General features: G+C 41.9%; 4 protein-coding genes across 6 annotated transcripts in view; 2 read left to right on the forward strand and 2 right to left on the reverse strand.

Moving 5' to 3' along the window:
- Positions 1–6,048: 6,048 nt before the first annotated feature.
- Positions 6,049–43,365, reverse strand: HSPBAP1 (HSPB1 associated protein 1). The gene is made up of 8 exons (XM_027677905.1): positions 43,173–43,365; positions 31,186–31,371; positions 25,427–25,611; positions 21,212–21,348; positions 17,871–18,042; positions 10,650–10,733; positions 7,625–7,735; positions 6,049–7,416 (listed from the first exon to the last, which is right to left on the reverse strand). The coding sequence occupies exons 1-8, from the start codon at positions 43,363–43,365 to the stop codon at positions 6,853–6,855; spliced, it is 1,632 nt and encodes a 543-aa protein (XP_027533706.1). The 3' UTR covers positions 6,049–6,852.
- A 399-nt stretch (positions 43,366–43,764) lies between these two features.
- On the forward strand, positions 43,765–114,081 carry SLC49A4 (solute carrier family 49 member 4). Its single transcript, XM_027678989.1, has 9 exons — positions 43,765–44,165; positions 63,497–63,590; positions 76,121–76,389; positions 81,871–82,000; positions 87,074–87,182; positions 87,807–87,874; positions 92,770–92,897; positions 103,288–103,470; positions 106,690–114,081. Exons 1-9 carry the CDS (start codon positions 43,832–43,834, stop codon positions 106,803–106,805), a joined length of 1,431 nt encoding a protein of 476 aa, XP_027534790.1. The 5' UTR covers positions 43,765–43,831; the 3' UTR covers positions 106,806–114,081.
- Positions 114,082–120,492: 6,411 nt separating this feature from the next.
- SEMA5B (semaphorin 5B) lies at positions 120,493–392,892 on the reverse strand. Of its 3 annotated transcripts, XM_027678992.1 has the most exons (25): positions 392,541–392,892; positions 318,912–319,135; positions 309,100–309,160; positions 256,874–257,070; positions 241,539–241,638; positions 225,923–225,968; positions 202,147–202,209; positions 192,989–193,087; positions 192,054–192,267; positions 189,205–189,490; positions 184,837–184,972; positions 181,091–181,298; positions 178,733–178,940; positions 163,720–163,837; positions 158,169–158,350; positions 154,976–155,119; positions 153,344–153,491; positions 151,869–152,094; positions 151,021–151,239; positions 149,011–149,181; positions 147,987–148,136; positions 147,039–147,083; positions 143,640–143,845; positions 127,253–127,322; positions 126,697–126,785 (listed from the first exon to the last, which is right to left on the reverse strand). In XM_027678992.1, exons 4-25 carry the CDS (start codon positions 257,016–257,018, stop codon positions 126,778–126,780), a joined length of 3,192 nt encoding a protein of 1,063 aa, XP_027534793.1. In that variant the 5' UTR covers positions 257,019–257,070; positions 309,100–309,160; positions 318,912–319,135; positions 392,541–392,892; the 3' UTR covers positions 126,697–126,777. The 3 variants fall into 3 exon arrangements, with proteins under 3 accessions (XP_027534791.1, XP_027534792.1, XP_027534793.1); XM_027678990.1 differs by lacking the exons at positions 127,253–127,322; positions 392,541–392,892 and adding an exon at positions 329,187–329,238 and having other exon boundaries at positions 120,493–126,785; XM_027678991.1 differs by lacking the exons at positions 127,253–127,322; positions 309,100–309,160; positions 318,912–319,135; positions 392,541–392,892 and adding an exon at positions 301,915–302,012 and having other exon boundaries at positions 120,493–126,785.
- Positions 392,893–418,790: 25,898 nt separating this feature from the next.
- The window catches only part of PDIA5 (protein disulfide isomerase family A member 5), a 101,301-nt gene continuing 40,843 nt past the window's right edge, over positions 418,791–479,248 (forward strand). The window contains exons 1-11 of the mRNA XM_027678993.1: positions 418,791–418,835; positions 430,926–431,052; positions 434,035–434,122; positions 447,735–447,818; positions 448,591–448,636; positions 454,685–454,777; positions 456,038–456,098; positions 459,715–459,782; positions 464,146–464,237; positions 464,342–464,413; positions 468,832–468,968. Of these exons, the coding sequence (XP_027534794.1) occupies positions 418,800–418,835; positions 430,926–431,052; positions 434,035–434,122; positions 447,735–447,818; positions 448,591–448,636; positions 454,685–454,777; positions 456,038–456,098; positions 459,715–459,782; positions 464,146–464,237; positions 464,342–464,413; positions 468,832–468,968 (904 nt within the window). The 5' untranslated portion in view covers positions 418,791–418,799. The remainder of the gene's footprint in view (positions 418,836–430,925; positions 431,053–434,034; positions 434,123–447,734; positions 447,819–448,590; positions 448,637–454,684; positions 454,778–456,037; positions 456,099–459,714; positions 459,783–464,145; positions 464,238–464,341; positions 464,414–468,831; positions 468,969–479,248) is intronic.

Below are 479,248 nucleotides of genomic sequence, written 5' to 3' on the forward strand. Positions count from 1 at the left end.
AAAGAGCACCTGGGGGCCCTTATGGCCTTGACCAGACTCACCTGGGGCACACACCTACCCCCGGGTGTGGAGTCCACTGCAGCTCAGCCCTGCCCAGCAGTCCTGGCTGCAGCCTTGTCTTCAGAAGGGGCTTTGTATCATGTTGTCCCACCTCTCCAGCCCGGTCTCCTTTTGCTCCCAGCTACTGGACTGTGGTGGGACCCTGGATCTTGTTCATGGCTCGCTGTGTGTGGAGGTGTCAATGGACCCTGGTACCAGTCCCTGCAGGACTGCACCCCATGGATGAGGATCACCCTGGACTCCCAGATGGTCCTGCTGCTCTGCAACAGTGAGTTGTTGTGTGTTGGATGGTGGTGAAAACAAAGCTCTGTGTGTCACACACTCTTACACAGGGTGTGAATCTGGAAAAAGGGGCTAGAGGGCACCCTGCATTAAGGGACTGTCTTAATTTTTGCCATGTGTTTGACCAAACGTGGGTGTGCGTCTTCCCCAGGGCTGGGGTGGGTCTGCTGTTGTGTCACCAGTCATGTTGGAGAGATGCATCTGAGTCGTGTAAACCATGTGGGGTCAGAGCTGTTGTGCTGTCCTACCCCTGAGAAGAGCCTCTGCCAACACTGAGCCCCCAGTGCTGGGCTGGAGGCCATATCTGTGACTCCCAAACCCACCTCCAGAGGTGAAGGAATGGGGACCAGCTCTGACCCGCAGCCCTGCGGATGTGCCACCTGGGCACAGGAGGCTCCTCTGCCCGCGTGGGCAGCTTGGTGTGGTGGTGATGAGAGTTGTGGTTAACTGGGTTAATTATATTCATGTTGCTAAGAACACGGTGAATTATGTTAATAGCAGCATCTGGGGAAATTACATCTTCATTAATTGGTCTTGATTGCTTTTTGGCAGATGCGAGATGTTTCTGACTTTAACATGCAGGACAAAATTTATTGTGATCAGTGCATGCAGTAAACGCACAAATACCATTACCTTGCCTCACTAATTAACTCTCTGAAGAGGAAGGGATGGCAAAGACCTGCACGGTCATCTCAGCCTTGCTCTCCTGCTCCAGCCAGGACAGGCTTGTTTTCTATTGGTCTGTGCTCTAGTGCTTCTTCTAATAGAGCTTTGAATGTTATTTTCAGTTAATAATGGTAATAATGTGGTTGGCAGATATAGGAAAGCAGTCATGGGGCTGAGGATGCTTCTGATGATGTGTTGTACCCTGCGGTTGGCCTTGCTGCTCTCTGGCTCTGATCTGCCCGTAAGGCTCCTCCTCATGGACATAACTTGGGGTCAGTCAGGTCTATTCACATGCTTGGTGTCAAATACATTGATGATTTGGAGACCTTTGATTCCATCGTGAGAAGAGGAGGCTCACCCAGGCAAGACTGTCCTCAGGGAACCACAGCTGGGTGGCAGGTGGCGAAAGCAGCAATGATCCATGCGCAGCCTGTGGCATCAATCTTTGCAGTTCTTTAGCTTTCAGTCAAGGTAGCAGCAGCAAACAAAGAATAAACCCCATTTCAATGAACTATTGCTATGTAGCAGAAAGCTCTGTTTTTAACCATGGCAGAGATCCTAATCTCTTTGGATAAAGCCCCAAAGCTCCAAGCAAATGCGGAGTGTGGGGAGGAGGTAATGCATTACCTCCCTGGGGAAGAACAGGCTGAAACTCAGGCGAGGCATCGAGTTCCTCATAAGTTATGAGGCTGTTCGTCTGGGGATGGCAGTAAGTTGTATTATGGCCTTGCTTGCTCTGCCTTTTTTTTTTTCACAACACCATCTTTCATTTTAATAGTGGTTTTTCAGCCAGCTTTGTTAGGGCTGCTGCTAATTGGGCTGGATTCATGTGTCCCACCAGGGCACAGGACAAGCCTGGCACTGCTTAAAAGGGAAGGGCGAATTTTACTGCCTGGTGCTTTGAGTAGGCAGAGCCCAGGCTTTGGGGAGCAGGAGGAAGGGGCATGGCAGTGGTGAGACAGGAATTTAGGAACAATTTTAACCCTCTGGCTGCCATGGAAGCTGAGGGATACTCCCCTTGTGACAGTGATGGGACTGAGAGTGGCTCCACATAAGTCAAACAGCCCCTGGGGGGATGAAAGCCCCTTTTGTGATTGATCTTTCTGACCTGGAAAGATGTGGGGCCACCTCTTTTGCTGAGAAATTAGGTTTAAAAGTTCTTCAGTAGTGGAAATGTCAGATTCAGACCTTCATGAAGTGGTTTTCATGGGAATCAGAACTCGTGGCTGGGACAATTTCACCAGAGCTTTGGAAGCAGCAAGGTTTGCACCCTCAAAACCTAGAGTTAGATTTTACTGAGAATCTGTAATGTGCTGAGTGGGGAGCTGGCCATATCCTTTCCATTACACTGCCTCTGTAAATAAGTGCAAGGACCAGGACAGCTGTGATGCATGTGAGATTTGGCTGCAAAGCAACACTCCTGGCTTGCGGAACAGACTTCTACCTGCTGCAGGGCTCACCAGGTCTCTCAGCACAGGGGCCCTGGTAAGTTAGAGAGCTCCAGGGTTTCTGTTTGCGTTCGCAGAGCCCCTGGGAGACTTTCACAAAAAACCTCTCCCAACTCATCCTACAGCACTTTTCACCTCTGTCCTCACTGCCCTACAGCCCTCGCTGGAGCCCCTGGTGCCACAGTCCTGCCAAGCTGGCTGTTCCAAGGTGACCAGAGTTTCTAGCTCTCAGTCACACCACTAAGATGGACAAACCACACTAATGAGATGGAGCATCCACTTGGGATGTCTCAAAAAATACAGCTCTGAAAAGTGGGGCTGTTTAGTCAGAAGTGCCTTCATCTCACTGTCGCTTCAGTCAGTGTGGCAATATGTGCCCCCCTCTCACTGTGGGTCACCTCTTCGCCCAGAGGACAGAAGAGCACGGTGCAGGAGATCTAGGATCCTTCTCCACACCCACACAGATGAACCAGGTGGTAAAACCAGGCCACTTCTTTGCAAAGGTCTTTCCCCATCAGCCACTGTTGTAGTAAGACCAGAAATGTCGGGAAACTGCCCAGAAATGAAGCCTGCCCATACCAAACCGTTCACATTTGCAGCTGAGAAACACAGCAAGGCACTTAGTAGTTGGTAAATGGACTGAATTGTAGCACTGCCTTTATTTTAAAGGGCAATTAGCACTGTGGAAGGATTTTCTCTGCCTCTTCGATATGCCATGTTTGTTAGTTAAAAGCTCAATTTATGGTTAACATTACATAATAACATATGTCACAGCTCTGCAGTTGAGCTGCTCTGTGGCATCGAGAAAACTGTGCCAGAGCAGAAGTCCTGAGAGATGCAAATGGGGGGGAAATAGTGCTGTGAAATTAAATGGTACCCACCAAAATGTAGTGGGGATGTTTTCAGTGAAAGACTGAAATCCTGGATGATGTAGTTATTTGAGGTTTTCCCTTCTTGCACACTTGAGAGGTGGGACTGTTTGATTTGGGTATGGATTTTGCAGATTCTTTTCAGTGAGGGCTGTGCCCAGGGCCAGTGAGGAGCAATGTCAGACAGTTCAGGACAGATAAACCAGGCTGGCCTATGAACCACTCTGTAAACCTGGTGTTAGGGCAGGGAACACTCAGAGTTTCCATCAGGCAAGTGGAACAGCCTGGATGTGTGTGGGGAATGTGCTGGCGTAGCCTGTTGCTTGGACTGGCCCTGGGCTGGAGCATGGCTTTAACTTAAACACCAAGCACTGCAGTGGCAATCTCTTACTGTCACTTAGCTAAAGCAGAGATGATGAAAATGTCACCACTGTGACCACCCTAGTGATGGCTCCAGGCCATGATCTCAACTGTTGCCATGTCCACTGCTGACAGTGAGTGGGAAATACTCTTTCTTGGGGAAGAAAGTTTTCTATCAGTAGTTGCAGAGTGCTGGGTCCCTGCTCTTTGTTGAGCCAGGCTGTCACAAGAGAGATCAGAAATCATTTATTTTTAACGCTATGAATATGTAGAAACTTGTCTGAGCTTCTGCACGCAGTGGCCATGAATTTAGAAACGGCATCAGGAATCATGGCATTCGGCATCCTGTGAATCGGGTCAGAGCTATAAATTTCTCTTATTGGTGCACAAGCCATTTGCCATACGTGACTTTCTGAATTTGTGGTCATTTCTCTCCCTACCCCTGTGTGCCGAGTGTATGACTGAGATTTTATATTGCACCTCTGAGACACAAAGTCCTTCTGGTGCTTTTGCCTCGCATCCTAAACAGGCTCACTTGCTCTCTGGCCTGTCCCCTTGGCTAATGGCTTCTGGCCACAGCCTGGCCCTTAAATCACAGGCTGCACCCAGACAGGCATAAACTGTGACTCTCCCCAGACAGGGAGGATTTGATTAGAGTGGTGAGGGATGTGACTCTGAACACAGGTGCTCAGCCTTGCGAGAACAGCTGCTCCTACACTGGGCCCAAGATGGGTCCTCTGGCACAGGCACTGAAGGCAAGTCCTACAGAGACCTCAGACATGCTCACTGAGCCTCTCCAAGGACAGTCATTTGGAATACAAAGGGAGGAATGTTCAGCGTGGATATCGTGGGGGTATGTTAAGATGATCTGTGTGTTGGGAGGAAAGCTTAAGCTAAGGAAGTTCACACTGTGGAGACTGGAAGATGGTGCTGCCATCCACCTCCTCCACTTTACTGCCTGTGCTTTTCCTCCCCCACCTCTATCTGTTCTAGACATAAAAGCTTTTTTTATCGCAAGATTATTTTTGCTCAGTGAACTAAAATGAAGCATTTGCAACCTCTCCTCCCCAGTGCAAGTGCTCCCAGCAGCAGTGCTCTCCACCTGCTCCTGGCCCCTCTGGGCACCCTAGGAAAGACAAGCCCAGCAGCAGGACAAGATCAGGCTATTGCCAAACCCAGCTCCACTGAGGAATGGGTTCCCCTATTCCACAGATCTGCCCCCTATGAGCCTGGTGAATCACCAAAGGCAGCAGATGCAACTAAGATGTTTCCTAACTAATTTTTAATCCTTTTGGCACAGCAGTGCCAACACAAAAACATGAACTGCATCAAAGCTGTTTATTAAATTCTGGTCTGGCTGCAGTTGTGCAACCCCACTGAAACACTTCGGTGCAGTAACATGAAATAAGAACAGTGGATTTCCTCATGTGTCACTGAGAACTGTATCTTGCCAGCAGGTTGTTCTTGAGGCTGATACACAGGTGTTATCAGGGTCTGAACCCAATTATGAGGGTGGAGCAGGACATGGGAAATTGCACATTTCTGGGTCAAAGAGCCGATATGGCCCCTTCTACTAACTCAGAGCCACTTTTCAAAGCCAAGGTCTCCAGCAAACTACATGTACAACTCTGTTTCCATCAGGATAAGGTTTCTGTGCTTGTTAAAGGCTGAACCTTTGAGCCTTTTCAACTTAATCCTCTTCCAAGTGTATTAGGTTTTTGGGGAGATTTTTGAAATGGCAAGGCTTCCCGAATTTCTGATCTATTGGTGCATATCTAGAGCACTTACCATCATCCATCAGGGCCCTGCCAACATGCAATCTGAATAAAAGCAGAGAGAAAGCACCTTTGCCATCACGATTTTTCAACTATAAATTGCTGGAAGTTGATCTTTGTGAAAAGAGCACTAGCTTCATGTATTTAGTAGGGAACAGGCATTGGACAAAGGAAATACCAGCTACAGGGCTGGTGCTGCAGGGCTATAAATGTGGGAACAGGTTGATAATAGAAACTGGTTTGTGGGTGCTAGCAGACATGAGCAAAGAGAAGTTTTGAAAGCAAAGGTTTCACAGGAACTGTCCCTGAAGAAACACTCTGAAACTGAGACTAAAGCAAATGCCACTCTCTGTTGCCACCTCAAATAGAAACTAGAGGAGGTGAGAGCATCCCTGAAGATGCCACCAGCTCTCTTCCCCATTTTTTGACAAGTGTCCATGCACAGCTTCAGGGTTAACCCACCTTCTTGTCTATATTTCAAGTTCCAAACTTTTTAATCAAAGAGTGGCCCAGCCTTCAAAAACAAATCCAAGTACTATTATACTTTGAAGAAAGGATGGTCTTGCCCAGCAACCACTTAAAATGAAAAAAAAAAATTACTACATTTTTATTGTTATGGTAAAAAGTAGGACAGAGACAGAAAGTCATAGCTGCTTTACTTTGTTCCTTAGAGACGGGGAACAGTGCACATCTGGCTTTAAATAAATAACAACAGTAACTTCCCAATGGCCTTTTGTCTCCCAGCCTCAAGAGTTTCTGAACTAGCTGAAGGCCTCTTTCTTGTTAAGAGCTTCTGTCTCACTCCAACCTAGAGGTTTGTGACAAAACTGACGTTATTTTGTGGAAGGGAGGAAGTAGATGCGTTAGTGAGTGCATTGCCTCTTGGCTGAGGTTTAGGTTTATTTGAATTTATTATTTCTGATGTGATCAATTAATCACTTACTGAACATTTTACTTTAAATGTGGTCAAGGACTGCAGTCTACAGTCAGTCAGTCTATCTGCTCCCACTCTTGGTCCCCCTCTGCTATGTAGCAATGTCCCAGCACTCCCTCCTACTGTCTGTCTTCAAACCACATGTTTTTCACAGCTCAGAGCTGCAGAAGGCTGTAAAGATCCCCTCAGCACAGCATGGTGGGAGTGTAACTGTGTACACTCTGTTTTGCTCATAATACTGAGCAGTTCTCTGACTAAACACACCTTTCTCTTCCCAGCCATCACTAACCAGTTATTCTTCTTTCAGCATAACTTCAACCTGCCACTTAGCCATTAACTGCATCTCTCTGTACCTAAAAATTATTTGAAATGAAACATTCAATTATTACAGAGCTTAAACACCAGAACAAGGCTGCTGTTTGACTTCTTTGTTTCAGAAATGATAAAACACTCCAGCGTTAAACCCCTGTTCTCTCCAACAGCAGCCGAGCCACTAAATTGATGACATGCGGATTAACCAAACAGTCCAGCAAATCATTGGTAGAAAGGGCTGTTTGTGAGGTGCAAGGACTGCTGTCTGAATCCATTTGATGTGCAGGCATCTCACAGTCATTACTCATTACCAACTCCTTCCTCCTGCGGTGTAATTTTCCAATATGTTCTCCCTCATTTTCACAGGGAAGATCTCTACCGTCGCTTGCAACTGCAACTGCACCTGCACCCATCGAGCCCGTTTCTTGAGACTGGGGTAAAACTTGAATCAGATGAGGCCCAAAAGGTATTTTCTGCAGCTCTTCTGCTTTAGATGTTGAAAAGTCAAATCCATGGGTTAGTAATCTGCAGCCATCTGGCTCACAGCCAACTTCCCTCCTCTTCCTCTTGCATGAGGCACCTGTCCTTTGCTCTGCACCAGTGCTGCTGGAATGTGCCTCCTCTGACACACTTGTTTTCTGACACTTGAAATACGCAGACACTGCTTGATTCAGGTACTGAAGATTCATTTCATGGGATGTTGCCTCAACCTAAGAAAACACCCAGGATACACTCAGTTAAAAGGAGCCATGTTTCAATTCAGCACTGCGTGATTATTTTCCATGAATTACTTTTGCTACATGAAGGGATGGAATTTAAAATTCTTTTTCTCAGGCAGCAGAAAGACTCGGGGGAGCTAAGCAAAATGTCAGTAGTTCTTTGTTATTGCTCCTATAATGGGAGCAATAGAGGGCTTACCTCCGTGGGATTTAGCCAGAGATCTCCATCACTGGGATTTTCTGCTGATTTTATGGCACATACCAGCATTCGAGTTATTGCCTCTTCTACACGGGCTTCATGATCTGCATCCTGCCTCAAGAAAACAGAAAGTTTTAGGAGATAGATTAGCTCTTGGGTCTGTGCAGAAAGCTGAAAGGACTTGGGAAGAACATGAATGGCCTTAGTTTGAAAGCCATACTCATGTATGCAAAGTCAATGAAAGGTTTCAGACTTTTGATGCTCCTACTCCTGTGTACAGCCCCGACACAGGTGACAGCACAGGCTCATCTGAACCACGATTTGCAAAAACCAGATTCTAGTATGTGTATATAATCTTTTCCCTCATTAGCATTCTGTTAATTGAATCTGGTGTTTAAAATTACAATACAATGTTAGCATTTAATTAATGCATGCATTTATAGAGCTCTTTAGGACTAGAATGGCCATGGAAGTACATAGCACATTTTTTATATCTACATATTATGTCTAATTTAAGTACTTAAAACACACAGGATGTTCTAGGAAGGCAGCAGCTATCTATGGGCTATAGAGGCAAAAAAGTGAGCCTTAAGAAAATGTAGGAAATATTTTATCATGTAACAGCAGCTGACATACTTCTGTACTTCTGAACATCAGCAAAAGGAAAAACATGTTTCCTCTGAAAGCCCTCCTGCAAATCTAAAAAGTTAATAGCAGGCTGTTTCTTTCAGGCCTTCACTTCCTCTATCATCCCCCTTAAGGCAGCTGGACACTAGCTGATTTAGGATAGCAGAACAAAACTTTATAAGATCTTTTTAAGTTTTCTTTCCCATTCGAGTTTCTTGTATGTAGAAGGGTAGGGTGTGTGGAAGGAAATGGAAGACTCCCCAAACAAGATGGGTGGTTTGGTTAATTCAATGACAAGTGCCTAGACATTGATACATAAATTTGCTTTAATCGAGATGCTTTAGACATAGGAGTTTTGGACCTCGTCAATCCACAGCCCTGATCAGTCTGTGGTTTCAGGGAACACATCAAGCACATGCATCTTGCCAGTATGAATGCTGAAGGCAGTAATTCAGCCTGGAACCCTGAGCTGATTTTGGGGTAGAAGCAGGAGAAAGTGTTGTTGGCATTTTGTGGCTTTGGATGCTTGGCTTATTAATGACCTTATATAACAAGCCCCCAAAACACAGACTTTGGAATCTAAATGTGGAAATTATTTAAGGTGTTGCATTCTTGGTATTCCTCCTGGCCTGCTGAATAACAGGGCTGTACTGATTGCATGACAGTATGTTAGGAAGCAAGGAATACTTTGAGTAGCTCACATCCAGCTGAAAACAAATTAAATTTCTACTCTAAACTCTTGCCAATATAATTAATGGTTTCACTGGGACTATAATTGTTGGTGTGATTCACATCTGTCAATATGAAAGCAGCTGGTAACAGCTGCGAGCAAGAACTGCTTACTTTGGTAATGGAAATGTTCTCAGTATTGTCTTTTAGCATCCATGTCACACTTTATTTTTACAGAGGGACTGCCCAGCACCTAACAAACAGTGCTGCCATCATCAGCTGTACAGATAATTTCTGTAAGAAACTTTCACCTGGGCTGCAATAGCTACATTTGCTTATGGCAGCTTCTGATATTTGGGGAGGGGGAGGGTGTGTGTCATTCATTAGTAAGATCCAGCAAACACTCCTTTGTTTCTGATGGCACCCACACAACTACCCACTCTTGCTGTCACCAAACAGGATCTTGGTGACTTCTGCAAGACCTTTATGACCAGAAAGGAGTTTAGCTCCACTGATTTTTTTTTTTCCTTGCAACACATAAGAACAGCTAGAAATGCTACAGCTAAGGCACCACCCCAGCACCTGGGAGCTCCCAGCTGAGCACAGCTGATCCATCCTGACCTGCTTCTCCAGCAGGGACAATTTGTGAGGCACAGCTCAGGGTACGAGAGTGTGTATTGACATCAGGGCCTTTCCACACCCAGGGCACACAGCCAGTTCCTCTGAATTACCTCAAGGGCTGCTCAAATTTAAGGCAGGCTTAAATGGCTGCTCTACAATATATAGTTGGTGCTTTCTCTGGCACTGGACACAACCTGACTGTACTTAGGGCTACGGAAGACCTCATAAGAAAGTATGGGCTGTGGGCTTGCTGTCCTTGCTAAATATGTAGTTTCATATGGAAAATTTCTCCATGAGGGAAACCCCCAAGTGAGTTCCCCTGCTCTGCCAATGCTTGGTTTGATGCTGGTATGAGAAATGTATCGTGTGGTCTTTGAACAGCAGCTGAATGTATGTGTTCCTCTTCCCTGCAGATTCCCAGTCTAATATCATTTTTTAAAGTAGAAAAAAAAGGCAATGAGTACTTTAGTGAGGCAGCTTTCCCAGGCCATTTCAAAAGATTTTGGGTTTTTCTGGTAATATTAAGCCAGGATTAATAATAAAGTAATTTGAATCAGAAAACCTTCTGGAGCATTGAGATGATCTAGTGGAAGATGTCCCTGCTCATTGCAGGGGGGGCTGGACTAGATGACCTTTAAAGGTCCCTTCCAACCCAAACAATTCTGCAATTCTATGATATCCCTGGAACCATCACATACATACTGGTTAAGATAAGCAAGAAAAATCAGAGCCTGGGGAAAAGAAAATTAATTAAATACTTGAGGAAATCCAACTTCAGGCAATTCAAAACTATCACAGAGAAACGAAAATTCCAAAATCCTCTTCCACCTCCTTCCTATCACATTAATCTGATTTAAATTCTAATTTAGCTTTGCATGTAAGCATGTGCTTGAGGTGAAGTTGCTGTTGAAACGTGATTTCTGCTGAACTGTGTCTTCAGATCTGGAACCCTGAAAGGTTCTTCAGGAAAAAAACATATCCATAAGGGTTCTTCCCTCCACAGCCTCTGAACACAACACACCCAATAGGGCTGAACTTGGCAGGCAAGGGACAGAAGGCCATGTGCACATGGAAGTGCTACATCACCATGACATAAAAAGGAAAATACCAGTTCAATCCAAGAGTTTATGCTGACAGTGATAGGATCAATGGATTCCACATAGTGCCACCAGTGTCTTGGAACGAGCAGGACCTGGAATTGGAGACAATCACATTAGGGTACCAAGGGAAGGATGAAGAAAGATAAGGTGTTTTAATTATAGGTCATGTGGGATGCAGACACAGAATGAGGCAAAGAAATAGGGGTGGGAAGTCATTTATTTCTTCTAAAGCACCTTTTCACAGGACTTAAATGCCCACTCTCTCCTCCCACTGTATCAATACTATGGTGTAAGAAATGGACATGATCCAGAGCTGCCTTTCATCCAAACTCCTTCCCACGTGAGCAGGACTGTAACCTCGTAATTGCTGTAGGTAAGCAAAGTCCAGCCCTACAAAGGGGGTGCAGCTGGAGTAGCAGTAGATCGGGGCTTTAGAGAAAGTCTCAGCCAAGCAGGAATTCTTTTGTAGACTCTCCAACTGAGCAGACTTTCCAGTTCCTTTAGAAGAACTGCCAGCTGGTTTCCCCAAAAAGCAGGTATCCTAATGCTCCTCTGGGTGACTAACAATATGTAGCTTTAATTCTGGTCAATAATCGCCAGTATTACATTTGTCACTTTTAGTAGATAGGCTTTTAAAAGAAAGTGCCGTGATTTCTGGGACAATCTAGTTTAGATCAGAGCTTTATAACTACATCAGGATGATAGCTTGACATAAAATTGATTCTAACCCATGGTTTCTAAGGTACGAGCCATTGATGTTGTTTTGATGATAGAGGACAAGCTTTACAGATTACTGAACATGAGATTAACATGGCACTATCAGGAAAAGCATAAAAGATATTTTTTGACAAGGAATAAAAATGGTCAGAGACAGACAAAAATATACACTTCAGAATGGGGAAAGTGAAGCAATGATCTGTATCTGAATTGCAGACAATTTTTTTTCTTGGTAGACACAAATTACTTAGAAGCATGTTCTGCTACCCAGATAGCCCTGTGCTTCATTATATCAAAACACGGCTAATGAGAAAATGTCTGTATAGGAAACAATGATTGTGACTCTAGTCCTGCACTTACAGGACACTCAGAACAGAGTCATTTTTGGGCCAGATGACAAAATGTTCTCCACAGGCTTCAATTTAAGTCAAACAGAAAAGCAGTGGCTCTCTAAAGGTCAAAAACATTTGAAAATTGTACTTTAATCCAGTACAGCATACAAAACAGAGAAGGAAGTCGGTCAGTGGAGGGTCATTATTTTAAAAATATTACTAATTTGTTATTCCTGCCATCTGTATGAAACCTTGACTGCAGTCAACATGTTTCCTACATTGAACAGGTTTCAGAGTTGTGCTTTTATCACAGAAACATCCACTCTAAATGAAAAGTGCAGCTGCATTAGCAGCAACGGGTTTATCTGTTAGGAAGTGTTGCCCTACGTTTCACTGACTGCAAAATCACATGAAACCTCCCCCAAACACTCATCTGCTCTATAAGGGATCTTACGCTGAACTCTGCTAAAGAATCTAGGTGCCCTCCAAATGACTGGGTGTAATGATGAGGCCTGGAAAACTTTGTTTTACAGCAGAAGAAAGCACAGCTCCTGCAAGTGGCTGTTTGCAACAACAGGATTCGTCCTATGAGATCTGTGTAGGAAAAGCGAGTTTTGCAACATGCTGGAGAAGTGGATGAAGACACCAGGGAACTGGGGTATGGCACAGAGGGACTATATAGCAAGGGAAAACAAGCGAGAGACAAATTAAGGGAACTGTAAGAGTGTTTCAGTCAGAAAAACAAGATGGAAATTAGGTGCTGGCTCAACACGACTGGCATGCGAATCAGGAACAGAATTGCTTTGGAAAGAGAAGGTACAGCCAGGAGGAAAATACAACTCCCCCAATGTGTCCTGTGTTTTCAAACCTAAGAAGAGGAACTTGGTCTTTTAGAGACTGATCAGATTCTACTTGCCAGCAGGTTGAGGGTAATAACTGCGAAGTTGTGCCTTTCTGCAGCTGGCACTGTTTGCTGATGCAATTTATAGAAGAGCTACAGAGCTGTGACTCAAACAGGCAAAAGAGGTTCCATAAAGACACTTGCTCTCCCTCTTATTTTTGGGCAAGCTTATGCATGTTAAAATAAGGATTTATAGCAGGAAGAAAATTGAAATTATCAAAAAGCAAAAGGACTAAAACTTTAAGGAAGATGAAGAAATGGAAAAAAGTGATTAAAACCAAAAAATACATCTGGCAAGCAAGCAGAACTAACAAAAGACCAAAAACTCCCGACAAAACAAACAAAAAACAGCAAAGAGAGAAGTACAGTAGGATTCTTCTACCTTTACAAACTAGTATTCTTCTCGGTTTGCAAATTAGAAGCAAAAAAACCCCACAACAGAATGAAAACAAAAACCCACCACCACCACCTCTATCAATCCTACAATAAAATAAAGCAGACTTCCATATGTTTATGGATGTGGGACACAGATTTAGCTACATTCCAATAGGAAATGTGAAAGTAAACCACAGTGAAATAACACACACACAAATGCAGCAAACATTTTACAGGGAAAATGTGAAGTGCAATAGCAAGACAGAACTATTCCAAGCTAAGAGATAATCCTGTGCTAGCCTGCTTTCTGCAGAACATATCTAACTTTGCAGGCTGGGAAGATACTGATCTAAACAGCAACCAATCAGATAATTTTAATATTTAGGCTAGTGATAGGCAAATATAGAAAATGAAGTCAAAGTAGGACAGAAATCCCAGAAAAGATAAAATGAAATTCTGTAATGGGAGGAGAGAAACCAAGGGAATACTTGGGAGAGCAAGGGGAGCAATGCTGAAGACTTGTACAGCACAGAGAACAGACCAGGTTTAAATTCTCAGTGGACATGATTAACTCAAAACAGTGCAAAGGTAGGGCAAAGGTGGAATTGCTTCAAAAAGAGAGCATATCCTGAAGTGAAATATTATACCAAGAAATTTCTGCTCATTAGGAAAAGGTATTTAGGTAAATGCACATGAAAAGGAAGCCAGTGTGATGGGAAGATAAAGATGTAGGGTCGTGGGGGGACCCCAAGGAAATCCCAAAGCTGCCTGTAACCATGGCAATGAAAAATGAAATAGATACAAGCAGAGTCAATTCTCTGGAAGCACCACCCGGGGACTCTGTGGGAGTGCTGCTACCCCAGCCTATGCCCTGTCCCTGCTGGTGCCTGGCTGTCCTAGTCCTAGTAAGGTGCTCCTTACCCTGCCTCCCTCCTCCCTCCTGAGCTGGTGTCTTCCCACGCGCTGAAACTAAGCTCCAAGGGCCACTGATGTCAGAAACACGAGGACAGCCCTTGGGAAAAGGACAGTGAAGAGGGAGGGAGTGGGGCTGTTACATTCCTTGTCCATGGCAACCCTGGCAGGAGACTGAAGCTCAGGGGAGGTGGTGAGGAGTTAGGAACTTGCAGCTTTCACCTTTGGATTGCCTGGCTTTTGGGGTGCTCAAGGGGTTCTCCCTATGTGTTACAGGCTGAGTGCTGTTTTTATCACCAATTCCAGTGTAAATTCAGCTCCTGGACTCTTCTGCTTCTTCTGTGATGGAGATGATACTTCTTGTGTCTCAGGGTTGGGTTTGGCTGACTGCTTGCTCTATGGGGTGACTTGGGGCCAAATGAAAGTTTGGGAGACTTTCATTTGTAGTCTTCCAAATGAAAGTTCTTTATTCCTTCCCAAAGAATTATCAACCATCTACTATGCATAATGCTGTGGACAACTCTGAATCCTCCTTCACTAAAATAACCTTTTAAAAGTATTTTGTATACTTGGAGCTGGAATGTTTCACTGCCTTTTAAAAAGTTTGAGTTATCGTATTTCTTGACTTGCTACAACACTTTTTTCTTTGGTATCAATTATATTTTTCTTGGCTATTCAGACTGTATGCTGTTCCCCACTTTAAGCCCAATCTGAAGTTCTCACTTCTTTTCTTTAAAGGTGGCACACAGGGAAATCCCTTCCTGACTTCATGAATATTTCTGCTTGCTCAGCGTTGGGTTAGAAGTCAGAGGTTTATTTGTGCTGTTGGGAGCTCTGGTTGCCAAGCAGGATCCTGTGGTGTGTTAGATGCCACAGCAGGAGCGCAGAAAGAGAAAACCTTGCAGCTATATGCAGGAACTGAGTGACAACTGTATTTATGGACAAAGACTGAGTTCAAGATGTGTTTCTTTAGACTTTCAAGAAAGCAGATAAGCAAAAGCAGAGGAGGGGAGCTTCTGAGCAGCAGACCACGGTGAGAGACAGCAAGCAGTAATGTTGATCTTTTTCTAAAATCAGTACTTCCCATATTGTGACAAAATTTTTCAAGACTGGAAGGGAGCATCCTTCTCAGACTCAATGAGACTCTAAGACTAGTTCAGTCAGGCCTTTCCTTGCACTTCTGCACTGCAGCTCTTCCAGCTTCAGGCTGCACCTGGGGCACAGGGCCAGGGCACAGGAGAGCTGAGTGCTGCCTTTAAACAGCAAACAGTTTAGGGGGTCCTGTCTGGGGCAGTGTGAGAGGGAATGGTGTTGCTCATGGGAGCCCAGTGTCCAAGCTGCTTGCTCTCCATCTGGAGGGCTCCTTTTATAGCCTGTGCTGAAGGACAAGATGAGATGAATGTTCCTGCAGGAGTGTAATTGTATAAGATCACCTTGTAGAGGTGCCAGGTTCTTCCCAGTGATGGCACATAGGGCACCTGTCCTGAATCAGGTTTAAGCTGAGGATGGCGGATCCCACCCTAACTCTCTTAACACTTGTCCCAGAGCATGGGGTGGAATGTTCTAGAACAGACATGTTTTGCCACATTTGTGGTCTTTTAGGCAGCATTTGTATATTTGTGAAAAGAATCAAGGTGTCACCAGAAATGTTGCAGAATTTACTCAATTCCCTACTTAGCACTGAGCCTTGCAACCACCACACAGGTGACCAGGTTCAAATATTTCTAAGGAGCCTCATCTGTGTGACACACCTTGAGCTTGTAACTTTGTGGATATAGTCAGGTACTGCTGCAAGCCCTTCACCTACTCAGCTGCCTATTTGAATAAGCTTGATATCTAAATGTTTTCCTAATTTGTCTGAGAACAGATCACTAATGTAAAACTACAAGTTGTGGTAAGACCTCTGTGGACAGCCATAGGTCAAGTACAGGATGAAACCTTATAAAACCTAAAGTCTCAGACAACTACCAAAATTCATAACAGAGGTTCACCTCTGAACAACACAGTGGAAGGGCACAAAGGATGCAACTGAAGTATGCATTGTGCATTGGTACAATGTTATATGAAGGAATTCTGCTTTTAGGCAGAATGGGTGTAGAAAAATGGCTTGTAGCAAACACCGACCAGAAGGTGGCATTAGACACATTAAGTTTTTGATATTCAAAGCTGCACTCACCCTACATGCAGCTGCTCTCCTGAATACCTAAGAACACCTTTGTCTTTATTTTTTCAACCCTTTATTGTTACAATAATCCAAAATGTTCCGTGTTACCCTCCGAGAATGAGTGGAGATTCTACATATTAGCACAAAATAAGGCAGCCCACAAATTCTGCAGTAATTGTATTGCTTCTATGTGAAAACCACTGTTAAGCACGTATCAAGACTGTTATTATTTAGGGATTCTCTCTCTTGTTAACAAAGGAGTTCTTCTAGGTCATTCCTTTCCTCTCCATCAAATAGCAGCAGTCCCCAGCCACCTGCCCCATAAGCTTCTGGATAAGATGCTGGATGAAGGCAATACCTCACTGCTCCATCATTGCTTCCACATTACTCCCCCCTCCACCCTGAAATCCAAAAAGTATTCCCTTCATGGAAATGCAGACAAATTGTATTACTGAGCTGGCTCAAGAACTTTATTCCTAGCAAGATTAATTTGTAATTGCTTTAAGCCTAATTAAAATTAAGATCATATTAAAGGTTCACTAACACACTTGATCATTGCAAAGGAGATTATAAATTGAAATAGTGTTGGGGACCAGGGATAATGCACTGCTGAATGGATGTGACATTTTTATCAATAGCAAAAATTTGTTCTTTGTGCTTTAAATTATTGAATGATGCAACCTTATGAAGTGCTGAATCCAAAACTAGCAGTATGAGTAGGAGCTAATGTAGTGCAAACAATGAAGGTTGATCACAGATTCCTCATTTGCATCTGTACCAATTGCAGAGCATACACTTCCCAGTTGATAGGTATCATCCTCTTGTTGGAAACTACTATCCTGCTTCAGCCTGCCATCTCACCAGTTTATGGGAGCACTCCTTAGTCTGCCTCCTCAAAATCAACTGGATTAGCAAAAATCCATTCCTTAAATCGTTGAAGGCAGCTGGGTTTGCCAGCTAGGGACAGGGGAACACTCACACAAGTTGCTGAGCTGGCAGGTCAGAAGAGGTGACAACATCTGGTAGGAGAATGGTGAGAGGGCTCTGGAAGAGGCAGCTCCACCTTGTGAAGCGGTTGGAGCAATGAACATTGCAGAATTCCTTTGGAAAGGCCTGACAGCTTGAGATGTGCAGCACTGCGTTACAAGGACATGCATGGCTGAACAAATGAAAAAGGGTAATTCAGACTTCAAATACAGACCACGTTGATTAAATAAAGAAGGACACAACTTACGGCAAGAGACTAGGAATTAAGAGCCCCGAGCCCTACTCTCACACTGCTGCTGACTGCCTGCGTGACTGTAAACCAGGCACTTATAGCTGAACTTTCTCAATAAAACAGGATTAATAATATCCTCACATCCCTGTAAAGCATCATGAAACCTCTGGGTGCTGTGTGCTCTAAATGCAAGTATCACTGAAGTATTTATTAAAGGAACATGTGAAAGCTATTCACTACCAAAGTATGAGCTCCTTTGCTAGCTCTACATACTCATTAATCAAATACATTTTATGCAAAATACTGGTATCAGAGTTCAAGAAAGTTCTAAAGCAGATAGATTGGAGGTGGTTGCAAGAACTGTGATGGAATTAGGCAGCTGATTCAACTACTTCTCCAAATGTTTGCAGTTTTTGTACAAAAAAGTCTAGTAAAACAACTGTCAGCAAAGAAAACTCCTGTGCTGAGAGAAATGTGTCAAGTCTGAGTGCAGAGTAAAGAAAGAGAGAAATTCCACAGTCAATTTGATAAGATTTTCTAACCTTTAATTAGCCAGTTAAATGACTTACAGGAATATAAAGTAATGTAAAGCTTGTATGTAAATGGTACCTGTCCTGGACTGAGTGTAACGACATGAGCTGTTGAGTTCCTAAACTTGGGAAAGCGTTTCAGATCAGGGTTGGCAACGTTGACTTTGCTGAATACGCTGGATTCCTCATAAGGGATCCTGGTCGGATAAAGGAAACTGGTGTCACCAGGTGGGAAGAGGTGCCATCTCTTCCTGAAAATAGAGAGAAGACAAAAATGTATTCAGTGCATGTCACTTACAGCAAAGAACTAAAGGCAGTAGCAAGGTTTTCAATAAAACATAAATCTGTCTTCGCTGTGTGAATCTCCTACGCAGTGAGAACACAGGCAGTGCTTACAGGCTGTCTCCTGAAAGTGTTTTTAAAATATTTCACTTTTTAATTTTTTAACTGAAAAGATTTACAGCTTCTCACCAATTATTTCTAAAAGGCAGATAACATAAAATTTAAAAAAAAGCTCTCCCATCTGGTTTCTCTGTCCTCCCTTTTACATGCAGCATTTACAGATGCTCAGAGAATTAAAAACTGCTCCATAAACTAGAGGGAATAGTTTTGTTAGAGACAATGTATTTTTGTTCAGTGAATGAATGGCTTTCAAAATCCACGTTTGTTTTGAAAGGAGGGCATCGTGTGTTTAGGATGGCAATAGTAAAAGGGTATAGACATGATCTTCTGTTTCCTATCATCACCTGGAGTACTTACGAGGCTGTTAGTCACAAACCCTTCATTCTCAGTAAAAATCACCTTAATGCTCCCATGCCAAAGATGGCATAAACGAAACCCAGACACACTCATAGACATAAGCATCCTGAAACATCTGTATTTTTTGTGTAATTAGTACCATATGATGAAAATGTGGCTTGTGTGGGCCATTGGGTTTAAGAACTTACTGGTGTGACTAAATGCCCAGATGGAGCACAACAGGGTTGTTCTGTTCCTTGTCTGGGGACACTCATGTGCCAGGTTGCTCTCTATGTGCCCAAAGAAGCACGTGAATGCACCACAGTGCAGGACCAAGCAGAGCTGAGGCACAAACCTTGTTCTCAAGGGTTAATGTCTCTATTTCACTTACACAGACCAGATCAAAGGGAAAAAAAAAGAATATGCCAGAACGGGTGGTGCCAGTTTTATGGGTACTATAAATGAAATATCTTAGTGGGTACATATGTTATTTAGAAACAGAAGTTTTATATGGCGGTACTTTGGGTGATAGAAAAAACCAGAAGGAATACACAAAGAGAGAATTTATTACATTTAAGAGGTGCCAGACAAACATGACCCATACACCAAGCAATGGAAAGGTAAAGGCAGCACTTTACAGCCCAGCTGGACAACTTGTGCAGCTCTCCTCTTTGTTTTGGACTCTACCAAGAGCTTTTCTTTTTGTTCCTTTTACTTGGTATTCACTTCTTACTTTTTGTCTACTGCTTCTGGTTGTCAGTTCTAAGTCACAGATCTGAAAATAGGAGAAAAGCAACTAAATGGCACAAAACCAGAAGAAACAGGAACAGAAGAGATAGGAATAGCAGGATAGCCAGAACTGGAGAGACCAGCACGGATGGAAGTGCCATGGGCCGCTGACATTTCTTGGTAATTACCAAAGCTACTGCTGGGCACAAGCACAAAACCAGTTCTTCTGAAACTCAAGCCTTGCTGCAACTTTATTTTGCCCTCCAAGCTAAATCCTCTGAAGGGGCGGAGAATGACTAGGTTAGGAGGCTCAGGGTTAATCCTGCAGGCTCATGACAAAGCAATATCATGAAGCAAAATATTAAGAAGCCCGAGGGATGCAAGGAGGAAATTCAAGATAGCAACAAAGGGCTAAGGAGTCGTCCCTGGCTTTCCTGCAAAGGCAAATCTATTTAAGTTTAGCATAAGCTTATATTCTTTTACAAAGCTTGTCTTGTTTGCGAGTCTCAAAAGGGAATCTTTCTGCTCTGAAGAAGAGCACACGATTCACAAGCTTGTGGAAGTTTGCAATCTATTTAAAGGCTTTGCTCTTGAAGAAGAAAACAACTTTGTCTTTTCAGGCTGTGCAAAGGCTTTAGACTTCTTTCCCTGAGAGGAACAAGGATTTTGTTCTACTAGAGGGGGAGGAAGTGTCTTGGGAAGGCAGGCAAAACTGCTACGTGATGCTGGAATGCTGGCTGCAGTTCAGCACCTGAAGGTAGAGATCAAAGAAGCTTGGCAGGTATCACGTCTGCTAGATCACTGTACTTATTTAATACACCCAGTATTTAGGTGGATCCTTAGAAGATATTTAGGCATTTAAATCTCATGGTTTTCAATGAGACTTCTGGCTCCTGAATACACTTTAGTGTCTGGACTTCAATGCACAATGCTTACTGATGTGATCTGAAGTGTACACGACTGGCTGCAGCACTGTGCAAGGCTGAGGGAGGCTTCTGGAGTGTCTCTGCTGCACATCCACCCAAGGATCTCAAGGCCACATAAAAATGTGAAGGAAAACCCAGCTGGAAGCTAAACAGAGTTACCCTTCTTAGAGATAAGATGATGATGAATTCATTTCCCTGAAGCCTTAAAGCCAGTCAACCTGTGGCACTGCCCAGCTAGAAGCCAGCACACTGGAATTCCAATCCTGCACTTTCATCACACCACCACCACCGTGATTCTACTGTTCTATAAAATGTCAGAATAATTAATCTCATTGAAATCCCACTAGCAATTTACTCCTTCCACTCCATAGTATCAAACCTAAAAAATGTGTACAAAGTTTTCGTTACCCTAGCACTACTCTAGCAATAATAGATAACAATAAAAAAAAACAAACCTGAGGCCAATATGAAAGGAAAGGAATGAAAAAAAAAAAAGAATGGGAAAAAAAAAGACAGCAGGCAAACAAGCAGAAAGATACAGGAACAAAGTCACATGCTCCCACATGAGTTTGGAGCCTCAAATGTCCCTTTTAACTTTGCTCACAGCTGGCTGCTTCCATCCTGATGTTCCCTTTTTAAATTAATTCTAGCAGGCTATTAGAGGCTCTTGCACAGAGAATATTGTAAAAGTCTAAAGGAGTTTATTTCTATTTTGTTTCGGGGCTTTTTATTTTTACCTCTTTATCTCCTAATTCCAAATTCCTGAATTCATAACTACTAGGAATGTTTATTATTGAATTACATAACACATAGATCAGAAAATAAAACTGTGATAGCTCTATGACCAAGCCAAACTCCAACCCCCTGAAGTTCTGCCATTTCCTGTAGTTATGATGCTCTTCAATCATTGAGAGCTCAGAAAACCAAAATAATCAGGACCTAGAATTAATACTCAAAGAGTCCAAAACTAGCTTTAAGCACAGTATAACTCTTCCCTATATTTGCTGTACGTATATGCACTTGTTACCTTCCTTCTACTTGCAACACTAAGTTGCAGCCATAGGAGTCCAAATGGCAGGGGGTGTTTGCTCCTTCAGAACCAATCCAAAGCGTGCTCTCTTTTCCACTTCTTCCAGGAAAACCAAAGTCAGACCACCTTATATCCTACAGCAACAAAAAGGTCATATATGTAAGCTGTTGAACTGATTCACGTCCTTCCCTCAGTTCTCAGTCTCTCATCTCCTTCCACTGCTCAGTCACTCCTTATCCACTGCAGCTGTTGGTCCTTGGTGGGGTTCTGGAGCATGCGTGGCCTGTGCCCCTTCCTCCAAAATTATCCTCTCTAACAGCATTTCTTCTGCTGACTTTCTTCTCCTGACTACATAACCTCCCAGATCTCTGTCTCCAGTTCCCATCCCTCCCTTTCACATCACTCAAGTTACCCCTTTGCTCTACAGAAGGACTGTCCAAATGCTCATGGCCACATCGGGCTTGTTGTCCTTTTCAAACGCTCCTTTTTAACTTTCTCCACTCTTAACCATCCACTCAAGCTCAGGATTCCTTTTGGAAAAATTCTGATACATGGCATTTTAAAAAAGAATGAAAGGAAGAAAGTAAAGAAAAATCCCAACTCCCTTTTCAAACCAATTTGACAATGCATGTGGCACATTTGCTCTCTCTTTGCTTCTATCAGCTTTCTCCACGTAGTCTGGAAAGACAGACTTTACCCTATCTCTGACCAGTGTTATGCTCCTTTTTTAAAGTTTTTTAATTATTTAATGGACACATTTGCAACTGCAGAGACAGTGAACTTGAAACAACTTGACTACGTGATGAGAAACGGCAGAACAGGCATGCATGTGTTATGAACACAGTCCTGGAGTGTTCCCGTCTGTTGATCCTCCCACAACCAATCCCTTGGGGACGACAAGGCACAGCGAGGTATTTTTCAGACAGTCCAAGAGTTTTGCAGAATGGTTCTGGACAGCTTGGATAAAGCTTTCCCATGTTTCTAGAGCTCACCCTGCCACCTGCAGGGCCTGATCATTTGTTTATTGGAAAGCACTTGAAGTATACTGGCCAGAGATACTGGTGCCTTTCGGCTGGAGCCCCAGACTGAGCCACAGGAAACAGAAATTAAACTCCTGGCTTCCTGATGGTCTTAGGCAAATTGCTTCACCTCTGAGCTTTATTTTTCCTTTTCAAGAAAGGAAGATGATGGTATTTGTTCCGTTTCAGCAGAGCATTTTGGGGTCATTCACATCACCTGACTTTAGTAACCTAACTTAAGCTTGGCTTATGCTGTAGTCAAAGCACTCTCAATCACACCTTGGAAAAGCCTCTCCCTTTTTGTCATCTATAAAGAGAAAATAGGAGTCTGGCCTCCTAATTTAAGCATGTAAGCTAGCTGCTCGCAGACAGGTGGATGACTATCCTTTCTCAAGATCTATGGATGAGGCAAATTAAAGCTAGACGTTATGAGGATAACTTCACCATGACTCTGTATCAGGAAACCCTCAAAATGAGCAATAGCCTTCCCAAAAATTAGGTGTTGCTAAAGATTTCGAATTTCAGAGTTATTGATTTTAAAGATATCATTTTTAAAAAAATGCAGAAGCGTAATATAAACATTTGTCAAAGACAGTAAAAGATCAAAAAGAAAAAGTTGATCCTATAGATTTCAGCAGCCATAAAATTTAAAATCCAATACAACTATTCCAGTGAAAAAGTTAAGTGTTACACCATCTCTACACTTTAATCTCACACCTAAATAGTTTTTGTATTTTGTTACAATTTAAGTGGGAAGAAAGCACACATAATCAATATTAGATTTAAAAGAACTTTTTCAAAATGTTGCTGCTGTAGTAAATAGTTGAAGCGATTATGGGTAAAATAGTTTTTAACCAATGAACTGAAAAGGAACTGGTAGTATTACTGAAATCTTGTCACAGTGGGTTCCTTTTCTACAATAAAAAACCACAGTAAGAAGAAATGTACTAAAAGGTGTTCCAACCATAACAGATGGCACATTACTTGTGAATTATATTTATTTCATTTGCTGCTTATAATGAAGTTAATCTGTACCCGTATGTCACTTTAAAAGGTCTCATTTCTATTTAAACTTCATGCATGTATCTTGCTTCTGATTTATATCTCAAATTCTGTAATGAAATATCAACTGAACAAAAAACGTAAGATGCTAGATATTGCTCATAGATTAGAATAATGGAATCATTACCTTAGCCCACACAACTGTAAATGATAAACAGTGCAATCTAAATTTCAAACAACTTCTAAATGGCCCTATTAATCACTATAAATAACAGTGCAGTTGGCCTTCTTTTCCCCTTCAAATCACCTTACGTAAATCTAAATAAAATCTAGAAAGAAAAAAAGCAGTTATCATCAAATTCACACAAGAATGGAAGAGAATTTCCGCAAAGAACTCTTTTGGCTGGTATAAATTGTGTAGCAGTGTTTCAAAAGCCATATGAGTCTGGAACTGATGGATGCATTTCACTCCCATGCCTGTGAAAATGGCAGATGACACACACCATATTTGCTTGCATAACACCGTTGATTTTTTCCTTCCCAGATTCTGCTTTTAAAAAAATCCACGGCATAACCATTACATGTATCTATTCTAAAACTGCAGTACAATCTGTTGCTTGTTATAGGTCAGGGGATCAGGTAGTGGCATGACACCTGCACAGAAATGCAGTTCCTGGAGCCTTAACTTTATTCTTGAACGGGGGCAAGGGGAAGAAGGAGGTAGGAAAATTATTATTTTCTTCAAGTGTGTTTTTAATGACCGAATGAAGCAGTAGGCTGTTGAGGCCTTCTGAGCTGCTATTATCTTGTGCCCTAAAACACAGGAAAATGCTGTCTGTCGAGGCAGTTTAAAAAGACAGGACCACAGAAAAGAGGAAGTCATGCAAAGATCTGGGGAAGCCTGAAACATCCCTGGAGCTCTCGACTTAGTTCAAGAAACATGAACCAGTATCAGTGTCATGCAGCCCAAGTTTATGTGATCCTGATTGTGTTTCAGTGTGCTTAGGAAGGGCAGGAAGAAAGAAAGGTAAGATGATCTCTGTGTTCAAACCACAGAACAATGGGAGACAGTTTGAAAAAAGGCTGATCACTGATAAATACCAATTTTACTGGTATAAAAGAATAAAATACATATAAGGAGTATGGGAAATGCTTTCTGAGAAAATAATTAATTTGAGGGGGCTTATCAGTTTGTACTCTCTGACATCCAAGTGATACAGTTTTTGCAGGGAATTACTGATTCCATTTCCATCTTTCAAAGTATAGAAATGAATAAGGCTTCATTTACTACTCTTTTCTTATATCTTTTGAAAATGTACACCTTTTGTATAGCTATCCTTAATTTTGCCTGCTTACAATTTGCAAGGAGAAGTAGCAGGAATGTCGATGAACCAATACATTGAAATAGCAGATAGACACAGAGAAAATAAAAGAAAATACCCCAGGTAGGTGTCCTAATACCTGCATTCAGTAATTACCATAGATTACGTACCTCCATGGACAGGTTACTTCATGTATTTTACTGCCTTCACAGAAAACCGAGGTATAATAATGCCTCAGACTCAGACTCCTCCTCACAAACAGGTAATCTAAATACATTAAGGAAAGGAACTGTGCTACTTGAGAAAATGAGCCACAAGCCAAAACATGGAGCAAACCCATGTTACAGCCCTATTGCTACAAGCAAACACATGCCATCGAATCCTCTCTCCTGAGTGAAGCTGTTACCATTCAGGTACCAGGTGGATCTGGGGAAGCAGCAGGGTCTCAAGTTTGCAATATGCCAGGCCTGCCAGCTGCCTTTCCTCTTTACTCCCCATTACTACTTCATGTTCATACCTTCAGCAGAGGTACAGAGGTGGTGTTCATTTGCAGAGATCACACACACGACTGGGTGCTCCCCAAGCCCGCTCAGTCACAAAATGATGCTGGGCTAAACGGGAAGTAGAGTACTGCCAACTTGGTAGCTGTTTTTGTCACTTGGGGTGTTGTTTTTAAACTTATAAGGAGACACAGCATTGTAGATGGCTGCCACTTGGTACTCCACTAGCCTGACAGCCAAAAGCTTTTATTTCAAAATTTTAAAATAAATGGCCAAAGGAACAGAGAGGGGATAGCAGTAGAGGTTTCAGAAACTACACTAGACAATTTGCAATGGTTAAACTCAGAAGAGATAACATTAATGGTTTACCTGGAAGATTTCTGGCTTGTCTTCAAATATCCTGGCAATGTATTTGTAGTCAGCGTAAGCCCAGTATTTGGAGGAATCGTAACAACTGAATGGTCCAGAGAGACAAGAAGGCTGCCCACAACTCCAAGCCAAAAACTCTTCAAGTGTAGCCTCCACGTAGCTACACCTGGTTTCAAACTGGGGAACTAGAGCAACAAAAGGAAAGCCCAATATTACATGAGCATTGAGCACAGAAGCAGTAAAAATAATACACAGTTTGTCTCTCAGCTCTGGTTAAATGCAACATGAGAGATGAAGAGGGACTAGGTGGTTTGACTATGGTCAATAAAATGGTTCTCATCACCTAACTCAAAATTAAAGTCTGAGACTATTGCTTTTTCATTAAGGTTTAAGTGAATGACTGTTACCTTGAACTTGCTGCGAGACAAAAGCACACCAATAGTTACTGTTGTTCTTCAGCACAGTAACTCAATAATACGCCCAAGTTCCCTAAACAACTTCACTTCATCTCCCTTCCTAAGTGGGAGCTGCAAATGTACGTGTAACTATTTGTGTACTCTTTATTTTGTCTCCATGGATTTATGCAGATGGACATGTTCATCTCACCCTTTCCCTAAAGCAATAACCAAACCAGCATGGTAATGCATAGAAAGTAAATTATGGAACCACACACGTGCTGCCAATGATCCATCTAAAATGCTGTGTGCCCTTATTTTTCATTTGGGACTGACAAAAGCATATTGCAGTGTTCTTGGCAGACACAAAAAGTATTTACCAGCAGTGTTTTGCTCCCATCATGCTTTGGTCAGGCTGACTGATACAGCCTTTCAGCTCAAGGTCAGGTTACTTGGAAGTTCTACAAGATAACCCACATCACAGTATACTTTAATTGCACTTAATCAGAGATCCTCATTTCCCACAGCCACTAATCGTGCCAGCTTCAAAGAGACATCAATGTTAAAAAAAATATTACTTTACTATAACTACTACTGGGGAAAAAGTACTGCAGCCTGCATGAATGACAATGACAGAGCTGCAATTTAACCTTGCGTAACTTGCACAGAGCTGCACAGAAATGGGATCCTTTCACTACTGTGCAGCAGCAGCTCTTCGTTCTTTACCAGTTTCATTTTGTTACCACAGCAATTCCCATAGAGTATCATACATTTTTCTTATTCCCTTTGGGCAGGAAAACAGCTTTTATAAACCTTTATCACTATTATTTTGCTATTTTCCATTGTAGTAGCCTAGGTAGTGGTTTCCTTCCCCACACTATCAAATCATTAACTAAAAGTGTCAGATAAGCCTTGCTATTCACCAACCCATAACCTGGGTCTGTGCAGTAGAAGGGCTCCCTACCTAAGGGCTGCACGTAAGTCATATAAATTACCTGCAATAACCAAAAACCTCTATATCTGATCCCATGTCTGTGTTGCACTCCCTCTCCTGATACCCAGTTATTAATGCAATGCACATCATTTTACTAAGAGATGGTCTGAGGGAAAAATTAGATAAAAGACACAAGCACTACTTGAAGGTGGCTCTATAGCTGTATTACTTTTATGAGAACAAAGAGTGCTTAGGACACTGCCTATTTTCCAAGATAACTCAGGAGCAAATGTTTTAAAGGCAAGAAACATGCTCTTTCTACCTCACAGTCTATTTCACTCTGAGGTTCATTAAAAAAAAATCCAACTATGAAATGCAAGACTGTCTTGTAGGATACAATCTCCTTGGGACATGGTTCTTGCTTTGATTTATAACTTGTTCAGTATCAAGGTGTGTGTGCTCCTGGAAAAATAAATAATAATAAAAAACATATTCGGGCAATCTAAACAGATTGCTTAGATGAGCTTGTAGGCTGCAACAAGGGTGAAAATGTTAGCAATGAGCAACTAAAAGCAAGAACATTATTAACCAGTTTGCTAATACTTAATGACTAAAAGCTGAAGGTGTTTTGTAATTGACAAATTGTAGATGTAGCCATGCAAGTCTAAAGTAGGCTGCCAGTTCTGCCTCATCATGAAATCTGAAGGCATAACAGTCCTCCTGTCTCCCACTTAATGCCACAGATTGAAACACAGGGAGAAAGAGAGGGAAAAAATGGTTTCTCAAGAAGCAGTTCCCCTCCTTAGTTAAGGTCTGGACCTGACAGACACGAACTTCTGTTCTTTTCAGAACTTCTGTTCTTTTTGCAATGTATACTAAGGCAAATGTAGGGGTGGAAAAGCATAATAGCCTTAGAAAATACCTAAAACTCCAGTAAGAATGCAAGTGAAATATCTCCTCCATTTCTTTAAAGAAAACCAAACATCTATTCACAGCTGCTGGAGAATTACAATTATTTAAACAAATAATCCAAGCAAGAAATAGCCATTTCATACTATAACAAAGCACAGGCATACTCACAAACAAAAAAACTGGCCATCCACATCCAACCCCAATAACCACCTCAAATCTCAGCTTTATGCAACATTTAATCAGTGTACAGCATTTGTACTGTATTTTTAGCCTCCTATTCAGCTACTGAGTCTATAGCCACCTTTGCATCCCCCCTATATCAAACCTCAGGGGCCTGAATTCTTCTGCCATCCTTAGTGGTGAAACCTCCTGGGCAGATGATCAAGTTGCAGCCCTTTTCTAACCAGCTGCATATCTGACAGCATCAGCTCTATCCAGCATCAATAAGAGAAATTTCCTCCAGAGATCTTGTGACTCATAAACTGATCAGCATGACAACTTCTTGTTCTCTCCAGCTTCTCCACAGTAAACTCATTGTTTATTCATTTTACTCTACAACCATAGAAAATGGTCAAAATAAGAAATGGCTACGCACAGAAATCAGTTTTGTGTAAGCTTTCTTCTTACTTTGTACTTGCTGGTGTGCTCCAGGTAGCCATCAGATAGATGGGCTATAATGCTGCATTTCCTCTGTCAGAAACTAAACTTCCGCAGATTTTGCCCACCCTTTATCCCACACGAGAAAAATAAATCTTTTAGCGTGGCTGGAACTAGATGGGTAGGGATTTCCTGATTAATAGCGCCTTCATTGTTGTTGTAATGAATGCTGGTACTCTCTCTGGAGGTATCTTATCTCTGTCAATGCTTAACGCTCTGATTGTATTTTTTCCCCCTCTTACAGACACATACTGTTTAACCTGTGTAATCAGACAGAATACTATCAAACACACAAACTTAGGTTGGTACAAATAATTCACACAAATAATACTGCTAGCTCCCATACCTTCCATGTTTCAAATGTGCCTTCCACATCCACATGCCTTAAGAAATTAAAAACCTGCAAAAAAAGCAAATACAAAATCCACACAACTCTCACCCAGTTGCCTCATTTGCAATTCTCACTTTTTTATATTAAGGAATCTTCAGTTTGGGAATCCTATCCAGGCTACAGATGTGGAACTAAGGAAAGATGAGAAGTTGCTATAGTAAGAGGTCTCAAGTCATTTGGTTCTTCCAGATGAACCTCATAGCTTAAATAACCTCAGAAACTCTGAAGGAACCATTCCAGAGTGACACCAAAATGTACCTACATGTAGGAGAATGGCTTTTCTTTTACATGTTTCCAACACAGTGGCAGGAGTGGTCCCATCTAGTCTTAAGGCAATAAATCTATTGTAAACATGGAAGGAATATTCAGAAAGAGATCAATACGATTTTATTTGTATTTTTCTGTTGCTCTCCCTAACCACATGACTGTTACTGTTTCATCTAGGAAAGTTTGCAGGAAGAATGATAAGAAAGAGAGGCCCTCACTAAAAAATAGTGTTAAGCATTCAAGAGTGAGATCAACCACCTTCCAAATGACAGTGGCACATGAAATGTATTACATTATTTCAGACTTTGAGATGGCTTGGATAATGGCTTCACTAATATATCCTTACAATGCAAATTTTTTATAGCATCACAGGTCTCATTCAGCTACAATATAACCCCTGAAGGCTGTACCCATCTTCTTGAAGACAATTCTAGCTCACATTAACATATAATGGAGGTTCCTGGAGACAAATTCATTGCTGCATAGGGATTGATGCCTTTAGGAAAAAGATAAATGCAGATAGATGCTTCAAGATATAAATACCAATTTCAATCCACACTATATCCCTAGTGACTACAAGTTATTGTTAAGTGATGCCTCTTATCTATTTAGCATCAATCCGTGACTTAGCCACACAACACTCTATCAATCCCATCAGAAACTTTCCCAGCTGGCATACCCATTTGGCTCTCAAAAAGTGCCTACTAACTGATGGAGAGTAGGACCAAAATTATTCTTTTACCTGGTAGGCCTTGTGTGTTACAACTGAGATATTAACAAGGTATCAAAGAAAATGTCATATATGTATGTACGTGACACCTTCCCTATCAGCAATGGGATGCCTTTCACATGTAGTGCAAGAACTGGTTGGTACCTCACTGAACCACAGAGATATTGCTATGAAGATGTGTACCAACATATTAATTCTACACCTCAGTTATCCCAACTGTAGAAAGCAAATAAATAACATCTGTTTTCCCAGGAATGGCACAGGAATCATCAACCCATGCCCATAAAATGATTTGAAATCCTAACATGCCAGGCATTTTCCGTCTAACACTTCTGTTTCATCACCCACTTCTCTTGCAAAAATTGAACATGTAATAACATGGTCATGATTCTGTGAAGAAAGCAAATTTCACACAGTGTTGTTAAGCAAGATAATGTGATGTAATCCTATCACTTTCACTGGAACTGCCAGACCCTCATCTGGACTCTTTGTGCAGACTCTACATTCCAAGAAAGAGGTAGTCCAACTGAAGGAGCTTAGAAGACTATATAAAGAATAGCTAGGTGGGGTCTAAAACACCATGACTTACATAGAACATTTTTTAAAAACTGGATTTTTCTGGCCTAAGGAGAAAAAAAATCCTAAAGGGAGCCAGTATGCTTTATAGGCCAAAGGGAGAAAGTGCATAGCAAAATGTATTTTGGCATGCAGGTGGCAGGGCAAAGAATGTACAGGACACAAATAAAGCAATGCAAAACCTTTCAAGTGGCTAGCAGATTGTCACCTTGGAACACATTTCTAGTATCTTCCCTCCCTGGTATGAAACTCTGTCTGTCCATGGACACATTATGACACACTATTGTAGGGCTACAGACAGAAAAAGTTGTAGTATTTAAAATCGAGTGCTAAGATTGTCTTTCTCCCATGGCATGTTCCTAGATGTCTGAGTGAATCTGGAGGGTTAGAGGTGAAGTTACTGTACTGGAGTCAAATGATTTTCTTAACACCTTCTACAGCATCTTTCATCACAGGATACTGAAGTACTGAAAATCACCAGAGTCTTATAAAGCCTCAGGAGGAAGGTGTGAATTATCATCATTTTAGAGATAAAAATCCCAAGGCAGACTAGTTATTTGGCTAATTCTTTAACACAGTCATGTTTGTGGATATGAAAGCTCAGCTCATGTGAACAATCTAATCATGTGTAAGACTGGACCAAAAATACCACACTACAAAGGAAAACTGAGATGCTTGATTCTTATGTGTTAGTGTTACCCACCGGGCTTCCTACTAAGAATAAACACATGAGAAAGGGAAAGGAGAGTTTCACTGCTGGCCAAATCCCACGTCCTAAAAACAGCCTGCAGTGAAAAGCAACATACTAGAGAGTGAACAGTGGTAATGGAAAGGCAAACAATTGCAGAACCTAAAAAAGAGAGTTGTGACATTAACGCCTGTCCACCTCATTCTCACCTAAATCCACCGTCTTCAGTCCTAGCCTAAACTGGATTGTCTTTCCATCCAACACCGCAGAAAGGTATTTCACATTCCAGTGCAGGGCTGGCCAGTCACCAACCATGTTACAGAAGACTGCAGGTTGCTGTAGAGACATCACAATTTCCTGGGCTTTCTCAGGAGTAAATGGTTTGACACCTTCACCTATGGAAAGAAAAAAAACAGTGGCAGAGATGTATGATTTATGACACAGGAAGTGTTACCTACCGTCTCCCACAGTGCAGGAAACGTTAAGAACTAACATCTCCTTTGTTTATGATTGATTTATTACATTCGTAGATGTTTTTAAAGTCAACTTTGTACTGCAAACACTGAAAGAACATTCTTACACTAAAGCTTAAAGCAGTGTATTAGCACACGGAATGTGAAGCAAAAAATAAAAATAGGCACACGCTTAAAATTTTCACTTGTACCTTAGGCAATAAAGCACCACTGTAGCCAAACTGTTTAGAATTAGGCTAACAATAAAATAAACTTGCAAATAACATCCAGAGTTTAGAGAACATAAATTTTATGAGTTATTCTTTCTGCATGGGATTCTTTCCTAAGTGTAGTGCATTTTCAAAGATAGCAAACCAGCTTCCTGTGCCTTTGATTTAAACCGAGGAAGAGTAGCATAACCGAACCAGCAGGTATTTTTAAAGTGTTTTAAAATTTCATTAACAGAAAACTTACGAAAAGGAAATTGTGCCGATCCAAGAACTAAACTAACCCAAGATTTCCATTTACTCCTTTGCTTTTAGAGATTTATATGCCCCACTGAAACTGTCAAGCTGAAATGCTGGCAACCTTGAATAAACTCAGCACTTTCAGAACAACTTTTCTTTAGGGACATATTGAGAAGGAAAATCTGTTTATTTTAAATGGAATAACATAACAGTTCCATAGAGATGAGGAGGTGGACTACAGCTTCAGATCATAAAAAAATCCATTCATTATTTTAACCTCTATTGAAGTTAACTCATCCAGAATATATCTGTAAAATGCCTAAGATTTAACACACCGAGTTGATACGTATGGCTCCTTATGACTTCTAGCAGCTTACTTCAAATAAACAAACCAATTCAATCCAATCACTCCATTTAGGGGTCAAATTACAGTCTGGCATGCACAATTAGTTAAATACATACAGAACAAGAAAATTTCCTTTACTGCTGGGTGCTAATTTTGCCTGTTGCTCCTCCCCATGTGTGGGACAGGTAATGGAGAACCAGCCAGTTCCACACAGGGCAGCCCCGTGCTGCCAGCTGGGGGAAACACAAAAGAAAACCCACTGAGAACGAGGTCACTGAGGATGGTTCTTCAGGATTAATTCAAATATAAGTTTAAAATAAATCTATGAATGCTGAAGTGTGAATGGCAGGAATAAGAGGAGCCCTGTGCATGCTGTGTGCTGTATCTCTGGTAACTTTTGCAAGTCCCACTTCTTTCGATAGGGTTTATACTCTTGCATAGCTGTGCTTTTTAGTTTTCTAAATTAAGCTGCTATCTTCACTCAAATTCAGTGGGAGGTATCAGGGCTGGGGTTTCCTACAGTCAAGGGGTCTCTTCTCCCACAGACTTTCAGGGAAACTGAATCCCCCTCTTTTCACTCATGAAAGCTCCTTCGTGAAGCTTTAAAACAGAAAACCTCTGATATTTTATGTTCATGGAACATGAAATTTTTTAATGGTTTCTCTTTCTTAAGGGTGATGACAGAAGGTAGTTTGGATTTTGGTTTGTTTTCCACAGTTCCTCTCATACGCAGAGCAACACTTGACAGGATGGTGTTGCTGTGACACAGAGATGTCTCTGACACTTGGCCTTCAGTCTCGCGCTCCAGCAACTCGCACAACCAGGACATAAGGAGGCCTCACAGGGACCGTATGTCTCACCATATGGTCTTCCCTGCCCCCGGAAAGGGGGCTCTGGGACTTTCCAAGGAATAGGTTAGTATACCTGAGGCAGCAAGTCCAGAGAAGGCAGAGAGACCATCTGCAGACACAAGGGCACGTGCTGGTGCAGCTACCAGGAGCTGGCAGGAGGCATGGTAAGAGGTTAAAGCTCAGCATGTTTCTTTACAGTGATTCTGCTCAAGAACTAAGGCAAGACTCAGTCCAGATCTGAACACTCCCAGAGGATTTATAGAACTTCTTCTGTCTTTCACCAGTGCAATAACAATATTGTATAGAGGTGGCTTTCAACATGTGGGAGCTGGCTGGCCTTACCTACCTTTCAGATTTTCCAACTCATAAAAATGAAATTATTCCTGCTTAGGTCATGTTTATCACTGCACAGCTGTCTTTTTGACGACTCAATTTTTTTTTGCTTTAAGGGCAGTACATTTAATTATTTTAGAGAATGTAAATCCAAATAAATGCAAGAAACTGGTGACACTTTTTTGGAGGATACTGTAAAGCTGACTTATTATAAAAGCTTCAGGTTTATCCTGTAATTTCAGTCAACGGTTGGGTTGTGCCACAAAAGCTGAAATTTTACTGGAATAGACAGAAAGGCTCTTTGAAGCCAACTGTTGATTCCATGTGGCTTTCTAATTGGATTTCCACATGGGTATTGTGCTTTTGCAAGGTGTGGTTTTAACCACAGTGCATACACAGAGCTCCAGCTACTGGGAGTTCAATGCCAAACAAGAAAAAAAATTAGGCTAAATAGCCGCTCCTCTACTGAATGTTTGTCATGTCACCATCCTTTCTTCAGTTGTAAACCTATTTCCCTATAAAATTTAGAAATAATGAAAGAGGACAGTCTGTCTTAGTAAGATGCTAATCATTCCTATCTTCAAATTGTACTAAAATCGTTGCTAAATAAGTAAGTATCTTCTCCTGATACAGATAATCACATACAAAACATATCATGTAACCCACTGTGAAGTTTGAAATGTTTTACAAAATTTAAAGACTTAAATAAATGTACATTACGGGTTTTTGCAAAGACAAATGGGGATTCTTGCTAAATCTGTGTGAAGAATCTGTAAGTGTCTTGATTCAGTTTTATGTATTCCTTGGTGAGAACATTGTTAGTTAAACATAATTCTTTCCCTATAATATTTGTCATGCATATCTAAGTGCCTGCTAGAGAAAAGAGACATGATAAAAAGTAAATATCATACACTACATCAAATAGGCATTACGATAATTTGAAGAACTCTGCTTACAACCAACAGAGATTTCTGATGGAACTATATGCTGTAGGAGTGTTAAGAAGTAATTAAAAGATGTATCTGAATACAGAAGACCTTGAAGAGATATTATCAGAATTATAACTTAAAATGATCTTTTCCTTAGTTATTGTTATCATAGCTTCACAAAGACCTTAAAAGCTGGGCTCTTGCTTCTCAGTATTTCCTAGCCTGAGATGGATGGTAACTGCTTCCTAAGCAAAACCTGAGGTTGTATAGCTTATATATAAGCGCATACAGTTTAGACACAGATGTGTACAAGTAAAAATGTGTATAAATAAAATGTGTTGCAAAGAAGCAAAATATCCATTGCACATCTTGGGCTTTAAATATCAAATTCCTAGGGGAGATTGGGTAGCTGGAAAGAATTGAAATGCATATTCCCTTTCAAAAGAAAAACTCTGTGGGAGTCTTTATTTTCTCAGTTGTACTCTGATCCACAAGAGAAGAGGAATACTTTAAATTAGTTCTTTCTATCAGGCTCCACAAATGGTGTGGCTTCACAGCACAAAAGGAAGAAGGAATAATTTGTCTCATGTTTTGACTTTATACAAGGCATGTACAGAATCCAACCAGGAACTGAAAAAATGAACCAAGTTTTAGCTCAGGTTTTGTAACTGTGACAGCTTATATAATTGGCCAAAAACATAGGTGTTCTTTAGAAAGGGAACACATTGCAAAATAGGGATCTACCAATTAAAAAAACAAAGCTCTCCAGTCGTCTTTACATGAAGTACTGTCAAACATGAAGACTCATCGAGACTTAGCATTGAGGGCAGGTAACAGAACAGCGATGAATTGGCCAAGTACTCTCCAGTAGACTTTGTGCTCCTAAGAGAAAAAATAATTTAATGTTTCTGATTAACAGTTTTTCTGAATAACTGAGCGGGGTTTGGGAATAAAGAATTTAGCACAGCAGGCAGTCTGTCTAAAAGTGGACTCGATCAAAGTTGTTCAGAAGTTAAATGTACTGTCATTAAAAAGCTAAATGTACTGTCATTCAGTTAAAATAATTTAGCAAATTAGAAGAGTTCATTAGTGCATGGCAGTTGGCTTCTGCCAAAACACCCTGCTGCTTAAATACGAAATTTAATTGAGAGGTATTAAAATTATTTTCTAAAAGAGGGAGTACAAGGAAATCCTGGTAAATGTATTTGGTACAAGCATCATTAAATTGGTTTTTTTTGCAAATCTGTAATGCTTCCTTATCCTTACTTCTTAAAAAAAAATTTAAAAAATTTAAAAATTGGCATTTTGAATACATTAATACAAAGTAGCCAGGTCACTCAAAAAATCACCTAATCTCCAAAATCTTAACTAATCGTAACAACCAGGAGTGAGAAAAGAGAAGATATGGGGGAGGATAGGCAAACTCCCCAAACCAAACAGAAGTGACTTGGTTTGGAGGTCAGACTTAATGGTTTCACACTACATTGCCTCTGTACATTAAAAAACAACTTTAAATAATCTGCATGTGATTACAACACTATGCACTATAATCAGCCTACTCTGGGCAAACAGAAATGTCTCTAAATATACACGTAGTTTTCAGGATAGGCTGCACAAACATCTAGGTATTACTTCCTGACCAGTTACTGCTGTTACTATTAGTTTTGACTCTGGGAATATTAATACTGCAAACACACACAACCAGCAGGCAGCTAACCTAGATTTGCATAAATATGTTGGTTACTGAAGGAGAGGCAGAAGTTCATGGAGACTCTCAGGACAGACCGGTCTGCACTTGTAAAACTGGCACCTGAAGCTTAGTCTGGTAGCCTGCAGTCAACACACCCTTCCTTCCTCTCCTCACTGTGGAAGGAGGGCATCAAAAGAAAAGAAAGAGGCCAAAACGGGAATTCGGACTCACTTTCCAGTCCTCCTGTGGCATCTTATAGTTTTTCTTACAGTAAGTCTAAGTGACTCAAGACATGAAGTAAGATAAGAGTGTGGGCTATGCCCTCAAACCTCAAACTGTCCTTCCGATAAAGCAAAGGAAATTGCTGCCAGACTCCTTAGGGCAGAGTAAGGGGTTGAGTCCAGAATACACCACTGGGAGGGACTTCCCACCCCCATTCAAAATGACAGTGTGTCATCTCAAGCATACCTTTACGAAATTTCCCCCTAAATCCTCATAGGCTCTTCCTAGAAAGCTCTTCCTGAACCCCTGGCCAGCTTCTTCCTGTTGTCTGTACTCCCATCCTGTAGCGCATGTTTAGAAATCAGTCATGAACTGAATATTGAATGACCTCAGCTCCACTGGTCTCCTCTAGCAGAAGAAATGCTTGGAGGAAAAGACTATGGTCTTTGACCAAAACCTTCCACCAGGAAATAAAAGGGCAGACTTCCCTATATTTCCTTATGCTAGGCTACCACAATTCCACCTTTCTGTCTGTCTACAGGGTGTAAATTACACCCACCTGCTGCTGAGGAAATTTAGTGGCAAAACCATTCCTTCCCAATACCCCACTGGCACTGATTTCTGACACTTTCTGACAACATTTCTGAATAAATGGAAAACCTAATACAAAAATTAATACTAATATAACATTATGATTGAAGTTAAGGGAACTGGCATGTCAGGGAGTTAATGTGTGCATTTCTAAGAAAAAAAAAGTATTTGTTCACACTGTAAGGTTTAGTTCTATTTATTTTTCTATTCTTTGTCAGTAACAAACACAAAAGTCCTACTCTTAAGTAGGTTTCTGACACTGTACAAAATTCACTGTCAGAAACTGTAACCATTTGTGACTTTATTGTTGTTCTGTCCTTCAAACTTGACTGACAAAAACTTCAAAATGGCAACAACAAAAGAATCTAAATCTTCTAAAATACACTGTTTCCCCATAAGTCACTGTAGTAAATAGTCAATAGTATTCTAAAAATATAGGGCTTTTTTTCTACAAAACATTGTAATAGTCATTAATACAACTGAACCTTTTGAATTTGATCCACAAAGGGGTTATGATGGTAGCATATGTGACTTTGTTAGCTATTGTACCACACAGAATACAAATTATGATTAATGACTGAGTCAATTAGAGGTGTAATTAATTGTCAGAATGAAATTATACTAGCTATTTTTGAATTACATAAATTATTGAATTGAAAGAGACCCACCACATGAACCTCAAGAACAGTTTCTGAAATGTACAGTAACCAACATGCACAATAAGGGTATTACGTTCAGCAACTGCCATTACTATAGGAATATTAAACAAAAAGCATGGCTGTTATTCCATTGTTTACATAATTCCATTTATTTCATCATGGGTAAAATAAGCAGAAGTGAGTTTAACCTTTGTTCCAAGTTGCTATTTCTTTTTATAAAGGTTCTCATGCAGCAATATGAATTTTGCCTGTAAAAAACTGTTAACAGTGTACGTTTTGAACCCTGGGGTTCACATAAAGACTAAAATCTTGTTTTGACATAACGTCAAGGATACACTTGACCTAAAACAGTGCACAAAAATGTAAACTACCAAGCTTTTTTAATTTTCAACCTTAACATTCATTAATGTTAGGGTTTTTTAACATAAATATTACACATAAAAGAAATTGCATTTACTGAAATAGCACAGCCTTGTTACACAGCTTATCTTTCACAACTTCTTAATACAACAAACTGCTGCTAGTGATGTCAACATATCTTTACCATCTTCCCTTCAGAGATTTTCTTTCTTTTCTTTTTCAAATAACAACTGCCTGCAAAATTTCTTTATCTATAAACATCAAGAGCTAAATATCAGAAAAGATCAAGCACTACAGGCCCAAGTCCCCACTCAGACCTCTATGAACTCCTGTTCTAATCAGCTGCACCTGCACTTCTGGAGAATGGAGGTGACCTTTAATTTTACAAGAACCTATGACAGTGGTGCTGCTTTGAATCTCGGAAGCTTCTTGAAATATGCAAAATTTACCAAAACTCAGTATTTGTCAACCTAGTAGTATATCTGGAAAACTCCTTTCAGTAGAGGACTTTCAATATTTTCTTTTCTTTTTAAACATTAACATCACTGCCAACCAATGTCTGATTTAATACTAGTATTAGAAGTAATAACGTCTTCTATGTCCAGTCAGCAAAAGCATATGGTACATGGAAATTTAGGAGAACTCCCTGAACATTAGCAAAATAATAAAACTACAAAAGGTTAATGCTGTACTTTTATACCAAACATCTAAACTACCTCACCGTTGCTCTTTTATAAAATACTTATACCCAAAATCTCATGCTACTGTACCTACTCCCAAGAATCTCATTGTGTCTGTTATCACAAAGCCTAGAATAATTTAAACTTAAATCATGTCCCTCTTCAGAAAAGCACAGATACAGAAATAATACATTTAGCCTCTTCTTTCTATACACAATTATATGACAGAGTAATATTTTCAAAAAGGCAAACAACATTTTGTGAGCTTTATGTCCTCAATCCCAAACACCCACCCAGACAATCAGGTCTTCAGAAGACTCATTTGCAGAGCTTATAGCATAGCTATTGTATGACAGCTAAGTGTGACTGGCCAGACCAACAGAAACAAACTCCCTAATGCCTACATCGTTAATTACAGCAGAGCAGTAATTAAGTTACCCCTTGCTGCTTCGATGAATGACAACAGGAGAACAATGGCGCAGCCTGATCAGAAATGAGAAACACACTCATCAGAGACACCATAGACAGACCAGTACCAGAGCACTATGACTATCTGTTCTTGCTGGCATCACAGACAGTGAGAGCTGCACTAAGGCAGTCCTAGCCCAAGGAGACAGGTGGAGATTTTCACCCTGTATTTCCAATTCAAGCCTAACATCCTCACGTGACTCAGTTCATTTCCATAATTCTCAGGTTTTCAGGAAGAGAGGAAACCATTAGTCTTTGAAACTGAATTTCCCTAACACAGTCTTGGGAGGTAAAATACTCCATTGATGCTGTCTGCAGTCACTTGCACATGTTGGCTCTGAACAAAATGAAAGAACATGGGGGCGGTGGTCTGATGAGGTTGAAGTTCCAATATAACCTCCCTAAAACACCTCCCTAAAATACCTCAGAAATGGAGCCTCAAGGCTGTCTAAGTGAGGGAGGGAAGCAGTCATCAAAATGAGCTTGGATGAAAGACATCATGCAGGTTCCACCGCCCCCTCAAAGAAGGTACAATCATCGCCTACATGTTCATTGTTAAGCAGGTGATGAATGGCAGAACAATCATAAACGGAGTACAAAACGCTTTAAATATGCTCAAAGCTCAAGTCAGGTGTGACTTTTACATATTCCTTTTGAGAACCACAGTAAAGAGCCTGCAGTGTGGTCTACAGGAAATCTGGTGACATGTCTTTCATTGGCCAACCACAAAGGTAGATTCCACAAGAAAAAGGAGCGCACCTCCCTAAATCACCCTGGAATGGGCTCTGTCTCACTGCAAACCTAGAATCATCTCCACTACAATGGGGACTTTGCAATGGGGATACACACAGCCTGCAGTCAAAAGGTATAAATGAATTCCTCACTGGAAAACATTGCTGTTTGAATTTAATAATAAAACTGTTCAGCTTTCATAAGCTGACGTTGTGTCCATATTTTCTTTTCCTGTTGATGCTACAAAAAAGGAAAAGAAAGCACTATAAAACCATTTTTCTCCTGAAGTACAAGGAAATTGTTGTATGACATTAGAGCCAAAGTCTACCTACTTCTCAATAAAAAAGAATGGCAAGAAAAGATGCTAAAAGTTACTGAACACACAGACTGGAAGGTGCCCAAACCAAGCCCAAGACAGAGCAGATTTTAAACAACCTGTTCCTGAGTAACTAGAAGGGATATCAAAACTGGAGGGAAGAATGGGATTTACTCACACCTCACAGGCTCACCTTCAGAGGTGTTGTTCAAGACAGGGTGTAAAGAACACACTCATTACAGCTCCCTGCTACACTAGTGCTGTTTATGGCAGCTCTGAAACTGCATTGTCACAACTCCAGCAGAAATCTAGAAATTGGGGGAAATCTCTGGAAAATGGGCCTTTTTTTAGATGTTGGAAGGAATATTCAGAACTGGCTAGATGCCACTTTTGAATCTTTGAATTAATTTCAGGTTCTGCCCATTTTGTGCCAAAATGCTTCTAGACTTCATAGGATATACAATCACTTGTTGCTTGTCACAGTGCAAGGTATGAGTTGACACAAAAACGACGAGATTGTACACGCGATATTAGTTTTTGGGAGAGAGGCATGAGAACCCAGGGGATGCTGAAGTTCATCAGGTATCACTAAAAAGTCACATAGAGAACAAATCTACCAAAAGGATGGTACCTGGAAAGAGCAAACGTGACTTCCTAAGGCATTAGGAACTGGAGGTTGGTTGCTCCATAGGGAGGATACTCTCCTGGACTGCCCAGCTCAACCATGACATGATAGATATGTTTTAGCTGAACTGGACTCTCCAAATGCCTCAAGTTTATAACAAACCTGTCAAAGTCTCAGTTTATATTCTTAAGGCTTAAAGCTTAAATCGACACACTATAGGTGCCAACTGTGAAGTGGATCAGCCACGTCTGCCTCAGGGATGGGATGAGTATTTGGCAGCAATAGCAGCTTCAGCCACATAATTTTTGTCTGTCACCACTAGTCTATCAGAGCTCCAGGCCACCAATTCCTCCTAAGATGAATTCCATAATGTTTTAGGCCAGACACAGGCAGACAGGCATGAATATGGACACGCAGCCACCTTGAGAGGTTTTAGATTAGAAATGGAGGCACCTACCAATGGGTACGCTATTGTGGTTGGGCAGTCGGTACCTGGATGGGCATCTGCTTCGCAGTTTTGGATCTAGGTGCCATTAAGTCCATGCGAGTCCTACTACAGACATGAAAGTTATGGGCCAGGACACAAAATAACCTTTCCGCTAGCCTGACTATATGTGCATTTCATCTGATAATATTCAAATTTCTTTAGCTACATTATAATGAGGTTAAAGCAAGAAAAATTTCCCCACCCCAAATATTACAAATGTCAGTAACGAGAACAGTAAAAATGTCACCACACGGAGAAAAGAGTGAAATTAGCATATTTTGAGAATTATTATACCCATGAGTGAAATAATGCAATCAGCTAGCTGCAAGATAAAGCTAATTTGGTTTCCAACAGTTTATCAACAATGCACTGCTCCTTTGCATTAACAAATTTAAATGGTACCATATCCTGCAAACAAGAATAATTCACACAGAATATTACGCTGTGTTAATTAAATAGCTGGAATGGAAAAGGTCAGGCCATGACTGAAAGATGCGCATATGGGTTGTGAAGCTAGGAAAAGATGGAGCGATTTCAAATCAAGCAATCAAAATAAATTATTTTAACCATGATTAAGTCAATAATAAATACACCTAGATTTTTTGAGCCTATTTTGACAGCCCCTTTAGTTTGCTGCTGTTTTTCAGAATTTTTTCTTTCTTGTTGACCCATGCAAGAGTCGAAATATCTATAAACCCATCGTAAGATAAGTTATCAAAGAATTATCCTGCTTATATTCAAGTTTTCCTTTGACTGTGCAGATAGTGAGAGGCATGAGCAATTTTTGCAGTTAAAAGGACACTGCAAAGCCCCATTTGCTTTATTTTTGGATAGGTTTCCTGCCACTAGAACCATGAAACCTCCACGACTACTACAGTTAATTGAAAAATGTTCAAAGAGAGAAATATTTTTTCACTTTAGTTTACTTCTGCAAATAACAGCACTTTGGCTGAATGCCACCAAATCACTTAAATTATAGTAGTAACATAGCCCTTCTTAATTGAGAGAACACTTTGGCATAGGCTAAACTATGCTGAGGTGGTAATGTATGAAAAAGACTTAGTAAAACAGGGAATTAATCTTAGTTGGACCCCCAAAGCACTACCAGAATATCCATCAGTCATGATGAAATCTGAATCTCATCCTGTATTTTTACTGTACTTTCGTCACTACAGCTGAACACAGCAAGCTAAAATTTTAGTTTATTTTCTGCATGTCCCCCCATTATTTAAATGTGCACGAATCTTATTTTTCCTGGGGAATTTCCTGAACTTTTCTAAACAAAATATAATTTGCTTTCTCATCATAGTTCTGCTGATTTCAGTCAGCATATACTTCCTTTTTGCACCTTCAGTCTAGCAAACAGAGCTGTGTGAACTAAACAAAATGCAATGTCGTATGTTTCATGAAGATTTTCACGTGAGTCTGTGGGTTTGGCTGCAAAACTGAGGGATGAGCACCACGTGAAATTCAGCTTTGTGCTGCCCAGCACATCAAGAGTACTGACACTGGATCTAAAACCAGCCCGTGGGGACCCCACTGTTCAGCTCTCCCCAGTTACACACACAGGCATTTATCAAGCCAACTTCCAGACTTTGTGACAGAATGCCTAAGCAAGCCACACTGAAATACCCGTTTTTTTTAAGGGAAGATGAAGCACTGTGCAGCATACGAGCCATTAATTTTACGACAAGTGCAGATGGTTGACATACAGATAAATTCTCACACAATCTAACTGAAATAATATATACTTCACTCTATTTAAATGATAATAGTTTCTAATAAGCACAGTGTCCCCCACATGATGGTATATTCACCCGAATTATTTCACAATGGATTTCAGGGCAAGTTTTACCTGAACCCTACTGTTTATTCCCCCCAGTTCGGCCCATGGCTGATTTGTAACCACTTCAACTCAACGCGTTTTCCTTCTCCCTTTAAAAGCACAGACTCCCCGCTGCGGTATTTCCCTGCACGCAGGTACCCACGCAGGTTCGGCTGAGCGGGACGTGCGGGAGGAGGAGCGGCAAGGGAGGCACAGCGGGCCCCGCTACAGCCGCCGCCGCCTCCTGCTCCCCGTGCCCGCTGGGCCGGACCCGGAGCCTCCCCGCGCTGGGGCCCGGGCCGGGCCGGGGGGCACCTACCCGGCGCGGGGGGACGGCTGCTCTCCGCCCCGGCCATGCTCCTGCGGATCTGACTGCGGGGGCTCCGCTCGGCACCGCCTTGGGCGGCGGAAGGGACAGCGCGGCCCGACAGCGGCGGCGGGGCGGAGCCGGGCGGTGGCGTGACGGCCGGAGCTCCGCGGCCCCGCCGGTGACACCCGAGAGCGGCTCTCGGGAGTCGCCCCCTCCTGCCCCGGACCCCTCTCCCCGCGGGGTGACGGCCCGGTGGCCTCCCCGCCCCGCACGCCCCCGCTGCCCGCCGGCGCGGCTCTCTCCCCGGTGGCGGCAGGCCCGGCTCCCGCCGCCGCCGCTTCCCTCCTCCCCTCGCCGGCGGAGGAAGGAGGCGGCCGCCGGCCCTCCCCGACCGCGCATGCGGCTGTGCCGGGCCGGGGCAGCGCTGCCGCGCTCGGGGGCTGAGGTGTGGGTGTCCCTGTGCCCGGCCCCGTCCCCTGCTCCCCCGCGGGCCCCCGGCAGCGCCCCCGCAGATGGGCTTGGGCTGGAGCACCGCGGAGGAGCGGCGGCCCCTCCTGCCGCCGCCGCCGCAGCAGGCGCGGCCGCAGGCGCGGGGGCCGGCGGGGGGCCCGGCGGGGCGGCTGCCGCCGCTGTCGGGCCGCGTGTACGGGCGGCGGTGGCTGGTGCTGCTGCTGTTCTCGCTGCTGGGCTTCGCGCAGGGCCTAGTGTGGAACACCTGGGGCCCCATCCAGAACTCGGCCCGCTTGGCCTTCGGCTTCAGCGGCTGGGACATCGCCCTGCTCGTCTTCTGGGGGCCCATCGGCTTCGCGCCCTGCTTCTTCTTCATGTGGCTCATGGACAAGAAGGGTGAGCGGGGCCGGGGGCGGCGGGGCCGGGGGGTCGGGACTCCCCGCCCCGCTCCTGCGGCTTCCCCGGGGCCAGGCGGGGCCGCCGTGTCCGTGTCCCCCCGACACCGCGGTCCTGGGGCCGGGGAAGGGGGCGCCGCCACACCGGGGACACTCGGGGCCGGTGGCCTCGGCCTTAAAAAGGGAAGATTAATACTCAAAAGGCATCGTGAGTGCTGTTTCCAGCACGCTGTCCAAACGAAGGCACATCAAAGTCCATTCACAAGGAAGATACTTAAGCTGTTCCTACAGCTAAGCGGAATTAGGGCATCTGTCGTCGCAGCTGAGGTGTGGGTCTGGAGGTGTGTGCCAGCCTGGCATTGCCGTGCGTGCGGCTGCTTGACCTGGAGATGGTCGTGATTTCTGGTGACCAGCTGTGAAACAAACACACGTAGATGTTCGGGTCAAGTAATGTCACTGCTCAGGGCGTCCATTGCATCTTAAAGAAGTACTTCGTTTTTAAAAGCAGGCTGAACACGAAGTCTGTGGTTTGCTTTTCACTGCGCTAGGAAGATGCAAAGACAGGGAATACAAAACAGAAGTTGCACTTCGGGGTTTCGGAAGGCAAGCACAGGGGACAGTTCCCTAATTTGTGTTCAGGTAGCAAACTTCTGAAAATGGTGTTTATCTCTGGAGAACTTCTCCAGGGCCTGCGTGGTTTGTCTGCGGTTGCTCCTGGGACTGCTCCAGAGAGGTCAAGTACCCCTGTTTGCTGATTTGAGCTTTTGGGCCTAAATCCACAGAAGCGATTTATTTTAATTCCCGTTTAAACAGACCTTTAAACAAGAGATAGGAGCCAACAGACCCTTGTGCCTCCTGATGTTAAGTGCTTATTCCATTTATTTAGGAGTTAATAGCTTGATTGTGAGCAGGGAAGGGAAGAGGGGAAGTGAAAGCTGGGGAGGAAAGTTGTGTTTGAGAAGGACTGTGTCTCGAAATTGTAATTGCAGTTCCTAAATCTGAAGAGGCATTGTGGGAATAAAATTTACTGAGCTGAAAATACATTTTCCAAATGAGTCCATGGTGGCTGTACAGCCAGTCTTCTTTTAAGCCATTTAGACTTAAGTCAGCAATATCTGTCTAGATTGATGTATAATAGTGTTGTTAATTATCTTTGGTTTGTACAGTGAAGACTGACTCTGCTCATGGTATGAAGGAAATAAAGCTAAATGTGAACCTATGCTTATAGAATTGAGTCTGTATTTTCATTTCTACATTTTCTATGAAGTTGGTCCTGAGCAATGCAAAATAATACTGAAAGAATTTTGAAGTAACTCACTGAAGAAGGAACATTAGTGTTTTGTTGTTTTGTAATGTGATTACGTATGTAGGTGCTGAATTTCTTGGTTTCACATGTAGCTTCTTTTAATGAGAATATGTATACAGGTGTTTTTCTCATTTCCTTACCTGATTGTTTGGGTGTTTTTCCTGCCTTTTTTTTAATCTCCATGTTCGTTGAAGGTACAGATATGACCTACCCCTTTGGTCTTGCTTTATTGCTTTCCTTGTCAAGAGAATTTCGCTTGGTAACCTGAATAAAGCGTCTCAACTCATTGGCTGTGTGCATAAAGAGTACATATGGGCTCTAGAGCAAGTTCTTTGCACAGCAGCAGATTTTGCGAGGGCCCTGATTGTTTTCTACTGTTTCTTTTCTGCTGTTTTCTGTGTGCGGATGATTCCCACAGAGAATGTGGTGCTGTTCACTTTGGGAGTGATGGTGGAGTCCTGCCACTTTGTTTCTCAGGAGCAAAGAGGAGAGCTACTGAGCCCAGCTCTCCCGCGGGGCACACCGTCTACTGGAGGCACATTGTATTGAGTTACCTGCTCTTTGGAGTACCGTGTACCAGAAAGAGCTTGACTCTGCTACTTTGAAGCTGTAAAGCTGGTTGAATCAGACCTCGCAAGGGCAGTATTTCACATGTTGTTACACCAGATTTACTCTCTGTACCATGAATATAGGGAAGCTACACCATTTACTCTGTGGCTTCAGTCATCTGTCATTGGAGTTGGCTAGTAAGGGAGCTGTCAGGAAAAAATGTATTTGTGAAGTGTCAACATGTAAAACCTGGCATGTATCAGAAATATGACACTGTAGATGAGGCATGTCAGAATCTGAGAGGAGATTTAGCTGTTAGATAGTCCTATACTTCACAGTCAGAGGTAAATCTAACTGGTAAGTAGCTGCCTGCTGTCACTTAAGTCTGATTTTGTGTTATGATGCTTTACAACAAGTCCAAAAGTATTTGTCTTTTTGGGTTTTAGTAGTTCATTGCAGCACATGGTTCAAAGCATAAATCTGTATCCATTTTTGTGCAGGTGCACAAAAAAAAATTGTGCACCTGCTTCCTATTTCAGTACTGCTTGTAAGGGTTTGGTCACTTTTTTTTTAACCTTTTAACTAATTAGAAATTGCAAGATTAAATATTCATGAATAGGCATGTTAATAGTTCTACTTACAAGAAGCATTTCTTGGGCTCTGTGATTCAGTTCCATCACAGCTTCTCAGAGAAGTGTGGGGTCCTCTGAGAAGAGAGGACAGCAGTGTTTAGTTTTCTAACCTCAAAAAGTTTCTTGGCCTTTTTGACCTTTTCCCTCGTGGCCTTCTGAGAGTATCTCCTGGATTCTTTGTGGAGGTCTGTTTGCAGCTGACACAGGCAATGCAGTTGGAGAATAGGAGAAATACATGGGCTGGGACAGGTGTATAGATGGTGTCACTTCTGGCTCCCAGTGGAATTTCTACAGAAGATACTACTGGCAACTGTACACATCTCCCAAGGGCTCTGATGACCCAGAGTAGGTCTTGGTGCCAGAAGTAGCATGACAAACTGTCTTGGTTGACTTAAGCCCATGTTCCTGTGGATCTATAGAGATATTGTGTTTTTTATGAAATTTAGGGTAAATTTTCATCAGGAAGGTAGTGATGGTCTTCAGATGGCTGTAATTGCAAAAAAAATAATCTTACTTGAAGGTCTGAACAGACTCAGAAGGAATAGACATTTTTTGATGGGTGTTAACAGTATTTTAAAGGGTCTTTGAGACACTGGAGGAAGCCTGGATTTAGCTCGTGTCTCTGTAAGGTGTGTAAATTGAAGCTACTTTATATTTTTGCAGAGCTCTTGTCATTCCTAAAAATACACTCGTTTTCAGATGCATAGTGAGGCTCACATATCACAGCTGGAAGTTCTTTGGGGAGTGAGTTCTGTCCCTGCCTCCCAGCTTCCTCAGACATCCTCAGGGAGCTTTCCATGCTCCTTGGCTGGGTGCAGTATTAGGGACAGCAGTGGCATCTGTCGCGTTTCTTAGTCCTGTTCTGGGATGGGTGCATGTTGAAACTCAGGAATTGTGTTTGCATGTGCCATTTTTGAGTATGTGCCATTTTGGGTGGGTTTGAAAACCCTTTTCCATAGGTAGAATTACAGATGTTGTCTTGGTTGTTTTTTTCTTAGTGAAGAAAGGTTAAAAGATAGAGTGTGCCATGGAGCTACACGTCTTATTATTTGGTACATTTTCTTCATCAATAGGATTAGAGAGTGCTGGTTTAAATTCTAATTACCTTTAGAGTTTCAATAAGACTGAAATTAAGTGGGAAATTACTTCAGTGTGATATTGGATGGACCCTTGTTGTTTACATGATTAAAATTAGTTACAATTTGTCACGTGATGCTTGAGTGTTTATGTACATTTTGTGCCTCAAGTGTTTCATTTCCTGAGAACTGTAAATACAAGCACACAGAACTGTTAGGATGTTTATATATCTAACTCGAACCTTACATCCTTCCCTGGATCTGGTTCACCAAGGGGGTTTTATTAAGTTCCTAGTTACAAGGTGAGACCTAGAAGCAGTACATGTCAGTCTTTGCTATGTTCCCATATAAGCAAGAAGAGGCGATGAAGAATGAAACACTTTATAGTAATTCCCATTAAACAAATTGAATAGAATGGTGATATTTTTCAGTAATTGTTGGAATACAGTGAACATAGTTTTTTAGTCCTTTTTTATAAAATTATATATGCTTACATGGGTTGCATAGACAATCTTAGTAATTTTATTTTGCTGAAATTAAATTTATATAACATTGTTATTCTAGTGATTACATTATAAAGTAGAGAGAAAACTTAAATAATCAAATTCTGTTTTTTAATCAAGATTGTCTTGTCTGTTTAAACCATGGAAGTTTTTACTTGTATGAAGTTATTCCTTTCCTGAATATCAAACTCTTGATTTCTTTGCTGTCTGTTAGATCATGCTTCTCAGTTTCCTTCTCTGAGACATTTGACAGTTCTTATCTCTTTAACCTGGGAATTTTAATGCAGTCTGACCAAATAGTCATGAATATTGAATACAGGTACTTAATTGGACCGTACTAGGATAAAAATGTCTTAATAACTGTTCTCTTTAAAATAAACTACACATGATGGATAAAGAGAATTCTGCATGGCAGCTTTCACGTTTGGAGTTCCCAGATTGTCACTTGGTGCTGCATGCATGAAAACACTGATTTTACTTTTAGGGGACCTTTGGATTCCTCTACCTCACATGTAGGGTTACTTGGATAGAAGGCAGGTGACTCCAAATGAACTTGTTCTCCCCCTAGATTTTAACCTAGGAAGTGTTTCTGAAATGCCTTTGGATTTATTTTGAGAGATGTGAAAGTGGGTATAGAGGGGAAGCAGGTTGTTGTTCCAGAAGTTGGTGGAAACATCAATGGCCAAGTGAATCCAACAGATGGGGAAGATTTTCTGAAGTGTTTCCGTTGCTCTTGGCATCTCAGAGTCCTTCTCTGTCATTCAGACTTTTGGACAATGTTATAGTAAATATAAATTGGAGCATGTTAGTAGTAACTTAGAAAAATGACTGATAGGTTGCACTTGTGAAAGAGATGGACAGTGTGAAGTACTTTCCATGGTGGCTTTCACAAGAAAATGCAGAGTTTTTGATGGAAGTATCCATAGTTCTGTCATGTCACAAGTGACCATAAGCACATGGGGTTTTGCTTAACAGGGGAAGGACAAGAACCTTTAAAGTCTGAGAATTTACACCTGTGGTGAAGAAATACATTTTCAGCTCTTATTCATTGTGATCTCAGAAATAGATTTTCCTTATCTCAGATGCATGGCTGTAAGATGTGTGCCCAATATTTCAAAATTGCCAATTTGATAATTCATGTGTCAAGTTCAGCTGTGAGCCTCAGCTAAAAATGTCTGGGATAAGACTCAGTATAAGACTGTAAAACTTTAGTATAATTGGGTGACTTCAAGTCAAAAGGATTTGCACAGTTCAACAATAGAAAAGGTTTATACAGGCATTATGGCTTTGGGAGGTTAGTACAACCTACAGGAAAGAAATACCCATGGGAAAACTTAGATATGAAAATGTGGGTAGAATAGCAAGGAGCCAGTGAGAAAAGAAAGTGTACAGAGGGTAATCTTATAAACAACTGATTCTACTGAGTAACATTTATGTTAATGGCAAAGGTCTTAACTCCAACAAGAGCAGGAGAAGGCCCTCTTGGATTGAATGAAAGCTAAATGTGAACTTAGTGCATCACTTAAAAAGAAGAGTAGGGGGAGAATGCCTTGACTCATAAGAAGTGAAAGGTATGTGTATTTGGTGAAAATGCAAGTGGTTGATGCACTTAAACTAAACACAAAAGAAGTTTGAAGGAAAATACCTGTTTTACCCCAGTCTTTTCTCTCACATCCTGTAGACATCTTCTGCTGCATGCTATAAATTATGCGGATTTCATTATCTTGTAAATGATACTGATCCACACCTATCAAATCCCATGAAAGGGATTAATGTTCCTAAATAACAAATCTTGGAAGAAATGAGATGAAGTGTTGCTTTTCATGTGGAGAGATGAAAGGAGCAATTAGAGAGCTGAATATAGGTAAATCCCACTAGAGCATGTATTTGATCAGCTTGATTTTACAAAACTTATTTTGATGAGTTGCTGGTGCGCATGTGTGTAAAGACATATTTTTCCTCTATACCATCAGAAGAAAAGAAAAAGGAAGACTGAACCAAACTTAGCTTTTGTTGCATAATTTTATATACTGTGGCTACATGAAGGGCCACAGAGCATTTGTGCAAGTTCTTGCAGGAGTGAAGACTCATTAGAGAATTGACTGGCTCACCCTCGCTGGAGTCAGACATGCTGCAGAAGAGCCTAGCAACATAGAGTGGTTTAATTAGATCTGATGAGTTGTATTAACTTGGTGCCACTATGATTCATCATAGCAATGCTAGCTTGATTCTTAGCAGCACTTCTCATACCTCCTGCTGGGCCAGGTTGAGTTGAAAGCATTAGTCATGGCTGTGGACAGATGTCCTCTTCTGGAGCTAGTTCTTTCTGTTTGGTGGGATCACCCCCCATCTCTGCTTTGTACCGCGTTCCCACATACATTCTCTTTGTTCTGCCCCCCTTTAGGCAACTGCTGTGCTCTTTGTACTCCTCACACACGTCTTTGCAGTGGTGCTGGGACAGCTGTTTGAAACACCACATGCTGAAGCACATCAGGAAGCTGCATGTTGGATTTAAAAGAACTTTCCATGATGGGAAGTAAAATCCTAACATGTTTGCATAGCCTATACGAGAATAATAATGGCCATGCTATCTGAGGGTAACACTCTCTTGAGGCTCTGCACAAACAGGCACAGTGAGTGGGGAGGTAATGGCCATAAACCAAAACACAAGAAGTTCCACCTCAACATGAGGAAGAACCTCTTTACATTATGGGTGGCAGAGCATTGAAACATGCTGCCCAGGGAAGTTGTGGAATCATGTCTTCTCCCTGGAGACATTCAAAACCCACCTGGATACATTTCTGTGTAACTTGCTCTAGGTGACCCAACCTTGGCAGGAGTGTTGGACAAGGTGATCCCCAGAGATCCTTTCCAACCCTAATAATTCTGTGATTCTGTGCGTAACTTGATATACCTTGATGTTGACAAATGGATGAATAGTGAAATCATTTACCAGTGTGAAACACAATCCCTTACTTTTCTTATGCAGCTGCTGACACAAGCAGAGGTAAAGCACTTAAGCGTCCCAGAACTGGGTCAGGACACAGCCCCATCTAAGAAGCTATTTTGTCAACAGTAGCTTTTAGAAGTTGATTACAGGGAGTTTAATACTAGTGCAGCTGTGCACTGATATCTCCCCTATTGTATGTTCATGTGTTTTTACTACCCCTCATAATCTTCTCTTGACCCAAGTTGGTTCTAATCTGAACTCTTTCACCTTCTCTACTTTCTGCCTCACCTATGTTGTGGCATGTCCATCTTGTCCTCCCATTTCCCACTGCTCTCCACTCCTTGGTTGTTGAGGAGTAGGAGAGGTTGGATGTGAGAAGCTCAGGGCCCAAAGGAGTGAGAAAAGCCCTTGGATAGATGGAAAAAGAGACAGAAGAGGAAGAGTATGAGACAAGGTAGTTGGTAAAGCATGGGAGGTGTGGATGCAGAAGCAAGATCAGGAGCCAGAGGGCAGGGAGTGCTGGGGATGGGAAAGGTGAAAGAACAAGTTGAGTAAGAGGCACAGGGAAAAGGACACTGAGTGAGCAAGAGACGGAAGGAAATGTGACTTAAGTAGCCGGCAGCAAATAGTGGGGTGGCAGGTGCCTGCACAGCACCACAGGTCAGCAGCATGGTTTTTGTGAACTGCCTTGAGGGGCACTTTTAAATCCAGGAGAAGGGAATCTCTTGGAGCACAATTGACCTTTTTGCCTTTACTTATCTCCAACAAAGGCCCCTGTGTTTTGCCTCTTCACAACCCAGCCTCTGAACTCTGCCTGACACTGTCTCTTGTCAACCAGAAGGTGAATCGGCCCTTCCTTCACCCTCCCCTTCCCCGTGGTGTCCCGGCCACAGCCGCCTGCTCCCTGTGGGGCTCTGTGGGTGCTGCTGACGCAGAGGAGCGCGGCTGTTCCTGCTCTTCCTTCTTGTGTGGGTTAGGTGGTGACGGATGTCTGGCCTCGTGATGGAGGCACAAGTGGGATGCTGGGGTGGATGTGGCCCTTCTGGCTGGTATCTCTCCCCTTCTGGAAAGCCTTGTAGAATGGGACAGTAAACACTAAAATACCATTTTGTTGTCCACTGCCTTGCTGCATTTTGAAAGCATTTAAATTTTGCCAGTCTCCTTTCTTTTGGAAGTTTTTAACAGTGTGACAACTGTGCTACATAAAGGTAGTTGATATAACATAAATGACAACAATAATTTCACTTTTATCAAAATCCCTCAGGCTTTCTTGTAGACTTTTATGATGACAGTAGTAAAGTACTTAGGAAAGTTGTATTGGATTTGTTTTGCTAGCTGTATGTTTATACTGTATTTATAATTCCCAGCTATTAGTTTAGAATTCCATTAAAGAGAAGGAAGAGTAGATCAGTTGTTAGGTTGCAAAAGCTGAATCTGTTTCCTTTAAAGAAAACAGAGTCTTTTCTTCAAAGAATTAACATGGTATTTATTTTTCCTATCAGAAGAAACTAAGTATGAACAAAGACCATTTTCACTTGGTAATGCTGAACTAACACAGCTTTTCTGATTTCTGAATTCCAGTAACAGCCTTACAGAACTTCAGAAACATAATAGTTTTTATTCATTATTTTTGGCCAATATTTTGGGCGTTAATTTCATATTATGTTTCAGGAGTGAAAAAAAAGCTGAAGAAAATGCAAAAATGAGCTTCATTAGTTCTCAGCAGAGTTTGGATATTTTCTGCATTGCTGATTTCTACCTGTATATTTTTATTTTTCTGATAAGAAGTGCCTTGCTTGGGGGAAAAGAGCTGTGTAAAACAGGGGTATTTGTATTTGCTTCCCTTTTCAGAGCTGAAGAAGTAGAGAGTGCATAACACAGGCCCTACAATAATCTTCCCTTTTGGGAAAATCTGTCGTCTGACATTGCCAAATAAAAATATTTGGTTTATATAAAATAACTTGTTTAAAAACACCCAAACCCATGGTCAGTGCTGAGGAGAGCAGAACTACATTTAAGAAACATGATGTTTTGGTAATTGTTACCTTATTTTGCTAATTTCCTTGGAGAATGTTTGGATTCTCCCAATGGCAGCCTGGTACAGCCTCAGCTGAGCAGGCTGAAGCCCTGGTACAATTTTCTTTAAGAATTTTTTTAGTTATAATCCCAGGGCAAGGGAAATTGTGGCTTGCCCTGCCTTTCTCTCAGTGGTGATATTCAGAGCTATTCCATCACTTCCTGCTGTAATTTGGTTTTTTTAATGCTTCTCTTGTTCCTGTGCTATTGTGACACTGTAGCTATAATTGTGCTGCAGGAGCTTGTGATTAATGCTCCAACTTCCTCAAAAGCTACAAATTTAAGCTTTCTTATGCAGATTTTTAGAAGAGAGGATTTTTAGATTTTTCCTCTTTTTAGAGCTGGAGATCTGTATGACTCAGCTGGGAGTGATGTGTTTTGAAAGTGAGAGGTCTTCTGCTTTTTCCAAAGTCTGTCAGTGTTTTTCTTGAATACAGGACACCAAGTCTAACTGCACCTAGGAACTCTTTCTGTTTTATATGGTTATTTTTGATGGGTGCCACCCCTTTTGAATACTTGAGAGAGGTGGAATTGTTACATTTTTTAATTAATCACGTGAACCTAAAGAATTGATCAGGAATCTTAAAAAATACAATGGGTTTAGGATCCATTGCAGCATTATAGTGCTGCAAATGGTGTCTTTTAGAATGAACTATGTACCCTAAATAGTGCCTGATGTATTTTAATGTTAAAATAACATTGAAACTGTTCACACAGAGGAAAATTGAAAGCTCACTCCAGTGACCTTTCTGACAAGTCACAAGACCTGCATGGATATGACATCAGTGAGGCTCTTACAGCTCTTTTTCCTCAACTCTCAGCAGGGATAATAAAAAGGAGAAACTTTGTGCTTAGTGTCCTGCTTAGTGGATGTGCTAGGCAGTATTTAGTGTAGCTGCCAATCCTTGCTGCACGGTTGCTTCTTGATACTCTGTTGTGGCAAATCAAACTGCCTCTGTATTTCTTAAAACGAAGAATTTCATGCACCATTGGGTGGTGTGGGCAAGTATCAGCAAGATAATGACAGAACATCTTCCCTCTTAAATGTATACAAGAGAGATTGTTTTTCCTCCCTGTCACCACAGGTAAGACTCTGTAGTTAGTTGTGTGGTAATTGAGCCTACTGTGCAATTGGAGTCCTTGAAAGGAGTGGGAAGAGAAAAGAAAGAGCTTCCCTTCCTTGTTCCGTGCTGTAAGGGCTCTTGTTCATCCTCAAATACAATAATAAGAGCTTGAGTGAAGCTTCTTGTCTTGTACTTTCTGTTGACTTGTTAGTGAGCATCCATAGTTTAGCTTCAAAGTTAATGAGGAGATTTAGCCCCCAGCTGCATTATTGGCTATTTTTGTCACTTGCTCTGCATCTCTCAGTATTTATACCCTGGCACATGTATGCACACACAGACCCCATTATGTAGATTTCATTTTGTCAACTGGAAAAGGTGGATTCAATGATTCACCTGAATCTTCATGTTTTATTAGATCCTGGAGTTGAGAGTAGAAAGCAGGTAACTGAGGTGAGGGAAGAAAGACTAACTCTTACAAGTGTTTGTTGATTTCACAGATTTAGTAAGCACTCAAATAGCTCTTTTCTCTTGTAGCCAGACACTGCACTGATCTCAAGTGAAGAGAAGCTGTTTTATTAGACTTTCTAATTCTAATGGTCAGACTGGTTCCTGTTTCCACGTGTTTATAGCCTGAATAAACAAGGCAGAGAGGGGAAAAAGAGGTGAAGCAGAGGAGAAGTGACCTGCCCAATTCCATAAGGCATGTCAAGAGATGCAAGTCCCGCTGCCCCAGGCCAATGCTCTTCTCCAAGATGTGCTGAAAGCATTAAGAGAGGTTCATTGCACTTGGATTAGTTGCAGATGAAATGGATGCTTTCTGCAGTAAAATATATAATAACAATAATTGGCTAAAATAATTGTCTCCTTTGAAGCCAAGAAACATAGTATTAAAGAATAGCAGATATTCTAATAAAGGGGTCTAAAACTGATTCTAAAATAATCATTTTAATCTTCAGGCAAATACCATTCAACTCAGCACTTTGTTTATCTGTTCAGGCAAAATGTCAGTCTCTGGATTGCTAAATAGAATTTACATCACTTGCAATGCAGATTTTTTAATCTACATCTTCTGCCATTTGTTTTTCCATTGTTGATGTTAAACTGTAAGCATGCTTCAAAATCCTTCGCTGACATATGGAAGGAAGCTTCAGTACTCGTAAACTACCTTTTGAAATATCCAAAAGCTCAGATTAGGCCTGTGCAGTTCTTAAAAGTAGGACTACTTTATTTACAGTAGCAGACTTCTAAATTACTGTACAAACTCTGAAATACTTGCTTTGTATTTACAGGTGTAGTCTGTCAGCAGCTGTGGTTAAATCCATGGTAGTGGAGCTAACTGTGTAAGACACCATAGAAGAACTTTGGTCATTAACTTTGTAATCACTAAGTGTGGAGGAGTTGAGAGCAGCAGAATTGTGATACTTTTCTTGACATATTTTTAGAGATTGACTATGTGCTTGCCTATTATGCTGGGGTAATGTTAAAACAGGATAGATCAACTATTCCCATTGGCTTGGCCTCATTGATGCAGATGAGATGAAAGCACCCTGCAGCCTCTTAGCATGGTTGTGATTGCTTGTGATTCTTTCTAACAGGTGCAGACAAATTCTTATATTTAGAGTACAGAAAAATAAGGACTTTAATATGCTTTCATGAATGTTGAAGGGAGTTGAAGAAGAAAAATACCATAAAGCAGGTATTTACGATACAATCCAGAAGTGCAATTAGAGTATGAAATGCTTAAGTGTCTTGGTTTCCTTACAGTCAGGGTGCACAGAAAGAAAGATGCTCAGGATTTGTGGAGTGGTTGTGTGATTGTCATAATTCTCAATTACGTTAGATTTAGCTTTGCTTCCCACAGTTATGTTCTATCAGCCACTATATCTGCTTTAGTGGTTACATGTGTTCAGTCACTTTCCTCAAGATGAGTGTCCTCTCTGAAACCCTTGACTGGCTAAATCTTGTGCTTTAAGTCTCTTAATTGTATTGTGATTTTTTACAAGATTCTTAACTAACCTCAAAATTTGTGAGGGACGCTCTTCTTACAAGGACCCACATGATGACTTTTATGCAGGGAATGCATAAAAGCATCTTCTTCATCTGAGAGGTACACTGAAAAAAGGTGGGGATGAGTGTTTGCCCTCATACTTACGGGTTTGCATGCAGCCTTGCTGTGTCTGTCCAACAAGTGCTAGCAGCAGAAATAACTATTTGGGTCAGATCTGGTCCCTGGCACCAGTCTGTCTTCCTGATTTGGCAGGGACCTTCCTGTGGGTTCCCCTGCATCAGTGGTGACAACCCTTCTGAAATACTGGCTCTACTGAATTTCTGACCCTGATAAGAAAGTCTGTATCAAACCGCAGGAACTATTTTACTTGAAGTTCCTGTGTTTACACATACAGAGTTTGTTTCCTCAAATTTAAACTTTGCAAATTATTTATATAGGAATTTCAAAGTCCTCCTGATAACCTGGGTGTTAACTGGGCAGCTATTGCTGACAGATTCTGTTGCAACAGCTGTAAGATATTATAAAGAGAAATTACCCTTCTGAAGATCATTACCTCTGACATCTACATTTCAAGAAGTTTCTGGTACATATTTTATCTGGGCATCTCAATCTGCCAGTTCTTCATGTTAGAAATTGGAGCACAGTGTCTAGTGGAATCTGCCCTTGCCCTGCAATCCTCCACTGAAGGGTAGAACTGGGCTGTGTTATGGATTTGTACAGGAAAAGATCTTTTTGTATCCTAAACAAGACTGGGGGTTGAAAGGAAGCTCTGGGTCTAATTTATTTCGGACAGGTTCTGTATGACAGAGCTCAGTTCTTACTTTTTGATACCAGGGGGATGCTTTCACCTGTCTTGTTTAAATTGAGCTGGTGTCAATTGGTCAGAAAAAAAGGACTCAAGTCCTAAATCTTTCTAGTTGAAATTTGGCTGCTATCTTGGCAGTGCCACATAAAGCCAGGGGAATGGAGGGAAGCACTTGGCTTCAGTTTGTTTTGAAAACACAGCTTAATAAGAGAGGTCTGTAACAGGAGCATCAACATCATGTAGCCAAAGAGAAAGGGAGGTCCAGGTTGTGCTTAATAGCACACTATGATATCTTAGCCCTCAAACTAGGAATAATTTTGGATTAACTATATACGACCTGGTAGTTGTTCTCTCCTGCATGCAGTCTTGTATTTGGTTCCCAGTTTCTCTTTCTTCCGAGTGTAGTTGATGCTATTTTTGAGAATGTATTTATCTTCCATTGAGTTTCCAAACATTTATGCTCCTCTGCAATCAAGTGCCTTTGTAGATTCCAAGGCAGGCACAATATACTGACTTTTCAAGTTTGTTCCTTGTGTTAGCAGAAAGACTGGGACCACATCTTGGCTATGAGGGTTTTTTGCATCAGTGAAAAAGTTCTTTTCTTGTGAGAGTTGTATTGCTTGATGCAAGGATGCCTCTTCTGAAAGAGGATTGATGCTTATCCTCCTTAATGATGGTAGTCAATTTGGCAAAGAGCAGGCACAATGGAAGTTTTATTCTCTGAGTTTAGTAGAAAGCTAGAAAATTTTTATTTTAATCACGACAAAGAAAACTGATCTTATGAGAATGTGATGGCTATTAGTACAATTTTGCTAGAATTACATTTAAAATCCAAAGATTTCTGGAGGATAGTCAGGGATGAACAAGGAAGTTCTGTGCAGGGATTTCAGGATTCCATGATAAAGGGAGCTGTTTAATTAAGCCTTTTTTTTAAATTATAGCTAAACGTAAAGGCATGTGTCAAGAAGGGAGAGAAACAGACCCATCGTATGAAATGGAGAATTGTTATCCAGCAAAGAAATCCATTTAAAAAGGATGCTTGAAAACTAAGGAGGCCATTTAGACAAGACAATCCCAGGACCAAAAAAAAATTGTGGAAGACTTGGAGTTCAATGCTTTGCTTACTGAACCCAAATGTAAGAGTTCTTTTTTATCGGTTTATTTCATAGATGGAAACTTGCAGGAACTGTGCTTTGTTTTATCGAGAAAGGCAAACCAAGAATTTGTTTGAAAGCTGAATTTGCTTTAAATTGGAAGGAAAAGCACAATTTAACAGTGAGTTGTTGAAACAGCTGTTGACATTAGTGAGCTTTTAGTTTCCTGGTGTGTGTGGATCAAGACAAAATTTTATGTTTATTTTCTCTTAGCTAGATATGTTTTAGTCAAAATAATAGAGTAGTTAAGAAAATACTCTCAGTTCAGTGTCAGAAGGGACCATTCACGCTTCCAGCCTGGTCTTTAAAAACTATGAAAATGTGCAGCAGGCTGATGTCACTCGCTCCTAATTAGAGCCTTGTTGTGCTCTATATTTGTGAGAACTGATTTTAGTATCTGCAGCTGAAGGAAGGAAACCCCTCAAATGTTAATGCATCCAAGAGTAGGGGATGTGAGCTGTAGGAGGGAAATCCACTGCTGCCATGCTAGGTGGAGGGCTGTCAGCCTTTCCCCTGACCAAACTTCCATTAAAAAAAGGAGAAAGATGAAAACTTTTCTATTTTGCACATCCAATTAGAATTTCCCCCTCAGATGAATGCTTCTTTAGGAGGGGGAGGGAAAAACCAAACCTAAACAATACTTGTCGTGTGTGTGTGATACTCTGAGCTAGAAGGTGCTGCTTGCAGTGGTCTGTAGCTGGGGAACAGAGTGGGCTGCAGAACACCAGCCTCAGCTGAGGGATGCACAGGGACATATTAACCATGTTCTCTTTCTGAATGACAAACTGCAATGTATAAATAGTTGGAATGAGGACTTCATTATAGCCATACAACATCTTTTATGAAGTGTCTTAAACTGGGCATGATAAATCACTTACTGGCTTACGAGTCAGTAATGAGGGAGATAGGGGAATGCATTTTCTTTTCATGTGCTTTAAAAAGCATCCTGAAAGTAAGGCATGCTGGAAGAGTTGAGGGGGATGCAGCACCCACATGTTGGATGCTCTTGCTTGATGTTGCTGTGAGGGAGCTGGAGAGCAGCTGGGTGCCACTGGCAGCCACTGCCTCCCACTCCTGTGTGAGACCACATTCCAGCATGGTGGGGTTTTCTTGTTTTCTGTGTTGGGCTGTGGGTGCTGGAGGGCATTACGAGGAGAGTTCAGAGGACTGTGGGTGGGGAGTTTGTGCTAAATCTGTAATAGTGGCAGGAGTTTGGGGGCAGTTGTTTTAAAAAGAAATAGAAACCAGCTAAAACAGCATGGACTGCTGAAGTCATAAAGCAGACAGTGTTATGAGCCACAGGAGGGCTAAACAGTTGAACAGTATCAGCTGTTTCACTCATAAATGATAATTAATATGCCTTTTTTATTACCAACTCAATTTCTGCTGCTAGCTTGGATTTTTTGTTACTGTCAGTGATGGTTGGGTTTTTTGAACATGGCCACAGTTTGCTCAGGAGCCGGTGACACCTGTGGGGCCCAGAAACCTTCTGCAACAGGGTGGGAATGAGCAGCTACAGAGACAGGCTCCAAAGAACAGAAAACTTACTACACTGGGATAAAGTCTCCTTTAAAGGAGTTTCTTCCCTTTCCAGCCATGTGTCAGAAACCTGTGATAGAAGGGAACTAGAAACTGAATGATGGATTTAAAAAAGCTGTAACCTCCCCCCTCCCTCCAATTGCTGCTTGCATTTACAGGGTAAAATTAATGAAGTTAATTACATCTACTCAAAATCTCTTGGTTGAGTGAATTACTTAGCTCTTTTAAAGTAGAGACATAATTTTCTGCAGGATCCACAGGCTTTTTTTCAGTCTTGGTTGGTTACTCTGGTTTATAGTCCCCATGATGCATGGTTGCTATCCGAAGCACTCTGGGTTATACCTTTTAGAGTAATACAAGATGTCAAATTAAGGACATCTGCAATGTTCAAAGCAAAAATACTGAAATAATTATAGAAATACTAATAAAGTCCAGTTTCTAACAAAGATGAAAAAGAGGATGGATCCAGAGAGTTAAAACGTAAAGCAAAATAACAGGGCAAGATGCTTAGAAGGTAGAAGTATGTCATGTAATTAGCAAAGAAAATATCTAATATACTGCTTGTCTGACAGTCTTTTATTCCCTTTGACATCATAATTTCCAACATGCAGCATTAACCAAAGGAATTTTCAGGGGGGTGTTTACATGTTAAGGTGGACAGAAAAGAAAGAAGGCCAAAGAATATTCTATGCAATCCAAACATTTACAAATGATACCTTGCAGTGTATAGTATTCAAGATTATAATAATGGCCCATCTTCGCGAACGAAGATTTGGGGAAAGGTCTTTTTACCTTTCCAGCCTGCGCAATGGATTTTTTAGGTGAGACACAGCCTGCGCTGAACTGAGCCCACCCTTTAATCCTAAGGTTCATCTGCCGGGGCCAAGCAAGCTTGGACAATGGCAGTGAGGTCCTCAGGACGTAGGTTTGTTTAGAGTGTCCTTCTCATAGATGGATGGCCACACAGGGCTAACGACCTCCATCAGGCCAGGAGATCGGGGACTTGAACCCGTGGTCGCAGCAGTGAAAGTCCTGCACGCTAACCACTAGGCCACCAGGGGTCTCGATTAGGACTTCAAAGAATGTTTGGGGAGATCAAGAACACGATTGCGGGGCTTTAACTGATAATTTTACTTTAAGATTACCCAGCGTGTAAGGTTGACATTAAAGATAAGCCTAAACTTAGGGCTGGAGGCAAACTTGCCATCCAATTCAGTTTTCACTGAATTGTAAGTTGGGAGGTTTTTTTGTTTTGTTTTGGCTGTTTGGGTTTTTTTTGGAAACTTTTGTGCAGATTTAATTTTAAGCTTTCTTGGTTTATATATTTTTTGCTTTGGGGATATTTTTAAAATTAAAAATCAAATAGAAGTTTTTTGTATGTAAACACTCATCTTGTGTCTTTAAACTTTAATTTTTGTGTAATACTCCTTTACTGCTGTGCCCTGGGCTTGCCCCAGGGAAGTACCTCCTGTGGCACCCCATGAGCAGCACCTTCCAGGCTGTCTCTGTCCTTGTGTCTCGTGAAAGGCAGAACACATCATGTTTTGCGAAATGTAATTCAAAAAGACCCTGGTTTATGTGGAAAATAAGGTGATATGTACATTACTAGAGCTTTCCTGAAATATTTTGGCAGTGTTTCCTAATGGCAAACTTCAGATTTTTCAGTTAAGTCTTGTGTTTCAATTTCCCATCAATAAAATTCTAAAATTCTTCTCTAAGTTCTCATTATACACAAAAGCAGTGCTAACATTCATTTCCCAGGAGCAAAGGCCAAAGCATCACGTGAGATCCTGATACAAACAGTTGCCCCCACAACATAGGCAGTGTGGTAATATGGACTTAAGCATGATACGAAGTCTCATATGGTGGCCCACCAAACATGAAGACCATGAAGGTTTTGAACAGACATATTATCTGGGCATTTGGTTAGGGCTCTCTGAACACACACACTTGAAAAACCAGTTTAACAGCAACTGAGCATAAAGTCAAGTAAGTCTGGGCAAGCATTGGGAAATCCTCCAAGGGAACAAATATTCTTGGCTGATGATACTTCTCCAGGGCATTAGGGATGTGAGGTGTTCTTTGGAGTCACGTCACTGTAGGTGACATTCCTTGTGTTAATGACTGAGCCATACCGAAGGAAGTTGTATGTCCATTTCAGAAAACCTGTAACATTAACTTGGTTTTGTTTGGGTTTTCCTGGGCTAAGACTGACTGAGAGAGAAACTTGTCTTTGGTTTGGTTTGTGCAGTGTCCAGCACAAGGATTTGCATACCTGTGAATGAGGTTCATTAAGAGCTATCGCAGTAAGAGCAAAATGTCTTGACCACTTAAATTACATTTTAGTAGAATATGTGCTCTAAAACTACCATAAAATTCACAAATTGGAGACAAAATATTTCATATAACTATTGGTTGACCCTGAGATTAGCTCAGTTGGTTAGAACACAGTGCAAATAACACCAAGGTTGTGGGTTTGATCCCTGTATGGACCATTCACTTAAGAGTTGGACTCGAGGATCCTTGTGGGTTCCTTCCAACTCAGAATATTGTGATTCTGTAATTGTACTGAATACAGGAGTGACTAACATAGAGGGAGCACTCTTCTGAAAATGGGTAGTTTTAGAAAGAATCAAAGGATAGATGAGTTATCATAGAGACTTGTTCTTTTTCCATCTGTGTTTTGAGTAGCAATTAGTTTTACCTAAATGTTAGAGATATTGCATGTTTGTCATCATTAATAATTTTTATTATGTTCTACTAAGAACATGGAAACCCTTTATTTTCTATTTGTTGCTGTGAAATTGTTTCAAAATTTACAACTTCACAAATGTAGACTCTATCTATGGTTTTTAATTGTGCATATTTATGATACTGATGTTTTACAAGATTCGGGAGCCCCTCAGGTGTCACTGTTCTCAGCTGCTGAAGGAAACACCTTAGCAGCAGCAAATACACTGCTGGCAAAAGGAATTGCAATGCTAAGATAAGGTTGTTTCTAATCTAAGTGCTTCTCGTTCGAGAATCACAGTATGAGGAAAAAACATACTCAAGGTATCAGTCAATTGTGGCTTTTTTCTAATGTACTATATTTACAACCTCTGACAATTCGAGCTGAGAGCAGCAAAAACCTGACCTAATTGCAAGGACTGCAAAAAAATACTCGCACTTTTTCCCCTGAATAAATGGTTATTTCTCCGGAATGAAATGCATATCTGCATTACAAAAGAAAGCAATAACAGTGCTGTGCCTTTCCTCATTAAGTGCTTGGAGAAGAATGAACAAGTCCAGATTTTTCTTCATGTGTACCTAGATTTCAGATCACACACTAGAGCATGTTCCCCAATGCCTCTAAAGGATATACTGTACATTTTGATGATACTTTTATTACCACTTTTCACTTTCAAGAATGCCTGTAAAGATTTTGGATATGCTCCTGTGCGTTAGTATACTAAGAGGAAGCCTTTGTAATTCTGCAGTATAAATGTAGAAAGTTACTCAGGATTTCATGATATGTCAGGAATTCATATCAGCACCAAATTGCTTATGATTTGAATGAGATATGTGTTACTTCTGTGAGTCTGTATGTAAATAGATATGTATTTAAGCAATATTTTTTTTGCAATGTTACTGACTTAACTTATAAAATATTGTTGTTTTTTCATCTTAGGTCTGAGGGTAACTGTGTTACTAACTTCATCCCTCATGGTATTGGGAGCTGGCCTCAGATGTGTTCCAGTCTCAGACCTAGAAATTAGAAAAAAGTAAGTGAATTAAGTTATTTTTAATATACATATTTTATTCTTTCTGCTAATATAATTTTTGCTGCTACTGCAAAGAAATGTTAGTAAAAATTTTCTGTATGAAGTTGATATGCCAAATGTTTGTTGTGTGGCCATGGGCTTACATGCTTCTTTGCTTCTTAAATGGATTTTTCTAGTCCTTCTTTTACATTGTATCTGAAGATCAGAAAGCCTTTTACAAACTTGAGTTAATTACACCTCACCCCATCCTGCATAGCTAATATTAATCTGCTTTGCAAATAAGGAAGCAGAGATTTAGAGAGGTTCAGAAATTGGCCCAAGATCACAGAGGGAACCATGCCTCAAACCCCAAAAATATGTAATTTGTATGCAAATGTTAAATAGTTAGTTCATTTTCTCATATTGGATGTGTGGGATCGTGCCGTGAGACAGATGAAATTGCGCAAAATGGCCTTTTTCATGTAGTCTCTCCCAGTGTGGATTCCAAAGTAGGCTTGTACTTTATCTGCAGTGAAATGATTGCCTTCTGTACACATGCAGTTAAAGAGTTTGTGATAGAAACAGATTCCTTCCTAAAAATCACACAAACCAAACCATTCAATTGTCCTGTCAACGTATCCTGAACCTGGGCATCCTCAGTAAGTACAGAGTACATTTTGTATGGGCAGGGAATATGGATCACTTGTTATTCACTTAACTTTCTTTTTCCTCTTATGCTGAAGGAGGTAGGAGTACACAGGCATTACTACACCTTCCTTCTTCTTCAAAAGCAGCAGTAGCACTAGGTCTTTACTAGTTATGCTTGCATAATATGTAAACATGAAGAACTTATAAATAAAAGATTTCTATGTGGATTGGGTTTTTTCCCCCCTTGAACTCTAGTCAGCTTCCAGGCAGTCCTTTTATTATTTCAGCAAGTTATTTGACTTTGGGGATTTTTTGTTTTATTTTTTTTTATTACTCTTAGTATTGCTTACTCTGAAAATCAACTTGGAATCTTTTTAAGTTGGGAAAGAAAGTGTTTGGTGTGAAGTTGAAAGCCGATGACTGAGTGCCATGGATAAAGCAAAAGAAGAGGTTCAGAGAGAGAACTGAGAATGTAAAAAACATTGACTGTAAAACCAGCCCTGATAAGTAAACTAAGAGCAGTGTGTCAAGTAGGGGAGGTGCAATTTCAGTTCTTAGGTGCTTAGTGAGCATATAAGGAAGCACCCAAGGTGCTGCTGATGTTGGTTGCCCAGTGTTGCCTATTTCAACGTGGTGTTCAAGGACTCTGTGAGCAGGGGAGGCTGAACTAACCATATTGTGCTACCATTCAGAGTGACCCTTTTAAGGAAAATGTACTGTTAAGATGGCCAGGAAGAGCTGTTCTCATTGTGCCCTTTTCCTTAAAATGTTAAGGGGTACTCGACATTCAGTTCGTTCATTCTCATCAATATTGGATTAAATATCGATAGCTTTTAAATGGGCCAGATGGCTTAAATGCAATGAAATATGGTGCCTTATGTAGCTTTTCATTTATGATTGATGCCAAAAGACGTGCTGCCCTAGGCTTTACCAAAACAAGGATGAAGGCTATAAGTAGCTGAGAAGATGAAAATTCCCAAATGAGATTTAGATGTGAGGTATCATTTGGGGAGTGGGAAGAAGAACGTCCACAAAATCTTGATCACCTTTAAACAAAGTTTTCCAGTGTAGCTGCAGCAAGGACACCTAGGAGAACAATTAAATACATGCCTAAGGAGAAACGTTCACAGAACAACTTCTTTAACTAGGAAAGGAAAGGCTATGGATTGCATAGAGTCTGATGAGTGAGATGTATAAAACATGGTGTTAAAATTTATTGAAAACTATATAGGGGAAAAAAAGAGCATGAGCAGAATCCTGATGGAAAAGATTAATAATTTCATATATTCCTGCTGTGAAAATATGCATCATCTCCAGGTGAAATTGATAAATTTGCCTACTTAGCCTACTCCAAAAAAAGAGACATTTTCAAGAATTTCAGCTCTATCTGAGGAAGTAGTTTGATCTTTTACACAGTTTGATTAAAAATCTACAGAGAATTAATTAAAGCTAACTGTGTGAAGCAAAAGGATGGTTTTCAGTGAAGTTTCTTGAAACATTGTAAATAATTGTACAGACTGTGTGATGTTTTGTCAAGTAACCTGCATTGTTTTGAGGGCTAAGGCTGAAGGCCAGTTTTCATCCGTTACTTGAAGCGTGATACCAAGTAAAATAATATTTTTGAGATGAGCATTACTGCTTAATGCATTAGCCACAGCTTACTGAGCACTAAATTATGCACTTATTCTGAATATGTGTATGCATTAATACAGCAACCTGAATGTTACAGAGCCTGTCAGGTGGACAAGATTACACACAGGCTAATATCAAAGCATTTCAGAAGACAGTGTAAATGGAATTTCTTTAAATGCTTTTGCATGTTTTGTAGTATGTTCCTTCAGACCTTGAGTAATTTGCAGTAATATGCTGAAGGATTTCCATGGGACAATTATGTCAGAGTTAACATGCATAAAATTATAAGAACGTTCATGAGGTTTGTAAGGTTTAGGTTGGGTTTTTTCTACTTTGTAGCTGTCTCTGCTCCCTAAAGTCATGTGATTCAATCTTAGGGAGAGCTACTAAAGCCCGTCACTATCAGAGCAATCACACACATAAGGAAATCACTGTTAAGACTGACATTTAATCCTGACTGCTTTATGCTCCTTATCTTACGCAGAACTGTAATATCCAAGTGTGTTCTTAAGCTCCTTTCTAGTCTAATTATTCTTTTAGCTATAGTGTGTAACATCAGACTATCTTCAGTTCTCCAAGTCATATTTTAAAAACAAACCTTAACCTCTTTTTTCAGTTCATTTAATGCCCATATATGTAAAGGAAAATTCAGGTTGCACATTGGAGTGTGTCGCTTGCAGCAGCTGTGAATTTCCTATGGTTAATTTTCATTCTCTGCCAGTGTGTGACATAAAACTGTACAGGGAATCCATGCCAAAACTGCACAAGGCAAAAATGTTGAAGCGTGAACTTGCATGTGGGATGGAGGAACCATCCTTTACATGAACCAGTGAAGTCCCTCTTGTGTGCACCTGTGCCCTTTCCCTGCTTTCCTCCCCAACCCACTACCCTGTGAGGTTAATGTGTCTATCATACAGCCAAGGACATTAAAAAGGATTGTTCTTACGTACCCTGCACTTCTGAGTTTGTCAGATGTGCCTGATATGTGACAGTGAATTTGACTTTTAAAAATAAAACCCCAAATCATTATTCTTTTCTAAATATTATGAAAACCTCATTTGCCACACCTATTTTTTTAGTTCACAGTTAATGTAAATTATATAGAACACTAAAAAAAAAAAAAGTTGTCAAATTGTACCTTTTCCTGAACCTTCTTCCCTTCCCTGAAGGTTACAAGAACATCACTAGTGCTTTTTGCCTGCATTTTGCTCAGTTCTTTTTGACTCCTGCTTGTCACCAAGTGAATATTTTCATTTGACTCTTTTAGAATGTGATTATTTTGTCCTGAATGTTAACGTTACTAGAAGTCCATTTTTTTATAGACTAAATCAGGGTTATTGTTTTCCCTTCACATAACACTTCATATTTACCTCATATTCTGTGTTTAGAAATAGATTTACATACATCTTAGGTCTTAAATCTAGGCAAAAAGCTCTTTGAGCTGAAATGTGTAAGAAAGAAGGAAATAAAATGATGCAATCAGCCCATAGCCGTAAATCTTTGGCTTTTAAGACTGACCATGTGATGTAAGACTTTTTAAATGTTTTGAAAGACAGGATAATTAAAGACATGGAAGTAAAGGATGTAACATAATTTGTCACTTGTATTGAATATATTAATTAAGCAATTTAGTAGAACTGAGTGTGCTATGGACTGGTAGTGTTTGTCCTTCACATTAGATTTCACAACAGACAAGTAGTTATTGAGGATCTTGAGTCACAGCAGTGAGAGGGCTCTCCTTGGCAGTAAATACCATTAAAATGTTTGCTGGGAATCCAGCAAAATGACACAGAGAATGACAGTCGTTTATGAGAGTAGTTGGTAGATCCTGTAAAGGGGTCTTCTTGTTAATCCTACTAGTTCTTAGGATTTTAAATCTTTTTGCCTACTCTTGGATATAATGTTAGCTCTTTCTGTTACTATATTTGAAGAATTGCTCTTACCACATCTTTGGTACACTTTGTTTCTATTAGCTAGTTGCAGCCTAGTTTGTATTTTATTCTTGTTAGACTTAGTCTTTAGTAGTTCCACGTTTTCCCTTTTTCATCCCTTCAAGCCTAAAGAATGACATGGGATCATCTCATTATTTGCCTTTTCAGATCCTAAGACTGTCATAAGCAACTATTCTTATGCATGAAAAATGCAAAGGGGCACCTCAGAAGAGGTAATTTCAGTAAAGACATACTAGGATTCTCATATTCCCTGTCAATACTGAACACACATCTATGGTGAAAAAAAAAATCCAAATTGGAGCATCTGTGGAGAAGAGGGATTAAAATGTTCCAGGGAATGAGAAGAGCCTTTTAAGAGAGGATGGTACGAAAATCTGCCTGTAAGAAATAAAGACAGAGTGTGATGCGTGTTTTGTGCTCCCTAATTTGCTGAGGAAGAGGAATGAAAGAGAATCTAATCTAAAGTGAAGTTCTGGGAGTAAAAAGATGAATAAACATACCTGTTTGTATATGCTGCAGCTCAGCAAGTGTAGGAGGAAAATGTTAAGATAGAGCACTTGCCTGGCGCTGATGGTGCTGGTTTGCGCTTCAGCTGCAGTACTGGGGGAAGACTGAACTGAGTTAATCCATGGTATCAGAAAAAGAGGTCAGTGGGGAAAAAAGGAAATAGGTCATTCACGGGTAGGTTCTCATGGGGAATACGTAATTGTATTAAGTAACTGTAACTCAACAGTTTAGCTTGTTTTTATTACTTCCACTGGCTTCATCTTGTACACAGGGTTTATTTTTTGACCTGTGCTCCAAAGCATTTGTTGTAGATGAGAAGTTCTGTGAGTTGTTCATAAGCAGCAGTGATTTTTTTCCAGCTTTGCTTGTTTTTTGATGGTAGTGGGAGGTGATTTATTGTCCCTCTATCTGCCCAGTGGTTCTGGCTGCATGTTCTGTGGCACACCAGCAGCCACTCAGGTGGCAGCCAAATGGGCTTCTCCTTCGGCTTAAACAGCCTGGGTGAAAAAAAAGACAAATGGTCAGTTTGAGTTATAAATGCTCTTTCCTTTTTCACCTGTGCTGGATTTTGGCTGTGGCACTGTGGTTGTCATCCACCTCCCCCAGCAACCAGGGTGGCTGCTGAATTAGCAGTTTACAGACCCTGTGTAAATTCTTGGAGTGATGAATCCAGGACATTAAAGGAAACTCTTGAAATCTCAGAAAGACCTTGATATTGCAGCACTATTTAGTGGGCAGCTTCTACAAGGCCTCAGCTAGTGTAAGCCTTCGCTGGGAAGGAAGAGAATTTATATTCTCTGTGGGATATTTAGTTTCATCTCATATAATGGTAGGTGGTATCCTCAAATGTAAAACACTTTTAATTTTTTTTAATCCTATTTAAAATCTTTGCCTCAGTTTGTGACTCATGTCGGCTAATTTCTGTCCTTAAAGAAGAATTCATATTAATTGAATTTATACTAAAGTTGCTGCATTATAAACAAAACACCCTCTTGCTCTTTCACTCACTTAAGAAAAATTATTCAAGAATGTTTAAATAGCTCTTGTTTATTCCATTTCTTAATTTGATGCATCTCCTGTACACTCCTACTCTTTTACTAAAAAATCCTACTTAGGATCTCTTTTGTGCTAAGTAATCTTAATCAGCTTTCTCCCACAGCAGCCCCAATAGCTGATCCTGGTGCACTTCCCTGATAATTTGTTTCAGTATATTTTGCCTCATTAGCCCATAATGTAATTGCCTACTCTGTGTTTACAACAATGTTGTTTACTTTGGGTCTGTTCATATTTGATGAATATGTCTTCTGTTAGTGTTGCTTTAAAGATGTCTTCTTTTAGTAATGGGTTAGTGGAGAGGGCTAGCTTTAAAAGAAAAACAAAAACCCACAACCTTTTAATAAAAAAATTTTTAAAAAAGGAAGTTTTGATTTTTGTGTGCCCTCATCCTTGAAACCTGGATAAAGTGAAGAAACCCTCTTCTCAGCTCTGTGATGGCCGTGATGGCTGCACAATAACATAGTCTGAGGATGTGAGTGAATTTGTCACCATACTGCCAGGGGTCTCACTGTACCCCCCCCCTCATCCCTTTCCTCTGTCAGAATGTCTGATGGAGATGTCAGGGACTTGGCCTGAGATTGCTGCTTCCTCTCCTTGCAAATCCTTGTCTCTCTCAGCAGGCTCTCAGTAATAAGTTTTGGAGTAACTCCGGCTTTCCAAACCTTTAAATTTGAAACCAAACCACACTACTTTTCATAGCATTTGTAAATGGGTTTGCTGTTTTCTTTAAGCGTGGGAGAAGAGGCATGAGTCTGGGATGCCTGATAGATCCTATGGTCCTTTCAAGTCTGCTCTCATAATGGTGTGACTGACAGTGCAGAGACCATGGTTTGTATAAGGGGTAAAACATCTGCCCAATTCCTAATGAAGATGGCTAAATGTACATTTTTAAGTTTTTCTCTTTTCTTTTTCACTCTATTGTTGGAGATAATGTACCACACAGTGACTCAGGCTTTCTTCTTGTAATAATATTTCTTACTGATGGGGGGAAAAACAGCTTTAAATTATTCCACATATCAATGGTTGCATGCATCAAAAACAAGCTGAAAATGCTAATGGCCTCAATCCATGAATATCCAGAAGGCATAAAGCTTTTGTAGTATAAATATATCATTTAATGAAAATATTGAAAGGAAGTGCATTTCCATGAAATTCATCTATCAGAATGTTATTTTTAATAGATGAATTCATTGCTTTACCCAAAGGTGTTTTTCTTTCCAGTCTTTTTCCAGACATAGAGCCTTCTTAAATTCTCTTTGGGTTATGAACAAAACAGCATCTGCGTCAGTTCTCCCCATACTGGTAGCAGTGAATTGCTGTAAAGCATGAATTTGACCTCCCTAATTCTGTCTTTGCCTTAAAAGTACCTAAAAAGGTTCCACTTTAAAGAAGGTTCTTTTATTGTATTTATTTTTGTGAGTCTAAAAGAAAAGCTCCATCCACTTCTAGTAACTTGATTGTGAAAAATCAGAAGTGGTTCTTGTCAAATCTGGCATCAGTTCCCTCTGAAGGATAATAAATCTCCTGATGTATAATGTGGGTACGTCCATGTCTTTTCCTATGCCTTTTTCTGGGCAAGCAACTTGCATCATACATCAGTGTAGATGCTCTAGAATAGGAGGTATTTGCTTGCTTTGGTGCCATGTAGTGACACTAAATTCAATAGCACTTGAAAAGTGCTCTGAAGTCCTCCAGTGGAAGGGTCTCTTTCATTTGCTTCCAGTAGTTCCCACAGTGAGCTAATCGCTACATAAACCTATTTGTCTTCCAAATTAGGAGTTGAACGATCCACTTCTTTCAATGAGTGAAGTTGTCAGGCATGTGAAAGAAATATTAGCCGTCCATTTCTGTAAAACATTAACTTCTTTATCCAGAATTGCTTTTTGCATTAATTGTTAGGATCAGCAGTTCATCTACTCAACTTTTCCATGCTAAAAGCATGCTACAGTGCTGTCTTCATGCAGCAGCAGACTGGCACTCTCAGTGACTTGGTCACTCCTCACACTTTGCCCAACAGTGGCAAAACTGAATTATAATTTATTTTCATTCCTTTTGTATAGAAGTTTGAATAGTGACTAAGTGGTCAGTTCTACAGGCAGCTAATGGGAGAAGCATGGTAAAAGTTTCAGGGAAAAAATCTGCACCAAAATCACATTTTTGCAAGACTCTTGAGCTCTGCTCCCTCCTAGGACCGAAAGGAACTGGGTTTCCCAGCTGACCAGTGGTCATCATGTTTAGAGAGTCAGAGCAGCACCCTGGGGCTGACAGCCCTGCTCTTCCCATGTTGTCTGCCAAAGAAAAGGTGAAAATATTTTTCCACGCTGTTGATCAGTGTTGAAATACCAGCTTCTCCAGTCTTAGCCTTCCCAGAACAAACTCAAATTAACATGTCTTGGAGCTGAGCTTTGGGAGCTTATTTTGGTGTTGTGGTTTAAATCCATTGTGTTAAAAGTAATTTTTTGAGTAAGTATTTTTCCTCTACTGTTGCCTTTGTTTCCCCATCTGACTACAGAAACTAATGAGATTTTCTTTCATTTAAAATTCTCTTAAGTCCAGGCATGAGACATACAGTGATAGAAACACTAAATGTCTGGGTTTTTTACCTAGAAAAAGTGTTTATGTAACACACAGCTTTTAAATAGCTTAACAAATCTGGTACCTGATGTGACTGTGGCCATGCGTGCAAAGTTTCAACTCATACAGGGAGAAAAAGATAAATAAAGCTGACTGTAAATGGAAGTGCTTTCCCATCTTAGCTGGATGGTATTATCATCAGTCACTAAAACCCTTTTCCTCTACTATCTCACTTTTTTTTCCATACCCAGTTTGCTTAGTGATATTGTAATTTCAGCATTTATAGCCTTCCATGGTTTTCTTTGTTGCTGCCTGTTAGGATATTGCAGGAGTGACAGCACGGAGTGAATAAAACAGGTATAACCAGGTTAGTTCTTAATACTAATGTAAAGTCTTCTGTCAGGGAAGTGATGAAAACCATATAATTAAAGTTATTTATAATGTGACTTGACAAAAAAATTGGAAAAGAGGTGACAATACAGTACAGTAAGTGTTTTTCTTCTCCAGTTTCTTTTGCTTTATTTGAACTGTCCCTTGTACTAGTGTTTTTGCAGTTCAGTTTAGGAACAAAAGTGATCTTTATTTCATGTAAAAGGGGTATGTGTGAATATGTCTGTGTGTTTTGTTTATATATAGATAAATACATAATATAAATGTATAAGTTATCCATTACTGTGATGCTCTGGCAATGATATTTCACACTAGCATTTCCTACCAGTCCTCAAATAATTTTTCTTCTTTTTTTGTTTTTAAAGGGCTTATGCTCAATTACAAGTTCAAAGTTTGGTAGAGCACACAGATTCCTTAGCAAAGAGATCAGGTGTGCAAAAACCTTGACATTTCAAAATGAGTCCTGATCTGGCTTCTGAAATGGTTAAAACAAGATATTTTGGGCAGATATTTACTTCCCCACTTTTGCTTTAAACCAGTCACTCATCAATTATTGTGTTAGTTGAGGATGAATTTCTAGTGTATTTTTTTTCCAATATTCTCTTCCATGATTGTGATTAAGAAGCCTTCTACTCTTGTATTATTTTCTGTCATTTGAACTCAATTGCTTTCTACTTTTTGATACATGGAAATAATTAAATGGTGATTGGATAAATAACGCATCTGAAAACAGCAGACCTGGATAAATAACAGATGAACATTACCGTGCTACCGTAATGAGATTGAAAAATATTTTTCCATCTGGGTAAGGCTGTGAGCTAAAGTTATCTTTTTAGCCCTTTTCTCAGGAAAGAGAATCTTGTTATGCAGAATGAAACTGGAATAGTGACAGGAAAAAAAATGCAGTGCTCTTTGCACCTTTTTGGTTACAGAAACAAGAAGAAAATTAGGGAATAACAGAAACAAACCTGTCTTGGTCTTGGAGCAATTTTTAGCACTGATGGTGTACGAGAGGAGACTCATGGGCTGTGAGACCAAAATCTAGCACAGTGCTGATAATATGTTGTAACAAACAGCAAAAAGCCACCAGTACTGTTGTGTTCATATTTCTCTGTCAAATGGAGAGGCTGCTACATGCATCTCCCAGAGCAGCAGCTTAGTAAACGCTCTGAATTGTGTTTTGAATCTCTCATCCCTGCCTCTCTAGGGAAATGAGTTAAGGTTGTGCAGAGGAACCATGCAAATAATCTTTTTCTCAGGAAAAAGTAGCTTAATTCAAGCCAGTATTGAAGAAGAGATAAAATAGGGCTTAGGCTGTTATCATATGCAGAGTTATTGGAGGTAGTAGTCTGTATATTGATGGCAATTTAGTCTGAAAATAGTGTTTATTAACTCAAATATGTTAGACTTGAAAAATTAGGCAATATGAAGATACGAGATGTTTTATCTTGGATGATAATGTCAAGCTTGGTAAACGTCAGAAATGCAGATGGAAAGACCATGGGAAAATCTATGGGAACAGACAGCACACCAGGCAGGGCAAGGCTGGAGGGACAGCAGCCAGGAGAACACCAACAGAAGAGACCTATAGAGAGACAAAATTGGCTTGCTCTTTCTAAAAAACCCCCAAAACCCCAACAAAACAAAGGCAGAAAGATAATACAGAATTAAAATTCTGAATTAAGGTACTACTTTCTCCCTTGGGATCTACAAAGTAAAATTAACGTCTGTTTCTCCCTCAAGTATGAAGGTTGATTATAGATCTTTATTGAGATGGTAGAGTTTGATAGACAGAATCTTAATCTGAAGTACATGATAACAGTATGTATAATTCTCACAGTCGATAAATTGTGGGTTTTTGTTTGGTAGTTTGGGGGTTTTTTTGCAAAACTTTTCTACAAGATGAAGTGCCTACATGTTATTTTCTGATGATACAGTTTCCCAAATGTACAATAACTAAACCACGATTTAAACATTAAATTTACTTTGGAGCAATATTTACTAAAATAAAATCTGTATATTTTGCAGTAGTTACCTCACTTGCTACTGAAATACAGCTGTTCCTGGGGATGTGCCATAGCTCTGCAAATACCCTGGAACAGTTCAGAAGAAGTTTGAGAATAACTTCCTGTAGTGACATAAGTAGAATGAAAATACCAAAGTGCACAAGGATACCTTGGTTTGTCCAAAGTACACTGAAGAGTAATCTCGGGGGATTGATGTACTGTGTCCTCCAGAAAACTATATCAGAGTGTTGTTTAGATAGTGCTTTTTATTTATTTAAAACTATTTCATTTTGGTGTAGAGATTGTATGTGGGGGGGGGTGTGTGTGTGTGTGTGTGTGTCACAGTTTAACAAGCATTCAGAAGGCCTGACCATGCCTTGGTGATGTCCATCTGAAGCACATCATGAACAGTAGTAATGAAATCTGTCCTCGCTCAAAAAAATATGTAGGAGAGGATATTATACTACTTCTGTCCCAGCTCAGAAGAGGTTTCCTTCAGATGATATATAATAGCTTTTTTTTTCCTGTATACTTTTTATAAATTTTGTTTAAAAATTTAATTTCTAATTCTCTGAGAATTGGTAGTATACATTCCTTTTTATTGCAATCTCTCTTGTTAATTTGATAAAGACTTTGTTGGCATTTCTTTTGCATATTTTGTTCCTTTGTGTGCCTGCTACACTGTATGTTGTTCAGCCATTTGTGGCTTGAAACACTGCCTAAATGGTGGCTTATGTTTCCCCATTTTCAGGCCATAGCTTTTTATGTCTGACAACTCAAGTCTTGCAGCAATAACACTGAGTTCCTGCTATGGTTAGAAAAACACCACCCATTTGAAAATATCATCTGCCACCATTTCATTGCATATTGAATAGATCTACTTTGGAGGGTTGCAATGCCTCGTTTGACTCTAGCTATTTTTTAGACATGAAATTTTTATATAAATTCAAAAATACTGTTGCCTTTCACGGCTAATCACCTTTTGGAAAAGTCAAAGTGGAAGATTTCTGGCTGACTTTAATGTGTGGGAGAGCCTTCAGAAAGTCCTTTCTGTATGTGCTCATTGATATTAAGCCAAACTTTGCAGAGACTTCACTGCTTGGAAGTACTATCTCTGTTCTGTCACCAGCCTTATCTGTTAAATCCCAGTGAGTGTGAAAAATGAGAAAAATCTGGGTTTGCTTGGCTGTTTCAACAGTATGTTGAGAATGGCCAGATTGCTGGAGAAGATGATTCTCTTGGAAACCCTAACAGCCCGGCCTCCTCATCTGTAGGCACATAGAGCTCATCTGAGTGTGTAAATAAAAATAAATAATGCAGTGAAAAAATATGCAGATTATTTTGCTGAACTGTCTCAATTTTGGATCTGCCATAACTAATTTAAATCTTCTATTGGGATTTATGCATGCAAGAGGTCAGATTTAAGATGTTTGTAATTTAAAGCTTTTCTGCTACTACACCTTTTCTGCTTTTATATCCTATCATGGTGCCTTTTTGATGCAAAGAAAGTCCTTTTTGTTCCCTTTTCCTTTCCTGCTTTGAAGAGAACATTTGCTTTTCCATTTATATGAGGTAATGAGACCAGAGTAGCTCGGGATTCTTTAAATCAATCTAATTGGGCTTCTTTTAGTGTATAGAATATCCTTTTTTTGCACAGGACTTTCATTCCTTTGTGCAGTTGCTCCATCTCCAGCACTCAATATCTCACATGCCTTTTTAATTAAAAACCCCTCAAAAAGGGCAAGCGATTGTCATCCAAATGGCTGTGATCTGTTCTCTATTCCAGGCTGATTCACGGAGGGCAGCTGTTAAATGGCTTGGCGGGGCCAACCGTGATGAATGCGGCACCATTTCTTTCCACAACGTGGTTTTCTCCGGACGAACGTGCCACAGCGACAGCCATCGCCTCGCTGCTCAATTACCTGGGCTCTGCTGGCGCCTTCCTGGTGGGGCCTCTGGTGGTGCCATCTCCTAATGGGACAGCTCACCTCCTGCTGGCATCGCAGAGCAACACCGAGCACATCAAGGACCGCATCGAGGCTGTGCTGTATGCAGGTGTGGCTTAAAAATAAGTATTAAAAAAAATAAGAAAATATAAAAAATGTGCATGCGTTCATGTGTGTTTGGTACTTGTGAACCAGTACCCTCTAGTGGCTGGTTTGCACAGGAACCGGTTTCTGACTGAGGGAAAATAATCAAGTAGTAACATATTGTACCATCAGAAGGGCTAATTTTTTCCCCTTCTTTTTCCCCCTACAAAAGTAGCCTATTGTACAGGCTGACTCCAAAGGAAGTAATTCAGTTGTTTATATCGGCTGATCTTGGGAGAAATGTCTCCTAGGAGAGCTTACACTTTCCCTGAGCTTCCAAACTGGTTTTTGCTTATTGAATTTTCATTAAAAATATGTGTCCATGACATGTTGGGTTTTTTTCTATTGTGTCTGTAAGGAGGAAAATCCAATAGTCTTTTAGCATTAAATTTCTTCCCTGCATTAAATCAGCCTTAATTTATGATTTGCATGTGCCTTTCAAATGTGATTAGATTATTAGTATTTAAGAATCTAACACTGAAATTAAAATGAAATAGATTTTATTTTTAACTAAAACCACATAATTCATATTGGTGAGCAATTTCAATGAAGTGGCAACAGTTTAGTGGAAAAAACCATTGATATAAAATTCGCCTGATATAACTTGCATTTTATGTCCTTACTCTTTTTCTTGCAATGGCTTCTACAGCTCTTTACATCACTTACAAAACTCAGCAGCAAACTTTAAGGAAAATGAGTTGGTTAAGTGGCTTAGGAGCCTATGTTCTGATTTTTAAAGGATATAAATTGGTATAGCATTCAGAGCAGATCAACTCTTTACCATGTCATGATAGTTGCACATTTGATTGGGGTTTTCCCCCCCTTATGATTGCAGCCTCTGAAATTCAGCCAGGAGCTAGCCCTAAGTGTTCCAGAAGTCTTAAAGTACATATACTGTGTAGTTTATATGGAGGTTTATGGGACTGAATTAGCTGTTTGTGATCATTTATTCCTGGACGTTATTCTTGCGGAAATTTTGTCAAGTTAATATTCCTGTTGGGAGAGGGTCACTTTACTGTTCGTTTTAAAGAAGGTGTAATAGAAGTTGAGTCACCATTTCACCAAGTATTTTTGAGTAACCTATTTTTTACTGGACTCAGATGGAACAACAGTTAAATTTGGGTTTGGTTAAGCCTTTTTCACAAGTAAATATGGTGTTAGACTCTGGAAATCTCATGGCAGATGAGAATGACTACTGTGAAAGAAGCAAGAATGAAAGCAAGTCAGGTTTTGTCCTGAAGAGTAGTAGATAAGGGGAGGAAAACTCTAGCAGTTAAAGAAGTGCTTTAGCTCTCCCTCTTCAGATTTTCTATGGAGCGAGAAGAATTCATCTGCCTGAAGAAGGTACTGCTTTGTGCTTGAAACCACTGGTTTGGGTCTTGTAGCACTAGAAGTATTGCTTTCAGCAGCCCATTAGATTCACATTCTCTTCTGTTCTCTTTAGGGAGGTTTTCCTAAGCATTTTCTTCAGAAACAGGGATGGATCTTGCCACCAAGGTTAGGTGTGTCTTGCCTGCTCCATGTCTTAGCATGGCTCTTTATGCCTGTCTGAGCTGACAAGGGCTTGGGAACACCCCATAGACTTGTTTGGAATCACTGGTCCCAGCATGAGATGATCCTACAGTAGCTCTTCATCTTCCTAGGAAATGTGTTTTGAGGGGCATCTGCACTTCTCAGTATTTGAAAGTCCTGTGAACAGAGGTGGATTCTGTGTGCTTGTGTTTGTGTCCTACAGGGTGCATCTTTTCAGGAGCTGCAACCTCTTTAACTGTTCGGGCAATGACAAAGAGCTGGTTTGTGAATGTTACTGGCCTGCAGTGAGTCACAGTGATGATGGCAAAACCTCCAACTGGCTTAAAATTGGCAAGAGCTGTCAAACAGGAGGTTGCGTGGAATCCCTCATGGGATTTCTCCTGTCTCACTTCAGCCCTGTTTCCCTGGAAAGCCGAAGGCACAAGGTCCCTGCTGACTGCCTCCCCTGTGCTCTCTTATGCCAGGTGGGCTCCAGAGGTAGAAGGAAGGCTGCCTTACAGAGGGCAACTGCCTCATGTAATGTATAGACAGTTCTGTTCACCCATGGGCCAAAAAATACCTGGTAGCTGTGGTAGGATACTGTTTGTCCCTTAAATTGGCTAGGCAGAAAACTTGCTTCAAATTGACTTCCAAGATTACTAGCAAAGGTTCTGGAGAATGCAGCACAACAAGGAGCTGACCCAAATATCCCACTTCCCCACTTCTTTAGCAAGTGTGGCCAGGCTTAGTATGACTTCTCATTTTGGATACTATGGGAAAGCCAGTTTCACAGGATAAGCACGCTGCATATCTAATGGAGTTGTGTTTATGATGGAGCTTGTTGCTTTTGTGTGAGGTAGTATTAGATAAGCAGCCTTCAAAAGTTAAATGATGTCTTTTAAAAAGCAGTAATGATGTGAATTGTTAAGTTGGGATCAGTAGTGTGCCAAGAGTTTGCAAATTTTCCAAGGACTTAACCTCAAATATGATTACGAAGCAATTGCTTATAAACCCATTCTGAAACTGCTCTGTTAACTCCAGTGTCTTCTGTGTTTTAATAAATTGCTCTTCCTTTATCTCAAATGCGGACTAAGAGCTCAGTTGAATTACCGCAGCCTCTTTCTGTGTCATCTGTGTCGCTGCACATTCTGGTTCACAGCTCAAATAGTACAGATGTAGCAAATCAGGATTGAATTGTATTACCTGAATCGCACAAGGAAGCTTGAATTATTCTGGACTGCAGCCAGAGCTCTCAACCTTGTGCTTTCCTAAATAACAATGTAAAATCATTATTTGTTTAAAAAAAATAAAATGTGTGCGTGTGTGTAAAGGCCCCTCATTCCCCCTTTACATTACAGGACAAGGTGGGGAGAAAGGCTTCTGGGTTTGAGTAGGTTTTTGTGCTATAAGTAGCCTATCTGAAGGAAAAAGATGTTGTATCAAGGAGGCTTTTGTCTCTGTTAAACCACTTTTTTTCTTTTTTCTCTTTGGGGTTTACACAAGCAAGCAGCAGGATGTCTACTTCCTAGGCTAAGGTGGAGGCATCTGTCCACTTTGGCAGCCTCAAGTCACTGTGGTGTGGTACCCAGCTTTTGTAAAGCATTCCAGGTTCACTCCTCAACAAGAGATATACAGCTGTGTTTCTGCACACTGATTTATGTCTTGCCCAATTCTGAGTACGTTGCTGCATCCATTGTCCTCTTCAGAAGCCAGCTACCCCTGTGGAAGAGCTTTAAGACAAGTTTTAGATTGTATTTTTCTTTATCTAGTCTGGAAGAGTAAATGATGAGGGAGATAAAGGTGCAGATTTCCTAATGAGGAAGCAATTCATCAGGTAAGAAATTGGATGTGTTTGGCAGTACCTGGACTTCTGATGTAGGTGTGATACACAAAGCTAAGATGGTACTAAAGACTTCTATTCTTCAATAGAGAGAGGTACTTTAGTTTCCAAAGGGCATTCTGCACTTTCCTTTTGTGCATGAGGGCAGAGCTAGCTAGGCAAATTTGTTAGCCTGGAAAGTGTAACACTGGGAAACATTGCAGAGGTACTACAAGGACAGCATGCTGAATTTAATAATAAAAAAAAAATAGAAGATGTTACTATACTGCTTCTGCTGCAGCAATTTGACTGGCAGAAATCTTGAGGCAGCACATAGATGAGGCCTCAGATGGGCACCTGTTATAAAATATTGCTGTGACTTAAAAAAATTATCATCATTTTCATTCTTCAGAAAAAGATCTAGCCTTTTCCCTTATAGCACTGCAGGATAACTAAGTTAAATAATTAGTACCTTGGACAAAAATTACAAGTTTGTGTGATCACATTCTTGTTGGCTATACCTGTCTGCAGTCTGAAATCTTCCTTTAATATGTGATTAAAATGTGTGTATGCATGTATATATGTATAGCTATAAACCTGTATGTAGACCTAGAATCAGGATAGGCAGATAACCAGCTTTTACTAAACAGCTTTGTAGTGACAAAGCATCTCATCCCTTTCTTAGTTCGAGGATGATCAGTTATGGACAGTTCTTTATTCACTGCTCACGGTTTCAGAAACAATGTACACGAAGATAGAAATTAATCTGTTTTCCAGAGAGCAGAGGAGATAGAGTGAGGTCTAGTTAAAGTGCCCTTGGCCCTCAAAACATGCAGTTAGACTACAGAAGGAAAAGACACCACATGATTTAAAATGAATCTTTTAGTATTTGATCGTGAAGAATGGCATTGTCACATTCCCAGTATGCCTTCAAAGGAAATTTAGTGTAGACTTTTTTCCCATATACTGAATAGAAGCATTCGTTTCCTTTCCCCATCTCCAGCTGATCCATTTAGACTCTGTTATTTGTTTCTTGAATTTATTTTCTTCTGGTTTAGCAGAAGACCTGGCAAAGTGCCATGTTCATATTGATTTATTAAAAAAGAGAGGAAAAAGAAAATGAATGCAATTGAGTATCCAGCTCTGCTGGAATTTATTTGTGGTGTCAGTGAACACTTCTTTGTTATAACATCACAGGTTCTTTTAAGATAACAGACTTCAGCCATACATTTTTCTCTCCAGCAGCAAAGAATATTGTTTTCAAAGGGGATGGGAGAAATATTGGGATTGAGGACTGTGGAGAACATGCTATACATTGCAAAATGCCTGTAAAACTAATTAGACTGACTGTGGGTAGAGTTGTTTTTCCTCAGAATGCCTGCTCATGGGACTTACTGAGTATTTTCTGTGAAGTGCTCGTCACTTTTCAAGCTCAGTTCCAGACTTCTGCTATGAAATTTTTCAAAGATTTAGAATACCTGCTGCTGAACAAGAGGAGCATCTGCAAACAGCTGTATTCTTTCTTTTTTTTTCCCCTCTTACCTGTACTTTTTTCTGTTCTTGAGCCATGGCTGCTCCTGCACTTTTCTCTTTATTTTCTGTTGCCATGTAAAACTGTTTGTGTCCGAACTGCTGCCTTGCTTGACCTTTCATTTGCCTTCATCATCTTGTGCAATGACTAATTGTCATTCCATGCCCTGGGGCTTCCCCAGTCCCATCTGTTTAAAGTCTCTGGCCTGCTGGTACCTGCACTGCATTACTTCCATCGTGAGGAAATGTGCCCAAATCTTCATATTGCAGTTCTCTCTAAGGAGAAAAAGCAACAGTTTCCTTTTGCTTCACTGAGTTCCCCATGTGTGAGCCTGGTTCTCTGCAGCTCCTAACACTGGCATGCACTGCCAGTCTCATTGATTCTCCATCTCAATTTGAAATCTTGTTTGGAGAGGGAAAAAAGAAATTCTCCTTCAAGTTACCGAGTTCTGTTGTCAGGGGCATTAAGGCACTTTTGGTGGGATTTATGTCTCGAAGGCCGGCCGATAACAGCAGTGTACCAAAATAAGTCTGTCGATGCTAACATCTGTTCTTGGTTTTGTTTTTCTTTGCCCTCTTGCTTAGAATTTGGAATGGTTTCCCTGATATTTTCCGCAGCGTTGGCCTACTTCCCCTCGCGCCCTCCATTCCCTCCCAGCGTCGCTGCAGCGAGTCAGCGGCTCAGCTACAGGAGAAGTTTTTGCAGACTGTTAAGGTAGGACCTCACTGGGTTTCCACTTCAAAGCAGATCAGCACCTAAATAAATAAAAACAAGTGTGCTTTAATCTTCTCATGGAGCAAACAAGTTGGTTTGTAGTGCTTTTAAACAAAATAAAATTAAATATTCATGTTGAGGCATAAAAGGATGCTAACTGCTGAAAAGCAGACATTAAATTTTAAATCACTGGGTATATCTCAAGCCTTCATGCCAGAGTCCTTTAGCACCAACAGTGCTTTACTCATCCTGTTATCACAGGTTTTTTTATACAATGCTTCTGTTACAGCAGGTTATACAAGATTGTTAACAGTGTGCTGTGAGATAACAATTAGCAACACTGGGCAAAACTAACTAATAAGTTACGTTCTTCTGTGCTTATATCGGAATGAATTTGGAGTTTACTTGTCATTCATAGGATTATTCAGCCATGGGAGCAATGAACGAACTATCTGAAACTGTGATATCATCAATTAAATCTCATTAAGTATGTTAAAATATGAAGTAGGAATAGGAAAAATGTCTCCAGATGTGTTCCTGGACAGGTTCAAAGACTAGTTAGCTTCCTTTAAGTTCTTAGGTTTAAAAAAAGAAAGAAGTTACAAAGAAAATGACAGCTTTGCAGCTTTTTGCACTTGGGCTCTTTTGGTAAGACACAGACTTACTTCCCCCCAGTGTTTGTAAATGTCTTGTGTAATGGAACTATCATATCAAAGGAACAGCTAAAACAACTGTAATATTAATGGTAGATAATTGTGAATGCCCGTGCCCTGTACATGATATTGCAAAGATGAACTTCCTGGGGCAAAGAACTGCTCCCATGATACCGAGTGTGACTGACTTCACAGGGAGGCTTCAGACTCTTCTTGTAATTGTTTGTTGACTGATGCAGTGATAGAAGCTGAATCTGCATATAAAGGGCTGCTTGAAACTTGATAGTAATGGAGCATTAGCCATTCAGTTATTACAGATCTATTGTGGGGCGTACTTTCAATAAGTGTATTCAGAGGCAGCGAAAACAACTCATCCCCTGTTGTAGTTGGCTTTGGGTTTTTTTTCCTTTTGTTTTTGGAGGCTTTTTATTTTGTTTGGGGGAGTAAATAGTTGGCAAGACGCTTAATCCTGAGTGTTCATCCCGGAGCACGGTGGCAGTCGGGAGAAAGTGTGAGTACAGCTGACTGGTTAAGTCTGCAAAGTGACCTACTCAGGATATTAAAAAATAGCAGTTCCCCTAAGGACACTTAGCACATATAGTAATGCTCTTACTCACCCAAGCTGATGTGCAGTTGGACCCTGCCTGAGGCTGTGTAGTAAAAATGTTGCCATTGAACAGAAATCCAAACAGCAACTGACTCTGCAGGTGAAATATAAAATTCCCGTTGACAGTGCTCCATTTGGGAGCTTTTTAACCAGTAGATTCCATGTTAAACGGGTTGTAAACAGTGGACCTGAGATACTGTAAGGTCAGGATATAAACAGCAAAGGTGGCTTACTATTCTCAACCAGTGAAACTGAAGAAAACAAACTCTATTCTTAAATAATGAGCATACTTTATAGTGTCTCCAAGAACCAAGAGGGTTTTTTTTTAAACATGGACAGGTAGATAACTATATCTCCCGTCCCTCTGGTCTTTTTGCATTCTTCCATGCTACCCTTTATCAAAGGCACTTCTTCATTCCTCTGTACATGAAATAATCAACAATTCATCATTAAACCTGCTTATCTTGAGGAGCCTTTCAGCAACAATCCATCAAAGCAACTGGGTTTTATAGAAGAAAATGGTGTCTGCCATGCTTCAGGAGAAGTCCATCATCTGGCTCATTAGGCTTCTAAGCTCTGTTGCCTGCCTAATCTAGGCTTCATAATTCTTGGCTCAGAAAACCTTTCTTTTGACTTAGTGTAGACTGAAGGTAACCAGCAGATGAGTACTAAGAAATCATGATTTCCCCTTACTGTAGGCTTACCCTCTGGTATAAGAACTGTGTGTAAGGCATTTGGGATGCGTGTGAGCTGGTGGGCTGACTCAACTATGCGCCAAAAACACTCATGAGAATTGAGATGTTCATCATTTCCCTCTTCTTTCCCTCAGGCTGCAGTTTTATTACTTCAAAATAAAGCAGCATAGCATAATGTTACCATTGAAGTCATTGACCTTTTTACCTTGGACACCAAAAGGATCTGTCACATCCTTTCAGATCCCACACTCCTTCATGCCTTCAGGTCCTTGGGCAGTCATCTACACAAGCTGCTTCTTGCAGAGTTTTATTATACCATCAACAGAGGTCAACCATCCCCTGTAGGCCATTTTTTGGGACTTTCTTAGGAAACTTGATTCTTCCTTCTGATTTGGAGGATTCCTGTTTCTGACAGATTATAACAATTAGCTGATCTCTGGTTATCTCCTGATACCAACTCTCTCAGCCTGCAGTGGGAGATGACAGATTACTCATGGTTTGGGTGCTAAGCCCAAATCTTTCAAGTCTGTCACATGCTGTGACAAGTGTAGTTTGAATTTCTGTTAGAAAAAGTGCAGTGCCCTTTATCAGTTTCTTGGGTGAAGCAAATACAACTTTTTTTTTTTCCCAGTTCAGAATATGCCGCAAACTTCAATGGAAAAAATCCTAATAGAAGTAAATAGTTGATAAATATTAAAATTTGTAGTAAGAAAACTTGTTGTGTTTTTTGCTTTGAGGTAATTAGATACTTTTAACCAGTTATGTGCCTTTTATATTTTCAAGGGACTATGTAAGCAATTTTGAAATTTTGTAATAGGGTTTTTATGCATCATTGTTGCTTTAATGAAACTTTCATCAACATCACAATCCAGTAATGGAAGCTGCTCAGAGCGTGCCTGATGTTAATAGGCACTGTCAAAGTTATTCTGAAAATGATGACTGACTTTGATGGGGCTCCCCTCTGAACCAGTCTGTCTTACAGATTCTGATAGCATTAGATAGGTTTCTGAAAAAAAAAAAAACAGGAGAAAAAATCAATTTGTATTCAAGCAGAGTGGTTTAAGAGAGGCTAATGCTGATGTCCTGTCATCACTGATACGATGGAAAACAGTGTGGGTTCACCAGCTGATGGTGTGACAGACAGCACATTTTTCTATTTTCTGTGGAGTAATTGCAAAATTGCAAAAACAAATACAAGTGACTGGAGCCACGAAAAGCAAAGCTGCTGCTGAAAGATGTATGTTTCAAACAGCTTTAGCACTTAATGTAGACAGCACTAGCTGTTGCTGGACAAGGGGGCAGAATGACATCTGGGGATCTTTGTCACTGTCATGCACCCTTTCTCCAGGTCACCTCCCTTCTGCTGGAGACTAGGCAGGGTGGCAGTCTCTGTCATTGGAGGATGTCATGATGCAGAGCTGGTTCTCTAGGATTGGTACTAGGAGTTGGATGTGGCACAGAGCAGCTATCCCACATGACAGTCTGTCTTGTTGCTTGAGTTACAGAAAAAAAATACACCACAGGAAATTTTGGTCAAGTACATTACAAAGTTCTCAGTTCCTCAAAAGTAGCTCTTTAATGAAGCTGAGGTTCAGGTAGCCGAATATTTTGAATATTCAGCAAGTGTTATATTGGAAGACTGCATTCAGACTTGTTCCCCCTTTGCAATCTACAACATGGCTATTTAATGTCCATGCAAAATTCCTTTTTATTTTATTTTACAGATGTTGAATTGGCTCTCACATGGATAGCATCAGATGCCAAGATGATACAAGATAGACTAGGATAAGAATATGGCATTCTTAAGAGAGAAAAAAAGTTGTCAGGAAGACGATAGCATACAGAGAAAAATAACCAATGTGTAGAAGAGATGAAAGTTTGGGAGTTGTTTTTCTTTGCATTAAAAAATAAATCTGACACAAATGATATTGAAAGCAGAGGATATGTTCATGTGATGAAAATGTGTTATTCAAGAAGAAGATGTGTGAAAAAGAAGAGTGCAAAAAAATACTGGCTGGTGTGCTGTGCGTGGATCATCTAGGGGAGTAAAACAGTGTAAGCTGCAAACCTCTGAATGTTTTGGAGAGTAATCGAATTTCTTTCTCTCCCTCTTGGCTTTCGTAACTGCTATCAAATTGCCACTGCATGCCAAGGAACTGGTACTGATCAGGATCAATTTTACGTAAATTGTTTGGGATTGGAGGGAGCCACATTTTGTGGTTACACAGATACCCCATGGGATAACTGACCTTGGAATCACCATAAAATCTCTTCACTTTAAAATATCACTGTTGCAGAGTCCAAAGTATATTTTCTGGTTTTCATCCAAAATTGAAATATTTTTGAGGAAAATTTGGATGTCTCTTAGCAAAGATTTCACATTTGCTTTCAGTGTCGGTGAGTGGGGAAAGTTGTTGGCTAAACCCCTGTTTAGCTGTATATGTTGAAGATGGTGACACAGTTTTGACTGTTTCACCTTCTCTGAATACTAAAGGTTAAATAACTTTAATTGAGAGGAAAAGCAAACATGTTGACTATTTAGAGCAGAATATTATATTATATTGTCTCTGGTTTTTGCCTGTTCAACTTGTCAAAATTTTCCACTCTTGCAACTGTACCCATCTAATTTCCAGAGCTCTCCCTGCTTTCACCAAAACAAAGAGAAATAAAACAGGGTTTCTTTTTATTTTTTTTTAAAGTTCAGTTCAAGAGGCATGAAGCTCTGATTTTATTCTTGAAATATGCTTTTCATCATTTGAATTAGTGCTTATTATTCCTAACCTACACTGTGGCTAAGGAGGTTGCCCATGCCAGTGCACGGAAGAATTCCTTGTGGAAATGAGAAACACATGAGCCCAGCATGTTACAGAAATCTTTGAACCATGTGGAGAGACTGGCTTTTTCTATCATCACAGTGCTAAGGCAGTAACATATCAGCCACTGGAAATTCAGTGGCAGGGCTGGATACCTTTCTTGATTTTCGTGGCTCACTCCTCTGTCAGACCTTTGCTATTTTTCTTGATGGGCAGAATATAGAAGGTGTCATTTACTGTACTGGCTAATCTTGGTGTGATTTCTAATATAACCTGCAGCTAATTGCAATGTTTTATCTTCACAGCAATTTCCGATTCTTGATGATTGCTTTAGCCTATGCTATACCACTGGGTGTTTTCTCTGGCTGGTCTGGTGTTCTGGATTTGATATTAACGCCTGTTCACGTAAGCCAAGTAAGTATCTCCTGACTGATAATCAGCAGCCATTTTGTAAATGGCACGTTTTTATTTTGCAATAGCATACAGTTTTATCAGGTTTTTATGTTTAAGCAGCTATTAATACATATGGACCACTTTTCTCCTTGAAATTTTAAACAAAATAAACCATAGCTTTGGCATCCCAAACTGTCACAATTCTCCCTTCTGACTCTCCATCAGTGGTGAGTGTTTTCAGAACTGTGCACACCTCTTGACAAGAAGGAAGAGGCAGGTAAACAAACTGTAGTGTTGTTGGCTGCTGCACCTTTAGGGAAAGAAAATAATGTGTGCCTGGTGGAAAAGATGAAGTGGGGAGAAGATGATTTCTAAGCTTTTGATAGAGTATTATAAAAAAACAGAGGACATTACTCAGATTCTATAAAGAGAGGTCACATTTAGGGCATAGACTACTTAGTCATACTTCCTTGTAGTGAATTTATTTCCTTTCCTAGAAAAAGCATTGCACTTCAGATTGTTGTCAAGGGCTGTTGTTAGCAGTTTGCAGCTCCTGCACACCATTTGTTTTGAAAGTAACATCGTCTTATTTTCTCAGCTTTAATGCATTTCTCTCTTTTGTTTTGTTTTGTTTTTTCCTGTCAGGTAGATGCAGGCTGGATTGGATTTTGGTCTATAGTTGGAGGTTGCGTTGTTGGCATAGCAATGGCAAGGTAGGAATAATTACAGGTCCTTCTTCATTTCTTCAACTGTGATTGTCATTTAGCTTATCTTCTTAGTAACATAACTTGTTTTCTCTCTTCTTCTGGAAACTTGAAATGGAAAATGCTTCTGGGGTTATGATGTGTTTCTTGTAGAGGAATAATTTGTACCGGGTTAGTGGTTGTTGGGGATTGAGAATTCCACATGCATATACCTGAATTTGGCAAGTCAGACTGTTACTCCTGGCAGGGGCTTCCTGTATGCTGCTTTTAAACACAGCTCTTGTGAATTCAGCTGCCTGGTATAAAGGAGAACCTGTTGTAGCACATTTGGAAGGCACTGAAGAAATTAATGTCTGTCTCCTTCCATCAACACTTTTGGGCATACTGATTCCCAAAGGGATATAGGGAATGTAGTACAGGCAGCATACCCACCATAATGTTATGCTCCTCCACAGAGAAATTAGTCTGGGCCCATTTTGGCCAAGTTGCTGGGTTCCTGTATAGCCTATTTTCTGCTGTACTCCTATGGACTACAGTATAGGTGAATCTATGCATTTTTATAAATCCAGACACAGCTTGCTCTGGCCATCATGAATGATGATGACATGGGGAGAGGAACAGCAAAGCATGGATTGCCCTTCCGAAAGGTTGCTGCTTTTTCTGCATTGAGGTTCTCTTCAGAAGAAGAGATGGGGGGAGGAAGAAAAAATCTTTCAGGAGATACTTGAGCAATGAGTTTATAAAACTGTCTAAAACCAATCACACATTCCCCTTGCATTGTGATACCTGAGCATTGTCCTGGCTTCTCTGTGTCCACTCTTTAGACTCCAGTTCTGCAATGAATTTAGCACAAGTGCAGAGATCTTTAATGGTTGCTGTCATTGCAGGATTATGGACACAGGGAGGGATCTTTTTAGGACAGAAATTGAAACTCTCTTTTTTTCACTTGCTATTTCATGTGCTTCATCAGAGTACACAATGCATAAAGAAATGTGAGGTTTCTCATCCTGGCGTTTTGCAGGCTGCCTAGCAACTGTGACGAGGAGAGGAAAAAACTCCTGACCTAGGGAAAAGAAACAAGCGCTTCTCTCCCATCCACTCCAGATGCAGGCCAAAGGACTCTAGCCAAACAAAGTTCATGCCCTGACTTCCTCTAAAAAGAGTTGCTTTTGATTAGCTAAACTCAGATAACAAGGTTTTCTCCGTAAGAGATGCTGAAAACCAACTGTTGCAAATGACACAAATGCATTAGGTTGCATGCTGAAGCACAAGTAGTGTGCTAGTTTAATCTTTTCCATCATGAATTAATCTCTAGTATATTTGCAACATTTCAGTAGTAGAGGGGCACCCTTAGCAGCTCACTTAACTTTTTTAGGAGAGAGTCTGCTGACTCAATGCCAACATGCAAATCTCAGTCTTTATGGTAGATTAATTTATTTAATATATTGCCTGGGTTAAGTTTCAGGAAACGCTGACAGTCACTTTAACTGCTTCAAACCTTTGATTTCAAACCTGGTTGAACACCCATATTTTGTAGCATTCAGTAAATTTAGGAAATACCAGCAGTCTGTCTCCAAATATGTCTTTCTAACTTGGGCATTGCACAGTTCAAATGGGAGGGTTCGTATACAGAAAGGGAGGGAGGAGGTGATTTGTCACTCCTGATGGATGACTCTCCCTCCTAGGCCTATTCAGCATTTATCTGTGTAGGGTTGAATCAATGACGAGTCTGACTGTAATCTGCTAAAAGTTGTAATTAGGAAAATTAAGTAATGATTCTTGTCAAAGCTGACAAGTTGATGTATTTCAGTGTCAGAACTGTGATTTGCCAAGCAAGCAGCTCTCTCCCTTAACCACCTCTTAAGAAGCTGTTAGTTTTGGGGTGGGGGTTTTTTCATTGGTTTTATTTTCCTGCTAATTTATCAAAGCAAAATTGGTGCAGTTTAGGCATTTGCTCTTTCCATTTTTGTCAATGCAGATTCTATCATTTAGAACTCTTAGCAACCTGAGAGCAATGCCCTGGAACATTAGGTCCTGCACATCACAGTAGGTGTTAAATCATCTATATATAAAGTAATGCCCAGTTTGGAAATTTGTTTCTCTATCTCATTTTCAAAGTGGTGCAAGTTTTCCTCAGCATTATACATAAATCCTCCTGATCTCCACCCACTGCTGTCCTGATAGCTGTGAAGTTACATGTTTAGCTAATTTGTGTGATGAATTTTTATAATTGAAAAGCCTGGCCTTTTGGGCAGCTGACAGGTGCTGTACCCTTTGCTGGCAGCTTTCAAATGCTACTGGTTTGAAGAAAAGCAGTGTCAAAGAGCAACATTTGTGTCATTGCGTGGAAGTATAAATCTATTCCCTTTCCTCGGATTTTTAAGATATTTTCCCCCCCATTAGCCAATGATCGCAGATATTTTTGAGATTTTGTCCTCTGTGGCTCAGTTTTTCTTCCCACTTCTAACCTGCAGTGTAGTCAAAGTGCTGAAACTTTATGGCATGGTGATAATTTCCTTAGCAACAGACAGTGTTGTCAGCAACGCAGGTTTGTGATTTTAACTGTAGGATACAGCCTTGGGCTGGATCTCCTGGGATGCTGGAGACTAGTACCAGCAGTAGGCTCAGAGGTCTGTGTCTGGGTAAGTATACACCTTATGTCCTCTTGTGCCTACTGTTTTAGCAGCTGCAGACATCCCCTTACATGCTAGATGATGAAGAAGGATCAAAACAGAACAGAGGGGTTTGAAAGCAGATACCCAGGTCAGAGGATAAAAATAATTTTTTAATTGAAACAAGTATTCTGAAGAGTTGACTAGATTGACAGTCTTTATTCTCCTGTAACGAGACAAGAAGCAGAAGTCCCTCAATTAGCAAGTTCAGGCTAGGTTCTTATGTTATTTTTTTCCCATTATTTCTATTGCTGGCTGAATTCAGTAGCTGCATAAACCTTTACCTTTTGGGGGACATTTGACCCTTTCGGAGTCCTATGATGTCTGAGAGCTCCTTGGAGCACACTGCTACCCAAACCAGGATCTTTGTGTCAAAAAGAGTTGCAGCTGCTCAGTAAAGGTAGATATTTTCTCCACTGAACTGTTGTGAATGGTTTAAATGCGTATCATCCTCCCATCTCCACATATCCCTGGTGGTAGGATAGAGATAGAGGATCCCTTAGAGATTACCTGCAGGCCTGTTTTCTGTGAATGTCCCTCCCAGAAGGCTGATAGTTCTCACACTATGTTTCATTAGATAGGATCTACATCACTGCACTTGCCTGTAAGGCAAGAGAATAATGATGTTGTCTGCCAGCAGGCAAGACAGGGAGTCTCTGTGGAAGAAGCTGAAAGCTTACACTTCGAGGTGCTTCTGCAAAGCTTTTAAAATTGCTGATTTTGACCTTAGTGATCCCAAAGAATAATTAAAGAAACTGCCAAACCAGTGAGATGATCCTGATTGCTGGATTGGATTGTCAGAAGAAAAGCAACAGTAGCAGCTGACCTCTGCTATTGGAGTTGAATGCATAAGCCACTTCAACACTGCAGTCATAAACTTTTAAGATGATATGCAGCATTGATCTCCCTCTACTGCTTATTGAATTACTGACTGCTAAATTCAATGTGGAATTAAGCACAGGGAGAATCAAAACAAGAGGAAAGAAGTTGGTTTGGGAGGGTGAGCAGTGTTTGATTGCATTACTCCTACATCTCTTATGGTATATGTGGAGCTGAGGTTCCTAGTTTTCAAAATGTTGGTAGCATTGTCTCTTTTATCAATTAAGCTATAGGGCATCTGCTTGTAAAGTGATCTTTGTCAGGGCAGAGAAGGCAGTTAGCTGATGGATGGACAAATTTCATCACGGATCGACCTAGGTGGATTATGCTGCCATTAGCCTAATCTAGGTAGGAGGCTGTGAGGGTAGAAGATATGCTTGAGACATACATACCTAAACTATCCATCCCAAAGTCACATCTCCTAAGCAGGAGATTATGGAAAATTACTTGTGAATAAATGACATGGGCTTTTCTAATATATCTTTTTTAGTAGCTAGGTTGAAATCCCTTTTGAAAAGAGCAATTGCACTGATAATTATGCTATGCAAGCACTGGTCAAATGCATCCCCATCTCCTTGAAAGAAAAAGAAAAAAAATGAAAAAAGCAATTGTACCATCAGGTGGTATAACAGCCAGAATACCCAAGGGCTTGTGGGACTGTGCTCCCCAGACTGTCAACGGGGTATGTGTAGGAGAGGAGTGACACCAAGCTCTTGGTTTCTGGAACATTTCAACTCAAAACAGCCACTGGCAGAGTGACCCCCTGTATAAAGAGTTCCTCCTTTGCCTAAGCCACCAAGAGCTTCATCACCAGCACATCCAAGGGCTCAGAAGCTGTTCCTTGTCATCTTCAACTTGGGATTCTGGTATTTGGAGTTTTGTCATTTCCCACAGAAATGAATCTGGACACTTAACTATGTCTTGAATGAAACACAGCAGCCTCCTCATATGCTAATGGAGTTCTGTGTCTGCCAAGGGAGACTGGCAAACCCTGACAAAGCAGCGATGGAAGTAGTGGTGTGATATTGTGTCCAACAAATGCAGAAGGAAAAAAAAAACAAACCATTCCTCTATACCAAGTGTTTTCATTTGATGCCTTGAGAATTGTTCTGGTTTGGTTGTTATTTCCTGACAGCTAAAAAATCTGTGGCTCTTCAGCTTGACAGCTAGAAATATCACCATTCTATAAAAACGCCTTTTTTTTCTATTCCTGAAAATGAGAAACAACTTTCAGATTCTTTTTATAGTCTCCAAAATGTTTAAGGGGAATATACTGAATTAATTGTCAGGCATTGCATTTAAATAATATGAAAATCAGCATTTGTACTGCTCTGATCTGTGCTTTTATTTCAGGTTTGCAGATTTTATCAGGGGCATGCTGAAGTTTATACTGCTGCTGCTTTTATCTGGAGCAACATTAGCATCAACCTGGTTTACTCTCACCTGTCTAACTAGTGTCACTCATCTGCCTTTAACCACAGGTATCGACAATGATTTTAATTCCTATTATTTATAATTGATATTGCAGACAAGTATTTGCAGTCTTACTGTCTTATAACCTGGTTTGTTATCTTTAGTAATACAGTAGTTCTATTAAGACAAAAAAAAAATGTTTAGAAAACCTATTGAATCAGAAATATTTTTACCAGCTTTGAATGACTTCATAACAAAGTTAAAAACTTAAAAAGCCCAATAATAAGAACCCAGAATACACATTTGAATTTGATTTGGGGATAAAGTGTTTTTCTTCTTTGAGTCTTTTGAAATAACTGAGGTGAGAAATAAATCAAGAAAAATCAGATGAATGGGTGTAGTGTTGCATATAAGAAACAGTGTTATGTCTGGGAGTTTAGGGGATTGAAACCTATATTAGTTATTGGAAACATGTGGTACATTTCAAACCAAGGTGACCCATAGTATTTTCAGCCATCTAAATCTGTCCCTGCGCAGTGCTGTCCTCTTTTTTTTGCACCTGCATGCAGGTTCAGGGAACTCTTCCAGCCCAAAATTAACTCAGCCTGTGCCTCAAAAAGACGGGAAAAAAAGCTGTTGGCAGGAGTGGGGAAAAAGCTCAGAGGTCTACTTAGGCTGCCAGCGAGCTGTACCCTTAGTTGAAAATTAGTGCTGCTTAGTTCTTAAAAATCTGTCCTTCACCTTATCTGCACCAAAGGACTGATCCACCTGTAATTCCAAGACCTTCAACAGAGTAATGAGTTACAGTAAAACCTAAGCCATTGAGATTTAAAAATATATTTATTTAATAAAGAATTCTGTAAATCCATTTTAAATAAAGTACGGTCTTTGTTATAGGCAACTTATGCATTATAGGAGAAATGAAAACTTTTTTTCCCCATTTTTAATTAAAGAGTTTGGTGTGGAGAGTATATAGAATGCTGTTTTACTCAAATTAACTTTGATTTTCAGTGAGTGTCCTTGGTGCATTGCAAATGTCACAACTATAAACTAAAGTGGGTACAGCAAATTGAAATACATGATCAATTCAGGAGCAACACCATCTGGATGGATAGGTCCAATTTGTGCTTTATCTTGAAATTTCAATGTTTTCAAAAAAATTCTGCTTAAATAAAACATAATTTAATCAATAAACAAATGAAATTTCATGATGGCTGTTGTCATACCAAATGACTACACTTTTCCATCAAATCTAAAATAAATGCAATAAAAGCTTTATTCTTGTGCTTGCCTGCTTCGTCACTACAAGCCTGCAGTAATGTAAATTTTTACAGTAACTCTATCCTCTGAATTGATGCAACAAGCCAAATACATAAATGTCTCTTCAAGTCTATGCATAAGAATGAAGTGGAAAGGTTTCAAGAGGTGAAAGTCATTACGTATGTGCTCACCAGTACTCCAAAATAAAACTGATGGAGCTCTCTCTGATTTTGCTTTATTTTTTTTGTAAAGAATTCAGCATGCGACATGGGTTCTATAAGAATTTTTACTTGTTTATAGCATGTACGTGCATTGCAGTGTTTTTTTTGGAAAGGTGATCCACTGTTAGGACATGAAAGTATGTAAGGTATTTGAGGTTTGATATACAGTATCCTAAACTAGCATCCCTTGATAAAAATCTGGGGATTGGGTTGTTCTTTTCATGCAGCTATTATTTCTCTTAAAATGGATGATTCCTTAGATTAAGTTGTAATTATATTTTAGAGTTTTATGTCAGTAGTGTTCTTATATATGTCTCTGTAAATATTGAACCCTTTCCTTTAAAACAAAAGCTTGTTTTGAATAGAAGTGCCAGCAATGTGGTGCATTCCTCAAAAAAAAAAGTCAATCAAAAGCATCAGTCTAATGTGCAAGCACCAAATAAGATCTCTTTTTTCTTATATTTAAATTTCATAGATAGGTGCTGGGGGAAGGTTCATATCAGGCTCTTCTCATTAAAGTTCATATAAAAGAGATGTAATGTGCCTGTTCAATTTAGCTTCTTGTACACAGAAAAGCAGTGGTATATCTTTATGAAATATGCTGTTATGGATGAAAACACACAAGCTATTTAAGCTAATTTATAGGCCTTCATGCTAGATTATTCCTCAATGTAATGATGCAATATGATGATGACCTCTGCATTCACAGTAATTGGGAGAAACGGTACATTTGAATTGATTTGGATGAACTTCTTTTTTTCTTCTCCTTTTAATTAAAAGTTTGAGATGTAGAGTATATCAGAGTACAAACACAGGAGGTCAAATGCAGGCCGTGGGCTGGCAGCTTTGGGAAGTGATTTGTGGTAGCTGGTAAAGGTGGAAGTCACTCTGCATCCTCAGTGGACTAATGTTGACAGTGGGCTGCCGGGTAGTTATCCTCTGTGTGTTTTTGTAGAGGTGGAAGATGTGCAAAACAAAAGCAGCAGTCATTGTGGAGTTTTTTCCTCATTAATTTTTTTCATTTTTTCCCTCATTTTTTCTTCTTTTTTCTTCCCTTCTTTTTTCTTTTCCTCATAGTTTTCTTTTTATCTCTAGTTTCTTTTTTGTTTTGTTTTTTTTTGTTTGTTTGTTTGTTTTTGGTTTTGTTTTTGTTTTTTGGGTTTTTTTTGGTGTTTTTTTTTTTCAGAAGAGGTCCATGTAATGCTTTGTGTCCCAGAGACACTTTTCAGGCAGCACTGAACACCTGCTGCAAAGCAGGGATTGTTGTGTTACTGAGGGCAGCAGGGTTTGATGTTGATAGAAGGTTAAAAGGCTCCTCCACTTCTTCCTGCCCTGTGGCAAAGAGCACAAGTGTTGGGCTTGGCAGTGCTGAGCCAGTGATGGATCTCAGTCCACACTTTCAGCCTCATTCAAATGCTGAGGCAGACCAAGCAGGGTTCAAAACTGATATGGAAACTTGTGGGGGTGTATATTTGATCTTTTCCAAGTATCTAGCTCCCATTTTGGGAGGGACTTCCCCCTCCTCTCGAGGCCTGCCTCCAGCATTGTTCTCTTGAACAAGTCAGACTTTGCCCTACAAAACCATATGCATTGCCATCTTCAGCAGTACCTGGAAACTGCTAAAATATCCACATGATCTGACAGACTGCTGGTACCATTAAAAGGGAGCTCTTCCATGGGTCAGGAAAGGCATTTTGATGAGGAGGCAAGACACTTCATGGGAGCCCTTGTATTGGCCCAGGTGTTATGGCAGGAAGCTTCACCACAGAGGTGAACAATCATCTGCCACATCTCACCTGACAGCTGCTTGATCCATGAATAAAGTTTGCATAGGCAGACCTTGATAGGGGTTTCCCCAAATCCAGAACCAGTCTTTCCTTTACCATGTGGATATTGGGTGAGTCCCCAATACCCAGCTCATTTCCCTCTTTTGAAAACCCTCTGCCCGTCTCCCACCTGGTCTCCAGAGCAAGCACTTAGGTGGGTACATTTACATGGAAGCAGACTTTTTAAATGCTAAAAAGATGAGAGTTTGGCCAATTATACATCCTAAAGGGAAGGGAAGAAAATCTCTAAAGATTTGTTTTTAAAACACAAACAAACTAACCCTTCTCTTTTAATCGGTATTCTTTGTAGCAGTTGTAGTAGTGTCTGGTTTAAATATTGGGGGAGGAAATGTATTTGAAAAAACGGTCACAGCAAAATGTATTTTCCTGACCTTGCTCGTATAATATTTGCCTAATTCCTTGTAAATAGGCACGACATCATTTAAAGATATTTCCTACAAAATGTAATTACACAGAATGGAGACCTTTAATGCAGACATGAAAAATCAATGACTGCATTTGAGAGTTTTTTTTAAACTATACTGTTTAGCATTGTTTGTATTGAGTAATGCCTACATTGTTTTGCATTTGCATAGTATGCTCCATTTTTCCTCCAGCCATGGAGGAAGACAAGTTTTCTGTCAGTTGTTGACTTCTTAATGTATCTCCAAAAGATTTTATAAAAAGTATATTCAGAGTCATATACATGAACTGTAATTACTAGTGTGGGGAAAAAAGAAAGCAAGGCAATAATGATACAGTGCCATCATAGCTACTGTATCATCTGTCTAAAACACCTCTCATCAGCTAATCACAGCTCTCCAAAAACCTTGATTCTGGAATTGGTTTATATTTTAAGCAAGCCTGAATTTTATTTTAAGAAATTTTAATTTTAATGTATATTATTTGCATTTCAGTTTCAAAGACAATTTTGTGTACACATCGAGCATTGAAATAGTTTTCTCCATTGAAGTCCCAGCACAGCTGCTGATCTGTTTTTCTGTGCCAAGTTCATTGTTAGTTTGCTTTGTACTGAACTTCATTATGTGAATTTATGTACAATGGGATACTTTGACCCAAAATAATTGTGTAAGGCATTGTAATGCCAGTTTCGGTATCTTGCCACTTTGTATTGCTGGTAGTATCTCTGGTTACAAATACTAGCATTTTCCAAAAATTGATATGCAATGCCAGTTGCTCGCAGCTCAGATTGAATGTTTTCAGCATAGCATGTCAAGAATATTCTAATATTTATGAGCACATTCAGCAGAATTTTGCTTTACAAAATCTTTTCTAGTGCTGCATGGCAGACACTGAATATGGTGGCAACTCCATGAGTTGATGACTATATTTAGGTTAGGCAGCCTACACTTTTATTTTCAGGTTCAACAGATTGAACATTATAAACACATCTGTCTCTCTGTCCTCATCTACAAAGCACAGTATTGAAAAAGAGAGATGTTAATAATTTAATACTGATTGGTTTATTATTTCAATTTAATTTCTTTACTATAAACAAGATGTGCTTCGTAAGTATAAGGCAGGGGGACCCAGAGGATAAAACAGTGGCCTGAAAACACTGACCTGCTTATGGCTGCGGGCAAATCATTACCCCCACTCCTGTTGTGCTTTTCCCGCTCATAGGATGGGAGTAATGACCTTTGTTCTGCAGTCAGGTTCTATAACTCCACAGGTAGTGCCTAAAGAAGAACTGATTTAGGGGGCTTATTTGAACACAGTTTTAAAAACAGTGTTAAACAGTATACAATGCTTGAAATTTAGGAGGAGCATTTCAGGGATGAATATCTATGAATCTGGCCACCTTAAATATCCATTGATAGCAAACCTCAAATATTGTGTAATTTCCAGCCCCCTCCTTTATATCTTGAGGCTTACTCAGTATTTTCTTTACTTCTTAGTTCTCCAAACTGAATGCTCTGCTTTCGAAGAGAATTCCACTTGCTTTTCTCATGAGAAGTATATAGAACAAATCAAATTTGATCAGATTTTTGGTTACTTTCAAAACTATATCATGACATAACAATTCGATCAGTGTGTGCTGGAATGGAAATCCAGACAATGAGACATATTGATGTTATAAATGTGCACTACAGAGACATCTTTCTTCTATTGTGTTTTTTTGTTCCTATAAATGAATTACAGTGAAATTTACTGTCTTACCTTGAGGGAGTCCCATTTCTCATGGAAAAATTAAGGGGGACTTCTTTCATGACTTTTCTTACCATGGCCAGTGGCAAGAATTAGATTGTAGGGAGGTTTTATTCTACTTTAACAGACTTTAGATTTTGGTAGGAACTAACTTTGAATTGTTCAGATCATTCATGGGGATACTGAAGCACTAAAGTCAACACAGACTGCATCCACATGAGGGATTATCCTTTCACTTTGATATTTGGAATATAGTTATAATGGGCATTAACAGTGCCCTAAACCTCCATAGGTTTTGCTTTGAATTGCATGCTGCACCCAAGAGAACATATTCTGTTTTATTTACTTTTCTGTTTATCCACATAAAATTTGTGTGAGTCTTGGCTCAGTGTGTCTCAGAAGAGAACTGTTACAAAATGTACAGAGTTCAAGAGATTCTGGCAGAGGACTTTGGAAGAAAATACTGCACCACCTGCTTGCAGTTGATACAGCATTGCCTGTGTAAATTTATCTGAAAACTTTTTTTTTAAATGGTAATATTTCATATTCTTTGTTAAAAATCAGCCAAGATACATGTGCCAGTGGTTGATAAGAAGTAGTCACATCACTGGAGGTCCTTCCATCAATTTTGTTTGGATTTGGATCAGGCTCTGTAGTTATACATTTAGTGATGGTATACTTTGAGAGTAAATTGCTAAACCTGTTGCAGAACATCCTGGAATATTCTGGGAAATTGTTTGAATGTCAGAGATACTTGAGTCTCCTGCTGTGTTGCAAGCTCCTCTGGGGACACCAAGTGAATTCTGTCATTTAAATTACTTCCCTATTTGAATTCCTAATTTTTTCCCTGATTATTTTTTTATTGTTATAAAGCTTTTGTCACAGCTTGTGGTTGGGAGAAAAGAAAGTCTTTTTCTGGGGTACAGGCATGTATTCACCATCCAGTAGCTGAAGGCCTGTAGGAGATAAGAAGCCAGGAAGGAATCTTCCTTCTTACCACTTTTTCTTCTCTTTATGCTAAGCCACTGTATCACCATCAGTCCCAAGTCAGTACATGGATTCATCTAATTGGTAACATCTCTAATTGTATTATCAAGGCACATTTTATTCCTTGCTTCCTTCCTAGCCAGGAGAATGAGTGCTGAGGGAATAGCATGGATTGCCTCATACCTCAGGCATGAACATGACAAGATGAGCATGGCTTGAGCCTCGTGCTGCAGCAGCTCCTGGCCAGTTCTCTGAAGCAGCTGTGCTTGGAATGGGTGTTTTCCTGATCTTTTTGCAGTGACCAGCTTGAGAAATAGCTGCTTAATGCACACAAATATGTTCTAAATTATTTCAATTAATGTCATGTTTTAGGAAACCTAGCCCAGTTCCATTGTTCATGTCCATAGCTGCCACTGTCTTGGATATACGACTTTGCACATAGCTTCATAGGCAGTTAATTCCTTTTCCTAAGAAAAAGTGATCCTTTTTTATACTAATAGCATGACATGCTTCCCCACTGTATGCCTATCCAGGCTAGTTGGTAGTTCTGAGGACATAATGTTAGTTTCTTGGTAAATCATCTCTTTTTTTTTTTTTTCTTTTATTTTTGTCAGTGTTTTCATATTCATTTTTGATGACTGTCATTAAGATTGTCTTAATTGAAAGAACATTTGCTGTAACTTTAGCAGCTGTTCTTCTGCAGTATAAAATCATGGTAATTGTTTGTGTTCATTCAATGCAAGGTCACTGTAATGGAAAGCAAATGGTCTCTGTTAACAGGTAGTGTTCTCCCTGCTATCTTGTTGCCTGTGAGCTGGAATGTGAGATATGCTATTTAGCGTGTGAAATAAAAAGCAAAAAACACTTTTGAACTCTTACTTTACTTCTTTCTATTACTTATTTTTCTGAAACTGCATATCTTCTCTTCAAGTTTTTGTCTAGTTGACCGGTTGGATTTATGACTTAGTTGCCAAATTAATGAAATAAGCTTATTTGTATATCACTGAGGACGACCCTGGGTGATTTACAGATACATGAAATAAAAAACAGTTTCCCATCACTACAATATGTACCCATTAAGGAAGGTTTTCAGATGTGCACATCTCCTTCACTTTCAGAGCTTCTTTTTGTGGCTTACTAGTTAAAAGCTTTCATTTACATTAGATGTTAGAACTTAAATTGGCATCTTCTGGATGCTGTATTCTGTCTGTCCTGTTGCCGTGACATTTCTGCTGATTAATTCCAAACACGAGTGTACCTATGAGTAGCCCTTGTTTCATCAGTATTACCTGTGATTGCAGCTGAGGTGTTGTCACTGGTATTCAGCTGGCAGTTTTTGGTGTGCACACACAAGGCAGGGGCAACCAAAGGATGATGCTAAAGCTGCTTTGCTGTATGGAAGTGTGAGGTGTTTACTGGTGGGTGTATTTGCGTGAGTGTCATGACAAGGAAATGTGAGGGTGTAGTTTCTAAAGTACAGAGTTATTGCACTTGTTCACTTGTGGTCTGGTTCTCTTAATACATTTTAGTAAGTTATGAGTAATGATGTAGTTCAACTAGCATATTTTAAACGTACAGATCTACTTAAGTCTCCTGTTTGTTTTATGGAAACTTTGGCACCTACTAGATTAACTCAAATTTGAAGTTGTAATCTTTTAAATGGCTGCTAATCTTTGATGGATATTTTTTACTTGATCTTGGTGACTCTTGAGTTTCTAGAAATTATACATCTATGGACTGCCTTTATTCAGAGGCATGCGATTCCCCTTTCCTGGCTGTTGGCTCTTTATGGCAAATAATTCAGCCCTCCTGGAGAGGTGTTGCCTCTGACACTCTGTACACAGCTCCACTTTTCATGGTGCTGCTGTGGCTTTCAGCAGCTTTATTTCTGTTGTTTGAGTTTCTGATACAGAATTACAGCTGGCTGACACCTTCTCTTCTTTGGGGAAAGTTCTGAAATGTTCTCTAGAAGTAGCAAGTAGTTACCTATAGATATCTTCAACTGAGTGTAATAAGAGACAGATGTTCATTTGTCTTAAGAGATTCTTCTATTTCGTTTATGTGTTGGTTTCTTAAACAAGTACAAAAATTTCAAATAGCCGAGTATGTTTGGATTTTCTGGCTACCCCTGATAGCAGTTAGAGGCAGTTAGAGCAATATGCAGTGGTGTTTGAGGTAAGCGGGAGTTCAAAGAGTGGCTCATGAAATTTTAAATACTGGCGAGGACTTGCAGTAAAAATCTATGGATCTTTTAACTAGGAAATCAGTTCTTAGTGTGTTAGCTGGAAGAGCCCATTAGGAAGAACATCCTAATACTGGTTTCGGTTTTTTTCTTCCTTTCTGACAATGCCTGGACATACCTTGCATTGATTTCTTTGGTTTATTCTGCAGTTTATGATAAAAGAATTTAAGAGTTGGGAAAGTTACCATGGTTTTTTTGGGAGGAGGTGGTTGGGTTTTTTTTTGGGGGGGATGGTTTTTTGTTTGTTTTTTCTTAAAAGCTCAGAGTATTGTGGTACATTTTAAAAAGCAGGGACCAGCTCTCCCTCCCTTTTCTTGTCTAGAGAAATCCTTTGTAGAGAAAGAAATATGTCTTTGTGCCTTGGAAACAAACCATATCAAATAGAGAATCTGATAGACAGCACTTTCTGCTTTTTAATGCCTTTATCTCTTTCCCATGATTCTTCACATTTTAAGAAACAGTGATTTTTATTTTTTTTTTAATTTTTTGAAGGTGGAAGTTTCTTGCTTCCTAACAGTTTCTCAATTGAAAGCTTGAGCAATGCTGAACAGAAGATGAAACAAAACTGTTTCAGTTCTCCCCTTTCCAAGACAGAAGAGTGTAAATTAAACTGAAATATAACTATATATTATATACCTATATGAAAAAAATTGTCTAAGGATTTTGTACCATACTGCAGTGAAAATATACTATAAATAATTTCTCTGTGACTTCATAATACTTTTGTATCTGAAAATTTTTTCTTTATGTTTTCTTATAATTTTGGTGGAAACTTCAGAAATTATTCCAGAGTTTTCTGGGATTTTTTCAAACCTAATAATTTCTTTATTCTTTTTGCTTAATCAGTAACCTCGAGTTGTTGAGTTTGCAGGTCAGGAAATCTTTCCCATCCCAAAACAGCACTAAGGAAAGACTTATTTAAATTTCTAAATTGGTACTAAATTTTCCTGAAGTTTTCAGTTTTCCTCTTCCCCCCCCAAATAGTTATAATAGATTTATTAAATGATAATATAGGCTTCTCTATTAAGCACTGTAAAGTATTTGGCAGTGTTAGAAATTGTAGAAAAAAACAGTTGAGGCTACTGAGGAAATGTCTATATTCTTCTGTTTATTTGTCCAAGAAAAACAATTTGTTGTACAGCAGTGAATAATCTGTGTTATCAAATCTATCCCGTTCCTGTCAGGCACTGGGTGCCCTTCATTTCCTTTTGCAGCCAGAAGGGATTCAACATGTTGCAGCTCAGGCCGTGCTGAATACTAATGTCTTGATATCTGGTAGATCATTAGTATTTATTTGTAAAATGGAAGCAGAATTAGTTTTGACCTTTAGAGCTAAGTCAAAAGGTTAATCCATGTCCATTTCCAATTTGGTGCATTAATTGCTCCCTGTCCTAATTGTTTGGAGGACAATATTTTCTGTTTGTTTCAGAGGTAAATCAAACTGTAGGTGATGCTCTGCATTCATAATTTTGTTGTTTGTTATACTTACAAGTGAATTCCAAATCACTGAGTGTATCTTCCTGGGTTCTGTTTAAATAAATAAATAAATAAATCAGTATTTCTGATATTTTTTCCAAATCAATGCATGCATTCTGCCTAAAGCTAGTGGGATGTGATATGCTTTATGATACACAGAGGATAAAAATAAGTTTATGCTTTTTTTGGTTATTCACATATTAGTATTCTTGGCAGCTCTGAATAGGGGAGAAAAATACCAGCATGAAATTAATAACTGTTTTTGTTTGTGTTATAGCTACGCTGTACACATCCTGCATTTTGTTGGGCATATTCCTCAACAGCAGCGTACCAATATTCTTTGAGCTCTTTGTGGAGACAGTCTACCCTGTTCCAGAAGGAATTAGCTGTGGAGTTGTCACCTTTTTGAGTAACGTGTTTATGGGAGTGCTTTTGTTTTTCCTCACATTTTACCATACAGGTAAGAAATATAAGCCACTTTGAAAATGTAATTCTCCAGTAAGACATACCTTTGTCAGTAAAACGGAGGATTTGCACATACGATTTCTCTAGTAACCAAATGTTTAAATCCCCCAATGGGGCAGCAAGGGAGGAGAATTTTAATTGTTCTTTCCTATGTGCACGCTAATAAAAATGGAATTACTTAGATGCAAGATACATTCTACTTAAATTTGCTGTAGCCAGGTGCATCAAGGTACACATTGTTATCATATTTTTTTAAAGGCCTGGTAATGTGACCATTAATAATGGTTATATCTGTGGGTGTTCAAAACCACAGTAAACCTAATCCAATCTCGTACTTTTGGGTAGAATTGTATTGCCCAGGAGGGGCAGAGCAGAAATGCCCCGTTTACGGTCAGCTCTGTTCAGTGGGTCGGATGTACCATTGCAGGGGAGAGAGCAGCTCTTTCAACACTGCTAAAAGTTGAAATAGCCATTCCTTTAGACAGTCCTGAGCCTAATCCAGCACATCAGTGTTTTGCTTGATGTTGTCATCAACTTCTTCACATCTCTCAAATATTGGCTTCCTTGTAACTCGTAATTATAACTTACAACTTGCTATTTAGTAGGCTATAATACATATTATTACTCTAAGCTGTAAAATAAGAACCCAACTTGCTTTCAAAGGGAAGTGGTCTTTATTAATGTCTTTCAAAGATGCAAATGTATTGGTTTGTCTTTTGTCGTTGTGGTAAACGTTTGCATCATGATGCAAGACTTGTAAAGCATTAGAAAATATGAGCTTTTATGTATTATCATGAGTGCATTTACTTCTTAAAATGTTGTGTTTTATCATCAAGAGGAGACTGACAAATTTCAGAATGAATTCTGCTAGAAGTTATCAAGGTTACAACCTGGGGCCATTTTTCAGCATAGTTTGTATCTTTCTGCCATGGAATTACGAAGTAGGATGACAACCCTGTTCCAAATTGTGGTCTGTGAACACAGAGAGAATTTTTTTTTTTTGTAATACTGTTGTTACACTGCATCATTGTAAAATCTGAATGCCAACCAGGTTAGCCTTGGGTGATATGAGAGTTAGTCTTTACCTTTTAAAGTATGCTTTTAATATTAATTTTTTTTAAATATTAATTGGTGTGAGTTATAGTTTCTGACATCCATACCTGAGCTGGAAAGATGACATAGAATATTCTGATAATTTTTTCAGCATTTTTCAGAGTAGCAATCCAGCGTTTGGCATTACTTAATAACTGAGGATGGGAATACAGTGTCTCATTTCTCATGGAAGAATTATGATTAGGTGAACTCGTTCCCTCATAAATAGGGTATTTGGGGCCATTTTTGGTCTCTAGTATTTCTTTCCCTAGCAGGTATCAGTAAATGCAGGTAAGGATAAACCTGAAATTGGTATATCCGTATACTTGGAATATTTTCCCTATTTCTTCAAAGGAGAAAACAAAAAAAGTAAAAAAAAAACTGATTTGTGCTTAGGACATTCCATTCTTTGATTGAAAGTACAAGAGAGCATGTGGTCACTGGGGGGGGTCAGTGCCAGTGGGTGCTGTTGGCTCCTCTGATTAAAAAAAATCCTTTAAGAGGTTGATAATGATCTTAATCATTTGCTTTCATTTGATTCAAATACATCCTCTAATGGCATTTAAGGTGCTTACAGATAAATCAGAACTCAGTCAAATTCATCTTGTTCCTTTGCTCTTTCCTTTTAAGCCAAATAATCTTTTCAGTAGTTTTAATTCTGATTTCTCTTCTCCTCTGATATTGCAAATGCTGTAAAGGACCCAAAGCCTGGAAGCTTTCCAGCACCCTCAAGATTTTGGTTCATCTACCACAGTGGAGATGTAAACCTTCCTAAAGCTCAGCCTCCCTGCTAGTGCTGTGTCCTGCACCCCAAAGCTGCAGCCTCTGGATGTGTTTTCCTTTGCCTTTTCTGCAGGGACTTCTGAGGGAAAAACAAAAGCAAACTGACCTTTGGCTTCATGCGATCGATGCGTTCGCTGCATTGCCAGAGCTGTCACAAATTCTGGATTAAAAAAGATAGGAAGGATTCAGAAGTTAAATTTGGTGTGTCAGGAATTTTGAGTTAAAGTCTGTTTAATCCAATTAAACAAGAATATTATACAGAAAATAATAGCAAAGCATCTAACTGTTGACTTCTGGCAACACATAACACAGTCTTCTCCAAGCCTAGGAAGATTTTACTTTGGTTTTAATAACATTGCTACCTAAACAAATCCCTCTGGGTTTATGGTGGATCAGGGAGGGAGTTGTTGAAGGTTATTTGGTTATTTGAAGGTTGATTTTTTAGGCTTTCTGACTTTTGTTGTTTACATTGTGTAATATAAATCGTGATTTTTCTTTTAGCAATATAAATTACAGATTTAAGAACGTAGCAGTGCTGAAGCCTTGATATTGATTAAGAGACCTTGAGGGAGAGTTTAGGTTCTGTAAAATTAAATTAATAATAATAATAAAGGAAAATTTTAAAAAATAAATAGAACAATATCTCCAGTGAAATTAATATTTCTTCAGTAAATTGACAGATTCTTTTTAAAAAAGGAAGTTGTGGTGCACTTAGTTTGAAAATAAAAATTAATAAAACTGTTAATTAGTAGGCAAATATCAGATGATAGGATTTCTTGAATATGGAACACAGCCTTTTAAGAGCAGTACATTACGTCTAACAGCTAAAAAGAGGCTTCTGAGGAGTTGTTTTTGCAACTAGTTTTAAATTGAATTGATTGTACTAAGCACAAGTTTCTTCTGAGGAATTGGTTTTTTCCTCCTTATAGGATGTAGCAGGTTTGATTCAAAATCAAATCCAGCTTTTTCCTACACTTTTAATTTGTTTTAGTTCTCAATCCATAGAAATCAAAGAACTAATGAGTAGAATCTTTGGAAGTGGTTTATTCTCCATTAGCAATGATAGATTTTATTTTTTTTCCCCCGTTCTCTTCATTGGCAGGTTGCATAAGGAGGATTAACATTAGCTGGAGGCATTGGCTATAAATATATATATATAACTTGAGGCATCCATGGAGAAGTCTCGTAGACCTTGTTAACCGTTGATCAATCAAGGGCTGTCAGGATTTTGTTCAGAACACAGCAATTTCCTTCAAAACAGCCATCAATCCAAGTTTTGGTCACTTTAAACACAGAACATGTTTGATAATTGAGGTTGGGTCTCTGTTCTGCTTTACAGAGTTTTCCTGGTTCAACTGGTGCCTGCCAGGATCGTGTCTGCTCAGCCTGCTCCTCATCCTGTGCTTCCGCGAATCCTACGACAGACTCTATCTCGACGTTGTCGTCTCTGTGTGATAACGCCAGACTGGTGAGGGGTTGGAAGAGACTGGAAGTCAGCTTTGCAGTCTGCACATCTGCCTGGATTTGCACAGCTGGACAGCAGAAACACAAAGAAATTACGAGACTTAATCGTGGCTTTATTTAGAGAGGGTGAGGGACGGGTTGTTCTTATGTTCCAGACCACCTTGATTTGCTGTAAATGTGGAACTTGAGTGGTGATAATGATGCCAAAATGCACAAAGAGAATATATCTGCTGTACAGGTCCCAGTGCCAGAGCTGGGGCTCTCTATTTAAGGGGCTGTCGATGTGTTGCAGTGAGGTGTACGTTGTGTGTGTGTGTGTGCCTGTGTGCTGACTTACAGTTATATGCACCAGGGTACCAGTAATCTTTGGAGTCTTCTATCAGAACAGAAATAGGGAATAATCTTAACAAAAGGAAAAAGAGAAAAGAAATCTTTCTTTAAGATCTCTTCTAAATCACTAGTCATTTATATATTGAATGTCCATTGAACAGTACACTACATTTACATTCTAATAAAGTGATTTCTGATATAAGACACTGGTACCACGGTTTTTAGCCATACTAAATATCCCAAATAATCCTTGCAGTGTTGTTAGAGGTGTTTGTAATCACCCTGGAGCACAAGTAAACAATAGCTTTAGCTGCCACTGAATCCCAACTTGCACCCACAGTCATCTCTGAAATACCACCGTGGTTCCGTATCTCCTGAATATGGAACATTTGTGGTGTACTGGAGAGTCACTCTTGCTAAATGTTGCCGTTCTAAAAGCCACCACTGTGTCACCTTTCCATCCCCTGTCTCCAGTACTGCCTTTTTTACTGTGAAGACCTGTTTGTGACACTGAATACTGTGGATGTGGATGTCTGAGTCCCGCTAGTTCTCTTCTGATTCTCTAAGGTGTGTGTGGATTTTAGAAATAGTTAATGATTGAGGGTGCCTAAACTATATTGCTTGTAACCCAAGTCTTGAGAAATCACTGTTTCCTAAAAAAAAATCTTTCTAGTTGATGAGGTGTGCTGATAGCGAAATGACAATGAGAAATAACTCATGAGTTCTGGCATAATATGGGAAATTAATGCCAGCTCTTTTTATCAATACTAATCTGTGGTCATTCTGGCCCTTACTTGAACATAAATATTAAAGACACTTTGAATAGTTTTTTAAATCAATTTTTAAACCTGCTAATAATTTCTTAATTATATTCTTAGATTTCAGTTCAGCATCATTTACAATATTTCCGTGTGTGTGTGTGTTCCGTGCTTTATTGTTACGGGGGTGTGTTCGCGTGTGTGTGTGCGTGCATATTTATATCTATGTATACACAAATAAAACTTATATATATAACATATATATATAAGTTATATAAGGGTATGTGTTTACATAGGTTTATTTTAAGTGATCCTGTCTGGGGATGGTGGTTTGCCTCTTTGTAAGCAGTCACTGCTGTGAATGGAAACACGAGCATACGCTGTCTGCGACATGAATGTTTTTCGGGGGGTGAATGATTTCCTGTCGTGGCAGCTTTATCGCAGGGGGTGGGTGCACGTGTTGGAGGAGCCTGGTGTGCAGGATTCTGTGTCTGTAGAAGTCTGAATCAAGCACCCTCTGCTCCAGTGTGGGGCTCTTTTCTGTGGCCCTGGGGTGACACCAACGCTGTAAGCTCACTCAAATAAACCCTGAACTGAGCGCTACTTTTCAGACACGGATCTGTTCGTTCTGCCTGCTCTCCTTTTGAAGAGAGAATACACCACTAAGACCTTTAACTCAGGAGTGTGTCTGTGCAGTAAAATAAAACGAGCTGTTCCCTGCTTTTATGTTTTCAGAGCAATGGATGTATTTACTGAGTTACTGAAAACGGATTTAGCTCATTACCTGTATCAGCCACTAAATGATCTTTTCTGTCTTGAAGCAGACTCTTTGTGGAAATGGAGCTAACCTACATGGGGATTACTAAATCAGTCTAAACAGCATGTTCAGATCCGCTGGCATCATCCTCTTACTGTTTTTTGGATGAATGGTATTAACTATCCAACTTCTTTTTACTATGTTTTAGTGCCTGGAATAGTTTCAGTATCCAGTAGCTGCTGCTACCTATTGTCTTCTGAAACCAAGGATTGCTTGCCAAGAGTCTGATTGGAGTTGCATTGTCATGGCAGAACTGCAAGCTCGGATGGCTCTTCAGAGCTCTGTTTCTGCAATTTACTGTAGCTATATTAAGATTAAAATTGCACAGCTCAGGCACTGTCCCGAGTGACAGAGATTTCTAATCCTTTCACTGTCCTGACTATTTTAAGATGGAGAAGCACTTCAGGCAGTGTTCAGACTATAACCTATTCTGCCTCTGTTCCAGAAAGCATCAAACAGTTCAAAATAATTGTCAGTGCTGCCAGATGCAGGCTCTCCTTAGTCGGGGGAGAAGAGTGAACCTCTTGTTTTAAACCTCGTTGATTGTTTTTCTGAGTCAGTGTGAATTGCTCACTGCAATCCCAATGCTTTGGTAGATGTTTCTCTGTGTGAGGGGTTGACCGTGGCTGGATGCCATGTGCCCAACAAAGCCACTTTGTCATTGCCCTCCTCATCTGGGCAGGGGAGAGAAAATATAACAAAGAGCTCGAGTTGAGATAAGGACAGGAGAGATCACTCACCATTTACCATCACAGGCAAAACAGACTTTTGGGGAAATTAGTTTATTTATTAGCAATCAGATCACAGTAGAATAATGAGAAATAAACCAAATCTTAAAAACACCTTCCCCCCACCCCTCCCTTCTCTCTGGGCTTAACTTCACTTGTGGTTTTCTCTCCCTCCTCCCCCCAGAGGGGCAGGGAGACAGGGAATGGGGAATGTGTTTAGATCATCACACAGTCTCATCCCTTGAGGAGGACTCCTCACACTCTTCCGAAGCTCCAGCACGGTATCCCTCCCAGAGGAGACAGTCCTCCATGAATTTCACCAATGCGGATCCCTCCCACAGGGTGCAGACCTTCGGGAACAGTCCTGCTGACAAAGCTGCTCCAGCATGGGCTCCTCTCTCTGTGGTGCCACAAGTCCTGCCAGGAGTCTGCTCCAGCACAGGCTTCCTGCAGGGTCACTGCCTCCTTCAAGCATCCACCTACTCTGGCATGGGGTTCTTCACAGGCTGCAGGTGGATCTCTGATCCCCTGTGGACATCCATGGGCTCCAGGGGCACAGCTGCCTCCCAGTGGTCTTCACCATGGGCTGCAGGGGAATCTCTGCTCTGGTGCCTGGAGCACCTCCTGCCCCTCCTTCTGCACTGACTTGGGTACCTGGAAAGCTCTTCCTCTCACACACACAGTCCTCTCTCCGGCTGCAATTGAAGTTGTGCAGTAACTACTTTCCCTTTCTTATATCTGTTATCCCAGAGGCTCTGCCACTGTAAGGATTTTATTAGATTAGCAAGTCTGGCTCAGGACAGGTGAGGACTGTAGATGTGCTTGCTGACATCTCAGTAAAATATTTTTTCCCCATCCGTGCCCCACAGCAGCATCCTTCAGTGGAGGAGCAGTCCATTTCATGTCAGTAACCCAGCTCAACCCATAGGAATATTTTTGGATAAGTGTTATCACTTGGTCCACCCTTGTCTGGATTTACAAAGGGTGCAAGCTGCCAGGATAACTGCATTTTGATAGAAGTTTGAGTTTGAGAGCTCAGGGAGAGCCCTAAACAGTGCTTATACAATTAGCAATAGTGCAGAATAGGCTCAAAACAGTTTATGTTTTTCTTAATAATGAGTGAAAGTTCGAAGTCTCTCTAACTTTTGAACCAGTAATGACATTGGCTGCTGCATGGCCTGTGACTTGCCAGCAGAGGAAGGCGCCCTGGGGAGCCAAAGAATTTGCCTCTCTTCGTGGCCCATAAGTTCACAGCCCTGAAGAACATTTTCCCCAGCAGTGCTGGGCCCCTTAACCACAGGTAAATGTGTTATGGTTTGTGTTGGAAATGCTGGGAAGGATGCTCCATAGTGACCACTCTCTCTTAGTAGTTCATTTTAAATATGGGCTGCTCCTCTAGTTTCTGTTTGGATTGGTAACACTCTAGGTTCAGCTTCCAGTGCTGCTGGTTTTTCTTCTCCTGAGCTGCAGAGCTGTGCCGGTTTCCATGCTGCTCATGAGGAGGCTCAGGATTAGAATATGTAGGCTCCACTTGCAGCACTGGTTACTATCTCTGGTTGCTGCTGTTACCCATTAATTCCTCTTGATTCCTTCACCTTCCCCTGTGGCCGCCTGCTCCCCTGAGCTGGAGGTGTGGAGAAGAGCTTCCGTGCTCCCAGGCCAATTCTAGGGGGATGGGTTGGCTGGCCATGTGCTTAATATACGTAAAAGTAGGGGTTTTTTAGAAAATCATGCCAGCAGGAAGAAAGTGCAGACCCAAAGGATTCTGCAAATATTGTGAACTAATAATCTGTTACAAAAAGACTGTAATTTGCCTGAAACTTGTAATTTTAGCTCCCACACCTAGAGAGGCCAAGGTGCTAGACACTGTGTGTGTTAGGTATTCAAGCTCACAGCATCCTGCAGTTACTCTCAACTGTCTGACAGAGCTGAAATGAGTGGGAGTGGGATGTCTTCAATCTTGGAGTGGGTTGGAAAACCCCAGGCTGTGTCAGTGTTTGCAGTGGTAACCTGGGGAGAACAACAGGCTGGTGGATTGAGTAAGGGGAGGGGGCCAGTTCCAGGAGGCATCTCAACTGTGAAATATTACGTTGAGTTGATCATATAAAATTCAAAGGTTTGAGGTGATGAGGATGTTAATGCCTGGCTTGTTCTCCAGTAAACTGAGCAAGTGACTGTGTAGCCTTGCGCTGCAACATAAACAAGCAGAATTGATTGATGTGCATATATTGGCTGGTACAAGAAAGGAAAATGCAATTTAATTGTGAGCAGTGACTGAAATATGAATGGGAATTACAGAGTTTGCACAGTGGATGTAACTGCTCTGTAATGCTGTGACAGCAGGGCTTTAATTGTTCATTTCTTCTGTTGGGTCACCTGCAAATATTAGTAAGTATCTATGACAAAGGCATTTTTATGCTTGGGGAGTTTTCTTTTATACTAAGTATGGGCCATTGTAATAGCTTAGCAGGACAACTACTACACTGATATGGAACCCTACACGAATATTTGATATTGATTTAGTATTTGATGTTGGTGCCACCAATTCTCAGTGTTCTTGAAGCACCACATGGGAGAGCAGGGATGTGGGGTATGCAAGGAGGCCACCACATGCATGGATGCACAGTCGTGCAAGGGTAGATGCTGACCCTGCCAAAACACACAAGAACTTCATCATCTGTGGGTCCCAACATCTAGGCTGGGAGGAGGAGTAGGGGAACATGCGCAGGCAGAAATGCTGCCTCATGGCTGCTGCCTCCTGACTGACAGACAGACAGACAGACAGACAGCCTCCAGGCTCACTGCTTCAGGTGTGAGGGATCATAGCTATCAACAGAGGCCCCAGTCATTTCCCTGCAACCATTACTGCTGTGAGGTGGGTTGTGGGTGGCACAGGAATACCTGCCTTGCTCCCTCCAGGAGTGTCAGTTCAGCCAGCAGAGGAGAACTGCCACAGAGCAGGCAGAGCCCCAGTGGAGTCAGAAGAAGATGTCAATCTGCTCACAATTTTTGCAGTTTGTGTTTCAAGACAGATGAAACTAATAAATAGAGGAAGAAATGTAACTCTGTCCAAAGTTTTGACAAGCAAAAGCAAATATTTGCACAGATGTGCTGGCTCCTGCCTATTACTTGGGATCACAACGTGTTTGGAGCAATTTGCGCCCCCCCCAGTTCTGGAGTGTGGACCTGCTCCTGCAGCCCCAACCCCACTTCTTCACTGCTCAGTCCCAGCAGCACTGCAGGAAACTGTGCTCGGGGGGAGGGGGCAGCAACCAGGGCAGAGCAGGAGAAGGGAAGTGCTGAGCCAGGATGCCCAGGAGCTGCGATGTTGGTGGGCGCCTGGATTATTTGCACAGGAGGGGTGTCTTCTGAAGCCCAATTAAGAGTCTCATTTTTTATTTCCTCAAGGATGAGTTTCTGATGTTTGTTTTCTATTTGTGATGTGATGTGTGCAGGGACAGCTATAGTGATGGCACATGGCATGGAGTTGCTGGTTTTCCAAGGTGTGCAGATTTGCTCTCTGCAATAACTGCTCCCTACACAGTCTCTCTTCCCACTGGCTTCCTCCATGTGATTTATCCACTTGTTAACATCTGGACAGACTCACTGCACTCACTTTGTATTGCTACATGAAGAAAATACCATCAGCAAAACCTTTTTGCTTTATGGGGAGCTTTTCCCTTCAGGCTGATGCCCTTCTCCAACCTTAGTCCACCTGTTTGTAAAAGCCAAAACAACCCCAAGCCCACGTTTTCCTTTGCAGAGGGGGATGTGCAGGTTTGTGTGACACTTGGATGGATAGTGAGAGCCTGGGCACTGCACTAGCTCTGTCACAGAGCTGCTCAGGGCCTTGGGGAAGGGCTGTTTGTGCATGGAGTGCTTCGTTCTCCCCACCTGTAATGGGATGGGGATGCCACATGTCCCTCCCTGGGCAGGGATACTCTGGATGTGCAATCTAAGCCATGATGCAAAAACAGAGTTGGCTTCCTTGCTTCAACCCCTGCCTGTACTTCTGTGTGCCCCGACCTTTCTGCTGCCACCCTGTCACCTGAGCAAGCCCAGCAGAGCTGCAGGGTGTCCCCACGGGCAGCCAGCCATCAGCTCCTGCTCCCCCCAGGATAACCATGTACTTTCCAAATATATTGATTTTTTCTGCCTATGATATTTGCTAGATTAAAATCTCTGTTCCCCTACCAAGTTTAATGTCTTCTGCTGTGCATTTTAGAAAAGTACTTGATAAGGTGGAAAAACCCGAGCTTTTAATTATGGGACGCACCAGGTGGGGCTTTTTGAACTGCATGAACATATGGAGAAGTAAGAGGGTTTTGCATGTTGGAGAGCATCTTTGTAAACTATCCTTGACTTGTAAGACTGTTCAGTTTTACTGGACTTTGTATGCATTTTACTTTTGTAATTTTTTAAATGATTTGATAGAATTTTAGGGCAAATTCTACATTTTGTATGCAATATTCCAATGTGGTCTATTTTTATTTTTGAGAAAATAATGTTGAAAGCACTATATACTTGTCAATGTAACGTATCCACCATGTCATTTCTATTTAAAACTGGACTCTGACCATGAAGTGCGTGTTATTTTACGTACTGGTTGTTGCACATTAAAGAGGTTACTCAGATTTGCCACCATCACTGTTCATGAGTTCCAAGAAAACACAAGGGAATAGTTTATTTCTGCTATAATTCTGCCAAAACCCACTGCAGATACTGCTACGAAATGGAGGTTGTTTAGTCTAAATTAATGTAGCCTCATCCAACCCCCCAACCCAGCCAACAGAAAGATTTCCATCGCTTTTAGTGATGTTTTAGGGTGGGGGTCTGACACTGCTGTTGGACCAAGGGACCCACAGACCAAGGGGTGCAGGAGGTGAGCTGGGGCAGAGGGTCCCCAGCCAGTAGGGGACTGAGGGAGGGGAAGGGGCTGGTGGCAGTGGCAGCCCCTGCTGTACCACCGCACCATCACAACTCTGATTTCACACTCTGCTTCATCCAGGCTCATGGCTCAGGATGCTGCAAGCCAGTTGATTTTGCTGGTTCCCACCATCAGTGTCTCTGTTCGGGGTTAGAAAGGAGACCCTTCATAATAACCTTCCTTGTGTTTATCCTGCATTTAATTGAAATGGCCCCAACCTGAGATCTCTTGATCCATGTTTATTTTCTAGGACCAACGCTTCAATAATGCCCTGACTATTTACCAGGGCAAGTTTAAAATAGCCTCACATCCTATTAGTTCTGGGAAGAAATCTGTCAACTCTCATGTCGTGAAATATCTGGGCCCCACTATTCTTAGCAACAGTCTCTTTCCAGGCTATATATGGGAGCTTAAAGCGCCTCTAATGATACAGTTCCCAGTTGTATTTATCTTTGCTGTGTTACAGAAATCTCCGTTCTCAGGGGGATGAGAACTGAGGGTCCATCTCAGATCCCTGATACAGTTTTGTGTGTTGGTGAAACCCTTGTGCTTGTTCCTTCTCTGAGGTTTTTTTCCCCCCAGTTTCTATTTTATCTTTATTGTTGTTGAACTCTGCTGTTACCCTGGCACATAAATGACATTTATTCTCTCTTTCCTGATTGGCACGTCCCTGCTGGGAGCTCACTAGTGGCTCCCTCTCCGACCACACTGCAGTTACACATGGGGGAGCAGCTGGGCTGGGACCAGGCTGGTGCTGTGCCCAGATGTGAGCAGATGTGGGTGAGCTGCTCACAGATGTCTAATAGCCGTGGGACCAGCAGAGCCTGGGTAAGAAATCGGGGCCACTTGTAAATGCTGGGTATGTGTGTTTTGGCATCTCTGAGCTGCAGCCCAGCACCAAGGGATGCTGATGCTGGGAAAGATGAGCAGCAGCACCCAAATGTAGGTGGGCCTGTCTTTACGCTCCTGCCATGGGTCATGACAGCCAAGCAGCAGTGGTGCTTTACCTGCTCCAGGAGCATGGATTGGGCTGCCATCAGGGAGTTTCGATGGGATCCAAGGCATTCTCCTTTACCTGACATGCCGCTGATGTTACTCGGCACCCACCACCATATGAACACAAATTTCCAACCAGGGATTTTTCTTTTTTTTTGCTGCAAGTTGAGCTTGAGCAGACAGAGGGGAAGCCCCAGAGCGTGCACCATGCCAGGACTCCTCATGCAAGCTGCCAGGAGCAGCATGCTCTCCTCTCCTGGTGTGGGCCAGTCACCCACTGAAGTCATCCTTGGCTAAGGGCTGCAAAAAACACCTTAACTCCTCAGGAGTCAAACGAATATGGGGAGCAGGGCCCCACAGCCCCGGGAGGCTTTGTAGGTCCCATTGCCACAGTGAGGTTTCTCTTTGGGAGATTTCTTGCTTTGCTCCATTTCTTTTCTCCATATCTGCAGGCAGGTCCTAGGGCTGTGGGAGCTCTGCCAGTGGCACCAGGATGGGCTGGACCCCTTCCCTGGGGGCTGCAAGGGCTGTGCTGTGAGTAAGCCTGTCCATCCAACTGCTTGGTCACAGACCTACAGCCACTATAAGTGGTTCAGGCACTAAAAGGCAGTGGGCAGGGGATGCAAACCTCCCCATGGGCAACACACAGGGGAACGTTGCCTCAGTAGGACCCTGGTGAGTGGGGCTCAGGCAAGTGCAGGCAGAGGACATCTGGCAGCCAACAAAGTGACCCCACTGTGTTCTGAACCTGAAACTGTTCCCGGGGCTCTCCTAAACCTGCCTTTGATTGCAGAGCTGAGGGTTGGCACTATGAATGTAGCTTTGCAGCTGAATTTTGCTGCAGGAAGGGGAAAGGGTGATAGTGGCAAAGGAAAAGGCAGCTCTGAAGGGTTTGCAGTGAGTGGATGAGCAGCAGAAATGTGAACTAGATCAGCACAACCTCATACAGAAATGCCTTCACTGACACTGAAGTGCACAAAAAAACATTTTGAGATAGATTTTCAGCATAGGTCTGGCCCTATGATAAAGCCTTGCAGCTCGTCCCAACTTGTACACTTGTGGTAATTAGAGGTGATTTTATCTTGGCTGGGCCACGACTGTGGGTCTGTGGGCTGGTGTGCAGAAACGATGCTCAGAGAATGAGTCCATACCTATCAGCTCCAGACCCTCCTTGGCTGCAGCAGCACCTGGCATGGCAGGGACTGCCAGGGACTGAGCTGCTCCCCAGGACGGGTGGCCTCTGCCAGGCATAGAGGTTCCCTCCAGTGCCAGAGAAGTGATGGATCAGCAGAAGACAGTAGTAATTGCCAGGAGGCTTTCAGGCAGAAAGCAAGGCTCTCACTTGAGGACAGGCTGATGTAAGTCAGCATGTAAATTGGGGACAACATAAAAATAATTCCAGCCGAGCTCCTAGGAAGAAACCTATGAACAAAAAAATGTTGTTGCTAAGAAATGTGAAAATAGAAAACAATAATGTGGTTCCTGCCAGGGTAATAAAAGTGTATCAGCGTTGTGCCTGCTCTCTCGTACAGATCGCTTGCTCGTGACAGTAAATTCAGTACTGCCAAAATGGGTACATCTGTGGCCATTGATGCTTCACATCATGGAAATATCAAATGTTTCTGATGGCTGTTCATTACCCTGTGCTTGAGAGGGGAGCAATCCTTTGCTGGCTCCATTATTTCCATGACAGCAAGGAAATGACTATGGGAGTTTTAAAAATGAAAGAATACAGCAAGGTTAGATGGATCGAACCTCAACAGCCTGTTGCTGTTCACTGTGGTTGATGCTAACCCCGGGTCTGGGAGGCACCTCACTGTCTCCAGAGTGATGGAAAACCAGGACTACTTTTTGCTTCCAGCTAATTGGCGATTCATAAACTGTGAAGTTTGACCTTGAAAATCTGCAGAGAAGTTATTTTGAAGGTGACAATGTTGCAGCGCAGCTGCTCAGCCAGGAGGAGCTTTAAGCGTTTGCTGGATTCCAGATCTGCCTCAGCTGATGCAAGGATCCAAAGAGTTGCATCTTCCATATTCTGCGGAGATCCACACCAAGGAGCTGAGGGATAGATGTGGCTGGTGTACAGCACACCAATGCTCCCTTGTCATCTTAGTAGTTTTAAAATGAAAGCCAGCTGATCTTACACATGTTTTTGCTGCTGTGAGGTGACTGACATAGGGTCAATTGCAACAAAAAAAGGGTGATAAAATTCTGGGTCACAAAATAAACCTGTCCTGTAAGCACACCAGGACAAGCAGGAAAAGGCAAGAGTCTGCCCAGCTGACAAGGGCCAGCTTTATATTTTTATCTCAACACACAAAATCTTAGCCTGGTTCAGTCCTTTCTCCCGAGGAGAATCATTTTTCCTCTGGGCACAGCTGAACTCTGTCATCTTCTTGATTAATTTGAATCTCAGGTATTTTAAACAGAAAGCGGAGTGACAACTCCGTCAGTGGCTTCTTACGAATGAATAAAATAAAACCATGTCAAAATGCATTTCAACAGTTAGCAAAACAGCATTTTCAATGAATCTCCAAAGCTTTTGGTAATTGAGCTGTGTGTTTGGGAGTGTGCAGTCTCCCAGCTGTACACTCGAGGGGGAAACACAGACAAGACACCATGGAAAGTGGAGCTTTTGCAGTTGAGCGTTGACTCTGGCACACTGAGGAGGTGCTTGCTCTGCACTGCTCTCTGTGGGGTGGCTGCACTGAGCTGATTTGAGCTGACTCAGGGACTGTTGTTGAGCCTGGGGACTGTCCCCCTGACTGGTCACAGCAGCATAACCACATGGACTCTCACAGCCGAGTGAAATGCTTGCATGGGCAGAAGAAAATTCAGGAGTCAGAGCCAGGGCTTGTGATCACATTGTGATGGGGGGACTGGGGGCACTGGTGGGAATGGGGGTACTGGCTGGGGTGCTGAGCATTAGTAGGGGTGCTGGGCATGGCATTAGGGGACTCACTTGAGGCTTTTTTACTGCCACAACCTGACTGCTTTCTGAGGAGTGTGTCTGCATGATGCTCTGCCTGGACACTGGTCCTGGCAGCATAGGAGGGTCATTTATGAGAAAGTCAAAAACCTTACTAAAATCAGGCTGCGTGATACTTCTTATTTCCATGCTATGTGCAGGACACGTCTGTTCAGAGGAGGAAATAAACGTGGTCTGACACAACTTGCTCTGGATAATGCCCTGGTGCTCATATGCATCTGCTCGGCTGCTCTGTGATGGATACAGCTCCTTCATTCAAGTCCTTGCTCCTGCATTTTCACTTAGCACAGGTGTTAACTGGGCTGGGCAGCAATTCCCTGCCCCTCCTTGCCTCCATAACTTGCCCAAGCAAGTGCCCCACTAGCCATGGATGTTTCCATCCCTTGATAGAGAAGAAAAACCCAGCAAATGGGCTTCATATGGAGGGACAGGACTAGGACAGGTTTGTCACTGCACCATCTGGCACAGCATGTCCCTAAAGCACCCATTGCAGGGAGATGGGAGGAACAGGTAGACTAGACATGACTCATGAGGAAACTTCCGCTTTTTCCTTTTCCCACATTTCTTAACCTCTGAGTGCTGCCAAGGGCAGGCTGGAGGGGGGCCGTGGGACTGTGGCTGTTAGTGCTGTTCCCACAGAAAGCTCCACACCCTGGCCTGTCCCCCCCTCGTTTACCAACATTGCTGCAGGTGCTCCCCAGCAAACCCATGGGCAGTGGGTGCTGCTCACAGCCCAGCAGCACAGCCCTCAAGCTCTGGCTTCATAAAAAGCTGCCAGGGAACCTGCGAGATAATGAAACTTTTGCTGTTTGACACACAGTTAAGAATTAAAGAGGGAAAAGTGTACAGTTGGGATGCATAGTGAGAGAACAAAATTTACTGAGGCTAAAAGTCAAACTATTATGTTAATGAATCAAATTAGCAACTAGAAAAAAAAATGTGGTGGCAGACAGATTTAAAGGAAATTGGAAATTGGTTCCAACATGATACTTTGCTCTAATTGTGTGCAGAGGTGTCTTGATGCAAAACAAAACCGTTCAGAAATGACCTCCCTGAGTTATTGTGCAACCTAACTGGGAAAAAAAAATCTATCTTACTCACAGCAAGTTTGTTTTTACGGATCTTGTGCCTCTCAATTACTTTTTAATGGTCTGCATTGAAAAGAAATTCCTGTATGCACACTTGAGAATATGAAAACACCCAAATGATAGCTTATGATTTAGTAGGATTAAAGTATTATGTATGCAGGTGTAGCACGTTTCAGGTTATTAGCAATCCAATCTATTTTTTATGACATCATGGTGTAATTTTCTGTATGGAACTTCAATATAAGTCTTGAGCTGTATCGGAACATAAACTAAAATGTTCCCGACTCTGTCACTTTTCATGGTCTTTACTTTGATTAATAAATCCAACAAGAGCTATAACGTTCTTCAATACGAGGCTACGATCATCCTTCAATCAAAACGTGTCCCTCAGCTTTTTATAACTTTTCACATCAATATGTAGGGCATGAGCAGGAGCAGTGACAGGATTTCATTGCAGCTGAGCATGTACAGCTCAGAGGCTCTGCAGAGGATGAGCCTCTTTTTGCTGGCTGCAGCCAGCTGATCTCCTTGGCATGGAGAGTAGTTGTGCCCTTGGAGACTCGGTGTCACCTGTGGAGAGCTGGGGACCAGAGGGGAGACACGTATGGCAGAACTGGACAAGGACTTGGCACCCCAAATTTAGATCTTACCTCACTGGGCACTTTATTAAGAAACAGAATTTTTGAAATGCACCCCAGGTTTGGTGTGGAGCTCATGAGGGAGGGGAGGTGAATCACAGGGACAACCTTTGGTGTAACATTCAGTAACACAATTTTGTGTCCGCACAGCCTACAAGTCAGACAAATGTAATCCAAACCTGGGCCTCAGGATGTAGGCAGAGTGCAGACAGGGAGGAAGGATGTATGCTTCAACTCCCCATCTGTGCTCAAGCAGCTGAGTGGATTTTGCATTGCCATTAGCCACCAAGGTCAGGAGGAAGCTCCTCCATGTTCCTGATGACCCATCGTGCCAGTGCTCTCAGGAGCCCCAGACACGCCACGCACTGGCCACGAAGGGGAAATAACTCACAGGCTTGTCAGGTTGGTCTGTTTTATTTCTGAATTATTCTTTACATTGTACAATATATAAAAATACAGAGTACCCAAAAAAAATTCACAGTGTCTAAAGGCAGTGATTACAGTCTAGGTCACCTTTATGCTAAAGTACCATCAAGTTCAATTGCATAGGAAGGGTGATGTGCCTTCACAACAGAGTCCAATAATACTCTTCAGGTTTTGTTGTTTTGGGGCAAGCATTCTGTGTTGGCATAATCGTTTCCCATGTATCCAAGATCCAGTATTGCATCTGTCACTCTCCCACCTCAACTACAAGCTAAATCCTATCATTTCCACCTCACATACCATTCATCCTCCCTAAAACTTCCTCTGTAGGAATGCTCCTATTTAAGTACATCACTTTTAGATATGGGCAGGTTTGGATTCTGTCTAAGGAGGGGTGTGGATGGAAAGCACCCTGCCGAGCAGCTGGCTGGCTTTTACATTGTTTGACATTTTGGTACTAATAACATTTTTGCTTCAGTTATTAATGGCCCGTCCACACCATCCTCTGCTTGACTCTGCAGCCTGCGAATCAGCAGCATCCTGCTGGATTACAGAGCTGTTAGAACCAAGATGCAGTATTTATACTTTTCACAATCAGATTTGTTTAAAATCAAATCGTGGCTGGGACCTGCAGAAAGCCAAATGCTGCTTTTACAGCACTGAACTCTCTCAAACAGCAGGGGTGAGTTTGCAGCTGAGGTTGGAGGCAGAATGTTAAAAATAACAGGTTCAAGACCCAAACTTATGTTGAATGCAATTGAGCACTTATATTCATGGCTATGTAAATAGTGAGTTGCTGGTTTTGCTCCTCCAAGCAGGACTAATGCAGACATTAATATTTCCCAAAGGGTCCAAAGGAGGAATTTCCAGACAGAACAGCTGAGACTGGGTAAGTCCCACAAGGACCCAGCTCCAGAGGGGTTTCTGCCGAGTTTCGAAGGCTCTGGCAATCAGACAACACACAATTGAACAGAAACCTCTCTCACCTACCCCAAAACTGCTCTTGAAGCCACCTGATGTTTCCTCTTAACAAGCTTAAGGGGAAGATTCACCTGTTGGAGTTTGGGCTTGGTCATGAGGGCATTACAAAGTGATTTGTCGAAAAAAAATTCTTCAAACCCCATTTATTGGGTATTTCTCTCATATACCAGACAGCTCCAAGGGTTGCTGTGCCCTGCCGTGCATATGGGCTGCATATGGGCTGGCTCATGGGATCAACAGGGCAAGAAATGGATGCAGAGCCTTGGCCACTAATGCAGAAAGCTCCAGAGACACACAGGGCACCAGGTGCCTGACTCCCATGGGCCCGTGGCTTCTTTTGGAGCCTTCTCTGAAAACCAAAAGCCATGGGTTTGCAGGCTTTCTGTTTTCCCAAATTTTGTACTAAAACCTCCTAGTGTGACCATAAGGCAAGGCTTGTAATGCAGATCATTAACTCAGAAGGCAGTTACTGACTTCTTAAACATGGAAGATGACAGTTTTCCTGTTCTAACAGATGATGTCTTTTGCTCTAATGGTACAAGATTTGTTACTCCTACTTGCTATTTTAATTTTCTTTGCACGATTACTCCCTACTTATAACTAGGAAAACAATAGAGGGATACACATGAGAAATTTGGGAGGCTTATTCTGAAAATATAAGCAGTAACAAGTATCTTTTTCTTAATCACTCTTAACCAGAATGATTCAGGGGAGAATCAGCATTTCTAACTATAAAAATCAATTTACTTTTCAATTAAAAAATTATATTTCATTTACCTCAAAAGTGGGTTTTTAAACCTAATAGAAAGGACACTAGATTTTCACAGGGTTTTTTCTTCGCTTTGTCCCTGTAGTATTTGAATACCAGCACTGCCTTTCTTATTCTAAGTTTCCTCTGCAGGCATTTTGCTAAATATATATATTGCGTGTATATATTATAAATATATACTGTATCTATCCACTGATAGATGTATACACTGTTACAAAAAAAGAGTAAGTTGTTACACAAACTTTACATTTACATTTTTATATATATATTTTTATATATATATATAACTCTCCCCCACTACATTTGGTACAAAGAATAAATCAATCTCAATGGACAGCAGTTTTCTCTCCAGGTGGGCTGAACATCAGATTATCACTGGAGCCATCAAATTGTCTGTGTCAGACACGGGCTCCATTCCTGCTCTCTGTTGATTTCAAACCAAATACTTCGTTTTCTGAACGTAAGGCATTAGGAACAGTAGTGGAGAGACAATACATGTTCTTCTCCTATAGTATCTGTACAGTTCATATATTTAAGAGCAGCCCTGGCTCACATGCTGAACATTCAAGTGCACCCTTAGAGCAACAGCACCTCTTACGCAATGGTTTGATCATCAAGTGGTTTGTATGTTAGCGAGCAGCACAAGGTATTCCTGGTGGGTGACAGCTGCTCAAGGAAAGCCTGACAGCAACAGCACAACACAGCCTGGATAGCACCATCATGCACACTCCTTTGGCTTTTTTCACTTCCATGGAAAAAGAAAGAATGGCCTAATTAAAGATATTTCCACTACATACTTGGCTGTAAGATTTCCACCATATTTCACACATTGTATACCTGAATACTACCCAAAGGGTTTGCAGAGACACGGTGTCTCCAGACTGCTCAGGGTTCCCCTTCTGTCTTAGAAGTTAAAAAAAAAAAATATTATATGAGTCTTTTGGAAAGCAATATTCCCAAAGGAAATGCATTTCCAGTGTACTTTGAGATGGCCTTAGGAATAGGAAATTTTAGCAAGTTCAACATCCAGCTGCAGAAGCAATTCAAACTGATACAGATATTACAGACCTGATGCTCAATGTGCTGAATTACCTGGATTGCAAGATATCACTGTACATGGTGTCATTAACCTGCCACGCATTAGAGAGCTCATAAAAAATGCAACTCTCACACCGCATTAACATCCTCCTTAAAGAACTGCACTCTCCTGCAAACATTAATTGAGTAATAAGTGTTCTGATTTCTTTTTTTTCACTCTCTCCTGGATTCTGCTTTCTGCTCGAATGGAGACTACAGCCCCTTGCTGTGATTGCCAATTATATGAAAAAGGGCTGAATCATTTGGATGGGTGGTAAGAAGGAATGTCTTGATGAAACTATAACCACATGCACCACCCTCAAAGCATTTGCCTCCAATAGCCTCCAATATCCACCTCCTGAGCACAATGGCAGTAATCACCTGTCTTGGTGAGTTGAACATTTAAATAATTTCATCTGCTATACAGTACTTTGGGAAAAAAATCAGTTTACATCATGTTATTCTGTGAAGCCAAAAATGGAAAAAATACTGGGGGGGGAGGGGGAAAGGGAAAGGAAAAATAAAAAATTGAGATAATTGCAAGGTTTGACTTGCTCACATCCCCCCCCAACTCCAGCTGCAATCTTGCCATGTGCATGGTAATTGCAGAGTGTGTCAATACAGGGAATCTTCTGAAGGGGAAGCTCAGAGATGGCTTTGATTTTACCATGGCTAGAAGGATCTTGGGAGCCAGTGTTTTTTCCAGAATCACATAAACTAAATCTGGGCAATCCCATCCTGATAGCCTAATATAATAATTTTCAACCCCATGGCTACATACTTGTTAAAATTACTTTAAATTGGGATCTTCAGTGTTGCTGAGAGGGATGTGGAAATTCAGTAAGACAGAGTGAACTTGTCATGGCATGAAGGCACAAAGTCACTGCTCCTCAAATGAAATTCAGGGGCCTGGGAAGAGCCTCTCCGCAGGTGCTGGTACCTGCTACCAGTGCTATCCTGCTTCCCTGGTGTTCCTGCTTCACTCCTGCTGCTCTTGCCTGGCTGTGCTGCTGGGAGGGGTCAGAAGTGCCAAACCCCTGTGCCTACTTGGAGGGTTGCAGCAGGTTGCTTCAGACAGATCTTCTACGTCTGCATGAGCTTAAAATCTATTTAAGAACACTTCTCTATCTCGCTCTGCCCCCTCTATTTTATCTGGTGGGACCAGAGCAGAAGCAGGATCAGCTGCTAAATCAGAAAAGCAGCTGCTGAAGATGGGCACTGCTGAGCCAAAGGTGTCCTTGTGGCAGTGCTAATGACCCCACTCTATTACAAATATCCCTACAGCCTTCAATCACTGCAAACTGAAGTCAAACAAAGTAATTTAAAAATGGGAGGCTATTTCATACTTGCCCTCTGGTCAAACCGCCATAACACAGGCTTACAGAGCCATGCTGACTCTTCCTCACAGGAAAAGCAATATACTTGTCACAAGCAACACAGTCTTCCTTCATTTCCTACCAGCTGCCTACGTGAAAGGGCTGAGTACACAGCCCAAGTTGGACTTCCAAACAAGCAACTGCAAAGGAACAGCACTGAGCAACAATCAATGTCGGCTTACAGCGAAATCTGGATTTAAGCACAGACAGACAGGACTGCTGGGAACATGGCCGGGTCAGTGGCCAGGCACGGGCATGGCAACTGCTCGAGTAAGATGCAGACGACAAAGCCAAGCTCAGGACCACATGGAGCTCATGCGTATTTCAGGGTGTACTTTTATCTCATGCTCTGTATTGCGACATTCTAAAATCCTTAGCATCAGGAGTTCATTATAAATATTTAGAAACACTGAATGATAACAGCGGTGAACTTGTTCACGTTGCTAACACACTGGATGTAATTGTACATTAAGCACCAGCAATAAGTTTCCTTTTTGCCAAACAATTATGTCAGACAAACATCTGGTTGTAGACAACATGGCTTCTGCATCAGACTAATACAGTTCTTATAGACACAGTCACACACATACACAAAATTACATTTCAAGGCTGGATATACTCTTTAATAATGCTACCACCCCAATTTACTTCAATAGCTGCAGCAGCATTTGTTTGTTGGGTTGTTTTTTCTCAGAAAAATTAAAGAAATATTGGCAAACAATGCACATTACTCAGCTGTGTTACAATTTCACTGGAAGACACTATAAGAATGTGCAGCAGACTTTCTGGGTCATGTCAGACTATGGAAACATTCCTTACAGAAATACCTTACCCCTGCAAAGTCAGAATTATTCACTCTTTGAGAGTAAAGGAACTAAAACCCAATAATAAAACAAGAGGAAGTATTAGCCCAAAGCATGATGATTTCCCACAAGAAGAGCATGGCCTCTAAAGTTGCCTTTCCTGGCAGACGCAATCAGGATCAGAGCTAGAACAAAAGAGTTAACACTGTCTCAGAAAAAAAGAAAAAGGAAGAAAGAAAATAAGCCCATGGCTCTTGTGCGGCAATCATCACATCTCTTTTTCCAGTGATATAAACATCTTTGTTTGTTAGGCACTCCAAGTTCATGTCTCCGATGTTATTCCAACATTTACTTTTCTCAGTGTCTCACTGCCTGTATAATTTTAATTAAGACTGGAAACATTCTGGAAAGCTTCTTTGGATAATACACTTTGTTTGTGTGTTGTTTCTCATCAGCTGAACTGCATATTACCAAAGAAGGCTGCAGAGAGTATTTCCTGTAATATGAAAAGATTCTGTTGAAGATAAAGGGAACACTGCCCTAGAAAGTTACTACTTTTTTCCAGAAACATTAAAAAAAATAAAAAATAAAAAAATGAAAAGAAAATGTTCTTCAAGTTGTTGGCACAATGGAGTCCTGTTTGGCCTGTCTCACAAACTGTGTGTCATCCAGCACACCATTGCTATCCTGGCTCAGGAAGGATGCTCTTCACCAGACAGACACCTCTGCCCCAGGAAGGCCACCTCTGGCCTTGCTTGGAGTGCTCCTGTGTATTGTGTGCTGCTGCACAGCGGCCACCAAGCCCAGCACACATCTCCCTTCTTGACAACGTCGGCCTTGGACAGCAACACTGATCTTCCTGCCATAAACAGTTGCAGTAGTAAGAGCCATCTCCAGCCAAATGTCCACAAAAGCTCTGCAGAATGGTCCATGTGCATTTTTGTCCTTGTAAGGAGATGTGCTGTTTACAAGAAATACAATTAACCAAAGGAAAAAAAAAAAGACCCTACTGTACAATATTTACATCTAGAGGCTGGGCCGGTATTTGGTCCATAAAATCAATTAAAAAAAAAATCATATAGGAAGTTATCCAGTCCTGTAGGATCAGTCCATCATCAGCTGTTGGTAAAGGTCCTTCCAGGGGAGGCCTCAGGCCTGTAGTCATATTTATTCAGTGTACTGGGATAATAGGTTGTTGTGTACACGTTGGTTTGCTGCAATGGGTAGAAGTTGGTCCTGTCATCTGGTATCAAATTGTTCTTGTTAAGTGTCTGCAAAAGAGAAGAGGAGATGACAGGCATGGCAACAGTGCTACATAATTACTCTTTTCTACCTGCAGACAGCTCCCTCTCACCTGCCTTCTCTATCACGGTCTCTGCTGTGGCCACCACCACCTTCCCTCCAGCTGGGAGAGTAAGAGGGTACCTCGCACTCGCTATGGGGCTGGTCTGTGTGGGACCACAGCTCCTGCCAGGTCTCCTGCAGCGGACCTGTGCTCAGCTACTGCTAGGGATGGAACCCAGAGCCTTCTCTAGAGTCCCGGAGTCTCCTGGTAGATGGTGTGTTGTCTGAACATCATTGTCACACAAAACCATGCTGGGCCTACACAAAGGTTGGTGATTAGTGGCAGCACTGAGTCTAACCTCTTCCAAAATGCTCATGGTACAGCCTGCAGCTCCTTCTCATACCAGTTGCCAAAAGGCAGCTTTTCTCTTTGGAAGAGCAGGTGTGCATTTACCTGATCTCCATCTCCATTGGTAGATATCCAGGTTTGGACCCCCCGATATTAAGTGTGTCACTTCTGTAAGCTACAGTATAAGTAACAAATCATGGTCACTTTTGGAAAATCTAAAATTACTCAAAAAATTTAACAACCACGTAACAATTGTTGGAAACAACAACATAAAAAATGAGAATGACAAATGCCCCTTTTACCACAAAAATTTAGAAATGTTGCTCTTCTCCCTCCCCTCTTCCCACCAGCAAACAGATGTCCCCCTGTCCCCAGATTAAAGCCCATTGCTATGCCAGCTGTTACCCCTATGTACAAGGATAAAATCACATTTTATGTGTGTGTGTGCAGTAATTCTAGGGAACTTTCTCCCACGTCACTGTCATTTGTGAATTTGTTGGAGGAACTTTTATAACACTTTTTTCAAATAACCCCTGGATTAAATTTCTTATCCCTCTCTCTGGTCTCTGTCACTCAGCAGTGCACCTTTAATGGCTGTTGTGCAGGGAACCCACTCCTTTGATCTGGGAGTCAACACTAGGCGTGCTGCTACAGCATCCTTATGTTCAGGGCACATTTAATTAACAGCACATTTAAACTGAGTAGGAGCATCTTTCCTGTCAGGGGCAGAGGTGGAGAGGTCTAATGAGGCAACATTAGCCTCAATGTTCCTGGGGGAACCACTTTACCTCAGTTCCCCCTTGACACAAACACCTCATACCTGACCCAGCTCAGGGCAAGATAAAAACTAATTAATAATGCTCAAGTCTATGAACAACCCAGCTCTGTTAGCTTTAATTGACCCATCTAACTTTGGTCAACTCAATTTCAGGCATTGTGGTTTTGTCAAAGGCAAGAAGAAGACTCCTTTCTATGTGAGGGCAGGTGCAGATGAAAATTTCAGGGGGAGCCCCTGACCCCTCCCAGCCCCAGCACCAGTGGAGGCCCAACTTTTAGGAGGCTACAGTTGGCAAGTGGGGTCTCACCCTGTGCATTTGCCTGTTGCACAGTCAGGGCTTAGCCACATCCCAGCTGTGATCTCTGAAATGATCAGCTACCTCAGGCTCAAAGACAAGACCACAGGTAGCACATTTATCTCCCAATTTCTTTGTAATCGAATAGTTTTACTGCATGAGGAGGGGGAGAGGAGGAGGAAGAAAAGAAAATGCTTTCTTCTAATCAGATAGCAGATTGACAGCTACAGCTACCCTGGGAGCTAACAACTCCCAGTTTCATACAAGACATTAGGAGGAAAAGCTTTCCTATGACCAAAGTACCCTGCAAAGAAATTTCCCAATTGCTGAACAACCCAGAGTTGTTCTGAGTTTTTCAGAAATGAGCACTACCTGAAACATCTCATCCGTGAAAACTGGAAGAGACCCAGCCCCTTCCTGGTCTGACTGCAATGTCTCCCTGCTTGGAGTCTCTAAAATGAGCCCACAGCACAACAGTTGTAGGAAACAAGGAGAGAATTTGTATAGGCATGCTGTGACAAATATTTTCAAAGAATGAGAATTTGTGCCCTTCAATATGAAAGAAAAGAAATGTCATGCTTTGCTCCCAGTCACCTAAAAAAATATTAAGGTAGTGGGGGCAAACAAGGAAGTCCTCAGTCCTCCACTACTTGCTATGCTTCCTTGGGAAATCCAATTAACTGCTCTGTGCTTCCGTATCTTCTGACTCAGCTTGAGAAAAACTTTTGAGATCCCTGGAAAAATGCACTTTACTAAGTACTACCACTGAGTATTTGGAGGAATTGCTCTCTGGTGAACCCCACAGGTGTTCATACCAGCTGTACACAATGAATGCTGTTTCCTATTGGTGCTTCTAGCCCAGGACACCCACTGCAGGCACCATAACTCCATGGCCACAGTCCACCACAGCAGGAGGAGGCGGCTGAATCCCACTGCCACAGTTTCTCCGGGCTCTCTTGAAGGTGGTCCAGTATCCAAGCCTTGTCTGGGTCACTTTTTGGGATAGTTAAGATTCATGACATGCCAGGACTGCCATGTCTGAAACTTAGTGACATCAAAATCCTGACCTGGAATAGCTCAGGACTGTCTTGATCTGAGGACAAAGACCTCAGGACTCAACTGTTTTGGCTTTCAGATGGAAAATCTCTATGAGTTTCAACATGTCCCACAGCATTCCAAACTAGCCCGCTACAACAGATTTAGGATTTAATTAACATGATTTGCATTTTCCCCCTCTCTCTCTTCTTATTTTCATATAATATTTAATTAGGAAAAACCCCACAACTGGTCCTTTGCTCTTTTTGGTTTTATTTTTGATAGAGGGCTTGTATGTTAGGGAAATACCTTATGACAATGGTTTAGTGGAATTTATAATGCAATTAGCTGCAAAGAATTTATCTCCGGAAATGCTGCGATGGCAGTACTGTCCTAAATCAGTATGATCAATGTGCACTGCCTTCACATTTCCCCACACAAACTTACTGTCTGTCTCATTTTAATAAATAGATGATTAGGTTCCTTGTCACTAGAAATTGGTTGATATTTTGAAGAAGGAAAATTAGGCAGCAGTGAATTTAGAGATATACACAGACACACTCACACACTCACTGCAGGAGAAGGGGTGTGTGCAGTCAAATCTCTCTGGGTGGACTCACGTGCTGCTTTACTCAAGTATTAATCCTTGCTCTCATCCTGCAATGCTGTGACAGTACAGAGATGGCCAACAACTTTCCTTTGGAAGATATTTCCCCAATGTTACGTGTGTTATGCCATCAAGGTCAGAGCCTCCTGATAGCCCAAACTCACTGGAGTTACTGTGGGGATGAGAACAGCCTGCTGCACCCACAGGTGTCCCCACCAATACTGATCAGTCCCAAAAGAAAAGGCAAGAGTCATCACCACTGCACAACTACACTTGTGCAAACAAAAACAAACACATAAACAAACACAGACCACACCCTGGCTCCCAGCCCAACTCCTCCCTCTCCACCTCAGCCACCTCTGAGCCAAGTCCCCAGTATTACAGGGGCCAAGAAGTGGTTGCCGAAGACGATACCCAACAAGTCCTCCTAGAAGGGACAATCCTTTGGTGCTTTTGCAGGGACTGATCAGTGGCTGCAGTAACTAGGGTGACTGAAGCAGCACAGCAAGCACTGGAGCTCAGGCTGTCCTCACTAGAGCTTTCAGAGAAGGAAAAGAGACTTGGCTTTTCAACCTGAGCCCTTCTGCATCCTCCAAGGAGACATGTCACTCATCTGAGCACCCTCCAGACCTTACTGATGACATTTTTCCTGACACTCAACCTGCATTTTCCCCTTGCTGTCTGCTCCCTCCCATATGAAACACTGACTCCCCTTGACAGGAGCTACAACCTTTTAGGACTGTCTGCTCAGTAAGCAGAAAGAACCAAAAGTCTGACCAACACTTACTGCTGCAACAGTACTTGCTGCAAAACCTCTGTGCCATACACACAATGTATTTCAAACACTGAGGAAAATGTATCTCAGGCCCTCATTGTGGTCCTATCCTGCCTTGAGAAAAAAGAAGTTTCTAGTATTTGCGCAAGTATAATATTCTCTATAAAAAGTGAGTCCAGATTCTAAGCTAATATGAAAACCTGTGGGATGTGCTTAGAAAAAGTGCTCCATTCAACTAATAACTACTTCTTTTTACCTGCTTCCTCCCTTCCAGTATGAACCATGCCATCCTGGCATATTTAATAAAAGCTTTTTCCTCTGGTCTGTTCACCACTAACCTCAATTCAAGGACCTGTTAGCAGAAGGTAAGCCACCAGCATGCACTAACCCAACCAAGTAGATCACTCAAAAGCAGGCACAACTTAACTGCTTTCTTTAAATGACTCGACTATGATACATTGCCATATGACTAATATAATTTTAAAAAATATATGACCCAGGAATTCTGCTTTGTCGAGCAGGGATGTTTTCAGATGGACTAAGATGGTTATGGCTTTAAGAGAATGTAAAAGAGCAGCAGCTTGCTCCATTATACATGATCTGTCAACTAACCAAAAGGTCCAGTCTTGTTGTCAGTGAATTTCATGTCTATGCCAAGCACAACAGAATCCTGAGTATTTCAATATTTACAGAACTATATGAACAATTTGTGATCACTCATGCTTGTGTATTAGCAATTAGAACTGGAAGAGTCTGAAGGGAAGGGTTACAGATATCCCCCTTGTGTTGGGCTCTGCCCCCCAGGATTCACACTGGAGGCAGAACATTTACATGAAATCGCAGGCTGTTTCTCCCAAGGTACAGCCAAATGTGTTAAACATGACTGTATTGTACCATATGCATACATTTAACTTTGTTCAGCTTTCTCCATTGATATTTTTAGCCTCAGTCATCATTCAGATTTTCCATTTGTTCCTTTTTCTCCAGCAAGGCCTTGCCACTACTCCACAAAGTTCTGCCTCTGCTCCAAATCATTAAGTCATTATCCACTGACCTTCTTGCTTACATTCTCCCAGATGTATCAAAACATCTTTGCACGTAACAGTTTGGGACTTGCAGTACTACTCCCATCCTACAGCTGCAAGTATAAGCTCCATAAACATTTCTTACACACATAAAGAGATCAAATGCTCCAATTTTCAATATACAGTCATGAAAATTTCAAAACTTGATTTAAAAAGATGAACATTTCCCCACTCCCAATTAAAAGGAATTCCATATATTTTTTGAAAAGCTGAAGTGAAAAGGATACTTCTAAAAGCATCTGATACACACACAATTAATACCAAAATAAGGGCCATAATGTAGTTCCCACAGGGTAACATATGATGGCAAGATTTCCTTAATCTGCTCATGTAGAAAGCACTCAGCTTTCTGGAGCTCAGCATTCTCTCTGAGCTCCAGATCTTCTTTTCTATTTTGGGGGTGGTGCGGAGGAAAAGTCAGCAAGTTTCCCAGGAGTTTCATAGTTTAATCTCCACCAGCTATGCAGCACCATAGTCTCAGTGAAGTCAGTGAGCAAGGAAAATTCCCCTCATCTCACGGTTTCTCCGCTATTTCCCTGTCGATGGGTGTAATTTCAGTTCTTCCATCTCCCACCTGTGACACTTTCCTCTTTAAAAACATAAAAAAGACAGAAAAAGTCGGGAGACCTTCAAGGACAGCTTCAAACCACTCTGTCCAGATTTATGGTTGCCACCACTTTAACCTCTGAAGAGGCTGAACAATGCAGAGTGCACCTTTCCAATGGCCATGACTCATCAGAGATGTGCCACCTGTGCCAGGGCTGCATAGTTACAAGTTTCCATCTTGAAAGTTTGTTTGTAATGTAGAACATCCCACGTTCTACAAAGAAAAGCTTCCCCTTTCCTTTATCACAGAGAGAGTGCAGGCACTAAGGAACCAGAAGTAACAATTCCCATCACTGGTCATCCACTGTGGACACATGCGAAGATCTAAAATCAGGCTCGAGGTAGGAGACAGCAACTTTGCAGGCAACCCATTCCTCTTAGTAAATCCAAATGAAGCCCACATGCATCCTGCCTCTGCAGGAATCAAGGACAACCTTCCTGCTGAACTCAGTCACACAATTATCCCTAAAAGAATTGAGAGAGGCTTTCCAATTTTCCTTGGAACAGCATCCAACAGACCTCCTGTAGCAACAGTAGGATAGCCATTACACCCCCTCATTCTCCAGGAAAATGGGGGGATAAGGGAATTGTGCAATGGTGTAATGAAGCCAAGATCCAACGTTTAGGTTCTTTTGTGCTTCTTTTAAGTCGTTTGCTTCTTGCAGTGAAATCTGATTAAGTAAAATGCCTTTCTGATGCAGATTAGCTGTTTTATGGAGCTAGCCATGCCTCCTTGTTAAAGGATGTTACATTTTGCATTGTAGGAACATTAGCCAAATTACTTAGGGTTGTGGAAATATATTAATATTATGAAACATTTCCCACAGCTTATACATCTCTGGAAGTACCAAGGCAGAGATCTCAGAATTATAATTAACCAGTAAATTTGGAAATAATTAGCATAATAATTACATTTCAACAAAATAAACCGTACAACTAAAATAACCTCTTTTGGCAATAATTGACACCAAGAAAATACATGACGTCTGGCCCACCCACATGTTCCCTTTCTTCTGATCAACTGGATGCCACAACACTGCTGTGCCTCTCAAGCTATGCATTACAAATAACCCTGGAAAGATGGAAAGTTGCCAGAAAGACCTTATGAGACCCATGTATTTACTCCAAGCTAGGAGTGATTTTTAAGACTCAAATGATTCTTCTTTCTGATCTTTCTTAAAAAACTTGCTTAGTGTCTTACACTCAGCAAACTATCTCATCTGATGCTTTTATAAAATCTCTAAAGCTCTGCCTACGTGAAGCCAAAAGTAGCAGTGGCCAGGGTTTATGCATTGAGTTTTTTTCTGATTAATTCAATAAGGCTGTTTGCAGGATTTACAGTGAAGTGTACATGTACAGATGAAGAACCTATTTTCTATATAAGAAGGTTATTCCTCTTGAAATGAGATACAAAAAAATCCCACCGGGACACTAAACTTATGATTGCATGTTCTTTTTGGATGGGAGCTTACCATATTTTCAGACTGGAAATTCTTTGTTCTCTGTTATTGGTAAATAAATTAAGCAACCCCCAAATGATGGCAGCATCTGTAGATGTGCTCAGGTTGACAATGGAACTAACATTCAATTATGAGAAAATGAATAGCTACAGTTATCTATAGCTGTTTGAAAATAGCTATTTTATCCTTGTACTTAGGAGGGAGTGAAGTTATATTACTGCCATTTTAAACTTATAAAAACCTTCAGAGTTGGCAACATAAAGGACCATTGTCAGAAAGATGTTTTGGCACATCTCTGACTTTAAGCACATGAGTAAGATGGCAAAACAAACTGCATGTAATAGTAAGGCAAATAAGTATTTTTCTGAACTGAAAACTGAAATCTGAGGAGTTGATGGAAACCATCCCACTGGCAAGTGCAGGTGTCTAGCCTAAAGCTTGCTATTTATCCCTGGCTTGCCTATGATTCGGTGGTGGCAACAGCCATGACGTGGTGTCCAGACACAAAAGAGGAATTCAGGGCTGCCCCGACTGCTTCCCAGTATAGCTGGTGCACGTGGTCTCAGCTGCGTGGGAAGGTATAAACTGTCTCCTTGCTGCACTCCTGTGCCTTGGTGTTTGCCCATCCTGGGTCTCCCAAGTATACAAAAGTGTTACTACAGAGGGTCATCAGCTGAATACACCATGTGCTCCTGCACATGCTTTAGTACTCAGACAAATTCACCAGAGCCATAACTGTGGCCCTCTAAAACTAAGACAAATAGATCACATTGGATGCAGATGATAGTTTGGAGCACTGGGCTACACTGGGCTTCAGCTGATGGTACCTGGTAAGGGCTGTCTGGGGGAGGCAGCTCTCACTGCTTCGTGCAGTTATACTGGAGCAAGCAGCCTTGAGTTTTCAGATGGCCTCAGAGCTGCTTGTTCTGGTGAATTACCAACACAAGTCATGCAGCCTGGTGCCAGCCCACAGCACTGCATTGGCACTGAGAATTGCAAAGGTGTAACTGCAGTGGTGAAAAAAAAAAGTAGTAAAAAAGTAAAAACTGGGCCTAATTTGCCATCTGCTAACTCCATTCAGTCTCTCCTAGTCTTACTGCTTTCCAAATTCTCCCACCCTCTAAATAGCTGCTTTTTGATTATTTTCCTCAAGATTGCTTTGTTTTCTCCCCATGTTACATCTCACCTTGCTATTTCCTTTCTACATTTGTAACCTACTCAGGTCATTTTCCATTATTTCTAAACCAGTGGCTGTTTTTTTGACACACCTCCCAGTTTAATATCTTCTGCTAGTTTAATTAACGCATTGACTGCACTCTCTCCAAGCTCGTTAATGAAGATATTAAATAAAGCTAAACCTTGCATTACTGCTTGCAGTGCCCCAGACAACTCCTCCCCATAGCCCTGTTTGTTCCCAATAACAACTGCCCGATGTTCACAGTCCATTAGCCAAGTTTCAATCTCTACAGCAGCATTCCTGTCCAAGCCAATTTCTATTTACACATCACAAGATTATTTAAGACACCAATACCACCCTCTTTTCTTTAGATATATGGACCAGTGAAGCTACATCTTTAAGCAGCTGAGAATCTGCTCTTATGCAGTTTCATGCTTTCCCTTCATTCCCTAATGCTGAAACTCTGCAAAAAGAGGTTATGTTTGATTTCTTCTTGCTCAGCATTAGGTCCTGGCTCAGCCTGTCAGTTCAGCCCAACCACCTTTAATTTCATCAGGGTATGTGATATGATGCCTCTCAAATATTAATTCCGATCTCCCTGCATATTAATACTGACAGAGGTTTGTTTCAATGAGTTTCCATTGCTGTAACTGAAACTACAGTCAAGTCAGTCCCATTTGTTTCTCCTGGTTTCACTCTCTAGTATGGCCCTGACTGCCAAATTTTACAGATGAAGAAGGATTTAACACCCCATTGATATGTTTTGTTGAATGGGGAAGGTCCAGGCATACTCTAGTGATTGTGGGCCTGTATGCTTACAGATGTTTTGTCTTATCTCCAGATCCAACTGGCATTTCCCACACAGACTTACTGGAGCTACTTGTGTGACTTTAGTGCATTAGACTTCTGTAGCTTAACAGTGACTCAATTAGCAGGGAGGAAATTGGCCTGCTTTCTCACAAACACTTTTGTATTACCTTTGCATTTCACGGCACTGGGGTTTTGCCCAAGATCCATGATATTTATAAAGGTAATTGGAGTTGTTCATTAGCCGGTTCTCACAGACTCTGGGATCCGGTCCATCTAGATTCCTTCATCCGCAGATTTTCAGTTCTTTTCTTTATTCACATGCTTTGTGCCAAATCTCAGGACGATATTAGAGCTGACTTAATGAGGATTCCCCCAGCTATATGGGAATGCAGGCAGAGTTACTCCTGCTTTCCCTATGCCAAATCTATCATGCATATCAAAATGATGCACCAGGGAAAAGTGGCAATGGCTGTAGTGTTGCCACAGCCTGTGCAGCCTGTGCAGCCTGTGCGGTGGCATTAGCCAGTGCATCCTGAGCAGCCCTGAGCTCTCAATTACTCTTTAGGACAGGGTGGTCATGGTTCAGAAAAAAAAAGCTCAGGCGTTTCACATATCCTCGCTCAGAGGTGCCAAACACACTATGGATGTTGAGCTCTAGTCCTGAATACTGACATAGCTCTCTTTATTTTCTAGGCATGTAGCTCCATTTCTTTATAATTCTATTTAAAAATCCATTATTTGCAAGTGGAACTGTTCCAGAAGAATCATGAGGCTGCTCCCCTCCAAGTGTAGCACAAAGGTTATATGTTTTCTGGTATTTATTGTTTGTCTAATATTACCCCCTCCCTTCACTTAGCTCCCTGCCTCTTTCATGGCTGCCTTTAAACTCTTCTGCAAACACATAATTAACTCCTCCTGCACATCTTGGCAGCACTGAGGATTTCCCAGCTCAGCTAATGCACATAACACTGCTAGCCAGACCTTTGAGGAGACAAGGAGTGGAGAATCAGTTCAAGCACCTGGACCAAGGAAGAACCATTAACTTCTAGCAAATGAGGCAAGGGTATATTTGAAATATTCCTCTGCTGACCAGTAGAGGGAAGTCATGTACGTACACAGCAGCCAGTCTAGTGCAATTTTGTTATTCCCATTCCAGCAGTTCTTCATTTAATTCTCCTTCTTCCAGCACAGCTGGATGGGTGCAGGCATGTACATGTCAACCTCAGAGAAATTAGGAAGGGCAAAAATTGCCAGAAAAAGCTAATATCAGTCATTAGAGCAATTAATGTAGCTGGAAAAATCAGATAAACTTTTGAACACATCTGTCTGTCTTCAGTTCTGAAACAGCAGTTCACATGTTCAAAAACCTGCCAGCTTTTCAAGCTATGCTTATTGATCTAATTAAAAACAACCCAAAACTTATCTGCCTACAGATTATCACAGCTGCAGTACCACTACTCCAAAGAAAGGCTTGTGTGAGCATCTATGATGACTAGCCCAGTCTGTGAGAAGGCAGAGAAAGGACCATATCCCTAACCTAGGTGTAGAGGAGATATGCCTGGTTGTAAAGGAGGAGCAGAGAAGACTGAGTCAATAAAAAGAACATGACAGGATTAATATGAAGCATCTACCCCCAGTGTCAAAACTTCTCAATATGACTTAAAGAGGAAAACAAAAAGTCATCCCAAAAGCCAGACTCTCTCAAAATGGTGAGGAAGAGGGAACAAGGAGGATTCCCACCCTACAGAGAGCAGCAACAGCCCTGTGAAGAAACAAGGGTTTGCATGAAAAACAGATGGAGCGGGGACCCAATTCCCATTGTGGGCCTTTGTGAGCAGCTGCTTAGTATCCCAGAGGGAGCAGGAGCAAGGTAATGTTCAGATCTGAACTGGCAGTCTCCCCTACTCTTAAATACTTTATCTATGAGAGTGCCATATCTGTGACTCACACACAGCAACCCACTGAGCCCCTGCTGCCATGGGGTGGGGACAGTGCCAGGAGATGCACATCCCTCTTTGGGCACAATCATCCCAGGACAGCCACACCTCCAGGCATGCTTGACTGCTCAATTTGACTTGAGCCAATGATATAAAGGGAAGAAAAGACACTAATAGATTTTGACTGAGACGCACCACTTAATCCTTTTTTCCCCATCAGTAAGCTCTCTTGCTTTCCCTTCATAGCAGGCATTATGCAAATCAAGAGTCCCCTGAAGTGATATTTGCAACTGCAGGATCATACAAGAAAGGGCACAATGCTCCTTTGCCAATACAACCCCCTGCCCCTACCATTCTTTTTCAAATAATACTATACTCATGGTAAGTACTAAAAATACGTACTCTACCATTCAAGCACTTAATGTTCTTAAATGCCACTTTGTTCAAGGGAAATAGCCTTTGTTAAACATGAAATTCACTGGGAACAATTTATATTTCAATCTGATTTACTCTATTTATTTATATATTTATATATATAGATGTATTTATTTTCTTGAGCTGATTAAATCAGCTAAATCTCTCTCTCAAATGCCATGCAGCTAAAAGAAATACTTCAGGGAGACTGTTGATAACTTATTCATAATGTTGGGTATCATCAACTACTGCCTTATGTGTGAACTTTACAGCCACTTCCTGGTGCTTGAATGATGCACAGTGAAAGGGTCACTGGGAAAAGAAAAAAGCTTATAACATAGTGCTATCAGTGTATGTGCTGTGATCACCAAAATTAAATGCGTTAGCCAACTTCAGCTGAAGTAGCAACATATCAAATTCAACGACAGGACACTGAAACACAAAGTTTTCCATGGAGAAGCAAACATCCTCAGAGACCAAGGCTGACTTTGACAAACATTCCTCTAGGGCACTTGACAGCAGTTAAAGCTATTTAAACTTAAACCACTGGCGGTCTCCTCGCTATAAAAAGAGGTGTGATTTTCAGCAGCAATGAAAATGACCATCACCAAGAGAGAGACATTTAAAATCCATACAGAGATTCACTTTCCTACACCCTGAGCTTTACTGCTTTTTGCAGTGTTAAAAGCCACACCAAACACCCAGCTTGTTGTTTTATTCAGAAGGATTCTTTTTCCAAAGACAGAATTGGTTTCTGTTTCTTATCTCTCTCTGTTGGTATTTTATTGACATGAATTATTTGGGATTAGCAATGAAGTGTGGAACACAGGGTCCAGCAACCTTCGCAGAGGGTGTCTGCTGTGCACTGTCATTTGATTCCCAACAGCACTGTTCTCACTTTATTAGAAAATATCCATTGTAACTTCTAATTTATACAGTTCCAAGTGATCTACTGAATATTCCCCCCATTTTCTGGTAGCTTCATCTATATTTGCTGTATAATTTTAGGCAAGTGCAGGACTATTGAAGTTAATGTGTATTATTCTATTGTCCTAGAAAATTCAGGTATCAAGTAATACATCAAATACTTCGTTTCCCTTTTTTATTGTCATATTCTGCAATCTCACTCAATTCTCACCTCATCTTTTCCCACAATAAATTTAATCCTTGACACAAATGACTGCATTGCTTCAGTGTTTGGCCCTCGGCTTCTACGAGAGCAGCGTTGATGCCAGAGCAGATGTAATGCTCAGGTGCTTCCTCAGTTTATTTCAGGCATCAGCACAGGGAGTTTGACTGTGAGACTTATGACTAAAGCTGTGTTTAAGGAAGGAAAGACAGAGGGAAGTCTGTCTAGCACAATTGCAAAGAAAATCTGCAGAATCATCATCATAACCATCCTACAGACTTAAATTTCTCACTGATCCCATCTGGCCTGATCCAAAGGCCATTGGATTTTGGATTTGGACCAATATGCAGACGCCTTTGTCCAAATCCCATGTAGAATAAAATGTTGGCTCTCTTTACTGGCAGAGGATTTAGCAATAGGAAGAAGTTCAGTCCAAACCCTTTCTCCATGTGTGGCTGTTCCAAGAGCTCCTCTAATTCACAAGGGCTCAATCTTGACCCTACATCCTCCTGCTTCTACTTCAGGATCATCTGGCTTTCCATCAGCATGAGTCTAATAAGTAACTCACATAAGGCATTGAGTAGCTAAAGCAAGATGTTAAAAAAGGGGATCTCCTCACTGCTTTGATAGTCAGTTATTAACTAATCGGCATGGCAGTACCGGCAAGGTTGTAGGTGGTTCTGTAACCCATCATACCAAAATGTGAAGAGCAGATAATTTTTATTTCATTATGCTTTTGTTCTGCACAGTCTTCAATATTGTCAGAGTGCTGTTTGAACTTCAACCAATTAATGAAACATGAACTGCTTATTAGGTGACCCAAAAGGTCTCTCCCCTACGATCTATGAATACCAAATCAAAATCAGCGTGTTACTGGTAAATGCATACGCATGAAATCTTTTAAGACATCATGGCTAAAACAGCTAATAATAAACCTCACAGTATTTTTGAGAAAGCAAAACAGGAAGGGAAAAGAAGCCAAAAAAAATAAAACATGCTTCTGCAAAACACTGGCTATGCAAGTTAGCATCAGCTAAATGATCAGTAGGTCACCGTTATGTATGATATTTACATCTGATCTGCATTACTGCATTGCTGTGCTGAAACGTCCAACAAGGCTCATATCAGCCAGCACTTCCTTCATTAAAATCTGCCTTCATATAAAATTCACCTTGATTTATAAGTTTGCATTCAGTGCTGTACATTTGAATGTAACACTGCCAAACTTTCTACAGTCTTCACCTGCTGGTTGGAGAGCAGAGATATTTCAAGATGAAAACAAACTAAAGATGGTTGCAGAAGGCTTGTTTCCATTATCAAAGAATGGAAAATAATAGACTTGTGCATATGGCCAGCCTTCTGCTACCATCATGTCACTATGTATTATCATTTTCTGTTACTGAAAAGTAGTCTACATATCATGTCTTTCCTTAATCATGGACTTATTAACTCTTTCACACAGATACACACATAAACCTACAATTATTCTTTCGCTTGCATTACCTAAAAAATGTTGAGGGCAGTTTTCTTGGTATTTGCTGAATAGAAACTTACTTGGGTTTAGAATCTGGAATTTCATGTGTTTCCACTTTCTTTCATACATACACATTTTAAATTCAGATGGGCCCATATCCAAATTCAGTCCAATCCTCATTTTCAGGAAGGGGAATTTTAGCTTCTTCATCATTTGAATGTTAATTTTGTGGCATCTCAATAAAACTGCACATGCTCCTTGAAGGCACGAAAAACTCCCTTCTGACCCTTAGAAAATTCTGCCAGTTATTCCTAAATATAAAGCTGGTTAATAACAAGTTCTCTAAGTAATTACACAGCACAGAGCACACAGAGCCTTCCTCTTACTTCACTAATGCTATATGTTTCAAGGGAACACTGAGGAGTGGCAAATTTGTAGTATGAAATGAGAAATTTTCAGTCAAGAGCTTAGGAAAGGAGGGGTAATAGAGAAGGTGAGCAGAAGGAAATACTCAACAGGAATGGGGAAAAGGGGTCTTCACTTGATAAATAGATTTTACCCCTTCTGTAAATCTCATTCACCACTCTGAAAGTGTATGACTTCGAGTCCTTCTCAGCAAGTAGCCCCTTGCTCCTAAACATTTAGTTTTGGTCTGTCCAATGACTGCAGATTTATGCACTTGAACTCTTTCACTTCCTAACATTCTATAAATAAGCCCCATCTGGTCTATCTCTCCTTGTGTCCAAGTCCCTTCTCCCCCCAGCCTAACTCATACAGTGTCAGTTAGCTAATGCCTTCCTTTAAATAAACCAGACTTTTCAAAACTTGATCTAATGCCTAAGCTCTTTATGTCCCTTGAAAGAAGACTCTAGCAGCTGCTCACTGTTACTATACACTAGATCAAGTATTCAGAGATGGATCTATCAAAGAGGTCAACTCCCTCCTGACACTACATTAACTAATCGGCTGCTATTTTAAACTTTGCTTAGCTTTGTTATTACTTCTACTTCACTGCACCACTTGACATAGACATAGTGCATTTCATAACCCATTTACCCAACTGATCAAGATCATTCTGTCAACCTCATCCTTCTAAATTGTAACCATTCTGCCTATTTTAGTATCATCTGATAATTAACGTATGATTTTCTTCATGACACAAATCATGAAGAAAATGTAACACAAATCCAACTTGTAACTACCTGCTTTTGGCCACAAAAATAATTTTGTGCCTTTTCTTCATTGTTTGCTATATAAGAAACAAGAGAATACTCTTGCTTATCTCTATTCCTTCAAGCCTTTCTAATCTGGGTCTTCCTATTGACCTTGCTACTCACATAACTGAAAGGATTGCTCTCATAGTTTGATGCTTCCAGGATCAGATCCCTGTTCTTTAGCTGTCTTAATAATTTATTGCCGAACCTGTATATGCAGAGTGTATAGAATAATACATTCTGTGAAACTTTGTTAAAAGTCTCTGAAAATCCCAATACGTCTGCTCCTTTCCTCCTATCTAGATCAATATTTATTTAATTTAAAAAAGGAATCCAATTTGCTTGACATGATTTACTTCCCACAAATCCATGCTGACTTGCATTATGATGCTGCACTCTTATTAAACTGTATGCAACTGTAGCCTTATGCTGCTAGCAAATGTGTTTTTGAGACTCCATTTGTAGGCAGCGGGATTCTGAGAGGCTGCAGTGCCTGACACAAGGAATTCACGACATTCTTATTGCCAAACTGGTCAGTTTTTCTCCAGCTCAAACTGTTTTCCTTCAAAACAGCGAAACAACTTTGACACTTTTCAAATTATTTGATGCAAGCTCTTATTTCTGATGCGCACTCACACTGCAAATCGTGGCCATGTATCAAGAGTCATCCTGTGCCCAGCATTATACAGCTCCTACACAGAAACAGTCCTCCACACCCAGGGAGTTTATGGCAATGGTCCCACCACTGATCTTATTGTTGGGTCTCAGTTAGAAGCCAGGCCAGATCAGCAGAAACAGACAATCAAAATGTCAACAGCACATAGTTGTTTGAAGGAATAAGCAGCTGCAGGGCTTCTTTCTGCTTTGTGTTCATGTCCCAAATAATGCTCCACACTGTTCAAGTGACCCTAGGCAGGCTGTTCCTCCTGTGGTGACATGAAGCCCCTCCACCCATCCCACTGCTCACTCCTCTGATCCCACGCTTCACCAGGAGGCTGATGCTCAAACACGACGACGTGCCTCTGTCTCAGCGTATTGTCTCCAGCACCATGTCCTATCTGCTCAGATAATGGGTGGTGTTCTCTTTAGCAAGCAGACACAGTAACAGCATATGTCACTTCAGCACTCACCTCCTAAGGCTTCAGCTCCCTACTCTGCTACTGTCATTAAATTCTGCACGGCTGCCTGGGGTAAGTTCTGTCCAGTACTGATAGAGGGAGCAGAACCCTCTCTGCTTTCTCATTCACTCCAATTTGGCAGTTCCCAAAGAATTTCCAAAATCTCATCCTACCAATGCACAGTTTCCCAGCTATTTGTCTAATGAAGTTTCCAATTTTATTCTTCCTCCCCTCCGTTTCCTCTTACCACGCACTAACAATGCACTGAACTGAGCTCTTACTGATTTTTTAGAGGACAATTTGTATACATTCAATAGTCAGAATGGGCTGGAGTATCTTGGTATGTACTTGCCAGACTGGCATTCATCAGGACTGTGAAACAGAACAAAATCCCACTGCAGTAATGAGGCTTTTTAACCCCTTTGTGACAGTACAACTAAATGCCCTTTCAACCCCCTGTACAATGCCATCAGCTGGGCACAGAAACACAAACCTACCCAGTTCCAAACATGACATAAATACAGAATTTATTTAGGTAGTATCAAGCTGTTTGTGGTATTTCTCATCAAGTACCCTACCTTGAACTCCATAGGGGTGTACTTCTCGTTCTTGGGGGTTGTGTTGCCTTTGTAATGGAGATGGTTGGGAGTGGTTGGGTGGATAACGGTGGACTCTTGGGACTGCCTCTGACAGCGCTGGCAGTACACGTAAATCACAAACGTTAAGAGGCTAGAGCCAAAGAAACAGGAGACCCCAGTGGCAATCAGATGGATGAGACTAAAACCTGAAAGGGAAATGACAAGAGATGCTATTTTTAAAGAACAGCCCTTTTCCTCCCCCAACAAGACCACAGGTGCAAATCAGAGCGGTGACATCTTGGGATCAACATTAATAAGCTGTTGAAGCCGGAGTCTTATGTTATAACACAAACTGACATAATCTTACTGCAAATCAGTCCCCCCACTGCAGCCCTGCCTTGAGCAGTTTAACAGGTTCATGCATTGTTTTCTCAAAGCTCCCTCCCTGTCTCTCCTCTCTCCCCTCTATTGATATTGAAACTAAACATTATGTTAAGCTGACAGCTAAAGAAATGAGCCATACAAACAATGCACATTAATGGATTCCAAAGCATGTGCATGTCATGGAAATAAGGGGATAAAAATGCTCAGTGTTTCTCTGAAGGGGAAGGAAGGGAGGGGAAAGCCCTTTTAGCTGGCTGCCCAAAATGCCTATGAGACTGTGTGTGGGGTGGGGGAGATACACATTCCTCCCCCTTGTAATCCAAGTGTGCTCAGCATTTTTGCTTATTCATGGGGCAGCATTGCCTTGACCATGTCTGCACTACCTCTGAGCTGTATTTGTACTGCTAACAGTGAAATAGGGGTCCTCAGGAGAATGAGAATGATAAGGTGGCCAAAGGAAAGGGGGGAACTGCTTGAAAAACACTTCTTTTTTGGCTTTCTCCACAAATTGCAGAGATAGGAAGCCAGTTGCAGGCAGGTGCCAGCAGGGTAGCTACAGTGCAAATATTTCAAACAGAAAAGCTCTTGGACTGTAAAAGCCTCCTCCAGAGATCTCTCCACGTGGGATTGCAGCAGCACCCTCCAAGCCCAGCACTGAGCTCTGGAAGGTGCTGTAGTTGTGCATCCCACGTGCTGAGAAGTACCTAACACACTCACAGCTCTGACTGGTGGGGGGAAGACAAAGTCAAACAGCACTCCTCATTCTTCCCTCACCTCACAGAGTCTCACACCCCACAGTAAAACCAACCACCAACAGATCTCCATTGACAACAGAACAAACAGTAGCACCTTTTACAGCCACCAAGTTAATGAAGCAATCAGAGGCAATCTTGGGTGGCAAAACTTTATGACCCTGCTGTATTTAGCTATGTGCAAGGGACACTCTACAGAAAAAGAATCAGTTATTTGACTCCAAATACTACTGCCTTTCCTCTGCCTTTGCTCTGTCATCTTTCAAACAGACCTGACAAGGGCCCTAGTGCCTGAGGGGCACTCCCTGACTGCTGGCCCCCCGGGGCAGCTGTCCCAGGGGTCAGCCACACCGGCTCAGTGGCGACTGAGGCGGTAAATTTCCCGTAATACTTAAAAAGCCAATTCATCTGGACAGACTGCTGTGTTGACTTGACTGTGTGCAGAGAAATGGGCCCAGTCAGACAGTGACTTTAAATGAGGCTCATTCTTAGTCTGATCACGGCATGCATTTTTTTGGTGCCATCTTACATTTTAACTGATATGCTTTTCAAATAGCAGATTCTGCCCATCAGTCAATGGCTCTCGTCTAATCTTTAGTTAAAAAATATCCTCCTGAGTTTAAAAAGAACAAAACCAACAGAATTCTACAGCGAAGTAATGCACTTCAATCATAATTACAGTAAGGAACATACAGAATTTATTAGACTGATGAGCTACACTTATTTTTCAAACCACACTATAAAACTCTATTGCAAGATTACCACTTTCTATTGTGTTTTGGATGATGGTCCAAAAAAAACTAGCAGAAAGATTATAATTTCTTACTAAATGTTACAAGACTTCTTCAAAAAGACATTTCCTTTCTAAAAACCTCTGCCTGCTTTACATCACTTTCGACAGCTAAAACACCGAATACACAACTGTGCTCAGTAAAGGCACGTGACACACTGCCACATTCTCCTCTGGCCCAGGTTTGCTTATATTGCACTGAATGTTTCATTTCACTGCCACATTTGCAAGTCACTACATAAAGCTCTTTTACATTTCACTCTCACCTTTGAAACACCCATCTGATTTTTCAGATGAGTTTTAGCTGTATCTTAAGGGGGAGGGGTGGGAAACACCAAACAAATTATTTTGTTTTCAGCTTGTGAATCCCCAGGGGGGAAGCTTTCTGGTTCATCACTTTGAAAATATAGATTTTATGAGATGCATCAACAGAATTTCTATTGATTGGCTTCTTTGCCAAATATTGTAGAACACTAAGTAATAAATAATATTAGCTATGGTAAAATGTAGATTGCAACAGCAAATACAATGGTGGTGGTAAAAGGAGGAAATGGGGGTGCAGTGCACAACAGAGGAGTGCAAGCTGTTGCAAGGGGTCGTGGAACTGAAGTAGAACCACTGCACCCTCTGAGGGAGAAGGAGTGGTGCAAGAAGCCAAATGTTACATTGCAGGGGATGAAATATTAATCCCATTGATTTCCCCCCAGTCGCAAACCGAGAGGCCACATTTCCATGCCACAGGTGGCATGCCTGTTTCTGCCATGATCTCTACAGGAGAAGAGATTTTGGCAGTCTGCAGATCATCTCGATTTCAGGAAAGCAGGGATGTGATGCTAGCAGGAATTGGCATGGCCATTAGTGTGAAACTAGCATTTCAAAACGTTAAAGGAACCTGCCATTTTCTTCAGTCTGCATTTTTATCTCGGGGCTGCTAGGGCAGCGGAAAAGTGACACTAATGACTGGATCCTTCCAAGTTACATGCAGAAAGGAGACGGTTCCTGTGAGAGGTGAAAACTTGAATGAAAGGAAATGCTTGGAGGACAAGCATAAACCTCTAATCTCAACCTATATCAGCAAAGGATCTGTCTGAGACCCTGTTCACTGAAATCTTCATAGGCTATTTAAAAACACCTGCCTTCAAACAGCTGAAGTCTTACAGTGGTGGAATGGGGAATATCCCTTCCTTTCCCCTGAACCATTTACCCTATGGGTAGAGAGAGACAAGCAATTGCTCTCTGGTAATTAATGACTCTCAGTGGCCAACCCAAACTCTCAAATAAATGAAAATCTTGGAACTGACAAGTGGACATGCGATACATTCCTCCAGTCTGACTCAGACAGCAAGACTCCAGTGGAATTAAGGCTATCAGTGGGATATGAGCTGTATAGATTAATGGTTTGGTTGATACTGCACAGGGAGAAAAGAAGCTGCATTAAGATAAAAATAAGATACATAGGTAATGGTACCCTACCTCCACAGTTCGTGCTCTCATCAATGCTGGAGGCTGGCAGGATCACTAAACAAAGAAAAGAAGATTGGAGGAAGTTGTCATTTTGCCATCACTTTACTTCTTCAAGTAATTAAACCCCCTGTGCTCCAGACACGAGAAGGTGCTCACATGTTCTGCGGCAAGCTGAGAGCCTCTCTAAATTGAATTATAAGCTCATAGTTTGAAACACATGCAACAAAACCTCTCCAAAGACCTGACAATTCCAGTATTGTTACCTGATCACTCTTTAGCTTCTTCAATTAAGGGGAAAGATGAAAGCTGAGAAAACCATGAAAAAGACTACCATTGCCTAGAGATCTCAGATTTTTAAGTCAGGGCACTGTAATCCAAAAAATAACATGTGGAAAGGCATTATTCAGTCTAGACCCATACCAAGTATTTGCCTGAGAGATTCAATTTCCAGAAAACACAGGGTGGAATATGCTGATGACCATCTGTCCATCAACAGTGTCTCTCTGTTAGACCCTGGATTAATCTCCCTACTTCACACCCAGATTTTCTCCATCTGCCTCACCTTAATTCTTCACTCTTTTGGGATGCTTCTTTTGATACCTGAAATCAAGGACCTTCTGTTGCCCATACCCATACTGAAACAGAGATAATTTTTATATCCCAGCCTGAGATGAACTATGCAAGGTTAAAAGCTTCAATTCAGGTGAAGCCATACTAGTTATTTGTTACAGATCTAGGTAATTCTGTTTAAAAGAAGTATTAAGCTGCCTAAGGGAATGCCAGTTACCCTGTGTCTGCCACAAGGAAATGTATAACGTTTGGTTTTTTGCTTGTTTTTCTAGAAGTATCCAAGCATAATTTATAATAAAGAAAATCTCAGCCTAGTTTGACAGTTTGGGCACAAACTGCTCTCCTGAACTGGCCCACCCTCTCCCTCCTGGGTGACACTGTACATACCAGGGATTTCATTATACAGGCAATCTTGGTACTGGGTGCTGTTCCCCACGCACTGAGAAGAGTCTGGGCTTTGCACCTCGCAGTAGCGGCTGCGGTACTGGATGCCCTCTTCGTTACACAGGCTCCACTCCGACCACTCTGACCAGCCACCTGAAATCCAGACCAGAAAAACACACAGACGATGTCACCAAGAAGGAAAAAGATGTTCTGTAGATATCAAACTTTTCCGATGCTGAAGGATGTCTAGATCCTGGCCTGGGCCTCTCTCACACACCTAATCCAGGGGTCTTTAATGGATTTAATTTTCTCAATACAAATACCGGTGCAAGCATCATACCCTACTTGTCAGGCTGTAGTTTTCTTAATATGGACTAAACTAACCTTTGGTGGAGGACTGCACAGGAGTTGTCTTAAAAGCTCCTATATCAGCTCTCTGGTTAAAGTCATACAAGGAGCTGGATGGGGCAACGTTGCACCAGGACCTCCAAGTTTTGATATGGCTTCCCAGGGACCCCTAAAGCAGCCAGCACAAGTTAGAACAATTAGAGAGTTCTGCTGAGGTTCCCAAGGGCAGGAGTCAGAAAGACACAAAGGTAATGCAAAGCCAGCACAGAACTAAACCCCGTCCTCTGAGTTGTAGCACATGCTCATCTGCTGTCTGCGAAAGAAAAAGGAAGGACTGTCCCTGCAGCAACTTTACAGATTGCTGCTTCATGACCCCTTTTGTTTGTCTTGTAAGCTTCCACGTTGAAGAACCAAGCTCCAATTACTTTAAATGGATCAACCATTGGCAAGATTTTGCCTGACTGGCACCAGAATAGCCAGAGCATGGGCTAGGAGTGAGAAGGCACAGAGAAAGGTGATGCATTGCAGTTGAACACTGGGATGTCTCCTTTTTCCCTGGCTCAGCAGACACCTACAGAAAAACTGGTGGGGTTTCTGATATACTTTTTAAACATTTTGCAGATGTGCCTTGCTCCCACCATCCTCCAAGCCAACTGGAGCAGGGATGAGGAGTGGCTACCTTCGCAGGGGTGCGTGTTGCAGAGGGCCTCCTCGGTGTGCAGGCCAATGCAGATATCCTCCCCACTGGATGGGGCTGGGTTGGTGCACGTCCGTGTGCGCTGGTAGTGCCCACCTCCACAGGTTGCTGAGCAGTGAGACCACGGAGTCCAGCAAGACCAGGAGCCTTTCACTGGAGGACATCAGAAAGCAAGGAGAGAGAGGTAGATGGCATTGGTTACTCCTCTCACTGTGACAAAGCTGGAGAACCCTGGCATCTCACCTTCCAGATCCACCCTGCCCAGACTAGCTAGCAGTTTCCTGCTACCCAGGACATTAGGGCCTGACAAGAGAAACTTTACATCAAGAGAGAGTACAAACGTACTGCACTCTGTGGATGCAGAATGAAATCTAAGCAGAAAAAGGCTCTGCATAATAAAGTGCCAACACAGTTCTTTATGGTAGTCACTAATATTCACTGAAATAGTCTACTCCATTCTATTCCTTTCCTTTTAATAGAACAGCATTGCTATTACTATTATTATTATTATTATTATTATTATTATTATTATTATTATTACTACTGTCTCCTCACACTTCACTTACAGCAACAGCAGATTTACCTGGGAAAAAAGTGCTGTAGAACCTAAGTGGAGCTGATATGGCACCTTTCTGTGGGGCCCCCAAGTCCTCTAGTTTCAGCCTTCAGGAAACAGAAACTCAGAGGCTTTATTTATTGTCCCTGCTCATTGCAGGGGAATTGGACTAGAAGACCTCTAAAGGTCCCTTCCAACCCAAACCATTTTATGATCTGAGCATAACTCCATAGGAGGTTAATAATAAAACTAGGGAGGGACTTAAGAACCCTGATTCCCCCACCCCCCACCCATTATACTGCCTGGTTTACAGGTCGACATGCCATTAATTTAGAAGATAATAACCTGATGACTTAGTGCAAGATAAACCCAGGATTTTTGTATACACATTGAGTAAGGCAGGGAAAGAGGGAGACACAGAGAAATAGTAATCATGCACTCAGAACAGACTGTAAAACATCATACTGTCCAAGGAGAGAAAACAGCACAGAAGAAGGGCACAGACATTAGTGAAAAGCCACTGAGAGCTTCCAAAATAGTACTAATAGCTGTCTTTATAGTACTAGAGTTATTTCCTTTTTATAGGCCATAGAGTGCAATATTTGACACTCCTGCTACGCTCTTGCTGCACATTCTGATCATATCTGCATTGGAATTTTATCTTTGTATTGAATTTTAGAATCATAATAGTACTACTATAATAGAGCATTTTCAAGTGTAGGCCACAAACTATATTGCCAGAGGTAGATAATTGCTAGAACTGCAAAGAGGCAAGGTAATTTGTGTAAGATCACTTAAATTTAGTATAGAAAGTTATTACAGTGCAAGGAGAAGGATAAGTGAGAGAGAATACAGTAGTCAATGGTCTATTACTACTATTCTGGACAAGGAGTGCAACATAAACATGAGGACAAACTTGAAAACCAGGAAACCAGGCAAGAATACTCCCTGCTGGCTGTGCAGGAAATGGTAACTGATGTCAAGAGGAGATGCCCATCGCAAGAACAATACGTAAGCAGGAGAGGGGGAAGAAACAAGTGTTCACAAGAAGAGCCGCCACATCAAGCATCTCTATACAGTATTAAGCCACATTTATTTAGCCTGTCTCCTCATCAAGGAGCAGATACACCATGATGCCCTCCACAGGATGGAGCATCAAACCTTCCTGAAGCAAAAAATTGCTACAAGCCACCCTGCTACTTCCTCTAGAGGATGTGGCTGTGTTACCCTCTGACCCGAGGTGAAACCTAAGTCAGTGCTAAAGATCACATATCTGGGTCGTTACAAAAGTTTTTAAAAATACTAAGGAAAATCCCCCAAATTTAAAAAAAAAAAAAAGCAGCTTAGAAATACTGATTTTGTTGTTGTTGTTGCTCTACCATTAAGATTTGGGAAAAACTCCTCTGAATTTCACGCAGGAAGATGTTCATGGTTACCTGGGCAGGGATGCGGATTGCAGTCTTGGTACTCCATCGCTGACCCCACACAGGGTAAGCCACCATTTTTAGGTTCAGGGTTTGTGCATGTTCTCTTCCTGATCCTAAAGCCCAGCTCACAGTCCCTGGAACAGGAAGACCAGGCCCCCCAAAAGGACCAGCCCCCATTGATAATCCGTGCAGAGGTCTTACCAGTCTTGAGGAGGTCATCAACAAGAGCTTCAAGGAAAACAAACAAGACACTGTGAGATCACAAATTAATCAAAAGCTGGGCTTTTGAAAAGCAGTTCAGCTCATGAATAAAATCAGGATTTATGTGCCCTGTGAAATAGTTTCTGTTGAAAGCCCTTAGCAAGAGTTTTGTTCCACAGAGAACACAAAAAGAAATTTGCACACACACAAACTGAGTCTACTGATCACCTTGATAAATGACCTTTCTGGGCAGAAAACTGGGAGTCCAGGCTGTGCCCTCAAGACACTGCCTTGCATCACAGCAGTACTGCAGGGACCAACCTGAGAGGCTGTGCACAAGGGAAGCCCAAGAGAGAAAGAAAAGGCACACTGTCCTGTAGAACAGCTTCTCTTCTTTACAACTGCATTACTTGCCTGTTCTCTTTGGGGCAGCAAGAACAAATCTATACACTGCCATAAGCACAGAGCTCATGACTGTGTATCTCTATGTCACAGGGCTCTCTCCATCTCTGCCATTCTGCAGTGACACTGGTCGTACAGGTGACACTAGCTGTACTACTGCAGACACAGTCAGGTTTGTGTTGTCCTGAGAGGACCCCCCCTCCCACCACCAAATCTAGGCTTGCCCTGTGGTCCCTAGAGCTGGCAGGACGTACAGTCAGTATCACACACTGCTGAGCCATCATTGGGGCAGAAGCGACTCTCGGTTTTCTTCCTCCCAAACTGCAGCTCGTGGGGGTCCGACAGCTGGGCACGACACGTGTAGCGGAAGCGCTGCTCCTGGCGGGCACCGTTCTGGGTGATGTTCACAGGCATCCAGGGGGTCCAGGGTGTGTTCCTGCGCACCTCCGGGCAGCTCTCCGGGTTGCAGGTCTTATATTCCTGTCAAGGAGAACCACTCTCTCCTTACTTATTAAACAGCATCAGCCTAACTGGCAGAGATTTGTTTACACTTCAGAAAATAAGGGGGTACCTTCTGGATCTAAAACAATCCCCATCCACCTTATCTGACCTCACAGGCACAAGCCAGTGCTGGGCACACCACAAAATGTGGTGACTATGGAAGTAGTGGTGGTGCATAGCTTCAGGTGGACCTCAAGGGTAAACTATGCTTGCTATTTTTACGTCTCCCTCAGATTTGTGTTTATTTGCTGACTCTAAGTCCTGTGGGGCTTTGACAGCTTGGTACATTATGGGCAGGAGAATAATTCAGGCAGTAGATAACAGTAACAGCCAACAAGTTTTCTGCTGTGACCCTGAGATGCTGCTCTCAGGTCAGCCTAGAGGAGCCCCATGAGGACAAAATGTCAGTAAGGTTTATCCCTTGAAAAGTTTATTTTTGATTTTTAATATGGGTTTAGATTATCTCTTTCTACAGCTATTTTTGTTTGATTGGCTTTTTGAACTCTCTAGTGAGGGTTACGAACCATTTACCATCCTTGGTGTATAGGGATGGGGTGATTTGGGGGTTTTACAATTCTCACCACTAGTGGGAGGAATTCCAGTGACGAACATTGTGTTCTTGATTTAAAATAAATGAATAAACGTCTCTTTTCTGGCAGAGGGGAAGAAATAATGCTTCCGGACCTCGTGATTCTAGAGTAAATGTCAAACAGCTTGTGAAGAGATGGGAAGTGTCAGATCAAGTCTGCTTGCTCTGAAAGGAAACTCCACAAAACTAATTAAAAGAGCTGCATGAAACTGCTGCCAGAATAGGAAAGGGAAAGTAAAGAGAGCAAATGGGTAGCCATTGTGTCACTGACGGGTGAACTAGGTGTTGGACCTGTTTATTCAAGTATGACAGTGCGACTCAATTTGGATGTGTGTGTGGCCTCCTTGACTCAACACATCATTCTTGAGAGCGGGACAGAAGAAAAATAACATGTAGAGTGCTTTCAGGCAAAGACCATAAAATCTAAGCCCACAGAGGCCTAAGGAAATCCTCTGTACTCCAGTCTGTCCCTAAATCTGCCACCTCTCTGCTTCCAAGTTCATTTCAGCAAAAGCTGAGGACAACATTTTCTTCTAGCTCAAGAAATAAAACCAAGATGGAGAGAGGAGCTAATACCAAGTTCCTAGATGCTGGCTGTCAATAGGTACCCCTTATGCAACGTCAATAAACAATACATACCACAGCACAGCCTGGACATGTATTTCCATTTTCACAGGACCTCTGCCTTGAATGAATCCCTCCACCACAGTTCACGCTACATTTATTCCAAGGTCCCCATGAAGACCAAAAAATCGGTAATGGACATGGACTGTTCTCATTACAGAATCTGAAAGAAAAAAGTGCATTTCTCAAAAAACATCCACATCAGCACATCCAAGGGACAAAATGGTGCAGGACACAAGACTGCACACTGCATCTGGCACAACTGATGTATGCACAGAGAGCCAGCAGAGGCTGACACACTGCCAGATTAGCAATATTCCTCCTCGTGGAGAGAACCGTAGCCTTTGCACGGAATGAGAGTGGATAACCAGGCTGAGCTCAGGGAGATAGTTGGAGTAAATGGTCGAGATCAGGTGTTTTAAAGTACTCTAGTCTCAAAACTTTTCCACAAACACTGAATCCACAATAGAGCTCATAAACTGAAGCCCAAGTGTCACAGAGAGAATGGATGGTAAATGGAATGACTAGTGGGAGAACAACTCAACAGTGATCTGTCACTAATGGCAAGTGCTAAACAGCTGACAATCTTCTCTTCACACAGTCTAGCTTTTACTGCTCCTTGGACCGTAGGAAACTAGAGTTTGCAAATAGAGCTGAACTAGATGCTATATGCATCTAAAAGCAGGTTCTAAATGAATGCTATTTCATGTTCCCGTGTCAAAAGTAACTTTAATTTTGTTCACAGTTTTAATCAATATTGTTCTCAAATTGAATCACACAGGACTGCAATTGACTCTGATGTAATCTTTAAACCCAAAAAGGACCATTGTGAATGGACACAAATCAAATCGAACATTAAAATGTCTCGAAACAAGAAAGTTAAATGAATTGCTCTTTGTATTCTGAGAAATGCAGAGACATGTGTCTCAGTGACCACTCAAGGGACAAGCAACAGCCTATTGCCAAGCAGAGGTGGCCTTTAATGAAATGTCAAACCTGGAAACAAGTTGGGGTGCCTTGAAGCATGTGTTTCATGAGGGGTCAAGCTTGAAGAAGTGTTATAGTGCAGATGGCTCTGTAGGTTCAAAAAGTATTGGTTTTTTGTAATTTTGCATGACATTTTCTTAGTTTAGAGGGGAAAAAAGGTTTTTCTGATGCTATGCCCTGCAAAACCCAAGACTGAATCTGTGAGTTAAGCTATATTTTGCCTTGAACTTCTTTTGGTGCACCAGCATCATCAAGTAATAGAGACTTGGGAGTGGTGCAACTGGCAATTAAAAGCTGCACATACTCAGCTGCCACTTCCAGGACAGATCAGAAGAGTGCAACTGGATCTGTAAACTCTGCCAACAGCAGGCACAGCTTCTCCTTCAGGTGAGGAGGGCAGGCCCCTGTTGGGGGCACAGGAATACTTATGGAGGTCCTGCTTGATAGTGAAGCCAGTTCTGAAGTCTTTGATGTTCACAGGCTTGTTGAAAAAGAGTGGCCATGCATGTAAGCAACCTTATCCCTCCCAGGCTCTGGAACTCCTTCCGCTCGGCGCATTCAGCCAAGCACCTTAATCTGCAGTCATGTAAGAGCCACCGCTCCCAGCTGCCACCATTACAACCACAGAAATGAACACACAGTGTTGTGGACAACTCTTACCTTTCTTCCCTGCTCTGTCCAACGCAGACCCTGCCCCCATACCGTGGAGCAGGATTGCTGCAGGATCGCTGGCGGACCTGGAAGCCAATCCCACAAGAGGTGCTGCATGGGGCCCAGGAAGACCAGGGTGTCCAAGCGCCATTTCTAACAAAAAAGGGTGAGAGAAAACAGAGTATGGGGATCATCCGACGGTCTCCCTTATCATGCAGCAAAACACATAAGACTATTCATTTCAACCAGACTTTATATCAGAGAAGATTTAGAAAAGGGAGTTTCAAAAGTGCTTAGCACTGGCCTAACTTTCCTCCCCTTTGAAGTCTCTAAGAACTAGAAAGAAAGAGAATGAAGACAATGCTGAATGATTCTGCAAATGTCTCCTACGATTTGTCAGGCAACAGTGTGGTTAGTATAACTTCCACTGACTATTACCTCATCACCTCCCCCATGTCTCATAATCCAGCTCTTCTGAGCCAATGGTTGATCCCAAAGTTGTGTCTCCTGAACTCTTCTGCACAAAGAGTGCAGGTTTTGAGAATCATGAATGCCAGTTGTGCCAAAGGATGTAAAAAACCTAGCCTCTGCTAATTCAGTAAGTACTGATGCTTTAAATCTCTTCCAGCAATACCACTGCCAGCTTCCATGGTTTTATCACAAACCTCATAATATTTTGTGTTTTCCTAAAGCCTTCAGCATTGAATCCTATTAAGTGGAAATCTCAAATTTCATTAAAAATAACAGTAATTGCTTCTAGCTTTCATGGCCGCCTGCAGACGTTACTGTAGTGTGACCTTAAATCTGTAGAAACCAGAGGCAATTAAGAGCTCAGAGGCAGGATCGAGTTTCATGGTTTAATGAGTGATCACATCTCTGCTGAAGAGTGGTAACACAGCCTGAAGCAAATGTGATGTAAAACCCCTTAGTTCACACCTCAGCAACAGAGATGTTGGCAAACACTCCGTGCCTCGTGCCTGCAAAGAGCTGAGCACGTGCCGGCGACACTGCTGCCGTGTGGTGACTCAAACGTGCTGACACAGAAGCCAACATTTTCATCTTTTAAATCTTGCATCTATTAAAGCTCACCTTCCTCTGATTTGGCAGCACTGAACCTTGAAGCAGGAGAGGAGGAACTGTATCTCATCTCTTCTGTGCTGCAGGTTTCATTTCATATGGAGCCAGTGGTAATGCTCTGTCTTATAAAACTGCCTAATCTTGACACTTCACTGCCTTAAGCCAAAAAACATCTTTTTTAGGGTGTGTTTTTTCATTAAAAAAACCCTTTCTAAAAAGTCTAGTCAGAAAACAACTCAGGTGCTCTCTGAATCTTGAAAGCTAAGCTTGAAAACAGATGTTAATTTTCAAAGCATTTACTGAACTAATAACACTGCTGGCAAGAAATATTTTCTGGCATAGCACCAATCAGGGCAGAGGATGAAAGTTAAAACCGACATTGCCCTTCACACTTTTTGTATTTGTTATCAACTCTTGCCTGTTCTTGGCAGCTTTATTTCAGAACCCTGATAGATCTTTCTCCCCTCCTCTAGTTCTCCTATCCCTCTCCTTCCCCAAACAAGGTCAAAGAACAAGAAACTCACTTACATAAAAATCCTACTATTCCATATTATTCTGCCAAGTTTTAACCCACCTACTACCTCCCCACTTCTTAACCCAAAAGAAAGATTATGTGTAAAATTATGAAAAGAAAAACATGAAATGGAAAGTTGCTGTTATTGCTGCAAAAAGGGCAAGTAATTTCTACTAAAAAATCCTCAAAAACCCAACAGTTCTCAGCATATTTGTGTTTCAGGATTTTTAACAGAAATAAGACACCTTCCACTTTGAGATCTCCAGCTTTCTAATAGAACTCATCTTTAAAACATCCTGCTCCCTCTTTGCAGAAAGAAATCTCAATGCCATATGAAGTCAATTAAAGGAAATTTGAGGGCTGAGGCGGATGTAGGATGACCAGATGTCCCTATTTTTCAAACCATGCTGTTTTCCTATGTCTTAAGATTGAATAATCTGTTTTTCATCCCCTTCTTAGAAGCTGTTCCTGCCTTTTTTGCCACCAGAGCAGTGCTGAGAAACCCATCCCACTGGCATGTTTTCCATTTGCCACTGACATAAAAAGCCTTCCTGGGGAAAGCTTCACTCAGCCCACATTGGCAGCACAGGGACAGGAATGACTGCACACCTTTTGGGCAGCACAGCCCACAACTGGAAGGAGATATGCCAATTAAAACACGAGTATTGCTGAATTATTGGTGCCAAGACCAGCACTGATCTCCAGGGATGAGTCAAGAGACAGCTGTCCTTAATGGAATTAATGTTTATGGAGAAGATAAAGTAGATAAAAACTGTATTGACCCAATATTTACCAAAATACTGGCTGTCCCCACCCTGGTTAAATAGCGCTTACACTATTGCATCGTCTTTTCTTGAGTCATGACATGATGTAGTCTGAGGGTGGTGAAGTAACACAGACACAAACACCATGGCTATGTTTGGGCACCCAAGAGGAGGACATTTAGCTTCCATACTGCTCAAACATTTGCTTCAGACTTCTGTGGACAGGCAGCAGTTCAACACAAGCTGAGTTGCACGTGCTGGTGCAATGGTGTCCCTGGCAGACACGCCTCCTGAGCGCTGCTCGCTACCAGGCGATGATGTGTTGCTTTCACCTGGCCAATGTGATGCAGACAGTTCACAGACTCGTAGAACAGGGCAAACAAGCCTTGCTCAGAGCTAAGCTAGGCCCTGTATTTACAAGCGTTACTCTGAAGGAGCTCTGCTTGCTTTTGGAAATGCAGCCGTGAAACCCAAACTCTGAAAAATTATGAGCTTATTGATGTTTTTAGCCTATTGCTGTTCAGTTGGCTAACAACTACCTCTGCCTTATTCACCTCCTCCTGAGGGGTCACTACTCACTGCACAGGGAGGGAAACCAAGGTACAGTGTAAGGAAGGTTAATGTGTACAGTAATTTTGGGTGCTCATCTTCCAAGAGCCTTGGCTGAGGGCCCTTCTCCCAGAGCCCTCGGGCTCCTTCATTTTACGCTGACTTCAAGCTGGATCTCACATACCTCACTTTGGCTGGGATACAGCAACATGGTCACAAAAACACATGGAAGGAGCTAAGCTGCGGACAGGCACAACTCTTGTTCCCTTCCTATAAAGCACAAAGAACGCTGAGGTACCTTGAACAATTTGCGACCTCAATCCTGGCCCCTTCACAAGCACGACCTCCACAGCGAGGACGAGGGCTGTCACATGAACGTGACCTACACATACAGGAGCCTGTGCTGTCCCCATCCGAATGCTCACACAGTTGCCATGGGGACCAAGGCCCCAGTCTTCCATTTGTTGTCAGGTTTTTCACCTAATTTTAAGAGAAAAAAAGTCATTAATAGCAAGTTTACATTTCTGGAGACAGGCCCACAATAGAAATGCCAAACAAAGCTGCCGGGGGGGGGATTAGGATGCAGCTTAGATGGGAGCTGTCTGTGCTTGCGAGCAGGATTGAAAACAGAGGGTTGTTTTCAGACAATGCCACATCAACATTTACCCTCCAAATTCCACGCCACATACCTAACATGTGCACACAGGCACCGAGCCGACCCAGCCAGCACCATACCAGGAGCAAGCATCCATCTGCCACACCATAAAACCACTGTGCTCCCCGTCCCACACTGCACGGCTTCAGCCTTTCAAACACACAGCCAGTGCTGATCATCCCCACTCATTATGCTCCAGCCTCTGCAGTGCTTCCTGCAGAGTGTTTTCTGAGTTAGCATTCATATAACCATAGTGACCAGCTGAGACCAGGCCTTGCTGAGTTTGGCCCTGTCCAAACACACAGTAAGAACTGGATCCCTTTCTAAACAGAGCTGTGGCCTAAATGGCCAAATGGATGAAGGACAGAAAGCGAAGGAGATGGTGGTGACTAGCATTAATGCTGAGGATCACAATGATCTAAAGAGCAAGAATTCATCTCAAGACCAGACCACACTGCTATCTGTTTCCTCTGCCCTTTGCTTCATACCTGTATAGCCCTGAACAGGTTGGGACTTGAGCTTCCTGCATTCTGTGCAGTCCTGGCAGACAAAAAGCATGAGAAACAGAACTATTTCAGCCCAGGACTAGTGAAGACCTTCCAGGAGACAGAGTGTCAGAGCTTGCTCCCCTGTGCCTTGTTCTAACCAGTGCTGCTAGGTGAGCCCTAAGCTGAGGGCTGGGGGAGTTAGCTGCTGAGACCCTCACCCCCAAGGTTGGCTGGAGAGGATGCATGCTGTCCTCCTGGGATCACTCCTGGCCACCACTGCCTTCTTGTGCCCAATCCACCACTACTGCAAAATCCAGCAGCCCAGGACCATGTCTTGAAAGCTGCCCTAAACACCCCTGACCTGGCATCATCTCTGCTCCTGACTTGAGAAACACGAGGCAGAAAGAGATCGGTGCTGGCCCTGCCTAGACCCTGCCTATTCACTTGCGACAGTACAGCACCGTGATGGACTCCGCCCTGGTGGCTCCCTACATCCTCCCCACCCCATGTCCCAAATTGCTGGGCCTTGCAGACGGATGGCACAGAAGGTGGCTGTCTGCAAGTGGCCCATCCCTGTGGTGGTGGGATGCTCAGCAGCTTTGGTAAAACTACTGGCAAAGGCAACACTGGATTTGGCCTTGGTGTCTCACACAATGAAGGGTGAAGGAAGGAAGAGGCTGGAGCCCTGGTCAACAGCCCTGGCCCCAAATCTGAGGCAGCTGCCTCTGACAAACCCCAGTGTGCATGCTTCACTCAGCTCTGTTGCCAGCAGGATCAGCCCCTTGGGCTGCCCCAGAGGGGAAATCATTCCTCCTGCTTTACAGACAAGTAAACCAAGCCATGGAGAGGCTGTGAGGCTGCTCAGGAGCCACACAGGGAGACAACTGCAACCACGGGAGTAGTACTTTCCAACACTCATCCTCTGAAACATGCTGCTCTGTGCTTATTCTCCGAGTTTGGCACTATGTTAAACACTCAGAATGTACCTCTGTGGGCTGTCATCTTCCCCTCTCACCCATCTACAGCAGCATCAAAAACATGGAGCAGTGGCATGGAAGTAATTTAGATTTGGTACTGCGCTCCTCAGGCTGCAGTTGGGGGGTTTCAGGCATCTGCTGTAAGCCTTTGTTTGCAATAGATTATCATGTTGTTGTAGAAATTTGCCCTGGGCTGCCGGTTACAAGGCAAGATGCCCAGGGAGGAGAACACTGAGTTTTGTTGTTGTTGAATTTGCTGTTTTAAACATTATTTAAAAATCAATACAGTTGGGTTGCTATAAGCTGGGGATGGGAGGTTGGTGGAGGGGGCCGGGAAACCAAAAGAATTACTTTGAGATACTTAATACTAGATTTTTATCTCCTTTTTCCTCCTGCCTTACAAAAGTCATAATCCAAGTATTGGATCATTTCTATTCATTTTTGAGCTGGAAAGCCTTGCTGATTCCAGCAGGGAGTTCTGTTCAGAAATCAATGGTATGATATGGCCCGTGGCTTCAATTAAAAAAAAAAAGTAGCTGACAAATAGTTATTGGCTCATAAGTGATACTGGGAAACAACCCAAAAATTAAACAAATAAGCAGCCATAACCAAAATGCTGAGATTTATAGACATGTCACATTCTGAGTACAGGAAGTTTTTATACTTAAGAAATTACATATGGATTATTATTCCATCTTTAAACCCACAAAAATATCTTCAAAAGAGCAAACTTGGGAAGTGGGATGAAAACCCATAGGCATTGATCTTTTTCAGGAATAGCTCTACAAGGCAAGTCCTTTGTAGCCAACAGAGTGCCCATCAGACAGAGCGGACATCTTTAAAAACACATCTGATCAAATGCCCTTCTCTCACCTGACAATATTGCCAATTCTGGAATTCTTGTCTTTTATAAGCTGTCATACTCACACCAAAGGCCTCACCTTTTCCTTTCTTCCTTGTACAGTCTAAAGGCTCAAATGCATGATCTGAAAATTCAGACTGGCCATTCCTAATCCCTGCTACCAGGATATTTTCCATGTTTATTCTGATATTACAGGTAAGACTAGAAGCATTCCTTATTCTTTCATCTGTTCTTTATCTTAGCATTCAGATATCAACCACTTATAATTTTGCCAAGCTGTAATGACTTCGTCTGGAAGTTTCCATGTTGGCTGTTTAATGAAAGCTGAAAATTTTTGCAAAGTTTCAGTCAAACTACTTCAACCATTTATAAATCAAATCTAGGAGAAAAGAATATCCACATTTTCCTTGACGCAAACTAGTGTCCAGAGCAAGGAACTGAATTTTATGACTTTGTGCTACCTCTTTGCAATTCTCACGAAAAGCCATTCACAACTGCCTGATATAACACATGCACATAAATGGAAGAGCCATGCAATTTGTGGAATTTGTGTGCTATCATTTTTTAATGTTAAAATGGCTGACATTGCAACCTTAGTAATGACTTTGACTAGATTCTGGGTTTTACTTGGTAATAACATATATTACCTATTGCCCAAGGTATTATATTAACACTACATGATTAATCCTCTATTTAAAGTCCCTTAATATTAAAGCTGGAGACAAGAAATCTGTGGCACAATGTAGTGCTGTAAAAAGATGTTCAGACTAGCTCTGAACAAGTCTGTTTGCACAAGAGCAGCAGTCAAGTTGTGTTAGTGTTGTGATTGACTCACACAAATGCCTGGCCCATGTAGGATATAATTCAATAATATGCCAGTTCTGGCTTTAAAAGTTGCTGCATGCCAGTCTCTTAGCTGTGCCAGGACATCTGTTTGTGGGTTAGGCTGCAGAAGAACTCACTGACATTATCTGGGTTAGGAAAAGTTTATTTGGGAGGGGTGCTTTTTATCTACAGCATTTCACAAGACTGTGATCTCACATACAGCTGTACCAGCACAGCTGAGCGCCTGGTGCTCAGCCCAGAAAAGTGGGGTGAGAAAAGCCAGGACTTCTTATGACAGTAACTCTTCCAACTAAATTCCCAGACAGGTCTTTTCCAGGAGTGAAATTCAGCACTGTATTCCCCTCCCTTTCCAGTGGTCACCTGCATATGCTGTCCTAGACCTTTGCCTCTGTTGAGCATGACCTTTATCCTGCACTGCATACAAGGAAATACTTGGATATTGCTGATGTAGGTGCTTAAATGAGCCATCCCACTCCACACCACTGGTGAATTCATTCCAGTGAGAGGAAGAGGTGAATAAAAAAGAAAGCACTTGCGTGTGGATTTTAAACAGCTTGGCAGCCTGTCAGTCAAAAAGCACAGTAACAGAATGAGAGCACCTACAAGGAAAATAATCTACAATGGAAATGTTAAAACAAACATAAAACTAGCACCCCAGGAACAGCCAAAGCTCCTGAATATTCTGTGCTGGAATTTTTTGACCTTGAAACAATGATCTGGAGTAGCATGTTCCCTAGTGTGCACCACAGCAGACATGTTCAAACTAGAGGATTAACACCTCACACACCTATCAACAGACACAGGCGTTAAGCAGGACGAGATAACAGCATGGGCAATCAAGAAGCACTGCATCCCGGTTCAACACAGGAGGGTTATAAACACACAAGCCTCTGAATCCAGCAGTGAAAAACTTAAGCCTGCCAAGCTGAGGATGGATTGAAGTAATGACTAATATTTCCTGGGAAAATATCTGAGAAGTAAGGAAGATAAGGGGAATAAACATCCCAGCACCTCCAGATAGAAATAGCATACCGAAGATATAACCCACCCAGTCCCCTCTCTCTATCTACCAGACTTAGCAGTATTAACATGCTAATTGACATTAGATAATAATGATGAGCATTAATGAGAATTTCTCCCCCACCCTCAATTTATTTAACAAGACTGGTTTTCCTCCCCAGCCACCTTGCAGGTACAGTTTAAGCAGCAGGAATTATATTTGGCTAGACAGCTTCTGGGGATCACAGCCAGGAACTGGATATTGTCATCAGAGGAGGGTGGGTGGCTGGGAAGTGAGCTGGAGAGCCAACTCAAACTGGCTTAAGCAGAGACACTTTTTTTCCCTCCATGCATCTCATGAAGACCAGGGCAAGGAAATCTCTTTGCAATATCATGTAGATTTGGTCTTTGGTCTGCTGAAGTGAATCCAACACTGTCTTTCTCATACCCCCCCTCCTCGATACACTTCTCTCTTCCCTTAATTTCTCTAGCACTCTGTATCGTTTTGTTCCCTCTTCAAATCATCCATGCAATAATTTCTCTGCTGCTGCCTAGATGGCTCTTCCTCCAAGTACAACACTTTTTCACCAGTGTTGTCTACTGGGCCCAGCTCAGGGATCCAAGAGGAAAGTTAACCAAATTCTTGTTTTCTCAACCTGCAGGGAAGCCAAGGAGATTGCGCAGATAGTGGAGCAGCCCTGAGAAGGCTCAAGTTTCAGCTGGGGCTTTACGTGGTTCTCAGCAGTAACCCAACAGCATGATCCATTCTTTTTCACTCAAGGTATGGGGGGACATGAGGAGGACTGGATGCTTGCTTTGGGATCCCTCTTTTGGAGCAAACAAATACATTTGGGGTCTCTGTTCCAAACAGGAGGCTGTGCACAAGTGTTAAGTGTGTGCCACTGCCTTCACGACAGCCAGTCCTCTTCAGGCTGCCACACACTCGCTTTCCCTCTCCCTTCTACACATACACACAGACACATACACATATCAGTATATATATTTCCACTCCTTCCACTTACTGGGCATTCAGTAATATTTTGAGTCCACAGGCTCATGTTGGAGCTGTCCTCAATGGTGGTGCATCGCTTCTGCTTGCTGTCCCAGCCGCAGTAAGGGTCTCTGGCTCCTAGGCATTCCCTGCATGTGCAAAGACAAAAGATTAAAGCCCTTTAAGACTGTCTAGCTCTAAAGACATGTATTCAAGTATAGTGCTTGTATATGACAGCTGTCAACCGCACCGAGGCTCTGCAGAAGAAACAATTTCTTCTAAGCAGAGGTTTACCTGCTTGGAACGGGAGGACAGCTGAATAGAAAGGTGATAGGACACAAAGCAAATATCACTCATAGAAGCTGTAGATTAAAAATCAGTTCACTCCTCTCCAAGGCCTAGGGAAAGAAAATGACTTTACAAATTTTAGTCAAAGAACACTTGTCATTGAGATATCTTTGTGCCCCCATGTAATCATGCAGCAGGCCAAATCTCACACAAAGCAACCTCTGTGACTGTGTTTTCTGACACTGTGTCCATCCAAAGGGGTTAGACAAGCAGAATTAGCCAATGGACCGGTAATAAAGGCTTTCTATTAGTCTTGGCCTTTGCCGGAACAATGGTTTCATTTATAATCCCAGCATCAAGATGTCAGTTTGGAAAAGTCACAGCAGAACATTATTTCTAAGCTTTTGGCTGCTTTGAACACTGCTGTATTCATTTTCCTCCTGAATCCATATTTACAGGCTAAGTGTGTGTTCCCAACATGTGAGCTGCTAAAGAAAAATAACTGGGGCTACTGCTGGCACTAAACAGAGAAGGTCAGTCACAGAAGTAGTCTGTACTGACAAAATTCAGCTGTAATGGTTGTTCCCATGAGTTGCTTTCAAATTGTTAATTTTCATTGAGAAAACATAAAGGTACAAGCCACATCACGCATGTATTAGTAAAAGCCAAAGAAGAGAGGACTAAACCTAAAAAGATTCACAACATTATTTTTAATTCAAATGATCCATTCTCTTCTATCACACAAAAGGCTGATTAGGATCTTTCAGAAAGTCCCAAATGACTTGAAAACTGCCAATTAGACAGCAGCAAGGGACCAAAGGGGAAAATTCAGTTCAAGAAGCTAAACAGGAGAGTAATAAAATGTATTCTAAGGGTAGGTATCATCATGATAAATGAAACATCAAAAAAAACCCCCTCGAATGCAATGAGATGTGAACTGTTCCCTCCCAGAAATCTTTGAAATCCTATTAGCCTGTAATCAGCCGCAAATGAAAAAGCAAGTCCCTCACCACAGCTGAGAACACCCTATTAGTCTGTACTGACTCCACAGTGCTTTGCCCCAAAGCAAACCCCAGATTGTTTTGATGTCTGGTACCCATTGCTTTTATATATATTTTATATATATATATATACACACACATATATATACACATAGACACACATGTAGATATTTATATTTTAATTATGAGTTTCCAGTTTGCTCTGCTCCCACATTTCCTCTGCTAAAGATTTCACACACAGAGTTGTAAGGAACATAACATATTTTTTGTGCTTTAGGAAGGTAGTTATAATGACTGTCTCTACCATATTTTTCCTTCAACTGCTTCAGCATGCCCAGGGAAAAGGAAAAGATGATTTTACCCCAGCCTCAGGCAACAAAATATCAAATATTTGCCTAGAAAATGACTTGGGCTCCTCAGTCCAGGGACACAGAAGGGACATGCACTGCTTTGTTCATTATTCTGGTTAAAGAGCCCTGTCCTGCTGTTTTGGCACCACCCTCACCCATGAAGTGGGGCTGCTGCCACATCCAGAGCTGCCCTTGCTGTCCAGCAGCACCTCAGCAAGGGCAGCACCCAGTTCATTACGGAGCAGACACCCGGGCATCTGCTCACCTTCCTGACAGCTCAGCACTTCAGGAGGAAACTGGGCAGTTTCTGGTGAGAAGAATAAGAGAAGTAGTGAATGGGATAAAAAACAAACACAAAAAGGAGGCCCTGCTTTTAGTTAGAGAGCCTTTTGGTCAGGCTTTCAGACTCTGACACCACATACACTATTGTTTCCAACTCCATGAAGCCATTTCGCTCGGCACCCAGCGAGAGAGAGGTCATTGTAATTCATAACAGGGAAGGCTGTTGTGAGCATCACCCTATTATGATACACATTTTCTCTGAATTTAATTTATAGGAAAACATGTGCTGCATAAATTCAGGAAATAATCTCCATATGTTCTGTGCTGCAGCCCTCAGCCACTCCGCAGGCTGCAGCATATCCCAGTTAGGCACTGACCACTTTGCTGGCACTATCATAATGTGTGTGGTGGAGCTAATGCACTGCTCTTGGCTGGGAGCAGCCAGCTACGGATGCCTAACAGTGCGCTCGCCGAATCACAGCTTGTGGTCCCCTGCCGCTGCCATGACCCCCAGCTGATGGGCCATCAGTAACCAAGCTGCAGAGCAGCCAGAAGGCTGGGATGATGGGCTCTGGGAAATGCCCGGCACAGCGTTTGTTGGCTGGGAGCTGCGGCCATCCCGCGCTGCGCCGGCCCTGTGCTCTCTGCATCCTGGGTGTAATGAATTCCTGCCCAGCCCAGGCTCTGCTGGGCTGTCAAAAAACGCACTCTGTAATTTAACAACCATCACAGCCCAGGACTTCTCCTCATCTCATGGCAGGCCCTCAAAACCATTTGAAATCTAAAAACAAAATAGCTATGCTGTCTGCCTCCCTTCAGGATTTGGAGCCCGCTCATCTGCCTCAACTCTGGTAAGAAACCCATTATATCAGCTGACAGCGATACACTTAGAGGTGAAAAGGAATGTATTTACTTACACAAAATTTGCTCCATTTTTCCTTTTTTTTTTAAGCAGGAAAAGCATTACAATGTACAAAACAACATTTCCCTGTTCTTAGACACAAAATAAATTGAAATGTTTACATGTAAATACATTTTGTATTATGATACTGCTGAAAAGTCTCACACAGGCCACGAGACCTGCAGTCTCCCAGGGCAGTATGTAAATACTGTGAAATGAGATATAAAGGAGTTTACATGCATGAGTGAAATTCTGATGTTTCAAGACTTCTTCCACTGGCTCAGTGGGGCCAAATTTCATACCATACATACAGGGAACACCTCACTTAGGTCTCCTCAGTGGCAGGCTGGGAATGCCCCAAGGAACTAACAACACACTCCCATCACAATTCACACAGGTAGAGGGAACCCATTATCCAAGATTACCTGAGCATAGCAGGTTAACACTGACTCTATTAATGCTAAGGCTAGTTAATGAAATCCCACAGAGTGGGATGCTTGTAGAAGTAAGATGATGATGATGATAACACACGGTCCATGCCCTCAGTTTCCCTCTGGCCATCTACTAACCTTGGCACACTCAGTGCGGACTCGGAAGAATACCTCATGACACATATCTAAGAGGTTGGATTTATTATGACAGGCATTACTATCAATAGTGATTCACTTTAATTCATTGCCTCGCAATAAATGTCTTATCTGAAGCATAAAGGCCTACACTGAAAATGCTCAGATGAAAAACAATTCCATTGGTGTCTTCTATTCAAGGTGTTTTTTTCTCCAGTTCCTTATTCTCACTTACCAAGGTCATTTGCATGAAAATAAGATCTTGCTCATAAGAGCTCACCTGCTGCCTGCTGTTTGGGAGCTGTAAGCCTCCCTGTTGTTGGCTGTTGCAATCATTTCTACAGCAGTCAGCTGGGATAACACAAAGGATTAAGATTATGCAAGAGGGGCCCTACCCACAGACCACTGAAGTCAATGGAAACTCTTACCTATGACTCAAAAGAGGTTTTATGTGGTCTTTGACGCCTGGTGTGCTGAGCCTTCACTAACAGCATGTGCTGTAAAAAACCTTCTGTTTCCAAGATGCTGGTGCTGCCCAAGATCCCTTTTTTATAGTGGCCTGAATGACATCTTCTTTCAGAATCTTCATTAAAGCTTAAACATCTGTAGTTTAAAAGTTTTCATTCTGACTTTAATTTGCTCTAGGTCTAGGTAACTTCATCTTTTGGTCATTTTTCCTGGAGAGTTAAAACTTTAGACTATATAATAAATGGATCATCAAGTCAATGGAACCAGACCCAAGATATTAGGCTTCAACAGACCAAAGGAAAGAAAGAATTACTATAAGAATTACTATAGCCTATTCCCATTCCTACTACCAGACAGAAGGCACATAAAAATGCCATTTTGTACCCAAAGCCACAAAACTCATTTGAAATATTCACAATGAAGGACTCTGCTCTTTTCATCTGCCAGGGTGTGCTTGCTCTCCCAATTTTCAGTTCCTCTCTTTTAATTTACTTCTTTCTCCCTCCTTTTTGATGATTAAAAGCAAATAGGAATGGAATGACAGAACATGACGATGTGCAGAGGTAGGGCTCTAGACCCCAAGAAGAGAAGCACCTTCCCAAACTGTTCGCTCACAAAACCCTGCCACTAATCCAGGAGAGAGTTCTGTATTTTCACTGATGAGTTTGAAACCTGCAGCGAAGATTCTGTTTGTCAGGGAGGTACAATAACTGCCACTGTACCTAGTCCTTTAAATCCCCATGGACATCTGTCCTGGTTAGAACGGCTGGGACCAATTCATCCCTGGATGGGTGTAACCCAAAACTGTGTATTCTATAGCCTCCATGCCATTTCCCAAAAACTGCTGTCAGTAGAGGCCTGCAAGGTGGGAAGATGTTCCTGTACCATTTTATGGAATTCCCCGCTCTGATATCCTTATATGGAATTCCCTGCTCTGATAAGAGGGACTGAGCATCCACATGCCCTTTTATGGAATTCCCTACTCTGAGGGAGGGACTGAGCACTCCCGCCTGAACTGGAGAGTATATAACTGGGAGTTTCAGAGCCTTGGGGCTCTCTCTCGTGGGACCCAGAGGAAGACAGCAGACCACCGCTGCTCCCAACCAGGCTGAGACCACCACCCTCAACTGGACTGCAATCACCACTTCTGACCAGACTGCAGCAGCTCTCCCACCAGCAGGTTTATTCCCTCTCCCTTTGCTTTGGACTCGGGGGGTGGGCCAAGGTACACCACTTTTGTTCATACCCCAGGGTGCTGGGTTTGTACATTTGGGTTTTGTGGATTAAAACCAATTGTCTGTCTGTATAATTGTACTTATTGCATTATTTTAATAAATTGTTATTCTGACTTATAAATCTCTCTTTTGAATTGAGTTCATTTTGCCTTGCTGGTTAACTTTTAAACCAGCACAACATCACCAGTCAGGCCATCAGAGGCACATCAGCTGATGCAGTACAAACATTTATAAGCCTGATCCTAGAAGGTACTGAGCAACACTCAGCACATCGGAAGCATGGGCAGCACAGGAGTACACTTTGCTCTTTTGGGGAATAAGACCTCAGAATTCCACAATGGTTTGTTGCATTCTTGGACCAGTTACCTGTGAGGGAACAGCCCTTTGCAAGCAATAAGGGGGTTTTAGCTGTATCTGTTAGTTGTAAGCATGAGGCAGTGTTTGGCAGACAGGCATTTCCTGACAAGGTTAGCTTACTGTCCCACTGCTAGCAACCTGTGGAGGGGATGAACTAAACAAATAATCATATTAGCTTCCAGCCAACCGAATCATAATTACTGACAACCTCAATAGCCTGTGGAAGGAAGAGAGGACCTCTGTCTTCCCTAAAGCCAGATGGCATGAAAAGAGAACAAGAAGAATCAAAAGGATGTTTGTGTCTTAAGAAAATAAGATTAGAAAGGGGAAAAAAAAGCACCAGACCTTCAAACAATCCCCCTAATTTTTATACCTTTAAAAATTCAAACTGCAGAAATGAGTTTGTGACCTGTACAAATCCATTATCTTTCCCCCTAAGAAGAGAAGCCAAGTGGAACTGAGCTGCTTTAGTCAGACACTGGTCAAGTAGCAGCTTCATTTCTCAGTTGGTGAATACAACATACTCCATGCCAGATGTCACTGCCCTTTCCTCAAGACGAGTAGCCACATACTACTTAAGGAATTCACATGGCTATTTGTGGAGCAGGGCACTGCTCAGGATGAGCATTCTACAGCTCACAGGTACCACCACTGGGAGGAGTACAGTTGATGTTAATCTGGACAGACAAGGTTTGGTATTTTGGCATTTGATGTTGGATGCAGAGGCAGAGAAGCTGGAGTGTGTATGTGTAATTTATCACCCACACATGCTTAGCATCAGTGATTGCTGCTCTGCACATCATTTGTTTTGAATGCATAAATTAAAGCTACGGTGTAAAACAACCTCTAACACTGAAGTCCATTTATGAGTCAAACACATGTTACTTATTTGAAAGAAGCAGTGCACAGACAGAGGATTTTCACAGGCAGTTTCACCTAATTTTCTTTTCCACATCAGGGAGTTTGGCTTGCTAGTGTTCACCTTCTGGCCTACCATTTTCAATCGATTGAGGTTTATAGATTATGGCCTTGCACAATCTACACAACAAACTATTCCATTTCTTACTTTCTGACATCCTATTCCATCATTTTCTAGCAACAGTGACCTCTTTATTGGATAGGTATTTATTTTTATTTTTAAAGCAGTGAAATAGAACAACACTGCATTTATTCAAATATGAAGATTAATGCCATCTCTGATTAAATCTGGATTTATGTTTACATCAGTAGAGCAGATTAGTTAAAAAAAAAAAAAAGAGAGTAAGTGTTCCTTCATGAACACTATTAGAAACTCTTGTCGCTGTGCCAAACAAAACTGACCTCTAATAAAAACAAAAGTACAGAGGGTCTCTGACTACCAGTGACAGGATCAGTCATCCACGAGAAAACTCAGATACTATTAAAGTCCTAATGAAAGGAATAGCCAGAAGGAATTCCTGAATGTGGGGCATGTTTGTCTGGGTTGTGAAGCACCACCATTTTAATAGCCTCAGCAGGCTTTTGAGCCTTAAGAAAACATGCTCCTCAGGGCTGCCATATGGGAAGAGGCAGAGGGGACCAGACACCCTTTTGGAAAGGCAGCTTGGGCAAATCAGTGCACTCAAGTGTTACTCCCTGTCTCTGCCCTGCGTCAGTCAGTGTCTGAAGGCGGCTGTCAGATTAAAATGTGCTCTGCTCCTGTGTTCCTGTTCTGTGGTTGCAGATCTGAGACTTCTGTGTGAACATGGCAAACTCCTGTAATCTGGTGGTGTAGGTGGAGACGGGAAAAAGGGTGGTTTAGACAAGAGCAAATCCACTGCAAGGGGCACAGACAGGTACTTTATGTAGTCTCTGCAAGATGCTGATGATTTAAGAACACAAATTATGCTAAAACAGGAACTTAGGAAGGGAAAGAAAACCGCAAAGGCAGAAAGCTCAGAAAGAAGTGTGAATGATGATAAAGAAACCTGAAAACAGCCTACAGTTGACACCAGGCTGCACAAAGTAATCCATATTCAAGGAGCTCCTTTGTGAAAGTTGGATTTGTTAAATTCCAGGTAATTATTTTCTGCTCAACAAGATGCAGATTCAACTAGACAGAGCCTTTGTAGATTAACGTATGTTGGAAAAGGCAAATAAATATTAGACCACCTACTACACGGTGAAGATCTAACACATCTCCGTCTAATACAGGGCTATTTTAACATTCTGTAAGGGGCAAAATGGTCCGTCAATGTATTCTCCACTGTTTTTTCACATGCAGTTATAAAAACACCATCAGACAAAGTCCATTGCCTTTTTAGAATGAGACAACATCACTTAAGTAAATAGTTATTCTTGAAATCCAGCCCTACCCCTTTGCAAACTCAAGTGTTCCCACAGATCTATAATACTTGGGTATTTTGACACATAGAAGACACCAGACTGTTCAATATTATGTTTTTCTATAACCCATACATATTTTATGCAATTTTATGTACTTAAATTTTAAACTTAAACCAACAATAACAAATTTGCTCTGGCTCGATATTCCCTCCTCCCCAAACAGGTAAAACAGCACATCTCCTGATAAAAAGTTAATGATGCATCTGCAGCAATACGTTCATTGGACACATTTGTGTTTTACACTGCAAATGCTGTCTGGAAGCTTGAGACATGAAGCAAACCAGCCACAGCAGCAGTAAGACTGTAGACCCTTTCATCAGGAGCCATGTTACTGAATGTGACCATTGCCCAGAATACAAATTTTATGACATAATAGTAGCAAATGGCAAGAATTGACAGATGCAATGGATATCTGCCCTGGGGCTTGCTGGAAGCTTTAGTTATTAATCTTGTTTGTATAACAATAGCATCAATGTCATCTTAACATAGCATATTCCAAGAAAACTACCTGCTTTCCTGTCAGTCGCCACTGTGTTGAAACTAATTCCACACAGCCCACCTAGCAGGCACTTAGACAGCACTGATCTGAGTTGGCCTAAAGCTAGACTGCTAGAGGTAAAAGGATCCATACACTGAACTGTTTCTAAGTCATGTTGGCAGGACGCTTAAAAAATAGGGAGCAAACAAAAGCCCTCGGTGTGTTCAACGTACATCCTCCCACCTAGGAAATCCAAAACCCCTCCAAACAAATTGGCAACCTAGTCATGATAGTAAGGAGACAAAAGGCAGTGAGCCCTGAAATTAGCTGATTTTGTTTGGCTTTTTCTGGAGTGACCTTCATCTGTTTCAGCAATTGTGTAACTCTGGACTCTGGCTACTGCTAAATTCCCCTTCTATCACTGTACTGTTGCACCGTACCATTCACTCAGGGCCATTTACATAGAGCTAAAAGTGGGAGCCTATAAGTGTACAGGCTGCTCAAAATGAATGTAAAGCATGCCTTTGGTTTGAGCATTTAGAAATAAGAAAAACCGTAATAATTCATCTGGCTAGGAACAGAGCCCCTTCTCATTCTTTCATCCTGCGTCCTCTCTTTTTCAGTGATGCATACACCAGAAATCTCAGCAGAGGTTTATTCCTCAAACTCAGCCTCTTGCTGGTTTCCCTGCTGGCCCTGTGCTGCATTTCTCTCCTCACTGTTATTTGTGATTCCTTCATACTTAAATGCCATCTACAAAGTATGCTATTTTCTTTCTTCCATGCCATTAAAGATAATGTCAAATAAGATGAAACTAAAAACCAATCTCTCTGGCATCTCACTGGAAACATGCCCCAGTTCACTACCTTACCGCTTACCCTTGTTTGCTTTTTTATTTTCCCCAATTTCAGACACACATGGCCCCGTCCCTTTCCAAGACCATTCAAGTGAAGCACTTCAACTGTTTTTCTGAAAGGCATTTTTCTTAGACCTGTAACATTCCTTCAAATCTTAAAGGTCCATATCCTGCAAATAGTGTGGATGCACTTAACTTTACATATATAAACAGCCACATTAAAGACAATTGGAGTAACTGCCTGCTACAGCAGATGCAAATGTGTTTTCAGGCTAGAGAAAATGGTATCATTTTGTACTTCTATTTAAAGAACACAGATCCATTTCATCTACCAAACTTCATTCTTTCCAAGAGCTTTAGTGATCATGGTTCTGTTTGATGTCTTCATTCTCTGTCAGTGGGAGTCTCGCTATTTTCTTAAATGCAACCAGAATGTCAAACCAGATGTTTAGTGATTTATTCTGATGTATTATTGGATACTGTGGATAACAAAACATTGGGCTGAGCACTCTCCTTTCTGCCTATATGAAGTCTTCCAAAGCTTTTCAGCATTATTGGTGATACAATAATTAGCTAATTCCCTTAATTGTGGAGAGGCCATATCAGCCAGAGCAGATGGAAATTGATGATTAAGCTTTATCACAACATTTTTGTAGTCTGTTACCTTCCCTTTTGCCTCTGTTTTTAAAAGGATATTCAATGTGCTGAATATTTTTTAAAACTCTGAGGGAGAAGGTCTTAAAAAAAAAATCTTGGCCAGATTTTCAACAGCCTCCGTTCAGTAAAAGGTGTTGGATTTTCAAGGTCTTTGATGAACAATCTGGCCATCAATGTCGCCTCAGCGATCTGCTGGATGCTGGGCTCCGCAGAACAACAGTGTCTCTGTTGTTCACTCCCCTACCTCTTTTAACATTTTTATCTCTCATGCTTTTCACCCAACAATAGTTCCTTTTTTGTCCTTCAAGGAATTACCATCATTCTGATGAAGAAGTCAGGGGATTTCCAGCCCACATTCAATTCAATCCTTCTCCAAAACTGGGAAATTTTTAGATCTCTTCCCAGACTGTATTATTTCTCCAAATAAATTCCCCAGTAGTTTCACTTCTTAAATCTGGTAATCCTGTAATTCAGGTTTTACAATCCTAAATTCAAGTGCTTCATTCCTTTGTCACAGAGGATTTTGCACCATATAAGGACCAAAAAACAAAACAAACAAACAAACCCAAAAACATACCACAAACCGAAAAACAAAAAAACCCCCAACCAAATCACATTAACCTCCAAAGCAATCCTCCATGTGATATCTGATATCTTAACCCCCCTAAAGCATAGTGTGGGCTTGAGACTTGATACAAGGATCGTGCTTGAAGCTACAGTTGCACCTTGGAGAGACAAAGAGGGCAGAAAACTGTCTGCTTCTTTACTGCGGCTGCTGACTCTTTTCTTCCAAAAACTCCCCAGAGCCATTTCAGGAGTTGCTCACCTATATGTACTTAGTTGTCTGATCACTGGCCCAGAGCTATTTAGAGGTGAGCTGTGTTTCTCACACAGATCTCAAGTCAGCAGATAGGAGTAATTGTCAGCTGAGTCATTTCTGCCAGCTTTGCATTAAGTACCATGGCTGGAGGGGATCTGTGGCAGAATTTAGGCCAAGTAGGAGGGCAATAACTCAGCATCACTCAACAGCAAACTCCCTGCCATCACGCCAAAAAAGCAGGCAGGAGTTCAAATAAGAGCATGTCATAGCTGCATGCAAGAGGTCCTGGCTCTCCCCACAGCCTCAGAGACAGGAGGATCTACACTGGCATGAGGGTAACCTGAGGTAGCACTCACACAACCTGATGAGATGCCCGACAGAGAGAAGACAAGAAAGCCAAACTACTCACAGAACCACATTGTACATCCAAAATTGCAGCTTGCATCATGTTAACTGCAAATTTTATGCAGAAAAAACTATGAAGGGAGGAAGAAGAAAGAATAAATATCAAGATAATGTGAGTTAAAATAAACTGCCCAGGACAGGAGAGCAGAAAAAGTGGATATTCAAGATACTGTCCGGTCTCATTACCAAACGCATTTTCTTTTCCTCATTTGAATGTGTAACCAAACAATGGCTACAAAATCACTCCAGGGCAGCCCCACGGTTTCTGTCTGCTCAGAGGCCCATGGTCCTGATGCTGCAAAGGGGCAACACAAAGAAATCATGAAGTGTTCCCTGCAACAACCAGCTTCATTTTCCTATCTGTCTGATTGCAATTGATAAAAAATGAATAATTGCACCCCAGCCTTTGAAAAAATTACTAAACTACCCCTAAAGATACACCCCACCTGAAAATAATGCAACAGATCTGAGGATCCTCACTTCTCTGAAATTCAGATTCAGGATTTTGTTCAGGCACATTCCAGAGATATGGTGGAGTCCGTGATAAAGCAGCAATACCGGTTCTTCAAACATGCCTCCTCAAAGCTTGGGGGCAACTTGAGGTAAAATATCCAAACTCATTTGAAAACTGCTGGGAGGTTACAAAGATTTCAAAGCCATGCAAAATTCAGCATCAAGCACAGCCAAGCTACCACCCAGCAAAGCAACCTTCAAAACATGCTGCAATTTCGAAGGGCTTGTAGGTTGTGTTTGCATTGGACATCTTTCTAAGAGTCTCCAGCAAGAGAGGGGAACATCAGCACTGAAGACAGCAGGAAAGACAGACAGCAGAAAAACATATGTACAAGGCAAGGTCCCTGCAGCCAAGTCCTGCCTGTAAATCTGGGCAGCTGACATTACAGATGTCTAGTTGACATTACAGATGTCTTCCCCGTTGCCCTGTTGCTAAGAATGGCTGTTCTGAGAAGACAGATTGAGACAGGTCAGTGACTACACACAAAATACTGCTCAGACACCTAGAAATATACCGGGTCAACGAACTACATCAAGACATGGGGCTGAGTTACTGGTCACCATTTAAGAGATCAAATTGGTGCCGTGTCAATAAACAAATACTAAAGGAGATGGCAGAAATCCTTAGCCCTTTCCATCTCTTCCCTTTGCTGCTTTTTCTCCTCTGCCCCAATTCTGAGCCTTGATACCAAGCCCTGAAGGTTTCCAAGCAGCACAGCAGCAAGGATCGCTGGAGGGAATCAGTGGTGGGGTCAAATTTCTCTGGATACATGATTGCCTTTTCCAGGGAGGAGGGAGAAGGCAGGGTGAAGGCAAGAGCTCTGCAGCAGCAATCAAAAACCCACAGCAGCCCCCAGGGCGTAAAAGGCTAAAAAGTTTCCTGATAACATAAGGCAGAGCCTAAAACAATGTTGTGGTATTCCTGCCTGGCAGGCACAAATTCTCTCCGTCACCTCCAAGCTTCCAGAGCTCCCATCAAAACAATTACATTATAAAAACTGCTGAAACCAGAGCTTTTCAAGGAGGCCAGTCACGAAGTAACTGCACAAGGAAAAAGTAAGCAGGGAGTGTCGCAGAGGTGGGAACTCTTCTTCCTGTGGTGGCTGCATATTGGCGTGTATTAAACACAGACACAACAATAAGCAATAAATCACAGCCCAGGAGAAGTGCCAGGTGGAATGCACTGGAGGAAATTAAAATATCCTTCTTGATACTGTTCAGTATTGAAAGAAATACAAAGGAGGTCAAGTTGACTTATCACCTACATAGCCAGGATGCTAAGGGGAGAAAGGGTTTCAACATTTGCAGAGAAAAATTTGCAGTTGAATAATTTCCTACCAAAAAAAAAAAAAAAACCAAAAAAATCCCACAAACAAAACCAAACCTTAGCTTTAAATATAATAATAATAATATCACAAACATCCTTTCAAACAAATAAATAAATAATGATCTTCCTTGGCTTTCCTATGTTTTCTTCTTTTTTCCTTCCTTTTTTCAAATGCACAGTCCCTCTACAAGACTCACCCATAGGGTGAAGGATCCTCTGCAATGCACACTAATACACCAACTGGCCAGCACCCAAATTCTGCAAATTCTACCTCCCACATCTCATCCCACCATACTGTTAGGAGACCCTATCTCGGGTAACTTGGTATTGCCCAGTGACTGGCTTATATTGCCTAAAAGTATCATGAAACTAGTCAGCGGAGGCAAAATTTGAGTCCCCGTGCCCTAAGGAACTGGGCTACTTTCTTATTTCACTGAAAAGTGCCTCCAGAAAGTTTGTTTTGGAAAAAACCAGCATTGGTACACAAGCTTCCCAGTAATTTCAGCCAGGACTTAGTGCTATGCAATGCAAAAAACTGAGGCTGCTTTTGGTCACCAGCAGGCAAGAGAAGGTTTTTATTTTGCTGAGATAAGCTTCTACAAGCAGGGGGCTGCTCTGCAGCCTCCAGGTTCTAAATATATTGCTCCTGCGAGGCACCCCCACCCGTCTGCTCTCCAAGCACTGCTTTTTCCCTGCTTGCTCCTTTTTAAGGCAATTCAGCAAACCTCCACCATTTGAGCTTTAACGGAAGTGTCATGCAAAGTATTCAGGCAGGCTGAAAATGGGACACCATCTATAAATTACCAGAAACCTGAACTCAAGATTAGCGAAAGAAAAGGAAGAACTCGTTTGTCTTGAAACTGAATCACATAAATGTATACACACATAAATATTCTCAAACTGAAACTCTCCAGAACAGCCCAAAGAAGACAGCTGTTATGTTCTACCTTTTAAAATCTCTGCTTTTAAGGGTTGAGGACAGGATGGCATTTTCCAGCTGTGGTTCTCTTTCTCTTACTAAACACTTTTGTGTCCATCTCTTTGTATCAGCAACTAAACCTTTACACATTAAACACTTCTGTGTCAATCTTCAATAATGACCAAGTTATATTTTCTGAAAGGGATAATTAAGAGGTTCAGTGAAAATAGAAAGTGCTATAATTTTTATATTTAGACATGCATGAATTTAGTACAAGCTGATAAACTCTACTTGTTGAAAATAAAATTATGGTGACATTTTTTATATCAGTTTTTTTGGCAAGAGAACAGGGACATCTTGCAGTAGGCCATGGAAGAGGGAATCCGTTTAGAGGTTGCTAACAAAATCCTTCCTCTAGTCTAGCACGGAGGACATCAGTTTCACACAAAACTCTCATCAAGGAAAGCAAGGCAAAAGCATGAGAGGAGAAGGAGAACTATTTTCAAGAGACGTAAACAAGCAGTTGCCTGCTGCAGACCACACTACACACTCACTGAGGTTATTTGAGCATCTGTCTCAATCAATTGGTATCAGACTCTTTCACCTGCTTAAATGGAGGGGTGCCATTTGGATGCAAAAACCTTCTCCTCACACTTCTGGGTGGAAAACTGCTCTGCAGCCAGGGCTGACAATTAAAAAAAGGTATTTTTCCTACTCCCTTTAAAAGGTACAATCAAGGCACAGAATCTCTCCAGGTGTAAGAGGTGTCACACATAGTTGAGATGAGCTATTGATTTCCAAAAGCAATAACAAGCTGCCACACAGCCCAGCCCTAGCCTCATCATATGTTTGAGAGGTGATCACTCAGATAAGCAAGAAAAGGCTGGCTGCAACCCAAATTCAGAAACCTTCAACCCTACTGCCAACAAGAACCACCAGCAAAACACATGAACTTAATAAAAGTAACACTGAAATATCAAGTTTTTTTTAAAAAAAGAAATAAATATTGCAAGCGCTTCCTTGGTAAACATACAATTAATTTCTGATGAGGACTAATTAATATTTACCAAAAAAACACTGCTTATCCTCATTGCTCCTGTCATGAATGTATCTGTCAGGAGATACACTTCAGCAGTGTCTTTTGTCACTTAGAGATGAAAAAAAAGCCTTCTGAACCGAATCAGCCTGGAATATGTTTCCCTGGTGCTTTCCTTTTTAACCTGAAGTGGGATATATCAGAACTGTAAATTTACTTACCCTTCTGTTCTGTACATGGAGCATCTCTCCAGAGGAATTTTTAGCACTCCATTATTTAAGCCCACAAAGAGCGACCTGTCGCTGTGCAGGATTTGGAGACTCTTGATTGCTTCCCGTTGTCCATCAGGGAGGATCTGCATTTCCTCTAAATAACAACTCCTTAGGCTCCTGTTAGTGGTAGAAAGGGCCTTCAAGATGGTGCCATACTCTAATAGAACAAGAAACAATGCACAAGTAAATCTTAGAGGCACTGACTTCATTTCATACCTGCCCAAAGAGTGAAATATTGATGTCATCTTTACAGAGCTGCTTTAAACCTAGTTCTGGGTCACCTGCTGCCCATGGTAGAGAGTGGGAGCTACATCATTACAATACTGAGCAGAAACCACCTGAGAATGCATTTTAATGGGAACTCAGAAGGATGTGAACCATCTGGAGAGTGAGCACCTGGCAATAATTTCCCAGTTGGAGCACTGAAGCAGAGGAGTCTGGTCCCATTACCTGTGAGTTACATAGCAAGGTGACCTAAGATTGCCGGGATCATTTCTGGTGCCTTGAGTCTGTATTTCTATTGGTTTATGGAGCAGATCGGTGTGGTTTGATGCCATGACAAATGACAACAGATGCAGCAGCCCTGCTGGAAATCCCTGAGGCCTCTGTAATGACTGCATGGGTCACGGACCTAATTGATCCCCTTCCTGGCAGAAGCAATCCTGCCAGCTTGACAAGGGGATGAGCACTGCATACACAGAAACATACATGTTTGTGTTCACAGTGCTCTTAACTAAGCAATTTAAAGATCTGCTAAACTGTGGGAGGTTAATGCTGGGGAAAGGGGGACAACCACATCATTTTTCATTAAAACCCCCAAGAGGTCTGTCAACCCTGATTGTTCCTGAAGCTTAATCTTTCTGTCCTGATAACTTCTGCATTGGTGCCAAACCTTAGCAATTTTCAGTGGTGGGATTGGCTGCCATGTGAAGTTTCTCTTTCACTTAGGAGGGCCTTATGTGTGGAACAAGACAAACCCAAGTCTAGGCTTGGTTTGTCTCCGGACTAGCTTTGTGTTCAGGGCTGCCTCTGGGCAGGGCTGTCTCTACTGAAGCATTTCACTGGTTTAAATGTTTCCAGCAGACCTTCCTCGTCAGTCACCACTAGCTAGGGCCAGAAAGCAAACGCAAATCAGGAGGTAAGGTTATGGCAGTGGACCTTTCTACACTAATGATATGAAGCAAAAACTGTTTCATCTTTCTCTCGGGCTTTGTAGCTTGGACTCCTCACTTTATATATCAAGATATCAAAATGGCAGAACCATGTTGTATTTCCATTTAAGTACAGTCTTTTCATCATAATCAATGTCTATGGAGGCTTCCACGGTGAGAGTGTTGCTAGAACACATCCAAGATGATCACTTTGAAATAAGTGGTGGTAAAAGTTAGATAAATTATGACACAGTCCTGAAGGTCCATTCTCCTGAACATGAGAATGAGGCAATGACTCTGCATTCAGATGTGAGATTAAACTAACACTTATGGAGGCAATCCATCTTATTCTAAAGTCAAAGCTTCTGCAATAGAGGATAACAACATTATACCCATGAGGCTGGCCATATGCTCTGATTAATCAAACTATTTAATTTAACCTCTATCATTAGTATGAATATGGGCTAAGACAACCATTTATAACACTTTGTCCTTCTTCAGCATCTTTCATTTATCCAAGATATCTGTGCTTTTCAGAAGAGGAAATGTGTCCTGCTAATTAGAGGACAGCAGTTGAAATCAAGAGACTAAATCATATACTTAATCCTACCACTGGCTTGCTATGCTACCACAAAAAAAGCACTTGCCTCAGCTTCCCTATCTGCATTACACTTCAGTGCATGCCCATTCCCAAAAACACTGGGAGTCATACACCAGTAGGTACGTGGAAGTGCAGAGAAAGACATAATTAAAACCCTGGGCAAGCCTGGAGGCTAAGCATTATTATTGCTTACTCAAGAGATGAGTATGTCATAGCACAGAGAAGCAACTTACAGGTGTGAAACCACAGAGCATTCCAGCGACCTCTGCTCTTTCCCCACTGCTATGTATTAGCCTGAGTAGTTGAAACATGTTTTTATAAGACGGAGAGAAATGTTGTTTTTAAACACAATGTAGATTTATGGTCTGATCACTTGGGACTGTGCCTCAAGTACTCCATCCTGCTTTTAATTTACTCAGGCAAACTAACTTCCATGCAGTTTTGTGCCAAAATCATACTGAATGACAAGTCTGTAAGGACATCACGACTGGGCTCCCAGGGCTGCTAGGTCTACAGGCAAGTGGAGGGAACTGTCTCAAGCCCTGATACCCTTACCTGTTCCAATATACATCACGTGGTAGAGAGTATCCTTCCCCTGAACAATATCAACCACCAGTTTGGAAAATCGAATGCTGTCCTGAGTCACGTACGGATCTACAGTCACCGGCTGCACGACATCATTCATCAGGAACAGGCGCTGTGCATCCTGCAGGACTCTCTCCGTCAGGTTCTCATTAGGGCTGTCATCATTCAGCGTCCCACACTAAATATGGAAGATTGAACTTCAGCAAATGCATTTTCTCCCCACTCCAATATGGAAACTCATGTCCTGTAGATTTCCTGGGGAGATGTGTCTGTGTAAGGGTCACAGGATCAGGCCCATAGCCTGATCATAGGTCCTTAGCCTAGATTTGGCCTTTAACCCACTCTTTAAAAATGTTTCTCCCAGCTTGTTGACTGACCAGCAGTGTGGAGTTTCATTTCCTTGTGATACCCTCAGGCAGCACACCAGAAGGGCAAAAGGTATTAGCAAACCAGGGAGAAAAAGAAAGAATTAAAACTAGCTGTAGAAAGATTTAAAGCTAGCAGTGGGGAGAAAGTTTTTGTGGTAATAAATCCTTGAAGCATTTCAAATAATCTTCAGACTCTACCTGGCATCTCAGTCTGTACAACGAATAAAAAATGGAGTTTAAAAAACCTGAAAATGTATATGTTTTGCATCAAAGAACCAAACTTGCCACACTGCTTTTCTTTGATCCCTTTTGAACAGACCCCCCCCACTTCCATCTGATTCAAGGCAAGTTATCCACTATCGTCCTCCCTCCCCGCATACAGCTCTTCTATCCTCACAGAAAGCCATGTCCACCCATCCTCCAGCACCAAGGGCTGCACTGAAATAGGACTCAATTCCTCGTCCAACCAGAATAGAGGGGAAGAAGAGAGCTCATCTTGTGTCTTTCAAACACTAGCGTAAGTCCTGCATGGTGGATCATGCATTTTAAGGCCTGAGTTTCTATCTTAAAATCACTAGAATTCAGCATTTTCAAAAGCCAGTGCAAGTGTCATGTCAGTAGCTAGGGCTGAATCTCACTCTTCCCCACAATGTCATGCATGGTGGGCAGAAAATTTATTACTCCAAAAGGCAGCTGGGTGACTGGTTATTTGTCTTGCCCAAGACTATGGGAGTCAGTGGTACAACCAGAAATCCTGCCAACTCCCATACTCAGTACATGAACAACTTTGTTTCTCACTGAGTAACTAACACCTGAGTAATTTCACTAGAAAAAAATCCCACAAATTTATTTTTCTTCATTTTGGGTCCAGATGTTTGGGCTTTCCTTGGAAGTCGAATACTGAGAATTAGGATGTTGATTTACAGCACTCCAGCTACAGTGTAAAAATTTCCCATGTGCATACTCTTGATGTGCATCAAAGCAACTCTTTGCAGTACGGCTGCCTTTCCAAGTGCACCACACAGACCTTCTCTTACTATGTGCTAAAATGAGTTGTCAGGAATTTAGCACACATTTACACAATAAATACGGATCTCAATGTCTGGCGTACTAAGCCCTACAATATTTTGGAGGTTGTGTGAACTAGGAGAACAGAGTTATACTAATTCTCACCACCTATGAACGTGGTCACTTTTTAATCAACTTGAGCATCTTCCTGAGTAGCCAGACTAAAGAAACATCAGTACGTTTTTGATGTGTCCTCAGGTGGGTTTTAATGCTTTTTTCTACTGTAAGAGTCTTTTTTTAGTTCATGACTCATCCCACATTCTCAAGAGTTTTTAGATCTCTTTCTTCTGCTGTATCCTATACTCCTTCTGGTTCTCACTACTGTCTTGCTTTGGATGCTTTTCTCCCCACTCACTTTCCTTTCTAGAGTACCACCTAAAAGGAGTCCTAGTGGCAGGAATGTCATTGTTGGTTTTGTTTTCTGTTCTCAACAAGTCACAGATAATCCTTTTGGTCTACTGGCAGATCATGTGCTGACACAGCATCCCTCTGGTTTGGTTTTATTTTGTTTTGTTCTAATTTCCTGATTATCTGCACTGTCCTGATCCTCTGTATCCTTCAGTATTTCTCCTTCCTCTCCACAAGAAAAAAAATTCTGGCATGCTTCCTTCATCTTCCTTTGTGAACACTGAGGCAAAAAACTAATTTAATTTTTTTGCAATATCTACCTCTTCTGTCACTAAATTACCCTTGTCATCTCCTAAAGGCCCCTCAATGACCTCTTGTTCCTTCTGTACTTGAAAAACATCTTAATCTCTTCTTGCAATCTTCCTTTTGTCTGCCACATACCTCCTTTTCCTTTCCTTATTTTCCTCTGACCCTTTTCTTTCATCTTGCTGCTGCAATCTTTACACTCCACATTTTATCTGATACTTCTCACTACATGGAAATGCTTTCCAAAGTCCTTTTCTATTCCTTCTGGGTTATGTGAGGGACAGAAAGTCCTTGATTTTCAGCTAGCCTTAATATTCCCTTTAAACTAAAAAACAAAACAACAACAACAACAACAACAAAAAAAACCACACAAGACCAAACAAACATACCACACAAACAACAAAAAAGCCTTGCCATGTTTGGCATGGCTCGGCCTTCAGAGAAGTTTTGTTTCTTGGTTTTTGAGTGCACCAAGATGAGAGGGTGATCAAGAGTCCAAACCTGTCCCACCTTGTAAGTGCAGAAGCCCTCAGTCAGGTGCCATGAGGGAATTCAGGGGCAGAAATTAGGTTCCTCAGCAGGAAGAAAAGCCTGTCCCTGCCTGCAGCAGAGACATGCCTCCCATCTGCTCTTACTGTGATTTCAGGTGACTGCAGACTTCCTTTTGGAAGGTCCCTGACATCACCAGCTTGAAGGCAGATGGCACTTGCAGGCAGCCACAGCACCTTTGCCATAGTAAAGGAGAGCCAGATTCTTACAATTGGGATGAAAGGATTTACCATGGGGAAGCAAGGACAGGAATACAAGTTCATCCTCCCTAGGATTCCTCAGGTGTATAGGTACTGAGCTGTAAAATGGGCTCATGCGTCAGAAGACTGAAGTTTGCTGGGGCTGTCACACACATACTGTGCACCGCACTGACTGGATCTGGACATAAAGCAACTGAAGCTGTTTTATAATTTTCAAATTTGCTTTAACTGATAATCCTGAAAAGTTGCTAATTCCTAAAACCAAGTGTTTTTAAGCTGAGAAGAAACCCCTGTAACAATCCTCATGTGTCCTTCTCCACCAGTTACTGTGGCAACAAGTCCATGACTTCTCGCTGAGCTACCATGTCTTAGAAAGTCATCCATCTTCCACTGAAGCACTGGTAGCCTTAGGGGCCCTGTCAAGTGATGGAAAATTCATCACATCCTTCCAGAGTCACAGTGGTTAATTACATTTCTTGTTTAAAAAATATAGGTTGTCTCCATTCTAGTTTGACTTTGTCCAGCTTCAGCTTTCAATCCTTCCCAGCTCTGGTGGAGACATGTCTCTGTGTCCCCTTGTGAGAATCACGTTCTCAGAGTACACGTGTCAGTGACAAGTGTAACAGTGATTTAAATTATTCATTACTGTAAAAAATCAGAACATTCTTATCGGTTAAACCATTAAATTTTTGCCACGAATCCTGGGGTCTCAATAACGTGGCAAGGAGTTCCACAGACTAAACCACTCCTAAATATGGAGAAATACAATTTATCTGCACTGTGGGTCCACCTGGAAAAATGAACCCTACACAAATCAACCCAACGGAGTGACAGAACGTAAAAGGGACTGCAGTAAATTGAAGGGCAACAGCAGTACCTGGAAATTAGGGATGGGGTTTAACGTTGGCAGCCAGGCTGATCTTGGGTTTTCTTGGTAACGGAAAGGGCCATTAAATGCCTGAGTAATGGCACTCAGATTGAAGGCACACACTGCTGAGGCAGCTATGCTGTTTCTGGAAAAGGGGAGAAAAAAAATCAATTTAATCATTAGAACATTGACATTTTCATCATAACAGACATCAAACTCCACTCAAATAAAATACATGTAAATTGCTAGATAGATGTACAGTGATGCCAATCTCTCAGGGAGTAAAAATAAATAAATAAACTGTAAAATGCAGATGACTTGCGTGACAATTTTGAGAATGAATTTTAAGTTCGGTTTTAAAATGTCAGTGATTTAAGGGCCATGGGAGCAGTTTTGACAAGAAAGGTGAATACAGTTTAATTTGCATGAATTATTTGTGTTTGGTTTTATTTTTATTTTTTTAACAACCCATCTATCTTTATTGATTACAAACAACCTGATTTTTAATCTCTTGGTGTTTCTCAAGGTGAAGTGCTGTTTCTACAGGTTCCTGAAATCTTCAGCTATAAAATATATCACGTAATATTATAAATATATATATGCAGGGGAAGGGAAAGGGTGACAGTGAAAACCAGGCTGGTTGTGACAGCAGCTCAGCACACATAAAGGTCTTTCTAACTCATGAAAGCCTCTGTTTCCAATGACCACAGTTCACTTCTTTGTGTTCCCAGCTGGGAACAGCATCTGTCTCAGGCAGACTGTTCACCACGCACACACCAGCCAGGGGAGGCACAGCTAGGGAAATGCTGATGTAGGAAGGACTCTTTGGAAGGGACTTTGTTTTAGGGATGCTCTGCTGCCCAGTCAGATTGACACACAGATCAGTTGGCCTTTGCTGTTCCATTTCAGTCCTGGAGGACCAATTTGTGCAAGGTCCCCAGCCAGCTCAGTGCCTTTGCCTCAAGAGGGTTGGAGGGCACTTCCTAGATGGCGATGGCACCTCAGTGAAATCAATCCAAAGAAGGATATTTGATAAATGGTAACCTGAAATTCAAACCTGCTCCCACTTCATCCCTTCCCCCCACCTTTTTTTTTTTAAGGAAAACTACAAGGTTAAGAGAAAAGATATCAGAATAAAACTAAAAATAGGGCTAGCATAAGAGACTGACTCGTCACGGTGCCTCTTAAATAACCCAAGTCCTGCTGTATGTATCTTTCTGCTAATTAAAGCAATTTGAATTCTCTGAAAAGAACACATTTATTTTTACTAAGCCAATAATTACACTCTCTTGCACACAAAAAAGCCTTTCTCCTCAATCCCAGCCTGGAAAGCCAAGAAACAGATTCTTTTACAGCATATTTCTTCCAAGCAGTACAACATCAGGAAGAACTTCCTGCTTTGCCTTCCCATTCTCTGCTCTGCCCCTGCCCCTTCCATCCCCAGAGTGATGGAGCAGCTCACTTTGGACATGTCAAAGCAACGCCAGGCAAACCTTTCTCCACTTTTGTCTGAACACTGCTGACGCAGAGCTCGCAGATGGCAGCTCTTAAGACAAAGCTAATGATGGATGGCAAGTAAATGCCTTGAGGCGAACACAGAAAAAAAAATGAGAAAGAAAGTAAAAAAGGAAAAGAAAGAATAAAATTCCACTAATCTAACAAAAATACATAGAAAAAAACCCAGATATTTTTAGGGCCTTCCTAAGGACTCCATAGTTTAGCCCTTTCCTTTTGCTGGAAAGGACAAAGGAAAGAGGTTTTCCATTAAATCTGTGGCCCATTTTCCTTTTCATCTGTGGCCTGGCGTATTTCCCATCCCTCCTTATGAAAAGTTTGATCCCAGTCTCAAGCCAGTGACACCAACTGGTGCAGCTAGCCCCTGTGTTTTCCTGGTGTGAAGTGCAACCTCCTTTATTCCCATATCCTACCTCCTATGATTAACTAGCTGGTTTAGAGAATGGGTTAAGTTCAAGCAGGTTTTAATGTTGTCTCTATTACCTCCCAGAAAAATTTTAATAAAAACATCTTAAATATTTCATCAGCAGCTTCCCCCAAAAGCTCTCTTTCCCACTGATTCAGCTGGGTATAACATAACATGAAGCAATAAATCTATGTGTGGGTGTCACCAAAACCACTAATTCCCCTTTGTTAGAAGATGACCTTAAATTCATTAAACATGAACCTTCCAAAATAAAAAATACCTGTAAACAAAAAATGACATAGTTTTGTGATGCATTGGTATTTATTGTAAAGAAACTCAAACTGGTGCATACATTAACCCTCTTTGGTATGCAGAGCTCATGCAGCACGATCTAAGTCCCAGTGGAAGTTAAAAGAATAATTACCATTATTTCTCTAGTTGGATGACAAATTGGAATATTTTCTGTTTGAACTCTCAAAAGAACACCATGTTGTAGACCCGAAATGCTATTTGATATAAGTTTAGCTATTATCAATAACTAATTTCTTCAATTACAGAAATGTTACATCTTATATTGTGTCCAGAAGATACAAGATACAGGAGAGGATGTACATCCCTCATGTATGAAGAGTGACTTAAGTGTACTCACAGGAGACAGATAACACTCATCACATCTCATGTTAAACCTGGGTGACAGACACAGCAGAAGTGAACTGTTTCAACCAGAGCTAGTCTATGTCTCCCCCCTTATAGTCCAAAAACATCACCATTTTGATAAATAAAATACAGTTATTAGTAATTTTCTCATTTCCAACTTTTGTTCTTGGCTGGATGAACAAATGGATAGATAAAACATTATCACTATGGGCACAGAAGTCCTCTCAAATTGCAAAAAAAAAAAAAAAGAAAGGTCCGCTCAAGTGCCCAAAGCAGTAGGCAGGCTTCCTTTTAATGTTCAGGATGTTTGGCTAACGTCCTCTAAATGTTTTTAGAGAATGACTCGTGCCTTTCAGTTGGAGAACAGACCTTCCCCAGTGTCCACGGTGAAGGTGCAGTGCTCAATCATGTTCATTTTTTCCAGTTGCTTCTTCACTGGCTCACTTTTGACTGACGTTGGCAAGGTTGGTTTTTTTTTGTTGGAGCAGAAACAAAACATGAAGATGGATAAGGGTGGCCAAACACCTCCCTATTTCTTGGAATTTACAGAGTGGGAATAACATTTGGGCTCTGTTGACTCACAGTGAAACTCCCAACAGTGTTTCAGCTCAAGAAGTTAGGGCTGATGCTTTGTGACTTCAAGGGCTGAAGTTCAAACCCAGTCACCCCAGCAGGTGACACATTAAAACAGGAAGGCTTGTGCTTTAGCAGGGTTTCACTTCTTTGGTTTACAGTGGGCTTCTTGGGAACAGGCCCTTATTCACGTTGCACAGTACACCATTGCACACAAAACCCCCAAAGAAGTTGGCTACCCACCATGAGGAAGGTACTTGGAGCATTTGCTGCGAGGAGTAACCACTCAGATTTTCATTCTCTAGTTTACACATCAGGCTAACACCCCCCTAGAGAACATGTATTATTGAAACTCAATACCAGGCGGAGTGGTTATAGCTTGAAACTTATCATCCTAGCCTTGGGCGTCAGAGAAAAAGTTATTTGAGTTTTCCTGACTTAAAAATATACATTATGAGTTTTTTAATATATTTTTTAATTAACTCCTCTCCTCCTTTCTGCTTTCACACCTACACTAAATCATTCCAATTACAAGTTTTTTCAATATCAAGCCAAGAAGAGGTGATTATGAAGTATCAGAAATCATGCCTTCCTCTCAGAGTTCCAACGCTGCTTTTGATTTGTAGACCTGAAATAGTCTGTAGCAGAGGTTAAGCACCCCTTGGAAATGTCAAATGCCTTGTGGCCTGCGTGACCTTGTTATTACAGTGTTGTTCAACAGCAATATATGTTGATTTCAGTCTAGGCTGTTGTGATCCCATCTGCCTCATTCTTCTCCTCTCAGTCCTTCACTCCCAAGCGTATGTACCAGTCCCTCTCACGGGCCAACTTCAATATTTGCACAGTTGTGTCAGATTGTCCAGGCAGTTAGCCTGGATGGAAATCACTTATACTTTTCTGTTTATTTTCAGATCATCCCCCTGAACTACACAAGTTGCATTGTCACTACAAAAAGTCAGTAGTCTGTTCACTGCCCAGGTTTATATCAAATTAAGTTACGCTAGAACTGCACAGTCACCTTTTATGGACTCCAGGAATCTATAAACCATGGATTAAAAACATAGTCCTGAAGGCTATGTTGCTGTGATGGATATCACAGACCTATCCCTTCGTGTTAACCAAAGGATCTTTCAAAAATGATTGCTCAGACTGTCTAAGAAATCAATATATTGTCAGCCTCAGACTGCTGGGTATAGAAGAAGGGCAGTAAAACCAGTACAACTTACACATTAGTAGTGAAGACACCATAGATCAGATCTTGCTCAGGAAGGTAGAAGGTGCTTTGCAATTCATTGTAATAGAAAGGGATTTCTCCAGCACGGGAGCAGTTCAGTCTGGCCTTCATGAAGGTTGTCCATGTGTCCTCCAGCAAAAATCTCCCTCCAATATCATTTTTGCAAACCCTTGCCACACGAGAATACACTGTTTTCCCACAGTCATGTTCCACTGCATTCTCACGGAAGAAGAAATAGGTGAACAAACCAATGTCATAGGCAGCAATAAAGTTAGGCTCTGAAAAACAAACATTTGAAGAGATTTATACAGGTTAGAAATCAATCAATGCTCACTGACTTGCTCACTGCATTGCGCTGCCAGCTCCCTTTATGCAGGCTGTCAAGGCTGGGACCACAAGGAGTTAGCAGAGGACATAAAAAAAGTAGATAGGAATAATGATATATGGGGATATAACTCTAGTACCTTTTTTCAGATCTTGGAAAGATCCCATAGTTTCCCCACTTTATTGGCAAAGCTACTACTGATTTCAGAGAAAGTAGAGTTCAACACTTTGCATATGCACGACTACTCTCTGTACCTATACTCATTTTACAACATAAAGTCTTCCCATTGGGCTCCTTCACCTATTCACTTCTGAAGTGCACCTTATGATGTGTTAAATATGCTGCATGCATCTGCCCGATTCCCCAGGCTGCTGCACTGAAACATTCAACCTACTCTCCCAGTACAGTCACATCTGGCTTTTATCATGAAACCTTTCCAGTTTCTAGGCACAAAAGATTATCTTATGTCCATAAAACAAACCCATGCCACAGACTGGCAGCAGTGAAACAAGCTCTCCTTAATGCATTTTTTCCTAGAATTATTGTTATTATTTTCACAAGAATTGAAAATAACCTGGAACTGGTCTAGTAGGGAATATTTTAATTGGGTATTTAACAAGGCTTTAAAGTGTATAGTCTTTTATCCTAACAGTTTCTTTGGCAAAGGGAAAAGGTTGGCCAATGAATAATATTTGACCAAACAGAAAAAAAACCATGTTTGTTTTATAGAGCGCTTTTACAGTGTTCATTTCTGAGTAATGCTCAAAGGAAGAAGAAAAAAGGGAAGTACAGAATTCCTTTAATGCTGCAGACCAGGAGTGAAAGAACAGAGTTGTGGCTGAGGGAGAGGCAGGCGGCTGCTGCTGCACAGCAGGTTTGGGAGGCAGATGATGGTACAGAAGGAAAGGCACTGCAAAACATCTCTCATCAAACTTTCTCCTTCAAATAAATCATGAACCTTAAAGGGACTGTTGTGATCACCAATCTGACCTTCTGTCTAACATGAACGAGAGAATTTCACCCTGTAATTCCACCATCGGATCCTGTAACTAACAGGTGAATTAGACCACATCTTTTGAAGGAGATCTGATCTTACTGGACAATGTCACATGGCTTTACATCCACCACTTTCCTCAGTGACTTGTTCAAATGACTAAAGACTGACCCAGCTGCAACCTGTACTTCTTTTCCCATTTGACATTATCTGGTTTCAGCTTCCAATCACAGGTGCTTGTCATGACTTGTCTGCTAGATTAAAGAACTTTATCCTGTCCGAAATCTTCTCTTGATGTAAGTACTTCCATATCAAGAACAAAACACCTTTTATCTCCTTTTCAGAAAGATAAATAAATTGAGCTCCTTAAGTCTCTCACTGTGAGGCAGCCTTTCCAAGCATCAAATCACTGCAAGGCTCTTCTCTGAATCACCTTCAAGTTTTCTGTTTCTTGTTGAAAAGTGGCCAGAACAGGATGAAATTACTCCAATGTCACCAATGCTGCACCAGGTTATAAATCCAAGAGTCACATTAGCTTTTCCAGTCACATTCTAGAACCTCAGTTACTGTTTGTCTTTCTTAAACTTCCCTCTTACCATGTGGATTCCTTCTGAATCTTGCATTCATGTGCAGGCAAGAGGAACCTATTTCTATTGAGTGTATATGAGCTATGATGCTTCTTGGTCCTAATTCACAGTCTTGCCTGATGACATCCTTTTCCTAAATTTCCGGATCTCCATACTGGCTTCAGTATGCCTGCAGAAGTCTTAGTTCAGCCTCTTTAAGCTCCAGACAGTGCACAATCCCACTGCTCTTATCTTTAATTGAAAGGTCCTGAAATCTAATAGAAAGATTCTGACTATCTTGTCAAATTTACCTGGGTAAAAGGAGAGAGGGAGAATACTGGGATCTCCATCACTACGCTCTGCTTAGACAAGAAGTGCTTTGCCCCAGTCAGAACTGTGTGGACTCAGTGCAGGGATTACTGGTTGAAATTCTATAGCTTGCTTGATGCAGGGTATCACACTGGGGTAAGAGCTGCTTTTAATAACTATAAATCCACATCAGCATGAATTCACATGGAACATAATGTGCTGTGAAATTTCTCATTTTTGGACTGATCTTGCACTGAAACCAACCATGTTCAGCTGAGTCAGTGGAAGTAGAGAGTGCTTATCATTCTGCAGAACTGGGTCAACAATACGATGCTTTAAGTTGGTTTTGATCTTCAGATCTTCGAGTGGTTTTCTTGTTAAAATGATATATTTGGTCATCTCACAAGACAGAGACCCATATATATGTTAAGTAACCTGTAAGACCCACTTTCTGTATTCTAAATCAACTTCTCCGGAATACTTTCAGGCTCTTTTTAAATGTCTTCCAAGCTGCATTGATTATTGCACCGGAAGCCCTTTCCCATCATACCTCTGGATCTCAATATGAAAAGAGAGGGAAAGATTTACAAGCCTGTCAAGCTGACTTTAATACATCTTTTGCTCAGATGTGACCCACATGACTTTACCATTGAGCCATTTCGAGTTGTATTGTGCTGTCCTAAGTGGGGGAACATTTCCAAGGCTGCGGTAAATAGCAGGATCCCGTCCAGAAAAATCAATCACAGTTGCAGCATACAGTTCTCCTCGTGATGTAATCACAGCTGTCGAGTTATGCCGAGGGTCATATGGGCACCGAGCCACTCCATTAATTCTGTCAATGATTTTGCTGAGATTTCCTACCTGTATTTAAAAGAAAAGAGAACTTAAAGAGCATCTGGCTTTCTTACTGACATAGAGAATTCAGTTTGCCCATGAGTGCCTACAAGCAGAAACCTGATTTTAAAAAAACAGGTAGCTATGAGAATGTAATGTGAGTGATGACTATAAATTGATCTTTACATCCATCATTTGCCAATATAAGAAGTTGTGTCTGAGCCTCACTGATTCTGTTGCTTTGTATGAAGGGTAAATCCACTGCCAATAAAGCCCCAACGTGCTCGGTGTAATCAGGTGCTCCTGGTGCTAGCACAGGTTTCTAATCTTCCACAGACACCCCCTGAATACATACTGCCATTAAAAACCATAAAAATAAACATTGCCCTGGGCCTGCTCCCGCCTCTGTTGCAGCCAAAGGGAGTTTTGTCATTTATTTTAAAGAAACTTTTAAGTATTCAGCTCAGACAGGTAAGCTTGTCTATATTCCCCATTTTCAGCACCATACTCAAGGTTTACATGAGCAACACTTTGTCCAGATCCAACTTACCCATAAAACAAGCTTTTAGTTCCCCAACTGCAGATATACTCATTGCCCCAAAGCAACCCAAAGAAGAAAACCAAAATAATTTCAGGTCAGCTACATTTAGAACATATTCTCTGTAGCCATGATGCCCTGCCAAATGACTGGACTTCCCCAGCGCATGCATCCAGCCCTCTCCATCACTGTAAAAGAGGCAAAACAGACCTGTCGACTGGAACACACTGGTGAAAAGGCATTGGTACCACAGGTAAAAACCTTCTTGCCATAAACAATCAGCACTCGGACATAGTTCTGGCACTCTTCCTATAGGGACACAAGACAGAGACAAAGGATTTTTGAAAATTTTATTACATTATAAAAATACCTGTGCTGCAGCTAGAATACACCTTCCTCAGCTCTAACTTGGGCTGAGGTTTGTTGCATCAAGCAGTGCACAGCTGTAGGGAGCTAGTGGTCTAAGTGAGCAAGCCCGATTTGCTGGTTATTTCTCTAACCATAGCTCTGCATAGTCCCCGGATAGGATGTTATCCATCAGGTTGACTCTGAGTCTCATAACTACACAAATGACTCTTTCTGTGCTCTGCTTAGATTGGAAGAGAAATTCTCCCTCTTTCCATGATACTTCTGACCTATTTTCCCAGTAATGCTGCAGCTTTGAAAACATTACCCAGACACAGACTCCAGTGAAGGACAGCGGGTCTGTCTGCACTATAATTCAAACCAATGCCAGCAGGAAAACAGCAGGAACTTCTCTTTAATTGACCAGGCTGGTCAGAAGAATCTCATGCTTGAACAGGCTGTGATTTCCTGCCTCCCAGAGGATTGTGTGCTCAGGATTTTCCATGGCGGGAGTCTCTTTGTAAGGCCGGGCCAGTGAGAAATAACAAATTCTCTCTTCTCAGTTGCATGACCACTTGCTGGTACAAATAGGCAGCTCCCTCCACATGCCAGTCCCCAAAGGTGCAGGGTTCCTGCTGTCCCATGCTGGAGTAGGGGTGGCAGCACAAGGCTGCAGTTGGCATTTTTTCAGAAAATCACCTTCATGTTGTTAGAAAGAGCCATGGTCTCTTTTCCTCCTCACAGTCTCACATCCAGAGACCTGTGGAGTGCAGATCAGGCTAACTGAGCATCTCCTGGAGTTAAGCAGCAGGGGAGAAAGAGGCCACATAAGGCGGGAACTTTCTAACAGTACACACAGGGAAAGGGAGGTGTGAGACCAGCGTGCAACTCCCACAGGCAGAGCAAGAGGGTCGAGAGCCACCTGCCCCAAGGTTCATCCAAACAGCCTTGACAACAGATGAGCAGTGGGCCTGGCACAGCCTGCCTGCCCTGGCCTCTGGGGCCACCTCAGAGGAAAGGATATGAGGCTAATGATGGCACCCACTGGGCTCCAAGTGAAGAAAGTCTATTATGTTGTAGCATAAACAGAAAAGGAAACTTGTTAAAAAATAACAAACTCAGCTGGGTTATCCTGGCTGCTTTGCTTTCCTCTGTCCAATAGATCATCATTTGCTACTAAGCTGAGCCTACAGCTGCAGACACCACTTCTCCTTCTGTAAGGAGCATTCACTCTGCAAGCTTCCCTATCTCACAACGCTCCACACTGTTGATCATTTCCCTGAAGACTTCATTTGCAAGTTTCAGCAGTGTAAAAACATCCCCTGGAAAGGAAGGGCCTTGCTTAGCTGTATTACATTCTATCTTCTTTCATTTACTCTATGGAAATCAACTTGTTGAAGGATTCAGTGCAGACATCCACCAGCATTAGCCACAGACAAGCAACTGCATGAGCATGACACATGGTGCTTGCTTTCGAATGGAGAAGATCACAGGGACTGCACTCCAGAGCCAGCCCAGGAGCTCTCACCCAGCCCAGGCAGAAGCTACAGGGTGCCACAGGCTTGAGGCTCAGCAGGGGCATCGGGGGATCAGATACCAAAGGCTTGTCACCCAAAAACGAGAGCTTAGATTCATAATAGCTTGGTCGACTCGACACTTCCTATTTCAGAAGCAGATCAGTCATGGTGACTGTGCATCAGTCCATCAAATAGGACCTTGAGAAGCACCATCCCACCTGCTGTGTGTTGAGAATAGAGGTCTCATTGCTCCCTTTAATAAGACAAAGGGCTTGCCAGACTCTCTGCCCTCTGCTGTCATTGCTTCACGGTGCTGGGAGCCCTGCCATTTACTCCCTGCCCTAGAGATGTCTGTATCTCATGACTGCTTTAAGTAATTCCTCTTTCTGTAGACCACAGTTATTCAATCCCACATAATGTTAGGACCACTATATATTTAAATGCAAAGTAATAGAAATTCTTGAGTGAATGCTATTACAGAAAGCATTACGTCCTCTCCCAACAGAGTTTTGTTTTCAGAATATGACTGATTTGGCATCTAACCCAGAATTCAGCTCTGTACTCAAATCTCACACAAATAAGAGAGTACCCATATGCTCCCCCTCCACCTGCACCCTTCCCTTCTTTGTGCAGGGTCTAAACACAGCTTCTGACCTAAACCAGCTAAAACCATTTATGTTGCTGGACACCCTCCTGCCTAGCTACTACAATGTATTCCTAATTAAAGCCCTGTCTGTGGAAATCTAAAATCCTAATTTGGAGAATTCTCTTATTTGCACAGAACTGTATTACAGATTAACAAACTTCAATTTCTATAAAAATCTTCCCAGCTGAGAAGATAGCACACAAGAAGAATGTCTCTGGAAGATCATGTGCTGCAGTCTACTGGCAGTGATGTATCTATTGCACGCTTTTACTCTAGGCACGGTAGCCTGGCTTGGTGAGGATGCTGGATGCTGGTATAATCTTGTGTTATTTTAGCCTAATTATGCACGGCTTTATTTGCACCCATTCTGTCCAAAGCAGAAGTCATTTACTGAAATAGAGGAAGAAACCATACTGAGCAAATATATCTGCTGCTGTCTGAACCTGCTCCAGGATACTTCATCTGTGACTTCCAGCCCATTCCCAACTGCGGTTGCAAAGAGCAAAAGAGCACAGTCAGTATGGGTGAGGTGTCAGACTGGAAACATTGGACAGCTGATACTTTTCAGGGTACTGGATGCAACAAACCCACTAGCTGGTTTTCATTAGCTGTAAAAGGCAGAAAGGGGGGTGACTACTGGATGTTCTCTACTCTGCTTAAAAACGATGCTTCTAGGTGTGGGCCATGCCCAACTGTAGTTGTTCCTGGGAATTAACTGAACAGGCATTTTTCTCTGGACCTGTCTTACTGATGATCATAGCAGCACTCCATTCTTCTGGAGGAAGAGCAATGATAATATGCACATTTCATACACTGTTCTCAAAGCTATTTCTACACTTAAAGTAAAGTAAACAGATGTACATTATGTGCCCTGATCTCTCAACCAAAACAATGCAGGTGCTAAACTTGCTGTGGTGACATGCTGAGTTAGAGGAGCTCCTGAAGGGCAGCCACAGAGGTCTAACTACCAGACCACATCTCTCTAACCCGCCTGGCCCGAAGAGGAATATGGTGCTCATTTCGTGTTTCTTGTTGCTGTACCCATTGACAGTCATGTCAGTCTATGAAAGCCTCCAACAAAAGCAAAGAAGAAACCAAACCACTTAAAAGGTCCAATTTGCAGGATTTTTCTCAAGACACTGTCTGGGAGATTTACATTAGATCCTCTTTCTACCCCATTCTCCAAATAAATACCAAGGAACAGCCTTCTCTCTGTGTTCTTTAAACCAGCCTGGATTTGCTTTGAAAAGTCATTCAATACGCTTCTCTCTGCAACAATTCATAGCTGAGGCAACTAGTTAGTAAAATGATCTCACAAACCCCTATAGAAAATAGGAGCTATTTAATGCAGTTTCTTCCATATGGCTGGAAAACTCCAGGCATCCAGGAGGCAAAATTCAGACAGGCTTTAATATAACCAGAAATTTGGCAAGTTTGAACCCACCTCTGTCCAGACAAGATGATATTTGGATCCTGCTCTCACATTATGGAGTAGACAGTTAAAGCTGTGTATGATCAGTCTGCAAATCTCATCACCAGAAGATATTACTGGGATCAAGAGATTAAAGATTTAAATAAAGGGGAAGACTGCATATTTATATAGTTAATAAGAATAACTCAGTTATATTAGTTGGGATTATTATTAAATATATGGCAGAGTTGATAAAAACCTGTGGCTCACTGCCAGAGAATTAAGCGTATCTCTGATTTTCCTATGAATTGCATGTTACCCACTTTGAGGTTCTTGCTCCTTCCTCAAAATAACCTTCTTTGAGATAAGGCCTTAAATTTAGAAAGTATCACTTTTTTCCAGTCTAATGACCCTTGTTTTCCTAGAAAGGAAGAGTACATGACTTCTAATGCTCAACACTACAAGGCACAGGACCTCAGTCAGAACAAATATCCCTGAAGCCACTCCCTCCCACCCCCTCAGTTTAAGCCTATCCTCATTTATTTTATTTTTTGTAACATTTAGAGTAACTGTTCATTCACTGTTTGTGAATGCTCTATGTCCATGACTGTGGACAGGACCAGGTCTCTTTCTAGCTTACAGAGATGTCAGGTTGCTCTGAGAGCACATTTCAAACTCGAGAAGCAGGAGTGGTGCCCTGTTACTGCCTTCATTCATGTGGACAGATCAGCAAATGGAAGGGCTGACCTAGTGCAGCTTCTGTTTGAGGTAAAATTCAAAAAGATAATTTCAGAATTATGTGAATAATCCAGCTGTAGATGCTTCTTAGTTGTTTCTTATGTCGTCTCTTAACACCAGCATTCTAAAAGGTTATAAGCCCTTAATCTCATTGTACAGATGCAGTTTTCTTTGAAAGCATAGCCATATGTAGGTACTACTTAAAATTTTAGTTTGAATAAACCACTGTTGTCAGATATTTCCTTTATAATTATTTTTTTAGGCTAACCCTATTTCATCACATACTGATATATTTTAATCATAGATTAAAACCACAGTTATACACTGTATGAGACAAATAGCTGTTGAAGATGGTCTGCCATCCTCAGAGAAACACAAACTCCTAGAGTAAAACCTGGAGTTCAGAGAATCACCCAACAGAACTCCAAGTTACCCCTTCAATGACACTTCAGAGTGCAGTAAACATTTAATTTATCTATTGCAGTTTATCCCAATTTGTTAAAAAATAATCAAGACCTAACTTGCTCTCGAGCGCTGCTGTTAACACACTTTCAGATATCTACATTTATTTCCTCGGACAAGCAATTCTGCTACTCAGTTTAAGCCAAGGCCCCAACCAAACTGTCTTTCTCCTCTGAGTGCAATAGATAGTAAAGAGAATTGCTAATGATTTTTCCAGCCAAGTTTTCTTTAATGGACTTTAATCAAACTTAGGGGCTGATTCTATATTGATAGCTTAGCAGAAGTAATCGGAATGTTGGTTCAGGTCTCTAGGAGCAGTTACAAAGGGGGGAAAAATAGCTGATAGCCTCTCAGTTATTTCTATTTGCCTGGGGATTTATATGGTGCCTGTCCTACTTGGATACCTATTATTTTTAAGTGGTGCAGAGTTTCCCAGTTTCACCAGATAAGCAGAGAGCACATCCTCTGTGTGACACAGAGCCACCTGAAGGCCTGAAACAGCTGATTCCTCCATTAGCTCAGCAATTTCTGCACCAATCCCACTTAGCTAGACTGAAGCCTTGGGCTAGGATTTTCCTGTAACCTTGTATGAATCATAGGACCCCAGAGCATCAGGGCATCATACAAAAAAATAAGGAAGCTATATTGGCAATACAGTGGGACAAGTGCTAGCTGGATGCCTATCAGACATTTCTCTCATTTCTTTCTTGCTCCAGAAGTGTTATTAGTGCATCATCTTCCTCCCGGCTACACAAAGCTCTTCAGGGAGCACTTAAGAGATGCCATTTTTCACTGTCATTTTCACAAATGGTTTCTTTTCACATTTTAAAATGATGTTGTGCTGCTTTTGGAAAGTTTTCAAATAATTCGGTGCTTAGACAAAAGAAATACCAAAGTTCTCATGTTTAAAAAGCCACAACTTTCCAATGTCAGGCAAAATTCCTTAGATGTGGTGGATGTGGACTGTTATGCAGAGACAAACCAATTACAAGCTAGGAGCTGAGCGATTCCTAATGCAATTAAATATACCTCTTCCCCTTCTGCTCTATCCATCACTAATTTTAACTACAACCTCTGGATGAGTTCATTTGGAAGACACAAAATAAAGGCAGCATAACACTGACTTTGTTCTCTGCACTGTCTCTCAGTAATGTGAATGTTTTCCAGGGGATAATTTGAAGGTGCTGATCATGATACATTTTATTAATGCTGCAAAAATAAGAATGATTACTTGTGGAAGCCAGCATGGATCTCCAGGGACATGGTAAGTAAAGCATGTACACTTCTTTGAGGAAACCACAAGTTTTAGTTGATAAAAATAACATAAACGAAAGAGCCCTTTCCAAGGTGTTTGTTTTAATAATGCACAATATACTGCAGAGAGTTAATTTTAAAATCAGTCTCAAGAACTTATACATTATGGGATTAAAATCTGATAAATTACTGGGATGAAAACAGTCCTCAAAGTGAAATCACTCATAAACTTGCTGTTCTAGTAGAGCCCCAGCTGGGGTGGTACCAGCCCAGAATCAACATTTTTCTTAAATAACATTTGTGGATAACCCAAAAATTACAAACATAGTAATTACCAGTGAAGCCAATGCCTCTCTCTATATTTAGCGATATATGCCAGGATGGTTGGTGAGCTGGATCCAACAAACAAAATACATTTTTGTAAGATATTATGCATTAAAGAAAAAGGAAAAGGGCTTTATGTATAAGCATGGAGATTACATCCTAGGAGTAGTAACTGTGAAAAGGATTTAGTGGTCACAGTGGCCAGGCACTCTGCATGGTCTCCTATGGCAGAAGAGCTAACAAAACTGCCATGTATATGAACAAAGGAAGGTGGGAGGCTGTTTTAATCACACTCAGGCATTAGAGAGATTGACAAGAGAATACAGGTGAAAAAATGGAGAAAAAAAACCAGACCAAAAATATTCAAGGGCAGTAGAAAAATGACTTAGAGAAAGAGGCTTGTAGAACTCATATTTTTATTTTTTAAAGGGCCTAAGTACTGAATTGACAAGAGAGTATAAGTGCCTCTGTCAAAAATAAATATTGGTAACTAAAGGGTTCTTTAATCTAGCAGAGAAGGGCAAAATGAGACCCAGCCACTCAAAACTGAAGCCAGATACAAAGAGAAAATGAAGTACATATTGTTTAACGGGGAAGGTGATCTGTCATTAGAACAAGCCAGCAAAGCACAGTCAGCCCATTTGCTTCACATCTCCAGTGCAAAACTTTCTGCTTTCTTCAAAAAGCTGCAGCAGCCAAAGACAAGTTACTGAGCTCAGTTTAGGAATAAGCAGTTGAAGTTTGTGGCCAGAGCTATACAAGGTGCCAGAAGAAATGGTACCTTCCAACCTTAAATCTGGGACCCAGATTTTAAATCTGCCTTTTCTCTGGACAACAGGTACTCAAATGTGGAGTATCCATCATGTCATAATAATTACACTTTTGTGATATGAATGTTGTGGGCTTTATTTTTGCACTTCTTATTTTTCTTATGGTACAGCTCTAAGCATTTTAGGAAGAGATCTTCTAAGCAGCAGGAAGAATCTGATTTAGATACTCAACAGGCACAAGAATGAAGGGGGAAAAAAGGCATTTTAATACACTTGGTGGTTTTGAAAGCCTCACCCTAAAATACATACATTATTAAATGGGCAAGGAAAATGGACCAGTGATATAACTTCTGCAAACTACACTGTGAATTAATGTAAGAGCCAAAGGCCCTCCTTATTTCTACCTTCTATCACCACATATGTAAGTGCCTGACAGTCCATAACGTATTTATCATCAAATCAATCTGTGCTAGGCAGAAAGCTGCCATCAGTCAAGTTTTGACAAAGCAGTGCTGAGGCAGAGCTCTGCATCTTGTACCACCACTGCACAGCAGAATCAGAAATGTTCACATTTCTGCTGCATTTACCCAGACAAGGGCAGAGATGCTGGGTCAGAGCTGGACTTCTTAGCTGGAGTAGAGCACTTCACCAGCTGCCTAGACTAAACTCAGTATTTTTGAGCTACTGCTGAGTCATTTCTCTGCAGTGAAACAAACAATGGAAGTGTAGAGTTGCCCCAAGAGAGACTCAGCTGTGGACACACAGGTTAGAGTAGATACAGACCTGAGAGATCTGTGTTTGCTTAGCTGCTGCAGAATCCTTCCACCTTTGTAGCTTCCTGCCTTCTTGTCAGACTCTTAGTCAACAACTCTGTTTGCCATTAATTGTATACCAAGAAGTGTCTAACAGTCTGCTTAATTATTGTTCCTCAGAACTTCACTCATAGTCACTGCACCCCGCAAACAATTTCAAGCTCTGTATCAAAATCAGCATAAACTCAGCTGTTCAGAGCATCATCCTTCTGACATTTTTTGTAAACCCTTTGCAGTGTAAGGAGGCAGCAGTGAAGATACTCAGACCATTGCTTTCTTTTGGCAAGACAGTAACAAAGACAAAGGTTGTGCTTATCCTGCCTTATGCTTTGTCCAGCTCCTTTGGTTTGGACTGAGAGCTCTTTGCAGTGCATTAAGGACAATAGGACACCCTCGCAGGTTGTCACCCTTGAGACTTGAAGATTTTTGAAGAGAACGAACATCACATTTGAAAAATCAAAATATTTCCTGCTTTTAGATAGATGCCTTTGTTTTAGCTTCTCAGAAGAGGGGCAGAAAGGCCCTGTGGTTGAATCAGAAATGCCTGCAAACTCCAAACTTCTGGGACAGAATGTGTTTTTTCAAGCAATTCTTACTTCAAATTGCAGTTCAGCAGACTGCACCTGCCTCCAAAGCAGCTCTGTGATATTCCACCTGAACAGACTGCAGTGTGTAAGCAGATTCAGTTCTCAGGTGAACTGTATAATGATAAACTCTTAACTGCAAACATGCATTGAATCCCACGCGGCCGAATGCCAGCGGCTCACCACTAGGCACCCAGACTAAGCCTGGCCTCAGACCCCACTGCAAGATGCTACCCCTAGCTAGCCACCACTCTGCTGCTTGATGTATCACAAATTGTGTCCTCTCCAGCAGTGAAATCACCTTTACATTTCCTGCAGAGCAAGTGTAATAACTTGGACAGGGGGCCTTTGAAATGGCTCGCTCGGTGGTGCTTATACACATGCGGTGGTAGAGCTAACTGCTGCAAATTTACAGGTTCAAGCTGGTGTCAGATGCTCCCTGTGTGGATTTCACATGTTGCAAATATATTTACCCATAACATCATTATACCATTGAAAAATTTACCTCTGTTTTCCCTTTACTTTGACAGGACCTCCTGGTGTCTTCATCTGAACCCCACGCTGTTGCCTGAAAAACCAAAATGCGCAAGTCACGTAAGAATGCCACCAGCCACCGTGTCTGGAGACTCCCCAAACAAGAGCAAGCATCTCCAGCCAATTTACACAGCCCAATTTAAAAGCAGCATTGTGACAGTAAACATGTATCTCGCTCCCACTGTGCTCACAGTGCACACAAATGATAAATAGATGAGAAGTCCAGAGGCAGAAGAAACTGGAATGTTCACAGAGGACAGACTTTAATTTACATGTAAATACAACTTCTGATCACCATTCAGCTGGAAGGTCCAAGACATAAACCCCACACACCAAGTCATCACCTTCTTTTCAAGGAAGACAGTGCTGTATAAAACTCACCAGCTTTCATCGCCAAAACGAAAACATTCCCTACAGCAAAGTCCAGCAGTTCTGCACAAATCTGTTGGTCTTCTTAAATTTACCCCCAAGATTATCGCCTTTTAAGTAACCCTGCAGTGAAGCAATCTGGATAAAACCACTGGGAGCTGGGGAAGCGGGGAGAAAGGTTGATGGTGATTTGTGGTGCCAGAAAAGTGGGGTCAGGTCCTGAGATGGAGTAAAACACATCAGTGCTGAGGGCACTGTTGACTGGGGTCTGAGAACGTGTGGGGTCCCCAGTTGGCTCTGATTGACTGCTTCAGAACAAGAAAAGTCAAGACCAGAAAAGCTGCATTAGAGAGAACTTTTAGATTTAAAATATTCAGCAACATACCCAACCATTCAGTACCCTCCCCAATTTTCCTCCCTTCAGCATTTTTTAAAAATAGTCCTAACAAATTCAAGCAGGTATAGTTAGCTGGAGGTGAAAATACAAATAAACATCCACACTATACATAATACATCATTCTGAGTACAAGAAAAATAGCTCCGTTACATAAGGAAAGGCCAGGCTCACAAAGTTCAGATACAGCTCCAAAGCTCCCCTAACAGAGCCAGGTTTTCTTTATTTTCCTCAGTCCATTACCAACAAAGGAAATGGCTTCAAAGTTTGGCCTGGATCTGAACTCTTCTTGAACCTTCTCACTGCAGCCAATATATTTTTTTAAAACCTAGGCTTTCATAGAAATTGTCCCCTCGACACATGATAAATCCAGCTTTTTTTCTGGAGAGAGTTGGGAAACCACTGAGAAGAGAGGATGAATTTTCCTACTCCCAGCTCAGGTCCATTCAGAACTACAAGAAATGCCATCACCCAGGAAATGCATTCATATACAACATTTGGGGAAGGGATATTTCTACCTCTTTAAAAAAAAAGAAAAAAGGCATCTCTCCATTAGCTGAGCATTCTGTTCAATTTGGCTTGAAGTAAGACTTTATGAGCACAGTCAAAGATCTGGTCGGAGAAAGGAAGAGCACAGATCTTTCCCTGGGAGTCACTAGGGAAATACCTTCCATGTACTGCAACCCAATCCAGGCTGAAGGCCAAAAGCTTGTGCTTCAGATGTGTTTTTGTGAGACCTGGGATAAGTCCTTGCTGGAAAGGATCATTAAGCTGTATCCTGAGAGGGTATATGTCACTGGATGAGAGAGCTCACATAGTAAGCCATCACAGGAGAGCAAGGAATTTTGAATAGTGACTCCTAGGAGCCCTTGACATCTGCAACACAACTGCACAGCAGCATTTTGATCCCCAGTCCCAGCTCCAGCCCACATTCACCTAACCACAATATCTTTGCACCTTGGATCATATTTCTGACAATCTTAATATAAAAAAAATTAAAAGAAAAAAAGAAAAAAAATTCAGAAAAGAGGTCACATATTAGGTAGCCCTTCTTCCCATTTAAAAAAACAGAGACAGAGCTCCATTATAGAGCCCAGTTTACCCTAACAGTGCTTGACAGGACAAAATGGAAACAAAAATTGTTGGTTACTTCAGCAATCGATTCTTCTCCGCAAATACTCTGGGTCTTCTGGGGTTACAGCAATGCAACAGAGAAGAATTTGGCCTCCCAGAGGACACCCAGCTCTTCCTGCCAGACACCTGCACCACAGAACTTCAAGGCATGTTGAAAACACAGCCCACGTCAGAGCACTGCTCTCCTCCAGCTACTTTCTGATGTGCCTAAATGTTTTCTTTTATTAGGCACATTGCCCTTCAGCTTTCTGAAGCACTACCTTGATGAGTCTAGTGATAACAGAAGATCTTGGTGATGGCCCAAATTATAGGAACATGTTGTTTGTGACTGCATCATTAGTCAGGGTGCACTTCATTAGAGCTAAGAGGATAATTAAGCAATATGGCAATCTAGAGCATGTTTTACAAGTCCCACACATGTCTTTGGCAGGACAGGGAGGAGTTAGTTTGTGGGCTAAGTAACTCCAATGACCTCTAGTGACTCAAAGAAAATATTCATGACCCTGCAAAGCAGAACATCTTAACAATAATAAAAGTATAACTGCAAAGTGAAGCAGCTAATGTGCATTTAAATATTTGTACTGCAAGGTCCACTGACCTACAGCCTAGACAAGTCCTTGTGCTGGGATCCCAGAGGCCTGCACACATCTGTGGTCAGGGCCTTTGGGTTGGACCTGGGCAGGCTCAGACCTCTGATCTTGAGGCTCTCACATGAGCTTTCCAGCATTGTTTGGTTTCTTTGCTTGACTGATCAGCTGTCTTTTCGGATCAAAATGTCCCACCCTCATCATCCCTGTTGCTTTGGGCTCCTCTGTGCAAACTCCCTGTGTATGCTGGTGCTCCATGTGCTCTCACTGGCATGTCCAACCCAAGCCCCTCCTCCACAGATGAACATATGTTCTTCCTCTACCTTAGATTCATTCTGCCCCAGTATCAAACTACATCCTGGCCATTTGACAGAGAAACTTTCAGAAAGATCTCTCTTCTGGAGTGCATCTGTATGTACCCATATAGTTCTCTGTGAGGCAGAGACCTACTTAACACTTGCATAACACCACAGCACTGTAGGAGATGCTTTGTACTTTCACCTCCTTACCTGATCATAATGCTTCTCAAATGACAGTTTCTTGAACAATGACTTAGGTGCCTCCCCTCCCTTTCCTCATCTCCCTCAATAAACCAGATTAATATTTTTTTTCCCCCCCCACTACTGAAACTGCCTCTGCACACTTGGATGAGATACAAATTGTATCCACCAGATGTTTTTGGTCACTCTGTTGGGTCATCATCCTGAATTTATGATTAATTTTCTCAGTTGTCTAAGGCACTTAAGTTTCCCAGCCCCAGAAAACACATCTGGGATTATTTTTATTCCTCCTGCGACACCAGTCAGTCAAAAGCAGTAGACATCTCTGGACCCACATGCAATAAGACAACTTCAATGGCACAGGTCATGGAAACAGAGCCTGGATGATGTGACAAACCTGGAGCAAGGCTACCTACACATACAGGACAATATGTGCTTTCTCCAAGCCCTGCTTGCCATGTGCTTAAGCAACCAAGCTGAGACATTTTTAGGTCAGGGTGTCAGCAATTCCTCCCCTTATGTCCTTAACAAGAGGTAAAAAAAAATGGAGGTGGGCTGGTGTTTGTGTATTATTTCTGCATTTTTAGGAAGTCGCATGGAGGAGACAATCACAGAGAAGCAGTCATGTCTACAACTACATGTACCTGCTGCAATATTGCTCAACTAGAAATTAACAGAAATGGGCCACAACAGCTAAGCTCAGTACATATCCAAATATTCAAATCTCGCACCCAGACACAGAAAGAATGAGTTAATGTCTCTCCCAATAAATTATGAGCATCATGGTTTCCTCCCAGTTCAGACTGCAGATCAACAGTGCTCTAGAAATTCAATCTCATCATGTGCTGTCAAATCAGTTATACAGCACACACTGCTGAGAGAAGCTTTCTGGATACATTTATTTAATTACCAGCACATCCCAGTGTTTTTATCCAAAGTACCTGCCTGTCACTATCGAGTCCTGTTATCAATAGTTATATGCATTCTCAACTGCTGATGTGGAGATCTCTTTAGACTTCTATAGACCAGCTTTTACATTCAGGCCAGGAATTTATAATTACTTCAAACACCACATAGGAATTTAATAGATTAAGCATACACTAATCCCTTCACTGTACTTGCACAACAGAGGTTGCAAGTTTTTGTGCAAAACCAGAACACTGCTTTAAAACTGGAAAGTTAAGACTGGAAGAGAATATGTTACATGCATATTTATCAGGTAAATTAAACCTGTTGTTAATTTCTAAGGTCTTTTATTACAAACCTATCCATCTGTTACCAATCTCACTTCCATTAAATAAGTGCTCCATGAAAACCACTGGAAGCCTTGTGTACCTGCAGACAGACCCATAATCATGTTGTCTCCTATTAGGAGAAAAAAGTGTAATACCAGAATGTACAACATGTATGTTTAAAAGGAGACAAAAACCCCCTGAAATACAAGCTTGTACTTGAGTACTGAAAAAAAACCAAAACCCTAACCCACCAAAAATCGGACTGATTCTGTGAGATGCCAGCATTTTCTAGAAGGTACTGTGTTCCTCAGGCTTCTGCTGTTGTCAGCAGAAGCAGAAGCAAAAGCAGCACCTTGTGTCCCAGGCCCAGGTCTGCAGCAATTGCTGACAGCAGGAGCTTCCATTTCCATCAACCCTCCCCAGTGCCCATAGGAGGCTTCTCAATCTGCCCACAGAATATGATTTTGGTTCTCCACTTGTGCTGTGCTGGGCACCCTGATCAGAGTCTGCCAGTCACATCACCCTTTGCTGAGTTATGCATGAGGAAGGAGGGCAGGAGGTGCTGTGATATGACAGCTATTGTGCACTAGAGACCTGAACCGGCAGAGTCATTTCCTTCCCTGTGTATTTATTTACATCTTCTTTTACAGTAACTGTACAAGGCACTAGTATGTTGAGAGAAATATAGCTCTGGAAAAAAAAAAACACTTGCTTTGAAGGCTTCCTCATACGGGCCAAAATCTCAGCATTTCTTGTTTACATTTACAAAATTTTTTTAGATCAGCTCGTTTGTAAGGAAACTTTTCTCCAAGTTTAGGGAGAGAGAAACATGGAGGGACTATGTTTCTGCACTGCTTTTAAAATCTGTTGACTTTAATGGAAATAAAGTACATATGTACATACCCTACTGGACCAGTTTAGCTTAACCACATGCTTAAGGAGGCATTGGGGTGCAGACCAAGTCCTTCACACAATGGATGCTCAGAGGCTGCTTCATTCCCCTACAAAATGTCAGCCTCAATCTTTTCATCCTTACTGATGAACAGATTTCAGACCTCTAAAATACCACCCATAGATTCTTGCTGATAATGACAATCAATTTCACAAGACTGTATACTCTGCAGTGTCTACATAATACAGCACCAATGTAGACCTACTCTTCTCTGGACAAACTCTACAGCATTAAAAGAAATTGATAAGTTCCAGGTCTTACAGCACTTGGAAGAAAAGATCTTTCAAAGAAGTTCTACAGGCTGGATCCAGAAAACCCATGAAAAGGTTCTTCATTTTCTATGATGTTTACTGTGAAAACATTTCTACAACACTTTACCCTCTTTACTTTACTTTCTCCCCTATTTAGTCCTCCAGGACTTCTCCATAAAGACTTGTTGCTTTATTCTAAGAGTGGAAAGTTAAATTCCCTTTTTGAAGCATTGACTTTTGTCTCTCGAGGACAAGGCATATTTACAGTGCTCCATAAATAACTTATTGAAAATCTAACTTCTTAATAATAAAGCACAGTAGCTTAATACACCAGAGGCCATTTCTGAAGTTCCAACACTGGTAATTTATTAAAACTGTGATAAGCATGTCTGATAAAAAGATAACTACTACCAAAAGAACAAAATGCGAAGCTTCAGTAATTAGTTCTGCTTCATACTGCAGTATACAAATTGCAAATCACTGCTGCATGCAGTGACAGGTATGAGGAATGATCACAGAATTCAGTCAATTCGTTGTGGGGAGAGGAGGGGGCTTGGATGAAGGGAATTGCATTGTGTGTTACCAAATTATTAATTGATTTCCCTTAAGTGATTTCAGATCCTTCAAAATGTGGTAAAACTCAAGCTGTTCGCTCCATTTAAACTAAGCACCCCCAGTGCCTATCAACAGACTGCCCCAGTCACATGGCTCTTCTGGAGTTGCTGGACAGTAACTCAGATGGGGAAGACCTCAAATTAACACTTAGAAGATGGAGGTTGGCAAACAAACAAACAAACAAACAAACAAATCCACCAGTGAGTTTCAGGTCCCATAACCCTAATCTCTGAACCAGACCTTCTCTCTATAACCAAAAGTCAACAGTTTACTCTACAGGGACTGCTTTTGGCCTGGCATTTATTGGCTGCTGAACACAACTGTTCACTCTGTTCAAGTCAGAGCAGAAGTGGATGCTACGTACTGGTATATTAAGGATGGAATAATTCATCAGAAAGAAGGACTTTCTCATTTTAAGAATGGGTATTTAACTCAGTTCCAAATAATATTATATTTGAATATTCATGTTTCTCTATCTCATGGACTGCTATCACATCCTTACAAAGAGAAATGTAAGAGTCTGAGGCACCTTCCTCTGCCCTGGATCACCTATTGCACCAAAAAATACAGAATGGTGCACATAGCACACAATAGACAGTGAGAAGAGTTTCCAGGAGGACTGACCATGTTATCTTCATTGGTTTCATTCTGAAGACTCACTGACGTAGACTTGAGTCTGTCCTCCCACCTTATGTTTTCAGACTGTAGGGACACCCAAACAGAGCATCAATTTAACACCCAGCAGAATAGGGCCTCAGCTTCCAGGTATGAGAGCTCTACCTTTTTGATCAAGTTATCCCAGTCCAAATGAGGTACTGTACATCAGCTGAGTCATGGTAACCCACCCTGTTCATGGTCCTCCCTTATCTCAGATGCGAGGTAAAATGTTTCAGTTTTCCTCCTGTGCAGAGAGCACATCCCAGTACCCAGCACTGCAGCAAGCGCATAAGCTTCTCAACCATGGTTGGCTGTCTGCGCCTACAAACACAATCTGTTCTCCACTGCAAATGTTAGTTTTTCAGGAAGAGTTTTTAGCTGCTGTGAGCTCTTCTTTGATGGTCATTGCTGCTGATTTTCTCTCTTTCACAGCTTCAAAATCCCTTGTTATTTACTTGTATTATAGAAGCACGTAGAGGAGTGAACTGCGATTGTGACCCCATATTTCTAGGCAATATACAAACATGCTGTGGGAGACAATTTCTGTCTGAGAGCACTTACAAGCTAAACAGAAAGCACAGGCACATGGGAGGAATGGAAAACCAGAAGCACAGAGGGGTCAACCGACTAGGAAAAGCCACCGAGCATGTCAGAGGCAGAGATGAGCACTGACCTTTGCTCTCATGAGGACTAAAAACTTTCCTGTCTAGCACAAATGAGTTCTTAGACAGCATTTTTTCGTTAGTGTCACAAAATACATCCACTGAGTTGGTGGTGCGTGAGGGAGAGGGTTTGGAGATTAGAACAATGGGCAAGACACTGTACATCCTGTCCTCTCTTTTCTGACATCTTGGGGCACGGCCACAGACTTGTGTACAAAAAGAAATTTGAATTTGGGTGCCTTCAACTTCCATTCGTCCTGCAGGAGATTTATTAAACAACATAAGGTCTGTGAATCTGACACTCCCCTCTCTCTGCAGTGTCAGGTAGGAATTTCCAACTCCAGACATGCATTCCCATATCTGAAAGGAGCATTGTATGAGGCTTAACAGATCACAGTTTCTACAGTGTACCCAAATGGAACCACTGTACAAGGTTTTATTATTAAAGACGATTGTCTAAAGCTTTAGTCAAGAACATTTGATACCAAGTAGTAAAACCAAAATGGTGCTTTTTAAGACAAACAACAGCCACATCCGGGTTACAGCTTTTTCCAGCTCTTTGGGAATTTCAGTGTACAAAGAACATATTAAAATGGAGCAGCCAGCTCAGCCTTGAGGAGGTGCTGTCAAGATTCCTATTTGAAGCAGATTGACTTGCCATTCCTTTAAGTACACATCCAGTAACCCTGGCGTAAAACATTTGTAACTTGATGCTGAATTCCATACAGAGAAGAATTTGAGCTTTTTTACATAATGGAACTTTTTCATCCAGATTTTCAGTTTTCATAGCACCTATGAACCTCCAGCATAGCCCAGGACTCCCTGTGCAAGCCTGTGTACGTACAGCCTTGCCAAAATGCATTATAAGTAAAGTGCAATAATATATGATGCATGAGGCAGCAGTGGACAGCAGAGCATAGAGACACAATGGAGCACAACCACATAGAAAGGAAAGGACATGGCACAGCAGCCACATAACTCATTGTGAGGTTTGCATAACCAGAAGAGTTTTAGTATACCAGGGACAGGATTCTGCTGAGACACAAAGAGGACACATGGGAGAAGACAAGAGGATAAGGCGCATTAACCTCAGGAAAGAGAGATGCTGGGCTGATTCAAAGTGGGGTAAACCTCTTACTGAAAGTGACAAGCAGGTTTGTGAAAGACCCTTAAAATTAATACAAGTAATGCCACAAGGATATATCCAAAGAAAGGGGAATCAGTGTAAGGGTACAAAGATACTGGAAAGATGCAAACATGCAGTGCTGTCCATAATGATAAAGCAAGGAGGAGTACACATTCTGCTGTGACTCTATGCCAAGCTTTGACAGTTACATATTTACACAGCAATGTTACTGAACATGCCAACATGATACTTCGGAAGAAAGACACAGCTCTGAAGAAGAGAGATAAAGATGGCACTGTATTTCTGTTTCTACTATCTAGTGTTTGTATTTTTGTCATACTATGAAAAGAAAAAAGTCTGTGATGATTTCATTTTGCTAATGATCTACTTCATTTTGCTTGAAAGTTCTTAGGACTGCAATGATTTATTTGCATGTTCTATATGGGAATGCTAATCTTTTTTTTTTGAAAACAACTTAATTAATTGGATATTTCTATTGCTTTTAAAGCATGGATGGGGCCAAATATAAATTGATAATCTTAGTAAACTGGGATATTTGGCACGCTAGTGAAAAAAGACCTTAAAACTCTCACCTATGGCCAATTTAGAATTAATGACAACATCCAGAACTGGAGAACAACACAGGAGATGTTGGGGAAGGATGACTTATATGTTTCCTATTACTGAAGAACAAAAGCATACAAAAACTGAGATGAGACTTTTAGCACACTGGGTAATTAACAGCCACAGCAGAATTTGGTTTCTTGCCATGTCACATTCAGTTTATAGCTTATGACAACAAATATTTACAAAATGCACTGGAGATTACAGAGACATAAGATTATATGTTAAATCAATAAAATAACTAAATAAAGAGGTTAAAAATACACTGAGGGGGAAATGATGACAGAAAAATTTCACTGCGGTCAAAAACAGGTCAGGAATGTAAGTACCACTGATGCGCACGCAGGTGCAGTTGTCACTGGCCAGGTGGGCACCACATAGCACTATTTCTCACACCACCAGCACTGTTTATTCTGTAAAGAATAGGTTTTGTTGTGGGGTTCCTTTTCTTCAGTTGCTACAAACAAGGTACAACAAGCTATTTCTAAAAAGTGAGCCAACGAATGGAGTCACAGCAATGGTTTCCCTTGATATAGTGGAGGCAATTCTTCCTTCAAGGCTCCTTTACCACCAAAAGATGTCCATCTCTATGCCTTTATGTTCTTTGGCAGAGTCGCCATTCAGAACTAAATCCCTCCTTCCTCTTTGTGGCCTCCACTGATGGATGTGACAAGACTTCTAAGCAGCCTCCTCTTACTGTTTTGCACAATGATTTCTGGAGTAGGAGGTTCAAAACCCCTTCCAATGGACCAGCCCATATTCAGTACAAAATCAATTTACCATGGCTATAGTCTCCTTTGTATTTCTGCATCAAGCAAGGCAATTTTGTTCTCCTCCATTTTTCTGCTCTGGGTTTCCTCGCCATTGTGCCTCTTTGAAGCTCACTGCTATGGAGAGATGTTAAGGGATCTCCACCACACATTTTTGCATTCCCTCCCCCTCTGCTTCTGGAGAAATCCTACAGTCAACTCAGTGCATTTCTGTGCACCCACATTAAGGGTTCAGCTATGAAAAGCAATCTTTCCATATATGCTTCAAACTGAAAACGTAATCAGTGAAGCACACATGAAACCTCTGTGTATTATCAGCTTTCTAAAGTGGGGAAGTCTTGCATTCTTTATTCCTCTCCAGGTTACATCATTGAATATACATGTTCAGCGTTTATTTGTTTGCTTTGAGAAGGATCTAAAATAAGTTTGAGGAACTGTCCAATTTGGATCTGATTCTCCCAACAATTAGGCTGAGATTCAGGAATCAAAATCAGCACATCCTGCAGTATTAGAGAGACTAATAGAGAACTAAGATGACATTTTCACTGTTCTGCGCCTTCTGTTTTTCTTTAGGGAAATCACATCTATTGCATTGGGGGTGCTAATGCTCTTTCAGATGACAAACACTGCAATATATTCTCATTAAAATTGTGTAAGAGGTTGAACATGGTTTGAATCCTGTTTTGGCTTGAAAAAAAAAGGGGGAAGTGTACAATTAAACAAATAAATGTACATGTGATTTAATTTATCCTATCAACATTCTTTTCTGGTTGTGCACTTAAGCTTGGTGTAGTACAACCAAAAGGAAAAAAAAAGGCACTGGAAATCTTTAATTAAGTGAAAGCTGCATTATTGAGACCAAACGAAAGCTTTGAGATTACTTTAATGAGCCAAGGCCAGTTTTGTGCAAGCCAGAGAGATTGGGAAAGTTTTGCAAGACAGGCTGAAAACAGAGATCCTGCCTGAGCCTGCTTGTACCATGGGAACTTAAGTGAAACCAGACTCTCCCTCTTGCTCTTCCCCAATATAAAATAATAGCTTTTGAGCTTCAATAATATGAGCAAAAAATTCTAAACCCTCAGCTAAAAAGGAGTCTTTGTACTTTCCCTATTCAGTTCAGTAGATTTATGTCTGAATTTCCATTTGTTTAGCACACCTAGGAAAAAAGATCCAGATCCTGTTCCTACTATGATTTTGACATGTACTGCAGAAGCACATGAGGCACATGGACTAGTGAGCTGCATTCTGATAGGCACTTCTGCTTAAAATTAAATGGCAATTCTGCCCCAGTGAGCCCAAATCCTCAGGTTGAGGTGAAACACAACGTGTGGCTGTAAAAAACAGGCAGAAGAACAGGAGGGAGCAATGAGATGACTGATACTTGCAGTCAGGGAGTACACATGGTGCACAGGCAAGCATGGTGTAAGCTTCCCAGGAAGGTTTTTGGCAATACACACAGATTTTGACCTTTAGACTCTCTGGTTTCTATGGGGTTTGGTGTTCAGCAGCATAAAGTATCAGAAAATGCCATTTTTGATAAATCACTAATAACCAAGAATGGGTAGGACCATTCAGAAGTTACCAGGCTGGGCTGGAAGAGAAATCCAGAAATGAAAGGTCCTCCATGTTTCATAAAAGAGATTTCAGTATTTTTTATTGTTCTACAGCTACATTGTGCATTACATCTCTGCTTTCCTCCGCCAGGTGCCTAACGCTCTTGATAAGCTAATTACAGCCTTCTGCTTATTTCATGTCAAGCTTAACTCCCCAGTCTGAGCCTAGCCTGCAATTCTGGCATGTATTTTCCTTAATCTGAGGCCATCTGTGCTCCATCAGCAAGGAACACTTAAATACAGAGAAAGCGAAGAACCAACAGTGTTGAATTCCCTGTATGCTGCCTCCAACTCCTCTCCCCAGCATTTCCAATTAAGTGTGAAGCCAACATCCATCCAGTCCTAAATACACTAGATGGCTCTGAGCAGGCCAGAGTCAGCTACAGATGCAGCAATACTTTTCAATGGTCAGTGGGGAAATGACAAGCCAAAAGGGACCTGAATCTCTCAATTTTTTTTTTACATCAAAAGCTTCATAATTCAAGTACTATCACATCTTCAGCAATACATGCAGTGGTTGAGTTCAGCACTTGATCGATGTAAATCAAATACTTGTCTCAGAGAAGAATACGGAGTCAGTTTGGGGAGAAAAAGCAATGGGGTTGATTTATCAAGAATCCAAAAGATATTTCTCAAGTCTCATGTTTATTGCTGCACAATGGAAGGGCACAATTTAAATCAATTGAAAGCAAAACTGGACTGAAATGTTAGGGAAGATGGCTCTCTGCCACTCCAGTCCCACCACCAAAGGTTCAAGTGTTTCTGAGCCCTACTGTCCCCTTGCTGCCCAGCCCAGCTCGACAAGTCCCCGCCTGCTGCCACTGTCAGTGGCCAGAACCTGACCACTGTGAGCCCCGTCAATCCACTCATCTTTCTCCTAAGGCTGGGAAACAGATGCCTTCAGGCTCCCTGCTTGGTCTGTCACAGTTTGCCTTGCTTCTGCCTCCTCTCTTCCAACACCAGACGTCAGCACCTGATGCTGTAGTAAGCTCTGCCAAGCTTCATCTCAACAAGAAATTTATTTGCTCCTTCTCCTGCAAAGATGGCTCTGATGCAGTGTCTTTTATTCCTTCCTCCCAGCTCCTTTGTTCTGTTCTCCAGTCTGCACTCTCCTGCCAACTCAGGATTTATTTTCCAATTTCCCTCAGTTTGAGTCCTGCCCTTACATTCCCCCTTCCACCTGGCTCTTCTCTCACCTCCCCTCCAGCACGTTTGCATTTGACCTCTATCAAGGTCAAAGATTCCATAAATGAGTTTTGAGAATATGCCTTATAATTAAGATGAGGGAATACAAAATGATTGTACAACAGGATTAATGCAGCATACTTCTTTGTGCTTCTTCTGTCTAACTCCTTTTTGGTGGTTTTCAAAGCTTTCACATTTATCTTCCATTGAAAAAAATACCTTTTTCCTTTTTTTGCCTTGTTCTTAAATCCTCAATAACTGATCTCACAGCAAAAGCTACTAAATTTGTAACAATTATATTAGCTACATACATTTTTTCTCCTGTCACTGTGTTTACCACTATTATATTTATGAACCATTGATCATTCCTTTCTGCCCCATGCATCAAAATCCCCTCGTCTTATGCAATTGCAGTATGTCTCTTAATACTTCTAGGCTAACTGAAGAACTTTTTTCCTCATTCTTAATAAAGCTTAAATCATTTCTGTCTGAAACACCTTGCAGCCTATTCAAATAGCTGCAGCCCTGTTATTCCTTTTTCCTTACTTCTAAGGAATTGAAACACTCTATTTCTAAAATCTCAAAACCATGCTATGTCTCCTGTTTGAAGTGAATAATTAATAATTAAAATAATCTATGGAATTTGGTCCACGTTCCTGACACAAAAGTGTTTCTGACGAAAACATATTTATTAACTCTCCCCCAAATTCCTTCCAAGCTGTTCTCTTTTTAAAATAAATTCATAGATTTAGTCACATTCTAAGTATTTTTATCTGAAGGGATACATTCATGTTTCATTTTTCCCCTAGAGGATCCCAACTATTCTATTTTTACATTCAAAGGTTTTAATTCAAAATGTTTAGTAAACAAGTAGTGAAAAATGGGTCCATTTTAAACACATGGACATGCTGAAATTGCCTAATTGCTTACCTAGAAAGCAGAGGTGAAGGTAACAACTGCTTAACTTTATAACTACTATGGATCAGAATATAACAATTTTGTGGGCTCACAATTAAGACAAATTTCCTATACTTACAAGTGCATATCATCATGTACAACACTTGGGTCTTAAATAGAAAGCCACATGTTTCAAAGCATTTCAAAAGGACAAAATGTCATCATTATCCCAGCTTCACATGTGGAAAAGGAAAGCTCAGACTGGAGATGGCTGGAAAAACCTTACCTCCTCACAGCTGTCTACAAGCGATGCAGCCAGTCCATGCTCTCCAAATTCTCTTTATAGCGAATGGAGAAAAATATGTGCTTTTTCTGCATATCTCCTTCCCCTGACTCCTCACACTTGGTCTCCACAGTATCAGAATACCTTAGTCTCTACTTGATCATGTTACTGGTAGTATTGGATAGCTATAACCATGGTGTAATTTCTAGATGAAAGAAGCATTTCAGTGACATTAGAATTAACTTCAGATCATTGTTCCTTTAACTGCTCACGCTGCAGTGGCACCCAGTGACTCAGTTATGCCTCACAGCCATATTCTGTCATGCTCCTCCAATGGTACAACCCAACCTTCCTATTCCACTATCCACCCATTAGCAGGCAATCCACAGCAGCTACTGCCTGATCTTGTTTAGCTGGAGGTTTGCTGCTCCTCCTCCTCCAGCCCTGAAGAAAGGTTTTTGAGCCTGGAAACTTCCCATCCTTCTCCAGTCACAGTGGCTGGGGTGCCATAGGCATAGTCAAGGTTGTGCCTGTTTACTCACCTATCCTCTTAGCATGTGGGTTGTGCTTTCCTTGAGCTCAGCCTGGAGAAGGCAGGTGAAACCTTGGAGGCCAAAGCTCTTTGAGGCTTTCAAAGGATTCAGCTGCACCTGCCATGCTGAGACAGGATCAGTGTCCTGTGGGAGTGATGAGCAAACTGTTCCCATCTCAGCTCCCCAGCTCTGGGTCTCTGGTAACAGCTGTGCAGGCCATGTCTGTGACTCTGCTCTGCAGATCCAATAATCCCCTTGTATTAGTCGTTCAGAACTGCTGCATTTAAAAGAAGCTGTAAAACACACATCAGCTGAACTGTTACTAACAGAAAAAAGTAGAATTATTTATCTAGGGGAAAAATGCACACAGAGACATGAAATGTGTTTACTATTAAATATTGTTTTTCTTTTTTTCTAAGAGCTAAACAGTTTGTTCTAGAGGAAACATGAGGTCATTTTTGGGCCCTTTTAGAGAGATGCAAATCAATAAATGGTGATTTTTTTAATGCTCTCATTATAAATGACTGGATGCTATCAGGGTCAAACTTAATCCTGTGCAGAGAGCCAGTACAAGGGATGTGTATCATTTGGATCTCTCTTAAGCTCTGCTTAGAGAATAAAATGTAGATATTTCTCTGTAATCTCAGTCTTAAAAAAAGCACCAACGTGCTGCTTTTTTGCAGTAATTGGCCCATGTACTCCACTGTTCATCTTGTAAGAGGCCCAGTGTGCTCCTTTGTGTTTTCAAAGACTCCTCTTACTTCTGACTTCCAACATGTGCAGCTCAGCTCCCACACCAGGGATGGGTCAAGGCACAGTGTCCCAGGCAGGAAAAGCGCTTCCCTGAGCGCACAGCCCTGGGCAGTGGCAAACCTTAGTGCCAGCTCAGCAGGATGCCAGGACCTCTGCCCAGGATCCAACAGCAGCTCACCACCAGCACAAACCTGGGCTTGCTGAACAGGGAAGACTGTGGGAGGTATCACCTCCTCCCCAGGAGAGCATGAAGCAGGAGCTGGCTGCGTGAACCCTGTGCTCAGTGTGTGAAACTCAGTAAGTCGCTGCTCCCACATCAACTGCTCTTAGTGAAGGTGCTGCATTAAACCTGTGCTGTGTTGGAGCCTTCAGTAATGATCATATCAGAGAGCCCTAATTGGGACAGGAGCAATTAGGAAATGCTTTCTGTGCCATGCGATAAGCCAGCACTTAAAGCTAGAGAATAAACCACGCCGATGTCTAAAAATATTCCACATCCCTAAAGTAATAATAATAAAAAAGCAGCATATTTTTATATAAATCTCAGTTTATATAAATGTCAGTTTAGGTAAGGTGTTGTCTACAACAAGAGGCTGATTTGCCTCTCAGGAACATCTGCAGGGCTGGATTTGTTGACAGCAGCCATGGATGAATGTGTGTGTCAGGGCAGGGGACAGCCAGGGCATAAGCACACACAGATCCCCCAGAGCCTCCTGGAGCTGGTGGAGTGGGAAGCAGCCCACAGAGAAAAAGGGCTAAACAGGCAAACAAAAATACATTTTGCAAAGATACTGAAGCAACACTGGTGACAGAAAATGAGAAGTCCAAGGAATTTATTTTTTTTTAATTTTCATTTTCCCCCCTCCTCTTTCTAAAGGACATCTAATGGTCCTGACTGTAAGTTGCAAGACATAAGAGCATTAGTCTTCATTCCCTACACATAAAATACCTGACAGGATTTTATCAAATAAGGAGTCCAATATGCTACTGTTATCAGTAAGTGACTTCAGCAGCTAATTAAATTCTCAGTTTCTAAATCCTGCTCATAATGTTTGCTGACAAAGACCAAAACCCCTGTAGTAATTTTGGCTTGTAGGTGAGGTGAGGCAGGGAAGGAGGGAATGACAACTAACAAATTACCCAGAAAGGCAGGCTGGCAATCCACAGCTGACATTCATCATGCAAACCTCACTTTACTGTGTGAGTATAACAGGGCAGTTCTCCTCTGGATGCAAATCAGATCTATGGGCTTCACTGACTCCAAGAAGGCTGCCTTGCTAAGGTATAGCTCCTGAACCTTCTCTACATGCTATACCCTATGTATATGATCCTCCTGTGTGTGGGTACATATATAAAAAATAATATGTAAATATATATATATACATATATAAGAACTTCCTATACCATGCCTGAATATTCACTTTAGAGGGCAATTACATCGGTCATAACTAGGCAGTGGACTCTGACCCAGTTTAGCAGACCTATGAATGCACATATTGAAACATATTCTCACTCACTAGAGCATGCAGCATGTTCTTAACTTCGAGAATTCTCAAAGGAAAACTGGCATTTATTTAAAGCTAAACCTGGGCTTAAAAGCTTTGCTGGCTATAAACGGACTCCTCACAGTTTGGTTCTTCCAAACAGGGGGAATGTTGTGTTCAGAAATCACTCAACGCTATGGAGTATGAGGAGAGATTTGCTTTCTTGGCTCTCTGAATTTCAGCTGATGACTAACATCAGCACAAGGCTGGTTCCCAACAGCAGACACTGGAGCCTGTTAAAGAGTACAGTTCACAGCAGTGAGGAGCTGGAGAAGTGTGTCCTTGAAGGACGAAGACGTGGTCACCTCCAGTCTGACAGGCCTTGTTTTCATCCCTCATCTCCTACTCCAGGTAGAAATTTCTGTCTTAGATAAATCTTTGGAAAGGAGACCTATACCTGAAAGCCTCAATCTAGCTCCTGACCAGTCATTTTTAAGAAAGGGTGTATTCAGGGAGTAGATTTCATTTGGGAACCTGAAACCATAGGAATAAAAAGCTGAATTTACCAGAAAGTTTGTTCAGCCAATATAACCTTTATTATGGAATAGCTTTAAACTTCTAGCCTGAGAGTGAGAGGTTTTAGATGCAGCTTTGGAAGGTGATTTATGAATAGATTTATATGTTAATCTGTTAATAAAAAATGTTTCATACTGATAAAATATGTGACAATCTGAACTCAGCTATGAGCCACATATTAAAGACTGCATCTGCTCTAGTAGAGGTTTTGATTATGTTTTTAAATGAGGGAACTGCATTGGCCTAAAAATAAAGAAATAAACATTGTATCTAGAAATATGTGCCATATAATTCAAATATGTATCTGGGAATCTGCAAAAAACAAATAATAAACTGCTTTGAAGAAAACGGCTTCTGGAAAGTCAAGCTTATTCCTGAACGTTTCAAAATAGAGTTCCTGTCAGGCAGCTCAGTGGAACATAAAGACAGGCAAAATATTCTCACTCTTTCCCAAAATTACTTCCCAAACTGGATTTTAAATTGGATGATAATCTTGACACTCCAACTAGATTGAAGAAATAAATATCTTCAGCAAAGCTGGGCCAGCTTCTGAGCACCCTTGGGCTCATGCTGCATATCAATGCCTAATTTCCTCATGATTTCTGAAAGGATATTTTGAAAAATAGAAACGGTTCTGGCTCAAGGAGGTTTCTGCAAGTAAATCTGAAATACAATACTTTTACCTCTTTTTTACTGGCAAAACCCACAGCACTTCACAAAGGAGTGCTATATCCCTAATTCACATGCAGACAAACCGGGCAGATTAACTTTACCTCAGGCATCTGTGGGCAGAGCCAGCACTACGAATTTGGCCCTCCAAGCCCCATCTGGTGCCTATCCAGCAACTCTTGAGGATGTAAGATTTATCTAATATTTGCAAGTTTTCTGATGAGTGCCAGGGCTTCATATTGAGAATCTTTAACATTTCTCAGTAAAATATTTTCACCAGGAGAGATTACTTGAGTGACAATTTGTGATGTAATCTATATTACTCACTGCTCCCCATTGGGTTTGTTTATCATATTTTATTCAAATATACAGAGAAAAACTAAGTTAAACTCTGCCACCTCTCCTCACACTTCCATACACTTGCAGAGCATGTTTCTCAGCACGTATAAGTGTGGCACTACTGAGCCCTAAATAAGTAGAAAATAATGCATTTAATGCTCGGTTTGATTCAAAGTGCAAAAGACAAAACCTATTCCATTTGTTGCTATGTGACATATTCAGGACTGATACACAAGTTTTATTAACCACACTTTGTTGATACATACTGTTGATTTACTACTGATTAGGCCACAGAGTTAAAAATCCCTTCAGGGAGTAGCAGGGAGGGAAGTGTGTCTTCAGGAGCAGCTGTGCAGTCTAAGAGCTTCATCTCTGTAGCAAGAATGTTGCTGTTTCTTACACTGAGGGAAGAAAACCTGGAGTAAAACCGTCCTTACCAGAAATGCACTGGATAGGAGGCTGCAGTTCATCTGCTACGGGACCCTATTGAAATGTTTTGTCTCTATTTCAAAATGCTCATTCCAAAGCCCCACGATATCAGCAGAAAGAAATTGATTTCAGTAAACTTCAGATCAAGCCTTAAGAGAGGATACTGCCTCAGCATGTGGATAACTTAAGTTTGGGTTTAATTGTTATGCCTCAGTGGTACTGAGAAGTTCATCAAGTTTTGCCCTAGTGACTGGGTAACACTCTCCAAAGTGCCCATGTGAATGTAGGGGATCTTATTTAGAAATGTGGAGCAAAATTTCAGAAGGAAATAAAGTTGCATTTTTTTGTACCATTTTCATGCTTTGCAAATGGGGTAACTGTAGACCCAAGTGGTACTGGACAGTGTGTAACTCCAAAGGGAATCCTTCCAAATTCATGTTTATGACTACTGGGGAACTAACACACTCTCTCTCTGAACTTAATCCTCTCTTCAATTTTTGTCCTCAGGAAAAAAAATATTAAATTGTCAATTAAAACATAGTTTAATCTCAATTTTTTTTGTCTTTCTTAGCAGAAGAAATAACTTGTGTCTTCCAATTAGCTTTGCAATAGATGTAGTCATTTATTCTTTCAAAGTCTGTTAAAATACAGTACAGATTTTTGAAGTATTTTAAATGCTTATATACTACTAACCTGATATAACATATCAGCACATAAACTTCACAGGGCTGGTTAGAAAGTTTTTAATATGAGATCTTCCAGTAAAAAATTAATTGAAACTAAAACATCTTTAGAAATTTTAATAGTTTCTATTAAACTCATCAGATAAGAGTCCAGAAGGACTTCTTAGATCCATAGAGAAGGGAAATGGAAAGGGAAAGGGAAGGAGAAGGGGAAGGGGAAGGGATGCCCCAAACTAACCAGGTCAATTGTTTGAGATGAGAGAAATGCACATTCAAATGCTCTCATTTGATGCTTCAGAAAATAACTTGACCCAGAGTATCTGTGTTCAAAGTAACCACATGTCTATCTCCTTCTCTCTCAGATTTTACAAAAAGTCTTGTTTTCATCTCAGTGCAAAAAAGGTTGGAAATCTTGGCATCTCAAAAAGGTTGAAAAAGTAATTTTTTACTCAGTTCAACTGAGAACTCTAAGATCCAGGTAAAATCAGGGTAAACAGGGGGTAGGCACTGCACTGGGATTTATGAAATGCCAGCAAGTAGCCTGCTTTTAACACACACCAGAGAACAGCATTCCTTGATAAGAGGTCCTAATCAGCCTTGTGCATTTTTAAAAATTTGCTCAAAGCCTTCTGTTTTTAAAATGACCCTTCCACCTACTCTATTAATTATCAACTCCAGTATAAAACAGACTTTTCTATGGCCTCACCATGAAAGCTGCAGATTAGGAGCTAACCTTGTCTCAGACCGATGCATAAATTAAACAGCATGTGCTCCAAGTGCACATAATTTAAAAAATGCATTCTATAAAATGTCTCATACTGAGAGTTTACAATGCATGTAAGAGGACAACTTAAAGATGGGCATGAAACATGTTGCAGAGATTTAGTTTAAAAGAGATACTAAAGATTTAGGGAACAGTATCCATTTTAAAACTATGCTTCTTGACTGCTGCAAGAATTTGAATACTACATGTCAAAGTTTCCAATATTAACAGGTGCTTTTGGATACCTCACCTGGGGCACCTCAAGATGCTGATTTTTAGTAATTCTTTACCCAGGTGCCTCAATTTTGGCAAGAAAAAGAGGTAGACAAAATCACAAGTGATCCCAAAAATACCTTGGCCTCAATTTCCTTATGGATACTGAAATTCAGCCAAAAATGTTTTTCACAAAAAAATTAACCACCACCCAAGTTTCTCATCCAACTAAAACTCATTTGGTGAAAAGTTTCTCAGGTTCCAAATGGAATTTCTAAAACACATTTCAGAAAGAAAGAGAGGAAGGGGAAAAATCTCTGAGAAGTTGGGACATTTGGTTCTGTGGAGCAGGAAATGAGCTTGTTCTGCTTCAGTTTCTGCTGTGCTCCACTCAGTAGTTCTCATGTACTACTCAGCACTACAGTCTTGGAGAAACAACTTCAGCAGAACCAACAGAACATTCTAACTGAGGAGGAAACATCAGCATATGGTAGAGCAGATGAGAGCTAAGAAAGGAAAAAAAATGACCCCTTTATAATATGGCCCAAGAGCTGACACATCCTAAAATCGACCTCTCTTCCTTCACTCCCCTGAAATCAAAATTCTTCTATAAGGTAATGATATCTTTTTTACACAACTCTTAATCAGTAACTTGCCCATATAATACTACATTTTGTAGTATTGTCTTGCAGTTCCAAGACAATAACTTCCTATCGAAACTATGTGGCTTGGCTACATGATGCTCCAGTCTTCTTATGCTGTGGAGATTACAAAATTTAGTTTATATTAATGGCAGTCCAACACAGACTCAGGATTAATACAATAATTTTAGCTTCTGAAACTGAAGATATCAAAAATGTGTTTTCAAGAGTGACTGTTTCATAAAATGATCCTTGAAGTTGACGGAAAACTTCTGCTCATTTTAATTGATTCTGTATCGGGCTTAAATGAAAGGTCACCACTGTCATTCAACAGGTATAAGGAAAGAGCACAGTCTTTAAAAGTGTTGGAGCTGAAAACCTTTCTAAAATCAGGGAGTAATGACATGGTTAGCACTGGGTTTGTGATATGCAATATTCATAAAGGGGATTATAATCCAAAAAATAATAATATATTCCCACTGGAAAGCAATGAATAGAGTCATGCTGTGATGAAAAACATTATGGTCTGCTCAATGGCAGAAAATATTCATTTTCTGGTTAAAGAACAGATAACTGTCAAGGAAAACACGCATTAGGCAGAGTGAGCTAGTAAATCTACCCATTAGGGAATGAGAGACTGAAGCATTGAATTCGTTGTGCTAACGAGCAGTGGCACAGGGATATTGCTCCTCTGAGATGCTGCTGCCACCCGCACTGAAAAGACAGTTCAGAGTAATCTCCTTTCTCAGGAACACCCTGGCCCCTCCTCCTTTCTGTGACAACTGGGGGGCTGAAATGTGCCCTTCCCATTTCCCCACAGGTACAGTGCAGCTTAGGGATACAACTGATTGCACAGGAAAAAACAGCTTTAAAGTTCACCGAACTAGAGAGGTACATTCCACGCGCTGCCAGGCTTTGTCCCACAACCAGCGTATCCTGCTGTCTCGTAGGCTGTGCTCCTCATGTTTCTGCCCCCACCTCATGGAAGTACAAATGCAAGGGAGCAGATATCTGTCAGCACAAACCTGCACCGTGAAGCAGATTTAGCACCACTGGCAGCATAAAATCCCATGAGCAGAAATAAATCAGAACACAATCTCAAGATGAAAAACTCGCCCAAATTAGGCCTGACAAGATCCACACTGTATTTTACTTAAAAGCAAAGAGGAGATATAAAATAATGCAAATTAACATTGTGATTATTTCTTAAACTGCGCCTCTGTAGAACTAAATGCAAGTTTTTTGGGTTTCTTGTCTTCCTTTCTGATCTGATCTTTAAAATGATGCACGGCGAAGGGAAGGTGGGAGCGGGTGCCTCTAAGCTGCATCATGTGCTTTATGGAGACAAGCCAAGCAGCTACTTAGGCAACCATTAGGTCGGGAAACAATTGCTTCCATCATTCCCAACACGTGTGTCAACATAATTCCATGCTTTCTTTGTCATGCAAAAAGTCTTGGCAAAGTGACCGGATACACCCAGAAAGCAGGAGCAAACTAAGCTCATTATGTTAACCGGAGATCTCACAGCAACCTCCAGTGCCATAGAAGGAGACTTCCCATGTTTTGCAGTGTAGAAAAAGAAAATCACTGCACTGAAAAGGGCCCGAGCCAAGCCTGACTTCAGAAGTGTATTAGGGAGATTCACAATCGGGTTTCATAGAAGGGGATCCCTCATCTGACAAGCACAAGAGGCTGTGTCAGGTAGTGTGATAACAGGCACTGCAGAAGGTATTACACCTCTCATAACTACAGAAACTTCCCTCTCCTATGTGCTTGCTGGAAACCTTCCAGCCATGCTAATATGGCTCTGCAAAGGGAAACTACTGCCAAATGGGAGTATCAGCTTCCCTAATTCTTTATTGTTGTCATTGGTAACTCTGGACTTTGTTTTCCTTTTAAAGGAAGATTCAATGCACTTTACAACCATTAAACATCTTTTCTTCTCTCCATCTATCCTTGTAACTCTTACTAACAGCAAAAGGCTTGTGCACATCAGAATGGCTGGCAGTACTATTCTAATGGCTTCTTTGCGTGGTCAGGTACAGGAGTAAGGCCTCAGACTCTCTGAGAAATGCTGAATACATCTTTGGTGCTCTAGCAATCATAGAAGATGGTAAATATCCCAAAGCATAAGTATCTATTTATTTAAAGATAAGCAGCAGGGTTTCCACTAACAATTTTTGCCACATCTTTCAATTCCAGATTCAGTGCAGTGAGAGCAAAGTCCTAATACTGCTGGATATTTGCAAGCCCTTTCAAACTTCGGCTGCTTTGCCTTGGTAAAGGCGTGGGTAACATACATTTTTCAACCCATTTTCCCTCTTGAATGCTTGCAAGTCCAATCGTGGGTTTAGTATTGTGTTCAGCAAAGCACAGGTCCTCAGCAATTCATGTTCACAAAGGCTAACAGGGGCTAAAAATGAGGATGGATGAGAACAGTTAAAGCTTCTCCAACATGTTGCTGACATCTCTAAAGAAAGCCAAGGATTTCTATTGATTGTTGTGTTTAAGCATGTATCAGTCACACTACTTGTTTTGTTCCTTAAGATGCCATATTTTTGGCAGATCCCATTACCACCCAAACACTCAAGAATCAAAGCCAGAGAGCACCATCCAAGTGGGCAAGTGTAGGAGAGCCCTTCCCCCAGTATCATCGCTGGAGTGGGAATAAGCATCTGGCTCTCTGTCTTCTTGCTGCTCCACCACTTTGGGCAAATTTACACTATACAGACTTCTGAAAATGTACATCAAATATTACAGAACTTTCATTAACAAGTCAAATAAAACAAGAGAGTAAAAAGTGAACATACCTGAATAAGAGAAACGTTGTGTAGACTAAGTCTGAAGAGGTAGTTCCTGCATGAACAAGCAGAAAAATTACAAACTATTAGGCTACCAAAGAAGGAAGGGAAAGTTATTAAAGCAAGTAATAGTTTTTGGTCATTCATATCCACAAACAAAAGTTTTTCCTGGACTACTCTCCATAGAATAATGGCCAGTCTTCGCGAACGAAGATTTTTGGGAAAGGTCTTTTACCTTTCCAGCCTGCGCGATGGATTTTTTAGGTGAGACACAGCTTGCGCTGAACTGAGCCCACCCTTTAATCCTAAGGTTCATCTGCCGGGGCCAAGCGAGCTTGGACAATGGCAGTGAGGTCCTCAGGACGTAGGTTTGTTTAGAGTGACCTTCTCATAGATGGATGGCCTCACAGGGCTAACGGGCTCCATCTGCCTGGGGGACCGAGGAATCGAACCGGGGTCACAACGGTGAGAGTCCTGCATGCTAACCACTAGGCCACCAGGGGTCCCTCTCCATAGAATACAAAACCAGTTATATGCCTGTTCACTGAGTTGTACATCAGTATCTTAGTGAACCTGGTAACAAAGTTCTGAGCAGGTCCTGGTGTTAAATATTCCAGAATCCATAATGAAGATCCACAATGAAATCCCAACCACTAAGGGCTGTTTGCAAAGCCTCAACAGGGTTTAGTTGCAGTCTGCGTGGGCTGCAGTCATGTTTTTCACTGCATTCAGAGAAAACTAGGATTGGACAGAAGCCAGCTGGAGCAAAGCTGACTCCTGTAGCATGCTCCCTCAAGCCTGTCCTTGTGGGCATTCCCATTGAGGACTTCATGGAAGGGAAGAGGGCAAATACTTCTCAGCAGAATCTCTCTGCACAGAAAATCAGCAGGGAAATCAAGGCATTGACTGCAGATATTCCCAATCCTCCTGTCATTGTCTCTTCACAGGTAAAGCAAGGGAATTCCTGACAGAAGTCACTGTAGCTTGAGATACCACACATCAGCTGAGCTCCTGTCACCTTTTTCTGAATGTTCATATTCCACCACAAATAGGAGGGAACAACATTTGCATAAATGACTATGGATGAGGCTTAATTAATAGGATTTATCTCACTTTTTTGCTTGCTAAGACAATGCAGTTACCAGGAATCAGCTGACATATCAAGCCATACAGACTGGATTCTGTGCTTGAGGCTTTTGGCCACATCTAACTTCATATTTTTGCATCCCACCTGTCAGGAGGTCTAAAGAGCAGTGATCCTTTTCCAACATCCCTGTCACCACAATCTCCCAGAGAAGAAACATTTATATCATACAAGATGAACTGAACCATGTTTCTTCGAGAGGCTCTATTTAAATGGTAGAAAGTGCACCTTTAATGATCCACTTTCATCCCTTCTAGAGGTGCCAGTATACAGACACTCCCCTACCTAGTGAAAATGCAAGTTCCAGTCTTAGGTCAGTAAAGTCAGAGAAACCAATGGAAAGCTCCTATAGTGATGAAAAGGTCCTAAGGACTCTTCTGAAGAGCCTTGTTTAGGGTCTGTATTCAGCAGCACACTCTGCCCAAGCAAAGAAAGTAATTAAAAATTCAACATATGAGAGATTCTACTGGGTCACAATGACCACTACAAGGCTTGAGCAATTTTTCCTCCTTCTGTTATCTATCACTTGTATATCACCTAAGTCATAATGATAGAGTTGCCTATGTACTTTGTTCCAATTCTATAAATAAATCAAAAGGTCTCAAATGCTGCTGACTGCCAATAAAGAACGACAGGAACAAGGATGATGGGGAGCTTGGGAAGCCAAACTCCTGGTACCAAATCTTCAGCTGATGTAGCTCTGACTTGCTCTGATTTGCACATCCTATTCTATGCTGGGATTGGTTACCCACAGAAGAATGACACCCATTAGCAATATCTGAAGAAAATATATCAGTGACTATTATACCTCCTGTAAGTACGCAGAGAAGTACACACACACAAAATCTCCATCCTCTCTCCTTGTTCTATCAGTGAAGATCCAGCAGTTCTTTTGTACATTCTGAAGACCTATTCTAGCTCAAAGGGCTACATACTCTCCCAAATAATTTGTTATTAACTCTTTAGCATCAGCATCAGACCTAAGTATTAGATCTTGCAGGTGCATTCAGCAGACCAGAGGCACTAAGCATACATACAGCTAAAATTTCAAAATGGAAAATTCTCATCCAGTGATAGATCTGACAACTCCCTTAGAACACCACTTACCTACTCTCACCAAAATATTAATGCAATGCCAGGACATGAGATATCATGGAAGAAGCCTGCTCCTGGAGAAGGCCTCCAATCTTACAACACCCTCAGGAGTAAGTTCTCATAACTAGGGACTTGAAGTTTCTATCCTGTTGTTAAGCATGCTATTTAAATGCATTGATTTTGGAAGTCTTATAATGCAGATTTCAGCTCCTTGTTCTAGTCTTGCAAAAACTGGACAGTTTGACTAAGTAATAGATTTTAATATTCAGGGTTTTTTTCCTTGATAGCACTGCAGAGAAATTCAACCAAAATATCTTTAATGAAACAGACGTATCTAAGGGACACAATTTTCATTGCACTCAGCCAAAACAGATGCAGACAGGAATAGTGTCCATTTCAATAAAGCCAGTCTGTCCTCTCAGTGATTGCTGGATGGCACCTGGACAAACCCACTCAGGTGGCTGAGATCTAAACCAGGCAGGAACATCATACTAATGTGAACAGCACAACGATCTTCCAAAAGCTTTATTCTAACCTTAGCTCTCCAAGTCTGACCTTGGGGTTTTCTTACAGAAAGGAGGGTTTCCCTACATTTTTCATCAGCTTGCCTCACCTGGTGTCTGAACAGCTACTGGCAGTTTCTTTTTGTTTGTTTGATCCTTCTCACATCTTAGCAGCAGCAATGCAAACACCTGTAGGCAGACCAGGCTATCAGGGAAACCTCTCGACTCCAGTTGACCTGCCCAGCTAGAACTGACTAATCCTTAATTAATAACATGCTCTCTTAACAACACTTGTTCTGTAAAGCTATACCAGGAGTAAAAAGCCAAAGGGAAAGAGCTGCTGAATCAGACAGTGCCATTTTTATGAACTGCATTTTAACAGCAATTTCAGTTCAAGAATGAGCAAGGTCTCTGAATGACAGGCATGGTTTATTGTACCTAGAATTGCCCCATTTGTGTCCTTTTCTTCTGCTTGTGTTTGAAGTTATGTCTGTTTAATGCCTTGCTGAACTATAATTTAGAGCAACTGAAAGAGTATGATTAAGAAATATATGAGAACACTGAGATCTCTGCATGAATGGATGAGGTGCCTTCTTGATCTTTTTTTCTGTCTTTTTTTTTCCTATCGTTTTGTCTTGTAAGTGAATGTTGGCTGATTCCTTTCTCTCCTAAATTAAACCCATCTGGACTAGGCCAGAACAGCAATTGCCTGGTGCAAACAGCTATTCTAATATCCTCCTTCTTCTGCATAAAAAGCTGGCGCACAAACTTGGAGGGATAGGACAACGTTCTTAATTTCTGTCCTAAAAGGTCACACAGCTTCACTCCACAGTATTAAACACAAGCTTTGTTTCATCCCAGTTGGTTGCATTTCAGCCATCTCCAGAGCAAGTGACTACACTCCTCAGTGCTCTGGGACAAACGGCATTATGCCTCAAGCTGCTAATTATTATTGCTACTAACCTTATTATTCACGAACATCAGTGCACTCCTGAATACACCCATGTTAAACAGTAATGAACTCTCAGCCAAGACAGTGGTTTTGTTGCATTAAGACACAGAGAGAGTTGATGGTGGTTCCTCTGGAGACTGATTCACAGCCGATGCCTGTTTAAACAACCTGAGGGCAGATCCTTTCTCTGCCACCTCTGATTGCAGAAGAATATTATTCCCCAGCTCAGATACATGAATGTAGCTGTTGTAAAGACCTTCAACCTAGTCTTGAAGAATTTGCCATCTAAATATATACGAAAGAGTGAAAAAGATACATAATTCTCATTTAAATTTAAAGCACAGATTGAGTAATTCAGCCAACATCACAGAGTATATCTGCAGCACAACCAGGAGCTGATCTCCCAGTCCAGTAGTCTATGTCCTGGTTAGGAGAATAACTCACCCCCAAAGCTGGGGCACAGCGTGTAAACCTCTGCTGAAGTGTCATTTACACTCATGAGTAGATGTTGAATTACTTTCTCGAACTGGGCCCAGTATGCTTATGTACATATGAACAGAGCCAAGCTGCAGTGTAAATCCTATAAACGAAAGTATTTGCTAATTGGCTTCGTAATTTGTATCTGGCTGCTTGTAAAATGATTAAGTGCTCACAGTGCCTGGTACCACACAGCATACGTACCAGAACAGCAGGAGAGCAGCTGTGTTTCAAGAAAGGGTGTGGAAGAATATATCCACTTAAATCTGCTTGCCATGACATTCCCAAGTCAAAGCTGCTTATTAAGTGTTTATTTCATATAGCCAAGAGCACATTGGGTGAACTTTGTAACATGGTGCCTGCGCACTTCTTCACACGTTGCCTGGCCTTGAATCAATTTACATTGAAGGCAAAGCACTTCGGCGACGATGCCACTGAGCAACAGAGATAAAAGACAAATTAAGCCTTTCCTTTGGGAAGCCACATAACAAGAGTGCTTGAATAATAGCAGAGACCCTTCCTCTTAAAAGTTCTGAAATTATAAGGGTTGCAACATGCTTCAGTAACTCATTCAGGCCTCTTTTTCAGTGCCTCTTTTCAGGTACTGCATCTGTCAGCACTGTGCTGGCTGATTAAAAGGTGCTTTCTTCTAATTAAGAGAGAGCAATCTTTTCAGATCTGCTGTGGTAGATCAGGAGGAACACGCCTGCAGCCGATGGACTGATCACGTACCAATGAAAGGCCACCCTACCTTCGGATTATTTTTTCTATTTAAATGAGTGAGGTTTGTTCACATTTCCTAACTACTCACACACCAAGCAGGTAAGATAACCTCTCTATGCTTCAGAACAACCCCTGCTAGCAAATTGGGAGCCACAAGAGCCCTCATGCTGACCACCACCAGAACCTCTCAGGGCTTGGACACACACACACAGACCAACAATATGCTGCCTTGACTCAGCTAGTCTGTATCACTACAAGACATGTTACACCTGCTCATTTGTTGCTACTTCCCTGCACCTCACAGTCGATGTGAGAAGCTCAACCTTCCCTCTTTACAGGGCAGACTTTCTCAAGCCCCCTCTCTTTGTAGGCGGACAATTACTCTGCAAGTAGAAACGAAGCCAACAGAAGCTGTCAATAATGTTTGATCATGAAAAAAATACATTTAAGGAATATTGTGGTTTAACCCCAGCCAGCAACTAAGTACTTATGCAGCCACTTGCTCACTCTCTACCCTCTCTGGTGGGATGGGGAGGAGAACCGGAAAAAGGTAAAACCCATGGGCTGAGATAAGAATGATTTAATAACTGAAATAAAGTTAATTATTATTGTTGCTGTTGTTATTGTCATAATAATAACAAAAATAATAACAGGACAAAGAGAAAGAGGAATAAAGCCCAAGAAACACAAGTGTTGCACAATATAATTGCTCATTCCCCCATCCCCAAGCCCATCCCCAAGCAGTCATCAGCTGCTCCCGCCCAACTGCTCCCAGTTGATATACTCAAGCACGATGTTCTATGGTATGGAATATCCCTCTGGCCAGTTTTGGTCAGCTGTCCTGACCACCCTCCCTCCTGGCTTCTTGTGCATCTGACCGCTGGCAGAGAATGGGAATTTGAAAAGTCCTTGACGTAGTGTAAGCACTACTTAGCAACAACTAAAACATCAGTGTGTTATCCACATTATTCTCATACTGAATCCAAAACACAGTCCTGTACCAGCTACTAAGAAGAAAATTAACTCTATTCCAGCCAAAACCAGGACAGGGAAAGTTGAAGAGAACTGAATAAAGAGTTGCTCTCTCTGTTAGGGACTATTATCGCACTGAAACAGGCATCCAACACAGCCTGGGTGCGGTACTGGAGCCTCAAGTAGGCTCATGGTGCTCTGGAAAGAGGTTCCCTGTGTTCACAGAATAATATAAAATAGATTATTTTAGTTGTGTGGGACCTACAAGGATCATCTGGTTCAACTACCTGACTATTCAGGGCTGACCAAAGTTAAAGCTTGTTGTTAAGGGCATCATCTAAATGCCCCTTGAAACACTGAAAGGCTCCAGGCATTGACAACCCCTCTAGGAAGCCTGTTGCAGTGTTTGACCACTCTCTCGGTAAAGAAAGGCTTCCTAATGTCCAGTCTGGCACAGCTTCAAACCTTTCCCATGCGTCCTGTCACTAAATCCTAGGAAGAAGAGATCTGCACCTCCCTCTCCACTTCCCCTCCTCAGGGTAGGATTGTGCTGCAATCAGGGGCCAGGTCTGCAAGAGGGACTCACAGCTGTCACAGAGCAGATAATAAGAAAAATAATTAACAGAACAAGGTCCTTTGGGTGATATGAAACAAGACACAGAATTACGCATAAGACAAACCTAATGCTCCCTTCTGGCACTCCTGGAAGCCACGTGCTGGGGCTGAGCCTCAGGCTAGGAGCCAGCAACTCCTGTCAGCTCTTCCTATCTTTGCTTCTGGAGGCCTTAGATATACTTTGTACTTCCACACTACATGACAAACACAGCTTAGTCATGCTTCACAACTTCCTAGGAGCTGGTTAGTATCATTCCCCCCTTATACTAATGGAGAAAATGAGCCAGAAAAAGGTTAAATGACCTTCTCCAAAGCACACAGCAAGTCAGTGATGGAATCGAGATCAGACCCCAGGGCTCTTGGCTACTGAATCTCATGCTAGATTAACGCACAGTGCCTCTACGCAGGTCCAGCTGTGGCTGAACTTTGCAGATGGTTATCCACATTTCTGAACTAGCCAACCATACCAAGAAACCCAGCTCCTGAAGGATGATTCTGGCCTTTGCTCTCAGAAGGAGTTAATTGCATCCCTGGTCCAGGGTGCGATGTGATGATCCGTTTGCAAATGTTACTTCAATGACTCATTTGAAGCGCCTGGCACACAGGCTGGAGAAAAGGTGGAGAACCAGCACCTCCCCTAGAAACTGGATTCTTATTCACCAGTAATTTTGTTTCTATTGAAGAAAAACTTGTCCAATGCATCATTCTTCCTCAAAAATCAATAGATGTACAGCAGAGAACCATACTAAATGGCAGACAGTAATATGATGCCGTTGCTGTATGAGCAATTGCTTTTCCCAATGCAACATTTCTCAGTGATAAATTCAGCCAGAGCTAGAGAAACATCATCTTAGAAGAGGTTCCTTATGCAGGCAGCATATCATTCCGATTAAACGGCTTCCAAATTAAGCCAAAGGCTCAGCTACTGTTTCTAGGTTGCCACTGAAGCCCATTTAGTACTTCTCAGTGGAAACAAGGATGAAAATCAAATCCTCTAATATTCCAGTCTCCAGAGGAGAACTGCCATCAGCTTTAATGGCACGGAGTGCATGGCACAGATCTGCTCAGGCTCGATGCTGTATATACAGGGCCAACTCTAGAAAGAGTCAAAAGAGGCAGACACTTAAAGCTGCAGAACAGGCAGGACAACAGCAAAGCTGAGGAACACTTGGGCTACACCAATATGCAGAAATCTATGCAAAATGACGCTGCCATGGAAGGAAGAAAGAGGAAGGGGATCTCCCCTTGGATTGACAGCCTTGTCCCCTCTTCCCTCAGCTTGCAAAGGAAACAGCAAGCTGGCTTTGCTGTCTCTGGCCCTTCTCCTTCCCCAGAGTAGGAGAGGCAAAGCCTCACTCCAGTATGATTCCACATCCTTGGGGGTTGACAGTATTTGCTATGCTCCTGAGACACCTTGACCCAGCTGTTTTCTGGAGCATAGCCATATGTACACACTTCAGAGAATGTGGACTTCAGAGGATTGGGACTTCTTTAGTAATATTGTTTGAATATATTTATAAAATGAGGGTAAGTTTCCTTTTTTTTTTTTTGGTTACATTTCCTTCCTCTGATTCACTAGATGAGTTTGTTTGAAACCTCAGAGATGAAAACTGAGCCAAATTTTCAAAACTCATGTGTGGGTTTGTTCTTATTTTCCTGGAAGAGTGATTCCATCTCTCAGACCATCACATATTACCCCACATGCCACCTCAAGTCTCTTGTGACATGTGGCTGACAGCTCCTCTCTTCCTCTCTCATCCAGTTGGCAGAGTCACAGAGCACTTAGAGCACCTTGATAGGGCCCCAAGCCACACAGGGGTCTTTGATCTCCTATTTACCCATCACTTTCAGTTGTGCTTTCAGTAAGTCACAGGGTAAAATTCCTCTTCTTCTGATGCACTGATTATTGTTCAGGTCTTCTCTGGCAGCCTCCCCACCTGCCTACTTAGGCTGATAAACATGCTCAGTTCTGTCAGGCTTTCCTCAAACTCTGGATGAGTCCAACATGACTTGTATGTAAATACTGATAGAGTTGGCTGGTGAGATTAAGTTATTGCCAAACAACCCCTTCTCTTTGCTGGGTTTTTATACCTTTGCAGTGGCACAGAACAGTAGGCTTAGCACCTAAACATCTGGATATAAAGTGATATGCAAGTCACTGTGGTGAGCCCTGCCATATAAAACTGACATATCACCACCTTAACTAGAGCAAGAGAAAGTATTTTCAGTAATGCAGAGGAAAACTGCTCTGCAGACCCATTCTGTGATGCTGTAAAACACATTAGGTCCAAGTCTCCAAGGCTTTCACCAAAGTATCCTGACCTTGTGTTTGCACCCACCCTGCTCTCAGAAATACCATCTTCAAACTTAATTATTCTCAGTGTGTTACTAAAGCAAGTGAGCCTCTCATGGGTGGCTGCTTTCATGATAGGGTATCACTGATTTTCATTTTATGTGGAATATGAGATATTTTTCTACTCAGGCCTGCAATTCGCTGTGTAAGGATGCTTCCTATCAGCCTGTGCTGCACCAAGATTGCCTTTCACACAGCACTGGCTGTGCGGGCACTGGCTGTGAGTCAGCCAAAAGCCTGCTTCCGCTGAGGAGGGGCACAAGCGCTCAGACTCCCACACCACTGAAGTCATTTGCAGGGAGGTGGATGGTATTGCCTTGCAGGCGATTTGAAGGACCAACTGTTTTCTCTACCAACAAAGATGACAGACCAGAGACTGCCACTGCCTCACCCTCTTCTCTGTGTACAACACCTAGTGCAAAACTGCCCCTTTGCCTTCCTACAGCTGTAACTTCTTCTGCACATTGGTCCATCCCAACAACCAGAGAGTGATGCAGCATAGCATTTTATTTGATTTATTTATTCTGAATTACCTAAAATCCATGTTATTTGCTTGAGAAAATGCACAAATTTTAACTGAGAAAAAAAATTACATTTTGAACAAAATTTGGGTCAGGCTTCGAACTTTTCAGAATCCCATAATTACAAAAATTGTCCTTCATCCTTTCCTGTACCTTTCCTGTCCCTTTCCCCTCCTTCCCAAAGAGTATAAGTCAGAGACAGCACAGATTTGAGGTATGACAAATTCAGACTGCTGGCAGACCAGCAGAGGAAAGCAAACCCTATAGGTGAAAAATAGATACCCCAGTGGGGCTTCGCTGCTCCACACTTATACAAGGGCTGAGCTCACCTCACCTGGCACAGTATCAGAGAAGAAAATCTCCCTCTGAACTATCTCAGACCCAACCAGAGAGGTTAAAACCTGCACTTTAAATCACACTTTTTTTCCCTGTGTAAAAAAATTGTGCATTCCCAATTATGGATTTAACTAGCTGCAGTGTCTAATCACAGCTTTCTCACCTTTATATTCTTTGCCATGCAGGTCAGGCAATTTCTTTAAAAAACCATTAATAGCCCTTTGAAAGTTTCTATTAATTTCAGAGACTGATTTTGCTCCCCCCCCCCTCACATCACCATGTTATTTACCCCTCTCCAGTCCACAATACAAGGATGCAACTGTAATTAGAGCATTCTTTTGTCTGACAGGAAAAAATTAGAGTGAGAAAGGAAGATATTTGTTTTTCTACATTTCTCTGCAGCAGCGCTTTCAGCTGCCCACCTATGATCTGGATATAATCAAAAACATTATCATGCTCTTTGCTTGCTCACGTTCTCATTAATACCTCAACTGGCAAGGTAATTTCTCAGCCAAATGTGACCTAGTAGGGGGTAAAGCTGGCGTAAGACGGCACGATAGTAACGCAAGCCATTGGAAATGGTTCAGTCAATCTGTGTCAGGAAGTATTCAGACAAATCCTGGAGTCAGACATTAGCAGGGACAAATGGACGTCACTCCTGGCTGTTAACAGGACTAGCCTGCAGACTGTGTAATTGTTGGCTATGCCCACGTGGTTGTGCCCAATGTTAAGCTGTTTGCATTTTAATCTCTCCATGCTATACAAGACTTGCCTTCTTCAGCTGTGCTGAAGCCCCACTGTCCCAGTGTAAGTGCATGGGACTCACAGACTTTCATGAGCATTTGGAAAACTTGCATCCTCTTTGGAGAGAAAAGGCTGACAGCAAGTGATTAAACTACCAGGTGGAAATACAACAGTAGAGGGTCCAAATCATACCTCTGCCATGGGTTTTCTGAGTCCATAGAAGAACTTTGGCTATGTCCGCAATAGTCAAGTGCAGAGATCTCTGAGGTTGTGCAGACCTTGACTGGCATCTTCAGAAAGTGCAGTCTCACTGCAGGAGGAGCTGTGTTAGGCACAGTACTGTACTACCTTTCAGATCTACGATAAACTCACGTGATTCAACATCACAGCCTTTTCACAGGGCAGGCTGGTTCTTAATCCCTTTGGGCCTTGGGTTCCCATTTGTAGCACGAAATTGTTAGTCCTTTCTGGCCTCACCAAAGCCCTGTGAGGACAAATGCTGTTGAGGGGTCCTGATCATTTGGCAACACAAAGTATTGCTCACAGACTTCATAGTCTGTGGATCTGTGGATCAACTCTGACCCGACCACTACCACTAAATTTCCTGTTTTGCAGAATGCTTTTTGCCTAGCCAACATAATCTGTGGAGATTTATTCTCTTCAGGTTTTATTGGCAGTCCAGATCTGGACAGGATTGAAGGTGCCCAAGGGTAAGGGTGATATTTTCCAACCAGCACAGGTTCTGACGTTTTACTGCAGTGCTCTGGAGCTTTCCGCCAAGCAGGCAGGAATCAGCCTATGTTCAGCCAGAAATCTGCATGTAACCTGGTGTCTGACAGATTAATCTATCATACACTGGAGACTTTAAATAAACTCAGAGTGCCAAACCTGCTGGTTGAGGGTCCTAGAGTATATTTACAATCTGCCATATTTCTGCAAGCTGCAACTTGAAGGAACTCTTCTGGGACATCAGTCATTCCATTCAGCCTTCAGCTCCTAATCCTGCATGATTCAGAACTTTTTTTAGTGCTTATACAGCTAGGAGCATAATAGTCAGGAAGGGGTGTGCCCAGGCTGTGCTCCCCCTAAAACAACCCTTGAAAGTTCATATAGCACCTTCCCTGCTCACCAAACCAATCATAATGATGCCCCATTTCTGGAAGTGTTCTAGACCAGGTTGAATGGGGCCCTGAGCAACCCAATCTAGTAGGTGGCATCCCTGCCTAAGGTTGGAGAGTTGGGACTAGATGATCTTTAAGATCCCTTCCAACCCAAGTCTTTCTGTGATTCTATGATATCTCCTTTCTTGCACCTACTTGGCAGTAACAAGCACATTCAGATCAGCTCTAAACCAAGCACGAAAATCACCCCTGTCAGAGCATCAAGACTTGCATCACCAGCAGCTTAGTAGTTTTACATTTATTGCAGAGAAGTCTGGCAGTCCAGGATGACATGCACTTTACTTGCCAGTTCTGAGTCCCTTGATGCAGCCTCTGCTCTCCACCCTCTACCTCTGGGCTCTTCTTGGTAACAGCCAGTTGTGACAAGGGCTCCTCAGCCGCAGCTCCCCGTGCAACAGCCACGAGGGACAGTCCTTTCCCATCTCCTGATGGAGCTGACAGCCCTCTTGGCAGGCAGAACTGTGAGGACTTCTGGTCATAATGCTTTCTGGCTGGTTTTCTACAGTAACACCTTCACTCGCTGTGAATGGTCAACCCTCGTAGCCATGCCTCTCACATCCGCAGCCCCAGCAGGCTGCTGCCCGGAGCTGACACCCCCGTGGTTTCCTTCTGGGAAAAGTCAAATGTTTCCCTTACGGCTTCCCAGCCACTCTCTGTGCAGTCATTTGTTTGGGTACCATCCTCCTGTTGTCCAAGCTGTTTCCCTTCAGCTTGCTGTTGTGCCAGATTGTCACACGGTGTCTCAACCATCCTCCGTTAAACCTTTTATGTTGTCCTCGACAGGGAGCTCTTGTGAAGCATGATTTTTGGCCTGACTCCAAGCAGGGTCTTTCATATCATCACTTCTTTACTGGCTCCTGTCTCTGCCCAGCCAGCAATGAGATAGTCTCAAGGAGTAAGGCTTCTCAAAGAGGTGGGATGTCACAGCTACACTATGTCCCTTTTTTACAAAGCCCACCCTTCCTGGGGCCTGGGCACCCTGCCTACAGCACAGGTGAGAGAGCAGAGAACTTCTTCTCCAACACATATGTGAAACCACTGTGATCATATTTTCAATTTTTTTCTCAGTAATAATGGGGTCTAGAAAATTGTTTTTCTTCCAATTAAAATAAGCTCAAATAGTGATCACTTATGCTCAAGAGCTGAAAAAAGCAGCAAGTATTTCAAAACAAGCACTCATTCACAGAAGAAAAATAGTACATTAAAATACTAACTCTATATCCAAAACAAAAACAAAACATGCAAACTGTGAGTCAAAATGAAGGTTATGAAATTTGAAATGTGTGTTTTTATACTTAATGAAATGTGACTCATAGTATGGGTAGTGTAGATTTACAATGTTCTAAACTATTCATATCCTTACTTGCAAGCATTTGGATTTTACAAATGATGTGACAAGTAAATACGTTGCTTAGAAACCATGGTGGGCTTTTGAAACTAATTCTTTTGTTTCTGGGATTTTGACTTGGCAGGTGTTTGGTGCAGTGGAGTTATCAAACTCCTCTGGTTTACTCTCAGACAGCACCAGTCATTCAGGGAGGGCTCTCAGATAAGGATAAAGCTTAAAAATCTGAGGCTCGTGTTATTCCAGCTCCCTGCCTGCATAGCATGCCCTCAATACCTCTTACAGTTTCAGTCACGCTGTGTCCAATTCCTGAAACCAAAAACCCTTGTGAGCTTCAGGATCTTCTTTTCTTCTAGGAAGTATTTTCTATGAAGCTTTGAAACACAGGACGAACTAAGCCAAAGAGATGCTGTGGTGAGGTCATACTGCTTTTAAATAGAGACAGAAAGAAGTAGTCTGAAATAATTTATAACGCTATCATCTAAGACAATGATGTTAACCAGGAAATTGAGAAGTGGGAGTACTTATAAACGCCACCCTGATCCCAAACTCCTTCCATAACCTCAGAATAGCTGGCGTTACTACTAATATGATCTACAGCAGCACATTTAAACGTGGTTAACATTTAAATTTAGGTTTCATAAATTACACCCTGCAGAGATGGATAGAGACAGCTCCTATCTCTTTGAGGTATTGTTTCATTTGCAAATTCAAGCAGATGGTGCACGAGCAACTAATGACTCAAAAAATCACCCCTAAAAATAGTCCAGAACAAGGTGTGGATTTATCAGGGAAGGAGGGAACAGAAAAGGCTTTACTTCCCCTTCCCGTTCCTCAGGCACAGCTCCAGGAGCCCAGCTCACCCAGAGCTGTGCAGCACCCCATTTTCAAGTATCTCTCCCTGTCACCTCACACAGGGAAGAAATGAGGTGGTGAAGAGGAAAAGGATTAGCACTCCCCCCTTTCCTCACACCAAGCCTGTATACAATCCAAAAAAACCCTCCACCCTGGGAAATTACAACTTCCTTAACTGTATCCAGAACTGCTCAGCACAGCAGTGTGGCACCACTGAAACTTTCAGTCTCCCAGCCAGGTGGGTAGTGCTTCATGAAAACTGACTTTTCCAAGCAAATTCTATAAATACTTGTCACTGCTTCCTCATGAGGCAATACACTGCAATATATTGTACTTCCAGTGGGAAGCCAAACTTGCTGTCATTTCGCTGTTTATAATGATATCGTAGCCTCCTGCCTAACCACACTTGTACAAACTCTTGGGGAGGTAAGAGAGTCCCTCCAGGACATGTTGCTGGGGTTTGAGCAGGGGTGAAGCGTGTCAACGTTAGCAGCATCTGCGTGGGGAGAAACCTGCCGTGCAGACGAATTATGTAAAGCATAAATTCCTCAGAGCACCGGGCCTGTGTTTGTGCAATGCCTGGTAGAAGGCACTGTTCACAGCCATCCCCAAAGCAATGACTTTCTGAAGTAATAAATATTAATACTTTCTGGTTAAAGATCCCAGCACAAGTAAAGCCGCAGCCTGAAAAGTAAAATGTTTCTGTATGAAAAGTAAGAGGGCCTCTGGCAATTTTAACAGCTACAGGAAGGTAAGTGTTATTATTTACTGCACAAATACACACAGAATATGTATATTAAATCACACTTCAGTTGTTTCTGTGAAGCAAAAGACTCTCCTTCTGCTACAAGTCTTGCTCTTTTCTCTTGTTTGTACCATGAATTCTTCCGCCCCTGCTTCTTGCATCCCTGTCCTCTACTGCTGAATATCCTTGGAAGAAAGCAGTCTCTTCCTCCATTTTCATTAATAGTAGAGACTGCTACAGTGTTATCTGATTCTAAATGTTATACTTAAACTGATTTGTTAGACCATGCTTAGTCTTTTTTTTTTTTTGGCTTGTCTTATCTGTTTATTATGCAATAAAAAATCGTTGCTGTTGGGGCTCATGATTCAACAACTCCTGACGTATATTATTTCACTGAAGCACAGCTCTTTTTCCCATTACAAATGCAGCTCTAAATTTGTAAGAGCTTGCCTGTGCTCATCTTCTGTGTTTCCACCCCCCCTCATATGGCATCCTAAATAAAAACAATGTTTAAAAATAAAGGAAAATATATGCTAATTATATACAATGGGCCAGAAGAACAGAGTTGCACAAAAATGCATTGGGTGAGGATCTGACTGTATCAGCCACATGAAGCAAACAGGCTCTGAAGTGAATTCTAAGAGAGAAGAAAGCAACTATTCACATTGCCACTATTACTTATAAAAAGGTGAACAGATGAACCTAGTTCTGAGGGAAAATCTGGCCACAGCAAATAAACCCTGATGTCAAATTCTGTGCTGGCAGAGGGATGGTGCAGAATGATTTACTGTAGCTCTTCTAACATTCACAATACTGAGTGAGATGCCAGCATTCTGCTTCATTAACCAGTCATTTTGATTGCATCTTTTTTTTTTTTTTAATTCTAGTAATTTTCTCTTCTTTGCAATTATACTAGACATCTCAATCTCTCTACATAAATTATAGCTTTCTTTTTGAGGAGGGAACTGGCCACATAAGCTGGAAACACACTCTCCTCTGAAGCCAGAACCTGAAGGGAAAGAGCTTGAGCAGCCACCCTAGACTAATTAAAAGATTATCTTTACCTTGCTCCCACAATGAGTTGGTTCCTGTTGGCATCCAGTGCAAGCTGAGAAAAGTCATGCACACCTGGATAGGTGAAATTCGACACCCAGGGCTTCAGATCTGCAATGAAAATGAGAAAACAGAAAATAATAAAGCTGCTCCAAAAGCAGTGAGTTCACCCGGACATCCGCTAATGGATTTCCTACCGAGTCATCTGTCAGGGAAGGCTAATTAATAACCTCTTTAAAGGGCTTCTATTCATTATGATTCTCAGCAGAATGTGCAAAAAACCCTCACATAAACACAAGGCCGTCTCAGCACTTATTTTCACATCCAAAATGGAGTGTCAGCATTGGTTTCAGAGACAACAGCAGCTCGTTTTTACTTCTGTTAAAACCGAGGAAACGTCTTCAGTGCAAGGATTAAGTGGTGTAAAGGGACAAGGCTGCCTGCTATAACACCTCCATAGCCTTTTCTTCTGTGCTTATCAAAGGGAAACTGCTGCCCAGAAACAGAAGGTAAGGCCAACTGATGGAGAACCAACTTAGAGTACAAGTGATCTGCACTCAGGACCCAGCTGTTCCAATGACAGGTTTTACCTTCTCTTTCAGGTCTTAGCTTCTCTTCTAGGTTACACTTTACCTAACATCTCAGATCCCTATCAGTTAAATCATTCCTTCATTTTTAGATGGTGGAGTGTGGGGTGTCATCACACCATCTTTGTGGCTGAGTGATTGCACAAGCTTGAGACTGGCTCTATCAACTAGCTTGGATTTGCCAGTCTAGGCAATTGTCCAAACTGCAATCACACAGGTTAAATGGAAAGCAAAAGACTTGCCTATACTTTGCTCACAGAAGCAAAACTCTTCTAGAAGCTAATATATTAACACAGCATCAACTGAGAGATCTAGGACAAGTAGTCCTGTTGTAATTAAAAAAAAAACCCCTGTTTAAAGAAAAAGGTAAATTACTATTTTTAGGGTGCTCAGACATGATGCTAGGGCATTCACAGGATCCCAGCTTTCAATACCACTACCAACTTTGACCTTGTGTGTATTACAGATCACAGAATTTCAACCTCTCACCTTACAGCTTTACAGCACAAAATAACTGGGAATAGATTTAAATGTGCCTTTCGGAAAGCTCTACTGTGCAGTCTTCTCTTGAGAACTGTTAACTACTATGGCTGTAAAATACATGGAGAATACCAAATATATCGGGGAGTCAGGCACAAATGAGACCAAAGCAGTATATCCCTCTGTGACCTGTTGACAAGTAACTCCGCCTCATTCAAGGACTGGATCCAGGAGGCTCAACATGAAAGGTAATATCTTCTGGTCTCATGCCAACAAGATACCAATACACAGGCCAATGACCTGATGACTCATAGCAATAATGATATAGTTTAGACCAGTTCAAAAGAGCTCTGAAAAAACATGCTCCACTGTCATTTTATATCCCCAATGATAAATTGAGTAGTCTCACTGAAGGCAGTCGGGTTTGAATGCTTTGTTGTAGGCATTAGTTCCCATTTCCATAGGGGTGAGAGGACAGTGCTGATGAGGAATCTCATTAAGGCCTTTGTTGTCTTGGCATGTTTCGTGGGATTACAGATGTGCAACAGTATAAAACCTTTGACGCAGGGATATTTGTTGAGCCATTTCAAGTCCTTTCTCCCTCCAGGGATGGATGAAATTTAATCAAGCCCTTAAGTTATCAAAACCTTAAGAAAACATATAAATAAAGGCCCTACACTCTACATGATCTGCCTCTCTTTCCAAAGCAGGATCTTGTTCTGCCTCTGTTCTGAACACCACTATGTTTCATAGCAGCTCCTGAGGTCCCTCACCACAGAGCTGGACACCATCAGCCCTGGTTCCATGCCCTGCCTGACTGGATGCTGCCAGGAGCTCTCCAACAGCGAGACCTCCATCCTCACAATCTAAAAACTCCGTTGCTGGGAGCTGGAGGCTTCCAACCCTTCTCAGCATTCCTGTCACACTGCATAACCACACACAACGCGTGTACCTCCTCTGCTCTTCAATGAAAAGGCATGAGTTAAGGAATAACTCAGCCCGTCTAACCTTCAAGCATCTCCACCTCCTACACTCCTCTGGGACCCTTAATGATGTACTAGCACCAGGGAGGCACCGCAGTTTCACCTCTGGCATTCTCCTAACTAATGGGGCTCTGACTTCTTTTCCTGTAGCTCTTTAGCTGCAGAGACATTTCTGAGCCAAGCAGCAGAACCAGCAACAATAACACCTTTCAGGCAGGTTAGCTGGCTGACATGTGCTGCAGATCTTCTGGCATTTCTGCTGGCTGATGGGGGTGGGATTAGGGGATTGCTATATAATGATGATACCTTTTAAGGATCCTGCTTTTAGGCCATAATTTCTCTTGTCATTTTACCTCCTCTTCTACCAACTCTTTCCTACTAACTAGCCCACTATTACAGTGCAGTGGCAGGAAGAATATGTCTTCATCTGCTGCTCTAAGCAAAAGCTCCTCACTTCAGAGAGGTACACTCATCAGTTCTTCCTTTTAATGGCAAGCTCTGACAAACTACAGGTAAAAATAATTTTAAAAAAATTAAAGGCAGTAGTTTGCTTGAATCTTTCCAAGTTGGTTCAAATGTCAATCAAGCCCAAGAAATAACAGGCAGTGTCTTCATTTCTATTACTACTGCAGGTGGTACAACTTATAAAGAAACCCTTCCCAGTTATTAAATTAAAGGCTGAAAGGCATGCATCCTCACAGCAAAATTAAGCTTTTATAGGCATGTAGTTGGAGATTATTAAACCCAGCATGGTCCCAGATAAGAATGTATAAATGCAAGTTGTCAGAATTAATGCCAAACGGCACATTTTCCTTCCCAACTTTCTTTCCTCCTGTTAAGAGGGAATGGAACTGCAACCAAGAGTCAGAACATGGATCTTTTTTCATTCAACACATTCAAATCTACTGCTCAGACCACAGGCATCCCTAAGGACAGTTTCAGCCTTTCACTCTGAAACTAGCTGAGTACTGCAAGGTAAGTGCTGCCCTGGGTCTATCCCATATTAGCTGAAGTTTACACATATGGACCCAATGAACTCCAGAGATTGCTTGTATTTGACCTTCCTCTGAAGGCTGATTTTTCCAGTGTTGACTCTTTAATTTGGCTGGAAACCTTCAGTGCTGGGGCATGTTTACATTTGCAAAAGTATCTGTTTAAAAACAGTATGAAAAATTAAAAACCAAGGCTCTGGCTTTGCATGTCGGCAGCAGGAGCCGGAAAGCTAGGAACCACATGGCTTAGGGGCAAAATGTTCATCAAGGCCTCCTTTGTGCTTCTCATCTCTAATCACTTCCAGGGGGTTAAAGAACCACACTCTCACTTCCTCCACACAAGAAGCAACGAACAAAAGTTTAACAGTTTCCAAAACCGTCCATCTCCAGATATTGATTCAGAACCTCTAAAGCTCTGCAAGTCCCTCCACAGCTCAAGGTGGTTCAGGTATCCAGCTGCAAAGAAGACAAAGCTTCACAGGAAATGTAAGTCTGGAGACACAGCTGTGTTCAGGCTATTCTGCATGCCTAAGACAAGGTGAAAGGAGGCCCTCTGCCATTTCAGAGGGTGGTCCCTGCAGCCTGCTAGCACATTGCTGTGGTCTGACTTCCTGAGAGTACAGGACTGGGATGAGGATTACTCAGCTGCACAAAGACCAGCGTGTCAAACTGCAGGAGCTGGGCTTAAGGGCCTGATCCAGACACTCTTCAAATCATTGCTGGTTTTCCACTGAGCTTGATGGGGTTTGGATCAGCTTCTAAAGATGCGGTAAACCTGGTAATACTTGAGTCTTCATCTCCTCAAAATCAGCTGCTCCCCACCTCATCCTTACTCTGTGTGTTTTGGAGGAAAGAAATATGTAAACACTGAGTTGAGACTTCCCTATCTGAAGGACAGCATTTACTGCTTCATCTCACTTAAGCCCACTTGTTGCTCCCATCCCGAGCAGGCTGCAACAGCTTTGTGCATCCAGCACACATCACACAAGAGCTGAGAGGCTAAATGCCCATGCCTTGGAATTGCCAACCCATTGCAAGGTGCACGGAGTACGGCTAACCACTGTGCTGTTCATGTTGCTATATCTTGAAAAATAATTCTCAGCAGGGATTTCCTAGTCTGAAGCAAAAGAAACTAAACTGAACAGGACCAAGGATTTTTGTGTAAAATGTTCCTACTTAACCATGCTCCTATCCTAGGATTGCAGAGAAAAGCTTCAAAGAGATCATAAAAAGACCTTAAGGGAAGAAGATAGGGAAGTTAAATAAGAAGGAAGAATTCAGAGGGTCCCCATTCCAGAAAAGACAACCTGAACCCCATACCTTACATAAAGCTCCTGTAAAATAGGCTGATTCAACAGTAAAAGTTTGGGCAATGAAGTAGAGCCTACATGTAGCACTTTGGTCCTGTAAGACTCAAGGGCAATAAATAAATAAATAAATACCTATTGTGCAGATATTCAGACCTACTTTTGTGCAGTGTTAACTTGACCACTCATTAAGTGCTTCCTTACTACCTCAGCATGGTCTCTTCTAAGTTCTTTTAACTCAGTTTACTAGTTCATGGCATGCTTAATTACTCATATGTATGTGAGTGTTTCAGCACTCCTGGTGAGGCCCAGATGACAGCCATGACTTCTATAACTTGTACAATCTCCTCCCTTTTTGGTTTGCTTCAGCCCTGGTCCAGGGAAAATTATGTATAGTTGTTGTCAGATACTCCAGTTTGCAAGTACTCAGGCACTTAGCTTTTTTTCAGACCATCCACCAACCTGAAGGACTCTCAGTGCTGGATCCTGACCATGACCAACAGATGCAAATCAGTTTGTAACATAAGGTAAGGCCTGAGGATGTCTCCTTGGTATAGACAGAAGAAATGTCCCCTTTTCAGAATCAGACCTACCATCTCAGACCATCCTCTGCTTCAATTATCCTCAGTATTCAGAGCATTTTTCATGAAGCAGACAGTTGCTTGCTAAGAGTGAGGTCACAGTTTCCATTCTGTGTGGGCCGCTGACCAGAATCCATCAGAGACAATGCAAACAAGGCTGTAACCAAAGCTCAGAAGGCTAATGACTACCCACCCGTGCATGCTACCACCTGTCTTCTCAAATGCTTCAAGTGTGGACCCTTCCAAGAATTCATAGAAGTTAAAGTGAAATTACAGCATTATCTTTATTTGACTGACAATGAATCATATTTTAATATCAGCTTCATTTTAAATTTTATCTCTCCGTTGTAGGTCACACCATAGGTTAGTGCAATAGACTTTGGACATTAACTTTCATTCCCACCCCATGCTGAGCTGTAAAAGTAGCCTCCACAATGCAAAGCCACTCCGCAATTTAGCAAATTTATCAGGGGAGGGAGAAATCTTTTGCTGTGCGGGCAGAGCTGAGCAAACAAATGTGTCAGCACTCAGAACTCAACTTTACTTATGAGGCCAAAAAGCTCAATCTGGCTTTACCCCAGAAGTCCTCCTACACATACGTATCACCCTGCTGTCTTGTCTTCTCATCACCACCTCCACCTCATTACTGGTATTCTCTCTTTCTTTTAACCTGATCTGTTGAAATCTTTAATTGTACATTAAATATGTCCTCATCCCAAATGCTGCAATTTCTAACTTCATTGTCTTCCTAAATCTCTGATCTCCACTCATAGCTATGAGGACTCGGAAGACTGTTGACAGAGTACATCCCCTTCTACAAAATGGGCCAAACCAGCAGGTTCCTTCTCTCTCTCCTCAACATCCAAACCCAACTCAGATGTTCTTCCAGATGTATTATTTTTATGGTGTCATTCAGTTTACCCTTCTGACCTTACATTCACCTCTCCTCCCACTCCTGCTTTCTTTTCTCAAGCAGTCTTCACCTTCTACCCAAATTTCTACCTCATTTCCTGCCCACTCAAACCCACGTTTCTACCTCACTTTCCACCCACTCAAACAATTTTTCCTGTCTTGACCAACTACAAAACTCCTTCTCTGATGAGAGAACAATGAGCTAAACCACGAGTGGCCTGCGGGTCACTGTGATAGCAGTTTACAGTGAGCCATTCCCTTTCCATGAGATCCAAGAAGCAAGAGAGTTGCTAATATCCCTCTCCAAACTGTCCAAGGATATGTGGGTAGGAAATGACTGGATAAAGAAAGAGTAAGACTTTCTCCCTTAGTATCATAAAAGAAGGAATAGTCCTATCCCTCAGGATAGAACAAGACAGAAGAAAAGATTCTGTTTTTTACCATCCTGAAGTGGAAAAAAAACCCCAAAACAAAGATTCAGGTCGTACCTCCACAGAGACATAGGAATCACAATAAGTATAGTAAGCATTTAAAGATATGTCAAACATGGACGATTTTGTGCCTCTCCCCTTACTGTTTACAGCTCCTCCTTGAACTGACCTTGCTGAGCTGCTTCTATCTCAAAAGAGAAACGACATCTGGAGATGTAGGCAAGGTCCCAAGAGCCCAATAGTCCTCTGTCTTGGGCAAATCATGAAACTATTTAGTGTCTCAGTACTTCCGATTATTAAATGGGTTTAGGGATACTGGCTGGTGCATCAAGGTCTAATTATCTGAAATGAGGCACTAAGTATGGCTATTGCATACCAAGCATTTTGACTTTGTTTCCTAAATTTTAATCATTTCTTCAAAACAAGTGCTCCTAAATTGTTTCAATATGGAGAAAAAAGAACTTAGTCCAAATCCAATTTTTACAAAAGTACAATTATGACTGCTTGTTTATTTACTTTTTTATTATTAATATGGACCCGCTGTCAAAACACACCAATATAGGAGGAAGAACCCAGGGATTCAATCCCAGATAAAGAAAACATCAGATAATAAGCACAAACTAGTGCTTACTTCCAGTATGGGACAATGTGCTGGTAAATTGTCCTGGGGCCACCGCAAGGAAGGATATTGAAGGACTGCAATTCACATCCCCAATTTGCACATTTCCACAGTATTCAGCAGTTCTGCTCCATCAGAGAGGTCAGTCTCAGCCCATTCTCAGTTTCTTTTGGGTTCCTATTTGCACATGGTGAAGGGCAGGCAGAAGCTCAGTTGAGACCTGCCCCAGGTAGAGAGCCAGATGACTTCCAGGAGCCAGAAGGCTCTCTACTTGGTGAATCCCCAGGCCTCAGGCTGGGGATTGGAAAAGAAGTCCTGTAACATGAGAGAAGTTCTTCCCTCTTCAGCGTGGCTCCTATTGCCCAGACTCCCACAAGACCTCAAACCCCAGATAACATAGAACCATTTAGCTTGGAAAAGACTTCTAAGATCGAGTCCAACTGTTAAGCCAGCACTGCCAAGTCCACCACTAAGCCATGTCTGTAAGGGCCGCATCTACTCTTCTTTTAAATACCTCCAGGGATGGTAAGTCCACATACATTGCATGTCCTCACTGGCAATGGCCAATGAAGAGCAAGAGGGGATGGCACATTGCTGGGGGTAATGGATGCACGTCCATGAGAAATAAGTGTGTCCATTTGCCCTGCCTGAGATTTACAGTACCAAAGGTGTGTGTCTACATAGCACAGGACTTTATGGAAAGAATGGATTTGGCTTTCCTCAGCAGTCTGTCAGCTGGGGCAAACACTACCCTTACACTGCCTCCCCTCCTCAACAACCTTGCCTGCTGCCCCACACAGCACTGCATGGTCCCATCACCACCTTGTGAGACTCGGCTAACTGGTGCCACACACAGCCTCAGTGCTAGCAAACCCAGAGATTTCTTGTTCTCTTAAGGACATTGCAATGTTTAAGTATTGTGATCCATTGTTTACTGAGACAAGCCCTGCAGCTGTCACGCAATCTCCCTCCCTGAGAAAGATAAAGTGAGTGCTCATGCATCACTTGCAGTTTCCTATGACATTCTGATCAGTATAATCCCTCTTTTCAGACAGGAAAGCAAGCTGCATCTTGGCTCCTACCACCACTGCAGTCTGATGGGAAAAAAAAAACCAACGCCCCTTTGTCATCATTCAAGGATCCTTCAGTCTGATTCCTCCACACCTGGAGGCAAATTTTTTTCACTTCCTTACAGTTACATGTTCACATCAGCCACTTGTGCCAGTAAAGGTGGTACAAGATTAAGGACAATCATTTTCACTAGTAAGAAGGTAGGAGAGGGCAGAGAAAGCAGGGCTAAGCTCTCCTGGAATTTCACCTGCAGGTAGCCAGATCTGCCACGGAAGCAGATGTGTCTGATTGTGACGAACATCTGAAGCAGAAGGTGATCCTCTTTGCTGGCTTACCAAAGACTGAACTGGAGATGCCCAGTCAAACACACGGTTTGTGCTGTTTAACTGCCAGGCTTACTTCTGAGGACAAAGGTCCCACCATGAGTCAGTTACAGCAATGAATGAATCAGAGCAGAGGCTGTAAATTCCTGAAAGTGTTTTGAAATGAAGCTGTTCTCATTAGGATCAGTATTTTTAAACTGGACACTGGCTAATGGTAGTAAAGAATTATCAGAAACTACATTTTGTCAATGGCCTCCACCTCTTTTACTGACATGCTGTAAAACTGTGCAATCTCCATGTATAAAATGCAAATCTGAATTTTGCAACTCAAGCACTTCCACTGAAATACATTGTATGGATCACCCAATATTATAAAAAGGAAAGAATGGATGATCTATGAAGTCAGAGCTCTTTAAGCCAAAGGAAGAGTTTCTTGAGGATTTTATCTGCACCTTCCAAAGCTAGAAATTATCATAAAAACCTCTAACCCAGTCTACTGTGTATTGCAGATCACAGACTTTCATCCAGCTAATCCTATACTAAGCCAAAGAACATGTTGGATTACTTAACCACTTGAGTCAGCCATGTTAGAAGAAACAATTTGTCCAGCTGGACCTATCAGTGTTCTGATAATATAACACTTTAGAAACAAAATTATATGGTAGGGTTTCCATTTACAGAATTGATGTTCCAGTGCTGTGCACTTTGACTGTGGCCTAGCCCAGCACATTAGCATACTCTTGGTTTCAAGTACACAATCTCCCTTTAACGTAAGTACTTGACTTCAGTGCTTGACTGAGCTCAGACTGTTTGTAGCCTTCCAGGGTGAACCCCGCATGATTAAACAAGAATATGTCTTATGAGATTGCCGGTACTAAAGTGAACTTTATCAAAGCATAATGACACCCTTGAATGGAAGGTTTCAGGAGCGTGTGATATATTAACACTCATCAGAAGCAGATGTGCTAAATAAATGAGGCCTGCTGTACCACTGGCACACAAACTCGTTCACTTAGGGAACTGCACTAAGTAAACTTGAGAATAAGGCCTCTGTAAGGCACGTCTTTGTTTGCAACCAAACCACAGAAAAAGAAGATGAACACTTTGCTTTACTTTCCACCCTGTTTCCTTTCTCTGGTGTGTGCCTGGGATCTGAAAAAAGGCTGCCCATTTCTGTGTCCCAGATCCAACCCCCCTGCCAAAGACAGGAGCACGCACATGCTGGTGATAACTGCTGCTGTTAGCCCCAGTTACATCAGCGGTACCTCTGGGAAATATTAATAAGCTGCTCTGCTGGTGACATGAGTTTTTCATGGCCTTGGTCCACACATAATACACTGGAGCACCTGTTCTTCCACACTGTGAGCACTGTGAGTCTACCTCACTTGGTCATGCTGCTGAGGATGCCCCCCTATCATCACCACCACCACTCATGGTCAGAGGCTGCTCTTTCTCTTGAGCTATTGTACCTCTTCAAACTTTTATCTTCCCTCACTCCAATATATGAGTTAATTGATCACTTTGCTTCCTGAAGCTTCACTGTAAAGTCTTCCTTTCTCCCCTGCTTGTCATGATTTATTCCATCTAAAGCATTTCATGAATGAAGGGCACTCTTCCAAACCCCCTTTTCTTCTTGAGGCCCCAAGAAACAGCATACTGAATAATTTTTTCAATCAAATCTCATTGCAATTATTTGTGAAGTGCCTTGGACACCATTAATGAGAAAGTGTCAAAGAACTAGCATCATTACTGTTATAATTATTATTATGGAATGAAAAATATATTGAGAGCTGTAGGGTGTAATTTTCAGAAGTTTTGCCTGAAAGCAAATTACTTCCCTAACCACTGTATATTTATGGCTTTATCAGTCATAATTTAAAAAAAAAAATCTAAATCAAATCTAAAGAAGAACATACCAGCTTCATTTGCCACAGTTCTATTTTTCAAGATTAAAAAGAAAATTGCCACAAGGCATGCTTAATGGATATAAAATCCATACTGAAATGCATTGAAGGTTAAGTATTCTGAAGCACCCAGAGGATTCCACCAGTTTCCAGTCAACACTCCACTAGTTAACATTTGGACTCCCTGCATGGACATTCAAGGGCATCAAGGCTGTGAGCTAGAAGACAGCTCTCCTATAGTGTATTTTGCCTTCCCTTTGATGCTTAGTCAGATACACTTCTAATATTTCACCCCACAATCTTCATCCTTTGTTAACTAAAATTTTGGTTTGGGTTGTCAAGATCTAACTTGCTCAAGGAAAGTGTAAATCTTTACCAGAATTTCCTAAGAGGCTTTCCTAGCTGGCCTTTGGAGTTCATGAATACTAATGTGCTTTTTTCCCTCATCAATATACAGTAAAGGGAATAATGTATTAGTGACCAATTCAACGTTAGTGGTGGTGTTGGGTGAAATGTAAAGAACCTTCTAAAGAAATAAATCATACCTTATTATCCTTCAGCCCACAAAGTTAAAACAGCTTTTGCTTTCAACACAACAAGCGAACACTTAGCTGCTCCCCACAGGTTTCAGTGTTTGAAGCTGGCCATGTTTCAATGAAATATTCTTAAAAGAAATAAAATATTGAGAAAATACATAGCAACCTACATTCTAGTCACCTGAATCATATTTATCTGGTAGGGAGTAATAATTACAGACAGCCTGAAATAAAACCCCAAATATAAACACTCCCAAACTAATTCATTTTGAAAACCTGAGGCAACAGGCAGAGAAACTTGTCTGCATCTAGGAGAGATTGAGGATTAGACAATGGATCAAATGCCACACATTGAGAACTCACACCAGCCATGATGATACAGTCTGCAAAGCTGAGATTTGCAGTCCTGAGAAGATCTGAGATATAAGCTATTTAACCAAGTCCACCTCTCTCCTCTGCCTCAGCATGGGATCAGTTGAAGTGTTTTTATGGATGAAGACAGGCTGCCATTATTAAAGCAGAGACAAATGATGTTCTTCCAGCTTACCCTAACTGCCATGACCCAAGGGAGAAAGCCCTGGGAGACAGAACAGAGAAAAACCTGGGAAGTCTATCATACTTTTTCCTGAGCATAGTGATTTAATGGATAAAACTAATGAGAAATAAATAATAGTAGAAACTGCAAGTGGAAACCTGTCTACAACTCATTTGCAGTGAAGTTGTGAATGTCCAAATGATTCATGAAACACAGATGAGTTTGCAAACTCTTAAGCATTTCCTTGGTAAACAAGCTGAAACCAAGCACTCTGCAGGCATTACAAACATCTATACATGTCACTCATGGCTCTGGCTCTCGAAATAACAAACCTTACATAGTATTGGTGTGGAAGATGTTTCTGGCTTTCCCAAGAGGCATGTTACAAAGGAACTCCAAATGTCTTTAATGAATAGCAAAGGTGCTTTATGTCCAAGAGAGAGCGGTACAACAAGTAACCAGGCCAAGTATGACACAGGCATCACCCAGTTGCAAATGGAGGGATTGATCTATTGTTTATAAGATGCATATGGAAAATATGAGAAAGATGAACATGATTGACAAGACCTAGAAACAATTTCTCTGGTGTTCAGATTACCAGAGTGGTCCACAGGGGAGCTGTGCCAGGATGACAAACTGTTTTGTGAAATGGGACTTGGATGCATGTGTTCATGCATGTATAAATAAAAAAGGACGCGCTGAAGATATACTTGACTTGTTTCACTAATTTCTCAACTCACTGAAAAACAAACAAGCATGCAAGACCCTTAATGTAGCTACCCACTCACAGCCAAACAGGTAATAAAACACCAGAAACAGCCTCCTGGGAAGTAGAAGATCATTTTCTTATTGATCTAACAAGGGAAATCAAACTTTAACTGGATTTTCTATAAGCACAGAGTAGAACAATCTAGTTATGAAAAGCCCAAACTGGGTACGTTATTATTGTTGGTGAATTGTACAATGAGCATCATTTATAAGCCCCAGGGAAATTGGGGCACCATTGTGTTAGTTTGGTACTGTGCAAACACACAGGACAGTGCTTGCAGCATGAAATTCCTAACCTGTCCCTCACAATCTCTATGCAGGCTGCTAGGATAAACTATTCAGCTTATGGCCCCTTCCCAGTCTGCATCTCTCCTGGCAGTGCAAACTTTATCTTTAGAATGTAAAGTATATTTAGAGCCAGAATTTATGTCCCACGACTTGTCTAGACCATTTTCTCTAGGTCGCAAGTAACAGCAGGTGTTTTGGAGAATGAACTCTGTAAAGAAACAGGCATTTTGTCTGAACACAGCTAAAGTAAAAGCATTTTGCATATGTAGACTCCTTTCTCCTTAAATGAGTAGGGCCTGTATTATCCTCTGTCTTTCTTACCACTCTCATAGCAATAGAAAGAGATAACAAATCAAACAGATGGTTGACTAGTGTGGATGAGATACAATAAGCACAACATAGAAAATACATAACTTCTCAGGAAATAAGGGCAAAGATAGACAGAAAGAAGTTTTACTTGGGATTCTTCCATGACAGGGATATTATCCAGCCAACTGGACGTTAAGAATATCATCATCTAGGGGTAAAGTACAACAAAAAAAGACTGAGCACAAGCAAGGTGGGAACTGAAGACTAGAGAACACAAAACATGTTATGGCATCCCATTTGTCTGGTGATGGGAAACCTGGCTAGCAAGGCTGTGAAAAAGAAGCTATTCAACCCCTTTGTAACATAAACTGTTTTGTTAACCTTTTCATTCTGGCAGTAAATTAATGCATCCTGTATGACTGAATGGTCAGAGGCCTTATTATTATTATGGTCCATCCACTGAAAATTGCTGATGTAACATAATCCTTTCCCCTGGCGCAGGAGCATCAGCAGGGCTGCTGCTGGGGTCATTCTTTCAATCTTTACACATTCCCATTGCGTACCAGGTTGTGATCCATGAGACAATGCATTTGGAGACGCACGGAAAGCCCACAAGCCACACTGTTAAGCAGAGACATCCTCAGAGCAATCTGGAACAGCACATAAAATCTACATAAAATGTAGATTCCCCTATTTCTCCCCCTTGCAGCCTAAACCTGCATGTGCTGGCATCAGAACAGGGTATAGCTTTAAGGTAAATTAGATTATGAACTGAGATATGGTTTTGGATGTGTGAGCCCTCTTCCACAGATTTTAAAAGATATGTGCAGTGGAAAAAAGGTGCCTTTAATTTTATTCCTGTGTGTTTTCCAGCTGAGCCTTGCAGCAGAAAATATAAGATTAAACTATCACGAACAATCACAAGGAAACAGCTGCTGAGAAAAAACAATAACGCTGAATCTAACTTGGGTTTAAGAGACTCAAATGATAATCTGGGTCATTTTCTTGATGTGTCTGCAATTTCAATCTTTCTTTTGCACAGTTGTCAAATTCTAATTAACTCAACAGTTTTTGCCTTGTATCACTGAAGAGAGAAAGGGAACAAGAACAGTGAAGGGGAAGACAGATTATTTTTTTCTGTGAAATATTCACGCCTGATTAAAACAAAGCAAACTGGCAGATTATGAGCGTGTTTACATAGCCAGTGATTCTGTGGAGAAGCACTCATATTGAGAGCCAAAAAATGCCCACCAATTCCTCAACATCAGGAATTGGGGTTCCTAATGCAATGAAAGAATTAATTAATGCAGAATGATTTACCTCATTGCTGGATCACACAGACACAGCCTCTATAAACTCAAAGTTTGGTGGTCCTGGTTAATAGAGAGAGCAACACTTTTTCTCTTTTCTGTATCTATAACATCTTCATTATTGTATTATCTATTTAAATATCCAACTGAGGTTCACCGTGTTTTAACAGCAAGGGTTTCTGATTTTGGCCCTACCCAGTTAAAACAGATGGTTAGACTTACTTAGCAATTAAAATCAAGGTTTACTTACCAGAGCAAGGTTAGAGCCAGTGCTGTATCCTATAGGCTTAAAGATTTTGCTAATTTATTTTAATCCACTTAAACCTCTAAGGCGTGGATAATGGAAAACAGACAAGAAATCTCTTAAACTTTCCAGTTTAAGAGACAAGAGTTTCTTCTCTGTGAAGAATAGTAAAGCTCTCTAGAAGAATCCTGAAAGGTCAGCAAGGATGCCTTTGACTACTTTCTTCCTGGAAACTCTATCTCAAAGGTCACAAAACCACAACTAAATTGCCTTTAGCAAAGAACCTAACTAGAGACACATTGCAAGGTACTTAATTGCCTTTAGCAAAGAATGTAACTGGAGATGCATTGCAAAGCCTTAAATGGAAACCGAAATCAATATTTCAACATTTAGGAGGAAACCATTTTTAGCAAGGAGACTCAGCAGCTGCTCATGCTGGCACACGGAGCTTAACACACTGGTCTGAAGTGTATTTTGAAATAATGGTGATACCAATATAATGATCTACCTGTTGTGTGGATAAGTGGACAGATTATCCAGATAACAATTTAGGAGTACATGTATGCTCATGGAAAATCTGACTGGGATAAAGACGAATTCTATGCTTCAAAAGAACAGTAAAAAGATTGCTCACTGCCACACAAAGGACCCCTCTCACATTCAAGTTAATTGCCCAGAGGAATGACAGAAACACTACTGGCACAGGTGACAAATATGTAACCAAACCAAACCAAAAAAGCTCCAAACAAAAGGGCCACCACACCCTGCAATTTTAAATCAACTTCCTTCTCTTGCATTCAAGTGTGTCCACATTCTCTATCACATTTCACTTATTAAGTGTCTGGCTCCAGTAAGCCAGGTGAGGTATGTAACCATTACTGAATCCAGTTAGAGAAAAGGAAACTTTAAAATGGTTTCAGCATGGCACAGGATTACAGGGAGCCTGTAGCAGAATAGAAAATGGAGATTCTTAGACCAGTAGTTCCAAATCTGCCTGTATTAAGTGACTGCTGTGAAACTTCGAATTAACACACTGTAAAGCATCAATGGGAAAATGATTGTCAGGCCACCTTCACTGGCCTGTGGATTACAGGTGTAAGGAAAACAGCACAGACTAAACCTAAATGGATCACCCTACTGGAATCTGAAACAGAAATAGCTCTTACCTTCAAAAGCAATTGTGGGGTGTTCTTTCCTGACACACTGCTGATGTTCAGCTTCAGGTGCATTCTGTGATGCTGAGAGATGAAAAGCAAGAAGAAAAAGGCTTGGCAATGACAGGGAAATGGCCTTTAATCTTGAAACAATCATGACTGAAGGGCGGCTGCAGAACTAGCTTCCAAGATAGGCCCAGGGAGGATACCTGAAATACAAATAATTCCACTTTCAGAAAGATGAATGCTTATCCAGAGTGTGTAGCACAGGTAGGGAAGGGTGGAGGTTCCCCTTTCATCCCAACCCCACTTGTGCTAGGTACACAAGGTAATATTCCACAAACAGCATCTAAAAAAAAAAACAAAACCAATTTACAACTGTATTTTGACTTCTAACTTCAAATACAAGGGAAGTGCACAGCTCCCTAAATATCTATCTCAGTGTGCCTTTGGGGGATATGTCCTTAAACAGCAGCTGGTGTGCAATGGCTGACACTGACAATATGAAATCTCAAATACTCCAGGTGTAAATGTGTGCCCCGGTGTGGACACCTCCCTCCTCAGTTTCATGATGTGCCATGGTAAATGTCATGCTACATTCAAGAGATTGCTAAGGAAAGGCCAACATCAGTCATCAGGAAAACACATGTGTAATTAATACTGTTCTAATAGGTGATTTATACATTTTACCACTGGGGTTTTAAATGTCTTGAAACAAAAAAAGCCAATTCAAAGGTGTTGCCAGGAAAGTGCTAATTAAGGTACAATAAAAATTAAAAGAGTTTATTGGGGAAAATGGTGAGAACTGAGTCAATTGCTTGCATTATTATGGGATGCTATAGCTCCCAGTCACAAGAGCTGAGGCACAGCTAAAGAGGAGGAGCACTCACTCTCGGGAGAGGAGAGCAGAAAGTCATGCCTTTTCTGCGTGAGCTTTTTTAACAACAACAACAGCAGCAGTAAAGGCACAGCTCTAAAAACTCCCTTGGGCCAATCAGGCCTGAGGCAGGGGATGGAGGATTAATTAGCCCATGCCACAAGCTCCCCAAGATGACACTGCAGCTTGGGAAAATCTGCATAGAATTTAATCTTACTGCTGTGCATATTATATTTTCCTATGTAACTTTGTTCAATTATTGCAAACACGTGTTTTCAAACAAATGGAGTCTTCTACCCTTAAATCCTACCTAGTGATAAAGCTGATTCTCATTAAATTCACAAGTAACAAGATTTTCAATTCCTGCAGGTGTAGTGATTCACAAAGGCAGTGTAACAGTCAACACCTGCAGGGCCTGATACCTCCACATTTTCATTTGGAGTCTCTAAAACACTTTCAGTGACCTGAAATGGTCAAGCTGATGGCAGGTAACATGAGACACTGATGCACAATGGCAGGCTTGTGGCGTGGAGCAAACTCCAATATTGTTACATCAAGGAGCTGGAAGAAGCTTGTAAAGGTCTTTGGGCATCACAGGAGCAATAAGGGACGGCTTACAGCAGCAGTGGGAGATAGTTTGAAAGATGTTTTGTTCTTAACTGCATTTCTCTGTGACTTTAAATACTGGCATAAAGATGAGCTGCCAGCACATCCATTATGTGCGTGCTCAGCAGCAGCTACATACCTCTGACTGAAAATAGCACTGGCATTCAGGACTTGGGTTAGTTCTAGGGACATGGTTTCCCAGCTAGTGTGAGTGAGACATTACAGCATTTCACTTTTTTTCCAGCCCCATACGCATGCAGATTTTATGCAGTGATGTATAAAAACGCCTTCCAGTTCTCCAAAAGAGGTTCTACAGCCCTTTACTACAGAGGGTGGCTTTTTTAAATACATAGCAAATATAATGTTAAATTAAAAAATGGGACTGGCAGAAGGGAGAGATGTGAAATCATTTAAAGCTCAGGCCAGCACAGCATTTAGTCATTAAACACAGGCATACTGAAGGGCCAACATCACTGAGCACCGTGGCACCTCACGTGATGGACATGTTGTGCAAGTCACACTGTAATAAAAATTATTGATGATGAGGCATCAAATTGTATTTTCAGCCACTGGTTTAAATGATCGGTTTTTTCCAGTACAGATCCAGAAGTGAAGCACAGCTCAGAGATGTGAAGGCCAGGGAGATGCATTTTGTACAGCTTTCAGATACACTTAAAGTCAAAGCCAAACTTTCCTTAGGTGGGAGATGGTTGTTGTGGGAAATGCACAAAAGGCAAAAGGACTTTTTCACTGTCAGATGTCCTTGCTGGAAACTGGAAGAGACAGTCATGGAAATCTCACTTTATGCCTGCTCTACTACTCCCAGTGCAGCCATTACTGGCTAATCCTGAAAATAAGGTACTAAACTAAATAGATTTTAGTCTGAGCCAATATGGCCATTTTCATGTACTAATCATCCAAACAATGATCTCAAGCTAGGCGAAAAAAAATCTTAAAACAAAGACACACGGTAGGGTCTCATGCTCCTCTACAGCCTAATGTGTTGTACAATCAGCAGATGAGTAAACTCCAGTTTCAAACTTACCAGGGTCATGAAATGATAAAAAGTTGCATACAAGAAAGCTTCATAACATCCAACTGCCTATTCTGTGCCAAAGCAGAGTACATTTACTAGTGTTTTGTCTGGACTAGTTGTAAAATGTGCCAAGTAGCTGGATTTCTGCCACTTTCCCTGAGAGATTTTGCCACAGTCCAAGAGACTTCAGTGTTCCTTAGAAAGCTCTAACCAGTATCTGGGGTAAAGTTCCGTCTTCTTTTTCCTTATTGTCACGGGGAAATCCAAAGTGTGCATGAACACAATGATTTCAAACTTGATTTTAAGTGAGAATTAATACATGACCAAACAAAGATGAAAAAGAAACATTATAAAAAACTTGTACCCTTCACGATGTTCCCTGTCTCCTACATCCAACTGTGTTGATCGGATGTGTGAAGCTTTCACGTGCTGGAAAGTTGAACAAAATCAGCGTCACATGCAGCCCTGAGCTGGTGTCTACTGGAGTCAGAGTCAATGGGTAAATGCCAGCTTGATCAAGGGTGACGAAGCCAGAGCCCTGGAGCACCAGCTGAACAACAGTGAGACAGTGGATAGGACTGCAAAAGCTTACTCCTTCAACCTGCCCCTTCCCAGGCTGCCTTGCTCACTTTTTCTCAATATTTTAAGAAAGACCCTAACTTAGTAATTATTATTTCCAGCCGCTGCAAATTTGTTTCCAAGAAAAAAACCCATACTCCAAATATGAAGCAGTGCCATGTGCAAGCACAGGTCAATTGAGTGCCAAGAGCAAGCTCATAACTGCCTGGGAGAGTCCAGCAGTTATGAAGTGGTTTAATGACATGAGATGTTTTAATTTTACTGGAGATGGCCAAGCCCACCCTCCAATTTTGTCCAAGCTGCAGATTTTCACTGTGAGGGCTGGAGTATGACCAGTGCTTAGGACCAGCCCCCATCCAGACTGCTAGAACACTGAACGCCCCAAGCACACCCCAGGCCAGCGCTGCTTTGCACTGCTGGAACTTGCCCTGGCCTCAAGCTGTTTAGATGCAGTTAAATGCTATAAAAAGAGCTGTTCTTATTAGACTCTCTGCTCAGAATGGCTTAGGCCTCAAGAAATCAGCTGTCAAGTTTTCAGTGCAGATGAGAGGAGAGAGCTCAAATCCCTGGTTAAACTCAAATCTCAGACAGGACATATAATTTCAATTCTTTATTTGCTCGTTTTGATGCGTCTTTACCACTGTAGCTATTCCCCTCCCCAGCCCAATGCAGACATGTTTAAAAAAGATAAAAATGTCAAAAAATATTATCTCTCCAAGTTTATCTGTCCTCTCCCTCACGAAAGCCTGTCCTCTGCACCACTGCACAGCCCCAAGGGACAGTGATGGGGAATCTTTCTCCCCTCAGAGGGATCTCCCCTCAGAGGGATTCACTGCAGAGTGAATCCCTCCGGCCCTCTGACAAAAAAAGGTCAACAAATTCAGGCTACACTGGAACTGGTGAAATATGCTCCAGAGACAGGCATTTTATAGAGTACCACTTTTGCCACCATCCTCTTGTCTCTTAAATCAGGCTTTCTTAGCTCATGAGCCTCCCTGACTGCAGCGGCGGTGGCAGGGGACGGGCAAAGAGCGGCTCTGTCTGGGAAACACAGGAGGTCTGCACGCTCAGAGCGTCCCCAAAGCTGGGCTTTGCAACCACAGCACCCGTGTCAGCACAAACCCATTGCCACCTGCCCACCTCACTCAGGACATTCCATGGCAGCCCAATGGGGACAGTGTATAATTCTGCTTTGCCTCGTGGCTTCACTCTTGTGCAAGGGCAGCATTCAGGGGATCGCCTGCAATTCCTCCCTTATTCATTCTCAGGGCATGAGTCTTTTCCAACTTGCCCTGTATTGTATCATTGTAACTCCATTGATTTCACAGGAGCTAATCCTGATTTACAGAGGGTAACTCAGATCATGCCCCTTTTGACTAAAGCTCCACATCTAAAAGAAAAATACCTTCAATCAATCTTCAGGGCTTTAAAACAAAGCACACTTTAAAAATGGCTGTACCAGGAATTCATATCCCGCTTTCCTCTAACTGTAACTATCATTTTAACTTAATAAAATGTGACAGTAAAGTTAAAGGATAAAAGAAAATGCTTCATCTTTCATTTTAAAGAAAAGCGATGCCTTTAAAAAAGACTAAAAAAGGAACCTCCTGTAGAAGCTTTAATTCTTCTTTTGGGGATCTTTTGTGATTGGCACAGTTATGGTTTTATTAGACTGGAATACCAGAGGGAAGAAGAGCAATGGAAAGAGGTGGACATTAAAGTATTCAAAAAAGTACTGGAAGAATAAGGGAAAGAAATATAAACATTATAAAGCAAGACAGCTCAGCAATGTTGCTATAACAGGCTGGCACAGGCAGCTCTGCCCTAGAAAACAGAGAGCTCCAAGGCCAACAAAACTATGGTCCTTTATTCATCTGATGCTCCTTGCCCTTCTCTCCTACCCTCTCCAGCTGGAATCCATCCCAGTCGACTGGCTCCAAGGGCCATTCCACACTATCGAAGAAAAAGCGCAGCTTTTCCCTCTGCCCCTGGCCACATCCACACCCTCAGCCCTCAGCTGTACCCACGCTGGGGAGCTGGATTTGTCTCACAGACGAAATGTGGCACACTGCACTTGCTATTCCAGAGATCAGATCTGATACGCACTCTTAGACTGGGCTCATGGGTACTGAGCTTTTCTCATTTATTTACTTGTGAGGCAAATCTACAGGAATGGTCTAGAGTTCAGAAAAGAATCTGTGAAGAGATCTTGTTTTGCTCTAATTAAATCACCCTACGGTCTTCTGAAGAATAGGCAAGCTCACTTTGAATTTCACGACAGCTTAGATGCCGCAGCTCTTGTTCTGGCTGGGTTTCACCATGCTGCTGTGTGCCCACCTTGTTCAGGGCTTCCCGAGGCCTCAACTACAATATCATCTATGAGCCTCACACTGAACTTGCTCTCACAACACCCCAGGGAATACAAACCCACATTTTCATACAAATAATCCAAGGGTTATCTTCTAAAACCCCACACAATTCAGCAGCAATTCAACATCACAAGTGTATGCACATAATATGCTCTCCTGTGGCAGAACAGAAACTTGAGCTCCATCCTGACCCCTCTCATAGCTCCTGCCTCACACAATATGCAGGGCACCAGTTGCAGTATCACACTAGGCTTTATATCAGGAATAAAACAATCACGATTTTGCAACACAGGTCAATTTACTGAAACCCTTCTGTTATCTAGATCCGTATAAATAATTCAGGTAACTCTTTGCAAAGTTTAACCTATTATACTGTTCAGTTCAAGGCTCATGAAGTCTGTAGTGGAGCTGAATAGTAATAGTCTATACTTTGATCTTCTTAGGACTACATCCCATGAAAGATTGACAGTGCACTTGGGGCACTTTATTTCTAGAGCACTTTCTGATTGCTGTTCAAAGCCACCCAGGACTGGCCAAGGTTCCAAACCAATCCCACAAAATGCAATGGGATGTTTACATTCAGATCAGGTAACAAAGACAAAACTCTTAATAATGGCTCAGAACAAAATGAATTGGTTGGTGTCAGGCCCCTTTTTTATGGACTGGTGTAGGCCCTCAATGAGCCATCAGCCACCACTTGCTTACTTGGCCTCAGTAGCACAGTCAGTGGCTTCATCGTCCTGGAAATTGAACTGTTCCCTCACCTTTAGAGGAGGCCCTCCAGAACAGGAACCTTTTATAGAAAGCTTCCATTAAATAAAGCTGATTCAACAATAAAAGCCTGTGTAACACAGCAAAATATACTATACCTCTGGGTTCCTGCCAAACCCAGTGGGCATAAATAAATACCTGCTCTGCTGACACTCAGACCCGCTTTTGAATAGTGCTAACCTGACCACACATTGAGTGCATCCCCAAGTGCTTCGAGAGGCTCCCCAGAGAGCTCTAGATCTTTTTTTACTGTCTACGCATAATATAAAGACATGAGAGATTTTGCTAGCATTTGTTTGGGGTATGAATTTAGCACTTGTGAAAAGGTGCCTTGGAGTCTGAAGTCCTCTGTTTATTCAAAGATTGTATTTGGCAATGAAGGCTTACACTCATTTATCTCCCTGGCAGTACACTGCCACTGTTTTCTAGAAGACTGCCTCTACAGGGGGATAGAAATACCTTCTATTTGCTCTTCACAGGATGGCCTCTCTGAGAGATGTCAAAGTGGAGGTATTTATTTTTGGTAACTCTGGGATCTGGACTGTCTATGGAATTATTTTCTGTGTTCCATCTGTGAAACACAGAGATGAAGGCAGATTCCAATACAGCAGCAGAACGCAATGGATGCTGTTATGGTAGTTAGCACAACTGCAATTCAGATACGAAGTTTACTGGAGCCTAGATTAGGAATCAGGAGCTCCTGACTCCCAGTCAAAGACTCTGGATGCTCCATCAAAAGGAGAGGATGAGTGAGTGTAATGCAGCCCAAGAAAGGAGCCATCCCAGAGCTCATGGGACAGCGGCAACACAGCAGGAGTAAGTATTCCAGAGGTGCTGCCTGCAGCAGGTCTCAGGCTCAGGGCTCAGCGTCCCTTGCAGTGCAGTCACCTTTCTCACTGTACATATGATTTAGAGTCCTCTCCACAAGTGCTGTAAATCCAAGGTGCCAGATGTGCTGTTTACATGCAGATCAGCTGTATAATGCAAGTACAGCAGATTCAGCATCAGACACTGCAAACAGTCACCTGGCTGCAAGAGCTCCTTCTGCCTTGATATTTGGTATTCAACCCATAGACTGATGCCTTAAGCCTACAGCTGTTACAGAAATACCAACATGACAGCTTTTCTTCAAGCTGCTCCCCTGCACAATGTGGCTGGTCTGTAAATGCGCAAATTAGCAGAGCCACAGTCCCTAACACCACACTGTGCAGCCAATGTCATTCCAACACATTATTGTGCCTGACAGTCTGAAGATGCTCCTCTATTAGCAGTGATTTCCAGATATGTGATGTTCCTGCTCACACACCTCCCCACTGCAGCTCTGACATTACAAGTGGGGAAACTGAGGCATGATCACAAATTTGTGACTCAGACACTAGTACCTGCAGCCTGTTTTTGGTAAAGACAGAAAGAGAAATGAACTTCTGACTCTTCCCAATGCTTTTGGTATGGGGTTGTCTTCTGTCTCATAGTTTAATATGAAAACCGTAAGTGTTCTTGAATTTTTATTAGAGTATTAACCATTGTTTTATTAACACTAGTTTGTTATTCAACTCTATTTAGAGGGTCCACTGCAGACATCCCATGGGATTTTTAGTAAGAAAGTTAGTGACAATAGTTCCAAATTATATTAGGTGTAACATAGGCTGCTAACTTGCAAAGTTTCTCTCTTCAACACTGTGACAGCAATCAGGGGACAAGTGCAGTCCTCAGATTGTGCCAAGCAGATAAGCAATCCTGACAAACTGTGTAGCAGTCACTGTGGTGCCCATGTGTCCACAGAGCTGGGAATACAGTAGAAAGAAGAAATAAATAAAAAACCCCACACTTAATGCTCCTTTGACCTGAAGCAATCCCAGAATTCAAGTCTCCAGAAGACAAAAGCCAAGCCATGAAATCATCACACCATCTCCTGCCTGAGAATCAGCCATAACATATAGGCTGGACTTTCCCTAGAGCCTTGTTTTTTCAGTTTAAGGACTCTAACACTAGCTCCAGGGCTACAGCTTCTGCCACCTGCTCCCTTCTACTCCATCCCATGGATCCCATCCCATCACTCACATAGCCCCAAACGCCAGGACCAAAGGCAGTCGTTGCATGTTTCAAACCCAACTCATCCCTCCCAGCAGCTCCTTCCTCCACTGCTATATTGCAAAAACAAGAAGAGAAGAGCTTTTTCTTTTAATGCTTGCCCGTGCAGAAGACAGAAACCACAGCTTGTTTGCTTTGTCAAAGATTTGTGATTAGCTGGTGCCACATAACACATACTCATGGTTTAATTGTAACTCTACGAGAAGAAGCATAAAGCACCCCTGTAGCGCAACTCCAAGTTTCAGCCTGCTTGGAAACAAGAATATGTTTTGCTGCAGTGTCTCCTTGGCACAACACAGCATCATTTATCATAAGGAAACCTTTGGCTAGAAGGCATTCAAACAGCTTTTATATGCCCAAAATATGAACAGACAAAATAATAATTGTCAGCCAGACTCTTTTTTTGTCCTGCCGTGCCCAGCTTTTCTCATATTTCTTGCAACAGCAGTTACCTGTTGAGCTTTGTTAACTCTTCCCCTCGGAGCAGCAGGGCTGCTTTGGTCTGCCCTGACTTTCACACTGTACTTGAAATAATGTGAAGTAGGAAAGCTCTTCCCAGAGCCTCCTGGCTGCAGGGCAGCACTGAAGGGAAGCAGTGCAAAACATATACAGCTCACAAATGACAGGTTATTACCGACTGCTGTGTATAAACAAAATGGGACTGATTCCTCATCTGCTGAAAAGAATAGTGACATCAATTTTCCCCATGAAAAATATCTGTTGATCAACAGTTTCTGAAAAGACAGAGCTGAATTTTTCTCTCCCTCCAAACATGCTACACAACTTTTATGGTACCAGGAGCATGGTACTGCTCGCCAGCCTCAGAACACAAGTATTACTATGCTGGGTGATAGCAACATCTTTTTAGAGCTTTTCTCAAAAAATTTAGGCAAAGGGAAAGTGAAGCAGGACAGCTGACCTTCAAAAAAGCCCTTGGCTTGCATGCTTTTAATGAACTGTTGTAATTTTCACTGTTCACTCCTCTACTTTAACTAAACAGTACATAGTACTGTCCCCATCCTGTAAAGTGTCCCTCTCCCTAAATTCCCAAAGACATCAAGGTGAGCCAGTATTTAATGCAAACCCGATGATCTACAACTTAGCTAAGAAATTCCATGCTGGAATGGAAGGGAGGAATATCTGAGACTGAAAGCTGGGACCCTCCTCTGCACTTACGTTTTTGACAGTCAGATGTCCAGCCAAAACTGGACATCTGAATCTTTTCCCACCAGGCAGGAGAAGCAGCCTGCCAGTGGACACCTCAGCCCTGGAGTGTCAGCTCTTTGCCTCAGAAATGCTTTAAAATACCCAAACAATCCCTCAGACAGAAACCTTGTCGTCATCTTCCAGGAGGCAGGGTCTGAGCAAGCATCTGGGAGCTGATATAATTTTAATACACTCTGAGACCAGCCTTTCTAGAGAAGATGAATTATTTGTAATGAATTCCAATCACATGGCGCTCCAGCCCCCACACCTTCATCCTGCATATATAACCAAATTAGTTTAGGAGATGTAAGTTATTCAGGGACTTAGCTGTTCAGTCTGGCCTTGGAGGATTTGCTCTCATTATGGCTTTTATGCAAATTCTGTCCTCCAAATCTCTTCTGAATCAATTATTACTAGATTAATTTAAACATGTCCACCTGGGGTGCCTGTATATCATGTGCCTCATGTTAAAAAGTAAAAAGGAGGATAATGAATTCAGGAGGTGACTGAAACAGATTCCTGCTTTGTGGAAATGTGACCTTTTTGCATAATGTCATAAAAGAAAGAAGTCCCTTCAAGAAACATGGCAGACAGGGTCGTTCGTTGGATCAGCTGGGCTTTCAATCACTCCTTGGAAATTAGCATGATACAATAAAAAATTAATAAGAAATTAAAAAAAATATCACTTTAATGCTCCAGACTATTAAAGTCTTTGATGGACTACTAATTGAAATGTAATGCTTAATTTTAAGCAATGCCATTTTATTAATGGTAAAAACTTGAATTAATGTCATTAACCAATGTTAATATTACAAATTCCCTGAGGGATAACAAAGCAATTATGTTATTCACAGAACTGAAAGGGGGAAAAAGATGTAATCTGTACATGGCTGCACTAAGGCAGAAGAGACTGCTTCCATCTGCATTTCCTCTGCTGAGAAAGGGGGTTTGTTTGTTTTTTTGAGCAAAGAGGAGGTAGAGGAAGAGAAGAATTTGCACTAAGTTAATTACTGCTGATTTTCAGGCACTTAATAGCTAGGAAATTATTCTGTTACTTAAACAGCATACTGTGGGGATCCTGGAAAAATAATTTGGGAATGAGAAATTGATTACAAACCCCCCTTCTTGGAGGTCTCCCCTGTGTGTGCTTGGATCCTAACACACACACACCAACAGCCTTCACCTGATGGAAAAGCCTGATGCAAATACACCAGCACCACAACTGGCAGCAAATGGCTTTATGGAGCTGTGCTGGTTTGTATCCGCTGGGGATCACCAAGGAGAACACATCCCGTGGTACTGAGTGCCCTCAAGTTCATGTGAGGGCAGGTGCTTTTATTTTATATAGTTTAGCAAGTTCAGCATCTTGTCAGATCCACTACTCATACAGCAGGATAGATGGGGTTAGTCTTAATTAAAGAACCAAAAGCAATACCCTTGCTAATTGGCAGAAGTCACATTGCCCAAAGGGAGTAAGAACCTTGTATGGCAGTGGTATAATACTGCATTTACTCCAGAACAACCATGTTTGAGATAAACCCTTGATTAACTGTTTTTTTTATTGTCTTGCTGATAATTCAGAGACAATGGGGAGATTCAGCAAGCCAGAGCATGAAGATTTCCCCAAGGAGCTACAAACTACTACATTATTGCTCAGAATCCCAAAGACTTTTGCTTTTTATTTACAAAAAATGAAAGTATTCCAACACACCCAACACACCATTGTCAAAATCCATGACTAATGCAAATGCCTCTTCCAGTGTGCACTTTTCAAGGCAATCAGTCAAATGTGTCACAAATTTGCAAAGAGTATTAACCCACGGGAAGAGATACAAAAATTAGTTTCCTCTGTTGCATGTAACATGCCAGTGCTCTGGTGTAAAGTAGCTCTCAGGATGCTCAGGAGATTCTTCTGAGATTGTCCAGCCAAGCACTTTCAAAAATAAGGTTAATCTCCTTCTTAGAGGAAAAAGAAAAGCACTGACACTAATTACTACTAGGCTTCCTGTTTATGTTGCATGGGGTGTAAAACCTCAATAGTAACCCAAAATAAATCAACCGAAAAAAGACCAAGGCTTTCAGTGGAGTGAGAATCTACTCCTGAATTGGCTGTATATAGTAACAGGGATGTATATTTGGTGGCTGGGATCAGGGTGTCTTTCTCTCTTTGTAGCCCAAGCACAGAACACCCAAGTGTCTCTTTATGTTTCTGTTCAGAATACAGATCCAGCTGTAAAACACAATGAGATTTGGGGGTTTTACTTAAATTGATATATTACTTAGCAATCTTATTATAAATGGCAGAATGAGCAAGAGGAAGAATTACTGCAAGGTTTCCAGTCTGCTTACCAATGAGCTCCTGCACGTGGCAGGTTTCAGTCTATGGAGCCAGTTATGCTCAACAGCATGATGTCTTTTCTCCTGCAAATTTGCAAATCATTGCATTTTGTTTTCCAGTAATTATTTCTCTCTTACCTCTTTTCTCCCCCATTTCCTCAAAGAACAACATCAAACCTCCTGTGAAATATCTCCATTCTGTCACTCTTCCATTTTCTCTTCCAACTCCCCACTCCCAACTTGCAAACGAGGGAAGGGAAGCCACTGAAGACACCAAGGTCAAGGCAGAGAGAGACAAAGTCAAATTCATGCAATCAGTTAACACCATGCGCCATCAGACCATTACAGAGACATGAGACATTATGGATTGCAGCTTAATAGATCGCAATAGAGGATGATGGGGGAGAGGAGAAGAGAGAAATGTTCCTTCTGGGTTGAGACATGCTGATTAAAGTGCACGAGTGGGCAGGGGACAGCAGCAGTGTTTGCGTTCCTAAAGCTGAGACTTACCTCTCGATATTAATGGACACACCACTGTCGCCAGACACAATGTTTTGTTATTGCGTGATTAATTGAAAGTCACATACAATGACATATTACAGGCAGGATAAAGCTGTCACTGGAAAGCAATTCTTCACAGTAATTCCTGCCAGTCTCTACAATCTGAAATTGCATACCTCGTTACAGACGACCCCTCAAGCACAAACGCATTACATATCTTTATATAAATAACAGTGACTAACAACTGAGGTAATCTCTGTGGGATATGAAATCGAGAAAAAGGTAAGGCAGAGAAATTGCCTTCAAATATTAGTAAGCTTGTCCGTGCTAATCTCCATCAAATGAACCATTTCTCTTTTCCTTTAAAATAAAAACTCTTCCTGCTGGAGACACAGAAAATATGATAGAAGGACATGTTGTTGCACAAATGACAACTAGAAGCCTTAATTCTTCAAAAGGCCACTAGTTCTAAGTCTTAAAAACTTATCTTGATCAAGACTAATTAAACTTTGACACAGTCGCTTTATCGCTCACTTAGGTCAGTAAGTATAAGTAACCGGTCCAGCTCACTTTTTTAAAGCTCCTAGATCAAAGACTCTTTCATATTTCTTTTGGCAGCAGCAAGAAGATATCAAATCATTAATTTTCTCCATGCATTTTATTTCAGTCAGAATCACTGCATTCAAAATACAATGTAGAAAAAAAATCTACATTGCTCAAGGGAAAGGACACAGCCCAGGGGAATACAGGTGCCCAGGAAATAGCTCGCGTCACTTATACTTTGTGTATGACAAATTCACAGCTGACCTGTCAGTAATGGTACACAGTTGCCCGATCTCCAGTTGGCATTTAGCGCTCCATTTCCCACACCATTGGCTAATGGTCAGATCTGATGCAGTGTTCAGTTTATTTTCTTGCTATCTGAACATAAATTGGAGGCAATACCCACTACTCAAGTGAGCAATATTTGAAAGACTTACCATCAGATAGGGTGGCATCATTTAAAACCAACAATACCCTCTCTTTTGCAACCTCTCCATTAAAGAGCTCCATTTCACACCACCATGGAGATGGTCAGAAGTTTTAAGCCCTTTCAAGCTCACCCACTTGTACTTTCCGTTATCAACCACTTGCAAAATAAGGAAAAGTGATGCAAAGGTCTTTACCTGCTTGGAAGACGTTCTCTACCTCCGCAGAAAACCTCTTGCAGGCACTTGTAAATCTGCCACTGACAGGAGCCAAGAGAAATGGGGACAGGAAAGCACAAAGCCTGGGCTGTCCTATGGCCTGGAGGCAAATAGCGATCTCTGTCTTCACCTAACCCAACCAGAGCCCTGCAAGAGAGTAAATCTGTGTCCATTGGCCTTTTTAACAGTCCCTTAATGACCGTTAACTTTTTTCAGCCAGCCATTGATTCTAATGGCATGTGCATTCACACACAATAATACCTCAGACGGCCTTCATTAATTTACCATGCATAATTTCTCTGAAAGCTTTTGCCAATAGAATACCCCTAAACTGACTCACTAACTCATGAAGATAAAGCACTTTCTGTGTGAAACCCTTATGCAGATGCACAGTATTCTCCTCAAATAAGTTAAAAAGTAGCTATTGTTCGGTGTCTACCCATTTTTCGGACACTGCAAAGTACCAGGGCTTGAAAATGTAAAGCTGCTGCTGGAGTATCCGGTGTGACAATGAATATGTAAGATACTCCAGGCTGGGGAAGGAACAACAAGAAAAAAGGCAAATTATATGAAAAAACCTTTCTGCCGAGAAGCTCCTGAAATCTCTTACAAATCTCAACAATAGGAAGTCCTAAAAGTGAAAGGCTGTTAAAATACCAAAGGAAAATGCAGTAATATAGATATTCACCAGTCCATTCATCCAGAGAGAGAGTGGGGGAAGATCCAGCAAAGGGAGTGTATTAGAAACAAACTATCCCAGAGAACAAGGGTTTAGAGCTGTCAGGAACTACAGTGCTGTCATTAGCCTTGCCATAAATTATGGAGCTGTCAGCATTTCCCATTATAAATCTCTCGAGCCTCCTCTTATATACACTGATGTAAGATTCAGATCCCAGTCCCATGGTGGCAATGATACTGCAGACAAAAGTACCACAGACCCCCTTTGGAGGTATAAGACCCATAAATATAACCTGTGGTCTTATAAATGTCACAATGGCTATAGGGAATAAAAAAGGGTTGTTGGTTTTTTTTAAATTTTAGTATTATTACAATTAGTTTGTCTTTAACCAAAGTCACAGGATGACAGGTGAAGAGCTGATTGAAAAGATGATCAGGAATAGGCTCCTCTTTTGCACTACACTCAAGTCTTTCATCAACTTGCAAGTCTCTCATCCCTTTCTGGAGGATTGATCACAGAGCCCACGAATGCTGTGACTCCACTTCCAAGGTTATAGGTGCTATTCTGACTTATGTAAAAAACCACCTTCCACAGACATGTGCTTGTGATGCCCTCTAATATTAAATGTGGAGGTATAATGAAGATTAAAATAAAATTAGATCTGAAATTTTAATCTGTCTTAAATTCATGAGTTGTGGGACTCAGGGTTTTGGGGTCTCATCAGTGAGCAGTGAACCACTTGCAGGGAGCACAGGAGCCACACAGCAAGTGGATTAAGAGCAGAGCTCTTCAAAAAAATCTCCATTAAAAGAAAGCTTAATATAGTTAAGGAACGAATTTTTTGCTGTTATTTCAACATATAGACTGTAAAAGAGGCCCCATGTACTTCAGTGCAAAAAAAAAATAATGAAGACTGACAGCATATGTAGGGAAAATATGCTCACATGGAGATACTTTTCTAAGTGAAAATCACCAGAAGGATTTTGGCAATATGGATTTAGTAAAAAGGATGTAAGCCATTATCAGCATAAAGGTAATGAAAACTCAGGGAAAACATCAGTGCCTGGAGTCAGTATTGTTAAAGACCATTAATACTGTCACTAATTACACATGCTTAACTACAGCTTTGCCTGCAACAGTAACATCACAAAATGCCAATAAACTGGTCTGTCTAGGGAGTAACAGACTGCTTCAAAAGCCCCTAAATACATGTTCACAGACGATATGGGGAAAAGCCATCTAACACACCCAAAGAGGACTATCTTCCCTCACCCCTCTTTTTTTCATACATTTACCTTGCTCCAAACACCAAACTCTTCCCCCATGCTCAGACACCAAAAGCCAACCCATGATGCACCCTGAGCCCAGCCAGTCAAACCAGGCCAACATGAGCATGGACTACAGTTCACCAGTTACTCAAGTGACAGTAGTAAATCTCATCACCACATACAGGCCTCCACTAGGAATCAAGCAGTGCATATGCTGGAGGATTTGGGACTGGAAGCAGTCTGCTCCAGATAAAGTAATGACTCAAACACAAGGCAGGAGACACTCGAGGATCCCAGTGTGTGCAACAGCCCAGCAGAGTTACAGCCACCCCCAGCCCTCCATTCAGCAGGAACAGCAAATCACTCTGTACATTTTCCTAACCCTTTAACAGTCTTTCCATACAGCACCATCCTTTGCTCTTGGCTTGTGCATTACAGGGGAAAACTAGGACAATGTTTCCCCTTTTAATCCTCGATTTTTACATTAATTTTTTTATTATATGGGGTTTTTTACTGAAATCTTGCAGCGTATCTCTTCATAAAGTAAACAGCACTCTGCTTCAGAGAGAATATATAACAGCAGAATAAAATTCCATCCATATGTCCGAAGTACAAGAGGTTCACAGTCAGAGCTGGCAAACGGTGTAATTAATCCTGACTGCATTTCAGCAAAGACAAATGTAGAAATAATGTACAATTTCTTTCTTTGTGAACTACCACTTGAAAAAACTCCCTGTCTGTATCATATACACCCAAAGCAATTTTTGCAGATTGTTTACAACAAATCAAATTTGGGACAGTGCTTGACTGATGAAATTTCAAACACCATCTCTTTATTCTTTGGGTGCTCCTTTTATAATGTCAAGTTAACAGAAAAAACATAGCGGATACACAGACGCCAGACACGTTCAAAGGTTTCCATCTGGGCTTTAATTACTATCACAGTTGCCTCACTAAATTGAATACATTCCTCCTCCTCCTAAGGGCTTTGCCTTGTATCTGATTTAGCTTACTTTGCCTTGATGAACAAAATCTGGTATAATCATTTTCTATGATGCCCCAGAGGAGCATCATCCTGTGTATAAACTTGCTGCCCCTTAAGTCATTTTTTTACATTTCTCTAAACATTACCCTGAACTGTACTCAGAAATATTGGTTTTTTCCTGCAGGAAATTATTTTGGAAGCATCCTAGAGCAGATTTTCTCCAAAAGTCACATTTAGATTAGATTAAGTCACTGCCATTATTGTAAAATCAAAAAAGAAGAAAGAATGTTTAAACTACTTCTTCCAAATGCAGAAGACAAACAAATCCCTCTTTCTCCCCCTCCACGCAGCATCACCTGTTCCTGACCCCACTGACCAGTTCATTATTGCTTTCAGATGGTAATTAGTGAGGCCAGACAGCCTGATCTTTGCCATTTCCCCTGACCTGTTAGGCTTGGCCTCTGTTATTATCAGTGTCTTTTCTATAGGTGTTCTAAGAGAGCAGTAACAATTATGCCATCTGTTTTAGCTCTCCTGATTTGAACTGTTAAATAAAAACACGTAACATCATCCACAAAAATACCATTGTTAGGGTTCTGCAGCAAGCTCTGAACCTTTTATAATTAACTGCAGACCTACTTGTTGGTTTCCAATAAGGTCACTCTTTCAGTAATCAGAGGTGGTCCCAGGAGGTAGTACATAAATAGCCTATATTGAAGCCTAAATTAGGCTAACTCAGAACTTCCTGTATTCTTCACTGCAAATAATGCAAATATTTATAGGCTCTTGCAATCTTTGAGGTTCCTATCTAAGAATTAGGATCAGAGCAGCTTTTCTTGCTCATGGTAAATCAGAACCCTAGCAAATGTCCCAAAGCTTGGATTCCTCAGTGTATCATTTTTATTTGAAACTCCTCACGTCATTCTTTAGACATCCTTAATAAAAAAATTATTTTTAAAAATTTTTAAAAAAAAGTAATGCAAAAGGGAGATGAAAACAGACTTTGAAGGAAAAGTCTGCTGAATTCTTGTTAAGGCATACATTCACAAACTTAGAACATCTGGCTTCTATTCTGGGCTCTGCCACTGACTCTTTAGGTGGCCTCGGGCAAGTCCTTTCAGGTTTAAGTCACCATCTTTTCTTTCTTTGCTAGCAAGTAAGATTTTTCCTTTCTTCTCCCTTTGCTTTCTGTCTTCACCATCCGGAACCATGCATAATTTTAAAGAAGACAAGTAACAGCATCTTCTTACTGGATGCATCATTTAAGTAGACACTTCTCTGAAGGATGTAGGCTTTGGACTGTAAACATCTCAGGGTAAAGACCACCTCCTAACATTTGTCAAGTTTTCTGTTTCACAGACTATTTAGAGAAGGCTAATGGTATTCTGTAGGAGTTTCTGGAAGCAGCTGGCTGAGCTTCTGCTGGAATCATCACTTTAAACACTGTTGGGATGTCATTGTTTTATTCAGAGGTGTCAGAATGCCTAGAGCTTTGGCCAGCCATCTTCTCTCATTAGTAATTTTCACACAAGTCTAAGTAAATGTGTTTGTACTGTGCCCAACGTAGTGCAGCTCCTATGTGCCACATTAACACAGCTAATAAATTTAAAAAATCCTATTCATGATATTCTTACACCAAGCCAGCAGTAGAAAATGGCCACTCATCAGGGAAGCGGGAAGCATTAGTGGCTGGGGTGGATGGTGTTAGCAAACAGGCTCCAGCTGGAAGAGTAAGCATTATAAGTAACTTTATCATTTATTTTCAATGTCAAACTGCATTTCCTTGCCCCTCTACCATCCCATAGAGAAGGTCTGGTGAAAAGCATGGTACCCATTTATCCTTAGCTAGCTATGGAGCCAACAAGCCTCTTTGTTACATTTTGGCCTGGAAAACTGAGACCTGAATGATCAATGCTGTTCGGCTGCTGCCTCTACACAGTGCAGGAAGAATGATACCAATGGGCAGTGAAGAATACTGCTTCCTCAATAGCTGCCACCAACACTCTAGATGCTTTTCAAATACACAATATCCAGCCTAAAAGTGTTGTCAAAGATCTCTCAGACACCACCAGAACACAAAATTAATACACAGGGTAATGTTTCTGCGAATACATTGGTGGAACTCCATTCCTCTTGTCTTGACCTGCACCCAGCTGTGGTGCAGCGTCCTTACATCTCTTTATCACTATCCATCCATCTTACATGGAATGATAAAATTATTGTATTTCACAAGTGTTCTAAGAACAGAGACTTTACTTTGGAGTCAGACATACTTAATTATCACAACATGTATACACATTTTCCCTCAGAATCTGGAATGTCAGACTAATCAGATTGTTTATTTCTTTCAGGTAGCATGGTTAATTGTTTTCCTGTGCCCTAGAATAAACATATTTGAACAAGCATTCTGGAACCACAGCATCCTATTGAACTCCCTCCAGGCTGTGGACTTAGAGAGCAAAGGTTCCATCTCCTTTAGCCAGGAAACTAGCTCCTGTCCTATTAGGACCAGGTTCTACCAATACAAATAATCCCATATCATCTTCCTCAGATGGACTGAGCCTTTCACAGATGTGATTTCATGGATAGTCTGCAGAAGCTGCCCCTCTCAGCACTACTAGTTCAGAGTTCTTTGTTTACACTGCCTTTCTCTTCACCTCTCTTGTTCCTCTTATGAGAAGCCCAGCTGACAGGTTGAGACAACTACATTTTTCCAGAGCAACGATGCTAATGTTACTTCCAACAAAGCTCAAGAGAGTTACAACAATCTTCTTGGGCAAGATCCCTTGCCTATGAAGACACTTGACACAGGAGAAAGCTGAAGCCCTCCCCACCATCAGGTTTGCAAAAATCCAAAACAAGAAATCATTCACCTGTTCTCATAAATAATAATATTTTGCTGTTGTGGTTTTAGAAACTGAGCTCTGAAATCTAGGAGTGCTAAACGAAAAGCATCCTTCTATGAATCCTGGGAGTATGCTGGGTGGTTCACTATAAAGACGACAGTTGCCCTAGAAACCTCATAAACTGGAGTGGCAGATAACTGAAGTAGACGAGATCTGTCAGAAAAAGTTTGGCACCATCAAACCAATGCTTTGAAAGCATAAAAATGACTAATTGTCTGTGTTTTCTTCAGCACATCAGAGAAAAGTTTCTCCTAGAAGTGAGGGACAGCTCTTTGAGCTGTGTTTTGCTATTCGCTCATCTGTTTAAATGTAGAGTGTAGGATTTAAAGCTTACTTAAAAAAGAAAATTAAAAGCTTATTTCATTCAAATGAAAGCTGATTAAGTAATGGGCTTGTGTTTGTTCCCCTTCTCTTCCAAAAACATGAGTTCAGATAACCTTCTAAAAGAGACTGGTGTCCTGCTGGCTCTAAACCTTATTTAACACCACCACAAAGGTAACTCATGTTACTTATACCTTGTAACTCATGTAACTCACCACAGGTCTCATTTTCTGACCAGAGGACTATCAAGACAAAAAAAATTTGAAGGTCTGACCTGAGATGCATTGACACACCAACCTTATTTTGAACAGATTCTAACTTATATCAAATTACAGAATCATAGAATCATTTACAGAATTACAGAATATGCTGAATTGGAAGGGACCCACAAGGATCATCGAGTCCAACCCTTAGCCCTTCATAGGACCCTCCCCAAGAACGACACTATGTGCCTGAGAGTATCATCCAAACGCCTCTTGAACTCTGTCAGGCTTGGTGCTGTGACCACTTTTCTGGGGACCCTGTTCCAGTGCCCAACCACCTTCTGGGTGAAGAACCTTTTTCTAATATCCAACCCAAACCTTCTCTGACACAACTTCAGGCCATTCCCTTGAGTCCTGTCACTGGTCACCACAGAGAAGAGATCAGTGCCTGCCTCTCCTCTTCCCCTCACAAGGAAGTTGTAACTGCAATGAGATCTCTCCTCAGCCTCCTCTTCTCCAGGCTGAACAGACCAAGTGCCCTCAAGCTGCTCCTCATACGGCTTCCCCTCAAGGCCCTTCACAATCTTTGTTGCCCTCCTTTAGACACTCTCTAATGGCTTAATATCTTTCCTATATTGTGGTGCCCAAAACTGCCACAATATTCAGAGTAAGGCCGCCCCAGTGCGGAGCAGAGCGGGACAATCCCCTCCCTCGACCGGCTCGCGATGCTTTGCCTGATGTCCCCGAAGACACAGTTGACCCTCCTGGCTACCAGGGCACTGCTGACTCAGATTCAACTTGCCATTGACCAGGACCCCCAGGTCCCTTTCCACGGCACTGCTTTCCAGCATCTGATTCCCCAGTCTGTCGGTACATCCAGAGTTGTCTCACCCCAGGTGCAGAATCCAGCACTGTCCTTGTTGAACTTCATATGGTTAGGTTTTTAGGCTTTTTTGGGTTAGAAAAGACCTCCAAGATCATTGTGTCCAACTGTTATCCCAGCACTGCCAAGTCCACCACTAAACATGTCCCTAAGTGCCACAGCTACAGGTCATTTAAACACCTCTAGGGATGGTGACTCAATCACTTTCCAGGGCAGCCTGTTCCAGTGCTTTACAACCCTTCCAGTGAAGAAATTTTTCCTAATATCCAATCTAAACCTCCCATGGCACAACTTAAGGCTGTTTTCTCCAGTCCTATCACTTGTCAGTTGGAATAAGAGACCTACCCTCACCTCACTACAACCTCCTTTCAGGTAGGTTTTAAGCTCCTTTCAGGAGCCTTCTTTAATCCAGGCTAAAGAACCCGAGTTCTCTCAGCCACTTGATCTCTAGATTGACTACTCAAGGTAGTGAGTGAACATAGAGGAGATAAAAATCGAGGTTTGGTTTGTAGTACTAGAAGACACTGACTTTTGCCAAGCCCACTAATCCCGATTTCTCATCTACAGTAAATAAACAACAACATTGAAAAAGAGAAGGCTGAGCTTCAAAAAGAAAAAAAATCTTTGCTGTAACATATTTAAACTTGTGTTTCCTTATCTGGCCTCTTTGTGTATGTTTTTCATTCCTTTTCCCTCCTCTAACTGGCCAGTTGCCAACAGAGGAGAAAAGAAGAGACAAGGGACAAAAATTGATTATAAGCAATAAAAGTAATTTTAAACTTTTTAAGGACTGAGCCAGAGCAGGAGGGAAAACTTGGGAACTCTGGATTTGCTACATTCTTCTTCATGGGTCCCCAGCGATGCCAGTGTATATGTGCAACCAGCACACAGCAAACAGCACAGCTGTTTGCATTCTCTCTGTGCACAGGGAAGCAATTTTTCCCTTTCATACATTATTCACAACTTGCTGCAGCCATTCTGCAAATTCAGAACATCTCCTTTAATGCAACGATGAGGTTGAGATGCAGATTCTTTCCCTTGTGTTGTTTTTGGTTTTTTTATTGAATACTGAAAACACTGGATATGGGTTTTCTTTCTATTTAAATTTCTCTTTTCAATTTGGAGCTGATTTAAAGTAAGCGGAATAGTAACAGGCAACAAGTAAGAATTTCCTGCTCTGATCCATGCCTTCTCCTCCAGTCGAACCTGCAGAAATAACCCTCTAAGCTGCAACACAGACACACTCCTTAGAGAAGCAACAGTCCCAACTCTCCCAAACTTTCAAAATAGTTTGGGAATTGAATGTCTTCAAAGAAAATACTGTCTCCTTTTCCTCTGTACAGTGACTAGTACAAACTATAGTCAACTCCTTTACAAAAATGCAAACATTTAACACTAATAGCCATTACCGTCAGTAACTCCTTGCTTTGAAAAAAACTCTTGACTGCAGCACCCAATATTTATTCTCACTTTCTGTTAACATGACAGATTTGCCAATCAGCTTGGGAGGTGAAATAACATCACTGGGCCACCTGCTCCCTTGGAATTTAGCTTTAATAATGCAATGCAGTATCATAAGCTGAAGTCTGTATGATGCAATTGATGCAGGAGGAAAATGCAGATTTTCTTATTTTCTCTGAAAGTTTTGATTTAGGTGCCAAAATAAGCTGTATTGTTGTGCTCCTACATCTCCAGATCGAACAGAGCAAAGTCAAATCCACTCCTGGTGTCAGCCTTGACTTGGCATGAGGCCAAAGAGAAAAAGAGCATAGATTTCTTTCCCCAGTTCAGGGTTGGCAGCCACCTTGCATTTCTTCTCAAGATAAAGTCGAGTATCTTTGTTTTGCTTTGAGAATTTAATCATTTTATCATCAAGGCTTTGTAACATACAGCATAGGACTGTCTCTGGGCAACATCCATCCTGTGGCTCAGCGTGGTTGGTTACCTGTTCACTCACAGCATCATTGCAGTTTCTACTGCAGGCTGTGTGACACAAATCAGATTTCATTTCAATATTGCATTGATGCCGTACCCTGAACACGAAACATCAATTTGCACACAACATTGTAGGGGACAGATCGCACAGCTGTAACTCAGTCCGAGACCACTGACAAGAGTAGAAGTGCATCAATCACATCGTCAGATCATCTGGTGCAGCTCTGATGTTTAGGGGCAGGACTGGCCAGCAAGAACTCTGGATTTGAATCTCAGCAAAGTCTGGGCAGTTCTTTTAACCCTTCTGAACACTAACTTGCTTTTTGGAGATGTGGTGCTTAGATTGCCTGTTCACCTTACTAAAATACCATAGTTACTAAGGTTTGTGAAATGCATTGAGATTTTAGGGTGAAACAGGTTGTGGGGATTCTGAGCATTGCTGCTGACACGATCAAATATGGAGAATGTTACAGTTCTGCTGATGTAGGAATGACAGAGGACTTCTGCCCTTTGTAGCTTGATATGACTGGCTACACGTGATACGAAGGATTAAGTTTCAGAGGAAAATTTAGTAGTATGAGCCCTATCATTCCAACCTTGCTATCCACATGACTTATGTGGGTTATTGCAGTAACCCACCTGCAATATTCACACTTCCAGTAGAGATATTCCCTCCTGTATAAGAGATACCAGATAAGTCCCTTGTTCCCACTGATGTGAAATTCTTCTAGGAAAAACTGAGAAGCTTTTGACTATCTGCATGCTAACCCGGAAAGCAAGAGACCCTGCCAAAGAAATGTGGAAGCCTGGGTTCTTTACCATCAGTGAGGCTAAGATGAAAGACCCTCTTTTTGTACACAGGCTGACATGTTAAATGTGAGGGTCTTAACAGTGAGATCAGCTCCAGGTTTAAATCACAAGGCAGAAAATCCCTGTGTAATTTCAGTAGCACTACATTCCCTGAGTAAATGCTTACACCGAGTTCAGGTCAAATGCCACCTGTACTGGCTGGTATGACACGCAATGAGTACGGGTTTCTCCACCAGGAGTAGGTACATGTAGAGTCATTTCCTACACTTGCAGGGGAACAGGAATTGATTGTTTACAGAGCTGTAAATACACCCAAGTGTCACCTAAGGTAGAGCCTCTATCAGAATAGAACGTTACCAGTTACAGGGGCTCATGTTGTTCTTCCTCCTCCACTGAACAGGCTGTTAAATGAGCAAAACCAATTTGATCTCATACATCCAACTAGCATATAAAAAAATCTCAAGAGCAGCTGCTGCCTACCTACAACTCTCTAATTCCAGCCCAAACAATCTGTTTCCCAGTTGTGGGAGAGCAATCCACAAAAGGACCCAACAATCAGACGGAGTCAGCAGAGACATGACGTTGTGCCTCCATCTCTGGCACACAGCTAATTACAAAGGACAATTATTATAATTAATGCTAGTGGATATGGCCAAGTCTCCCTGCAACTGCTGTGGAGAATTTCTACCCTTGCTTCTACCAAAAACCATCTGTCAGACAGGAAAAACACATAATAAAAGCCATCCTTGCCAAAGATTCTCAGTAAAATGTTTTATTGCCACTAACCTGTCAGTACCAGGGAGGTCATACAAGTTTCAAACAGGAACTACACTGAGCAGTGAAAATCCCCAGTTTCATATTCTGAGCCTCATCGGGTAAACAGTATATTGATTTATGCAGCAAGAGGCTATTGCTGGTTGAGGTGCAGGGATGGATAAGTTACACACTCCTGTTTGTCCCAAGCTGGTTTGTTTTAGATAGTAGGGTTGGCAACAGGGATCAGCAAGAGAGAATGGACTGGAAATGCTGCTGCTGCTGCAGAGCTCTGTCAGAGTAGTGAGTTATGCAAAAGCTACTTGTTATTGGCCATTTACACATTTAAATTTTCTCATTCTTGTACCTCAGTGACCACTTGAAAAGCAATAGGAATAAGGAAAAATTATGAAAGTAGACATCATGTTCCTGACTGATCCGTGCACAGACTGCTAAGAGGAAAATTTTGCTATGCAGGAAAGTTGTTGGCTATGCCAAACTACTTTCTGTGCAACTCAGAAACAAAGTCCACATAATTGCCTGTCATGGTGATCTGATTTCTTCAGATCAGATCTCTTGCTGCAGCACTGTGGGTGAGTTCTCATCAAAAAATACCCACCTATGGACCTCTTTAGTCACTTGCTTCAGGCTAAGTATTAGCACCCAGGCCATTCTAAGACATTTGGTGATGGTACTCAGGCACACCTGAACCAGCTGAGACTGTCACAGATTCAAGCACTTATTCTCCACTAGAGGGAAAAGCAAATGGTCAAGACAAAAGTATAGCAAAGCAGAAGTGTTTTCAAAAATGTTACATAGTGAATAGTATTATGGGCCTTTTTCTTGCCAAAGGGTAGTTCTTACTGGAATACAAAAATAATAGCTTAGAAAGTTTCAACAGTCCTTTGGACAGTCCAATCATGTTTTGCAGTCTCACCAGCTCAAGTGAGGAGCATCTCACGTTTTAGGGCTGACCTACCCTGGAATCCCTAAGCCAGATGCAGATACACTCACACCATCTTTAAAACGTGTACTACAGGTATCATCAGCAATTTAGTCGCAGCAGACTGGAGCACAGCTACACAACTTGCCTGAGAATATCTGGGTCATAATGTTGCTGGAAAGATCCAAACTCACAGTACATAGCTACACACTGACACTGCCTGGTAGACTAGCTCTGAGGAGTTGAAAAGGCAAAACTAGAGTCTGCTGAAGAAAGAGGTACCAGCAGATGAATCCACAGCACAGGTCCATGCCATTCACGTTCATCGAGCTATTACAAGATCAAAGAGGATGTGAACTGGGGCTAACATGTCTGGAACACCTGGTTCAGCTCCTAGGTCTGCAAAAGGTAACTTACACTGTTTAATGCAGGCAGACAGATACAGGCATCATTAAGTGCTACTACGTGCAAAAGCATCTGAGGATATATTCCTATTCATCCCTGTTACTGCAATAATTATTGAAATAGACTTCTGCTGTCTGCAAAGCCTCATGGGTCAGAGTTAAGGTGTCTTTGCGGGGTATTTCTGTACAGGTGCAATGAATTATGTACATGTATTGATCTGAGCTGAATGAGGATTTGTTCTTCTTGTAAGTTCTTGTTGATGCACCGCTATGCAACATTTGACATAAGTTAATTAAAAACTGCTTAGTAGTCTTCACACATAGGCTAATGGTGAATACATCTGTAAGACTGAAACCATTACATGGGACAGTTGTTTTGAGCTGGAATGTACTCTTGTAGGTTTGTGACATCCTAGAGAAAGATGAAATATTACTATTTAATTTGAACACTTACACAGTCATGACAATTGTGTATTTTTCATCCCATTTAAAATGTTTTAATTATTTTCCATCAATATTTAATTCTTCTCTTGTTAATGATTAGTCCCAAAAGAGAACAAAAGGCTCCAGAGGAATAAGGATAGCAATTCATAACCTTCAAGAAAAATCATCTATGGCTTCCAGCTAAGTAAACCAAGCTCTCCTATGACATAATGTGGGCAAGACAATATATCAATGAAGCATGTTTATTCCAAGGATTTAAATGTAAAAGTGTTACCAAAAATCTAACTTGTCCTTTTATATTTGAAATAACTTCTGCTCAGCTTTCAAAAAAACTACCTGAAGCAAAAGGTTTCTCTCCCTGCTAGTGATTCAAATGTTGGTGCATGTTTTTTTATCTAAAATTACTTTTGTTTTGATACTGTTAGATTGATTTCTGGGACATCAATGAGGAAACAATCTTTGTTTCAATGGTGGGAATCCCCTGAACTACCTCAGCCTGACGAGAGGAGAAAAATAGAGATGTCCAAGTCAAGAAAAGTAGTTCAGTGTAATAGCTAAGCACATGTTGCAAGCTTTGTTTTTAAACCCACCTTCCTGTCAGATAACATACTCATAAATCCATCAGCACCAGGTCACTGCTGTGTCCCCTCTGGGGTGCAAATGTAATTGCAACCTCCCAACAGCCACTCAGAGCTGTTGTTTTTCCATGTTTAAAAGGCCAGAGAGGTTAGACTCAACTGCACTAATAGATCAGATCAGGCTGGCATTTACACCACCACTGTCTAACTGAAAAGCTCCTTATAAGTCTTATGGGCAAATGTTTCGCTTCTGATTTGCATGGACTTGCCACATGAACATCCCGATGGCTCTTCCTGTGAGGGTCACAGGAGATGACCCTTTGGAAGAATATGTCAAGAATCAGTTAAAGGTACTTAACATCTGTGGCTTAACATTATATTTCATCAGTCAGATTTGATTCTACTTCCCACTGGTGTTTTTCTTTATCCCTCTATCTTCTTGTCATTATTTCTATTCAAAGGAGTAAAGACAATAGATGAAATGCTAAACTGATTTAGGATTTGCAGCTCTAAGAAGAGTTATAGGCAACATCAAGAGTCTAATTTCAGTGTAAGAGAGGATATTTGGATAAATCAGAGATTCCAGAGCAATTCAGCAGCTTGGAATTGCAGATTAAAGAAAGATTTGCCATTATCTCCCTAGAATGGTGAAACACTGTGCATGCAGCTGACCTGGGTATGTTCTTTTTACTTCCCTTCTCTGTTCTTTCCTTTTAAACTTTTTTTAAAGTCGTCTTTTTAATTTTTTTAAGCACCATTCTGCACCAAAAATAGGTGATATCATCATCACAGACTCTAATGCAACTGTAGGAGTATTTGCAGCACAGTGTAGACAAAAGTGGGCCAGCTCTGAATGAGCTACATCAGGAAAGGAAAGCAGCTGAGCTGGGACAGCACGGACATCAGCACAGGTCAGCCACCAAATTCAGGAAATTCAGCACAGGTTATCGCTGCCTTTCTGATGTGGACACTCCGAACGGCAAAGTTCTCAGAAAACCAGAATATAAGAGCTCAAAGTAGAGGGCAACAAGCACTGTCTGTGCTAACAGAGTTTTCTGCAGGGGACTATTTTGTATACAAAAACTAGAGATGTGCTGAAGCTTTAAAACAGAAGAGAAAAATCCAAACCCACAAAGTCAAGTTGATTTCTTCCTGAGGAGAGCAGGAGGTGGAATGGCGGTGCCTGCAAACCTGCCTGGGCAGCAATGTCTGCTGTGTCCCTGAGGGCAGCAGTGTGAAATTGGCCGCTACGCCACAGGCCAATGTACTCGACAATTTGCAGTCCTACTCAGTTGCACTCTGCTGATAGTGCTGGATGAAAATATATTTGTCCACAAAACCACAGCTAAAGCTGCTGCCATTCTGCAGCTTGTGTGGACCTTTCTCCAACAAATGCCCTCTTAAAATTGCAGGAGTGGAGTCTTGCCACCACACCATGCCAGTGTCTATGCCTCCCACACCTCCAAACGAGCCAGCAGTGCGCAGCCAGAGAGCAAGAAACACACAAACTTTATTTGAAAGTTCTTTTTAATAATGTTTTACACAGCTGAGTAAAATTCTTTGGGATATTTAATCTCTCTTTGTCACTGGGAAGCACCTGCCAGAACGATACGGCGCAGCCTCCCAAGGCAGGTGATGTCAGGGCTGGCAATGCTCATGTCTGACATTCTCCAGGCAGGATATTTCAGGCTGATGCTGATACACTGCTGATACATTGAGATGTTATAGCCAAATCATCTGTATCAATTCTGTGTTAATTCTCTCTTCAACAGGTGGTGGGCCAGGAAATTACAGGAAGTCAAGTGACCCCATCTCCTACACGGTTATTAGGTCAAAACTGAGTGATTACTCTGCTGACTCAAGTACATGAGGAAAGAGCAAAATCCCAGTCACTCAAACATATAACAACAGTTAAAAGTGAAAGCATAGTTTGGCTAATTAAGTAATGAGGAAAAAAAGCACACCTATTTTTCATTCAAGTTCTACAAGTCTTTGCTGCTGGATGATAGACCATAAAAACTCATTAGAAAAGCTTATTTTAATTCTGAGAAAATTATTGTAATATTTGCCTATGGACTTGAGTAAGTGATTTTCTTAATTTATCCAGTTGAAAGAAAGGACTAAATTGTATGGATTGTAAGTGATAAAAGTAATGAAAATCAAGAATTTCCACTGCACTATGTCCATTTATCCTGACCATCCTTGGCTCCACACTTGCCCCAAGCCATACTGCTCCAGCTACCTTTGCTTCCATCACTGCTCTGCCCTGTAAAATCAACAACTCACTCCTAAGATCACTCACAAGCTAAAAATCCCTATATGAACAACATCAGCACACTTCAGGGCACCAGCCAGGTCTGATGGCTGTGAGTCAGAGGAAACTCCTTTATAGCACAATGTAGTTTCTTGCATCTTCCCTATAGCATCTGATATTGGATACTGCCACTGGCAGTGCACTGGAGAGAATGATGGAGAGAATGACTGCCAGTTTTATCTGCATCTGTCGAAAAGCACTGCTTAAAAAATGCACCCTTAATTGTTGTACCAGTAGCCTTCTGGAATCCTTTAGGGATGTACTACCCAGAAGAACGATACAGTGTGTCAAATAACCAACTTCCTGCTGAATAAAAGCTATCTTCAGAAAGGTATTAAAAAGTAATGCTGGATACCAGACACAGCTATGCTTACTTTTTCATCTGCACAGTACTTGCGTCATTCACAAACAAATGCCTAGTGCTGCACAACCAAAGCAACTCTTGAGAACAGACTTTGTCCTATTCAACCCAGTGTATAATGCACAAAGTTAGCAGCCAGCTTCCTAACCCAGCCTCCTCATCCCTACTGCATCCCTTTAAAAAGCAGGAGGAAAAGATCTTTTCTCCTCTACATAAAAGGAAAAGTTTGCAGTGGTCGGAAACAGATTAAAAAAAGGTTTTAACTTTGAAACTGACTGGCTTGAGTGTGTGAACATTAATCAGAAGAAATATCAAGGTATGTATTGCACTGTTGGCCCGGCTTGGACCATGCTCCAATGTTAATTACTGCCAAACATACTCACTAAAATAGGAAATGCCTCAAAGATGAGGATCTCAGAGCCAGAAGAAGGAGTCAAGGCAACAAGGGTAAAAAACAAGCATAAAGAAAATTCAAGGGTATGAAAAAAGTGGTAATTTACTCCTGGGAATAAGGGAAGAGTGAAGCAGAGCGTGCTCAGGGTCTGTGATGAAAGAGCTTCAGTGACTCCCCCTTCCTTTCCACTCATCCAGTCCTGACAGGCAGGGACAAAATGAATAAAAATCAAAACCACTGAAGGAAAAGGAGAAATAGCACTTTTCATTAGCTTTCATAACCAACAACATGGTGGGAGTCCCTGGAGAAGTGGTGTAGTGTGCGATATCCTGGACACAGAGCTGCAGTCCGTGCTCATGGACTGGATGAAAGTCATTCAGAGGCAGGACAGAGCGGGCAACCAGTTAAATGTAAAACCAAAAGATCAAACAAATAGGCAGGTCTAGAATCTTAAAAATCAACCAGCTGCTTTATTGGGAATCAATTTTGCTCCCTTAGGAAAGAAATAAGATAATGGAAAGACTTAGATCCGGTAAGGAGCCCTTCTCCTGAATTCAGTACAGGAGGGCAGCATTAAAGGACACCTTCTGGTAGTGACTTGGAATAAAAATGGCCAAATCCAGGTTGAGATGGAACAAAAGCAGACAGCACATTTCTGTGCTACCACTGAAATGAACAGTCTTAATTTATGTGATCAATTTGTCTGCCTCTCAGACACAGTATTTCTCTTTAACACCACCCTCTGTTTCAAATAAGATCATTTTCCTTCTTTCTTTACAAAAATCCAGGTTCTGCCTTTCTACTGCTTCAATCAAGCCTTGTCCTATCACTTTTCTAGGTCAATTCCTCCACTATCACCACTTGTCCTGATCTTCTCATAGCTTTCCATCCAACACCACTATCGAACCAATGCTACTTTAGAATTAGCCATAAAACAGCACAGCAAGCAAAATAGTGACTTCAGGATGTCTGAAGCTACACTCTACCTCTTTTCCCCCTTCCTTACCTGCTTCCACACCCTCTTGCATCTGCCGGATCACCATCACATGCCCACTTGGTCCATCTCCTTTCCAGGCTGGAGAGTCCTGGTCTGTTTTACTCAATCACCAAAAGTTACATACACACCTGGTGCTATACTTGTTTTCTTACAACTGAGGTCAGTACTTTCCCTCCTCAAGATCAAGTCTGAAATGTGACTGAAACTGAAACAACATTCCCCAGCCTCCCTGATTAGGGTTCGTCCATGAGAAGCCAAGACCTCACTGCATGTGATGCCCTACAAACACCCCCCAGCCCAGCTCAGCTTTAGGGGCAACAGCATCCATCAGAAATGTGTCAAAAGTACTGGTATGTCCTGAAAGGGTCAAAACAAAGATGATAAAGGTTTTATGTTCAAGACTTTCACTTATTATTTTGAGTCTCCTTGCAGCAGGCATGAGTCAGGAGAGATCTCCTTCCAAGGCCCGACCTCGTTAAACTGCAACAGAATTTCACTGAACATTCATTCGGTTCTCTGTGCTTTTTGCCCTTTTTGGCAGGAAGAGGTGCTTTTGATAGCTCGTCTGTTTAATAAGGAAATTCCTCAGAGGGTCTTTGCTGAGAACATACGAAAATCCACTGACAGCTGCTGTGATGGTTGCTCATTTTTGGGTTAACACACTGTATTTAGACGGGAAGCAGTTGAGGAAAAGGTACAATTTATTAAAAACAGGCTCAGTTCCAAAACTCACGTTACAGTACAACACATGGCACAGAGACAACACACTTCCACTGCAGCTACCTGCATGGACAGGCAACCCCGAATCCCCACTATTAGGAGAGCCTGGCACAGGAGCTGCAATTACACCCAGGGAGAATAGGACCCAGAACACTTGCAGTCTTTCAGAACTACAATGCTGTGATAAATTCCTTTTTTGAAAGACACATCCTGCTTTTCCACATGGCGCAAAGTGAAGCCAAACCTTTGCATTCCTTTTTACATCTTTAAAGCAGCTGTCAGACAGCAAGCTGTCTCTCTGAAGGACTTACACGATCCCTCACACCACAGCATCTAAGTAACATAACTATTTTTACAGCATCTTTAGGAAAGATCTCTTCCAGCTTACAGGAGGGGAAACTGAGTCAGAAACTCCGTGATTTTGCTTAGTTCTCCCCATTGTAGAGGAGGATGATGATCACTCTGGCTCTTACAGAGCCCCCAGAACTCATCTCACTGAAAAACATGTTTGCACATTGTCCCATCCGCTCCAGCAGTGAGGTGGAGGTGGGATTTTGGCCCACTCCCCACCCTGGTGGCTACAGCTGTGACCACAGGCAGTCTCTCCTCTACTGCTCTTCTTCTACCCCCATGGAGGTTGCATGGCTTTGATGGGACTATTTGTGTACATTACAGCCTATTAACCCCTATGGGGACTTAATACTGACAGCGCTATAAAATGCACAGCTCCCTTCAAGCAGAGAAATGACCTGGTGTACCCTGCTGGGCACCACTGCTGCCTGGAGCTGCAGCTCACCCCACACAAGGTTAGTGCTCCAGACACACAGCCCCACTCTCTTCAAGAAGCCAGTAAAGAAAGCCTCTGAAGTGGGTTCATAAAGCACCTGATGTCAGCCTACACAAAACAGCAACAAAATGGTCGCTTCCAAAAAATGGTTGCTATAAAAAAAATGATGAGATTTTTGCCATCCACTTCAGAAATTCCCACTACCAGGTGGTGACTATTTTGCTCACTTTACAAAAGCACAGGAACTCCCACCTCCCCCCTTCCCTGCCCGTGTCAGCAGGCTCTCTGGGATGTTTTCATGTACACCCACATTTGTCTTTTCCTGATATTACAGAAACATTTCGTTTTGCTCTTTTCATACGCTGCATTCCAAAGTGTTTCTGTCAACAGTGAGCTGCATCCCCGGCACAAGCTCATGTGTGTAGTCAACTGGTAGGCAGCCATCAAATCCCACATACAGCCAGAGCCTGGTGGTAGAGTATCAGCGCAAAGCAATGACACACCACAAGGACACAGACACACATGTGCCTCTGCAGCCCTCACTGGGAAGCCTTTTTTGCCCACTTGAAGCCCCACATAAACCCCTAATGTGTAAAATAAAATTGCAATGAAATTTCATGTGGGTTCACCTACAGATGTGCGCCTCAACTGCTTGGTGACGCAGATCTTGGAGCGGCTGGCTGCTGTACCACCAGCACCATGAACACTGATAGTTAATGTTAACATACAGATGGAGGAACTGGTCACTGGTCACAGCTGATAAGAAAGTCAAGAGTTTTTGAGCACTTAGAAACTAAGCCCTGGCTGCTGCACTGAACACAAGATCTTCAGAAGGGACACTAAACCATGGAGTGGGCAGGGAAGCAGTGCTTGCCTGGAAGAGGTAGTACTTTGCATTTTTTTCACAATTAGAAAACTCATCAGTGGCTGAGTGGATTTATATCTACAGTATCAAAAAGAATATTTTTTTCTGCCTCTAGAGAAAATAGCATCCCAAACTTTAATTTTTATTAAAGCAAGTGTAGAGAGCAGTCTAGAATGAAATTGCCATCTGAATCTTAATTATACCTTCACATTGAAACACTGTAGTGAATTATATGTAAGATTAAATAAAGGAGTGATATTAACATATAATGAGCCTCATCAATTACTATGGATCAGGAAAAGTAGCCCTCATATTATTGAAATAGTTTAATTTGCATGACTGGGTGATTCAGATTCTTCTTGGTCATTCATTCAAATCTCCCAAGAAGTCATAGCCACAGAGAAATGTCCCGTAGCAGGCTCGGCCTTAAATAACTAAATTAAATATACTGTTAGTTACTCTCTCATTATGCAGCAGGGAAACTGAAGAGATTTCCTACAGTAAGTCTAGGGAGGAACACAGATCTTTAGCCATTACTGAGCTAACTATATATGTATATAAAATTAGTATGATTTTTATAGTGCAGCAGTATGTAAAATGACTTGCATATGAGCTTAGCTTCTCACGGACTGAGGCTCAGTCCCATGCTGGAAACAGGAAATATATTTTAGCAGTATAGCAAGGGATGGACTTAAGGATAGAAATCAGTGTTCCCATCATTTGTACAGGAGCCCAATAACTAATAAACCACCCAGACAACAACTAAACTATACTCAGAACTACGGTTGTGTGTGCACTCAGGTTTAGTCCCAACTTAGCCACTGACATATCTGGGAATACAAAAGCACATACAAGGGAAGTCACATTGAGATGTTTCCTCCATTTCTGTCAATTTTTGGCTTTTCTTGGCCATCCTTGGGAGTTTTCTCCAGCTTTAACTGCATTGGTTGATGGTGACAAACAGCAGGATGACAGGTACAAAGATACAAGTCAGGAGCTGCTCAGCATTGCTTTGGACATAGCATTTATCCTCTCTACTTTAATACTCTTGCTCAAGAGTTACATTATTTCCCCGCTTTGCAGGGACATTGGAAAAATCCATTTAATATTGTTGAGCAGATTAAGATGTTGAATGAATATCGATCACTGAGCTCATTCTGACTTTAGTACCATATACATACGTAGGACAATCTTCAAGACACTTTTGATGATCAGCACTGACCAATTATATTTAATGAAAATTAGCTTAGAAACACATTGGAGTCAGGTATCATTCATTCATTTCCAGATTCAATCAGTAAAGGAATGGGGGAAAGTTTGTTTCCTTTTCTGCAGATTAAAGGTTGAATCTGCTTTGAAAATTAATCACCTGCTGTCATGAAAGTCCTCCAAGAGGCAAACTGATGGATTGGCATCAGGCTGACTCACAATAAACAGATACCTACATGCCTGCAAGGACTTGTAAAGATTAAGGATGGAAAGCGATTTTCAGAAGTACACGGAGCACCTGTCATGAGTAATGACTTGAGGAAAACAAAGGCAAAATCTTAATTTTAAAGTGCACTGTGGAGTGTTTATTAAAGAATGGGGCAGGGACAAACTTCCAAAGGAAGTTCTGAAAATTTCATCACTTGCAACTGGATATAAATGAACCAGACAAAGCACCTGAGAACATATTATCAGGTGCACTCATATTTTGGCAGACAGATCATTTAGATAACTTAAAAAGCTCCTTTCCCACCTAATAGTCCATGAAGGCCCATAGCTGGAATTATTACAAGCCTCTGGTCCAGCAAGGCCCTCACTGAGCCTGGGTATTAGCAGGGAAGAGAAGTGGGGAGGAAGGAATGACATGTCCTTGGGACACCAACATTTCTCACAAACACAACTCAACCATGCACTATGACCCCCTTCTCCCCCATGCTCCTACCTCAGTCACCCTTCACAGAAAAGAGCCTGCAGTCCTTTACTGACTTTAAAAACTATATATCTGACAAAGTGACTGCCTGGCCATGTCCTGGATTTAAATCAGAGAGATAGCAGGACATTCAAAACATCCCTATGTATCCCTTGTGGTCCACAGGCATCCTTCTGCCCTCCTTGTCACTGGTGTCCCAGCGATGCCCTTGTTGTGGGCAGCATGATAACAAAGATCGGATAATGACTCCAATTAGGAGGTGTGAATGTCATTCCACTCCCCCAGCTCTCTTCCAGGTCACTATGAATGTGTTTGAAAACTACTGGCACAGCAATTTAACCATAATTCAGATTTAATTTGCACTCTGTCATCTCTGTTTTTTCTATAGGCTTTAATAGTTTAATTTAACAGTCTTAAGCACTGTCTATATTACCGAGACATAATGTGTATTTCAGATTTGAGCAGCTGCATGGCACAAAATAATATTTCACGTTTATATTGTGCCTTTCATGCCGAAGATGCTGAAAAATGCCTTGATTACTATATCCACACAAGAATCAACTCATCCATCACTGAAATGCAGCCACTTCTAGGTTGGAAACCTCATCAGTCTTTAATAATTTAGGCAAAATAGAGCAGAATATTCCACTGAAATGAGGAGGGAAGTTGAGCAGGTAAAATTCAGTTATCCAAAACTGCAGTTGGGCAGGGCTGTCTGATATGCTCACCCTCATGACAGGAAGCTTTTTACGACTCTCAGATATCTAATCAAAAGGCAGTACCTACAGGATCAGTTTCCCTTACACCAGTATCAGTTTATTATGGGTCAAGAGAAGGAAAGCTCTACCATCTGCTGCACGGCTCAGCAGCATGGCTCTGCCCCTCCCTATGCCACCTCCCCTCCAGGTCAGTAAGTCCCAGTCTGATGCCAATCAGAATTAACCCTTGCAAAGACAAAGAAGCAGTGAAATGATTCTCAAAGTTTGTCACTCCAGCACTGCCCAGGTGAGATCCTTCAAGCCGGCAGGAAGACACCCATTGATGTTGCTGTGCTCTGAATCAGGCCCTAATGAAGCCCAGACCTGCTCTGCCTCAGCCCCACGCCTGTAGCATCACCAGCTGCCAGTTTTCTAACTGAAAGTCTGTCCAGGGAGAGCAGTGTCTCAGTGAGCACGCCGCTCAATCTCTCAACGATTGGTGTAGGAGAGATCTCTTACACACATAGATGGAAACAATCTGGTGATGAATCTGGCTCTGAAACAGGAGTCCCACTTGCTTTAGCTGCCCCACAACCCCTGCTCCGACCAGCGGAAAGCCATGGTGTTACAACCTCTTCCCAAGAAGTCATGGCAGCCACGAAAGGTGATGCTTTCCCATGTAGTATTCCAGCTAAAGCTTTGTCACACTGGTGCATTTTTCGTGACAATGATCCAGGGACCAAGAAAAGCAACAAGGAAGTGGGTGGGTGGAGAACAAATATGTCAAGCTTAATAAAGATTCTCCCTATTTTCAAGTGCATTATCATCCATGTTCATCACTTATTAAAAGGCTTTCATTTATAAAGCCTTTAAAGCCCAGTTTAATAACCTGCAATCATTACTTGAATCACAAAATTTGCTTTTTATTATATTGTGTAAATGAAGCACTGTAGCATTTAATGTAAATTATTTTTTTCCTCTTCCTCTTTTATCAATGTTTTTAAAGCATTATGATCAAGTGTTTTTCTCAACCTCCCCTAAAAATGCACTGCACAATACCTATGGCCCAAAGTAATGCTATTCCTGGGATTTGAAGACAGCAATGAAAGAACAAAGATAACAAACCAGCCTTTCCTGTGTGCTTGCTGCCTCTGAGGTTTCTAACTGTGCTGTTCAGACCATTCTCCCTCCCCAGGGAAAAGCCTGAGGTCCCCTTATATCCGGGAGATATAAAAAGGAATTTGTTCATTATTAATACACTGTCTCCAAGAGGCTTTTTTTTTCCATCAAAGTATAAAATTCTGCAATGGAATTTACATACGTGCAAACTGAGAACACTGCACTGTCCATGGGGTCATCTGGCATGATGGGTAAAGGCATGGTAACAAGCCATCAATAAGATTTGCAGCTGGGGACTTGTCAAGAGTTGTGGGCATTTCAGGCCACTGAGAAATACATCTGCCATTTAACGGAAGGAGGACTTCCCAGGGACTGTGCCTTACTGAGCTGCCAGAATGCCAGTAGGGGCAGCCCCCTGCCTGCCGTACATGGCACAGAAGTGTTTATCAGCCCAAAGTCTAGTACGTGCTCTCCCAGTGTGTATCAGCACATTCTGAAACCAAATTATGCCTTTGCAGACCCAACGGGACGCAGGTCTCATGTCCATCACCAACGCGTCTTTCACAGAGAAAAAATGAAAACATTAAAACACCTGGAGTAAAACTAGAAGCAAAAATAAAACAGGAAGAAAATTAAACACTGGAAACTGATCAAAACTGCAAAGCTGAGAGATGTGGATCCAAAATTTGGAGCAATTCTAATCAGGGTTTTGGTTCTGGCTCATCTGTAATTGAAATGAAGCACAAATCTGCCTGAGACAGGCAACAATCTCAGCTGTTTCCGAGATCTGGCTTTCATTAATTTCATTAACATCTTAAATGCATTCTTATTGCTTGTTCTTATGCTGAAGAGCAAGCGAAATGACAACACACCATGAGCCAGTTTATCTTTGTCTTCACAGAGCAGCAGATGCTCTATCGGTCTCAGGGGCACGCAGACCCCTTGCATAGAAAATGGCAGCGGAGAGAGTTGTGCAAGTGTGGAAATCTTTGGCCTGAAAAATAAATTGGAACTAGCACTTTGATCAGTCCTTCATGCCCTTTGGGGAGCTGCACCAGCATTATTAGTATTAATCAGTGTGACAATCTCAAGTTACACTTTGCCAGTCTTGTTCCAGAGAAACAGTCAAAAAGACAGAACTTGTATGGAGCCCTCTCAAGTACCTGTGCTCTGGCAGGCCAGATCTGGGAATCCTGCAGAAGGTTCACAGCCCTTCCTGAAGCTCACGGAGGGAGAAATATCACAGACCAAGTTCCTGTTCAGTGGTATGCTTTAAGCATGTTCTAGTTGGATGTGCAACCCAGGGCATAATGCCATTTCTGCCCTTCCCCTCAATTCAAGTATTTAAGAACAAGGTGAAAATGGGCATTGGGAGGCGGGTTCCTCATGCCTTTGAAACAAAGCTGCAGCAGCCAATGGGATGAATTTCCCATGTGTTCCCCTCTGCTGTGCAGGTGTTACAACCCCAACGCGTGTGGCAGAACAGGCAGTGTGTGTCCACAGCCCCACCAATCACACTGTGGACTGTGCCCCACTTGACAAGCAGGACTGGCAGAGGCAAGAGAAACCTTGTGCTCATGAAAGCCAAATCCAGCAGGGCTCCAGGGCACACCCCACTGTGTGGGAGGGGGGAGGAAGCCACTTTCAACCTATGTAGTGTATCAGGGCACAGAAACTATTGAAAAACTTTTAATCAACTTTCCCTTGATCTAAACAACTTTGCCAGACTTATCTCTCCTCTAAAGCGACGCAAGTCACCAACAGAGCGACTAGAGGGTGCTACAACATATATGGGCCTCGGACTCCGTCCTCCTGGCATTCAGAAATTGCTGGCATAAATTAACTGTTCAGTTCTTTGATGATGCTGATTTGCTTCACTTGGCATAAGCAGATATTTTGCTACAAGAGAGACGATACTTTCTGAGACCTGTCATCCTCGGGTTTTCAAATCCACTGGCATGTTTAATAGCAAAAAAGATGAAAGACAAAAATAGCTTTGTACAGATAAAGACCTCTGTGTCACAAATGAAAATTCAGTTTAATTAGGCCAACTCACATACATTATATTCCGCCCATAAAACTTAATATCACCTAAAAATTCCCATCAAATGCAAATTTTCCTCAGTGATTTATTTGTGCAATTGTGAGATGGAGAGAAAGCACACAAAGCAGTGGGAGCTGCAGGCTGAAGTAAACAGTGTTGTCAGAATATGCAAAACAAGGGAAGAACACAAAAAAAGAGAGAGAGAAGGAAGGGACAAACATTCTCTGGCTGGAAAGTTATTGAGTGTTTAGAGCCAAAGGGGAGTGGAAAGCTTGGAGAGGAATTTCTACACGTAACCTACAGACTCTACCCTATTTCCACTTCCAGCATCTCTCCCATTTAGCTAACAGATGAAAAATCTTTTTGGGGGTAGATGTAGGGTTAGATTTGTGGTTTTAAAGGTCATTGCCTAAAATCAGCACCACAGTGATGAGAAAGGAGCTTTGCAGTTGGTCGGCTTCGGCATATCCCACACATATCCCACACTTTGAGGAGCGCTGGCAGTGAGGTAATCCCCTAGGAATGTGTGTGCGGTTGGATGGCTGTGAAAAGAGAGCGGTCAGCTACCAAAGCTCTGTGCTGAATATTCACGTCACACACACACAATCATTTTTCTTGTTAAGTATTGAGAAGAATGGGAACATTATAAATGCAGTATCTTTTTTGGCTACAAGTTTAGCTGCTTTAAAAAGATCTCCCTCCCTGCTCCTCCACTCCACCAGCTGTGCTCCACCTCCATTCCCAAACCAAATCTGCACACACTTAATTTTTTAAGACATAAAATACCAGGGGGAAAGTTAAACACAACTGAAATAAAGCTAAAGAGTAAGAAGTTTAAAAGATGACGATGCAACAAACTGTTATAAGCATTTCAAGGTCACTTGTCTATCTAAAAATGATACCTTATTGCACACATAACCCCATGTCACGTGATTGGGTTATATCCATATCCATATCCAAAGCGTTTTCCTCTCTGCATGTTGAAGAGTCATTACAGCCACAACATATGAGTTTGCCTTGCCACTGCCAGGTAGTGTTGATAGTACTGGTTGTTGAAAATATCTTTAGTTGCTCAAAGCCCTTAGCAATTTGTTTCAGGGAGACAGAGTAAGTGAGGACTGGGCATCCCAGCCTGAAATCAAGCACACCATGGAAAGTTTCCCACTCATTTTGGTGAATTTTGAATCAAGATCTAAGCAAGAAAAAATGAAATATTTCTGATTATTTGCCAATAAGGCTAGACAGATAACCTTCCCTTTTTTTTTCCTTCCTGTTTCAAATGGCCCTCCATTGGCATTTATCTGTCCACTTCCATAAGTACTTGCTCACCTTCAGCTTAGCTCAGTGGGCTAGTGCTCACATAGTTTGCCTGCACAGAAGCAAGACAATGGCACCTCACATTAATTTTCAAATTAATGGTATCTACAAAAAAAAGAGAGAATTAGACCAATTGCATCTCATTTGAAAATAATATTTTTGTATTTTCTCAAAAAAGTTGCAGATACTTGCACTCACAAGACTAGATTAAGTTTCTAGGTCACCAGACTCCTGATTATGAGATGATTAGCTTGAATGACACATTTAAATGCCAATCTCTTTTCTTGCAGGAAACAAACAGTTCAAACATGCAATTCTTGACCCACTCTAGTACCTTTAAACTTAATATTTAACAAAACAAGAGAAAGAAGGGTGGTGAAAAGTTGCCAATCCACTTCAAAGTTTCTGCTATATTTGTGGGTAAGCAAAGTCCAAAAAGCATTAATGCATCTGCTCAGAGAGATGAAAACTCACTGGGAACAAACTTTCTGGAACTAAGCAGCAAAAGACTCAAACAGATGCTCTGACTAGGGGCCAGAATGCAAATTTACTTCAAATGTTTTACAAGTTTTAGCCTTCAACTTCTAAACATGCATATAGAAATGTCTTTGCAGCTGTAACTAATTTCAGCACAGAGGTCTTCAACAACGTGGCGTTGGGGAAGGTCCTGGATGGTGTCTGGCACCATTTGCTTCCAGCTGAGGATTGCCCCAAAGTGTAACTCCTCTCCCTCAGGAGATACTAACTCTCCACAGATACTAAATGACCAAGCCTTAAAATCCTACTGTGTTCCATTAACTCAAAGCCCTCCGCTTTACCGGTGGGAAAAGTGAGGTACAGTGCCACCAAGGGACTCCGAGGTACAATTCCCTTGTCTGTTGGGGAATTTAAGTCCCATATGAGACCACACCTTAACACTATCTCCAAGTATTTCACAACAGGATGTGAACTGCCCACTTTATACAAGAAAGACCACTTTTTCACACTCTATTAATGAAGGGCATTAACTCACATAGACAAAAGGTGCTTTCTGGGTTTCTATCTCTACCACCATGACTACAGCAAAGTCTGCTCATGCTTCAACTTCCAGAACGGCTGTCCCCACTGGAATTTCTACAAATGGTCCATCTCCCATGCAAGGTATCCTGGAAGCTGATTTAAAAATTGTCCATCTGAAATGATATTCTCAATTTCAAGACTTCCCTAATTACACATGTTTAGAAAGAGACAATCAGGGGCAGTGGTTAAAAAATTACACTACTAAAAAGTTATTTTCCTTTCAACTATCTTATCAAGTTCGTTAATACCTTCTGCTGCTGGTGAAATGATCCTACATTAACATTTCAATTTATTATTGCTGCTCCATTAATGAGACCACAAAAAATGGAAATGAGGCCTATAAATATGCTAAGAGTTAAAGTCACGAATCGTAACAGTGTGTGCACTTTATGAGTAATGTTTCAGTACTGCTGGCATTGAAAACAGCATGGAAGGATGGCTCTGCAGCATAAGCATCTGGCTTAACAAACAACACCTCAAAAAGCCCAAACAAAAAAACCCCAAAATTCCTGAAGCTATAGGTTAAAATACCAGTGGAGTCAACCCAGTCTTAAACCTAGCTGCTGAATTCCATGCGGTTCATCATTAACATGTCTTTGGAGGACTTTCTCAGTGAAGGTCACTGTTAAACTTCACAAAGCAAATTCTGCAGGAGGAAGGATCTGTTTCCATGTCCTTCTTTAACAAACCCTCTCTCCGTGTTAATATCTGCTTACTGCCACCACATCCCTGGCGCTGGGGGATATTGATTCTGTTGACAGTGCCTCAGGTCCTCCAGAAAAAAAGAGCAGGCTACAAATAGAGAATCCCAGTCTTGGGAACCGCATTAAGATTCACTTGAGAAATAAGTTTATTGCCAGGTAGCCTTTTAGATCCATCAGGTTCCCATAGTTCCTCTGCTAATCTTTTCTCCAACAAACAGTGAGTATCCTCCATGGGTCAAGAAACAACCTTATGCAAATGGCATTATTGCAACTTGCATTTTCAATTATTAATATTCCACTTCTCATCTTACAAATGTTTTCAGAAAAGGAGGAAAGCAGTGGCTTGTTCCCCCGGGAAAAAAAACCCACAAAATGCAATACCTTGCTAAGCCAGGAAAGGAATGGTCCTTTCAGCACAGAGATGCCATATCATGCAAGCAACATTTTTGTTTCTGCATTTCATTTCTCTCTAGTGATTAAAAATGATCAGTTCTACCTCCTTCTCTGAGCATAGCTGACAGCACTACGCTTACACCAAATGAAATGTGTAGCCACACTTTCACTAGCACTATCATCTTGCAAGGAACAAACTTATAATATAATTATAACATTAATTTTATGATTTGTTTTCCAGGAAGCTCAGATTTCATGACAGAGACTATCTCTGTTCTAAGGCCCTGCTATGTCAGTTAAAAGAGAACACTGCAGTCCACTCTTTTTTTAAGCATTAACAAAAGAAATGGTCTAAATTAGCCAGTTTGCCACAGCAGCAATAGTAGGTTTGAAAAAAAACCCAGACACCTTCAGTAAGATGAAATAAAACAAAAACATAAAAAGCAAACCATTTAATGAGAGCACAGGCTATTTCAATAAATCTAGTTATTTGATAAGCAGACTGCCACTGTCAGCCTTTTATCATCTATGAAAACGCATGATGGATCTTCTCTATTTGCTTACAATTTCAGACCTTCCCTTTCTGATCAACATTAGCATTTTGCTCCGGTGCCTCTAAGGACATGGATTGCTAGCAACCAGCCAGATTCCACCTTTCAGGAAGAGTCTAAACATTGACAACACAGGCATGGCTCAGTGGCATACACATATGGCACACAGACTGGGTAGTTCGAGGCTGTTAAATAGTCTTCCTCTTCTGAGTTTGCCTAAAGGGAAGGAAAACGGCTCCTGCTGAGAGGGTATGTACATAAAACTGTAACAAACATTTAATTTTAGCTGCTCCGAAACAGAATTAGCCTGTGCATTCTGCACTGCCAGTTCCTACTGCAGCTGCTCAAAAGAGGTGGCTTTGGAGGGTTATTAATTCCCATATTAATGGTCAGCCTCCCCCACATTGCTGAAATATAGGCTCCCAAGTGTGTTTCAGTCTTCCTTTCCCACATCTTTTTCAATTCTTCCATTATAAGCAGATAAAGTCATTATTTGGCTGAAAAGGACCTCAGTCCAACACAGGCTCACAATTCTTTATCTAGCTTTATGATTCAACCACACATTTTTCCTTCTATGTAAAAAAAACTTTTTAAAAAAAACCCTATAAAATAAATTAAAATGTAGAGCAAGTTCCAAGGAAACTGCTGAAATGGCTACATCCTGTGTGCTCTGTTTGTTTGTGCTGAACCAGTTAGCAGTGAAAGGCTCAGATATGATTCTTAAACTAGGCTGGTGAAAAACGTTTCACTCTCCAGCAGAGTTGATTTGAAAGGATTATTCCTTTGCTACACTTTGAGAGGGCAGTGCTGCCAGATGTCAGGAATTTAAAAGCACTTTATCCGAATCATAAGGTATCATATGAAATCAGGTTTACCTTATATACCATGCAGCCTCTTTCTATCCTTTTGCTAAAGTTTAGGTACTAAACTTAGAGGTACTACTAGAACAGCCCCAAAAAACTCCATGGAGATTTGAAACCGCTTGAACTGGAGCAAAGCAGAAGTTACTCCAGCAAATTCAGCTCTTCAGCACTGAAGTTTATCTCATTTATGCTGGCTAAGGATCTAACTCTACTATCTACAGATTGAAAGATGCTAAAAAAAGGCTATTTTTATATGCTTTACCAAATATAAAACATGTGATTGAAACGTAGGCAGAGATTCATCTCATCCTACTTTATTCACCTGAAAGCTGGGCTAGCCTAGGCAGCAAGGCACTTGGTACATCAGCGGGAGGAGACCAGCAGTCCCAAAGGTCAGCTCTTGCCACGTGTGGGAAGGCCCTTCTGGTGAGTCACCCTCCGGAGATGCTCATCTTCTTCCCCCATTACACATCAAAACTGGATTATGACAGATTGTCCCAACCAGTTGTAACACAATAATATGATAGTTATGCAAAATCCTGATCCTCCTCTTTTTCTCCCCCACTACTTTGTGTCAGCATGAATCCACTGACTTCTGCAAGGTTACTCAGACTCAAATCCATCGAGTAATAATACTCTCCATAAAGCCATGTTCACCTGGACTGAAAGCTGCTGAGGACACTGATTTCAGTTGTCCTAACTTCTTCAGAAAAGGTGCCCAAAAAGCAAGAGACTCACAGATCGTCCTTTACAAAAGGTCTTTCATTCTTTTCATCCAGGTTTTACTTCAACAAGAAGTTTGGTTTGACACAAAACAACTCTACCACCAAACAACTGAGAAATACAAATTGCTGTAGCAGCCCCTCACCACAGGATGAACTGCCCTGGATGTGGGGCAAAAGTAGATATTGTTCACACTTCACTGCAACACTTACAGTGAATTTTGCTGAAGTTTTTGAGAGTTAATAAGCTGCCTGCTTCTCTTTCAGTCTTCAACAGTGCCAAGGCTGTATAGAGAGATGTACAGAAACAGTATCTGATCTAAAGCTAGAAACTAAAGCGCTTACTTCTCCTCATCTGGTGAAGAATTCAGTAAGCCTCTTAAGCACGTAGTTGAAACCACAGTAAGGACAGTATAGCCCTTACTAGAATTGAAGGATCAGGAAGAAAGCAAGAAACAAGAGGAAAACAAGTTGTTAAACAGAGTATGCCTGGAGAGAGCTCTAACCAAAGGTGATGCATGGTGTAGGTCCCTTAGCAGACACTGCAGCACTCACCAGCAGGAAATACTTCATACAGGGAACAGCCTGGGACTGTGCCTATTCTTGACTCAGTTAGGGCTGTGATCCCACCTTTGAGCACCTCTCTCTTCCCCATCTGCAAAATGGTGATAACTCCTTATGAATAAAAATCAGTAGATGGAAGTTAAGCCTTATCCTCCATGTCTTCAGGCAGGCAATACCTCAGGGAAATCAGTATGGGATTTCCCAGCCAAAAGGTTAGAGGACAGAACCCAAAGCTGTGGGACAAAGCTTGCATAAGAAGAATGACGTGACCCAAGTGCAGTTGCCCTTCATGTATCTCCAGAGCAGTGCAAAGTAATTCCCAAGTTTATTGTTGCAAAGCAAAGCTGAGATATATTGCTCCTCTACAAACACAGACATTTCATCAGAGGACATCAAGACAAGTTTTGCCTTTGTTTTGCCTTTCATAACTTAAAAAGGCATCCCCCAAATAAACAAATTCCCTTCAAACACGCTGCTTCCACCTGGAGCCAGCCTCTGCAGCAGCTATCATTTTGCTCCAATATGGTAAGCATCTTCCCTTCCCCCTCCTCTCCCCTTTCCTACCTGGGGAATTCAGCTGCTTGCAGAAAAACTTGAAAAGAGAAAAAAGGAATAAAAAAGTTGGCTTGCACAGCCTAGAAATAAGAACTAAAAAAAAGTGAAACCGTATGCCTTGTCCCTGGTGGCTCTGGGACTTGGAGCCAAACCAAGGCCATGAAAACAGAATATTGCTCTTTGTTAACAATAAATAAATAAATAAAGGACTACTAGCTCCTGCCCTTTGGGAAATGATTTCTAAGGAGGAAGAAATTCCCTGCGGAGTTTATTATGTGTAGAAGGGATGTGTGCCTCCTAGGGAAAAGCAATGGGGGTAGTTTTTCTCTTGGTGATTTCTTTCCTGCCTTTCTACTACTTTTTTGTTCATTTTGCAAGTCTCACTCCCCTCCTTTCTGCAATAAGTGAAGCCACACAAAGGAACATGCAGGTAATTCAGCCACTCAAAACTACACAGCATCTCGTTTCCTATATAAACGATCAGTGTGTGGCCTGGGTTTCATTTGCAACTGTAAATGAAACAGGCCTACAACTGTGTTCATAATCCTCCTTAATTGAATTTCTGTGACAAAACCCAGACAAAATTATTACCCTCAAGTTAACAGTTTGTACGAAGTAGCCAAGGGTTCCTGGGAAGCTTTAAAACAAATGCAGGACAAAACTGGATACCACAAAGTAGTTGTTTGGTTCTGGTACCATTTGTTTGAAATAGAGGTTTCCCTAGAGGAACAAGGTCATTTTAATATGAAGGACAGGCTAGGAATTCAACACGTGCTAAAAAACAGGTGAGAATTAAATAAACAGCAGAAGAGCTTGGATGTAAACCAGCACGTGCTACTCACACCACAGCTACTGGAAGGAGGTGTTGGGCTGTCCTGGCTTTTTGAAGGGCAGCATCATTCACAACTTGGTGTGGCTAATGGGAGAGTTTCACAAACCCAGGAGGACTCGAAGCAGCTGTTTGGTTTGTGCTGAAGTTCACACCCCATTGAAAGGGGTATCTACTTTAAAGTCCTCATGTAATAATTTCCTTCAACTAGATCACCAGTTATATAGTAAATATGCAGAGCCTTAGTGATGATGTCAGGCTGCTGGTAAAATATCTAGACCTACTTTTAAAATGTGAGAACCACTGCTAAATGGAAGCAAGGATACAAAAAGAGCACTGTCCTGCAGGGCACTCCCATTGCTTGCAGGAGAAGAGAATTAAAGCCTTCCCTATTGCCCAAATTTAGTGTTTGTTTTTCTTTCAGATGATACAGATGTTTTCTTGAAGGATTGGGCAAAGCTGATGTGAACAGAGATGTCTGTTTGCAACAGCTAATTTTGTGTGTCATATGCCATGTACTTGGGCTGACACCCTATTTTACCCCAAAGTACCATGTTTTAGTCATCTCTGTATCAGCTGGTAACTAAAGCAAACCAGCAAAGCTATCAGAGATCAAAGCAGATTCTTTATGCTTCAGTTTACAGAGTTGATCAGAGCAGAGAAAACCGCGTCATCTCAAGGCAATCCCTGCCTGGGTTACCGCCCCACATGCTCACAGAAGTTAATAAATATCCTTTGCATTTTAACCAGAAGGCAAGGCTACATGGGAATGGGGAAGGCTGAGGTAATGGAGATAGAAATCCTATAGTTTCTCATCATGCGCCCATGCCTTCTGTGTTCCCCAGCCCTCTTGCAGGCAGGGAGTTGATGGAAATTTAGGGGTAGAGGAGGCTGGCAGGGCCCCATGTTAGAATTCCCTCCAAGTAAAATATTGCTGTTGGTGATTAAGTGAGCAATACTATTCAGAGACAGGCAGGCAGAGGCCAGAACTCATTTCCACAGAGCTCCATGCCACTGCAGGACCGTGGGTCTCTGTCCCCACCCTCAGCTGCAAGGCAAAGCTGGAATAATGAGGGACCGCAGAAGAATTTCCAGGAGACATGTCCTCTCCCAGGGATGCAGTGGGGTAACAACCAGGTGCTACTGCCTTCTTCAGTGTCTCTGCTGCGCCAAATGTTTCAGCATTAACATCTGGCTTTGAGAGATTGCTCATTAGCCCTTGGGTCCTGTGCCACTTCAAGTAACCTTATAAGAACAACTTTTTATAGCTTGTGTGCTCTGTTTTACCTCAGGCCACAAGTTAAACACACTGAACACTGGGGCAAGAAATAAACAACAGAAATAAATAGATGCATATGCACATGTCTACAATATCCCCCCTACACACACATACACAATCAGGGCCAAAGATCAACGTTTTCAGGAAAAGGTATGAGGGCACAAATTCATCACAGTTCCTTGTCGCTGGTGGCAAAGAAAAGAAAAAAGAACACTTAAAAGGGTGATGAAATGTTTCAAGAAAAAGCAATATATTTTTATGTACTTGTAAAATCCATTGGCAATGACTTTTTTGGTTAATTGGTTTCATCTTATTAAACTAAAAAGCTATTTGTAAAATACAGACATATTCAAGCGAAAGTCCAATTTCTCCACCAAAAGCCAATATGCCATTTCAAAGAAGAAAATTAAGCAATGCAAACCAGTTTCCACTAGCCTGAAAGCACAGCACTTGGTGTAGGGAAGAGAAATGGATTTAGCGCTTGACTTTTCTAAAATGCACTTTGGAAAAACAGTGTTGTTCATTTACCCCAAAACTGCAGTCCTCTTTCTCCCTGGCCTTCTGAAAATGGATGAATATTTTGGCCTAACTATGGAATGATTTATAAACAACATTCTGCTGTCTTCCCTTGCACTTGTCACGTTCAACTTTTTCCCCTTTATTAGACCACTCTTCTCCTCAATAAATAGTCCCTCTGTCTCACTAGCCAAAGAACTGCCAATGGGACCCTGATTTTACAGAAGAATAGACTCAGCTTTACCAATGGAAAAGGGCCTCTAATGTACCATGGACACAGCACAGTGAAGCATGGTAATTTCCCCGTGTTAATGATGCTACTTCACAATAAGCAGGAAAACAAAAATCTTTAATAGCTAAATGACACCCAGTCCTTCTGTAGCCTGTTGAATTCAGAATCAGTGAAAGCAAAACCCAACAACCTTTAAGAGATGAGCTAAAACTGGCTGCAATGTTCTTTCCCCCCCCCAAATTCCTGATCTGCATTGAATCACTAGAATGAGTGATTTGGTGCAGGGAGCAGGACAGAAAAAACAAACCAAGTGCTTCAAAATGTTTTAGCAACTTAAAAGCAAGGGATATTAGTGGAGAAATATTAATGAACATATATGTAAATATTTTTGGATGTACTATACACCTGCAGAATTTTGTGCAAAATACCACTGTAAAGAAGGACTAAACTACATCTACATATTTTCTCTTTTTTAGGTGAAAAAAAGGAAGTCATTAATGTGGGAAGGACAGAGGGGCAGTCTGCGTGTGCCATTGCTTACTTCTGAAGATGCTCCAGTTCCACAAAGCATTGAGCTCTTGAGTGCTAAATCAACCCCAAGAAATGTCTTCAAGCACAGTCCTCATAAGAAAGCTTTTCACTTCTTACAGCTGGGTTCCCTAGGCTGCCTGGCCAGGCAAAACACTGATTGCTTTGGCCAGTCAAAATGTCATTGCTTTGAAAGTCAATCTTCAAATATAGCACATTAAGTTACTCAGTGGGAGAAATTCTGCTCTCATATTTGGCCAAATGCAACAGGCAGAACGGCACTGGCTTTAATGACATTATTTGGAGTGCACCAGAAGGAATCAGAGATCATAAGCAATCATATGGTGCATGTTTGGTAATCCTTTGGCACTGTTGAAAGGTTGGAAATAGACTTAAACATAGCTTTACGAAAAAAAGATGAACAATATTTACAACATTGTTCATATAAAAAAAAGCTTCTATGGTATTATCCAAGGGCAGAGGGAGAGATTTGTCAGCCAGTTGCAGTTCTGTAGATTTTGTAGCTGTCTGATTGGCACACTTTACATGTTCCTTGTCCAAAAATTTCTGGTATGGCTGTGCAAAGCAGGAACAGGACTTGAATTCAAGAGGGCTGTAGGAAGGCAGACTTGCTGAGAATTTAGGACCAAGACATTCCAATCACAGAATCACACAGAATCACAGAATCATTTAGGTTGGAAAAGACCTCTAAGGTCATCAAGTCCAACCTCTGACTGATCTCCAACTTGTCAACTAGAACATGGCACTGAGTACCATGTCCAGTAGTTTCTTGAACAACTCCAAGGATGGTGACTCTACCACCTCCCTGGCAGTCAATTCCAATGCAATGCTTGTCCAGGCATTCTTCAATTCATAAGGTTCAACACTTAACAAACCCTGAGGTAAGTCTCTATTGCAATTATGTGACAGCTTTTCTACAGAGTCCTTAGGGTGTTGTTTTGGGGATTTTTTAAGATTATTTGCTGTAGAGTTTATCAGCTGATTATTTTATTGTCTTATGAAATTACGTGCTTACCACACAAAAAGTCAGTCAACCCAGGTAGAAAATAAGTACCTGAAGACTCTCTAAATACCTGTTTATTCAATCTGGAGTAGCACTCAAGGGGAGTACTAAAATCTTCAAGACAAATGCCACACCTCACATTTTAAAAATTCTCCAAAATGTTGTATTATTAAGCTTTTCTTTACTAATGTGCCTGTTTCAACTAAAAAACATGTTCTTAAAATCCCACCAGATGTGTGTACCAATGGCTGGCTCAACATTTTATTTGCAGAAAATGTGGCTATGGCACTAGCAACCAAGCTTTGGGAGAGACATAAGCAAAGCAGCATTTTGATATCCCTTATACACCAAACAATTTACTGTAATTTTAAATATTACCATTTTCTGAATGAATAGTTTTGATACCTTTCATCTTGAGTGTTGCAGACCTTGCCAAGTTGAGACCATGATACTTACAAGCAATTTATCAGCAAAACCATGGCTGACTCTTCAGAGACCTGATATTTGAAACCTATCCAGGCAATTTCACTGAGAAGCCAAGGAGCCAAGGAAAGACTCCCAGCTATGACCCAGCACAAGTGTTTCTCCAGTGGGGCATTTAATCTCCCCCTCAGGCCTTGCCCAAAGCTACTTGGCAGCATGAAAAAGGCATGCTGCCTTCCAGAGGCTGAATGCAAAACAAACCTCATCCCTGGGGCAAAATTCACACCTCCAGCAGAATTAGCAGAGATGCTCTTCCAGACACCACAGTCTCAGATGGGCCAGGGCAGGAAACCAGGAGAGCTCTCAGTGCCAGCAATGAATAGCCATCCCCTCATCCTGCCCAGCGAGCACAGTACCATCCCCTCTTTTGGGGCAGCAGAAGCAGTGGAAACAAACACAGAGGCAGGAACAGAGCAGGTTCACAGGCCACAGACACCTTTTACTGAGGCCAGGAAGATCCCTGTGCTCAAAGCCTTGAGCCCCTCAGTGATCACATCAAGGCAGGCCTGACACTGCCCTTGCGCTTGTCTAAAGCAATAGCAATTCAATAAAAGTCATGTGAACAGAAAGGATGGAGAGGACTTCACACAGCACAGTTTCTTCTGTTGATGTCTCTCTTGATATCAAACTGCTTTTGTGAACAGTACTGCTCATGTACAGCGTTGTCAACACCCGTACAAGGTGCTTGTCACAGCAACTTGAGTAACATCCATGATTCTCCCTCTAGATTTTGCAAGATGAGTGCACAGATGAAATAATTAGATCTATTAATTTTAAAATAGTGGCATCTCTTTTCCTTGCTACTTTCCAGGCAGATATAGCCACCAGGGTGTGCAGCTATTAAGTGCAAACTACAGTTCCTTGAGAAAAATGGCCTTCTTTTATTGATTAAATTACAAATTCCAATGCTGAATGATTGAGTTATATGATAACACCTGACGAAAGGCCATTGAAATAAACGGAAAAATTAGCACTCTCTATTACAAAAAGTTTGGATGTTGAGTAGCTGACTGAATTAAATGGAGATTGAGCAGATCTGAGAGAATTCATTAGCAAAAACAATGCAGAATTCAGAAAAGAGATACCAAAATTAGCAGCTTACTAATTCACTTTAGAAAAAGATGGAAAAAAAGTTGAGGAAGAGAAGGAAGCTATATCTTTTTCAAGCATTCACAAGCAGGAATTGCACAAAGGCTTACCTCTGTGATAAGATTCCTCAGACACTGAACTCTGACATCAAGCTACCAAAGGCCATCAAACACATGATCAGGTCAGCAGCCCCTTGGGTTCATTTGTTCAGCTTCTAGTAAGCCTTTTTAATTAGTGATATAACAAGCAAAGTAAGGTTCTTGGCCTTTGTTCTGTGCCAATTTGCATGCCAGCTTTTGGTAATGTATCCTTGCATTTTATTCACTGATAATCTACGCTAATGAGGCATTTTTATTTTTGTCTGCTTGTGGCATTGCCTGCAATACTGACAGATGTCTTGAGCTTTCTTCCTGCAGATTAAGCAACCATTATTGGAATTCTTAAATTAAACAAGAAGCTAATAAAGCAAAGCACCTAAAATGGCATGATTCACTTTAAAACCATGTCATCTTCCAGTCACTTCCTTGTAAGCTTGTTGCATGGTAGATAAAGTCTAGCAAAAATGAGTTCCAGCAAAGCTCTGGAAAGAGTGTAAACACGGCTCTTAAAAAAGGGTTGCAAACATGATATTATTTACTTACAGCTTCTGCATTACTGAAGTGTCATATTCAAAGTCATGCTCCAGGGAAAATCCTTAGTGACCTGTGGAAACATCAGAAAACAAGTCTTCAGTGGATATTTCTAACTACACCTTCTATCTGATGGGAAAGAATTTTGACAGTATTTGGAAACAAAATGTAATGAAAATATTATTCAAGTTTAACCACAAAGCAGTGTAAAAATTTTCCTTAATGCTCATCTGAAGGTTGCTTCCAAACTTGCTTCACCTGCAATCATTTGCTCTCTGAAAAACTCCTAGTCTATATATATGCTAGCAGTAAATGTTTGTAGAAACAATAAATATTTTAACACAATCAATCTAACTCGGAAATTGTGCAGCCCTGTGTGAACTTTTCATAATCCTGAATTCTCATGGAAGGAACCACTCTTGTGCCAGTTTCCAAGTGGGAGATTTGCACCAGTGAGAAATGTGGGCTGTGACCACACATCTTATTGCTCACTGCAGTGCTCTATTTGGGAACATTCCCGTCCCCACCACCCATCACCCTGCCTCATCATTCATCCCTGCCTGAGTTCATTGCACTTTCCATTCTGAAAGCAGAACTACTGATTGATGCACTCAGGTTAGTGAAGACCTATTGAAACTGTTCAAGTCAATCCAGGAGCTGCAGCGGGATGAAGACATGTAAATGCATCCTACACGATTTGCCCCTGTCTCATAGCAAACCTGGCAGGGCAGAGAGCTGGCACACCAGCTATGAGCCCATATCCCCCCTCTTTGAAACACGAAAAGCAAAGCTCAGTATGAATAAATTTGCTCAAGCAACCCACACCTGAAAGGTTATTTTCATTATTTTCACCCTTACGTCTTATCCCACAATTAAAACCCACAATTCTACCGCAACCTCATGAAAGAGGCAAAAATTATGACAAATTATAACAAATTCTAGATTATTTTCTAATAATTTATCCTTCAGTTTGTGTTATGGCGGCATCACAGAGCCCACCCTGGGCCTGAACTCTGCACTAAGCACGGTGCAGACACTGACCATGATAGTCTCTGCTCCCTGGAGCCAACCAGCGAGAGATCAAGGAGCTCAAAGTGTAGGCAGGGAAAAGACAGAGACAGCAAAAAGCAGAGGCTGCTTCTGTACAATGGCTTGTGAGCACAAATCCCACTCAGCCAGAGAGAAATGAATCATTGCTAAGAGATTCTGACCCTGCTACCTATTATGCTCGACAGACAATCCCACTGAAATAATTTATCAAGTTATTTACATGGCTTCCATTAGAGGAATGTCTGAGCATTCACAAACCAGATGGGTTTTTCCTCACTGTGCTCCTGAGAAGGAGCACATGCTGTTAACTCTACATCATAGAAAAAGAATAGAGATACTAAAAAGACAAAACTTTTTTTTTCCAGGGAAACTGGTAGTTGGTCTGTCAAAACTCTATATAATGCTAGAGGACCTCTGTATGTTAAGGTGCTGCACTCAGGGACAGGCCATCAGACTTCAGCCATAGGCAGACCTCTTACCACTCTGGTAATTCTTCTTTGAACAATGGCTTTTATATAGTATGAATAAGGAAAAAGAAAAGGGGAAAAGGGAAAAGGAGAGAAAAGGGAAAATTGAAAAAAAAAAAAGTAATAATAAATATAGCACCATTTGAAAAAACCCAAACTGCAGAAACAGAGGAACCAGTCACACAGTTCACTGAGAGGACTGAAGCAATTGTTTTCTTCAAGAAGCATCATTCATCACGTTTCCATAACCCTGAAAATGCTCTCACAGTCCCCTCTTTTAACATATTAAGACTAATACGCATATGGACTCTCACATTTCCTTCCTTCCTTCTCCTATCAGTCCTTCCTCATGGAAGAAATCAGAGGAAACGGATGAAGATGTGAAAATTTCTGCAGCTGTTCTGACAGGGCTGAATCTTTGGGACAACCAAAGAGCACCCACCAGAAGGAGTCAGCCTTCACTACCAGCTGACTTTTTCTCTTTAAAATGGTAACAGTGGAAATGCTTCTTTGGTGATATCCCAGGAGGCAGCTCAGAGACCAGCATACCAGCTTGTAAGAAAATAAGATGCATCTGTTAGCTCAAACCTCCAGGACTGAAAGGTAGTCTTTTATAAAACGTAAGCCACTGGTCAGCACAAACTCTAGGTTTCATCACCAGAAGTATTTTGGTCTACACCCTGCCTCTCTAAACATAATAGCTCCCTTTTGGCCAGAAAATAGAGGATTCCCTAAACTCAACCTTTGATCTGCAAGAAACTGAGTCTTCTCCTGAAATTTCTTCTCAGATGTTTAAATTCCCTCTCGGGTTACACATGAAACCTTTCCTACCTCTCCATTAAAGCAACAGATGGACAGATAGGGTAGTCTTCACCTTTAAGGACTCTGGAAGTTCGTTTCACATTAATTTTAACAGGAATGCTCAGAGCTCCTGTTGAGGTTAAGAGAACCAAACCTACAGACTGCTAAGTCAAAGCCAGGAGAATCTCAAGCCTGGTAGTCCCTCCGCAGTGCTGTCATCCATTAAAAAGAAGCAGGATAATATAAGTAACATAGTATAATGGCCAAACTTGCTCTCCACACACACCTCCAATGCCAGCTGTCTCAGCCAAAAGCAGAGAATTACAAAATGAAAAGTAAAAACTGCCCATCCTGAGGCAAGGAGTCCAGGGGACTAGTGCAATGGTTGGCTCACATCCTCTGCAGAGCAGGAGAAAGTGGCATCTCCGCTCTCCCCAAGCTATGCTTCCATCTCCAGAGCTGCCAGCTGAGCTCTGCTAAGTGGGACCTGCTGGCAGGGGCATGATTGCCACCTTGTCACTGACTGCTGCCCAGCCCTGGCAAGCCACACTGCCTTTCTCTGATCATGCACAAGAGGAGTATAAAAATGGTCACAGTCGTTTTCAAAGAATCTTCCAAGGACTGCCCATAAAACGCCCAGTGAGTGCTGTAGCTGAGGTGGAGCTGTACCAGAACCACCACAGGGTCTAAATGTCTTCTCTTCATTAAAGGGTTTTATCCTCTCTTCGTTGCCAGTCTAAGACAGGGAGGTGTTATTGCCCTTTTGCAAGCTATAAAAAACTCAACATGGCAGACGGATTAAACACCTCGCCCAGAGTCTCTTGGGACACCCACATCTGCACTGTGAACTGATCCCAAAATGCCACAAACCCAATACACTGCCCTTCCCTCCAGCCCAGCCTAATTCTCTGAATTTCATGATGATTCAGACATCTAATTAAAGCCCCTACAGCTATGGGTGTGTGCAAGGAATTAAGGCTGAGCCAAAAAGTTTGAATTTAGCAGCTCTGGTTAAGATTCTTGGTTAGAGTAAAACACAGAGCTGGGAGGGTTTAACCTGACATGGAAAACAGGTAGCATGTGTCATCTGGGTTATGATGTAAGCCCCTAAGAAGATACAGTAGAAATGCCACTGTCTTCTTCCCAATTAACCTACCTCCTAAACAGTCCAGGGGTGGCCACCGAGCCTATCGCAGCTTTCCCAAGCCTGCTGTCTGCCTGCACAGCAAGGCTGCTATGAAACAAGAATAAACAGATACATAAGAACAGCTACTAATACCTCTTGCAGTTTCCCAGCAAAAAGAAAGTGGCCAGGCACAGTTACATGCTAAAATTAAGGGCAGCCAGGATTTCTGACAAGGTTCAGAGACACACAGCCATGGTTTACTACTCAAACCACACTAAGCTCTTTAGGTAAGCTTTGTTATTACAGATGGTATTGCTTGCCCTAGATCTGATGGCCAAAATGGGGTTGCTCTCTGTAATCCTTCAGAGGCTGCTATAAATCAGAGAACACTTCACCTCTGGACACATGGCACTAATAGATGATACTGTAAAAGGTCCAATGTTTTAACCTTAACAGGAAGGTTGGGTTATTGTAGACAAAAATGAGGTCAGGAGCTGTGGTCATGAGCCTTAAGCTAGAAGAGCCTCAGTGTGGAGTCATCTGGATGCCCCTGGCTTTTACAGTACTGAGTACAGAGCTGACAGGCTGAAGGTGCAAAGGTGAGAATGGGCTGCACTGTCCTACCCCTGCACAGCTGCACCCCACAGGCACCGGTCACCTCCACCTCCCAGACCCCTTCAAAGTCATTCTGCCTATTAATAAACAGCAACAGCAGTAACATGAAAGCTGTGGAAATAATTTTGAAGGCATCAACCTCTGAACACACACAGTAAACAAAATCTGCTTCTGTATGAGCCCTTCCACTTTTCTCAGGCATCTGAGGGATGTCCTTTGTAAACTATGAGATAAGAGCAGGCTTGCTGTTCAGACTACATATCTGCCTGGTTCCTTAGATACCAACGAAAGCCCAAAGGCAGGGCTTGGCATCTCATCCCCTTCTTATAAACTCTCTCAGAAAGTCAGGGCTGACTTTGACATGAAGATGATGCAAAATGGGGAGCTATCTGTGCCATTCCGGGGAATATGCCAAACCCTGTATTAGCACTCCCACACACACCCTGTTAAAAGCAAAACAAAGCAAAAAAAAATAACAAAAAACAACCCTCCTGTTTGCTACTGATTAGGCAGCCGAATTAAAACTGATGAAGTGATTGGACAGGATCCAAAGCTGTTTATCTGCACATAAATCACAGACATGCTTTACTCAGCCGGTATGGATTTACTGAGCTAGGGGAAAGACCTCATATTCAGAATGCTGATTATTACAGCAATTAAAATATCAGTGGAGCAAACATTTGGGGTAGAAAGCTGTGAGGGGCTCCTGGAGAAATCATACCATTAAATATGAATTCAATCAAATTTCAATTTTTTTTTTAAGAAGTTTTAATAGCCAGTTGGCTTGTTTTTTCTGATTAAGTATATGTTGTTAGAAAAATAAAATTCAAAAGAAGGAAAGACACAAATTAACTAGCTGGACATGCCAAAGGAGATTAAAAAGGAAGGCTGATACATATTTTATGATAGCAAGGGAATAAAAAAAATAAATTGAGAGATGTACTGTCAAACCAGACACAGTGCTAATAGCTAAAGTACATGGCAGTAAGAACTGCTGTTCCCACAGCTATTAATGTAAAACTGAAAATTTGGAGCAGGCTGCAGCAAAAGAAAATAAATCACACTTTTTTTTTTCAATTTGAAAATATATATAAAATAAATCCCTAACCCCATCATTCAATCTCTGCATCCCAACCCCCCAACAGCAAGACTGTCATTTCAGCAAGCTACAACTTCCAGGCAAGTGAAACAAGTGACATTTTCTTACTATTAATCATTGCTAATTTATTTATGCAATCTTTCTATTTATCAGAATCATTGGCCTGGAGATTATTTCCCCCTTCCCCTTTGAGTCCTGAGAAACTATTTAACATGGGAAGTAGTTAAGGGGGGCAAAGAGGGGAGAGTGTCATGTAGCCAAGTTACGCATCCCAGCTGGAATTTGGGATGATGTCTTGCAGTTCTGACTCCTTCAGCCAAGTTTCATACAGGAAGCACGAACACGCCAAGGGTGCAGTGAAACACATTGGAGTCAATAAATAGCACTTGACTCCATTAACACACTCACGCTGTGGATCCCATCACGAAACCCTCAGTCACCTTGCAACGGGTTTTGCTCACGACTTGCACAAGGGAAAGGTTCAGGAGCCAAGAGGATCCTCTGATGAAGCCTAACAGATGCAGAGTGAGTATGGATGTGGGATGTGTATCCAGAGCCCTTCCAGAAGAGGCAAACGCTGCTCATATATAAGGCTGATATGGAAAAAGTGGCCATGGAAGGTCATGGTGTCACCAGTAAGGTAAAGGGCAAATTGCTGTGAGGAACTTTACCAGCCCCTGGAAGACAACTCACTCTTGGCACAGAGGCTCCTCTCCAAGCCCAGGATGGGTACAAAGGCATCAGAGAGGACCAGGCATCCCCATCATGCATTTTTCCCCATACACAACAGTCTGTGTCCATACACAACAATACAACACCAGCTGTGCTGCAGAACAGGAATTTTTCACCAAGTGACTGTCAGAACATTGTATGATTATTTATATATTTCTTCCCCCAGTTACCCACAGCAGTGTTGTTTCTCTCCTGCCCAGTACATCTTGTGCATCAGTTCCCCCTGACCTTAGCAGTACATGTTTAATTAAATCCCCTAAGAGAATTAGGGGAAAGTTTCTAAAATTCTTAGATTAAAATTTTGTCATTTGTGCATTACAAGTCTGATTGTTACTTTAAAAGCTATTAGTAGGAAGAATAATTTCATGTAGCATAGAAATACCTCCATGATATCTTTCTGGAGTAAGAGATATTTTTGAGGAAAGCAGTTGACAAATTATTTGACAAATTTGTCAACTACTTTAGAGCCATTGGGATAAAAGGCTTTATATGTTGTATGATTTTTTTATGTATAAATATAAAACACTTTTACTGGACTGTTGATAAAAGCCTGAGCTACAAAGGAACTCTTTCCCCCAGCTGAGACAAGGCAAGCTGCTAGACAAATCAGTTCAATCTCTGCCTTTCAAACAATATAAAGCAGTATAACTTTCAAGAGTAACACCTCATCTGTTTTTTTTTCCAGATTGCCTATCAGGAATCAAGCAGTGAGTAAACATTTGAAAAGTGTTCCTCTGAGAGCAAAGGTTTAGATTTGAGTCACAGGATTCATTGAAAAGAAAAATTGCTTCTGTGCATTGGGACAGTGCCTTCCCTCCTGAAAACTTTCTAAAAAGAGCAAATGGAGATAATCTTTTTACAAGGTATAGCTCATATGGAAATTCATTATTGGTTCCCTTTAAAAAAAGTCAAGATGGTTCAGACAGTGACAATGGGGTCACTATTTAAAAAAAAAAAAAGTACGTTTAAGATTTCCTAACAATCATAGTCAGTAAAAGCACGGTTGAAGTGCTTTATCATGGTCTAAAGTGAAGCTCCTGTTGATGAGAATATGAGACAAACAAAAGAGAGAAGAACATAATAAAGCCCTAAATCACTAAGAGCATTTAATCCAGAAGTGGAAGGGTATATACCCAGAAACTGTTGATTAAATATTTTAAGGATCCATTCTTCTCCCAGTACAAAACACTTGCTAGAGCAGCTCCAGCGCTGGCGCTCCCTGAAGGCTGCATTACTGCTTGTTAGCCCCGTGCAATCACCACTGTGGAGGCAGAGCTGAAAGGAACCATTGTTCCTGCTGTACAAAAGCAAAACTGAACTTCCACAGGTGAGTGATTTGCGAAGGATTTTATGGCAAGCCAGTGGTGCAGCTGGGAAAGGGGGGGAACCCCTACTTATGGGCTGGTGCCTCCCAAACACTAGTTCTCATTGCTTGCAAGAACATCCTGGAGTTAGGAACACTTTTCATTCCTGCCTATTCCACATACAGCCATGACCATTAATTTAAGGTTGTCATCAAAAGCATGGAAGGTCATGAAAGGAGGGCCAGGGACAGCCCTGCTTGAAGACAGCTGCTTGAAGACAACACTAAGCTCTAGATTCTACTTTCAAGAGCTGTAAAAGATAAACTCTTCCCTTCAGTGGATTTATATTGAAGATGAAAATTTGATCCTAAAAGGCTTAAACTAGACTTACAGCTGCTTGGAAATAATTTTCTGTTGTAGTCAACATTCATCCTGAATTCAGTCTGATTACACAGTGTAAGTGTGGTAGGCACCTGAGGACAGAGCATAATCCCACACCACAGCACATCTGGATACCTAGACAAGGCAACATAAGTCATGGAGCCGGCCAGAGTGCCCTGGAGGGCTGCACCACGCTGCACACTTTTCTTAAACACTGATTAATTTAGGTGATTGGATGAGACAAAAATTCAGGGGGAGCTTTAGTTCATTAGGGTGTTTTTTTTTGTCTTTGGCTATTCCAAGAGATGTTTCAAGGGACAAAGGATCTTTTAAACATCTAGTTATGGTTCTCATTAGCATTAAAAATATGACTATGAAAAGAATTTAAGGGGAAACAGGAAATTACTGCAAACATCTTTAGTCAAAGAAAATGCCTATTCTTCCTCCAAAGAGTACAGCTGCTGTGTGCTATTCCGGACAGTGAAGATCAAAGAAGTAAAACCCACTGAGCCAAGATCACCTTTTGCACGGTTTCTAAGCCAGACCCAGGGCGCAACCAGCAGGTCTGCCCAGGAAATTTCTAAGACAACTCTCTTCTGACATGAAAGCTTGATTTGTTGCCATTGACACATCCAGTCTTCTGGATTTGCCAGGTCTATCAAAGAAGAGATGTGAGGGGACCAAGTTTGTCTTGCTGGTCTCTGTCAGCACCCTGCACTGCTCCGTGCCAGCTCACGCTGCAGGACACCAGAGAAACAGCGCCGGTGCTTTTACAGCACTCAGGGCTCCAGGCCGGCAACCCCACGCTTGCAGCAGCCATGCCACAAACAAAGTACTGCAAGTCCAAGCACATTTTAAGATCAAACTCACAGGGCTTCTAGTACCCCTGACAAGCACTTGAACAGTTCTCAGTAAGATAAGATTCCTCTGCCTCTACACTGCCCAGGGCACAGGAGGGACTTGACCAAGCAAGCCTCCAGAGCATAAGGAGCACATGACTATTCCTTCTTTCTCTAGGGACTATGGCACTTGGACCCTCTGGATGTGTATTTCTGTCCAGCAGCAAGATCCCATTCTCCCTTGTCAGATGACCAAATCTATGCTCAGTGTACCAATCTCCAAAGGAACAGTGTTTCTGAGATTTTTGGGGCTTACTGAACACCTCTCTGCAGATTGTTCTCTGTTAATGGCACCACTTGATTGTTTCCTGCAGATTCCTTCACGTCTTCTGTCTTCCAGAGGACTCCCAGCCTGGGAGCTGCCTGAAGGAACAATACTGCCATTTCCCCTGGAAATCATCTTCTGGACCCATATCTCTTTGCTAGACAGTCCAAAGGGAAATGAATCAACAGTATGGGACCAGATTGGTTATTCTGTAAAACTCTGTGTTGGGTCCATCATTCTACAAAATCAGAGAGAAACATTTTATATTTCTGTCAAAATAAAAGATTATTTTTCAATAAGGAGCTTAAAAATGCCTATTTTCCAAACAGAAACTACAATCTTTCCAAAGTGGAAACTTTTTCTAGTTTCAGACAGCACAAAATGAGCACAAACTATAAATAGCATCTTCTTGTAATGCTGCAGCAGAAAATGCTGTTTACTTAGTCTGAGATATATTCTGTGACCACACTAATCAATTTCCACTCACCATTGCCCTGCCTACACATCACATCTACCTGTCCTGAGTGATTGAGGAGTAGCAGGTATTTGTGTAACAATGAACTCTGGTGAAACACACCAAGGCTATTTTGGATTTGAACTGGTATAACCAGGGCCAGCAGCAGTGACCTACCTTTTCAGTTAACTGTGCTTTCAGCATCTGAAAAGTTGCAGCAATTCCCTGCACTGCAGCAGGCACACACTTTTTATATCCGAATGATTAGAGGAACTTACCTACTTCACATACAGTCTGAAATATAAGGTCCTTGTTCCCAACAAATTTAAGGGAGAATGTCCCATTGAGTCCAATGACAAAAGAATTAAGAGAGCCCTGAGACACTGGAAAATGCTACATCTAATGTCTGTCATTCTTTGCCTTGTACAAAATCACAAATAGGCTGTGGCAGCCTCAGAAACAGTGGCCAAGTCTTCCAGCTCTCCGATTTGTGCTTTAACTACTTGACATATCCTCTCATCACTGGAGCGAGAGACAGAATGATCAGAGACCAAAACCTCTCACACTGAGCAATCTGAAAATATCATGTTCCAGCACAACAGAGATGTGTGTCATTCCATCACTAACTCACCAGCCCAGAGGACAAGTCCAAGACAAATGTCCCAGCAGCAGTCCAAGGTCGGAGTCCCAGAAGGTAAACCCGTCAGGAATTGGTGATGTAAACACTCCCTCTCAGAGGCAGTCCCACTGCAATCTTCTCTGAACCCCTTGGACTCTGCAAACTTCCTTCTCTGGCATGCCTCTTTGGCCTTCTTTCTTCTAATTTTCTCATAAGCTTGTTCGTGGGTGATTTATCTATTAAAAAAAAGGCATTTTTTCCATTTGGCTGATACAAAAATGATGTTATAAAGACCTCTTTGAGGAAGGCTCTCTCTTACTTCTGCCAGGTCCTTCCTCTTTCCTGAGTTATGTGACAAAGATCTTGGGAAAACAGCTCATATCCTTCATGGTAAGCATCACCTTCCCTTCACCCTTCTCCTTCCTCACAGTATTTTTTGAAAAAATTTAAATGGTCCCATGCTTGGTCTGAGGATTGAGTCTGATATAGTCATCATTTCTGAAGGCCTTACTTTTCATCCATCGCTGACCAGGACATAGAATCCTTATTCAGTGTAAACATGACCCAGTTTAATTTTTCCAAAGACCATTTGTTTTTACTTTCTGGTATACACAAGTGAGTAAATATTACTTGGTAGGTTAGAATTTCACGAAGCCCAACTAAAATGAGGGCTCCAGATCACTACATGCAACATAAACATATGGTCAAAACTTTGTAATCGTCCCCAAGACTACAGAGGCATCCTGTGAGGCAGCCAGGAAAGGAACTGAAGTCAATTTTCTGAGTCTCGTGTAGTATCTTAAACATAAGCCATCTTTCCTCCATATCTCTGTTCTCAGAAAACACTTATTATCCAAGTTTCTGCCTAGCTAGCAAATATCAAAAGCTAGCAGTTTTCCGTCTCCAGTATCAAGTCAGTCACAATTTTAATTGCAATGCTTTCCAAAGTCACTGTCTCTCCTCATAGTAATTTCTGCTGAAAATGTACCTCTCACCATTGCATGGGCTCCATTCTAATCAAACTACACAGTTCTCTCCACGTTTGGCACTGCATTTAAAAATCAAAGTGCTAAATCCCTCTGTGAACTACTCAGATGCAGCACTTATATATACACCTATCAAATGCACAGAGAAGTCAAACTCTGACCCTAAATAAGTTGATATATGAAAACACGGCAGTGCCTCTTTGGCTAGAGGAAAAGAGATTACTTATACAGCCCTTACTTAATTCTTTGTGGCTGTATTACAAAACAAGCAATTATAAATCTCCTCAGATAGTTCTAAACAGTACAAGTAAACTTATAAAAATGAGATACACATGCCAGCACTGTTAGAGCACCGCTTTAGGTCAGTGCAGTCCCACAGTAATTACAAGTGCTAAGAACAAAGTGAAGACCAGGCTCAGAGCAGAACTCATCCTTTTTCACGGTGTCAAACCCCCACTACACATGGATAAACAAAATAAATTTCAAAGAAAACCTAAGAAAGAGTGAATGAAACTGCAGAGAAGTAATGAAATCCCTGAGCCTGCCCTTATATGCAAAGCTAATGACGACTCTGTTAGGGAGCTGAAGAGGAATGGCATAAAGGATGGAGAATCTGCCAGACACTGAGAAGCTGAGATAAAATGAAGAGAAACAGTTATAAAGAAAGACTTGTTTTGCCTTGGTGATGAACTACTTTGTTCACCTTCAGACCCAGAGCAGAGACAGGATTTAGTCTATGGTATCTAACCAAAAAAATGTGACTGACACCTACTTAAAAGAGGGAAGATATTGGAAATATGTCCTTAGTTTAACGACACAGGAGCGTTTTCTCATCCCACAAAGCATCTGCCATTTTACACAGGGATAAAGATGAGACCTTCTAGGGGAAGACCACCTGGTATCTGCACCCTAAGGAACAACCCGATGCCCCAGTATAAAAGACTAAAGCTTAAATCAGTTACACAGCTGAGCACAGTATGTGCTACACATTAGTTAGTGAACACTGGTCCACACCAGTAAAGATGGGTTCCTGCAAGTGTTTATGTGTTTCCACTGGGGAAAGAAACTTGACCAGACACCAGGTTTCCATCTGAAACCTTCTGGTAAATGGAAACTGCTAATTTTCCATTCTCCAGTGAAAATCTCAAAGCTCAAAGAAAGATTTCTATAAAGTAATGTTTTTACAGGAATAAATTAATTTTCCAATGAGCTCTCCAACATACACATCCATAGTAGCATGTAACAACCAATGCTAGTATTTAGGCTGACCTATTTTCCTCACTAAAAGCAACACTTCCCTGCTTCTCTTTGGTACGCCACCCATTTTCATGTCAGATAATTATGGAATAAAATCTACTGTCTTCTCCACTTCCATTGCTGCTGACACAGACCAATGCCTACGAACTTTTCTTTTCCAGTGTACAGTTAGCAACCTCTGCCCATCAGATTATTCCATTAACTTTCCAAATGACATGAGATCACAGTTTTACATTCATTTCCTGATGATTATCAGGGCCCTGGAAAAATTGCATTAAATTTTGAGCAGCTCAAATGCTTATGAGAATTCTTTTACTTAAACACGGTAATCATCAGCTGTTTTGGACAATATGAGCCATTTCCACGCACCCAGTGCTACGATTTAATTTTCAGACATAGCAAAACCCATCAGTTGGCAATCATTAACTGGGATCCCTATGAGACCTCATTAATTAGGTACTTTATTCCTGTCCATATATTTAAAACAAAGCAACAACTATCAACTGTCTATCTGTGCCATAAATAGATAAATAGTTTTGTTAATAATTTGTCTTCATCATACTAGAATCACTGACTTAAATATCAGTATCAGTTCTTGCACTGTTCACTAATGCCAGTAAATTTGCACTAGAAATACATTTGACCCATTTTCACTCAAATGGAAGGTTCAGGCAGTATGCATTTGTTGTTTTTTCATAAAGCCTTCCTGGCAACACAGATACAAGGCTGTTTTCATACATGCTCCTAAATAGTGCTGTAAGCAAGCAGGAGACTAAGAGCCTACTTGGAGCAGCAAGCCCTGTAGGTGGTGAATTAAGATGAACCGTGGCATTACTAACAGCCATTGGGTCAGCTCTGCTTCAAGGAAACAGTAAGAACAACATACAAGAGTAAGATTTTCAACAGGAACCTCTGGGATGCCCAGTTGCCTCCGCAACACAGTGAATAGTAAAGCACCCAGGTGTCCCTCAACCCCTGGAAAACTCCCCCCCAGCCTTCCCATAACACGGTTCTGACCAGACACAGAAGCTGTGAGGCTGTAAATCTCCATGTGGCCTCACACAAATCTCACCTCAGACAACCACAGCACACTTAACTTTTTGTTTCGTATTGTGAAGCCACAAAAAATCCAATTTCTTTCTTCACATTAGAGAAGCAAGGATTCTCAACATGTACCATTGCTACCGTAGTGCCTTTATTAAAATACGGATTATTAATGCAACTAATGGTCATGATGGACAAGGCTGACAAAACACCACTGGACTCCCCAGCTGAACCCAGTGTATAAGGCAGGGAAAATTGCACTCCACACTCGCTGATTTCAGAAAACAGAATATTTCTACCTAGTTTGTCATAACTACCTCATTAAGCAAACGATTTCCCTTTCTGCCTGCCCTCAACCATCTAAAAGTTTAGCCTCATTTCCAATTTGAATTTGCCCTTTATTAAATTGAATTCATTGTTCTTTGTGTTACTACTTGTGTTATGTGTCATTTCCTTTTCCTGATATTAAATGACCCTTAAGATGATCATCCTGCCATTAAGCATTTCTCTAGATGAAACTGGCTAAATTCATTCCCACTCCCGTATCTTCTTTAATGTTTCAGTCTTCCTTTGGAGTCTGATTTCTGAAGCTAGGAGCATGATCTTGGTGCATGATGCTACAGGTGTGATCTTAGCAACAGCACAGTAAGGCATTTGTAAATTCTCTTATCCCAAGAAGGTTGTTTTCCAACCTTCACTAAAATGAGAGGTGTTTTGTTAACTTCCATCAACAAATCCTTCTTTCCCTGACTGCTTTCATTTTGCATCACTCATACTCAGGATACATTTGCTGGCTCAGACCAGACTCTTCCCTTGTGGCACCGCAAACATCTACACATGGAATTAAAAACCCAAGAGGTCTCAGTGCTGCCCTGAGCCCTGTCAGAGTTGGCAATCAGGTTCACAGAGATGTGAGAGGCATTGGATCATGCTGCCAAACAGGAATGAAGTTAAGAACTCCTATGTTTTCCTAAATCTTGAGCTTTGGTGTACAGGATTTATTGCGGAGTCAGGCTCCATCCAACACCAGAAAGGTAATGCAGTTGCCAGTTTCAATCGAATTGCCTCTCCATTTATACATTTTTTTAACTCAGCTGCCTTTCATATGCGTTCTACCTTCTCACTGTTCGCGCGCAATTTGATACAGTCATTTCCTCAGTTGTGATCCTTTACTGTATGTCTTTCTCTGGATCTGGACCAAACCCCTTCTTTTGTTACAGAAAACTGCTGGGTAACGATCCATTTTTCAATGCATATGTGTGCACAAGAGCAGCAGATGCTGAGGGAGCAGATTTTGAAGTGAATCAAGGAAGTAAATGAGTGTGGGAACCAGAGCCCAAAAGCCATTTTGGAAAGACATTTTTGAGCTACCTTAATAGGCTCAGCCTGCCGTATTTCAAAACAGCATCGATGGACAGAACTAATAAAACTTGTCTGATCAGTTTAAGCACAGGCATCCCTCACAGTTGCTTTCTGCATGCGTGCACATGCACTCACACAATCACACATGCTTCTTCACCCGTAGGATCAAATCTCTTCAATTTCTTCCATGATTAACGTACAAATAACTTATAACCCAACCAGAGACCCACCTAGAAGACTTTGTTACAGTACCTACATTCTTGCCTCCAAAGGTGTTCGCCTCTAAGGCTTTTGTTTTTAACAAATATGGATATGGACATAGATATAATCTGAGTGTGTATTTATATATTTAGGTAGATATATGTACGTACACGGGCACTTATGTGTTTGTAATTTTGGCCTCATATGCCCCCAATGAGCAAAACACTTGGAAATTATTCTTCCAGTGGGGCTGTGGCAGCATGGTGAAAATCTCTCTGCTCTTAATTAGTCAAAGGCTCTTAAACTCATGGAGTTATAAACTGCCAGAAGTAGAAATTTACTGAATGTAAGAAATGTGCTTTAGATAAACAGCAGGGAATAAAGTACAAGATGGCCCAGTGTTACTTGGCTTGACGAAGTTTTACTTTCCCCAGATCAGCAGCAGAGCTTTTAGTGTTCCTCCTTTACTTTTAATGAAACTTTACCACAGAATCTCCCCTGTACCATGACCTGGGATTCATAAAAACAATGCAACAGCCTATATATTTTTCTGATTATATTTTCCAGAGCCAATTTCACACAGGCTGTTTATAAGTCACTCACCAGAAAGCAGAAAAGAAGAAAAGAATGTTTTCCATCTCTTTACTAAAAAGCAAAAACCCTCAAACCAAACAAAATTGTACACAGCTGTGTGACACCAGCAGTGACTTTTATGATACCATATGCCCTGCTGAACGGTGTTTCACTCAGCTGATGCAGCCTTACTGCAAGGTTAATAAAGAGGCATGATCTTTGGCTAATAAAGGCCAAGTCCGTTATAAAGAAGATAGATTTCATTTTGCAGGGAGAAAGAGTGGAGGAAAAAAAGACAGGAAGGAGAAACCTCTGCTGAGGGCACTGTTGGCATGCCATGATTTGCAGTGCAGGGACAAGGGGCCTTTCATGGGGTTTCACTATGACAGTACTTGGGGCAAGCAGAGCCAGGACTTGCTCCAAAGTCCCCCCAGAAGGGGCCTTCCCCAGAGCCACATGGCAAACCCAGAGTTTCTTTCTCAGCTTGAGGATCAAAGAACCCAATGTTCCAGCTCTCATCTGCTTCTATATTTGATGCTACTTATCACTTTGATGGACTGTTTTACATATAAAACATCAGGAAGGGGTTACCAGCCTGGGGGGCTTTTTTCCTCTAGGATGCAAAAGAAGGAAGGTCTCAGATGCAAAATACTTTTGAAGCACATACATGGAAGTGTGAGCTGCATCATCCCTGAGAGACAGGGCTGGGCCACCCCCAGGCACCAAAGAGCCTTCAGAGAAAAGAGGAATCCCCACCTGCTCTTTCTACCACTGCTGAGAAAGTGAGAAACAGAGGTGATTTTTACTGAAGCAAGCCTTCCTTTCACATGTGCACCCACTTCTGAAGAGCCTGGCAGTCTTCTTCCAGCCTCCTAAGAAAGCATTTCCAGTACACCCTGTCCCAAGACCCTCTGTTTCCCCCACACACACTCAAATCCCATCAAGGTAAACAAGTGATAAGACTTCAGGATTAGGTCTACTGACCTCAGAAGGAATTTTGCTCAAACAAGAATTAAGCCTGGAAGGATTTTGTCCTTACTGAGAGGCTTCTAAAGGTTTCCCACATAAGAGTTTCAGGAAAATGACTTGTGGAATTTACATCCCGCTTTGCTCCCTCAGACACTTTGGCAGCTTATCCTGGAGGGCACTGGAGTTGGCACCCAGACAAGCCGTCAGCTCACAGCCTAACAAATTATTGATTCTCTCCTCACTTTGAAACAAGGCAACAACAAACTCCTAAATGCACTGCATCCTTCAATATCTCCCTTTGGAGAAATACTCATCTGTAACACGGGCAGTAAGGGGGCATTTTCATCTCTTGGGCCATCTCAGGGGGATGAAGCACTGTGCTTATGTATTTTGTTCTCTGTGACGAGATGAGATTTTTGCACAGAGCGACTTTCAAATCCACACTCAGACACAGTGAGATGTATGAACAAGTGTTTGAGTGCACATATAAAAAATTAATGGAATTTGGAATGCAAAAGATGTCCAACAGAAAACGGGGTTAAGGGCTTGTTTTCCCCAGTATTACATTATTCAGAGGTGAACGGTTTTCCATGCATCATGCACTTAATGAGCTCCAGATTGAGGATACAGAAAGATCTTGAGATTGGCTTGAAGAAACAAAATGTTCAAAATGATCTCAACAAATTAAGGCGCTTCATCATAAATGGCACATCACCACGAGTATCAGTTTTGTGAAATTCCTGTTATTCTTCTGCAACTCACAGCAACGTGCCCCATGCTTTCTTGTTTTCCTCCTGCCCTCTTCACTGCCACTCACTAGGGATGTAGCTTCTCCCTTGCTGTGCAAGAGCTAAGTCTTCTTGCTGCTTCTGGTATCCCAACTCTGCAGCCCCCAAATGCCGAAATCAACATGCAGCTGCCAAAAAATGCTGGTAACTCATCATTAGACCCATGTCAAGAATGGCCTGAAGAGTAACATCTGCTTCTACCTCTCTGAATGTAGTCAGGGGAGCAGCTTTCCCTCGTGCCAAGGGCTAGAAATGAGGCAATTTGAGAGAGTCATCACAGAATGCCTCACTGGGGTACACAGAACGGACCGGGAACTGGACCCAATAGCTGCAGCTCACAGTTGTTGGATACATCTCGTATGCAATGCCTCCCATTGCCTTGCATCAGCTCACATTAGGACTAGAAGGGGTCCCTTGGGAAAATCCTGCCTGCTCCCAACTTAGAATACAGATAAATCCAGCAGCTCTTCTATTCTGCATCAAAATGCTTCCCCTGCACCTGAAATCAATACCGTCTTCATGCAAATTTTTACTACATGTGCTGCACAGATTCTAAACATTCATTCAGTCAACACGCCTAAATAGCTCAGAAAATGATAGTATGGCTTTATCAGGTCAATCATCTACAATTTTATATCTCCCTAAACACATATTTATAAACAGCACTACAAACATTGTTAAGGCTATTGTGTGAAACTCTTATACCATTTCTAAGTGTATTTTTTTGCAAATGCTAATTTTATCAGAAACATTAAACAGCAAAAAATTAGTTTTTGCTCCAGCCACTTCTTTTCTGAGTAAGATTGATGTAACTGAGGTTTCAAATGTGCAAAATATTCTGTACCACAAATACTTTTCATTGTCCCTGTGAATTGCAGTATGTCCCAATTTCAAGAGTCTGCTTTGCTTTAGATAACGTTGCCAAGTTACTAAAAAAAAACCCTCAGCAATGGACTGTTTGCATCCCAGGGTCATAATAAGGTATCCTGGTGACACTGAAACATCAAGATGTAAACAATAAAGAGACAGAAGAATGTTGACCCAAGAGGCCAAGTCTAAAAAACTGCAATTCCAAAGCAAAGTGGTATTTAGACCATCGGATACATTACTGGTACAGGTGCCTGCAGAACCAGGTGCCAATTTTAGCATTTCTCAGATGAATTTGCAAACTGAGTTCATATGTTGGGCTCACAGCAGAACAGAGACCTCAACAGATGCAGATTTCTATACTCTGAAGAGGCAGGAATAATCACTCCTTGCCCCAAGGCAGAGAAACGAGAGAACATTTGTTTTCAATATTTAAATTGACTAATGCTGCAGGATATCTCATCATTAATACAAACATACCTAATAACAGGCAGAGGACAGCACTGAAACAGACACCTATCTTGCTGGATGGGTTTTCAGCCTTAAAATACACTGGATAGAAATCAAATATGAGCCACCATTAGCTGAAGCAACACTTTTTTGGTGATGGACTAATAGCAAGACAAGGCAGATCACGTGTATCTTTTATTGGACTAATATATATACTGTAACACACGAACCTTCACGCCAAAGAAGTCTTCAGGGGAATGGTAGCAGAAAGAACATTTCTGGCCCAAAAGCATCTCACTGTGTCGAGCCAACACAAAGCTTCCACCTCTGTCCATTTTATCTCAAGCAGCTGAAAACATTTTTTGCAGCCAGTTTGTGACAGTCACAATGACAACCTGCACAAACACAGCAGGCTCAACAGAAAAGTCCTCACTGCTTAAGTGCTCTGTTTGCTTTTTGCACTGTCTCTGTCCATCCAGATTATTTATAGAGCAGTCACCAGGACACTCACAGCCCAATCGTGGTGACTTGGCAAGTTTTACAAGAAGTACAGTCCCGAAGTGAGCAATTCTCTGTGAAAATACACAAACACTTCCACCTGTCACTAGTACTTGGGTGTCCCTGTAACTGATCACTGCAAATCTCTTGAGATTACAGTGCAACGTAGGGAAGGAAAAATACTGCTGTCAATGTGTTTCTCAGAGATGGAGGGATTTGGGCAGGAGTGAGTTCCACGAATCTTTTGATAATGTTTCCATACAAACATAAGGGTCATTTAGCAGTGATTTGAACAAGGTGTTTCCAAACTACAAGCCTGAAGGGGTGTTGGCTGAGTTAAAAAGCTGAACTCTTGAAATTAGGGATTGCAATAACTCAGACCCTGCACAGATAATCACAGAACCCAAAAAGAAAAACAACTTTATTGTTCACATAATATCATGAAACAGTGAAGAACTGAGAGTTTAAGCAATCTGGCCATCAGGATCAGAAATTTAACTGTGATCTCTTGCATTTGCAAAGCACCTTCTGCAGCAGACCATGGGCTGGATTTTTTCAGTCTCTAGGAAGCACATGAGTAACAAAAAAGGGTTTTCAGCAGCAGTAAGGCTGAAGAGGTCTGAAAATCTTTGGAAGCTTTTTTTCTTGAGCCAAAACAATTTGGGAAATCATATCAGTTCTGCTAAAATTGTGTCTAAAGGAAAAAAAGGAAGAAAACTGGAAAAGTTCTGAAAGGGAGAAACTCAGACATGGGAAAACCTTGAGAAGCATTAAATATTCTGAAATAAGGTTTTGTTTCAGCGTGTTCTGTATTATGCATCTGAAGATAAGTATTTCTTAAAACAAAGCACTTCTGTGAACCCCATAAAAAGCTCCCCTCGTGCCCCCCTCAGAATTTCTTTTCCAGTTTTGAAGTTTTCTGGGTTTGATCCTATTCAAAATAAGTGCAAATATTAAAATCCTGCATAAAACACAGCTTTTGTCCATACCACAGTTTACACCTAGAACTTTATTCTTCTTTATAGGGACAATGTACCTGAGCAGTTCACAAAAACTGTGAACCATTCTGTGCCTCTTGGCATTGTTAGGCATCTAAATCTTTTTTAAAATGTAAACTCAGCTGGTTAGGAAGAAATGAAGCCAGGTAGCCCTAAAGCATACACCAAACTACATTTCCAGAGAGGTCAGTTAGAAGCATAAGGCTATGAATAATCTGATCCCAACTCTTGCAACAAACAGGAAAAATAATGAAGGCAAAAGGGAGAGGGGAGGAATTCAAACAAGCAGAGTACCTATGATAACGACAGTGCCGGAGCACCACTGTAGTGGAGCCAGGCTGTGGCATTCTTTCCCCAGAGGAACCTTTAGGTTTATGACAAATCAGGGATGATGCTCAACAGCTATTTGATGAGCTCCACAACAGCTGGTGAGGTCTGCGTGCCACTGCAACACAGCTGGAAATGCACAGTGCCGCAGCATTAACTGGATAATAACTCAGGGCTTGCCAAGCACTGAGTATCACTAACTTTTCTGATGAGTTATTTGTGTCCATAATCAGCTGTGAAACTGTTTAGGGAAGATGTTCTCTGAAAAGGAGAATTTATCTGCAAAGGAAGTCACTGTTGCTAATAAAGTTGTCTGGCCTCAAAGCCTCAACGAACCAGACGCAAAACCATGTTGCAGGTTTTAAGGCAATTAAATGTTTTCCCAGTGGTGGAAATTTAAGGAGTTTTTCAAAGAGAGGAAAAAGTGGCAAATAAATGAGTTAGTGGACCTTTGTCTATGGAAAGGAAGATGTATTGGAGAAGCAGAAGAACTACCATGTGCCCATCAGAGTATGATCAGAGATGAAAAATTTTACATTACTGGAGAGCCATTTTTGACTTGGAAAAAAATCCTAATAGTGCAATCACTTACAACTTGATTGTAAGACATCATCTGCTCTGATAAAGGCTGGCACCAGCTTTCCCAGTGAGCAGAACCCAGGGAACAAATTGCGGCACAGGCAGTTCCAGTTCTCTCAGTTCTGCCAGAGAAAAGCTGTATCCACTTCACTGAGAAAGAAGTACTAAACATCAGGCTGTGTGCAGCCACCCTACAGGGAAAACAAGGGACAGAACCAAGCTTGTTGCTTCCCCTTGCTCTGTCCTGGTGAAATGAGTCAGCGTAGGAGGCGATATTGCAGACGGCGCAGTGGGGGACTAGACTCTACTCCCCCTTTCACAGGGACAGGTCAGGCCAACCTAGCTCCTCTAGTTTGGCTTCTTTGTACATCGTACAAGAAAATCCCTGGCACAGCTCTCAGCCAAACGATCTCTTTCAGTGAGTGATTGCTCTGGCCAGTTACGGGAGCGTCTCTCAGCTGGTGGTGGAACAGCACTGCAGTTGTCGTCACCATTTCTGGACCGGGATGATCTGCAGCAGCTGTGTTCTTGGTGAGCCCATGAATCACTGCTCACAAACAGGCGACAAGGGTGGGTATGGCAGGTGAGGATGATCTGCAGAAGGAAGGCAGGGGGCACATTCCTTTCTTTACCTAAATACATGAAAGATCAGCCCTCAGTCCAGACTTAGACATTCACATGTTGCCACATTGACCAGTCTTTTCCTATCCCACACAGGCCAAAGGAATCTTCCTTGAAGAATGTAAATTAAACAACAATCATTGCCTTCTCCTTCATTATACTAATGCCTAGAGCATGAAAAGGGTGGTGGTGGGGGGGAACCCAACTGGAATCTTCCTCTGATTATATCGAATGCCATCTGTATTTTTCACTGGCTGCCTTAGGGGGAGGAAATCCACAGAATGAATATGGGGGGTCTTTATCATCACCAAAGGAACAGAAGTGCAAAAAAAGAGCAGATGGGAAAGGATGGAAAGAGGAAAAGAAAGTATTTCAGGTAAGTGAGTTTGTAGTTGTTTCTTCACCACTTCACACTTTCACACTGAGCACGTATGTTGAGGAAGGAGAGGAGGCTTCTACAGACAACAGCAAAGGCTGTGGTACTCTTCCAGAGGTTTCTACTACTCCAAAGCTGAGTCCTAGGCACTGCACTGTACCAGCCTTTTAGGCATGACAAGGTGAGGCTCTCCTTGTAGCAGCACTGGTTTTGCTAACATTAGAGGAAAAGGAGTAATTTTAAAGGACCTGAGCATGTTTGACATGCCTAGTCTTTTACTGAGAGTAAGGACAGAGCCTACACAGAATACAAAGGCAAAGCATCTGCTCCAGACTCCTGCTCATGTAGCTGTGCCAGTGAACAACTGCAAGGAGCTTGTTGGTGCAGGAGCCCCCCAGCAGGACCTACAATGCTGAGAAGAGCTGTATTCCCCATATTTCATGGACAACCTGACAATGACTGCACAGAGAACAAGCTCCTCTTACTCTCCTCACATGACAACCCAATGTGCCACACAGAGAAGGTGGCAAACAAGAACAAAACAACATCCAGCCTGGTGGGACTGTCTCCCCGAGCAGTGTCAGTGGTAATCAGGCCTTTTATCCCTTGCACATGATGACCGATCAGGAGAAACCACAATTTTCAATGCTCAATTTTATCTCAAATCTTGCCCCAGCCAGTCATTCCTTTAAAGCACTAGAAACTAGTTACACAAAAAACTGTTTCTGGTTCCTAAGGAAGGAGACCCAACATGCAGTTGGGAACTCATGGACCAGCTTTAAACCAGACCAGAGTAGAGGTTTCCAGGATAAGTAAGTTCTTACAAACTTCGTGAACACAAGCTCTGGAGAGGACATAGATACAACAGCTCCAGGAAAGGCTGAAATGTGAACTGAGGCCGCAGGTAGACACAACTCTGTCTAGGCTACAAAAAGCAAAATTAAAAAAAAAAAAAGGCAAATCAGCCAAAATAATTACAGAGAAATTCCCTTTCCCTAACATAAGGTTTAAAAGCCATTTGTTTCTAAGGATCATTAAATTAATAATCATGAAAAACAATGATTTTCCTAAAAGTTATTTTACTTCCCATCATTAATTCAGCTTTTTTGAACTGCAGAAAAGATGTGGATAGGAATGGCAAACTGCACATGTCCTACATGTGCCACATCAAGATGATGCTATTGTAAGGCACTATAGCACCCTCTGTCCCCTCACTAAATCTGCCCTGGGGACAAATCCATCCCATACCGTTGGGATGTAGCCAGAACAACACTGCAGACCACGGGAGTGATAAAGATGGCATTTCTGGTACTGCATTAACTATCGTGGTTTAAGATGCAGGTACTTCAGGCTTCCTGAGCAGATCTACCATTCAGCTCCCATTTATGCAGTCACTGATGGAGGGGCACCCACAGGGAAATAGAGCTCTGAAAACATCTCCATGCAGACAGGACCAGTGAGGCCTCCTCCTCATGGTGATTTACTTCACTGCAGCAATGAAAATTCCTGTCTGGAACCAAGTGCCTGACTGCAAACTTACCACAGCTCCAGGGCTAGCAGAGTCAAAAGGTCACAGCATTTATTTGTTGCTCTTCCAAGATCATTTTCCCATGAACTTGATGGATTCTCAAATGCCCCCTATTGCACAGAAGACTGTGATTAATCTAAGTCTTGGTTCAGTTTGGGACTAGCAGGGTTTTCTTTGAAAAACTCTGTCTTAAATTCACTCCTTGGGTTCTAAGCAGTTTTAAAACTGAACAATTAAACTAAAATATATAACGGTCTTCATTTTTCTAATGACTGCAGAAAATAAATTCTCCAATTCTTAATGTAATTCTTTGCCCAGCAGAGGAAGAATTCAACAGTCAGGATCTTCAGCTGCTCTCTTTTTCCTCTCTCTGTGTTGAGAGGTCTGTTCTGCTCCCACCTTGTGTGCTGTTGCATGTAAAACTCAAATTTCATGTGTGTTTTCTCAGCTAATAAAAGTGCTTTTCTCTGTCTCTGAAGTATGGTATTATTTAATTTTTATGTAATATAATAGAACATGATTTTATACGATCTCTCATAACCTCCTCTTCTTTATAAAGCTGCAGTTCCTAGAGCCATGGTGTTACACGAAATTCTCATTACACCACAAAAAAAAAAAAAACCTTTTAGCACTCAGGGTAAGAAAGAGGAGATTGCAAAGGTGAATACCATAGGTTCAAAAACCAGACGAGCCCTAGCAAATCATGTTACAGAGTTTAAGACATCAGCATCCCCAGATGTCTGCCTCAACCGTTTGCCAGAGGTTTCTACTGCTTGAAGCAACGGGCAGAGTAGAACATGTGTGTGCACTTACACACAACAGCTTAGAGCCAGAGAGCTCAGTGCATGGCCATCAGCCTCACTGGTTTGAGCTAAAGGGTGAGTTTTGCACGGGAGCTGGAGGCAACAAAGGCTTATCTGCCCCTCTGCCTATTCTGCTGTGAAACAGGGGCCCTGACAGACCGGGCAGGGCAGACAGTGGGGCCACGTCTCTGGTCCCAGGTTCAGCCCTCATTTTGTACCCCAGCATTTCAAGCGAGCTGTTTTGGAAGCAGTTACGGTAATGCTGCTGTAGGATCCAGGTCAGGTGTGCTTCCTTGCCTAGTCACCCCTGTAACCCCCGCTCTCTAATGACGCCTGTAATCCCACCCTGGCCTTGCAACATCCCTCTTCCGAGCCTCCTGACATCCCCTCATCTCAAACTCTCTCCCACACCCCCAGCCAGGACTGTGGCCTTCCCCCCATGTGCTCTCGCACGCTGAGCTGAATGATGTCCAGCCAGCAGTCACCCACTGTGGCACTGAGGCCACTGCTTCCCCATAGAGGCATTGATTTGGGTTCTGTCCTCCACGCATCTATAGTCTTTTCATTTGCCAGTTGCAGTAATGCTTTTTGTCCCTTTTCATGGGAATATCTGTGGATCAGGAACCCTCACCAGCAGTGATCCAGTTGCTCTGCAAAAGGAGCACAGGGATACAGATGTTAGCTACACACAACCTAGCCACAGTTTAAAGTCATGACCTTTGGGGTTTACTCCCCCCAAATACAACCCTTAATCCTGAGATTGCCTTTCCACCCCAAACACTCATCAAAATTAATAAGGCATGAGGTCGTATATGCTAAAATGGGCACGTTCCTGATGGGAAAACAGCCATCCCAGAAGTCTCATGCCTGGCAGGAAACTCTGGCTTTTCCAAGAGCCTGGAGTTATGTGAGACAAGCTAAATGATGCTACTCAGCAACAGTTTCCCAGAGAAATATAGCAAGGGCCATGACAAGGCCAAAAAAGACTAAAAATATCCCAGAGTTTAGCCCACGCTCTACATACTGTTTCATTTAACGTGCCATAATTAAGGTTTTTTGTACACACAGAGCGATATATGAAGTGCAACACCATCACACAGCAATGCCTAAGAGACTCAAAGACAAGGAGACAGCACAAAAGACAGACAGAGTCTCAGGGATAAGAGCAAATCAAGGGGAATGCCCCAGAAGAAAGAGGTCTGCTCACAGGGTGATGGGAAGCTGGAATAAAAATTCATCTGGATTTAGTTGGATCCCACCAATTTGGTGAGTGTAGCTGCCTTCAACATTTAAATTTCTCTCTGAGTTATGCCTACAAATTGTACTTATTTGAGACTGCAAAGCATCTGTTTAAAGCAGGCTCTAATTTGAGACATTTTTCCCTTTGATAATATGACGGCATCAAATTACAAAGTGCTAAAAACCAGACAAAAATCAAGAGCTGAGATGCTGCAAGATGTGACATTTTTCATGTAACAGCAAGCCAGTCTGACACTCTCTCATGGATCCCCGCGTGCTGCTAGTACGTGAAGATCTAATGCCATTGATAATAGTTAAAGGATGGCAGTTATGTTTCAGGAGCCAAAAATAATAAAAAAACCTTCAAGTGCTTTTAAACAAACATTACTGAAACCTCTCATTGTGGTCCCTGAATTCCCATGGGGTAGACACCATACCCTTCATGTAACCCCTGGCTGCTGATTAATGAAACTTGGCAAAGGGCAGCAAAGCCATGCCAAAGGCAGCACAAAATCCCAAGTTTCTGCAAATCCCTGAGGTGAAAATGCACAGACAACAACAGCACCCCCCAATCATTTCCTGACTTCACTTAGCCAGGAGTTTGAGATAAGAGTGCTCAAATAGGCTGTGCTTTTCCCTCTGTGTTCCTGACAATGGCTCCACATTCAAAGCAATCACAGCCATCTCCTGTGTACAATTACCGGCCTTTTACAGTCTCACCTTGTCTAACTCCCCACCACGGACCACAGGTCTAGTCAGACACTACGTGCATTTGCAGAAAGTTTTCATGAAGATGCCTGGATCTCTGGCTCCTGCAGGAAATCTGCTGTCTGCAAAGTTAACAGGCATGAAAATGTTGGATACAATTCTCACTGTAAACTAAAACTGAGCTTTTTGGATCATTAGTGTTCGTAACACCTAATCGTGCTACTGCTGGAATAACTAACCCTTTGTGTTCTGCAGGCATTGGCCTGAGCTGCAAAGGCTGAACATCCAAACTTGTTCATGTTCTACATCACATCTCAGTTTTTGTGCTTTGTTTCATTTATGATTAAAAAGTAATAATCCATGTGATCAGATAATCTATGCTTTTGGTTGCTCCCAAACCAAAGCAGCATTCCTCCCAGACACCCCTCTGCAACAAGATTCAAAAGACAATATAGGGCAAGCAGCAGCATCCAGCCTTCTTGTGTACAAACCAGCAGCTTGGGACCACTGGTGCACAGAACGGGTCAGAGCAACACACTGCAGCAATGATCAGAAATATCCAAGGTGACCTTAAGCAGGCTAGCCCGAGTCCCAGGTCTTGTCTGGAACAAGAAGGAAGGCTTGTTCAGCCACAGCACTGCAGCGCTCGAGGTACCCCCAACATACCCTGTGCAGCAGAGAAGAGAGGCAAGCCGGGCCAGAGAGGGAGCCAAAGGCAAGAGTTGCTCCTGTTTTGCCGCTGCACTGTGGCAGTGTTTCCAGAAATGCAAAGCCCAGGAAAACCTATTTAGACCTAAAAATGACCCATACAGAGATTTCCCACCCTGTGCAAAGCCACTATGCTTCAGATCGACACTGGGGTGTGAGGGCAAATGGTTTGCTGGCTACATTAGAGCAATTAACTTTTATCTCTTTGGCTGTTTGCAGACAGAAATTTTTTCAAACAGGAATCTTGGATGCAAGTAATTGATTTTCTTTTTGTCAACTAAGAGACATTTCACAAAATGTATCCTATGTGTCATATATCATAATATGTACCACGTATCATCATAAATCCATGCTTCTCCCAAAGCTATACCTCAGTCCTACTGCTCAAAGTTTGTCAGCTGTTCATGCCTGGTGGCAATTTCCATTACATGTGGTAGAGGGTAGGTGGTGTGCAAGCACTGAGGCAGCAGAAAACCTGTCAAAGACATTCCAAGAACCTGCCTGGAGATAGTAATACAAAAATCTACCAATTCCCGTTCTGCTTTTGATTTCCTGAGACCCTGATTGAGCATCTGTGTGCCACCTTTCCTATCTGTGCAAGACCCCAGTCCCCAGGGCTCTTGTGAAGATTAGCTTCCATAAGGCTCTTAGGAGAATTAAAATTTAAGTATTTCCTTGTGGTTGCACAGCTGTCCATGTGCAAGAGTCCTGGATTTCTCAACAGAAGTACAACCAACAGCTTCTGCAGCATTGCAACCATGTTCTACAGAAAGGAACCCAAAACTGTATTTAAAAAGAAGAATGGAAGGTTTCTGGGAATAATTTTTAACCAGCACCTAGAATGCTGCTGCTGGGAGCTTGTGCTCTGCACAATGTTACAGGATGATTTAAACATACTCAAACCTCCATTTTCCTGTATAAAAGAGTGAGATTGGGAAAGCAAAAAAACACAATTGAGATGAGAAAATGCAGAGAGAAAATATCAGACAGGGACTATGAAATGCAAAACATTAAATATCTAGGGAAAACAGGGCAAGATGGGAAATAATGCCCCCAATATGAAAACCATAAAAAGCCAGGGTATAGGAAATCCTTAGATATCAGTAAGCGAGCAGTAGCTCCTCTGGGAAGAGGTCTGAAAGAATTAATTCAACAGTGAAGTGAGAAAAGGTAACAAAGAAAGGGCTGGTGTGGCATTTACAGACTACTCAGAAAAGTAATGGTGGAAGTGCTAATGAAGTGCACATCATTAATCACTGCTGGGTAAGTCCCCCACCATGCCAAGGTGCAGGATTGAGGAGCCTGAGCAGATGGGCTTGTTGACCATTCCATCACAAGCCATGGGTGAAAAACAGAAAATTCAGGGGGACTCAGGAGGTGAAAATCCAGCAAATGGTGAAAAAGGGGGTTTGGCTGGGTAATGGGGAGAGAAAGAGGGATGTGTACGCTGCTTGGAGAAGGTGATGAGATGCCAACCGTCTTCTCCCCATGGAGCTACATACCATCCTTGCCACAACAGCTCCATGGACCACCAATGCACCAGGCTAAAAAGTAACAGCACAGATCCAGGTGTCACATCCAGCACCAGTGACCCACCTTTCTTGGTTGTCTCCTGCTCAGCACATGAGCACAGCAGGAAGCTGACCATGTAGTACCCCACAGACCAAGCTCCAAGCAGCCAGACTTTGGGAAACACTGATCATTCAGACAGCTGGATAACAATATATGGAACTGACGGAATACCTATGATTACGAAAGCACTTTGTAAGTATGAACGCAACCTCTCTCTGTCACTAGGAGACAAATTAATATTTGTCCTCATTATACGGGAAGGAACTGAGACACAGAAAGGTTACGTGATTTGTTCTACACAGCAAAAGTGAACAGCAGAGCAAGGGAGATGATGACTGACAGACAGTTGCCCAGTTTCCTCCACACTCCCTGTTTTTTCTCCGCTCTCGGCTTTGACAGACTGCAATGCATTTTTACTGGCAGCTATGGGGAGAAAGTACAACACACAGAGCTGGGACTGGGCATTCATAATGGTAACAAGTCTATCCAGCTTTGTGATAGTAAACTGTAGGTGGTGAGAGGCAAAAGCTTTTGACAAAATCCTACCCATTTCAGAGCCAATCCCTGCATACTAGGAGCTAGGAGAAGACATTCACAAAGGACAGCTTATTGCATGCACACACCCCACAAAGCAGCTGATTTTGACCAGTGTCAGACCTAGCACGTGCACAGGTAGGAATCCCAATTCAGGCTGATTTTCCTAAAATTCCTACCAAAATCAGAAAAGAGACAAAAGTGCAGAGTGGACTTGTTACTAGATGGTATATATGAAGAAGGAACTTGAGACAATTCAGTTCTTGGCTGACATATCCTTCTTAAGGGCTATTTTCAAACCAGCGAGAAAAAGAGAATAAAAATATTTCCTCCCTGGATCTGGACTTCTCTCCCTTCTTGTAATACTTTCGTTGTGCTTGCCAGGTTGGAAACTGCTTCTGGCCAAAATGTCTGCGCCAGGAACAAAACAGAAAATGAGCCGTCTGCTAACAGATATCACCTAATAACGGGGAAAGGAGCTATTTCACTTGCAGTCCATTCTGGTATCTCTGAAGGACCTAGAGAGCCACGCATCCAGAAGGAGAATTCATAAACTCTAAGTACTGGTTTGAACTTCTGGCATCTCCTTCACAGCTGAGCATCAGGCCCATTGTGGGCTAACACTGGGTGGCTTATTCACCTTGGCCTTGCACCCTGTGAATTCACAAAGCCTGTGGTGCCCACCAGCAGCTTGTCATCTGCACACTCATAACTATTTCAAACACAGCCCCCATGCTGAGCCGATTACACTACCAGGAGCGCAGAAGGTATAAGCATAAGTCACTGCTGTAGGGGAAGCGAGCTGATGAAGGTCATTAATTTCTCACCCTGAAACCCCATTGCATGCCCAGTCCAGCCTCATCCCATAGCAGAAAAACCACTCCTTTGCAGAGCTTGTCTCTTCTCCCATCTTTGAATCAGGCTTGGTTCCCCCTCCAGCTCCCCAAGGCATGCTGTATGTATTTCATGGCCTTCAGCCACATGGAGAATTTCGACTGCCCAGAACTTGTAGGGTCAGGAATCTTGGCCATCTCTACATTCAGCTAATGAAAAAAAAAGGAGCAACACTAGATCTGGAGACAGCTGCACTGCTCTGGAAGGTAACTCCTCAGGAGCACAGCTGCTCCTTTCCCACATGACAGTGGCTGCAGGCAGGGACCTGCAGCCCCCTCAGGCTGACCATTTTGATCTGCTCACACCTCATACCTTTTTTGCATTAGCGTAACTAACTGCAGAAAGCAAACAGCAAAAGACCCCACCCCAAGAGCTAATAAAGATTTCAATGAAAGAAGGCTGCAAAAATGTCAGGGTGCGTAGTGAGGGACAGAGAATCACACACGGGTTGGATACTATTTTAACAGTCGGCATTTGCAAACTCAGTGCTGTTGAGTTTACTTTGTTGCTGTCTCCCCTCTTCCCCTCCCACACTTGCCGGGAGAGCCTGACAACCTATAAAATCAGTTCAATTCCCAAGAAACTGCAGTTTTGTAATCATTTGTGCAAGTCAGGTAGAGGCTTATAGTGCTGGACAGAAGGAACTCCCAGAGCACCTGAGAAGCAAAAATGACTCAACCCTCACGTCTAGACTGAGCTCCAGAAAATTCACACAAATTTCCCCTGCTGAAAACCAGCCTGTATCACCACATGGGCTCCCACAAGGCAGCTGCTCCAGCCTCCAGCCCTCCTTGAGGTCCCCCACAAAAGGGATGGAAACCTCAGGGGAATACCAGTGCGCCAGCTCAGAGCGCAGAGGCAGCCCCGTGAAAATCAGCAGGGAAGGAGCTCTGCAGCTGCTGGTAGGGTTTTGCTCACCATGGTCCCCAGGGCACGGTGAGAGGCTGTGGGAAGCACAACCCCAAGGGCTGCCTGGGGAGAAAAGGAAAGTTCCCTTATGCTTAATGTGTCTCTAAGCAAGGCAAGATCCATCTCCCTCCGTGGGGTAAAGGTGAAATATGGCTCGACGCAGCCCCACACGGCAGTGAGAATGCTGCCTCAGCACGGACACTTTGACCTCCCTTCTGAGCATATGAAAACTATTGTGCCTTATCGGCTCTCCTCCACTGGAAACCTCCCGCAATCTCATGCTGGGGACTTAGGAAGAGGTCAGGGAGGGAGAGTTTTGCATGCTGAATCATTCCCAGACAAATCGTTTCCTTATTATACATGGCAGCCTCCCACGGACAGACTGCCAGAGGGCTCTCTGAAATCGTATTAGGTGCCTTTCCCTCGCTTCTCTTTATCCCCCCTGTCATCCTTCTCTCACTCTAAACATTATAGCTTACAGTCCCATCGGAGAGGGGCTGGGGGTCATGAGCACTGAAACAGTCCAAGGGGCCCAAGGAAGGGAACAGCACGAGGGCCTGGTGTAAACTGCTCCAGGCTCAGCAGCTCCCGCACAGGGTGGGCGCGCTCCCAGCCCTTTGCGGGACTTGCAGCCAGATGTCAGGATCCAGCAAGCCCAGCGGCAGAGCTGCTCTCCAGGCTGTGAGGCCATTGCTCTGGCACACTGCCCACCGTGCCTGCAGGGCAGGTGCGCGCGCTCCTACCGCATCTACCCGCGCCCTGGGCTTGCTGGATGCAAACCAGGAGCCACAGAACTGTATTTCAGAGAGCATCAAAGAGGAGTTTGTTAGTAAAACTAGAGGAGGCACTTAGCTGTGTGCAATGCTACGGCTCAGGTTGCAGCCTCCAGGCTGAAGCTGACTTGCACCCAGCCAGCCAGAGGCCTGGAGGGATGGGGGTAATTCCCCCTACCAAACCGCACCACCTTGCGTGCAGGATGCCTTGGGCTCCAGGATGACTTGGGCTTCGTGCTGGAAGGGCTGCGCGTGCCTGTGCCTCCTACACTGCGGCTGCTGCCTGCCTGGAGGGGAGGGTGGGCAATGAAGGAGCATGAGCTGCGGCTGCAAGCCCCTCTGTGAGTCCTGGGGAGAATAACAAGACACTGAAACTTCACAGAGAGAGTTTCTGATGTCGGCATAGCGTCTTGATGGCATTACAGCAGCATTATTGTGCACAGCTGGTGGTAAATTATTCCTTATGTAACTTTTATTTAACATAGTAACTTCCTTTATAAATCACGCTTCTCAGGTCATTGCCAATCGAGGCTATGACAGAGGTAATGTCAGATCTGAATCAAACACACAAACCCTTCTGAGGTTACTCAAAATGGCTCAAGGGCTTTTCATCAGGGCTGGGTCTGCCGATCACAGCACAGTGCTTGGGCCATTTCTGGTTTGTTACTCAGATGCAGCAATTCCCCTGCAAAGGAGGGCTGGGGCTGTCACAAAGCAGTACAAGGTTTCCATTTATTCCTGCAGAACTGAATAGTAGTTCTCATGCTGCCTCTCCACTCAAATGCCTTGGAGCCACAAGAATCATTAGCACGATAGGGAAAACAGAAATCTTCTCTACACACTCACAATTTCCTAAAAACTGTATCATCAAACCTGGCCACTGGCCATCTCTCTCTGTTGTCATTTGTTTTCTCCTAACCTCTGTGCTCTGATTTATCTTGCAGAGCAGCCACTCTGTAGAGCTTTCTTCTGTTTCAGAAGTGTTCAGCAGGAAATTACTGACAGCCCCACAATGTCACAACAGGTCCAACACATTATGGTGACCTACCACCACTGGGCCATTTAAAATTCAGCCACATGTATTTGTGACAAACTATTTCAGGTTTCAGCTTGGGAGTGACTTGTCACCTTAAGAACTCACAGTCTCTTAGTGTGGTATCCAGCACAAGGCTGAACTCAAGTGGTGTCTGTCCTACAAAGTTACAAATCCCATTTTAGCCTCTAGGTTCCTCCAAACCTTAAAAGAGCTGCCGTGAACTTCAGGTAAATAAAGCAAGTCCCAGGTCTGGGAAATGAAACTAAAACTGCAAGTGGAATTTTATTGCTTAGAAACAGTTCTGGAATCTGGACCCAAGGAATTTACCCAGCACACAGGTAGTTTCTCTTATCAGCAGAGCACCTCATTATCCCTTATGGCTGAGGTGACACCACAGTGTCATTGTACAAAGTCCCTGTCTCCAGCAAACATCAGCACAGACGCTGAGCACAGCTATGAGAGCTCTCCCCAGAGATGCAAGTGCCCCACTCCTGCAGACGCCCATGAGGCACAGCTCTGCTCCCAAATCTGGCAAACACCAGCTCTCATCCTCTGATTCCATCTGTCCCAGGCCTGAATCAGCTCAGGGTGGTCTGGGTTATTGTTCTATTTTTCCTGCAGCCCATGGAGCCCCACTGTCCTGTTACTGCATTACACAAAAGAAATGGAGACTATAATTGCCCTGAGCAGCACATACACTAGACAAAAAAGAATAAGACTGGGAAGGATTATCCCTACAACTGCAGTACTGAAAGGACATGGAGATTAACCATCTTGCTCGGGGATACACAAGCAGTCTGTAGCAAAGGCAAGAATTAAACCAGAATCCACCAAGTCCCATGCCTTTGACACAGGCCTTTACTCTCTGCCTCTGAAGGAGTGTCTTCGCCTTTCAAGGGCAAAGCAGGGAAAGTGGCAATGCTGCTTAGTTTCCTTCCTGCAGCACAAGCAGAAAATGAGAGTTACAGCACAGCCAGGTGAGACTGAAAACAGAGCACTTGGAGCAGCAGTGTCAAGTGGGTAAACTTTTTTGACAATTAATGAAGATGTGCTACAGCCAGAAACCTCCTTTCCCCCAGCTGCAAGCTGCTTCCAGCTCCTGAAGTGTTTGGACCACTTCCCCGCTCTTTCCCTGTAGCATATCTGGCAGAGTTACAGAGATGTGGACATTTGAGCTAGTAGAGCTGATTTACCTTCACTTGCTTTGCTTCTCACCGATGCCTGCATTCCCACAGAACATCTGCTTCATATTTTACAGCAGTATTAACTGGGAGCAATGCTGAATGCTTAGTAACTAGCTCTTTCTTTGGGTTCCATAGTCAGGCTCTATCACTATTTTTTATTTCTAACTGGACAACTCTGTCAGGGCAAATCTGAAAGCACAACTAAAGAAAGTAACTGCAGAGACCCTCCCAAGTGTTTGAGAGAGAGTGCCCATGCAATACTTTACCTCTCGTCTTCCTCCTTAAGCAGTGGGACAGAAAGAAGATGCATTTGACCTTCCTAAATTGTGAGGCCATGATGATTTGTGACTACATCTCTCCTTCAGCAGATTTTTAAAATCAGTCTTGAACGTCAAATTAGGAAAATCAAGTCAAAAAATATAGACTTGCATCAAGTAAAAAAATACAGACTGACCTATGCATCCTTGAGTAATTTTTGTCAGGGCCAGATATTTCAGATGACCACTATTCACACTCTCTGCTGACAGAATTAAGCCACCATGTCTGGATGTTTCTCAAATGTAAACCTCACATCAGAAGCATACAAAGAAGGTAACTCTATTAGTCTGGAAATGAAACAAAGTTTCTCTGATTTGTTTTGATCTCTATCCTCAAACACAGATAAAGGTGACTGATAGACCAGTGCAGGCTTGGCATAAGGCGATCATAATGTCCATTTTCAGAATCCTGAAAGTTCTGGTAATAAAAATAAATAAGCCAATTTCTCTGTGAAGTGATAAAGAAACAAAGCAATTGGCATCCTGCACTCTCTGCCCAGCCTCAGACTGCCTTTCTACAGCAAACAGACTGTTTCCAAACAAAATCACTTTCCAAGCCTGCCACAACAGCCCTGCTTCATGCTTTAAAAAATTTCCGCGTGAGTTCAAACCTCCCTATGCACTTTGGTGGAAATCCTATACTCTCCATCATGTAGACTGAACTTGAAACCAATCCAGTTTTCAAACTTGGTTTTGAGATACCACATTCACACAACACCAGGGCTCCAGGCAACAACCCCTCCAAGTGTAAGCCAGCCAGATCTAAGGCTGGTTATCACCCTTTATACAAGCCCAAGCACAGCAGAAACAATGAGCTTTGATTTAAAATCAGGGAAACAATCACGACAGTCAACATCTGAAATGCCATCAGAGCCATCGATACAGTTTTTCATATATCACTATGTCATTACATCACATTTTGGTGGACAGGAGATGGGTTGAGAACCAAGTCTAACATTCTCTGAACTGAATTAATTCTTTGTTTTATGAGCTGTAGTTTTAATGATTTACATCCAAGTATGCCAAGTCACTATTTGGCTTTTTATGTGGCTTGAGGCATATGTTAAATAGGATCATAATATTTACTTACCTCACCAAAGTGGTAAGAGACTTAATGCACCAACTTGCATTTTAACGCGATACAAAAAAGATAGTCTGAACTAGTTTCAGGCACTATCTTGAACCCCTCTGTTCAGTTTTTAAGGCTCTAAAAATCACATATTTTTGTTATGTTCTTTCTATTTTGTTCTACACAAAAAGGTAATAAACTAAAGGTAAAAGCATTAGAATCCAAACAGCCCCAATTTCCGACACTGCAAATTCACAGCAACAGAAGGCTGGAGGGAATGTAGCTAATTTCTTTTTCTCGTTCTTTTGTGATATGAACCAGTTAATAAAGAAAGAAAGAAATTAAAACTTCATCAATCACAACTTTGACCAGAAAAAGAAGGGAAAAAGAAATCCATGAAATATTCCTTTCCTTGTTCTATGAGCAGCATTTATTACAACACTCAGGTGGGGCTTTTAACACAGTAAGTTAAAAATCAAGACGGCAAAACTGATTTCTTGGTTGACAACAATCCTTCAATTAGTTTGTGTTTACAAAGAGTTTTGAAGATGCAAATGATTATTGTAAGTGTTAAAACATTATTTACTGACTTTTCTGGGAGAGAACTTTAGCACAGGTGAACAACTGGAGAGGAACCAAAACAAACTGTCTGGCAGTTCTGAAAAGCCATAACCCAAGAAGTGCCCAGATGGGCTCTGATCCTGCACACAGGTAATCTTCTGTGGAGGCTGTTTTACTTCAAGCAGTAAACTTAACACACAGCTATGGTAAGCAGGCTCATTTCATTTTCATCCTCATACTTACAAGAAGTGTTTACTCAAAGCTCTGCATTACTAGATCTGTTTTCCATGATGGGAGATGGATAGCAAACACACAGAAAGCACAGAGTCTTCCACGCAAAAGAGCTAAGGCTCCAAGTCCCCAGGTCCCACCTCAGCACTGTGAGTACATTACTATGCTGCCTGCCCTGGTCTCACCAGGGACTGCAAACAAGCAGGAAGACCAGTCCAAATCACTGAGCATTTGAGCTCTACCACCCAATGAGACAGGAAAAACAAAGGAACTCTCATCTGCTCAACGAGGAGACAAGACTAGGAGGGCCATGCCCCATCAGCCACTTTGACTTGGATGGGAAAAATAGTGTCTTATGTTGCTTGAACCAATCCCTCTCTGAGTGCTCATTAATCCTTTCACACACCTCCACTCACCACCTGCACCACAGCTCTTTGCCTGTTCTTTAAGATTTCCAGTAAAACTTTAACATACAAGTACTCAGAACATAAGTCAATCAAACAGGAACCATTCACTCCTCTCCATACCCTCCCAGCTACAAACAGCTTTTCTCCACTGCTCAATCAACACCCAAATACTCCTCCCGTTCTTCAGAAAACACCTGAGCAAACAGGTGTGTCTTACAGACTGTTCTCAAGTTCAGCAAATCCCCTGGGAAGCAGCTCAATGGCTAAGCTGTCCTGTCTAATAGTTGGTCTCTTTTCCATCCTGGATGAAGACAGGATTCATGGGAGACCCGCAGGCAGTGTTGCGTAGACCAGAAGCAGTGGTTTCATTTTCAGATCTGGGTGGTTGACCTGCGGTGCATTAACACAGGTCTGTCAGCCTCTGCCTCCCAAAGTGCATTCACCATTTAAACAGGAAACCCTTGGGAGAGATATAGCTACTGTCTAAGTGAGGGAGGACAGGCTGTGACTACATCAGGCAATTTAGGAGTACAGTGCTAAACTGCAGGAAGAGAGAGCTGCTGGGAGAGCTGCTAATGCCTTTCTAGCTTTTTCCCATCCTGGAAAAATCTGCAACCATGTGAAGCTGTCTCCCAGCACATGTTTATAATCCGCCTATCGTAACAGGTCCCTGGACTCTGCCGGACCCTCTCGGGTGTTGACCAAAACAGCATAAATGCTAAAAAGCTGAGAGCTGTCTCCTAAGACTAAATAATTTCCATCTGTGAATATTCAAATATTCAACAGAATACTTGAACCCAAGGCTATTGAAATGAAAGACTGATATCAGACATCCGCTGCACGACCTGCATCACTCTCCCACACTGCTTTGACCTCAGCTGAAACCATTTGCAATTTTACTTCTTTCACAGAGGCATGAATTAATGATTGATCATGGACCTTCACCATGAATCTCCAGGCTTCTGTCAGCCAGTGTCACAAACTTAACATTATCTAATTGTAAGTTTTCCCATTTAATTGCAATATACACCTGCTCAATGTCCCTCTGTGTGTGAAAAAGCATCATACTTCATTTAAAAAGCCCTCATTTAAATTCAACAGCTAGCTGCACAGATTTAACCATTAAACTGATTTATGTTGCATAAAAGATCAAACCAGATCGCACCTTGTGGCCAAATAACCATAAAAGGTTTCTGTAAAGATCATTAATTCACCTCCCTGGGCAGTTAGTTTAGCAGTAAATATGACTTAGATGACTTTATCCAGTTAACCTTAATCAATTTGTTATTATGATTAGTCACCCTAATAACAGAAATGTGAGAGGGGAAGGTGCTACAGTTCAGACCCTTGTAATGAACAGGCTGGTGGTGTGCTGACCCTGGATTCCCACACTCTTGGGAAATGGGCATTCATCCTCTGCCTGCACCCCAGGGGACCTCAGCTGACCTTTGCTGGGGAGAGCATTCCAGAGGTTGGGCTTTTCCTGATCCTTTTCAGTGGCCTGCAGTTAAGCAGCTCCCACCATCACAACGCAAGAAAAGAAGGGGCAGAGGGGGACAGAAGGCAAGGACAGCCCATTCACCCCATGCTAGGAGGAAAGCTGGCCCAGTTGTCCACATACCAGCTTGAAACCTGGCAAGCTTTAATTTGGCAGACCCTGCTCTGTCACAGATTTCCACAGTGACCTTGGCCAAGGTATTTCATCTTACTGTATCTCAGCTCCCCAGCTGTTAGGCAGAGATGACAGTGCTTCCATCTCTCACAGGAGTGGTCTTTAAGTTTGTGAGGCATTCAAACATCACAGCCCTGGGAGCCATAAAAACTCCTTAAGTAGGCAGATCCATCAGTCTCAATGCACCATCCTCTTCTCACTCTGCATGGCTCTGTTGACTTCAACCCATTTACCCTGTCACAGAGGATGTGAAATCAGAGTTAGGCCCTTGGTCTGGCAAAGGGATTGCCTCTTCCTCAGAGACATTGCAATAACCAGCAGAATGGGACCTGGTGGGGCTTTAGCGCCATAAGTGATCATCAGTACTAAAGGAAATAGGCCCATATCTCGGCCACCAAAGTCATTCACACCTGAGCAAAGCACATCACACTGACAGCCCAGCACTCCCTATGCAAACTACTGGTATCAACTTACTGCTTTTTACACCTGTTTGGGAATAGAGGGAAGAGAAGAAGAGAAGGGGCTTACATCTTGACACACATACTGGCATGGGTCAGCAGTAAATTCATGCAGTCAGTGGAACAATACTGGTGGTAAGGAAGAAAACAGGACTCAGGGTGTTTGGGTGTCAGCCCCCGGCCTCCCAAGGGGCAGAGCCTTGCTCCTATCACATGGCCGCCCTTGGTATGCAGGCAGCACATCAGTAAATCATGACTCCCCGCATGAAAGGGCTCATTCTGTCTGTGTGCATTTCTCTCTGTGTGTTCACTCTCCTCAGCACAAGGAAAGCACTTTATCCTTCATCTTTATGCTCAGCCATGTGCTTCTCCAGCCTTCCCACATTGTGTACACAAGTAAGAATGTGGAATACTTCCCTTTGCGATATGCATACATCTCCACCTCACAGGAAAAGGACTCCAGGCTCACACCTATGTTCAGCATGAAGTGCTGGACAGTTTCTCATAAACCCAACTCCAACTTCAGGAGGCATTTGGTCTGAACAGAAAACAAGAGTATGATCAAAACAATCAGTAAGGACATTTTCACTGACCTCAGCGGGCTTTAGTTGAGATTGTCTGTGTTCAATTACTTACAGTCATTATTACTAAAGAAGAGGTTTGAACATACCTTGCAACCTTCAAAGCCGCTAATATGGAACACAGCACATGAGAAGAGACAATGTAATTCATTTAGGAAATGTAACATGGTAATAGAGATCCCTTCCTTCAATGTGAGTTATTTTTTCCATGAACTTGGTTGCATGATCGTTTGTTCTTGGATGTAAGTTTAGTTTGCTACAAGTGAAGAAAGGGGATTATAGATCTGCACAGCATACAGGAAATCTCTGTTCCTATGATAATAGTTTGAACTCTTCTGGATCTGGCTGCAGGATTGTGGCCAAAGCAGTATGATGGAAACTGTATAGTCTATCCTCATTCTTAGTGACAATCCCAAATCCACAGAAATAAGAGTACCAATAAAGTCTGAAAAGAAAATGTGATGGATTTTAAGAAAAGTGGGGCCTCACTTCTAAGCACTTAAGAAGCATGTACTTTAAGAACATACCTAGGGGTCGTTGACTTCAGTGGCACTTACTCATGGGCCTAAGTTCTGTCTTGATCTGGGATCTGAAAGCTTCAATATTAGAAAAAAAATGCACAGAAGACTTTTCATTTTTATGATTAAAGGCATATCACATCAATCTCATATCAACAAGGAGACTTTATTTATAGAATATGATATTAAATTTGAATTCCTTTCAAATACTGGGAGTATTTTGTTACATTACGCATCCAGGTGCTACACGTGATTTTGACAGACAGGCTCATCTGAGAGGTGCCAATTAACAAACACACTCAGAAGCAGAGCGTGACAAAAGTCACAATATCAGCAGGGAAGGAATATGTTTTCTCACAGGAGGAAATACCAATGAGGAAAAAAGTTTGTTCATCTCCTTCAACAATATGTGAATAGTTCTCCTCAATTACCCCATTACTCTTTTAGTAACTATAAAGAGGCATCTTGAAGAAATTAATATATGTTACATTTCTATTTTATGTAATACATCTCCATTGTTACTAACAAGTCAGAGAGAGTTAAAACTTGATGAAAAGGCTGTTGATTTTTTATCATCATGTTTGCTTTTAAACTCTTTGGAGTGCTTAAGCAAGCTGGTGAGTTCCACATTTGTTCCTAATTTGCTCTGAAGGCAGGGGGCCAGCAGGAGGGCAAAACAGGCAGTGTCTGGCACTTCTGCTTATTTTCAGATAGAGTTTAAGGCAGGAGTCCAGACCTGAAGGGTTTTTTAAAATACTGATCTTGAATTTCTACAGTACTTTGGAGGATATAATGGTGTCTTATACTCTGTGCTCACAATTCTACACTGAATTTTTTCCAGCTTCATGTATGAAAAATAGGATGAATTTTAGGAGGATTGGAGCTAGAGATCACTGTGGCCACTGCTTAATGCACACAGCTGCTGTTTAATGGTACAGAGAAGAAAATCCTACGTAACTTCCTCATTCTATTGAATCTTCCAAGAAATAGCCCTGAAAAGTGCTAAGTGATAATTAATGATTTCAAATGCCAGAAATTTCATTTAATATCTTTTCTGGAGGACTAGTGACACCATGCTTGACCAATTCATCAGGAATAACTCTCTTGTCCAAGCCATCATCTGCCAACATGAAGAGTCTTTCTTTAGGACCAGGCTTTCTCAAACACCATTTCCTATACAAGATCTGGCACGGACCAAACATGCCCGAGGCTGTGACTGCATTCTGCTGACAGGTGGGGTTTTCTGTCCTACTGCTAACCAAAATGGCCCAACTCAGCCCCTCCAGTCATGTCTTTGTAGACATTACCTGTTTCTGACTCACATCCTGCCAAAGAAGTAGCAATCTCACACAAGAACCAGCTCTGATCCTCAAGTTGCTTCCTACTGAGTGCACAGAACCCAAACCTCAGCTGCAGCATGAAGTACAGAGGTGCTTGTTTATGCTACTGAACTCAATGAACAAGAAGCTTGGCAACGCAAGCCTGTTTTTACATATTTAGTCTACATCCTAATGTAATAGAAAGACAAGATTTTTAGCAATAAAACAATCAATGTGTTTCCAAGTTACTGGGTGCAGGTCCCCTCAATGGTTTGTTTTTCTTGTGATCCCAAGTGAATTGCCTTTGAAACTTCCCTATTTCTGAGAGAAAGTAAAAGATCCCATTTTGCTGGGCAACAACTTTAATTTGTATGCAACTTTCCTCCTTGTTTTGTCAACCTCAGACATGGGTAACAGGTTAATTGCTGTTTTTATTGGTATAACGAATAGCAATTATAAGGTGTGTGTTAAATTCCTCTGTTCCAGTTAAGTGAAAAAAACAGATCACATATACCTTCTACATGCTGCTATCCAAAATAATGAGAACTTGGAATATCCCAGGTAACAGAAAACAAGCAAAAAAAAAAAAAGATAATAAAAACTGTAAAGACACCTCACTACTGTGAATCAGCATAGATCCAGCACAGCCAGCTCACAGACAAAGCTGAAAAGCCCAATCTGAGTCAGCTCCCCAGCTCTCATTAGGCTGAGCTTACCATGCTCAGTCTCCCCAGGGGTCTTGTACATTCACTACATGTGAGCAAAACCTTCTGGACCCTGGGGCCATGGGGGCTGCAACCACAGAGCTCCCTGAGTATTCTGCTAGTTTGGACCCAGCTCCTGTCACCCTCACCAGTTCCAGCTGTGCCAGAACCATTGCTGACCCCATGCTCAATGTGGTGGTCACAGCACAGGTTCTCCCCTCTCCCATGGGAAACACAAATTGTCCTGTGGGCCACACTGCTCACACCTGTAACATGCTTGTGGCCTGAAAGAGTCCACAGAGCTACATGGTGGTTTAAGAAGCTTACAAATGGACTTGGCAGACAAGAAAAAGTGTCAGATATGACATTTTTGTTCTTTGTTTAAATCTGGAAACACCTGGCAGATGCAATTAACCTTGTGTGCTCATCTCTTCCCACGGCTTCACGCAGCTACGTAACATTCTCATCCAAATTGCTCCTTCGGTGCAAAGTTCCTCTTCAGAGAGTTTTCTTCCAATTTTCTTCCCCTCTTCAAGTGGTCTTAAAGAAAGGACTTGGGCAGCTGGACTTCAAATGACCCTTGAGTGCTGTGCTTACTTTCACAGCAGGATGCATCAACTGCTTCATCAAATAAGTCTCAAGCTGACAGGTTTGTTGATTGGGAAAGCAAAGTCTCAAGCTGAGGGTAAAGGGTATGTCACAAATATTAGTCTAAGTACAGTGAAGGCCCTATATCCTTGCAGAGAACACTGTTCGCCCTAGGCTAAAGTCTGTGCTAATATTTTGAATTTATATCACATCTTCTCAGCTGATCTTAAGGGAAAAAGGCCAATTGGATTTTATAGCTCAACAGCTAATAGGATTCTACAGGATTTGATAAAGAAAGAAACTGCCGTTTGAGGTTTAACTGTCCTGTAACAAGGAATGTAGAGCTGTGTTAAATTTCAATATTTTATAAAATATTTGCACTGAAAATAGAGTTGCAAATCCATGTTATGTGCTAATAGTTGAAAATGAAATACCTGGATGCCTAGCTGCTGCTGAATCCCATAATGAGAAAAGTAAGTTGTCCTGTAATTTTATAGCCTGAATCTCTGACATCTGCAGTATCTTCTGCTCCAGGTGTTTCCTTTGCTTTGGAAATTTGGATTCAGAGAAAGAAGGGACTCTGCAAAAGCTTAATCCAGAACCAAGATAGATCAAAATGAATTTAGGTACTGCTGGTTACAGAAACATCCGCTGTGGCGTATGGCACACTAATAGACCCTGGACTGATATTGCCAGTTATCTCCTCTGTGACATCCTGCCTCTTCCCAGGCATGTGTGAGCCATTTTTTAGTACCACTGGTGCTTGCACACAGGCATATGGAAGCCTGAGCTTCTCCTCCAACACTGGGAGCTCCCGTGGGCAGTCAGCTCTGCAGCTGCCCAGAGGCAAGTGCTAACACCACAAGATACCAAGAGCTTGTTGTTTTTTCCAAACTGGTTTTGAGGAGAACTGAACTGAACTACCAGACAAGGAAAGAATCAGTAAAAATTTGTATGCAGGCCCAAGGGAGAGATTGAGCAGGAAGGAAATAAAACCTTGAAGGAAACATGTGAGGGATCACAAAGTCCCAGGCAGACCAGATACTGAAGCAGGGATTGAGCCCCACTGATTTTGACAGCTCTCTACAAACATGACCCATAGAAAGCTAGGTCTCCTTCTGACGAACTGATTTGGACAAAAAGAGCTGCCCTGCAAATTGGACATAGCCAGAGAAGATAAGTGTATGACAAAAACCATACCTGATCCTATGGAGAAGATCTAACAAGTCAGACTCAGGACCCAGAAGCTATTTACAAGAGCAGCAAAAAAATAAACTCTCAACTATAACCTTGGAAGCAACAGGCTTGCTGAGCCAAGCATCCTCTCCTAGATAACAATCTAATGAGAAATCTCTCCCCAGCTCAGTCTCTCCCTCCCCTCCTCTGTGTGTGCATCCCTTTGATGTACAGCTCCAAGGGCTGGCCAGGTGCAATCTGTTTTATTGAGTAATATGCATATAGCTTTGTAAAATATTTTTAAGACTTCAGATGAACCTGGGTTCAAAGTTTTGTGTCTAGGAGCGTCAGCTCCTGTTAGAGAAGTTCAGCAGCTGCTAAGTACATCTCCTCTCTTGGAGGGCATTGTACCACCCCTCTTGCAGGCACCTGAGTGAAGAAGCTGAAGTGCAGGACAACCCTGCATTTTTCTACAGGAAAAGGCTGGGCAGGGAGCTGGCTCTGGGCAGGGAATAGTAATTGCATGTGAGTTTTCAAGGGATTCACTCATTTGAAGTCTCTCTGAACCAAACCTGCAAGGTTCTTCCTGTGAACTGAGGACTGCAGAGAGGGAAGGGACTGGGGATTTTTTTATGTGTTGGCTGCTATGTCCTGGGCCACCACACACACACATGTACTTCATTACTCAGCTTCCAAGTGAGGCCAAATTGTTCTTTCTGGCTGTGAGTCCTTTGCACAAGTCCAGCCACATGCTGTGAAGCTGGTTTGGATGATTCCCATCTCTTCAGCATGCAAGGACAAGTCTGCTTAAACCTGCCTCCATCCCCAAGAGTAGGTGTCTGGAGTGCACTGCTGGGCAGACACCCAAGACAGCTCTTGATAAGGAAGGCTGAGCTTTGAGAGCAACACAACCACTTTCCATTTGGCACTTGGGAGCAACGTAACCACTCTGCCAAGCTCATGCAACCTGCTTCCAAGAAGCCTAATTAACCCAAAAAGGCATCACACCAGTGTCATCACCTGGCCCTGGATTGCTAAACAAGCACCTCCGGGGCTCACCTGGGCATTTCCGAGAAATGCTGCTTTTCACCACGTAAGCTGCACACCGTGGCACACAACCTGCTGCTGCCCACAGCTGAAACTCCTCCCTGAGGTGGGGGGCAGAGATGAATGTGCTATTCCACCCACCCCAATACACACCCACAGCCAGAAGATAGGCAGCATCCAGAGACATCAAATGAGTACAACTCAGAAATGGCAAAAAGGTAACACTGAGACAGATGTCACAGGAGGTCATTGTAACACACCCAGTTGCTCAGTGCTCACGACTATCTTGCTCACTGGAGCTACTCTCCTCTGCCCACACATGCCTCTCCCCCTGGACCTTGATCCTCAATCAGTGCAAGCAGTAGAGAAGTGTCTGAACCAGAAGCCAAGTGCTAGTACCACACAGCATCTACAAAGGTTCAAGAAACATCCATTCCCTTCTTCCTCTGCCAGGGAATCAGCAGATGTTGGATTCCATCTCAGGTTTTTCCCTCTCACCACACACACAACGAGCAATTTCCAATATACATGCTCATTACGCTCCAGTGGAGCAGACAATAAAGGAAAGGTAAGCGGCAGCCAGAGGACTGTCTGCACACAGAAGCCAATGATGGGGAAGCTGTTCTCAGCTTACAGAATCGACTCAGACACTTCCAGAAATTCACATCAGATATCCACCCTCTCTGAATGGATAATAAATATGTCTGACCCAATAATCCAAGTGTTATCTGCGTTTCAACTACCAAATCATACAATACAGCTCCACACCTGATGTAATTTTAATAACATAAGACCACAAAGAGCAATGGAGCACAATGGCGAAAGCAGACAAGGGAACATTGATTTTCAGATTGCATTCCACTATAAACATCAAACTGCTGGTGGTTTATCTGAAATATAAGCAGACCTAAGCAGAGCAAAAGAGGCTGAAGTTCATGTGTTTAGGTTGAACAGTGCTTAATGTGCCAACACCAGTGAATCCTGCAGGCAAGCTGTCTCTGCCAGCCATTAACAGGTATTATTTATTCAGGATCAATGCAACTTCAAGTACAGTTGTACTAATTGTAATAGCTGGATTTTGACAATGTTCGTGCACACGTTATCCATCGCAGCTTCCTGCCTACAGGGGGAGAATTTAAACTTCTTTTAGCACAGATAATTATACCCTATCTTAAAACCTTGACCAAACTCCTTATGCTCATGTAATATACGTTTTAACATCCTGAATGCCTTCAGCTCTCACCAACTTCTTGTAGTCCCAGGAAGTTCTTCAAGTCCAGCCTCTGGGGAACATGTCCATAGGCATGAGGCTCACTGCCAGCTTTTGCTCTCATTAATTTGGCTATCAACTAGGTATAACTTCCCTGACATCAGATGAATTATTCCTTTTTACAACCAAGAAATCACAAGCACAATTTTGTACACTGTATTTTGCCTTTCATTTGACTCAGATAAGGGATCTGAGTTTCCTTTCAGAAGCTACTTTCCACCTTTATATATTTGTGAGCACACGTATTATGTTTCTTTGGCTAAACCTTAAGCCCTTAATCCCTCTCCCCATTCAGAAGGTATAAGCTTCCAAACCATACACTAAATAGCACAGAGTTTTTACAAAAAGGACTTAAAACTTTAACCATCTTCTCTACAGGTAGTTGGACAGACCTGTATTCCTAAATATAACACTGGCATGAGCTAGGAAATCTGGATGTATCTTCCAGTGAAGAGGAGCTCAAATGATATAATCTAAAATGGGCTAAGTTAGGAACATTAAAGAAGATAGCACCCCTGGATGCAGGGAGAGCTTTCTGGGATGAATTCTCTGTATACTGATGCAGTGCATACTATATAGGTTCTGCCCTGAGAATCTGCAGCTGCCTTCTGTCAAGGGCAGACACCAGGAAAAAAGGGGCTTTAGTGTGATATGTCACATGTGAATGACACAGAAGAGAACTTCTCCTAAACTCTGATGGCTTTGATGGCTGTCAGTTTTGATCCTATGTCACTGCAGCCAACAGGCAACTTCCCTTATTTACTGGCACACTGAACAAACATCAAGGGTCTTCCTTCTGTCTGGGTCAGCAAAATCTGCAGCCAGATCTCAGCTGAAAGTCAATACTTACTTATAGTACAGTACTACTGTAATGCTCGGATTTCCAAGAAATGCAGCAGCCTCAGAATGGAGATGACTGGATCAAGCAGGTACAGCTACCACGGAGATAAGAGTGTTTAGGTACTCCCTTCCTTCCACAGGAGTCTGAGGAGGACTCCCTACTGATTTCATCAGCAATACATCATCAAGACAGATGATTCAGTTACCTAGCTGATAAAAGCATGATATTGGCATTCCTACCACACTCGTCCAACCATAACATTTCCTGGTTCTTTCAGAGATTTTCAAGCACCATTGAGGCCCAGTGAGCATTACTTCACCATAACTGCCTCTCTGAAGTGCTAAAGAAACATTAACCAGTATGCAAATACTTACAGTCGTGAGTTTACACAAGAAGGGGAGATGCTTCTAGACTACTGTCTGTTTTTCTTTGGCAGAAATACAGAGCTGGTCACATTTTGAAAGGTATTTAAAGCCTAATATTTTTCAAAGAACAAGAGCCTCTACAAAATAAATAAAGCAACAGAGCTTGATTCTCCCCTGGATACCTCCAATTTCACACCGGTGCAACAGTATCAAACAAATGGCCAAGAATGACTCATGGTCTGGAAAACATGCTTTACTGTGGGAGATTTAAGAGAATTCAATAGTGTTAGCTTATCAAAGAGCAGGTTAAGAGAAGATTTGATCACAGTCTGTAGGTACCTGCACAGTATCTGGTCCTAGCCAGTTCTTTAATCTGGCAGATCAAAGCACTAGAAGGTGAAATTAGACCAAAAAACTGGAAAAAGCAGACATTTTACTCTTTACCTATTCCTTCAACCTGAGATGTCATAGGTTGTCCATTTCTTGCATGCTCTAAGTTTGAATTTCTCCCTATCATAGGTCTGTTCTAGCCCAGTCCTATATTATTGGGTTAAATGCTGGAATTAGCAGGTGAAATTCCATGTTCTGCAGTTTTACAGAAAATCAGCCTAGACACTCATTCTGGCTTTAAAAATATAAATATGAAATAGAGTTACACAAACATGCAATGTAAGAATGCCACTATCAAATCACTTTTTGACATTTAGAATACATTTTTGCAACAAAATCTGTGTTGACTATGAAACAGTAGGTAAAACATTTTTCCTTTTATTTGTAATGAAGTTGGCTCCTTGCTCCTTACACTCATGCAATTTATTTTCAGGCGAAGCAAGGAGGTTTGGTCTTTGTTTGAGTAGGTTTCTTATTCATTTCTCCCCTACAGAATTAATATTGAGGCATCTTCAAAACTCTCACACGGGGAAAAAGCGCAATCATAACCATCTTCAGTCTTCAGCCTGGAATGCAGCTGACCTTTCCTTTTCCAGCCATTACAGTTTCTTAGCTTCCACAAATGGATATTTACTCTTTTTTCCTTTTTTATTTTGGAAACGTTCCATTCACAGTGTGCTTGGGGATTTCACTCAAAGTAACACATGCTCCACAGATTAGCAGGCTTTTAAAAATATGCTTGTCTTCTCTTTATGGGCCTGGTCTATTAAAAAGAAGTTAACAGAAAGACACCCATTAGCTTCTGTGGGTATTGGATTGGGGCCTAAATTATTGCTGGTGCTGAACACGCAGAGTCAGAAAGCATTTCAGAAAACATGTGCTGTACATTGCTCTCTGAGTATAAAGTGGATTTCCCTGAGATCCTTTCCAAACTCCAGTGACTAGCTCTGAAGAAGACATCTGCTCTCCCACGGAGCTTCTCCCTCTGACGAGGGGAAGGAATCAGGCATTCCCTGTGTACTCACAGTGGGGTTCTATATCACTTATCTCAGGCTTTATGCCCTCAACACACACACATGCAGCTTTTCTATACAATAGGTTCTCTCCTCCCATCCTACACTGGCAGCTTCTCCTCTCTAGGCCATCCATGGAAATGCTGGCAGCTCATAAAAAACTGAGTTGTTAGAGAAGCACCAAATTTGATGTTGTCACATTCTCCTAAGCAACCCCACCATGCCCCAAATACACATCACATGTATATATGCATCAAATGCATCTTGAAAGCTGAGGAGAAACCTCTCAATGGATCAAACTATTGCATGTGATGTACAAAGTACATTTTGCAGAGTCCTAAACATTTCCCTGGCAAGACCATCAGTGGGCTGGCCAGCTCATTACAGAATGCTAATTACATCCCACCAAGTGACCTGAAACTGCTCAGCAGCACTGAGTTATGTATGCTTCCATGGGAAACACCAGAAAGCTAAACCTCTCCACAGTTGGCTTAGAAAAGATTAGTTTACAGAGACGTCTGTTCCTTGTCAAAAAATTCCTTCCATTTCTTTCTTTCATGTTGTACACAGACAGATCATTATTGGCTTGAAATTGCAGAATCCATTTCTTCCCCTTAAGAAAATCCATGGTAAGTCTTACTGGCTTAAACTAGTAATTTAAAAAAAATTAATGAAAACAGGCAGAAACAGGTTTCTGAAGATAAACACAGGTTTAGAAAATAGTTTTAGTTTCAAGTGGAAGCAGAAGCGCATGCAATAGAGAACTGATTTTTTTCTAACTAAGTGAAACCAGAATATGAAATCCAGTTGTGTGCAATCTGGAGTGCTCAACTACTCCCACCTATTCCAGTTGCCTCTCCATTTCCCCACTACTGCTTCTCCTTAATTAGGCATCCATCCCACAAACTGTTTATGGCAGCAGTGTCCCATTCACTGCAACAGGGCATGGGGTCCAGCTATATGGAGCACTTACCCATCTGTTCAGGCCTGGGTCTTACTTACATTCCCTCTTTGAAAAGCATCCCATACACTGAAGACTCACTCCTAACAGAAGCCTCTCAGGCAAGAAAGAATGTGTCCCTGCTTAGATATTACTACACTATCTAGTAGGGAGGGGGTGGGGGCAGAGTGGGGCAGCACAGGAGCGGGGAGAGGGGGAGATATTGCGGGAAAGCACAGTGGCCGCAGGGACAGCTGGGGAGTCCTCTGTTCAGGGGCTTTTGGGGTTTGGTCCAGGACCAGACACAGCAGGAGCCCGGTTTTTGGCCGCCTCGTTCTCTTTTCCTGAGAGGAAGTTTTTTTTCCCCCACAGGACACCTCGCGGAGAACGACCCATCTCAGAACGAGGTACCCTGCTTTCAAGACTGCCTGTGGGAAAAAAGACTCCTTCATTTCTGACTGCCAGTACACACGACTGCGAGCAGCTACAGTCCTGCATTTTCCCCCCGCCCCCGCCTCAGGTTGCCGTGGGTTTCTCCCCCCCACCTGGGAAACTGGGACTTTTTTTTTCCGCTGAAGGTTTTTTGATTGCACCATTTGTCGTTTATTCAGATTTTGTTAATAAAAACCTGTTTCTTTTCCTTTGCCACACTTCCATCTGAAGTCTTTTAATTTTTAAGTTGTAATCTTGTTAAACTTAGACAATGCTTACATGTATTTTGATTTGATGTCCACAACATCCTGCATGCTTTATGCTAAAGAAGAAAGAAAAGCTTCAGGATGCTATCTGCTTCCACCACACTGCTGAAATGGCAAAGGATAAAGACATGCGTGGGGAAGTCAGGAATCCTTTCACACGTCCTATCTGTTCCAGTTCTGGTCACATTAACAGTGAGGCTCCTGTGAGTTATCTCTGCTGCGTATGCTCAATGTCAGTTTAGGGAAAGTAAAACTATTCATCTTCAGCTCCTAAAGCAGCTCCTGCCTTGCCAACAGTGTTGTGACACTGCTGAAAATGCCAGAGACACAGCGGAGCTACAGAGTTTAAAGCTAAACTTGTCAATATGGAAAGGGGAGGCAGACACCTCTAAATCTGCACATTCACCAGGTCTCTTTTTTCCTGACGGTTTTGACTCAGCCCATCTCAAATATGCACTCTTGACCACGGCAGCATTTGAGCTCTGCTCTCCTCACAGCGTGTGAGCTGTCTGACCCCAGTGGCCCTGAGGTGATCTTGGTGACAAGTGACATCTGACAAAGAGTGACAAGAGAGAATATCTGCAGAGCTAAGATATGCCAAAGAGGACCCTGGAACATGGAGAGCTGAACTCTTACCTGGAATAGTAACACTTGGGTCCAGTGATATTAACTGTCTGAATTTGATCATAATCTCAGTTCTTGAGGAACAAGCCAAAAAAGTAACCCAGCTAAGGAATGCTGGTTCCACTCAAAAAAACTACAGTTAAGTTAGTCAAATGGGAGGGGGATCATTCACCTAGAGATGAGAATGCAGGCCATCCCGGAAAGCTAAAGAACTGCTTGCAGAGCTACTGCTTTCCAGGAAAGGAATTAGGGAGTCAGAACAAACAAGGAACTCAACATGAGCTCCCAGTGCCATGGGACCAGCAAAGCCATACATCAACAACAACTGGAGAGATGAAGCGGAAAGGTCATTTAACTTGACTTGAAACAGTGTATAGCCCGACAGACTTCACCTGCACTAAAACAGCGGGGTGCATTCGCACCACCTAATGAGCAGCTGACCTAAGAGCGCAGTAACCCCAACACAGCTGGAGCCTGAAGAAAACATGGGAACACAGATTTGACATTTAAAAGCTGGAGAGAACAAAGTGAAAATGGTGAAGACAGCTTTCTATTTTCTGAACTGTTTCATGAGGGTGGAAGATGGGAAGCACAAGTACTGCGGGAACATCCTCTACATTCCAAGCAATAGGAGAGAACGTGCTTCTAACTAGCGCTTGCAGATGTTTTGTTTCCTCTGCTCCAGCAATTAACACACAGGATATGACTGACACACAGGATGACACCACACGAAAAAGCTCTGGTGCCCTTTGGGACACACCCATGCTGGGGTGCAACACTGTGCTGGCCTCATTCTCCAAGCACAGCTCCTTGGTGAGATGAAGGACACACTGACAAGCTACACCTTCAATATGGACTTACCGAATGGTACAGAGGTCCCAGCACTCCACAGCAAATGGATGGTGGATGGCTCTCAGGAATTAAGAGAGCTCTCTGTAGATGCCCAGCCAGTACAGTATGACCAGTACAGTCCCATGCTCCTCGCTGGTCTAAATATTTTCTCACACAGCACCAAAAACTTTTAGGTCTCCGACTTAGCAATGGTTAAACCCTCACATCTAAGAACCTGCTATAAAGCAGAAAGACTATCAGCTTTCCCTCATCCACAGAGCCACCCCTTCATGGCCTGGAAAATCCACAGTGATGGTGCAAAACAAAAACTGCCAGAACAGCCTGATGTAAGCGCATGCTAATGCATCCAGGATACACACATATTCCATGGAGGGGAGGGCTGGCTAAGCCACCATTGCAGCATGTGCATACCAAGTGGAGGCTTTGCAGTGCTACCAAAGAGAATGCACGAGGTGTCTATTTGCCCAGACAAACACAACAGTCAGATTCAATTATTCTCTGTGGACAGCTCCGAAACAAAACGCTAACACACTAAACAGCGTTTTAATGAGAGGGTCCCATCCCTGCAGGCCTGATCGTTCAATTTATATAGCATAAGAAACAGGGACAGTCTTGTCTGAATAACTAGAAAATAAGCTGGCATACCTAAAATGTTCAGAATTGCCATATGATTTCATTTGCCATGTGGTTTTACATGTCCTTTTCCTTTACTTGGCCTTGGTCTGTTGTCTGACAATAAACAGGTGAAAAAAGAATTTCTATTGGCATCCTCTAACACAGACCATATTCTAAAAACATGCAGGGTTAACGATGGGAAAGAAGTCTTTTCTTAAAAATGCTGTTTTCTCCACACATGTCTCTCAAAAGACATGGGAGCCCTCTGAGGTTAGAGGAAGCTGAGAATTTAAAATGCAGCTCAGTGACCTAAGTGATGGTATCTAGAATTAAATACTGCAACACAGACAACACAGGTTCAATACTTGCTCTGCCACTGACACCTGCTCAGTCCCTCAGCCTCTGCTGTGCCCTTGGTCATCATCTTGGAGTTCAAAACTGGAGTTCATAGTAGGCCTTCAGCAACACGATCCATGCGTGTGCTACAGCTAGCTGGAGAAGGTACTGATAATTTTAGGCAACTATAACAACATCACTCTGTGGATCTCACTCTGGATTCAACATTTTTTGTAGACTAATATGAATAACACACTAGCTAAGACTTCCCTGGTAGAAACACCCAGCTAAGAACCTGTCCCAGGGTCTTGGATTTAGGATCCAACATTTCAACTTGGACTCGTCTGTAGTTTAAATCCCCAAGGAAGAAAATTCATTATTTGATTGAAACCACTGATGTACAGAACTCTCCTCACTGATCGAAGAAAAGTGATTGTCTCCTTTTTATTGAGAAGGTAAACGACTGTTCCTAAAGAAGAGATCACAAATGCCAGTGTCCATTTTCTATAGAGTTCTGAATTATATTTCACAGCTCCAGATAAAAATTAATGACCTTTGCAGACTGGTGAATGCTCCAACTGGGATCACTTTTTCTTTTATTTCTTATGCCTTACAGCACAGACACAGAATAAAATGTCCTCACAGACATAATTGTGTTGTATCACGATACTAGACAGACACAGTGCTGAGACCAGACAGTAATTTACTCACTAGGGCTCTGATCCAGTTTCCATTGAAATCAATGTAAAGGTTTCCTCTGACTTGAATGGCTATTGACTGGATCAATCTTTTTGTCTTCATAGCTGAACACGGCAATTTCCCATTATTGTTCTGTGACCTTGCTTTCTCATTAAACTACACTCAAGAGATTCATAAGATACAGAGTACTGCAATGGAAGATAACTTGAGAGATTTATTCTACCCAGTCATGTCTAAATAGAGTAGTGACAAGCAGGTGAACATACTTCTTTTCCTACCGTGCAGTCTGCTGGCCATCATGAGAATGCCAAGTTTTACTTTACACAAGGTAAGATCTTGCACATAATATCGAGACCTTACCGTCTGCAAAGTCATGGAAATATATGGAAATAAAATGGTGTAAATTAAGGACAAGTTGAACTGCAATGTTGCTGGGGTTTGCTGATGCCAATTTGAATCAGACACTTAAATGCATATAACAATAGTCTGGCTGTTTGTGCCTTTTATTGAACTCTGCTGGGTCATCCAGTCTCTTGCTCTCACACACAACCACACCATTGATCCCTTTCATAACAACCATGATCCCCACTAAACACCCTCTCCCTTTCAAAAGCTTAGATAGAAGACTGCCCCTCATTTCTCTAGTGGCCACAACATCACAGTTCTCAGTCTGAACTTACAACCAATGGATACATACCTTACATACCTAATTCTGTGCCAGCCTAGTACTTTAGCTTAAATAGTTCTTTCATTCTCTAGTATTAACACTTGTGATATATTTACGAACACTTACATCCCCTTTCCACCTCAGCTTTGCTGGGCTAAGCAAGCCAGGCTATTTTCGTTTCCTCTCCAATGATGGCTCTTCACTCTGTTTAGAGTATTTTGTACCTTGCAGTACTTTAAAATACTTGCAAAGGTTTAGACAAATTATTGTATTTTACAGCCAGATTAGGCCAAGATGACCTCCTGAATTGCTCAGGGTACAGAATACTACCTGTTATCCCTGCATTTTGGACATAATTTCAGGTTGAACTAGAGCATATACGTAATAGGCAACAGAGACACAAATACTCTAATGCATCAAGGCCTGATTGTGCTCAGGTACCAAAATGGTCAGAAACTCAGTAAAGGATGTTCAGAAGGTAGAGCAGTAAAACCAGAGGCCATGAAAAATGGTGCACTGTTTTAACAAATACATGTTCTATGACATGGTGAGCATCACAAAGTGTTTTCAAAGTTAAACTGGTTATTCATCCTACATTTATAACAACATCAAGCTTTTCTTTACAAGGGAGAGTCCTAGAAACACTTCCACTTGTTTTTATTTCTGTGCAAATATTTAAAAATCATTCCATGAGTACAGAGGGAAGATAAAGAAGAAAACACAGAGCTGGAAAGGGAAACTAATTAAAGATAAAAGCCAAACTAGCTTTGAGGTTTGGGTCCAAACAAAAAAATATATGGAAAACATAATGGCAACACAGGGTCTTACATTCTATTTTGAAAACAGTAATGTAACTAAACAATAGGTCTTCACGCAGCAGAGTATGTTCATCCACTTGGCCAGCAGATCTTCAGCTGGTGCAGGTCAGCAACATGCAGAAATATCACCCTTGGACTGACCCTTTCCAAAAGAGCTGAGGCATCCCTGGGCAGCTCATGCTTCTTTATTCCAGTGACTCCAGCCATCTGGCCCTGAGGCTCACTCCTACAGCAAAGCACCTCCTTCAATTCATGATTGCTTTGAAGCAAGTGGAAGTATTTGCAGATGAGGTACTAATTTTATAAGAGCACATGCAGCACAACCTGTGGCTTAGATTTAAGAGGTCCTGAGCCCCCACAGCTTCAACTGGCTGTCTCTGAAGCACAGTCTTCAAAAGCAGAGCTGGCATGCCCTCAAGGCCTGATTTTTCCCCAACCCCAGAAGCACTGAAAACTAAAGCACAAGGGTTATCAAAGGAGTGTGTGAAAATATACTAGATTGTATACTCTACATTAATACTAAATGTGTATCCACTAGTGTTCCCTGCAGCTGGTCTGCCAGTGAGGCACCAACCAGGACAGTTCCACAATTAGAAAAGCAGATGGGATATGATATTTCCATTACAAAGAACCAAACAAGGTCTTGCTGCCCACAGGCCCATGAACATATGCCTCTCCAGGACTCATGCTTTATGAGCTAAAAAAAGGCAAGGCACTGGATAAACTTGTGAAGGTTTTCTAGACTAAAAAAGATCTGTGAACACTGGGATTTTTCCATCACTAGCCATGTAAACACTGCTGCAATAAGGAATATGAGTATTGTTAAGTCTGAATCTACAGCTTTCTGTAATGCCTGGATTTAATTTCCAGTAAGTCTGCACTTTACAAGAACATAATTTTTTCCCAGTTTTCTTTGGCTCTATTTTCCAGGACTTTGTATTTTGATATGGGAGAGAGAAAGTAATCCATAAAATATTTTAAAAACAGTATATCCTATGGATTTAGGACAAGATATGTCTTACAGATATAAACCAAAACATCACTTCTTCTTCTGCACCTCCACAGGCTTTTGTAAACATTGCAGCCATTGCCCTATCTTTATTTCTGAAAACAATGGTGCTTCAAGATCTGGCCATTCCTTCTTGCTATCAGCTTCATTAAAAGCTTCATTAAATGAACTGTTTCACTTTGTAATGAAACAAATTAGGAATACTTACATGATCAGTCAGCTGAGCAGCAGATAATGAACAGCTGAGAGACAGTAACAACCTAAATCAGTACAGCTGTTTAAAATGCATGGACCTGACTATCTTTCAAAATTTGCAGTATCCTTGTGAAACAGATAAATACTCTAATAGATACTCCCCTCCCACACCTAGATTTCCTAATTACCCTTGTGTGGTCTTCTGTAACCTGATGGGATCCAGGACAGAACTGAGGGTAGAAATCAGTTTCCCTTTACTATACCCACTTCTCAGCTGATCTCACCCCTGGGTGTTGGCAGTAGCACCAGGCAGATTCCCTTTTTATCTGAACTCCCTCCAGGAAATTCCTTTTAACAAACACTGCAAATGCATTTTTGTCTACAAACAGCTCTAAGGCTGATTTTATTTGCAAAATTTGCAAAAAAATTTGCTGCATTTGCAAAGAAAACCCCAACAAAATTTAGGCAAAGAAACATCACAGAGAAGTCCTAGCAGTTTCATGAATGCTCCTGTAAATATGATCTGGCATGAATGCAAAACTGACCCATTCAAGCCCCTGCATTTAGTGAACACTTCTCCCATTCACTCAGACCGATGACAGACTCGTGTGGCTTGTCTACATTAGACCACTGGCCACCAACAGATGACAGCCATGCAAAACCACAATGGATAACTCTCAAGCAACTCTAAAACTGAGATTTGTCTCCATGAAAGCCTATATGAACACTTACTTTAAGTAACAAACAAATTTATCAGGACATTAATCCCTGTGTGAAGACAAAAACAGATCTATGTTTGCTGAAAGTAGCTGCTGTGATTTAGATAAGTGATACAGAACCACAAAGCAGCTCCCTGTTCAGCACAAGCCACCGATTTATGGATACAGTGGCCTAAGCAACACACTACATTTCCTAAAATGGGTCATGTCGCCCCAAGTGCCAAAGCAGGCAATATAAGCTCACATCACACATAAACCAGATTCTCTGTATGTACGTACAGATTTATATTATAATCTTTAATACAAATCCTCCCCAGAGACACAGGTGAATAGGAAAAAATCTGAAACAAACTCCTACTTACTTCTAATCCAGGAAATCAGACTAAAATTCCTCAATGGGGTTTGGGTGTTCTATTTGTTTTGTTTTGTTTTACAGAAGAAGAAAATCCGTACTCCCAGGATGAGGAGATGCTGTATGCCAAATGTCAGCATGGAGCACATTTTTACAGCCAGCTTCTAAACCCATGAATAAAGAAAAGGGCTTAGCGGAAATACTGACAGAAGTTTAACCACAGTGGGCCAAAATTAGCCTTGTGTAGGTGCAGGCAACTCCACTGATGTTAATGGACTTACACCAAGGCTAGAGTTGGCCCAATGCCTCTAGCTGGCACAGCTAAAATCTGCAGGCACGATACAAAAAGACTGCAGCCTTGAGGGACTGGATGCTTCCCCCTGAACCTGGTGGGATTCATGTTTATCAGAATGGATTGCATCGGTTCCTTCATGAATGAGCACCTGCAGATTCACCCATGATCAGCTCTAAAGAAACTTCATGATGCCAGTTTTTCATGGGGCAGTGATTATGGATTACAGTGCTCATGGTAAACTGTAAAGCCTGGGGGATGATAATGTGCCCCTCACTGGCAGAAACCTCAGTCAGGCCTCCTTTTGCACACAGTGCTGCGCTTTGTTTTCTCTCTAAGAGAAAGACCACACAGGGATTTTGACATCCTCTAAATGGAAAGCTGTAGTTGGTTTCTAAACGTGATGAATCCGATCCTGAGGGCCTTAGCTTCAGCAGGGAATGAATGATCAAGCTTGGGAAAAACAATGGTGTATTATCAAATTAATTTCACAGCACAAATCACGTGAGATTCCCCAGAGTCCCTCCAATGCCAAAACACAATCCAATTGTGTAGATCAGCGGCACAACTGCTGTCATCAAGGGTAAATTAATGGGCCAGACTCATCCCCTGGTGTAACCTCAGTTGAATCACTGAATAGGGCAGTGGGATCCTGCAACAGATAATTTTAATATGGAATTTGACCAGCTTCGGGTTTTGCAAGTAAGTGGAATTTCCAACCTGTGTCTAGATTAGTAGATTTAGTAATGCTGCATAAAATCCTGCTTTGCTGAGGAGCCCCACATAGGCATAAATTTTGTCCATATGGAGTTCCACTGCTTTGAAGTAAATCATGCTTGCTCCAGTTTCATTAATGGAATGACAGTGGGTCGCAGCAGGCAACCTCCAAATCCCACACACTTGGGGAAGTGTAAATACCCATACAAAGCCTGACATAGACTGCGTCTGTATCACCATTACACTGAAAATGATTTAGGCTACAGTCCTGCAAAGAATTCTACATGGGCACATCTAGAAATGTATCTTGCTGAAAAGGTGCCCTGAGCAAAGTAGCTTTATCTTCAGTGTATGCTGACTACCTTGAAGTGTGCACACACTGAAATAGTTCAGCACAGCACAAGATCTTGCAACTCTGTGGAAACCAACATGACAGGTATGTTGGGGATTCAATTGAAGACATTTAGAATTAAGTTATCTACTACCATGAGCTGAAAGATAAAAACTTTCCAACTGCAACTTCTGTAGCTTCATTACAGACTGAGCCCCTGCAGATGTGGCAGACACTCAGCAAGTGCTACACAGCCCAAATTCTACATCTCACACGATCTTAATTCAGAGGCATGAATTCTAATGAAAGGTGATGCTGATTCACAGTTCATAACATTTGGTGATACAGAAGAGAACAGTGATATCATACATGACATAAGAGATGAGAAGCAAGAAGTTTAATAATGCAAAGGGCAAGATCAGGTACTTAAAAAACAGCAAGAATATTGTGGATAGCACTGGTGGGAAAGAGAAAGATAAAGACCTGGGTTTATAACTGCATTCACAAGCACCTGAGCCATTATCAGGGCATAGTTGTTAAAAAGACAAATTAAGCCAAATCATTGTATTAAAACACATTTTCTAGCAGAGGTGGGAAAGCATTAATGGAGCTGTAGAGTGCAGTTCTATCCTATACCCAAAGCAGAGGAATTCAGGCTTGAATTGGTCCAGAGAAAAGCTACTCATGCTATCAGACTTTATGAATCTCATGGGCTTAGACTGTTTGGCTTAGGAAAACAAAAGCTGAGAGGGGAGATGATTAGTAACTATAAATATATCAGTATAAAAGAGCTATTTAGGTTAAAAGAAAGTGTTCAAGCAAGAAAAGAAATTATACAAGCTACGTCTGAATAGTATTAGCTTATACCTTTGAAAGTATTTCTATCAAATGACTGAGTTTCTTTAACACTGTTCCAGTGAGAACAGTGGGAACAACACACCTATTAAAAATGGGTCTTGCTAGGGCTGTACAACATACCATCTATCAAGAGCAGGGAGCAGAGTCAATAGCCTGGAGATGTCATCCCAATCTTGCTTCTCTGTGGGGTACCTGAGACTCCCCAGCCCTGGTGGGAAACCAGAGTTCCACTGTGCCTGGCACTATTAATGAGGTCATCACAAAATTGTGAACTCTTACTATACAGTAGCTTTCCTATGTCTTGTCTTACCTGATAGATTCAAAAGGCATCCTACTTAAAAATTAATAAAAAAATCTGGCCAAAATTTAAGTGAAGACTACAAGATCTGAGGAGAGAATGACTGGAGGGGAGTAACAGCTGAGGAAGAAATTACTTCAACAACAAGAGTATTAATAAAAGGGCAAATAAAACCATGCAGCAACTACCATCTAAGCAGTATCTATGCCTAGACAATAAAAAACAACAATAAATCTTGTGGTAGCACGTTACCACTTGCCAGATGAACATAAAAATTGACTCTATGAGTGCTCCTAGCCCACTGAAAATGAGTGAAGCATGTTAACCAAAATAAATAACCTCCAGCAAGATTTTGGAGATGAGCAGCTGGAGTGATAACATCTTACTCCAGCTCAACTCCAACTACAACACGTTTGGTGGCAGCCTCCACTGCACAGAGAATCAGCCACCAAAGAGCAGCTCATTACACTGTGGTCCTATGATGTAAGTAATCACATCAGTGTACTGCAGGCAGCTGCAGCAATAAACCTCCCCCAACACTTATAAATTCTATATGATATATGTATTTGGGGGTGTAAAGCATCATTTGCATGACGTATTTAGAAAGCTTTAATTAATTTTGTGATTGATGCTCTAAAACTACTGAGTGAAGTTAAGACTTTTTAAAATTCTTAAATTATATTTGGGAATTAACACAAGCAGGGCTGAGTAATCACCACTTCATGTTCATGTATAGTTCATTCAGTTCAATTAAGTTCTGCTATATAATGAAGAGGAAAAAACAGCCAGACCAAATGCTATTGCAAGAATCTGGGTGGCAACTAATACATTTTGCAAAAGAGTAAGAAAAATGGTAGATTTTCTTTAATCCTTTCAAAGAAAACAAGTCTAAGATTTATTAAGGAGGTAAGATATGTACTGTTAATGGTAGAATTATCTCACCCTCGGAGTGATTAAGCATTTTGTGAACTATCCTTAGGAGACATTCCATCCTGCCCAGCAACACAGTTTCATCTGGAGTGGAAAATGGTACCTGTTTAACAGCATATCATACAGATGCACAAATATTTTAGGAGAGAAGAGAAAGAATACTATAACCAATTGAAATGCTATGGAGAATTACAAACAGACACAAATAGAGGGGATCTTGAACATTCCTTGTTATAGGGAACATCTGGAACTCTTCCTCCTGGAGAAGAGGCTAAAAGTATTCCTTGTATTTTTTGGTTTTACCTTACTACCTACCACTATGGTAGGAGAGAATCAGTGAAAAAATAATAACAATACCACTGGCAACAAGGGTTAAAAGACATCAAATGCATTTTTAGGGAAAAAATACATATTATTTTTTGCTGTGCCTCACAAGCTGGTTGGTGAGCTTACTTGTAACAACTCTAAGAATGGTAATTTAGAAGAGAGGAGCTGGATGATAGACCAAAAGTGAATATGGATCCATATTCTCCAAACTCATCAATCCTAATTCTTTGTATGGAGAAGTGTTGCCACAGACCCTCTCTCTTAGTGTAAAAGCTTAGGAAAATCAATCAACATATTACTTTTGTTATTTGCCACACACACTCCCCCCAGCTGTGGCTGTCTTGATCCCCTTGATGACGTTGCTTAGTGCCTTCTTATACCCAAGCCCAACACACTTTTCTCTGGAGATTTATTCTCTGAAACTCGCCATGACACCAAAAATATAAATTTCTTAATTCTGTCACCTGTACAAGACTCAGGCTCAAAAGCAAAGAGCGCTGAGGTATGAAATGGATAGATACCGACCACGATAAGACAGTTTGGATATCAGAATTCCTTCTTACCCTAAAGGTAATGACTCCAGCAACATCCTGCCTTTTGGCAGAGGAAATCAGTGCATGAATAATTATTCTCACCCTCAATTCTGCACTGAAGATCTGGTTGTATCTAACTTTTCTCAACTTGTGAGAACCCAGACAATCACACCCCAGGCTGAGATCTGTAGAATGCCAGTCACGTCCTCTTTAAGCCATGACAGAACTCTAAGCCATTGCTCCTTTTCCACACCATCAGCAGAGGTGCTGATACCACGAATCCCTAGCACCAGTGGTTCCTCTGTACACATGCTGACAGATGCAACTACTGTTGATCTATCAGTGAGCTCTTCACTTTGAAGAAGTCCATATGAGAAAGACAAAACCTTTTACACATCCATCTTTCTCAATTTGCCAGGCACACCAAGAGGAAGGGCATGAAGCAGTGCTAACTGACTGGAGAGCAGATGAACACTGTAACGTTGTGCTGCACAGGCAGCACAGTCAATTCCTGCAGCAGACACTCATTTGATCAAAAGTGATTCTGCTGGCAATTTACTTTTCTTGATCCCACTGAAAAAGACTTTTAATCTCTGTTTTAAACTTGACTTCTACTTGCTGCCCTGAGGAAAATCAAGGCCAGATAAATGATTTTTAAAGACAAGACAGTTTCTTTTTTTTCCAGATTCAGAAAATGATTTTGTCTTGATGAATAATACAGGCTTTAGTCGTTTAACTCAACTCAGAGCTACAAAGCACCTCTGCTCTCTCCAGGTAACCAAGGACACATGCATTTTTAACACACCTGTCTCAAAATGAGTTTGCAGGGCAGGCAGTCAAAAATCCATTCTATAACTTGGATAATGAGATATAGGGCCATTGGAAACCACTCAACATGCAGCTCCATGCTGCCACTTTTCAGATTCATTTTATTAAATGATGGCTACATTGTAAAGCATTTCTTGGTTGGGGGGTAAGAAGAAAAAAAGTTCAGCAAAACCAGTATTTTTAGATGCCAGGTGTACTTCTAGACCTTAACAGAGACCTGACACTTCTCCAGAAAGTACAGAGAAACTCACTGGCTATTCCACAACATCAAAAACCAGATAATTTAACCAGATAAGTTAATTTGCTCTGAGTTTGCTGGATCTAATACCAATATTGTCATGACATGTCCCTTTCTCTCTCATTTCTAATTCCCTCCTTGCATCCACACACCAAACTTCTCCTGTCCACACTCTTAACCATTTGTGCTTTTGACATCACATCCCAGCATGTTTCTACATCACTCAACATCTCCACCATTTGGTTCCTGAGCAAGGCAAATAATCCAGCCCCCCCATCAAAGCAACAAGTAGGAGCAATCTGAAAACTGCACAGGTTTCAGTAATGGAAGACAGCAAGGAACAAGCAAGGTCTTATTGCCAAACAGCAAGGAAAATTAATGAGGCTTTCAAATGCCCAACTGGCAGCGATAGTGCGTTAAAAGAATGTAAAAGAGAGAAAAGGACCATCTGCCTGCCAACTAAGAGTACTCTCTGGCTGGTGCTAAAAACTCCACTGACTGCTGGGCTTGAAATTCAGGTATTAAAGTTTAAGAGATGTGTTCAAGACTATTATGAAATGAATGTGATTTGCACCAAAAGACACAGCCAGTGATGTTTTTTTATCCTCTCTCACTTTTACCAGTCTTTTTCCTTTAAATGGATTCTCTGGATCTTCAGCCACCAGTAAAATTTCAGGCTTCCAAGAAAGAATTCTTTTTAAATTACAATGAATCATAAAATACATGAAACAGGGGTTGATGTGTAATTCCAGATGCTTGGTCATTGATCTGAAATAAAAGAAAATGGTAGCCTAATCACCAAGCTGAATGATGGCAAGGATAGCCTAAAAAGAAGTATTTTCCTCTGAAACCCTTCAGATTCAGATCTGATATAGATAAAAGGAATGGCTCCTTTAGGATTTGTTGGTAGATGAGCCCGTTTTGAAGATAAGGCACTATTTGACACAGTAGTGTCAAATCACAGTAGTGATTAGTATTTGGTTTGTGAAGGTTTTACAACAGTACCTACAATTGACGTTACCTGTAACTCAAAGCTGGGAAGTCTGAAGTATCTTGGCTACATTTGCACCCATATATCACACACATGCACACACCCACATGTGGTTTGGGGACAGCAATCTGTACCTCTCATGCACAAGCCTCCATTCAGAGGCTGACATGACTTATCAAGCACTTCCCTAGGGTGATGACATGACCAGGTGTTCACATAAACATTAAATAAGGGCGTTAGTGGCTTCCCACTGCATGGACTCACCTTGCTCCAAGACTGTGGTGCCACATTGTCAAAGGTATCCGCAACTACAGTTTTATGCAGAACACATAAGATGCACAAGTGGGTTTATCAAAGGACATGCTGGAGTTTGAGCCGAGCATTAATTAGTGGCACCGGAAGATGTACATCCCCAGAGTGAAACTTGTAGCAGCATTAAACTGCAATTTATAAGAATGAAGCTTACACTGATCACTGACATAACATATGGTAGCAACAGAGCTATCTACAAATACAGGAGAAGGGTAAAAATCTAAACAGTTAATTGGGAGAAGGGGCAAGAAATTAAGGAAAGTTTAGTCTGGTTGTTAGACAGAGTTCACTACTGGTCAATGATAACGTTTTCCCAAGGGAAGCAATGGGTGCTTAGTTACTTAAAGCCAAAAGGAGAAAACACATTGTAAGGAACAATCCCGCATTAGCAAGAGATGAAATGAATAGGCTGTCAGCCCTTTTCCAATTCTAATCAGCTTATGATTTACTAATAATTCTTCTTTGGGTCAAAAGGTTAAAAGACCACCATCATTTACAGAATCACAGAATATTCTGAGTTGGAAGGGACCCACATTACCCAGCAGAGAGCATAAGTTCTCCCTGTACAGTATGCTATACTGTCACCTTGCAGTTACTGAAATACAATGCAGTGAAGCCGTTTCACCACTGAGATTCTACTTGCTAAATGGTGGTGAGGATCACTTCTTGCACGTTGCAAATCAACAGAACAGTTGCACCTTATTTCTCTGAGATTGAGTGTGCCTGGAAGCTATGCCTGGATGAAGAAAACAGATTGTGATTAAGATCTACTGAGATACCTGGAGCAATTCCGGGCTCTGACTACAAACACTGTTTGCATTCCCAGCAGCTGTAATGCCCTTTCAGCTGAGGCTCCAAACTTCAAGACACCTTGCATCAGCCATAGACTAGGTGGCCTAGGAGCGCATCACACATCTCATACTGCCTCTGGAAGAAGACATGAGACAAACAAAAGGCGGTTTTATGTTCAGACAGGACAAAAGATGTGCTAAGAGTTGGAAGAGTTGGAGAAGCCAGTTATTGCAGGTGAGCAACAAGGAGAGGCATTTGGAAAAGGACATTTCCCCATCTGTGGAAAACAAAGAAACTTGCTGTCACTCTAGAATAGAAGCCTGTGTGGGTTGCCAGAAATGAAGGAAACAATGGTAGGGAAAAGGAACAAAAGGAAGAAGTTTTGCAATGATTCAACTATCAGCCATGAATTGCCCATGTTTATAGGGAGACTCTGGGATTCAGAAGAGAAGCCAAGCATGGAAAGGAAAGGAGCAGAGATTGTATAAGGGCATTTTTTATTCTCCCTGGTTTTCTGATGCCTATTCTGCCTGAAAGGATGGAGTTAGTGGGTTAGAAATTCTCCGAAAATCCTATTTCTTTTATCGATCACACATACTGAGAGAGCTAGGATCTAGAAATACAAGGATACAGAACTGGAAAAGACCACATGAGCAACCAAGTTTTACCCCCTGATCATTTATGATGGTGGTTAAAAGCATAAAATTAAAATGCCTGCAGTAACACATTCCTGGCTTAGCCAGACCGAGGTGAGGCCTCCTAACAAGGAGGAGCTGCGGGGCACACAAAAGCACCAGATGTTTGTCTGCTGAATGACTAATCGTGCCCTCACCCTCAGTAAAGTGTTCGAGTGGCACGAAGAGACACATTCTTGGCTTCACAAACAGCTAACGCTAGCATTCAGTCGAAAATGTCATTAGAAGTCTGTGTGTTTCAGCCCAAGGTTGGAGTGGCTGAAAACTCCTCATTCCCTTACCACCCTGAACTAGCCTGTCAGACAGATGGGGAGGTTTCCTGGTGAAACACAAACAGCTGTAATCACTGGATTAGGTACGGTTGTGAGGATGAAAGCAAAGGACAGCATCCAAGTGCTACAGCCTGCAGGGACTGGGCAGAGGGAGGGAAGGGCCTTGCCCTGCCGGGAGGGCAGCAGTGCTGTCAGCAGCAGACGGGAGCTTGCCCATTTCTGACAATGCAGATGGGAATCAGTAAAAGGAACACAGGTTACAGGGCAAACAGCATGAGAAAGGCTGGAGCTCAGCCTGTTTCCATAGAGCCACATAATTTACCAGTCTGTAAGGGATGCAATTCAGCTGAAGTTTGCTCTTGCTTTTGGGGGGATTTCTAACAGAAAAACAGCAGAGGCCTGCCCTCCCGCATTCAGCAGAACAGATCCACAACCTCCAAGGAGAAGCTAACACAGCAGCACTTCCATGCATCAGGAACCTGTGCACTCTAGGCTACAAAACACTATGCTCAAACCCCTCACCAAAGAGGGCAGCCAAAGGCAAAAGGCTGTTTTTGAGAAGCAGTGGTACCGTGATTATCCTTCTCAGACTGGTGTCAACAAACAGCAACATCCTAGAAGTCCTTCTTTCTCCAGAACATATAACACCCTTACCAGGAAGAGGACAGGCACAGGGATCTGTTGTTACATGAGTCCTTCCTGATGGAAACAGGATGCCAACCAAGTGTGCTCTAGATTTTTTACTAAAACTCCCTGTCAGACTGCCAAAGGCATTAAATAACAAATCTGCTTATTTTCAACCATGACCACAGTTCAGTGCAGCCAAGTGAAAACAGTCCCTTGCAGGTGGACAGCATATAAAGTGCTACACCCAGCCCCTGGAGAGGACACCCTGCCCTTAACGATGTGTACTCCAGCTGTACTGCAACAGATGTACAGTCCCCATTCAGCTTAAAAAAATACTGGCTTTGGTAGACTCACTAGTTTAAAGGTAAAATATGCTATTGGCTCTAACTTCAGTTGTACAACATTGATTTGTTCTACCTTCTATTAAAATACAATCTTGGTAGCTATCCATGTCAGATGCAGTAATGAAAACCAACCTGCTTCTACAAACCATGAACTGTTCTAAATTAGAGGAACTGTGAACTGAGCGTGCCAGTAGGAGTGAAATGCAAAGACTTCTGAAACAACAGTAAAGATATACACAGTCCTCAAGAATACTTGGTTCAGATTAGAATAGAAGACAAGTATCTTCAAAAAGCAGCCTGATCCAAAGCCAATGTAAGGAATTTTAAGGCACCCTCTCCCTTTTATATCAGTGGTCTTTGGATCAGGTCTCTAGCAGGAGGCTCATAGCCAATGTACAGGCTTTAAATTCAGGACGAACAAATACAGTAACTTCTTGAGTATCTTTTAGAGGGGTAGGTAGTCTAAAAAGACAATTTCCTATCAGCATTTCAGTCCACATCAAAGCTGGTGCCAACTAAATCAAGTTACCAGAAACTTCAGTGGCTGTTGGACCCTTGCAATGTGCACTTGTAGAGGAGAGAATGAAGAGCATCTTCATTTGCAGCCCACTTCAAACTCGAGTTAGCTAGGGAATCGCTGCAACATGGACCACTGACAAGAGAGCCTTGACAACTCTTTTGTAATCTCTTAGTCCTGAAAGGAAGCTCAACAATTCAAGCTAGTGTGCGAGCCTTAATGCACTGGAGAGGTCTGGCTTTCAGTGTGAATGCTGAGGTTTGGAGGATCACTGCCAACAGCAGCCACAGAGTCAGCGGCTTGTTTCCAGTTCATGAACTCCATATACAAACTGGATTTCTACTCCGGGAAGGGGTGAAGGGAAATTATTCAAGTTATCATGCCTTTAGGGTCTATGTTTTTTTAATTTTTTTTCCTCCACCCAGGCTGGCACATCACTAGGAGCAAAGCCAACATTAGACACTCAGTGTGTCAAGTGACTCACCGCTGATCACTGCTTGTTACTGGCAGCACAGGTGTGGAGGAATCTGAGAATGGGAAAGGCAAACTTCTTGCATCAAAGGAAGTAAGGGTGGCTAATGCCAGCTGTTCTGCAAGTAATTTGGGGAACGAAGTGAAAGAGTTAGCAGCAGCTAACTAGTGGGAATCTATTTTTTCTGCAAGCACTGCTCCAGCAGGGCGGGTTTCAGAGATAATGCTGCCAGTTTGAACTAGAACATCTTGTTTTTAATAGCACACATCTGTCCTTTCTGTTGTTTTGATGAAAGAAAGGGTCATTTCAAACGGAAATCACCAAATGGGAGCTGCGCTTCAAACTGACTTTTTCTTATGCATAAAACTAATCTACAGAGATGAGAAACCATTTAAAATATATGGCATTTTCCAGGCAATCCTCTAAAACAATATTTGATTAATTCTTACAACTCTAGAAAATGCTGTCTTCTATTTTTTTTTTAGGCATTATTACTTCAACAGAGAAACTTGATACTGACTTCCCAGTCTTTGCCCAAGGCATTGAGTGAGCTGCTGCTAGCGATGAGTTTAGAAGTTAAAACTTACCAATTCCCAGGTTTGTATTTAAGCAATCACAGCACATGTCTCTCTTTCTCAGTCAATTCATGTCCCTTTCTAACTGTTAACACAGACCAAAGCAGGTGACAGTAATAAAAAATTACTTGACTGCAAGCAATATTAATATTTGTGATTCCGCAGCTGGCCCAGAGTAAGTGTTCCCAGAGCTTTACAAATCCCAGTGAGCAAAGCCTCATAACATCTCTGTGAAGTACCATTTGCTTTGTAGGGGGGTGACTAGTGAATCATGGAGTGTTCATGGGACATGCTCATATTCACAGAATAAGCCTGTAACAGGACTTGATGCTAGGTCATTCCCAAGTGTTTCAGGTATGCTCCAAGTCTTCAAACTATGTTCAGCTCAACAGCCCATTTTGCCCTTCCTTCAAGTCAGTTTTCAGCCAGAAATGTTCTCCACAAGAGGCACAGAAAAGATGTACGAAGACCCTGTCCAGTGATCTTGAACAACCTCATTAAGGCTAGATATCCATACACAGAAATTTTGAAGGGTGAAAAGACCAGTCACAAGAGACTATTGTTCTGGTACTCTAAACAAATTTTTTTGTACCTTTTAACATTGTTAGTTGTAGGTGTCAATAAACTCATAAGGAAACATTTGGAATCAGTCTCACCTAACTGTAAAATCGATGCCACCTGTCACAGCACAGCAAAATGCTACAGCTCCAGCTGTACTGTATGGTTTCACCCCCTAACTACACGAAAGCACACACAATGCTCTCTAGACACTGCAGTCCTGTTTAAACAATTTTCATTAAATGCCTCAAAGAGCTAAGAAGATTGTTATCTAAAAATACAAAGAAAGCATTTAAACCAGAAGGCGCTTGGATTTCAGATGGGTTCCCACTGCTATTTGAGTTACAGAGACAGGGAGAGGTTCCACGTGAGTGGCACGGCACAAGTTGATATCCACGAAGTAACTTCTCATCCATAAAGAACTTCTGATCTCAATGAACAAAACAGGTTACATGTACTCTTGTAGTCATTCATGATGAAAAGTTGAGGCAGAGAGCAATCATCAGACATCCTCTTGGAGTTGGTTTAAACTTCCTGTCCCTGCACCATCTGATCTCTGCATGAATTAGAACTTCCTGCAAAAAGGAAATTATTGCCCAGTAATCCAGGATGTAAATCTAAATTGCAGTAGGTAATTCCTGCTAACTCCCTGAACAGATACTGCCTTACACTGTCAGAGCATCTTCTCGTGGTTAAGAGGATTACACTGAACCCCATAAAGGCACTCTTTAGTTATTATTCCACCAGGAGATGCAACCACACCTGCACCAGTTGACAAGGCACAGGCTGTATTAGCACTACCAACATCCAAGGTACTTATTTGGGCAGTTGACACCCTTGCTGTTAAAACAGAACCCTCAGAGCCATGAAGAAACAGCCTGTGAGCTTTCAGAGCTACAGTGCATAGAGAAATAAAACTCTAAACCTATTAGCTGCTAAAGATTTTTGTTTAACCGATATATTTGTTCCTTCACAATCCGTTATCTGATCAGATTCAGCTACATCTAAAAGCTACAGTGAGGAAAAAAAACCAGCAACAGTCAGAAGAGAGGACTTTGTAAATAAGTATGTGTGAATGGGGATGGTTTTGTGAATTTAACTCATCCAAAGACAAGCAGGTACAAAGTGCTGTTCCCACTAATGTGGTATCACGCAGCACCCAGTTGCCCTTCTCAGCTCTGATATTCCCAACTCTCCTCCAAATGCCTACTTCATTGCCTGCAATCCTGAAGACGACCCAGGAGGAAGCACAGCCCATGTGGCATACTACACTTGAACAGCAGAAAGGATGTTTTGGCTGCTGACTCCACAGTAAAGCCTTTCTTTTCATTAAGGATATATTCAAACAGTATTTCACTGGCAGACACGGTCTTCTGCTCAGATTCAAGACAGTCATTTACAAGCCTTGTTCATCTGTGTCCTTACTTGGGGATCTCATTTGGCTATGGCCTTTTACCTCTCTTTCCCACACAAGAAATTCCAGCTCAGGAGAGGAAGTGCTTTAAACTCTGGTTAATTAACTCATCAGGAGAAAGTCAGAGCTCAAAATCTACCCTCTCCTATCAGAAACTTCTTACCCTGCACTTAAGAAACATGAAGCTGCTGACAACTCTTAAACACTCCTCCCACAGGAAATATATTTCTCCCATAACTTCTGGGAAGTTACTCCTATACAGTCTCATAAAAAATCCCAGGAAACAGTTACACCCACATACACACACACCTTTCCAGAGGCAAGTACAGAAACACTGAGGATGGGCACATGGCTTTGCTGTTGTACTAGTCACATAGAGCTTCCAAACTCCTAGATGAGTTGTGCAATGAAGACAAAGATATGCATTTGGAACTAAATTGTTCTGTTCTGGTACAGCAAAACTAGGAAGCTGGACACCCGCACTTCTCTCTCAGCTCTGCCACTGACTGCACACCACAGTCATAAGCCACTGAACACCAGCGGCCAAATCTGAAAATGAGGTGCCTTGCTGGAGAGGCATGGCTCTGAGATCCCTAGTGTCACTAACTCTCCTTGACTTCCATCAGCTTTGAGCTTTCAGGATCCCTGAGACCAGCAATGCACAACCAGACATTCAAAAGTGGAGGCTGAATCTCATTAGCCTGCATGAAAATCCTCTGCTGTTCTACACAAGTAGTGTACAACCATATATATTTTTGTACAGCTACGTCTATTAATACAACATGGGGGTGTTGTGTATAGGCCCTAATGTCTCTCTCTGTTTCACTTTATCCTTCCCTAAAATGGAAATAAATAATACCCACACAGCATGGCAAAGCACTTTGTAATCCTCAAATGAAGGGTTCCGTAGGTGTGAAGTATTCCTAAGATGTATTTATTTTCAAACTGCAAAAAAGCTTGTTGCTGTGTTTCCTGCCTGTATTTAGCAAAACCTCTCTGCTGTGTAGATCTGAAGCAGACATCAGGGAAAGAAATGCTGTGATAATCGACTCCAAATCCCACAATCTATTTGTTCTAGTAATTAAAGGAATATTTACTAAGGAAGCAGGTTTACACTAGATGAATAGTTTCTAAGAACAAATATGATTTAATTATGTGTAAGTGCAAGAAGCATACTACATATTAAGTAGATTAATTTATACTCACTAAAAATACAGACAAAATTGGTGCTTGGCTATTAATTTTCTATGTTGGAGAAAAGAAAGGGTAAAGAAAGTGTTCACAGAGTTGTCTGCTTTAGAAGCTTATTAGAAGTGTCATCTGCGCTTTTTTGGAAAGAACCAGAATAAGTCCTTGGCCCAAGATAACTTCAGTTACTTACCACATTTTGTAAATAAATTGTATTCTGGACTAAAAGAAAAAATTCTATGGAATTAAGTAACAGAGCAAGGAAGAAGTGAAGCACCTTGAGCAAGAAATAAAGCAGGTTTTTAAGTGATGACATAGTGCATGAGTGAGGATGAACAGGTTAAAGAAGAGCCACATAGCATAGTTACAAAAAGAGTCCCTACAAGGGTCAAAGCAGAGCAGCCCAGTGCTGAAGAGTGTTTGATAATAGAGGAACTTGCAGTGTATTTGGCCCCTCCATTTCCTCGTTCTGTAGTGAACACCAGACATGCTGTGGCTATAGGAAAGAATAGGCAACCTACAGTATGAGTTGTGGGGAACAGTCTCTGACAACAGCTATTTTCTTTATAAACAGGACAGGCTCCCAGCCTCCAAAAGGTAATGAATACTTAAGCAGAAGAGCAAAGATGTGATCCTGGAGGAGCTTTAAACAGCAAAATGACAACTTTGAATTGAATCCATGGATTAGAGCAGACTGTATTACTTTAGCTGTTGTAAGAACTGATAGACAAAGGCAACACAATATTTGTCAGAATTGTTCATTTAAGACACTATGGATAATGAAAATGTATTTTTTTAACAGTTACCATAAGTATTCAGAAGGTATCCTTCAACAGCACTTGCCCTTGCTTTATATAGGAAAAAATAATTTCCCAGAATGGGCAGGGACTATTTCAAGGCCCTTCTGCTTTAATATAAAGAATCCATCATTATTTCTGCTGTCAAACAAGAGAAAGTGACTGTGGCCGCAGGACTGTCATTCACTGCCTCCCTCTATGAGCTTAGAGAAGTGACTCCACTTCTCTTTGCCTCAGCTTCTTTCATAGTAAAAAAGAAACTTGTTCACTTAAGAATCATGAAGGACAATGCAATGGGTCTGTTATATTACAGCTGGATAAGGCACAAAATAACACAACTTTTTTTGTAAAGTCTTCTTCCTGTCCTCTTCATGTGCTACAAAATATAGAAGGGCAAGACAGTTCTAGCTGATTCTTGTCATTCTTTTTACTGCTGTCTTTCATTTTCTGCACAAGCTTCCTCCCTTTTCAAGATCTTTGGAAAACAAGAAGAATTTACAAGCTCCATGTGCTGTTACCGCCTGCTTTTATCCCAACCAGGAAGATGGTTTTTCCCATTTGCTCCTGTGTTCGCTAGTGAGTAGAAGACTTCAATTCTCAAAGATACAGACTTTAGCCTACAAGTAAAGTTTTTAGGAGTCTTGTTGAAATGAAATATCACTAGTCTTGTGGGTGGAAATTCAAAAATGAATATATTTCAAGGGCATTTCCAGTTCCTAACCAGGGTTTAGCAGCTGCTGAGTTCAGCTGAGCCTGTGTTCAACTGACTGGTGGAGGTCTGCTTGATGCAGTTTGAGCCGGGGGAATGGACTAGATGATGCGTTAAGGTCTGTTCTATGAAAGTCTGGCCACTAATATATTAAATTAGTGTGTGTGACTGTTTATCAGATGTAGCTCAATATTTCATTATAATCTTTAAATCTCAGCCTTTAAAAAATACCAACCAGAAATACAGAAGGATATAGGAGAAAGGAAACACAACCTTTGAACCCCTCTGTGAAACAGAGGGGCCAGCAAAATAAAAAGAGCTCTGTAGCATTTTGCAAATTAAGAGCAGCCCATTTTTATCAAATAAATGCTGTTGCAGATGAAACAACATAGATTGCAGACACATTTGTAGCTTTCTGTCTTACAGAGAAGCCAAAGTTTTCGGTGAAAGATCTTCCTACATCGATCTGCTTTGAAGTGCTTCCTACAATCATGATAATCTGTTCCAGAAACTGGTCATAATAGAAAACACCATTTCAAAGCAGTCTACAAAGGACATTTCTAAAAACCTTTCAGTTACACCTCAATTGCAAATATGCCACCGACTCACTTACTTTTTCATCGGGGAGAGTTGGCTGTGATAAGCACACATTTTTCCTGATCTCCTGCCTTCTAATCATGTCTATCAAGTCATTGTACCTGACAGACACTTTAGCTCTGCTATTCAAAACAAATAAGAGATGCCTAAATTATAGTGCTGCATTTTAACGAGGTACTGTCAGGTTGAAAACCTGGGGCCAAGTCCTGCATCCGACTCGGGTATTATGCCAATTTAAAAAGCAAATACTCCCTGGATAAGAACTGCAAGATGTGAAATTTTGGGGTTTTTTTAAATGAAAAATCCAATTTTAACTTACATAAATTAACTTTTCCTACTGATGTCCCTTGGTGCAGGATTAGGCCCTTGTCTCTTCTACAAATATCTTCCATCATTAGAACTACAGACATCAGATTATTTCTAATTCTTTATACTATTAATTTAAGCCCCTTATTCTATCAGGTAAATGTCTGCCATGTAAACGATCCCACTGCTCAAGCCATTGTGATAATTTCACTGAAGAACTTCAGCAGTTCATTTGGTCTATTTGTAGAGAAAAGTCTTACTCAACCCAAGTAAAATCTTCAAAGGTTTTTTTCCCTTCCTCGGTTGAATCAGCTTGGGAAAGGAAAAAAAAGCAAGCCTCATTATTTTACTTCTGTTTCTAATCAATTACTTCTGCATCTCATGCACAAACATGTGGGAAGCTTAACATTCAGCAAAAAATAGAGATCTTGTTGTTTTAGGTTTTGTTTTAATTAAAACTGGAAATGCTTCTCTTGGTGCTGGGTTTTGCAACAGCACAATCTTGCTGACCTACTTTTGGAGAGCATCTCTGGACCAATATTATCTCCATGCAATCTGGTTCCATAGGTACAAACTTGTCTTTGATTTTTTGGGCTCATATTACTAGTCCTGAGTTAAGCACAACCACAGCTCTTCACTGAGGTTGCACTAGTTGATCTGTGAGTAGAAATGGGCTCTTGAACTTTTCACGGACATCCAAGCCCTTTGAGAGCTTTGTAAATGGATAGCAGAGTAGACTGCCAAAAAACAAAGAGTTTTCATTAAATGATAACACCTTTCCAAACTAAAACAGAAATTGCACTACTTATGGGAAGATTATTGTCCTCTCAAACCATGAGTATCACAGTTAAAGTTAGTGCAGCTCAACCACACACTAGTATAACTTTTGGAAATAGTTTAAGCATGTTTGCCTTGTGTTAGCAATCAAGAACTCAGGCCGGTAAAATCTTATTTCACTGAAATTAGTAACACCTTCACGGACTTGTACAGATTACAAAAGTGAGTTTGATTCTGCACGCTCAGATCTTGCACTAGTGTCTTTCTTACTAGAAATTCTACCTGAACTCTGCCCTCAGTTAGTTTAAAGTGTCTCTTTTCTCTCTGCCTGCATGACAGTGCTCCTGAGTGAAAGAGAGAGTCTGGTTATGCCCAGGCAAAGTGCAGACAGATGTTCTGACATCTCCCTGCAGAGAGCTCCCCTGATACAACACTGCTCTGATTTACAAGCAGTGCTGCTGCTGCAGTCCCTACCCAGTTCCCAGCCATCGTCCTCCGTCAGTAAAAACCTGCTGTTGCCTTTTACCATTACAGCTACTCCAATTCTTCACCAGGAATGTAACACACTAGGCTCCTCATGCCAAAAGCTTCCTAAACCACTACCCCTATTTTCTGCCTTCCAACTTCATAGTCCTTATCTCCTGCTGTGTATCTGCTCAGTTTTGCTCTGCAATCTCTGCTGTTCCAATTCTCCCAAACCTTTGCAGCTGTTAGTATTACTGTCTTCTTTGGCCAGTAGCGTCCTTAGACAGTGTTCAGAGAAGAGCCATCAGGCAATAAGGATTGAAAAAACAATGAAAAATCCAGTATCATACTGAAATATCATAGAGAAATTAAGAGATGACTTGATTGTAATCCACAAGTACTTCCACTGCAAGAAAATATGATGCTCTCCTCTCCGGATTAAGAACATAACAGGACCAAGAACCTTGCAACCAAGCAACTAAGAGGCAACATCACTGCAAAGGCTGCTGAATTTTAAACACTTTGCCAAGAATTGTAGGATGTTCTCTTAGTTCATAAATATTTATATGAAAATTGTATGTTTGTTTAGAATAGCTGACCAGCTTGAACATGAATCAGCTCAGGGAAGCTCTGTGCCTTCGGGTAAGGCAGACAAAATTACTGGAAGTATCTTTCTGCAGTTATTTTCTGTCACCGTGGGAAGAGGGACCAGATGGGGAAGAATCCCAGGAATCAAAAGTAAAATGTAAACTAAGGGATAAAATGCTAATAAACCCAGTTCACATGTGCTCTCTTACAAGTCAATGATCTTCATTTGAGTAAAGACCAAGTGACCAGAAAAAAGGCTGCTTCCCCAAAGTACCTCATCCACAAATCTGCCAATGAGTTTTCAATGAAAAATTATATTTAAGTTTGTCAGCCTTGACGCACTTTGTCTTTATGAAACCAGGAATGAAATATAGCACTGGGAGTATTCTTATCCAATTGTCTTAACTAATTTAGCATTTTGGATGCCTTAGCTTATGAACTTTGCAGATAAATTCTTGGCAAAAAAGGATGGCATTGTAACTTCAGACTTCTTAAAATTAACTCACACCAGCTATTCTCAGTAGTAACATCATTATCTGCAAAACTGTGCTCAAATGAAGAATCGATAAATAAATATGAAGAAGAAATTTAGGGGAAAAACAAAGTGCTATTAGCATTCCAGAAGTATAATAAACTCATAATTCTCTGAGGCAAAACAGTGAAGCCTGGATTTGCAAAGCAACCACAGACAAGGAGGTGTGCAAAGCTCATTCCAAATATAAGTTGGTTTAATATTTCAAAGACTCATTAGAGGGAACACATAGCATTAGCAAAATCATGTTTTGTATTCCTGACATACAGTCCTAGACAAATACAGAAAGTATCAAGTAAATTACTGTCTCGGGAACAATTTCTGTTGGTTAAGGGGGGGAAATGTTAAATTTTAAAGATGTTAATAACTTACTTTTGTTTTATTTCAATCTATATAGATGCATGTCTGGTGTGCATATAAAAATACAAAATATAGGAATGATCCCTAGTTCATCTTAAAAATGTTGGGAACAATTGCATACACGTGCAATCAGGGTACTTTTTTCCTCAAACTGTAGTCACACTAACTTGGACTGAACTGCTTAGATGAGTAAAGGATTTGCACGATCATTGCACCTACTGGCAATGTCTAGCATGGAGATAAATGCATAGCCTTGTAAGGGCTCTGATGCGAGAAAGCAATGAGATGAAACATTTCATTCAGAGGATTTAACTATACATATAGAATTAAGTATGTGAGTTAAGTGTTTCTAGGGGTTGTAACCTTTCCTCTGCTACTAACGCACTCTACGACCTTGAGCAAGTCACATAAGACCAGACTTTTCACAGACCTCAAAGTTTAATTTGTACTGATTTCAGTCACTGGAAACCTTACTCAGCACCCTCTTCATCAGTATGTTTTATGATATCTTTAACAGACGAGCACAAAATTCTCCAGGCCATAGTCCTTTTATGCCTCAGTTTCTCTCCCTGAGAGCTCTGGCTGCTGAGCATGGATGTTAAAATAGAAATAAGGGTAAGTTGTACTACTATGTCACTTGATTATCCTCACAAAGCAGGAACTGTGGAATCTTTCGTAATTTATAATATTCATTCTTCATCAGTATTGGAACACCGCCTAGTTACAGTGCATAGTCCTATTTTGCTCATGCTGAGTAAGTATGTATCTTTATCCTACCACAAGCCACTAATGATATTTGTCCCCCTGTTTTCTTTTAAGTAGGTGTTTACAAGCTGCAATTACAACTAACAACTAAGCTCTCTTAGACTGGAGGAGCACATTGGACACAGGGAGCCACTGAGTCTCAGCTTTGTGTTTCTAATGAAAATGCCCTTCATATGTGGAGCGGACCCCAAAAAGGTCAGAGAGTGAATTATTAAGTGTTTTATAAATATAGACTGATTGCCCTGTCCAAACCATGTGTTTGAAAATCTCCTTCTGGCAAACAATCATCTTCAATCAGAAAGGGAGAGCAGAGAAAGGAACGTGAGGCAGGGCAGGGGGTTCTGTAATCACTCTAACAAACTTTTGAGACCTGGCCAATTTTTCCTTCCATGTGTTATATATACAGACTCCAAAAAGTATTTCTTTCTAGTTCTTGAATTTACTATATTATCCTGTCAGACTGAGTTATCCAGAGGGAAGTTCCTACCCTTCCCTTTCTTGCCTTATTCTTTCCCCTAATCTTTGATGTGTTGTAAATCAGCATCATAGGAGATAAACAAGCAACCTTTTGCTGAAACAGCAAGCTAAACAACTTCCACGTGGCCAAGCAACACAGCAAAGCAATTAAACCTGCCCAACAGACCATTCACAGCCAGCCTTCTCTTCACTTAAGAGGCTGGCCCCAAAGTGTTCCCAGATTTAGTTCCTAATCCTCCCTCTGAGTTGTGCAGATGGTTCCACAGCACCCACTCAAAATCTCTTTGAAGTTGCTATGAATCCACACAGCTGGGTAAGCTTGTTGGCCCCGATTCTGCTGCAAGAATGAGGATGTGGCCAAGGTCTTGAAGTTTGTTTCCTTTCCCTCAAGAAGACAGGCAGGCTCTGCTCCTTTCCCTTGGAACTAATCGTAACTGTCACAGCCGTATTTTGGAACCACCAGTTTGATTGCTGATTCAGGACACTTCCATACCACATAAGAAATTTTCATTCTGTTATCCTTTCAAATAAAGTTGAAGCTATTTTTACATTTTCACTCTACATCAGTAACCTGCACAAGGTTTGCACAAGGTTTGCACTTGAAATGAAAAATACTGCTTTTAAAATGACAAACACTGAACACAGGACATTTGTTACCACTAAAAAAAGCTCTCTCTGTCTATGGAGAAGCATAATTCATTCACTGATACACGCACCCACATTTTCTCCAGGGAGTTTCACAAATTCACATGCACTCCCAGCACTAAATTTTGCATTTCAATGTAGGCATTAGCTATAAAAGATGTGTAAAATCTTATGTAGTCAGACAGAAGCTGTTCCCTATTGGCTACATAATAAGCACCTTAGGTGGCTCCAGGGTATAAAATTATTCCAAAAGGGGTGTGGAAAAAATTACTCTGCATAAATTGATTCCAGATCCACCTGTTCCAGGTGCCGGGAAATATATTTTGTTAAAGCCATCTGCTTGTCTTAAAAGCTAACAGTTTTTGAAGACTATGGCACAAGCAATCTGCAAAATATACAAACTTCAGAAGCCACAAACCCTTAAACTGCAAATGGCTTATAGATCATCTATGTAGGGCTTAGCTGGGCTGTTCTGCAGGACTGCAGACGGCATCTCTGCTTAACATCTGAGCATATCCAGCATCAGGGTACGTCCTCCATAGCCCAGACGGTACTGGGCTATGGAGGATCCATTTGGCATCACCAGATCCTCACGGGATATTCCCAATTGCGGAATGGGTTTGCCTCATGGGTTTGAAGTTATGATGAAGCTTTTGAGTGCAGCACAATATTTGGCAGAAGTAAAACTGATGACTATGGTTCTTCTCTGCCGGTTGCTACGTCCTGTCTGGTCACATGTTGCTGCACCATAGATAAAGGCAAACCTTTGGAACTGGCACTCTGCAATTTATTTGGCTTCCAGCAACAGCCTGATAGGGAGCATGTTATATATACTAACAAGCTCATAAGCATTTCGCCTGCTCAACAAAGCAGGTGACCACAGAGGTCAGACGCTGCTACAGTTTGTGTTTATCAGGGTCTGGTCATGCAGGGTGCTGTTTCCCGGAGACGCATTAACAAGAACGAAGAACACGCAGCACCTTGTAAGATCAAGCTCCTTCACGGCAGCTCCTGGGAAGAAAATATTCTGTGCTCTCTCCACAAATGACCCCTTACTGAAAACCAATGAAATTACACATGGAATTTATAAACTCCCAAGGTGTTCACAATTGATTTCAGGATTAAAACTAGTAATCATCATGTTTACTTATGGTCTCATTTAAAGCTTACTAAAAAGTAAATAAACTCACACCAGTTCTTAACCAGGACAGTGCTTTGGTATATGTTTAATTATAAACACATGAATAGCCCTGTCACCAATTCAGAGTCATACTTTGTAACTTGGTAACATCCTTCACATGCAAATTACCTCCCAGACTTAGTACATGCTGAAACAAAACAAACCCGCTTGGTTTGTAGATGCATATTTCATAACATTAATACTTCTGGAGTGCTGCTATTGATACACTCATCTTTCGAAAATCACTTTGAGTGATTTTTTGTGGACCTTAAAAGTTTGTGCTTGATATAAACGCTGAAGCAGAGGCAACTTTGGGAGTTGCAGTGCTGTAGTCAAGGAGACCCTGAGTGCTGAAAGTCACCGTTGTGCTGTTGGAGTTCTGCTGCACTTTGCTCACATGGTTTGAGCCTGGGGTAAGGAATAACTGCTGTTATGCAGTATTTTCTTTTTTTGGACAACAATGAGAACAGGAGTGAAATAAATACTGAGGTTAACAGTGCTTGAAGAATAATCTCCAGTAAACAAGGCACTGTCCACACAAGCTGCACACTCAAACAGCTGTTCAAGTCTTGTGTCTCATACTCAGCTCCCACTGAAACTGATGAAAATTGCCACCATGGACAGAGATGGGATGAATCCTGGCATTGGACACACTGGACAAGTCAGCAGCCCACGGTGTAAAAAAACAGAGAAACAATCTCTACAATAACACTATCTGACATACTGCTTTGGATGAGTCGATTTTTGTATCCTTAAAAAGAAAAAAGGTAACAGAACAATAACAAAGAACCTCAGAATCAACAACACACATACTTGGACACTGCTCATTTCAAGGCACAGCAGGGATAGTGCAATACTCTACATTCTGTCTCCTGGACTAAATCACAAGAATCCAAACCAAAATAGTAGCAGTTCACCTTCACAGTATTCAGTCTGTAAAAAGGTAAGTCCATCACTTGAAACTGACTTTGCAATCTTAGCGTGACTTGGTACTTACACACCTGCTGCACCACGAACACCAATGAATTTCACTCCTAAAGAACCATTCTGAATTGCCTCCACCACGATCCGCAGATAATTAAATTTCCATTTTCCAGTTTTATGCCAGAAATGATCTGGTGAGTATGATCTGCAGCAAGGCAAATTCACTTGCAGACTTCACACGGGACTGCACCTAAACTCTGGATCTCAGAACTACCCCAGCAGTGGAACATCACATCGTGATGACTGACTCTTTATTCCTCACTACTCCTTATTCCCCTCTCTCTTGTGGCCAGTCTGCACTTACTGCTGCAGCTCTTGCCATGAAGGCAGTGAGCAACACTTTGGAGACCTGACAAATCTGGACTCCAGTGCCTGGCTTTCTGATGACAGACCCTTTGTAAAATTATCTATGTTGCTCAGTAAAAAATGAACTAAGAAATGCTAATCTAATAATTCCAGGCATATAGATAAATGAAAGGTGAAAAGGCTTTTAAATGCATTCTAAACCCATTTTTTTGTAAGATGGATCAATATATTTCTCTAGGCTGGAAACAAATGAGTTCTCAAAGAAAGTTAAATTTGGAGAAGAAAATGTTTTGTTTTCCTGCTATGGAAAACAGTGATGACAATTCCTTGGAAGACATTTATACCAACAGCAATCCAAAGCTAGGGCTTCATCACGCTTTCCCTAGAATCAGTACAGTAAGAACAGGGTAAGGTTACTGCTGTCAGCCTTCTAAATGTGAACAAAAGTGGTTTTGCAATCATACAGCATTGTCCTTAATTTCCAAGTGTTCACCAGCATATGGAAGTGATGCAACCACAAAGTAAAACAATTACAGCTTTGATCCAGCATCTTTTAGACAGTCAATTAACCTCTCTGATGTCTTTACAAGGAATCACCTGAATAAGGGCTACCGGATAACACTCTAAATTCCCAGATCCCAGTCGGCAGAGCACACACCAGTGCTCGAGGCAGGGAGGCAGCAGCGGCGGATCGCTCCGTGGCACTGTTTGATGCTGCCCCCTTTTGCCGAACAGCAAGGCAACAGCCCCGGCTGCACACTGAAACTTATCCTGGCATCTATTCGTTTCCAGGAAGATACATTGATGCAGATGGGCTTATTTAACCCTAGTATGTCTGCTCACATGATTGATTATTCATCCTGACTAAAATAGAAATCTATTGGTCAAGCCACGTCTCCAGGAAATTCTCTCTAATTGGGAGGGAACGTCTATCGTGTCTCAGCCCAAGTCAAACAGGACTTTTACAACTGACTATAAGGTAAAAAGCAAAGAGTTTATTGTTGGGGTGTACGTTCCCCCACGTCAGCTGTCTGCTTGGAGAATAAAGGGCAAGCACACTGGACGACCAAAGTCATTTTTTCTGAACACTTATTTCATCTTACTGCAAAGCAACTAAAATCCCATAGCACCACTTGTATCAAGTTTCTGTTGGGCTACACACATTTCTACTGAACCTGTGCCATCTTTTACAGTTGATGTGACCTGATTGAGGCCACCTTGTTAAAAGTCATTTCCTACACAGACCCTCATCCCCTACATCTCTCTGTTCAAGCCTTTTGTCCCCTGGGGTTGTGCTTTTTCACTTGCTGGAGTTTGCACATTTTCTTCTCCCTGGTTGCCCCAGCTCTTTGCAGGAAGAGAGGGAGGTCACCGAGGGCAACCACTGCCAATTCCATCAGCCTAACAGGCTAGGGGGATGGACAAAGCAAATATCTCTATTCTGAATGGCGGGATCTCTCTCCCCCCATGACTTCAGGATTAACATGTCCCTGGCAGGCGAGGACAAAAACTTAGCCTCTCTGAGGAAAGAAAGATAGAGAGAAAAACAGGAGAACCTGTCTTCACTTCACTGAAAACGCAAGAGGCATAACATAAAATGCAGAGATCCTCCACTATAGCCTGCCTAGTGCAGAGCCTACTTATCATCCAATCCAATCTGAGCAGAAAAGTTTTAGTCAGAAGGGAATTTAAGATATGAATTGTTCAAGTAGCTGTTTAAAAATGAAATATCTGTTAAAAATCTGGTTAAATATCATCAGGATTTTTCTTTTCCATTGTCACCTTCTCTGCAGTTATGATCAGTTTTCTCCCTTGGGTGCTTACAAACCACACACATAACCAAGAGAGCGCTTTTTTGTATGAGTAGCTTGTTCCAGCTACTCTCACTCCTCCTCCTTGCCTTCACTCACCCAGGATCTCTACTGATCTCAACAAGCAGAAAGAATCAAAGCCCATTATAACTTTTAGCTTAGTTGGTTTCTATTTTGTGCACAGTGCAGTCGGCTTGGGGTCTCAGCCTACCACTGAACCCACCCAGAGGCAAAGAGAGCTAACCTCTTGCAGCTCAGACTATAATTTAGGAAAAGAAGTATTTTCTGTAATGAGAGGGAACATTTGCACAACAAAAAAATAAAACTTTACTATGATCTCAAGCCGATATATCCATACATAAATAGTTCAAGGGGAAAAAAACCACACAAATGTAAAACCCCACCAAAATTAAATAAATAAATGAGGAAAAACCCCAAAACAGGACCTGGCATCTAAAATGTTTGGAGACCTTTTTTAAGGACAGGAAATTATCTAAGAGTCTAAACTGAGCCAACAGAGGACAGTGGACGTTTAGGACAGAGATACTCCTCTATACTTACACTCCACCTAAAAGCCCATGAACAGACAGGTTCAGGAACGACTTGGCAAGCACACCTTTTGTTTGTTTCCTCTGAGGCGTAACAGTAAGCGTGCTCCTGGGCAGCACGGGGGAGCAGATGGTAGTGCTGGAAAATACAGGTCTCCAACTTCTGGTGTGGGTGTTGGAGTCGGATCGACAAAGGTTGTTTCTGGAAATCCTACCCCCCACACACTCCCCATAAGTTTCTAACAATGCACGGAGCTAAGGAGCCGCACAAGGCTCTCTGCTTCCCTCTCCCTCTCCCCTTCGCTTTTGATCTCCATCAGGACGTGAGCTGAAATTTAATGGGCCACCCCAACCACAAAGAGAAATTACCATGTGAAAAAAAAAAATAATCATTGATATCCCTCCGTCTAGGCTACCCGGCTTCCCACCACTGCACCCCTTCGCTCTCGCCACAGCCCCCATCAGCGGGTTTAGAAAGAGCTGGGGAGGTGGCGGGGAGAGAAAGAGGAAAGAAGAACAAACACCTCCACTGCCACCTCCGAGCTAGCGTGCTCTCCAGCGCTGCCGGACTGCGAACACAGCGACCAAAAAAAGAGAAGCCCCCTTGCCTCCTCAGCCCGCAGCGGGCAGGGGGACGGCGCACCGAGCGCCGGGCACAAACACAGCCCCCGGCCCCCCATCTCCGGGCGCTGCGCCGGGGGCGGCGGAGACGCGCAGCAGCCCGGGGGTTCCCACCTCCCCGATCCCCTTCCCAGCGCCGCCCGCTCGCCCCGACCCCACCAAGTTGGGAAGTTTGCGCGCCCTCCGGCCCGGCCCGCCGCCCGCCCCCCGGCCCGCCGGCTGCGCTTACGGGGTGGCCGCGGGGCTCCCGGTGCGGGGCTCACCGGCACATCGCGCTCCGGCTGCCGCAGCAGCGGGGGCAGCCGCGGCGCGGCTGGGCTCGGCTCAGCAGGGCTGGGCTGGGCTGGGCTCGGCGCGGCTGGGCTCGGCTCGGGGCGAGCAGGGGAGCGGAGCGTCGGCTCTCCCCAGCCCGGCGCTCAGGGAGTGCCGCCCCGGGCCATGCGAGCGGCGGCGGGCAGCGTCCCAGCGGCGCGGCCGGAGTTGGGACCGAAGTCCTCCCGGGCACTCCGCTGTCTCTTCCAGGCGGCTCCTATCAGCACGGCTTCAACTCTTTCCATCGGAGACCGAGGGGAGGAGGAGGAGGAGGCGGAGGAGGAGGAGGTAGGGAAGGAGGAGGGAGCTAGGGGCTGGCAGCCCCAACTCGCACTGATGTCAACTAATATATTCAAAGTTCAGCAGGGCATTTCTTAGCAGGCGAATCGCCCTCGCCGCCCTCCCCGCTGCTCGCAGCCGGCCTCCCAGTGCCGGCGGGGGGTCTCGGCAGCACGGTGGCTCCGCGGCCGGACCCCTGCGGAGGGGGGGCGGCGGGGCTGGCCCGGAGGCGAGGAGGTCGAGGATGGGGGATGGCGCACTTTTCAGGCGGGCAGGTTCAAGTGCCGCCGGCGTAGGGAGGGCTGAGGATGGAGGAGAGGCGCTAGCCGAGAGCGAGAATAAGAACCAGCGCCGGAGCGATGTTTGTGTTTAAATCCAGCCTCTTCCCTCCCTGCTGGAAGGGGCAGGGCCGGCTGCGTTGCTGTGGCTCTGATGGGAGTGGGGCGCAGGGAAGACGCCGCGCTGGGGCTCGGAGTGGCGCAGCGGACACTCCGGCCGGGCTCCGGGCTCCTGAGCTCCGGACTGCCGTGCTCGGACACACCGCCCAGCCGGGGCTTGCAATGAGCCCGGAGCGGAGCGCGGTCCCTGCCCGTGACTGCGCCCCTCACTCGGGCCCGGGGCTGTGGCCGCGTCTCCCCGTCGCGATGTCCCCTTGCTCGCCGGGGGCGAATGGGGTCGAGACGAACCCGGGCAGGGAAGCGGAGGTTTTCTCACGCCGAAGCGCAGATAGCGGCGGAAAACCCGCGTACGCGGCGCGGAGCGCTCGGGAGAAGCAGCACCGCCCCTCCGCGGCCCCGCCGCTGCCCGGGGACCGCCGGCGGGGATCACGGCGAGGCCGGGAGGGCTGCATCGAACGTGTTTTTGCGAGTGGCTGATGTGCCGCGCTGTCCCCGCGGTGATGCACAGCGCCTGTACGCCGTCAGCGGCAACCGCATTAAACCATAGGATAGTATCTGCTGATGGACAGGCAGCCCGGCAGTCAAGGGATAAAAACACATCTGGGCTGGTCTGGTGACATTTAAAAATCGCCAGATAAGAGCCTCGGTTATTTATCAGCTGAATCCCCAGACAGAATGGCCTGCACTGCTGCCGTTGCATATGTATGTATGCGTATATAATGAGACTGGGATTTTTTCCTTCTATAAACTGATCCTGTCATTCATGTTGACAGTATGTTATAGCTATATAAAAACAGTGTAATTGTATGATGGCTCATCAATGCTATGACAGCCAATTGTGGTGGCTGTGGGTGTGCTCCCAGTTCACGCCTCAGAGAAGTAACAGTATAGATCCACTGAGATGATCATTATACAATATGTAATTATTTGCCTGTTCTTAATTTCTCAGTTCTTCCTTAATCAAGGAACGATATCACTACATCCGCTCATGCAGTAATGCATTTTTGGATACGCCTTGTATAAAACACTCAATACGTTATTTATATGCATAACATTTGTTATCTGTTTTCCATTTTAAAACACACTGGAAAGTGTATGACAGGTAATGGATATAAAATAATTGCAGTGTGGCTAAGTATTCTGCTCAAAACTCAAGCTCTGGGATAAGGCTCAAATCAGGCATAGTCTGGAAGGTGCTGAGCAAACTGCTCCATGGACAGTGACATCACATCTGTGCTTTTTTCATTGTCATCTTTCCTAAAACTGAATAAACGCCTACCCTCTAGCTGAGTTTTTAGTGATAGCATCTTCTGAGAGTATTATCTTAATTTACACGTGAATAATAAATAACTGCTCCTTCATTTCCTTAATATACAGGATGATATTTTTCAATTTAGTGAATTGAATTTTAAATAATGATGTACAACAGCCTAGTGGTCAGAGCAGAACACAGTGGAGGGCTGTACCCTGTGCTGGGACGCTATTTGCCTTCTTTTTCTGTTTTACTGTAGAGCGGGTCATTTTGTTATGTAAGCCTGAGGGATAAAACACCTCACCAAATGCCATAACTGCACACATAATTTCCAGAAGACAGCTCAACCTTTCTTCCTCCTAAGACTTCCAGATGAGGCCCTGAAAAATAAGTAGCATAAGACCACATAAGCTAATTTTTTTCCTCCAGTGTCTGTCAACATTTGAAGACATAATGGATAGCACTTTTCTATTAAAAAAAGCATGTTTGTCCTAAAATGTTCTAGCGTTTTCCTGCTACTGAACTGCTGTTTCCCTCCAAAACTGGGTCTGTTGGTCATGTGTGTGTATGCATTGTTCAAAGACTCGCAAATAAAATGTGCACATTAATAAAAGTTTTGTAATATTTCCAGGACAGTCAGATCTTGACACTTCAATGCAATTACATAGCATGATGTTTGCAAAATCAGTGGCCAGACAGGGAAATTACTCAAATCCTTTTAGTAAAAGGCTTGTGATGTGAAGTGGCACAGTTCCGATTCTTTGAAAAAAGAGACAAATGTCATGGGAAAAGTCAGGGTATTGCATGTGAAGTGATCTATATCAAACAATTTGTTCCCATTCTCCAAATCCTAAGCCTCGGTAGGGAAGAGGATGTACCGGGTTCCTGTTCTGGGTTTGGCACAGAGTCCGAGCTCTTGGCAAGACTCATCACAGTTGCCCGCGGAGGTGTTGAACTGCACCTCTTGTCCAGAGCCATCGCTGCTGGAGAAACGCCCTTTCCGCGGGACGGAGAGACGCGGAGATGCCTGCGGGCAGATTCTGGCCAGCGCAAAGCGCAATTTGAGACGTCTTCCCTTTCCCCGCTCCGCCCGGCTCTCACCGCTAGGTGCTGCTGGTGCCTCCCGGAGCGCCGGCCCCGCACACGCCGCTCACCCGGTGCGGAGCCGCCCGGCTCGCAGGGCACCCGGTGAGCCGGGGGGACCGCTGGAGCACGGCCTGCACACCGTGTGGGCTCGTGTGACACTCCTGTGAGCAGCCTGCCTGGCGGCTCGAGCAGCGGCGTGTCTGGCACAGGCTTTCCCGGGAGGTGAAGACCGCAGGGAGAAGGGGCAAGCCCACTGCACCCACTGCCTGCAGGGAAGAGAAGCCGCCTTTGCTGCCTTCAAACACAGCGGTGCAGAGCACGGAGAGGGACGGGTGTGGGGGGAGTTAAACAGAGCGGAGACAAGCTGCAGGGAGGGCGAACAGGACTCAGAGGGATGGGAGCACTTTGGACTATAGGGCAGAAGGTGGAAGGATAGCGGGTATTGCTGGGCACTGCTGGGGACCAGGACCTACAAGTGTAGAACAGAGCTCTGGGGGGTAAAAACAGACTAAACCTAGGCTTTCTGTGAGCCAGGTCATCCAAAGACAGTCCCCCAAATCGCAGTTAGCATCGCATTTTGCAGCCTACCCGGAGCAGGCCGTGTTAGCCCGTGCTTGCACACAGCAGGTCAGTGTGTTTATGCCTGAACTGGCTGTGCAGACCTGCTTGAGCTCGAGCTGTTCTGGGCATTCAGATAAACTTCCCTGGTAGATGTTTTAGGGGGTGATCTGGAGCAAAATCAACCCTAGCTTCATTGTCTGGAAGCTAAGCAAGAACATTGACCCACACTTGATCTCTGGACCATGAATCCACAATAGTAACAATCTCATTAGAAAAGTAATTTTGCTGTAGATGTCCAGACCGTTTCACGTGAAATGAGAGAAGGGGAAAGTGCATATGTCAGTGGCAAAAAGTTTAAAATTATGCTGAAATTTAGAGCTGGGCATATATGTTCAGCCAATCACTACACTAGCCTACTACAAGTTTTTATTTCCCCATAGCACTGCAAGAGAAAAAGTAGAGTTGACATGAAAAAATAGTCAAAATATATGCAGTAGAATATCTTTATGCTGGTGCAAGTGACTGACCCAAGTGGAGCCCAAAATGCCCTTCTAGATGGTGCAGTTTTCTCAGAAGGGAGAAAAAAAATGCATTTCTAAATACAGCAAATATTCAGAAGCAATGGCATGCAGCAATAGTGATAGTAGGCATTATCCTGAGTACTAAGATCTAGATCTGAAGCCAAATGGCAATTAGCCATAAAATATTTAGGTATATGGCTTTTTTCTTGATTTTAAAATAGGTTGCTAAATAGTCACAGTTGTGGTTTCCGGGCTCAGTCTGGTGGCAACAGTAACAATTTATACTAAAGAGAAGTCAAATTTAAATCCATGACACAAACTAAGAGTCATATGACCTGAAAGCAAGAGAATACAAATGAGCTCCCTGGAGAAAAGAGGCTGTGATGAAACAAATAGAATAATATAGAGGGATGACTTGACACTGTCACCGGAGCGACTGTATTTAACTTCTTTGGAAGGAAATTAAATGAGCTTAAATTGGGACAACTGCTTTATTTTCAGAGAATTATATCTGAAGCACAGACAAGTGCTATACAGTTTTTTCTCCCCCTGAAGCCGGGTACTATAAATTGCCAATTTTCATATGTCACTTGACATGACAAAGTCAGCAAATGTCACCATGCTTCACAGAGGCAGGTTTGAGTATTCCCACTGAGTCTCACAGAAGTAGAAAGTTCCCTCTTTGCAGACAAAGACTCATGAAACTTAAAAGTTGTGTTAGCTACATGATATACGAGGAGGGAAGGAATGTTAAACTGAGACACTTCTTGTTGCCCAGTAAGCATCCACACTGAGGTAAGATATACAGCACCTAGCAGTCACCTATTTGTTGGCAAATAAAAAGAACAGTGAAAAATTAGTTTTTAACAACACCGTTAGGAGGTTTAATACTACATCAGAAATTGCTTTCCCCTTCCTGTAACTCAGGCCCTGAGCTTAGTGACTGTGTTTATTGGATATTGCTTCTGCCTTGAGACTGGAAGTATAAAACCTAGCACTGAACACCTTTATGGTGCTCCTAGACACATACCACCTGAGGGACTGAAAATTTCCTTGCTAAACACAAGTGGGATTTTTTTTCCCTGGGAAGTATAAGTACCTTTACAATTAGCCTTAAGCTTTAGTTTAAAGACATGTTGTTTGGCACATCTCACTAAACACTCTCTGCAAGAACCACACTTGAATGGTAAGGGAATTCAGGACTGTTGACAGCTTATCTGCTGACTTCATACTCCACCTTAGGCAATTCAGCTGAAAGAGGAGCTAAACACTGCAAGTTCCCATTACAACCTTTGCTGTATCTTGCCCTGTTCTAATTTTCCTTTAAACAGCTACATTGAAAAGCTCTACAGGGTAGATCTTGTCTACACTTCTACAACAACCAGTTATGTTCAGTGAGCTGTGGTCTACTGAAAAGTCTGGGTCTAAATGTAAGTAGGTTTTAAAAGTATTCACTTTCCTTCCTCTGTTCGCTTATGTGATGACCAGTGCCTTGATAATGCAACTTGCGATGTCTGGTTTGGAAAATGCAATTCTCAATGTGGTGGGAATGTGAACATGATGGTAAAACTGAATATCTGTTCTGCAGATTGTAATTCTCTTGTAGTATTTGAAGCTCATGACCTGGAAAGCTATTTTGAGGACTTAAGAAGTTTGTAGCACTCAGTTAATACTGTGTCCTTCTACACTTGCATGTTTTTGATGCACTTAATTAAAAAACATACTATACCTACTCAGTCTGTGATATCGAGATGCTTTTAATTCAAATCAAAACCTGTCAGCTTTCAAATCTCACCTACTTTGGCTGCAGGGCTGTTCAAACTAAAAGGTCAGGAGAAAAAAAACATTTTTAAAATGAAACTTTTTTAGTCTTCTCAATCAAAATATGAAGTACTTTCCAACTAATATTTTCATCTTTAGGCAGAGGCCAATTAGTTTAAATTTCAGCCCTCCATTTTGCAGATTTTCAGACAAATATTGAAAATAAGGGCTTAGAAAAGAAACTGTATTGTAGCTTCACCTATGATGCTTGTGACTGAGTCACGAAGTCTTTTATCTCTTAAGAAATAGGCCCATTGGAACTGATACAGACAGATCCATGATTTTTGGGAAAACGTGGTTTCAAATTCCTAGCAGGGTAACTATGATTTCGCAAGTTGAGACATTTCCCAACAACAAACCTGAAATGTAACCCTAAACCCAAAAGCTCTGCCTGCAACATTAGGGGAATGTAGCTTAGATCTGCACATTGTAGCCACGTTCCCTCTTGAACTGCAGTGTCCAGCTTTGTGATTTGGCAATGCAATGGAAGGCCCTGCCTTAGGGAAGAGCTGGAGGTCCCCATAGAGAGCCCTCTCTGCCCTCTTCACTGTCTGATTCATTGAGGCAAGGTGGCTTCCCTCCCACACAAAGAGAAAGGTAGTGGAAGTAGTTGTGATGAAAGAGAATCTTGGGGCCTAGGTTGAGCTAGTAATATGTGAAATATGAATATTCCTTGTTATCATTGCTAAACCTGATCACAAGGAAGAGGTTGGGCTGGATGCTTCTACAGCATGTGGCCTGTTTTTGTTAAAGAAAAAAGTTGGAAGAGACAGCCACCTTTTTTTTCTTGCAGTACCTCAGAAAAGAGATTGTGGGATACTGCAAACATTGCATTTACAGAAAGCTAAGCCCACTGTCCTGTTAAACTGTACATGGCACTGCTCCCTAACAGAGAGTGCCTGCTTCCCTTCACTGGCACACCCAGGGATATCAAAAAAGAAAAATTATTGCAGCAGAGTGGGTTAGTGCACTGAGAGAAGCCTTCTGCTTTGCATTTTCCACAATTAAAACCACTATAACTTCACCTTCCTTCAGCTTGGCCATCACAATATATAGTGGCGGCATCTCAAACATAAGGCACAACGCAAAAGCAAGCAAGAACTTCATCGTGCCTTCTGTGCCTTCTGTGCAGCCACACAGATCAGGGTGGCTGGAGCAGGCAGGGTCAGGTATTGAGTCAGGTGTTGGGTCACAGGTATCGAGCAGTCTGCTGTTGTAATTATTCAACTCAGATAATTCCAACCACTTCCTATATGTGCATATAACTGCATATTACTGATTATCTATTTTCCATGTCTTTTACATGCAGAGTTGTTAGTCAGAAATAGCTTTACTAGTTAAAAATATATTTGGATATGTATAATCAAAATACAATATCTCTCTATATATTTTAATTAGCACAACATGTACTGCAAAGTATATTGTATATTCATTCTAGTCTAGTGGCCAAAAATATTCCATGAATTCTGGTCAACAATTATCAAGAATTCTATTCCTGCCAGATAAGCTGAAAATTATCACTTGCTGACTAAGTCAATATGTTATCCTGCTGCTATGCCATATGGCCCTGGATGCTGAGACACAACACAACCTCATCAAGTGACACCCAAACTGGAGGAGTGGTTGATGCACTGGAAAGCAGGGTTTCCATTCAGAAGGACCTTAACAAACCAGAGGAGCAAGCTATCAGGAACCTCATGAGGTTCAACAGAGGCAAATGCAAAGTTGTGCATTGGGGTCAGAAGTGCCCCACATGCCAGGTCAGGTTGAGGGCTGAGAGAATGGCCCTACAGCTGGAGTTTGGGGCTCTCAGAACAGCTACTGACGACCTGGAGAGACTCCAGAGGAGAGCTGCTAAGGCAATAAGGGAAGCAGAGCACCTATGTACCAGGAGAGGCAGGAGCAACTGGCTTGCTTAGCCTGGAGACAAGAAGGCCGAGAGGGGATGTACAGTCTTCCAGTGCCTTAATCCATTGGAGAACACAGACACAGACTTTTCTCAGAGGGGCACAGCAAAAGAACAAAAGGCAACAGTCACAAGCTGCAAGAAGGGAAATACTGATTGGAAAGATGGAAATAGATCATCTCAGCGGGACTAGGGCATCGCTCAGACAGGGGCCCAAAGAGGCTGTTCGGTCTCTACCCTTGGAGATTTCAAAACTTGACAAGACTTGGAGCGACCTGATCTGACTTTGAAGCCAGACCTGCCTTGGGCAGAAGCTTGGAATAAGACCTCCAGGCATTCCTTCCAACCTAAATTTTTCTATGAATGTATCTCACAAAATACAGTTCCATAAAATACTAAGTGTCCCTTCCACCAGCCATAAAGGTGCCTAAGGTTTTGTCAGGGGTCGAACTGAAATGGCAGAAATGAGCAGTGACCTATCTAAATCTCAGCTATGATTTTATTTGGTATATAATCAGGTTTAAGTGCGATCAATTATTTGATCAATTATTTGTCATAACACAGTGAGATATACTAAGCTTGATTCTGCTCTCCCTTTCTTCAAAAATGTGGGATTCAACAGTCATAATGAAGGAAAAAAAGACAGAAAAAAATGAGAATTGTTTTCCCCTGAACAATTAATCCAACTTCTACCTTTCATATAAATATTATCACTGATCTATGATACAATCATTTCTACAGTCAGCAGGCCAGACCTCATAATATTCCTTCCTCATCAAAACACATAACGTTACTCATACAAGTAAAGGTTTGTAGGCGTGTAAATTAATTTGTAGTAAGATGGTTAAAATTCTAAATCATGTATTAAATTACTTCTATTGTACAAGTTTAACTTCATTTTCCAAGCTAGTCGCATGCAACAGAGATGCAGTAATGTAGGTATTCCAGCTGCAGGAGTGATTAGCCGCCAGTGCCTTCTAAAACTAGATTTGTAAGTCAGATCATTGGAAAGATCAGTGGTTTGTTTCCTGAATGTCATGAGACCAGCGAGGTGGAATATTGGCGGAAGATTAGGTTTATTTTTGTATATGTGTTTGAAATATTTAAACAGACTAGATAGAAATTAACTTTTAGGGCTATAAACCCTGATCCAGCAAAGCAAAAAAAGTCATGAGCAAGCCCATCTCAGGTGTACAAGGAACATAAATATAGATTTATCCTTGAACAGTGGCCCAAAGTCCCATTAAAGTTCAGGGGAGGACAGTGATACTCAAGCACTTGCTTAAAGACAGGCATATGTTCTTAAATGCATAATGATCTGGGGTGTTTTTACTTGTATACTCTGTGTTAAAAATGGGGAGTTTCCACCAGTTTTGTTAACATTGGAAGCATTTCTGCATCTCCTTGTTTCTACACAGAAGCAATACTGTTGGCACTTTTGATTTTGCCACAGAAGAAAACGGGTGTTCTAATATGGGTTGTCAGCCTGAGCCTGATTAAATCAGACAAGTTAGCCACCAGTTCCTGTAGGGTCAGACTGGGCCATAAATTTGGACCTTTGAGATGCTTGAGTTGAAATGTGATGACCTCTGAACAATCTGATTGGGACCGATATAAGCAGTCAGACTGAGATGCCAGTCAGTACCTTTCCCTCGCTCAGGAGCTGTTTGTAGGTTTACCTCTTAATGCTCATCACAGTTACAGGCTCTGACTCAAGGGTTGTCATTAATCACTGCCTAAGAACACTGCATCAGGTAAGCAGATGTATCAGTTGCTGAGCTGAAGCAGCAGCACTCACTTCAAACTGTCATTTGCTCCTGACATAACAAGGGAAAAGATTATGCAGCCTAAGTACCAATGATTTTTCACTGCACAATTGAAAGAAGCTTTGGGTGCCACATTGCTACAAATGATGGTGCTGAGGGTTCATGAAGTTCAGTGATCGGCACCGAAACACACATCGTGGTACCTCACTGCATGTCCCAGTTACACCCACTTGTAGTTATTCAAAGATGTTCAATTGATGAGCCTGAATAACAGTGTTAGAATGTGGGTTCAGCTCCTAAGTTTAATAGCTAGGTCTGGATAATCACATCTTTCAACAGAGCCAGCCACATTTCATGGAAGTTCAGATTCACTTTATCTGTAATCCATCCCTGTAATCCATCCCTAATTCTTCCGAACAGCAGGAGATAGCAAGGCAAGATCTTTGCATAGGTGTTTCAAGTATTTAGCAGTTCAGTTTCCAGGCAATCGGTTTTACTGATTCAGCAAATGCAGCAGTTCTCAAACTCCAATCTACTAAGACCACTGCTGTCAGAATAGTAAAGCATCTGTCAGCTGTGATGTTTTTCTGCTGCTTGGAGCTCAAGTCAATATTAATTTAAGATTTACAAAACATTTTTTTTTCCTTGGGGTTTGGTGGGGTTTTTTGTTTTGTTTTGGGGTTTTTTGTTTGTTTGGGGGTTTTTTTGACCATCTAGACTCCAAAATAAGCATATTTCTTTGAACTCTTTCTGTGTCAGGTATCTCTGACAAAAATCCAGCTATGAGCAAACTTTCAGCCAATGCTGAAAACAAGAGGGCAACAAACAAGTAAGAGGGGAGAACAAACATGCTGAGTGACCTGGAGAGAAAATTACATGTCTGCATGCAACGGAAAAAAACCCCACAATAAGAAGTGTCAATTCCCAGTACTTCTCTCAAGAGAATGCTGAATGACAGGGTGCAGCAAAGCAGATGCACACCTCCTGTTGAAGGAAGCTTAGATTCACATTGTTGCCAATAGTCACTCTAATTTTTCTTAACTATTTTTATGGTAACTCCAGTGTATGTTAGAAAATATTGAGAAAAAGACTGTGACACTGGAAGGAAAAACAGAATCCATGAGAGATCTGAGGCACAGATTGTGACAATACAGTATTTGAAAATCACTCAATTCTTGCATTACTGTTCATATTTGCCATGTGGTTTCAGTGAGAAATAGTATTCTTCACACACAATGTTCAAACTGTTCAATAATGGATCTTGCAGCAGCTGCTGTTTTGCAGCCAAGGAATGACTGCACTTCAGTGGCAGGCAAAGGATCCCAGTAGCTCCCCAAGTGCTTGGGCATTTTGCTAGTGGAGTTAAAAGTATATAAAGAAACATATTTCTAATTTATTACTTTTTACACAGACGTGTGCTTTATGGGGAAGGCTTGATACAGCTAATGCTACTTTCTCTTTAAGGCTCACCCAGGAAATCTTTAAGGTCAAATTGTAGTCTGTATACTTTGAAGAACCACATTTTGCTGCCCAAACTGGGAATAGCAGCAGGACAGCTGGTACAAATGGCGGCTTTCCTCCCATCTTCACATACTCTAACTTTTATAAACTTGTATGTGAGTTGCCACAGGATTCCATGTCCTGCTTATTATTTGCTGTGCTGATACACTGGCACATCCAGAGGTAATTTTTCACGTGTCATCAGAAATGTTGTAACACCAGATTGGTTTTGTAAATACAAGTGATTACCTAAGTGATGGAGGATTCCTGTCTCCTATGCATCCAAGAATAAAAAGGGAGGGCAGGGGAGAGAGAGAGAACAAAACACTATGTACCAGATAAAAGAGCAGGAAACCTGAATTAATTTGTAGAAGCAATAACATTTTTGTCAGTTATTGCTGTTTCCTGAAGGATGGAACCTCACTGATGGAAAGATGCTCAGGTCAGATATACTTTCATTTGTCAGCAGGTAGCCTTTGCAAAATCCAAAATCACGCACCCTTCACACATGCTTTTGTTTTTCAGGGCTGCACTCAGAGTATAGGAATTGTCATGTGTTATCAACTTGGCAATCTGTTCAGATCAGTATCCTCTCTAATTGTAGTTTAAGAGGGCAGTGACATAATCTGATGCTTTTTTTTCTGCTTTAAACCTCAATCTCTTGAGAGACTCAGTACTTCTCTGGAGCACATGCTTTAAAATCTCTCAGAAGTCTGACATAAATAATGCCAAATCTGGGCAATCTTGCTGTAACATAACTGACAAAACCCTCTTCAATCTTTTTAAGGTCTTGGACTCTGTGGCTTCCTGTCACAATGCGTTCCATGCTCAGCAAAAATGCTTATTTTTATCAGATGCTTCCTTTTGCAGAATTCTCTGCTATTTAATTTCATTTCTCACCCAGTAACTGCAGTAGCACAGAGCCCACTGCCAGGGCCCTGAGTGCGCTTTTACACCTGAATACCCGGATCAACTCCAGGGCCTTCCCAGGCCTGTCCATGTCCCCAGGCCCCCCTGCCTGCTGCCCTAGAGCCCAGGGAGCCTCCAATTCTTATGGCTCCCTGGCACACGTCCCCTGTGAATCAGCACAACAAAGTTTGCTTTTTTCTTCCCCTCCCAAATATTTGTTATGAATCCACAGAGAAACCTGCTGCGAATAATGCCCTCCGCCAGCTGGCAGCCCCCTCAGCGCTGAGTGCTGCCCTCCCTGCGTGGAACATTCCCAATAGCTGCTCTGTCAAGCAGGGACAGTCCCCTCAGGACCTTCAGACTCCAGGGGCTGGGCACTTTGGACCTTCCAGCAGAGCCCTAACATCATTCTGTCCCTTCACAACGATGGAATCACCTCTGGGTCAGGCGAGCAGTGACAGGGACCCAGAACCCACCCAGAGAGCTCCTGTCATGCTAAGGAGGGACAGTCTCAAGTTTCCCCCCAAAACCCCAGGAAACCCTTTCATAGGTTCTCTAAATCAGTTATAGCTGTGAATGTGGAGCTCTGAACACCATGATCTGTTGTCACCCCAGAGATGACTGAACCCATGCCTCCGGCCTTACCTCCTCCTGGGTGGCAGCCACCAAAGAGCTCCTGACACGGCAGCAGGACCCAGTTCTGCTGGCCCCACTGACGGTCACCTCCCTTCACACCCAGCATCATCGGGGCACCACACCAAATCCTGAGGGAAGGGGGATGCCAGGCACAGGTGTAGTGGAACAGCCATTATCCAGGGCAACCGCCAGGATGGGTCTCTCCTCAGGGCCGGGCAGTGCTGCCCCTCCTGTGGGGCAGCTCCTGCCAGGTCTGCTCATCCTCTCTGTTGGTCAGCACAGACAACAGCACCACTACATTCTTCCCTTCAAAATTTAGCCACATTTTGGCTGAAATGGCTGGAGCATTTCAGGACAACCCCCAGGAAAATGCAGGGGTTGTCCTTCACACAGAACAGGTGCACGGCTTTTGGTCTCCAAGGGGCAGATTGGTCTCAAATGACAGCACAGCATGTCTTCACTGAAGGTGTTCATGATGCAGAAAGGTAAAATAGGTTTATTTTACTCAGGGAACAGACCCACAGAGAGAGGATGATTTTTACAAGAAGTGATCCCAGCCCCATCAGTCATGCACTAAAGCCATAGCTACCAGCTCATCCTTTCTTTTTGGTGGCAGCTCTCTAACTAAATGTGTTTTCTCTGGTCTAATTCACTGCACTGTGCTGTGTGCTGAGTTTGTGAGCTCATGGTAACTGCTCAGGTTTTGTTCTGTTTTTAAATAACAGTGAAGTAAATTCATCTGTGAGCTATGGATTAAGAGCTGGCATGGATTTAGGCCAATGTACTTGAATACATTAATGAAATTTCACTTTATCCCTGGTGTCTTTTCCTCAAGAATAATTTAAATTTTCAATTCTTTCTTTTATCTTTGTTATGTTTCACTTGCTTGTAAATACACATAATACATCCTGATTTTGTTTGCATGTCGATTGTCTTTCTCAGGAAAATAGATAAATAATTTATTGGTGAATAAGATATGAACTGGTGTTGGACTCATGCCAGATCTAACCTTGTGTCTTCTCTATTTTTTTATCGTCTTTGAGAAAAAGAGAAATGAAACAAAGAAACAAGAATGCTTAAAGCATGTGATAAATTATTATCTGTAAAGAAGAGCATTTTGGAAAACTTCTTTTCTAAGAGCATCTTTGGCTTGTTTGATACAGTGTTGTTTTCAGGTGTATTGGGGTTGTTTTGAAAGGAGAATGGTAAACCAGTGTTGTTTGTATGATAATTAAATGTAGCTGTCTACAACTGCCAGTCAGAATCGAGTTCAAAAATTTCAGCAGCAGAAGCACGAATTCATAAACTGAAGGAGGAACTCCTTCACCTAGAAATGAGTAACAGGCTATTACAGTCTCTGCAGCCAGCTATAAAAGGGAAACATTCAGTACACTGCAATTATGCCATGCATCATAACCTCTACGGTTATGTGCAAAGTAAATGTAGATTGATCATTATTATCTTCCAATTTTTCAGAAGAATCAGCCTAAGTACCTCACATAAAAGAAAATAAACTCATTAGAAGATGATGAAATCTGAAGAAAAGTCTAGGTTTCTTTTTTTTCCTTAACTAGGTCTCTCATCTGTTATTTCCTCTATTATCTCATTTTGGATACTTGGTTGGAGCTGCTTGGAAAATGGGCAGTTAAGGAGACTTTTTTTAGATAGAATAGTCTGAAATGGCAGGGAGAAAGAAAAATATTTTGGTTTCTAAACACAGCTGCTCCTCCTTATGGGAACTGTAGTCCAGGTGTTGCAAAATTACATTCTTCATTGAAGGTTGGGTTCCTTGTCATGAATAAGTAGATCAACATGCCCTCGTCTTTCACTTTATTTGTACAGGGAAATGGTGCATCACAGCAGTCACATGGCCACAACACACCAACGAGATAACACAGCCTAAAAAGAAGAAGAGTATAAGACAGTCAAAGTAAATATATGAAAGACTCAATAATAATATGAAATGGTAATAGCTAGGATTATTATCACTGCTTCAGCTGCAATTTTCTGCAGAGAACAAGCACCATTGACCAGAAATATTTTTAATTAAAGTAGTTCTATCAAAAGCTCAGCTCTTCACCAAAACCAGACTAGAACTGTACTTTTTTTGTCAGATTTCCTGTTGACAAATCGAGCAGACACTGCTTTTGCCTGCTTCTTTCTCAGCTCCCTGGGAATCAGATTAAATGACAGGGGCCGCTCCCTCTAGTTCTCATACATGAATTGCGGTGCTGAGATGCCTTTATGATCATGATCATGCCTTCTAGCAGAGATCGCTTCTCCAAAAGCCTAATGGAAACAACCCTCCTAGAGTGAAAGGGAACAATTTTTTTCTCAGAAGAAGTCTACAGGAGAAAACAGCCTTCTCTAGATTCTGGCACAGTAGGTTAAGTATCGTTTAGCAAGCATACAGAAAAAGACATGCCTGACTGCTTCCTGACATACTAATCCCAGCTTAAATAGGCACTCTGAAGAGAGTGGGGGTTTGTGGGAGGCTGTTGCTTCTGGAGAATTCAGTGGAACCCAGTGTATTGTGTTGGCTGCCCCGGAAACTGGCATAATACTGAAAATGAAGCAACAATAATGAATCAAATCTGCTGGAAACAGCAATGTGATAGGAGAAGGAAATGTAATCCAGTAATTAGAATGCTTGCCTGTAGTTTTACAGACTTCAGCATCCTGTTATGCCACACACTTCCTGCATCAATCTCTTAAACTTCTAACTTCTAATGGATCTAACATCTACTGATGCTGCTTTCATTAATAACAGAAACACTTTCAAGTAGTTCTGGGTCCAAAATTAGTAGTATTTTTATAAGTTTAGACTGATGTAATGCTTCTAGATTGTAAACTCTCTGCATCACTGTTATTTTAAATTTGATGAGTGAATCGAATGTGTTCATGTCTAGTTCTAAAAAGTTAAATAGGACTCAGGATTTTGAATGCAGTGATCTCAACCTATTTAATGTCACAGCAACAAGGCCTGTGATCCCAGACAACTAATAAAAACCCTTACTTAAACAAAAGCTAAAAAGAGAAAGATATAGAAGAAATAGACTGGAAAGAAAAAAGATCCAGAAGAAAGAGCAACAACAGGGCAGGCACTGATCTCTCTGGTGCTCAGTGACAGGACCCAAGGGAATGGCCTGAAGTTCTGTCAGGGGAGGTTTAGATTAGATATTAGGAAAAGGTTCCTCACCCAGAGGGTGGTTGGGCACTGGAACAGGCTCCCCAGGGAAATGGTCACAGGACCAAGCCTGACAGAGTTCAAGAAGTGTTTGGACAATGCTCTCAGGCATATGGTGGGATTCCTGGGGTGTCCTGTGCAGGGCCAGAATTTGGATTTTGACAATCCTTGTGGGTCCCTTCCAACGCAGGATATTCTATGATTCTAGGAAGAGGAACTCAGTGCTCATTTGGGTTTTAACTAAAGCTAGCAAAAGTAATGAGTCATCTAGTCTTCCTCTAGAGCCTGATCTGCTCTGACTTTGATGTTCCCCCAGTGCTCTGGTGTATTTCAGCACGCAGAAGGTAATGTAGGAAGCAGCCATTAAAAAATGTCTCACTTTCCTTTCACCATCATCTTGATTCCTCTTCAGTCTTGTTTTTTTAATGGTCCTTCTGAAGAGTTGAATAGCTGATCCCTCTATTAACAGTAGTCAGATGTGAGGTTAATGCAGCACATTCTTTTCTAGTTTTGTTTCCTTTTTCCTTACCACAAATGATTTTAGTAGTGCAATTAGGAGTTTTTGTTTGGATTAATCCAGGCCTTTTCCTGCTTTTTATAAACAAATCATTGTTACCTTAGGCAGCTTAGTATACTGGGCATAAGAAATAGTCACAATTGTCTTTTTCATCTATGTTTGTAAAACAGCTAACATAATAGAGCCGTGCTCCATGATTGTGTCTCTGCAGAGCTATCACAATGTAAATAATTAATAATAACAGTTGTTTAACACTTGAATGGGAGTTCTTTGTTTGTAAACAAAGAACATTTACTTTCTCTGCATTGCTTATTACATAAACCATAAAATTATTCCAAAGGAAGGAAGCTGTCTTACTCATACACTTGGTGAAGTTGCTCAGAACTCTGCAAAAGTGAAAGGTCATCAAAAGCGAAAGGTCAAATGGATTTTTAAAATTATTGAAAATATTTTCTTACTAGCAGTGTGGGCAAAGAAATGTGATATTTATGTTAACAAATTCATCTACCAAAATGCAATTATAAATCAAATAGGCCTTGTGGTAGTATTGTCAACGTGATAAGAGAAAAACAATAAACAGATTTGAAAAGAAGGAAATTTAAAAGGGCATCTTACTACATTATGTAAATCCAATTACAAAAGCAAAACTGTATCAGAAGTCAGCTGTGCTTTTTCCACACAACATGCTTTAAGAAAGGAACATGAGTTGACATTGCAGAGAAATTAACTTATTTTGCTGAGTCTCAATATGTAATCTTTCTTGCATGTATTGTAATATTTAAGTATTAACAGCATAAAGCCAACAGATTTTGATTAAAGTTGTGGTTTTGTAATTCCAGAAGATTTGAGAGTCATGATTTTCCATTGTATAAGTCATATCGTCCCTCTTGTGGTACAGATGCTGAGTGTTTTGATTTATGTCACCCAAATATATCCATGTTCCTCATCACAGAATTACATTATATGCCAATTAGAGAAAAGGTCCTTCCCCATAACTCTTCTGTAAGTACACAATATTAAAAACAAGTCCATTCCCACTTAAAAGTTTGCCATTTAGGCATATACAACCAATCAGATATTAATGTGACAGGGAAAAGCACAGACCCACGAGATTTGTGGTAACAAAGAATTCACAGGTCATGCATAGTTGAACGTTTCCATTTCTGTTTTTTCTGACCACCTCAAGACTGAATCAAGAGAAAATGGAAAATGGATATTATTATAACAAGGTTGCAACACCACCATGGTGTGAGATGTTATCTAGAGAAAAGGGGATTCCTCTTCCAAAGATATGACAACAGAATAAAAGGGGTTATACCTTAGAGCTCTTGTCTTGAGAAGTTTACTAGAAGAACATAAGTATTTGGTAATTCTTCATTTGGACAAATTCACTGAATCTGGGATTGCTCACGTTCCCCTCAGAGCAGGCTTTAAGGATAAGCTACTCAAGAAAATATCTGGTGTCCCTTTACTAAGCTCTCAAACCCCCACCTACATGGAGGAGCTGCAGCCCAGCTGTAGTGACAGTAACTCCCTGTTACTTATGGTGCTAATGGACATGTAGCCTTTTTCCACAGTGTGGCGTGGAATAAACCAGGGCTCAAGGAAACCATGTGCAAAGTGAGATAAAAGCCTACACGTGGGAACTCACAGTGGAGTAGATCTTGTGCTAGTGACAGGCAGAAGCTTTGGAGTCTTTGGCCTTCTAAGGAGTATTTTGACAATGCTGGGAACAATATGTCCAGCTGACTTAGAGCAGGCCCTGGGAATTTGGCAACAGGATGGGCCTGGGAATTTGGCAAAAATGGGGAATCTGGTTCTCTTTTTTTTACTATGGTGGTAAGACTCTACTTCTAAATGATGCTTAGGACCTTGCATTTTCTGTCTCCCCCCAGTACCATCTCAGACATGTATGTGCCCTGTCATTGTTTCCCATGTGAGCTGCCCAGATGTACTGCTTTCATAAACTCGGAGAGCTATGGAGCACTTCAGATCTGCAGCATTTTTCACTGTCAGCCTGTATTTCTCAGGTCACATTCTCTGCATTGGCTTGCACTTTTAGTGCTACCATTTGCTGCGTGTCATTGACAAGAGCCTTCAGCAGGTGCTCAGTTTTTCTGCTGGATAACTGACAGAGGGAAGAAATCTGTTCATTTCAACTATGTCCTTCTGCTGTATGTGTGGAGAAAGGAGCTTCAGGTGACCCTGTCAGCCTCAGCTAAACCTCCTTCTATTGCTTTTTACTAGTTCAGCTGGACAATGCCTTATTAGTGACTCAGTCCTGCCCCCATCTTATATTTCACAGACTTCAGTTGCTGTTTTATGACCATGCTATTCTTTCTCTTGTTATTTTTATGTATATTGCTTTTTTCCTGGGTTGCTGCCAAGACACAACTTGTTTAAAAAATAAACCAAACCCAGATCCTAGCTTATGTCACCCGAATAACCTCAACTCCATGGTTTTGTCTCTAGGGTCTACAGCTCATGACATCAAGTCACTTTGTAAAATGAAACTGGGTTTGATGGCTCATGGATTTTGCTCCAAAACCCCGGAAATTAACTAACTTCCCACTGACTGCAATTGTCTTCAGATTCATCCTTTGAGCTATCCCGGAGTCACTTGGTGAGGTCTTATAGTTCCTGTGAAAAGAAAAATGTATTAAGTCTTGTAGCAGATTTCACCAGCAATTCTCCAAGCACTTTGCTTGCAAGGAAAAGTATCATTATCTCAGTTTTATAGGTCCTTAACACATTTTTGCATAGGCTTGACAGAATGTTTTTGAACACATTCTTGTCTTGTCACTGCTCGTTTTCTCCAAAACTGTTTTCTTAGATAAACAGGCATCTGTTAATATTTGACCATGGGTTTTTTTTTCCACAATCCCTTTTCTCTTTCAGTGTACAGGATAGATGGTGCTATTCATATTTTGATTTAACCTCTGTGATACATATATGTCCCTTGCCTCCCTACTGTATGCTACTCAGACTTCCCTTTGATGTGAGTTATATTCTTTATAACAGATTTTTTTATATGTTGTTTATCACTAAAGAGCCCGAGTGCTTCATGCCTATGATAAGTTTGTTCTTCCATTACATAGTAGAACAAAAAAGGATGCTTTTTCACTTCATAGGCAGGAAATCTAAGGTTGACTTTCCTATTTTGAATGTAGTCTAACTGTCAAAGATCTCCTATTTCAGAATAGTCAGCTGTACAGAGTGTTAAGTACTCACTGCACTGCTCCTATTCAATTCAGTTTCTCTTATGAGTGCTCAGCATTTCTACAAATCTGTTCAGATACCAAGTTGGATACTCAGAAACAGATATGAACATTTAGAGATAATGTGGGAAAATTTTCATTTAAGCAATTTGCCCAATGTTATAGAGGTCACATTGCATTAACGATAAGACCATCTTTTTCCTTTCAGTTATCTCCTGACTTTAATTATACATCTCCCAACTATTGCAACAAACAGCTTAAGCAATCTGTGAGGAAAAAAATAATTGTGTCGTTAAAAACTCCATCCCACAAACCACGTTCAAGGGAGGCTACTGCAATTTTTCAAGCATTCCTAATCTAGCATCTCCTGACTTTTGAGTGAGTGATTTTGTTCCCTCTGAACAGAGTTTTGTGTGATTTCCTTTTTTTTTTTTAAAGCAATCCAGACAAAGAAGATTTCCCTTTTGCAGGTTATAGTCTATTTTTGACATCAGTAAAATTCCACATCGCCATCTTGGTAGTTAAGACACCAGAATTAACTCATAGAAATAGCAAATTGCCATCTGTAGATAAGAGTGTGTTGAGGCACATACTGACTGAGAGCAGGAATCTGGGAATCTAATGGTTCTGGGGGAGTGTGTGCCTACAGCTTCTGCTGTCCCGATAGCTCCTGTCTTGTTACCTGAAGCTTCATCTACCAGTTTTGAAAATTCAGTTGAGTTTTCCCCATTCAATCCATCATTCAGTCCTAGACTCTGTCTCCAATGTCCTCATGCAATCACAGACTCCTCATGCATCCAGGAGTTTTGCCCACCATCCCTACCTGTGTCTCTACACAGTCTCTCTTAGATCTGCCCTTCACACAGGTTCCTCATCATGTTTCCTTGCTAATCCTGGTCTCCCAACAGATTCATTCTAGTCCTCATCTTATCCTAGGGGTACTTTTCAGCCTGTGGGCTCCCGAAAGGCCAAAACCAAAGTCAAATCAAGTGTATGCATATTTCAAGAGAAGAAAGTAAGGAAAATAATACTTTACAGAGTTACTGATAGTTGTCAGAGTCTTGTGACAGGCAACAGTCAACATTCTTTGAAACAGAATTTAAGTCTCCTGACTCCCATTCTTGGCCTGCAAAACAATCTGTAAGATCTGTGCATGTAAGATCTGTGTTAAATGATTCATTCATTGGTGCAGTGGAAGCAAGAGGCAAGACTGTGTGTTACTCTGACAATGAGCTCCTTCCATTCCCATTAACTTCTGCATGAGCTCACCTCTGTACTCAAGATAGGACCCAGATGCACACCAGACTGCTCCTTGTATAGGAAACCCAGAGGTGTACAGCACTTGGGAGCCATGGAAGTGCTGACCTGGCTACCAGAGGAGCTGGGACACAGGGCATGACACAAAGCACATTAATAGACAAATGCAGTTGCAGTCTCAGTCGTGGCCATGTTGAGGTTGTGCTATGTGGACAACCAGCTTAAAAAACAGGAGTAAATCAGCTTCCTGCACAATCCATTTATTTTCCAGATTGTTCTTCCCTTGGCACTCTACCTTTTACCCTTTCTGATTTCTTCCTTTTGTCTTCAGTATTTTTTCTTTCTGCCTCCTTTGTTTCCCTGTTGATTCTCAGCTGTTTTTCTCCTTTCTTTACTGACTTTTCTCCCTGACAGCTGGGGATTGAGCCAAAGCCTGCTGAAGTCAATCCATTACCTTCAAAGAGTTTAGGATCAAGGTCTTATTCCCGCTTGCTTCTCTGCTTCTACTACAATCTCTTTTCCATACAGCATTCTCTGTGTTTTCCTACTAAAAGATGGGTTACTGCAATATGCAGGGAAGGAAGGAGGTTTATAGAGAGAAAATCCTAAGGACCTAGTAAATTCCTTACAGGATTGCTAAATTGCTACTCTGAGTGAAGAACTGCAGAAAGCCAAGGGATTTGATCATAAGGTTGGGGTTTTTTTATGCTAGCTTAATCACAGCACAGATTCTTTCATATGGCTGTGAGTAGTGGTCCTTGCAAAGACAAGATCTTCCAGGAAGAAAATCCCTCTCATTAAACTTTGCCATATTACATGTTGTAGCTAGTGACTGCATAGTCATACACCTGATTTTGACTGCTGATCTTGAGTTCAAACAAGCAGTATTTAATCTTGCAAACTAATTCCACAAAAACTGAAAATGAAGAAAAAAACCCCATATTAACTGGATATTTACTAATACATTATAAAATCATATAAATCCACACAAGACATCTGTTTAATACATGCCATGTATATCATGTATATGTGTGCAATAATATATGTGTAATAAAAGTAGATTTAAAGTTATCTATCTACATACGGAGAGGGAAAAGTACTGAATATGTATATACTGGATGTATTGGTTATATTCTCATAGGATAGATGTATGAAAAATATTTTGATAGGACATCATCTGCAGCAAATATATGCTGATGGTTGAATGTTAACACATTTTTAGATAGAATATGGAGACAGATGCTTAGCTACTGTGGATGGATACAGCTCCACTGAATACTGAGGGCAGTACTGCAAATATGGTTTTACACCAAATAGTATTTTGATTGAATACAATGCATTTTGCCAGCAGAACAGCGACCTATATTGTTCCAAAATAACCAGCCAGGCCCCTGTTACTAGAGTAGGCCATCTCAATCCAAGAGGTGTTAGCTAAACTGCACTAATGTACCTATTTTCGATTTACAGGTGATGTCAGCCCCCTGTAGATCACATGACATGCAAATCCTCATGCAGGAAATCTGTGGTTGGATTCTTCATTGAATTCAGATTCAGATCTCAGGCCTCTTCACAAGCTCATTGTTCGGATACTTCCTTGATGATACAGTAATATTTTATATTATATTTATAATATAATATTTGTAAATATTTTATAAAGCTTATGCAAATCCCTGGAAAACTGTTGATCACAGTACTTGGGGAACATGCAGCAGTGCTGCAGTCAGTGCACAACAGCTAGACTCCAGTGGTTGTTTTAATCTTGTTTAAACTATTCTCTCAGCAGGTAACTGTGAGACATAAATTATCTACTACCTGCCAGCAAGGTGCTTGTACTGTAGAAGGTTTTTATGTTACTCAGGAACACATTATATTCAGCTTTGGAGACTCAGTGAAAGAAACGACAGTGTTCTTAACAGTAGGGCCTCTTAAATGTAAAGGGGCATGCAGACTCAGACTTAAAAAAAGCAATAAAAACTGTAATGGAAAATATCTAGGAGGAAATATCTGGAAAATATCTGTACTCAACTTTTAACTGGCTCCTGCAGTACTGACTGTTTTTTTCCCTCATATATAAAGAGCATCTGTCTACCTGTGGTCCAAAAGTACTTTTATTCTAGAATGAAGGAAACAACAATCATAAAGTACAAAAGTAAAATTCCCATGAATGTACACAGCATGTGTGTATTTTTTCTTTGTGCTGTGCAAGGTCTGTACAAAAAGTCCACCATCCTTCTAGATCTCCGAAATGTAAAGGGGTATGATGTAGGAAATGGAGGCCCTGAGTTATATGCTGCCTACAGCATTGTTGCAGAGCATTGCCATTAAAGCATTCACACTGAACTCCATCCCAACTTGCCTCCATACCATTCCCATTGACTACAGTGAGCAAACCAGGAGAAAAGCATAAATATATCATAGCTTGAATAACAGACAACTGTCCCTTGAGACTCATGATGTATTTAAAAATAGCATTAAAAAGAGTCTATGCAAAAGTATGAAAACTGGAATGTGTGACCTAAAAAACAATACTTTATGTAACAGCTGCACCTTCGTAGCCATTATTATGGTGGCTAATGGTATTCCATGGAACTTGTTAGTTGATGTGTATGGATATGCTGCATCTGCAGCCCTGCTGTCAGGTGCTGAGGAGGCTGCAGGAGTGGATAGCTGCCTTCAGGCTCTCCCTTCTGACAGACATCAGCTGGAGAAAAGCAATGTACAGCTGTGCTTCTTCTCTGAGACCACTCCCATGTAAAGTCCTACAGGGGCTGGTCCTGTCTCTTTTCCTTTTCATCATATGCTGAAGAGCTGTAGGAAAGGTCATGAGGAGCCGAGGGCTACGATACCATCAATCTGTTGATGGCAACCAGCTCGTATGTCTCTTTTTCAGCTGATGCAATCTGTGCCATGACACAGATGTCACAAAACTTAGGGGAGATAAGCCTGCAGATCAAAATCAGTTGGCTGAAGCTGAACTAAAGAAAAAAGAAATGTTGCTTGTAGGAAGGAGGGAGAACTTCATGTAGTTAAGGCAGTGAACAAATCCTGCTTTCATCCTGGGCAAATGCTGTATAGTTTGGGGTCCCAGTGTAGCCCGTGTTGCCCCTGGATACGGTATGGCTTGCAAATCTGACTTGTATCTTTTTCAGTCTGCTCTGCTGTTATTTTTTGTGGTAAAGGTGACTCATTTTACCTTTTGTGAGAGGCCGCCAGAGACTTGTTCAGGTTAAAAAGAGACCAAAGAGTCAAGCTTGTCAAATAAAGCAGAAACATATAGGAAATGTGGAAGGTGTAATTCCTTACAGACATACTTACTGTCAGTCCAGTTTTGTATTTCATTCTTGGTAAAAGAGGTGTTTGAATATAGATAGACAAGTAAGGATTAGCAGACCCAGTGCAGACTTTGGAAATGAACATGATCTGAAACTGTCTGGTTTTATAGCCTTGAGCAAATCATATAATCTCTCTGCTACTGTTTTCTGATCTATAATCCAAGGGCAGTAGTGCTTTCTTGCTTCTCAGTGGTGAATTAATAAATGCTTTCGCAGTGTTTTACCGTGCCATATAAAAATATTACAATTACAAGAAGCAAGCAGCATATGATATTAATGTCAAGCAGATTCAGGGTAAACTTGGGACACTGGATAGCAGTGCACTGAGATACAACTGTAATGAGTTCATTAGTAATGCACGACTGGATTGATTAAGTAGTTGCCACTGTGTAAAGCCTTGTCTAGAGCTGATAGTTGATATATTATTTTGACCTGTGACAGATGCTCAATGATCTTGTCTCTTAAGTTTTGGCAATGCCTGTCATGTCAATACAAATTATCGAGCCGAACTGCAAGAAAGAAGCTGTAGTTGCCACATGGATACCTTTTCTATATTCTCCTATATATAAAAACTGCAGCTTCCCAAACTGGATTTTTTATATAACCTTTCAGAAGCTCAGTTTGAAATAGCTTGTCTTCTTTTTTTTTTTCTTCCTGAGAATGTTTCTTCTTGCCATCATGATAAAAATGTACTGCTGTGACAAAACAACCATGTCCCACAATTTATCCTTTCCTATCACAATGGCAGCACATCCTGTATGGTTATGACACAGCACAGATATATCACCACGTTGAGGTTACTTTTACATTGCCTGATACTGATAACTGTCATGTGAAGCGTTAGAAGATATAACATTTTTCTACACAAAAGAGTCACAGGAGGACTCAAACGGTCTTTGAGAATCTGGATATCCCACTGAGATTAGAGGTCTGGATGAGTCAGGGTAGTTGCATGCAGAAGCCTTTCAGCTCTAGGCTGGGGATGTGAAGGTGAACATCATCTAGAAGAGGTTACCTATTCCTGCAGGTTTTGTTAGCTTATTTGAACTGGGATTCAACTGGGGATCCAGAGCCTTTTACTAGTAGGCTGATTACTACAGACTGGGAAGTTGGCACCAGCAGTGGTGGCAACTAATCCAGCACACCCCTCCATTCATCCAACCAGCCAGCCATCCGTCCATCCATTCACCCATTTTCCTTGCTGAAGTCTCCCTTCAGCCTTGTGTCCTTCCTAATCCCAAACTCCTTCTGACGGCTCCTAGGCTGTGCCTCATGTGCTTTCACTGTCATTTTAGTGTGAGCTGAGGATTGCTAACCCCGTTTTAAGGCAGACTAACTGAGGCCTTCTGCAAATGGGAAGTGAGGCATAGCACTGTGAAATGATTTGCTAAAGGTTATCCAGCTGTGACTGAGAAAGTGCGCTCCAGTTCTGCTGCAAAAGATGCCACAAAAGTGTAAATGTTAATACTAATAACTTTCTCTGTATGTGTTTCTGCTTTGCAAAATTATATCTCCACCAGGGGACTTGTTAATGTCAACGTCATTCAGTTTTCATGATCACCACTTGAAGTGATCAGTCAGCTGTGTGGATCTACAAATTGCTCCCTTGCAGCCAGCCTCTTAGTCTAATGCTCGGGTGACAGTCAGCTGTAAGGATCAGACTCGAAAAGATGCCTTTGATTTTTCTTTGATGTTTCTGAGCCAATGAAGAATTTCACACAGCCACTGGGTGGTAGGTGAAGATCCCTTCTGTTTGTGGGAAGCCAATTATAACGCAGCTGACCCGCTTTGACCTTAACATGACTGGCAGGACATCTGGGATGTCCTTGCGAGGCAGAGCTGGCTCACTGGATGTACCTAACTAAGGGCACAGACCGATTTGTTTGTCTGGATGCAGCAACCATTCCAATACTGTGATTATAACGGAGGCTGCACAAATTGATCCTGGTTGGACAGGGCATATTTATTTGCTTGCACTTCGGTATCATTGCTGACATGTGAGGATGAACAGAGTTCACCTTTAGGATTTAATGATAATGAGTGGGAACAACTTAAAAGAAGAACAGGTGCTAGTTTCTGAGCCTCTCTACCGGTTCACTCTTTCTCCTCTTTCATTATTTGTTGTGGTGAATAAGGGTGTTCACCTCTTACTCCAGATGTAAGATCAGCTAAAGCTTTTAAAAACCTTGACAAACAAGCATCGAGAAGGAGGCTATTTGCCATAACGCTTTCTGGAGTAAGGCACACGCTGGGAGAGAAGGAGAGAGGCACAAAGAACTAACCCCGGAGGGGAGGCCAGTGGGACGTGAGAGAAGAGCTGCAACTTTTTAACTTCTGTTAAAACGAATTGGGCGGAGATTGCTTTGCGATTGCCGGCAGTAGTTTGGCGGGTCGATGGAGGTGTTTGCTGCCATGCGCGGGCTCCCTGTGCGAGCCGCACAGTGCTCGGGAGGGAGGGCTGAGCATCCCGCGGGCCGGACGGGCGGACGGCCGGACTACAGCCCCCGTCATGCCGCGGCGCGGGCGGGCGGTGGCGGCGGAGCGCGCGTGCGCCGCCAGACGTGGCAGCAGCCGCAGCGGCGGCGGGTCCGGAGCGGTGCGGGCGGCGGTGGGATGGCACAGCCGGGGCAGGGCGCGGGGGCTGCGCGGCGCCGCGGGCGCCTCCCGCCGCTGCTGCTGCTGCTGCTGCTGCTCGGCCTGGCGGTGAGTGGCGCCGGGGGGCGGCGGGGGCGGTGCGGGGTGTCCCCCCGTTCCCCGGGCCGGGGCGGGGGCGCGGCGCGGCCGCCGGAGTTGGGAGAAAAGTTGGGAGCGGGACGGGCCCCCCCCGGGCCGGGCTCGGAGGCTGCGCCCGCCGCCCGCACCCGCCGCCGCCGCGGGCGAGCTCGGCTGGGCTCGGCACAGCCCGGCATGGCCGGGCTCCGGCAGCGCTCCGCCCGGGTGTCTCCGCAGCCCTCAGCCCGTGTGCTGCGCTCCGGCTTCCCCGTCTCCCTTTCCCTCCGTCTCCCAAAAAGCCGCCCGGAGGAAGCGCACCCCGGCGTGCGGCGGTGTCTCCCCGAGCGGCTGCGGGCGGGGGCCCCCCGGCTGCCCCGGCCCCGGGGGCTCCGGCCGGCGGGCGCTTCGCTCCCAAGTTTCGCGTGGAAGGCTTGTGCGGCGGCAGAGGGTTTCCAGAGGGTTTCCCGAGGGTTTCCCCGGCGGCGGCTGTGCCGCAGCGGAGCCGCCTCGCTCGGCTTTGTGCACCTGTGCGCCCCCGGCACCCCCCGCCCCTGCGCCCCTCGCATGTGGCGCTCTCCATCTCGGCGCATTCCGGAGGACCGGGGTATGTTCCATTGACTTTACACTAAGTAGAGCACTGCTTACCTCAGGGAGGCTCCTCGACTTCCAGAAATATTTTAAAGTCTGATTTTTTTTTTTTTTTAATCCACAGAATTTAGCATAAATAGCTCAAAAGATTGGCGAAGCCGTGCTTTAAAGCGCTGCTTTATTCACATTATTGTCATGGACTACAGTTCATCCTTCTGCCTGGACAAATGGAGTTAATAATTAATGAAAATTTACGTTAATTTTTTTTTACGCGCAAGTGATCTGAAATGTATTTGGAAATGCTTGACCGAGGAGTGCTCATCTAATTCATACAAATCAAGTGTGGAATTGCTAATTGCCCTATGCTTATTCTGTACTAATATTAGAATTGCCATTGTGGGACAAAGTATCAGCCCTGTCTGATGTAGCCTTTTGCCCCTGTCAGGGGCATAGCTGGCATAGCTGTTGGCTCCTTCAGGAGGAGGGAAAAGAAATGCTGTGCGTCCCGAACAATTTTTGTTTTGTTTTAAGCTTAATCTAGAAGCACAGACCTCTGCTATATGCGCATTATTGATTTTAGGTGAAACTGAAGTCAGGCTGAACTCTCCCTAAAATGTTGGAGAGGTCTTAGTGTGGCTTTTTTCCCCCATGGCTCATCTTTAATATACACAGTACTTTTCTCAATGATACATGTGGCAGTGCATTCCTCAGATTAAGTATATACTGTGGACCAAGCAGAGTTACAAGTAGACTGAATTTTCCCTTCATTCAAAATAACTAAACACATGGAGTTATTTCTGGTATTTCCTACTATAGCCACTGTGACTGTCAGACCTTATCTTACTGTAACATTCAGTTTATGTTAATGTAAATATTTTTCTGGGATTTCTTTTTGTAGATTAAAAGATTTTTTTTCTCCCAGCTTTCTTCATACAAATCTGTTGTTCCTAACTATTCCAGTTGCCCTCTTTGGGCCTGTCATGTTTCAGAGCTGGTATCTTTGAGATGAGCAGAGCGGGCCTGCCGTTGTCAGTGAAATTATACGAAGCCATTTTAATTTATCCACGTTATTCTCTCTTACCTTTCTTAATTTGCCACAGCATTTTATTTGCTCTGTGATGCTGCATGCTGAGCAGATGTCTTCATTGAGCTGTTGATTCAGCTAATTCTTTCCCCTTTGCTGTATACAAGTAGTTTAAATTATTTCTTCCAATTTGCATTATCTTGCACTTGAAGGTGCGATTTTTCATCTTGAAATATGTAACTCGCTGTACTCCAGGACTGAAAAACTAGCCTACAGCTGTGACATTGCAAAACCTGCTTTTAAATTTTTCTTGAGTCAATGTTTAAAAAGTCATAGAGGCTGTTAAATGAGGACATTCTCAGTGTGTAAAGTTAAAGTGAAGGTAATGCCAGCTGCTTGGTAGGTCAGTGAGAACATTCTTTCCTTCCAGCCGGTCCTGTTTCATGCACTCAAATGTGTTTTGTTTTTTGTTTGTTTGGGTTTTTTTCTGGAAGTGCTGAATACTTGCAGTGTACCTGAGACAGCAGCTAGAGTTGTGCAAGCATAGCACTCCTGAAAAATAGGGCTCATTTTTTGATGCAAAATTGGAGGTAGCTTCCAAGAATTGAAATCCTTATCTCTCTAAGACTTCCTGCATATGGAAAAGGAAACCTACAAGGCTGGATGAAGAAAACATTTCAGTATCTTCTAATGGAAGATGTTTATTTGTTATCTTTAGCATCACTGTGGATATGTGACACACACTTGAGGAAGATGCTGCAGTGATCTCTGCCTGCTGTAAAGTCTTATTTCTTGAATGAGTTGGAGAGTCACGAGGAAGTTGAAGGTTAACTTTACAGATACTTCCTTGTTTGGTATATCAAGTGGTTGACTGTATTTCATGCTCAAAGGACTGAATTTACTGTTCAAGGCATTGTGAAGGAGTTTTATGCCGCGGCGGATTTGCATTTCCTCTGATATATCAGGTACTGTCCTTTCCCTAGCAGAAAGCAGCCACTGCTTCCATCAGGATCATGCATCTAGGGTACGTTTGCTTTGCAAACACCGGTGAATATTATCTCATGCCAGCGTGGCAAAGATCAGTTTGTCTTCCGAGTGTTGGCTTAATGACAGACAAACTGAGTCAAGAGTCTGACTAACCGACAGCCTTTGGGAAGCAGGCTTCTTGACCTGGTGCCAGTCAAACCCAGTGCCTTCAAAGAATGGCTTGGAGGGAACATTTGAGGCTTCCAGCTCCTCAAGTACTTCCTCTCTCCTTGCCAGTAAGGTACAGGAATGTGCTGGTGAGCACTGACACTGACTTGTGAATCCAGGCCTGCAGGGAGGGCTGAGGCAGGATTCACTCTGTGTTGCAGGTGGCTCTGCAATGTGGCAGCAGTGGCTTTGCCTCTGGTGAGTTTGCAGGCAGGGCATGAGCACTGCTTCTCCACTGCAGTGCTCAGGTGTTGTTTCCCGTGGTGGCTTTTGGGCTTGAATTCAGGAGTATCTCTTCCCGTCCAGTTACTGTTTGAACCACAGGAGCCTCTTTGGAAAGTGTTTTGTGGCAGTCAGAGGGAGGGTATTGCAGAGACAAATCCCTTACTTGCTGTCCTCCTGCTCCCTTCCTACTTTGTCTGTTCCTTCTTCAAAATACTAATTTGTAAAACGGTGACATGGGATATGCTCTGTCTCCTCAGATGCCCTTCCCAAATTAAACATTGGCTTTGTTACTCAACTCCATACCTTATGGAGTGATGTTGACTTTGGTGCCAAAGTGCCTGTTTACTTCAGAGGCCCTGGGATATTGCCACAAGAGTGGTATGGTCATCAGAAATGGTCTTTCTGTCCAGCAGTGAGTTCGTGGTGTCACAAGCAATTGGTGATGGAAGAGGTGCTTGTTCTGTTGTTGACCATTTCTTTTGCTTTTTGGTGATGCAGTTCCTCTGTTTCAGTAGAACAGAGGTAGTGAGACCTTTCTTCAAAGTTGTGGTTGGAGGTCTGAATGGAGAAGCTCGGTGATTCTGGTTGCAAATTACATTACACAAACTAGCATCGCCTTAAATTTCTTCATGCAGTCAGGGTCACTTTGGAAGTAAGTTATTGTTTATCTTGATTCTACCACTTTTTCAAGCTTGTGAACGGCAAAAAGTTGTGATGACAGAGCAAGTGTTTAGTTTTGGCATTGTGCTAGCTGGTAGCATTGGTGGAGGGTGCTGTGACTTGTACACTGCAGAACACAGATAACAAAGGTAATCTCATTTGTGACTGCCTTGATGATGCCCTGTCTGTTGTCTGTGAGTTTAGAGTCATGCAGCCTGTTTGCTGGGTGACTGCAAATAGACGCTTTCTCTCCCCCTCCTCACTTTTGCAGGATATGGCACTCCATGACTGTGTGGTTGTGAGCTGCTCTAGGATCAGCTGTGTGCCAGTTTGTTCTGATGCTGCCTCCCTTTTGCCTCTTGCAGATCACTTCCTTTCTGTGTGAATCTCGCTCCAACTATTAAAATTAAGCTTCGTCTCCTAGCACCTGGCAGAAAAATGTGAGGATTAATTAGGTAACATTTGTGCAATGCTTTGAAGATAACAAGTTCCATATAAAATGCTAGGGATTTTCAGGTGTCATTTTTTGCCCTCTCTTCCTTATAAGTCCCATTAATAGTGTTTTTGTCTTCTTTTTATAGTACCTCCTACGTGCTTCTTGAGTAGGTGGTACTTCTTTAAACTTCTTGAAAACCTAATTTTTAGTGGGGGATTATGTAGCATATGCTTTGCTCATGCCCTTACTTTCTGCAGTCAAATGTGCTCATTCAGAAGTGATATCTGAAACATTATTTCATCAACAGCTTGTTTAATATATATATATTGCGCCAGTGCCTGGCTTGAAGAGAGAGCTTCACATTCATAATAAGGAGCAAGTTCCTTGTCAGCATTAGTAATTGACCCTATTACAGTCAGTTGTTACTTAGTAAATAGTTGCACAGGTTTTCCTTCACAGAGCATTTGAAACCCAGTGATAAACCATACAATTAATTTGCTACACAGAGCTCTTAAGAACATCCTTTAGTGTAGACTATTATGCCTGTAGCTTAAAAGCCAGTGTTTAAGAACAATATGAACAGTAGAGTCTAGTCAAATCTTGACGTCTCCATGGTATTTTTCACTATCTTCTATATTTGGAAAGTGAACATAGCAAGCACCACGTTAAGTGGAATGCCTTATTTGTAGCAGTCTTCAGCCTAAGTTAAAGAGTACCAAGACACTCAGTGTCAGGATTTTAATTTGCCTTTCTTTGAAAACAAAAGAAAATATGGCACTTGGCTCTTGCAGATATGACCCCCCACAATAAAATGTCAGTAGTGCTTCAGGTTTTTTGTTCCTGGAATGGCTTGAGGTGAGAATTAACTGATCTGGGTTATGTACAGAATAGGAGTGTTTCTTCCCCAGAGCTTGTGGGAAATGAAAAAACTCAAGAAGTGTCCTGTGGGCATGTCTGCAAATGTAAATCTGTTGGGCAAAACCATGGTTTTCAAATGCTGTCAGTCTTCCAGTGCAGGAGTTGTTGATCTTCCAGTGTGTCTGCTGGAGCGCTCCTCACCTGGCCATCCCATGCTGCTGTAGGCATGGAAGTTACTGCTCCCCACTGAGACCATGTATGGCTTTTTGGATCTGTGACACACAGCGCTCTACAACCTTTGTGCTGGGGGTCCTCAGCGGGTTGCAGTTTGGGAACCCTTGCACAGGTGGCTGGGAGATGATGGTTTTGTGGTTTCAGTGGGATTGCAGAGGCTACTGCAGGGGCCACCTCAGTCGTGACCCCTGAAGTCTGAGATCCAAATGCTACCCTTTCTCTTCCCCCCTCATTCAAATAATAATTTCTTACGAGGCTTCCTTGAGGTACCTTTGGGTAACAGAGATAACCCTCATCTGATTTGATTAAAATGTTTCTACAGTTATTTCAGATATTAATCATGAATGAAAAAAGGGGACTGTCCTACTTATCACTATCCATCTCGGAAAGCATTTGTTACAAATGGCTCAGTGATCAAAGCAGTACAACCCTGAATGTAAATAGCAGCAGAGGGAGGGCTCCTGAGTGAAAAGCAAGCAATTATGGCACAAGGTCAAGAGTGATTTGTATGATGAACAAGGAAGATAAAACATCTGCAGTCAAACTGTGATTGTTGTAAACAAGGGGGCTTTGGATTTGAACATCTTGTATTTTTAAGCGAGAACGAATTGGGGGGAAGGAAGCAACGGGTCAGTTTCTCTTTGCGCTTGCCTGGAGATGACTTAGATCTGGTATTTTCAGTATGTGAACACTGTCTGCACCACCGGACCTGGCTGTGCCACCGGCTGATCTGCAGGTTTACAAACCTCCATCACCACAAACAGACATGTTCTTTCAAATCTGCCCTCTGAAGTTAAGTCTACATTTCACCACAGGGCTCATTTGGGGAACTGAGTAGGAAAGAGGAGGTGAGATTCTGTCTTCTTGTTGGAATTTCCTGCCTGTTCCCCCCCCCCATTTTAATGTGGTAGATGAGACCCTTGTTTAGAATGTGAACTACTCCCCTCCTAAAGAAGTTAAGAATGAATTTAAATTCAGTCATCTCCATTACTGGTTGGAATTTTGAGCCAGGTTTCTTCTTCATATAAAATACCTTGTCAGACACAATCTGTTTCATGTGCACAGGGTTGCTCATTGATCGTATTTACAGTGCGTTGAATGCTGTTGTCCCAAAATGAGAATGACACCAGTGGGCGGCAAAGCTAAGACAGAAATCAAAGTCAATGTCTTGTTTAAAAGTGGGCTTTCAAAATTGTGGTCGAGTGTAAGACTGTGTCCCTGCCAAGCAGCAGTTGTTCTGGAAACAGCGTTGTGTGCAAGTCAGCCCCAGCTATTCTTGATGAATAGTGTGCAAATTGTCTGCCTAATTATACATGTGTTAGTGTGCGCATAAAAATTGTATGTTGACATATGGATTCGGGCACCTAAGCACTGTGTCAGCAGCATAAGCATTTGTATTTTTCATGCATAATTTGTGTCCAGGGAAATATATATTTCATGTGCTTGAGCTGGAAATAGGAGAAATAGGAAATATTTTTTTCTGTCCAGTGTATAATGCTACGCTTCTGATAGTTCTTCCTTATTTAATTTTGATTTTTATTTTCTTTTTGTTAAAAAACGTGTGTTTTCGTTGCCCTTGATGTAAAATAAATAAATAAGCAATTCTCCAGACATGCTGCTTATCCTTAGCAAAAGACCATGCTGTCATGAAGCCTTTGTGGGGAGCAACTCATAAATTGAACTGGGTTCTGTGGGAACAGCAGTTAAGCATTTATCACATTTAATTTGAATAATAAATGTAAAATATGAAAATACATTCTTGTGGCTGTTTGAAAGATATTCCCTTTTTTTCATTCTAAAATGAGATTCAGAGAGGAGTAAAATTTGAGAAATAAACTCTGCTTTCTCAGATCCTCAATGATTTTGAGAAAACACAGCCTGAGGGATGACCACATTTTTCAATAGTGTCAGTCCTGGAAGTATAATTAGCAAATAGTTATTTGCCTATAACTCTTTGCCTCTGGGTTTCTGAAAGCTCAGATGTTTCTTGGGTACCAGTTCTAAAGGATTAGGGTTGTGGGGTGTTTACTGCTCTTTAGCACTTGCATATGTTCAGCAACTCTGCAAGGAATTGTTAGAGAATAGTGAAAAAAAAGAAAATTAAACCATTTTGACTGATCAGACTTCTCCCACCTAGCTTGCAAGATCATATATTTAAATACATACTTTGAAGAGCAGAGGCAGAGCTAGAACATGGGGGGTTTTGTACCTTCTACTTGAATAGCAGTGTCTCAGCAGTTTTGAATTGACTGTCTTGAGAGTTTGGATTCACTTATGTTTTACTTGAGAATCTTTCATGCATCTTAGACACTACAGTCACATGACTGATGTGCGACCAACACCACAAAAAATTCTGTGAAAATAAATTCAGATTGCGATCTTGAGCTGGGGGAAATCTGCAGACTGGAATTGCTACGAGATTTGCATTTCATAGTCTGCCACGTGTAGTTTGCCTTTTTTCTGAATGTCTTTACCAAAGTTTTCTGTATCCAAGGACACCAGGTGACAGTCGTGTTTGTTCCAGCTCACCAAGCCAGCCATGGATGAGGACCTGTTTTGCTAGGCACTGTGCACACACAGCATGAAATAAAATAGACCTTCCTTTAGTTCTGTTGCAATTTCTCATTGGTATAACTGGCAAGGGTGGCACAGATGCTGTACATGATTGTGTTAATATGCCTTATACTTTAGCAGGTACTGAGGTGGGCAGCTTCTTGAAAAAAATATTTCGAGTGTTTCTTAACTTTTCAACAGTGGTTGTGAATAGGTTTTAAAGCTTTAGGATGCTCAAGTGACAAGAGAGTTTAGCTTGTTTCTTATTTATAGACTTCCATATGTGTGAATGTAGCACTTCCTGACGCATATGAAAAGAGGCTTCCTGCCCAGGAGGGACTGTCACCTTTCTTGACCTTTTCTTTTTTTAATATATGCTCATCTCCTGTTGTGCCCTGGATTTAAACAAGAAGCAGTGTGCTTGATTGGGCAGTGCCTGGCTGGTGAGCTCTCCTGCAAAATGTCTGGAGTAAATCTACCTGACTCATATCTTAAAATTAAATTCATATAGCACAGTACATGCCAATTAGCTTCACCTTTACTGCTGCTTTACCTTGTGGGCTGTGCAGGAATATGAGCCTGGTTTTCTGTGGAGAAGAAGAGTATAACTACTTCTATAGGATTCTTTTTTCCCATGCTCTTAGTTTCACGTTGTAGACCCAACCAGTGGCTGTAGCCCTTGTGAGGCTGTAGCTGCTGGTCCAGTCATCACAGCTTTGACAGTGGAGCAGGGCAAAGCAGCCCTGTGGCTGGGACTGGCATCTGATGGAAATGACCGCTTGGCATCACTTGCCTTCAACAGAGCTGGTTCTTCTGGAGGTTTAACAATAAACTGGTCTCTCGTTTATTCCTGGATAGGATCTTGATTAATTTCAGCAGGAGAAAGCTGGAGAGTTCGGAACTACTTAATTCTTATCAGTTTGCAAACACCATGTAGTGCAAATGCGAACTGGGAGGTGATGAATTTTCCCGCTCAGCCAATAACCTCCCAGTACTGCTGCGGCTGCCTTAGATGTGCAGGCAGGGCGTTTTTGTCCAGTTCTACCTTTGGCTTGGACCTTTTGGGTTTTATAATCAGGAAAGGCTGCCACATTAATCTTAATTGAAGGGAGATGATGATTTATTCGGCAGGGCTGACTGGTGTGCTCATATGCACAATGCCTTTCCCAGTGGGTTTTGGTCTAAACCATAGGAACAGAGAGAGCTGCTGTAGTAAAACTGTGGGAAAATGGGTAACATGTATTGATTTGATACCTGGAGAGGAATTGGGCAAAGTAGCAGTGGATATATGCAATGTGACATGTGTCTCCCTTCAAGCGCCTACTGTTCCACCAGCGCAGCAAGTTTTCTGTCAGTGACAACACTGACAAGGCAGTAGTTACAGCTGTCATTGTTTCCAGAATCCAATTTTTCCAGAAGTTTATAGCTCTACCATTATAAGGAAAGAGAGGAAAAAAAAAAAAGAAGAAAAGTCACTGAAATTGGTGAAACAGCCTTTCCATCTGGAAAATGCCTGTACTCAGAACCGTAGAATGGTTTGGATTGGAAAGGGCCTTAAAGACCATGTAGTTCCAATGCCCCTCTTCTGACCTATCATTAAAAACTGGACAGATACTTTAAATAAAGTTCCTAATACCATTTGTTGTCATGTTGAAAGTGGCTTTTGTGGCTTTTTTTAGTCCAATTATTTCTTTTTAGCAGAGTTCATAGACTAGAGTATCCTTAATTGAGTCCAGTTCCTTAAACTACAGGCAACCTGTAATTCCACCTTTCCCTGTGTTCAGCCTTAGTTCAGTTAAGTCAAGGCATAAATAAAAATATAAGACACTTGAATAGTAACAAAAAATTGAGGCAAAGGGAGAAGTTTTTAAATAAAGATTAAATTTATTATTATATAAATTATTTAGGATGAAATAGATCTGCCCATAAGTCAAAGTTAGATTAATTCCTCGTGTGGCTGAAATAGGAAGGCTGAGCTCTGGACATCTGGAGTTAGAAGAATGTGAGTCTTTTGGTCAAAGTAAAGCATCAGGGATGTTTATGCTGAAAGTAGGGGCTGACTTGCAATTGTGTACTTTTCCTTCTCACAGTTAGACCGTTTGGTCAGCAAGGTTCAGTGGTGGGAATCCTGCCTGTGGAGTGGGGTAACTTGTTCACTCCTAGATTTTATGTTACAGCTGTATTTTCTAGTAAATTTAAATAACCACATGTGTCTGGTTGTTTTGAGGATGACCTCCATTTAAGCTCAGCATCTTTATATTGTCATGTGTGTACCAGGACTCCCCCCACCCTGCTCTCTTTTCCACATGTAAAAACTTGTGGCACTTATAAAGTCTGTTTCGTAGATGCAGGTTTTGTTTCTGTGCCTCAGTGATTGTGGTGTTTGCAAATAGCTGTATTTGTAATGAAGTCTGTGCCTGGGGCTGCAGTGTCCTGACTTTGATTGGCTTAGTCCCTCCTTTGAATGCTGCATATTGTAATATATGGGAAGCAAGGAAAACAGCCTCTTACTTCTTCACATCCACCCTGGACACATTTTCCAGCCCATCTGGAGTGAGGCACGACCAAAATCAGGTCTGTAATTAAGAAAATGTTAAACCTCTTGTGTGTGTTAGGCAAATGAGCTAAAGCTTTTAGCCAAGCAATTAAGTGTTAAGGTTTTACTGTAAGGTGAATGGAAACTAGATAATTTCTCCAGCTAAGCTTCCCATAATCATTCCATTAGCATGACTTCAGTGCAGTGTGGAACAGAGGCAGCATAGCCTTATGGATAAGATTATTATTGTTATTATTGAATGTTATTGCAGTACAAATGAGCAGAAGAAGCCCCAGCTGAGGTTATGGTCATAATTTGATAGGAGTTTTGCTTTATGACAGACAAACTTTGCTCTGGAAGAGTCATGATTTAAATAGACCAAAAGATGCAGTAAAAAATAATTTCTTTGCATAGATACAGAACTGAGATGCAGAGAGATTAAATACCGTGTCTTCCATGTGCCCAGTGGAAGCCAAAGTTGATCTTGTGGCAAAGACACTGCTCTGTGTGTGCGATACAGGATGGACACTGGGAAACATAAGCACCGTTCGAGTTTGGGAGGGTGTGTGGGAGAGGGTTGTGCTTAGTGCTGTAATGTGGATGCTGGATTACTTGCATATTCTGTTCTCATTTCCTCTGTCTGCTCTGTGTTAGTGTGGGTTATTTTAGCTTCATGGCTCTCACTGTCTTTAGTGGGGTATCAAAGTACTCCATTGAGTTTGCAGCGTATTTTGAGATCTAGGGACAAGAGTGCTCTTGAAGTGGCAATTTGCTACTTCTCTTGTTAGAGTATATTAAATTTATATAACAATTTTTATCTGATTATCTGACTAGGGAACAAACTTCTAAAGGGGATGGCATCTTAACTAAAACTGTATTTCTTGATGTTGTGTTTATCTCTCCACTTAAGGATGTGTGTTAGGAATGGTATTGGTCCAGTTTCAATAAATCATGTGCATGGCTCTTTTTTTTTTTTTTGGCTTTTGCTGATCAAATCAATATGATAGTTTATTTAAGGCAGCGGGCCTCAAGATTATAGAAAAATGTTGAGGCAATTTGCAAAAGCAGTTTGTCTTTGTATTTTGTTTCTTCACATGGGAGCCATTACTGATGTTTCTGGCTTTGTGTTTCTGTAGGCATTCTTGCCAGCATTCGTGTACTCCTTGAAGGTGTCTCCACTCATTGAAAAAATAAGTGATCACAAGGATTTTAAGAAGCTTCTCAGGACACGGAATAACATACTAGTGCTGTATTCCAAATCTGGTAAGTCCTCCTTTTTTTCCTTTTTTTTCTTTTTTTTTTTTTTGATGTCACAGCTTGTTGTGACACCAGCAAGGTGTGCACCAGGGGGCTTCTATGTGACTACAAGGGCTTCTTCAGGAATAGTGTCCTTTGTTTTAACTCAGAGGCTCCTGGTGTTTCAAGATTGGAGTCATCTTGATTCGGCCCTCTAATTGCTCTGTCACATTGGGAAAAATGTCCTTTATTCTGGCTTTGTCTCCAGAAATGGCTCCCTGTAATAAGAGCTTTCTAGTGTGTTTATCACAGTAGTTTGCAAGTTTTGATTTCCTGGTGACACTGAAAGGCTTAATGAATAGTTACAGTACTGAAATCAATCCATCTTTGCTTCTGACAGCTTTGAGTGTCCCATGGTTGTCTTTCAGCTTTAATTAACAAAATATAAAAATAAAAAATGAACTGTTGTGTAAGAGGGAGAAATGACTCATCTCATGTTATGCCACCTGTCCCCTTGAATCTTTTGGTTGTCTTGTCTTTCCTTCAGGCTCTCCTTTCTGGCTGTTTACTTACTTGTTTGCTCTTTGTTTTGCTCTGCTCTGCTCTGGCTGTAGTGTTGCCTTGTTTGTTTTGGTGTGTTGTTTTGTGTGACACCATGTAAAATAAATAAACTATCTTTAAACTTCATACACAAGTGCAGAATGGTATTGTGAATGTGGAAGTCATTGGAGAGCAAGAAGTAAAATGTGTCACTAAGATTATTTTCTTTAGTGCTATATTGTTTTTGTTGTTGCTTCCTTTTCCTTCCTGTAGGCAAGCTGTAGAAGATAATGCTTTGTTTGGGTATTGTGTCCTCCTTTTCTGACCTATTGCAAAGGTCTTATCTAAATTAAACACAATGATGGTAGAGTTACTCTGGGTTTATAGTGTATCAAATGGGAGCAGTATATGGTGACTAATATCCTCTTGTCCCCATTGCCCCAATATCAGAGAATTTTGCAGACAAAGAGTTGCAGGAACTGCAATAATTCACTTTGTTTCCTAAAGATTATTCTGAAACAGTTAAAATTATATGTGTGACTTATTATTTTGTTAAAAAACTTGTGTTTTGCTATAGTGGGGAACTTTGAGCGCTTGAACTTGGCCAAATGGTTTTGTAGTAACAGGTTCAAAGTAAAAACCATAAAAGAGTTTCTAATACCTTTTGATTTTGAAAGGAACACTTTAGATAAAAAGACATCTGTATTATTCAGCTTCTTAAAGGGAAAATTTTATTTTTACGCTTAATATTTTAAGTGGTGGTTGCTTTCATTTTTAGCAGCACAACCAGAACACTTCAGCTGTGACACTCATCTAATAAATGTTGCCCTATGGGCATTGTTCAAAAGCCGTGTTATGGAGATTTCTTTTTTTTCTGTTTTTGTTATTTAATTGGTTGGTTTTAGCAATCTAAAGCATTGCATGCAGAGCTGACTGTGGGATTAATGTTTCTTCCTAGAACAGTGATCCTTGTACAATTAGAATTCTGTCACCCAGAAAGAGAGGAGAGGAAAAAAAGAGAGAGGAATTTGGAGGTGCAATTCTAATCCCAGATATGCATCCCCCAACTGTGATGAGATGTTGGCCAGCATCTGATCATGCTGCTGGGACAAAGTCTTTGCTTCCCAGCTGAGCAGAACTAGGTGACACTTTTTATCTCATTCAGAGAACTCATTGGTTTCAGGAGTTGTCCTCATTTGTAGATGTTTAGTTCACCTTACCAGCCAGGTGTCCTGCCAGGGCTGCTCAGCTACTGAGTTTTCTGGGACAAATGGGTCCCTGAATGCTTTTATTTTTAGAAGTGCGTTTGTCAAACTGTTCCACATGTGGAGAAGTCCCCCACGTGTCCACGTCCCTGTTGGGGGGAGGTAGCAGTGGCATGTTATCGGTAGTGGGGGTAGGAGAGTTTCTTGAGAGCTCATGTGTGTGGGTTGGTGTCTCTGATGGCACCACGCCCAAGCAAAGGCTGTCAAATACAAAGAAGCTGTTTCTGGCTCAGGGGATTGCTGAGGTAAAAATTATGTAGGTTTAGAGGTTATTTGAGGGGGTATCCCTCAAATATCCCAATATCTCTGCTTGTCTACTCTGATATCTACAGGCCATCACTTTCTCAAATGCTGGAGGCAAGATATTGGTCTAGAGAATCATTCGGTCTGACCCAATGTAGACATTCTTACATTTAGTTTGTTGAAATAGTTGTGGAGATCTGGAAGAGGCTCTGGGTTTCTATTTTTTGTTTTTCAAGGAAGGAAACAGTTCCTGTTATATTTTTGGGGGGACTGATACTTCTTTCTACCACTATATTTTTCTCTCTTCTGTTTATTTTTAATACCATTTATTACACTTCTTTGGAATGGAAGTGTTTTGCAAAATCTACAAATGCGGCATGGCATTATAAAAATCTCTGTTGGGTATCTATAATACAGCCAGTTCTTGGAAGTACCTTTTCAGGGTGCTCCTCAGGACTGTTGGTTTGGGTGTCTCCAAGGGTTATTTGAGAATAAAGTGTGTTATTTTCTGTGTATGACAGGGGTAGAATTAGGGAGAGTTAGGCTGAATTCCTTGCCCTCACAGCTGATGAAAGTCCTAAATGAAATTGCTCAAATTGACAGGCAGTGGCACAAACTGGTTCATGCCCAGCCACAGGGAAAAGGCAATGTTGGAATAGAAACTGGTTTGCAGGAGAAGACACAGTATAGCTCCATAAATGCAGCTCAGGGAGCATGCCTAGAGGTATGAATTTCTCTGTTGTTTCAAGGGGAGAGAGGAAAGGAGCCACACAGCTTCAGCTGCAGCCAGCTTTCCTTCTAGTTTACAGAAGATTTTACTGATCCCTGTCGTACTGGTTTCTTCAAATTAGACAAAATGTTCTTCGATGCTTCAGAACAAAGAAGCACACCATTGTGTTCTACTATGTGGAGTAGTAATGCTGTTGTTCATTTATTTTTATTATTTTATTTTGTCTTCCAGCTGCTGCTGCGGAAAGCTCACTCAGGTTATTGTCCAGCGTGGCCCAGGAGGTGAAGGGACGAGGTACTATAGGCTGGATAGACTGTGGGTATGTGTCACATTAGTTTTCTTATTTTTTTCCCCTCTATCCTTTTGGCTTTTATTGCTGACTTAACATTTTTGATGTCTCTGAAACTTCTTGCCTTTAACTGAACCCACATCATTCTGTGCAGTTTCTTCTGTAGGGAGCCTATATCTTACTACCCTCTCTTCCTTTGGACCGGTGGTGGGGAATAATTCTTTTCCTTATGGCTGTTGTCACTTCTCAGACGGGATGTTTTTCACCCTGAAGCTGGAGACCCCAGCTAGCACCGCCTTTCATAGGGGACACTGTGGAAACTCTGACTGCCCTGGCTTTTCCACAAGCCGAGGCAGGAGGAATCCCACGTGTTTTCCCTCAGCTGGAGGGCAATGCAGTTCTGCTCCGACAGCAAATGTTGCATGAGCAGTAAGGCTGTTTGCTTGGTTTTGAAGCGTCCACTCCTTTGTGTTTCTCAACAAGATGTGCTTTCTTTTAAAAACTTTCCTCTGTGCTTGCATAAGTTCCTGGAAGTTTTTAATGTGAAGGCAGGGAAACTTGTTTTTGTAAGTGGTTGTGTCTGTGGGGAGGAATGAACAGGTGTGTGCTTTCTGGCTTGCAGATGTGAAAGCCTCCACTGTGGTTCAGCTCAATAACACATTGCTTTTGGTTTTAGCTTGTGTATCATAGTGCCTCTGCCTCTGCAGCTTTGAGAGCTTTGCTTGCAGGTGGCAAGTTCCCCTTCCTGCACTGCAGAGGAACAGCTTGCTGCCTACCTGTGTGTTTGGGTGGATTGCCATGATATGAACAGATTGTACACCGTACACAAATGTAAAGTCAGCTGTGTACATCATGTGGCTCCCTTAAAATTGTACTTTGAAACTAACCCTCATCCATCAAGCAGTGACCCAGAATAAGTCATTGGTAAATCAAAGTTAACGTGTTTTTGTGCTTGGCTAACCTGTCTTGCTCTCCCCCTGCCACCAGGCAGGTATCTCTCCCGTGGAGTCCTCCGCTTTGGCCTTCTGTTTGCGTTCTGCTGGGCTCGTCCAAGTGCACACACACTTTCATCTCTGCCCAACTGATGGGCAAAGTGTTCCAAGTTATCCTCTGGCACAAAGCAGGACTGTTCCTTGGAGGTCAGTGAAGCCTGTACCACTACCCACCTGCTGAAAAGCCAGCAGGTAAATTGTATTGACCCTGATGAGGTGAAGGTTGTGTGGAGATCTGGCATACCTCTGAAATCCGTGAAAGCCAATCTCCTTTTCTGACAAAAGCAGTGATTAATAATTTTTGGTTGCCAATAATGAGGGCTAACAAATAGGATACTGAGCCAGACTTCAGTTTCTAATCAGCCCCATTTCTGACTATGGAGTGGTCACCACCTTTTTGTGTCTTTGGTTTTAGGCTACTGAGTGTTGGCAGACTTACTGTTCACCGTGTGTGTGTACCTGACATGTGTATACAAGTGCTGGAATGATGAGGCTGTTCATCTGGCCCTTCAAAATGCTGCTCTAATATAACTAAGCAGTAACCATCTCCAGAATTTATTTTAGTTCTGGGTTGGAGAAGGAAAGGTTCTGTGTTTAGGACTTCAGCTTGAAATCCATGGAAGTTTTGGCACTTAGTTCCATGGGCCAGTCTCCACTCCTGAGTTTGTTAGTGATGATGATGGAGAGAGAAATGTATTGTTTGGTTTTGCTGTAAAATGAATTTCAATTCATCAAACCTTAATATGCTCTAAATTTCCAAATGTTGACACCTAGACCAAACTTTTGTTATGGAAGTTACTTGCAAGAAATATATTTTCAAGTCTCCTCAGGTAGTGCTTTAATACATTTCATAGGAAGCTTGGTATCTGCAATGTCTTTCCTCTGACCACAGTGGGGAAATATTTAAGTTAAGCTTCCTGTATCTAATGAAAGGTGAGTTAATCCCACTCCTGCCAGAGTGGCTCAAGCTATTCTCCCTCTGCAAGTGTGCTGGGAAGTTTATTTGCAAGCCTTCGTGCCGAAACAAGCAGCGTGGGGAGGGTCATACCCTAAGAGGTTAGGAGACTAGAGAATAGATTAGTAGGTTCCCAAAATTGGCTTTGATGCTGGTAAAATCAGATTGCCACTTGCTGAGTGGCAGGCAATGGCCAGTATGCTGGAACATGGCAGTAGGTGTAGTTCTCTGTTGGAGAGTGAAGCAGGGCTTTCTCTCAGATCACTTGTTTGGGAAGAACCTGGAAAAATAGCTGGGCGTTTTTCAGAGATGTCCTTCTATTCTTTTTATCATTCCTGCAAAGGGATGTCATAACAGAGTTTGTGAGCTTCCCTCATGGTGCAAGGTGAGCTGGAAGACTGGCTTATTGTGGTAAAGGAGGTCTTAGTGGATGCAAAAAAAACCCTCAAACCAATAATTTGAGCCTGAACCAAGTTTTATGGTCAATTTGCTTGCTGAGCTTTTGAAGCATTCTGAAATGAATCTCAAAGCGTTGAGGTAACTTTTAAACAATTTTTTTTCTTGAAAGGTCTTTTCCTTTGCTTATTGCTTTTTTTTAAAAATTGTATATAGATGGCTGCAAACTGCTGCCCACCTTGTTGCAGTGGTAATACCAGAGAGTGCTGTCTGTCACAGGTCACAAAGGGCCAGTTGTGTGGCCTGAACAGCTGAGTCCTGCCAGAGTGGCTCAAGCTATTTTCCCGCTGCAAGTGTGCTGGGAAGCTTATTTGCAAGCCTTCATGCCGAAACAAACAGCACACAGATGCAGGGATATTTACAGCACAGGCTCAATTTGTTTTACAAATACTGACAAGAAATGTCTTGTTTGGCAGCAATATTTAGCAGGAAATTTTGGCTTTGCTCTCCGCATCCCGCTGTACTGGGCTTCTTTGCCTTCAGATCCAAGCATTGGCAAGGCTGGCATACATGCAGAGCTGTGGTTTGTGTCTCTGCTTCCCTGTGGCGATGACGGCAGTCCGTGCCTTTTCTTTCTTCATCGATGGTGCTTTTTTTGTTTCTTGTCATTCTCCTTCCCATCAGGAGAAAGCAAGAGCACACTTCTCCACTGACAGAGATCATTATGGATTGCTAAGTCTCTGCAGTGTGTTCTGTATTTCATACAGCAGAGGGGAGTGTGCAGGTTTGTGGCCGGACGGGGCTGCCTGAATGGCTGGTTTGCATGGAAACTGTGCTTCTTGGCTTTGGCTTCTCTCGAGTCTGTGGTATGAGACAGAGGTTAGATCTGAGCTTTCAGTTCCAGATTGAGTGGTCTCAAGGAGACCAGGCAAGTTAGTTTTTCAGCATAATGTAGCAGAATACTTGGGTTTCTTGCTGAGACAGTTAGTGTGGCCTAGAGCAGGTTGCCGCTTATCTTGTCACTTTGAGGCAGGGTAGCTGAGTTCCCCACATTGCCTGGGCTTGGGAGATGTGGGGCTGGGAATGCCAGGTGCCTGTCTTTCGTGCTCAGTTGGGCTCGCTGGTGCTAATGGCACGCTGGAGCGGGGCCATGTGAGCACGTGCCCAGGGACACCTCTGCATGTGGCACTGCAGATAAGGTCCTTGTTCAGGAGATTTCAGTCCTTTCGACACCTCCTTCTAGACATGAAGGGGCAGTACAAGAATTGCTTGCAGCCTTGAAGTGGTCACTGCTCTCTGCTGTGTTCTGAGATAGCATATGTGGCTCTGTACACAGTTAGACATGAAGCTATTTCAGTTGTGAATAAAAGATCCACCAATAAAGTACAAAAATACATTTTGTTTTAGCCTTTCCGTGTTTTAATTAGGAACTCCTTGCCGAGGCTTTTGAAGTTCAATGAATGGCGGTGTGAGAGACAAAGGAATTTTGAATTAATCATGCCTGGTAAATTGCCTGGTGTCGGGGATAGAGCACAGCGTTGCAGGTTGCTAAATCTTCAGTGTTCCACAGATGGATCAGTCATCTTAGAAGCAGGAGTTTTGGGACTTGTGTCTGGGGAGACACCACATTAATAGGTGCTGAGAGTTACAGCCTCTGTTCCTGGCGCTGCGAATGAGTCACTTCTGGTTACTTTGTGCTGTTACAAAAGGTGTTTCTGTTTTGCAGGCAACTGGGTAAATATTGCCTGATTCATTAGTGGATGTTTAGAAAGAGTTTGGAGAACTTTGAAAGGAAAAATTCTTCAGCAGCATGAAAGAGTGCTCTGTAGGGCATTCAGATACTATTGGAATGGGCATGTAAGAAAGCAGAGGGTTGGGCTATTTATTGAATTATTTTTTTAGTTGTAGGCTGATAGAAATTTGGAAAAATTAAGGGCATCGTTGAGGGCATCATAAGAAGTTGAAAGCTTAAGATGTCTGCAAAAAAAAAAATGTCGTGTCCTTTTGTGAGAGTGGCAGCTGCTAACTCTAACAGCAGGTTGGAGTTTGTGCTGCATCCCCCCACGTCTCCCAAAACCTCCGTCTTTTGAGGCGTGGTACAGCTGAGGGTAAAGCATTGATGTGGTCAAGTAAAAGACGAGTTTTGAGAAAAATAAAAACTCCTGGCAAGTCCTTATGGTGGCAAGTAAAAGGTACAAAGTGATGTGCCTGGGAACACAAAAAGATGGAATTGCCTCTTGAGTGAAAGCCAAAGGTTTTGTTGCTTGTCTTTCAGCGGACAAAGCTCAAGTCCCAATTTGTGATGTCCTGAGGTCTGGTTTTGAAGAATAATCCTTATAAAGTTACTCTCTAGCCTTCTTGAGTGGCTTTTGTGATAGGCAACGGTGTGGCCAAGGACTGATGTTACTTGGAAGAGTGTAACTAGTTTGGATGAAGTGGAAAGAAAGTAAAATGGCTTTTTTAAGAGAGGAAAATGTGCTTGGCAGGTTATAAAGCGCACTGTGGTCAGATGCAGCTTTGAAGAGGTTGAAAGTAGCTCTTTCCATCCTGAGTGTGATTTAGTGAACACTCGTGGGTTTTCTTGTTAATGAATTGTTTCGAGTTTTTTATTAACTCTAACTCCTGCCCAATTGTGGATTGGTATTTTCCAAAAAACACCCATTTCTTTGGCTCTGGGTAATTATTCTCTGCTCAAACTTGCATGGTTCCCTTTGCTGTAGGTCCCAAACATAAACAAAGCTGTGTGATTTCCATCTGCTGTCATAACGCGTGTGCTTGGCTTTAGCACATCAGACTGCTAGGAAGAGGAAATGCCATCTGGTTAAAATGTCTGACTAATTTTCGTTTGGTTTTAATCCCACTTTTTCTGCTTTAGTGTGTCATTCTTTTAGTCCCTTTTGTGTGTCATGTGCATCATTCTTGTAGTCCCCATCCCCAATAATTACTTGTAGCAGTATGTTGTACTGTACAACTTATGTTGTAGCAGTCCCATGACACTTAACATAAAGGTAGGACCATAATTTGGCTGGTAAAGAAGTCTTTTCAAGGCTACACAGCTAAAGGTGCTGGTTCACGAGAGAGCCAAATCTCATGGGTAGTTGTCTTTTCTGGGGTTTCCCCCAATATCTGTGTTTATCTGCCTTTTAGATGAAATCTTGACAAATTTCTAATTTCCTAATGCATTGATACAGAAAGGCTTTACCCATACACACAATCATAGAAGAATGTGTTTAATGCTTTGACATAGCAGGGAGAAATTTCAGAAATAAGGCTGCTGGTACATATGGCGTAAAGTGTCATTTTGCTCTCTAGTTTTTACCTTCACTCCTATGAAGCCACTCAGAAGTAGGATTTATTTAAGAGAATAAGTCTACTCATCTGCCTTACTTGTAGCTGAACTTTAAAGCTGATGAAAAGCTTTGAAATTGCGAATAAAAATGACCAGATCTAATTGAGAGGGGAAAAAAAAGGAGGAGTGCTGCTCTTGCCCTGATGCAGTGCTTTCCATCCAAGTAGATTTGCAGTGTCTGGGATTTCTGCCTTTTTCTACAGTAGCTTTGAAGGCAAAGGGCAGTGTCAGCTCCAGAGTGGATGGCACTTAGTTTTAGGTGCCAGCCTGAGGGAGGTAGCAGGGACTCCATTTGCAGCTGGTCCAGGGGAGGAATGCAAGTGTCCCTCAGGAATATTTTGCAAGTGAGTTATATTGACAGTGTGGTCCTTGTGTGGATGCAATTTATATGGGCAAATTGTGCATTTACAGCATAGATTTTCGATGCCTTCCTCTTGTCTCTGTCATAACCCATCTGCGTGGTTAATGCTCATTCACATTAAAACCCTTTTATTTTCCTGTAAGAGTGACCATGCAGGAAGTGTTATGCCAGTCTGAAAAAGGTTCCTTTTTTAAGTAGGCTCTCAGTTCCTAACATAAACCCATTCAGTTTGGTGCATTGCATTAGTTGAGAAATGCAGATAATTTAACTAAAATCCACAGTAGTGGTTGGATGTATGAGTGTGGGCTCATGTCTGAGTTTCATTGTAACCATGAGTATTCCATGTGTTTTACCTAGAATCGCTCATTAACTGAATCTTCAATGTTGCTGCTTTTCAGACCAAAAGAAGAGTAAGAAAGCTAAGATTTAATGTAAAGAAGGTTTCCTTCATTTTCCTGCATCCAGTACTTTATTTAAAGCATCCTTCAGCATCCATCCTCTCCAGGCTTATAGTGCAGCTAGAAGTCATAAAACGGGCACCAAAGAAACAGTACAATGTGCTGCAGTGTCTGTGTATCTGTAGGTGACATGTTCAAAACCTGCTTTTGTGGAGTTCTTAGATTAATGTAAACTCAAAGACAGTGACAGTCACCTTGTGTCCCAGGTTAGGGCAGTGTTTCCCTGTGCCAGGTTGTGTGAGTTAGTGGAGGCCTGATGAGGAAAGCTGCTGCTTTGCAAACAGTTTGAGTGTTCAGTTGTTTTAGAAGTATCTGCAAAGCCTTTGGTGGCTCCTGTGAATGTGTTCACCTTATTTCCGTGCAGGTGTGTGGGCTGCCAAGTGCCTTTTGCTAATTTGTATTTCCATGGAAAGTACCATTCATTAATAATTTCTTGACTTTCTGCAGGGTTGGAGCTTATAATTTTTCCTCTTAATTGTTTTTGCTTGACGTTATGACGATACCTGTTACCTTTTTGTCTTGGTTTTCTTTCAGCTTTTTGGCTTGCTCTTGCTTGGCAGTGAGAATTCATCTCATGGGTTTTAATTTTCAGAAAATACTTCTTTTTAATCTCATTCCTATAGATTTGTGGCTTCTCTAATTGACTAATGGGCACAGGGAGTCATTTGTATTGGGTGACAAGTGGTGCTGGGTCTCCACAGCACATGGATTATTCTGTTTGCATTCCTGGCACGTTCCAGGGGAGCATTTGGAGCAGAAGTCTGCAATCACCTTGCAGGTCACAGGGGGAATTTTTGCTGTATTCTAGGGGGTAAAATCAGCCCTAAATTGAGATGAGAGTCTGTCCTGTTTGTCTGCTAATCCTTATCTTTAATTCTTTCCAGCAGTATGTTTTCCGGTTTTGGTTTTCATGCTTCCCTATCCCTTAAAAGATTCAAGCTTTTCATCTCCCGCACTGTTTGAGTGGCTCCTTTGTTCTGTGCTATGGAAACCTGTTGCTATTGTTACTTCTTTTATAAGATAATTTCCATCAGGAACCTAGAACGGGAGCAAAATGTTGCTTTGTATTCCAAGACAAATCTTGTATTTAAGCTTCCTATGCTGATTACTTCTGCATCCGTTTCTCCTGGGTCCTGTTCCTATTTTGATGCCTGCAGGTTCTTAAACGTCACTCAGGAGCGGAGTATCAAAGTGCCTGTCTGCACCAGTAGCTGAGTATGGGTTTTCTGTTCGAGTAGATGGAAGCCATTACCATCCAGCTCTTTGGAGAAGTGCTTTTGCAAGCCAGGCTGATGGTTTGAGAAGTGATTTTTTTTTTCCATGTCTAATTTCAGATCTGTCTCAAGGGAGTGAGTACAGAAAGGTCTGGGATCATTACAGAGTATGAGGAGTCTTACAAATCTTACATACTGTCAGCAGCAGTAGCTGTGGCAGCTGTTGTCCTGGGATGGGAGGGAGGAGTGAGGATGATGGGGAGACAGGCAATGCCTGCAGTCTGAGAGGAGGAGAGTTGTGCAAGAGTTGATATTTTTTTGTTTGGTCAGCAAAGTACACAAACTGCTGTATTGTAAATGGATCACACAGTCTTTGTTGGAGGGTGGGATCGATGACTACAAGGAGTGTAGTCAAAATCCCATATTGTCCCCAACAATGGCTAATGAATTGCTTTTTTGATTCTGAAACCTTGCAGGAGCACATCTGACTACAACTGACTGATTTCCTCTTTCAGATTAGGTTTGCAAGTGCAAATGTGTTTTTTATTTTTAGGTGGCTTGAGGACATTTTTGCTGCTGACACCCCTTTTGCTGCTTTTTTTGGGTCACAAGCTCAATTAGTTGTTTGGCAGGATCTCAACTCCATGCTTTTTCAGGATGTTCATCAGTCTGTTGTCTAGAAAGGGTATTCTATGGAAGGTAGCCAGAGGGTATTGCAGAGACTGTGCATTGGGCTGGGAAACCCTCTTTGATGATTCACTTCTCATGGCTGGGCTGAAATTGCAGTTGAAATTCCCTGAAGTTATAACTGGAGTAGTTCTCTGTAAGATGGTTTTCACTGTGACATAAAAGAATGAAAGCACTTAAATGATAGAGAGAAGAATGAGAGATTGTGCTGGTAACAAGATGACAGCTTTGACTAGTACCTTCCAAAGCTTTTCCAGTGTTGGGAGGCTTGCTGGGTAAGCAATCCTGTTTCTGCTCTGCCATATTACCATGCTTTTGAAGCCTGTTCGTCTTTCTTACCTGCTCAGTTTTGTCTCTTCCAGCTATTGGGACAGTGACAGCGTTTGTCTGTTCAGCCACTGATACAACAGAGCTTCTGTTACATTAGAGTCTACAGGCACAACCGTGATACAAGGGACTTCTAAAGCATAATTTACATGGTTTCTGAGCCCTGTTTCAGATGGGCAGATGTACAGATAAAAGAGAAAATCTGTTTCGAGATTGTGAGGTCTGTGGTTCGCATGTGGTTACATGATATGCTGATAGAGGAATGAGATAGTTCTTGTGCAGGCAGATTTACTGACCTCGTTGCTTAAATTGGTTCTGTCAGCGTTTTTATTATTACTTCTCTTGCGCCTGGAAACACCGTAGGTGTGGATGAAAGAGAAAGCTGGGTGCAGTCTGCATTGCAAAGTATTGGAGATGCCAGCACAGTGGCAGCGAAGTGACATGGCCACACAGCACGTGCACACCCTGCTGTTACATTGGCAACTGGAGACCTGGACGTTTTTCCAAAGAGGGGATTTGACAGTCATTCCAGATCCTTCCTCCCCAGGGGCTGATGTGGTCATGGGGCTGTTTTTCCTTCTTCATGAGAAGCCAATGGGCAGCATTACATGGTAAGGGAAGTAGTTAGGAAGCTGCAAAAGGTTTTATCTGTGCTCACGAAAGAGAATGTTGCTGAGGTTGTTTGGTCTTACCATGCTCCTTCAGGACCTGTCAGGGCAATATCTGAATTTGCCCCAAGGAGGGGTTTTTGCACTGCCACCTCCATGCACCGTTTCTTACTTGGGATCCATCCAGCTTGGACTTGTTTTATTTTTAGAAACCACTGTGGACTTAAACTCCTGGGTCTTATTTTGTGTTCCTCCTGTCTAGTTTTATCCTCTGTTCTTTCTCTCTCCAAATTACCTTGACACATTGCTGCAAAAGCCTTTTTCTGTGTTGCTCCTGCCACTGGGGACTGCCATCAGTATCTGATCTGCTTCTCCATCCTTATGACCATGAGCTTCCAGGCTTGTGGGCAGCTCTGCACAGGCAGAGCATCTTGTGCCACTCCTAAGGAATACCTGTGACACGTCCCCTTCAGGTGCTGGTGAGCCAAAGGAGGCCAGATCTCCTTCACAAGTCCCTCACCCTCCTCCTGCCCTGTTAACAGGTGGCTGCCTGTGCTAAGGGATTATTCATGCATGCTAATGCTGACAAGGGACCCCAGAGGTTTACAGAGAGTGCTCCAGTTGGGCTTCCTGCCAGCTCCATCGTAACCCCAAATGACAGAAACGTGTCCCGGTAGAGGAGATGGGCATGTGAATGGAAGGGGCTGAAGTATTCCTGCGATGCACGCTATCTTTGTTGTTATTTAGACTTCTTGCTTAGTTAGGTCGACTTGGATCTTTCATTTTATTGTTCTTTTTACCAAGCTGCCATATGTCTTTGCTTCTGCAGCAAAGGCACGTTTTGGAGCCCTGCTTTGGTTTTGTGGGAAGGGAAGTGTGGAGAACATGCCTGTGGGAGTGGAAAGAAGCCGTGCTATCGTGCCACTTAAGGTTTGACCTTATTACCACATAGACAGCTGCTGGTTAGGTCCTTTGTGGTATTGAAAATAGGTTGATGCTTTGGATGATTTTCCAGGGAGATAATGCTGGATGATTGTAGGACTGCCTGCAGGGGTCCCTTCAGCAGTAGCACAGCAGGGACCTGCAAAAGTTCAAATTGCTCTGGAGGGAAACAGCATGGGATGGCTGCTGGGGGTACATTACTGACCTCATCCTCAAACCAGTATTTCCTGAGCCTGGTGCCTTGTCTGGAGTGGCTTGGCCTGGGTGGTACACTGATGATTTTGGGGGTCTTTTTTGGGTTGTGGGGTTTTTTCTTTTTTTCTTTCTTTCTTTCTTTTGTTTTTTTTTACTTTTAGTCATTATAACAAACTCTTACACTGCCTCTTCAAGTGATATAATTAAATTGCGAGAACTGGAGTCCTAATTACCCTCTCCCATGTGAGAGTTGAAGAGCTCATCTTCAGAGAGAGGCTGTTGGCTGAGATTCAAAAGAGACAAATCTCAGAGCAGGCTGCATCTGTGTTGATATTTACTCTTATTAAGAATAATGGTCATTAGCAAGTGATATCAGAGCAGGTTGCTCTTTGCAGGTTATTTTTGTCTGTCTGAAAGGGAAGGCAGAAGGGAAAGCAGAATGAGTCCATCTCTGCCATTTCTGTACATCTCCTTTTCTGCTTTTTCCAAAGAATTGTTAGTATAGCATCTGAACTGGTGGATCTGGCATGTGCAAAAATCTGCACTGATGCATGAAAAAATTACTGATACGTATTTAGACATTTCCTATTCTGGGAATTTGCTCCTCATCCATCCTTTGCATCAGTGTAGATAGCTTGCATAAACAGACTAAACTCTCAATGCAGTGGTGCAGAGAATCTGCTTCCTAAATGGTAGGAGATATACTGGAGCAAACTGCTGCTTTCTTTCCTGTGATAATGGCTGTGTATTCAGGCAGCTGTGTGAATCTCTGCAAATGTAGAAATCCTGAAAGCGGGGCAGACTTAGATTCCAATGAAACAGCTATTCTTATCAGTTTTTTTTTTAATAGAAACTTGTGCAAACAGAAGATGAATTGTTAGGAGTTAGAGTGGTAGGAGTTGCTATCTGCTTGCTTACACGTGTAGCCTTTTTCCAGTATAACCATGCAGAACTTTCCTAACATGACTATCCATCCGGATCTCTAATGATATATAAGGGAAAATTACACTTTCCTGACCATATGGTTTGAAGTTGCAGTGAATAGGTGATAGAACTGGCAACAGAATTCTCTTGATACCCATGTTAATCCTCTGCTGATGACAGAACAATTGGTCTGCACATCTTGGGGGTTGACAGATCCTGTTGCCTGAAGTGGGTTTCAGCATTACACTTGTTCACATCAGCCACCTCACATTTGTCTTGGCAAAGCTGAGATAGCCATAAATACATGTGTATACTGGAAACATTTGGAAGTGTCTAGAAGAGCATTTACCAAAGTTGACTGTGGTGTGGGCTGACTTTAGTTTACTGTTTGTCAGTGAGCTGCAGCAGGGCCACAAGAGTTGGTCTATGCCTCTAAATCTGTCTGGAGTAACACGAGAGGATGATCTGAAAATGGTGTCTCCTCCAGAGATGCCCTGACCTTCAAGTCATTTAGGTTTAGCCCATGGGACCACTGGAGGACTGCAGGTGAGAGAAGGCAGGATGTTTCTGACCCTTGGGTTTGAGGTTGCTGCTAAGTTTCAGTACGAACTTCATGTGGCAAACATGTTCTTTGGCTTAACTCCAAATCCAGAGTATTTTTTCTGTAATCAAGTTTTGTTACAAGGAGACATGGTCATATTTTTCAGTTCTGAGGCTCAGATCTCCAGCCTCCTGGAGAAGCAAAAGGAGTGTTTACAGGTTACAGTGACTAGCTTTGACTATGATCTGAAAATGCAAAACTCATATGAATTCAGTAGGACTCTTCAGATAAACATGCTTCTATACAAGTGCTCCTTCCAGGTGTGGTAGTTGCTTTGTTAGTTCCTTAAAATGCTCATTTCCATCTTCAGCATAATATTCTGATTTTTCTGCATGTGTCCATAGCACACCCTTCCTCATTTCCATCTACCGTAAACGTTTGGGAAGTTTCCCATAAGGTGCACTCTCACCTGCAGCACACTGAATCTAGTGTTCCTTGTTCCTCACATTTGTAGAAAGGCAGCTGGAGAACATGAGGAGAATTAGCACCAGTTCTGGCAGCAGCACTTAATTTGGTGGGGCTCTTGCAAGCCCTGCATCTTGTTGTCTCTAATCAGTTTAAACTTGATGGGTTTTCAGTGTTTTTATTTTCTAAATTGATTTATCTGTGTAAAAGGTACAAGTTGTCCTCTGTGGGAACAAGTTTCCAAGCTGTTTAATCTTGCTGTTTGTCAATGCAAAGAATAGTCTTGTCAATGTGAATCATCCTCTTTTCTTTGTACTTGTACTGTTTTGCTCTTCTCCCCAGGTCTTCGACAAACTTCTCATTCACTTCAGCTTGAAGTCTTCTTATGGCTTCACTTCACTTTGCTTAGATCAGTAGCTAGGCCACAAAGACCCTTTACTTGCCCACCAAAACAAATGTATATGCAGTTTTCTCCCCTGACTTTCTCTCTTCTTAAACTCGGCCTAATCTGGTGCTGAAAGTGATTAGTTCTCATTCAGTTTGAAGACCACCTGCACCAGGTCTGTCTGCTGTTATATCTTCCTTCAGGAGCTGTGGCAGATGGTCTTCACCTCTACACCTGGAGCCAAGTGTGGCTCCAGGACACATCCTTCATACCTAAAATGAATGGGGTTGCTGGGCCTGGGGCTCCAGAATTTCAACTGGTTTTTGTGTTCTGCCTTTTTAAGGCTAAACACTTGTGATTTGGGCTTGGACATACCAGGAACATGGGGTTTTTTTGGTTTTGTGTTATCTTCTGCCAGATGTAAAGGCTGACCTGCTTTTTCCCTTTGAATCTTTTCACAAATAGTGCTCTTTTGCCATCACCCTAACAGTAGCATGGCCTTATTGGAAACTTGACTTCCTAAATTTTATGTTAATCCCATGGACAGAAGATCTGCTGAGGTACTTTGACATGTTGGAATGAGCTGCTTTTCTATTGGTTAGGACATGGCTTTGGAATGTGATTTTAAAACAGTTCACTGTGTCCTGACCAAGCAAACAGAGAAATTAAATCGACTAATGCAGCTTTTCACAATGCTTGTTCTACAAACTTAGCTAAACAGCTTCCAAATTACTGTTAGTTGGAATTAATTGCTGATAAGGAAGCACAACAATGAGTTCTCAGAACTGAATGCATTTGATTTTCTTTTCTGGTAACCTTTCTTCCAATATGTGTTTTTTGCAGTGATACTGAAAGCCGAAAATTATGCAAGAAGATGAAGGTAGATCCTAATACAAAGGAGAAGGGTGTGGATTTACTCCATTATAAGTGAGTTCTGGGATGGGATTTATAGTTCCGAATTGTTGATTCCCCCATTAGAACTGTTCATTCTCCTTTCAGCTCCATGTTGCTGCAGCATTAAGATGACTTATTTTTTATCCTTTGATGTGGGAAATTAGTTGCCATTTCTTCAGTTTGCAAGTCTGTGTTGTGACAGAAGTTGAGATAAATTTATTCTTTGTTGAATAGAGTCCACTAAAAGCACAAGCAGGGTCAGGGAGATGTCTAGTGGACTAAAACTGCCCAGTGCACAGGACTGATGCCTGAGATTTGATCTGTGATACTTTCCCTGTCAATTGGCTGCTGGCAGTGCCTGCTTGGCCTTGGACAAGTCGTTTCACCTCTCTGTGCTTTTCTGACTTGAGACAGTGCTTCGTAAAGTAAGTGGAGAAAGACAAGTGTAGTGAGACAGGAAGAGATTTTCCTCCTGAAAATGATAAGAATAGGAATATGGTTAGGTACACCAAGAAGCTGCATCTCCATCTCCAAAAATCATGCCTTGGTAACTATTCTTGTTAAAGTGTCAGGGAGGAAATGGTTTACTAGGAACCTGTTTGCTTTACACTCTCTTTTATGCCCTTCCTTTTCCCTTACTCTTGTTTTTTGCCACCCTTAAGTTGCTGTACTGTAAATTCTGCTTAGTTCTGTGGCTTGGGTGGGATAATTTTATTCTGGTTAGTGGGAAGTGAGGAAGAGCAGCTGTATGATTTCTAGTAACGTTCCTGTAAGTTAACACTATTCCCCACTCCTTGTTCAACAGGGACGGTGCATTTCATACTCCATATAACAGAGCAGTCACATTGAAGGTAAATTTAAATATTTCCTTATTATTCTTTTGGTTTTGCTAGATATGGGTGAGACATTTGTGGATTAAAAAAACAGGTGTTGGTATGTTTTCATGGTGAAAAGGGAGGGGGTTAATCTTCATAAACAGCTGTCAGAATGGCCTAAGGGTTTTCATGTGTAAACATGTCTGCCAACCACAGATCTGGGAAAATTGTGGATTATTTGAAAGACTGAGCCCATGTTGAACTGTAAAGTAAATAGTAAGTTAACCTGCACTCTGGTAACAAATAAGGATTTTCTTGTTTTGATTACAAGGTGCTCTTAGTGGTAGTATAACTAAAAGTATTAGCTGATACTGCATTCTGATAAGGAGTTCTCTGGGGTTCTTAGATTGTGTGTTTGTAAACTTTAAAGAGTGCTGAGTGGCCTTATCTTTGATTGGATTGTGGAACTGCAGTTCCTGTGGATGTGCTCTGAGTGCATCAGGGATAAAATGACCTTTCTTCTTCTCCAGTGAATCTTGACATAAAGCAACAGAGAGCAACGTTCTCTGGGCAAGGGAGGAGAGAAGACATGAAACATAAAATGAATGCGTAGATATTGATGATTGCAGAAACAGTGAACTAAAAGCACAGTGAACAGGCCAAAAGTGTGCAGCTTTCCTTTGCAAAGCCCTGGTGAAGCACTGAGACTGTCCTTACGTGACGCTACAGCCCTGCAATGACTTGGCTTCCAGAAATCATTGCTGTCCAGCTCTGATGCCCAGTTCCCGTTTTTCTTCCTCCTCCAGCAAACCCAGGCTCTGCACCATCATGGGTCTTGTGGAGGCTTGATGACATCACCCCAAGTTGACATAGTTCCATGTACATCCCCTTTCTGGCTTGTTCAGGGGGTTGCCCTGGGATGGAGGAAAGCCTCTGTGAGATGCTGCATGAACCTGAGTCTGCCAGAGAGGCTGTTCCTAAGTGTGTTTGCTCTGGACCTTGGTTTTACAGCCAGAGTTGTAGGGTAGCTAATGGGGGACTGTCTTGGAAGTGTGCTCTGGCTTGAATTAATTCTGCCTTCACTTGGAGCTGTCAGGCAGGATTTGCCTGAGGTGGGGAGAATGGGACTGTATATCTTACCATCTCCTGCAGTAGAATTCTTGCCTGGAACTAGGAAGGGCAATGTTAGATACCCAGCCTAGTCAGCAACTGCCTGAAGCTGCTTCTGTACTTAGTGAGGAAATGCAGCTGGTGATTTTTTTTTTCCTTGGTGAGTGGTGGGCAGAGAGAGACTTGCTAGTTGCCTAAATTTGGGTGGTTTGAACAATACATGACATGTCTTTCCTGCCCTCCATAAAGTGCTGCAACCAGGGCTTAGTGCTGTGACTCTTCCTTACAGATCAGATCAAGTGGAAAGCACCTGCAGCACTCCAGGGAGTGATGGGCTGAGAGGCAATCATAGCACAACAGGAATCTGATTGTTTATTTCTTCAGTTGCTGTTTTGTGATGAGCATTTCCCCTCTCCCTTTTGCCCAGCCTGCTGGGGAGAAGGAAGCAGCATCCTATGGACAGGGAATGGGCGATTCTGTTGGGCGTTGAAGAGGGATTTTGAAGCTCCCTCACTCTAGAGACTGTAGTCTTTCTTAATTTAATTGCCCCTGAGAAACCAACCACTAATGATTTACAGGTTTGGCAGTGGGTCAGAGCTGGGCAGTGGTCATATAACTCAGCTGAGTGTTTACTTGTTCCACTGCTGGCAGCTGCCTGAATATTTTCTGTATTTCTCCCTCTATTCCACTTCTTCTCCATGTTTTCTTCTGTTGAGCCAGTGACCTTTGTTTCTCTCTCTCAGTTGTGTTTGTCAGGAATCTCCCAGTACATACAAACAGCGAGAAGCAGAGCAACACAGTTACTTAGGGTATTATGCTCATTTTACAGACAGGTGGACAGACTGAAGAACAGGGAGATTAAAGGATTTGTTTCACATCATTCAGCAAACGTGTGGCAGTAAAACTTAGATCTTCTTTCCAGGCATCCAGTAGACATATTACTATATGTATGACATTTTGGAGAATGATGGACACAGCCCTGAAGAACTGTAAAAGGATTCTTCTGAAGTAATCAGCAATTTCATACATGTGGCTGATCCAGCTGATAGTGTACTCAGATTTTTAAGAAAAGCTTTTCATTTCTTAAAGTAACTAAATTCTTATGTAATTAGCAGAGATGCCCTTGTGGGTTTACTGTTAGAAAAATGAGGAATAAAGAATAGCTCAGTGTTCACAGTGGGGGGAAGCTACTTAGCAGTCAGAACCTCCTGCTTCTAAGACATGTGTTAGGATCTGAGCTATTTTGGATATCTAGTAAAGGGAGATGGAATGCAAGAGAACAAAGTTCAGTGATTCAGAATTATTAGGAATAGTTTTAAAAAATATTTCGAGTTCTTTGCAGAAGGGCTTAGGTTCTCACCGTACTAAGTGGCTTGTCAGTGTGAAAGTTGGAACTTGTGGGGCAATGAACAAGATGGGGAAAGAAACTCCAGCTGTGCTGGAGTAATGTAGATTGTTGTAATGGGCTTTGAATTGCCAGCTGGACAGTGATTGGCTTGAAAATATAGGCCCTGTGCTTAACAGTATTTTATGTGAAATGATTAGAAACAAAAAAGGAAATGGTATTTCACCTTGAGTCTTGAGTCCGTTTGGTTCCTTCATCTTATATCTTGTGTGAGATTCTGGTTGCCACATGAAGCAAAAGGTGTAGAAGTACTGCAGAAGGGCAGAGAGGCTGATGAGAGGCACAAATGGCTTGAATATTTCTGTGAAGATCCTTGTGCTTGGAAAAAAAGGAGGAGATTCTGATTGATGTTTGTGTAACTGAGTAGCTTAAAAAAGAGAGCGATTACCTCTTTTTTCTCTAAACTTGTGTGCAAACAACGGCATTTGGGGAAAGTCTTGGAACTTGTAGCTGCATATTGCAAAAGCCAAGAATTAGGAGTTTAAACACAGTTTTATGTAGTCATAAGAGATAGATCCATTGATAGTTAGCAAGCACAGAGGTCCATATACAATAGCTGGTGCAGAGTCCATAAATTTAATCACTTTTGGCCAGAAATTGAGAACATATACCAGTGTATGCTATATACGAATGGTACTAGTATGTCTTTTCCCCAAGTATCTGCAGGCATCTGCTGTTGGAAACCTAAGTTTAGATCAGTCTTTGATGTAACCTGGAGCGTCTGTTCATATATTGCTTTAGCCACACCATGTCCTAATCCTCGATGGTGCCATAAGGCCAGAATCCAGGCTATGTTTATTACATGATGAAACCTTTTCTGGAGTACAAACTACAGGGAGAATTTTACCCTCCTCCTAAAATGGAGAAAACTCATTAAAGTATGAATCTGCTCAGGACTAGCAAAGGGAATAGACTAACCCAATAAATTGGTCCTGCTCTAAACTCTGAATCTGTTTCAAGTTTGCTGTTGTAAGGAGAGTGTGTCTGAAATTGAGGCAAGTCTTTTTATTAGCATCCCTACTGCATCCCTACTTCAAAGGAGTGAAGAGTACAGGGATGTGTTTCTGTATACTTTTCTTTCAGGTTAAAACTTAGGTCTGTGTTTATGATCACCAGTTCTCCTGTTAAAACTTGCTTGCTTGTAGCAGCCATGTGCTGTATTCTGCTGAATTGATGTTTAAGATTCAAAGCTGTCACAGTGGTTTGGGCAGCAGGTTACAGCCCATTGTGGCTCTGTGGGGTCAAAACAAGTCCTGACCGTATCACCGCAGGACAGGAAGGTGGCTGGTTCTCCAGCACTAGGGTTGCTCTGGTTGCTCTGCCCTGGACCTTGCTGTGGTCTCTAACCCAGCAGCCTGGGGAGCAGTACTTTTCTGTGATTAGAAAGTGCTGTGGTTTGTTTGGGTGTTTTTCTTCCCTATTTAAAGCAATATGGGAAGTTCTCTTCGCCACATGGAGAAATGAGGGCAAGGCAATGCACTGCCTGCTCCTGCCAGAAGACATTACACATCTAATTTTTTCTGTCTTGGCTGAGAGGGAGAGGCTGGATGAATTAAATCTCTTTAATCCCCCATCCTCTAACCGCATCTGTTTCTACATGACTGAGCTTGGCATACAGGAATTCTTGAAACTAGCAGAGTCAATTACGCTCATTAACTTTAAAATGTTGACCCCTCTCTCCTCCCTTCCACTGCATAGTTGAGGTCTGTACAGATGGAGAGTGAGCAGAACTTGATGCAGCTGTCCTAAAGGTCACTGCTGTTTTGTCCTCTTCTTTCCTTTCCCCACATATTATTAGTCTTCCTAGGACGTCATTTGGGATGTTAATGCCTATAGGTTTAGAGCTTTTTACACTGTTAACTCCATTGTAAATTACTTGATTTTATATTTTCCCCCCCAGCTAGCTCTTCTCTCTGCTAATGCCATTTTAAAACAAATTTCTTCTTGAAGTGTTTGTGGCCCTAACACTCGCCCATTAGGTCTTCTGTCTGTGTACATTAAGTGCTTTGCATGCTGTCTGGTGACCGATGTATGCTGCCTCTTGTGATAAGACAAATCTCTTCAATATTAGCTGTGCAAGTAGACAGAAACAAAAATGCAATAAATGGATCCTGCCGTAAGCTCCGAATCCTCACGAGCCTTGCAGTACCAACTGAGATGCAGGAAAATGAGCTGAACTCCCCTCCCTGTTGATAGGCTGCTGGGATGTTGTACCAGAACAGCCCCACCAAAGGCAGAGAGGCAGCAAAAGTGTCTCTGAGACTGTTCCAGCAGTGGCATGTGTTACCAGGAGTGCTGTTCACCTGCTCTTAGGAAGGCGGAATACCACACCTAGGCTTTTAGGTAGATATTTTTGGTGTGTGTTAGTATGTACTCAGCTCTGCTCTTCAGTCATGGGCTGTTTTGGCAAATTATCACATGGGCTGAAAAAGCTTTAATGAAGCTTTTCTTTGCTCCAGCTCTGTGTGAGCTTCCTTAGTGCTGTGGCAGCATCATCCACTCACTCTTATATTGAAGGAAGCTCCTCAGAGACCTCACTGCGTTACTGGTGTGGCAGACATCCTGTCTGGGAGTGGATACACACTTAGAATCAATGCCATAGAGGAAGAAATGGGGTCAATATGAGTGGTGAATGAACATGGAAACCCAGGTATTGTTTCCTGGAGCAGAGACATCAGAAGATAACATGTACAGCTGGAAATGGGGGGCAGTGTGACTGCCAGAATCCATGGAGAGCATCTTATTGACTTAGCACTGGAGTTTCCTTCAGGCTCAGGCTGAAATCAGAGCCATCGGAGAGTATTTCTTTATGATAAAGAGAGTATCTGTGGTCTGGGATTGTTGGTTGCATGTCAGTGAGGTAAAGCAATTACAAAGTACATGTGCAAATGTACTCAGCTTGTTGGATGTGGGAGCTGCAAAATCATAGGGTCTAGTACTTCCTAATTCTCCTGTCACATTTGTTTCTTACTCTCCTACTTAAAAAAATCCATTGAGTACAGTTTCTAGGTAGATGGGTCACAGAGGGAACTATTGGTGGATTATTCTTCCTTTGACCAAATAAGCAGTTTGATCTGTAAGTGTGGAGTTCATTACTTTTGCTTACAGCAAGTATCAGTGTGCCCTCCAGCTACTCCTGTTGGATTCAAAGGTTACTTGGATATGGTGAAGGGCATGGGAACCTGACCTCTGCATAAAGAGAAATCTTTCCTGCTAACCCAGGGAGTAGCTGTGGAAGATCCAGTACCATTGAAAGAGCTCTCTGAAGAATGCTTGAAGCTACTCTTGTGTTTTGGTCCGCTGCCACGCTCTTTTTCCCCGTTTTTATAGTGGAAGTGGAATCTGCTAAGTTGGAATATCAGTTATGAGGAAGGTACACACCCCCGTATCATTTGGTTCTGCAACCAATTGGAGATTTGTGCTAATCTGCGTTAGAGCAGATGAGAATATGAGCAGAAAAGCAAAGGCACTGATTGGATGGGGTTTGCATGACAGCGCGGATTTGAGATTGGATGTCTCATGGTTTCCATTAGTTTTTCTTTAAAAGCTTTTTTCCCTATTTATTACAGTCTATGGTGGCCTTTCTCAAGGATCCAGAAGGTGCTCCACTATGGGAGGAAGATCCTGAAGCCAAAGATATTGTGCATGTTGACAGTGAAAAGGTACATTAGCTGGATACTCTGTTGTTTTATAAATATATGGGATGAAGGGAGTGTGTGTGTTTGTATTAACTCATAGAGAAACACTATTATTTCCTTTCTTTGGAAGGGAGGTTTAAAGCACTCAAAGTGTTTTAAGTGATTTGACAAAGTTTGTGGGTTGTGGTATCTGTAAAGTCCTCTGTTTCCCTCCTTCCTCTCCCCTGCATGTGGTCATGATATCAGTCTGCCAGCCACACAGCAAGTACCAGAGCTTGTGAATGGTGTGGTGGAGGAGCCCTGTTTGTCTCAGGGAAGTGTAGCAGTTTGCAAGATGCAGTCACTGCAGAGTGCAAGCAGGAGGTAAAACGCTGCTCTTAAAACTGCAGGTTGTCGTTAAACCTTGGGTTCCCTCCTGTGCCTGAGGTCAGGAAGCATGGAGCAGGAAGAAAAATAAGATCCAGATCTTGAGGGATTTAACTTTATACAGTAACTGTCCTCTCTTAGTGCTAAGTGGGAAAGCAGCGAATATGATGAAACTACCTTAAAAAGCCAGTGCCACCACAGAGTTACCCATTATATTCTTTCTAATATAATCAGCTTGGTCTTTTGTATTACTTTTCTAGTCTATGGATTTTTTAAACTTTAATTGATTGGACTCTAGCTGGTATTTTGTAAAGGGCTTTTTCAATTTTCTAGCTTTCATTTTTAATATTAGAAATGGTTATTTTGACATTCAGTTTTTGTAGGAAGATTAATTTTTAATGTTCACCCTCTGTACTTTATTACAAGGCTTCCAAGGGTTGCATTCAATTTGAAAACTTCATCTAGTTTCTCTATCATGCTGGTACTGAAAAATCTTTTTGTCATGGCGTCTCATAGCTTTGGCAAGGTTTCATAGTGTGAAAACTGAACTTGTTTTGTTATTATTGAGTCTGACTTTTTGGATTACAGTATGGATTTTTGGATGTGTCAGCAAAGAAAGAGTTTCCAGTCAGAGATTCTGCAGTGAGAATGAACTAAAACATACAACTTCCACTGGTCTAGGATATTCAGCAGATATTTGAATCTATAATAAATTTTGTAATCTTCTTTCAAGTAAAAATTGAGCAAGGGGAAAAAAAATTGAGTCTTGTCTGTTAGGAAAGATGATCCCTTTTCCCTCAGATAAATAAGCCTGTGTTCTATGAATACATATATTAATTTTTTGAAGTTGTAATACAAATAATAAGAGGTGTCATTTGGTGTAGGTCTGGTTTTTATTTTCTTTGGTTCGTTCACTAGGAATTGAGAAGGCTTCTGAAGAAGGAAGATAAACCCCTTCTGATGATGTTCTATGCCCCATGTAAGTAATGCAGCATGTCCTGTCACCTCTCTCTCCCTTCTCCACTGAGAGATGTCTAGAAGTCTGTCTAGAAGCTTCACCTGTGCTTCACTAATATCATCTTGTGCTATCTTTATCATTCAGCTTCTTGTGTTGTTCTGCCTGTTTGTCCTCAGCTTTTTCCCTGGTTGTCCATTGCCTGTATCCTAGTCTTGTCTCTTTCTCCTGTGATGATGACTCTTGCTCAACATTCTTTTAAGCAGTTGCTTTCTGTAATTTTGTTACCCATTGTCCTTTCTAGATTTGTGTTGTACGAAACAGAAACACTGTATGCTGCAGGCAGAGGGAACAGTGCAGTGGTTGGGAGCAGGACTGTCTTTCCTACTCTCCATCCAGGAGGCACCCTGTGTGTTCCTACCTACCTTGGCAGCAATAACTGAAATACAAGTGGGGTTTCAGGAAGAAAAGAGAAGAGCACATTGGAGTCACTCATTTCTTTTGTGACCTTGACCTTTTATTGCTGCTATCTTGTCATTGCATTGGCTGCTTGTTCCTTAATTTCGTTCATTTACAACTGCCTTTTTGTGTTCCCCGGTGACTGCTCTGTGACAGGCTTTCCAGCTCCTCAAGGACAGACGGTGTTGCACTGGAGTTGTTACTCAGCTGAAAAGTAGGGGAGCCATGAGAAGGGAGTAAATGTGTGACCTAAGCTAGAAAAGCCTCACAGCACTGCCCTGATAGGGAAGTTGTTGTTAGGTACTATAAGCAATTCACTATCTGATTCTGTTTAAAACTGTGTCCCATGGCAGCATTATCTGGTGTTTCTCAGTGTGTTTTCTCTTTAATTACTGCCTGAAATGCCAGTCTACCTTTTTCGTCTCATCTGAGTACTGCCAAGATGGCCAGGATTGCCCCAGACTTACTTTGATTCATCACTAAGAGAATGGTTTTTCTTTTAATTAAATCACTTGTAGCTCTGTGCCCTCAGACTCTGCAGTGGCAGGATCCTGTGTGTCCTGGTTTAGTGTGTGGTTGTTCCCAGTCGCTGCTGCTGCCTTGGCATCAGCAGGAGACGACACGCCTGCTCTGCTGTAAATCGCCCCTCTGGGGAGAGTTCAGCTGCAGATGCTTTCACAGTTTACCTGTATCAGAAATAATTGTTTTCCACAACTGAGTCTCTTCCTGAGATGTGCCTTATCTAACCCTTCGTTCTCTTTGAACCGTTCCCCGAGAAACCCTCCTCCTTCCGGTTTCTCTTCTTTTGAAGTGGCAAAACACCTGCTAGTTTTCAGTGCTGTAATACTTCTACTGCTTTCTAAACTGCTCTGAAGGAAGTCTACTTGTAAGGTTTTTTTCCTCCCCTCTGATTTCTCAGTCTGTAACTCCCTCATCTTTTATTTAACACACAAGACCTTCTGACTTGGTTTTTGTTCAATTTTTTTTTTCTTACTCCTTTTGCTGGAGACAGAATACATCCAGCAGTTGCATTAAAATGAGGGCTTCAGGTAGTTGAAGTTATTGCTTACATACAGGTGTTATCTTTCATAACTGGGAGCAGCAAATCAAGACTGGTCACTAAAAGAAATTCTGCTTTTCTTTACTTGTAAGGGGTGGCTCAGGGAGATCTTTGGCATGAGACGACATCAGAGGCTTTGTCTGGGAAGCTATGGAGAAGACAGCTGCCTTATTTCTCTGCTTTGTGGGAAGCAGGGGCTTTAGATTAATTGTGGCAGATTCATAGGAAATGGGCCCTTTCATTACGTACCGGTGCAGAGGGAGATGAAAGTGACTGCAGACTTAAATGTAGTTTCTTTAATGTTTCAGGAATGCCTGGTCTGGGCAAAACGACTCAGAGCAAAGGCATGGTTTCCTCAGAAGATATTACCTGCCATTGGAGACCATTCACTGTACTTTCAGACCTATATTACAGTCGGACAGCACTAAAGATGAAAAATTAGGTACACTTATAGGCATTCAGATTTATTTGTAGTTAACTCTATCAAAGAAGAGTCCTGCAGGAAACTATCTGGATTTGATGACAACAAGGAGCTGTTTATAACATCATTAAAACAAGGATTTTAAAAATTAAGGTGTTAACTAGTGGAAAAACTAATGTGTGTTTAATTAAGCTCTTCCTTTTGAGACAAAACACAAGAAGAAAGAAGAAAATTAGTTTCTTGAGGTTACCCTTTTTATACCTGTTGAGTGGTATATGTAGCTTGGCAGTATCCTGAACAATATAAGCCAGAAATAGGTGGACAGGAGAGGGTGTACTGAAGTGGATTTGGGAGCAGCAAGTTTGAAGCAGCAGCAGAGCTGGGAACAGAAGGATGATAGGAGTGATGGCTGGATAGAGGAGACTGGTATGTGCGTGTGCTCCAGAAGGCATTCCAGGGAGCAGAAAGAGGGTGAAGAGGGGAAGGTAGGGAAATCTGCTTTGTGAGTTTAGAGTCTGAGGCTGCTGAGGAGAGAAGTAGGGGATCCAGAAGATGATGTTAACAACTCACATATTTTGATGTCTCTCCAGTGGTTTGGATGAAGCTGCAAGACCTCAGTGGGCCTTAAATGAGTGGTCTGTGCACACCAACAAATTGTCATTTTGACCAGCACTAATTTAACAACCTCACTGTCAGTTTGAGCAGAGAGACCAAAGGTGGAAAGACCACAGAAACAAGAACTCTCTTTCCTCTGGTTAAAGGATGGTCTTTCAGGCATGCTGATGTGATTCTAAACTGGTGGTTGCTAAATCTGTTCCTCCTTTCTGGAAGGTATTTTCAAAACTCTTGGAATCTTCACCAGAACAAAGCTGTTGACTGCTGTCCTATGGTGGACTCAAGAGTTTCCACAATAAGCATCTGGAGGGCTTGGCTCCAGCTTCCTTTATTTCATGCTGTCTGCACTCCTGCCCCTTCCCATCTGCATGCAAGGATTTTACTTGGCAGGAGTGAAAACTGCTGCTTACAAGGTGATTTACTGCTAATCTGCTTAGCACTGCACAGCGTCATCAAGCAGCTCTCAGCACTCTCCAGCTATACAGTGGTGGTCTTCCTCACACCCAGTTTGTCTTTTCCACAGCGCATTATTGTATCTTACAAGGGCTGTTGCTTTTGAGTTATGTCTTCTCAATTAACAGAGCACTGTTTAACATTTGATGCCTGTGTAATGTGTTTAGGAAATGCATCTCAAATTAATTTCAAAGCCTTGTTAAGCTGGGATGAATCTCGGTACCTCCCCCTGTCCCTTAAAAGACCAGAAATGCATGAAGCTTTTTGTTTGAGTTCACAATTATGACATCATCTGTTGACTTTTGATATGTGTGTTTCATCTTATGTTCTCTTCTGGGCTCAGCTCAGAGCCTGATGAATGTAAGATCTTGTTACTCTTTTCAAACTGGGATGAGAAATGAATATGAAAATGAAAAGCATGAAAAATGTGCAAAAATAAAGGCTTGTAAGAAGAAGTAACATCCTTAGAAACTAATAATCTAATAATGTTTTAGTGAAGCAGATAAAGAATTTTGATTTAAATTTTTTAAATATAAAATACTATTTCATATGCTTTGGAACATAGATACTGTATAACAGGCTGAATAGAGTTGCTGGCATGTTACTTACTTATGCAATTTCTTTTTTATCAGGGTGTGGTGTTTGTAAAAGAATGATGCCATCTTATCAGCAGGCAGCCACAGAACTGAAGGGTAAATATGTAAGTGAGAAGATTTATATGAAATTTCAAAAATCCTTGTAACATTTTTTTTTTTGGTATTTAAACACGCAGTATTTATCAAATTCAAGAACTTTTAAGCAAGTGAAAACAAAACAGAAATGAATTACTCTGTTCCAGATCCCTTAAGGATTCTCTCTCTTGGTTTTTATTCTTTTAAAACTTTGGAGAATGAGGTGTTAACTCAGTTGCGCTTTAGATCCAGCGCCGCTTTTGCCATGGAGAAACAGGGTCTGACACTATATTGATTTATGTTTAGCCTCTAATTTGTGAGTTTCTAGGCCTTTTGGGCTCATTTTGTTAAAGAAATGTTTGCCATAATGGGTTTCATATGATGTTTCATAGCAAGGTCAGGGATGGATGCCCTTATGGCAATTATTAATCCATTTTTTTAGTGGAGAATCACAGTGTTATGAGAAGGGGATTCTCTGCACAAGTTACTGGTCACCCTCCTTTCCGCTAAGCATTAATAGAGTCTTACAGTTTAACTATAGCTCTGTCAAAGTTAGCACTGATACCAGATTGATATGAAAGTCAGTATTGACTGTAATAAAGTCCATCAACAGCAGTCACAATAATTTAGTTGCCCCTTTGTAGTAGTGAGACGTATTGATCTCTCTAAGCAACTCAAAGGCACTTCTCTAGTTGAGGTTTTTTGTGCTTAACGTATAATTTGTATGATGCCAATAATACATGAAGGACAAAGAAACAGGATCGTTGTTTCATGGCTTTAGCAGGATTTGGTCTGATTCTACCTGTTGGATCGTTCACTGTTGAGTGTACAGGTTTCCTTGGGAGAAAAAGATGAAGCACTGCAGTTCATCACTAGAGCAGCTCTGGCCATTCCTGCTCATGATGGCCTAGTGCTGTCAGACTTCCCGACATTCTCCAAACTAGTTGTTTTTCCAAAGTGTTTTCTCAAAATCCTTGTTTGCTTAGGACTGAAATGAGTGGGAGTTATTCAGGTTTATTTAGGACACAGTACAACCCTTGAAGATATTTTCAAGAGTGTTTTTGTCTATCCAGGCAGCCCTCTAATGCCATCTCCTCTAGTGGAATGTGTGCTGCAGTCCTTGGGGAGGCACTTCTGCCTTGCATGGAGGTACATCGTGAGGTGTGGAGTGAACAGGTATTAGCAGTGTAAAGATCACCTACAGGGATAGTGCCAGTGCTAGGCATGGTGCAGAGTGCTGTGTTATCCTACAGTTGTCCCTTCCTTGTCCGTGTGCAGCTCATTTTATTAAATTCAGACCAGAGAATTAAAACTCTAGATCTATTCTAGTTTGAGTATTTCCTTCCTCGCTTGGAAATTGTTTCTGTAGATCCAGGGTAATGCTGCATGGTGGAGGACAGGGCTGGGACACAATTTAGGATTAGTTCAGAGAAAAGTCCAGTTACAGCACTGCCACCTGCGTCTTTCACAAAAATCAGTCTGTGTATCAAAATTTGACCTAATTAGCTTCCTGAGTGGGACGTGTACACAGCTTGCCATTTCTAAAGTTAACTGTGCTGTACCCCTGATAAATTATTTATGGAGTACCTTAGAGTGATGTTGACTTCCAGATCAGACTTTGCTAGAAAGTTTATGATTGGTTTGGATGAGCTGAAGGTTTGGCCTTTTAATCTGACCTGTCGTTAGCTGTCAGGATGTGCCAGGCTCAAAAGCGATTATGGCTGTTATATAGCAGGAAAATTAAGCACAGTATTGCCTATCTAAGAGGTTGTAAAAATGGAAAGGTGAACTGTACCTCTCGCTGTTTTCCCTTGGGACTAGTTGTTTCTTGTCTCAGGACTGTTACTGAGAGGAGGGCACAGAGGTATTTTCAGTTTATATTCTGGTTAGATCTTGCAATTCCGTTGCACCCAGTGCAGAAGGAAAAAGGATGCCAAATCAGAAGAAGTGGGCTTATTTTGTCATTGATGTGAGTTGTTCCTGTGGTGAGAGGGTTGGGTGGGCTCTGGTGAGTGACTGTGACCGATGCACTGTGGCCCCAGAGCAGGGAGGAACTGGTGGTCAGCAGAGCACTTCAGCATCTTCTTAATGCCCATGGACTTCATGAGTGTGCCAGTTCTGCTCAGTAGACCAGCTTGAGAATATGCTTAAGAGCTTTCCTCCTTTGGTGCTTGTCTTTTTTTTTTTTTTTTTTTTTGAGCAATCCCATGAAGAAAACTGTGAAGCAAAGTAGGGAGTCACAGTCAAGCAGGAATGGTCAGAAGCTGTGAAGACGTGGGGAGGGAGCTGGGAAAGGTTCAGAGCTGGTTTGGGTTATAGGTAGCTTGGTGGAGAGCAGGTAAGTGTTGAAATATGTCAAATGTCACTGCAGAGGTGAAAGGAATAATCTGATCTTCATTTCTGCAGTGGCTATTACAAGTGGTAATGGACTCAAATTGAAGCTGGGGTCATTCAGTCATTTGCTAAAAGCAGATTAGCTGAACATCTGGCAGGAGGACCCTGGCTTTGGGTAGTAGGTGTGTTTTGACAGCCTGATATTGCATAATGCTGTGATTATAGGCCAGCTAAAGCTGTTACTTTTGTCATTAAAAACGAATCCCATTGCAATAGTTTTTTTGCTAATTATGCTTCATAAAGTGTATGAACACCAGAATGAATCCAAGTTATTGACTTATATCAATCACCATTGGATGGACGCAGTGAAATTGTAGCAGAATATATGAAATGGCTGGGAATGCCTATTTAAGACCTTGGAAATCCTCTGAAAGTTCACAGCAAATGTGAAATCTGGTAGACTGGTGTTTATTAGGGAATTGGTTAAGAAACCTGGTTCTTGCTTTATGAAACAACCACTGTATCTTGATCCTATTGCATTTACCTGGCCTTAGGTGGTGACATAGAGGACGAGGAAAAGAGAGAATTGGGTCTAGATAATCTCATATGAATTAAATCAGTCTGGTTCTTGGAACTACAAGGAAAATTAAAAGTGAGAGACTTGGCCAGCAAGTATAAACCCTATTACTGTGCTCTTCTCTGTTAACTTTATCCTTTCTCAGGATAGGGAAGAGAAAACAAAGTATCTTTTTGTGACTTTCCAGCACATTCTTAGAAAAGGCTGACCTTCAAATGAGGATTTTCTGCTTTAAGATTTATTTCATGCTGGCTCTGAGCACATTTGGTTGGTCTGTGCAGTTTGCTGCAGTCAGGAACGTGGTATTAAATTCTGATGTGGCATTTCAGCTGGAAGGAGAAAATCCTGTTTTTGGAGAGGGAAGGAGGAGGGGTTTGGATTAAGACCCTGCTGCTAAAATGATTTAAGCCATCAATGCCATTAAACTAAGTTAATCAGGAAGTGGTATCTCAGCAACTCTCTGGTTGCAGGTTTGACAGCAGAACAACTTCTGTGTGAATTGCACACCCACAAAAGCTCGAAATCAGTCCCATCTTCCAATTTTCAAGTCAAAAATATTTAGAATACATTTGGAAAGGGCACAGAGTAAGTCACAGGACACGGTATAAGTCACAGGAGCCCTGAACCTGAAGCTCAGGATGAAGGGCTGTTGAGGTGGAGGATGGGTTGGGGTAGAGGTAAGGAAAGGGTAGGAGAGGGGTTTTGTTTCACATGCTAATCTGAAAAGCTACTATGCTTCTGTGCCCCTCTTTTGATATCTGTAGGACAAGGTTAATTCTTAACTCTCATTATACCCTACCAGTCACGTAAGTTAACATATTTAAAGCATATAAATGCCATGTGATATTTCCTGAGCTCATGGAAATAGGGCATGTTTTATTTTCACATCAAAGTAATGCTGATTTCCCCTTGCCATTCAGTAAGTGCATTTTTGAGCTGGGATAATGCCAGTGCTTGGTTGGTTAGAGCTTCTGGACATAAGCTGAGATTGTAAATTCATTGCTGGAGTGGAGACTAGAGAGCTGAGGGTGGAACTTCTTGTGTCCTAGCTAATGTTTGGATGTGAACTAAGAAGTTTTTTTTCCTACTTGCAGAGGAAGAAAAAAAAAAAGTGGTTACACTTGTAGCTTAAAAGCCAAATGCACAAAGAAGAGTACAAATAGTGCAATTGAGAGAATCCCTTTAGGTGTTTCTCTTAGTGGGTGAATAAAAAGAAACAGAGGTGCTTCCAGAGCAAGGAGGAGGTGACATGGTGACTGGTGTGTGTTTCCTCTGGATTAGACTCAAGTATTGTTCTGTTCCCCCTGCACAAAATCAGAAAAGCTGCAGTGCCTTTTACAGAGATCCTCTTGCTTGACAGCTATATGAATGAAATCAGAATCTGCCCAGATCTTATTTGTTTTTACTTAAACCTTCAAACAAATGCTGTGATGTTCCTGCTGTATTGTAAGAATCAGTAAGATTATGCTCTGTTTTTCCAGGTTCTTGCGGGAATGAATGTTTACTCTGCTGAATTTGAAAGGATAAAGGAAGAATTCAATGTCCGGGGATATCCTACAATCTGCTATTTTGAGTCAGTTATGTTTTGCTACTACTTAAGAGATCATACACTCTCCTATAATTGCATGTTTTTATCTTCCAGGGCAAGGACTGAACCTTGTTTTGTTGCTTTAACAGGAAAGGAAAGTTCCTGTTCAACTTTGAGAACTTTGGTGCTACCGCAGCAGATATAGCAGAGTGGCTGAAAAAGTAAGGCACGGAACTTCATGCACTCCACCTTTTATGTACTCTTCATTATTTACAGAATGTAATGGTTTAGGAACAGACATCTCTCCCTCGTTCCCTCCGCTCAGAAGAGCAAACAAAACTACCCCGCTGAGATCAGCTAAACTCATACAGAGAGATTGCCTAATGTTTGGTTTTTAGCATGCATGCCTTGCATTTCACAATTGCATTTTGTCTATAACAGGAGACTGACAGTGGACCAAAATAAATGCAGATACACAGATCTCAGCTTCGTTAAGAATGCCAGTGATCTTGGGTGCCTGAACTTAATACCTTGCAATACGTTTGACTTCTGTTGTTTTATTAAAATTGTATATACCAAGTGCGCAGCTCTTGTTGGTTCTTCAGCCTTTAGCTGAAGCCTTTAAAGTGTCTTGCAGAGACAAACTGAAGATCAGGACACCTCAGACAGGTAGTCATTTTTACATCTTTGTTTCCTGTCATGAGGTGAAGTATTGAAAGCATCTTGTTCTACCTAAAGATCGCTATTTGCGGTCATAAACATTTGGGGGGTTGAATGAGCCTGTGGGACTGGCAACTGAGAGACAGAGACACAGGAAGAGTGTGCAAGTGTGTGTACAGCTGCTCTTTAACTGGTGCTAATCACCACATTATCAGTGAAGCTGAGAGAGCTAAGATAGTCTGGTGATGGAGGAATCCCGTTAGCAGTGAGCCCTGGGCATGATGTCATCTTTGTAACCCTCCCTTGTTTGCTGCAGTCACGGAAACAATACTGAAGTGAAGCTAATAAAAGGAAACAAACATGGGAAGGAACAGACTGTTGCAAACTATTGTAATAATACAGCTTAGCAAAATTGGTTCAGAATAAATGTATCTTACTTTACCGGTGGGACTATAATGGGGATGTCCATATGGTTAGCAGGTAGCCCAGGGTCTTCAGCAGCAGTAGACTGAGTGCTTCAGGATTTGGAACCCACAAATGAAGTGACAGCATCATTCCTGTTTGCATCAGGAGGCATGTGTACTGCCCAGAGGATCAAAGAGGAGGAATTTAGCCAAAGTCTGTAAGCCTCATGTAGTCGATTAAATCTTCAGATGTGAGAGATCAAGATGGCAACTCCAGCAACGCTAAGGAGATGATCAGCCCTGGGAGCAAGGATATGCCTTCATCACCTGCACTTTGTTATGCTTCTCAGTTCTGCAAGGATGTGGTTATCTCTTGGCTACCATATGTGAAACATTAGATGTTTGGGGTGTTTTTTTCCCCTGTCTGCCCACATAATATCCAGATAATCCCGGTAATGTGCAGTGCCTTTATATCAGTGCTGTGACAGCAAGTGAACACAGCTACTGGAGGCAAAGCAGAACAGCTGCAAGCTCTTTCCAATGATAATCTCTGCTAACAAGCCACTGTGGGCTTTGGCTGATATTTCAGCAGTCCAGAGCTAAAGACAGCTGTTTGTCCTCACTTAGTGCATGCTTATTAGTTTCCCAAAAGATGATCTGAGCAGTAGCCTTGTGCTCCTGTTTTGTATAATAAGTACAACTTTTAAGGAAACCACATTGAGAAATTATGTGTACTTATGTTTTGCCAGTAATTGATGCTGCAGTTAAAACCATATATGGGGTAAATCTGCTACATACATAATATTATATTACTCTGAGGAAGCTGCAGTGCAAGTAGTCAAATGGTATGGCAAGGGATTTAGGAAAGCCAAGGAGTGTAGTTAGAGAGCTACAGGGTGTATAGGCTATGTTTCAGAATAGTATAATATTAAAATCATATAAGGAGGTCACACTAATGCAAGATATTACTCTGGAGCAGGGGCAAGGCAGGGCCATGGCAAGGACAGCCAGTGCATTTTTATACTCTGCATGCATATGCTGTCATCATGGATTCTCCAAAGCAAATCCAGCAGACATTGAGCCATATGAAATGGCCTATTTATTGTGGACACTAGGTACACTGCAGAAAAGCAGCTCTTTTCCCTCTCCCCCCTTCTTGGTTTTTTCTCTCTAAATGTTACTGACAAAGTGCTGAAAGTACTTGATCTTATGCTGATTTTTGGAGAAGGACATGAAATAACTTAGTGAAGGTTAGCATTATTTAAATTATTGACAGGATGTTGTCCATGCTTTTTTCTCTCAGGACAAGAACTAATAGTTTGGAGGGCTCCAACACCTTTTTTTTTAATCTACTTATTGAAGGTGCTTCTTTCTTATGCTGAAGTGTGCTAATGCATCAGTCTTACAGACACTTAACCTCTCTCATCTTCCTAATAAACACTGGCTACTGTTATGTAGTTTCAGATGTTTTCATGAGATGTTAGAGACAAACCATCATACAGCCTTAATCTGACACACAGTAACACTAGAGGTGCTATCTTGCACATACCACTATTCTTTTTGTTAAATCTGATACACAGCTGTATCAGCCCAAATGGTAGGCAAGAGACAACTTCTTCCTGCCTTCAAGAGTTGCTTAGTTTGTCTTGCTGTTTTTATAGATTCCTCTCAGGCCCTCCTTTAGCATCAACTACTCTGTTAAATCAAGAACTTTTTCTGTGCTTTTAATTGAATTAGCTTTTGATAACTCTTCCGGACTTCTGTCATCCTAATCAGGTGTTGGATGTGCCTTGTGTCAGTTTTAAATAACATTTTAGATTTTGCTTGTTGCTTCCTCCAGGCCTTGAGGTGTTTCTTACCCACTCCTGTGTAGGCTTATTAGCATGCACAGCATTTTAAATTGGGCCATTTGAATAAACATCCCGTGCCCTGCTTTTCTAATTCCTGACTGAAATAGGTCATGCCAGGCCGTGCTAAACACCACGTTCTCCCAGTGCTTTGTAGACACTGTGTCCATGTTCATCAGGCTCTACCTACTCTGCCCAGGTCCCAAATCTATTAAATGTTGTGGTGTTTTCTGGAAAGCCTTCACTCTCCCAGGATACCTGGAGATTATTGGTCTCTTACAGGCTTGGCAGCAAGCAAACTGATTATCTGCTAAGCTTTTAGAGAGTAAACTCCTGCGGACGGGGACCCGCCTCTTTGTCTCTCTCCCCTGCTTGGTCAGGTGCAGCTCCAGTCTTTGCTTTGATGTTTACTTCTCACTATATTTATCATATAAGCAGCAGTAGAGGTGTGCATCACAGTTTTGCATGGATTGCTTAATATTCTTGGATCATACCCATTGCTTACATCAACAGAATTTGCTATCTGAATCTGTGTATCTCTCCACTGCTTTTTTTTATCAAACTAGACTTTCAGCCTAGAAATGAGCAGGGCAGGATAAATGAGTTATCATATGTTTGCCATTCCTTGTTCCAGGCAGATAACACAATAATACATTTTAATCAAAAATAGTAAATCTGTTTTCACCAGAGGTGGGGTCAAATCCAGACATGTACTTTGCCAGAGAATTTGGGGAATTTGAGGGGTATTTGGAACTCATTACTGCAACTGGCAATGATAAAATAGCTTCAAAATCTGGCTCCCAATGTTGGTGTGTTTGGGTATCCTTTCTGTGAACATTGCTTTATTAAATAAAATGTCAATTAGCATAGTTTAGTTCACAGCTGCCAAATTATCTTTTTCATGTACATTAATAAAAGCCAAAACCAATTGTTCAGTGGGATGGTGAGTGCTGAACTGGTCCAGAGGAGCTTACATTCAGTTTCCAGACTTGCCACTGTGTCTTTGAGTAATCTCTGTGGCTCTGATCCATCAAAGACAGTTAAACTCACGTGCGCTCATACTGAAGTTGGTAGAACATAACACCTTTTAGGTTAAGCATGCAATTGAGTAGGTTTGCTGAGTTAGGCCTGCAAGCCCACTGAGAGGGAGGACAGAGTGATGCTTCTCTGGGCCACAAGAGCTGTTCAGGGTAAAACCATATATTCCTGGGGAAATGGTGTGTGTAGCTGGCTCATGGTCCCAGCACTGCACCTCCTTCCTTCTCTCTCAGCCCTAATCATGCTGTCAGTATCCAAGGTGACGGGTTAAATTGGCTGTTTCTGCTCACTTCTCTTTTCTTTCGTTTGCTATGACTTCCGTGAACTGCAAAGTATGAATGCTGTGAGAAAGGGAGCATCCTGCTGAGAAGGGTGAAAGAGCGATAGAAAATGCATCTGATTTCTATAATGTAATAACTGAGCAGTCTGGTTATCTCCTGTCTCCATCCCCTTCCATTGCTGATCTGTCCTCATGAGCTTCTTGTGTTTTTTTTTATTCCTCCGTCAGTTTTATCTGCATTTCAGTGCTTGTGATTTCTGGGTGGGTACAATTATGGAAGCTGTTCAGTAGGGTTGGTGTGTCACACATGTGTGAACATCTGCACAAAGTGGTTCCTTACAGTCTGAACTGCCAAAATGACTACTTAGCACCAGAAAGCTGCTTTTAAGCTCTGTCTGTTTGTCTTGTAGCCCACAGGCACCTCAGCCACAGCCTCCAGAGACTCCCTGGGCAGATGAAGAAAATGTAGTTTATCACCTGACTGATGAGGACTTCGACAAGTTTATAAAAGACCATTCATCTGTGCTAGTGATGTTCCATGCACCATGTGAGTTTGTTTTCTATTCTGTACTCTTGAGCCAAATGCTTGCTGACAAAATCAGTGATGATTTTCCTTGGAAGTTTCACAGAACCTTGAACTCAGAGTCCAGGCTTTTCTTGTTTGTGATGATTGTTAAACACACAAGGCATGAAATGTTTGTGAAGTTGCTGACTTCACATTTAGGATGGAGATGTGCTGCTGGGAGAGGGACACTTTGTAGGCTGAGTCAAAACATAATTGAAGAATGTAATGATGCTTAAATAGTTAGAGGACTCATCACTTTACAGCATGATTTCCCATTTTCAGCTTCTCTTCAGTATTGCTTGCCTTCAAAGCACAACTCTGGTTGATTGAACAACTCAACTTGAGAACCATGAGCTCCTGAGTTCTTGGTCTTGGCTGCTGCTGTGTTGTTTTGAGCATTTTCACTCCTCTGCCGCAGTTTTTCTGGCAATGCCAGAAAACTAGATCTAAGTTCAGAAAGTCCCCAGGCCTTTTTAAAACTAATGCAGATCTGGTGGTGATACTACTTAACTTTTCTGGTGAGAATGCACTGGGCTGATCTTTTTCATTGCTTGAGGTTTTAGCTTGACCAATAAAATGCAGTGGGTTGCTTTCAGAAAGCTGTTCCAGCCGCATTGTCCTATATGCTGTTGGGTGGAAGAGTTCATTAACCTCTTTGTTCACTGTGGATGTAACTTGTTTCAGCTACATAGCTGGTTCTACCAGTTGGTTGTGTCTGCGATGGACAGTTCAGGTTGAATCTGCTATGCTGGGTGATACACAGCTTCTACCTCCTCTTACTGCTGTGCTGGCAGTGGCACTTGGGTGAGATGTTCATTTTCAGGGGCACGAATTTAAAGGTTAGAACTCTGGAGGCAGCCTGTGTGCTCACAGCTGAGGGTCTTGGCACAGAGGCTGAAATCCTGTTTCCCTTTAAGCCAGCAGGAGTTAGCTCCAAAATGCCTTTTTGAAGGTCTGCTCATAAGACTCACTTGAAAAACATACCATAATGAGTTTCCTTTGCCCAATGAAATGTCTGAGAATTTGATCCTCTGAAGCAGGTGACTGCTGTTTTGTCGCTGTGTTCACTGGATTATTTGTACTAATGAAAGTGGGACCGGAGATTAACGCCTGGTCTGAAAAACAAAACACAAGTAGCAGAACTGATGGAGCCTGGTTTGCTCAGGAGTTATCCTTCATTACCCAAATCCTTCCTTCCCTAGATTTCCATGCACCCCGGTGTGCAAGTGACAGCATGGATTGCTGCTCCTCGGGAGCTGTACGCTTGCTGGTTTGGCTGAGCAACTGCTGCCAAACAGAAATGTAATTCCTAAATTTCCCTCCTTTCCCTCTCTCTGCACAGTGGTGTGGGATGTGTACCTTCTCTCTAGCTCTGAATCTCTGTATGTTTACAGAAATTTAGTAGTATTTAAAAACTTTGCCTTTTTTTGAGTTTGTAAATGGGCAAAGGAATCCAGTCATGTATTTGGGAGGAGGAAGAAGGGGAAGAAATAGACAGTTGGCCCTGCAAACCTTATTCCTTTAGGAAGCCAGATGAAAAATAGGTTAATGTATACAATTACAATCAGATTTTATAGTAAGTTCAAATTAGTTATAAACCTTAACAGGGTTCTGTTCGGGTTTTAGGGTTTTTAAATATTTTATAGGACACAAATAATAGAGTTTTAGGAATAATAATATTACATGACTTATTTTGAAGGAAGGGCACTTCCAGCTAGGTATGTTTTGTACTAGGTGGCATTCTGTACCAAGGTACAGCAGTACTTTGGCAAATGCTGTTTTAAAAGTAAATCAAATGCCTAAATTGGGCTTTTGCAGTCTTCTGATAACATTTTCCAGCTGCTCAGAATTGGGATAAAGAATATTCCTTACCAGAACAACTCAATTTTAAATGTAGCTTGGATGTTTGGGGCATTTTATTTACATTCAGGTGGTAATCGTATTGCCTATGTGCAGAATCCAGCTTGATCATGTGTAAAAGATCTGTGTTTGTAAGAATCCTCTCTGGGCATCCTCAGCAGAGTGTGTAAGGCTTGCAAACTAATTAATGACAGACAACTACCATAAACAGTTATCTCCATGATTAAAAGCTCTTCTCTTAGCACTTCGTAAATGTGTTAATGGAGTCACCTTATGAATATTAGGAGATAAATTACTCCAGTAAAAGAAGCTGAGCAGCAAACATCTTACTTGTTTTAACCTTGGTAGCTCAGGAGGAGAGAGTTTTTTCTGAAAATTATGTATTAATAAAAAAAAAATGTGGAAACAGATGTGCAAAATAGGCCTATAATGCAAGATATACTTCTGTGTAACTAAGAATAAGCAAGGGGATTTCAAATACTGGCCTGGAATTAGCAAGTACTTAAAACCCTGTGTCACCATGCAGCATACATGTGACTGGAGTTTTTCTAGCAGACTGTTGGGGTTTAGCCCTAGCTGCAACTCAGCCCCACGCAGCCACTTACTTGTTCCCTTGTGGTGGGATGGGGGAGAGAATTGGAAAAATAAAGGCGACAAAACTCATGGGTTGAGATAAAGAAAAAGTAAAAGCCATGCACAGGCAAAAGAAAGCAAAGAATTTGTTCACTACTTTGCATTGACTGGCAGGTTTTTGACCATTCCCAGGAAAGCAGAGCTCCATCACACATAATGGGGGCTTGGGAAGAGAAATACCATCACTCCAGATGTCCCCCCCTTCCTTCTTCTTCCCCCAGCTCTGTGTGCTGAGCTCGACACCATATGGTCTGGGATATCTCTGTGGTCATCTGGGGTCAGCTGTTATGGCTGTGTCCCCTCCAACTCCTTGTGCACCCCCTGCCTCCTCAGTGGTGGGGTGGGGTGAAGAGCAGAAGAAGCCTGGACTCTCTAAGTGCTGCTCAGCAATAGCTAAAACATCCCTGAATTACCAACACTGTTTCCAGAACAAGTCCAAATCAAAGCTCTGTACCAGCTACTGTGAAGAAAATGAACTCTATCCCAGCCCAAACCAGCACACATACACTCAATCTTGTGTTCATGAGAAGCTGTTTCACTAGAGGAGAATTATTTCAGTGATGCTTTAATTGCATATTCAGGTGACCAGTGCATTAATAGAGTGTAGTATGAAAAGGTGTGCGGGGAATTGGCAGCTTTTTATCCGTACCCTGCCCCTCAAGTGCTGAAGATACAGCTGAACCAAACAGAACCAGGTAAATACCTGTGAACTGCACAATTAGGCACTGTGATGAATGTGGCCAATTGGGTCTCCATGCCTGTGGCTTTTAATGATCATCCCTGAGGACCACACTATAATTATTTACAATCATTTGCACTTACTGACCCAATCAAAGGCATCGCAGGATTTTGTGTTTCTGCCTGGCATAACTAAGTTCACGAGAGCAGTTACATGTGATTTGAACACATCAGGAAGATCTGCAGCATGCAACTTTCACCTCTTGAGATCAGAGACCTCATACCTTTTGTGCAATAATGTATCACAACCATTAAACAGAAGCTGGGCTGCTTCAGGTCCTTACTGCCGGCCCTGAGATAACGTGGATGAGCGTGGGTGGGCAGGATGAGTTCATCCTGCGTTCATTTTGCAGGTCAGTAGGGACACGAAGCAGGATTTTTAACCTTCTGAAACTCCTTTGTAAAGCCCTTAAGAGGATGTTCAATAAATCTGAATATTTAGCATAGGTAAAAAGCGACCCAGACAGTCAGGCTCTGAAGGAGCTCTCCCTCCCCATCCATCTGTGAGGGGTGTGCAGTGTTGTGCTCGTTACTTAAACATTTTGCTGAAATTTCATAATTGCTGGTGGTGAACTTAGTGTTATCCTGGATATATCCAGACTGGAGTCTTGCAGGGATCTGAAGTGTTTTTTCGTTGTGGTGAAATGAAAACTGAGTTCTCCTGCACTATACGAAAGAACAAAGAAACGGCCCTCTCTCCCTAAGGATTTGGAGTTTCTGCTTGGATTGATCATATTTAGTAACATGATATAGCAGAGCTACATTAGCAAGCCTTTTTCCAAGCCTGTAACAGAGGATTTTTTTGCACCAACTAAAGCTATTTCTGTACCATAACATAACTAAAGACACCCATGCGCAGCTTATGATAGGCTTCTATTAGCAATGAGAGTAAAGGCTCCATGTCTGTATGTGCTTCTCGAATATCTGTGCCTACAGCTGATCAATTTATTTAGATGCCCAAGATGACAGCTGGGTTCTGAATGTCTCTAAATATGGGTAATGCTGCCAGTCAAGTGTTGTTAAATGCTTTAGTGACATGGGGACTCGGTGGGACTTCAAATGTTCCCGAGTCACTTGAGCACAAGAAAAGCGCCCTGTTTGTGTTTTCAGTTTCCCCATCAAACTGTTTGCTGAGTCAAATGCAATTTTTAAAATAATTCTGTCCAAAATATTTGCCAAATTAGTGAGTGTTGTAGTCTTTCTGACTCTGTTTTGTCAAAGGGATAAAAACCCCACACACTTGCCTTTCTACATTTTTCTTAGCATTTTTCTCTACCCAACCAAGTCACTGATAAGTTAATTCAAATGCTACTGAATGGTGATTAAAGTCCAGAACTGGAAGTCAATTCAGAAATGGATTCTAAAAGTGTCTGATTTTCATGCACAGGAGTTACTTTCATTATGTTTTGTTAACACAAGTGACATTGCTGACAATTTAAAACGTACCCGTTCTTGCAGCCTGATGCAGAATAATGTCCTGGCACCACTACAAGCTGTAGCCTCCCTGTGTACCTTCAGCAAGCACAGTTCTGAGTAGTCTCTGATGCTGATTGGTGGTTGTAGTCAATCACTCCTGTTTGCTTGGGGTTGCTTTGCCCCCCTCTCATACCCCATCAGCCAGAGCAAAGTTTGTGGTCCAGTACTGATGCCAGAGGTAACAGAGGAGAAAAAGGTGCTTTGGCTGTACTGTTACTGTGAGTGTGCATTTGCTTTTTAAAGGATTAAAGTATTAAAATCTTTTTCCTGCAATGTTTTTCCTTGTATGTGAGCTTAAATTCATGTTAAACCTGTGCTCTTCCCAGTCCTCTTCACAGGGCTTCTTCATAGGCTACATAAGCTGATTGCAGGACTTAAGGTTAGAAAAAATGTCAATATCCTTAGTAGGATATTGGAACCATCATGGTTTTTCCTACCTTGATAAGCAGGGAAGGCAGAGAAGATGCAGCCTAATAGACCTTTGCTTGCTTCTTCCCAGTGGAAGGGAGGACAAAATTAAATCTTGAAATTATAAAATGCACCATAGTTTTGGCGTGTTGTTGAAATGTCTGTGAAATTCCTTTCCTGTTCTGAGATATTTTCATTCCCTTTAAAAACGAACCCCATAAATTATGCAGTTGGTGCTTTCCAAAGTCAGCTATTCAACTGTGCAGGTTTTTAATTGCCCAGGGAGTGGTTTTATCAATTTGTCTTTGAAAAACAGCTTTTCACACCCTTCCCTCCTTCCCCCTCCTTCCCTTGCATTAAAACCCAAGGTTTTAAGCCACTTTGTGAACTCTTTATTAAGAATCCCAACCAATTAGCCTAGTACAAGATGAAGGCCTCCAGCTTCTAACTAAGCAGTGAACTTGGATCTCTCCCTGCCAGCACACCATCATTGGTTACAGTGGCCTGGTTTTTGTTTCTTACTGCTGCATGTGGTGAGATTAGGATGTGGGAATCCATTGCTTACCTTAAATATAAAGTAAAGCAAACCCAAAATGTGCACATGAAATCAAATCTATTTCTTTCAAACCATGTTTTGCAACTATAAATAAATAAGTCTCCCTTTCAGACCCCCACTGGTTCCTTATGAAAGCAAGGTACATTACAGCAAGCACTAATTGGGATGGATGTTGGCAGCATCAACTGAAAGGCCACGAGTTGAAAAGGCTGAAGAATAATCTACTCTGCAGCCTGAAAAAAATAGCCTTTTTAGCACAGGTCAGCAGCCAGCCTTTGATAAAGAAAAAAAGGAAATTATTTGTAAATAAATACAGGTTTTCCATGCTAATTCATTATTCAATCAAAGTTTTTTTTAATGTCATCCAGTGCAATTGCACCAGTAGAGGTTAAAGGCTTGTGGGTTATCCAAATGTCAAGCAGCACTAAACGTAGAATGGATAGAAATATCCTTTAATTTTTATTTGTCCCTGTTGTGTATGACATCTGTGATTTTTAAAATAAAATGTTGGCTGTGTTCAGTGACTACATAGAGAGCTTTTGGCATCTGCCTTCAGATGTAAAGCCTCTGGGATAAAGAGAAATGGTAGGTAGCTGGGAAGCTGTTCTTGTTAGACCTGTGCAGGTCTGGATTACTGGGAGTTTGTAGCATGTAAGGCAGGTTGTGTATTTGGAATCTTGTCAGATGCCATATCCTTGTGATGCAGTTGTGTATCCTTCTCCATGGGATGATACTCAAGGAGACATTTGTGTGTCAAGGTGCTCAATCCTGTTCCCACTAGACCCTGCGAAAATGTTCTCCTTGCTTTAGAGTAATTACAGAAAGCTTTGAGCAAGGCAAGCTTTCTGGACTGTGATGTAGGTCATAGGCAGTATCTGTCTCTGGTGGGTTTCTTGGTGAAGCAGTGCAGATGTGAGGATGGGCTATTGCAGTGCCCAGATCACCGAAAAAACGGAACAGTTGTGTAAGGGCACTCGGATGATGAGTGTTGCTGTTTAAGAGTCTGGACAGATCTATGAAGAGAAGAGATCTGCTTCAGTTTCATAATTGTGCTTCCTGACTCTCTACATCCCATAGGTTCCTAATTTTAATGTTGCCTTAGTGTATTTTTAATGGGATGTATAACAAAATGTTTCCCCGTGCAAGCATAAATTATGCCAACTTTCTGTTCATTGTATGTATGTACTTCTTAGCTGAATGTTACTGTCAGGCTCTTGGAGCAGATATATTCTTCATGTAAACCAGTTAGAAATGGGTAAATTCTTGCCTTCTGAATCTGCTTCCAATAAAGTGAGCGAGTTCTGACTGTTGATTTCAGAGAGAGGAGGTCGGAGACACTGACTAGGTTCTTCAGTATTTAAAAGCATGTAAGTCTACGGTAGGATGTTGCTTGATATTTGAATATCACCAAAAATCTTTGGGCCTATAAACAGTTCAGTGCAGTGACCTGCCAGTGCAGTGACCCACCTCATTAAACTAGTTACAGGAATGATTTTCAGGGAGATTTAATCACACATTAAAACAGAAGTTCTTGAAAAGGCAGCAAATCAGGAAGATGAAGAACCCAACATGGATTTTTCCTTTGATGACAATCCCATTTATGTTTCTCGAGGATTTAAAAATAAAAATCAATATAGATTTTTAGTGGTACTTTCTATAAATAGGAATGTGAAGAGTATAAAAACCCTAATAACTAGCTTGTGCAGTAAAACTTGACAGGATACCTAATGAAAAGGGCGAAGCCAGAAATGACTGAGTCCGTTGTCTCTTTTGTGTTGGTCTTTTGATACTGGAGCACACAGTTCATATGAGATTATTGTCTTTTTGAAGCAGTTTGTGCTCTTTGAGTAGAGTAAGATCATAAAAAAAAGGATGATCCAGTGATAAAAGTGATAGTCTTGGCCTGGAGATGTGAAAGTTTAGTTCTTGCCTTGCTTTGATTTGTACAGTCATGACCCAAGTCACTAAATATTTGTCTCAGTTTCCAATCTGTGAAGTGGAGATAACATTTCACCTTGCGTGGGAGTTTTATCTAGCGAGCTATGCCCAGACTGCAAGCTGCTCCAGTATTGCATCAGTTGAAGTATGGAATGCATGTGAACATTGCAAAGTGAAGGAAGTATTCCCTGGCTTCTGGCAGATGTCCGTTTTTTGGGCCCCCAAGTTTAGGAAACCCCTTCTGCTACTGGGTTATCACACAGCTCAGATAAGATTATCAAAGCTTGAGCTGATGACTGGTTACAGCCCATGCCAAGACTTGAAGGGAGGAGCCTTGACCTGCTCTGGTTCATTTTCACAACAGGAAGAGTGGCAAACCCAGGCTCTTGTGGTGTTTTGGGCTGCCCTACCTTTAGTCTGCATCTTGACTTGCCTTGTGGCATGGTGCTGTTCTGGGGACACAGTGTGTACATTGAATCACTTACTTGGTAGCAGTTGTGGGTATTGAGGGCAGAATGCAGGGTAGCAGGAAAGGAGCTGAGCTGTATATACTTGGATTTTGTGAAATTTGGTAGATTTGTTCAAATGCATTGCTGTATGCTCGTCTCCAGTAGGGAGCAATTAGTTTCTCTATTAAAGAAGACATTTGCAAAGGCTATTCCAAGCAGGAAAAAAATCTTCCTGTGAATGTGTGGCAGGTGGTGTAAAGGGAACATTAGTTTCTTTGGGGATTTGCTGCCTCATTTCTCACCCTGGTACTTCTTTCTCTCTCCCCTAGCAAGTCCTTACTGCCTGAGATGATTACAAAGGAGTAACTACGGCCAAGGGGTAGCTGAGAGGTGACAGCTGAAGGGAGAGTCCCCCCAATCTCTGGGTATTTGTTATAGATTATTTAGGTGTTCAGAGTGGTCTTTTAGAGGACTTAGGTAATTTTAGCTGTTAAAAGTCCGCATTTGAATGTGTGAATTGGGTCACTGTCCTCCTGCAAGCTTGACCCCAGTGTACATATAAGCCCTTAATATGCTCTTGTGGTGAGTTCTGATAGGAATGAAGCATAACTTATTTTTATGGATTTACTTTGCTTGCCTCTAATGATGGGTTAACAGTGGGAATTAGCTTTAGGAATTAACCACTAGGTTGGTTTTTTTTCTGAAATAATTTAATTTCCTTGCTTGGATAAGCTCAATATACAGTGCAGGGTTCTCATTTGGAAGGTGCCTTACAGTATCTCTGCTACTTGAATCATTACTATTAGAGTTTTCATTGTCAAGTTTATCTTCCTAAATACTTTATGGCTTCAATTTTTATTCTGTGGAAGGTAGAGTAGAGAACTTATGTAAAGAGTAAATAATGAACAGAGAAACCTACAGTGAAAGATTGCTTGCCTGCCTGTCTACTCCTTGTGCCCTTTCAGATGGTGAGTTGGCAAATGTCTTTCTGAGCTACTAATAAATGAATCCATTGCTTTGATACTGAGGCATTGTGCTGATGGAGAAACTGTGTCTTTTGGGGTCCTGACTGCTTGTGGTTGGCCGACCATCCCAGCATGCTTCTCCTAAGTAGGTGAATAGATCTCAGTTGGTAGGCACCTCTGCTCTGATTTTGGACAAAAGGTGTGCATTCTTCATAGTATCTCTTCTTGATACTTGACTTTTACAGATATCTGCACAGTAATAGCCAGTGTCAGTATTGCTTTTAATGCCTGTGCACCATAAGCTTGAATGCTTTGGGATGTACTTTTCCTGGGAAGATTACTTTGCATTGCATCCATTTTGCTGATGTCTTGTACAAATTGCATCCTATGAAGTAATTTGCTTGTTATGCTGTTTTTGTGAGCTGAACATCCAAAGCTATTTCATCTAACCTGTGCTCTCTGGCATTTTCATTGCTAAATCCAAAGCTTAAAGTCTTCCATAGCGGGATAAGAGTGTGAGGAAAAGCAATGCACCTTCTCTTGCCTCCCCAAGGCAAAATTTTTTTGTTCACCTGGCAGTGGAGAAGGTGGGGGGGGGAGTCTTTTTTGGATGCAGAATAATTCTGATTTTGTTGAGAAGGAAACCTTCTGGTGGTATTTTTCATAAACTCTCAGTAAGTTCACCTTAAGGCAACTCTCTTTCACATTTCAATAGGGAAAGATTAATTTTCAACACCTACTCAGGGCCGTGTTCCTCAAAGCTGGTGTAGGAAGTGTAATTCATATCTTCCAATGCCAGCTGATGCACCTTCCTTCTCTTCCCTCCCAGGAGGGATGATAGGAGGCATCATCGCCTCCCAACACTGATTTCTACCAATTGCACCACATAGTCTTGACTAAGAGGGTATATACATGCAGTTTAATCTCCAATAGCTGGAAGCTGAAACCACATTAGGAATGAGAATGAGGAACGGTGTGATTTTTTGGGGTTTAGTTTGTTTTACATAAAGATGTTGATTAGCTTAAAGATTGTTCCTGGATGCATGCTGGACTCTGTGCTGTGCAGATGGAGGTATATTTTTTCAAAGACTACTTTCAGAAGCCTGGCACAGCCAGGGCTCCCTGTGAGCTTAGAAGCAGAGAGCACACACTCTGAGGGTGAGATGGAGCAGAAATATCTCTCCCTGCTTGACTCTCAGGAATCCCTGGGAGGCAGCAGCCTTGTGGCTGAGGTTAGCC

The sequence above is a fragment of the Neopelma chrysocephalum genome, unplaced genomic scaffold (assembly GCF_003984885.1).
Source record: "Neopelma chrysocephalum unplaced genomic scaffold, ASM398488v2 Primary Assembly neopelma1_44, whole genome shotgun sequence".
NCBI lineage: Eukaryota > Metazoa > Chordata > Aves > Passeriformes > Pipridae > Neopelma > Neopelma chrysocephalum.

Excerpts from the sequence above, each read along its gene's own strand:
- HSPBAP1 (XM_027677905.1), bottom strand. The coding sequence starts at position 43,365 with ATGGCCGGGGCGGAGAGCAGCCGTCCCCCCGCGCCGGGTAGGTGCCCC. Across the intron at positions 25,612-31,185 it reads ACTGAAGACGGTGGATTTAG|TTCCCCAGTTTGAAACCAGG; the intron begins GTGAGAATGAGG and ends TTGTTGCTCTAG. Across the intron at positions 10,734-17,870 it reads TTACACTCAGTCCAGGACAG|GTCCTGCTCGTTCCAAGACA; the intron begins GTACCATTTACA and ends CTCCAATTCCAG.
- SLC49A4 (XM_027678989.1), top strand. The coding sequence starts at position 43,832 with ATGGGCTTGGGCTGGAGCACCGCGGAGGAGCGGCGGCCCCTCCTGCCG. Across the intron at positions 63,591-76,120 it reads GACCTAGAAATTAGAAAAAA|GCTGATTCACGGAGGGCAGC; the intron begins GTAAGTGAATTA and ends TCTCTATTCCAG. Across the intron at positions 82,001-87,073 it reads AGTTTTTGCAGACTGTTAAG|CAATTTCCGATTCTTGATGA; the intron begins GTAGGACCTCAC and ends TTATCTTCACAG.
- SEMA5B (XM_027678990.1), bottom strand. The coding sequence starts at position 257,018 with ATGATTGTTTCAAGATTAAAGGCCATTTCCCTGTCATTGCCAAGCCTT. Across the intron at positions 192,268-192,988 it reads CAGTGTGTTCCAGTCGACAG|GTAGGAAATCTCAGCAAAAT; the intron begins GTCTGTTTTGCC and ends TTTTAAATACAG. Across the intron at positions 151,240-151,868 it reads AGCAGTGTGTGATACTGACT|CTCTTGTTGATGACCTCCTC; the intron begins GTACGTCCTGCC and ends TTTTCCTTGAAG.